General features: G+C 38.6%; 1 protein-coding gene across 1 annotated transcript; it reads right to left on the bottom strand.

Moving 5' to 3' along the window:
* Positions 1–7,592: 7,592 nt before the first annotated feature.
* Positions 7,593–462,690, bottom strand: LOC128656406 (solute carrier family 12 member 9). The gene is made up of 13 exons (XM_053710294.1): positions 462,224–462,690; positions 389,117–389,251; positions 368,113–368,250; positions 331,394–331,693; positions 307,659–307,766; positions 301,736–301,847; positions 212,393–212,550; positions 144,099–144,181; positions 110,164–110,288; positions 69,002–69,194; positions 28,509–28,683; positions 11,471–11,617; positions 7,593–9,756 (listed from the first exon to the last, which is right to left on the bottom strand). The coding sequence occupies exons 1-13, from the start codon at positions 462,420–462,422 to the stop codon at positions 8,936–8,938; spliced, it is 2,694 nt and encodes an 897-aa protein (XP_053566269.1). The 5' UTR covers positions 462,423–462,690; the 3' UTR covers positions 7,593–8,935.
* Between the last annotated feature and the right edge of the window lie 25,854 nt (positions 462,691–488,544).

The following is a 488,544-nucleotide window of genomic DNA, read 5'->3' as shown; positions in this document are numbered from 1 at the left end:
GAAACATCAGTCTGCTTGTGTAATCTAATTGCAGTTGCCTGCCTGCCAGTGTGTGTGCCAGGCCCACTTGCCCAGTGCCACCACTCATATCTGGTGTAACAGTAATTTAAATTTTAAAAAAACAAACTTTTTTGACTGTGAAACATCAGTCTGCTAGTGTAATCTAATTGCAGTTGCCTGCCAGCCAGTGTGTGTGCCAGGCTCACAGCATATACTGTGCCCACTTGCCCAGTGCCACCACTCATATCTGGTGTAACAGTAGTGTAAATTTAAAAAAAAAAAAAAACTTTTTTTACTGTGAAACATCAGTCTGCTTGTGTAACCTAATTGCAGTTGCCTACCTGCCAGCGTGTGTGCCAGGCTCACAGCATAAACTGTGCCCACTTGCCCAGTGCCACCACTCATATCTGGTGTAACAGTAGTGTAAATTTAAAAAAAAAAAAACTTTTTTCACGTTGAAACATCAGTCTGCTAGTGTAATCTAATTGCAGTTGCCTGCCTGCCAGCGTGTGTGCCAGGCCCACTTGCCCAGTGCCACCACTCATATCTGGTGTAACAGTAGTGCAAATTTAAAAAAAAAACCTTTTTTCACGTTGAAACATCAGTCTGCTAGTGTAATCTAATTGCAGTTGCCTGCCTGCCAGCGTGTGTGCCAGGCCCACTTGCCCAGTGCCACCACTCATATCTGGGGTAACAGTAGTGTAAATTTAAAAAAAACAAAAAACTTTTTTGACTGTGAAACATCAGTCTGCTTGTGTAATCTAATTGCAGTTGCCTGCCTGCCAGTGTGTGTGCCAGGCCCACTTGCCCAGTGCCACCACTCATATCTGGTGTAACAGTAATTTAAATTTAAAAAAAAAAACTTTTTTCACGTTGAAACATCAGTCTGCTAGTGTAATCTAATTGCAGTTGCCTGCCTGCCAGCGTGTGTGCCAGGCCCATATCTGGGGTAACAGTAGTATAAATTTAAAAAAAACAAAAAACTTTTTTGACTGTGAAACATCAGTCTGCTTGTGTAATCTAATTGCAGTTGCCTGGCTGCCAGCGTGTGTGCCAGGCCCACTTGCCCAGTGCCCCCACTCATATCTGGTGTAACAGTAGTGTAAAAAATTTTTTTTGACTCTGAAACATCAGTCTGTTTGTGTAATCTAATTGCAGTTGCCTGCCTGCCTGCCAGCGTGTGTGCCAGGCCCACTTGCCCAGTGCCACCACTCATATCTGGTGTAACAGTACTGTAAATTTAAAAAAAAAAAAAACTTTTTTGACTGTGAAACATCAGTCTGCTAGTGTAATCTAATTGCAGTTGCCTGCCTGCCAGCGTGTGTGCCAGGCCCACTTGCCAAGTGCCACCACTCATATCTGGTGTAACAGTAGTGTAAATTTAAAAAAAAAAAACTTTTTGACTATGAAACATCAGTCTGCTTGTGTAATCTAATTGCAGTTGCCTGCCTGCCAGCGTCTGTGCCAGGCTCACAGCGTATACTGTGCCCACTTCCCCAGTGCCACCACTCATATCTGGTGTAACAGTAGTGTAAATTTTAAAAAAAAAAACTTTTTTGACTGTGAAACATCAGTCTGCTTGTGTAATCTAATTGCAGTTGCCTGCCTGCCAGCGTGTGTGCCAGGCTCACAGCATATATTGTGCCCACTTGCCCAGTGCCAACACTCATATCTTGTTTAATAGTAGTGTAAGTGTACATTTTAAAAAAATAAACTTTTTTGACTGTGAAACATCAGTCTGCTTTTTTGTCTCAGGCTCACAGCATATACTGTGCCCACTTGCCCAGTGGCACCACTCATATCTTGTTTAATAGTAGTGTAAGTGTACATTTAAAAAAAAAAAACTTTTTGGACTGTGAAACATCAGTCTGCTTTTTTGTGTCAGGCTCACAGCGTATACTGTGCCCACTTGCCCAGTGGCACCACTCATATCTTGTTTAATAGTAGTGTAAGTGTACATTTAAAAAAAAAAACTTTTTGGACTGTGAAACATCAGTCTGCTTTTTTGTGTCAGGCTCACAGCGTATACTGTGCCCACTTGCCCAGTGGCACCACTCATATCTTGTTTAATAGTAGTGTAAGTGTACATTTTAAAAAAAAAAAAACTTTTTGGACTGTGAAACATCAGTCTACTTTTTTGTGTCAGGCTCACAGCGTATACCGTGCCCACTTGCCCAGTGGCACCACTCATATCTTGTTTAATAGTAGTGTAAGTGTACATTTAAAAAAAAACTTTTTGGACTGTGAAACATCAGTCTGCTTTTTTGTCTCAGGCTCACAGCATATACTGTGCCCACTTGCCCAGTGCCACCACTCATATCTTGTTTAATAGTAGTGTAAGTGTACATTTAAAAAAAAAAAACTTTTTGGACTGTGAAACATCAGTCTGCTTTTTTGTGTCAAGCTCACAGCGTATACTGTACCCACTTGCCCAGTGCCACCACTCATATCTTGTTTAATAGTAGTGTAAGTGTAAATTTAAAAAAAATAAAAACTCTTTGGACTGTGAAACATCAGTCTGCTTTTTTGTGTCAGGCTCACAGCGTATACTGTGCCCACTTGCCCAGTGGCACCACTCATATCTTGTTTAATAGTAGTGTAAGTGTACATTTAAAACAAAAAAAAACTTTTTGGACTGTGAAACATCAGTCTGCTTTTTTGTGTCAGGCTCACAGCGTATAGTAGTGTAAGTGTACATTTAAAAAAAAATGACATGCAGAGGCAGGCCACCCCGCAGGTGCCGTCGTGGTCATGGTGCTGTGATTCCCTTTGGCCCTAGAATAATGCCCAGTGTTCAGAGGCCACATACCATGAACGCGAAAAGTTCTGAGGACATAGTTGACTGGCTAACACAGGACACCCAATCTTCTACAGCTTCCGCTCGGAACCTTGACGCACCATCCACCTCCAGTTTAGCTTCGGGCACCTCTCAAGTTACCACTCGCCCGCCTGCCGCCACCACCAACATTAGCACCACAGCCGCTGTCAGAGGAGTTATTTACACATCAGTTTGAAGAGATGAGTGATGTGCAACCATCATTGACAGAGGATGTAGATAACAGTGATATGTCTCAGTCAGGCAGCATTACAGACATGGACGTACGGTGTGATGATGATGATGTTGTACCCGCTGCTGCTTCCTTTGTTGAGTTGTCAGATACAAGTGAAGTGGTTGATGATGATGATGCATCCATGGATGTCACGTGGGTGCCCGCTAGAAGAGAAGAACAGGGGGAAAGTTCAGATGGGGAGACAGAGAGAAGGAGGAGGAGACGAGTTGGAAGCAGGGGGAGGTCATCGCAAGGAGCTAGTGGCACAGTCAGACAGCATGCATCGGCACCCGGGGTCAGCCAGACAGCACGCCAATCAACGCATGATGTTGCCACCACCAGAATGCCATCATCGGAGAGCTCAGCAGTGTGGCATTTTTTTTGTGTGTCTGCCTCTGACAACAGCGATGCCATTTGCAACCTGTGCACAAAGAAACTGAGTTGTGGGAAGTCCAACACCCACCTAGGTACAACTGCTTTGCGAAGGCACATGATTGCACATCACAAACGCCTATGGGATCAACACATGAGTACAAGCAGCACACAAACTCAAAGCCGCCATCCTCCTGGTCCAGCATCTTCAGCCACGTCAACCACTGCTGACCTCCTTGCCCCCTCTCAACCATCCGCCACTCCGTCTCTCTTCCAGAGCAATTCCTGCTCATCTGCCCACAGTCAGATGTCTGTCAAGGACATGTTTGAGCGTAAGAAGCCAATGTCACAAAGTCACCCCTTGTCCGGCGTCTGACAGCTGGCTTGTCTGAACTCTTAGCCCGCCAGCTTTTACCATACAAGCTGGTGGAGTCTGAGGCATTCAAAAAATTTGTAGCTATTGGGACACCGCAGTGGAAGGTACCTGGCCGAAATTTCTTTGCACAAAAGGCAATCCCCAAACTGTACTCGATTGTGCAAAAGGAAGTAATGGCATGTCTGGCACACAGTGTTGGGGCAAGGGTCCATCTGACCACTGATAGCTGGTCTGCAAAGCATGGTCAGGGCAGGTATATCACCTACACTGTGCATTGGGTAAACCTGCTGACGGTTGCCAAGCATGGAATGCTTGGCTCTGCAGAGGAGTTGGTGACACCGCCACAACTTGCAGGCAGGCCTGCTGCCACCTCCTCTACTCCTCCTACTCCATCCTCTTCCATAACCTCCTCAGCTGAGTCCTCTTCTGCTGCTGCGTCTTGCTCCACATCAACGGCACCCCCAGCTCCCCAGGTACTATTCCACATCCCAGATACGGCAGTGTCACGCCGTCTTGGGGTTGACTTGCCTGAAAGCAGAAAGTCACACCGGACCAGCACTCCTGTCCGCCCTAAACGCACAGGTGGATCAGTAGCTGACTCCGTACCGACTGGAGATCGGCAAAGTGGTTTCTGACATTGGAAGAAATTTGGTGGCGGCATTGAATTTGGTCAAGTTGACACATGTGCCGTGCATGGCACATGTGTGTAATCTGATTGTACAACGCTTTGTGTATAAGTGCCCAGGCTTACAGGACGTCCTGACAGGGGACGTAACAGGGATTAAACTGATAAGAATAGTACTACTTAACACACCACTCATATCTGGTGGCACAGTAGATTGCACGCGCAGTGCCCCAAATTTGAAGTAGGAGGACCGACCAAGCATCTTTTTCCATCTCCCGGTTCCTAAAATCCATGCTATATACACGTCCCCTGAAAGGGGACGTAACAGGGATTAAACTGATAAGAATAGTACTACTTAACACACCACTCATATCTGGTGGCACAGTAGATTGCACGCGCAGTGCCCCAAATTTGAAGTAGGAGGACCGACCAAGCATCTTTTTCCATCTCCCGGTTCCTAAAATCCATGCCATATACATGTCCCCTGATAGGGGACGTAACAGGGATTAAACTGATAAGAATAGTACTACTTAACACACCACTCATATCTGGTGGCACAGTAGATTGCACGCGGTGCTCTGACAAAATGAGAAGGACATTTGGCAGACGGACATTTGGCCGACAGACAGAAAGCTAAAAAATGTTCCGATTTCGGCCGAGGGCAGATATGTTCCAGAGTGCTCTGTTCTAATCAGAGCCTCGGGCGCTGCAACTGCCTCTGGGAACCTTACCATGGGTCCCAGACCGCACGTCTTGTAATTCTCTGTCTGGGAAATTATCTATCTATCAAATCTATCTATTTATCTATCAAATCTATCTATCTTATCTATCAAATGTATCTATTGCATCTATTGATCTATCTATCTAATCTATGTATCTATCTATCTATCTATCTATCTATCAAATCTATCTATCTCGTGGCCGGACTGTTATCTGACAGCCACTTGTGTTTAGGCCAAATGTCCGTCTGCCAAATGTCCGTCGGCTAAAAGTCCGGCCACGATTGCATGCGCAGTGCCCCAAATTTGAAGTAGGAGGACCGACCAAGCATCTTTTTCCATCTCCCGGTTCCTAAAATCCATGCCATATACACGTCCCCTGATAGGGGACGTAACAGGGATTAAACTGATAAGAATAGTACTACTTAACACACCACTCATATCTGGTGGCACAGTAGATTGCACGCGCAGTGCCCCAAATTTGAAGTAGGAGGACCGACCAAGCATCTTTTCCCATCTCCCGGTTCCTAAAATCCATGTCATATACACGTCCCCTGATAGGGGACGTAACAGGGATTAAACTGATAAGAATAGTACTACTTAACACACCACTCATATCTGGTGGCACAGTAGATTGCACGCGGTGCTCTGACAAAATGCAGAAGGACATTTGGCAGACGGCCATTTGGCAGACGGACATTTGGCCGACAGACAGAAAGCTAAAAAATGTTCCGATTTCGGCCGAGGGCAGATACGTTCCAGAGTGCTCTGTTCTAATCAGAGCCTCGGGCGCCGCAACTGCCTCTGGGAACCTTACCATGGGTCTCAGACCGCACGTCTTGTAATTCTCTGTCTGGGAAATTATCTATCAAATCTATCTATTTATCTATCAAATCTATCTATCATATCTATCAAATGTATCTATTGCATCTATTGATCTATCTATATAATCTATGTATCTATCTATCAAATCTATCTATCTCGTGGCCGGACTGTTATCTGACAGCCACTTGTGTTTCGGCCAAATGTCCGTCGGCCAAATGTCCGTTGGCTAAATGTCCATCTGCCAAATGTCCGTTGGCTAAAAGTCCGGCCACGATTGCACGCGCAGTGCCCCAAATTTGAAGTAGAAGGACTGACCAAGCATCTTTTTCCATCTCCCGGTTCCTAAATTCCATGCCATATACACGTCCCCTGATAGGGGACGTAACAGGGATTAAACTGATAGGAATAGTACTACTTAACACACCTTATAATAACGCAGAGAGAGGCAACGCAGAGAGAGGAGTCTGAAGAAGAGGAGTCAGAGGAGGAAGATGGCTTTGAGGAGGTGGAAGACCAAACACAGCAGGTGTCCCAGGGGGCTTGTTGTCACCTTTCGGGGACCCTTGGTGTTGTACGTGGCTGGGTGGAGGAAGAGACCTTCAATAACATCAGTGAGGACAAGGAACGGGACATGGCTAGCTTGGTATCCAACCTTGTGCAAATGGGGAGTTTGCGGTTGTGCAAATGGACTGTTTGCGGTTGTTTGCGGTGCGTTAAATGGGGAGTTTGGTCTGTCACTGTGAAGAGGGTGTAACCCTTACAATACCTGATCGATACAACATCATACCTGATGTTTTAAAGCACGTTATTCCAAACAATTTAGGAATGTTAGGTGATTTATGCCCTTTATGGATTAAAACCAGACTCTGCATCAATTATGTAATTTTCCATGGGAGTTTTGCCATGGATCCCCCTCCGGCATGCCACAGTCCAGGTGTTAGTACCCTTGAAACAACTTTTCCATCACTATTGTGGCCAGAAAGAGTCCCTGTGGGTTTTAAAATTTGCCTGCCTATTGAAGTCAATGGCGGTTAGCCCGGTTCGCCCGTTCGCCAACATTTGCGGGAGATCGCGTTCGCCATTCGCAAACGGAAAATTTTAAGTTTGCGACATCACTAACGACTATCCATTACCCTTATTCCTCTGATGTTTTTTCCTCTGCTCTGTTCCTTATTATTGGGGCTTAAATTGGGGGAAGGGTTTAAGTTTAATGTAACAATAATAAACAAATAGTGAATAAAAATCACTGTGCACTTGAAACGAAGAAGCTTCCAAAAGGAACTACAATTTATAGACTCTTCTTACAGATTATTCTTCAGTGAAAGAAAGCCGAATACGTGTCCCAGAAGTCTTTTTACCTGTAATCTACCTTTTATCTTTTAACAATAGTTACTTTTCCCTTTCCTGTAATAAAATAATATATCCCAGCTTTAGTCCGATCACACCATTTTTGATGCAGTATTTAAAAAGGATTGTTTAGACTCTATGACCCCAACAACATCACACAATTTTTAAACAGGAAATTAGTGCAGCTCTGATATGCCTGATCAACTTCATAAATTACTTACAAATTAAGAAATATATATAAAAGTTTAGGTGAGGTGATCGCACAAATAAAAAAAGCCTTTGTTTTAAGAAACCAGTTTTAATATTTTCTTTACAATGTGCATATGTTAAAGTTTGAATAAAGTTTCTTACATGATTTACTTTAATGGAAATATTAACAACTTTACCTAGTTACAAAAAATGAATATACAATTGTCTTAGTTTGCACTTAAACAAGTCATTTTGATATAAAAATAATATTTGCTTGGTTCAGTGAAAGCTTTTATAGGGTGCAAAATAAGCTGTACTTTTACAAAAGTAAACTAGAACAAAATATCAGTCTTATTTTGCCTGTTGTATTTTGAGAAAATACAATTACATTCCTGAGTTTTAAAAATGAAGAAAAAAAAGAAGGAAAAAAGGATTTAAGAAATTGAACACAACTATGGGAGTTTTATGTTAAGGCTGAAATGAGATTGTAATTAGAATATAGTAAGGCAGTAACACCATAACATTCAGAAAAGATTAGTCTGTTCCAGGCATTACCCAAACTACCCTCACATATCAATCGAGCACAAGGTTATGGGGAGATGAGTCTGTCTCATGGGCATAGCAGACCTCTTAATTCATAGGCAGCTTTGAGAGCAGTACCACAGTCAGAGGACAGAATATACCTCAAGAGAGAAGTTACTTATAGTAAGGGGAACATGCATTGTAAAACTGCTCAATGTCATTGTAATTAACAGAATTGCAGTATCCAAAATCATCTGCTCTGTGCAACAAAGATTTCAAAAGTTACTTTACATTTTTCTTACCATTATCTTTTACATTGAGTATTTCTCTGTTGTGATCCAAAAATACATTTTCTTTAAAGCTGATCTAACTAAAACGTCATTTTTTAACACTGATTTTCTCAATGTATTTAAACAGATTTATGCCAGTGAGTCATGAGTTATAAGAACACAATTCAAGAAAAAAATTCTAAACAAAAAATACTTGTTTGGTTGCATGTATTTGATTTATTTGGGATTTATTTTTTTCTGCCTGTAGCAAGTATTATTCTGTACCAATGCACCCTCTTATGCTATCTTTTGTTTTGTGCTTATTTTCAGATGTTCAAATCTAATAAAATAAAAACATAAAAAAATTAACATCCAATGAAGAAAACATTGTGGTATTAATCACCAACCTCAGAGTCCTAGCAATATATTTAAAAAAAATAAAGAAAACAAATGAATTGATGAACTTGTATGAAATCCTTGTCAGAGTGGCACATATTATACAATGTGTCTGGATTGCAATATTTAAAGGTATTACAAAAAAACGCTACTTTATGTAGGACTTGCAACTTCTGACTCTACTACTTACTATGAAGCAGACACTGTTGCTTAGGTAATGCCTTCATACTCTTGTTCCTGATATATCAAAGCTCAGTGCTTGTTACAGCAGTAATCCCATGAATGAGCAAAGTGGGCCCTAAATTTCTAGTCATTACCTCCAACTGATGAAGGAACCTAGAATAGATGGCTGTGTCTGCAGGAGGGCGGGGAAGATACAAGAAACGGACAATTGGAGGGGACAAAGGATTCTGCTGTAGAATCATTTGGTTAACAGCCTGCAAATATTCATTTGAGATTCTGATTGAATTGTTTGGAAAGTTGAGATACGCCTCATCTGCTGTTTCTGAATTTGTAGCCACTTGTTTGTGCCAGTGGAGAGACACAACAGAATCCCATGCTACTGTCTGGATTGATGCTTTGATCCGAAGGTCCTTTAGCAGTTTTTTCAGTTTAACTTCTTGGCCCCGCAGACCACTATCTGCCTCCACACAGAGAAAAAGACGCATTTTGGCTTTTTTCCAGGATCGGACCATGTTTAAGATGCAGGCCATCTGCAGTAGGAATAGACTACAAGTGTCCACATAAGCCGTGCTGTCTGGTCGTAGAAGGTTAAGTGGCCACACGTCAATGTATGCTTCCTTGCCACGGGCACTGGAAATACAAGATCTATCAAACTGAGTGAAGTTCCTTGCAAGAACCACATTTTTGGACATTTTGATGGAGTCAGCAATAATAGCTACATACTCCCAAGGAGAGAAATTTGATATGGATGGCTTTTTGCCAGCTGAAGAAAATAAAAATGGAGGTGTACAATCATTGTCGATTTCTTGGTCATTAATTAGCAAGTCTTCAGGATTAGATCGGCTGTAGAAGCCAAGTACAACAGTGTTGGGCCGCATTCCACCTGTAACAGAGATTCATTATTAGTCATAAAAATACTGGCAGGGCCTTCTCCTGCCTCACATTTATTTTCTGCTGTACCACTTCTAATACCCAGTGCTACTGTAAAGATGTGTGGTTTAACGTTACACAAACTGTGAGAGTTTTAAGTTTAGGCATAAAACAATTCTCAGAAAACAGGAAAACCAGGGCAAGAATCCATTCTGTCATATTGAAGTGATTTATTAATAAGTAATACACAGTAGATCTACTTTACATAAAAAAACCATTGAAAGCTGTAATTGTTTTCTAGCCAATACATTAAATAAACTAATAATGCTAGGGATATAAAGACGTCTATAATGCATTCATTCAGCCTATACTCTGTAAGTAGATAGGAGATTTGACCAATTAAACAAGTCTATTAATCAAAAGGTTTGTTAATGTGGAATTCACATCTACTGATGCAAAATACCTTTTTATGCAATTGGTTAAAGGAATTAAAAGGTCAAAATTAAAGTTGCATGATTCAAATAGAGAATGTATTTTTAAGACCGTTTTTAATTCACTTGTATTATCACATTTACTTTGTTCTGTTAGTATTCTTTGTGGAAAAGAATAAAATACATGTCCTACACTACTGGGAGCTAGCTTGTGATTGGCTGTTACATGTGTTTGTCTCTTGTCTCACCAGATTTGTTCAGATGTATTCAGTTAGCTCCTAGTAGTGCACTGATTTTCTCAATGTATTGAAACAGATGTCTGTCAGTGAGTCATGTCTGATAAGAACAGTTTTCTGCAGATGACTAATCCCTTTGCAACAATCAAACACACAGTTATATACAAGTAATAATGCAAGAAGAAATGTTAGTGCATTTTATTTTTTTCACTTTGTATATCCCTTCAACATTCAAGATTGAAATCACACAAGGCAAAGAGGGAGAATTTCTGCTTATTTTTATACATTGTAGAAATCTGTTGGCTACAATATCATTTTAAAGCCCCCAGTTTTAGCTGTTACAACTACCTTTATATACTCATTGTTGTCATTACAAACAAGTAGAAGAAAACATTGCTAGTGGCCAAACAAGATATCTTTGTTCTCATTATGTGTGTACCCTATACAGTATATAATCTAATCTATAATAAAAACTAATTAAAAGGTGGTTACTTTAAAGGGACAGTAAAGTAAAAAATAAACTTAGATGGATAGAGCACAAAATTTTAAACAACTTTCCAATTTACTCCAATTATCAATTTTGCTTAGTTCTCTTGGTATTTTTTGTTAAAATGTATTCCTAGGTGAGCTCAGGAGCATGCAGGTGTCTATCTATTTTGCAGAAGTGTTGGCAGCATTGTTTATAGCAAAGTTATACATAGTTGCAAACACTGCTGCCTTAGACTGCTATAGACATGTGCACACTCCTAAGCTCCTATCAGCCTTCCTAGGTTTACTCTAAACAAAGGATTTCAAAAGAACAAAGCACATTTGATAAAAGAAGTACATTGGAAAGTTATTTAAAAAACACATGCTCTGAATCTGAATCACTTAACTTTAATTTTGACTTTACTGTCCCTTTAAGCATAATTGACACTGATACAAGTTTATTTTACTGGCAGAAATCTGACCATACTGGGGCAGAAAAAAAGCTGTGCAAACAACAATGTAATGGCAGTAACATCTGACCAATGTAAAAGTTATTTGCAGGGTACTGTAATGAAATAGAGACAACTCTTACCCAGCCCTGAAATGAAGAGCAGTTGCTGGGCCCCGTGCCTTACTGAGTCTGAAAGGGTCAGGTTCACAAAGGCTTTGATGTTCAGCTCATCTACTAACTGCAGCCAAGAGTCAGTCTGTGTCTGCAGAGGATCAGAGGGCAGCACATCTGCAGGAATAAAAGCACAGAGCACATACACTGTTATTAGCACAAGTAATACTGATGGAATGGGAGGGTGAGTATGGCAGAGAAATAATGTGACTGCATAGTGTAAATGATTGTGTATAGCATAAGCATTAAAGGGACACTGGGCACCATTTTTTTATTTTGTGATTCAGATAGAGCATGTAATTTTAAGCAACTTTCTAATTTACTCCTATTATAAAATGTTCTTCATTCTCTTGGTATCTTTATTTGAAAGGCAAGTATTTAAGTTTAATGCCGGTCCATTTTTGGTGAACAACCTCAGTTGTTCTTGCTGATTGGTGGATAAATTCGCCCACCAATAAACAAGTGCTGTTCAGTACTGAACCAAAAAATGTCTGGCTCCTTAGCTTAGATGCCTTCTTTTTCAAATAAAGATAGCAAGAGAACGAAGAAAAATTAATAATAGGAAAAAATTAGAAAGTTGCTTAAAATTGCATGCTCTATCTGAATCACAAAAGAAAAAAAAATGGGTTCAGTGTCCCCCCTTTAAGTAACCATACAAGGATTTTATCAATATGTTGTCTTGATGTTCTAGAATATCATATTTAGACATTACTAGAAGAGAATACATTATAACCGGTGAAACAATTTCAGTATGTGTATTGTTGTTTAAAATAAATGATAAGATTAAAATAACTGATAGCTGTGGCCCCTCCTTCCAGACCAGTCTATCATGATTCCTATACAAAGTGCATGACAAGGCTTTTCATGGTTTTTATGAACCTGTTCCTGTCTCATATAACCTATCTATCTTATATTTTTGTAACTTTAAACCTTTTATTGCAAGTGAAAACTAATTATTAACTCACACTTTTAAACCATGAAACTTAAATACAAATTAAATATAATCATTCATATATTTAAGGGATATTAAAGTCAAGAGACTAAATTACAAATAGAGCACAACTGGGGGTCGATCCGATATAAATCGTCGCCCGCAAAAGCCGGCGACGCCAATATTTGCGCGGATTTGGTATCACATATACGGCGTAACCTAGAAGTTACGCCCGTATATTTCTGCCGTCGCCCGCAGTTTTTTGGGCCATAGGCAGGTATACCAAACCCGCGCAGTTTGGTATCCAATATGCAGCGTAAGGACTTACGTGGCGAAAATGGAGAAAACTTACTCCATTTTCACCTCGCCACAAAAAGCAGCCGTAAGAAGCCTTACGCTGACTATTGGAGCCCCGTAACTCCCTAAACTAACTAGAAAATAAACCTAACACCTAACGCATGCGCAATGTCTATCTCCCTGTCAACCGCGATCTGCTAAAATAAACCTAACACCTAACGCATGCGCAATGTCTATCTCCCTGTTAACCGCGATCCCCCCCCCCCCTGAAATCCCTAATAAAGTTATTACCCCCTAAACCGCCGCTCCCGGACCCCGCCGCCATCTACATAAACTAACCCCCTACTGTGAGCCTCTAAAACCGCCGCCATCTACCTTATCTATCCCCTAATCTGACCCCTTACACCGCCGCCACCTATATAAAAATTATTAACCCCTAATGTAAGCCCCTTACACCGCCGCCATCTCTATTAAAATGATTAACCCCTAATTTAATCTACCTACCCCGCCGCCAGCTATATTATCTATATTAACCCTAAGTATATTATAGTTAATATAGGTATTACATTATATATATTAACTATATTAACCCTAATTATATTAGGGTTAATATAGTTAATATAGTTACTATAGTATTTATATTAACTATATTAACTCTATCTAACCCTAACTAAATTTATATTAAATTAATCTAATTCATTTATAAACTAAAATATTCCTATTTAAATCTAAATACTTACCTATAAAATAAACCCTAAGATAGCTACAATATAATTAATAATTACATTGTAGCTATGTTAGGGTTAATATTTATTTTACAGGTAAATTGTTAATTATTTTAACTAGGTATAATAGATATTAAATAGTTATTAACTATTTAATATCTACCTAGTTAAAATAATTACCCAATTACCTGTAAAATAAATCCTAACCTAAGTTACAAATACACCTACACTATCAATCAATTTAATAAACTACAAACATCTATCTAAAAATACAATTAAATTAACTAAACTAAATTACAAAAAAAAACAAACACTAAATTACAAAAAATAAAAAAAAGATTACAAGATATTTAAGCTAATTACACCTATTCTAAGCCCCCTAATAAAATAATAAACCCCCAAAATAAAAAAAATTCCCTGCCCTATTCTAAATTCAACAAATTTCAAAGCTCTTTACCTTACCAGCCCTTAAAAGGGCCTTTTGTGGGGCATGCCCCAAAGAATTCAGCTCTTTTGCATACAACAAATACAATACCCCCCCCCCATTACAACCCACCACCCACATACCCCTATTCTAAACCCACCCAAACCCCCCTTAAAAAAGCCTAACACTACCCCCCTGAAGATCTCCCTACCTTGTCTTCACCACACCGGGCCGAACTCCTCATCCGATCCGGGCGATGTCTTCCTCCAAGCGGCAAAGAAGAATTCTTCCTCCGGCGATGTCTTCCTCCAAGCGGCAAAGAAGAATTCTTCCTCCGGCGATGTCATCCTCCAAGCGGCAGCAAAGTCTTCATTCTTCCAGCGGCATCTTCAATCTTCTTTCTTCGCTCCGCCGCCGCGGAGCATCCATCCCGGCCGACTGCTGAACTTGGAATGAGGTACCTTTAAATGACGTCATCCAAGATGGCGTCCGCCGAATTCCGATTGGCTGATAGGATTCTATCAGCCAATCGGAATTAAGTTAGAAAAATCTGATTGGCTGATTGAATCAGCCAATCAGATTCAAGTTCAATCCGATTGGCTGATCCAATCAGCCAATCAGATTGAGCTCGCATTCTATTGGCTGTTCCGATCAGCCAATAGAATGCGAGCTCAATCTGATTGGCTGATTGGATCAGCCAATCGGATTGAACTTGAATCTGATTGGCTGATTCAATCAGCCAATCAGATTTTTTTAACTTAATTCCGATTGGCTGATAGAATCCTATCAGCCAATCGGAATTCGGCGGACGCCATCTTGGATGACGTCATTTAAAGGTACCTCATTCCAAGTTCAGCAGTCGGCCGGGATGGATGCTCCGCGGCGGCGGAGCGAAGAAAGAAGATTGAAGATGCCGCCGGAAGAATGAAGACTTTGCTGCCGCTTGGAGGATGACATCGCCGGAGGAAGAATTCTTCTTTGCCGCTTGGAGGAAGACATCGCCGGAGGAAGAATTCTTCTTTGCCGCTTGGAGGAAGACATCGCCCGGATCGGATGAGGAGTTCGGCCCGGTGTGGTGAAGACAAGGTAGGGAGATCTTCAGGGGGGTAGTGTTAGGCTTTTTTAAGGGGGGTTTGGGTGGGTTTAGAATAGGGGTATGTGGGTGGTGGGTTGTAATGGGTGGGGGGTATTGTATTTGTTGTATGCAAAAGAGCTGAATTCTTTGGGGCATGCCCCACAAAAGGCCCTTTTAAGGGCTGGTAAGGTAAAGAGCTTTGAAATTTGTTGAATTTAGAATAGGGCAGGGAATTTTTTTTATTTTGGGGGTTTATTATTTTATTAGGGGGCTTAGAATAGGTGTAATTAGCTTAAATATCTTGTAATCTTTTTTTTATTTTTTGTAATTTAGTGTTTGTTTTTTTTTGTAATTTAGTTTAGTTAATTTAATTGTATTTTTAGATAGATGTTTGTAGTTTATTAAATTGATTGATAGTGTAGGTGTATTTGTAACTTAGGTTAGGATTTATTTTACAGGTAATTGGGTAATTATTTTAACTAGGTAGATATTAAATAGTTAATAACTATTTAATATCTATTATACCTAGTTAAAATAATTAACAATTTACCTGTAAAATAAATATTAACCCTAACATAGCTACAATGTAATTATTAATTATATTGTAGCTATCTTAGGGTTTATTTTATAGGTAAGTATTTAGATTTAAATAGGAATATTTTAGTTTATAAATGAATTAGATTAATTTAATATAAATTTAGTTAGGGTTAGATAGAGTTAATATAGTTAATATAAATACTATAGTAACTATATTAACTATATTAACCCTAATATAATTAGGGTTAATATAGTTAATATATATAATGTAATACCTATATTAACTATAATATACTTAGGGTTAATATAGATAATATAGCTGGCGGCGGGGTAGGTAGATTAAATTAGGGGTTAATCATTTTAATAGAGATGGCGGCGGTGTAAGGGGCTTACATTAGGGGTTAATAATTTTAATATAGATGGCGGCGGTGTTAGGGGCTCACTTTAGGGGGTTATAGATATAATATAGCTGGCGGCGGGGTACGGGAGCGGCGGTTTAGGGGTTAATAACTTTATTAGGTTGCGGCGGGGTAAAGGAGCGGCGGTTTAGGGTTTAATAGCTTTTTTATTGTTAGGCTAGTGAGGGGGGATAGCGGATAGAGGGTTAGACAGTGCGGGCTATGTTAGGGAGGCGTGTTAGACAGTGCGGGTGTTTTAAACTTTAGTCAGGTTTTATAGGCGCCGGCAGTTTCTAACGTGCCGCAAGTCACTGGCGACGCCAGAAATTTGTACTTACGCAGATTTCTGGACATCGCTGGTTTGTGAGACTTACGGCACGTTAGCATCTGACGGCGACCTATATGGGATGGCTCGAGTTGCGAGCTGAAACTGCGGGCGACGCCGGTTCCCTCGCTTGCGCCGCAAACTGCGATCGATATCGGATCGCGCCCCTGATGTGCGCAGGGCTCAATATGCTATTACAAGTGGATGGTATAAAAGGTTTACCAGAGAATTGAAACACGGACATTTTATAACATGACCTATACTTTGAATGTTACAAGTTTTGAGCTATAGCCGACATGAGTTTTTCAGCGTGCTTTCCATGGGAGTCTATTATGTGAGGGATTTAGTGCACCTACGCTATCTGACATGCTGATGTTAGCGCGCTCTAGACTTTCCCTCAAACACGGATATATTACTTTCCACTTGTAATATGAATGCGCAAATAAACTGCTTTTGATTGCTCTCAAGTGATATCAGTGCACAATAGTGCTAATATTTTGCGCTCCACTTGTAATCTAAGCCACAATGTATTCGCCCATGAATTAAGTATTAAAAATTAAACAACATTGCAACATAAATTCAACATTTGTATTACGTTGCTCTTACTGTAAAACACATTTTTTTTGCTGTAAAACTTGTCCCACACTCCTAAGAGTAGTTTAGAGCAGGGTACACTCTCTTTTACAAGTAGTCATAATTAGCCAGAATCAAGCGATACAAAATATGTAGCCGGCTCAGACAATAGACAAAAGTGTTTGGGCATTTAGCCACGTTAATTAGAAAAAATATAAAAATCATTTGAAATATTTTATATAATATGTATTAATGTTTGGCCCATGTAAACCTCAAATCTGATGTCTGGCACTTGCTGACCATTTACATATGTTGTATGTCAAATGAGGCATCACATCAATAACTAGGTCTCAAGAGACCACTTACATTAGCGATATGTCAAATGTAACCTCCAATAAGATGCTTGGACCCTAAACGCCCCTTGAATGAGGAAGGATGCAGGGGGTAAAACATGATCTGGACCTAATAAGTTGCATGGACTTTTAATGTAGTCTGTTGGGAGTTCACTTCAACCAGTTATTATATATATACTAAATAAGCCTCGGATGTTTGACCATTGGCCAATAGGCTACAAGGGCCTATTTATGCTGGTTTTATACTTAATCTCAAATTTGAGCTTTTCCTCTTTACTCTTCATCACACAAGAAACTACTAAGATTTAAATAACAAAACACATCATATCCTGCCTTGACTAATACAATTTCATGCTATATGATCTCCCAGGCTACTGTCTGTCCACCATAAACCCATCATGAATGTTTCTGCTAGGCTCATATTCCTAATAATAACATTTGAAATCTTGGCACAAACAAAAATCTCAGCATCACTACACCCTTCTTTATCTCTACACTTGTATACAAATTATATTATACCAGCAACTTTAACTTGGCCCTGCTTCTCTCCTCCTTTCTTACTAATTCCTCACATTGCTATCTACAGGACTTTCCTAATTATTATTATTTTTCTTTATTTATAAAGCACCAACAGATTTCGCAGCGCTGTCCATGGATAACAAAGATAAAAGGACAGTACAATATGAGACACCAGACAACATTTAACAAACAAATACAGGGGGAATTGGGAGCCCTGTTCCCGTGGGAACTTACAATCTAAATGGGTAGAAGGGTAAGAAACAGGAGGTGGGGACTGCAAAGGTGGGAATGATTTTAGTGTGGAGTTAGATGAGGGCAACTATTAGGCAAGTGGAATTCATTAGTTACTGATTTGGTGATAGGCTTCCCTGAACAAGAAAGTCTTTAGGGTGCGTTTAAAGGAGGAGAGGTTGGTGGACAGTCTGACAGCTCGAGGAAGTGCGTTCCAGAGCGTTGGTGTATCTTAGGGGATGGCTGGAGTATATTTGTTGATGAGTGAGGACAGGTAGGGGCGGTCTGCATTGGTAAGGGCTTTGTAGGTCAGAGTGAGAATTTTGAGGCAGGAGAGAGGATGGTCAGTTAGTAGGTTGTTACATTAGTCAAGCCGGGATATTACTAGGGAATGGATTAGCTGTTTAGTAGTTTCAGCAATCAGAAAAGGACAAATTTTGGAGATATTGCGTAGGTGGTTGTGACACGATGAAGAGAGAGATTGGATGTGGGGTATGAAGGACAGATTGGAGTCAAATGCAACTCCTAGGCAGCGGACTTGGGGAGATAGTGGTATCACCAACAGTGATAGTAAAGTTAGAAACTAGAGTAGAATTAGATGGGGGGATTAGAAGAAGCTCAGTCTTGGATATGTTGATTTTTAGGTAGTGAGAGGCCATCCAGGAAGAAATGCCAGATAAGCAGTCGCTGATGTGGGAAAGGACAGAAGGAGAGAGTGCAGGGGTGGATAGGTAGATCTGAGTATCATCAGCATCAGCAGTAAAACTAGCAGTAAAACTGTAGTTAGTTTCTACACTTGATATAAATGTCACAGAAACTAGCGGTAAAACTGTAGTTAGTTTCTACACTCGATATGAATGTCAGACACTAGCAGTAAAACTGTAGTTAGTTTCTACACTTGATATGAATGTAACAGAGACTAGCTCTAGCAGTAAAACTGTAGTTAGTTTCTACACTTGATATGAATTTCACGTCCCATCAGCGCAATCACAGACACTAGCGGTAAAATCGTAGTTAGTTTCTACACTTGATATAAGTGTCAGAGACTAACGGTAAAACTGTAGTTAGTTTCTACATTTCATATGAATCTCACAGAGACTAGCGGTAAAACAAAACTGTAGTTAGTTTCTACACTTGATATGAATGTCACGTCCCATCAGTGCAGTCACAGACACTAGCGGTAAAACTGTAGATAGTTTCTAAACTTGATATGAATGTCAAAGACACTAGCAGTAAAATTATAGTTAGTTTATACACTTGATATGAATGTCACGTCCCATAAGTGCAGTCACAGACATTAGCGGTAAAACTGTAGTTAGTCTCTACACTTGATATGAATGCCACATCCCATCAGTGCAGTTACAGAGACTAGCGGTAAAACTATAGTTAGTTTCTACACTTGATATGAATGTCACAGAGACTAACAGTAAAACTGTAGTTATTTCTACACTTGATATAAGTGTCACAGACACTAGCAGTAAAACTGTAGTTAGTTTCCTAAAACTGCACTTATATCAAGTTATTTCTACACTTGATATAAGTGTCACAGACAATAGCAGTAAAACTGTAGCTAGTTTCCTAAAACTGCACTTTTTTTTTTTTAGAACTCCATGTCTTGCTCTAACCTCAAAGTTTCCCAGTTTGAAGGGTATCATAAATATTCACAGCACAACACATTTGGAAAAGGTATGAAGCGAAGACCAAGTCGCAGCCTTACAAATCTGTTCAACAGAAGCATCATTTTTAAAAGCCCATGTGGAAGCCACCGCTCTAGTGGAGTGAGCTGTAATTCTTTCAGGAGGCTGTTGTCCAGCAGTCTCTTAAGCCAAACGGATGATGCTCTTCAGCCAAAAGGAAAGAGAGGTAGCCGTAGCCTTTTAACCTCGACGCTTGCCAGCATAGACAACAAACAAAGAAGATGATTGGCGAAAATCTTTGGTTGCCTGCAAATAAAACTTCAAGGCACGAACCACGTCCAAGTTGTGCAACAGACGTTCCTTCTTAGAAGAAGGATTAGGACACAGAGAAGGAACAACAATTTCCTGATTGATATTCCTGTTAGAAACAACCTTAGGGAGGAACCCAGGTTTGGTACGCAAAACCACCTTATCAGCATGGAAAACAAGATAAGGCGAGTCTCATTGTAATGCAGATAGTTCAGAAACTCTTCGAGCTGAAGAGATAGCAACTAGAAACAGAACTTTCCAAGATAAAAGCTTAATATCTATGGAATGCATGGGTTCAAATGGAACCCCCTGAAGAACATTAAGAACTAAATTTAGACTCCATGGCGGAGCAACAGGTTTAAACACAGGCTTGATTCTAACTAAAGCCTGACAAAAAGCCTGAACGTCTGGGACATCAGCCAGACGCTTGTGCAATAGGATAGACAAAGCAGATATCTGTCCCTTTAGGGAACTAGCTGACAATCCTTTTTCCAATCCTTCTTGAAGAAAGGACAAAATCCTAGGAATCCTGATCTTACTCCATGAGTAGCCTTTGGATTCGCACCAAAAAAGATATTTACGCCATATCTTATGATAGATTTTCCTGGTGACAGGCTTTCGAGCCTGAATCAAGGTATCTATGACCGACTCAGAGAAACCCCGCTTTGATAAAATCAAGCGTTCAATCTCCAAGCAGTCAGTTGCAGAGAAATTAGATTTGGATGCTTGAACGGACCCTGAATTAGAAGGTCCCGTAGCAGTGGCAGAGTCCATGGTGGCAGAGATGACATGTCCACCAGGTCTGCATACCAAGTCCTGCGTGGCCACGCAGGTGCTATCAAAATCACTGAGGCTCTCTCCTGTTTGACTCTGGCAATCAGACGCGGAAGGAGAGGGAAAGGTGGAAACACATAAGCCAGGTTGAACGACCAGGGTACTGCTAGAGCATCTATCAGTACTGCCTGAGGGTCCCTAGACCTGGATCCGTAACAAGGAAGTTTGGCGTTCTGACATCAGATCCAATTCTGGTGTGCCCCATAGCTGAACCAGGTGAACAAACACCTCCGGATGGAGCTCCCACTCCCCCAGATGAAAAGTCTGACGACTTAGAAAATCTGCCTCCCAGTTCTCTACCCCTGGGATATAGATCGCTGAAAGATGGCAAGAGTGGGTCTTTGCCCATCGGATTATCCTGGAAACTTCTATCATCGCCAAGGAACTCCTTGTTCCCCCCTGATGATTGATATAAGCTACAGTCGTGATGTTGTCTGACTGAAACCTGAGGAATCCGGCCGAAGCCAGCTGAGGCCACGCCTGAAGAGCATTGAATATCGCTCTTAATTCCAGAATATTTATCGGTAGGACGGCCTCCTCCTGAGTCCACAAACCCTGTGCTTTCAGGGAATTCCAGACTGCACCCCAGCCCAGGAGGCTGGCGTCCGTCATCACAATAACCCGCGCTGGCCTGCGGAAACACATTCCCCAGGAAAGGTGATCCTGTGACAACCACCAAAGAAGAGAGTCTCTGGTCTCTTGATCCAGATTTATCTGAGGAGATAAATCTGAATAATCCCCATTCCACTGTTTGAGCATGCATAGTTGCAGTGGTCTGAGATGCAAGCGAGCGAACGGAACTATGTCCATTGCCGCTACCATAAGTCCGATTACCTCCATACACTGAGCCACTGATGGCCGAGGAATGGAATGAAGAGCTCGGCAGGTGGTTAAAATCTTTGATTTCCTGACCTCCGGCAGAAAAATTTTCATGTCCACCGAATCTATCAGAGTTCCCAGGAATGGAACTCTTGTGAGAGGAATAAGGGAACTCTTTTTCACGTTCACCTTCCACCCATGAGATCTTAGAAAGGCCAAAACTAAGTACGTGTGAGACTTGGCAAGTTGTAAAGTCGACGCTTGAATTAAGATGTCGTCTAGATAAGGCGCCACTGCTATGCCCCACGGCCTTAGGACTGCCAGAAGGGATACTAGCACCTTTGTGAAGATTCTTGGCGCCGTGGCCAACCTGAAGGGAAGAGCCACAAACTGGTAATGCTGGTCCAGAAAGGCAAACCTGAGGAACTGGTGATGATCTTTGTGGATAGGAATGTGTAGATACGCTTCCTTTAGATCCACGGTAGTCATATATTGACCCTCCTGGATCATTGGTAAAATAGTCCGAATGGTCTCCATCTTGAAGGATGGAACTCTTAGGAATTGGTTTAGGATCTTGAGATCTAGAATTGGTCTGAAGGTTCCCTCTTTTTTGGGAACCACAAACAGATTGGAGTAGAAACCTTGCCCCTGTTCTGCTTTTGGAACTGAGCAGATCACTCCCATGGTAAAAAGGTCTTCTACACAGCGTAAGAATGCCTCTCTTTTTGTCTGGTTTACAGACAATTGAGAAAGATGGAATCTTCCCCTTGGAGGAGAATCTTTGTAATCTAGGAGATACCCCTGGGTTACAATTTCTACGGCCCAGGCCTGAGCAAAGAGAGAGAGTCTGCCCCCTACTAGACCCGGTCCCAGATCGGGGGCTACCCCTTCATGCTGTCTTAGTGGCAGCAGCAGGCTTTTTGGCCTGTTTACCCTTGTTCCAAGCCTGGTTAGGTCTCCAGGTTGGCTTGGATTGAGCAAAGTTCCGCTCTTGCTTTGCAGCTGGGGAAGAGGAAGCGGGACCACCCTTGAAGTTTCGAAAGGAACGAAAATTATTTTGTTTGGTCCTTGTCTTATTTGACTTATCTTGAGGGAGGGCATGACCCTTTCCTCCAGTGATGTCTGCAATGATCTCTTTCAGTGCAGGCCCGAATAGGGTCTTACCTTTGAAAGGGATGGTCAAAAGCTTAGATTTAGATGACACATCGGCCGACCAGGACTTAAGCCATAAAGCTCTATGCACTAAAATGGCAAAACCTGAATTCTTTGCCGCTAATTTAGCAAGATGAAAAGGAGCGACAGTTATGAAAGAATTAGCTAACTTAAGAGCCTTAATTCTGTCCAGAATATCATCTAGTGGGGTCTCCATCTGAAGAGCCTCTTCTAGAGCCTCAAACCAAAATGCAGCTGCAGTGGTTACAGGAACAATGTACGCTATAGGTTGAAGAAGAAAACCTTGATGAACAAAAATTTTCTTTAGGAGACCCTCTAATTTTTTATACATAGGATCAATGAAAGCACAACTGTCTTCAATAGGTATAGTTGTATGCTTAGCTAGAGTAGAAATAGCTCCCTTCACTTTAGGGACCGTCTGCCATGAGTCCTTTATGGTGTCAGATATGGGAAACATTTTCTTAAAAACAGGAGGGGGAGCGAACGGAATACCTGGTCTATCCCACTCCTTAGTAACAATGTCCGAAATCCTCTTAGGAACCGGAAAAACATCAGTGTAAACAGGAACCTCTAAATATTTGTCCATTTTACACAATTTCTCTGGAACTACAATAGGGTCACAATCATCCAGAGTCGCTGAAACCTCCCTGAGCAATAAACGGAGGTGCTCTAGCTTAAATTTAAATGCTGTCATATCTGAATCAGTCTGAGGGAACATCTTTCCAGAATCAGAAATCTCTCCCTCAGACAGCAAATCCCTCATCCCTACTTCAGAACATTGTGAGGGAATATCAGATACGGCTACTAAAGCGTCAGCATTTGATCTTAACCCAGAGCTACTGCGCTTCCCTTGCAACCCTGGCAGCTTAGATAAAACCTCTGTGAGGGTAGTATTCATAACTGAGGCCATATCTTGCAAGGTGAAAGAATTAGACGCACTAGAAGTACTTGGTGTCGCTTGTGCGGGCGTTACTGGTTGTGACACTTGGGGAGAACTAGATGGCAAAACCTGATTACCTTCTGTCTGAGAATCATCTAATGCCAAACCTTTATAAGTCAAAATATGCTGTTTGCAATTTATAGACATATCAGTACAAGTGGGACACATTCTAGAGGGGGTTCCACAATGGCTTCTAAACAAATTGAACAACAATGTCAGACATGTTTAACAGGCTAGTAATGAGGCAAGCAAGCTTGGAAAAGACTTTATTTAATGAAAAAAATACAATTTGCAAAAACGGTACTGTGCCTTTAAGAGAAAAAAAGGCATACACAAACTGCAAAACTGCTTAAAATAACTCCAAAATTTCCGAAATTTTTACAGTATACCACTCAAGCTTTAGTAAGATTGCACCACACATATTAAGGCAATTAACCCTTAAATGAGAAAACCGGATTAAAAAGAGTTAAAAACCCGGTAAACCCCTTGTCAGTACCCTACCACAGCTCTGCTGTGGCGCCTACCTGCCCTCAAGGATCAAAAATGTGGAAATGAAGCTTTGATTAGGCCCTTAGAAGTGCTCCAGGACCCTTCTGTTGTGGCTTGCTGCTTGCCTATGCAAAATAAATGCGCAACTGAGGCGCAAAAAATAGGCCCCGCCCCTCTCTACCCGATGTTGCTGGGGCCTACACAGAAAGTTACAAAACGAACCTTGAGCCATGTGGGTTATAAAAAACCCCAAATAAGTTAAGTGAACCCTCCAAACAGAAGTCCCAAATAAAATAAACATAGTACTCCCAGACACACAAACGTTTGTTCCTGATATAACATACAAACTGAGTGCCCATAAAATTAGCCCTATATGCAAGCTAGTAATACCCTTCTAACACTAGGATTACTGCTTACCCTTCCCCTAATGGGGATACTTTCAGCCTTTCTGTAGTTAACCAAGTCTCTGCAGAAAAAAAGGGCTGAACATACCTCATTGCTGTATAGCAAGATCCGTGCCTCACACTTCCTGTACTCCTCAGCTTCTGTGGGAACAGTAGTGGACCTTAGTTACAAATGCTAAGATCATCATCCTCCAGGCAGAAATCTTCATCTATGTCCTGCCTGAGAGTAAATAGTACAATACCGGTACCATTTAAAAATAACAAACACTTGATTGAATATAAAATAAAACTAACAGTTTAACACCTCTTTTCTTTACCCTTCCTGCTTAGAGCCAGCAAAGAGAATGACTGGGGGGTGGAGTTAAGGGGGGAGCTATATAGACAGCTCTGCTGTGGTGCTCTCTTTGCTACTTCCTGTCAGGAAGGACAATATCCCACAAGTTAGGATGAATCCGTGGACTCGGTACATCTTGCAAAAGAAACTGATTTCTCCCCATGGTGGCTAGTTTTTGAGAAATGGGCCCTTAGCCCCAGATGCTTTAAGCCCTTAATAGTGATCCAACGGATCCAGTCAGCTACTGTAATAAACCATTACTGAAATTCTATAACATTCAATGGTTCCCCTGCATGAACATCCCATGCAATACCTCCCAAAATTCATGAGACCCCATATACATAACCCCCATATTTGGGACTGAACATATTTGGGACTGAACACAAAGTCCCAAATATCAGAACTGTCATATGGTTAGTATGAAGTACTCCCCTTTGCCGTTATCTGATAAAGCTAATTAGGAACAGATATATAATAGAGTTAGCCTTGAGACGTCAGCAGGGTGCTTTTCATGTTCTGAGAATTAGAAATTGCTCAATTTTCAGACTTAAATTACAAGAAAAGGTGACAAAATAAATTATGAAAATATATTGAAAAGTTGTTTCTTTACTTATAACTTAACTTGTTATATTAAAATCTCAGGGTGTTTACTGTCACTTAAAAGCACCCATTTTGCCATTCATCTAGTTGAAAATGATGACAATGTCTACTTTAGAAAATTTGAATATACATTTATAACTCTCTTTACAAATTATTCTGCTTATTAACCTCAAATCAGATATTCTAACTCATAGTGTTGCTATAGTAACATGGGAACTCAATTTTATACCATTCTCTTAGTATGAATATACATTCAACGTCCATGTGCAATATTTCCAGGTATAAAATGTTAACTGCCATCCAAGCGGTTCAAGTTGCCCACTGATCTATTTAGAACTGGCTGAAGCTTTTATTCTACAGTAATTATCCACTGTTCTTATTTGTCATATGCTGTTGGGTGCAAGGAAATCTGAAGTGCTGTTTACTTCAAAAAAAATGATCTCACTATGTTTCTCTGTATTCAATTTCATGTAATTCTTTTTCATGAAGTGATTTCCTCCTAAAATAAATGTTTCAGCATTTTCAATAAATAGCCATGAAAAGCAAATAGCCAACAGTAGCTAAAACAATAGTTAATATTTTTGACTAGCCATTTTAGGGGGGAATATCCAGAGTGGAACTTCATTTGAAACTGGTGATTGTCTCTGATATACACCATACAAAGTAAGCATTGCAAATCAAAATAGAAAAACAAGAAAGAGAACTAAATGTCATCATAAAGGGATGGGAATAGAAAATGAAAATTAATGGATGACAAAAATGAGAAGAGAAGGGTGGATAAATATGTAAAAAGGAACCCCATCAGAGTTTTGCTGATCATAATCATTCTTGATGAGACTCTTTGGATGAAACTCTGGATGGTTCATGAGAGAATAACATTTAAAAAATTATTTATTTTTTAAAATATAATAATGATTGTATTGCATTAGCTCCAAATGTGCTTTGCTGTAAGAGATCTCCTCCAATGACAAAGTTTGACATAATTGTAATCTATTCTTCACTTTGTGAAGGAAGGCATTTCAGTTATGCATTACTGGTCCTTAGATGATCACTGAGCCAATCAGAGGCAGCATATGTAAATAGCCACCAACCTCAAAATATCTATTTAAAGGGACATTAAACCCCCAAAAATTCTTTCATTATTCAGACAGAGAATACCATTTTAAACAACATTCCAATTTGCTTCTATTATCTAATTTGCTTCACTCTTTATATAGCCTTTGTTAAAGAAATAGCAATGCACATGGGTGAGCCAATCACAGGAGGCAAATATTTGCAGCCACCAATCAGAAGCTACTGAGCATATCTAGATATGCTTTTCAGGAAGGAATATAAAGAGAATGAAGCAAATTAGATAACAGAAGTAAATTAGAAAGTTTTTTTAAAATAATATTCTCTATCTGAATCATGAAAGAAAAAATTTGGGTTTAATGTCTCTTTAACCTCCACTTTCTAATGAAAGGGATTTTAGTTATGCACTACTAGTTCAGGGGCAGCATATGTACATAGATGCCAATCACAAGACAAGGGTTTATGAAAGGAGAGATTTCAGTGTTAAATAAGATTTTAGAAGAGCAAAATATTTAATGCACAGACTATAGTTTCCAGTGTGATGATATTTCATTTAAACTTGATTTATGTATCGCTTGGTTACCAACTTGCTATTTGTTTCTTATACATTTGCAGAGATCAAAGACATTGATATAGTATATGTTAGCCCAATTGGTAGGGGTTTTCAGATCAATTGTACACCAGGATTTACACTCTTTTAAAACCCTGATAAATGTGTTTATCTTATGACCAAGATAAATGGTGTAAACAGCTCCTTAGCAATCACTTTGTAGCATGTAAACAAGCCAGAAAAGCTACAGCATACTTAAATGTACTGAAATTTTCCCCCATTGTGAATGAATTGTTACTTGTGATATCTTTTTGAGGGGTTCAATGTGGTGTATTAGAGATAAACTTCACTCTGAAACTATCATTTTTACATGAGATTATCTCCATGGTGCAACGTAAATGCAATGCACGGTGTCTATATAAAGCTCCTTGCTATAAAGATTTAATAAACATTAACCACATGTTTGCAGATTTTTTTCACTATGATTTAACTATCACTAGTATCACCTGCCCTTTGTTTTGTTTTAAAAATAAATGTAAAACTGAATGTTGTAACTGTTCCCCAGAAACACAAGTGTGTGATAATTAGACCTATTGTTTTGTGGAGCAATAAGTTCTTCATATACATAGAAATGTAGTGATTTAGTTATCCTTGCAACAAGCCAAGAGAAGAAAAAAGTTAAATTAAATAACATATAAGTTTTAAAGGTCGACCAAGACTGTCTTAACTTTAATGTATTTAATATAATTGCATCACAATTTAACACAGTTTAAACAAAGGAGCAACATTAAAATCCTCTAATATGCTACAGTATTTTAGTATTCTACTATTGCTTGAAAATAACTATTTGTTTAACCCTTGCAATGGAGTAAAACACACATTTAAAGTCAGCTCTAGAGCAGCAATGAATGAACATGGTCACGGAACCAATCCAGGGCGGCATTTGAGCAAAGTTGCCAGTTCAGCAACAAAAGTGCACTACCATTCCGGAGCTGGCTTTATCTTACAGTTCTCTTCAAGCACTAATGCAATAATTAAATGCTCTAAAAACATTGTTTTTCAACTCCAGTCCTTAAAGCACAACAGTGGGCAAGAGTTTGATGATATCTGAACTAGAACACAAGAGATGGGTAAGAGTAGGTTTGTAACCATGGTTACTGATCTGCTGATTATTTTACCTGTGCCCTAGTTTAGATATCATGAAAGTCTTGTCTGTTGGTGTGCCCTGAGGACTGTAGATGAAAACACTACTTCATAGCATTTCATTATTGTTCCTTATAGTCCCTGTAAGAACTGTAAGCTAACTCGTTACAAATGTTTTTTCTTTTGATTTACATCCAAATAATAAAAATCTGTCAAAACACATTTTAACTGCAATGATTATTATTCCCACGGTTTCCTTTTTGACTATTATAAAAAGTAAAATAAAAATGCAATACCAAAAAGATTATTAATCTTACCCAGCTCTTCCAGTTCTACGTGTCCCAGGACAAAGAGACCACTTTTCTTCAGGTCATTTGCAAATGTGATGAGATTTTTGTTGCAATTCAGGTTAGAAACCATCAGCAGAACCTGAGGGCGCCAGAACTTGACATGATCCTTCCGCACATCCAGCATGAGAAGGTACTTCCTGACCTAGAGGAGGAGAATTGTTACTTCTGACTCTGTGTAGAATAAAACTAAGCAGTTTGTTACAGGGACAGTTTCTCAACCACTTGTATTAGTAACTGTATCTTTCTCTTGCTAACTTATTTCCCTTCTATAAAAGTATATTGGCATGGGATCAGAAGCTTACACATTACTTGAATAGTATATACTGTATATATATCTATATATATAATATTATAATAATATATACTGTATAACAAAGAATAGAAAAAAAGGTAAATCTGATACAGTGTAAGAAAAGTTTAAAATCCCACTATGGTAACTTGGAAAATCTGCAGACATTTATTAAGGGACAGTGTACTGTATAATTTTCATCTTAATGTGTTTCAAATGACTTTGTATATCGCTGCAGAATAAAAAATATATTTTTATATATGAAATAGCTCTGTTTTCCCTTTAAAAACCAGAGAAAAGATAGGTCAGCGTAAAACCTAGGTTTCAACATGGTGGTACCCATTATTTTATTGAAACTCAGTGGAATTGAGAAAGTGAACAATTATCAGGGTTAAATTAAAGGACAAAACATTTACTCCCCCCTTAAAAACACACAGAAAAAAATAAAAAAATATATGCAATGAAAATCAAAAGGCTAAACTGCAATTTTGTTACACAAATGCTTCAAAATATCGACATACTGATGAAGTCAAAGCTCTGGTTGAATAAGCCCCATTAAAAGGGTGGATATTTATTCCCTAGCTCACAAAAAGAGAAATAACTGGCTAAGAAGCCTTTGAGGAGACTTTCTGTTCTTTATTGAGAAAGAACGGAGATCAAATGGTAATCAGTCTACCTGATACCCTTAGTAGATTCCAAAAGCAAAATAATGTTCCAACCACAAAAAACTCATGTAGCAAAGGTTTTTAGTAAAAAAACATAAAGATTGCAAGAATAGATAGATTTGGAGAAAACAAACTACTAAAGGTATGAAAACATGCTAAGGAACACCCTATCTTAAAGGGACAGTATACTGTAAAATAGTTTTTCCCTTAATGTGTTTACAATTGCTTTTTTTACCAACTGCAGAGTAAAAAATGTATGACAATTAGCTTTTTAAGGCTTATTTGTGTATTTTAAAGCTCTGATTTTGTGTTTTGAAGCCAGAACCTAATAAAATGGGTTGAGCTTGTAGGTATAATCCGATCTCATTACTGTATCACATTGTGCACATATACTTGCTTCTTTATCTTATATCTGTCCTTTAAAACAATCACCAGTACTTTGAGAGAACAATGGAAAATCAACATTTTATTACCTTATCTCTGCTATATCGCACTGGGAGTGTAATTTCTTCTGCTGGCTGTGTTTACAAAGCTTATCTATAGCTGGTACGCGCGGCCACAAACTTTCAGAATAGGTGGGGATACCACATGCTAAATCAACAATTTCAAATGCCAATATAAGGGTAAAGGAGCTACTTGTAAACAATTTAATACACTCCAGCAGGTAAAGTGGATCATTGGGAACAAATTAAAGGGGAGAACATTTTTGAGTAAACTGTCCCTTTAATAAGAAGCATGTTAATATGATGTTAAAAGACACTAAACCCAAAACCACCAATAAAATTGTCTTAAAAACCATCATCTACAAAGACAGCTTAAAGGGATAGTAAATACCAAAAATGTTATTGTTAAAAAATATTGATAATCTCTTTATTTACCATTCCCCAGTTTTGCTTAACCAACACTGTTATAGAAATATATTTTTTACCTCTGTAATTACCTTGTATCTAAGCTTCTGCTGACTGCCTCCTTATCTCAGATCTTTTGACAGACTTGCATTTCAGACAATTAATGCTGACTCTTAAATAACTGCATGTGCGTGAGTACAATGTTATCTATATGAAACACATGAACTAACGCCTTCTAGCTGGGAAAAACTGTCAAATACATTTAGATAAGAGGCGGCCTTCAAGGACTTAGAAATTAGCATATGAGCCTACTGAGATTAACAAGAGAAACAAAGCAAATTTGATGATAAAAGTAAATTAGAAAGTTATTGAAAATTACATGCCCTATTAGAATTATAAAAATCTAATTTGAACTTTACTATTCATTTAAAGGTACACTGTATATTACATTTTTTTTAAATTGATTAAAGTTAACTTTTATACCTAATTATGTAAACGCATTGCATTGTTGCCGGAATGCAATAATCGTCCTCTGCAAATAGTAACGGTGCATGAAAATGTTCAAATCTTTATTGGCCTCTCCACCAGTGTGTCTCTTGCACTTAAAGGGATACTCTACTTGATTTTTTTATTGTTTACAAAGATAGATAACGCCTTTACTACCTATTCCCCAGCATTGCACAACCAACATTGTTATATTAATATACTTTATAACCTCTAAACATCTAAAGTTCTGCCTGTTTGTAAGCCCCCTGCAAGCCGCCTTTTATCTCATTGCACTTTATTAGCTTTTCACAGACAGATAGTGCAAGTTCACGTGTATCATATAGATAACATTGTGCTCATTCCCGTGGAGTTATTTGAGTCAGCACTGATTGGCTAAAATGCAAGTCTGTCAAAAGAATTGAGATTAGGAGAGAGTCTACAGAGGCTTAGATACAAGGTAATCACAGAAGTAAACACAGGGGTCAAGTCCAGTGGGAACAGTCAGCACTAATTGGCTTAAAGTGAATGTAAATTTTCACTAATGAAAGCCCTGCTTTTGAAAATACTATTAAAAACAGGGCCACTTTCATTCATGAAAGTTTACATTGCAGCATTTTTTTAATACTTACCTTTTCTTCCTTGCAAGCGTGGAACACCGGAGCAGCGATTCCCCCGTCCCCAGGTCGTCTCTTCTTACGTCAGAAATGAAGAATACAGCTTTTTCCAATAACGGCTTCCCCCCCCAGAGCAAACATTGCCTGAGGCCACGCCGTGATTGGAGGAAGCCGGATTCGTCATTTCTGACAAAAGAAGAGACAACCTGGGGGCAGGGGAATCGCTGCTCCGGTGTTCCACGCTTGCAAGGAAGAAAAGGTAAGTATTTTTTTTAAAAACGGCTGCAATGTAAATTTGAATGAATGAAAGTGCCCCTGTTTTTAATAGTATTTTTAAAAGCAGGGCTATGATTAGTGAAAATTTACATTCACTTTAATTGCAAGTTTGTAAAAAAAAGTACTGAGAAAGGGGGGAAGTCTGCAGATGCTTAGATACAAGTGAAAAGTATATTAATCCCAGTGTTGGTTATGCAAAACTGTGAAATGGGTAATAAAGGGGTTATCTATCTCTTTCAATAATAACAATTTTCAAGTAGACTGTTCCTTTAAGGTTTACATGAATGTTGAAATCACTATTATACAAAATTGTGTTTGTGTTACCAATGTCATACTAACCAAAAGTTATAATAAAACAATAGACTTTACTCTTGGTGTGGCTCAGGGACTGACAAGAGTATTGAGTATTTCCAGCAAGAATATTGAGTTGTCAGACCATTACTTTTTTGAAGCCAGATTAGAGCGTTTCTATATAGATATGCGCAGACTAATACAAAGGTTAGGGGCATACGTAGAATTGTTGGAGCCATGAGTCAATGATCTATAAAGCTATGTTACAAGATAAGCTAAAGATATCAGATACATATATCTTGCCTATTTCATTTGCTTTTTACTACTCTTCATCACAGAGGCTGAACAAGCCAGAAGTGTTCTGCTATATAGCTTACCCCTTTGATTGAAATTAGTTCAAATTAAACTAATTACTCTATTAAAAGCTAATTTTATTCAAATGTACCTAAGTAGTACTTATATGAGTTAAAACTTAATTAATGAAAGGGTATATACATAAGACTAGCATTTATTTACATATAATAACACATACAAAATAAACAAACTGAATTAAAAGCACACACACACACACACATATATATATATATATATATATATATATATATATATATATATATATATATATATATATACACACACCAATAGGAGGTATCACATAAGCATGGCTATATTGGTTGAACCATAGGAACACATAAAACTATTAAACTATGCTTCTCATTCATTAATACCATTAAGATTTTGTGAGACACACTTTGACACTGTAATATAAAAATGTTAATTCTGTATAGCAAAATATAACCTTTGCATTGTAAAACTATTATATATTTTGCCCTCTTTTTCTGTAGTTTATTAACAGGCACATATATCTCATGCTTCTTTATATATCACAAACCTTAGAAGAACAATGACTAAAACAAGAGGAGACAGAATCAGAGCTAGAGAAAACTCAAATTTGCTTCATTGTCTTGGAACAGTAATGCACTACTGGGAGATAGCTGAGGACATTGGGTGATTAGATGACAAGATGCATATATTTGTGCAGCCACCAATCAGCAGCTAGCTCCCACTAGTGCATTGCTGGCTCTGCACTAGATTACGAGTGGAGCACTATTTATCGCTCCCACTCATGCATTAACTCCTCTAAAAATAAGCTGTTTGCGCGCTATGGGTAGCTCATGTATTACAAGTTAAAAGTAAAAAGTTTTAACATGAGCATTAATCTGACGTGCAAAAAGCTGAACTTCGACTATCACTTCCAAGTTAACGTATTCCCCCATAGACTTCAATAGAGCGCAAACAGTTGAAGAAGAAAAAACTAACACCCTTACTCATGCGCAAACCCAATCACCTATTCTCAATTGCACTAACCCGATATGAAATATTAATATTTCACAGTCCAATGTTCTTCACATTCATTTCATAAATATATATATATATATATATATATATATATATATATATATATATATATATATATATATATATATATATATATATGATGTTTTTCTATTACAATATATATCTATACCTATATATATAGGTATAGATACACAGTATACACACACACACACATATATATATACAGATATACAGTATATATATATATATGAATATATATATATATATATATATATATGTATTTGAATATCTATTTAAAAATACATATTCCCCTATGTGAAGAACATTGGAATGTGGAATATTTACAGTACATACACAGTTAAACGCTTTATTAAATATAAATATTGCATAAAAAGATTTTTCATGTTTTCAGCTACTTGACTGCTAAGGGCTTCAATGTATATATATGTCTATATATGAATACATAAGCATTTATATGTGTAGATATGTCTGTAAATATACATATAAATATACATATATACACATATAAATATAAATATACATATATACACATATAAATATAAATATACATATATATACACATATAAATATACATATATACCCATATAAATATATATATACACATATAAATATACATATATACACATATAAATATAAATATACATATATACACATATAAATATATATATACACATATAAATATACATATATACACATATAAATATAAATATACATATATACACATATACATATATATATATACACATATAAATATAAATATACATATATACACATATAAATATAAATATACATATATACACATATAAATATATATATACACATATAAATATAAATATACATATATACACATATACATATATATATACACATATAAATATAAATATACATATATACACATATAAATATATATATACACATATAAATATAAATATACATATATACACATATAAATATAAATATACATATATACACATATAAATATATATATACACATATAAATATAAATATACATATATACACATATAAATATAAATATACATATATACACATATAAATATATATATATATATATATACACATATAAATATACATATATACACATATAAATATAAATATACATATATACACATATAAATATATATATACACATATAAATATACATATATACACATATAAATATAAATATACATATATACACATATAAATATAAATATACATATATACACATATAAATATATATATACACATATAAATATAAATATACATATATACACATATAAATATATATATACACATATAAATATAAATATACATATATACACATATAAATATATATATACACATATAAATATACATATATACACATATAAATATAAATATACATATATACACATATAAATATATATATACACATATAAATATACATATATACACATATAAATATAAATATACATATATACACATATAAATATAAATATACATATATACACATATAAATATATATATACACATATAAATATAAATATACATATATACACATATAAATATAAATATACATATATACACATATAAATATAAATATACATATATACACATATAAATATATATATACACATATAAATATAAATATACATATATACACATATAAATATATATATACACATATAAATATAAATATACATATATACACATATAAATATATATATACACATATAAATATAAATATATACACATATAAATATAAATATACATATATACACATATAAATATAAATATACATATATACACATATAAATATATATATACACATATAAATATAAATATACATATATACACATATAAATATATATATACACATATAAATATAAATATACATATATACACATATAAATATATATATACACATATAAATATAAATATATACACATATAAATATAAATATACATATATACACATATAAATATAAATATACATATATACACATATAAATATATATATACACATATAAATATAAATATACATATATACACATATAAATATAAATATACATATATACACATATAAATATATATATACACATATAAATATAAATATACATATATACACATATAAATACATATATACACATATAAATATAAATATACATATATACACATATACATATATATACACATATAAATATAAATATACATATATACACATATACATATATATATACACATATAAATATACATATATACACATATAAATATACATATATACACATATAAATATACATATATACACATATAAATATACATATATACACATATAAATATACATATATACACATATAAATATAAATATACATATATACACATATAAATATATATATACACATATAAATATAAATATATACACATATAAATATAAATATACATATATACACATATAAATATAAATATACATATATACACATATAAATATATATATACACATATAAATATAAATATACATATATACACATATAAATATAAATATACATATATACACATATAAATATAAATATACATATATACACATATAAATATAAATATACATATATACACATATAAATATATATATACACATATAAATATAAATATACATATATACACATATAAATACATATATACACATATAAATATAAATATACATATATACACATATACATATATATACACATATAAATATAAATATACATATATACACATATACATATATATATACACATATAAATATAAATATACATATATACACATATAAATATAAATATACATATATACACATATAAATATAAATATACATATATACACATATAAATATATATATACACATATAAATATAAATATATACACATATAAATATAAATATACATATATACACATATAAATATAAATATACATATATACACATATAAATATAAATATACATATATACACATATAAATATAAATATACATATATACACATATAAATATATATATACACATATAAATATAAATATACATATATACACATATAAATATACATATATACACATATAAATATAAATATACATATATACACATATAAATATAAATATACATATATACACATATAAATATAAATATACATATATACACATATAAATATAAATATACATATATACACATATAAATATAAATATACATATATACACATATAAATATAAATATACATATATACACATATAAATATACATATATACACATATAAATATAAATATACATATATACACATATAAATATAAATATACATATATACACATATAAATATACATATATACACATATAAATATAAATATACATATATACACATATAAATATATATATACACATATAAATATAAATATATACACATATAAATATAAATATACATATATACACATATAAATATAAATATACATATATACACATATAAATATATATATACACATATAAATATAAATATACATATATACACATATAAATATAAATATACATATATACACATATAAATATAAATATACATATATACACATATAAATATATATATACACATATAAATATAAATATACATATATACACATATAAATACATATATACACATATAAATATAAATATACATATATACACATATACATATATATACACATATAAATATAAATATACATATATACACATATACATATATATATATACACATATAAATATAAATATACATATATACACATATAAATATAAATATACATATATACACATATACATATATATATACACATATAAATATAAATATACATATTTAGACATGTATATGTATATCTCTATGTTAAAGCCCTTTTAAGTCCTTTAAGCCCTTATAACTTTTTAATGCATCTTTTTAATAATAATTTTTATTTGACAGTGTTATTATCAGTGTAACTGCACTTTTAAATGTAATTTTGATGTGTTTTGTGCAACTTTTATGTTGAGTATAGCAGTTAACCAGAGCTCGGAAGTCGTGCTATCCCAATGCATGTTAAATTATGATTACTTTCAACTTGTAAAACAAGAGCCGCAATAAACCCCTTTTACTTGTGCGCATTCATAATCTAGACCTCTGAGCCTGCCTAGTTATTACTTTCAACAAAGGATACCAAGAGAATAAAACAGATTAGAGAATAGAAGTAAATTGGAAAGCTGTTTAAAAGCTCTATAATGCATATGAAATAAAAGCAATGAAAGATTTTTCTGCATGAAAAAGGTAGACTTTTTTTATTGAAACAGGAAATACAAGTAAATTTTAAAAAATCCATATGCTAATTCAGATGAGAGTTTTGTTTTTAAGGTTATAAAAGAGGTTTTGTTGAATTATCTGAACCATATCCAAGGCACAAATAACCGACCGTCAAGAAAAAATAAAAATAACATCTATTGTTATGAAACTTACATGTAATTCTTTATTTGTATCTAATTTATAACTTGTATGAAATAGTCCATACAGTCAGTATTTGGTAGGACTTTGAGGCCTCAGGGAAACTTTCCTTTCTAACAAGTCTTTAGAATGAATTTCACCTACAGGTGCAAACTTCAACAATTGTTTTGGTTTGAAATATTTATCTTTTCTGGCAACTGAGTACATTCTGAAGTCAATCAGAGCAGTAGATGAAGTAGATACATTAAACATCAAAGAAGATTTGATTAGTTGAACTTACACTGGGATGCTACATCACATGCTAGTAAATAGCAAGTGGGTGAAACTAACTTTAGGAAAATTATACAAAATAAGCAATTTACAAGACTTAGAGGTAATGGAATCACAGAATAACATTGACCTAAAGGACCATAATAGTCAGTAAATGACATGCTCTATGCGCATGTATCTTTAAGGATATCAACCCTGCACAACTGTATGTTTAAAGGGCCATAATACCCAAATGTTTAAACACTTGAAAGTGACGCAGTATAGCTGTAAAAAGCTGACTAGAAAATATCTCCTGAACATCTCTATGTAAAAAAGAAAGATATTTTACCTCAAAAGTTCCTCAGTAGCCACCTCCCATTGTAAAGGATTTCTAAGCAGCATTTTAGTGTGTCTGTCCTGGGACAGCTGAAAGGATGAGCATTGTGAACTCTCATATTATTTCACCAATCAGGTAAAGGAAGCTTACTATGAAATCTCATGAGAGTTAAGTCAAATCTCATGAGATCACAGTAAGAGTTGATGACCTCAGCACTGCTGATGCTGATTGGCTGCTGTTCATTTCTTCATTTTTTTTATTTTTACCTGCAGCTGGGAGCAGCTGAGTATAACTTTTTACACAGAACTTACTCTGCTGAGCTGAGGAAATTGTGAGGTAAAATATCTTCCTTTTTTACATAGAGATGCTCAGGTGATATTTTCCTGTCAGCTTTTTACAGTTATACTGCATCAGTTTCAAGTGATTTAGCATTTGAGTATTATGTCCCTTTAAACCCTGTCAAATATAGGGTTATTGCTAGGGAAAGCCAAAAACACCAGACAACTGTGAATGTAAGTTGTCCGATAAGTGGAAAAAGTGCACTATTATGTGATAATTGGATAGGAATTTATTAATTTGCCTATTTAGCTACATACATCATTTTTAGAATACATTTGACAAATAAGAACATAAGGCTTGTGCCAGTGTAGACAAAGTTTAGTTCTGCTTATCAATCATATCTTTGATACTATAATTCCACTCTCTGAGCTATATATTAAAGAGGTCAGAATTTAAAAACTTGCCACCTTACTCAGTAAAATAAGTAAACTACAAAAGTGTTATAGAATATTGCCCCCCAGAATTGTATGGCCACTATTCCAATCAGTTTGATACTTGACATGAAAATACTGCATTGGTGCTTGGGTGTTTTTTGTGTTTTTTTTTCAAAGCAATTTCAGTTTCCATCTTGATTAGAAAACAAACAAACACTTGAATTCATAAATAATACAGCAGCAGCAGCAGCAGCAAAAAAAAAAAAACAATAATAAAAATAAATAAATAATAATAATAATATTAATCGTAATACAAACAACAAATTTATAAGCATTGATTCTTGCAAGGTTTTCTACTGATCTTGAGGCAAGCAGAAGATACACAGCCAAGCACAAGTAAAACTTGACAGCAAATTCATTTAATATTGGCATTGACTGCCTAATGTGTTTGGACAGCTTTTTTTTACTTAGCCATTAACATCGTCATAGACTGTGTATAATTAATCATTTCATAATATTTTCAGTCATTTTATTATGAACATATTTAAAACCTACAAAAGTTTCATTGCAATCATAAATAAACATTAACGTATATCTAATCATATTTACTTTGTGCATTAATTATTATTTTTTTAGTTTTTTTAATTAAAAAAGAAAAAAACAAACAAACAAACAAATGTATTGATTAAAGCGATATAATTAAAGGTACATGAAACCCAAACATTTTCTTTCATTCTCTTGGTATCATTTGTTGAAGGAGCAGCAATGCACTACTGGTTTCTAACTGTACACATGGGTGAGCTAATCACAATTAATATATATATGCAGCCACCAATTAACAGCTAGAACCTAGGTTCTCTGCTGCTCCTGAGCTTGCCTAAATAAACACTTCAGCAAAGGATAACAAGAGAAGGAAGCAAATTAAATAATAGAAGTAAATTGGAAAGTTGTTTAACATTGTATTCTCTATCTGAATCATGAAAGAAAAAAATTGGGTTTCATGTCCCTTTAAAGATCAGCCTGATAATATGTAAAATATATTTTTAATTAAATATATTAGTTGAATAACAATTGACAATATAATTACTTTATAGAAACTATATAGTTTCTATAAAGTAATGGGTGCCACCATATTGAAACCTTGGTTTTTCCCTTTCTATTCTGGCTGAAAATAATTAAAGAGAGAAAAGGGGTATTGCAAGGCTGTGTGGAATATTGTGTAATTAAAGTAACTATCTAACATGGTCTTCACCCAGCCTTGTTTGAACAGTCACCTTGATTGCCTGTTTAATATCTGTTCCTAACTGCCCTCAGCAGAAGAGATAGATAAGGGATTTCATCAAGTAGCGCTAGTGGCAGAGCCCAGCTCTGCATTTAGCGCTTGCAATAAATATCTCATCATGGTTTCTTCCAGGTATTTTTGTCTCTATGTGTTGCAATTCATATATTCTAACGCTAAGGACAAGTGTGAGGTATTACAGTGAAAGGGGTGGGTTTTCTCCAGTTAATACAAGTTCTGGAAGTTGTACAATGGTGGATTTGTTAGTAATGTGCATTCTATAACATAAGAATATTACAGCGCTGACAATTAGATCAGCAGCAGTTTCTGCTCAGGACCAACAGTTTTTTGTGGCTTCCAAGCAGTACTTAAAGGGACAGTATACTGTAAAATTGTTTTCTCATTAATCTATTTTCAATGACTTGTTATACCAGCTGCAGAGTATAAAATATTTAAGAAATTGCATTTCAGTTTAATTTGTGTATATGAAGTAGCTGATTTTGTGCTTTGAAACCCCAGCCTATAAAAATTCAGGTAATATCATATCTCATTATGTTATCACTTTGTGTACACACACTTGCTTCCTTACCTTATAATTGTCTGGAACACCAAAGCTCAATACATAGAGAGAACAATGGAAAATGATCATTGTATTACTTAGCTATCCTGCAGCCCACTGAGAGTGTAATTTCTGCTGGCTGTGTTTACGTAGGTCTAGATTTAGAGTTGGGCGGTAGCCGTCAAAACCAACGTTAGAGGCTCCTAACGCTGGTTTTTACCGCCCTCTGGTATTTGGAGTCAGTCATTAAAGGGTCTAACGCTCACTTTTCAGCCGCGACTTTTCCATACCGCAGATCCCCCTACGCCATTTGCGTATCCTATCTTTTCAATGGGATCTTTCTAACTCCGGTATTTAGAGTCGTGGCTGAAGTGAGCGTTAGAAATCTAACGACAAAACTCCAGCCGCAGAAAAAAGTCAGTAGTTAAGAGCTTTCTGGGCTAACGCCGGTTTATAAAGCTCTTAACTACTGTGCTCTAAAGTACACTAACACCCATAAACTACCTATGTACCCCTAAACCGAGGTCCCCCCACATCGCCGCCACTCGATTAAATTTTTTTAACCCCTAATCTGCCGACCGCCACCTACGTTATCCTTATGTACCCCTAATCTGCTGCCCCTAACACCGCTGACCCCTATATTATATTTATTAACCCCTAATCTGCCCCCCTCAACATCGCCTCCACCTGCCTACACTTATTAACCCCTAATCTGGCGAGCGGACCGCACCGCTACTATAATAAAGTTATTAACCCCTAATCCGCCTCACTTCCGCCTCAATAACCCTATAATAAATAGTATTAACCCCTAATCTGCCCTCCCTAACATCGCCGACACCTAAATTCAATTATTAACCCCTAATCTGCCGACCTAATCTCGCCGCTACTGTAATAAATGGATTAACCCCTAAAGCTAAGTCTAACCCTAACACTAACATCCCCCTAAATTAAATATAATTTAAATCTAACGAAATAAATTAACTCTTATTAAATAAATTATTCCTATTTAAAGCTAAATACTTACCTGTAAAATAAACCCTAATATAGCTACAATATAAATTATAATTATATTATAGCTATTTTAGGATTTATATTTATTTTACAGGTAACTTTGTATTTATTTTAACCAGGTACAATAGCTATTAAATAGTTAAGAACTATTTAATAGCTAAAATAGTTAAAATAATTACAAATTTACCTGTAAAATAAATCCTAACCTAAGTTACAATTAAACCTAACACTACACTATCAATAAATAAATTAAATAAAATACCTACAATTACCTACAATTAAACCTAACACTACACTATCAATAAATGAATTAAATACAATACCTACAAATAACTACAATTAAATAAACTAACTAAAGTACAAAAAATAAAAAAGAACTAAGTTACAAAAAATAAAAAAATATTTACAAACATTAGAAAAATATTACAACAATTTTAAACTAATTACACCTACTCTAAGCCCCCTAATAAAATAACAAAGACCCCCAAAATAAAAAAATGCCCTACCCTATTCTAAATTACAAAAGTTCAAAGCTCTTTTACCTTACCAGCCCTGAACAGGGCCCTTTGCGGGGCATGCCCCAAGAAATTCAGCTCTTTTGCCTGTAAAAACACATACAATACCCCCCCAACATTACAACCCACCACCCACATACCCCTAATCTAACCCAAACCCCCCTTAAATAAACCTAACACTAAGCCCCTGAAGATCTTCCAACCTTATCTTCACCTCGCCGCGGGGGCTGGCGATCCATAATCCTGCGGCTGAAGAGGTCCAGAAGAGGCTCCAAAGTCTTCATCCTATCCGGGAAGAAGAGGCGATCCAGACCGGCAACCATCTTGATCCAAGCGGCATCTTCTATCTTCATCCGATGAGGAACGGCTCCATCGTGAAGACCTCCAGCGTGGACCAATCTTCTTCCGACGACGTCCAACTGAAGAATGACGGTTCCTTTATGGGACGTCATCCAAGATGGCGTCCCTCGAATTCCGATTGGCTGATAGGATTCTATCAGCCAATCGGAATTAAGATAGGAAAATTCTGATTGGCTGATGGAATCAGCCAATCAGAATCAAGTTCAATCCGATTGGCTGATCCGATCAGCCAATCAGATTGAGCTCGCATTCTATTGGCTGATCGGAACAGCCAATAGAATGCGAGCTCAATCTGATTGGCTGATTGAATCAGCCAATCGGATTGAACTTGATTCTGATTGGCTGATTCCATCAGCCAATCAGAATTTTCCTACCTTAATTTCCGATTGGCTGATAGAATCCTATCAGCCAATCGGAATTCAAGGGACGCCATCTTGGATGACGTCCCTTAAAGGAACCGTCATTCGTCGGTGAAGATGGATGTTCCGCGTCGGCGGGATGAACATGGATCCGGAAGAAAGAAGATTGAAGATGCCGTTGATAGAAGACTTCAGCCGGATCATGGACCTCTTCAGCTCCCGCTTGGATGAAGACTTCAGCCGGATCATGGACCTCTTCAGCTCCCGCTTGGATGAAGACTTCAGCCGGATCATGGACCTCTTCAGCTCCCGCTTGGATGAAGATTTCAGCCAGATCGTGGACATCTTCAGCCCCCCGCTTGGGCTTGGATCAAGACATCGGAGGAGCTCTTCTGGATTGATCGGTGAACCTGGTATGGTGAAGATAAGGTAGGAAGATCTTCAGGGGCTTAGTGTTAGGTTTATTTAAGGGGGGTTTGGGTTAGATTAGGGGTATGTGGGTGGTGGGTTGTAATGTTGGGGGGGGTATTGTATTTGGTTTTTTTACAGGCAAAAGAGCTGAATTCTTTGGGGCATGCCCCGCAAAGGGCCCTGTTCAGGGCTGGTAAGGTAAAAGAGCTTTGAACTTTTGTAATTTAGAATAGGGTAGGGCATTTTTTTATTTTGGGGGGCTTTGTTATTTTATTAGGGGGCTTAGAGTAGGTGTAATTGGTTTAAAATTGTTGTAATATTTTTCTGATGTTTGTAAATATTTTTTTATTTTTTGTAACTTAGTTCTTTTTTATTTTTTGTACTTTAGTTAGTTTATTTCATTGTATTTATTTGTAGATATTGTATTTAATTAATGTATTGATAGTGTAGTGTTAGGTTTAATTGTAGGTAATTGTAGGTATTTTATTTAATTAATTTATTGATAGTGTAGTGTTAGGTTTAATTGTAACTTAGGTTAGGATTTATTTTACAGGTAATTTTGTAATTATTTAACTATTTTAGCTATTAAATAGTTCTTAACTATTTAATAGCTACAGGGAGTGCAGAATTATTAGGCAAGTTGTATTTTTGAGGATTCATTTTATTATTGAACAACAACCATGTTCTCAATGAACCCAAAAAACTCATTAATATCAAAGCTGAATAGTTTTGGAAGTAGTTTTTAGTTTGTTTTTAGGTATAGCTATTTTAGGGGGATATCTGTGTGTGCAGGTGACTATTACTGTGCATAATTATTAGGCAACTTAACAAAAAACAAATATATACCCATTTCAATTATTTATTTTTACCAGTGAAACCAATATAACATCTCAACATTCACAAATATACATTTCTGACATTCAAAAACAAAACAAAAACAAATCAGTGACCAATATAGCCACCTTTCTTTGCAAGGACACTCAAAAGCCTGCCATCCATGGATTCTGTCAGTGTTTTGATCTGTTCCCCATCAACATTGCAGCAGCAACCACAGCCTCCCAGACACTGTCCAGAGAGGTGTACTGTTTTCCCTCCTTGTAAATCTCACATTTGATGATGGACCACAGGTTCTCAATGGGGTTCAGATCAGGTGAACAAGGAGGCCATGTCATTAGATTTTCTTCTTTTATACCCTTTCTTGCCAGCCACGCTGTGGAGTACTTGGACGCGTGTGATGGAGCATTGTCCTGCATGAAAATCATGTTTTTCTTGAAGGATGCAGACTTCTTCCTGTACCACTGCTTGAAGAAGGTGTCTTCCAGAAACTGGCAGTAGGACTGGGAGTTGAGCTTGACTCCATCCTCAACCCGAAAAGGTCCCACAAGCTCATCTTTGATGATACCAGCCCAAACCAGTACTCCACCTCCACCTTGCTGGCGTCTGAGTCGGACTGGAGCTCTCTGCCCTTTACCAATCCAGCCACGGGCCCATCCATCTGGCCCATCAAGACTCACTCTCATTTCATCAGTCCATAAAACCTTAGAAAAATCAGTCTTGAGATATTTCTTGGCCCAGTCTTGACGTTTCAGCTTGTGTGTCTTGTTCAGTGGTGGTCGTCTTTCAGCCTTTCTTACCTTGGCCATGTCTCTGAGTATTGCACACCTTGTGCTTTTGGGCACTCCAGTGATGTTGCAGCTCTGAAATATGGCCAAACTGGTGGCAAGTGGCATCTTGGCAGCTGCACGCTTGACTTTTCTCAGTTCATGGGCAGTTATTTTGCGCCTTGGTTTTTCCACACGCTTCTTGCGACCCTGTTGACTATTTTGAATGAAACGCTTGATTGTTTGATGATCACGCTTCAGAAGCTTTGCAATTTTAAGAGTGCTGCATCCCTCTGCAAGATATCTCACTATTTTTTACTTTTCTGAGCCTGTCAAGTCCTTCTTTTGACCCATTTTGCCAAAGGAAAGGAAGTTGCCTAATAATTATGCACACCTGATATAGGGTGTTGATGTCATTAGACCACACCCCTTCTCATTACAGAAATATGTACATCACCTAATATGCTTAATTGGTAGTAGGCTTTCGAGCCTATACAGCTTGGAGTAAGACAACATGCATAAAGAGGATGATGTGGTCAAAATACTCATTTGCCTAATAATACTGCATTCCCTGTATTGTACCTGGTTAAAATAAATACAAAGTTACCTGTAAAATAAATATAAATCCTAAAATAGCTATAATATAAATATAATTTATATTGTAGCTATATTAGGATTTATTTTACAGGTAAGTATTTAGCTTTAAATAGGAATAATTTATTTAATAAGAGTTAATTTATTTCGTTAGATTTAAATTATATTTAATTTAGGGGGGTGTTAGGGTTAGACTTAGCTTTAGGGGTTAATACATTTATTAGAATAGCGGTGAGCTCCAGTCGGCAGATTAGGGGTTAATGTTTGAAGTTAGGTGTCGGCGATGTTAGGGAGGGCAGATTAGGGGTTAATACTATTTATTATAGGATTATTGAGGCGGGAGTGAGGCGGATTAGGGGTTAATAACTTTATTATAATAGCGGTGCGGTCCGCTCGGCAGATTAGGGGTTAATAAGTGTAGGCAGGTGGAGGCGACGTTGTGGGGGGCAGATTAGGGTTTAATAAATATAATATAGGGGTCGGCGGTGTTAGGGGCAGCAGATTAGGGGTACATAGGGATAATGTAAGGAGCGGCGGTTTACGGAGCGGCAGATTAGGGGTTAATAATAATATGCAGGGGTCAGCGATAGCGGGGGTGGCAGAATAGGGGTTAATAAGTGTAAGGTTAGGGGTGTTTAGACTCGGGGTACATGTTAGAGTGTTAGGCGCAGACGTAGGAAGTGTTTCCCCATAGCAAACAATGGGGCTGCGTTAGGAGCTGAACGCGGCTTTTTTGCAGATGTTAGGTTTTTTTCAGCTCAAACAGCCCCATTGTTTTCTATGGGGGAATCGTGCACGAGCAAGTTTTTGAAGCTGGTCGCGTCCGTAAGCACCGCTGGTATCAAGAGTTGAAGTTGCGTTAAATATGCTCTACGCTCCTTTTTTGGAGCCTAACGCAGCCATTCTGTGAACTCTCAATACCAGCGGTATTTAAAAGGTGCGGCCAGAAAAAAGCACGTGTAGCTAACGCACCCCTTTGGCCGCAGAACTCTAAATCTAGGCGTTAGGCTTGTCAATATCATATACTTCAGTATCAAAACTTTTAGTATAGGTGGCTATACCACAGGCTAAATCAGCTATTTCAAATGCTGAAATAAGAGTAAAGGAGCTACGTGTAAACAATGTAATACACTCTAGCAGGTAAAATGGATCATTGGGAATAATTTAAAAGGGAGAAAAAATTGTGGTGAACTGTCCCTTTAACCTATGTGTTTTTCCCCGTTGTAGTAGATTAAATCTATAGATTTGCTGGGTTGACAGTGATAAAATGACTTGAACTAATGAGTGAGAGCATGTAATTATTTCACTACAATGATCATTTAACACTGAATAAAGCCATGCAAGCAACCAATAAAAGGCACTAATAATAATGTGTTTCCACGGGTCTAATGTGTTTAATATGAAAATCTTTTGAATAGATACTAGAAAACCTTTTTCTTACTGATTGGAATACCAATGTTGGATGGTCCCTATGCAAGTTATATGGGTGTTTTTATTGCACAAATACATTTGAAAGAGATAGGTACAAGGGTTATTGCACATTTGTACTCTAGAATCATTTCAAATATGAAAACCATGCAAAAAGTCATGTTACGCACTTCACTGGGGCATTTGTTCTTTTATTCAAATAATATGTACATTGCTCTAAGGGAACACATTTTTTCCTTAGGATTCTGTGCAGGTCTATGCATTTTATTCAGTTTATGTATAATTTTAATGGCATATTGAGAATTTAAAGATATCCTATACAGCTTGTGACAGACATAATTACTCCTACTGTAAAGAAAAGACAAAACAAAACAGGTTCTGTGCATTCATTAAATGTAGGTATATACCACTTTAGTTAGGTCAAATTATTATTGCCCCTCATTAAATGGTATGCATCAATATACAAGGATATTGTTCAGTTGTCAAAGTCCCAGGCAGCAATGTGAGATCCAAGCTGACTCCCTCACATCTTGAGGAGTGTTGCACTCAGCATATAATCACTGTTTTAGTAAGTGGCAGTTTCATTCATAGTTGATTATAGGTAGAAGCACTTTATGATAATGTTGAGCTATTAAAAACAGTTTATTCCTGAGCCTTAAAGGACAAAAAGGAGCACTTGAGAAAATAAAGATCATGGTACATGACCGGTCAAGTTATCAAAAGTATAATAGTTAAAAAAAAGGGTCCCGGGATCAAGAAAAAGGCAAAAACATCAGAAATTCTAACGGAATGTTATTATTTCACTCCTGTATATCTACTCTCAATCAGCAAATCAGTAAACACATGAAATAAGTACCATTTACATAGCAAGACTCAACCAATATATTATAGTAAAGTGACTTTCAAATATCCTTTTATAAAATCAAATATGTATTTAAAGATAATTATTAAAAGGTGTTTATTTGCTAATAATCAGTTGGGGCTGTATGAAATCCCTTATTTTCTGCCTAGTGTTTGCTTTTCCGCATGTTAAGCTCTCATCCCCTACTTTAATTAACTGTCTAACAAGAAGAGAGCGTAAATAAATCGGAATCATTTATCACTGGGGTGAAGGAAACATTATAAATAAAAGCTGGTCCCTCATGTCTGTTGTAAATAAAAACTTTCAAACTTTCAGAGATGATTTAATATGCTGGCTTGCCCAATTTTCTCTCTATTTTTAATGACATCAATCACTAAAATCAGCAAGATGTAACCTATTAAGTTTAAAAAAAAAAGTCAGGCTGGACAGAAACAAGAGCTTTTTGTATCCAACCAATCTACACATAGCACAATTATTACAGGAGAAAAAATAATTATATTTTGAAATGCTTTATTTTAGATGAAACAAATAAACTGACTAAAATATCTCTTAAAGTGTCATTAATTATTTATATCAGACAGGACTTTTTAATGTTTGTACTTTGAGTGGGTAGATGTACAAGGGAATTTTTTGCAGTGAGGAAAGGTCTCACATGGGAGGGGGTTAATGACTAGGGAAAGCTAAGGGAAGGTTACATTTAGTGGATTGTATAGGAGATGTACTGATGGGGTGTAGGTGTTTATAGTAGGGGGATAGTGAGAAGAGTGGTTTTGAGTTAAGGAGTAATGTGGTTATAAAAGAATCAGTGGATGAGGTTCAGCCATAATGTTTATTTGAGGCACTGAGAGGTTGCTTTAGAGGTAACAGTAGTGAGTAAATGAGAGGCAGTTAGGGTTAAGTGTACACACACAGGGAAGTCATTTTGGTTTACTGCAGTCTGTGGTTGCAACTGGGGTCAGACAATACTTACTGCTTTTCCCCAAATAGCATAATGTCTGTCTGATTTCTTCCCTCAATTGGATACTAACACTCTCAGATTAGCATCCTGCAACTGTTCCTGGACATTTAGCTCTCCTTCAAGAACCTGTTGTTCTCAGTGGAAGGGACAGCAGACTCTTTCCTCTAGCATGTAGCACCCATCTCGTTGCTCTGTCCCAGTGGCCTAGGACTCGGTTAAGTTAATGGGACTCAAAGGTTAAAATTTAAATGTGCATAGGTGTATTTAAATTTTGAATATACATTTTTTTTCTAATATATTTCAATTAGCAAAAATGCTTTTAGCAAACGTTTTTACTGTTTTTCAGCAACATAAATACATATCCTGTGTGAGTGCCCCGTGCACCACCATTCAAACACCACACCTTGTCAGAGCGCTAGTGGTGCTGTGTATTTCATTGGTGAAGACAGCGTCATACAAGCCACTGCTGACTGTGTGTGCTTATACCACTGAAAAACTGCACTAACTTTTACTAGAGGTATTTTTCCCAATAAAAGTATATATTCAAAATTCAAAATGCACCCATGCACATTTAAATTTTGACATTTCTGTCCCTTTAATCCACCCACCCTCTCCAGACCTAGACCACATGTCTGCCCCTCCTCTAGAAATGTCTGTGTAGTGTGGGATTGCTAATTCTCTTGCCTCCAAAATACTCTCCATCTGATCTAGCCCTCTCCCTAGGGCTACACCCTGCTAAAAACAAAAAATTGACCCTCTAACGCCTTTCTCTGTCACCCCCTCCATTCCTATAGATTTTATATAATATTTAGTCTCCTTAACAAATGACTGTGCCTGCTTACCCATGGAACCACACTCTACCTATCATCTGCTTTCAAAATAATATAACAAATTATCAAAATGTGTTAAATAAATAAAAATACACTAAAAATATTTTAATTAAAAATAATAACATAAAAAATAAAGTGTCTAAGAAGTAAAGGGTTACTTGTAATGGGTTATTCAAAATGCAGGTGGTGCTCCTGTAATTTGTAATTAAACTCACCTGTATCTATTAACAGGTGCTGAAAATATAGAAATCCAACCAGCAATGAGTTAAAGGACCAGTAAACACAGCAGATTTGCATAATCAACAAATGCAAGATAACAAGACAATGCAATAGCTTTTACTCTGAATTTCAAATGAGTAGTAATTTCTTTTCTAACACATTTTAAAGTTCTGTATATTTCCACTCCCCCTGTACCATGTGATAGCAATCAGCCAATCACAAATGCATATACGTATAGTCTGAGTTCTTGCACATGCTCAGTAGGAGCTGGTGTCTCAAAAAAAGTGTAAATATAAAAGACTGTGCACATTTTTTTTAATGGAAGTAAATTGGAAAGTTGTTTAAAATTACATGCTGTATCTGAATCATGAAAATGTAATAAAACCTGAGTGTCCCTTTAATATGGTGAAAAATATACTCAACCTTTCTGTTGTGTCTCTCTGTGTGCCACACTGAGCATGGAGAAGAGAAAGAGCAGCAAAGAATTGTCTGAGGATTTGAGTACAAAAGTTGTGGAAAAACATGGACACTCAAGGTTACAAGTCCATCTCCAGAGATCTTAATGTTCCTGTGTCCACTGTGCTCAACATTTTCAAGAAGTTTACAGCCCACGACACTGTAGCTAATTTCCATGGACGAAAGAGAAAAATTGATCAAAGATTGCAATGAAAGATTGATTGAATGGTGGATAAAGAAACTCGATCAACTTCCAGACAAATTCAAGCTGACCTTCAGACACAGGGTACAAATGTGTCAGCTTGCACTATACATCTCCATTTGAATGAAAAGGGACGCTATGGTAGGAGACCCAGGAGGACCCCACAGCTGACAAAGAAACATAAAAAAGCCAGATTGGAGTTTGCCGAAACTTACCTGAGGAAGCCAAAATCATTTTGGGAGAATGCGCTGTGGACAGACGAAACTAAATTAAATTTTTTTGGAAAAGCCTTTCATTCTACTTTTTTTTCAGAAAAAGAAAGAAGGCTTTTAAAGAAAAGAATTACAGTCCCTACAGTCAAACATGGTTGTGGTACATTGATGTTTTGGGGTTGTTTTGCTGCTTCAGGCACTAGCAGGCCCATTTATCAAAGGGCTTGCTGACCTGATCCGACACTGCGGATCAGGTCCGCAAGACCTCGCTAAATGCGGAGAGCAATACGCTCTCCGCATTTAACATTGCACCAGCAGCTCACAAGAGCTGCTGGTGCAACGCCGCCCCCTGCTGACTCGCGGCCAATCGGCCGCCAGCAGGGAGCTGTCAATCAACCCGATCGTATTCGATCGGGTTGATGTCCGGCGATTCCTATCCGCCTGTTCAGAGCAAGCGGACAGGGTTATGGAGCAGCGGTCTTTAGACCGCTGCTTCATAAGTTGTGTTTCTGGCGAGTCTGAAGACTCGCCAGAAACACGGCCCTTCAAGCTCCGTACGGAGCTTGATAAATGGGCCTGTAGATGTCTTGACTGTGTGCATGGCATTATGAAATCTAAAGACTACCAAAGAATTCTGTGGTGCGGTGCCAGAAAGTTGGGTCTCCGTCAGAGGTCATGGGTCTTACAGCAGGATGATGACCCAAAGCACACGTCAAAAAGCACCCAGAAATGGTTTAAGATAATGCGCTGGAGAGTACTGAACTGGCCAGCAATGAGTCCAGATCTCAATCCCATAGAGCATCTGTGGAGAGATCTCAAAATAGCAGTTGGGAAAAGGAACCCTTCCAATCTGAGAGACCTGGAGCAGTTGGCGAAAGAAGAGTGGTCCAAAATTCCAGTAGAGAGGTGTAAAAAACTCATTGATGGTTAGGTTGGTTGAAGGAAGCAATTGATTTCAGTTATTTTTTCCAAGGGATGTGCTACTAAATATTAAATTGAGGGTCCAAATAATTTTGTCCAGTCCATTTTTGTAGTTTTGCGTGGAATGTGTCAGATTTGGCTTTTTTTTTAACCTCCACTTCCTTGTGTCATACCAATACAAACAAAAGAAATAAACATGAAAATGCCTAAACATTTGTAATTGCAACAATTTTCTGACCGAAGTGGTGCATTATCTGACAGAAATGCAGGGGTGCCAATATTTTTGGCCATGACTGTATATGGTTGTGATGCTATGTGCGTTTGTGTATATTATGAACTATAGGCCAGATTACGAGTGGAGCTCAAATGTTTGCGCACAAACGATAAGGGGTTTATCTTGGGGGTTTGCGCTCATCAGGCTTACTGCTGGTTAAAATTAAGTGAAAACACTTGTGTGCAATCGTGATTTACGCTATAATGATTACAGCGACTTCAGAGCTCTAAGGTACACTAATAATCATATTAAAACTGTCTAACAAAATTATTCACAAAATAAATTGCACAAAAACGTTATAAGGGCTCAGAGATATGAAGTCTCAGGTGTTAGAAAAAAAAGGCAGGCAAATTGCTTTAACATATATGTATACATACATATACATATCTAAGGATGGATATGTATGTGTATATATATATATATATATATATATATATATATATATATATATATATATATATATATATATATATGTACATATGTATTTATGCATTTATATAAGTATTTACGGACATATATACATAAAAACACATAAATACATATGTACATAAATATAGACATATATATATAAGACCAAGTAAAGTTATTATACTAAATATACGGAGAGTGCCTTTCTTATGTTCTTTCTATATATATATATATGTGTGTGTGTGTGCATTGGAGCTCTTTGCAGTTAAGTAGATGTAAAACCATATTTATACAATATTCATATTTATTAAATTGTTATGCTGTGTATTTACTGTAAATAATTCACATTCCAAAGTTCTGCACATAGCAGAATATATTGTAAGTATTTATATACAGATATATATATCTGTATATATTTATACCTATATTTAATCACGTATATACAATATAAAGGTATAGATAAATATTGTACCAAAAAACATCAGATATATGTAGAAATATGTATTTATGAATAAATAGAACATAATTTGCTATGTAAGAACATTGGAATGCTAAATAATCATATTTTCATGGCGGGTTAACACACATGAGAGTTTGCGATCGGATCTGCGCGAGAGTGGGGTGTTAGGTTTTCTTTCCACTTTTTGTTCTCCTTTGACTTCTATGGAGGAATACGTGAACACAATATTGTAAGCTCAGCTTTTTGCGCCCGTTGGGTTAGCGCGTGAGCAAAAACAGTTTTTTATTAACTTATAATACAAGAGCAACTGAACGAGCTTTAAATAGCATGCCACTTGTAATCTGTCCCTTTGTGTGTTTGTGTCTGTATGTGTTACTAACTAATATGTTATTTCTAATGTTTAAATGTTGTGACAGGAATAAGATCCTGTATTCTTTGCTTAAAATGCCTCTGTGATTTGTTTCCAATGAAGGGTTAATAAGAAGATATATAATCAAATTCATAATAAATTGACAGCTAACATGCTATATAAAAAGCTATTTTCTTTGTTAAGTGTCAAAAGCTTTGTATTAAACAGAAAGCCAGTCATGAAAAGATAAGTGAGGTAATAATATTACATTAGGTGATTTCACTGCAGACCGAAACAGGTGGGCTTTGTGTCTACACAATAAGACCTCACTATCAACTATACAGATAAAAAAGCAGATATTATTCTATTGGCAATAATGCAGTAATGAAAAAATCTGGAGGATTTTACAGAATTGTTTTTTCCTTTATTCCTGAGATTAAATCCTTTAACCATACATAATATTATGTGTAGATATATTGGCTTAAATGTGCTCACTGTAGTTATTCAAATCTGCCTAGTTGAAGACAATCGCATATCCATCAATAAATCTATCTACCTACACTATATGCCCAAAAGCATGTGGACACCTGACTACCATACCTATATGGGTTTGTTGGCCATCCCATTCCAAAATCATGGGCATTAATATGTAGTTGGCCCCTCCTTTGTGACTATAAAATCCGTCACTATTCTGGAAAGGCTTTCCACAAAATTTTGGAGTGTGTCTGTGGGAATTTGTTAGCTGTTAGCGCACATATACAAACCATTCTTTGCCTTTCTGTGGGAATTTGTACCCTTTCACCCAAATGAACATTTGTGAGGTCAGGCACTGATGTTGGATGGGAATGGTCTGGATCACAGTTGGCATTCCACTTTATCCCAAAGGTAATCAATAAGATTGAGGTCAGGCCTCTGTGCATTCCTCTCAAGGTCCTCCACACCAAATTTGCCAACCCATATCTTGATGGTATTCGCTTTGTACACAGGGGCACATGCTGGAACAGAAAATGGCCTTCCTCTTTGTATCCAGTAAGATTAAAGGGACAGTTCACCCCAAAAAAGTATCCCCTTTAATTTGTTCCCAATGATCCACTTCACCTGCTGGAGTGTATTAAATTGTTTACAAGTATTTTCATTACCCTTATATTGTCATTTGAAACAGTTTATTTAGTCTGTGGTATTTCCACCCATCCTGAAAGTTTTTGGCCTCAAGGCCAAGCTGTGTTAACACAGTTAGAAGAAATTACACTCCCAGTGGGTTATAGAAGAGATAAGGTAATACAATGTTAATTTTCCATTGTTCTCTCCAAGTATTGGAGATTGGTTTATGGACAGATGTAAGATAAAGAAGCAGGTATATGTACACAATGTGACAAAGTAATGAGATCTTATTATACCTACAAGCTCAACCCATTTTATTAGGTTGTGGCTTCAAAACACAAAATCAGCTAATTCATATACACAAATAAGCCTTAAAAAGCAAATCTCATACATTTTATACTCTGCAACTGGTAAAAAAAAGTAATTGGAAACAATTAAGGGAAAAACAATTTTTAGTATACTGTCCCTTTAAGATGACCCTTCACTGGAACTATGGGGCCTATCACAAACCCTGAAAAGCAGCTTCAGACCATTATCCCTTACCCACCAAAATTTACAGTAGGTGTTACAGATTCCAGTATATAGAACAAACATGCCCAGTTTAACTATTTGACCAAATACAAATGTCATTTAGATTGTCATTCAGATTGTTTAAAATGTATCAGGATGTTTAATTTTATACATGTAAATGATTATTCTCCTTACGCTTTGTACAAAGGAATCAATCCAAATACTGCAATATTTTAATATTTTTTTCTAACATTTTGCACAATCTTTGTGCCTTACCATCTCCTTTCGTAAGAATACGCATTGGGTAAGGATTTGCAGTGGTAAAATTAAAATCTGTGCAGTGTAAACATGGTTCAAATTAACCTTCAGTGGATCCACTTTGATTTAGTGAGTGCTAATTAAAAAAAACTGCAGAGAACTGTTAACTGGTAAAAAAGGAAACATTAAAAGGGACAGTCTACACTAAAATTATTATTGTTTAAAAAGATAGACAACGCCTTTAATACCAATTTCCCAGCTTTGCACAACCAACATTGTTATATTAATATACGTTATAACCTTTAAACCACTAAATTTCTGCCTGTTTCTAAACCATTATAGACAGCCTCCTAATCACATGCTTTATTATTTCCTTTTTACAACAGGAGACTGCTAGTTCATGTGGGCCATATAAATAACATTGTGTTCACACCAAAGGAGTTATTTAAGATTTAGCACAACACAAAACTAAATACAAGTCAATAGATAATAAATAAAATGTTATTAGGGGCTGTCAGAAGGTTCCTAGATACAAGGTAATCACAGAGGTAAAAAGTATATTAATATAACTGTGTTGGTTATGCAAAACTGGGGAATGAGTAATAAAGGGATTATCTATCTTTTAAAACAATAAAAATTCTATTGTAGACTGTCCCTTTAACACTTAACAGGTGACAATGACTCTTTATCGACAACTATATAAACATAGCCTATGTCTGTCTATCTATCTAGTATAAAATTACAGTGGAAGACCAAGAAGCTAGGATTTTCAATATATTTGGCATTGTGCAGATTTATAATAACATTAATACTCCCCCCCCCCTTTATATGTGTATATATAATAAATGGCAAAAAAAAACATTTGTTAATGCCAGTTTTAAGGGACATAAGCTTAAGCACACAAAATATCTTATAGCTGCTTATTTTTGTTTTTTAAATCGCTTTTTTTTAATTGTTTGGCTTTTTTTGCTTTGTTTTCTAAAGTCATTGAATGAAGAGTCCATATTTCAATCAGAAAACAAAATAACAACAAAGTCTATTTAAACACATAACAAAAACAAACAAGAACCTATAGGAAACAGGGGTACTGCATGATTTTCATGTGTTTTTTTTTGCAAGAATACTCACAGATAAATGGAAAGAATACTCACACATGGATGAAGGGAAAATAAAACTTGGCACCAATTTAATACAATATTGAAAATGCCTAATACATTTCAATGTTGTTTTCTTTCATTTAACCATTAATATCAACTCATGACATGCAATTACTTATCACACTTCATTACAATCATAAATGAACATTCAACTGATCATATTTCATTTGTGCATACCTCCCAACATTTCAAAATTCAAGAGTGACCCCCCCCACCCCCGCGGCAAAAATTTGAAATGTGGTGGGCAGGAGCAGGGGCGGGGCTTAGAAAAATCATAAGACCAAAGTAATATAAATAAAATTCTAAATAAAGTCATATCTTTTAATACTCTTAGGCAGCAAATCAAACACAAGCTCAAGCCTCAAACCACTGGTATAGCTATGTGAGCTCTGTATTTAATTAACCTTTGCAGAGACAGTGCTAAATATTTTTATCTTAAAGGGACAGTATACACTCATTTTCATATAACTGCATGTAATAGACACTACTATATAGAATAAGATGCACAGATACTGATATAAAAATCTAGTATAAAATGGTTTAAAAACGTACTTAGAAGCTTTCAGTTTAGCTCTGTTGAAAAGGCAGTTGGAAAGCCCACTGCAAATGGGAAATAAGACCCTCCCCCCTCCCCCTTCTTTTGCATATGAAAAGTCTCTTTACACAAACAGGAGCAAGCTGGAGAAGGTAGCTGACGGTATTCAAATAAAACTTTGGGGCTTGGTTAGGAGTCTGAAAATCAGAGCAATGTTATTTAAAAATAAGCAAAATTATACATTTAAAAAAAAAAAAAACTTTATGGGCTTTATAAATAGATCATCTACAAAACATTTATGCAAAGAAAAAATTAGTGTATAATGGCCCTTTAATTGGACATTTAATAATAGATTCTTTAAAACTGCTCTCTGCATTCCCCATTAATATTCTAGATTCTGGCCTTTAAAGTTAGCAAAAATGCACAGTAACACACTACATAGCATACACTTACACAGGCAGATACACACACACTACATAGCTTACACTTATACATGCACATACATACATACTACATAGCATACACTTATACAGGCAGATACACACACACTACATAGCTTACACTTATACATGCACATACATACACACTACATAGCATACACTTACATATGCAGATACACACACACTACATAGCTTACACTTATACATGCAGATACACACACACACACTTATACATACAGATACACACGCACACTACAAAGCATACACTTATACATGCAGATACACACACACTTATACATACAGATACACACACTACACAACATACACTTATACATGCAGATACACACACACACACACACTTATACATGTAGATACACACACACTTATACATACAGATACACACACACACACACTACACAGCAAACACTTATACATGCAGATACACACACACTCACTACATAGCATACACTTATACATGCAGATACACACTTATACATACAGATACACACACACACTACATAGCTTACACCTATACATGCAGATACACACACACACACACTACATAGCATACACTTATACAGGCAGATACACACACACTACATAGCATACACTTATACATACAGATACACACACTAATAGCACACACTTATACATGCAGATACACACACACAACATAGCTAACACTTATACATGCAGATACACACACACTACATAGTATACACTTATACATGCAGATACATACACTTCATAGATTACATTTATACATGCAGACACACACACTACATAGCCTACACTTATACATACAGATACACACACACACTACACAGCTTACACTTAAACATGCAGATACACACACACTTATACATACAGATACACACACACTACACAGCATTCACTTATACATGCAGATACACACACGTCATAGCTTACATTTATACATGCAGACACATACACTACAAAGCCTACACTTATACATACACACTACATAGCCTACACTTACACACTCACACACTACACAGCATACACATGCAGATACACACACATACACACTTATAGATACAGATAGACACACACTACATCATATATGGGTATCTGTAACTCATTTCACAGTATGAGGTCCTGGGGTTGGCAAGCACATTAGCTGGCAGTAGATATGTGCAATTCGTTTCGGATCGATTCAGAAATTCAGAAAATTCTGCAAATTCGGAGATTCAGATCGAACCGAATTTCCGAATTAAAATACTGCCGAATTTACCAAATAAATCCGAATTAGTTTGGATTTATTCGGTAAATTCGGATGGCCATGGATTACACTAGTATTGTACAGTATATTAGGTTATATCACTCTGCTATGGGTTACACCTAATATACAGTAATAATACTAGTCTAATCCCACCTAACACTTACCGAAATTCCCAATTTCCGAACCGAACCGAATACAGACGAATTTCTTCGAATCCGAATGAATCCGAAACGAATCCGAACCGATTAAAAATTTTCTGAATTCTAATCGATCCGAACCGAAATTCGAAAAATTCCGAATCGATCCGAACCGAACCAAAATTTTTCGCCATGCACATATCTAGCTGGCAGTCTGAGGTTGCCACTGTTTCTTACCCTGGTGTTGCACTGCTCATCATATAAAACTGAAGGCATGCTAGTATTATCACCATTACCTGAGGTCAGAGGGTATACAGCCTTGCTACTCCTGCTTAACCCACACACCATTCCTTTTCCACAAGGAATCTAACAGGTATATAACCCTGGGAGAGAAAAGCCAGCTGCTTCTGAGTATGGGCGCAATAGAATTTAATTTTTTTTCTTAAATGCATGGGGCAATGCGGGACAGTTGGCTAGCAACCCGGGACAGCGGGACAGACCCCTAAAATCGGGACTGTCCCGCGAAAATTGGGACAGTTGGGAGGTATGTTTATGTACAAGTTGTATAAATTAAAAGTGTGGTTTGAAGTTTCATTATAACTTTTTAAACAAAACATATAAAAGATTGTTATTTCAACATATTGAAATGTTTTCTGCATGAAAAAAAGATTATGTTAAAGCTATTAATTCTGAAGCTAACATTAGGTGCTTGTCTGTGCATAACTAGACCTTACATGGGCAGTAAATATTGTGAGATTCTAATATAAAATGTTTAATTATGCATAGTAAAACATTCATTATAAATCGTGACCCCCTTTTGCTGTAATTTAATTTAAGTCTGAAAATTGTGGGTTTTCCAGATCTTAGAACTGAAAGTGCACATGGTAGACCTCACAAGCCAGACCTGGCCATATCTCTGTCCCTAATTTGCTTCAGTAAAGATGATAAGATAAAGAGCAAGAAGCAATGCAGATTTTTCTTTCCTCCAAATAGGGAAAATGGTGGGTGGTATTTGACCATTGAAAAACAATTGCAACAAAGATCTAGCATATTAACACAATTATGCACAAAAACTTTGGAAATGGAAAAATAAAAACATTTCAGCAGGTCAAAATTGATTAATTTAAAAACTCCCACAATCCTTTGAAATTTTGCCAGAAAAAGTGTTGTTGTGTGTGTATTGAGTGGGATATTGGTGTTACTCTGCCCTCCATGTTAAGTAAATGGGGTGTTTTTGTGGTATGAATCAATTTTTAAAAATGTAAGATAATTAGAATATTGTGGAGTTTCCACATGATGTATAATAGGTAATAATTTAAAAATCACACAAAAACTAGAGGGGGGACTTGTAAAGCTAAATTCAGCAAAAGGGGTCTTCTTCCCCTGCACTATTCAGACACTTATCAATTATATTTTGCACTTTTCATTTTTGTAACATCACATAGAGAAACAGACTCCATAGACGCATGGGACAATGTTAACAAATAACCTCTCTGTGTAACATATCTTTAAAAGAAATGTGTTTATGCCTAAACCATGGAATAAAAATCCATTTTAATTACCCAATTAGCTCTTTTAGTTTTCAAACTTCTACACTCTCTATTTAAAAAACATGTTAAAAATGCCTTATGTATTCTCTAATGTAAATAAATTAACTTTTTGCCATATATACCAACTAAACTGATTATTATTATTTTTAGCCAGTTTGGTCTGTTTGGCCAGGTCTCAAATGTACTAAGATAAAATTAAATATGTTGGCATAACATAAATATGCTGATAATTATCAAGTAAAACCTGATTTCTAATTGATTCTATATTGATAATGACTGTTTCATATTTTTAATGCAAAACATTTCACATAATCAATTATATAAATTTGAGTTATGTGTAATAAACAATTTGATATTTTAATTAATTCTCTAATTACACATTTTTAAACACTTAATCACTACTGCAGTAATAAATGTAACATTCTGATGTCCATATTTAAAGTGATGGTAAATCCAAGCGTATAAAAAACGCTAGGATTTACCATCACTATAAAAACAGAATTTATGTTTACCTGATAAATTTCTTTCTCCTACGGTGTATCCGGTCCACGGCTTCATCCTTACTTGTGGGATATTCTCAATCCCTACAGGAAGTAGCAAAGAGAGCACACAGCAGAGCTGTCCATATAGCTCCCCTCAGGCTCCGCCCCCCCAGTCATTCGACCGACGGTTAGGAGAAAAAGGAGAACCATAGGGTGCAGTGGTGACTGTAGTTTACAAAAAATAAATTTAAACCTGACCAAAATGCCAGGGCGGGCCGTGGACCGGATGCACCGTAGGAGAAAGAAATTTATCAGGTAAACATAAATTCTGTTTTCTCCTACATTGGTGTATCCGGTCCACGGCTTCATCCTTACTTGTGGGAACCAATACCAAAGCTTTAGGACACAGATGAAGGGAGGGAACAAGTCAGGTAACCTAAACGGAAGGCACCACTGCTTGCAAAACCTTTCTCCCAAAAATAGCCTCCGAAGAAGCAAAAGTATTGAATTTGTAAATTTGGCAAACGTATGCAGTGAAGACCAAGTCGCTGCCTTACAAATCTGTTCAACAGAAGCCTCATTCTTGAAAGCCCATGTGGAAGCCACAGCTCTAGTACAGTGAGCTGTAATTCGTTCAGGAGGCTGCCTTCCAGCAGTCTCATAAGCCAACCGGATGATGCTTTTCAGCCACATCAAGATTGTGTAACAGACGTTCCTTGTTAGAAACTGGATTAGGACACAGAGAAGGAACAACTATTTCCTGGTTGATATTCTTATTGGAAACCACTTTTGGAAGAAAACCTGGTTTGGTACGTAAAACGACCTTATCTGTATGAAACACCAGATAGGGTGAATTACACTGCAAAGCAGACAATTCAGAAACTCTTCTAGCAGAAGAAATAGCTACTAAAAACAAAACTTTCCAAGATAGTAACTTAATATCTATGGAATGTAGAGGTTCAAACGGAAACCCCTTGAAGAACTGAAAGAACTAAATTTATACTCCATGGAGGAGCCACAGGTCTGTAGACAGGCTTGATTCTGACTAAAGCCTGTACAAACGCCTGGATATCTGGCATGGCTGCCAGACGCTTGTGTAACAAAACAGACAGAGCAGATATCTGTCCCTTTAAAGAACTAGCTGACAGACCTTTCTCCAATCCTTCCTGGAGAAAAGATAGTATCCTTGGAATCCTAATCTTACTCCATGAGTAACCCTTGGATTCGCACCAGCAAAGATATTTCCGCCATGTCTTATGGTAAATTTTCCTGGTGACAGGCTTTCTAGCCTGGATCAGAGTATCTATAACTGATTCCAAAAACCCACGCTTAGCTAGAATCAAGCGTTCAATCTCCAAGCAGTCAGTTGCAGAGAAACTAGGTTTGGATGTTCGAATGGACCTTGAATTAGAAGGTCCTGCCTCAAAGGCAGCTTCCATGGTGGAACCGATGACATATTCACCAGGTCTGCATACCAAGTCCTGCGTGGCCACGCGGAGCTATCAGAATTACCGAAGCCTTCTCCTGTTTGATCCTGGCTACTAGCCGGGGGAGAAGGGGAAACGGTGGAAAGACATAAGCTAGATTGAACGACCAAGGCGCTACTAAGGCATCTACCAATGTCGCCTTGGGATCCCTGGACCTGGACCCGTAACGTGTAACTTTGGAGTTCTGACGTGACGCCATCAGATCCAGATCTGGAATGCCCCATAGCTGGGTCAGCTGAGCAAAAACCTCCGGGTGGAGTTCCCACTCCCCTGGATGGAAAGTCTGACGACTCAGATAATCCGCTTCCCAGTTGTCCACTCCTGGGATGTGAATTGCTGATAGATGGCAGGAGTGATCCTCTGCCCATTTGATGATCTTGTCCGACTGAAATCTGATGAATTTGGCCTCCGCTAGTTGAGGCCATGCCTGGAGCGCATTGAATATCGCTCTCAATTCCAAAATGTTTATCGGGAGAAGAGATTCTTCCCGAGACCATAGACCCTGAGCCTTCAGGGACTTCCAGACCCCGCCCCAGCCTAAGAGGCTGGCGTCGGTCATGACAATGATCTACTCCGGTCTTCAGAAACTCATTCCTTGAGACAGGTGATCCTGAGACAACCACCAGAGGAGTGAGTCTCTGGTGTGCTGGTCCATCTGAATCTGGGGAGACAAATCTGCATAAACCCAATTCCATTGTTTAAGCATGCACAGTTGCAATGGTCTTAAATGAATTAGAGTAAAAGGAACCACGTCCATTGCCGCAACCATTAGTCCTATTACCTCCATGCACTGAGCTATGGAGGGTTGAGGAATGGATTGAAGAACTCGACAAGTGTTCAAAAGTTTTAATTTCCTGACCTCTGTCAGAAAGATTTTCATTTCTACCGAGTCTATTATTGTTCCCAGGAAGGGAACCCTTGTGAACAGGGACAGAGAACTTTTTTCTATGTTCACCTTCCACCCGTGAGACCTTAGAAAGGCTAGAACAATGTCCGTATGAGCCCTTGCTTTGTGAAAGGACGACGCCTGTATTAAAATGTCGTCTAGGTAAGGTGCTACTGCAATGCCCCTTGGCCTTAGCACCGCTAGAAGGGACCCTAGCACCTTTGTGAAAATTCTGGGAGCAGTGGCCAATCCGAAGGGAAGAGCCACGAACTGGTAATGCTTGTCCAGAAAGGCGAACCTCAGAAACTGATGGTGATCTTTGTGGATAGGAATATGCAGGTACGCATCCTTTAAGTCCACTGTAGTCATATATTGACCCTCCTGGATCATTGGTAAAATTGTCCGAATGGTTTCCATTTTGAATGATGGAACTCTGAGGAATTTGTTTAGGATCTTTAAATCCAGAATTGGCCTGAAAGTTCCTTCCTTGTTGGGAACTACAAACAGGTTTGAGTAAAATCCCAGTTTATCACTCCCATTTTTAAAAGGTCTTCTACGCAATGTAAGAATGCCTGTCTCTTTATCTGGTCTAAAGATAAGCGAGACATGTGGAACCTTCCCCTTGGAGGAAGGTCCATGAATTCTAGAAGATACCCCTGAGAGACAATTTCTAGTGCAGAGGGGTCCGGAACATCTCTTGCCCAGGCCTGAGCAAAGAGAGAAAGTCTGCCCCCTACTAGATCCGGTCCCGGATCGGGGGCTACCCCTTCATGCTGTCTTGGTAGCAGCAGCAGGCTTTTTGGCCTGTTTACCCTTGTTCCAGCCTTGCAATGGTTTCCATGCTGGTTTGGGCTGGGGTGCGTTACCCTCTTGCCTAGTGACTGTAGAGGTAGAAGCAGGTCTGTTCCTGAAATTGCGAAAGGAACGAAAATTAGACTTATTTTTAGCTTTGAAAGGTCTATCCTGTGGAAGGGCATGGCCCTTTCCCCCAGTGATATCTGAAATAATTTCTTTCAACTCTGGCCCGAATAGGGTCTTACCCTTGAAAGGAATATTAAGCAATTTTGTTTTGGACGACACATCCGCCGACCACGATTTTAGCCAAAGCGCCCTACGTGCCACTATTGCGAAACCAGAATTTTTCGCCGCTAATTTAGCTAACTGAAAAGCGGCATCTGTAATGAAAGAATTAGCCAACTTCAGGGTGTGAATTCTATCCATGACTTCATCATAAGAAGTCTCCTTCTGGAGCGAGTTTTCTAATTCCTCAAACCAAAAAGCAGCTGCAGCGGTTACAGGAATAATGCAAAAAATTGGTTGAAGAAGAAAACCTTGTTGAACATAAATTTTCTTAAGTAAACCTTCTAATTTTTTATCCATAGGATCTTTGAAAGCGCATCTTTGAAAGCGCAACTGTCTTCTATTGGTATAGTTGTGCGCTTAGCTAGCGTTGAAACTGCCCCCTCTACCTTAGGGACCGTCTGCCACGCGTCCCTTCTGGGGTCAACAATGGGGAACATTTTCTTAAATATAGGAGGGGGAACAAAAGGTACACCTGGCTTCTCCCACTCCTTATTCACTATATCCACCACCCTCTTAGGTATCGGAAACGCATCAGTGTGTACTGGGACCTCTAAGAATTTATCCATTTTACACAATTTTTCTGGGACCACCAAAGGGTCACAATCATCAAGAGTAGCTAGGACCTCCTTAAGTAGAGCGCGGAGGTGTTCAAGCTTAAATTTAAATGCTATGGTATCAGGCTCTGCCTGCTGAGAAACTTTTCCTGTGTCAGAAATTTCTCCCTCAGACAGGCCCTCCCTCACCGCCAAGTCAGATTGATGTGAGGGCACTACAGATAAATTATCCTCTGCGTCTGCTTGCTCATTTTCTGTATTTAAAACTGAGCAATCACGCTTCCTAGGAAAAGCTGGCAGTTTGGATAAAAATGCTGCGAGAGAATTATCCATTACTGCTGCTAACTGTTGCATAGTAATAGCAATTGGCACGCTAGATGTAATGGGCATCGCTTGCGCGGGCATAGCTGGTGTTGACACAGAAGGAGAGGATAGTGAGCTATCCTCACTACCTTCAGCTAAAGAATCATCTTGGGCTATATCTTTAAGCGTGATTGTACGGTCCTTAAGCTGTTGGGAGCTATGGCACACTTCACACATAAATTTAATGGGGGAACCACCTTGGCCTTTGAACATACAGAACATAGGTTATCTGAAGGGTCAGACATGTTTGACAGACTTAAACAGATCTTCAATGCAATAAAAATTATTTTTGACAAAAACGTTACTGTGTCTTTAAATAATAAAAGTGCACACTTTATTACTAAAACATCAAAAAACCATCAAATAAACATCCGATTTTAATGAAATTTTCACCACAGTGTCTTAATGCTTTGAAATGATTGCACACAAATTTCCAGACAAATTAACCCCTTAAGGCCCAAACCGGAGCTAATAACAGCAATTAACCTGTTAAAAACACTACAGTACTATGCCACAGCTTCCACTGTGGCCTTTACCTTCCCTAGGGATTATTTTAGTAGGAAATAAGCCTCTCTGGAGTCTTTTCTGATGCCTCTGGACTCCCCACGTGAAGCTGCATGAACTGCCTAAGCAAAACAACTGTGCAATTGAGGCCTGAAAATGAGGCCTCCTCCCTCTTCATTCCAGAGTGGAGGGGCCTTTCTGACTAGAATAGGTGTCCAAATAAGTGCCAGGTGCAAAATAAAACCCCAAAAGTGTTTTAAAGTCTGAAAAAACACCTTATTTATAGTGAAAACATGCTAAAAAGCAATCGATTTAGCCCACAATAGTGTCAACCAGCATAGAGCCCTTAATATAAGCCATAATTTTATACAGAGTCTAAGAAAAATGGCTTACCTATCCCAGAGGGGATTGCTGACAGTCTTCTAGCATTACTAGGTCTTGTTAGAAAAATGACTAATCATACCTGAAGCAGTTAAGCCTGCAAACTGTTCCCCCCAACTGAAGTTCTCTGGTTTCAACAGTCCTGCGTGGGAACAGCAATGGATTTTAGTTACTGGTGCTAAAATCATATTCCTCTCAGCAGAAATCTTCATCACTTTCTGCTGCAGAGTAAATAGTACAAGCCGGCACTATTTTAAAATAACAAACTCTTGATAAAAGAATAAAAAACTACAACTAAACACCATATACTCTTTACCACCCCCGTGGAGATGCTACTAGTTAGAGCGGCAAAGAGAATGACTGGGGGGCGGAGCCTGAGGGGAGCTATATGGACAGCTCTGCTGTGTGCTCTCTTTGCCACTTCCTGTAGGGATTGAGAATATCCCACAAGTAAGGATGAAGCTGTGGACCGGATACACCAATGTAGGAGAAATAAACATTATTTTCTTTCATCACTTCCTAAAAAAAGGGTACTGAACTCACCCTATCTGTGCGGCAAGTATATTTCTAACTCAGCACCTCCGGCCGCCCACGGCACAGCACTCTTCTTCAATGAGATGACGTTTCCACCTCTAAACCAATAGACGTGCGTGTTAACTGACATCCTAGCACAGCTAGAGGTTGAAACGTCACCTCATTGGAGAAGAGCGCTATGCCGTGGACGGCCAGAGGAGATGAATTAGCGATATACTTGCTGCACAGATAGGGAGATAAGCACCATTTTTTTAAGGAAGTGATGACAGAAACTAATGGGGGTTTTTTTATGGTAAATCCTAGCATTTGTTATACGCTTAGATTTACTAGCACTTTAAGCAACAAGCTTTTATCTAAATCACAGATAAAGTTCAGGTTTTCTTAAAGGGACACTCAATCAAAATTAAACTTTCATTATTCAGATAGAGCATGCCATTTTAAACAACTTTCCAAATTTACTTCCTTTAACAAAATGTGCACAGTCTTTTTATATTTAAACTTTTTGAGTCACCAACTCCTACTGAGCATGTGCAAGAATACGTGTGTATGCATTTGTGAATGGTTGATGGCTGTCACATGGTACAGGGGGAGTGGAAAAAGACATAACTTAAAATTGCCATAAAAAAAATCTACTACTCATTTAAAGTTCAGACTAAGTGCTATTGCATTGTCTTGTTATCTTGCATTTGTTGATTATGCAAATCTACTGTGTTGACTGGTCTTTTAACATTTTAGAACCTTGTAGTTCCACTTGTAACAAAAGTTTTAAAAAGTACATTTATTTTGTTATTTACAGAATAAGCCGTACTTTTAATTCAAGCACAATACTTTTATATACACTGTATTTCATGTTCCCAAATGTTTGTTTGTTTTCTTCCATAGCTTCAACATTTCTGGAAATTTTACATTTCTATGAAAAGCACTAAGCACCGAGGACCCAGAGGATATCTTAGTAGGCTATTGACCATTGGAGATTATGGATCATTGCTTAGTGTAAGCATTTTTTTAGTTTTATAATTAAAAGAGCAAGTTGGAGCAATCCAGTCCAACTCAGAGATAAAAGTAAACACAAGTCAAATAAAATAACCGTTAGGCAACAAGAGTCATGATGATCTTAATAGGTGTTTGACATCATATTATTAGTCAACAAACATCATTAGTCTGTTACACCTATTTATTGTATTGGGGAAATGTTTGCCTGATTTATGGATAAAGAAAAGAGGATGATTTGGAAATAAATAAATAAATAAATAAATAAATAAATAAATAAAATAAACTTTCAAATGACCTACCATAGATTTAAGACCCCATACTAAAGGGACATAAAAAGGGAAAAATTATTTGCAGTGATCAAGAGTTAAATAGATAAAATTCTATACATGTAGAGAAGATATTTACCTCCTTACCATACTCTTGTGGCATAGAATGTAGCACCAATTATTTAGGTTGCTATAACAGTATCAAAGCCTATACTTTTGGAAGCCAACTGGCATCCCTCATCGGCTTTGGATCCCCATTATCTTCTCTAGACCATTAGAACATTCAGAAAACACCTAGCTTCTACTATACACCACAGAATAGGATGAACTCCCCATTTCACCCATAAACATTGATTATTTATTAAAGCATTATATGCATCAACATATCATATATATAATATTTTCTTGTTTGAAGAACAATGTTTTTTCAAGAATTACTAATATAAAAAAGTATTCACTTTGTTTTAAAGGGATATGGCATTTTTTTTAAAGGGATTTGGTTAAAACTATGTATTCATTTTATATAGTAGATAACTCTATTGAATGTTGTACAAACGCTAGGGTTGACTATTGAAACCAATAAAGGGGACTTATAAGATACTTCATGTAGAAAGCTCCTTTATTTGTTTCAACCGATCGCTGTTCTTAGTTACTACAGCAGCCCACGGCTTAAATTTTTTTTGCTAAGAGGTGACGTTTTCACCTCTTAGCCAATAGCAGTGCGGCAAATCAGGCTCCCATGGGTGACAAGTCGGATTTACCGCACGGCTATTGGCTAAGAGGTGAAAACGTTACCTCTTAGCAAAAAATTTTTGTAACCATGGGCTGCTGTAGCAGCTAAGAACGGCAATTGGTTGAAACAAATAAAGGAGCTTTCTACATGAAGTGTCTTATACTTTATGAATGAAAGTCCCCTTTATTTGTTTCAACAGTCAATCCTACCATTTGTAAAACGCTAGGATTGACTTTCACTTTAAGGTGACTTTAATGAGCTGCCAATTTTACAGAAAATTGTTTGAGTGACATGGAATTTATTGGATAATTTACATGTTGATGATCAACAAGGTATATTTGTTTGCTTCTTATTACAATTTGTTATCTGTCAATACAAGCTTGTTTTTTTTAATTATTACTATATGTACAGACTCACCTGATGGAAGATGAGGGCCTGACTGATGTAGCCCCAGCTACTGCTGGGTGACAGATAGTGAAGGCATAAGAGTAAGATCAGCATGAATACGATGCTAGCCGAGGCGTAGATTGGTTGGATTAGGAACATCATGACCAAACAACCCAGGATTCCCAGTATGCATGTGTACCACGTAAAATAACGAAACGTTGGTCTGTAAGCAAACAGAAAAGAGTTACTCTTGTATAAATGACAATCTGCATTGTAGACTAATGAAATAGATTAATTATAACATGATGGAAGAATATGAAAACACCTTAACCGGTATCATTTTACTATAATTTCATATCTTTCCGTAATGTCCACCCAACTTACATGTGGCAATTTAAACCTGCGCTTTGATGATATTGTGGTCACCATTTATGGTGTTCCCTACAATATGTTGATATTAGCATGCATGTCCATCAAATGATCAGTGTGTAACATGATCTCCTTTTCAGAAGAAAAGATGAATATTAGATAAAAGGAACGTGTTAGAGGCAGCAAGTTTATTTGTCTGAAGCTGAAATAGTGGAATCAATACAGTAAAGAAACTAAAGATACCTGGCATAAGGCTATCCTGGGGAAATGTCTGAAGATAAAATGGGAAGAGAAGTGGCTAGTTGTTGTGTTTCTAATACAGATTTGGTTTCTAATTTTGCTGTATAGAGCAGGGGTTGGCAAATTAAAATGAAATGTAGATGAAGGCATAAGAAGCAAATTTTAGGAGTCAGTCAAGGGAATTTGTATTTAAATATATGTAAAATAATCCAAAATTGAGCAATATGCAAATGTATTGAATGTGCAACTCACTGACTCCTGGAATATGTAAAGCCTTATATTAAGGATTTGGGCTAAACAAAAATGACAAGACCATAGGCCAAAACATACATTGGGCTCTAATATTTTGATTCTTATGTATGCACCCTCCCCGGTATAAAATAATTACTTTGCATCTCAGTATTCTTGATGGCTCCAAACTTTTAAACAAATTTATCAACAGCTGTTGTAGGTGACCACATCCCCTTTACCAACTCACATTATATTTTGTGTTTAATTAATAAATATTTTATAAATATATTAATCCAAAAACAGGCACTGAGAGTTCTTCCATTAATGGTGGAAATTTTAAGCACCCAGCCATACAAACATACAAACACAAATAAATATAAAATCGCATAATATAGCCCAAGTTTCCTAAAATGTTTTCTGAGATCTCAGTAAACCACAGTGAGCATATCTCTTACGATAACTAATAATACCACACTTCACATGGAGTCTGATAATAAAACTTTGATTTGCATATTCTAGAACCAGCAGTGCTTGCAATAACCTCATGATTATATAATTAAAGCTCATCTTTAAATCTTTTTTTAAGACTGATATAATTTGCCACTTCTACATACTGTTTTGAAAGCTGTGCACTAGATGAAAAGAGAACCATTTCATTCAATAGTACAAAACTAAAAATGAAAATAACAGATATTTAAATATAAATTCACCTTTAACCTGGAAAAAGCTCAACACGCCTCCACCAGCATGTGCTCCAGATAGCTGTGCGCATGTCTGCAGCCAATAACAGGGCTGTACCCTGCTAATGCAGAGGAATGAGCATTCAGAGGTCAGTACAACCTCTGGCTTTTTCCAAAAGACTGATGGTGCATTTCGTTTGGATTGAGCTTTTATACTAAACGGTTTTATTTTTATTATCTGTAGTGCAGTAGAGATTTTATGTTGGCAATTTTACAATATTTTACAATTTTACTGATCTTCTTTGACCCATTCAACACACAGGTTGATTTGACTGGCATTAAACAATTTTAATATAATCAAAGGTATTGAAAGCCAGTGACACACACACATATATATATATATATATATATATATATATATATATATATATATATATATATATATATATATATATATATATATATATATATATATATATATATATATATACAAAACACGGAAGGGAACTGCACTCTCATACCGGACCGGGTACACATCCTATGATCCTGCAACATGCTCAGCCCTGGGTGCCACTGGCACTCACAGGAAGCTGTGCTGTCCCCAGAGCCACAATCAGTTAACCCCAGACAGGTCTGGGTGCAAGAACCATAGGGAAATTTACAAAACAAATTAATACAACACACAGAGAAAACCCATCACTCACTTACAAGCTCTCAGCTAAGATTTAAAAGCAAAAATGGAAAGGTTAGTCACCACATCTGGCCAAATGGGACAAGCTCAGGTACCACGTCAAGGTCCTCTCCAATACCTGAGACCCTAAAACAGCCACACAATGCAAGCTTTCAAATCCAAACAAACTGAAAACAAAAAAAGGGTGCACAGGAATATGTAATCACCCTAGACATATACAAAACACGGAAGGGAACTGCACTCTCATACCGGACCGGGTACACATCCTATGACCCTGCAACATGCTCAGCCCTGGGTGCCACTGGCACTTACAGGAAGCTGTGCTGTCCCCAGAGCCACAAGCAGTTAACCCCAGACAGGTCTGGGTGCAAGAACCATAGGGAAAATTACAAAACAAATTAATACAACACACAGAGAAAACCCAGCACTCACTTACAAGCTCTCAGCTAAGATTTAAAAGCAAAAATGGAAAGGTTAGTCAACGCATCTGGCCAAATGGGACAAGCTCAGGTACCATGCGGTGACTAACCTTTCCATTTTTGCTTTTAAATCTTAGCTGAGAGCTTGTAAGTGAGTGCTGGGTTTTCTCTGTGTGTTATATATATATATATATATATATATATGCAGTTGTGCTCATAAGTTTACATACTCTGGTAGAATTTATGATTTCTTGGCCATTTTTCAGAGAATATGAATGATAACACAAAAACTTTTCTTTCACTCATGGTTAGTGTTTGGCTGAAGCCATTTTTTATCAATCAACTGAGTCATGGGGAAAGCAAAGGAATTGTCAAAGGATCTGCAGGAAAAACAGAATTTATGTTTACCTGATAAATTACTTTCTCCAACGGTGTGTCCGGTCCACGGCGTCATCCTTACTTGTGGGATATTCTCTTCCCCAACAGGAAATGGCAAAGAGCCCAGCAAAGCTGGTCACATGATCCCTCCTAGGCTCCGCCTTCCCCAGTCATTCGACCGACGTAAAGGAGGAATATTTGCATAGGAGAAATCATATGATACCGTGGTGACTGTAGTTAAAGAAAATAAATCATCAGACCTGATTAAAAAACCAGGGCGGGCCGTGGACCGGACACACCGTTGGAGAAAGTAATTTATCAGGTAAACATAAATTCTGTTTTCTCCAACATAGGTGTGTCCGGTCCACGGCGTCATCCTTACTTGTGGGAACCAATACCAAAGCTTTAGGACACGGATGATGGGAGGGAGCAAATCAGGTCACCTAGATGGAAGGCACCACGGTTTGCAAAACCTTTCTCCCAAAAATAGCCTCAGAAGAAGCAAAAGTATCAAATTTGTAAAATTTGGTAAAAGTGTGCAGTGAAGACCAAGTCGCTGCCTTATATATCTGATCAACAGAAGCCTCGTTCTTAAAGGCCCATGTGGAAGCCACGGCCCTAGTGGAATGAGCTGTGATTCTTTCAGGAGGCTGCCGTCCGGATGTCCCATAAGCCAATCTGATGATGCTTTTAAGCCAAAAAGATAGAGAGCTAGAAGTTGCTTTTTTGACCTCTCCTTTTACCAGAATAAACAACAAACAAGGAAGATGTTTGTCTGAAATCCTTTGTAGCATCTAAATAGAATTTTAGAGCACGGACAACGTCCAAATTGTGTAACAAACGTTCCTTCTATGAAACTGGATTCGGACACAAAGAAGGTACAACTATCTCCTGGTTAATATTTTTGTTGGAAACAACCTTCGGAAGAAAACCAGGCTCAGTACGTAAAAACCACCTTATCTGCATGGACCAGATAGGGCGGAGAACACTGCAGAGCAGATAACTCTGAAACTCTTCTAGCAGAAGAAATTGCAACCTAAAACAAAACTTTCCAAGATAATAACTTAATATCTATGGAATGTAAGGGTTCAAACGGAACCCCTTGAAGAACTGAAAGAACTAGATTAAGACTCCAGGGAAGAGTCAAAGGTCTGTAAACAGGCTTGATTCTAACCAGAGCCTGAACAAACGCTTAAACGTCTGGCACAGCTGCCAGCCTTTTGTGAAGTAAAACAGATAAAGCAGAGATCTGTCCCTTCAGAGAACTCGCAGAAAATCCTTTCTCCAAACCTTCTTGTAGAAAGGAAAGAATCTTAGGAATTTTTATCTTGTTCCATGGGAATCCTTTAGATTCACACCAACAGATATATTTTTTCCATATATTATGGTAAATTTTTCTAGTTACAGGCTTTCTAGCCTGAATAAGAGTATCTACTACAGAATCTGAAAACCCACGCTTTGATAAAATCAAGCGTTCAAACTCCAAGCAGTCAGTTGGAGGAAAACCAGATTCGGATGTTCAAATGGACCCTGAATAAGAAGGTCCTGTCTCAAAGGTAGCTTCCATGGTGGAGCCGATGACACATTCACCAGGTCTGCATACCAAGTCCTGCGTGTCCACACAGGAACTATCAAGGTCACCGAAGCCCTCTCCAGATTGATCCTGGCTACCAGCCTGGGAATGAGAGGAAACGGTGGGAATACATAAGCTAGGTTGAAGATCCAAGGTGCTACTATTGTATCCAATAGAGTCGCCTTGGGATCCCTGGATTTGGACCCGTAACAAGGGACCATGAAGTTCTGACGAGAGGCCATCAGAACCAAGTCTGGAATGCCCCATAATTGAGTTATTTGGGCAAAGATTTCCAGATGGAGTACCCACTCCCCCGGATGCTCCTCCATCGCCAGGGAACTCCTTGTTACCCCCTGATGGTTGATATATGTAACAGTCGTCATGATGACTGATTGAAACCTTATGAATTTGGCCTTTGCTAGTCTAGGCCAAGCCTTGAGAGCATTGAATATCACTCTCAGTTCCATTATGTTTATCGGGAGAAGAGAGTCTTCCCGAAACCATAGACCCTGAGTTTTCAGGGGTTCCCAGACCGCGCCCCAGCCCACCAGACTGGCGTCGGTCGTGACAATGACCTATTCTGGTCTGCGGAAGCTCATTCCCTGTGACAGGTTGTCCAGGGTCAGCCACCAACGGAGTGAATCTCTGGTTATTTGATCTACTTGTATCGTCGGAGACAAGACTGTATAATCCCCATTCCACTGTCTGAGCATGCCCAGGTGCAATGGTCTTAGATGAATTCGTGCAAAAGGAACTATGTCCATTGCCGCAACCATCAACCCTATTACTTCCATGGACTGCGCTATGGAAGGAATAAGAACAGAATGAAGTACCTGACAAGAGCTTAGAAGTTTTGATTTTCTGGCCTCTGTCAGAAAAACCTTCATTTCTAAGGAAACTATTATTGTTCCCAAGAAGGGAACTCTTGTTGACGGGGACAGAGAACTTTTTTCTATGTTCACTTTCCACCTTTGAGATCTGAGAAAGGCTAGGACAATGTCCGTATGAGCCCTTGCTTGACAGAGACTACACCTGAATCAGGATGTCGTCCAAGTAAGGTACTACTGCAATGCCCCTTGGTCTTAGCACCGCTAGAAGGGACCCTAGTACCCTTGTGAAAATCCTTGGAGCAGTGGCTAATCCGAATGGAAGTGCCACAGGTAATGCTTGTCCAGAAAGGCGAACCTTAGGAACCGAAAATGTTCCTTGTGGATAGGAATACGTAGGTACGCATCCTTTAAGTCCACCATGGTCATGAATTGACCTTCCTGGATGGTAGAAAGGATCGTTCGAATGGTTTCCATTTTGAATGATGAAACCCTTAGAAACTTGTTTAGAATCTTGAGATCTAAAATAGGTCTGAATGTTCCCTCTTATTTGGGAATTATGAACAGGTTGGAGTAAAAACCCATCCCTTGTTCTCCTAATGGAACAGGATGAATCACTCCCATGCTTAACAGGTCTTCTACACAGTGTAAGAATGCCTGTTCGAAGATAATTGAGACCCGTGGAACCTTCCCCTTGGGAGTAGTTCCCTGAATTCCAGGAGATAACCTTGAGAAACTATTTCTAGCGCCCAAGGATCCTGAACATCTCTTGCCCCAACCTGAGCAAAGAGAGAAAGTCTGCCTCCCACCAGATCCTTCCCAGATCGGGGGCCAACACTTCATGCTGTTTTGGTAGCAGTGGCAGGTGACTTGGCCTGCTTATCCTTGTTCCAGCCTTGCATCGGCCTCCAGGCTGGCTTGGTTTGAGAAGTATTACCCTCTTGCTTAGAGGGTGTAGAATTTGAGGCTGGTCCGTTTCTGCGAAAGGGACGAAAATTTGGCCTATTTTTAGCCTTAAAAGACCTATTCTGTGGGAGGGCGTGGCCCTTTCCCCCAGTGATGTCTGAAATAATCTCTTTCAAGTCAGGGCCAAACAGTGTTTTACCCTTGAAAGGGATGTTAAGCAAAAGCGCTCTGCGCGCCACGATAGCAAACCCTGAATTATTCGCCGCTAATCTAGCTAATTGCAAAGCGGCATCTAAAATAAAAAAGAGTTAGCCAATTTAAGAGCTTGAACTCTGTCCAAAACCTCCTCGTACGAAGATTCTTTATTAAGCGACTTTTCTAGTTCTTCGAACCAGAAACACGCAGCTGTAGTGACAGGAACAATGCATGAAATTGGTTGTAGAAGGTAACCTTGCTGAACAAACATCTTTTTAAGCAAACCCTCTAACCTTTAATCCATAGGATCTTGAAAGCACAACTATCTTCTATAGGAATAGAAGTGCGTTTGTTTAGAGTAGAAACCGCCCCCTCGACCTTGGGGACTGTATGCTATAAGTCCTTTCTGGGGTCGACTATAGGAAACTAATTTCTTAAATATAGGGGGAGGACAAAGGGTATGCCGGGCCTTTCCCACTCCTTATTTACTATGTCCGCCACCCGCTTGGGTATAGGAAAAACATCGGGGGGCACCGGAACCTCTAGGAACTTGTCCATCTTACCTAATTTCTCTGGAATGACCAAATTGTCACAATCATCCAGAGTAGATAATACCTCCTTAAGTAGTGCGTGGAGATGTTGAAATTTAAAAGGTACAATATCAGGTTCTGCTTGTTGAGAAATTTTCCCTGAATCTGAAATTTCTCCCTCAGACAAAACCTCCCTCCTGGCCCCTTCAGATAGGTGTGAGGGTATGTCAGAAAAGATATCATCAGCGTCCTCTTGCTCTTCAGTGTTTAAAACAGAGCAATCACGCTTTCTGATAAGTAGGCATTTTGGAAAAAAATGCATGCAATAGAATTATCCATTACAGCCATTAATTGTTGTATGGTAATAAGTATTGGCGCACTAGATGTACTAGGGGCCTCTTGTGTGGGCAAAACTGGTGTAGACACAGAAGGGGATGATGCAGTACCATGCTTACTCCCCTCATTAGAGGAATCATCTTGGGCAATATCATATCTATGGCATTATTATCCCTACTTTGTTTGGACATTATGACACAAATATATCACATATATTTAAAAGGGGAGACACATTGGCTTTCATACATATAGAACATCGTTATCTGATGGTTCAGACATGTTAAACAGGCTTAAACTTGTTAACAAAGCACAAAAAACGTTTTACAATAAAACCGTTACTGTCCCTTTAAATTTTAAACTGAACACACTTTATTACTGAATATGTGAAAAAGTATGAAGGAATTGTTCAAATTTCACCAAAATTTCACCACAGTAACTTAAAGCCTTAAAAGTATTGCACACCAAATTTGAAAGCGTTAACCCTTAAAATAACGGAACCGGAGCCGTTTTAACATTTAACCCCTATACAGTCCCAGGTATCTGCTTTGTTGAGACCCAACCAAGCCCAGAGGGGAATACGATACCAAATGATGCCTTCTATAAGCTTTTTCAGTGGTTCTTAGCTCCTCACACATGCATCTGCATGCCATGCTTTCCAAAAACAACTGCGCATTAGAGGCGCGAAAATGAGGCTCTGTCTATGACTAGAAAAGGCCCCCAGTGAAAAAGGTGTCCAATACAGTGCCTGCCGTTTTTATTAAAACAATCCCCAAGATTTAACAACTATTAAAAGTAATAATCTGCCAAATATACTTAGTAAAGTAATCGTTTTAGCCCAGAAAAATGTCTACCAGTTTTTTAAGCCCTAATGAAGCCCTTTATTCTTTTACTTAAACAAAGAAAATGGCTTACCGGTTCCCATAGGGAAAATGACAGCTTCCAGCATTACCGAGTCTTGTTAGAAATGTGTCATACCTCAAGCAGCAAAAGTCTGCTCACTGCTTCCCCCAACTGAAGTTAATTCCTCTCAACAGTCCTGTGTGGAAACAGCCATCGATTTTAGTAACGGTTGCTAAAATCATTTTCCTCTTACAAACAGAAATCTTCATCTCTTTCCTGTTTCAGAGTAAATAGTACATACCAGCACTATTTTAAAATAACAAACTCTTGATTGAAGAATAAAAACTACATTTAAACACCAAAAAACTCTAAGCCATCTCCGTGGAGATGTTGCCTGTACAACGGCAAAGAGAATGACTGGGGAAGGCGGAGCCTAGGAGGGATCATGTGACCAGCTTTGCTGGGCTCTTTGCCATTTCCTGTTGGGGAAGAGAATATCCCACAAGTAAGGATGACGCCGTGGACCGGACACACCTATGTTGGAGAAAGGTAGTTGAACTGTATTAAACAGGAAAGGGATATAAAAAGATATCCAAGGAATTGAGAATGCAAATCAGCAGTGTTAAAACTCGAATCAAGAAGTGGAAAATGAGGGGTTCTGTTTGATAACATACTGCATTCATCTTGCCATCAATTCTGACCAAATTTCCTGAGCCTTTGTAGCTCACACATCCCCAAAACATCAGCAATCCACCTCCGTGTTTCACAGTAGGAATTGTGTACATTCATCATAGGCCTTGTTGACTCCTCTCCAAATATAGTGTTTATGGTTGTGATCAAAAAGCTCAATTTTGGTCTCATAACTCCAAATGACTTTGTGCCAGAAGGTTTGAGGCTTGTCTCTGTGCTGTTTGGCGTATTGTAAGTGGGATACTTTGTGGCATTTGCGTAGTAATGGCTTTCTTCTGGCGACTCGACCATTCAGCCCATCTTTCTTCAAGTGCCTCCTTATTGTGCATCTTGAAACAGCCACACCACATGTGTTCAGAGAGTCCTGTATTTCACCTGAAGTTTTTTGTGGGTTTGTCTTTGCACCCCGAACAATTTTCCTGGCAGTTGTGCCTGAAATTTTAGTTTGTCTACCTGACCGTGGTTTGTTTTGAACAGAACCCCTCATTTTCCACTTCTTGATTAGAGTTTGAACACTGCTGATTTGCATTCTCAATTTCTTTGATACCTTTTTATATTCCTTTCCTGTTTTATACAGTTCAACTTACCTTTTCCCGCAGATCCTTTGACAATTCTTTTGCTTTTCCCATGACTCAGAATCCAGAATCGTCATTGCAGCACTGGATGAAAAATGCAAGGGTCTGTCAGGAGTCCAGAAACTCATTGACCTTTTATACACACACACGAATTACAAGCAAACAGATCACAGGTGAGGATGGTTACCTTTAATAGCCATTCAAACCCCTTTGTGTCAAATTGTGTGCATGTTATCAGGCCAAAATCATCAATGTGCCCTGTATATATAATTGACAGAAATAGATTAAGCTTTGTGCCCAAAGTGTGTATTGCATAAATATATTTATAACTAATTGCTAAGTTGTGAGAAATATATAGAATATGTGAGTTAACAGGATATGAAATTGGCAGTGGTAATAAGGTAACACATTTTTTGTGTGCCTGGGGTAACACAAAACCTAAATATGCCACTGTTGAAAAACTTGCCTGTATATACGTGTGCATCTGTGTGGTCTGTGTGTGTGTGTGCATCCGTCTGTGTGTGCGTGTCTGTGTTGTCAATGTGTGTGCATGTGTGTGTCTGTGTGGTCTGTATGTGTGTATGTGACTGTGTAGTCTGTGTGAGTGATCTGCGTGTGTGTGTGTGTCTGTGTGTGTTTCTGAGTGGTCTCTGTGTGTGTGCGTATGTGTGTGTGTATGCGTCTAAGTGGTCTGTGTGATGTGTCTGTGTGAGCATGTCTGTGTTGTTTGCATGCATGTGTGTGTCTGTGTGAATGTGTGTCTGAGTGATCTGTGTGTGTGTGTGGGTGGGTGTGCGTGTCTGTGTGTGTGCGTATGTGTGTGTCTGTGTGGTCTGTATGTGTTTGTCTGTATAGTTTGTGTGAGTCTGAGTGTATGTGTCTGAGTGGTCTGTTTGTGTCTGTATGGTGTGTGTGTCTGTCTGAGTGTTCTGTGCGTCTGAGTGGTCTGTGCATGTGTGTGTGTCTGTGTAGTGTGTGTATCTCTCTGAGTGGTCTGTGCATGTGTGTGTATCTGTCTGATTGGTCTGTGTGTGTGTGCGCATGCGTGTTTGAAAGCAGCTCTTTTAAAATACAAATGGTCTGGAAGTAATAATTTCAAAATTAAGCTGCAAAACTTCATTAGCATGTTAATTGCCAAGACAGTAAATACACAAGTACAGCATAACAAAGTGCAAAGATAATTTAAATTACATTGAACATCTCATCTGTTATAGAAACTTTTATTATTGTGGTTGATTTACATGTCATCAGATATATTCTTCTAACCAAGCTATACCTTACAGCTTACATCATTTTCTCATGTACTTGTCATTGACAGTGAATTAGGAATTCAGCAGAATGTATATTTTTGGGAAGCAAAGATAAAGATTAACTGCACTTTCTAATCAGTCAGTGGCCTTTCGCTAGAAAAACAGTGTGGCTGAGAGTGCCAGTGATGGATTGCAAAAGCCTTTTAAGGGCTCATCTCCTGTGTCTCTCACCTGTACATAATCAACTCTTTAGGGGTGTGCTAAGAATCTCTGCCTGAGGACAGCCTGTCGCTGCTGTAACTGCTGGCGATGGTTAAAGCTATATACAAGCCATTCTCAACAAGACAGATATTCTAAAGGCACAAATAAAGCAGATAACCCAGCACAAAAGGGTCTCAAAAGAGTATGTTCTGCAAGAGTTCACTGATCCATATATTTCTGTTCAGGTTAAGACCTGCTTTTTTATAGAGGACTTGCAAACATTATACAAAATACTAGGCTGAAAATATAATTGTGGAACTTAAAGGGACATAATACTCATAAGCTAAATCACTTGAAACTGATGCAGTATAACTGTAAAAAAATATCACCTGAGCATCTCTATGTAAAAAAGGAAGATATTTTACATCACAATCTCCTCAGCTCAGCAGAGTTAAGTTCTGTGTAAAAAGTTATACTCAGCTGCTCCCAGCTGCAGGTAAAAAAATTAAAAAAAATGAAGAAATGAACAGCAGCCAATTAGCATCAGCAGTGCTGAGGTCATGAACTCTTTTACTGTGATCTCATGAGATTTGACTTAACTCTCATGAGATTTCATAGTAAGCTTCCTTTACCTGATTGGTGAAATAATATGAGAGTGCACAATGCTCATCCCTTCTGCTGTCCTAGGACAGACATACTAATATGCTGCTTAGAAATCCTTTACAATGGGAGGTGGCTACTGAGGAACTTTTGAGGTAAAATATCTTTCTTTTTTACATAGAGATGTTCAGGTGATATTTTCTAGACAGCTTTTTACAGCTATGCTGCATCACTTTCAAGTGTTTAAACATTTGGGTATTATGGCCCTTTAAGTAAATTTGTGTCAAATTGTCAGTGTGTACATTCCATAAGGGCACTTTTCATTTTGTATGTTTGAAGAACTAAATCTTTATTCGTCTACCCCCTGCAAAACAAAAATGTATGGAGGAGAATCCTGTTAGAGATTGGACCGTTATCTGTTCTTTTAAAGGGATATGAAACCCAAACATTTTCTTTTGTGATTCATATAGAGCGTACCATCTTAAAAAAAAAGTTTCCAGTTTACTTCTGCAGGTACAAATCCCCAAATACAGAATTCCAAAATCCAAACTTATTCTGAAATCCAAACTTTTTAATTTTTTTTTTTTTTTAAATGATAAAAAAAATACTATTTTTCAGAGTCTGCAAGCCACACTCTTCTCTGAATGTGTCTTTGGTTTCATTGTTTGGTTTCAAAAGGCAAATAATAGTCTATTATTATTTAAAACAACTAAATTACAGAGCTGTACTATCTTTCTAAGGGTACTATGTATACAAAAGTATTAAAAATGATTTAAAACTACCTTTAGATTACATGTATAAGCTGTATTGTGACATGTAAATATTGCCTTAATAACATAAGATATTGTTGCTTACACTTGGTCCCATCCCTCTCCAAACTGTCCCATTTTACAGATGAAAATATTTCAAAATTCAAAGTATTCCAATATCTAAACCTTTTACGGTCCCAAGCAGTTTTACCTGTATTATAAAAAGTGTGTTGTTCCCCTCATGATATTCTTTGTTGAAGAGATACCTAGGTAGGCATCTGAAGCACTTCATGACAGGAAATAGTGCTGTCATCTAGTGCTCTGCAAATGGATAACATTCTTGCTAAACTGCTGCCATCGAGTGCTCTGCAAATGGATAACATTCTTGCTAAACTGCTGCCATCTAGTGCTCTGCAAATGGATAACATTCTTGCTAAACTGCTGCCATCTAGTGCTCTGCAAATGGATAACATTCTTGCTAAACTGCTGCCATCTAGTGCTCTGCAAATGGATAACATTCTTGCTAAACTGCTGCCATCTAGTGTTCTGCAAATGGATACCATTCTTGCTAAACTGCTGCCATATAGTGCTCTGCAAATGGATAACATTCTTGCTAAACTGCTGCCATCTAGTGTTCTGCAAATAAATAACATTCTTGCTAAACTGCTGCCATATAATGCTCCAAGAGAATGAAGAAAAATTGATCATAGAAGTAAATCAGAAAGTTGCTTAAAACTGCATGCTCTATCTGAATCATGAAAGAAAAACGTTGGGTTTCATATCCCTTTACTCATGTAGGGTCAGATGACAGATTGTAGTTTGTCTATAGCATAACATTGTGCATTGTATATTATCAAGTACACAGGTTTTGTTCTTCTCATCAGTGTAACGTTGTCTTCCATTTCCTTGCAATCAATTTCCGATCAGTCTCAGTATTTTATTTGCATTTCCATCTATTTTGTACCACGTTGCTAATCTAATCTAGCCCAAATTAAAAGTAATGATAATTTTATGAACCATCATATTAGTGAGTAGGCATATTACATTATTCTTTTATGTTTTTTCTTGCAATCTAAGGTTGTATATTACTAATATAATAATAGTAGGCATTAAATGTAAAAAAGCTATTTGGAATGCAGGTTGTTGCAGGATTGCATTTGATAAAGAAATAACAAGTGAGCTGATAACTTAAAGGGATAGTAAAGTCAAAAATAAACTTATATGGATTGGACGGAGCATACCACATTTTTGCTTAGTTCTCTTGGTATCCTTTGCTGAAAAGTATTCCTAGGTGAGCTCAGGAGTGTGCATGTGTCTTTAGCCATTTCGCAGCAGTGTTTGCAGCATTGTTTATAGTAATGTTGCAAACCCTGCTGCCTTAGACTGCTATAGAGATGTGCACACTCCTAAGCTCCTATCAGCCTACATAGGTTTACTCTAAACAAAGGATATCAAGAGAACAAAGCAAATTTGATGATAGAAGTGCATTGGAAAGTTATTTCAAACTGCATGCTCTGTCTGAACCATTAAAGTTTCATTTGGACTTTACTGTTCCTTTAAGTTGATCTCTCCAGAGTAACACTTGCTTGCCCGTAAGTGAACTAGAATATTAGGGTACTTTACATGGGGACAACAGCTAGGCTTGCATTTGTGGGATCTGATTTACTAGAACTTCTGGTGGTATGATACATGGGAGCCTATGTCTAAAAGAGTTAGCTTGGTGTACGTAGACAAGGATGAATGAACACACCTGATTACAAGGTTTGCTGTGTTAAACGTGGTGTCTGGTGCAATCTGGTTGTACTCTGAGGGGAAGACATTTTTTACTCATATTTTAGGGGAGAGTTTCTCATCTTACCTTTCTCCTGGAGAAATTATAGTTAGAGAATTAGCTGCTGCTTGTTTGTCGTACAATTGGTACAGAAGATTGGTTCTGTGTTTGTCATGCAATGTTCTACTGGTACAGAGTTTAAAAGCAAAGTTCTCTGCAATGCAAATTATTATTATTACTATTGTTGTTGTTATTATTATTATTATTATTATTATTAATAGTCCTTGATAGAACAATGGTGAATGGAATAATATCCTCCCCCTTTTTACTTTCCACGTGCTCCCTTAGCGACAGCATTTATTCTCCTCTGACACCTCAGCTGGAGCCTATGACATGGTGACAGGCAGGGGCTGACTATTAGCAAAGTAATTGCAGAGCAGAGAAGTGGCATTGTTAGCTATGTAAAGGAGGTCTCTTTTACAGGTGGGAGTTATGGGGAGAAAAACACAGATGCTTACACAACTATTTAACCATTTAAGTTCAATTCTAAAGCCAAAAACATTGATCAAATATCGTGATGCTGTACCCGAGAAAGCCAGAACAATGCAGGAAAAGATAAGGCTTGTCCACTTGAGGTCAGAATGCAATCTTCCAGGTCATTTTATCTCACCCTCTTTACCTCAACAAAATATTGTAAGCATCTAAACCAGAAAGGATTTTTTCAATACTACTTTTATCAGAAAAGGTATACTGATGTAAGTGCACAAGATATAACAATGCATAATGCTATCATTTGTACAAACCAATGCCATATATCTAGATATTGCTCACACACACACACACACACACACACACACACATATAAAGCCAGATTACAAGAGGTAGTTATGCATATTTTACATTCCAATGTTCTTCACATAGAAGAAAGTTTTCTTTTTCTTTTTTAAATATAAATTTACACACACATATATATATATATATATATATATATATATATATATATATATATATATATATATATATATATATATATATATATATATATATATATACACAATTACACACACACACACACACATATATATATATATATATATATATATATATATATATATATATATATATATATATATAAACATCGATTTAGAAATACAAATACATTTTTCTTCTAAGTGAAGAACATTGGAATGTAAAATATTTACTGTATAAACCAAAATAAAACATATTTAAAAATATTAAAACTTATTAAATGATGATTTTTCATTTTGAAATGTATTTGAGTGGAAAGAGCTCAAATGCTGGGGTTAAAGTGCAAACCTAAAAAGTTGCACAAAACACATCACATTTTTCTTTGAAAAGGCGTAATAAGCTTTTTTATATCAGTATTGAGGAAAGAGTTTAACTCAAGATATACTGTTAAAAACTTATGAGATACATATATGATCATGGTGCAGATAAAGGTAAGATAATGGCACAGATGAGAATAAGTTAGGTAACAGAGAACAGATTAATGGTTTGCAGATGGCTGTTACAGATTCCAATGGTGTCTTTAACGGCAAAGAAGAATGAATGAAAAATGCCTGAACCAGAGTGAGCAGAGGTTAAAGAGCGCCCCTGCAAGACCTCACTGTACAAGACATAGGAAAGTGCCTTTAAAGGACCAGTCAACAAAGTACATTTGCATAATCAACAAATGCATGATAACACAATGCAATAGTCTGAACTTCAAATGAGTAGTAGATTGTTTTTCTGACAATTTTAAAAGTTATGTCTATTTCCACTCCCCCTATACCATGTGACAGCCATCAGCCAATCACAAATGCATACACGTACCATGTGAAAGCCATCAGCCAATCACAAATGCATACACGCTTATTCTGTAAATTCTTGCACATGCTCAGTAGGAGCTGGTGACTCAAAAAGTTTAAATATAAAAAGACTGTGCACATTGTTTTATGGCATGCTCTATCTGAATAATGAAAGTTAATTTTGACTTGAGTGTCCCTTTAGTGACTATAGAGAGTGTATGCAATCTGCATCTTTATCACAATCTCTATTCCATTTCACCATCTTCAAACCAAAGAGTTAATGCACTGCCTATAATGTTTTCCATGTTGCATTACATATGATTTCCACAGATTACAGCAGGTGTCAACTTCCCCCTCATTCAAAATATGCACCTTCCTCACTAATATCTCCTAATCATAACATCCACCAGGCAGGGCCCAAAGCTTGTAATTAGCATTCTAATCAGCAGCACTCTATCATTAATGCATCCAGCTGGGAAAATATATGAGCCACTTAAATGGGAACACTCTCTTTTCTCTCTCAGTCCTGCCCCCCGGAGAAAGAAAAAAAACAAGACATAGAGGAGAGAAGGGACAAGAGCTGTATAGGTAGGCTTACCAGAAGTCCCACTTTTACTGGGATTGTCCCAGTTTGGAGGCACTGTCCCAGTGTCCCACCCAGTTGTTCATTCTGTCCCAGTAGGGTTGCCACCTCCAGGTTTCAAATCATGTGTCCGGGTTTCAGACCGCCTGAAACCTGGACACAATATACAAAATGACGGGACTGTGGCTCTCCAGCATAGTTGGATGCTGGTACTTTGTTACATACAGCCCTGCTTAGCTTAACGTTCGTGTCCTTCAAAGTTTACATTTAGTAATACAAACTGAGTGAGCAGCATAGGGTTTTTTAATTTTGTATTATTACTTGGTTTATTTTTCTAAGAATTTAACACCCCCCCCCCCGACCCCTGGTGACATTGCCGGTGATACACTTTTAGGGGAATCATATGGGTATGACTAGGAAGTACAGACAGGAAGGCCTGGATCTTGCTTTACTTCATGCATGATAACATTTTGGCTATAATCTTCCTCCATTATGGTATAGAGTAGCCTCTTAAACAGCTTTAGCAGGTACGTGCTTCTTTTTTTACTTATTTCATTCAATGTTGTATTTATGCCTCATCAGTATTTGGCTCTGTTCCTTAATTAGACACATAAAACACATATTACACTGCAGATATTAAATTGTGAAATTGATAATTATGAAAGTGATAATTATGCTTGATGTTTGGCATTATTTAGAATCTGAGATTTAGATTAATGACTTATTTGCCATGACAACGTAATGGTGCCTTTTTCACTAGGGGGTGGTGTTATGGTCTATTTAAACTGTGTGATTCACTTGTTTGACTGAGGAAGGGTAGAGTATCCACGAAATATTACACACATAAAAGCTACTACTTTAAAAGGACCGGTAATTGCCACGCCCCCTTGACCACGCTCCTGGCCACACCCCCACTGGCACTGCACCAGATGGTCCCAGTTTCACCTCTAAAAATTATGGTAAGCCTATGTATAGGGAGGGAAGCAGTGGCTGAGAAGTGAACATCTGTATGCATATGTAATTGCTAACTGTGCAAAGTGCTGTGCTAAATGAAAATAATATATGCCTTCTCCTCAGGTAACATTACCAGACAGTGTAATGGAAATCTCCATAAACATTTAGCCAAGTTTATAACTTTCTTTGGAAAAAAAAAACAATAAACTGTATAGAAAACGATCACAACTGTATTATACAAGAAAAAAAGAACTGCTGTGCTTTTTAAATATGTCAGGAACCCCTCTGGTAAAAAGGCTTATACTGATGGAGCCTGAAAGCAGGGTGGGGGAATGAAATGTATCTGAAGAGTGATATTTTATAAAGGGTCAAAAATAATTATTTTAAAAGCATGTCTAGAACTGATGTACGCTTAGCTTGCTCTCCCTTGCTTTGTTGTACTGCACAGCTCAATTACATCACAAACATGTGTGCGCGTATCTGTCTATCTGTGTATCTGTCTATTTATCTGTCTGTCTACCTATTTATCTATTTGTTTATCTATTTATCTGTCTGTCTATCTGTTTATGTATCTGTCTGTCTACCTATTTATCTGTCTGTATATCTATTTATCTGTCTGTCTACCTATTTAATTTTTTGTTTGTCTATCTAACATCCTACCTGTCTGAATGTATCTATCCTGCTAACATTCTCTCTATCTAACTTTAGTTATGTCTTCCTACCTTTCTAGTATCTATCTTAGTCTATCTATCTAAGTCTATCTGTCTGTCTGCCTGCCTGTCGGTCTATCTATCAGTCTATCTGTCTTTATTTAAAATTAAAATAACACAACAATGGGCACAAATTAAAGAGAAATATTATTTCCATGCTACATTTTATTTTTATGTTATGCAGTAATACTGTGAGAACTAATTGCAGCACCATCAGCATGGTATATGCACTTACATGTTCTTAAAGTCCTATTGCAGAAGTCATATAGTGATGGAAAGGCAAAGTTGAAGCCGAGATGCAGAATTCCTAAATATACATTTTAACCCATAGAATATATTTACTATAAAGCATTTCTGTAGGACAATATGTTGTTAATACAAAGCATCCAGTCCTAAAGACACATTGTAAACTGCAGTTACAAGTTACTTAAATAGAGATTATTTGCTGGTTTAATTGTAAAATGTATTTTCCCCTTTGCACATATTTGAATAGTGTAATATGTAAAGGGTTAACGAGTAATCTGTCCCATTGCCTAATGCAAGCTTGTGTTTGGGTTTTCATTAGCTCCTGAAAGGCAGCAGACACATTAAGGATGAGCTGGTCTAGCAGGTAGTTTGTATGTGCCGGGTGGGCGGCGTGAAGAGGGAGTAAATGCTGTTATTTTCTCTAATTGTTGTTTTTGCAGAAAGGTAATTAAAATCCCTTTTATTTCACACGTCAAAGACCACAGCAGTGGAAAGGAATGAGGCTCAGACAGTCGCAATGTGCTACCCAGCAGGGGAGCCTGGCACACACACTACCAACCCGTGCCCACCACCCACAGTTTTACCTCTTTTTACAAGTAGTTTTTCTCTGCTAACCAGTGGTGTGAGAAAAACATTTATTGAACTTAAACTATAATTAATTTAGCTAACTTTAAAAGTGTATCTCGTAGTAAGCATTTTCTTTCCACCTCTCCTATTAGAATTGCCATTTTATAAAAATATATGAAAATAAATCATAATATATCCTTTATATAATAGAACTAGAAAGAAAGCTAAATATTACAGTGAGAAAAGGTTTTACTATACTGTGAATATAGTCCGAGAGTGGACACTCACAAGATAACATACATTTCCATACTGCATGATACTCATTAACACTAATACAACAGTGGCTTAATAGAAATAGCCAGTCGATCACTATTCCAATCCATAAGAGTTAGTCATGACAAAATGTAACAACCTTTGCATTCAATTCAGGTGATTTTTAGCTTCCTTTGCTATGACACTACTTTGGAAGAGTATACAAATAATGGTTACAATAAAACAGGAACAAAAAAAAAAAAAGCTTTCTAAGGGCACACCCCTACCCAAGTAACATAAAGACGGTGTTATATATCCACATAACTAAATTCAGCAGTGATGTAAACACTCACAATGACGAATACAGATTTAGAATGAAAATGACACAAATTTATATACCTACATAGGCATACAGTATAGAGCCAGGCTGACTTCAAGGCAGATTCATCAACTATTAAAGGGCCATAATACCCAAATGTTTAAACACTTGAAAGTGATGCAGCATAGCTGTAAAAAGCTGACTAGAAAATATCACCTGAACATCTCTATGTAAAAAAGAAAGATATTTTACCTCAAAAGTTCCTCAGTAGCCACCTCCCATTGTAAAGGATTTCTAAGCAGCATATCAGTGTGTCCGACAACTGAAAGGATGAGCATCGTGAACTCTCATATTATTTCACCAATCAGGTAAAGGAAGCTTACTATGAAATCTCATGAGAGTTAAGTGAAATCTCATGAGATCACAGTAAGAGTTCATGACCTCAGCACTGCTGATGCTGATTGGCTGCTGTTCATTTCTTCATTTTTTTTTTATTTTTACCTGCAGCTGGGAGCAGGTGAAGTATAACTTTTTACACAGAACTTACTCTGCTGAGCTGAGGAGATTGTGAGGTAAAATATCTTCCTTTTTTACATAGAAAAAACTCAGGTGATATTTTCCTGTCAGCTTTTTACAGTTATACTGCATCAGTTTCAAGTGATTTAGCATATGAGTATTATGTCCCTTTAAGCTGCATGCAGAACTTAACTCACTAACACACTCTAACGCACTCAGTATAAGAAACAAACCCAGCCTGACACAGTGACTCAGAAAAAAATGGATAGATTTAATTGCAATCCTCGCTGATTTCAAGCACTATGGGCTAAATTACAAGTCAAGTTGTATTTTGCGCTTCTGCTAGAGTGAAAACTCCGCTAGAATTAAGATTTTTGTTCTAGTCGAGTTGCGATCGTATAACAAGTTGAAAGTAAACTGTTTTCACTCTAGCAGTAACCCGACTAGCGCAAAAAAATCCAAAGTTAGAATATTGCATGAGCATTCACATATTCCCCCATAGATGTCAATGGAGAGAAAAAAACTAACACCCCACTCTCGCACAAACACGATCAGATTAGTGCTAACCTGACATGAAAATATGAATATACTAGATATATATACTAATATATTCTGCTATGTGCATAACATTGGAATGTGAAATATTTACAGTAAATACATAGTTAAAGCCTTTATTAAAAAGTAATATTACATAAAAATGTTTTTACATGTTTTTATCTACTTAAAGTGAATGTAAACTTGAGTGTACTCGCTCACGTCATAGGATAGAATTAAAAAAATTAGTGACGTTTGTGCAAAAGGACTGAATGCACCGGGGGGAAACAACAATTAGTGGATTGCAGATTTGTCATCTGTCAATCAATTGAGCAATATGGAGGGCGGAGGAATGGCGCTTATCGTTATAGCATTAAAAGGTAAAAATCTCAGAATATTATTATATAGTACAAATTTGATGAATGAAAGTCTAACTTTTTAAAATTCTATCCTATGATGTAAGCGAGTACGCTCAAGCTTACATTTACTTTAACGGCAAAGGGCTCCAATGCATATACATCTTTAGACATATATGTATGTATATGTATGTATCTCTATGTTAAAGGCCTTTGCAGGCTTTTTTTTTTCTAACACCCAAGATCTCATTTGAACTTTTTTTGTGCAATATTTTTTTCAAAAATTTTTTATTAGGCAGTATTATTATAAGTGTAACTGTAGTTTGTAATGTATTTTTGATGTGTTTTGTGCAACTTTTTATTTTCACATAACAGTTAACCACAGCTCTGAGGACATGGTAATTATTCTAGTGTAAATTGTGATTCCGCTCATGCGATCACGTTTACTTTTAACTTGTAATACAAGCTATAGGCCCGATGAGTGCAAACCCTCTCAATATACCCCTTATTGCTAGGGTGCAAACGATTGCGCCCACTTGTAATCTAGCCCCATATAAGATAGGCTTGCCAACCTTCCCTTAGTGATGTCCCTTATTTGACCAAAAAATTTTTATAGCCTCCCAGGTGCCCTTATTTATCTGCTCTTAGAGCATTTTTCTTCGTTATTTTTGCAACATGTAAAAAACATAAATTATGCTTACCTGATAATTTCATTTCAGTCTGTGGGAGGAGAGTCCACTGCTTCATTCATTAAGAACCTGGCCACCAGGAGGAGGCAAAGACACCCCAGCCAAGGCTTAAATACCTCCCCCACTCCTCTCATCCCCCAGTCATTCTGCCAAGGGAAAAAGGAACAGTAGGAGAAATATCAGGGTATAAATGGTGCCAGAAGAATAATCTAAAATTTAGGTCCGCCTATTGGAGCAAACGGGCGGAAGTAGTGGACTCTCCTCCCACAGATGGAAATGAAATTATTAGGTAAGCATAATTTATGTTTTCCATCTTAATGGGAGGAGAGTCCACTGCTTCATTCATTACTTGTGGGAACAAATATCTAAGCTCTAGAGGACATTGAATGAAAACAACGGGAGGGTAAAAGGAGGCGGACTCTATACTGAGGGCACCACAGCCTGCAGAACCTTTCTCCCAAAAACAGCTTCCGCCGAAGCAAAAATGTCAAAGTTTGCAAAAGTATGTAAGGAAGACCATGTAGCCGCCTTACAAATCTGCTCCACAGAGGCCTCGTTCTTAAAGGCCCAAGAAGAGGCCACAGCCCTAGTTGAGTGAGCCGTAATCCTCTGAGGAGGCTTATGTCCCGCTGTCTCATAGGCCAAACGGATCAACCTCAACCAAAAGGACAGAGAAGTGGAAGAGGCCCTCTGCCCGCTACGCTTCCCTGAATACACCACAAAAAAAGACAAAGTCTGTCTGAAATCCTTTGTGGCCTGAAGGTAAAACTTCAAGGCTCGAACCACGTCGAAATTATGAAGTAACCTTTCCTTAGTCCTTATCGGCGTGAAAAACCAGGTAAGGGGGCTCATATTGCAAGGACGATAACTCAGAGACTGTGCGAGTTGATGCAATAGCCAGAAGAAACAGAACCTTCCAGGAGAGAATCTTAATGTCAAGAGCATGCATAGGCTCAAACGGAGCCCTCTGCAAAACCTTAAGAACCAAGTTCAAGCTCCAAGGAGAAGCAGAAGGTCTAAATACTGGTGGGATTCTGGACATAGCCTGAACAAAGGACTGAATATCAGGAAGCTCCTCTAGCTTCTTATGCAACAGAACCAATAAGGCTGAAATCTGTCCCTTTAAGGAACTAGCGGCAATGCCCTTATCCAGACCATCTTGAAGAAAAGTCAGAATCCTGGATACCCTAATCTTGTGCCAGGGATATCCATGTTCCTCACACCAGGATAAATAGGTCCTCCACACCTTATGATAGATGCAACAAGTGGCCGGCTTCCTGGCCTGAATGAGAGTATCAATCACTCTCTCTGAGAACCCTCTCTTGGCCAAGACTAGGCATTCAATCTTCACTCATTCAGCCTCAGAGAATCGAGATTTTGGTGGATAAAGGAACCCTAAACCAGCAGATCTCTGCAACAGGGTAACCTCCATGGGGGAGACAACGACATTCCACCAGATCCGCAAACCACGTCCTCTGTGGCCACAACGGAACAACAACGGAACAACAGAATGGTCGAAGCTTGCTGCTGTTTGAAGCAGGCCACCACTCGAGGTAGAAGTGGCAACAGGGGAAAAATGTAAATTAGGTTGAACTCCCAAAGTACCGCCAAGGCATCTATCAGCTCTGCCTGGGGATCCCTGGACCGCGACCCATATCTGGGTAGCTTGAAGTTGAGTCTGGAAGCCATGAGATCTATTTCCGGAGTCCACAATCTGATGCAGATCTCCGCAAACACCTCGGGATGGAGACCATTCCCCCGGGTGAAACGATTGTCTGCTGAAGAAATCCGCTTCCCAGTTGTCCACACCCAGGATGTGGATCACTGAGATCAAACAGCTGTGAGTTTCTACCCATTCCAGAATCTGAGACACCTCCCTCATGGCTAGGGAGCTTCTTGTTCCCCCCTGATGGTTTATGTATGCCACCAAGATAATGTTGTCTGACTGGAATCTGATGAAACGGGACAACCCATTGAATATTGCTCGTAGTTCCAGGATATTTATTGGTAGGGTCGACTCCTCTTGAATCCACCTGCACTGTGCCCTTCTGGCACCCCAAACAGCTCCCCATCCTGATATACTTGCATCCGTGGTCACAATCTCACAGGATGGTCTCAAGAAGGACGTTCCCTGGAACAGCTGTCCCGGACGGACCCACCAAGAGAGGGATTCCCTTGCTCGATTGTCCAGAGATTTCTGTTGGGACAGATCTGAATGATCGCCATTCCATTGTCTCAACATTCATAACTGCAGAGGCCTGAGATGGAACCTGGCAAAAGGAATGACATCTATACTGGAAACCATGAGCCCTATCACCTTCATACACCTGGCCACAGATGGCCTTGAGGAGGTCTGAAGGACAAGACAGCTGGACGCAATCTTTGAACGTCTCTGATCTGTCAAGAATATCTTCATGGATATGGAATCTATTACCGTACCCAGGAACTCCACCCTGTTGCAGGGAACCAGAGAACTCTTTTCCTTGTTTATATTCCATCTGTGGGATCGAAGGAGAAGAAGAAAAGCCCTTGAGTGGTCCTCCATGAGATTGCAGGAAGGAGCCTGAACAAGGATATTGTCCAGATAAGGGGCCACCGCAAAACCTCTAGCTTTCGCTTCTGCAAGCAGCGCTCCAAGAACCTTCATAAAGACTCTTTGGGGCAGTCACCAGACTGAACGGTAGGGCCACAAACTGGAAGTGCTGGTCTAGAAAAGCGAATTTTAGAAACCTGAAGTGGTCCCTTGGATTGGAATGTGAAGGTAAGCATCCTTCAAGTCTATTGTCGTCATAAATTGCCTCTCTTGAACTAGTGGCAGAATCGATCTTCTCCATTTTGAAAAATGGAACTGACAGAAACTTGTTTAGACATTTTAGGTCCAGAATTGGGCGGAACGTGCCCTCCTTCTTTGGGACCACAAAAAAGGTTTAAATAGTACCATAGACCCCTTTCTGCTAGAGGTACTGGAACGATTACTCAGAGAGAGGAGAGATCCCTCACGCACTCTAGAAAGGCGTCTCTCTTCTCTGGTCTTGAGGATAGGTTTGACAGGAGGAATCTGCCCCTGTGTGGATGAGTCTTGAACGCTATCCTGTAACCCTGGGTGATAACCTCCAGAACCCAGGGATCCTGTATGTCTCTCATCCAAGCCTCTGCGAACAGAAATAGTCTGCCCCCAACGTGATCCAGAGACGGATCGGGGGACGCCCCTTAATGCCAACTTTGTCTCAGCAGGCTTCTTGCTCTGCTTGGACTTATTTCAAGATTGAGCTGGCTTCCAAGATCCCTTGGACTGCTCGGTCTTCGCAGCTGGCTACTGGTGTTGAGACTTGTCTGAATGAAAGGGATGAAAAATAGAGCCTTTAGGCTTATTCTTCTTATCCTGCTGAAGGAAAGCACCCTTGCCTCCCGTGACCGTGACAGGGGAACTTTCCCCTGAACCGGAAGGGATAGTAATCTAGAGTTGGAATTCATGTCAGCAGACCACGACTTTAACCACAGAGCCCTACGGGCTAGAACAGAGAAACCTGATGTCTTAGCATTCAGGTGAATAACCTGCATATTTGCATCACAGATAATAGAATTTGTGACCCTTAAGGCCTTAATCTTTTCCTGTATCTCCTCGAGAGGAGTCTCCACCTCGACCATAGCTGACAGTGCGTCACACCAGTAGGTAGCCGCTCCAGCAACCGCAGCAATCGCCGCTGCCGGTTGGAAAATTAACCCTGTTAGTTGGAACATCTTTCTTAACATGGATTCTAATTTCTTGTCCATGGGCTCTTTGAACGATGAACTATCCTTGAGGGGAATAGTCTGCTTAGCAAGCGTGGAGATAGCTCCATCCACCTTAGGAATGGCCCCCATAGCTCAAGCTAAATCTGGAATGGGGAACAACTTTTTAAAAGAGGTAGAGGGAGAAAAAAGATGAGCCAAGCTTCTCCCACTCATTCTTAATAATAGTAGCCATCTTCACGGGAACTGGGAAGGACTGAGGCACCACCCTGTCCTCGTAAACCCTATCTAGTTTAGGAATTGTAGGTTCTTCTGGAAGTTTCGGATCCGGGACCTCCAACATAGCAAGCAATTCTTTCAGTAAAAAGCACAAATTCTCCATCTAAAACTTAAAATCATGCTCCTCCGTAGCCTGAGGTTTAGGAGACACTGATTCTGTCCCAGAGAGAGTGCCCTCCAACGATCAGATAATCTCTCAGAGACCTCCAACGGAGTAGATGACCCCTGGGACGGAAAGCTATGTCTTTCCCTTTGCTTGCGCTTCGCAAGGCATGGTAGGGCATGGATGGCCCCAAAAACTGCTTCTTGCAATTGGACAGTGAAATCTGGCGGCCACGAGGCCCCTCCCAAGGGAAGATCAGTAGGGCCCTGGGGGGCTGCATGTTTAATTGGAGATTAATGTAGGGAATGCACCTCGCGGGATGGAGAACCCTCAGAGGTGGACGGTTAAGTAGTACTAAATATCTTATTCTTTTTAGATATTGCAATTTTATCAAAGCATGTGGAACACAGTTGAGCAGGAGGATCAACCTGTACCTCCTCACAATAAACACAGGTATTAGCTTTAATTAAAGAGGGAGTATCCTCTAACATATCAGAGTCCTCCACAGCTTGCGCTTTAATATAGACTAGATAAAATAAATGGCACCTTTATACACTAATAGCCGGGGCATTCACCACCTCCTATGACCCGGACACAGGGAAACCGTTATGTCTCCCGCAATTGCCGATCAGGAAAGAGGAAGTTGAGGAGGCCACACCAGGTCACATGGAGTGCCATGCAGGACCGCCCCTGCACTATAGAGAAAACGCGCCAAAAGAGGCCGCTTCGATCTACACCTGACTGTTCACACATTGCTAGAGCCTCATATCACACATGATGCAGCATCAAACACAATAAATATATTATGTATAAATCCCCCCCCCCCTGTTCAATAATCCCCCTCTTCAGGGATGTTAACCCTTGATTATATACAGATAAAAGAGGACACACTGTGACCCTGTCTTCTTGCATTATCATATGTGTATAAATTAAACGATCTTACCAGAATCTATGCCGTGGAACAGGAACACAGCCCTTCAAGTGTGACAGGTTAGTAGCATCGCGCCTGACATGAACTTGAGTGTTGAGCTGTTAATCATGAGTTGGGATGGTTTCGCAGAAAGACTCTCCCTGCATATCTGGACTCTAACTTTCACCCATGCTATCAGTGAGAGGCTGACAGGACTACTTAAAACTCTAGTCCCATTTCGAAGAGTACTACCCTCCATAAGAGACTACTCCAATCTTCCGACACTTCTCGGCCAACCTCCTGTGACGAAAGGCAAAGAATAACTAGGGGATGAGGGGAGTGGAGGTATTTAAGCCTTTGGCTGAGGTGTCTTTGCCTCCTCCTGGTGGCCAGGTTCTTAATTCCCACAAGTAATGAATGAAGCAGTGGACTCTCCTCCATTAGGATGGAAATCTTCATTTTAAAATGTGTTGTACTCTTGTACTAGTATTTAGTTAATAATATTGATGTACTTGACAGTTTAATGTATTTACTCATACTGAGCCTTAACCCCTTAGTGAGCAGACCATTTTTCAATTTTCTTACCGTTAAGGACCAGGGCTATTTTTACATTTCTGCAGTGTTTGTGTTTAGCTGTAATTTTCCTCTTACTCATTTACTGTACCCACACATATTATATACCAATTTTCTAACTATTAAATGGACTTTCTAAAGATATCCTTATTTTCACCATATCTTATAATTTACTATAATTTTTTTGATAAAATATGATGACAAAATTGAAAAAAACACGCTTTTGATAACTTTGACCCCCAAAATCTGTTACTCATCTACAACCACCAAAAAAAAAACATGCTAAATAGTTTCTAAATTTTGTCCTAAGTTTAGAAATACCCAATGTTTCCATGTTCTTTTTTGCAAGTTATAGGGCAATAACAAGTAGCACTTTGCTATTTCCAAACCCTTTTTTTTTCTCAAAACTAGCGATAGTTACATTGTAATACTGATATCTGTCAGGAATCCCTGAATAACCCTTCACATGTATAAAAAATTTTTTTGTAGACAAACCAAAGTATTGATCTAAGCTGATTTTGGCATATTTCATGCCACCATTTCACCGGCAAATGCGATCAAATAAAAGAAATTGTTCACTTTTTCACAAACTTTAGGTTTCTCACTGAAATTATTTACAAACAGCTTGTGCAATTATGGCACAAATGGTTGTAAATGCATCTCTGGGATCTCCTTTGTTCCGAAATAGCAGACATTATGACAGAGTGGCCCTCTCTGGATCGGTGTGCTTTAAAAGGATATTGCATGATGCCTCAATATTGAGGCATCACTGCAATACCCTGAAAGCGACTGAAAGTGACCCTGAGGACGTACAGGGTTGGTCCTTGGTCATTAACCACCGTTTTTTGTAAGACGTACCCTGCACGTCCTTGGTCGTTAAGGGGTTAAAGGAACATGAAACCCACAGTTTTTTCTTTCAAGATTCAGATAGAGAATGTAATTTTAATCAAGTTTCCAATTTACTTCTATTATAACTTTTGCTTCATTCACTTGGTATCCTTTATTGCAGAAGCAGCAATGCACTACTGGGAGGTAGCTAAACAGGGGTTTACTAATCAGCTGATTATATTACCTGTGCCCCAGTTTAGATATTCTCAAAATGTGGCCTGTTAGGGTGGCCTGAGGACAGGTTTGAAAAACAGTTAGATAGATCATATAATTTTAAACAACTTTTCAATTTACTTCTCTTAACAAATATGCGTTGTTTTCTTATTGTCCTTTGTTCAAAAGCAGGGATCTAAGCTCAGGAGTGTGCATTATATCTGTAGCACTATATGGCAGCAGTTTTGCAACAATGTTTTAGCACGAGCATTAGATGGCAGCACTATTTCTGTCATGTAGTGCTTTAGTCATGAGCCCGCTACCTACCTAGGTATCTCTTTAAGAATAACACTAGAACGAAGCAACTTTGATAAAAGAAGTAAATTGACATTTTTTTTACAATTGTATTCTCTATCTGAATAATGAGTGAAAAAAAGGTTTCTCCCCGAAATGTCACAAATAAATTATAGATGAAGAGTGAGTGCTGGGTCCTTTGTATTCATGTTATATTTATACACACAACAGCATTAACACACTCACGCAGCCTGACACTCAAACACAGACACACAGGTATACATATAGACACAAAAACACAGACACACAGGTATACATATAGACACAAAAACACAGACACACAGGTATGCATATAGACACAAAAACACAGACACACATGTATACATATAGACACAAAAACACAGACACACAGGTATACATATAGACACAAAAACACAGACACACAGGTATGCATATAGACACAAAAACACAGACACACATGTATACATATAGACACAAAAACACAGACACACAGGTATACATATAGACACAAAAACACAGACACACAGGTATACATATAGACACAAAAACACAGACACACAGGTATACATATAGACACAAAAACACAGATACACGGGTATACATATAGACACAAAAACACAGACACACAGGTATACATATAGACACAAAAACACAGACACACAGGTATACATATAGACACAAAAACACAGACACACAGGTATACATATAGACACAAAAACACAGACACACAGGTATACATATAGACACAAAAACACAGACACACAGGTATACATATAGACACAAAAACACAGACACACAGGTATACATATAGACACAAAAACACAGACACACAGGTATACATATAGACACAAAAACACAGACACACAGGTATACATATAGACACAAAAACACAGACACACAGGTATACATATAGACACAAAAGCACAGACACACAGGCATACATATACACAAAAACACAGACACACAGGTATAAATATAGACACAAAAAACAGACACACAGGTATACATATAGACACAAAAACACAGACACACGGGTATACATATAGACACAAAAACACAGACACACGGGTATACATATAGACACAAAAACACAGACACACAGGTATACATATAGACACAAAAACACAGACACACAGGTATACATATAGACACAAAAACACAGACACACAGGTATACATATAGACACAAAAACACAGACACACAGGTATACATATAGACACAAAAACACAGACACACAGGTATACATATAGACACAAAAACACAGACACACAGGTATACATATAGACACAAAAGCACAGACACACAGGTATACATATACACAAAAACACAGACACACAGGTATAAATATAGACACAAAAAACAGACACACAGGTATACATATAGACACAAAAACACAGACACACAGGTATACATATAGACACAAAAACACAGACACACAGGTATACATATAGACACAAAAACACAGACACACAGGTATACATACAGACACAAAAACACAGACACACAGGTATACATATAGACACAAAAACACAGACACACAGGTATACATGTAGACACAAAAACACAGACACACAGGTATACATATAGACACAAAAACACAGACACACAGGTATACATATAGACACAAAAACACAGACACACAGGTATAAATATAGACACAAAAACACAGACACACAGGTATACATATAGACACAAAAACACAGACACACAGGTATACATATAGACAAAAAACACAGACACGGGTATACATATAGATACAAAAACACAGTCACACGGGTATACATATAGACACAAAAACACAGACACACAGGTATACATATAGACACAAAAACACAGACACACAGGTATACATATAGACACAAAAACACAGACACACAGGTATACATATAGACACAAAAACACAGACACACAGGTATACATATAGACACAAAAACACAGACACACAGGTATACATATAGACACAAAAACACAGACACACAGGTATACATATAGACACAAAAACACAGACACACAGGTATACATATAGACACAAAAACACAGACACACAGGTATACATATAGACACAAAAACACAGACACACAGGTATACATATAGACACAAAAACACAGACACAGATCACACATGTACACTTACAATCTGAAACAAGAGACCACTGACTGATGTACAGTCTATACAAGCTAATAATGATTAGAAATTGGTGTAACCACCTGTGGCTTCTTTTATGTTGTTTCTGGTCAATTAATTCAAATAGGGGAGCAAAAGGGTAAGCTTGTGATTGTTTGGTTTCACGTGAATAGTGTAATATTATAGAATTTAACTTGCAGGCAATGTAAAGATATATTTGTCTTTCTAATAAATAATGTATTGATGTAGTTAGTGTATACAAAAGAGTGATCATACTCCACACAATTGTTTTAAATCTATATATGTTTCATATTGAATAGCAACAGTAATAACCTTAAGCATTTCTCTAAATACCGTTCAGTTGTTTCATAAATATTAACTTTGAATGTTCTAATTTATTCATATCACAAGCCCTGAGAGAATAAAATGCTGCTGGTCTTGCATTCTTAATATCATTATGGTATTGAAGTTCTATCTCTTTAGAGGCTGCTGTTGTTGATCAATATGAATCTATACATTATGCTATTTGTTAAATCCAATTTCATGCAGCTGGCGACTCAGATATCAAAGCTAGACATATTAACCTCTTCAATACCATGATTCTTCAATACCAAGCATTGGATGATCTCTCTCTTCCAGTACTACAGTCATTAGGTGAGGCTGCACCTGATGATGTCACTCCCCAGCACTGCAGGAATCAGTTAAAGGTGGACCTGAAGACCTGTGTCCTTGACTCCCCTCCTCTCACCCACTCCTTACCAGGCTACTGAGTTCATGGCAAAAGACATAGGACATACTTTCAAATTCCAATAGTGTCCCCTGTGAAAGCCAACAAAATCAGGGCACTCAAGAGAATTAAAGTAAATAAAAAGTATGGATGTGTACTTATTACTTAAATTGCTTAAATAAAAGTAAAACATGATTAAAAAATAAAATTGTGTCATTTCCAGGACTATTTGTCACACTGATTATAACATGCAAGCCCCAGTCTCAGCTTGTTCCCTCAGGGGCGTCCCTCACCGTCCTCCATATCATAATCTCTTTTAGCAGACATGGTTTTGTGACCTTTGTTCTGATTGGGCACTGCAAGGTGCTATACAAACAAAAATACAAATGTTACAGTATGATGTATCCCTCTCACATTGTCTAAAGGGAAGGCAATGTTCTGCTGGAACTGCTCTGTCCCGCTCTCATCAGCTAATTACCACTAATGGAAAGCATCACTGGCAGGCGGCCATGGAAATCAGATGAAAGTTGGGAAAAGTTGAATAAATGTAGGGTAAGTATCAATTCTGGAGCTTTCTGTCAGGGGAGGAGTTTATATAAATATATATTCAGTACATGGATGTTGTTTGAAGGGCAAATGCAAAGCAATAAGAAAAATTGCAAAGTCAGAAAGATGAAACTGTAGCCAGAGAAAATCATCAGTTGTAAATGTGAGAAACACTGCAGTGAACTGGTTACAAAGCCTGCAGAGCTATATTTATAAGGCTCTATGAGACTGACCACACTGAAGTTGGCCAAAATTGTTACAAAAAAATGTATTAGATTAGTGCAAAGACTTAAATTTTAGATATCAAAGTATAACTAGTGGTTGAGAGAATTTGGTACAATAAATTAAGAGTCCAAAATCCTCACAGAAATTATTACAGCAATAAGATCTTTTAAAGTGACATAAAAGTCAAAATTAAACAGATACAGCATTGAAAACTAAACAATTTTCCATTTTAATATTTGTATTAAAAGTGCTTTGTTCTTTGGTATTCTTTGTTGAAGAGTAGGCTCAAGAGCAGCGATGCACTAATAGCACAAGAGGCATATATGAACAGCCACCAGTCACAAACTAGCTCCTAGCAGCGCATTGGTGCTCCTGAGCCTACCTATGTATGCTCTTCAACAAAGGATACCAAAAGAACTAAGCCAATTTGATAGAAGTAAATTAGTTCTGAATGATGACTTTACTGTCCCTTTAACTATGCTAAATTAACTCTTCACATTCACACACATGCACATATATGTACTGTATATCTATCTGTGAGTGCGCAGGTTGTTTACGTGTTCATGTATTTAATGTAAAAACTTCATTAATTTAATACCACAAAACATGTTTAATCATGCACAGTAAAAACAATGTTGCAATGTAAAATATTTATTTTGTTCTTTATCTTCTTATTTATTTTTTGTTGAAAAGAAACCTAAATAAAACCACCCAGTCCCTCCATGTAAAACTCAGTATTTCTTCAATGATGATGCGTTTAGCATAGCCAATAAGAAACTGTACAGCATGCATTGTTAGTTTAATTGTGCATATTACAAGTTGAAAGTAAATGTATATGCGCAAGCGCAATATATATATTTTTTTTTAAAATAAAAAATAAAATTTTCCTGTATGCGAAAGAAAACATTGAAATGTGACATATTAATAACTCCTGTCTGGTTAGCGCACAAGCGATGAGTGTTTTTTTTCTTCTGCACTCTCCATTAAAGTCTAGAGGAGAAGAAGTTATCTGATTATCTGAAGTTAGCACGTCGGGTTTCACTTGTGCATAAAAGTTTTACTTTTAACTTATAATACACATTGCTAATCCGCACTCATAAAATCTTTACTCATGGCGGTGTTTAGACATGAAAGAAAGCGCTAAATAGCCTCCCACTTGTAATCTGGCCCTCAGTCAGTAAAGAGAATGAGAGTTTTACAGGGGGGGGGGGAGTTTTAGCTTTGTGTGCTAAACCATTCTTATTCATAGGAAAATTGCAGTTTGAATGAGAGAAATCACTGTAACTAGTAAATAAATGTACCATAAAAATGCAGTTAAAACACTGTAAGAAACATGGGGTATTGCAGGATTTTCAAGGGGATTTTCAAAACAGATTTCACACAGGCCTTCACAGAAGCAAATCATAGGATGTCAAAGCGATAGTAAAAGAAGCCAGGTAATTAATTCCATATTGGTTATGACTAAAATGATTCAAAGCATGTTTGTTTTCAATCAAATTGACTTCAATCTCCTAGTATCATTTCAAGAAGATCATAGCTAGGTAGGCACGTGAGTGCACAAGTTCTCAGCACTATATGGCAGCAAACAATTTGAAACAGTGATTTAACAATGTTATAAATTGTTATACATTGTTTTCATAACACTGTTTCAGATATTGCCGCCCACCCACATCGCCAACACTAAAATAAACCTATTAACCCTTAAACCGCCGCCCCCCACATCATAACTAATAAACTAAACCTATTAACCCCTAATCCGCCGTTCCCTGACATTGCTGACACTAAATAAAGCTATTAACCCCTAAACCACCAGCTCCCACATGGCAACTAATAAACTAAACCTATTAACCCCTAAACCTAACACCCCCCTAACTTTAAATTAAAAGTTACAATATAACTATCTTTAAATAAATAAAAACTTACATGTGAAATAAAAAAAAACTAACATTAAACTATAAATTAACCTTACATTACTATTCTAATCAAATAAAAAAAAAAATACCAATTAAAAAACCTAAATTACAAATTTAAAAAAACCTAACACTATGAAAAAATAAAAAAACAAAATTTAAAAAACCTAATACTACGAAAAAATTAAAAACCTAAATTACAAATTTTAAAAAAAACTAATACTACGAGAAAATGAAAAAAAATTAGCATTGCCCTACGTTAAACATTGCTCTAAGTTAATTTATAGTTTGTTAGTTTTTTTTTTTTATTTTATAGGTAAGTTTTTATTTATTTAAAGATAGTTATTTTGTAACTTTTAATTTAAAGTTAGGGGTTAATAGTTTGATTTAGTGTTTTGCGATGAGGGGTCGGGCGGTTTAGGGGTTAATAGGTTTAGTTTATTTGTTGTGATGTGGGGGGCTGGTGGTTTAGGGGTTAATAGTTTTATTTATTAGTTGCGATGTGGGGGGGCGGTCTATGAGTTAATAGGTTTATTTAGTGTCGGCGGTGTCGGATAGCGGCGGTTTAGGGGTTAATATGTTTATGTAGTGTCGGTGATGTTGGGGAGCGGTGGATTAGGGGTTAATAACTTTATTTAGTGTTGGTGATGTCGGGGAGCAGCAGATTAGGGGTTAATAACTTTATTTAGTGTCGGGGAGTGGCGGATTAGGGGTGTCTAGGCTAGGGGTTTTATGTTAGGGTGTTAGGTTTAAACGTAACTTTCTTTCCCCCATAGACATCAATGGGGTTGCGTTATGGTGATTTGCCAGTTCGCGATCGCAGGTGTTAGTTTTTTTTCTCTCCCCATTGATGTCTATGGGGGAAAGCGTGAACGAGCACGTAAACTCGGTCCTTGGCTTTTGTGTGCTATGAAAAGTGTGCTACCGCTCATTTAATTGCGTTCTTAACCTACCCTGTTTAGCGCAAAACTCGTAATCTAGGTGTAAGGAAGCAGCATCTTTATTTTTAATAAAATATCAGCAAAAAAAAACAGTTTTTATGTTTTTAAAGTTGGCGGGTGAAACAGCACTGAGAAATTACTTTATATTGTGGTCTATGGGAACTGCGTGTTCAAAGTAAAAATATATGTATATGCTTATAATCATAATTAGAAATTATCAACAAAATATAAGCAATTTCTATATCTTGGCCCATACCATGAGTAATACTTACCAGTTAGACCCCATTCTGTGGGGGGGGGGGGTGGACAGAACCGTCCGTTCCCCCAGTTACCAAATAAAGGTAACAGTGAGACACCACTCCTTCCTCCTCCTAGTGAGGTCCAGCCAAAATAGGTGAAACCAGGCACAAAAGGGAGGGAGCATGGTAAGTATTACTCAGGGTATGGGTCAAGATATAGAAATTGCTTATATTATGTTGATAATTTCTAATTATCTTGGCCCCCTGGTAATACATACCAGTGAGCGAATACAAATCAGTAATGCAAGAAAGGGTGTGAAATAAACAACTGAAAACTCAAAATACTGCAAGAATTATTTTTTCTATTAAGCTACAACAGAGGACAATATTTTCTGTCCAAATTTAGCGGCTGCTGACTGACGAACATCCAACTTTTAGTGAGAGATAAAGGTATTTAGAGACTTCCAAACTGCTGCTTGACAGATCTCTTCGGGTGAAACATCCACTTGAAAGGCCCAGGAAGTTGAAACTGCCCTAGTGGAATGTGTCATAAGCCCATCTGTTCCCCTTTTTGTTGATAGGCTTTAGAAATAGCCTGAACAATCCAACCAGAAATTGTTGGTCGAGAATTTGTTTTCAGTTTTCTGAATATCCTGGGTTCTTAAAATATAGATATGAAGACATCGAACGACATCTAACCTATATAGTGGTTTCCTAGGAGGATCTAATTGCCCCGGGCAAAAAGAAGGAAGCACAATATTGTTATGAAAATCTCACACAACTTTGGAAGGAACTCTTGCATGGTACGAAGGACCACTTTATCCTGCTAAAACACAATAAATGTATCCTTGACTGAAAGAGCTTGAAGTTCTGAGACCCGTCGAGCTGAAGTAATGGCTACCAGAAAAAGTGGGGGGTGGGGAGGGAAGTAAAAAAAAACAAAGATATTTCACATAGAGGTTCAAATGGTGAATCTAAAAGAGAATCCAAAACCAAAAGCAGATCCCATGAACTCTTGTTTTGATTGACAGATGTATATGGGCAAAAGCCTGAAAGCACTGGACCAATAAAGGGTTTTTAGCCCATCTGACTCCTGATATTGCTGAAATTGCTGATACTTGAACCTTAAGTGTTCTTGCACTGATTCCTTGAAGATACCCATCATGGAGAAAGTCAAGTAAATGCAAAATTTTGGGAGCTGATGATTGATGGCTGAAGTCGTGAGATCGACTTCTGGAAGACTCAATTTGTTGACAATTATTCAAAACAAACATTTGTTTAATTGCCACTCCATTGGAAAGACTTCACTACTGCTCAAAAACTCTTCTGTGACATTTGTCACATGAAGGTGAGTTTGAGCCCAATTGAAGATTGAATACATTTCTCTTTAAGCACTCAGACCCTTTGTTCCCCCTTGAAACTGAAGATAAGCTGAAGCTGTTCTGTTGTCTGTGAGTATCCTCACAGCCTTCCCTTCCAACAAATCCTGAAAGACTTTGAGTGCCATGAAAACTGCTCTGATTTCCAGAATATTTGATGGTAGAGACTGAATCTGTTGGCTCTATTTCCCTTGAGCAAACCTTTCTTGGCAATAAGCTCCCCAACTGGATTTGCTGGCATCTGTCTGGACAAGGATACAATCCGGATCTTGAAGAGGAAGCTTTCTGGGCAGGTTCCTGACTTCAATCCACCAATTTAGTGTTTTCCTCAAGTTGAGAGGAAATGTGATTTGTTGAGATAGACTTCTGCACTTCTTGAACTTCTGCAAAAAGTGAATCTGGAATGGTCGCATTCTCCACCTTGCCCATTATACCATGTGCAGGACAGAGGTCATATGACCTAGAAGCTTCATCCACTGACATCCTGTTAGATGTTTGACATGGCGAAGGCTGCAGAAATATTCCTTTAGGAACTTGATAAAATTGTCTGGGAGAGCAACAATTCCTTTCTGGGTGTTGAAGCGAGTCCCTAGAAACACCAAATCTTGACAGGGTTCCAACTGACTTTTTTGAAAGTTGATATTCCAACCGTGATCTTGAAGATATTGCAGTAAGATCTCTCTGTGAGAATAAGCATGCTCTGTTGAATCTGCCAGAAGCAGAATATCGTCCAGATAATGGATTACAAATAATCCTCTGACATGTAACTCTGCTATGAGAGGAACTAGGACCTTTGTAAAAACCCTTGGTGCGGTAGAAATTCTGAAGGGAAGTGATGAGAACTGAAAATGATGGTCTCCTTCTGCAAAACAGAGGTACCTTCTGTGTGATTCTGCTACAGGAACATGGAAGTATGCGTCCTTGAGATCTACAGATAGTAGATGAGCCCTTAGAGGAATAAGCTTGATGACAGAAAGAACAGATTCCATTTTGAATTTTTGTACCTTCAGGAACCAATTCAGGACTCAAAGATCCAGCACAGGCCTCCAATTTTTGTACCTTCAGGAACCAATTCAGGACTCAAAGATCCAGCACAGGCCTCCAGGTTCCGTCCTTTCTGCTTGTCAGAAAAAGAGGTGAGTAAAACCCCAGGTTCTGTGATTGAACAAACATGTGAATAGCCTTTAACTTTGTAGGGTCCCTGGGGAGAGGGCCAATATATATTTTTACGTGTTAATATGTGTATATACACATATTAACACATAAATATATACTGTATGTATAATCATATACATATATATTTATATTTGTGTACATTTGCATGCATTAGTATTACTCATTAGAGCACTAATATCGCTTGCGCACAAGCGATATTTAGTGCTCCACTTGTAATCTGGCCCAATATACGTTGTACAGAAGATCTGACAGATTGTAAAGGAGCTCAATATCTCTAAAGTTATCAGAACTGCCACAGAGTTATCTGAAGCTCTCTCAAGATATTAGCAAAAAGAAGATAAAAGTGTTTGTTTTGACTGTGTGCAAATTGCAGCTCAAAGGTGTTCCTTGGGTTAGCATCATATTATTTCAGCTACAAGTGGGAGTCTACGACCCACAAATATAATATCCTTTGAAGAGTGTTCAGCATTGGACTAAAATAACAGTTTTAAGTGTGTGGTGTGAACAGAACATAAGCTGTCAGTGGTGCTTGAGATGCAAAAGTGACCATTAAACTGTGACACTGATGGCAACATTTTACTGGAACACAAATAACAGAAGTAGAAATAAACATTCAAAGTACATTGTGATAGCTTTCCAATGACCTGACAGGTCTCCTTTTCATATGTATAAATCAATGCACATTTCTATTCAAAACAAAATGTCAGAGTTTCCTTTTACTGCTACCAGTGGAACACATTCAGCTTGCAATGCTGTGTGTTGTATATTGCTGCTATACTGTTCACAGGGAGACAATATTTATCTCCCATATATACAAACTGCAACAATGCAAACAGAGGGCAACGTGTTTTTTTTTTTATATACCAGGGAAGCCCAATTTTTCTATGTAGGGCGGTCACTAATGGTGGGATTAGCCGGAGGGCCACATATGCTGAAGATAGAGTCTTCCAATAATATTAGACTATGTTCTGAATAATATGTATTAAGTGCCCATCTAATGACTTAATAGTCAAACTAACATATCATTTATCATCCATGATGAATCAATTAGATGCCATATTTTACTTGCATGTAGATAACACAATTTATGCTTCTTTGTAGGTGTGCGAAACCCCAAAAAAAAGCCTGGAAAAATGCTTTATACAGTTGTTCATGTGTTTACTTGTTTTAAATATTCATATATTCATGTTCTTGCATTTGTAATTCAGGTGGCTGAACTCACCAGGCAGTTAATCCAATGGACTGGAGTATTTGAACCACAGACTTTAATGAATCAGAATGACGACCAATGTCTTTATTAGGGATGTGCATTCAGATCCTTTGTTTTTGTAGCCAGATTGATTCATATGAAAGATCCCCACACTAAGATATGTGCAAATCCAGATCATAAAATGGGGATCTTTTACAAGAATCAATCCGGCTACGAATATATCCGAAGGGCATGAGCCGCTGTTTACTTCCGCATTCAGATCCTCACAAAGAATCCAAATGCACATCCCTAGTATTTATGTTATTTTAAATATACTAATGTTTCCACCACACATAATAACTGAAATAGGTAACTAATTAGCTTTGTATTTTACCTAAATAATGTGCTGAAGTGCACATATGATATGAGGGAGGATGGGCACGCTCTGCAAACACATGTGACGTTACCAAACAATCCGTACAATGATTCCTGTCTCACTTCACTTTAGCTACACTTGATGGGCAGATCTTAGGGATGTAATACAAAGTAAGGTGCATACACTTTCTTTTTGGAAAAAAAACAACAACTGGCTAACAGCATTGACCGAAAGGGACATTTAATATCCTTGTAAAATGTTTAAGTAATACGATATACATTCATATTTATATTGTCTTATTTTGTTAACTAAATCTGACAATATGTTTATTCTATTCTCTCCAGAGAAGCTGGAATGCCTCCATCATAATTTAGTATTTGGAAATTTACCTGAGCCTACAAAATTCTACATACAGATTGGCTAGCTCAGATCACAAGATCATTTATATCTGTCCCTTACTGGCCACATCAAAGGGACCAGGAACATGGGTCGAGGCTTTTCAACAGATTAGCCAGGAACATGGGTTTCATTTAACAGATGTATTCCTGAAATGATCTTGATATGTAAAACACTGTGAATAGTGCAAGAAAAAGAATAATCACAAATGTGTTTAAAACAATGCAGTGCTTAAAGGAAAAGTTTACTATAACACACCACTGTGCAGCATCGTAAATAACATTGAAATTTAGTTAGACTTTCATTCATCATTTATTTACATCTTTACTATTAAACCTAGAAATCTACCTTTTATACTGATAGCTTCTCACGCCATAACTCAGCCTATGTATACAAAATGTTTTTGTTTTCAAATGATGAATATCTTTAGAAACGTTTTGATTGGTCCCCCCACTGGTGTCCCAACAGATTCGCTCTACGTCCACAAATAAAAGTACTAATCTAGATAAGATTAGTGAATGGCATTTATATGGAATAGAGAAATTTACTTTCACTTTAAAGGGAAACTAAATCCAAAATGTTTCTTTAATGATTCAGATAGAGCATGCAACTTTACGCTTGCTTATTGGTTGGCTGAATTAAGTCACCAATAAGCAAGCCCTATCAAGGGTGCTGAATCTAAAATGGGCTGGCCCCTAAGCTTTACATTCCTGCTTTTTAAATAAAGAAAGCAAGAGAACGAAGAAAAGTTGATAACAGGGGGCCTATTTATCAAAGGTCTTGCGGACCTGATCCAACAGTGCGGATCAGGTCCGCAAGACCTCACTGAATGCGGAGAGCAATACGCTCTCCGCATTTAACATTGCACCAGCAGCTCACAAGAGCTGCTGGTGCAACGCTGCCCCCTCTGCAGGGAGGTGTCAATCAACCCGATCGTACTCGGTCGGGTTGAATTCCGGCGATTCCTGTCCGCCTCATCAGAGCAGGCGGACAGGGTTATGGCGCAGCGGTCTTTAGACCGCTGCTTCATAACTGCTGTTTCTGGCAAATCTGAGGACTCACCAGAAACACGGGCCCACAAGCTCCGTTCGGAGCTTGATAAATGGGCCCCCTGGAGTAAATTAGAATGTTGCTTAAAATTGCATGCTCTATCTAATCAAAAAAATAAATAATTGGTTTTAGTATCCCTTTAATGGCCGATATAGCCTATAAGTTTAATATCCTTCTAAAGGGATGTAAGGGTTAATAATATGTTGGGGCTGTAAACTCTGAGACTGGCACAGCATTTGTACTGCAAAGTGCCTTTAAAAAAAACCAATAAAGGGTATAGTCTCAGTATGCAGTGTCCCTTTAACGTAAACTTTCCAATTCATTTAAAACCTAAAAAGAACACTGTCAATCTACTGTGAATTAGCAGTTGCTCTACCTGAAGTTTGGTGCAGAAGCCCATTCCAAAGCCAAACATGCGAGTCCCACAGCTGCGTACACCAGCAGAAAAAAGATGGTCACAATAGCTGCAATGGTGTTAAGTTTTCCTGCAAACAGCACCAACTGTAGAAAGAACAAACAGATACATGTAAGTGTCACATTCCCCTGTTTAACCCAGTCTCATCTATCAATAGCAATGTTATCTGTGACATCAGTGTCAGGTAACACAACACAAAGTACATTGGCTGCTTATCACATCCAATGCAGAACTGGAAGCAAGAATTTAAATCACAACATCTCATTATTAAAAAAAAGTGGAATTTAAATCTATGTGTGCGGTGTTAATCACGCAGAGCTTGATTAAATGGCTACTTAGGGCTGTCAAATCACACACAATTTAGTCCGTTACGGAAAAGAACATTATTACACTACGACAAAATGATCACTGAACCTCACTGATAAAACAAGTGAAAATGTTGGCTGTTTGTAGGGAAGTTAGAGGTGACTTAAAAACACAAGAAGTAAATAGGTAGAGGTAAAAAAAAAAAGCTTGCAATTTACTTCTATTATCAAATATGCTTCATTTCCATGTTATTCTTTGTTGAAGAGATACCTAGGTAGCTGTCAAGAGCACTAATTGGCAGGAAAGCCCCCTAGTGTTCTTGCAATTGTATAACATTATTGCAAAACTGCTAACATATAGTGCTCCAGTCACATGCATGCTCCTGAGCTTAGGTTTTTGCTTTTCAATAAAAGATGCTAAGAGAACTATGTAAGTTGGATAATAGGATTAAATTACAAAGTTTTTAAAATTGCATGCTCTATCTGCATCATCGAAGAACATTTTTGATTTTCATGTCCCTTTAACTCACAAAGAAAGAGGCATACTTAATAACTTTTCACAGGATAGTCTATTTTGGCCTCTTGTTCTGTTTTTTTATTTGTCCCTGGTGTCTGTCCTAAATTGTAAAAACATTTGCCCTACAGTGTGGTCTTCACATGGATGACTGTAGTGCAGGAATCAGCCATATGGTTTTTATTGGTCTTATTGGTGGCTAAATGTAGCCACCAATAAACAAGCGCTATCCAGGGTGCTGAACCTAAAATGGGACGGCTCCTAAGCATTACATTTCTGCTTTTTTTTTTATATTTTAATTTTTATTGAGGAAACAATAAATGCATACAACAATCATGACATAAACATCACTTCAAATATTCATATCACAGTTGAATTAGCTTGAACAGTAATGATTATAGTCCTCGTTTTTAATTCCCCTTAGTTCAGTGTGATAGGTCTCTTTTAGACCATTATTGTTGATGTATATGAAGTCCAGGGGGTTAGCTTAGAACAAAAACAAAAGAAAAAATTGCATCCATTGCAAAACATCTCATTGGGACAGAGTAAGTTACATCAAAATAAGTTTCAACAAAGGTGCGAAAACCAAGATCATACACACGAACAGCCTGCAATTCACAAAAATAAACCTCTGAAAGGATGTTGTTATGTTAAAGAGACATATAATCACTCCTTATAAAATCTCTAAGTGCTATTTCACGGTTCTAGATATATAGAAGTATTCTTGTGCTGCAATATATATAACTAGAAACACTGCTTTATATTTTACTTTTTACTTAAATACAGCTCTCGCCTCCATTTTAGAAGTATGATTAAAGTTAGAGTCCTGCCCGCGACCCCGGCCGTTGGTCACGAGAAGGCTCCACCGTTTGCTTCCTCCCTTTATACAAGAGCCTTAACTCTTGGTAATCAAGACCCCTATAATAAAACTACTGCATACGATGCTTCCCCAGAGATCCCCCACTAACCTCCACAGAAGTTATTCCAATATGTATGTAACAAGTATAAGGGTGATTCATAAAAAAGACTAAGGGATGCTGGTACATAGACATGAGAGCTGGTATACTTGTTATTTGCTGCTAATAAAAGTAAAACCTTGTCAATCTTATTCTCTTTTTGAGAAAATATAGAAACCGAATACATAGGACGGCCGGAAGGGGCGGAGCTGCACGGACGTTGCGTGTGGTAGCGCTCTGGTTGGGAGTGAGCGCGCAACAAGCCCCAAGTGCTCCGAGGATTCGACTCGACAAGCCGGACCTTTAGGCGAGCTGCCTGGTACCCGCAATAGTAGCGGGAAGCTTGGAACCCGACGGAGGGTGAGCAAAACGGCCGCCACGAAACAGGCGTAACAGCCGACCCACGGCCTGGGTCACCTCTTGGAGGAACAGAGCTCCGGAGCGGAGAGACGGCTATAAACGGCAAAGGGATAAGTATGCCTACAAAACCGGAGAGCCAACAAACAATCTCAAAGTAAGGTACTTTTTCTGTTTATTACCTGGAAGATCCGGTGTCGGGGGAACGAAGATCAAGGGAGACAAGATAAGGTCAGATATGCACTTGTGATAATGTGTATTGGGGATTAGGAAAAGAATTGTTGGAACATTGGTCAAGGTTGGAGGTCCCCAAGGAGACAAGGCCCGTCTGTGTATGGACGATCAGTGTAATAAGCCCCCTCTATATGTAACAACATACTGATACAAGCAGTGTCCCCCCCACGAAGAACAATACATACAATTAAGGCGACTAGGAGAGATTTAACAGACGTGCTGTTTGCATATGGTATCAAGGTGCTTGTTGCCTAAAGCGAAAGCAGTGCTGCAGCAGTATCGCTTGGAGTAAGAAAAGTTGTACACTATAGCTGTTGCCAGCCAGGTACCGCAAGGTGGGTGAAGCCCTGGCGGAACAGGAAAGTGAGGAATATACTCCGTCTATTTTATTCCCTTTGTCTCTCTGGGCTAATGGATAAGGGCTACATTGATCTTGGCTTATACTCAAGGCTGTTATAAATTTTGCTGAAGTAAAAATAACTGGTGAGTGGAAGAGTTGCCATATAGGCTTATAAAGGTTACTGAATGCAGCCAGTCTAAGACTTTGCTATTGGTCTAGTGGAAGAGGGGCTATATAAGACTATAAGAGCTGCTGAATGCTACCAGTTTAAGGTTTTGCTATTTGTCCATGCAGGAGCCTACAGCAAAAAAGGCAGTTATAACGGACAAAGAGAAACACCTGCAGTCTGCCTTGCCTATTAACAGAAGGACTCATCTATAGAGACTGTTGAAAACTAATTATAAGAATTTTCCGTAAAGAACTGGTATACTCAGAGTACTTTAAGAGCTATAAATTAAGTTATACCTAATCTTTCTGTGGCATGATATGAAGCGCTAGGCTCCCATAGTATTGTAATAGGCTAAGATTTTAACGTTGTATAAAAGCAATAAGTTAAGAAAATGCTAGGAAAGTCAAATGTCTAACTGTGGTCAGATAAAACTGCTGAAAGAATATACACAATAACAGTTTATAAAGACCTGCTCGGAAACTTGTTGGACATTGGGTATATAAAGAAAAAGAGTTATATTGATATCCATAGATAATTGATTGTTTCTAAAAACACAGACAACTGTTTCTCGACACAGAACTAGGCATTACCACAGTCAGCCACACCTCATACGAATAGAGTGTTAACACACCCTTAGAATTTACCCTTCACATTCCAATCACCCCCTCCTTTTTTCCTTTATCCCCTCTTTTCTACTCCCTGCCTGTCCACCCACTTGGATTTGTTTAGGCCACCACAAGGCCCTGATTAGTTTAAATACCCATACACACACATATGGAAAGATTTGTCACTATTAAAAATAAATCACTGGCAATGCCACCAAAAGGGAAAGAAAAAAAAACGCCAAAAAGAAACAGTCTAGATACAGAGAATAGAATCTTGTTAGAAACATCAAATATACAGACAATGGAGTCTCAGGATCTAGTAAAACAACTATCAGATATTATGTTGCCCCAATTCGACCAGGTAAAGAGGGACATTTCAGAATTAAGGGCAGAAGTTAAACAGTTTTCAGAGAGGTTACAAGAAGCAGAAATTAGAATATCTGACATAGAAGACACGAATGTCAAACATGAAACTAAATTAGCGGAACAATCTAGCCAAATACATATGCTCCAAAATAAGGTCGAAGAATTAGAGGACTGAGCTAGACGAAGTAATGTCAGAATTATAGGACTCCCAGAGACAGAGGAATTTCAGGACTTAATACACTTTACGGCAATACAGCTACCTCTAGGACTAGGTATGCAAATTCCCCCACAAGGGATACAGGTTGAAAGAGCGCACAGAGTAGGTAGCGCCAGAACTTATACGGATGGTAGGGTTAAGATTAGACCAGTTATTGTCAAGTATTTGAACTTTCAAGATAAAGCCACGATTATGAGTCAATATAGGAAAAAATTCCCAGTAAAGATAGGAGAGTATAACATCTTGCTTTTCCAAGATTTTTCAGTAGAAACGTCTAAAAAACGTAAAGAAATGGTACCTATTTGTACAAGCTTAATTAAATCAGGTCTGAAAGCCTCAATTATATATCCAGCCAAAATCAAAATTTTTAATGAACAAGGAAACGTTCTACTGAATAATTACGAAGAAGCGAAAGATTTCCTATATTCCAGACAGATTTCTCAGTAACAAGAGCACAGTAGGAAGTACCCTTAAAAGGATACTAACCAGGTTCTAAACAAGAATAAAGATGGAGAGGATTAATAGTGTTTATGTCATGGTTAATAGGTTAGAGCCTCCAAGAGAAGTTATGGTTACAGTTTTAGCTGAGCAAGATGTTCTCAGCACTTTGGGGCGATACGGAGAAGGTTTTCTCTGTATCTGGTTTTTATATTATGCATGGTTTATTGCTTATTATGTTTTATGTTGTTTTCTATTTCCCTATCTCTTCCTGTTCTTACCTATGGGGCCCCCCTCTCTATCCCCCCCCCCCTTTTTTTTTTTTCTTTTTTCTTTCTCTCTCTTCCTCTCTAGCAATGCGCGATAGGGTACACTATAAATACTTGATTATTATTTGATGGCTGAACAAGTAAAGGTAATATCATGGAATGTGGGAGGGATTTCCTCCTTATGGAAACGGAAAAATATCCTGAAACAATGTAAAAAAAATAATGCAGATATAATTATGCTTCAAGAGACACACCTAAAAAAACAGGAACTAGACAAACTTAAAGTAGGGTGGGTAGAGGAGGTGATTGCAACGCCTTGCACGACAAGAAAAAGAGGTGTAGCAATTATATTAAATAAAAAATTAGAGTACAAAATTATGGAGAAAGAATTAGATCTAGAAGGAAGGTTTGCAATCTTACATATTATAGTATATGAAAGACCTCTGATCTTATGTAATATTTATGGTCCAAATAGCCTAGACAAAACTTTCTGGAATAAGATTCAAGTCAAACTAATGAAATATGGTACACAGAACATAATACTGGGAGGCGATCTAAACATGGTGATGTATCCAACATTGGACAGGCTAAAACCCTCTATGAATAGTAATAGCCGAGCAGAAACCAAACTACTTAAGAATTTGTGCAAAAATTTAAGACTTAAAGATATCTGGAGAATCCAGAACCCAGATTTAAAATGTTTTTCTTGTATATCACACAGTCATAAAACTATGTCTAGGATAGATGCTTTCTTGATCTCTGAAAATTTATTAGGTACAGAAATATCAACAGATATCAAAGAAGTGGTAATATCAGACCATGCGATCGTCGTTTTAAACTTTAAGTTCAAGGGGGCCAAAAGAGACCCAGCAAAGTTTTTTTTTCCTACATACTTAAGTACAAATGTTCAATTTAAGGGCTGGTTAAAGAGAAAATGGGAGGAATATATTTACTACAATAAGGAATATGAAAATAATTACGAAATTTTTTGGGAGGCCTGTAAAGCATTCATTAGAGGGGAAATCAAGGCTTACTTAGTTAAAAATAAGCGGATAGCACAACAGAAAGAGTTACAGCTAGCAGGACAAGTACGCAATTGCTATAATGCGTTTCTAAGTTATAGAACAGGGACACGCTGGGACAAATATATAAGGGCCAAAACAGGAAGAGACATTTTTCTTATGCAAAAATCAAGACAAGAAGATCTTAGGACAAGAGCGTTCTTTTACAGACATAGTGGTAGGGCTGGTAAATTTTTGGCAAATCTAGTAAAAGCTAAGAAGAAGAAATGGGCTATAGAGACGATTAGAAAGGGATCAGAGAGATTGACCAATATTAAAGAAATAAACGAGTATGTATATAAATTCTATCAAAATTTATATACAAAGGATAAGATTAACTTGGAAGCTAAAACAAAGTTCTGGGACAAAATTAGATTACCAAAGCTAGATAAAAAAGACCTAGACGAGCTAAATAGACCTATATCTCAAGAAGAAATAAGAATAGCAATAAATAAAACTGCGAGTAACAAGGCCCCCGGTCCAGATCAGATCCCGATAGAATTATATAAAATCTTGCAGGAAGAAATAACCCCTACGCTAGAAGGCCTTTTCAATAAAATATATATTAATAATAATATGCAGTCTAAATATTTTACAACTTCAACAATTTCATTAGTTTTGAAAAAAGGTAAGAACCCGGAAGAGATGGGTTCTTATAGACCCATCTCACTGTTAAATAGCGACTATAAACTGCTCATGAGCATAATTGCCCAAAGATTAAAGAAAATGATGGCACCATTAATACATAAAGATCAAGTTGGCTTTATGCCTAATAGGACTTCTACAACCAATCTGAGGAAAGTTCAATTGATAATAGATTACTATTGGAACCAGATTAAAAAAAAGGGAACAGGGATCCAAACAGATATGGCTATCACATCTATAGATGCTGAAAAAGCTTTTGATATGATTACATGGGATCATCTATTCACAACAATTAGTAACTTTGGAATCACAGGTTCTTTCCTCAGATTGATACAATTGGTATATAATGAGCCTCAGGCAAACATCTTGATAAATGGTAATATAACACAAAACTTTACTCTACAGAAAGGAACCAGACAAGGGTGCCCGTTATCCCCTTATTTGTTCAATTTAGCGATTGAACCTCTAGCGATACTCCTGAGAAAGGAAATAGATGGGATTTGGCTAGGGAATAGAAGAACTACGCTTCTATTATACGCTGATGATTTACTGGTCTTCTTAAGAGATACCCAAAAAAATATTCCTCTGTTAATTCAAATTCTAGATGAATTCGGTAAGTTTGCAGGTTATAAAGTAAATATCAACAAATCAGAGATTTTTTGGTTAAAGGAAAAAGGAGATAGCTATAAGAATGCGCCATTTAAAAATGCAAATGGTAAATTAAAATATCTAGGCATTGTATTGTCTAGAGACCCTAAAAACTGGTATGCATTAAATTACCCTCAAATCTGGGCAAAACTGTCTAAGGATATGGCCAGATGGGCCAATTTCCCACTGACTTTGTCGGGTAGAATAAATTTAATTAAAATGGTCCTATTCCCTAAAATTCTGTACTTACTACAAAATTTACCCATATTTATCAATCGTAAGGATCTAACATCATTCAAGCGGGACTGTTTAAAATTTTTATGGGGCAACAAACGTAAAGCGATTGCATTACATTATTTGTCACTATTTAAAACAGGGGGTGGTTTATCTTTTCCAGACATAGAGCTATATAATCTAATATGTATGGGTAAATTCGCATTAGAATGGCTAACAGAGGCAAACTACGTTGCCACAAATGACATAGAAGAATTCTTAGTGGCCCCATATGGCTTAAAAGCTTTATTACATTACAAAGGGAAGCTGCCAGACAAAGTTAAAAAATTATCCACCGTTAAGAATATAATTAGTGCATGGCATAAGTTGCTGAAATTGTTACGAGCTAGCCCGGAATACTCAAAATATTTGACTATAGTGGGGAACCCCAATTTTATACCAGCAATTGAGTCGAAAGTTTTCCATAGATGGAAGAGGAAGGGCCTAACTTTCATACAACAATTGCAAGACAGGGACACTAAAACTTGTAGAACGTTTCAGGATCTAAGAAGTGAGTTTGGAATCCCAAATAATGAATTTTATGCGTACCTGCAAATACGGCATTTTCTAGAAACTTTCAACAAAGAATCTATACGAGAGGGTTTAGGCGAAAGGATGAATATGGTATTGAATATGTATAGTCAAGGAAACTATTCCATCTCCTTTTGGTATAAGATAATCAAAAAGTCCCAAGAAACAACAAGAATAGGGGCTTTAGCAGCAAGCTGGCGACAGCCAGCCGAGAGACTACAAAAAAGTTTCAATTTAGTAGACAAAGCAACACTAGCTATAGGTTGGAGAGAGTCTCACATGAAAGTGATAAATAAGGTATATATCACACCTGCCGTAAAAGCTAAATGGGATAAAAATAGCGAAAATAAATGTACTAGATGCAGCTTCCCTTTAGCGGATTTGACCCATTGTCTATGGTCCTGCCCAAAGATTCAAAAATTTTGGAGTAAGTTGAATTTTTGGCTGAATAGAATTAACGGGAAAAAGATTAAATTAGAAAAAGAGGATATAATCTTTATGTACCAAACTCCCAGACAACAGATTAATTTTAAATTTGTGAATACAGCAATATTAATAGGGAGGTCGTTAATCCTGAAATATTGGAAGTCCATGAAAGCCCCCAGTTTAACAGAATGTATTAATAAAATTAAGGGACAACTAATAGTGGAGCAATTTGATACGATAGTTAATTCGGAAACACAGATAAAACGCTTCCTTGATAAGTGGAAGAGATTTATACAGGCTTTCTCGGAAATAGAACAGAAGCGGTTAATATACCCCTTTCGGGAGTCAGTAACATTGCTCAACGCGATTGCTAGAGATGAATTTCCTAATTTGAATTAGCATTGGGGGGCCCCTCTCTTCTCCAGTTGTGGGTTTTTGTTTTTTTTTTTATTGTATACAACTGTAATTATGTATACAAAATTGAAGCATGAAGATTATAGTTGCAACAAGAATGAGATGATTGCCTTGTATGGCGAATTGTTTGTTTTGTTTTCATGATGTCGGGAATGCCCTGACATATCTGTATCTTTTATTTTATGTGCAATAAAACTTTAAAAAAAAAAAAAAAGAAACCGAATACATAACCTAACCTCGCGATGCATAAACACCAACAAAACACAGCATTATATTAACCATGTTAAAAGAAATATGCATATAAAAACAGGGTATAACAACATTCATTTGCATAACAGAGTTTTAGTAAAATATACGTGTAAGTAGAAACATGCTGCAACATCATGCGCTTGCTTAAATTAACTTTAGTAAGATAAACCTGAATATAGGAACTGGTTATATAAACAATTAATTACATAGAGCAAAGTCCTGCTTGTCTACGTTATTTCCATACCCACTTCAGAGACTCAAAGCAAATCACCTAATTTTGCCCGTCTGTCGGGGACCCTTTCAGTGAAGTTGGGAAGATCGTTTATCCACAGAAAAGGAAGCACACTCAGTCCACATAATAGATCGTTTGCCGACAAAGTTTGAGGCCCGAGGATATCAGAGGCAGTCCGAGAGCCCCCCTCATGCTCCCAGGTCAGCTCTGCATTCAGTATAAACTTGAACATCGACTCGATCCCATGCAATAGGTTAATGTGTTTTACAAGTAGGTGCGTAGTTGTAAATTGACCCACTTTCTCGGGAAGCCGGTATTTAGGTGGGAATAAGGCTTTAAGAGTTGAAGTGGCCGTCATATTCTTGGATTTTGGACTATACGGAGAGTATTGTATTGGCTCCTTTTGGATTGGTTTTAATGTATGGAGCAATGTTGAATTTTTGTGAACATGCTTCAGCTGCAGGGAGGGCTCCACGGGGGCGCCCGTTACCGCGGCACCAACTCCCTGTGCAGCCACCTCTAAGGCTCCATCTGTACTCATCTTTATACTGCGTGTCTGCTGTATATCCATCAGATAGTCCCTGGGGGCTCTTTGGAGCAAATCCAACAAGCATGCTTCCAGCTTTATAAGAATGCTATCCATGCGAGTCGTCAGGTCATGTTCTCTCTCAGCCGCCATATTTTATTTCACAAGAAGGTATTTGTTAGTCCTAAGTCCTCTGTTAAAGTTAATGTTTCTTTTCCAAATTCTCCTCAGAGGTATGCAAGGTGGTAGTATGCTGCTCGTGATCCTGACCCCGGCAAAATACCTTGGCTAACCAAGGGGGGGAAACGCTGCCTGCAATGAGCCGCCGCTCCAGGCCTTATTTGTCCAATCTCGTGATCCGGCGTCAAGAATACAGCAAGTAGCTTAAATATTGATTTAATATAGAGTATCTCCGTGATATTAGCTGTTAGTTTGATATTTGTGCTGTAAAAGGTTTCCCGTATCGGCGGATGTAGGATTTTCAGCCGGAGCTCTAAGAATCTGCGGCAATTACAGACCGCTGCTAGGACACGCCCCCCTACATTTCTGCTTTTTTAAATAAAGATAGCAAAAGAACTAAGAACAATTGATAATAGGAGGAAATTAGAAAGTTGCTTAAAATCGCATTTTCTATCTGAATCATGAAAGAAAACAATTGGGTTTAGTATCCATTTAAGTTTATGTTTGTTTACATGTTGTTGTACATGATCTTTAGTTGGTAAACTAGTATTTGCAAATCTGGAGATTACAAATTAGATTGAATAACACCCTAAAGAGTGGGTGTAACTATGGAAACCATCGGTGGGTGGGGACTTTTTTTCAGTAACCTACTTATTTGATTAATAACCAGCTAACTGCTTATTTGATTGCTCTGCTGCAAAGTACCCTTGGTTCTTGTTTTTTTTTTTTTTATTTCTTCTTCATATGATGAAAACGACAAACCTTGGAGTGATGCTGCGTTGTATAAACGTATGGACCCTCTGTTCTTTGTGCTTAAAGGGCTGCTCATAAGTGATTATAATTGCCCCTGGTATGACTTCATAAATGAAATATATTTAATGACAGACAATTAAAAGAAAATGTCCTACATGTTTAAAGAATGTTTTTTTTTAAACTAAAAAGTAAGAGATTGACACATTAAAGGGTCATGAAACCCACATTTTTTCTTTCATGATTTAGAAAGAGCATGCAATTTTAAACAACTTTCTACTTTACTTCCATTATCTAATTTATTTTATTGTCTTGGGGGTCGATCCGATATAGATCATAGTTTGCGGCGCAAGCGAGGGAACCCGCGTCGCCCGCAGTTTCAGCTCGCAACTCGAGCTATCCCATATACTGCGCCGTCAGATGCTAAAGTCTGCGCAAGTACAAATTTCTGGCGTCGCCAGTGACTTACGGCACGTTAGAAACTGCCGGCGCCTACAAAACCTGACTAAAGTCTAAATCACCCGCACTGTCTAACACGCCTCCCTAACATAGCCCGACAAATCTAACACGCCTCCCTAACATAGCCCGACACGTCTAACCCTCTATCCGCCAATCGGAATTAAGGTAGAAAAATCTGATTGGCTGATTCAATCAGCCAATCAGATTTTTCTACCTTAATTCCGATTGGCTGATAGAATCCTATCAGCCAATCGGAATTTGACGGACGCCATCTTGGATGACGTCATTTAGAGGAACCTCATTCGCCGGGAAGTCGTCGTGCCGGAAGGATGCTCCGCTGCGGAGGAGCGAAGGAAGAAGATTGAAGATGCCGATTTGCTTGAAGACATCGCCGATGGAAGAAGACTCTCTGCCGCTTGCTGGAACACATCGCCCGGATGGAAGAAGACTTCACTGCCGCTTGCTGGAACACATCGCCCAGATCGGATGAGGAGTTCGGCCCGGTGTGGTGAAGACAAGGTAGGGAGATCTTCAGGGGGGTAGTGTTAGGTTTATTTAAGGGGGGTTTGGGTTAGATTAGGGGTATGTGGGTGGTGGGTTGTAATGTTGGGGGGTGGTATTGTGTTTTTTTTGCAGGCAAAAGAGCAGTTTTCTTTGGGGCATGCCCCCACAAAAGGCCCTTTTAAGGGCTGGTAAGGTAAAAGAGCTTTGAACTTTTTTTAATTTAGAATAGGGTAGGGAATTTTTTTATTTTGGGCGGCTTTATTATTTTATTAGCGGGCTTAGAATAGGTGTAATTAGCTTAAAAATCTTGTAATCTTTTTATTATTTTTTGTAATTTAGTGTTTGTTTGTTTTTGTAATTTAGTTTAGTTTATTTAATTGTATTTTTAGATAGATAATTGTAGTTTCTTTAATTTATTGATAGTGTAGGTGTATTTGTAACTTAGGTTAGGATTTATTTTACAGGTAATTGGGTAATTATTTTAACTAGGTAGCTATTAAATAGTTAATAACTATTTAATAGCTATTATACCTAGTTAAAATAATTAACAATTTACCTGTAAAATAAATATAAACCCTAACATAGCTATAATGTAATTATTAATTATATTGTAGCTATCTTAGGGTTTATTTTATAGGTAAGTATTTAGATTTAAATAGGAATATTTTAGTTTATAATATGAATTAGATTTATTTAATAAGAATTTAGTTAGGGGTGTTAGGGTTAGATAGAGTTAATATACTATAGTAACTATATTAACTATATTAACCCTAATATAATTAGGGTTAATATAGTTAATATATATAATGTAATAACTATATTAACTATAATATACTTAGGGTTAATATAGATAATATAGCTGGCGGCGGGGTAGGTAGATTAAATTAGGGGTTAATAATTTTAATATAGATGGCGGCGGTGTATTGGGTTCACATTAGGGGATAGATCAGTTAGATGGTGGCGGTTTTAGGGGCTCACAGTAGGGGGTTAGTTTATGTAGATGGCGGCGGTTTAGGGGTTAAATACTTTATTAGGGATTGCGGCGGGGGATCGCGGTTGACAGGGAGATAGACATTGCGCATGCGTTAGGTGTTAGGTTTATTTAGCAGCCAGTTTAGGGAGTTACGGGGCTCCAATAGTCAGCGTAAGGCTTCTTACGGCTGCTTTTTGTGGCAAGGTGAAAATGGAGTAAGATTTCTCCATTTTCGCCACGTAAGTCCTTACGCTGTATATTGGATACCAAATTGCGCGGGTTTGGTATACCTGCCTATGGCCCAAAAAACTACGGGCGACGGCAGAAATATACGCGCGTAACTTCTAGGTTACGCCGTATATAGGATACCAAACCCGCGCAAATATTGGCGTTGCCGACTTTTGCGGGCAACGATTTTTATCGGTTTGACCCCAGATATTCTTTGCTGAAATGCAATCTAGATAGTCTCAGAGGCTCAGTAGCTGCTGATTGGTTGCTGCACATAGAAGCCTCATGTGATTGGCTCACCCATGTGCATGTCTTTTGTCTTCAACTATAGATATCTAAAAAATGAAGCAAAATAAATAATAGAAGTTAATTGTAATGTTGTTTAAATTTGTTTTCTCTATCTTAATCAAGAAAGAAAATTGTTGGGTTTAGTTTCCCTTTAAGTACACCAAAGGACCTCTATCTTCAGCCTACTTGCTAAGATTGAGAGTGTAATCAAGAAATATAGAACATTAAAGGGACAGTCTACACCAGAATTTTTATTGTTTTAAAAGATAGATAATCCCTTTATTACCCATTCCCCAGTTTTGCATAACCAACACAGTTATAATAATATACTTTTTACCTCTGTGATTACCTTGTATCTAAGCCTCTGCAAGCTGCCCCTTTATTTCAGTTCTTTTGACAGACTTGCAGTTTAGCCAATCAGTGCCTGCTCCCAGATAACTTCACGTGCACGAGCACAGTGTTATCTATATGAAATACATGAACTAAAACCCTCTAGTGGTGAAAAACTGTTAAAATGCATTCTGAAAAGAGGTGGCCTTCAAGGTCTAAGAAATTAGCATATGAACCTCCTAGGTTAAGCTTTCAACTAAGAATACCAAGAGAACAAAGCAAAATTGGTGATAAAAGTAAATTGGAAAATTCTTTAAAATTACATGCTCTATCTGAATCATGAAAGTTTATTTTAGCCTAGACTGTCCCTTTAACTGTAGCTGCATACATTTGCTTTCCTATATACAATAGTAAAAATAATAGAAACTCTCTGTGAAAAAAAATCTTATTGAATATTGTATTGAACTCAATGCAATGAGAAGTTTACACACATTAGAATTCTTATTTCATATTTTATTTTCATCTATTGATGCTGAATTGCTCCCGATCCTCGCTGAATTGAACCAAATTAGATTATGATGCAAAAGAGATGTCTACTGGAAACACAATTTTACTAAACGTTTAATAAAAGAGCACAAGATGGTCCCATGCCGTATGTTAAAGTGCTGCACACAATGTGCTACATAGAGCCGTGGAAATAAAATGATTTATTATTTTGAAAACTACTTTAAAGGGGCAGTAAAGTCAAAATTAAACTTTCATGATTCACAAAGAACACTGGTTTTCAAACCTGCTCCCAGGCCTCTCTAACAGGAAAAATTTTCAGGATTAGCTTGGGTGAGAGCAGGTAAAATTACCATGTTTACTAATCAGCTGATTATTTCACCTGTGCTCTATTTCAGATATCCTCAAAATCTGGCCTGTTAGGGAGGCCGAGGAGAGGTTTGAAAACCAGTGAAATAGAGTATGCAATTTTAAAAATGTGTTCCAATTTACAATATCCTTTGTTGAAAATCATAGGTAAAAGCTCAGGAGCAGCAATTCACTACTGGGAGCTAGCTAATCCTTAAAGGGACAGTCAACACCAGAATTTTTGTTGTTTAAAAAGAAAGATAATCCCTTTATTACCCATTCCCAGTTTTGCATAACCAACACTGTTATATTAATACACTTTTTAGCTCTGTGATTACTTACTTTGTATCTAAGCTTCTGCAAACTGCTCCCTTATTTCAGTTCTTTTGATAGACTTGCATATTAGCCAATCAGTGCTCACTCTAGGGTAACTTCACGTGCATAAGCTCAATGTTATCTATAGAAAACACATGAACTTAAGCCCTCTAGTGGTCAAAATGCATTCAGATTAGAGGCAGTCTTCAAGGTCTAAGAAATTAGCATATGAACCTCCTAGAATTAGCTTTTAACTAAGAATACCAAGAGAACAAAGCAAAATTGGTGATAAAAGTAAATTGGAAAGTTGTTTAAAATTACATTCCTTATTTAAATCATGAAAGGTTTTTTTGGCTTGACTGTCCCTTTAAAGGCACCACATATATGCCTCTTGTCATTATCTCACTTGAAGTGTTTGACTAGATCACAATAGTCCTTTGCCGTTCCTTCAACATAGGATACCAACAGAATGAAGTGAATTAGTAAATTGGAAATATGTTTAAAAACTGTATGCTCTGTCTGAATCAAAAGAAAAAGATTGGGGTTTCATTTCCACATATTCCACATACTATTTATCAGCCCCACATTATGGTTTATGCAGTAAATAATAAACCATTAATCAAAAAGACCAGTATAAAAAGGCACTATTTACCTTGCTACTTTTTCTTAAAACTGTAGATATAGTCTGCCTGTGATATACATTTGTTTAGTGTTACTGACTAATATATACACAGTACTTTGATTTTCTGTATTTTAGCTTTGAAAGCAAATACATTGTTCTGTTTTCCCATGAAGGATATCAAGTCTATTTTAATGTGTGAGATTTTATAAGGAATACAGCAACATGTTCCTAGACACACTGGGTTGAGTGCTTGGTACTGGGTTAGCTGGAAGGAGAAGAGGAGAAAAATGCCTGAATAAATGAGCGAATTAATGTAAAAAGATAGCAGTGCCACTTTTTGTTTGGATGGATGGACTTGTTTAACCTAAGATGACACAAGTGATTTATCTTAGAGGTTCATGGCCATAACCTGTCACCCACAGACTCTGGCCTCAGCCATGCTGGGCCCTGATGATTATTTAACTAAATAAAGGTGCACCGAGTGCAGACGCCATCCATCTGAATAAAGTCATTCTCCTCCTGCTTACAATCCTATTTGTTAAAAAACCCAGCTCCTGTGCACTGGGATTTAGGGAGATAAGAGAAATTTCTCTCTCTAGGAAGGCATTGTCAGAGGCAGCATACAGAGCTGAATGTTTGCTGCATACAAACGAATCCAAATGTCTAACAGGAGCACAAGTGACCACCTACCTTTTTGTGCAATAAGACTGTGTATAAAATAATATCTTGAAAGCAATTTTATTGGATAGACAGCTTTCATAAAATACTTAAATGTATCTGTTATTTTACTGAAGCTTAAAGCTTGGTCCTGGTTAAGTCTCTCACTTTGTCACATAGGGTAATGACAGGGACACAAAGTACTCTGAGTGACAAAGCCAAGGTAGTCATATCACTTAGCACTAATCACAGTAGCTTGACAAGGAAACATTAAAACTGCTGCAGAATTGTGACAGAAAATCTGGTGCATTCCTACTTTAAAGGGATATCAAACAGTCTATCGTTGTAATATGTGTTATTTATCATTATAAGGATTTTACATTTTATTTCTTTTTTTATAACTTAAAGGGACATGCCACCCACATTTTTTCTTTTATGATTTAGAAAGAGAATGCAATTTTAAACATCTTTCTAATTTACTTATGTTATCTAATTTGTTTTATTCTCTTGATATTCTTTGATGAAAATCATATCTAGATATGCTCAGTAGCTGCTGATTGGTTGCTGCACATAGAAGCCTTGTGTGATTGGCTCACCATGTGCATTGCTTTTTCTTCAACTAAGGATATATAAAAAATGAAGCAAAATAAATAATGGAAGTAAATTGTAATGTTGTTTAAATTTCTATTCTCTATCTGAATCCTGAAAGAAAGATTTTGGGTTTAGTGGCAATTTAATTTGTGGGGGTTCCATTACTTCCTGTCTTAGCCCTACATCTGAGGTCTCTACAGGATGGCATATACAACTTCATGTCATAAATCATCTAGAGCAACATGAGCTGGTTTACTGTTCAGTGAATGCTAGTGAAACAGGAACTCCGTTTATTGCCCATGCTCAGAAGAGGCAAAATACAATTTAAAGGGACAGTCTACCATAGAATTGTTATTGTTTTAAAAGATAGATAATCCCTTTATTACCCATTCATCAGTATTCTGCACAACCAACACAGTTATATTAATACACTTTTTACCTCTGTGATTACCTTGTAGCTAAGGACCTTCTTCCAGCCCCCTGATCACGTGACTGTACTGTTTATTATCTATTGTCTTAAAGGGACAGTCAACCATAGAATTGTTATTGTTTTAAAAGATAGATAATCCCTTTATTACTCATTCCCCAGTTTTGCATAACCAACACAGTTATATTAATGTACTTTTTACCTTTGTGATTACCTTGTATCTAGGATCCTTCTTCCAGCCCCCTGATCTCATGACTGTGACTGTTTATTATCTATTCTCTTGCATTTAGCATTGTGTTGTGCTAGATCTTAAATAACTTTCTGTGCCTGAACACAGTGTTATCTATATAGCCCACGTGTACTTTCTGTCTCTGTGTTGAAAAGAGATTTAATAAGCATGTGATAAGAGGCAGCCCTCAAAGGCTTAGAAATTAGCATATGAGCCTACCTATGTTTAGTTTAAACTAAGAATACCAAGAGAAAAAAAGCAAATTTGATGATAAAAGTAAATTGGAAAGTTGATTAAAATTAAAAGTCCTCTCTGAATAATGAAAGTTTAATTTATACTAGACTGTCCCTTTAAGTTCTCAGCATGTCTGCTTTATTGTGTATCTATAGGCGGTGGCTACTCTGACAATTTCAATGTGTTCAGTTAAGTTGTTTTGCTGTGTGTTTCTTTTTATGTTTACTTTAACATATTTTTTTAACTAAGTGAGGACTGTTTCATATTCCTTTAAGTGGAAAGTTAACACAGTAAGATTTTATTATAAAAGGTTTAGTTGTACATAGCGTAAAACTTTACAATAAAGGTGCTTTATTTATTTTACCCCTCCCCTTTTCATGTAATTTAGCTCTGATTCTAAGAACTGAAAAAGCAAATTGCAGACTTCTCAAGGCTAACAGTGCTACACATATTTCACTAATTGGTGTTAACAGAGAAGAATTGCAAAACTGTGCACTCTGTATTAACGATATGACTGTGGCTAGCCTGGTCAGCTGCAGACTCCCCCAAATAAGGCAAGTGGTTGGTAAAATTTGGAAACTCAAAAACAGCTGCAGCAAACACAATGTTAATCTGTTTTAAAAATGATTAGACTTGGCTGCTATGTTCTTACAAGGTCTTTATTGTCACTTTACTGGTATGGTTCATGCATGCAAGCTGTGAACAATATTTATAAGTGTGCATGTGAGTATATATATATATATATATATATATGTGTGTGTATATGTGTGTATTTGTGTGTATTTGTGTGTATATGTGTGTATATGTGTGTATTTGTATATATATGTATGTATATTATCCTGTGATTAAACATTGCTCTTTAGCTGCACACAAGCAGGAAAGGAACGAGCGCAAGTGTGGGTGTGCAGTAGTGACCATCATGGTGAGTGTATATAGTAAATATTAGAAAGGGAACCAGGATCAGAATCAGCTGTATGTGGGGGTGTTTCATAGAAAAATAAATATTATTGCTATGTTCACCAAACTGTGTGCCAAATAAAGGGTTACTAGATGGAATTTAAATGCTCCCTGAGCTTCTTGTTCTCCCCATCACAAGTGCACAGCTGATACACTGGAGTTAATAGGATGGAAAAGTCTATTTTCATTTCTGGCACTTTGCATTTTGATTCACTGATCCACCCAGCTCACTTCTTTTACTAAACATGATTCATGCCGGCACAAACAGCTGTCGCATTAGTTTAGGCCATGAAGCCACTCATTGCAGCATCTCATCCTGATGTATCTGCTTGAACTTTGTATGTGTTTATAGGGCTAATAGGCTACAGGAGAGGGGTCTCCCAGGAGGGGACAAGTGAGACTTGACACCGGGTATCTGCCTTTCCTTATCAATCGCTTTTACTTTGGTCTTCATTATAGTTCTGCTCAGATATTTCTCTTTATCGATCTGATTGTCTTAAACTCTGGGATTATTTTTAATACTTCCATTTCACCTGTATAATAGATTAGACAAGCGTTGTCCTTGATGCAGATAAACATCTTAACATATCAATGAATATATCAAGGATGAAGAAAACAGTTCATTTTTGGCTCCTAGTTTTATTCAAAAGTATCTCTCTGAGTAACCGCTGCCCCCCTTTTATATTTTGTGTTCATCATGCAATAGATGTTTTTGAAATCATTATTTTCAGCTCACTCATTTTTAATTGGAGTATGATACTATGAATCGGAAAATAAAATATGTGACTTATTGTACAGTTATATTATACGGCTATAATGTATATAAACATATATATACATGCCTAAATATGTGTATGTATGAATGTATATATACAGTGCTCTCCACTAATATTGGCACCCTTGGTAAATTTGAGCAAAGAAGGCTGTGAAAAATTGTCTTTATTGTTTAACCTTTCATGGATATCAATCAATTGGAAACACAACGCAGGTTTATCCAAAAAAAATATCTTTGTTAAATAGGATCACAGCTGGAGAATTGCAGATGTTAGTTGCATCATCGAGTCAGATAGTCTCCAAAACTACAATCCAACGTCACCTACATCATCACAAGTTGTTTGGAAGGATTTCAAGACAAAAGCCTCTACGCTCATCCAAAATCAAACTCAAGAGTCTTGAGTTTGCCAGACACTAATGGAACTTCAAATGGGATTGGGTTCTATGGTCAGATGAAACCAAACTAGAGTTTTTTGGCAATAAACACTAGATGTGGATTTGGCAAGTAGCCATATGGAAAAGTATCTCATGTCTACGGTTAAATATGGTGGTGGCTCTTTAATGTTTTGGGGCTGTTTTGCTGTCAGAGGACTTTGACATTTTGCTAGGATACATGGCATCATGGACTCTATCAAATATCAACAGATATTAAATGAATCTGACTGCCTCTGCCAGAAAGCTTAAAATGGGTCGTGGTTGGATCTTCAATTTTCCAAAAGATACATCAAAATCAACACAAAAATAGTTAACTGACTACAAGATCAAGGTCCTGCCATGGCCATCCCAGTCCCCTGACTTGAACCACATAGAAAACCTGTGAGGTGAACTGAAGAGGAGAATCCAACGGCATCAACCTCAAAATTTGAAGGATCTGGAGAGATTCTGTATTGAGGAATGGTCTTGAATCCCTTGCCATGTATTATCCAACCTCATCAGGCATTATAAGAGAGGAATTAGAGCTGTTATCTTGACAAAAGGAGGTAGCACAAAGTATTAATTTAAAAGGGTACGAGATCAGAGTATATTTGTGTATTTTTTTTTAACAAAAGATCAAAAGGTTAAACAATGCCAATATCAGTAGAGGACACTGTATTTCTGTGTATTTTTTTGAACAAAAGATCAAAAGGTTAAACAATGCCAATATCAGTGGAGGACACTGTATATATATATATATATATATATATATATATATATATATATATATATATATATATACACACATGTGTGTTCATGTTTAAATGTGTATATATGTATTTATATACGTATATACACTTATAAACACACGTATACCACATATGTATATACACTTTGGAGCCCCTACCAAAATAATAACTTAAAACATGAAAAATGATTTTTATTCAATTTCAATATTTATTAATTTACTGTAAATATTTTACATTCCAATGTTCTTCAGATATACATATTTTAAAAAAAAATCAGTTATATATAGCAATATCTATTTAAAAATAAATAGAACATTTTCTTCTATGTGAAGAACATTGGAATTTAAAATATTCATAGCTACCTTCGGGTTAGTGCTGCAGGTTGAACATGATGCTGGGTTAGCGCACAAGAGATAAGTGTTAGGTTTAGTTTGCGTGCTTCATTAAAGTCTATGGGGAGAAGAAGTTAATCGGTAGCAATATTCAAAGTCCTTAATTAGCGTGCATTAGCTTTAGACTTGGCAGTGTTTGCGCGCAAGTGAACGCGATAAATCTTGCACCACTTGTAAACTGGCTCAAAATATGATAACCTATGTGGAACTGGGAGGAGGGAAAAAGAAGCATTGCATGTTACTCCATTGCTATTTGTTTTTGAAAGAGACAGAATCAACAATTCTCACAAATTACCCTGCATCTACTTAGGATTGGCTGGAAGTGTTAAGGGCACATGAAAGTCAAAATTAGACTTTTATGATTCAGATAGAGCTTGCAATTTTTAAGAGACTTTTCAATTTAATTATACTATCAAATTTACTATATTTTCTTGGTATACTTTGTTATAACGTATAAATAGGTAAGCTCCAATGCAGCAATCCACTTCTAGATGGTGATTGGTGCCTTCTTATGATTGGCTCACCAGATGTCTACAGGTTCTGTAGTGTTTGTAAATCTATGTTCTTTAGAAATACATCTGACACAGGGCTAGATAACGAGTGGAGCACAAATTTTTGCGCCTGAGCGATAAGGAATTTATTGCGAGGGTTTGCGCTCGTCGGGCTTACCGCTGGTATTACAAGTTGAAAGTAAACGCGTTCGCTTGAGCACAATCGTGATTTATGGTAGAATGATTACCGCAACTTCAGAACTCTGGTTAACTGTTTCGAGAAATGTCACAAAATACATTGAAAATACATTACAGAGTACACTTGCACTCATAATAACACCATATAATAAAAAATATTCAAAAACTATAATGTACATAAAAGTTATAAGAGCTTAAAGATATGAGATCTCAGGTGTAAGAAAAAAAAAATGGCAGGCAAAGAGCTTTAACATAGACATACATATATATACATGTCTAAAGTTGTATATGTATTTTATATATATATATATATATATATATATGTCTACATATGTGTAAAGATGTACTTATGTATTTATATGTGTATATATATGTATTTACAGACATATATACACATATAAACACATAAATACATATGTATAAACATAAAGACATATATATATATATATATATATATATATATATATATATATATATATATATATATATATATATATATATATATATATATATATATATATATATATAAACTGCAAAGTGTTCTCCCATTTAAATTGTTCCCAATTATTCATTTTACCTGCTGGAGTTTATTAAATTAAATTATTAAATTGTTTACATGTGGCTCCGTTACCCCTATTTTGTCCTTTGAAATGATTTAGGTTGTGGTTTCCCAACCTATACTGAAAGTTTTGATACTGGAGTCTCAGCTATTGAATAACCTAAGTCAGCAGAAGAAATTACACTCACAATGGGGTGCAGGATAGTTAAGTAATAAAATTATAATTTTCCATTGTTCTCTCTATGTATTAAAGGGGCATTATACACTCATTTTTTCTTTGCATAAATGTTTTGTAGATGATTTATTTATAAAGCCTATAAAGTTTGCTTTTTTTTTACAAATCTATACTTTTGCTTATTTTTAAAGAACATTGCTCTGATTTTCAGACTCCTAACCAAGCCCCAAAGTTTTATTTGAATACCGTCAGCTACCTTCTCCAGCTTGATTCTGTTTGTGTAAAGAGTCTTTTCATATGCAAAAGAAGGGGGAGGGGGGAGTGTCTTATTTCCCACTTGCAGGGGGCTTTCCAACTGCCTTTTCAACAGAGCTAAACTGAAAGCTTCTAAGTACGTTTTTAAACCATTTTATACTGGATTTTTATATCAGTATCTGTGCATCTTATTCTTTATAGTAGTGTCTATTACATGCAGTTATATGAAAAAGAGTGTATACTGTCCCTTTAAGCTTTAGTTTTCCAGACAATTATAAGATAAGGAAGCAAGTGTGTGTACACAAAGTAATAACATAATGAGATATATTACCTGAAGCTCAACCCATTGTAATAGGCTGTGGTATAAAAGCACAAAACCAGTTACTTCATATACACAAATAAACCTGAAAATGCAATTTCTCATACATTTTATACTTTATGCAGCTGGTATAACAAGTCATTGAAAATGTATTAAATATAAAAACAATTTTACAGTGTACTGTCCCTTTAAGTAGATGAAACATTTTTTTTACTATAAATATTTCACATTTCAATGTTCTGCACATAGTATTTGTAAGTATATCTGTATATATCTATACCTTTTTTTAATTTATATATATATATATATATATATATATATATATATATATATATATATATATATATATATATATATATATATATATAGTGTACCAAAATGCCATCATATATATGTAGAAATATGTATTTTTGAATATATAGAGCATATTCTTCTATGTAAAGAAAATTGGAATGTGAAATATTCATATTTTCATGTCGAGTTTGCTCAAATGAGAATATGTGATCGGGTTGCGCGAGAGTGGGTGTTTTTTGCATTTGTTGGGTTAGGGCAAAGGTGAAAGTAATTTACATTCAACTCGTAATACGAGTACAACCAAATGAGCGCAAAAAGCTTACTTCTAGCGCAATTAACACTCAAGCAGAAGCGTTAATTTGCGCTAACAGAGTCCATTTACAGTATATAGCAACTAACTCAGACACTTTATTTCCTTGCTCCCTACTCTGACAACGCTGTTCCTGTTCCTGCTTCAACATGCTGCTCTAGTGCTGATTTTAACTATGGCCTAGATTTGGTGTTTGGCGGTAGCCGTGAAAAACAGCGTTAGAGGCTCCTAACGCTGGTTTTAGGCTACCGCCGGTATTTGGAGTCAGTCAAAAAAGGGTCTAACGCTCACTTTTCAGCCGCAACTTTTCCATACCGCAGATCCCCTTACGTCAATTGCGTATCCTATCTTTTCAATGGGATCTTTCTAACTCCGGTATTTAGAGTTGTGGCTGAAGTGAGCGTTAGAAATCTAACGAGAAAACTCCAGCCGCAGAAAAAAGTCAGTAGTTAAGAGCTTTCTGGGCTAACGCCGGTTCATAAAGCTCTTAACTACTGTGCCCTAAAGTACACTAACACCCATAAACTACCTATGCACCCCTAAACCGAGGTCCCCCCACATCGCCGCCACTCGATTAAATTTTTTAACCCCTAATCTGCCGACCGCCACCTACGTTATACTTATGTACCCCTAATCTGCTGCCCCTAACACCACCGACCCCTATATTATATTTATTAACCCCTAATCTGCCCCCCACAACGTCTCCGCCAGCTACCTACACTTATTAACCCCTAATCTGCCGTCCACACGCCGCCGCCAGCTACATTATAGCTATGTACCCCTAATCTGCTGCCCCTAACACCGCCGACCCCTATATTATATTTATTAACCCCTAACCTGCCCCCCTCAACGTCGCCTCCACCTGCCTACACTTATTAACCCCTAATCTGCCGAGCGGATCTCACCGCTACTATAATAAAGTTATTAACCCCTAATCCGCCTCACTAACCCTATAATAAATAGTATTAACCCCTAATCTGCCCTCCCTAACATCGCCGACACCTAACTTCAAACATTAACCCCTAATCTGCCGACTGGAGCTCACCGCTATTCTAATAAATGTATTAACCCCTAAAGCTAAGTGTAACCCTAACACTAACACCCCCCTAACTTAAATATCATTTAAATCTAACGAAATTAATTAACTCTTATTAAATAAATTATTCCTATTTAAAGCTAAATACTTACCTGTAAAATAAATCCTAATATAGCTACAATATAAATTATAATTATATTATAGCTATTTTAGGATTTATATTTATTTTACAGGCAACTTTTTATTTATTTTAACCAGGTACAATAGCTATTAAATAGTTAAGAACTATTTAATAGCTACCTAGTTAAAATAATTACAAAATTACCTGTAAAATAAATCCTAACCTAAGTTACAATTAAACCTAACACTACACTATCAATAAATAAATTAAATAAAATACCTACAATTACCTACAATTAAACCTAACACTACACTATCAATACATTATTTAAATACAATACCTACAAATAACTACAATGAAATAAACTAACTAAAGTACAAAAAATAAAAAAGAACTAAGTTACAAAAAATAAAAAAATATTTACAAACATAAGAAAAATATTACAACAATTTTAAACTAATTACACCTACTCTAAGCCCCCTAATAAAATAACAAAGCCCCCCAAAATAAAAAATGCCCTACCCTATTCTAAATTACCAAAGTTCAAAGCTCTTTTACCTTACCAGCCCTGAACAGGGCCCTTTGCGGGGCATGCCCCAAGAAATTCAGCTCTTTTTCCCGTAAAAAAACACATACAATACCCCCCAACATTACAACCCACTACCCACATACCCCTAATCTAACCCAAACCCCCCTTAAATAAACCTAACACTAAGCCCCTGAAGATCTTCCTACCTTGTCTTCACCTCACCGGGTATCACACCGATCTGTCCTGGCTCCGATATCTTCATCTAAGCCCAAGCGGGGGTTAGACATCCATCATCCGACGGCTGAAGAAGTCCAGAAGAGGCTCCAAAGTCTTCATCCTATCCGGGAAGAAGAGTAGATCCGGACCAGCAACCATCTTCTTCCAAGCGGCATCTTCTATCTTCATCCGATGAGGACCGGCTCCATCTTGAAGACCTCCACCGCGGACCCATCTTCTTCCGACGACGACTTCCCGACGAATGACGGTTCCTTTAAGGGACGTCATCCAAGATGGCGTCCCTCGAATTCCGATTGGCTGATAGGATTCTATCAGCCAATAGAATGCGAGCTCAATCTGATTGGCTGATCGGATCAGCCAATCGGATTGAACTTGATTCTGATTGGCTGATTCCATCAGCCAATCAGAATTTTAGGGGTATGTGGGTGGTGGGTTGTAATGTTGGGGGGGGGTATTGTATGTGTTTTTTTACGGGAAAAAGAGCTGAATTTCTTGGGGCATGCCCCGCAAAGGGCCCTGTTCAGGGCTGGTATTGTAAAAGAGCTTTGAACTTTGGTAATTTAGAATAGGGTAGGGCATTTTTTATTTTGGGGGGCTTTGTTATTTTATTAGGGGGCTTAGAGTAGGTGTAATTAGTTTAAAATTGTTGTAATATTTTTCTTATGTTTGTAAATATTTTTTTATTTTTTGTACTTTAGTTAGTTTATTTCATTGTAGTTATTTGTAGGTATTGTATTTAATTAATTTATTGATAGTGTAGTGTTAGGTTTAATTGTAGGTATTTTATTTAATTAATTTATTGATAGTGTAGTGTTAGGTTTAATTGTAACTTAGGTTAGGATTTATTTTACAGGTAATTTTGTAATTATTTTAACTAGGTAGTTATTAAATAGTTCTTAACTATTTAATAGCTATTGTACCTGGTTAAAATAAATACAAAGTTACCTGTAAAATAAATATTAATCCTAAAATAGCTATAATATAATTATAATTTATATTGTAGCTATATTAGGATTTATTTTACAGGTAAGTATTTAGCTTTAAATAGGAATAATTTATTTAATAAGAGTTAATTAATTTCGTTAGATTTAAATGACATTTAAGTTAGGGGGGTGTTAGTGTTAGGGTTACACTTAGCTTTAGGGGTTAATAAATTTATTAGAATAGCAGTGAGCTCCAGTCGGCAGATTAGGGGTTAATGTTTGAAGTTAGGTGTCGGCGATGTTAGGGAGGGCAGATTAGGGGTTAATACTATTTATTATAGGGTTAGTGAGGCGGATTAGGGGTTAATAACTTTATTATAATAGCGGTGCGGTCCGGTCGGCAGATTAGGGGTTAATAAGTGTAGGCGACGTTGTGGGGGGCAGATTAGGGGTTAATTAATATAATATAGGGGTCGGCGGTGTTAGGCACAGCAGATTAGGGGTACATAGGGATAATGTAAGTAGCGGCAGTTTACGGAGCGGCAGATTAGGGGTTAATAATAATATGCAGGGGTCAGCGATAGCGGGGGCGGCAGAATAGGGGTTAATAAGTGTAAGGTTAGGGGTGTTTAGACTCGGGGTACATGTTAGAGTGTTAGGTGCAGACGTAGGAAGTGTTTCCCCATAGCAAACAATGGGGCTGCGTTAGGAGCTGAACGCGGCTTTTTTGCAGGTGTTAGGTTTTTTTTCAGCTCAAACAGCCCCATTGTTTCCTATGGGGGAATCGTGCACGAGCACGTTTTTGAAGCTGGCCGCGTCCGTAAGCAACTCTGGTATCGAGAGTTGCAGTGGCGTTAAATATGCTCTACGCTCCTTTTTTGGAGCCTAACGCAGCCATTCTGTGGACTCTCAATACCAGAGTTATTTTAAAGGTACGGCCAGAAAAAAGCCAGCGTTAGCTACGCGGGTCGTTACCGACAAAACTCTAAATCTAGCCGTATGTGTTTAAACCTTAGGCATTTGAGCACTTTCCTTTTTTTTGCACTTTTATATTTCTTTTACAAAGGGACAATATAGATTATAGCCTAAAAGACTGAAGAGCAACTTCAAGGCCTTTTCATCACAGTCCTAAGATTTTAGTTGTCAGTGAGCTCCTTTGACCATATCTTTAAATATCAGGCTGACCAAACTCTCAACATTTTCTCTAGTACACAGTTTCTCTGGTTACAGATAAAGCGGTGGATCACAATCTTGTGCATATTTTTGGAAGATTTCTGAACTTTGGACGGTATTGTCAGTGTGTTTTTCCAGTGATCACAACTAAAATACTTCTGCTGTTAAAACCCATGGTGATCAAAGGTTTAGCAATCCCATCACAAGCATTTATGTTGATTCATCTCTTACATAGTCAGGCTAACAGGTGACATAGGTACAATTAACCTGTTGTGCTACAAAACTAAAGAGGTATTTGTGTATCTGTTTGCTGACTTTGCTTTCTAATGTAATCCAATATGGTGGAGGTGATTTCAGTGTGTTTTACCCATTGTTGTACTCAGTAATAAGTTGAAAAAGTGCTGTCTGGGGTTTATTAAGTCCTTTTAGTTGTATATGAGAGACAATGGCCCCATAAACGTTTCATTCATTATTAAGAATTTGAATTAAGATCTAAAAACCCGGACTGGCACATGGGCTGCCAAAAACATTGAAAATGATTGATCGTGATCACATCAACATCAGAAATAGCTCATTGTGATCAAATCCAAAATGTAGTTGTTCGATTAAGTGAGATATGAAGACTGCATGTACTGTGCTATTTTTTGGAGAGCGTATCCTGAAGTACTCTACCCCTTAGCATGAAGGTCTATAATAATTTACTCTGCTACACCAATATAATTCTATATTCCTATTTATATGCATCTGTTTCCCCATCCTTCCTTCTGCTTGCCCCTCCCAACTCTTCAGGTTCCTTTCTGCCTCATCTCATGTTTGCTTTCAGATGTTTGCCCTTGATAGATAATCTGTTTAATGCTCCATCAAGGTAAGTGTGGCAGCTTTACATGCAGCCATAATGAAAAAGCAAGAATAAATAACAAGGCAGGTACATTGGCAGGGGCCAGCTGGAGCAAAGCGGCCAATTACCTCCTATAACGGGGAGCCATATATTAGCCGGGAATATCAGATGTAGGAAGAGTTTACGGCCGGTCTGTGAAGGACTAGAGAAGCCAATTTGTGTCTGAGTAACTCTTTGCAGATCCCTGTATTTTATTAATAAGGTTAGCGTAAAACCATATCTGGTTAGAAACTGACACTGCTGCAGTTAGTATACACTGGTCTGATAAACATAAAGAGTATTGTTGCCTTCTACCAGGTAAAAGACCTAAATGACTATTTCAGTAAACTAGAAGTTAAATTGCACAATATAATTATCACACAATGCAGAATGATAACGTTTTTATGTATGGAACTAGGAAACCAGGCAATTTTAAAGTTATTAAAATGTATTAAAAGCCGAGCAACCAAAACAGGCTACTGTGCAATGTGCTGCAGTCCTGTATTGCAGCTAAGGAGTAAAAGGAACAAAGAGGGTAATGAATACAGTCACACATTTCATCAGATTTTAAAAACAAAACAAAAAATATTGTGGCAATGCCTTCTCCTATATGACCTTAAACAGGGCAAACCTTAGCATTTGCGGGACCCTGGACAAGACACATTCCCAATATTCAGTCTATTTTTACAAACAAGAAAAAAAAAAAAAAATCTGCAAAGTGTAATTAAAAAAAGCTTTAATTATCATGTGATTTACAGCATTTAAATAAAAAGGGTTTTTTGAAATTGTAAAAAGGATTTACAAAAGAAGTAAAATAACTAGTTAAAGAAAAAGCTAAACCACAGATAGCCACTAGACTGTGGCATAGTAAAAGATATGAAATATCCAGCTAGATCAAAGGTTGCTAAGGAGTAGGTGAAGAAGCTATTGATAGAATAAACCTGGAATCAGTTAAAGACCAATGAAATAAAAATAAAAATAAGACAACCTCATCAGTTTTGAAATAGCGAGACATGACTTTTAGACAAGATACTTCACAGGGACAAGATATCTTTATGAGTTCTGCCCGCTTGTGCTAGCTTTAGATAAAAATCTACGACCTTTGATCAGAACATCCCAGAAAGCTCATGCACAGCCCCTCTTGTTCGCCTCTGTGAGGTTTCTGAGACGACTCTTGTTCTATTCAGTGAGACTACTTTATTAAAACAGGTATGCAAATATTTTACAATGGAATCATTTACCTAAGCCATTTAACAACTGTCTTTCATTGTGTATGGTGGTTATAATTACTGTTTTTTCTCATTGCTAGCAGTTTACATTTACATGTGTGAGATGTATTTAGGCATTTATAGTTGTTTATGCCAAGAATGTCTACTAATAAAATGCTGGAAAAGAAAGGTGAAGTGACCCTCACTGAATTTCAAACATGATCTCATCTTTACAATTGGACCCCTCGGCAGCCTAACAGAGGCTACAAATGTAGCACAGCACAGTACGGTAATTGACTGTATTGTACAAGTGCAGCAGATGCATAATAAAAAAACAATTTCAAAAGCATTTTGTCTGAATTTCAAATTATTTAGCGCTGCAGAATCTGTTGGCGCTCTACAAATAACCGATAATAATAGTAGCAGATTTTTTTTTATGACAAATTTCAGTTCAATTTTCCTCTCCCCTGCATCATACGACAGCCATCAGCCAATCACAAAATGTATATAACACATGCTCAGTAGGTGCTAGTTCCTCAGAAACTGTGCATATAAAAAGACTGCACACATTTTGACAATGGAAGTGAATTAGCGAAACCGTTGAGAATTGCATGCTCTAAATCATGAAAGTTTAATTTTGACTTTAGTGTTCCTTTAAAGTTTTTGGTTTGAAACAATGTGATATGATGTTTTATATCATTTATGTATGGTGACTTCATAGATTGTCATGCAGGATGGCCCACAACGTGCCCACAGCCCTTCATTGTTTCATTTTAAGGGACAGTATTCATCATGCCCACTGCCTGCTCAGACACGCTAATGGACCAAACCAGGAAACCACCCAAATGTTGGAAGGTATGAAGACCTAAAGGCTCATGAAAGTGACATCTGAAACGCACAGCAGCGCAAATATCTACAGAAGCATTTTTGCACAAGACATAGTAATCAGACGGTGTACATGTTTAAATGAAATTAAACACCTCTTGCTTTCGTGTACAATCGTGCTTGCCTAGCGCTCCATAGAGAGGCATACAAATAAATTCTGTAATCTGCAAATGCTGCACATCAAATAGCAGGTTTAGGGATTTGCAGCATTTTGAAACCTAAGTTACTGAGTTTGCTTATTGGCTTCTCTAGGGAGAGTGTGGAAAAGCACAATTTCTTCACAAAAGCAAGTTGTGTTTAATGTGCCTTTAAACGTTAGCATTTAGAAATGGAAGTATGTTATAAAAATGTTGCTAATGGTATTTGAAATGCAACTCATGAGGTTGCTGATGGGCCTCATTGTAAATTATGTTAAAACTTCCCTGAGCGCAGACTCGCCTATATCTTGCACAATTTCATTAGTGTGTGTTCCTGACATTGGCATCTATAGTTGTTTGAGGTGCACAATTCACAATGTCTGGCACATCAGATAAGAACACAGAAAAACAATAATTACAACTGCATATGGCAGCATTATACACTGTACAAATAGCTACCATGTAGTGTACCAGACTCATGCACACTAGCTACCTAGGTATGCTCTTCAACAAAGAGAAACAAAGTAAATTTTATAACAGAAGTAAACTGGAAAATGTTGTTAAAACTGTATGCTCTAACTGAACCGAAAAAAAAAAAAAAAAAAAATAGGTTTTATGTCACTTCAAACTTTTTATATTTAAATGGCCAGTCAAGTCCTAAATAAACTTTAATGATTCAAATAGGGCATGTACTTTTAAACAACTTTCCAATTTACTTTTATCACCAATTTTGCTTTGTTCTCTTGGTATTCTTAGTTGAAAGCTAAACCTAGGTAGGCTCATATGCTAACTTCTTAGACCTTAAAGGCTGTCTCTAATCTGGATGCATTTTGACAGTTTTTAACTACTAGAGGGCGTTAGTTCATGTGTGTCATATAGATACCATTGAGCTCACACACGTGAAGTTACCTAGGAGTCAGCAATGATTGGCTAAAATGCAAGTCTGTCAAAAGAACTGAAATAAGGGGGCAGTCTACAGAGGCTTAGATACAAGGTAATAACAGAGGTAAAAAGTATATTAATATAACTGTGTTGGTTATGCAAAACTGGGTAATGGGTAATAAAGGGTTTATCTATCTTTTTAAACAACAATTCTGGTGTTGACTATCCCTTTAAGTCTCAGAAAGTGTTTAGTGTATAAGTGTACAAAAAAAATCTATCATCTATCTATCTATATATCTATTAATCTTATTATGTCCTTAATAAAATATGTGTAATAAATATCTTCTCTCTAATGTCAGACGCCAAATCAAGACGTTTTTGAATAACGCAAATCACATTACTAAGAATGTCCTTGCAAATTCCCATCCTAACTCTCCTAAATAAATTTTATCTGAAGACAGTTTGACCACCAGTTTGTCAGGACAACCTGCCTGTGCATCTCTGATTTAGGTAATCAATGCCATTGTATGTGAAGTACAGGAGACGTCTGACAGATCTGTTCCAGGCACACAATGACCCACAGGCAGGAAGTAGATTATGATAGAAATTCAAATCAGTAATAAATACTACTATACAGCTTCATTTATTATTATGTAAAGTGATTTCAATAACCAAAATGTTGGGTCCACCCACAGGGATATACATCATTTTATTCACAAATACTGCATACAATGAAAAACTAGGTAGAAGACATGGAAAAAGCTCCACTAAGTTAATATAACAAATCTATTATGGCAGCACCTGTTAGCTTCCAGGAAGGAAGTGGGAGAGAATCACTCTCCCATCACAGAACCTAACAGCAAAATGCACAGAGACCAGTGAAAAACATCAAAGCTAGTTGTCTGCACACAAAAAATGCTTGGCAAATCAGTCAGAAAACAGAGGAGCCAGCCACATGTTTTTGCAAGGCAGACAAAAGTTTTTGTACAGAGATAAAAGTAAAAGAATATAAAAAAAAAATTAGGAGATAGGGTAAAAAAATCTAAAAGCTGTGACTCCATGGGTCATCAGTTTACAAGCCATTTAAAAAAACATACTATCTTTTATATAACGGATTTGGCAAATGCAGACTTGGCAATTCAGTGCCAAAAAACTTATCAATTTATGGGCTTCATGTGCATAAGCTGCTTTTAAGTAGTTGCGGGGAAGGTTTGCACATGTAAGAAACAGCGGTCATTAGACAACTGCTTCTTACACTCTTGGCGGATTGAAATTACCCTAAACACGCTTGATTTAGGTGATTGACAGAAAAATCACGCAAGAGAAGGGGGCGGAATTAGACACTTGCTTAAAGGGACACTGAACCCAAATTTTTTCTTTTGTAATTCAGAAAGAGCATGCAATTTTAAACAACTTTCTAATTTGCTCCTATTATCAATTTTTCTTCATTCTCTTGCTATCTTTATTTGAAAAATAAGGCATCTAAGCTTTTTTGGTTTCAGTACTCTGGACAGCACTTTTTTATTGGTGGATGAATTTATCCACCAATCAGCAAGGACAACCCAGGTTGTTCACCAAAAATGGGCCGGCATCTAAACTTACATTTGTGCATTTCAAATAAAGATACCAAGAGAATTAAGTAAATTTGATAATAGGAGTAAATTAGAAAGTTGCTTAAAATTGCATGCTCTATCTGAATCATGAAAGAAAAAAATTGGTTACAGTGTCCATTTAAAGGGACAGTAAAGTCAAAATTAAACTTTCAAGATTCAGATAGAGCACACAATTTGAAACAACTTTTTAATTAATTTCCATTAGCTAAATCATGTGCACAATATTTTTATATGCACACATTATGAGGCACAAGCTCCTACTGAGCATGTGCAATATTCACAGAATATATGAATATGCATTTTGTGATTGGCTGATGGCTGTCATGTGATACATTAAGAAGGAAAATGTAACTAACAGCAATTTGTCAGAAAAAAATCTACTAGTCATTTAAAAGGCAAACAAAGTGCTTTTGCATTGTATATTTATTATACATTTATTGATTATGATATTCTGCTGGGTGGTCCTTACGGTACAGCGGACGTACATGGTTTGATGCCTGTTTGTTGCGTAGCCATGTGGACAAGTTCCATATGGCTTCTGCCTGTGGGTCAAGTTGAGAACCTTTTACACACATTTCTTAGTAAATGTGCATGATGAGTGGGTATTACAGAAAAAGCAGTGTGTGACAGGTTTATCACAGAGAGTTGCAGATACAGGTAACTGTGCACATTAATTACTCAAATGGACATATATATATATATATATATATATATATATATATATATATATATATATATATATATATATATATATAATTATTATACTTTCATTAGATGCTTTTACTAGAAGCATTTTTACTTATTCAAGTGCATGAAAATATTCAATAGCAAAATGTTATGATGTGCATTTTCAAGTATTACTGGAATGTCCCTTTAAGTATTTAGACATATTTTTCTCTCTTTCTATACAATAGAGAATTATTATGACATGTTCCTTTTATTATCACAGATACATAAAAAAGGTAAGGACTTGCCTGAACAAGGAACCAGGAAATGATAACCGAAACCCATGGATTTCCTCCGCGAGATGTCTTCTTTGCTGGTATCAAGAGTTTTCCTGTTACAAACAAAAACATGATGTTAAGGGTGTATGATGTTAAAGGGACAGTCTACAATAGAATTGTTATAAGACAGATAATCCCTTTATTACCCATCCCCCAGTTTTGCTCTTTTTTCCTGTGATTACCTTGTATCTAAGAACCTTCTGACAGCCCCCTGATCACATGACTGTGACTATAAAATCTTTTTTTTTTTTTTTTTTTTTAATATTCTTTTTATTGAAGACAAAGAAATAAAACAATAAGGTTACATGCATATTATCTCAAAGCCATATAAACATGAGAATATACAGGAATGTAAAATTATACATATGCTAGATCTGTAGGAATGTTTATAATACACAAGCTTGCCAATGAAATGCATTCAAAATTCTCAAAGTAAGTTAAATATGAACAGTAGTTATGGCATATCTTTCACAATATGTAAATAGCGAATGGTCTTCATGTGTCTTCCTTATTTATTTTTTTTTATAACACAGCAAAACAAGTTTTTGTAATATATAAGTAGTATGATTAAATTGAAAATACTAAACTTAAAACTTGTAACTCAATTTGTAAGTGGAGCTTAACAGTTTCGCTTAACTAGGTAGGAGAAATAGAGTCAATTTTATGGTACAGTGAAAAGCTACACATAGAAAATAGATGGGGTAAGTTGCGGTACTAGTTAGAAAGACCGCATAGGTAGGCCTCCTTACCTAGGAGGTACATTATAAGGTAGTGGCGTGATATGGGGGGGAGGAGGTGGGAATTTAAATAAAATTAGATGAGCAAACAAACTACGATAGATCAAAGTATTATATCTATGCGGGGGACTAGGTGTGCATGGGCTAGGGCTGAGTTCTGCTCACTGAGACCCAAGAGTCTAAGCTGACGCAGGTTACAAGGGTTATGCAGCGCCAGTATTAAATATGCGGGCAAGAAAATATGTAGCTAGAAGCTAGCGCAGGACCAGCCTACGCCAGTAAACAGGATGTCCTGGTATAATAGTAATCTGCGCATAAAACAGGCATTTATACATCAAATAAAATCAATATTGAGATCACATATGTTAGTCGTGATTATACAACAGTTGTAAATGGAATATTGGAAACATGGCTAAAGCTCTACCATAAACGGAGTTATAAACAGTACTCAAGTGCAGTAATTTGCATTCTGATGGAAAACTATGTCCAAAATTATGCTATAGAGCCACAAATTTATAAGATATAGGCGTCCCGCCGCCCCGGCCGCAGGCAGCGGAACGTCACATACATAGACTGCAGACATAGAATTATGATATGATGAGGCGTTTAAAATATATTTATAGTATGGTAGGTGCAAATAAACAATAGGGGGCTTATATATGTAGTGCAATAAGCATGAAGAGGCAGAAGTTTGTTTAGTATAAGAGTCAAATTATCAAAATAGCACCCCATCATGGCAGTATCTGATTGCAAGCAACATAGTACTTTTGCTGCATATGCAAACTATTATGATCTATATAACACATTTAAAGCAGTATATGTATAAAATCACAAAAATCGTAGAGATACATAGAGCTTAGCCAAACAAGCCTAGAGCCCTTAAAGGTACAACCAAATAATGTAATAACATCCTCAGTGTATGCAACGTGAGTCTGTCCATGCTCTATCAACACATAAGCGACTTTTATATATAAATCTGGAACTATATAACTACAGGTAATTAAACATATTAATAAAGCCATGTATCTGTATAGCTAACATGCAAGATATATAGCAAGTAAAAAGTTGCATATGGTGCTAAAGAAACTGCATTATGATAAGATCAAGGCTGAGTCAAAAGGTAATTGCATGCTCGGCCAAAATAAATATATGTGCACACGGCTAAATATCACTAAGTAAACCAGCGATTAAACCGATTAAACCCTCTAGTAAGTACGGTAAAAAAAAGTAAAGGGCAAACCTGAACTGGGAAATATAGTTAACTTGGGAACACAAAACAGTGTCTTTGATCTAGTCTCAGAATCTTAAATCATGCAGCCTTACAATGCGGTAGCTAATGGGGTAGGTTTAACCCACTCCTTCTTCATAGAGCATACTTGGGAGACTGATATAAGCAGGCAGTCCTGGATCCCATAGTGTCTTCAGGCATGCAGATAGATCTCTTAGGCTAGCACAGGTAGCGCAGAAGACGCTCTGGAGAAGCGCTTCTGACCTTGCATTATGTAGAACTGTCCCATATGAAGGCCCTTGCCCAATACTGAATGGAAGTAGTTGCGGAACCTGTTGAAGTGGCTCTGACACTGGCCAGGGGCATCCCCCGGTCGTGATACTGCGGTCAGCATCTTCTGGTATTGTATAAGCTCGGGCAACACTGCATAGAGATCGCAGACAGTTTGTGACAGAATCTTTGTCTCCCAATTTCGCCGCTACCATGCTGAGCGTTACTGTCAGGTGTATCCCTTCCAGAGAGGTCCGTACTTGATGCGGAGGGGATGTCAGAGTTAGCGATCCCATGCCTTTCCCATACTCCAGGACATCTTGGGAAGTGTGTGAGGGAGCAACATGCGCTGTGGGAGAGGTAACTGTCTGACGAGGCTTCACTACTGCTTGGCACCCAAACACACCTCTAAAACCATCTAAAAGGGTATGCATCTGCTCCAGTATGCACCCCGCATCCTCCATAGCTAGACAGGACAGTAGGTCCCTAAGTTAGGGATTAAAGATGATAGTCTTTGGCTGATTCTGCACTCGCGCTGGTTAGGCCGCAAAATGGCTACCTCAGATCGCATGTACAGCGTGGATCACACTCGGGTTATGGAGGTCCGTTTTTATAGGTTTACTCACTCCTAGATTAGTTGCTGAGAGCAGCTGCAGTTTCTGGTCGTTTCTAATGGCTGTTAAGATTCATAAGAGATCACAGACGGCCGCAAAACTTGATTTTTATATATAATATGTTCAGAGCTGTGGAGATGTGCGACCGTCTTGCTTCAAAGTTGACTATAAAATCTTTTGAGTTGCATTTAGCATTGTGTTGTGCTAACTCTCTTAAAGGACCAGTCAACACAGTAGATTTGCATCAACAAATGCAAGATAACAAGACAATGCAATAGCACTTAGTCTGAACTTCAAATGAGTAATAGATTTTTATCTGACAATTTTAAAAGTTATATCTTTTTTCACTCCCCCTATACCATGTGACAGCCATCAGCCATTCACAAATGCATACACGTACCATGTGACAGCAATCAGCCATTCACAAATGCATACACGCTTATTCTTGCACATGCTCAGTAGGAGCTGGTGACTCAAAAAGTTTACATTTAAAAAGACTGTGCACATGGAAGTAAATTGGAAAGTTGTTCAAAATTGGATGCTCTATCTCAATAATGAAAGGTTATCCTTGTTCAGGTTATCCTGAACACAGTGTTATCTATATGAGCCACAGTCTCTTGTTGTTAAAAGCAATTTAAAAAACATGTGATAAGAGGCAGCCCTCAAGGGCTTAGAAGTTAGCATATGAGCCTACCTAGGTTTAGTTTCAACTAAGCATAACAAGAAAACAAAGCAAATTTGTTAATAAAAGCAAATTGGAAAGTTGATTAAAATTACAAGTCCTATCTGAAAGTTTAATTTTGACTAGACTGTCCCTTTAATGGTGTATCCACATTTGTGTTTATGTCTAAGAGTGTCTGAGAGTGCACATGCTAACTTCGGATTGGCACAGAGTTGTCCAGTGTTTTAGAGCTATATATATATATTACTGTTCAGATGTTATACATTACCTTAGCATATACCATAACTTATTATGGGCTCAATTACCAGTGGAGTGCTATTGTTTGTTTGTGCACAAGCAATATCAGCTTTTTGCACATGGAAATAGTGGGAGAACAAAATTGCAATAAAGACAACATAAATACAATTAAAAGTACAAGTACACTCATATAAACACTATCTGATAAAGATGATTAAAAAAAATATTTAAAAAGTTGTAAGGTCTCAAAGATATATGGTATAAGGTGTTTGACAACAAAAAGCTGCAAAGGGCTTTAACATATATATGCATACAAATAGTTGTCTAAATATGTGTATGTATGTATGCATATATATATGTATAGCTGTGTGTATATATGTATTTATGTGTTTTACTGCATATTTACTATATGTAGCATTCCAATTGATTAGCGCGAACGATAGGTGTTAGATTTTCTTCTTCTGCACTCCCCATTGACTTACATGGGCAGAATATGTTAACACAATCACAATATTGGGTTAGTACGCGTCAGGTTTCGCTTGTGTGCAAACTTTTTACTTTCAACTTGTAATACGCTACAACCTTATGCGTGCAAAAAGCTTTCATCTAGTGAAGTCTAGGCAAAATAGTGCTCCACTCGTAATCTAGCGCTATATTTCTAATGGTGTTGCATGAGATAGTATAACACAAAAACTAATGTGTAGCTGTTGTACAGGTTTACAATGTTTGTAATGATTTTTTTTTTTATGCAAACCACTCAGGAACTGGCATTATAAGCATTCATTTTATGCTCATTTTATCATCCTACAACATAAGGTGTGCTTTGTTCTCTCCATTTAGTTAAATGCCCACAACCTTGTCATAACTGAGTTCATGCAAAGCCTGAAATCTCAAATTATGAGGCACAGTTAATGCCTGTCACCTTTATATTCTGGGGTATGCTATAATTTGTCATCTGTCACTTTCAGACTTTGTAGAGTAGTGAAGCTCAATATACAGTCATACGAACAAGAAAGTACACCCTCTTTGAATTCTATGGTTGTTAAACTTTAGGACATAATACAAATCATCTGGTCTTTAGCAGGTCTTAAAATTAGGTAAATACAACCTCAGATGAACAACAGCACATGACATATTTTGGCTATATTTTTGTTAAATAAATCATGACACAGTGTAATATGTCATGTGTTGTCGTGCATCTGAGGTTGTATTTACCTAATTTTAAGACCTGCTAAGGACCAGTAGATTTTTATTATGTCCTGATACGTAAAACCATAGAATACAAAGAGGGTTACGTTAATTTTCACGTGTCTGTATGTTATCTTTGTGACCACTACGTAAGCAAACCCGGAAGTGGCAGTGTAAATGCCGAGACTGACAAGAGGGGTACGTGTGAAGAGGTAAGGTCGGAGAAAGTACAGTATAAAGCTTTCGGATTTCTTTGAGTAGGACTCCATTGTTTGTTGGGATATCATTGTCTATTGGAATACGATTGTTCATTGAAACATTATAACTCTATACGAGTTAAGAAACAAGTTAAGAAACAATCCTTGCTCAAAATATAATCTCTTTCCAAAGTGACTTGGGACTATAATAAGGACTAAATTATCACATAAGGGGCAGTCCTAAAAACATACTTGTCACCACTGCAACATTGCGATACATGTTGGCAATTAATCAGTTTGTTTTTAAATTGTGAATTTAAAGTGTATATCATGTTTTTATGAAGATTCATTGTGGATCATTTTTTTTAGGTTTGACTATATAGAATGCACATTATTATTGTATTTAATCTAAATAAGGTGCACCTTAGAGTAACTAGTACCAAGAGGTTTATTAAGGTCAATTCACACCTTGAATTTTTATATATACTTGTGAATATATGTTCAGGTATACTTGTACATTGTGAGACATTCTTTCATTGATATTTTATACAATAAATATTATCTGTTTTAATTTATACTAAGATTTGTGAGTACACTGTAAACAAATTTTTCATAGATTATTAAGTCAAATTATAGGTGTAGTAAGCTTTTAGCGCACTCTTACCAATAGATATTTGTATGTAATCTTTACATTCAGTGATTTACAGTAGTTTGAGCTAACGACTTCCACTGGTTTTACCTTTTTGATCTTTTTTTTCATAGAAAACAGAAAGTTCTTACAGCCAGCATACAGAATTTCAGTATTATTTTAGATTAGCTGAGAGGCAGGTGAGTTAGAGTGATCTTGCCAAGCTTTCCATCCTCTGCAAATTCTCTATAGAGGGGGTTCAATATAAAATTATACAGTGGGAACACCAAAACATATTGGGCTAGATTACAAGTGGAACTCAATCAATAACGCAGGGTGTGCAAAGAATAACACACAATCTGGTATTATAAGCAGATGATTAAATATTTTAAAGGAATATTAAACCCAACATTTTTCTTTCATTACTCAGATAGAGCATATAATTTTAAACAACATTCCAATGTACTTCTATTATCTAATTTGCCTCATTATCTAAATATAATTTGCTGAAAAGCATATCTAGATAGGCTCAGTAGCTGCTGATTGGTGGCTGCACATATATGCCTCGTGTGATTGGCTCACCAATGTGCATTGCTATTTTTTCAACAAAGGATATCTATACAATTAGGCAAATAAAATAATAGAAGTAAACTGGAATGTTGTTTAAAACTGTATTCTCTTTCTGAATCATGAAATAATTTTTTTTTAGGTTTAATGTCCCTTTGACCAAAGCATCCTAACACAACCAAAACTTTGTTTAGTTGTATTGGATTGCATAGGGAGTGTTATTAGCACAAACATTTTCATAATCTATTTAAGAATTATGTTTCCAAAGTGCTGTGGTTGTAATTATTGTTTCTCTACGTTGCTAGCAGTTCACATTATTATCATGTGTTAGGGCACTTAGCAAAAAGTAGTACGTTAATAGCAGGAATGCCTACTAATGAAAAGAAGGTTAAAGCGATGCTCAATGCATTTCCAACACAGGACATTGTATTGTAAAATTAGCTTTCCCTTAAAGGGACACTGAACCCAATTTTTTTCTTTCATGATTCAGACAGAGCATGCAATTTTAAGTAACTTTCTAATTTACTCCTATTATCAATTTTTCTTCATTCTCTTGCTATCTTTATTTTAAAAAGAAGGCATCTAAGCTAAGGAGCCAGCCAACTTTTGGTTCAGCACTCTGGAAAGCACTTGTTTATTGGTGGTTGAATTTATCCACCAATCAGCAAGAACAGCCCAGGCTGTTCACCAAAAATGGGCCGGCATCTAAACTTACATTCTTGCTTTTCAAATAAAGATACAAAGAAAATGAAGAAAATTTGATAATTGGAGTAAATTAGAAAGTTGCATGCTCTATCCGAATCATGAAAGAAAAAAATTGGGTTCAGTGTCCCTTTTATTGGTTGCCACAGAAATTGCTCCTTTTTTGTATTTAAAATAGCTGTTTTTGCTCATTCAAACCATGACTCTTTGCTCAAGGACACCCCCAATTAAATTGTCTGAGTCTGCAGAAAGAGTAAACCTTGTTATGTTATCTCTTGTTATTAGAAAATGCCAATATATATAAAAATCTACTTCTATTACCACTTTCTACTGTGAGGTTGTTGCGTTGTGTTTACATAGCTTTTCTAAATAGAATACTGTAGTAATCATATTTTTCGTATAGGTAGCGATTTCAAGAAACAAAAGCCGATATTTGAATTGACAAAATATAGGTAAGGTTTAATAAACTCCAGCAGGTAAAATGGATCACTGAGACCACATTAAATGGAGAACATTTTACAGTGCAATTCCCCTTTAATGAGGCCCCTCTGCAGCTTTAAGAAGTGTGTATTAATCAAGCCAATTGTGTCCATGAGTTAGTAAATCTTGCCCAGTAAAAGAAGAGAACATTTTGGTTATATGTTTTACAAAAAAGGATATTTCGTTTTTAGTTACGGCCTACGAGTCTACAAAAACAAAAGCTTTAAGTTAAACATCTACTAAAGTAGAGAGCTCATCACATAACAGAACAATATAATGCGCAGAACTGGTCTACGCCAATGCCAGCTGTGATTAGCAAGTACTGGGCTGCTATCTGAGCCGAGCAACAAAAACACACGATAATAGGATGAGGAGCTATTAACAGCAGAAATTGCTAGTTATGCCCAGCTATGGAATAGAGCAAAATAGCAATTTTCCTAATTGTAATGATGCTCGGTATGTCTGATGTGTAATTTACAAGACCTTGTGGTGATAAATCTGCATTTTGTAAATGCAGAGAGAGGAAAGAGCTGCTCACGCTGCCCTGCATTACGTTCCCATTCTCTGCTTTGCCTCATACTACTAGAATGCACGGTTATATAAATGGTTAAATGGATAAGAATGGGAAAGCTGTCGTGCATTAAGTGCACAAAGTGGCCAATATTTCATACTCTGATACACCAGAGGGGACAAGGATTAGAGATTTAAAAGCATCTTGATTTTCTTTTTTATTGTTGCAGTCAGAGTTGTTTGGGGCATGTAGATAAAATGCCCACTTTATCACATTTTATAGCAAAGTGAAACATTTTTGCAGTGGATTGCAGCTAGGCATCTCATAAAGTCCCTTGCACTTTCTATCATCTTAAAGGGAATTTAAACAGTGTGAGATTGTAATATAAAGGGCCAGCGTGGAGTGCAAATTAATGCTTCAGCTCAAGCGTTAATTGCGATAGAAGTAAGCATTTTGCACTTGTCAGGTTGCACTTATATTACGAGTTGAAAGTCAACTGTTTTTGCTCTCACGCTAACCCAACAAGCGCAAAAAGCCAAAGTTAGAATATCGCTTGCGTGTTTACGTATTACCCCATAGAAGTCACTGGAGAAAAAAACACTATTGCATATTCTCATGTGCACTTACCTGACATGAAAATATGAATATTTCCCATTCCAATGTTCTTCACATAGAATAATATGTTCTATTTATTCATAAATTACATCTCATGTTATTTTGGTAAAATATATATATATATCTATACCTATATATATGATTATATATATGTATAGATATATAAAGATATATATTTGAATATCTATTTAAAAAATAGAACAAAGAACATATCCTGCTATTTGCAGAACATTGGAATGTATAATATTTACACTATGTATATAGTTAAAAACTTTATTAAAATTAATATTGCATAAATATGCTTTAACATGTTTTCATCTACTTAACAGAAAATGGCCCCAATGCACTTGTATATATGTCTATATATGTATATATATGTATATATATATATATTTATATATATATATATATATATATATATATATATATATGTAGTTATGTATTTATATGTGTAGATATGTCTGTAAATACATATATACACATATAAATACATAAATACATATATACACATATAAATACATATATACACATATAAACACATAAATACATATATACACATATAAATACATAAATACATATATACATATATAAATACATAAATACATAAATACATATGTACACATATAAATACATAAATACATATATACACATATAAATACATAAATACATATATACAAATATAAATACATAAATACATCTGTACACATATAAATACATAAATACATATATACACATATAAATACATAAATACATATGTACACATATAAATCATAAATACATATGTACACATATATAGACATATATTTATACATAGACATGTATGTGTATGTATCTGCCTTTTTTTCTAACACCTGAGATCTCATATCTTTGAGCCTTTATAACTATTTTGTGCAATGTTTTTTTTAATATGTTTTATTAGATGGTGTTATTATGAGTGTAACTATACTTTGTTATGTATTTTTTATGTGTTTTGTGCAACATTTATATTTTGCAAAACAGTTAACCAGAGCTCTGAAGTAGTGGTAATTGTAATTGCGCTCAAGGGATCGTGTTTACTTTCAACTTGTAATATAAGTGGTAAGACCGACGAGCGCAAACCCCCACGATAAGCCGTTTATTGCTCCAGTGAAAATGTTTGCATTCCATTCATAATCTGGCCCAAAATATTTATTTTGAAATGGTTTTTATTAAGTTTTTATAGAAAAAAGTAACATACACAGGCATGTACAATCAACATATCAGTATAATCAGCAAATTTCCATTTATGTTGGCTCTCTGTGGACATTATCAACTCTGCAACATGGTTAACTTTACTTTGAAGTCCTTAGTCCTTTTGTTGTCTCCTTATTAAATTTCAGGCCTTGAAGGTGTAATCACTGATAATGGTACAAAAAAGGAAAACAGCAGAAAAAAACAGTTTTGTATGGTAATAGATAGGTAATAGGTAATAAGTAATAAGTCCCAGCTCTCCACTATACTCTTAAACCCACCCTACGTTGCTGCTATGAAGGTTCGTTACCTCTTCTCACTCTAGTTTCATGGTGCATAATGTATGGTTCCCACTGTATAATACCATTTTCCTTGGTGTTTAAAGTTTCTGCTGCCATGCTTGCCATTTCATAATGATATGCTATCCTTTTTTCAATAAATCCAAAACTAGGAGGTGTAAATTTCCAAAACTGTGCCACACTAATCCTAACAACTGTACAGATTGTCATAACTAGCTTTTGGTGTCGTTTTGGAATATGTGGTAACGGGAAATGTAATAGCGCTTGTTCAGGAGGTAGTGTAACTTGTTTCTGGAATATGGAACTAAGGAGACCAGAGGTTTGCTCCCAAATCCCTCTGATTTTGTCGCAATGCCACCACATGTGCATGTACGATCCTCTTTCGCCACACCCCCTATAGCAAAATTTGGGGGATAAACCCTCAGCACTCCCGAACCTAGTTGGGTGGAGATACCATCTAAAGGCCACCTTAAGGTAATTTTCTTTTAGCACAGCATTATGTGAGAACGAGAGGCCCTTGGCTAAGTTAGAGTTCCATATCTTTATAGGCCAGGTCTTATCTAAGTCCTGTTCCCATTTCAGAATAGTTGGTGATTTAGCCTCTCTAAAGCTGTTGTTAAACGTAGGGTATAATAAAGAAATTGTACCATGTGTCAGGTCCTTTGCTAAACATAGGGATTCAAATATAATGGTTTTCAATGTCGTGGAAAGACCAGTGACCTCTTGTACCTTGGATTTCAGTTGCAAATAGTGATACCATATGTTTCTGTCATTAGGATCAATGGCTTTATATTGCTCATATGAGATGAAACTGTCATTCACAAACACATCAGCAATTCTATAGATCCCCTTGTTGGCCCATTTCTGCTGTATGAGTGAATCTATTGAAGTCTGTGGTAGTATAAAAGGTGTTAGTTTAGAACTGTCTTGGATTAAGGGAAATTTAGCAGTCAGTTTATTGAGATGGTGTGTGAGATCGCTACATGCTTATATATTAGAGGCTGTCTATATTTTTTTAGAGTCCATAATAGTCTAGAAATCTGGTCTGTGTTAGCAACTTCATATTCAATTTGTGCCCACAAAGGCTTATGTATACTGTTGAACCAATGTAGTGTTTGGGCCATTTGTGCCGAATAATAATAATAAGTCAAATGTGGGAGGCCCACCCCCACATCTCTCCTATGGGTACTCATAATCTTCTTGCTAATCCTAGCTTTTCTCCCCTGCCAAACAAAACGCAGAAGATCTTTTTGAAGAGCATTGAGCTCGGCTATTGGGATAGAGATCGGCAAAGATCGAAATAAATAGAGTAATTTTGGTAGCAGAGTCATTTTAGTGGAAACAACTCTGCTGTAAAAAGATATCTTGAGCTTTAGCCACTTCGTGATTAAGTTTCTGATATGTGCAAACATGGGGAGATAATTTACTTGGTATAAGGAGTAAATATTGGCTGGAAGGTATATTCCCAGATATTTAAGCTTTTTTTGAGCCCATTTAAAAGAGAAGTTAAGTTCTAGAAGCTTTTTAGTGTGTTGGGGTAAATTAATGCTGAGCGCTTCGCACTTATCTTCATTTATTTTTTACCCAGACAGAATTCCGTAATGGTGGAGTGTTGAGTATAATAGTGGAAGGGAGAGAAGTGGCCTAGTCAATGATAGTATTATGTCGTCCGGGAATAGGGAGACTTTATATTCGTTAGTCCCTATTCTAAGTCCAGATATGTCAGGGTCATTTCTGATTTGCATTGCTAGTGGTTCAATACATAGTGCAAATAATAGTTAAGACAAAGGGCAACTCTGCCTCGTCCCATTCTTGATCTGAATTGGCTTAGATTGATATCCTGAGAGCTTGACAAAAGCTGAAGGATGCGAGTAAAGGGTGGTAAGAGCATCATGAAAAGCTCCAGTGATACCTGTTTTTTTCAATACAGCAAACATATAGTCCCAATTAATTCTGTCAAACGCCTTCTCTGCATCCAAAGAAAGGAACAGAGAAGATGTTTTTTCGACCGTGGCTACATTAATCAGATCAATCATTTTATGAGTGTTATCTGGGGCTTCTCTGTTTCTTATAAACCCCACCTGGTCTGGGTGAATTAGTAGTGTTTTGAGAATGGGATTGAGTCTATTTGCAAACATTTTTGTAAAAATTTTTACATCCTGATTTATTAATGAGATGGGCCTATAATTTTTACAGTGCTGTTTATTCTTTCCTGGTTTTGGTATAACTGCAATTCTGGCCATGAGCATTTCTTTGGGAATTTCTGGCCCAAAATATTTAACCCCTTAACGACCGAGGACGTGCAGGGTACGTCCTCAAAAAAAAGGCAGTTAATGCCTGAGAACGTACCCTGCACGTCCTCGGTTTGGAAAGCAGCTGGAAGCGATCCTGCTCTCTTCCAGCTGCTTTCCGGTTATTGCAGTGATGCCTCGATATGGAGGCATCCTGCAATAACTTTTTTAAGCCATCCGGTGCAGAGAGAGCCACTCTGTGGCCCTCTCTGCACCGGAGATCGGTGGTTCCCTGCGTTGGTGGGTGGGAGCCAGACCGGGAGGCGGGTGGCGGCCATCGATGGCCCTGGTTATGTGCAGGGGGGGCGGGATCGTGGGCGGGGATGAGCGGGGGCGCGCACGGACGCGCGCGCGTGCACGGGAGGGCGGGGGCGGGCGCGTGCACGGGGAGGGAGCGGGTGGGAACCGCTACACTACAGAAAATGTGTTAGTAAAAATGTTTAAATGCCCTAATATTTTTTTAAAAAAAAAAAAGATCAGCAAGGTGGTGGGGGTTTGTCTGTGTGGGGGGGGGAAGCTACACTACAGAAAAAAGCCAAATAAATATAAAAAAAGCCCTTTTTTTTTGCAAACTGGGTACTGGCAGACAGCTGCCAGTACCCAAGATGGCCCCCAATGAGGCAGAGGGGATGGTCAGAGAGCTGTTTTGGGGGGGATCAGGGAGGTTGGGGGCTAAGGGGGGGATCCTACACCCTAGCATATGTAAATATGCTAAAAAAAATATTTATTTTTTAAAAAACCCTTTTATTTTAGTACTGGCAGACTTTCTGCCAGTACTTAAGATGGCGGGGACAATTGTGGGGTGGGGGAGGGAAGGGAGCTGTTTGGGAGGGATCAGGGGGTGGGATGTGTCAGGTGGGAGGCTGATCTCTACACTAAAGCTAAAATTAATCCTGCAAGCTCCCTACAAACTCCCTAATTAACCCCTTCACTGCTAGCCAGAATACACGTGTGAGGAGCAGCAGGATTTAGCGGCCTTCTAATTACCAGAAAGCAACGCCAAAGTCATATATGTCTGCTATTTCTGAACAAAGGGGATCCCAGACAAGTATTTACAACCATTTGTGCCATAATTGCACAAGCTGTTTGTAAATTATTTCAGTGAGAAACCTAAAATTGTGAAAAATTTAACTTTTTTTTCAATTTGATCGCATTTGGCGGTGAAATGGTGGCATGAAATATACCAAAATGTGCCTAGCTCAATACTTGGGGTTGTCTACTATACTACACTAAAGCTAAAATTAACCCTACAAGCTCCCTAAAAGCTCCCTAATTAACCCCTTAACTGCTGGGTATAATACACTTGTGGTGCGCAGTGGCATTTAGCGGCCTTCTAATTACCAAAAAGCAACGCCAAAGCCATATATGTCTGCTATTTCTGAACAAAGGGGATCCCAGAGAAGAATTTACAACCATTTATGCCATAATTGCACAAGTTGTTTGTAAATAATTTCAGTGAGAAACCAAAAGTTTGTGAAAAAATTTGTGAAAAAGTGAACGATTTTTTGTATTTGATCACATTTGGCGGTGAAATGGTGGTATGAAATATACCAAAATGGGCCTAGATCAATACTTTGGGATGTCTACTAAAAAAAAATATATACATGTCAAGGGATATTCAGGGATTCCTGAAAGATATTAGTGTTCTAATGTAACTAGTGCTAATTTTGGAAAAAAGTGGTTTGGAAATAGCAAAGTGCTACTTGTATTTATGGCCCTATAACTTGCACAAAAAGCAAAGAACATGTAAACATTGGGTATTTCTAAACTCAGGACAAAATTTTGAAACTATTTAGCATGGGTGTTTTTTGGTGGTTGTAGATATGTAACAGATTTTGGGGGTCAAAGTTAGAAAAAGTGTGTTTTTTTCAATTTTTCCTCATATTTTATATTTTTTTTATAGTAAATTATAAGATATGATGAAAATAATGGTATCTTTAGAAAGTCCATTTAGTGGCGAGAAAAACGGTATATAATATGTGTGGGTACAGTAAATGAGTAAGAGGAAAATTACAGCTAAACACAAACACCGCAAAAATGTAAAAATAGCCTTGGTCCCAAACGGACAGAAAATGGAAAAGTGCTGTGGTCATTAAGGGGTTAATTAGGTGTAGCTAAAAAAACAACTTAGCAATATACTTTCATTATTTATATTTCTTCCCTTTCCTGTAATTTAACATTGAAAATGAGTCTCTATAAAGTAATAGGCACTTCCATGTTTTAGCTTAAAGGGACAGTCAACTCAAATTTTTGTATTGTTTAAAAGATAGAAAATCCCTTTATTACCCATTCCCCAGTTTTGCACAGCCAACATGGTTATATTAATATACTTTTTACCTCTGTGATTACCTTGTATCTAAGCCTCTTCTGACAGCTGCAGATCCCATTTTTATTTATTATCTATTGACTTGAATTTTATCCAATTAGTGCAGTGTCTGCCACAACCCACGGGCGTGAGCACAATGTTATCTATATGGCTCACAAGAACTAGTACTCCCCTGTTGTGAAAAGCTAATAAAAAAGCATCTGATCATAAGAGGCTGTCTTTAGTGGCCTAGAAACAGGCAGAAATTTAGAGGTTTAAAGGTTATAAAGTATATTAATATTACAATGTTGGTTGTGCAAAGCTGGGGAATGGGTAGTAAAGGAATATCTATCTTTTTAAACAATTAACAATTTTGGTGTTGACTGTCCATTTAAAGGGGTAGAAAGGTCAAAACTAAAATGTGCATGGATGCATTTCAATTTGAGAATGAAACATTTTTGCACTATACTTCCATTAGCAAAAATGCTTCTAGAAAAAATGTATTACTTTTTTTCCGTGGCATATGCACATATCCTGTGAGGGCTCATGCACCAGTATTTAAACACCACACCTTCTCAGAGAGTCAGCAGTAGCTTGTATGACAAAAATTACATCTTCAGAAGCAATACACACCACAGCCATCATTCTGAGAAGGCATAGTGTTTGAATACTGGTGCATGGGACCTCCCAGCATATGTTAGTATGCCACTGAAAAACAGTAAACACTTTTATGACAAGAATGTTTGCTAATGGAAGTATAATGCAAAAATGTTTATATCTCAAACTGAAATGCACCCAGTCACATTTCATTTTTGACCTTTCTATCTTTTTAAAGGGGCATAAAACCCATTTTTCTTTTCTTTTATGATTTAGATATTTAGATACAATTTTAAACAACTTTCCAATTTACTTCTGTTATCACATTTTCTTTGTTTTCTTGTTATCTTTTGTTAAAAAGCTTTGACGTAAGCTCAAGAGTGTGCACGTGTCTACAGCACTATATGGCAGCAGTTTTGCAGCAATGTTATACATTAGCAGGAGCACTAGATGGCAGCACTATTTCCTGTCATGTAGTGCTTCAGGTATGTGCACGTTACCTACCTAGGTATTCCTTCAACAAAGAATAACATGAGAACAAAGCAAATTTCATAATAGGAGTAAATTGGAAACTTTTTTAAAATTGTATTCACAATTTGAATAATGAAAGAGATTTTTTAGGTTTAATGTCCCTTTAAGTTTCCACTTAGCTATCCTTCCTGCTTAGGACAATTATATATAACAGTCAATCAAAGAGACTGACCAAACAAGGTTGTATGGAACATCTAAAAAGGGTTTCCACAAAACCTTGTTTGCACAGAGATAAAAAAAAAATGAGTTCAAACATGGCAGCACCAATTCGTTTATAGAAACTAAAGTCATTTATAGAAACTAAAAATTTACACTTATATTTTCAATATTTAAACTACAGATATAATTGTAAAAATATACTTTTACATATTATTCTAAGGGGCTGATTCATTAAAGTGCGGACGCACATGATACAATGTAGCGTATCATGTCAGCCGCACATCGATAAGCATAAGCAGTCGGCATTTATCATTGCCGCCCCCTGCAGATTTGCGGCCAATCGGCCACTAGCAGGGGGTGTCAATCAGCCTGATCGTATAGGATCGGGCGGATTGAAGACCGCAGCTTCATAACTGCTGTTTCCGGCAAGCCTGAAGGCTCGTGCGGAAACTGCATTATCAAGCTCCATTTGGAGCTTGATAATTCGCCCCCTAAGGCTTTTCTTTGCTCTGAATAAATCACTAAGTCTAGAATGTATCTTATCCCTTTAAATAACATGATATGGAGCAGTAAGTAGTCATATTACTTTCATTGCATAGGAACAATGTTTTGGGCATTTGAAACATGGGTAAGATTCTAGGCTTGCCGATGTCTATAGCAACAGAGCCGCAGCATAGCAACAGCCCCATCATTACCATAGCGACTTGACAGACATGACACAAGAGCTGCACAAAATGCCAGAACAACTATTACTTTCTATAATAGCTGCTTTTACATAAAAGTGGCAGAACCATACAAATGTTATGTACAGCACTCTCTTATCTCTCTTTAATTAAAATGGGGAAGGTCAAAGATAGCATACCTGCCAACATTTACTGGAGGCTATTCAGAACAAGGAGACAAGGAAGCTTGGAAGTGGCCCACAAGTATTTGGTGGTCAGAATCACGGCCGCAGTCCCAGGCCACAAGTGTGTTGTGGACAGTGTGAGAGCATGTATGGGTGGGTCTACACCAGGGCCTGATGAAGTGCCTCCGGGCAGGAAATGCATAGGACAGTTCACACTGCTGGGCTAACTTTAGTTTGAGTCATATACCTTGAATATTTTAACTTCACTCAATTAAAGATGTTTTTTATAAGCAAAATGTTTTACATTTCTTTCCCCAGCTAGTAAGGAACATTTACATTTATTATTCATTTGAAGCCGTAGGAAGGGCTATCCAACTTCCAGCAGCGCTCGAGACAGAAGTGGAAAGGGCTTATATGGATTGGCTGGTCTGAAGACAACCGTAGTTTACAATGAAGTAAGTCTTAACACATATGATAAAAAAATCAGTGTTTTTTTATATGTATTATACCAAGTACATACTTCCTATTTTCGGTTAATAAACTCTATTTGGACTTCAGTCAATTCACTGACCAGCGGTTACAAGTGTGTTTATACCGCAGGACTATGTAGAAGAAGTACCGAACACATACAGCGTGATTCACACTGGCGGAACTAGCACCACCAATACAGCATAGCATATGTTAATACCTTCAGAAAGATAACCCATCAATCGCTTAACTGAACCAAGTCCTATAAAAAGCCATTAATGATACAATACAAATTTTAGTGTTGCAAAAATAGTAAAATATGTTACAAGTACAGCTCAACATATAACCAGTAGCTATAAAGGCTACACCTATTTGTTGATACAATATACTTTCAGCAACACTTTACGAGTGATTTGAAATAGTTGCAAACTTTTTATCCTTTGTTCTGTATATTATACAGCTTGTATAACAAACCATTGAAAACAATTTTATAGTACATTCTCCCTTTATATGAAAACATTGCAATACGTATTATTATTCATCATTTTAAAAGTATTTCACCTTTTAATTATTTAACTTAAAAGTATAGTCTAGTCAAAATTAAAATTTAATGATTCAGATAGAGCATGCAATTTTGAGCAACTCTCTAATTTACTCCTATTATCAATTTTTCTTCGTTTTCTTTGTATCCTTATTTGAAAAAGCAAAAATGTACACGTAGGAGCCGGTTCTGTTATATTTGCCTACTGTATTACATTTTCCTACCTACGTAACACGTACGGGCAGATAGAGCACTTTCATATCCGCCATTTTTTATTCAAACGGAGGCTATCAAAATATTGGCAGGATGGTGATATTTGGCTGTTTTGAGTGCAGATCTTGCTTAAACATAAAACATTAAAACATAATAAAAAAAATGATGTATGTTATTATCTTGGGATGATAGCATTAATTTTATAAATGTATTTTTCAGGGTACAGATATGTTTCCATTATTTTTTGTTACATAGCCTGAAAAATACATTTATAAAATGAACGCTATCATCACAAGCTAATACCATACATAATATTTTGTGTTTAGGTTTTAATTATTTCTGCACTCTGCACTCAAAACAGCCAAATATAACGTGGTCCGAAAATTATACAGAATCCGATCACTATTTTAACATCAGCCTCCTTTTGAAACAAATATGGCAGATATGAAAGTTCTCTATCTAGATGTAGGCTTGGCTGTACACGTTACGTAGGTAGGACAACGTAACAAGGTAGGGAAATATTACAGCACACCGGCCCATTTTTGATTCAGCACCTGGATAGCGCTTGTTGATTTGTGGCTACAATTAGACACCAATCAGCAAGCACAACTACCCAGGTGCTGAACCAATAATGGGCTGGCTCTTGAGCTTACATTTTTGCCTTTTCCAATAAAGATACCAAGAGAACGAAGACAATTTGATAATAGAAGTAAATTAGAAAGTTGTTTAAAATTGCCTGCTCTATCTGAATCATGAAAGTTTAATTTTGACTAGACTATCTCTTTAATTACTTCCTGTCACTGCCCCACAAGGGGACTATGGTCTCTATGGGAAGGCAAAGGGGCAGATTTTCATTTGAAGTGTTGCTAGGAGAAATGGGCAGTAATTGTATTGCCCATGCGCAGTAGATGACTTTTCCAGCAAAAATACAGTGACAATAGAACTTAAAGGGACAGTCTAGTCTAAATTAAGCTTTCAAAATTCAGATAGAGCATGTGATTTTAAACAACTTTCCAATTTACTTTTATCATCAAATTTGCTTTATTCTCTTGGTATTCTTTGTAGAAAGCTAAACCTATGTAGGCTCAAACTGATTTTAAACCATTGAAGGTTGTATCTAATTTCAGTTCATTTTTACAGTTTTACACAGTTAGACAGTGCTAGTTCACCAGTGCCATATAGATAACATTGTGTTCACTCCCGTGGAGTTACTTATGAGTCAGCACTGATTGGATAAAATGCAAGTCTGTCAAAAGAACTGAAATAAGGTGGCAGTCTGTAGAGGCTTAGAAACAAGGTAATTAAAGAGGTAAAAAGTATACTTATATAACCATGTTGGTTATGCAAAACTGGGGAATGGGTGATAAAGGGATTATCTTTCTTTTAAACAATAACAATTCTGGAGTAGACTGTCCCTTTAACGTTTGTAATGGTAGAGCCTTTGGGGCCCATTTATCAAGCTCTTCAGACTCGTCAGAAACAGCAGTTATGAAGCAGCGGTCTAAAGACCACTGTTCCATAACCCTATTCACCTGCTCTGAGCAGGCGGACAGAGATCGCCGGAATTCAACCTGATCGAGTACGATCGGGTTGATTGACACCTCCCTGCTGGCGGCCGATTGGCCGGGAGTCTGCAGGGGGCGGCGTTGCACCAGCAGCTCTTGTGAGCTGCTGGTGCAATGCTGAATACGGAGAGCGTATTGCTCTTCGCATTCAGCGAGGTCTTGCAGACCTGATCCGCACTGTCAGATCAGGTCCACAAGAACTTTGATAATTCGGCCTCAATGTCTAGCTGCAGGATTTCTGTGCTAATTTTTTTAAGAAACAAGTAAGTTGTTTTCTGTTTTTTTAACACAGTCCTTTTATGTTTACTTTGATTTAACATACTTTTTTTACTTAGGAAGAACTGTTTCATAATAACTATATACAGTATATTACCTACATATAACTGCAGCAACAGATAAGATCAATGTTTGAGTTCCCAATCGTGTGTGATTGTTTCTACTATTGAACCCTAAGCTTATCCATTCTGTCCAGAGCTCCTCCAGAATATATTTTAGGAATCAGACTATTGAGAGACATTTATGTTATGATGAGTCTATGGGGCCAATTTACGATGCTGCAAATGCAGCAGTTTCCACACAAGCCTTCAGGCTTGGCGGAAACATACGTTAAGAAGCAGCGGTCTTAAGACCGCTGCTCCTTAACTCGTCCACCACCTCTAAGGTGGCGGACAGCAACCATCCTGGTCGGATACGATCAGGATGATTGACACCCCCTGCTAGCATGCAGGGGGTGGTATTGCACAAGCATCTCACACTAAATGCTTGTGCAATGATAAATGCAGACAGCGTATGCTGTCAGCATTTATCGATGTCGGGCGGACATGATAAATTGACCCCCAAATCTAAACTCCATGGGCCCATTTAGGAGTAAATTGTACGTTTTATACATTACCTGTGCTGTGTTTTCAATTTATTTGAGCTGTCCTTACTCTGATTTTTGTACAACTGAGATTTGTGCTGTTAACAATTTCTAAGGGACATGAAACCCAAAAACTTCTTTCATGATTCAGATAGATTATACATTTTCAAACAACTTTCCAATTTACTTCTGTTATCAAATTAGCTTCATTTTCTTGGTATCCTTTATTGAAGAAGCAGCAGCAATGCACTCCTGGGAGCTAGCTGAACACATTTGCAAGCCAATGAAACTGGGTATACAAGTTCAGCCACCAATCAGCAGCTAGCTCCAAGCTCCTGAGCTTATCTAGATATGCTTTTCAACAAAGGATACCAAGAGAATGAAGCAAATTAGATAATATAAGTCAATTGGAAATTTGTTTAAAATTGTATGCTCTATGTGATTAATGAGTGATGATAATGACAATGTTCTCTAGCACCTGCATACTGTTTTCTCTACCTGATGACTGATAAGTGCACTTTAACTTGGGTTAGCTTGAAAGGGGTTTTATGGCTTGTATTGTGCCTTCGAATTGCTAAAGGTTCCAGTGGAGGAATATGAGGATAAGAAAGGGCAATATTATGTTTGTAGAGCCAGACTATATGAAGATAGGTAGATCTGTGTGATCTGTGCACTTCTAAAGTCCATGGGGTTGATTTACTAATGTGCGGGTGAACATGATGTGCTGTAGTGGATCATGTCTGCCGCACATCGATAAATGCTGACATCATACGCTGTCAGCATTTATCATTGCACAAGCATTTTGTGTCAAATGCTTGTGCAATGCCGCCCTCTGCACATTTCCTGCCAATCGGCCGCTAGCAGGAGGTGTCAATCAACCTGTATCCGATCAGGCTGATTGCTGTCCGCAAACTCAGAGGTGGCGGACTAATTAAAGGACTAGTAAACACAGCAGATTTGCATAATCAACAAATGCAAGCTAACAAGACAATACAATAGCATTTACTCTGAATTTCAAATGAGTAGTAGATTCTTTTATAACACATTTCAAAGTTATGTATATTTCCACTCCCCCTGTACCATGTGATAGCAATCAGCCAATCACAAATGCATATACGTATAGTCTGTGAGTTCTTGCACATGCTCAGTAGGAGCTGGTGACTCAAAAAGTGTAAATTTAAAAGACTGTGCACATTTTTTTAATGGAAGTAAATTGTAAAGTTGTTTAAAATTACATGCTGTATCGGAATCATGAAAATTTAATAAAACCTGAGTGTCCCTTTAAGGAGCAGTGGTCCTACAGCCGCTGCTTCTTTCTGCTTCAGGCGAATCTTAAGCGGAGTGGGTCGAAAGCAGCATCCGCTGCTTCATAAATCGACCCCCCTTGAGTTTTAGAGGCAAATAGGTAGGTTTTTGTGATATCTCAAGAATAACTGTATGTTAAATATACCTATAAAAAAATGCTGTCTAAATGTATTAATGATTCTTATGCAGCTGGGTCAGCCTTATTCTGTGTCTAGAAGGTATCATGGAAATGCAGATATAAGTTTATTCTTACTGCCATTTCATGTAAATATCAAATGAAGAGATTCCTGGTGTACTCTGCAGCTGCATCTGCTATTTCTTCTTCTCAGTTAAGGCGAAAGAATTGTAAATATTTCATTCTTTTTATTGGGATAACTAGGGTAAAAAAATTCTAATGGCTTCTACTGCCAAGCACAACTTAAAGGGACAATGCCTTAATGTCCCTTACTAAGTATGTGTCTAACCCCCATCAAACACCTAGCTGAAGTCCTTCACAGGAGCTGCAGCACTAGTTGTGACTCTTAAGTGGGACATTAGCTATGTGTTTAACCAATATGCAGGGGGTAAACACTCAGGGTCCTATTTATTATATTTCTGTCCGACATGATATGATCAGCGGATCAGGTCCGACAGACATAGCTGAATGCGGAGAGCAATACGCTCTCCGCATTCAGCATTGCACCAGCAGCTCTTGTGAACTGCTGGTGCAACGCCACCCCCTGCAGATTTGCGGCCAACCGGCCGCTAGCAGGGGGGTTGTCAATCAACCCGATTGTATTCGATCGGGTTGAATTGCGGCGATGTCTATCCGCCTCCTCAGAGCAGGCGGACAGGTTATGGAGCAGCGGTCTTTAGACCGCTGCTTCATAACTGTTGTTTCTGGCGAACCTGAAGGCTCGCCAGAAACACGGGCTCTCAAGCTCCATACAGAGCTTGATAAATGGGCCCCATATTTAGAACTGGTGCAAGCAGAAAGCAGAGTAATGCATTAGTCAGACTTGTGGGAGGAGGGTCTACGTATAAAAGAACACCAAGGTAGAACCACAATTGCTGTACACGGTTCTGCTACAAGTGTAAATAAATGCATTTGTGTAGTAAGTATAAATATGGTTTTAAAGAGCAGAGAAAACAAAACAAAGTGACATGGGGATAGGATAGCACAAGAATACAAGGGAGACAAATTATGGTGGAGGGGTAAAGAATTAAATATAAAGAATGAAATAAAATAAATAAATAAATCTTCACACAGTATTATATTAATAGCAAACATGTTAGTGTTTGTACACACTGAATGATTCAGAGCGATTTTATCTTTTCTGCGCAGTTGTATCTGTAGAGTAGCAGCTCTAAACTTGGATAACAGAAGTGTTTTGATGTTCAGCTTGAACTGATTTTTATTTATTATCCAAATTAAGGGACATTCATTATTAGCCATGAAAAATGTGTCCAAAGGGGTAAGTTGAGCACAAACACTACCCCCCCTTAGTTTCAATACCAATAAAAGTCAGCTTTAGCCAAACTTTTCTTTATCTAAAAATAAATACAAATAAAATAATCATAACAATACGTTTAAACAGTACTTTTTTATATGCATTTTATGTTTTTATTTTAATGTCCCTTTAGGCTTCATTATCTTTATTCTCTACAGCCACTATAGTGACCAATAAAGTCATTATTAAAACATGACTTACTAGAGTGTAAAAGTCTGCTGAAAAACATCAAGAATTGTCAATTATAAAATGATTTGACGATAGGTCTACTATGAGACCCACAGGTCTAGCTTTCTACAGGAATGTAATGTTCAAGAATAAGATAATAAACAAAAAAATATCAGTAGAATATATTGGAGTGCAAGTAATGATGGACAGATGCTTATATAATGACATTAAATGAAAGAAGAGATGTTCCTCTGTCATTCAAATGTTTTTATAGAACAAATGCTAACACTTGAATACCAAATGCGTAATTTTAATATTGAAACGTTGCATTAGAATATTGTGTTTTGATACTGAATCCCAGAGAATCAACATTTAGGCATAGATTACAAGTGCCACATGCGTGTGCAATATCATCTTTTTTCTGCTTTTTGCATGCGACGGAAATAGTAATTGTATTATAAGTTGAAAGTAAATGCAATTGCAAGAATGCAACAGTATTGTACGCTCGCAGAATTAGTGCAACTGAAAACCTTTCATATAGGGTAGTGCATTAAAAAAAGTGTCACTAAACGCAAAATCAATACATTTAAACTTACAGTTACACTCATATAAACAGTATCTGATAAAAATTATTCATATAAATATTAAAACAAAAAGTTAAAAGGTGTTTGGTATATGACAAGGTGTTTGACTGCAAAGGGCTATATTGTAAATATACAGACATATACATGTCCAAATGTATATGTGTGTGCTTATGTATTTATGTATTTATATGTTTTACTGTATGTTTACTGTACATATTTAACATTCCAATGTCCTTCTCATACAGAACAATGTTATGTTTATATGCAATTTATTTAATATATATGTAATAAAATTAAAAAATGTTATGTGAAGAACATTGAAATGTAAAATATATGTACGTGACTTTTGCTTTACGCTTTGAGGCCTATTTATCAAAGGTCTGTCGGATCTGATCCGACAGTGCGGATCAGGTCCGACACACCTGGCTCTCGGTATTTAGCATTGCACCAGCAGTTCACAAGAGCAACGCCGCCCCCTGCAGATTCGCGGCTGCCAGCAGGGGGGTGTCAATCAACCCGATCGTACTCGATCGGGTTGAATTGTGGCCATGTCTGTCCGCCTGTCCATGTTTCTGCCTGCTCGCCAGAAACAAGGGCCCTCAAGCTCCATTCGGAGCTTGATAAATGGGCCTCTTTAGGTCTAACATGGTGTTGGGTTAGCGCACATGAAGAATTATAAATCTCAAAGCGCATTCTTGAAATATTAAACATAAAATTTAAAAAATATAAATAATAATTATTAAAAATCACAGATAATGTTAATGTAAAATATATATATATATATATATATATATATATATATATATATATATATATATATATATATATAATATACCTATATAGCTATAGGAAAAGACATATAGGTATAGGTATATACAGATATATATATATATATATATATATATAGTTCTATATATTTACAATAAAAAATATTTTTTCTGTGTTTGAAGAACATTGGAATGTAAAATATTCATAACTCCTGTCGGGTTGGTGTGCGAGTGATAAGTGTCAAGTTTTTCTTCTGTGCTCTCCATTGTCTGTGGGGAGAATACGTTAACTTGGTTGCGATATCATGAAGTCCTTTGGTTAGCACGCACCAGTTTTGCTTGCACATAACCTTTTTACTTTCAACTTGTAATATGAGCACAATCCGACACATGCAAAAAGATTACTTCTAGTAAAGTTTACGATCGAGCAAAATCACTATATAGCGCTACTTGTAATCTGGCCCTAGGTTAGTATTTTAAATTCTACAATTTTTACTGTGATATTGAGTAGTTACGTCTGATAAATAGTAATTAAAAGAGACTCTAATTAACTATGGCCTAAGTTACAAGTGGAGCATAAAAATATTAGCGCTATTGTGTGCTAACACTACTCAAGTTAAATCAATAGCAGTTTTATTTTTGCACTCATATTACAATTTCAAAGCAAAATGTTAGCATTTGAGCCAAAGCCTAGTGTACACTAACAGCTGTTTATTGGATAGAGTAGGAGGGCCAAATCCCTAATATCCTAATATGATAGACTTCTATGGGGACGTGCTGAAAAACTGATTTAAACTATTGTTAGAGTGCTAAGCCGAAGGTCAAATATGGATTTCTTATATAAATATTAAATATAAATATATGTTTTTTATTGCAATAAATGTTTTAACAGTGATTTAAAGGGATGTGGTATATGACAAGGTGTTGGAATGAGAAGAGCTCAGAGGTGTATGTGTGTGTATTTGTGCAGATATTCAGGCAGTCCCCAGGCTATGAACAAGATAGGTTCTGTAGGTTTGTATGTAAGTTGGAACAGGCACTTTTTTAGGCGAAACTCTAGCCACATATTTTTAGTTTTGGATAGCATAGGGAAAAGTTTGTTTTGCTATCTGTGCCCCTGTTCAGAAAATGTCACATCACTTTCTGTCCTTGTCAAAATTAGATTTTGAGTATTTTGGGTTATCCTGGAAAGAAGGATTGTCGATAAAGCTCTATTTTCTTTATTTCTTTATTAGTTATATTGTAGCTAGCTTAGGTTGTTTTTTACAGGTAAGTATTTCGTTTTAAATAGGAATTATTTAGGTAATAATTGTAAGTTTAATTTAGATTTATTTTAATTATATTTAAGTTAGGGGGGTTAGGGTTAGACTTAGGCTTACGTTAGAGTTAGGTTTAGGGGTTAATATATTTATTTAGTGTTAGTAATGTGGGAGGCCAGAGGTTTAGGGGTTAATAACTTTACTATAGTGGCGGCGACATTGGGTCGGCAGATTAGCGGTTAATAACTGTAATGTAGGTGGCGGCGATATTGGGAGCGGCAGATTAGGGGTTAATAGTTTTATTTAGGTGGCAGCGATGTTAGAAGCAGCAGATTAGGAGTAAATAACTGTAATGTAGGTAGGGGCAGCAGATTAGGGGTGTTTAGACGTGGTTTTTATGTTAGGGTGTTAGGTTTAAACGTAACTTTTTCTTTACCCATAGACATCAATGGGGCTGCGTTACGGAGCTTTTGTTTCCGCGATCGCAGGTGTTAGCCTTTTTTGTAGCCGACTCTCCCCATTGATGTCTATGGGGAAATCGTGCACGAGCACGTCAAAATACTGCTTGTATTTGGGTGAGGTATGGAGCTCAACGCAACCATATCGCCCGAACAAGCCGGGTTTTACAAAACCTGTAATAGTAGCACTATAGGGAGGTTAAATACCGCTGCTTTTGTGGTGGTCGTTAATTTCTCTATAGCGCTCAAAGCTCGTAATCTAGCTGTATATGTTTTATAATTTTTTTAATTAAAATCTGTTCTTGTAACTCAAATACCAAAGTTCCTTCAAGGTCTTTGATAGCCAATACCTGGAATTTTCCTGTAGGAGGAAGAATTCATACTGACAAGAAAATAATGCAGGAAGGAAAAAGCAAAATAGAGAAATAAAATAAAATGAATCATGTCCTATTCGGCAGCTAGGTGAACAGTACACCCAGACAGGGAAAGCGGACTTTATTTTCATCCTATAAATTACCAAAGGCCGCGTTTTGCAACTATTCATAGACCTGATTCAATGTTCTGCTCGTCTGGTTTTTATATCCATGCTTTTTAACCTAAATGACAGTATAATGTGCAAAACCATTGTATTATACTTTTCAAGTCATATTTCCCCAGAAATAAAGAAACAAAATCAGCGGAGTTAATGATCCGATCAAAAAGGATTCCTCCATCCCCGGTAGTAGGAATTTGCAATTGGCACGTCTGTCTCCTGCCTGATGCTGTTCTCCTAGGACTCTGAATGGGTTTGTGGTTAATACATATGTATTTTAAGCACTTATTTTATTGGAGCGTGCATTAATATCTAGCATCCTCATCATGCAAAATAGGGTCCCAGTTGTGTTGCAAAAATGGCTATCAGTTTTTTAACAAAATATACAAGACCCCGGAGTGTTGTTTGTTTTAAAAATTTGTTTCTCGCTGCTATAAAAGCCTTGCACACGCTGATGGTCTGTCAATATCGCATTGTGTAATAGTTTTTGTTCTTTTTTAAATAAGTGCATTAGGTTCTACTATAAACACTGAATAACTGGTCCAGCATTTTTGAAGAACTGGATATAGACAAATATGATGCTTCCGATGTTGTGTATTTGGAAAAGAGTTCCTTGGCACTGAAGAGTCAAGTTAAAACATGATTAAAAAGAAAGGGAACTTTTGAAAATAAGATAAAGACTATCTTTAGAAAAAGGTTTCAATATTTGTGCCCTCACTCCTCCCATATTCCCTCAGGTTGCACAAACTTACCTAAATAAATCCATGAGAACTCTATTTTGCTTAGCATAACAATGCTTTGCTGCACATATTAAAGAAATAAAGTAGCTAGGATTTTGCAAAAATCTAAACTAATTTATCCATATGTATATGCATTCTCTGAATATTGTACAGCATGAGAAACAAAGTGAAGAATTTTGTACCTTTTCACTATGTTTAAAATGACATAACTATTAAAGTCCAAGTTTTATATATATAATATACTTAGTATAGATAAGCAATTAAAGGGATATGAAGCAGTGCTCCTCTAGTAAAAAAAATATATATTAAAGGAAACATAAAAATGACAGATTGGGGCATATGTATGAAGGTCTGGCGGACCTGATCTGACACTGCGGATCAGATCCGCCAGACCTCGCTGAATACGGCGAGCAATACGCTCGCCGTATTCAGCATTGCACCAGCAGCTCACAAGAGCTGCTGGTGCAACGCCGCCCCCTGCAGACTCGCGGCCAATCAGCCGCCAGCAGGGGGGTGTCAATCAACCCGATCGTACTCGATCGGGTTGATTTCTGGCGATGTCTGTCCACCTGCTCAGTGCAGGCAGACAGGTTATGGAGCAGCGGTCTTTGTGACCGCTGCTTCATAACTGCTGTTCCTGGCGAGCCTGCAGGCTCGCCAGAAACACGGGGCATCAAGCCCAGTGTTGCCATGGCCCAGTGTTGCCATGGCCTTTGGTGAGATTGCATTATAAAACTTTAGTTCTACTGTCACAACATTTTCCAAGTAAAATTCCTCTATGGATCATGGACAAGAAATTGAATAAAGCTAGTGCAGGTGTCTCCTAGCAACTACTTCAAAGGGAAATCTACCCCTTGCCTTTCTAAATAGACACATAGGGGCCCATTTATCAAGCTCCGGACGGAGCTTGAGGGCCTGTGTTTCTGACGAGCCTGCAGGCTCGCCAGAAACAGCAGTTATGAAGCAGCGGTCTAAAGACCACTGCTCCATAACCCTTGTCTGCCTGCTCTGAGCAGGCGGACAGACATTGCCGAAAATCAACCCGATCGAGTACGATCGGGTTGATTGACACCTCCCTGCTGGCGGCCGATTGGCTGCGAATCTGCAGGCTGCGGCGTTGCACCAGCAGCTCACAAGAGCGGCTGGTGCGGTGCTGAATATGGAGAGCATATTGCTCTCCACATTCAGCGAGGTCTGGCAGACCTGAACCGCACTGTCAGATCAGGTCCGCCAGACCTTTGATAAATATCCCCCATAGGGCTGAGACAAGTAGTTTTGGATCCTGCACAAATGAGGATTTTTAAATAAAAATAAAAAAACACTTTAAAATAGTGATTAATACATATTGCAATGATTTCTGTTAAGTATAACAAACTGCTTATTGTTGTTTTTTTAACTATGATGAAACTGATGGTTTTATATCTCTTTACGCGCTGCATTCCTTTAAACAGTCTCCTTAATATTGTTTTTTTTGTTTGTTTCATTTACTGTAGCCAACTAAGGACAGTCATAAATTAGGTCATACACTAACAAATACTATGAATGTGTATAATGTTGGAGGTCAGATTCCACAATTTTCTGAATTAAATTACAGGAAAAGTAGGCAACAAAATGCTAACAGTCTTACATTTTGTTACTATGTAAATTAAAGGGACAATCTATACCAGAATTTGTTTAAAAAGATAGATAATCCCTTTATTACCCATTCCCCAGTTTTGCATAACCAATACGGTTATATTAATACACTTTTTACCTCTGTGATTACCTTGTATCTAAACCTCTGCAAACTGCTCCCTTATTTCAGTTCTTTTGACAGACTTGCATTTTAGCCAATCAGTACTGGCTCCTAGGTAACTCGCACGTGCGTGAGCACAGTGTTATCTATATGACACACGTGAACTAATGTCCTCTAGTGGTGAGAAACTGTCAAAATGCATTCAGAGAAGAGGCAGCCTTCAAGGTCTAAGAACCTAGGTTTAGCTTTCAACTAAGAATACCAAAAGAACAAAGCAAAATTGGTGATAAAAGTAAATTGGAAAGTTGTTTAAAATTACATGCCCTATCTGAATCATGAAAGTTTATTTTGGACTAGACTGTCCCTTTAAACATTTTTGGCCAGATAACAATTGGAGTGGGAGAGGTTTATTGCAGGCTTACTGCTGGTATTACAATTTGAAAGTTAACACGATCGCTTGAGCGCAATTGCTATTTACACTAGAATGATTATCGCGACTTCTGAGCTCTGGTTAACTGTTACACAAAACATAAAGGTTGCACATCAAAAATACATTACAAAGTACAGTTACTCTCATTATAACACCATATAATAAAATTATTCAATAATAATATTGCAAACAAAAGTTATAAAGGCTCAAAGATATGAGATCTCAGGTGTTAGAAAAAAAATGCAGGCAAAGGGCTTCAACATTGAGATACATACATATACATGTCTAAAGATGTATATGTATGTATATTTATACGTCTATATATGTGTTCTATGTATGTCTAAATAGAAATTCCTATATATATATATATCTGTATATATCTATACCTATATATAATCATCTATATAAATAGGAATAGATATATATTTTATAAAAAGAAACATCAGATATATGTAGAAATATGTATTTATGAATAAATAGAACATATTCTATTATTTGAAGAACATTGGAATACATGAACAAGCACGCAATATTATAACTATTCTAAGCTTTTTGCACATGTCGGGTTAGCACGAGAGTGAAAACAGTTGACTTTTAACTCATAATATGAGCGCAACCCAAAAAGTTCAAAAAAATTACTTCTAGCGCAATCAACGCTCAAGCTGAAGCGTTAATTTGTGCTCCACTCGTAATCTGGCCCTTTATGGTGAGTTAAATGTACGTCTCTTTTCCTTCTGTTTAAAACAGAAACAGGTAGAATTTCCATCATTATTTTTATTGTTTGTTTATAATGAGTCAATGGCCCCAATTTATCAGTCTGGCGGACCTGATCCGACACTGCAATACGCTCTCCGTATTCAGCATTGCACCAGCAGCTCATAAGAGCTGCTGGTGCAACGCCGCCCGCTGCTGACTCGTGGCCAATCGTCCACCAGCAGGGAGGTGTCATTCAACCCGATCGTACTCGATCGGGTTGAATTGCGGCGATGTCTGTCCGCCTGCTCAGAGCAGGCAGACAGGTAATGGAGCAGCGGTTATTTAGACCGCTTCTTCATAACTGCCGTGATAGATAGGCCCCAATATATTAAGCAGCGCTGTAATATTAAGTATACAGTTATGGGGTACAATAGACAGAAGACATATACACAAATCATAAAGATCTGCCCTTGAGTCACTGTACGCTATAAACCATCTTTACATAATATGATAAACAGGACAGGTGGACTTGTGAACTTACATTCTAGAGGGAAGAGAGACAGCATTTCTCATTTGTTGCATCTGTAAGAGTGAACCTCAACAAATATTATTATTTAATGGATATTCCTGTGTTTAATAAACCTGCCTCCATCCAAAGGGATGTGACGGACGCCTTTATCAGGCGATGAGCATTCATGAGGCACAAACATTTCATTTTCATTTAATTTTGATCATGCATAAATTATTTTAACATATTATTGAGGGGATTTCCTATACGAGTAGGATTTTCATATCTGTTTAACGCTTTGACACGCCAAAAAGTAAAGCAACGATATTCAAACTGAACATTTACTGTATCAAATATTACCCCCATGTCCCTCTAAAAAGCGAGGGAATTTTCATCAGGCCTCTCACTGTGTCCCTTTCTCTAACTCCCCTGTCAGAAACTGTCAGGATAGAATTTCTGTAAGAAGCAGGATAGAAGATAGACACCACTGCAGAAACATCACAAAGCTCAGCCGAAGCATTGATATTCCTATCTTCTCAAGCAATGGCAGTCAGGCCTTGCCAAGGGTACAGAGGACCTGACAAGGACATCCAGAAGAATGAGTGAGTTGCACTGGGTGAGGATAGGAGGAATTAATTCAAACAATAGAAAAGATAAGGAGAAGGCTTTAATTAAAATTTGTCAAGAAAGAGAAGGAAGTTTGCAAACTGTAATAAACAATGAATATTCTGCACCAATTCAAAAGTTACTGTTCTTCCTGCACATTGTTATGTTTTATAGATTATCCCACGCACTATAGCTCTACATAAAGTTACTGATCTGTAAGTGCTGCACAGTTTGTTTTTCAGTGATGGTATTTTTTGAAGAACCACATTGTGGTGCATTATCCCCTAAAGTACCGAGCACTTATCTGTCGCATCCTTGGCAGATTGCACAAGACAGCAGATGTGCTACACAAAACATATGATCAAAATCTCCCAGTTTTTTTTAAGTAGCGAAAGGATAGAATATTATTCCAATCTCCACAAAAAAAAAGCATATTAATGAGTTTGTAGATCCCTTGTGATCAAGTGCAGTGTTTCTTATGTACAATTCTTAGTTTCCTCTGATTTTAAGTTTCCATGCTTGAGATGATCAGGGACCCAATCACTGTCATAGAAATACTTGTTATTTGCAGAAGAATGATAGATGCTAGGGTACTAGAGGATATGCCATTTTTATTACAACAAATAACCTAATATCCTAAGAGATGGTTTAGGCACAGTAAGTACTTCTCGGTGTGACATATATTACATATAATGGTGGTATATATTATAGATTAGCTTTAGAAGTGATCATAGTTTTGTCAGAGTTTCAAATAGTCTATAATGTTCTTTGTAGTATAATGTAGATAGGCTATGCGGTTACTATAGTGTTGCCAGCTGTGCAGCGTAATCAGTGACCTGTACAGTGAGCACATGCTGTAGTCTTATTCAGCTGGGATTTATATGGGTTCTGATCTCAAATATAAATGGAACAGCTAATAAAGTTTTCTTGTTAAAGGGACAGGGTACAGAAAGGGGCATATTTATCAAAGTGTCAATCTCAGTGCATTCGCCGGTGTCAATACGCTTGCTAGACATCGCTGATGCAGATCCACATACGTTCCCCTTATTTATAAAAAAAAACGTCAAAAACACGCGCATCAATGTCATCGATGACATAGTTATTCGGGTTTTTCCCAACTTTATTTATACCATTTTATTGCTGTCCATGAACAATCACATTTCTCTGCAAATCTTTTATTTTTTATCTGTTAATGTCCAAGAAATAGATAGATTTATACCTCAACAAACAATATCGCATAGAAAGTTATTTTTATATTTATTAGTTATATGATACTTTCACATAAATTAATGTGTATTTGTATTTTTAGAAGTCATAATATGGTTTTATCTAAAAAAATTTATAAATGATTATTAACGCTAGAATTTGTACATATATCTTTGCACATACTTGTATATATATATATATATATATATATATATATGTGTGTGTGTGTGTGTGTGTGTGTGTTATGTCAGAAATCTTTTGTAAACATATTTACATGTCCCTAAGTTCCTTTTTATGTTCTAAACAATGTTGTCTGTCATATCTCTGTGTTTATTTATACCACTATATGTATATAGTGTAAATTTATTATTCTGAGCAGGAATAATTGTGAATATAGCATGTAATCAGGGTATCATATGTATTTATTTGCAATCAATGGATTTTTTAAGAGCTGGGCCAGTTTTCTCTCTGTACCTGTGTAACCCTTCCTGATTGCAATCTAGGTTTAAAACCCACCCCTACACATGTGTTATAAAATGGTCTGGCATATAAATTGACATTTCTTAGTGAAAAAGAAATTCAAGAGAAGGAAGAAATACACTGAAAATATCATGACAGTAAAGAGGTGATTTTAATTTCTGCTGTATCTGAATCATGACAGTTTAATGTTATGTGGGCTATCCCTTTGAGCTATCAGCTTAAGATTATATTGAATCAAACATCAATTCGAATTTTAACATCATTGTCTAAAATATTGCACTGTCTCCTAATGTCAGCATCAATGGTTATCTTTAATACTAATTTCACATATACATATATTCAATGTTACAAGTTCTGATGAGTGATCAATGACACAAGTAGCAAGAAATTTGATTAGTTAGTGATAGTTTAAAATGTATATTTGAATCAGATTGGCTGATGTCATAAATCATGTGATTATGCATATTCCAATCAAAAGTGGTTGAAAAGTTTTGCGTCATAATTGTTGCGAAAAGTGTTGCGTCAAAATTGGTGCGAAGTGGAGAGTGTGATTTGTATTACATGGCTTAAACATGGTGCACATAGAATTTTCACAAAGATAAAAAGGAAGTTAGCTATATTATGTTGTGTATTTATTTCATTTTTATCTCTATATCTATTAGTGCAACAAGTTTGGGGCAAAACTTTTCAACAAATTTGGAGAAATAATATTGTCCCCTTGCTTTGTAATGAGAGACAATTTTGTAACATAATCCATAAGTAGTAATGTATTTTTCATTTGTATCCCTATATCTACTAGTGCACCAAATGTGGAGCAATAATATTGTTTGATTTAGAAAGGGTATACAATTTTAATAGAGTTTCTAATTTACTTTTATTATGTAATATACTTAATTCTCTTGTAGAATCCAACATAAGCTTTCTGTGTTTTCAGACTCCCATTGATTACTATTGCATCCACGACCTCAAGGGTGGCGGATTGAAAACTAGGTACGCTGCGTCGGAATAGACACGAGCGTACCTGTTAAATGTTTGATACTTTTGGAAAAGGGTCAAATAGAGTAGAATCTGAAATGGAAACATCTGTAATGATGCAAGCATCGATCTGCGTCGGATTCAGATTGCGGGAGCGTATATTACGTCACAAATTTCAACATTTGATGATCTTGACACTTTGATAACTACGGCGGATCAATCTTGCAACAAATACGATGTGGGATTCAAGCATATTTTCAGTTGACGCTTTGATAAATATGCCCCTAAAACTGGTTTCTCTTTATTGTGTTTACAATGACTTGTTGTACCAGCTGCAGAGTTTAAAATGTATGGGAACTTGCACCTTTAGGTATAATTTTGTATATGAAATAATTGTTACTGTTATTTTAAACCACAACCCAATGAAGAGCCAGATTACAAGTGGAGCAGTATTTCTCCCTCTCGCGCCCCAATACTGCTAGAAATAAGCATTTTGCATGTGTCGGGTGGCACACATATTACAAGTTGAAAGTAAACCGTTTTCACACGAGTGCTAACCCGATGCGTGCAAAAAGCTGAATGCATATTCTTTACTGTACTAACCCGACATGAAAATATTAATATTTCACTTTCCAATGTTTTTCACATAGAAGAATATGTTCTATTTATTCATAAATACATATTTCTACATATATGTGATGGTATTTTGGTACTATATATATCTATACCTATATAGATATATATATACACACTCACCGGCCACTTTATTAGGTACACCTGTTTAATTGCTTGGTAACACAAACTGCTAATCAGTCAATCACATGGCAGCAACGCAATGCATTTAGGCATCTAGACGTGGTGAAGATGACTTGCTGAAGTTCCAACCGAGCATTAGAATGGGAAAGAAAGGGGATTTAAGTGACTTTGAACATGGCATTTTCTTGACACACTTTGGGCCCCTTAGTACCATTTGAGCATTGTTTAAACACCTACCTGAGTATTGTTGTTGACCATTTCCATCCCTTTTATGACTACAGTGTACCCATCTTCTGATGGTTACTTCCAGCAGGATAATGCACCATCTCACAAAGCTCAAATCATCTGAAACTGGTTTCTTGAACATGACAATGAGTTCACTGTACTCCAATGGCCTCCACAGTCACCAGATCTCAATCCAATAGAGCACCTTTGGAATGTAGTGGAACAGGAGATTTGTGTGTGTACATATGTATTTATGTGTTTACTAGTTGGTAAGCCTGCCCAGAGGGCAGTCTATGTGTTGTTAAAAAAAAAAAATTAACTACAGAAAAAATAAACAAATTATCAAAAATTAAAAAATGAACCCTAATCCCTATGAAAATTGAAAAGCCCCCCAAAATAAAAAAACACCCCCTAATCTAATGCTGAACTACCAATAGCCCTTAAAAGGGATTTTTGTAGGGCATTGCCCTAAGTTAAACAGCTCTTTTGCAGTTACAAAAAATTCTAAGTCCCCCCAACAGTAAAATCCACAAACCCCCCAAAATAAATAAACCTAACACTAAAAAACCTAAACTACCCATTGCCCTGAAAAGGGCATTTGTATAGGTATTACCCTTAAAAGGGCATTCAGCTTTGGACTACCGAAACGCGTAGAATTTGTTTACTGATTGTACTAGAATAGGCTATACACTTGCAACAAGCAGGTTCATCCCCAAATTTTGATTTTATCGCTTTTGGGCATATCAATAATTCCTGTGTTGCTTGGCCTTCCTTCTTTCTAATTGTAACACATTGCAGGTACATTGTTTGTGTTTTATCCTTGGAAACACTAACCATATGTATAATTCCTGCCAAAGTGTTTAACTTACAATATTTGCCTAACCTGGATTGGGCCCCCTTTTTGAATTGCAAGACTCCGGATCAATGATACCATAACACAGAGATTGCAGCAGATCCCCAAACACAAAAGAGACTGATACATTCTGTCTTCTAAACGGAACAAACACTTTGAAGTTTGATACTGCAATTTGGAATCGGAAAGGTCTCCGGTATTGAAATCCCCCTATTGGGCGACAAACCCACAGCGCACACGGATTGGACCGGAAGAGGTCTGACATCATCATTCCATCGGAGCTCCTCACAAACTGAAACACTCTTCCGTGTATCGGAGAACTGTGAGTTTTTAGTTTTTAAGCTGTGCACAGCTGTAAATAACCGCTTCACCAACTCACTTTCTTCAATATTCTATGCAAGAACACTATAAACCTACAAACTACCAGCTCTAATACACTCTCTAATGCTAAGAGAGTGAGCGGCACATATGTGTATCTATTTGTAAAAGCGTAACTTTTTGATATTATATTGTTTAATTTCAATAACTCATTAGTGGTCTGATATATCACTACATAGACGTGTTTTAGGAGTGTTATATATGGATATAGCCTTTTTATACCCCTTTTAAACACTTTGATGTCGGCATCCTACTTTTAATATATACTACTTTTAATATATACCATTTTTATAATTTCTTTCTAGTATGATATACAGGGAGTGCAGAATTATTAGGCAAGTTGTATTTTTGAGGATTAATTTTATTATTGAACAGCAACCATGTTCTCAATGAACCCAAAAAACTCATTAATATCAAAGCTGAATAGTTTTGGAAGTAGTTTTTAGTTTGTTTTTAGTTATAGCTATTTTAGGGGGATATCTGTGTGTGCAGGTGACTATTACTGTGCATAATTATTAGGCAACTTAACAAAAAACAAATATATACCCATTTCAATTATTTATTTTTACCAGTGAAACCAATATAACATCTCAACATTCACAAATATACATTTCTGACATTCAAAAACAAAACAAAAACAAATCAGTGAGCAATATAGCCACCTTTCTTTGCTAGGACACTCAAAAGCCTGCCATCCATGGATTCTGTCAGAGTTTTGATCTGTTCACCATCAACATTGCGTGCAGCAGCAACCACAGCCTCCCAGACACTGTTCAGAGAGGTGTACTGTTATCCCTCCTTGTAAATCTCACATTTGATGATGGACCACAGGTTCTCAATGGGGTTCAGATCAGGTGAACAAGGAGGCCATGTCATTAGATTTTCTTCTTTTATACCCTTTCTTGCCAGCCACGCTGTGGAGTACTTGGACGCGTGTGATGGAGCATTGTCCTGCATGAAAATCATGTTTTTCTTGAAGGATGCAGACTTCTTCCTGTACCACTGCTTGAAGAAGATGTCTTCCAGAGACTGGCAGTAGGACTGGGAGTTGAGCTTGACTCCATCCTCAACACGAAAAGGCCCCACAAGCTCATCCTTGATGATACCAGCCCAAACCAGTACTCCACCTCCACCTTGCTGGCGTCTGAGTCGGACTGGAGCTCTCTGCCCTTTACCAATCCAGCCACGGGCCCATCCATCTGGCCCATCAAGACTCACTCTCATTTCATCAGTCCATAAAACCTTAGAAAAATCAGTCTTGAGATATTTCTTGGCCCAGTCTTGACGTTTCAGCTTGTGTGTCTTGTTCAGTGGTGGTCGTCTTTCAGCCTTTCTTACCTTGGCCATTTCTCTGAGTATTGCACACCTTGTGCTTTTGGGCACTCCAGTGATGTTGCAGCTCTGAAATATGGCCAAACTGGTGGCAAGTGGCATATTGGCAGCTGCATGCTTGACTTTTCTCAGTTCATGGGCAGTTATTTTGCGCCTTGGTTTTTCCACAGGCTTCTTGCGACCCTGTTGACTATTTTGAATGAAACGCTTGATTGTTCGATGATCACGCTTCAGAAGCTTTGCAATTTTAAGAGTGCTGCATCCCTCTGCAAGATATCTCACTATTTTTGACTTTTCTGAGCCTGTCAAGTCCTTCTTTTGACCCATTTTGCCAAAGGAAAGGAAGTTGCCTAATAATTATGCACATCTGATATAGGGTGTTGATGTCATTAGACCACACCCCTTCTCATTACAGAGATGCACATCACCTAATATGCTTAATTGGTAGTAGGCTTTCAAGCCTATACAGCTTGGAGTAAGACAACATGCATAAAGAGGATGATGTGGTCAAAATACTCATTTGCCTAATAATTCTGCACTCCCTGTATTAGTGGTGGTATTTTTCAAATAAATTTGATATATTTATACTAGCTTTGCGCATTTTGTCACATCCTAACATCAGATATTTATCTGTCATTATTATACTTATATTTATTGTATATTTTTTTCTCTCTTTTTTTGGGTGTGTTTAGATTGGCTTTCAGAGCACATAAATCCATTTTTTGTCACACACATCACACATTTTTTATCCAGTACCAGGATCCATATATATTATATTTATTACTATTTTTTACAGGAATATAATTTTTTATATATTTCGATCTTTGAATACCACTTTCATTATATATATATCTTCTATCACATGTTGAAAAATATTTTTTGTATGGTAAGCTCCGTTTATTAGGAGCGCTTCTGTTCCACACACACCCTTCTTTTTTGCCAACTCTTGGATCATTTTTGAGGAATTTATGATCCCTTGCAGGAATAGATAGCTTAACACCACTTTTCTTTTCTATTGCCCTAAGTTAAACAGCTCTTTTGCAGTTACAAAAAATTCTAAGTCCCCCCTAACAGTAAAACCCACAAACCCCCCAAAATAAATAAACCTAACACTAAAAAACGTAAATTACCCATTGCCATGAAAAGGGCATTTGTATAGGTATTACCCTTAAAAGGGCATTCAGCTCTTTTGCTGCCCATCCCTAATCTAAAGAAAAAAGCAAAAACAAAAACATAAGTCTAAAACCCTGCAAAAAATAAAAATAAAACCTAATCCCTATGAAAATAAAAAAGCCCCCCAAAATAAAAACACCTACTAATCTAATGCTAAACTACCAATAGCCCTTAAAAGGGCTTTTGTAGGGCTTTGCCCCTAAGTTAAACAGCTCTTTTGCAGTTACCAAAAATTCTAAGTCCCCCCTAACAGTAAAACCCACTACCCACCAAACCCCCCAAAATAAATAAACCTAACATTAAAAAACAAAGTATTCATTACCCTGTAAATGGCATTTGCATGGGCATTGCACTTAAAAAGGCATTCAGCCCCTTTGCTGCCCATCCCCAATCTAAAAAAAATATATATATTTAAAAAAAAAAAAACAAATAAGTCTAACCCCCAAAAATTAAAACTAAGTTTAAATTAAGCTAAAATTACAGAAAATAAAAAAAAATCTAATATTAAAGAAAATAAAAAAACAAAATTATCAAATTTTAAAAAATTATACCTAATCCCTATGAAAATAAAAAAGTCCCCCAAATAAAAACAACCCCTACTCTAAGAATAAACTACCAGTAGCCCTTAAAAGGGCTTTTTGCAGGGCATTGCCCCAAGATAAACAGCTCTTTTCCATAAAAAATACACAAAGTCCCCCCTAACAGTAAAACCCACCAAACCCCCCAAAATAAAAAACCTAACACTAGAAAACCTTAACTACCCATTGCCTGAAAAGGGCATTTAGCTCTTTTTAAAAATGGTCACCCTAATCTAAATAAAAACAAAAACAAAAAAATGAAAAATAAACTAAGTCTAAGCCCCAGGTTGGTACTCACCGTTCCTGAAGTCCGGTGTAGGAGGTCCTGTCTCATGGGGTTGAAGTCTTCTTCCAAGCGGCGACCTCTTCTTTCTTCTTCCAGGAACATCTGGCGCGGAGTGGAGGGCGGAGCTAAAGATTGATGACCGCAGAGCTGAAGACCGGCGACCCTGGAACTGAAGACCGGCAATCCTGGAAATGAAGACCAGCGACCCTGGAACTGTAGACCGGTGACCGCGGAGCCATGGAGCGTCCTCTTCGTATGATCGCCGCTGTACACTGGATAGTGAATTCAAGGTACGCGATTAAAAATGACGTGCCTTGAATTCCTATTGGCTGATTTAATTCTTCAAATTCAAATCAGCCAATAGGATGAGAGCTACTCAAATCCTATTGGCTGTTCAAATCAGCCAATAGAATGAGAGCTACTGAAATTCTATTGGCTGATTTGAATAGCCAATAGAATTTCAGTAGCTCTCATCCTATTGGCTGATTTGAACAGCCAATAGGATTTGAGTAGCTCTCATCCTATTGGCTGATTTGATTTTGAAGAATCAATCAGCCAATAGGAATTCAAGGGACACCATCTTTAATCGCATACCTTGAATTCACTATCGGAAGAAGAGGATTCTCCGCGCTCCATGGCTCCGCAGTCGCCGGTCTTCAGTTCCAGGATCGCCGGTCTTCAGTTCCAGGATTGCCGGTCTTCAGCTTCGCGGTCATTGGTCTTCAGCTCCGCCCTCCACTCCACGCCGGATGTTCCTGGTAGAAGAAAGAAGAGATCGCCGCTTGGAAGAAGACTTCACCGCATGGGACAGGACCTTCTCCGTCGGACTTCAGGAACGGTGAGTACCAACCTGGGGGTTAGACTTAGTTTATTTTTAATTTTTTTTAAATTTTTTTATTTAGATTAGGGTGGCCATTTTTTAAAAGAGCTAAATGCCCCTGTAAGGGAAATGTCCAACAAAAGCTCTTTTCATGGCAATGGGTAGTTTAGGTTTTTTAGTGTTAGGCTTTTTATTTTGGGGGGTTTGGTGGGTGGGGGGTTTACTGTTAGGGGGGACTTTGTGTATTTTTAATGTGAAAGAGCTGTTTATCTTGGGGCAATGCCCTGCAAAAAGCCCTTTAAGGGCTACTGGCAGTTTATTCTTAGATTAGGGGGTGTTTTTATTTGGGGGAGGGGGGGTTATTTTCATAGGGATTAATTTTGTAAACTTTGGTAATTTGTTTTTTATGTTCTGTAATGTTAGCCTTTTTTATTTTTTGTAATCTTAGCTTTTTTTTATTTTTTGTAACTTTAGTATTTTTTAGTTTAGGTAATTTGTGTTAATTTAGGGGGTGTTAGGTTAGGGGCTGTTAGGTTAGGGGGCTTAGTAATTTAGTTAGTTATTTGCGTTGTGGGTTTTGGTGGTTTAAGGGGTTAATAGGTTAATTAGGCTTATTGCGATGTAGGGGTTTTGCGGTTTAGGGGTTAATAGGTTAATTATGTTTATTGCGATGTGGAGATTTTGCAGTTTAGGGGTTAATAGGGTAATTAGGTTTATTGCAATGTGGGGGTTTTGCGGTTTAGGGGTTAATAGGGTAATTAGGTTTATTGCGATGTGGATGGTTGACGGTTAAGAGATTAATTACTTTATTATTTTGCGATGTGTGGGTTTGCGGTGTATGTGTTAATACTTTGTGTGGGAAGTTCAGGGTTTTTTTGTTATACCTCGTGCAGGCGGTGTTTTTTTTTTTTTGTAATGCTCCGTTTGCCTTTGCTGCATCCCAGTGGATTCCGAAAATGGCAGGGTGGCACCACCCTGCCATTTTCAGAATCAACCGGGATGCAGCTTCCCTTATCCAGGTGAATTATTTTGGCTGCGCGCGCTGCCAACATTCTGTATGCTGCCTCGCGCTGCCAATATTCCATTGAGAATGCGTGCGCAACTGCAGACGGCGACGGACATTACAAACGCAATTATAGTATAGATATGTGTATATTTGTCTGTAAATACACATATACACATATACATGTACACACATATACACACATATATATATATATATATATATATACACACCCATAATCTGGACCAAAATGGGTTGAGCTAGCAACAAAAGCAGACCTCATTATATTTTATTTACACAAGTCCTCCCTTATCTTCTTTTTACTGTTTACTCAGAGAGAACAATGAAAAATGAACATTTTAGTACCTCTCTGTCACAGACACCAACTGGGAGCATTATTTTACCTAAACCTTTGTGTATACATGGTTTGTGTAACCAGAACTTACATTCAGAAATGTTCAGTATGGGTTGAGGAAACAATAGACTGTCAGCTATTTAAAATGAGAAAATAAAGGTGAAGGAGCTATTTGTAAACAATTTAATACACTCTAGTAGGTAAAATGTGTAATTGGGAACACAAAAAGGTGAAAAAATATTAGTATACACTGTCCCTTTAAGTGAACGTCTTTTTAAAGGAAACTAGTAACTTTTCATGCATTATTTTAAGACAAACTGGTTTATGTTTAAGAATTAACACTTTACCGCTATTGTTCAGAGTGCCTGCCAAGAAATGTTCAGAGTATTCTAGGATAGTTTACATAACTTGTCTCAACTAGAAAATGTTTGTGTTTAAAAAAAGGGAAATATATAAAAATCATACTTTTTGGGGGGATCCTTCAATGATCATGAATTCTAGTTACACATCTGTGTATGTGTGTGTGTGTGTGTGTTTATATATATAAATATATATATATATATATATATATATATATATATATATATCCAGAAGCAAAAAGGATGAGCTAATGTATATCTAATTTGCATATCTTACCTAGAATCCTCTGGTGCATTGGTATCAATGTATACAGAGTAATTTTGGGGAAAGGCAAGTGGGGGTAAATGTGCTAATCGCCTATACAATAATGGCTCTTACTTTTATGAGATGGAGGATTTTAATCTCACACATTTATCTCCACCATAAATAAAATAGGTTTGTTTACAATTAAGAGAAAAATGTTTTGATTGGTTGAATTTTTTAAAAATATTTTGTCACTTTCCCAACTACTTATCCCTGACGAAGGCTCTTAAACATGTTAAACCAATCAGCCAATTGGATTGAACTTGAATCTGATTGGCTGATTTAATCAGCCAATCAGATTTTTCCTACCTTAATTCCGATTGGCTGATTGACGTCATTTAAAGGAACCTCATTCGTCGGGAAGTCGTCGTGCCAGATGGATGTTCCGCGTCGGAGGAGTGAAGAAAGAAGATTGAAGATGTCGCTTGATTGAAGACATAGCCCGGCTGGAAGACTTCTTCTTTGCCGCTTGATTGAAGACATCGCCCGATGGAAGACTTCTTCTCTGCCGCTTGATTGAAGACATCGCCCGGATCGGATGAAGAGTTCGGCCTGGCTGGGTGAAGACCAGGTAGGGAGATCTTCAGGGGGGTAGTGTTAGGTTTATTTAAGGGGGGTTTGGATTAGAGTAGGGGTATGTGGGTGGTGGGTTGTAATGTTGGGGGGTGGTATTGTGTTTTTTTTTACAGGCAAAAGAGCTGATATCTTTGAGGCATGCCCCGAAAAAAGCCCTTTTAAGGGCTGGTAAGGTAATAGAGCTGTTAACTTTTTTAATTTAGATTAGGGTAGGGATTTTATTTTGGGGGGCTTTGTTATTTTATTAGGGGGCTTAGAATAGGTGTAATTAGCTTAAAATTCTTGTAATCTTTTTTTATTTTTTTGTAATTTAGTGTTTGTTTGTTTTTTGTAATTTAGTTTAGTTTATTTAATTGTATTTTAGTTTAGATATTTGTAGTTTATTTAATTTATTCATAGTGTAGGTGTATTTGTAACTTAGGTTAGGATTTATTTTACAGGTAAATTGGTAATTATTTTAACTAGGTAGCTATTAAATAGTTATTAACTATTTAATAGCTATTGTACTTAGTTAAAATAAATACCAAGTTACCTGTAAAAAAAAAATATAAACCCTAAAATAGCTACAATGTAATTATTAATTACATTGTAGCTATCTTAGGGTTTATTTTATAGGCAGGGCCGCCACTAGAAATTTTGGGGCCCCTGACTTAACCATTGACCAGGCCCCCCCCCCATTTGACATGTGCAATTTTTGACCAAGTGACTAAAACGTATATGCACTTTATTCTGAAGTGTCTATTTAAACTTGGAAATGTTGTAAAGGTAGTAAAATACACTGAAACATACACACACACTCACACATAAGGATTCACATATAGACACTCTAGCAAACACGCAAAGAAACTCAGACACAGACACCCAAACAGACACTTAGCACTTGTTTACATTGACCTGACAAGTAATGAGGTAAACTACAGTTTTGTAAAAAAAGGAGATTTAGAAAACAAAATATGGAGTTCTGATTATCTTTTTGTAAAGGAAGATGCCAACTAAATGATGACAACAGCATGCAGTGGCTGAAAGGAAGGGCCCTGAACTGCCTAAACAATAATTTAAAGGTTAAATGGTAGAGTGGTGACTTCCGTAAAGGTCTCATTAGTCTCAAAGTCTGTAGCAAGATGTGAATAATCAGTAGTAAGGTCAAAATGTCCTAAAAAGGAACAGACAATGGACACACACACACAAACTCAAACTTGCACATACACCCAAGGAAACACCAACAGAGACAGCCTCAGAAGACACACAAAGACATATACACACACACACACACAGAGACACCCACAGAAAACACAGAAAGACATACACACACCCTCACAGAGACACCCACAGAAAATACACACCCTCCCAGAGACATACACAGAAAACACAGACATACATACACACACAGACACACACCCTCACAGAGACATCCACAAAAAACACACATACACACCCACCCTCACAGAGGCATCCAGAGAAAATACACAAAGACAAACACACGCCCACCCTCACAGAGACACCCATAGAAAAAGCTCAAAGACATATGCACACACCCTCACAGACATCCACAGAAAATGCACAAATACATACACACCCACACTCACAGAGATACCAACAGAAAAAAAATACACACACTCATAGAGACACAAACCAAAGCACAAAGACATAAACACAGACACCCACAGAAACACTCACAGGAGGAAACATTTATGCACCTTGCATCCCCTAAATCAACAGTGTGTGACATGCATGATAAAAAAAAATGCAGAAATTAAGAGATCACTTTTTAAAGAATCATATTTGTAAATGTGCAATCAAAAATAATTCTGTGAATTCAAAATTGTACAATAATGATCGGGGTAGATGGCTAGATGAAGAAAATTACTTTTAAAAGGTTGACATATGTTTGTTTCATATTTTCCCCATTTTCCCCAACCAAGAGCACCACTTCAAATATAGCGTACAAATGTTCCCATATGTCAGCTGTACTTGTGGATTTTGAAAATGCTGTACTCTATATGGTTTTGGTGGAACCATAAGCTGTGGTACTCATACCATTAGATCTGGGTAAATGCAGGATTTAAGCTTGTTGGTATGCATTTCAAAATTAAGTCAGCTGTAGAGTAAACTGAACAGTTTTAAGTTAACCTGTCTCATTTCCAACACTGAGCAATCTAAGTCTGAGAGTATAACATGTTATGCAGAAGTAAAAATCTTAGATAAAATGCCTCCTTGTATCTGGAAAGTCCTTGCATAAAGGGGCAGTAAACTGGAATGTAATATATATCATTTGTGTATTGAGGAGGAAATATTTCTGAATGGTTTTAAATATAGAATTTCTACAGCATTGTCCAATAATCATAAATACACTGCTGCTAAAAAAAAATGTGTTTTTATGGACCCCTGGCCCCACCATACAACTACTACCACACTAAAGTTACAATCTTAAATTGCACAAAGAAATAAAAAACATTTGCTAAGTAATTCCTACCTCCTCTGCAAATGAAAGTGATCAGCCGTGCTGACTCAGGCACACACTCTACAAACAAAGTGCCAAGTCTGTCTCACACTGTACATAGCTGTTTAGTGCACACTCAGAAATCCTCTCAAATGCTAATACTTTACTCCTTGTAATAACATTTCCATGCTCAATTAGTACTCTGCTGTAGTACCCACTGGTGGCTGCCAACATTTAAAAAAAAAAAAAAATTTTTTTTTTTTTTTTTTTTTTAGTTCTTGCCTCTTGGGGCCCCCCTAGCCCATTGGGCCCCTGACAGGAGTCACCCCTGTCACCCCCTGATGGCGGCCCTGTTTATAGGTAAGTATTTAGATTTAAATAGGAATATTTTAATTAATAATATTAATATTAATTAGATTTAATTTAATAAGAATTTAGTTAGGGGTGTTAGAGTTAGATAGGGTTATTATACTTAATATATATATAATATAATAACGATATTAACTATATTAACCCTAATATAATTAGGGTTAATATAGTTAATATATATATAATATAATAACTATATTAACCCTAATATAATTAGGGTTAATATAGTTAATATAGCTGGCAGCGGTGTAGGGGGATTAGATTAGGGGGGTAATACTTTTATTATAGGTGGCAGCGGTATAGGGGAATTTAGATTATAGGCAAAAGAGCTGATTTCTTTGTGACAATGCCCTGCAAAAAGCCCTTTTAAGGGCTGGCAATAGAGCTGTTTACTTTGGGGTAATGCCACGCAAAAAGCCCTTTTCAGGGCTATTTGTAGGGTTAGACTTAGGTTTAGTGGTAGGGATAGTTTAGTATTTTAGGGGTTAATTAATTTAGTAAAGGTGGCGGCGGTGTAGGGGGATTAGATTAGGGGTTAATTAATTTTAATATAGCTGGCGGCGGGGTAGGGGGATTAGATTAGGGGTTAATAATTTTAATATAGCTGGCGGCGGGGTAGGAGCTCACATTAGAGGGTAGGTAATATAGCTGGCGGCGGTATAGGGGCTCACATTAGGGGGTAGTTAATGTAGGTGGCGGCGGGGTCCGGGAGTGGTGGTTTAGGAGTTAATAACTTTATTAGGTGGCGGCGGGGTCCGGGAATGGCGGTTTAGGGGTTAATGCATTTATTATTAGGAGAGTGAGGGGGATAGCGGATAGAGGGGTATACGTGTCGGGCTATGTTTGGGAGGCGTGTTAGACAGTACGGGTGATTTCATAACTTAGTCAGGTTTTGTAGGCGCCGGCAGTTTCTAAAGTGCCGTAAGTCACTGGCGACTCCAGAAATTTGTACTTACGCAGATTTCTGGACATCGCTGGTTTGTCAGACTTACGGCACTTTAGCATCTGACGGCGCCGTATTTGGGATAGCTCGAGTTGCGAGCTGAAACAACGGGCGGCGGGGGTTCCCTCGCTTGCGCCGCAAACTACAATCTATATCGGATTGCGCCCGTTGTGGTTACTGTTTGGCCAGACAGAATACTATTCGGACTGCTCTAATGTAAGTGCCCAAAAGCAGGAGGAAGGATTGAACAAAAGAGCTTGTCTGCAGCCTTAAATTTTGCAATTGCAGGTGGACAGGTTCTCTGTTCGAGAGATTGTCTGCCTGCAGATTTCCTGTTATGCATGCTAGTATCAGTCTAGTCTAGGTATAATGGTGAAAAAGAAAATAAATCATCCTGCCTCCTTTTTTTTATTATATTGTCACTACTGGGTGATTCATTATGCAGAGCCACCACTTGTTTGCTATGTTATGCTGAGCCACCACTGGTTTGCTGGTTATGTCATGTAGAAATTAACCATAATAAATATTATAGTAATAAATCAGATTAACAGTCAAAAATTTGATGTGATAAGGGGAATCTGTAGCCGAAAATCCTAGCACTGGCCCTGAATGCAAGTATAATGTTTGATTGTAAAAAGAGAAATGCAAATCTGAATCACGTGTAGTATAAAAACACTATGGGCTAGGCAAGTAGTGCAGTATTTTATTTTTGGGATCACGAAAACTCCGCTAGAGTCAGGTTGCCTTCGTATTACAAGTTTAATTTTTTTTTTTTGGCGCTATAGTTAACCCAAATAGCGCAAAAAAACAGAATTTATGTTTACCTGATAAATTACTTTCTCCAACGGTGTGTCCGGTCCACGGCGTCATCCTTACTTGTGGGATATTCTCTTCCCCAACAGGAAATGGCAAAGAGCCCAGCAAAGCTGGTCACATGATCCCTCCTAGGCTCCGCCTACCCCAGTCATTCGACCGACGTTAAGGAGGAATAATAGCATAGGAGAAACCATATGGTACCGTGGTGACTGTAGTTAAAGAAAATAAATTATCAGACCTGATTAAAAAACCAGGGCGGGCCGTGGACCGGACACACCGTTGGAGAAAGTAATTTATCAGGTAAACATAAATTCTGTTTTCTCCAACATAGGTGTGTCCGGTCCACGGCGTCATCCTTACTTGTGGGAACCAATACCAAAGCTTTAGGACACGGATGAAGGGAGGGAGCAAATCAGGTCACCTAAATGGAAGGCACCACGGCTTGCAAAACCTTTCTCCCAAAAATAGCCTCAGAAGAAGCAAAAGTATCAAACTTGTAAAATTTGGTAAAAGTGTGCAGTGAAGACCAAGTCGCTGCCCTACATATCTGATCAACAGAAGCCTCGTTCTTGAAGGCCCATGTGGAAGCCACAGCCCTAGTGGAATGAGCCGTGATTCTTTCGGGAGGCTGCCGTCCGGCAGTCTCGTAAGCCAATCTGATGATGCTTTTAATCCAAAAAGAGAGAGAGGTAGAAGTTGCTTTTTGACCTCTCCTTTTACCTGAATAAACAACAAACAGGGAAGATGTTTGTCTAAAATCCTTTGTAGCATCTAAATAGAATTTTAGAGCGCGAACAACATCCAAATTGTGCAACAAGCGTTCCTTCTTTGAAACTGGTTTCGGACACAGAGAAGGTACGATAATCTCCTGGTTAATGTTTTTGTTAGAAACAACTTTTGGAAGAAAACCAGGTTTAGTACGTAAAACCACCTTATCTGCATGGAACACCAGATAAGGAGGAGAACACTGCAGAGCAGATAATTCTGAAACTCTTCTAGCAGAAGAAATTGCAACTAAAAACAAAACTTTCCAAGATAATAACTTAATATCAACGGAATGTAAGGGTTCAAACGGAACCCCCTGAAGAACTGAAAGAACTAAATTGAGACTCCAAGGAGGAGTCAAAGGTTTGTAAACAGGCTTGATTCTAACCAGAGCCTGAACAAAGGCTTGAACATCTGGCACAGCTGCCAGTTTTTTGTGAAGTAACACCGACAAGGCAGAAATCTGTCCCTTCAGGGAACTTGCCGATAATCCTTTTTCCAATCCTTCTTGAAGGAAGGATAGAATCCTAGGAATCTTAACCTTGTCCCAAGGGAATCCTTTAGATTCACACCAACAGATATATTTTTTCCAAATTTTGTGGTAAATCTTTCTAGTTACAGGCTTTCTGGCCTGAACAAGAGTATCGATAACAGAATCTGAGAAACCTCGCTTCGATAAAATCAAGCGTTCAATCTCCAAGCAGTCAGCTGGAGTGAAACCAGATTCGGATGTTCGAACGGACCCTGAACAAGAAGGTCTCGTCTCAAAGGTAGCTTCCAAGGTGGAGCCGATGACATATTCACCAGATCTGCATACCAAGTCCTGCGTGGCCACGCAGGAGCTATCAAGATCACCGACGCCCTCTCCTGATTGATCCTGGCTACCAGCCTGGGGATGAGAGGAAACGGCGGGAACACATAAGCTAGTTTGAAGGTCCAAGGTGCTACTAGTGCATCCACTAGAGCCGCCTTGGGATCCCTGGATCTGGACCCGTAGCAAGGAACTTTGAAGTTCTGACGAGAGGCCATCAGATCCATGTCTGGAATGCCCCAAAGTTGAGTGACTTGGGCAAAGATTTCCGGATGGAGTTCCCACTCCCCCGGATGCAATGTCTGACGACTCAGAAAATCCGCTTCCCAATTTTCCACTCCCGGGATGTGGATAGCAGACAGGTGGCAGGAGTGAGACTCCGCCCATAGAATAATCTTGGTCACTTCTTCCATCGCTAGGGAACTCCTTGTTCCCCCCTGATGGTTGATGTACGCAACAGTCGTCATGTTGTCTGATTGAAACTGTATGAACTTGGTCCTCGCTAGCTGAGGCCAAGCCTTGAGAGCATTGAATATCGCTCTCAGTTCCAGAATATTTATCGGTAGAAGAGATTCTTCCCGAGACCAAAGACCCTGAGCTTTCAGGGATCCCCAGACCGCGCCCCAGCCCATCAGACTGGCGTCGGTCGTGACAATGACCCACTCTGGTCTGTGGAATGTCATCCCTCGTGACAGGTTGTCCAGGGACAGCCACCAACGGAGTGAGTCTCTGGTCCTCTGATTTACTTGTATCTTTGGAGACAAGTCTGTATAGTCCCCATTCCACTGACTGAGCATGCACAGTTGTAATGGTCTTAGATGAATGCGCGCAAAAGGAACTATGTCCATTGCCGCTACCATCAACCCGATCACTTCCATGCACTGAGCTACGGAAGGAAGAGGAACGGAATGAAGTATTCGACAAGAGTCCAGAAGCTTTGTCTTTCTGGCCTCTGTTAGAAAAATCCTCATTTCTGAGGAGTCTATAATTGTTCCCAAGAAGGGAACCCTTGTTGACGGGGATAGAGAACTCTTTTCCACGTTCACTTTCCAGCCGTGCGATCTGAGAAAGGCCAGTACGATGTCCGTGTGAGCCTTTGCTCGAGGGAGGGACGACGCTTGAATCAGAATGTCGTCCAGGTAAGGTACTACTGCAATGCCCCTTGGTCTTAGCACAGCTAGAAGGGACCCTAGTACCTTTGTGAAAATCCTTGGTGCAGTGGCTAATCCGAAAGGAAGCGCCACGAACTGGTAATGTTTGTCCAGGAATGCAAACCTTAGGAACCGATGATGTTCCTTGTGGATAGGAATATGTAGATACGCATCCTTTAAATCCACCGTGGTCATGAATTGACCTTCCTGGATGGAAGGAAGGATAGTTCGAATGGTTTCCATCTTGAAAGATGGGACCTTGAGAAATTTGTTTAAGATCTTGAGATCTAGGATTGGTCTGAATGTTCCCTCTTTTTTGGGAACTATGAACAGATTGGAGTAGAACCCCATCCCTTGTTCTCTCAATGGAACAGGATGAATCACTCCCATTTTTAACAGGTCTTCTACACAATGTAAGAACGCCTGTCTTTTTATGTGGTCTGAAGACAACTGAGACCTGTGGAACCTTCCCCTTGGGGGAAGTCCCTTGAATTCCAGAAGATAACCCTGGGAGACTATTTCTAGCGCCCAAGGATCCAGAACATCTCTTGCCCAAGCCTGAGCGAAGAGAGAGAGTCTGCCCCCCACCAGATCCGGTCCCGGATCGGGGGCCGATATTTCATGCTGTCTTGGTAGCAGTGGCAGGTTTCTTTGCCTGCTTTCCCTTGTTCCAGCCTTGCATTGGTCTCCAAGCTGGCTTGGCCTGAGAAGTATTACCCTCTTGCTTAGAGGACGTAGCACCTTGGGCTGGTCCGTTTTTTCGAAAGGGACGAAAATTAGGTCTATTTTTTGCCTTGAAAGGCCGATCCTGAGGAAGGGCATGGCCCTTACCCCCAGTGATATCAGAGATAATCTCTTTCAAGTCAGGACCAAACAGCGTTTTCCCCTTGAAAGGAATGTTTAGTAGCTTGTTCTTGGAAGACGCATCAGCCGACCAAGATTTCAACCAAAGCGCTCTGCGCGCCACAATAGCAAACCCAGAATTCTTAGCCGCTAACTTAGCCAATTGCAAAGAGGCGTCTAGAGTGAAAGAATTAGCCAATTTGAGAGCATTGACTCTGTCCATAATCTCCTCATAAGGAGGAGAGTCACTATCGAGCACCTTAATCAGTTCATCAAACCAGAAATATGCGGCTGTAGTGACAGGGACAATGCATGAAATGGGTTGTAGAAGGTAACCCTGCTGAACAAACATCTTTTTAAGCAAACCTTCTAATTTTTTATCCATAGGATCTTTGAAAGCACAACTATCCTCTATGGGAATAGTGGTGCGTTTGTTTAAAGTAGAAACCGCTCCCTCGACCTTGGGGACTGACTGCCATAAGTCCTTTCTGGGGTCGACCATAGGAAACAATTTTTTAAATATGGGGGGAGGGACGAAAGGAATACCGGGCCTTTCCCATTCTTTATTAACAATGTCCGCCACCCGCTTGGGTATAGGAAAAGCTTCTGGGAGCCCCGGCACCTCTAGGAACTTGTCCATTTTACATAGTTTCTCTGGGATGACCAAATTTTCACAATCATCCAGAGTGGATAATACCTCCTTAAGCAAAATGCGGAGATGTTCCAATTTAAACACTAAAAAACTCTAAGCCATCTCCGTGGAGATGTTGCCTGTACAACGGCAAAGAGAATGACTGGGGTAGGCGGAGCCTAGGAGGGATCATGTGACCAGCTTTGCTGGGCTCTTTGCCATTTCCTGTTGGGGAAGAGAATATCCCACAAGTAAGGATGACGCCGTGGACCGGACACACCTATGTTGGAGAAAAGACAATACGCTCTCCGTATTCAGCATTGTACCAGCAGTTCACAAGAGCTGCTGGTGCAATGCCGCCCCCTGCAGACTCGCGGGCAATGGGCCACCAGCAGGGGGGTGTCAATCAACCCGATCGTACTCAATCGGGTTGATTTCCGGTGATTCCTGTCCGCCTGCTCAGAGCAGGCGGACAGGGTTATGGAGCAGCGGTCTTTGTGACCGCTGCTTCATAACTGCTGTTTCTGGCGAGTCTGAAGACTCGCCAGAAACACGGGCCCACAAGCTCCGTTCGGAGCTTGATAAATGGGCCCCTTTGTGTTCACATGCATGTATTCCTCTATAAAAATCAATGGAGGAAAAAAAGTGGAAAAAAAAACTAAGACCCGAGATCGTGCAAACACCTTCGAATTTTTGCATTCCCTATAAAAGTAAATGGAGAGAAAAAATTGTTGAAAAAAAACACCTATTGCGCAAACAACATAAGCATATCCGCATTAACAAATGTGAAATATTTACAGTAAATTCATAGTTAAAATCTTTATTAAATATGAATATTGCATAAATATGTTTTATCATGTTTTCATGTACTTAATGACAAAGGGATCTAATGCACTTATATATATATATACTAGTTGATAAGCCTGTCCAGAGGGCAGTCTATGTGTTAAAAATGCAAAAAGTAAAAATACAGAAAAAAAATAAACAAAGCTATCCAAAATAATAAAATTAAACCTATACTAATACCCCATAAACATAAAAAAATCCCCCCAAAATAAAAATACCCCTAATCTAATACTAAGTTACCAATAGACCTTAAAAAGGGCTTTTTGTAGGGCATTGCCCTAAATAAATCAGCTCTTTTACATTAAAAATAAACAAAGTCCCCCCCCCAACAGTAAAACCCCCCACCCACCAAACCCCCCCAAAATAAAAAATAAACTAATACTAATAAACCTAAACTACCCATTGCCCCTAAAGGGGCACTTGTATGGGCATTGCCCTTAAAAGGGCATTCAGCTCTTTTTCACTGCCCTTAAAAGGGCATTCAGCTCTTTTTAAAATTGCCCAATGAACCCTAATCTAAAAAAAACAAAACAAAAAATGTAATAAAAACTAAAATTAAAGCCCCAAATAGGTACTCACAGTTTCAGAAGTCTGGCTAGAAGGTCTTATTCCAGGCGTGTCCATCATCTTCATCCACAGCAAAGGCGGTGAGGAGCGGAGGTCTGGAGCGGTCTTCACAGATGTGGCGATCCTCGGCGGTGGTCATCTGTGGTGGCGTCGGCAGTCCTCGGCGGCATGGAGGCTCCTCTTTATCTGATGTCTATCGTATACTGAATTATAAATGCAAGGGACCACAATCAATTTGGGGTACCTTGCATTCCTATTGGCTGAATTTTTTAAAACAGCCAATAGGATTAGAGCTACTGAAATCCTATTGGCGTTACAAACGCGATTATAGTATAGATGTCTATATGTGTGTAAATATATTAATGTTTTTATATGTGAATGTAAATCAAATATACACATATAAATACATTAATATACAGAAAAATATAAGACAAGTTTTGTGTTTCATGTCCCTTTAACCACAGTTCTGAGACCACGGTAGAGATTGAAGTCTAAATGGTGATTTCACTTAAAGGGACAGTCAACACCAGAATTTTTGTTGTTTAAAAAGATAGATAATCCATTTATTACCCATTCCCCAGTTTTGCATAACCAACACAGTTATATTAATACACTTTTTACTGCTGTGACTATCTTGTATCTAAGCATCTCCTGACCGCCCCTAATCACATGACTTTTAGTTATTATCTATTGACTTGCATTTTAGCCAATTAGTGCAGTGTCTGCCACAACCCACGGGCGTGATCACAATGCTATCTATATGGTTTACCTGAACTACTCTCCCCTGTTGTGAAAAGCAAATACAAAAGCATGTGATTAGAGGCGGCCTTCAAGGGCTTAGAAATTATCATATGAGCCTTCCTAGGTTTGCTCTCAACTAGAATACCAAGAGAACAAAGCAAAATTGTTGATAAAAGTAAATTGGAAAGTTGTTTAAAATTACATGCCCTATTTGAAAAATAAAAGTTTTTTTTGGCCTTGACTGTCCCTTTAACTTCTAAAATCAGCACAATGAAAAAAGGTCCCCCAAAAAAGACGATATCCCTTGCACAAAACCGTTTGTGCCTCACTTGCAATCTAGCCCTTTATTGGAGCCACTCACATATGACAAGTACTCACTAGATGAAAATTCACATAAACGTATACTGTATAAGCCACTGTCTAGGACGCCTTTCCGTACATACCAGAAGGTGTTCTACACAGTGGTGCAAATGTATTCATATACATGTTTATGTGAATTTATCTATTGAGCCTGTCATATGTGATGGGCTCCAATAAAATGTTTTAGACTACACATCAATCAGATTTGTGCTTCTCTTTTCATTTCAAATTTATAGATTCATTATGTGAATTCGGAACATCATTTGGAGAAGCAGCACAATGCATCCATGATCATTTTGGGCAGTTTCTACACTACCCTTGGGAATACATGATTTACCAATCTCTATTCAGAACTAATCGTGTCTACAATACTCAGAGAGGCCACGAATCACAGCCTTGGATCGGCATTAACCCTTTGCCTTCTACACTATACATACAGCAAACTTTATACTGATTACAACTTTGCTACATTTAGCCACCAATCAGCAAGCACTACCCAGGTACTGAACCAAAAATACACTGACTCCTAAGCTTACATTCCTACTTTTCAAATATAGATACCAAGAGAATGAAGAAAAATGTAATAATAGGAGTAAATTAGAAAGTTGCTTAAAATTGCATGTTCTATCTGAATCCCTATAACTATGCGCTGTCTCTTTATTTCATAAACTGGTTTTATTTTTATTTTTTTAGTACGATACAGGCATTTTTAGGCATCTGTAATTATTTTACCATTAGTTTTTCTCAAATCTGAAAACATGTTTGACTATGTGCTTATTTGAAAGTTGTGGGAAAGACATGTTCTCCAATGACATACAATAGCTACCATCATTTCTTATTCAGGCACTTTAAAAAACTAAAATTAAAATAAATAAATATAAAAAGGAGCTCTTGGAAGTAATCTGCATGAGGGTACTTTAATCAGAACAAGAGGTCTGAAGATGCACAGAGGCTATTAGGTTACTATTAATGCCTGTTCCAGAGGGGAGGGAAGCTCATTTTCTTCTGTTAATGAGAGCTTGCCTGGGTACAGAGAGCCCCCCTCAGAGAGATCATCAGGCTTAGGAAGCCAACTTTTTATTCTAAGAATTTCTGCAAATGTCTTAAAGACAAAGATCTTTAGATCGTACAGCGTACATCACTGTCTTCCACACACAAAGTCTACACTGAAATAAGTTTTTTATTGTAGCGAGACTTTGGGTGTGGAAGACAGTGATGTAGTTTCACAAGTAATTTATGTTTATGTAATAATAATAAAACCTTCCAGTGAAATAAAAACATAGTAATCTATTCCATGTATGCAAGTCAATGTATGTGCTGGTTTAACGTTGTCCAATAAGGCCACACAGCCCATCCACCAAGCCAGTGCTTAAAGGATCAGTAAATACAGTAGATTTGCATAATCAACAAATGCATGATAAAAAGACAATGCAATAGCACTTAGGGGTAGATTTATCATACCCCGGGTGGACATGATTCGTTGTCGGCATTTAACATTGCACAAGAAATTCTCGTGAACTGCTTGTGCAAATTCGCCCCCTGACGATTTGCGGCCAATCTGCCGATTTGCAGCCAATCGGCCGCTAGCGGAGGGTGTCAATCAACCCGATCGTATACGACCAGGCGAATTGCTGTCCGCCGCCTCAGAGCTGGCGAACGAGTTAAGGAGCAGGGGTCTTAAGACCGCTGCTTCTTAATTCCTGTTTCTGATGAGCCTAAAGGCTAGCACAGAAACAGAGGCATTAGGGGCCGTACAGGGCATGATAAATCGGCCCCTTAGTCTGAACTTCAATCTAAAAGTTATGTATATTTCCATTCCTCTGTGCCATGTGACAGCCATCAGCCAATCACAAATGCATATACGTATATTCTGCAAATTTTTGCACATGCTCAGTAGGAACTGGTGACTAAAAAAATTTAAATATAAAAAGACTGTTCACATTTGTTAATGGAAGTAAATTGGAAAGTTGTTTAAAATTGCATGTTTTATCTGATTCATTTAAAGGGACAGTATACACTCATTTTCATATAACTGCATGTAATAGACACTACTATAAAGAATAAGATGCACAGATACTGATATAAAAATCCAGTATAAAATGGTTTAAAAACGTACTTAGAAGCTTTCAGTTTAGCTCTGTTGAAAAGGCAGTTGGAAAGCCCACTGCAAGTGGGAAATAAGACACCTCCCCCTTCTTTTGCATATGAAAAGACCCTTTACACAAACAGGAGCAAGCTGGAGTAGGTAGCTGACGGTATTCAAATAAAACTTTGGGGCTTGGTTAGGAGTCTGAAAATCAGAGCAATGTTATTTAAAAATAAGCAAAATTATAAAAAATTTTAAAAAACAAACTTTATGGGCTTTATAAATAGATCATCTACAAAACATTTATGCAAAGAAAAATGAGTGTATAATGGCCCTTTAAGTTTAATTTGACCTGAGTGTCCCTTTAACAAATTCCCGGCATCGTGGTGCCTCAAACATTGATTCTGGTGCTAAGATTTGTGATGGCTACTAATAACCACTTGCCTACTGACATTGCGGCTGGCCACATCCATCATGTAGGGATTTGAAACCTATAGTTCCAATGGGCACATGGAACCTTCAATTCCCATCATGCTGTGCAGGATTTAAATTGCTTGATTGCAGTGCCAGTATTAGTGTGCTCAGACTATCATACCACATCACAATAACCTAAGCTATATGTCAAAGGATTCATTTACTACTGCAAGTGGGTTATGCAGCAGAGCTAAATCCATTGTATTGCAATAAGAGGTTGTGACAGAAACTGGGATTATTGGTTTAGTCAGGCATTGCAGTGGTGAAAGTGTAGATTTGTGGCATGTAACTTGTACACCTACAACACTTAATATTAACATCAGGGTTATTTGCTTATTTGTTATTTCTCAGAGCTATACTTTTATCAATATTTGGTGTAGGAAATGTCACTGATATACAGTACCATGCAAAAAGTATTCAGACCCTTAAAGAGACAGTCTACACTAAAATTATTGTTGTTTAAAAAGATAGATAATGCCTTTAATACCCATTCCCAAGCTTTGCACAACCAACATTGTTACATTAATATACTTTATAACATTTAAACCTCTAAATTTCTGCCTGTTTCTAAGCCACTACAAACACCCTCTTATCACATGATTTTTAGTTGCTTTTCACAACAGGAGACTGCTAGTTCATGTGGGCCATATAGATAACATTGTGTTCACACCTGAGGAGTTATTTAAAGGGACCAAAAATGTTTTTTCAAATAGGGCATGTAATTTTAAACAACTTTCCAATTTACTTTTATCAACATTTTTGCTTTGTTCTCTTGGTATTCAAGTTGAAAGCAAACCTAGGAAGGCTCATATGATAATTTCTAAGCCCTTGAAGGCCGACTCTAATTTATTTACTTTTCACAGCAGGGGAGAGCAAGCTCATGTAGGCCATATAGATAGCATTGTGATCACGCCCGTGGCTAGTGGCAGACACTGCACTAATTGGCTAAAATGCAAGTCAATAGATAATAACTAGAAGTCATGTGATTAGGGGCGGTCAGGAGATGCTTAGATACAAGTTAGTCACAGAAGTAAAAAGTGTATTAATATAACAGTGTTGGTTTTGCAAAACTGGGGAATGGGTAATAAAGGGATTATCTATCTTTTTAAACAACAAAAATTCTGGTGTTGACTGTCCCTTTAAGACTTAGCACAACACAGTACTAAATGCAAGTCAGAAGATAATAAATTAAAAGACATGTGATCAGGGGGCTGTCAGAAGATGCTTAGATACAAGGTAATCACAGAGATAAAAAGTATATTAATATAACTGTTTTGGTTATGCAAAACTGGGGAATGAATAATAAAGGGATTAGCTATCTTTTAAAACAATACAAATTCTATTGTAGACTGTCCCTTTAAATAATTCTTGCATATTATTGAAAATCAGTCTAAAAACATATTATAATAAAGTATTACACTCATATATACACAAAGGGCCAGATTACAAGTGGTGTGCTATTTAGGGCTTTTGGTCAATACTGTCAGAAGTAAAGATTTTGCCCGTGGGTTAGCACGTGTATTACAAATTGAAAGTAAAACTTTTGCGTGCAAGCAAAACCCGACGCACACTAACTTATGGACTTTGGATATCACGACTGTTCTAACTTATTCTCCCCATAGACATCAATGAAGAGCGCAGAGGAAAAAAAGTAGCATTTACTACTCGCGTGCTAACCCGACAGGAGTTATTAATATTTCATATTCCGATGTTCTTCACATACAGTAAAATGTTACTTTTATTTTAAATAAATATTTCTATATATACTGTATATCTATACAAACCTATACCTATATGTCTATTTGTATAGATATATACTGTAGGTATTAATATATTTTACATTAACATTATCAGATATATCTAAAAATATATATTCAGACATTTTTTTAATTTGAAGAACATTAGAATGTAAATTATGCGTATGCGTTTCACGTTGTGTGCTGTAGCTCTAACGTGGTGTTGGGTTAGCGCATATAAAGAATTAGTTATCTTAAGGCATGTTATGTAAATATTAAATATAAAATATTGAAAAAAATAATTATTATTAATAATTATTATACTTGCTGTAATATATATATATATATATGTATATATATATATATATATATATATATATATATGGATTTTTTTATGATATTTATTACGTCTATAATAATTATTTACGTTAATTATTAATATTTGTCAATAATTTATATTTAATAAATACATAACGTTTATTTCAAATTCTTTCACCCTTTTAGCAATTACCGAAACCTGGCTATCTTCTTCCAACACCATTTCCACTGCTGCATGGTGGTCTTCACTTTAGCCATACCCCTAGGCCAGGTGAGAAACGTGGCGGCGGTGTTGGGATCCTGCTCTCCCCCTCCTGCACTTATCAGTACCTACCTCCAATCCCATTTCTCTCCTTCTCCTCCTTTGAAGTCCACTGTATTCGCCTGTTCTCCCCCCTCTCCCTCAAAGTGGCAGTCATCTATTGCCCTCCTGGACCGACCTCCCAATTCCTTGACAACTTTGCTGCCTGGCTGACTCACTTTCTCTCTACAAATATACCAACCCTAATTCTTCGGGACTTCAACATTTCCATTGACAACCCGTCTGCCCCTGCTGCCTCTAAACTTCTTTCACTCACATCCTCCTTCGGTCTCTCAAAATCCACCCTATTCCCTACTCACTGTGATGGACACTCCATCAACCTGGTATTTTCCTCCCTCTGCTCTATATCTGACCTCACCTGTCGCCCTTTTCCCATTTCAGATCATCATCTGGTCACCTATAATATTAATGCAACAGCCAAACCCACTTCTCCATCCCGCCCCCGCACCTGTAGAAATCTACATGCTGTGGATCTACTCCAATTTTCACAAAATAATTCAAGATCTCCTCCCTCACACTTCCAATATAAACTGTCCTGATCTTGCTACAGCCCACTATAACAAAACTCTCGCCTCTGCACTAGACACACTTGCCCTTTCCCAACTGCGCAAAACATCACGCCATCAGTTACAGCCCTAGCACTCTCAGCAAACACGCTATTTGCAAAAATGTTCCCGTACTGCTGAACGTGTCTGAAGGAAAATTCACTCTGAACTTGATTTCATACACTATAAGTTTATTCTTCATTCATACACTTCTGCCCTTCACTTAGCCAAGCAAACCTACTTCTCTTCTCTCATATCTACTATTTCCTCAAACCCTAAATGACTCTTCTCCACCTTTAACTCTCTCCTCTACCCACCTGCTCCACCCCCATCTGTATTTAGTGCTCAAAAACCTGGCAGACTACTTTTTAAACAAAACACGTAGTATCCGAAGCAACATCCCAACACCATCCTGCAATATTCCAAAAACAGACCCAGTTACTCCCTTTGCCTCCATCAGCATCTTCCATCCAGACACTGAGAATTAAGTTTCTTCTTTATTTCTTCCTCACGCCTCACTACCTGCCCGCTCGATCCTATCCCTTCCCTTCTAATACCCTCCCTATCTTCCACCCTCACACCTCCTCTTACCCACATCTTCAACCTATCTCTCTCTACTGTCTCATTCCCATCTTCTTTCAAACACGCAAAAGTCACTCCCATACTCAAAAAACCCTCCCTCGACCCTAATTGTCCTGAAAGCTACCGCCCCATATCACTGCTTCCACTAACATCAAAACTCCTGGAAAAACTAGTTTACAATCTCCTAACCAATTTCCTGTCCACCAACTCCTTGCTTGACCCCCTGCAATCCGGAATCCGCCCCAAACTGAGACTGCCCTTACCAAGGTTACTAACGATCTTCTCTCTGCTAAAAATATTGGCTACTACTCTATACTGATTTTACTTGACCACTCAGCTGCCTTTGACACAGTTGACCACCTCCTCCTCCTACAGACCCTTAGCTCTTTTGGGCTCTGTGACACCGCTCTTTCCTGGATTCACTCCTATCTTTCTCACAGGTCTTTTTCTGTGTCATTTGCCGGCGACTCCTCCTCTCCAATGCCTCTATCTGTTGGAGTACCTCAAGGATCTGTTCTGGGTCCTCTACTCTTCTCCATTTATATATCTTCGCTGGGTAAACTTATCAATAGTTATGGCTTCAAATATCACCGTTATGCTGATGACACCCAGATCTACCTCTCCACCCCTGCTCTCTCTCACTCTGTCCTTTCTCATGTCAACGACTGCTTATCTGGTATTTCTTCCTGGATGGCCTCTCATCACCTAAAGATTAACATGTCCAAGACTGAGCTCCTTCTTACCCCCCCTCAAGCTCTACGCCGACTTCTGACTTCTCTATCCCTGTTGACGGCATCACCATTTCCCCATCGCTCCAAGTCCGCTGCCTCGGAGTTACACTAGACTCAAATCTATCCTTCGTCCTCCATATCCAATCACTTTTTACATCCTGCCGCAACCATCTACACAATATTTCCAGGATTCAACCTTTTCTGAGCGCTAACACCACAAAGTTAATAATCCACTCCCTTGTTATTTCCCAACTTGACTACTGCAATAACCTACTTTCTGGCCTTCCTCTTTCCCGCCTCTCCCCCCTTCAATCCATTCTTAATGCCTCTGCCAGGCTGATCCACCTTTCCTGTTACTCTGTATCTGCTGCACCTCTCTGCGAGTCCCTTCATTGGCTCCCCATTCACAGCAGAATTAAATTCAAAATTCTTACCCTTACATACAAAGCTCTCACCAATGCCGCTCCCCTCTATCTATCCTTTCTAATAAACAAGTATACTCCAGCCTGTCCACTAAGATCCAACAATGACCTGCTTCTTCCATCTGCGACTATCACCTCTTCTCATGCTAGACTGCAGGACTTCTGTCGTGCAGCACCTACCCTCTGGAACACTCTCCCTCGTGCTGTCAGGCTTTGTCCTAATCTTTTTTCCTTTAAATGCTCCCTGAAGATTTTTCTGTTCAGAGAAGCCTACCACTCAACTCAATAATAAATTCATTTTACTTACATAACAACATTTCCCTCATCTAACTCTGCATTAACATCTTTCTCAATCTTGCAGTCCTCACCTCCTGTTTCTCAACCTCCTACCCTTCTAGATTGTAAGTTCCCATGGGAATAGGGTCCTCCTGTATGTGTTTGTAAAATTTGTCCTGTCTCCTACAAGTTTTTTATCATTGTTTTATCAAAATGAATTGCATCCATGGACAGCGCTGCAGAATATGTTGGCGCTTCATAAATAAAGTATAATAATAATAATAAAATGTCAGATTAGTGTACATGAGGAATAACTGTACTCCTATTGGGTTTTGCACAACAGGAGTACACTAATTCTTCATGTGCGCTAACCCGACATGAGTTATATTAGGGTGCATTATTTATTTATAAAATATGGAAAAATATTAATAATTAATGTAAATAATTATTATAGATGTACTAAAAGATTTTAAAAATCCATACAATGGGGTAGATTTAACAAGCAGCGGATGCTGCTTTCTACCCCCGAAGTTTCAGATCCACCTGAAACTTAAGTTAAGAATAAGCAATCGTTAGAACACTGCTTCTTAACTTCTCCGCCACTTTTTAGGTAACGGACTGCAATCATCCCAATCAGGATGATTGACACCCCCTGCTAGCGGTCGATTGGCCGAGAATGTGCAGGGGCGGCATTGCACAAGCATTTCATAAGAAATGCTAATGCAAATCATCTCCGCCTGGGACTTGATAAATTGTCCCATATCAAGTACAAATCTGACCGCTACTAAAAAATAGCATGCTACCCTGAACCATGACAGGAACCTCATGCTCAGGTCCAAGGAACCCTACACTGCAGCAATCCATAAGAAGGAACACTCCTCCAGGGAAGAAAGTACTCTGACCCATAGCATTCCGATACCAGTAATCAATTCCGTGATACTGAGAACTCAAGAGAGGGAAAAAACCCTACGAGCAAGAAAAACAAGGACCCACGGCCCTCAACAGATACTGAGGTACCTCCAACCCAAGGAGAACACATCAAAATCCCTTCCCCACCCTAGGTGAGAAGAAGAAGATTAATCAACAGAAAACACCCTACTAGAGGCCAACCCTCGGCCGATATTGTCAGCCCAGTTGAATAGCAACTACAGCCTACCAGGAAGCATCAGATGTCCCAGGTTGATATTATCTCTCATAAGAGTCAGAAAACCCCCGCCCCCTCCAAAGGGACATGCGGGAGACCAAACCCTAAGGTTAAGCAGAACTGTCCATACCCTCTCCAGGCAAGAGACATGGTCCTTAACCGGAGTCCTCGAAAAACGGAAACAATCCGAAGATCTGAAGCCCCTGAGGAACCCATAAGCTGCCTCCAATGGTTAGGAGCGCACCCATACAGAGCCTTCCGCCATCTAAAGTCCTTAGATGTAAAATACCGAGCAATATCCACAAACCCAAGAGTCTGAAAAGAACTCCCGACCGGTTTATGAAAGGGCCACTAGTACCCTGGAAGGCTAAATGGTCAGTTTCCTGACCCAGACAGGCGAGTAGACTGTAACTGACCCCAGACCTCCTACTCTCAAGCCCGCAGGGCTAGATTTTAAAATAGATTGATGGGTAGCACCTGAGAGTCAAGACCATGGTATGACAAGGGGCAGTTTTTATTTTGAACAGATGACAGTCTCCAGAGATCCCTGCCGGATCGATCTCCCGACATCCTTGATGGAATAACAACGCAAGCCTTGCAGCTCCTGGTAGAATGGCAGGGAGACCCCTGCACTCCACGCACTAGAGCAAATGAAACACTGATAAAAAGGACACGTCCATTCTTCCATAACAAATGACCCAACCCAAGACGGGAGGGAAGGAAACCTCGCCGCTGCAAAAAGAATGTGACTAGGCTACAAGAGTCGTCATCCGGAGATACCGCAAGTGAAGACTCAAGCGTCCATTTAATCAGATACTAAACCTCCGGAAATCAATCACATTTCCAAACTTCCAAATGAATGGAAAACCATGGTTCAGAGTCCTCAGGGGACCTAGAACTCACGATGACGTCTGAAAAAGTCGATCGTGCATCTCAAGCAATATTGCCAGCAAAAAACAACCTATATCGCAGCACACAACCCTCCTACCAGAAGTGTTGGAACTACGCCCCAAGCCCCAAACGTTGTTGTAGGATCCGAGTCCAAAGTCCATAACACTAGGCCTTATTATTATTATTTGTTTTTATTTTTTTTTTAAAGCCGATAGGCTAATCAGCACCACGAGGGTTACATGAACCCAAGAAACAGTAGACAGCGCCCGACCAGTACCTGCCTGGTATAAGAGCACTTCAGAATCTGTCTAAAGTCCAAGAACAATTGACCCAAAGGCTCGATAATATGAACAAAAAAACATAACCTCGGACTTAACCAAAGTGTGCAACTTCCGAGGAAGTGCCCATGCGACCACAAAATCGCAATTATCGGCTCCAGAGAAAGAAGGTTCTCAAAATGAAAGTTATATCAGCCATGAGCTTTATACAAATAAATCAAATACATCCTGCCCGGATCTAAAATAAAAGTAAGGCAGCGGGTGAACGCCCAAGGGAAAAAAAAGGGTACGCCCAACCGGACCAGCTGATCAGAAGGCCCCCTTCACCCAAGCTCAAAACTGGAACCAACACATAAAATAAAGAAAAACAGAGACGATAAGGAGATTAGCTTCATCCCCAAAACGTCTATCCAGGTTGCCATCCGGCATCTAAGGCCTCAAATCCCTCGGCCCACTAGGACTGGGATCCTCTAGCAACACCAAAACATGTCTTAGTAGGACACGGAGACGTGCCAACCTCAAACGGAAGGCAAAATTATCCCTTGTCGGATCGACAAATGACTACGCCCCCAAGGTTGGGGCCCCTGAAGCCTCAGAGGCCCCCGCTTCCCCAGAAGGCCGAACTGAATCGGGCAATCCCCCACCCAGCGGGCCTTGGTTGACAGAACAGTGTCTTAAAAATATTTCACTTGGGAGATACAAATGAGCCAAGGCTGCAGATATGGACATGCGGAACCGTGCCGTAACCTCTGGAGGAAACAGGCCACCTTCCGGAGAAGGAGTAAAAACCAAAGGGACACCTGCTTGCGTAGCAAAGGAAGCTTCGGGGACACGTGCCTCACAGGGCCTAGGGGCAGACGGCTCAACACACTCTGAGGACCCTGAATCGGTAGAAGAGAGTACTCTGAAACGACAATCGGAACATAACTGATGGGCATGGATAACCCGGGCCATTTCATATTCATCACAAGATGCATTCTCTGCATCGGAGACATCCGTGTCTAAAAAAGTCAGAATCCTCTATCATGGGATTACAAAAATGACAAACGGTAACTGACACCTTCCTTACACCTCCAATGGCTGGGGCACTCACCACCTCCTGTGAACCAGACATCCCACGGGCAGACTCTCTCTGTTGCCAAACGGTCAGCATACGGAAGTGAAAACTGCGTAACCGCACCCAGTCACGAGCTGCACCGTGCAAGTCATAAAAGAGCGCACAATCTAAAGATCGCGCCAAATGACGATAAGGCCGCTAATGTTCCAAAAAGTCATGAGCCTAAAGTATTACTATACCTCAGCAGATAGAAACACATAAAAAACATGATTAAAGTCCCCCCTGTTCAATAACCCCCCTTAGGGGATATTAACCCATGATTCCTTATTTTAAGATAAAAGGTGTCCAACTGGGACCCCACTTTTACGTTAACATCACATTCACATAATGAAGTAAAATGAAATGATCTTACCGGAATCTACGCCGTGGAACAGGAACACGGCCCTTCAAGTGTGACAGATAGTAGCCTCGTTTCTGATATGGACTTGAGTGAACAAAGGCAGGCAGCGAAACTTGTCAACGCTGATTGCCAAGGAGCTGTTAATATGAGTCGGGATGGTTGCGCAGAAAAAATCTCCCTGCATCTCTGGACTCTAACCTTCATACATGCTCTCACCGAGAGGCTGACAGGACTTCTTAAAACTCCAGTCCCATTTCGAAGAGTACTACCCTCCATTAGAGACTTAACTCGAACTTCTGTCACTTCTCTGCCAACCTCCTGTGATAAAAGGCAAAGAATGACTGGGGGATGAGGGAAGTGGGGGAGGTATTTGAAGCCTTTGGCTGGGGTGTCTTTGCCTCCTCCTGGTGGCCAGGTTCTGAATTCCCAAAAGTAATGAATGCAGCTGTGAACTCTTCCTGTTTAAGAAGAAAATGTATGTTCACACATACATGCATATTAAACACATATACAGTATCCACATCTATAGAAATACATATAATATATAATATATATACATATATATATATATATATACTTTATTTACTTGATTCATTTTTGGTACTGATTAGTCTTACAGGAATGTACAGCTACTAATATGTTAAGGGTTTCATTTGCAAATACAACCCCAATTCCAAAAAAGTTGGGACAGTAAGGAAAATGCAAAAAAAAAAACTAACAAAAAGAGTCATTAGAAAATTCAATTCACCCTGTAATATATTGAAAACACATTATTTGATTTTTTACTTTGTAAATACTTTGTAAATATAGGGCAATACTAAATGAAAACCTTTTTAAGTCTGCTTGGACGAAAGTTCACTTATCAGCAGGACAATGATCCCAAGCACAAGACAAAAGCAACTTTTGAATTGCTCAATAAAAAAAAGTGAATATCTTTCAATAGCCAAGTCCTGAAATCAGTTGTTCTATTGAGAATCTGTGGCACTATTTGAAATATGCAGTCTACAAGCATCACTCAACCAAATCTGCCAAGAAGAATGGGTTAAAATTACTCCCAGTCAGTATTTAAAACCGGTAAATAGTTACCACTAAAGCTGTTATTTTTGAATACAATATAATATATGAACAGAAGAACATTATATATATATATATATATATATATATATATATATATATATATATATATATATATATATATATATATATATATATATATATATGAATAATTATTCACACAGCCTATTTCAATTTTTCTTTCAATGTACACAGAAATACCTCATTTAGACTCTAAAATATAGTCTTACAGAAGATAAGATTTCATTAAAAATATTGTTTTGGAAAATATAAGTATTCATAATTTGGAATCCAGAAAAAAAAAATATTTTTAAGGGAAATGAATACTATTGCAAGGGACTGTACATGAAAAACTTCAGTGGGGTCAGACTGAATTTTTTTTTAAAACATAGTGCTTTTTCAATGAGTAAGAAGAACAGGCTTCTGAACACAATTACCAGTAATACTAGAATCCACTCTCAAGGTGTACTGAACAGTTTCAAAATTGAACTGGAGGATCTCAGTCATTCAACCCACTGTTGAACCTGATAGCATTAGCAGTAAGTCTCACACCAGTATGACTAGTTAGCTGACTCACTGGAGGACACAAGGCCATATAAGCAGTAGTCTGACTGGTGGCAGGCAACTATGACCTATTAGCAATAGGTCTCAGTTACTGAAGGCCAGTAAGACCCATTAACATAAGTCTCACTCTCTGGAGGCCTATAAAACCATTATTCAGTAAGTCTGACTCATTGGAGATCACAATGCCATATCAGAAGTTAATCGAAAGGTCTATATGACCCAGTAGCAATAAGCTTCACTCAGTGGAGGCCAGTATGACCCATTGGCAGTAAGTCTTACTCACTGGAGGCATCTAAGACCAATTAGCAGTAAGTCTGACTGGAGGATACAATGCCATATCTGCAATAGATCTGAAACACTGCCTGCCGCTATGAACCATTAGTAAAAGCCTCACTTACTGCAGGCAAGTATGACACATCAAAAAAATATCTGAATCTCTGGAGCCCAGAATGATGCAATAGAAGTGAGTCACACTTAATGAAAGCTGGATAATACATTTGTCCCATATGTCACTCAAGGAAAGCTGCATGACATGTTAACCATTGGAGTCCCTAGATTGAACATAATTCAGTTAATGCATTATTGGGGAAGTACAGGTACTTACCAAAAAGTTCATCCTTCCCCAAGGCATAGAGGATTCGTGAAGCTCCAATCAAACTACTCATAGAGGCTGAGAGTGTGGAACAGTAAATTCCAATGGTGACAAAAGGATGCCAGATGTTGATGTCACGTAGGAAGCTGTAGTCATTCAGCAGGAGGGTCCTAGACAGAAAAAATGATCAGTTCATAAATATTATCAGGATAATTAGGATGTTCGTCCTTTTTATATGACAGGGGTCTCATTTTACTGGCTTTAAGTAGCACAACATACAATTTTACTCTAATGTACTTATATAATCAATATTTTTAAGCAAGGAATATTTACATTTCAGTCAATAAATCCTATTAAACAAATGTAGTTGGAATGACTTTGTATTATTTTTATAAAATAATACATTTGCTTCATGAAATAACCTATAAAATTTCCATCATTTTAACTGATGCTGTAGCTTAAAGATGTTTCAGATAATACGTTATTTTATTTTTTCCCCACTATGTATAGATATTTCCAAATATTTCTTAGGTATTTCTTGGCAACTGATTTATAGCACATAAAAATATCTAAAATTAGACAATTAAGCAGTGGTGTAATTTAATATTTTGTTTAAAAAAAAAGCTTAGAATCACAATTTAACATTGAAAACGTTTTATTTGCATTGTCAAAACAGGAAGGTCCATGTGTGCACGCGACAGGAAAGAGAGAGATGTGTAATGGTAGCCAATGGGAAATGCACTACTGTCACACTGGTTAAAATAACTTGATTTACATCTTTATTGCTAGTGTATACATTTAAGTTAAATAACAGAATGATGATTTGTATATATATGACTTTATAAAATCTTACAAGGTGCAGAAAACTGAAAATATAATGGGATTTAAGAGTCATGGTAGTTAGACCTAAACAATTGTTTTCAATTTACTTTATCAAATGGAATTGTTCCTCTTGGTAATCTTTCCATGAGAACATACTGAACACTGAAGTAGGCTCAGGAGCATGCACATGTCTTGAACACTATCTGGAAACAGTCAGCTTCATTACAAGTTTTGAGCGGCAGTATTTCACCTCCCTATAGCGCTGCTACTACATGTTTAAAAAACACGGCTTGTGAGGGCGATATGGTTGCGTTGAGCTCCATACCTCACCCAAAATACAAGCTATGTTTTGACGTGCTCATGCACGATTTCCGCATAGACATCAATGGGGAGAGCCGGCAAAAAAAAGCCTAACACCTGCGATTGCGGAATGAAAAGCTCCATAACGCAGCCCCATTGATGTCTATGGGGAAAGAAAAAGTTATGTTTAAACCTAATACCATAACATAATCTGCTGCCCCCAACATCGCCACAACCTACATAATGTTATTAACCCCTAATCTGCCGCCCCCAACATCGGCGCCACCTACATTACAGGTATTAACCCCTAATCTACCTCACCCAACATCGCCTCCACCTACATAAATGTATTAACCCCTAATCTGCCGCCCCTAACATCGCCGCTACCTACATTACAGTTATTAACCCCTAATCTGCGGCCCCCAACATCGCCGCCACCTACATAAATTTATTAACCCCTAATCTGCTGGCCCTAACATTGCCACCACCTACCTACACTTATTAGCCCCTAATCTGCCGCCCCCAATGTCACCGCCACTATACAAAAGTTATTAACCCCTAAATCACTGGCCTCCCACATCACAAACACTACATAAATATATTAACCCCTAAACCTAACCCTAACATAACCCTAACCCTAACACCCCCTAACTTAAATATAATTAAAATAAATCTAAATAAACCTTACAATTATTACCTAAATAATTCCTATTTAAAACTAAATACATACTTACCTCTAAAATAAAACCTAAGCTAGCTACAATATAACTAATAGCTATATTGTATCTATCTTAGGTTTTATTTTTATTTCACAGGTAAGTTTGTATTTATTTTAACTAGGTAGACTAGTTACTAAATAGTTATTAACTATTTACTAGCTACCTAGTCAAAATAAATACAAAGTTACCTGTAAAATAAAAACCTAACCTAACCTGCCTTACACTAAAACCTAACATTACAATAAAATAAAATAAATTAAATTAATAAAATACAATTATCTAAATTACAAAAAAAAAAAACACTAAATTACACAAAATAAAAAAATTAAATTATCAAAAATAAAAACGAATTACTCCTAATCTAATAGCCCTATCAAAATAAAAAAGAAATCAGCTCTTTTACCTGTAAAAAAAATACAAACACCCCCCAACAGTAAAACCCACCACCCACACAACCAAACCCCCCAAATAAAATTCTATCTAAATAAACCTAAGCTAACCATTGCCCTGGGGTATTTTTTTTTTACAGGTAAAAGAGCTGATTTCTTTGTATTTATTTTAGCTAGGTAGTTATTAAATAGTTAATAACTATTTACTAACTAGGCTACCTTGTTAAAATAAATACAAACTTACTTGTGAAATAAAAATAAAACCTAAGCTAGCTACAATATAACTATTAGTTATATTGTTGCTAGCTTAGGTTATATTTTACAGGTAAGTATGTATTTAGTGTTAAATAGGAATTACAGTATTTAGGTAATAATTGTAAAGTTTATTTAGATGTATTTTAATTATATTTAAGTTAGGGGTGTTAGGGTTAGGGTTAGACTTAGGCTTATGTTAGGGGTAGGTTTAGGGGTTAATATATTTATGTAGGGATGTGGGAGGCCAGAGGTTATGGGGTTAATAGTTTTATTTAGTATATTTTCCTGTGGGGGGCTTGCGGTTTAGTGGTTAATAGGTTTATTATAGCGGCGGTGTGAGCGGACGGTTAATAATATTTAAATAGTGTTTGCGATGCAGGAGGGCGGAGGTTTAGGGGTTAATAGGTTTATTATAGTGTCGACAATGTCCAGCGGCGGACTAAGGGTTAATAATTTTTAATAGTGGTGGCAATGTCCAGAGCAGCAGATTAGGGGTTAATACATTTATTATAGTCTTTGTGATGCGGGAGGGCCTCGGTTTAGGGGTTAATAGGTAGTTTATGGGTGTTAATTTACTTTTTAACACTTTAGTTATGAGTTTTATGCTACAGATTTGTAACGTAAAACTCACAACTACTGACTTTAGATGGCGGTACGGATCTTGTGGTTATAGAATGTACCGCTCACTTTTTGGCCTCCCAGTCAAACTCGTAATACCAGCGCTATGGAAGTCCCATTGAAAAAGGACTTTTTTAAAAGTGCGGTACTGACGTTGCGTGACGGCCAAAAAGGTGTGCGGTACACCTATACCTACAAGACTTGTAATAGCGCCGTTAGGGAAAAAGCAGAGTTATAAAGCATAACAATGCTTTTTCACTCATACCACCAAACTCGTAATTTAGTGTTTGCACTAAAATATAAATTATGGTGCTTAAGACATGTGCATGTTATTGTCCCTAAGCTCACAAGTCCACCTGACTTGACCTGTATATTAAGTAAAGATGGTTTACAACCTACATTGACTTAAAGGGACAGTCAAGTCCAAAAAAAACTGTAATGCTTTATATAGGGCATGTCATTTTAAACAACTTCCCAATTTACTTTTATCACCAATTTTGCTTTGTTCTCTTGGTATTCTTAGTTGAAAGCTAAACCTAGGAGGTTCATATGCTAATTTTTAAGACCTTGAAGACTGCCTCTAATCTGAATGCATTTTGACCACTAGAGGGCATTAGTTCATGTGTTTCATATAGATAACATTGAGCTTATGCACATGAAGTGACCTAGGAGTGAGCACTGATTGGCTAAAATTAAAGTCTGTCAAAACAACTGAAATAAGGGGGCAGTCAACAGAAGCTTAGATACAAGGTAATTACAGAGGTAAAACGTGTATTATTATAACTGTGTTGGTTATGCAAAACTGGGGAATGGGTATTAAAGGGATTATCTCTCTTTTTAAACAACACAAATTCTGGTATTGACTGTCCCTTTAAGGGCAGGGCCATGTACCCTAATGATTTATAGAAATGTCTTCTGATTATTGTACCCCACTACTGTATACTTAAAGGGACATGGAACCCAAATTAGTTTTATTTTATAATTCAGTTCGAGTATATACATTTAAACAACTTTCCAATTTACCTCTATTGCCAATTTTGTTTCATTCTCTTAGTATCCTTTATTGAAGGAGCAGTAATGCACTACTGGAAGCTAGCTGGACACATAGGTAAGAGGTATCAGCAGCTATCTCCCAGCTCCTGTGCCTACCAAGATTTGCTGTTCAACAAAGGATACCAATAGAATAAAGCAAATTAGATCATAGAAGTAAATTGGAAAGTTTTTAAAATTGTATTCTCTATCTGAATCAATAAAGAGCATTTTTGGATTTCATGTCCCCTTTAATGTTACTGCGCTGTGTAATATGTTGGCTCTTTATAAATAAACAATAATAATAATACCTCAGAATGTTCCAATTCATACCATTCAGGGGGACGCTTTGTTTACAAATTAGTTGAAGACAAATTGTATCAGATTCTGAAGTAATCTGTGAATCTCTACTGTGGTAGTAGTGGTTTCTGCACAGGTTCACCAACTAGGAAGGTTTTGCGATTGTCAAATCCATGTTGTGTAATGCTATTGCACACTATACTATCCACCCAATGTCTATCTATCTATCTATCTTTCTATCTATCTATCATATATCTATCATCTATCTATCCTTATTTTTAGGAGGGTTGTGGTTACAGTTCTCAAATGTAAAAATTGTGGAAGTGTTTTGCAGATCTGTTTTCTATATTAAAAAAAACTGCATTCTTTTTTCAACTACCAATCTATCAGTAGCTGCTTATATAGGGATTACAAGTGCAGCACAAAAATATTAGCACCATTGGTCATTAACATCACTCAAGTACAATAATTAGGGATTCCATTTTTGCTCTCCTACAACAAGTACAAGTCTAGTACCGGATAACATGGGTGCGCTAAATCCTTCACATAATGGGGACATCTATGGGGGTGAGCAGTAAAACAATAATATTAATTCATAATTGTCAACACATTGGGCCAGATTACGAGTGTAGTGAAAGTAAATGAGAAAGCTTGAGCGCAGTCGCGATTTATGCTAGAATGAATACTGCAAACTCAGAGCTCTGGTTAATTGTTTCGCGAAACAAAAAAGTATCACAAAATACATCAAAAATAAATTACAAAGTACACTTACACTCATAATAACACCATCTAATAAAAAATATTTAAAAAAAATATTGCACACAAAAGTTATAAAGGCTCAAAGATATGAGGTCTCAGGTGTTAGAAAAAAAAGGCAGGCACAGGGCTTTAACATAAAGATACATACATATACATGTCTAAAGATGGATATGTATGTACAGTACATTTGTCTAAATTTGTATTTATATGTGTATATATGTATTTACAGTCATATATACACATTTAAACATAAATGCATATGTACACATATATAGACATATATATAAGTGCATTGCAACCATTTGCTGTGAAGTACATGAAAACATGTAAAAGCATATTTATGCTAAATTCATTTTTAATAAAAAAAAATTAACTATGCATTTACTGTAAATATTTCACCTTCCAATGTTTTCCACATAGGGAAATATGTTCTAAGTATTTTTATATATATATATATATATATATATATATATATATATATATATATATATATATATATATATATATATATATATATATATATATATATATATATATATATATATATATATGTGTATATCTATACCTATATATAATCATGTATATATATGTATATATATATAGGTATAGATATATATTATACCAAAATACCATCAGATATATGTAGAAATATGTATTTATTAATAAATAGAACATATTCGGCAATGCGAAGAACATTGGGATGTGACATATTCATATATTTATGTCAGTTTAGAGCACTTGCAAATATGTGTTCGGGTTAGCGCAAGAGTGGGGTTTAAGTTTAATTTTTCTAATTTTTTTTCTCCATTGACTTCTATATGGAGAATAGGCTATCGTGCGCGCAATACTGTAAGTTCAGCTATTTGCGCACATTTGATTAGCACAAGTGATAACTTTTTACTTTCAACTTGTAATACAGGCGCAACCCGATACTCGCAAAATGTTTACTATTGGCACAGTTAGCGTGCGAGCAAAAGCGCTAAATAACGCTCCATTAATATTCTGGCCAATTATTAGGAAGCTACTTTTACAGTACAATGCCACTTGTTGGAAATTTCTTAAGCGTCACTTCTCCCATATATTCATTAGTAGCCATTCCTGATATTAATGGGACATTCTGGTCAAAATTTAAATGCACATAGATGAATTGCTTCTTTGACCTGAAACGTATTTGCAATATACATGTATTAGCAAAAATACTTCTAGTAAAAGTTATCACTGTTTAAGTGTTTTCTCTGCACGTGCATGTGAAGCATAGCTAGATATTCCCAGTGCAACAGCATTTGAAATACTGCAGCTGCTAAGAGAAACAGTGGGAATTGTATCATGTCAGCAATTAACAAATTGAGTCATTACCAGATAGTACACGCACCTTCTCTGAGCAAGTGTGTATATATATATATATATATATATATATATATATACTGTACATATTTATATTTATACACACATGAAATTTGAAATGTCTTAAGGTTAGTAGCAAATTGCTAAAGATTTCCAAAAACTAAAAAAATAATGTACATTTCAGAGTTATAAACATCAGCCTTCACATTATGGGGTCAATTTATTAAAGTCTGGCGGACATTATACACTGTAGCTTATCATGTACACCAGACATCTCTGAATGCGGACAGCATACGCTGTCCGTATTCAGCATTGCACAAGCAGTTCTAGTGAACTGCTTGTGCAATACCGCCCCGTGCAGATTTGCGGCCAATTGGCTGCTAGCATGGGGTGTCAATCAGCCCAATCGTATAGGATCGGGCGGATTGCTGTACGCAGCCTCAGAGGTGGCGTATAAGTTAAGGAGCAGCGTAACTCCTGTTTCCGGCAAGCCTAAAGGCTCGCACGGAAACAGGGTAAATTGGCCCAATTCGGGAAATAATAAATTGACCCCTATATCTCAGCAGAACATGGTGGCCTTGGTGTTCCTAATTTAATTGCTTACTACAATTCAGCCTACCTTGCAAGTATAGTAGCATGGAAACATTTACATCCCTACCAACCTTGGATTCAACTAGAGCCTTCAATGTTTGGAGGAATAAACTTATGTGAGATATGCTGGATTCCAGATAAGCACAGGCCTCCAGACATAACCTCTAATAATTACATATTGAACACCTTAATAATATGGGACAAACTATTGCCCTTCTCTAAGGCAATCTCAAGCCCGATCTCTCCCTTCACCCCACTTTTGAATAGTAAAGTACAATCTTACTGCAATCTGACATTTTGCAAACTCCCACAATAGCTGGCAAACCCTCAAATGTGCCGGTATACCTATTGCTAAGAAAGGGACAATTCCAATTCCAAGCAGAAATATCCCAGACTATAGGCCCACCCTTCCACCGCTGGTTCTTCTACATCCGACCATCCTCACCAACCCACATAACCTAACCATAGCCGAGCTAATTAGACACCTTACCCCTTTTGAAACACTATGTACCACCCCTACCATGTCTAAATAGCACATCTCTATAATCTACAAACTATTGAGAGGTTTCTTCCTGAGTAATAGACAGCTTACATAAATAAATGGGACAAGGAATTAAACATCTCTTTGACAGACACCCAATGGAGTAATATATTCAACACAATCAAAAAATCATCTATCTCATTAGTAATTGCAGAAGTGAACTAAAAAATAGTTTCTAAATGGTATCTCACACCATTCGCCTCCACAGTATATTTCCCAGTTCGTTCTCTCGCTGCTGGAGACATTGCGGTGAAAAATGTATTAACGCTACCATAGGGACCTCTTTGACAATTTCCCCTACCATCATTCTTTTAACCCCTTAACAACAGAGAACGTGCCAGGCATGTCCTACAAAAACCTGTCGTTAAAGACCAAGGACGTGCCTGGCATGTCCTCTGGGGTTTCAAGCACTGGAATCGATCGTGATCGCTTCCAGCCGCTTTCAGGGTATTGCAGCGATGCCTCGATATTGAGGCATCGGCAATACCCTTTTTTTAAGCACTCTGTGGCCCTCTCTGCATCGGCCAGCGATGGTGCCAATCGTTGGTGGTGTGGGAGGGATAGAAGGGAGGTGGGTGGGCGGCCCATCACTGGAAGGTGTGGGAGGGGGGCGGGAGAGGGGTGTGAGAGGGGTGGGAGCTGGCAAAGGGGGTGTGAGGGGGCGGGAGCAATTTTGGGAAGTGGGAAGGAGCGAGAGGAGATATATATATGTTTTGGGAAAGGGATCTGGGAGCGGGGTAGGGGAATGAGGGGGGGGCAGCTACCCTACGGTAAAGGGTTTTCATTTATTAATTTTTAAAATGGAGCCAAAAAAATAGGAAACTGGGTACTGACAGACAGATGCCAGTACCTAACATGGCGGCTAATAGGTAGAGGGGGGAGGGTTAGAGAGCTGTTTGGGGGGGGGGTCAGGGAGGTTGGGAGATAACGGGGGATACTACCCAGCAGAAAATATATTCAGAATAAAAAAAACAATCTTTTATTTTTATACTGGCAGACTTTCTGATGGGGGAGACCTTTGGGGGGTGGGGGAGGGAAGAGAGCTATTTGAGAGGGGTCAGGGAGGGATCAGGGGGTGGTATGTGTCAGGTGGGAGGCTGATCTCTACACTAAAGCTAAAATTTACCCTACAAGCTACCTAATTAATCCCTTCACTTCCGGGCATAATACAAGTGTGGTGCGCAGCGGCATTTAGCGGCCTTCTAATTACCAAAAAGCAATGCCAAAGCCATATATGTCTGCTATTTCTGAACAAAGGGGATCCCAGATAAGCATTTACAACCATTGGTAAATAATTTGTAAATAATTTCAGTGAGAAACTTAAAGTTTGTGAAAAAGTTAACATTTTTTTTTTTATTTGATCGCATTTGGCAGTGAAATGGTGTTATGAAATATACCAAAATGGGCCTAGATCAATACTTTGGGGTGTCTACTAAAAAAAATATATACATGTCAAGGGATATTCAGGGATTACTGACAGAAATCAGTGTTACAATGTAACTATCACTAATTTTGAAAAAAAAAAAAAGGGAAATAGCAAAGTGGTACTTATTGCCCTATAACTTGCAAAAAAAGCAAAGAACATGTAAACATTGGGTATTTCTCAACTCAGGACAAAATTTAGAAACTATTTAGCAAGGGTGTTTTTGGTGGTTGAAGATGTGTAACAGATTTTGGGGGTCAAAGTTAGAAAAACAAAATTTATGCTTACCTGATAAATTTATTTCTCTTGTGGTGTATCCAGTCCACGGATTCATCCATTACTTGTGGGATATTCTCCTTCCCAACAAGAGGATCACCCACAGCAGAGCTGTCTATATAGCTCCTCCCCTAACTGCCACCTCCAGTCATTCGACCGAAGACAAGCAAGAGAAAGGAGAAACTATAGGGTGCAGTGGTGACTGTAGTTTAAAAATAAAAAACATCTGCCTTAAAATGACAGGGCGGGCCGTGGACTGGATACACCACAAGAGAAATAAATCTATCAGGTAAGCATAAATTTTGTTTTCTCTTGTAAGGTGTATCCAGTCCACGGATTCATCCATTACTTGTGGGATACCAATACCAAAGCTATAGGACACGGATGAAGGGAGGGACAAGGCAGGCGCTTAAACGGAAGGCACCACTGCCTATAAGACCTTTCTCCCAAAAATAGCCTCCGAAGAAGCAAAAGTATCAAATTTGTAGAATTTAGAAAAAGTATGAAGCGAAGACCAAGTCGCCACCTTACAAATCTGTTCAACAGAAGCCTCATTTTTAAAAGCCCATGTGGAAGCCACCGCTCTAGTAGAATGAGCTGTAATTCTTTCAGGAGGCTGCTGGCCAGCAGTCTCATAAGCTAAGTGGATTATACTTCTTAACCAAAAGGAAAGAGAAGATGCTGAAGCCTTTTGGCCTTTCCTCTGTCCAGAGTAGACAACAAACAATGCAGATGTTTGACGAAAATCTTTAGTAGCTTGTAAATAAAACTTTAAAGCACGAACCACGTCAAGATTGTGTAATAGACGTTCCTTCTTTGAAGAAGGATTAGGACACAGTGACGGAACAACAATCTCCTGATTGATATTCTTATTAGATACCACCTTAGGAAGAAACCCAGGTTTGGTACGCAAAATCTGGAAGATCAGATAAGGGGAATCACACTGCAAGGCAGATAACTCTGAAACTCTTCGAGCCGAAGAGATAGCCACCAAAAACAGAACTTTCCAAGATAAAAGCTTAATATCTATGGAATGCAGAGGTTCAAATGGAACCCCTTGAAGAACTTTAAGAACTAAATTTAAACTCCATGGCGGAGCAACAGGTTTAAACACAGGCTTGATTCTAACTAAAGCCTGACAAAACGCCTGAACGTCTGGAACATCCGCCAGACGCTTGTGCAAAAGAATAGACAGAGCAGAAATCTGTCCCTTTAAGGAACTAGCTGACAATCCCTTCTCCAATCCTTCTTAGAGAAAAGATAATTTCCTGGGAATCCTGACTTTACTCCATGAGTAACCCTTGGATTCACACCAATGAAGATATTTACACCATATCTTATGATAGATTTTCCTGGTGACAGGCTTTCGAGCCTGAATTAAGGTATCAATGACCGATTCGGAGAAACCACGTTTTGATAAAATCAAGCGTTTAATCTCCAAGCAGTCAGACACAGAGAAATTAGATTTGGATGGTTGAAAGGACCCTGAAGTAGAAGTTCCGGCCTCAGCGGTAGAGTCCATGGTGGAAGGGATGACATGTCCACCAGATCTACATACCAAGTCCTACGTGGCCACGCAGCTGCTATCAAAATCACCGAAGCTCTCTCCTGCTTGATCTTGGCAATCAGACGAGGGAGCAGAGAAAACGATGGAAACACATAAGCCAGGCTGAAAGACCAAGGCGCTGCTAGAGCATCCCTGGACCTGGATCTGTAACAAGGAAGCTTGGCGTTCTGACGAGACGCCATGAGATCCAGTTCTGGTTTGCCCCAAAGTTGAATCAACTGTGCAAACACCTCCGGATGGAGTTCCCACTCCCCCGGATGAAAAGTCTGTCGACTTAGAAAATCCGCCTCCCAGTTCTCTACTCCTGGGATATGGATAGCTGATAGATGGCAAGAGTGAACCTCTGCCCATAGAATTATTTTTGAAAACTCCCACATTGCTAGGGAACTCCTTGTTCCCCCTTGATGGTTGATGTAGGCTACAGTCGTGATGTTGTCCGACTGAAATCTGATGAACCTGACCGCAGCTAGCTGAGGCCAAGCCTGAAGAGCATTGAATATCGCTCTTAGTTCCAGAATGTTTATCGGAAGGAGTGTCTCCTCCTGAGTCCACAAGCCCTGAGCCTTCAGGGAGTTCCAGACTGCACCCCAGCCCAGAAGGCTGGCATCTGTCGTTACTATTGTCCAATCTGGCCTGCGGAAGGTCATACCCTTGGACAGATGGACCCGAGATAACCACCAGAGAAGAGAATCCCTGGTCTCTTGATCCAGATTTAGTAGAGGGGACAAATCTGTGTAATCCCCATTCCAATGACTGAGCATGCAGAGTTGCAGCGGTCTGAGATGTAGGCGGGAAAACGGCACTATGTCCATTGCCGCTACCATTACTTCCATACACTGAGCCACTGAAGGGCGAGAAGTAGAATAAAGAACACAGCAGGAATTTAGAAGTTTTGACAACCTGGCCTCTGTCAGGTAAAGCTTCATTTCTACAGAATCTATCAGAGTTCCTAGGAAGGAAACTCTTGTGAGAGGGGATAGAGAACTTTTTTCTTCGTTCACTTTCCACCCATGCGACCTCAGAAATGCCAGAACAATGTCTGTATGGGACCTGGCGATTTGAAAATTTGACGCCTGTATTAGAATGTCGTCTAGGTAAGGGGCTACTGCTATACCCCGCGGCCTTAGGACCGCTAGGAGTGACCCCAGAACCTTCGTAAAGATTCTTGGTGCCGTAGCTAACCCAAAGGGAAGAGCCACAAACTGGTAATGCCTGTCTAGGAAGGCGAACCTGAGAAACCGATGATGATCTCTGTGTATCGGAATGTGCAGATAAGCATCCTTTAAGTCCACGGTAGTCATATATTGACCCTCCTGGATCATAGGTAGGATGGTTCGAATAGTCTCCATCTTGAAGGATGGGACCCTGAGAAATTTATTTAGGATCTTGAGATCTAAGATTGGTCTGAAGGTTCCCTCTTTCTTGGGAACCACAAACAGATTTGAATAGAAGCCTTGCCCCTGTTCCTCCTTTGGAACTGGGTGGATCACTCCCATAACTAGGAGGTCTTGAACACAATGTAAGAATGCCTCTCTCTTTATCTGGTTTGCAGATAATTGTGAGAGGTGAAATCTTCTTTTTGGGGAAGAAGCTTTGAAGTCCAGAAGATATCCCTGGGACACAATTTCCAACGCCCAGGGATCCTGGACATCTCTTGCCCAAGCCTGGGCAAAGAGAGAAAGTCTGCCCCCTACTAGATCCGTTACCGGATCGGGGGCTGATCTTTCATGCTGTCTTAGAGGCAGCAGCAGGTTTTTTGGCCTGCTTTCCTTTGTTCCAAGCCTGGTTAGGTCTCCAGACCGGCTTGGACTGGGCAAAATTTCCCTCTTGTTTTGTATTAGAGGAAGTTGAAGCTGTGCCACTCTTGAAGTTTCGAAAGGCAAGAAAATTAGGCTGTTTGGTCCTTAATTTGTTGGACATATCCTGAGGAAGGGCGTGACCTTTTCCTCCAGTAATATCAGAAATTATCTCCTTCAGTCCAGGCCCGAAAAGGGTCTGCCCCTTGAAGGGAATGTTGAGAAGCTTAGACTTTGAAGTAACATCAGCTGACCAGGATTTAAGCCATAGCGCTCTACGCGCCTGAATAGCAAAACCTGAGTTCTTAGCCGTTAGTTTGGTTAAATGAACAACAGCGTCAGAAACAAATGAATTGGCTAGCTTAAGAGCTTTAAGCTTGTCAAGGATATCATCCAATGGGGTTTCTACCTGTAGAGCCAATTCTAGAGACTCAAACCAGAAGGCCGCAGCAGCAGTGACAGGGGCAATGCATGCAAGGGGCTGGAGAATAAAACCATGTTGAATAAAAATTTTCTTAAGGTAACCCTCTAATTTTTTGTCCATTGGATCTAGAAAAGCACAACTGTCCTCGACAGGGATAGTTGTACGCTTCGCTAGAGTAGAGACTGCTCGCTCCACCTTAGGGACCGTTTGCCACAAGTCCCGTGTAGCGGCATCTATGGGAAACATCTTTTTAAAAACAGGAGGGGGAGAGAACGGTACACCTGGTCTATCCCATTCCTTAGTAATAATTTCTGAAAACCTCTTAGGTATTGGAAAAACATCAGTGTAAACAGGCACTGCATATTATTTATCCAATTTACACAATTTCTCTGGGACTACAATGGCGTCACAGTCATCCAGAGTTGCTAAAACCTCCCTGAGCAACATGCGGAGGTGTTCAAGTTTAAATTTAAATGTAGACATATCAGAATCAGGTTGAAGTGTCTTCCCTGAGTCAGACAATTCACCCACAGATAAAAGCTCTCCTTCTTCGGCTTCTGCACATTGTGAGGGTATATCGGACATAGCTACTAAAGCGTCAGAGAGCTCTGTATTTGTTCTAGCCCCAGAGCTGTCTCGCTTTCCTTGTAACCCTGGCAGTTTGGACAATACTTCTGTAAGAGTATGATGCATAACTGCCGCCATGTCTTGTAAAGTATACGCAATGGGCGCGCTAGATGTACTTGGCGCCCCTTGAACGGGAGTTATAGGCTCTGACACGTGGGGAGAGTTAGTCGGCATAACTTCCCCCTTGTCAATTTTCTCTGGTGATAAATCTTTTAAAGCCAGAATATGGTCTTTATAACTTATAGTAAGATCAGTGCATTTGGTACACATTCTAAGAGGGGGTTCCACAATGGCTTCTAAACATAATGAACAGGGAGTTTCCTCTATGTGAGACATGTTTAACAGACTAGTAATGAGACTAGCAAGCTTGGAAAACACTTTAATTAATATGAAAAAGCAGATTATAAAAAACTGTACTGTGCCTTTAAGGGAAAAAAACAAACACAAAAACTGCAAAACAGTGAAAAAAGCAGTTAACTCTATGAAATTTTTACAGTGTATATAATAGACTAAAATAGCATTGCACCCACTTGCAAATGGATGATTAACCCCTCAGGTTCAAAAAGGAAGCAAAGAAACTGGTAAAAACCATTAAAACAGTCACAAGCAAACTGCCACAGCTCTACTGTGGCTCCTACCTTCCCATAAAACGACTTTTGTAGGCACAAAAACCCTTTACAGAGGCCCAATATGTCAGGGGACTCCTTCAGGGAAGCTGGATGTCTCAGAATGTAAAAACAACTGCGCAATTAGAGCGTGAAAATAGGCCCCTCCCACCCTGCACTCAAAGTCAGAGGGCCTTAAAAAACTATTCATAGGAGTAAAACAACAGCCATGTGGAAAACTAGGCCCCAAACAAAGATTTATCACCTCAGTAAAAAAACGTTCTTTATATAAATGCAAACGTTTTACATACTAAGCCATAATAGAAAGTAATATGAAAATTACTTTTTACTGCAAGCATGATGCCAGTCGTTTGTTAAATCACTGCAATCAGGCTTACCTTAACTATATCAGGCACTGTCAGCATTTTCTAGTTCTTATCATCCTCTAGAAAATAATATACTGAACATACCTCAGGGCAGTTAATTCTGCAGGCCGTTCTCCCAGCTGAAGTTTCCTCATACTCTTCAGTTATGTGTGAGAACAGCAGTGGACCTTAGTTACAACCTGATAAGATCATCAAAAACCTCAGGCAAATTCTTCTTCTAATTTCTGCCTGAGGTAAAAAAACAGTACAACGCCGGCACCGTTTAAAAATAACAAACTTTTGATTGAAGATAAACTACACTAATTCACCACATCTCTCTAGCTACTTCCCTTGTCGAGAGCTGCAAGAGAATGACTGGAGGTGGCAGTTAGGGGAGGAGCTATATAGACAGCTCTGCTGTGGGTGATCCTCTTGCAGCTTCCTGTTGGGAAGGAGAATATCCCACAAGTAATGGATGAATCCGTGGACTGGATACACCTTACAAGAGAAAAGTGTATTTTTTTCAATTTGTTCATCATATTTTATAATTTTCTTTATAGTAATTTATATGATATGATGAAAATAATAATATCTTTAGAAATTCCATTTAATGGCGAGAAAAACGGTATATAATATGTGTGGAGTCTGGACACAGTAAATGAGTAAGAGGAAAATCACTGCTAAACCCAAACACCGCAGAAATGTAAAAATAGCCGTGGTCCCTAACAGTAAGAAAATTGAAAAATGGTCTGGTCACTAAGGGGTTAAATTGATTCCCCCAAATTGTGTGCCAATATACCAAGAAACTACTCTAATGCATGCTGAATTGTGCTAAGTGGCTTATATCCCGTTTCTGGAAGAAAGATCAAACCCCCACCTTTACTATGTGGCCTCATGAAGTAGATCATGTTTTGTCACTCAAAAAAATATACTACACCTACATAGGCAAGCAAGACTTTATTTTAGACACCCTTTACATATGGGAAGAGGAAACACTTGTATAAAATATACACCATTTGACTTAATTTACAAAAGTTAGGACTACACCAATTAGGTTAACTCGTGGCAAACCACGAAGGTCATGACGTTTGAATCCTCAATGCCATATTAACACTGTGATGTAACGAAAAGGATTAGGAAATTGTGTTTTACTCTTACTGTTGAACTTTGTAATCTGTTCTTAATTTACTTAGAACTATCTTCTCATCATGTTGCCTCTTCTTATGTACTATAATTGACCTTTGCAATTCATTCAAGGACATGTCTACTAAGAAGACTATTAAGGACTTACAGACAACGAACAATTTCTTTCTTTTCCTCTGATATTTTGTGTTGTTTATTTCTTGTTTCTGTATTATTGATGTAATATCCAATAAAACATTTAATGGAAAAAAAAAAAAACAAGCCGTGGTGTCAGTCACGTTAGTTTCCTACACTTGAAAAAATCTGTCAGAAATAGGTCTGGCAGACTCAAAACCACAACAGAGTAACAAGACAAGTTTCTGAAAGTCAACAGCTTGCATGATAGGCAGCTCACAGGAGAACAGCTTAATGGAAATCTTACTTTCAAATGTAAAAGGGACACTGAACCCAAATTTTTTCTTTTGTGATTCAGCTAGAGCATGCAATTTTAAGCAACTTTCTAATTTACTCCTATTATCACATTTTCTTCATTCTCTTGGTATCTTTATTTAAAATACAAGAATGTAAGTTTAGATGCCGGCCCAATGTTGGTGAACAACCTGGGTTCCTGCTGATTGGTGGATAAATTCACCCACCAATAAACAAGTGCTGTCCAGGGTACTGAACCAAATATTGTCTGACTCCTTAGCTTAGATGCCTTCTTTTTCAATTAAAGATAGCAAGAGAACGAAGAAAAATTGATAATAGGAGTAAATTAGAAAGTTGCGTAAAATCTGCTCTATCTGAATCATGAAAGAAAAAAATTGGGTTCAGTGTCCCTTTAAGAGAAGAATTCGAGCTACAGGCTTGACAAGTGTAGTGGCGTAAGAAAGCCATTAATAAGATGGCAAACAAACAAAAAAAGACTTGCTGGGCCCTGAAGCATGACCAGTGGCCCATTGAATAGTGGAAGAAGGTTTCATGGGATGATTAATCAATATTTTAATTATTTGTGATGATCTAGGAATCATTTGCTGGATCCAGAGTCTGTGTTCACCCTACAGCAAGATAATGACCCAAAACATACCTCAGTCTAGGCTATGTAATATCTGCCTTAGAAGAAAAGAACATGATAGTAGCCTTTAAATCATGGAATTGCAAGCACAGTCTCCAGAGTTAAACCCAATTGAGCAGGTTTGGAATGAACTGGACAGAGGTGAAAGCAAAGCAGTCTACAAGTACAACACATTTGTGAGTACTCCTGCAAAAGTGTTGGGAAGACCTTTACAAATAATATTTAAGTTTCATTGTAAATAACAATGTCAGAAATGTGTTCGGCTATTAGAACTGCTGAAGGTCAAACATTTAGATTAAATGTTGTTAAACATAATGATTCCATTCATAATTTATTTTTTACCTCCAATTCTTTATTTGTTCTATGCTTTCATTTTAAAGTATATTGAGACATTAATCTATGTAAATTTCAACAGAAACTGGAATAAGTGCACATTATTATATATAATATATATATATATATATATGTGTGTGTGTGTGTGTGTGTGTGTGTGTGTTTTATAAAAGCATCCTATTCAGATTATCTGCTATAAAAACTGAATTTACCTGAGAAATATGGTGAGGTCAACAAGCATTTAACCTTCTGAAATAACTGTGGATATTCTTGCAATTAAACGCTACATACAGTGAGCTGACCAGTTTAACTTTAAGCCATAATTATAGCATACAGGATTATGAACCATAGAGACATAATTATTAGGGAACATTGAGAAGGAAAAAAAAGAATAATGCACACAAATTAAAACGGCTAAAAGAAGGGGGAACACTTTCTAGGCAACAGTTGCCATTGCTACAATACGTTTATTCTAAAAGAGACTGACCTATAACCATGTGCCGGTATTTTGTGCACTGTTACGTGGTGGGTCTGATCCTGCAAGCCTGTCACTGCCATTAGTGTACTTCCAGTGCTAGCTGTGATTACAAATATTATAAACATTATATACTGAGGCTAAGAAATGCTTTTTTCTGTTTGATGTAATTTAAGGGCTGAATCACGCTTGACTCATAGCTTTCATTTGTTTTGGTATATGACTGTAATTTATTATATTAGTTCAGCCATAAAATCCCAGGAATTCCTGGTGCAAAATAAAATAAGAGCACTATATTAATTTAAAATTATAATTGATCCAAGGTCCCTTCAGCAGGTAACAGGTTAAAGGAATGAAAATGTGAAACCTTTTTACTAATAGAAGAAACATAAATATGAATGGCATTCACAGGTCCCCGTTTGCTGGTGAGTTATTGCTGTGCATTAAGATATTAGTATGTGACAGCTATAATTGTAACCCATTTCTGTCCCTTTCTTGTTAATCAAAAGTGCAGAAATAAATGTTATTTATGAGTGCACTTTACAGAGAAAGAAATCAGTAGGGCTGCTATGCCCTCCCCTCCCTCCCACCTGCGTTTGACATGATGAGAATCATATCTCCCCCTTCCTCAGAGAAAGGGAAATAACTACAGAAACCAGTGGCTGTAATGTTTCCAACCCTGAAAATGTTGGAAATAATAAAGAGATACAAATTCTGCACAACAAAGCCGGTCACTAGATTTGTACCTGTTCACCATATTCTGTTCAAAGCAGAAACTCAGTCAGAAGTGAGAAAGTCACTAAATTCTGGACAACTGCATTTTTAAAATGAACTTGACTCCTGTGTGTGTTTGTCAAATGATAACGTATTTTGGTACCTTTAATAGTCTCTCTCCTATAATATCTGTATTCTCAACAAATATACAAAAATATAAAATATGTCTATCTATCATCTATAATTTATCTCAGACCTCCCAAATGTCTCCATTTGAGACGGACAGTCCCTGATTCTGAGCTCTGTCTTGCTGTCACTCTGAGGCAGTCATATGTCCCTATTTGCAAAATTCACCTTAGCCCCACCCATGATATACCCAGACACACCCACAAACTGCCCAGATACACCCACTGACCACCTAGACACAGCCACAATCCTGACCATTAAAGGGATACTAAACACAATTTTTTTCTTTCATGATTCAGATAGAGCGTGCAATTTTAAGCAACTTTCTAATTTAATACATTTCTCTTCATTGTCTTGCTATCTTTATTTAAAAATCAGGAATGTAAAGCTTAGGAATCAGCCCATTTTAGGTTCAGCACCCTGGATTGCTCTCTCTTATTGGTGGCTACATTTGTAAATAACGCAAAAAAAATGAGCATTATCGCACTTTCCATAGCGCTGCCATTACAAGTTAAGCCAAAACCTTCTCTTTTTGTGCGATAAGCTCCATACCGCACAAAACCCAAGGCCTAACTTTACATGCTTGTGCACGCTTTCCCCTATAGACATCATTGGAGAGAAAAAAATAATACCTGTGATCCCGGAATGGCGATCGCCGTAATGCAACCCCATTGATGTCTATGGGGAAAAGAAAGTTATGTTAAAACCTAACACCCTAACATAAACCTCTAGTCTAAACACCCCAAATCTGCCGCTCCCCGACACTAAATATTATGATTAACCCCTAAGCTGCTGGCCTCCCACATCGCTACTACTATAATAAACCTATCAAGCCCTAAACCTCCAGCCCCCCACATCACTACTACTATAATAAACCTATTAACCCCTAAACCCCCGGTCCTCCACATCACAACTACTATAATAAACCTATTAACCCCTAAAATGCCGCCCCCCCCACATCGCAACTACTATAATAAACCTATTAATCCCCTAAACCGCCACCCCCCGACATTGCAACTACTAAACTAAACCTAATAACTGCTATACCGCCGCCCCCCCCCACATCGCAACTACTAAACTAAACCTATTAACCCCTAAACCGACAGCCCCCCACATTGCAGCACACTAAATTAAACTATTAACCCCTAAACCTAATACCCCCTAACTTTAAATTAAATTTACAATATAACTATCTTTAAATAAATAAAAACTTACCTGTGAAATAAAAAAACCTAAGTTTAATCTATTTTAAAACAATAAAATTAACGAAAAATTAAAAAAAACGTAATTACAAATTTAAAAAATCCTAACACTACGAAAAAATTAAAAAAATGACATTACAAAAAAATAAAAACTCTAAAATTACAAAAAATATTAAATGAAATTATCCAAAATAATAAAAATAACACCTAATCTAATACCCCTATAAAAAAAAATTCCCCCTAAATAAAAACACTCCTTAACCTAACAATAAACTACCAATAGCCCTTAAAAGGGCCTTTTGAAGGGCATCGCCCTAAGTTAAATAGCTTTTTTACCTAAAAGTTACAAAGTCGCCCTAACAAGAAATCCCCCCACCCGACCAACCCCCAAAATAAAAAAACCTAAGTCTAAAAAAACCTAAGCTACCAATTGCGCTTAAAAGAGCAATAAGCTCTTTTACTGCCCATCCCTAATCTAAAAAAAACACAACCAACCCCCCCCCCAAAAAAAAACTAACACTAACCCCAGAAAATCTACTCACAGTTCCTGAAGTCCAGACATCCATTTTCATCCAAGCGGCGAGAAGTTTTCATCCAGGCGGCGACATCTTCATCCATTGCGGGGGCATCTCCTATCTTCATCCCGGTGACGCAAAGCTGTGGAGGCGCAGAGCATCATCGCCGGCAGCGCCTACATCCAGCGTAAAGGATCCTTTTCATATGATCAACGCCGTACACTGAAGCTTAAATTCAAGTACCTGTTTAAAAATGGGTACATTGCATACCTATTGGCTGACATTTTCAAATCAGCCAATAGGATGAGAGCTACTGAAATCCTATCGGCTGATTTGAACAGCCAATAGGATTTCAGTAGCTCTCATCCTATTGGCTGATTTAGTATGAAGATGTCGCTGCCTGGATGAAGATGGATGTCTAGACTTCAGGATTGTGAGTAGATTTTCTGGGGTTAGTGGGTTTTTTTTGGCTGTTTTTTTTTTTTCTTTAGATTAGAGATGGGCAGTAAAAGAGCTGAATGCCCTTTTAAGGGCAATGCCCATACAAATGCCCCTTTAGGGGCAATGGGTAGCTTATTTTTTTTTATTTGGGGGGTTGGTTGGGAAGGGGGTGTACTGTTAGGGGGACTTTGTAATTTTTAGGTAAAAGAGCTGTTTAACTTAGGGCAATGCCCTACAAAAGGCCCTTTTAAGGGCTATTGGTAGTGTATTGTTAGGTTAGGAGTTGTTTTTATTTGGGGGGGTGTCAGGGTGCCAGGAATCAGACTGAGACGAGAAGTGCAAAAATAATCACACCTTTATTAATAACAAAAAAAAGTCCACAAGTTAAATAACAAGCCAGGAGTCAAAACCAGAGCTGGTAGTCAGACGAGCCGAGTCAGGAGCCAAAGCGAATAGTCAGTCGAGCCGGAATCAGGAACATGGAAAACAGCAGAGTCAGGAATAAGCCAGGGATCAGGAAGGACGTCAGACAGCCAGGTAATACACAGGAACTCTCATAAACAGAGACAACGCAAAGGCAAAGCATACTGAACAGAGGCCCTTTAAATAATAAGTGATGACATCACAATTCTGAGACTGCATCCTGTCTCACACAGATGATGCACACCAGTCTGGCCATAAAAGGAAGTGCAGGAAAAGAGCAGCATCCCCCACAATGCACAATAGTCAGCAAGAGAGGTGAGTCAAATGGCTGCCAGCAGCAAATGTCAAACAATACAGGGAAAAAAACCCTGACAGGGGGGCTTTTTTGTTTTTATAGGGGTATTAGATTAGGTGTAATTTTTATTATTTTTTTGTAATCTTAGAAGTTTTTATTTTTCGTAAATTTAGATTTTTACTTTTTTTGTAATGTTATTTTTTATTTTTTTTTCTTAGTGTTAGGATTTTTTTAATTTATAATTTAGTTTTTTTATTTTTCATTAATTTTATTGTTTTAAAATAGTAATATAAGGTTACTTTTTTTTTATTTTTTATTTCACAGGTAAGTTTTTATTTATTTAAAAATAGTTATATTGTAAATTAAATTTAAAGTTAGGGGGGTATTAGGTTTAGGAGTTAATAGTTTAATTTAGTGTGTTGCGATGTAGGGAGGTGGTTTAGGAGTTAAAAGGTTAATTTTAGTAGTTGCAATGTGGGGGTCCAGCAGTTTAGGGGTTAATAGGTTTATTTAGTGTTGGCTATGTGGGTGGGTGGCGGATTAGGGGTTAATAAGTTTAATAAAGTATTTGCAATGTGGGTTCATAGGTAGTTTATGGGTGTTAGTGTACTTTGTAACATTTTAGTTATGAGTTTTGTGAAACATTTTTGTTTTTGCAAAATCCATAACTACTAGTCTCAGATCGCGAAATGGATCAGGGCAGTATAGGCTATAACGCAAGCATTTTAGCCGGACCATACAAACTGTAATACGGCGCTATGGAAATCCCACACTCAAACGTCATTTTTTGAGTGCGGAATGGATCGTTGCGTTACAGGCTAAAATATATCTATACTGCCGTGACTTGTAATACGGGAGACCTGCCATTCCATGCACAATGGCCAATTTTTTAGCGGTATAGCCTTACCGCACCATACCGCCAAACTTGTATTCTAGGTGTTTATTTGTAATGCACCAGCATACTCTGTAGTGTTATACAGGGGTAAAATAAAAAATGACGAAGCAGACAGACTAGGGCAGAAGGCTTACAGGGTCCTGCTCTCTAGAGAGCTGATAATCTTAGTAAATACCAATACTGAGTACCCCCACCTCTGCCAACTCATAATAGGTAATATTATTGATCATCATGTAAATACTCTAATATTCACAAGAGGGGGCTGGAAAATACATCAAATATTGTAAATAATGTTGTCCCTTTTCTCAAAGTTACTGAGCAGAATATATCAATCAATAATCAACGTGTACCGGCACCTTTTTTTTGGAGTTTTTTTTTTTACAAAAAAGCACTGTATATCTATATATATCCACAACACAAACAGTGAAGACACAGGAAATTTTTCAAAAGTGTAACTGTAATAATATATACAGTATATATACAATTATATTTACACTTTTGAAAAATTTCCTGTGTCTTCACTGTTTGTGTTACTGGATGTATTACTGGAGTGCAAGCACAGGTGGTTGACCCAGAAGGGCGGATTCAGCAATTTAATTTATATACTCTATATATATATATATATATATATATATATATATATATATATATATATATATATATATATATATACTGTATATACAAAATGCAGTTGGGGATAGCACTTGTATTACAATTGTGTGGCCGTGAGCAAAACCCAATGCACGCTAACTTCAGGACTTCACATATCGCGACTACCTTAACTTCTTCTCCTTATAGACTTCAATGGAGCGTGCTTTTAAAACAAAAACCCAACACTTATCACTCTCGCTCTAACCCGACACTGCACAAAACCTACAACGCTAAACCCAAACGCCTAGATTTAGAGTTCTGCGGCCAAAGGGGTGCGTAAATAACGCTGGCTTTTTTCTGGCCGCACCTTTTAAATACCGCTGGTATTGAGAGTTCACAGAATGGCTGCGTTAGGCTCCAAAAAAGGAGCGTAGAGCATATTTAACGCAACTTCAACTCTCGATACCAGCGTTGCTTACGGACGCGGCCAGCTTCAAAAACGTGCTCGTGCACGATTCCCCCATAGAAAACAATGGGGCTGTTTGAGCTGAAAAAAAACCTAACACCTGCAAAAAAGCCGCGTTCAGCTCCTAACGCAGCCCCATTGTTTCCTATGGGGAAACACTTCCTACGTCTGCACCTAACACTTTAACATGTACCCCGAGTCTAAACACCCCTAACCTTACACTTATTAACCCCTATTCTGCCGCCCCCGCTATCGCTGACACCTGCATATTATTATTAACCCCTAATCTGCCGCTCCGTAAACCGCCGCTACTTACATTATCCCTATGTACCCCTAATCTGCTACCCCTAACACCGCCGACCCCTATATTATATTTATTAACCCCTAATCAGCCCCCCACAATGTCGCCTCCACCTGCCTACACTTATTAACCCCTAATCTGCCGAGCGGACCGCACCGCTATTATAATAAAGTTATTAACCCCTAATCCGCCTCACTAACCCTATAATAAATAGTATTAACCCCTAATCTGCCCTCCCTAACATCGCCGACACCTAACTTCAAACATTAACCCCTAATCTGCCGACTGGAGCTCACCGCTATTCTAATAAATGTATTAACCCCTAAAGCTAAGTCTAACCCTAACACTAACACCCCCCTAAATTAAATATAATTTAAATCTAACAAAATAAATTAACTCTTATTAAATAAATTATTCCTATTTAAAGCTAAATACTTACCTGTAAAATAAATCCTAATATAGCTACAATATAAATTATAATTATATTATAGCTATTTTAGGATTTATATTTATTTTACAGGCAACTTTGTATTTATTTTAACCAGGTACAATAGCTATTAAATAGTTAAGAACTATTTAATAGCTAAAATAGTTAAAATAATTGCAAATTTACCTGTAAAATAAATCCTAACCTAAGTTACAATTAAACCTAACACTACACTATCAATAAATAAATTAAATAAAATACCTACAATTACCTACAATTAAACCTAACACTACACTATCAATACATTAATTAAATACAATATCTACAAATAAATACAATGAAATAAACTAACTAAAGTACAAAAAATAAAAAAGAACTAAGTTACAAAAAATAAAAAAATATTTACAAACATCAGAAAAATATTACAACAATTTTAAACTAATTACACCTACTCTAAGCCCCCTAATAAAATAACAAAGACCCCCAAAATAAAAAAATGCCCTACCCTATTCTAAATTACTAAAGTTCAAAGCTCTTTTACCTTACCAGCACCTGAACAGGGCCCTTTGCCGGGCATGCCCCAAAGAATTCAGCTCTTTTGTCTGTAAAAAAAACACATACAATACCCCCCCCCAACATTACAACCCACCACCCACATACCCCTAATCTAACCCAAACCCCCCTTAAATAAACCTAACACTAAGCCCCTGAAGATCTTCCTACCTTATCTTCACCATACCAGGTTCACCGATCGATCCAGAAGAGCTCCTCCGATGTCTTGATCCAAACCCAAGCGGGGGCTGAAGATGTCCATGATCCGGCTGAAGTCTTCATCCAAGCGGGAGCTGAAGAGGTCCATGATCCGGCTGAAGTCTTCATCGAATCGGGATCTGAAGAGGTCCATGATCCGGCTGAAGTCTTCTATCAACGGCATCTTCAATCTTCTTTCTTCCGGATCCATGTAGTTCATCCCGCAGACGCGGAACATCCATCTTCACCGACGACTTCCCGACGAATGACGGTTCCTTTAAGGGACGTCATCCAAGATGGCGTCCCTCAAATTCCGATTGGCTGATAGGATTCTATCAGCCAATCGGAATTAAGGTAGGAAAATTCTGATTGGCTGATGGAATCAGCCAATCAGAATTAAGTTCAATCCGATTGGCTGATCCGATCAGCCAATCAGATTGAGCTCGCATTCTATTGGCTGATCGGAACAGCCAATAGAATGCAAGCTCAATCTGATTGGCTGATTGAATCAGCCAATCGGATTGAACTTGATTCTGATTGGCTGATTCCATCAGCCAATCAGAATTTTCCTACCTTAATTCCGATTGGTTAATTTATTTCGTTAGATTTAAATTATATTTAATTTAGGGGGGTGTTAGGGTTAGGGTTAGACTTAGCTTTAGGGGTTAATACATTTACTAGAATAGCGGTGAGCTCCAGTCGGCAGATTAGGGGTTAATGTTTGAAGTTAGGTGTCGGCGATGTTAGGGAGGGCAGATTAGGGGTTAATACTATTTATTATAGGGTTATTGAGGCGGGAGTGAGGCGGATTAGGGGTTAATAACTTTATTATAATAGCGGTGCGGTCCGCTCGGCAGATTAGGGGTTAATAAGTGTAGGCAGGTGGAGGCGACGTTGAGGGGGGCAGATTAGGGGTTAATAAATATAATATAAGGGGTCGGCGGTGTTAGGGGCAGCAGATTAGGGGTACATAAGGATAACGTAGGTGGCGGTCGGCAGATTAGGGGTTAATTATTGTATGTAGCTGGCAGCGACGTTGTGGGGGGCAGGTTAGGGGTTAATAAATATAATATAGGGGTCGGCGGTGTTAGGGGCAGCAGATTAGGGGTACATAAGGATAACGTAGGTGGCGGTCGGCAGATTAGGGGTTAATTATTGTAGGTAGCTGGCGGCGACGTTGTGGGGGGCAGGTTAGGGGTTAATAAATATAATATAGGGGTCGGCGGTGTTAGGGGCAGCAGATTAGGGGTACATAAGTATAACGTAGGTGGCGGTCGGCAGATTAGGGGTTAATAAAATGTAATCGAGTGGCGGCGATGTGGGGGGGCCTCGGTTTAGGGGTACATAGGTAATTTATGGGTGTTAGTGTACTTTAGAGCACAGTAGTTAAGAGCTTTATGAACCGGCGTTAGCCCAGAAAGCTCTTAACTACTGACTTTTTTCTGCGGCTGGAGTTTTGTCGTTAGAGTTCTAACACTCACTTCAGACACGACTCTAAATACCGGAGTTAGAAAGATCCCATTGAAAAGATAGGATACGCAATTGACGTAAGGGGATCTGCGGTATGGAAAAGTCGCGGCTGGAAAGTGAGCGTTAGACCCTTTCCTGACTGACTCCAAATACCGGCGGTAGCCTAAAACCAGCGTTAGGAGCCTCTAACGCTGGTTTTGACAGCTACGGCCAAACTCTAAATCTAGGCCAAAGGTAGTTATGAATATTTTACATGCTGGGATGCTGTGACGCACTCAGAAAAGATCCTAGGCTGACAATCCCCCCTCCATTCGGATTCAATATAGTAAATTCCTGTGAATGCCTACAAAATTATTATAAAAACACATGCGTGCTATTGACTAGAGCGTGTGCAAGTCCCACTAGTGTGCGTACACAAGTGCATACTTGTTTCAGCCAAAAGGTTAATACATTAATCATTTATTTAAGTCTCTCTATCCTAATCTTTCAAAGGATGCTGCTGTTCTTGTGATGGTGCACATGTACTAAGTTGGGACATAATAAATAATGTGACAAAGATCACATGGGGACTTTGGAGCGCTAAAAGGAAAAGTACATTACAAGTACAGGGGCTTTTTATTAAGCCCGGCACAGGTCTTTACACTAGTGATGATGTCATCACCCGCCCTTCCCCTGGAGTGTGCGCAATGCAGAGACAAGCACGGGGAATAAGCATGGAGCTGTGAGTTGCAACAAACGTTTTATTCAAACAAACTGGGGCTTGTCCAATGAGATAAAACGGACTCTAAATAATTACTCTTATGAAAAAATACATTATAGTTGCAAAAATTATCCAGATGGGGCATATAAATTAGAAATAATCAATTGATTAAATAAATAATATTTTCACTAAAGCAAAACTGCAATCTCCATATGGAAAGCTTTATTAACTATTCCAATTTTTGACACCTGGAGCACTTTGCATCTCACCAAAAGGGACTGCAGAGCCTATCTATCAAGCTCCGGATAGAGCTTGAGGGCCCGTGTTTCTGGCAAGCCTGCAGGCTCGCCAGATAAAGCAGTTATGAAGCAACGGTCTAAAGATCGCTGCTCCATAACCCTGCCCATCTGCTCTGAGTAGGCGGACAGAAATTGCTGCAATTCAACCCGATCAAGTACGATAGGGGTTGATTGACAGCTTCCTGCTTCCTCTCCACATTCAGCAAGATCTGGCGGACCTGATTCGCACTGTCGGATCAGGTCCTCCAGACCTTTGATAAATATCCCCCTATATCTTTTTTCCTACACCCACAAGCGATTCTCCATGATTGATTATATATTTACTGACCACTCTGGTCTTGCTTTATTAACTAAATCACATAATTCACACATTTCCCATATCATGGGGTCTGATCATTCATCAATGTCTTGTTCCTTTAAGTGGCCCACTGTTCCTTCTTATAAATACATTTAGAGGTTGGATGACACTATCTTTCTTGACCCCTATTCAGCCCTACAAGTACAAAATAAACTTTTTTTGTCAGGGTTGCACCTGACTTCGCTTGTTGTTTGCAGCTTTTTGTTATGGCTGCCATTTCTCTCACCTGTGTTTTCTTCTTGCCTGAAACAGAATGTGTAATGCTGCTCACTACACCCAGGCTCCCTCTTATGGCCAAACTGGAGAACATCATCAGTGAGAGACAGGTTGCAGTCCCAGAATGCTAATGTCATCACTTACTATTTAAGTGCCTTAGTTCAGTCTGCCTCTGCCCTTGCATTGTCTCTGACTTCTGTGAGTTCCTGTGTTCCTGACTGTGTATTACCTGGCTTGTTTGACATCCCTTCTGGTTCCTTATCCCTGGCTTGTTCCTGACTTCGCTGATCTTTGTGTTCCTGAACCCAGCTTGTCTGACTACTCACTTTGGATCCTGAAATGGCTTGTCTGACTAACCGCTCTGGCTTTGACTCCTGGCTTGTTATTTGGATTTTGGGCTTGCTATATTTTTTTGTTATTTTTAATAAAGGTGTGATTAATTTAGCATTTCAAGTCTCTGTCTGGTTCCTGGTACCCTGACATTTTTCCATGTATTTTCCTGCAGACATGGGTCATTTTAATAACTGGATGGCCCAGAAGTGCACTTTCAGAGGTTAATTGATGAATATAAAGGCCACTTTAAATATGCAACATAGACAACATTATAACAATATCATCAATACTTCAGCCCTTACTTAAAAGCAGCATAAACTACACTCCATTGTATCAGGGATTGTCTCTCTAATAGAATCTCTCTCTGAGTGCCTGGATCTATAGATACAACCCTTGGCAATTTGAATATTCAGCTATATAAGGGACACTACCCATGTTTTGACTCTTGTGGATCATTTTAAGTGGTTGGAGACCTTTTTATGGGTTGGTGGGAGTTAGCTGTGATCTGTGCAGATAGAAATCCCTTCAGAGACAAGATTTGTTTCTATAGGGGATTTATAAGTGACCTCTTATTTATTTGGAAGGGTAATAAACATCTAGCTGACCAATCTGTAGACTATTTAAACATGAGTAATACAGGGATTAAATGTACACACTTTTGGAATAGAGAAAAGGTTGTTATTTTGGATTTAGTCTTGAAATCAATATGGGCTTGTATCGCAAGCCTATTTCAGGCAATACTTTATTACATGCTCAGTGTTACCATCCCAAGCATGTTTTTAAGGGAGTTGTTAAAAGCCAGTTCATCAGAGCTAAAAGAATTTACTCTGAAGAACAAACCTACTTCAAAGAGAGCAAGGACCTAAGAAAACGATATAGGGAAAGGGGTAACTCTGGTAAGTAGGTCCTGTAGGCTTCTGAGGAAGTTGGCTCTTTGGAGAGGGATTATCTTCTAAAGGCTACATATAAAAACATAGTAAGAAAGGGCTGATATTCATCACCAAATACTATAATACTCAATTTTTTTTTTAATTTGTAAATATCTACCCATTTTTGGGCTAGATTAGGAGTGGAAATAATCTATGGTTCCTGCCTTTAGTCTTCTTAACCGGTGAGTGACCTTCTATTATTGCTCCGGTTTGTGTTTAACAGCATTTACCTGTCAAGGCTGTCATCGATACATCAGCTTATATATGAGTTTTACACTTTTGCATTTGACCCCATACTGACAGTAATTTTAATGGACTGTGGGGTTTTTTAAGCTAGGAAAGATAGAAACAGCAGCATAACTTCCAATCCATTAATTGCTGAATCCTTAAATGTGTGGGATACCCTGATCCATAAATACCCATCCTTGTCTACCCCTCCCCCTTGACCCCTATATTGAGAAACAAAAACTTTGTCTATCCCTATTTTATTAAAGAGATTAGAGTGGAAGGTAGCATTACTTATATCCCTATTTACAAGGTCTTAAAGGGTTACACACTTAAAATGTTTACTGCATTAAAAGAAACATTTCCAAATCTCTTCAACTCTTGACTTTCCTTCTTTTAAATAGGTCACTACATTTCTACTAGTACTGACAAGAGGAATTTTATCAGACCACAAGCACCTTTTGAAATGCTATGCTAAAAGCGTGTTCTGTCAAGGAGAAAAATTTCAATCTCATATAACATTTTGCTTGATATTTCAACCCAAAGTCTTCCTTTATTTACCTCTTCATGGGGTAGTGAGCTTCAAATGGATATTACTAAAGAACAAGGGCACAACATATTTCTATATATTCCATATCAGCTTCTGTCTTAGAAACTAATTTTAATTTATTGATGAGGTGGTATTCAACACCAACTCAACAAAAAAAAAGCAGTATAAAAATTTCCACCAATAGGGGGAGCCAAAAACAATTATACATCAACTAAATGACAAAAAAATCCTCAAATAATAGTCCAAATCAATAAGGTGACCACTTCCACAAGATGTTCACAGACAGTGATAATCTATCCAATCTGGCAGCTCTTCTGAAATACACAAACAGTAGAAGGCACTTCCTAGTGTAGAACAGTCCTGTAATAACAATCTTCTAAAACAAAGGAAAACACCTTATTTACTCACAAAAGAAGCAGCACTCTATTGTACAGTTAGATGCAGACTGGGCGAGTGTTTCAGCTCACTGATCCACGGTACAGGGAAAGTATCACTCAGTTGCACCTGGTATCAGCTCCATAGATACTTTCCCTATACAGTAGATCAGTGAGCTGGGGCACTGTGATTCCCCAGTCTGCGTCTAACAGCACAATAGAGTGCTGCTCCATTTGTGAGTATACAAGCTGTTTTCTTCTGTTTTAGAAGATTGTAATTACATGACTGTTCTGCACTAGGAGGCACCTTCTATTGTTTGTTAACATCAACTCACCTTCATTACATTTATCCCTTAGGTTCTAGAAGGGAGAAAGTGTGTGGGGACTGGGGAGAGGGTAACTTTTGTCACATTTGGTGGGATTGCAGGGTCATTAGGCAATACTGGTCTCAGGTGATTCATCTTCTTTAGGATGTCCTATCCAATCATCTCCATTGAGCTTCTATCCTCCAATGATAAAATGTAACTATAAAATCACTTTGTTCAGGATTATGCCGAATTGCACTAAATGTTTAATCCCACAGTATTGGAAACAAACAAAAGTGCCCTTCTCTTACTGAATGGAAACAATTGGTGACAAGAACACTCGTCTTGGAAAAAAGTGGGTGAAATTAATTTCTTCTTAAATGTGGCTTTACTGACCTTTAATGTGGCTTTACTGACCTTTAATGTGGCTTTAATGTAATTAATGATGGTAGCGATCTTGCCTGGTGGATCCTCTGAGCATTAAAGACTACATATTTTAATCATCCTATACAGCACAGAATATATAAGCACTAATACCACAATTAAAAAGATTGTCAAAAATTCTTAGAATAATATTAATAAAATCCAGATATATGAAAAGTATGTTTAAAAACAACTAATGACCTTGTGAAAAAATGATAGTGATAAATTCCAAATACACTTTGGACCAAATTACAAGTGGAGCACTAAATATCACTTGCATGTAAGTGATATTAGCGCTCTACTTTGTAATACCAGCACTCAATAATGTGCGCTGGTATTACAAGTTAATAGGAATGTGAACGCGAGCTCGTGTTGGTATTTCTAGGAAACATTGCGCCCATGAGAGCCCGCTTCCATAGGCTCCTATGGGAGCCTTGTTCTGATGTTGTCACAGACAGGTATGTAGTGCAGCGATGGGCCACATTTTTAAATATATAAGTATATTAATATATAAATATATATTTATATGTTAATATGTGTATAGACATAATATATATGTACTGTATATAATCATATACATATATATTTATATGTTAATATGTGTATAGACATGTGTATAACACATAAATATATATGTACTGTATATAATCATATACATATATATTTATATGTTAATATGTGTATAGACAGTTGTATAACACATAAATATATATGTACTGTATATAATCATATACATATATATATATATTTACATTGCAGTCTATGGGAACACACAGATCCCATAGACCACAATGTAAAGGCACTTTTTAGTGCTGTTTTTTTTTCTAGCAACCCACTCCCACCAACTTTAAAGCCTCAAAACTGCCTAGTGCAGTTTTTTTGTAATTTAAAAAAAATGCTTAATTTTTTTTTTTATAAAAAACTACAATGCCCTCTATTTTGAGGGCATTTGGGACACTTTTAAAAAATGAACCAGAGATCTGATCTGCCCGTTTGCGGGAGGGCAGTAACTTAGCCCTTAGAGTACTATGCATGTGCAATTATTTAGAGTTCATTTAAAAATGTAATTATTTACCACTACAAAATGTCCTGGTAGAAGAGCTCAGCGTATCCATCATGGCTGGAGTGTTTATTTGATGCTTGAACTAGTTTACTTAAAGGGATACTGAATCCAAAAAAAAATATTTAATGATTCAGATATCAATTTTTCTTTATTCTCTTGGTATCTTTATTTAAAAAGCAAGAATGTAAAACATAGAAGCCGGCACATTTTTGGTTCAGAACCTGGGTTACACTTGCTTATTGGTTGGCTGAATGTAGTCACCAATAAGCAAGCGCTATCCAGGGTGCTAAACCTAAAATGTGCCAGCTCCTAAGCTTTATATTCCTGCTTTTTAAATAAAGATAGCAAGAGAACAAAAAAATTGTTAATAGGAGTATATTATAAAGTTGCTTAAAATTGCATGCTCTATCTGAATAATTAAAGAATAAATGTGGGTTTAGTATCACATTTATTATAACTGCATATGTTGTCACACGTTTTTATTAAATAAATGTATCTGAATCAGAGCTGTGCTCTGTCCACTTTTGTTTTTATCATATTTTAATCCTCATTCTTCCCTAATTATCAATAATACAGCCTTATAATATTAGATTACAGTGGATGTTTCAACTCTATTTGTAAGAAAATAGCTATAGATCATGGAGTGTTGTATCTTTTGTAGATATTCTGTGCACTATTTTTCATGTATTTATTATTTTTTATATGTTCTTAAAGCATTACTTATATGAAGTGTGTTTATATTTCAGCAGAGAGCACCCTGAATTCTGATTAAATATAACCAATGTGGCCACCATTGACCAATACTATTTTCACATTCATCAATAACAAGTGTCTTATCAATAGTGGCAGGTATTATAAAGCTCTATTCTAATATTTAAAATACACAAAGGGCAAGATTACAAGTCGTGCAATATGTTTTTTCAACGTGCGATATGGTATTTTCGCAAGCAATTCTCATTCCCTGATATTACAAGTCATGTATACACATATAAAAATATTAATATATACAGTCGTATGCAAAAGTTTAGGCACCCCTGACAATTTCCATGATTTTCATTTATAAATAATTGGGTGTTTGGGTCAGCAATTTCATTTTGATCTAGCAAATAACTGAAGGACACAGTAATATTTCAGTAATGAAATGAGGTTTATTGGATTAACAGAACATTTGCAATATGCATCAAAACGAATATAGACAGGTGCATAAATTTGGGCACCCCAACAGAAATATTGCATCAATATTTAGTAGAGCCTCCTTTAGCAGAAATAACAGCCTCTAGACACTTCCTATAGCTTTACTTGTGTAGTGCGGTTGCAAACCCTTTGTTTTCCTTTGAAGCCTCTAATGACTGTCTGGATTCTGGATGAAGGTATTTTGGACCATTCCTCCTTGCAAAACATCTCCAGTTCAGTTAGGTTTGATGGTTGCCGAGCATGGACAGCCCACTTCAAATCACCCCACAGATTTTCAATGATATTCAGGTCTGGGGACTGGGATGGCCATTCTAGAACATTGTACTTGTTCCTCTGCATAAATGCCAGAGTAGATTTTGAGCAGTGTTTTGGGTCGTTGTCTTGTTGAAATATCCAGCCCCGGCGTAACTTCAACTTTGTGACTGATTCCTCAACATTATTGTCAAGTATCTGCTGATATTGAGTGGAATCCATGCAATCCTCAACTTTAACAATATTCCCAGAACCGGCACTGGCCACACAGCCCTACAGCATGATGGAACATCCTTAAAATTTTACTGTGGGTAGCAAGTGTTTGTCTTGGAACGCTGTGTTCTTTTGCCGCCATGCATAACGCTCTTGTTATGACCAAATAACTCAATCTTTGTTTCAGTCCACAACACCTTCTTCCAAAATTAAGCTGGCTTGTCCAAATGTGCATTTGCATACCTCAAGCGACTCTGTTTGTGGCGTGTGCGCAGAAAAGGCTTCTTCCGCATCACTCTCCCATACAGCTTCTCCTTGTGCGCTGAATTGTTGAACGATGCACAGACACCATCTGCAGCAAGATGATATTGTAGGTCTTTGGAGGTGGTCTGTGGGCTGTTTTTGACCGTTCTCACCATCCTTTGCCATTCCGATATTTTACTTGGCTTGCCACTTCTGGCCTTAACAAGAACTGTGCCTGTGGTCTTCCATTTCCTCACTATGTTTCTCACAGTGGACACTGACATCTTAAATCTCTGTGATAGCTTTTAGTAGCCTTTTGCTAAACCATAATGTTGAACAATCTTTGTTTTCAGGTCATTTGAGAGTTGTTTTGAGCCCCCCATGTTGCCACTCTTCAGAGGAGAGTCAAAGAGAACAACAACTTGCAATTGGCCACCTTAAATACCTTTTCTCATGATTGGAGGTGCCTGTCTATGAAGTTCAAGGCTTAATGGGCTCACCAAACCAATTGTGTGTTCCAATTATTCAGTGCTAGGTAGTTACAGGTATTCAAATCAACAAAATGACAAGGATGCCCAAATTTATGCACCTGTCTAATTTCGTTTTGATGTATATTGCACGTTTTCTGTTAATCCTATAAACCTAATTTCACTACTAAAATATTACTGTGTCCTTCAGTTATTTGATAGATCAAAATGAAATTGCTCATCCAAACACCCGATTATTTATAAATGAAAATCATGGAAATTGTCAGGAGTGCCTAAACTTTTGCATACAACTGGTATGTACACATATATAAATATATATATAAGTGCATTATATCCCTTTTCCATTAAAGGGACAGTCTACACCAGAATTTGTATTGTTTTAAAATATAGATAATCTCTTTATTACCCATTTCCTAGTTTTGCATAATCAACACAGTTATATTAATAAACATTTTACTACCTATCTTGTATTTAAGCCTCTGCATACTGCCCCCTTATTTCAGTTCTTTTGACAGACTTGCATTTTAGCCAATTAGTGCTGACTCCTAGGTAACTCCACGTGCGTGAGCACAGTGTTAGCTATATGATACAAATGAACTATCACCTTCTAGGGGTGAAAAACTGTAAAAATGCATTCAGATAAGAGGCAGCCTTCAAGGTCTAAGACATTAGCATATGAACCTCCTAGGTTTAGCTTTCAACTAAGAATATCAAGAGAACAAAACAAAATTGGTGATAAAAGTAAATTGAAAAGTTTTTTAAAATGACATGCCCTATCTGAATCATGAACGTTTGTTTATTTTGGACTAGACTGTCCCTTTAAGCAGATCAAAACATGATAAAACATATTTATGCAATATTCATATTTAATAATGATTTTAACTATGTATATACTGTAAATATTTCACATTTGTTAATGCGAATATGCAATGTTGTATGCGTGATTGGTGTTTTTTCCCAACAATTTTCTTTTTCTTCATTGACTTCTATGGGGAATGCGAAAATGCGATAGAGTTTGCGCAATCTCGGGTGTTAGTTTTTTCCCACTTTTTTTCTCCATTGATCTCTATGGGGGAATAGATACGCAAAATCGCAAGTGAGTTTATGCGTGGTATTCGGGTTAACGCGCGTGCAAAATAAGTTGTTTTTCAACTTGTAATACCTGCGCAAACCCAAATGCGCAAAACCTTAAAGCGCGTGGTGTTTTCACAGTAGAGAAAAACAGACTTGCCGCGCGACTTGTAATCTTGCTCATAGTGTTTATTAGGGGACCTTAGAATAAACAAGAACCATAAGAGTTTGTAGAAAAAAAAATATAGGAAATTAAACAGAACTGGAGGTCGTCACTATTTTGATCAGATATACTTTTTGCATCAGACAATGAGGCCTATTTATCAAGCCGTCAACCACAAAATACGCTGGAATTCCGCAGCGTAATTGTGGAGAGCTTGATTTGCCTTAGTTATCAAAGCCTACAGACCGGCAAAAGAATGGGAGCCAATAGAATGCGAGTTCAATCCTATTGGCTGATTGGATCAGCCAATAGGATGAAAGCTCAATCCTATTGGCTGATTGCAATAGCCAATAGGATTTTTTCAACCTTAATTCCGATTGACTGATAGAAATCTATCAGCCAATAGGAATCTAAGGGACGCCATCTTGGATGACGTCATTTAAAGGAACCTTCATTCGGGAAGAAGACGTCGTAAGAAGAAGATGCCCCGCGTCGGATGTCTGGAAGATGGAGCCGCACCGCGCCGGATGGATGAAGATAGAATATGCCGTCTGGGTGAAGACTTCTGCGGGCTTGGATGAAGACTTCGGCCGCTTGGATGAAGACTTCTGCTGGCTTCTTGGAGGATGGATGTCGGATCTTCAAAACTGTAAGTGAATCTTTAGGGGTTAGTGTTAGGATTTTTTAAGGGTGTATTGGGTGGGTTTTATTTTTAGATTAGGGTTTGGGCTGCAATAGAGCTAAATGCCCTTTTAAGGGCAATGTCCATACAAATGCTCTTTTCAGGGCAATGGGGAGCTTAGGTTTTTTTAGATTAGGTTTTTATTTGAGGGGTTGGTTGTGTGGGTGGTGGGTTTTACTGTTGGGTAGTTGTTTTTTGTTGTTTTTTTACAGGTAAAAGAGCTGATTTATTTGGCAATGCCCCGCAAAAGGCCCTTTTAAGGGCTATTTGTAGTTTATTGTAGCCTAGGGGTTTTTTTATTTGGGGGGGGGGGGTTATTTTCATAGGGCCCTTAGATAAGGTGTAATTAGTTTAAATCTTTGATAAAAAAAAATATTTTGTGTAACTTAGTGTTTATTTTTTTTTGTAACTTAGTTGTTAGTTTTTTGTAACTTAGTAATTGTTTAGTGTAGATTTAAATTATTTGAGTAGGGTTAGGTTTTTAAATATATAATATAGTTAATTTAATTTGTAGTTTAATGTACTTTAGTCTAATAGTTAGGGTAGGTTAATTATTAGTTTAATATAATTTAATTTAATTTTAAAGGTAAGTTTAAATTTATTATAAGATAGGGATGAGGTAATATTTCATATTAAGTTAGTGGGTTGTTAGGTTTAGGGGTTAATAGGTTAATTTAGTTTATGGCGATGTGGGGGTCTGGCGATTTAGGGGTTAATAACTTTATTTAGTTGCGGTGGGCTCCGTGATCGACGGGATAGGGGTTAATAACGTAATGTAGGTGGCGGCGGTGTAGGGGGCGGCAGATTAGGGGTTAATAACATTATGTAGGTGGCGGCGGGGTCCAGGAGCTGCGGGATAGGGGTTAATACATTTATTAGAGTTGCGTTGGGCTCCGGGAGCAGCGGGATAGGAGTTAATAACTTTATTTAGTTGCGGCAGGGTCTGGGAGCGGCGGGATATGGGTTAATAAGTTTATTAGAGTGGCGGTGGGCTCAGGGAGCAGCGGAATAGGAGTTAATAACTTTATATAGTTGCGTCGGGGTCCGGGAGTGGCAGGATAGGGGGTAAACAGTTTAGTATAGTGGCGGTGTTTAGTGACAGTATACAAATAAAGCTGGGAAAAAGCCGAATAGCAGCGGTATTCAGGTCCACGGCCGCGATGTTAGGCGATGTCAGGCTAGCGTATTGGTGCCATTGAATGCAGCACAGTTGACGGCTTGATAAGTAGGCCTCAATGTCTGATAATGCTTATTTAAAGAAACTATATATATTTTTCTATTTGAGCGAAGGTTTTATCAATCTTACACCAGGGAACAGCAGATTGCTTGTTGATTTTCATATTTTTACATTATAAACATGCTGACTCTTACCACGTTTCATGCTTTGTTATTAAATGTATTCAACCTTTAACTAGGAATGGTACAGTAATGCCCAAAAGCAATTCTGCGAGCACCTGATTCTTATTAATACTGTACCTGGAACCCTTACATCAAATCTGGATTTACTGACGTGAGCTATTTTAGTTTCACGCGCAGTTTCTGAACAGATTTCCCCTCAAATCTGGAGAGTTTGTGACAAATTGTAAATTGACTTCCCTTTCATTTTATAAACCCCCTTCCCTAGAGCAAGAAAATAAATGAGGAACACAAAAATGATCCGATCTGTAGGTCACAAAACACAGTGACAGACACAAGGCTTCTTTTTTTTTTTTACAACCGTTTTCTAATGTTAAAATGATTTTTTATGACAGCAACATATTCTCATACACCTCAGTATAACATAATTCTGCAATGGAAGCTTTATGATTTATTCATCTTAGTAATCTACAGCACTGATTTCCCAGTGGAATATAGTTTTGCATTAGAATTTTACTAGAGGTTACCAGCTTTTTGCACCTGTGTGAATGTAATTTTTCCATACATTGTACTACAACATACATAAAGTGCTTATGTGCAATCAGTGTAATTTGGCTTTCTGCTACATATGTAATGTAATAATGCATCAAATATTCCTCAACTCGGGAACAGCTTTTTTCTTTTCTTTTTTTTCCCAAATCAAATCTTTTCTCTTTCCCTCACTATTGCATTTTGATACTCTTTTCTCTTAATCTCCCTCTCTCTGCATTCTGTGTGCCCTGCTTTAACCTCTCTCTCCAGGTGATGTTTCTGCTTTTTAATGCAGCAAGATCTCTTATGGTTAAGTCACTTTATTGACTGAGAGCTGTTAAACAGTCTGTGATTACCTGAATGAGAGTCAGTCAGCCTCAAGGAGATGTGACAAGAATGTCTGTGTTCAGCTTTATCTTTATTTAATAAGGCTTTATTCGTACACAAAGAGACATTTCTTTGCCTCAACACTGTCCTTCTTTAGTGCACATTTGGAAATAGTGGTAAAAAAAGAATTCTTAGGTGGCAAAGACAAAGATAACTGCATTGATCTACAATTAATAAACCATCTCTTTAAAAATAAATAAAATGCAGAAATTCAGCTACTTTTATTTAAAAAAAAAAACCAATAAAAACAAACTATAACTACTAAAAAAGAGATAAACTATACAGGCCTATCTAATACGTTCAAAGGTATGTCCTTTATATTGCTGGATACCCCCTATTGGAACCCTTGTTTCAGCTTCCTCCCTGATAGTAATTCAATTTAAAATTCTCAAGGCATTGACTTTAAGGGGTCGATTTATCAAGGGCCGAATGGGCTCCTTAACTGGTCCGCTGCCTCTGAGGCTGCGGTCTGCAATCCCACCGATCCTATATGATCGGCTGATTGACACCCCCTGCTAGCGTCTGATTGGCCGCAAATCTGCAGGGGGCGGCATTGCACAAGCAGTTCGCCAGAACTGCTTGTGCAATGTTAAATGCTGACAGCGTATGCTGTCGGCATTCAGCGATGTCTGTCGGACATGATACACTACAGCATAGCATGTCGGACAGACCATGATAAATCGGCCCCCATAAGTGCAAAATTAAAATGCTCTTATATATTAGAGCACTTTATTATTGCACTTTTGCTTTCACATAACTATTTGTTTCACCCATGCAAAGGGATTTTTAAATGCACAGTTAAGGTCAGCTCCAGAGCAGCGCTACACTACTGGGAGCTGCAAAGCCACCAATAACCAGCTAGCCCTATGTTGTGCATTGCTGCTGCTGAGTATATGTACATATGCGTTCCAACAAAACTTTCCAAGAAAACAAAGTAAATGTGCTAATAGATGGCAATTTAAAAAGTGTCTTAAAGGGACATGGAACCCCTTTTTTATTTTATTGCTCAGATAGAGCATACACTTTTAAACAGCTTTCCAATTTACTTCTATTATCAAATTTTCTTGGTGTCCTTTATTGAAGTAGCCGAAATACACTACTGGGATATATCCGGTGATACGTCCAGCCACCAAACAGCTCTTTAGCCTACCTAGGCAAGCTTTTGAACAAAGGTTAGCAAGAGAATGAAGTAAATTGGATAATAGAAGTAGATTGGAAAGTGGTTTACATACAAATGATCTGCCTGAATCATGAGCCTTTTATTTTGACTTTACTGTCCTTTTAAATTTTCATTATCGATCTATTCATGGAAGTTTAATTTTGCCTTTCCTGTTCCTTTAATGCTTGTGCCACATGCTATACTTTGCCATAGGCTTTAATGACATAGGATTTTCCATAGCTTTAGGAAATAACCTCAGGATTAACTGTAGTCAAATGACTCAAATAATCAAAAATTGTCCCCACTGTATTTTTCTTAAAGGGACAGTCTACACCAGAATAATTATTGTTTAAAAAGATAGATAATCCCTTTATTACCCATTCCCTAGTTTTGCATAACCAACACAGTTATATTAATTAACTTTCTACCTCTGTGATTACCCTGTATCTAAGCCTCTGCAAACTGCCCCCTTATTTCAGTTCTTTTGGCAGACATCCATTTTAGGCAATCACAGCTGGCTCACTGGAACTCCACGTGCGTGAGCACAGTGTTATCTATATGACACACATGAACTAACACCCTCTAGTGGTGAAAAACTGTCAAAATGCCCTGAGAGAAGAGGCGGCCTTCAAGGGCTTAGAATTTAGCATATGAACCTCCTAGGTTTAGCTTTCAACTAAGAATACCAAGGGAACAAAGCAAAATTGGCGATAAAAGTAAATTTGAAAATTGTTTAAAATTACATTCTCCATCTGAATCATAAAAGTTTATTTTGGACTAGACTGTCCCTTTAAACTTTCATGTTTTCTGGACCAGTCGAGGTTCTGCATTTGGATCTAGCATTTCCTCAGGATGTCTACTTAGTGCAAAATGCAAACTAATCAAGCTTCTAAACTGGAAATTGTGGGTATGGTGTTAAATCTTGTGCATGACCTGGTGACATTTTTCTGCCCTAACAATTCCAATTACTTTGGCTACAAAATAAAATAGTGTTGATATGTTAACCGAACTTATATACAGAGTTTACAAATCTATCTATCTCTCTGTCTGTCCGTCTATCTATCTATATGCCTGTCTGTCTATACAGAATCTTTTGTGTGTGTTCACATGCTATGCTTGGTTCTATCTATCTATCTATCTATCTATCTATCTATCTATCTATCATCTAACTATCCATCACTCTATCCATCTATCTATCTATCTATCTATCTATCTATCTATCTATATCTACCATCTATCTATCTATCTATCTATCTATCTATCTACCATCTATCTATCTATCTATCTATCTATCTATCTATCTATCTATCTATCTATCTATCTATCTATCTATCTATCTATCTATCTATCTATCTGTCTATCTATCTCTATCTATCATCTATCTATCTATCTATCTATCTATCTATCTATCTATCTATCTATCTATCTATCTATCTATCTATCTATCTATCTATCTATCTCTATCTATCATCTATCTATCTATCTATCTATCTATCTATCTATCTATCTATCTCTCTCTCTGTCCATCCGTCTGTCTATCTAACTATATGTCTGCCTGTCTAGCTATCACTGTCTGTCTATACAGAATCTGTTGTGTGTGTTCATATGCTATGTTTGGTTCTATCTATCATCTATCTATCTATATATCTATCTATCTATCCGCCCATCTGTTTATCTACATATATGTCTGTCTGTCTATCTATTCGTGTCTGTCTATAACAAATCTTATTGTTTGTGTTCAAATGCTATGCTTGGTTCTATCTATCTATCTATCTATCTATCTATCTATCTATCCATCTATATATCTAAAGATAATGCAATGGCTCATTAACCTTTTCTCTGGTTCCTAGATGTCATATATATTTGTAAAAACCCTGCGTTACTATTTTATTTATGTAATGTTAACCTTTCTGTATTTTATTATTGTTACTTTCTATATTACATACATAAAAAGACAAGATCTAAGAATACAAATCTGAATTGAATAAAGCATTTATTTAAGAAGAAAAAAATGAAATTAAACTAAGTACAAGTGCTTTTAGTTTGTTTTATTTATTCAAATGTGTCCAGAATTCCACAGAGGACTTTCTTTCATGCTTTAGAAAGAGCATGCTATTTTAAACAGTTTTCTAATTTACTTCTGTTATCTCATTTGCTTCATTCTCGTGATATACTTGGTTGAAAAGCATATCTAGATATGCTCAGTATCTGCTGATTGGTGGCAGCACATAGATGCTTTGTGTGATTGGCTCACCCATGTGCATTGCTATTTCTTCAACAAGGGATATCTAAAGAATGAAGCAAATTAGATAATAGAAGTAAATTGAAATGTTGTTTAAAAATGTATTCTCTATCTGAATCATGAAAGAAATATTTTGGGTTTCATGACCCTTTAAGGAGCAGCGGTCTTAGGGTCGCTGCTTCTTAACTTCTGCTTCAGTCGGAACTGAAGCGGAGAGGGTTGGAAGCAGCATCCGCTACTTCATAAATAGACCCCTTTGAGTATTTTTGTAGATAAATCATTGTAGAGATTTTTTTATAAAGGATTGTGATCAACCCCTATCCTTTAAAATTTGCTCTTCTTATCTCCTCTGCTGACGTCAATCAGGGGCAAGTATAATGAGATAGATAATAACAACCTCAGGAGTTTTAGTATCCCTTTAGTAAAAAAAATATATGATAAATCAAAGAAAACGTAAAAAGAAACAGATTCTGTTAATTTTATTTAGCAAACAACATACTTGTTTTAATGCAAAATTAGCATTTAGAAATTCTCAGTGTATCCCCTGCCTACAGTTGGATGAGGGAGTAGACATGCTGAGAACTGAGGTTGCATTATGTCTCTTCTGAGCATGGGCTGAACCTGCCTTCCTGTTTCTCTAGCTTTCACTGACTAGTAAACCAGCTGATGTTACTCTAGAAGATTTATGACATCAAGCTAGATATGCCTTCCAATAGAGACCACAGCCCAGTTGTAGGGTTGTGATAGGAATTAATGAACACTACACACATGAAGTTAAAGATAATAAATAAATAGAAGGTAAATTCATTTTACATTGATGAATAATATATATTACAATTTCTATTATGATTTCTATTACGTATAAGCCACTGCTTAGTGTTTTTTTTTATTATGAGAATATCTATAATTTGTATAAATACCCAACAACGGCTAGATTACGAGTTTTGCGTTATGAGGGGTGCGGTACTAATTTGCACGTTATTGTCACCGCTCACTTACCTACAGCCCTGGTATTACAGGTTTTTATAAACCCTGCGTTAAAAGACAAGAAGTCAGCGTAGAGCAAAATTGAGCTCCATACCGCGATGCTTAAGTCAGTGGTGAGATGGTTGTACATGCTCGTGCAAGATTTCCCCATAGACATCAATGGGGAGAGCCGCCTGAAAATAAGTCTTACACCTGCAAAAAAGCAGCGTAAACCTCCGTAACGCAGCCCATTGATTTCTATGGGGAAACTAAATTTATGTTTACACCTAACACCCTAACATAAACCCGAGTCTAAACACCCCTAATCTTACACTTATTAACCCCTAATCTGCCGTCCCCAACATCGCCGACACCTAAATTATACTTATTAACCCCTAATCTGCCGTTCCAGACATCACCGCCACTATAATAAACATATTAACCCCTAAACCGCCACACTCCTGCATCTCAAACACTATTATTATTAACCCCTATTCTGCCGTCCCTAACATCACTGCCACCTACCTACATTTATTAACCCCTAATCTGCCGCCCCCAACGTCGCCGCCACTATGCTAAAGTTATTAACCCCTAAACCTATATCTAACCGTAACCCTAACACCCACTAACTTAAATATAATTAAAATAAATCTAAAGAAAACCTACTATTAATGACTAAATAATTCCTATTTAAAACTAAATACTTACCTATAAAATAAACCCTAAGCTAGCTACAATATAACTAATAGTTACATTGTATCTAGCTCAGGGTTTATTTTTATTTTACAGGCAAGTTTGTATTTATTTTAACTAGGTAGAATAGTTACTAAATAGTTATTAACTATTTACTAACTTCCTAGCTAAAATAAATACAAATTTACCTGTAAAATAAAACCTAACCTGAGTTACACTAACACCTAACATTAGACAACAATTAAATACATTACATAAATTAAATACAATTACCTAAATTAAAAAAAAAAAACACTAAATTACACAAAATACAAAACAAATTACAAGATATTTAAACTAATTACACCTAATCTAATAGCCCTATCAAAATAAAAAAAGCCCCCCAAAATAAAAAAAAACCCTAGCCTAAAATAAACTACCAATAGCCCTTAAAAGGGCCTTTTGCGGGGCATTTCCCCAAAGAAATCAGCTCTTTTACCTGTAAAAAAAAATAAAAACAAACCCCCAACAGTAAAACCCACCACCCACACAACCAACCCCCCAAATAAAACCCTAACTAAAAAAACCTAAGCTCCCCATTGTCCTGAAAAGGGCATTTGGATGGGCATTGCCCTTAAAAGGGCATTTAGCTCTTCTATCTTCATCCATCCGGCGTGGAGCGGGTCCATCTTCAAGACATCCGGCGCAGAGCATCCTCTTCTTACGACGACTCCCGATGAATGAAGGTTCCTTTAAGTGACGTCATCCAAGATAGCTTCCCTTAGATTCCAATTGGCTGATAGAATTCTATCAGCCAATCGCAATATCGGCGCAATGGAAGTCCCATTGAAAAAAGACTTTTTGAAAATTGCGTAAGTTAATTTGCGGTACGGCCAAAAAAGTGTGCGGGACAGCTGCACCTACAAGACTCGTAATAGCAGCGGTAGTGAAAAAGCAGCATTATGAGCCTTAATGCTGCTTTTTTGCTCATAACGCAAAACTCGTAATCTAGCCGCAAGTATGTGAAAATACTAGTGAATAAATTAAAGCATTATTTTAGTTTTGTCATTTTCTATAACATACATAATAAACATGGGAGGAACCGACGTCCCACAGCTAGTATCACTTCACCTTCTTGGTCACCAATATGTAGAAACCCATAGCTATATTATTGAAAAAATACTTACTGAAAATGATAAAATATAAACATTTTGCTATGTTCTTGCAATTTATGCAAAAATGAGTTGGAAGAAAACATCCAACCAACTGTTTTTTTTTTTCACAAAAGGTGAATTAAGAGATATCGGGCCCCATTTATCAAGCTGTGAAAGCAGCTTCGGGGACCTGGTGTTTCAGGCTCACCTGAAACTATTGTTAAGTAGCAGTTGTCAATCCGATCGGGATGATTGACAGCTCTGCTAGCGGCCAATTAGCCACAAGCGAGCAGGGAGGCGGCATTGCACAAGCAATGTGAAATCTGCCCGACCTTTCATAAATGAATCCCATAGGCTTAAAATTGAAATGTGCATTTGTGCATTTCAATTTTAAATAGACACATTTTATCAATATTCTTCCATTAGCAAAATGCTTCTACTAAAGGTTTTAACTGTTTTTCTGCTGCATATGTATGTATGCTGTGAGTGACCAGTGCACCAGCATTCAAACAACAAACCTTCTCAGAGAGTCAGTGGTGGCTTACATGACACAAATGAAGTCTTTGTTGATGCCATACACACCAATGCCAGACATGGTGATTGACTCTTGATGATCTAGTCACACATGGCATATGTGCGTATGCCACTGAAACAGTAAAAACTTTTACTAGAAGCATTTTTGCTAATGGGAGTATATTGCAAAACTGCTTCTATTTAAAACTGCAATGCACCCAAGCACATTTTAGTTTTAACCTTTCTGTCTAAAATGATGTCAAGCCCATCTGTGTTTTATTATGGGGGATGTCGGGTTTCTAAAATATCCCCTTTTTCCAGCAAATATCTCCCTGATGTATAGCTTGGGTAGGTAATTACCATTATCATGCTGCAAATAAGAGGCACTCTATTTCAAATGAGGGCTCTATATATAAATCAGTTAAGACATAAAGGCTTTGTAATAACCTCCTACTCATTCACATTAAACAACCCTGGAGACTAGAGGGGCAGGTGATCACCATCACTCACGGTGATTGGCAGCATCTAAAGGGAACATGTTACCCCTTTTTCGAAAGAGGCATTTATACTCTTTCCAATGAGAGGTCACATGTCTCCCCACAACACAAACAGATTTAACAGATCTGCCTCGTGAGTGCACAGTACTCTTCCTTAAGGCAAAATGCAACAAAAACACGCAAACTTTAATTCATACTTAAAGTAACGTTAGTGATATTTTTGATGGAGTTTAATTCATCAGTTTTAATGAAGTTGCGCTATAACTTACTTTTTAATATAGATATGAAATTCAAATACCCCGCGCTCTGCCGCCCACTTTGAAAGTTAATTTTTCTGTGAGCTAACGGTTTGAATTGTTCTCCAATCAGCGCTCTAGCTACTTCAAAAGGTGCCCAAAGGGGAGATCGCTGAATGGAGAACAGTTTAGCTCACAGAAAAAAATGTTTTCTTAAGTGGGCGGTGGAACGTGAGTCATTTAAATTAACGTGGATGATAACACTGAAGTCATTTGTATTCAAAAGGTTAAAAGGACATTAAACTCAAAATTGGATTTTTTACATAAAATAATGAATTTATGTATTATAAAAAAAATTAAAATGTATTCTCATTATTTAGTTTACCCACTTTTCTTGCAAATTAACTGACAATATTGTTTTTTTTCCACCACAGAGGCTGTAGTGCAGACTGCATGATTCAAAAACTTAACTCTGCAACATTCTTCACAGTAATTGTTTGATCAGCGGACAAGTTTATTTATAGCTGTTCCTACTTAGCCACAGCAAATGCTACACGATAAACATACTGTTTTTAAATGTTATTAAACATTTCTATGCAGATTGTTTACAAAGCAGTACTTAAAGGGATACAAACCCCATTTTTTTTGGTTCAGCACCCTGGATAGCGCTTGTTGATGGGAATCTAAGCAAAAAGTAGGCCCATTTTTTATTCAGCACCCTGGTTAGCGCTTGCTGATTGGTGGCTACATTTAGCCACCAATCAACAAGCCCAACCCAGGTTCTGAACCAAAAATGGGCTGGCTCCTAAGCTTACATTCTTGATTTTCAAATAAAGATAGCAAGAGAACAAGGACAAATTGATAAGTTGCATTAAATTGCATGCTCTATCTGAATTATGGAAGAAAAAACGTGGGTTTAGTATCCCTTTAATTGCTCATATACATCATGCATACATTAAATATATTTTAATGACCCTTTAAGTGATGCAAAATAAATATTATTTTTTTTATGGTTCTCAGTCATAGAGTCATAAGGGTAGTTATTTAGTGAGTTAAAAAAGCAGCATATCTGTAAAAAGCTGACTATAAATATCAGATGAACATCTCTGTGTAAAAAAGGGAAGATATTTTATCTCAAAATGTCTTCGGAGGACACATCACCTTATAAAGGGACTTTAAGCAGCCAATCAGGGTTCTTTTCCTAAGATATTCAAAGGGAGAGCATTTCCGTAAGGTCACAGTAAAGCAAAGTATGATGATGCTGAGTGGCTATTACGTTTACTTTAAGTACTTTTACAAAGAATTAATTTTACTTGTTTTAGAATCATATTAATCATTTTCTATATTTAATAACATCTATAACATCAGTTTATTTTAGGTCCCTATATATATATATATACTGTATATATATTTTAGGTCCCTGGTATTTGTACTTCAGTAAATAAAGCACCTGCAACTCATACATAAAAAACGGTGTTACTATAATACCTTTATATTGTGTTTCGCAGGGCAAATTACAATGCAGCGGGTAAATGGTTACTGGCTGGAAGATTAGCAAGAAATAATACTTATCATACTGGTCTAAAAATGTATTTGTGACCACAAGAGCAAATCATAGAATATCTGCCTCGTTACCCAGCTCTGCCCAAAGAGGCTACTTCCCCCTAATTAATTCTGTGCTCAGCCAGCCAGCAGATGCTGCGTTTGACAGCGTAGTTGGATTTCAATCTACAGACTAATAACCAAAACAAGCAAAGAGATAGCCGAGGCGGTGGGAGAGTGTTTAGTAGGTGAATGCACACGTACACTCATATGGAGGCCAAAATTACTTATTCTAAATTGCCAGTGAATTCAATTTAAGAAGAAGCTGCTTTTTTCCTGCTGATATTGACTCTCACTGGTTCACAGCTGCGTGAAGCCTACTGAATAAACTGACATAGCTAAAATTAATATTTTAAGCTGTTATGAACATGTATGTGGAGTGCAGATAAATAAGAACAGCAGACCAGTACTAGATGTGGATGTTTTTAACTTGATAGTTGTTACTGTTAAGTTAAATCTCATTTAAAATAGATTCCCCTAAACTTGTGAGACATTCTAGGCACAATAAAGGTGCCTAGAATGTCTCTGTTCTTTAAAGCCAGGAGTTCACAAAGAGCCGTTATTTAACACCCCCAAGACTGCCAGAATCATAAAAGTTTTTTTTATACACATTGGCTGCCAATAACATGTATAGTAGTGCATGCACAGTGTAACTTCTTTTAGGGTCATATTTGTATTGCATAGAGGCCTAAGGGGCCTTTTAAATTTAGTTGACAATTAGGGGGATATTTATCAAAGTGTAAAGATCGTCAAATGTTATGTGTGATGAAATATACGCTCCCGCGATCTCAATCCGACGCAGATTGATGCTTGCGTCATTACAGATGTTTCTAATTCACATTCAACTCTATTTGACCATTTTCACAATTTATCAAACATTTAACAGGTACGCTCACGTCTATTCCGACGCAGCGTACTTAGTTTTCAATCCGCCACTAGTGATGTCGCGAATAGTTCGACGGCGAATAGTTCCCGGCGAACATAGCATGTTCGTGTTCGCTGCGGCGGGCGAACATATGCAATGTTTGATCCGCCCCCTATTCGTCATCATTGAGTAATACTTTGACCCTGTACCTCACAGTCAGAAGACACATTCCAGCCAATCAGCAGCAGACACTCCCTCCCAGACCCTCCTACCTCCTGGATAACATCCATTTTAGATTCATTTGGAAGCTGCATTCTTAGTGAGAGGAGGGACAGTGTAGCCGCTGCTGATTTAATAGGGAAATTGATAGCTAGGCTAGTGTATTCAGTGTCCACTACAGTCCTGAAGGACTCATCTGATCTCTGCTGTAAGGACAGCACCCCAAAAAGCCCTTTTCCTGTGTAATCTAATTGCAGTTGCCTGCCTGCCAGCATGTGTGTCAGGCGCACAGCGTATACTGTGCCCACTTGCCCAGTGCCACCACTCATATCTGGTGTAACAGTAGTGTAGATTTTTAAAAAAAAATACTTTTTTGACTGTGTTAAATAATAGCAGTCAGTTTCCTTCACACGTGTGCGTTTCAGAGCCTGCCTGCCAGGGCACAGTGTCACCCCAGTGCAACTCATATCTGGTGTAACAGTAGTGTAGATTTAAAAAAAACACAACAACACTTTTTTGACTGTGTTAACCCCTTAATGACCACAGCACTTTTCCATTTTCTGTCCGTTTGGGACCAAGGCTATTTTTACATTTTTGCGGTGTTTGTGTTTAGCTGTAATTTTCTTCTTACTCATTTACTGTACCCACACATATTATATACCGTTTTTCTCGCCACTAAATGGACTTTCTAAAGATACCATTATTTTCATCATATCTTATAATTTACTATAAAAAAAAATATAAAATATGAGGAAAAATTGAAAAAAACACACTTTTTCTAACTTTGACCCCCAAAATCTGTTACATATCTACAACCACCAAAAAACACCCATGCTAAATAGTTTCAAAATTTTGTCCTGAGTTTAGAAATACCCAATGTTTACATGTTCTTTGCTTTTTTTGCAAGTTATAGGGCCATAAATACAAGTAGCACTTTGCTATTTCCAAACCACTTTTTTCCAAAATTAGCGCTAGTTACATTAGAACACTAATATCTTTCAGGAATCCCTGAATATCCCTTGACATGTATATATTTTTTTTAGTAGACATCCCAAAGTATTGATCTAGGCCAATTTTGGTATATTTCATACCACCATTTCACCGCCAAATGCGATCAAATACAAAAAATCGTTCACTTTTTCACAAATTTTTTCACAAACTTTTGGTTTCTCACTGAAATTATTTACAAACAACTTGTGCAATTATGGCATAAATGGTTGTAAATTCTTCTCTGGGATCCCCTTTGTTCAGAAATAGCAGACATATATGGCTTTGGCGTTGCTTTTTGGTAATTAGAAGGCCGCTAAATGCCACTGCGCACCACAAGTGTATTATGCCCAGCAGTTAAGGGGTTAATTAGGGAGCTTTTAGGGAGCTTGTAGGGTTAATTTTAGCTTTAGTGTAGTATAGTAGACAACCCCAAGTATTGATCTAGGCACATTTTGGTATATTTCATGCCACCATTTCACCGCCAAATGCGATCAAATTGAAAAAAAAGTTAAATTTTTCACAATTTTAGGTTTCTCACTGAAATAATTTACAAACAGCTTGTGCAATTATGGCACAAATGGTTGTAAATACTTGTCTGGGATCCCCTTTGTTCAGAAATAGCAGACATATATGACTTTGGCGTTGCTTTCTGGTAATTAGAAGGCCGCTAAATCCTGCTGCGCCTCACACGTGTATTCTGGCTAGCAGTGAAGGGGTTAATTAGGGAGTTTGTAGGGAGCTTGCAGGGTTAATTTTAGCTTTAGTGTAGAGATCAGCCTCCCACCTGACACATCCCACCCCCTGATCCCTCCCAAACAGCTCCCTTCCCTCCCCCACCCCACAATTGTCCCCGCCATCTTAAGTACTGGCAGAAAGTCTGCCAGTACTAAAATAAAAGGGTTTTTTAAAAAAAATAAAAAAAAATTTTAGCATATTTACATATGCTAGGGTGTAGGATCCCCCCCTTAGCCCCCAACCTCCCTGATCCCCCCAAAACCGCTCTCTAACCCTCCCCTCTGCCTCATTGGGGGCCATCTTGGGTACTGGCAGCTGTCTGCCAGTACCCAGTTTGCAAAAAAAAGTGCTTTTTTTATTTTTGTTTGGCTTTTTTCTGTAGTGTAGCTTCCCCCCACACACAGACAAACCCCCACCACCTTGCTGATCTTTTTTTTTTTTTTTAAATATTTAGACATTTATACATTTTTTATTAATACATTTTCTGTAGTGTAGTGGTTCCCACCCGCTCCCTCCCCGTGCACGCGCCCGCCCCCGCCCTCCCGTGCACGCGCGCGCGTCCGTGCGCGCTCCTGCTCATCCCCGCCCACGATCCCGCCCCCCCCTGCACATAACCAGGGCCATCGATGGCCGCCACCCGCCTCCCGGTCCGGCTCCCACCCACCAACGCAGGGAGCCACCGATCTCCGGTGCAGAGAGGGCCACAGAGTGGCTCTCTCTGCACCGGATGGCTACCAAAGGTTATTGCAGGATGCCTCCATATCGAGGCATCACTGCAATAACCGGAAAGCAGCTGGAAGCGAGCAGGATCGCTTCCAGCTGCTTTCCACACCGACGACGTGCAGGGTACGTTCTCAGGCATTAACTGCCTTTTTTTTGAGGACGTACCCTGCACGTCCTCGGTCGTTAAGGGGTTAAATAATAGCAGTCATTTTCCTTCACACGTGTGCGTTTCAGTGCCTGCCTGCCAGGGCACAGTGTCACCCCAGTGCAACTCATATCTGGTGTAACAGTAGTGTAGATTTAAAAAAAAAAAAAAAACTTTTTTGACTGTGTTAAATAATAGCAGTCATTTTCCTTCACACGTGTGCGTTTCAGTGCCTGCCTGCCTGCCAGGGCACAGTGTCACCCCAGTGCAACTCATATCTGGTGTAACAGTAGTGTAGATTTAAAAAAAAAAACAACACTTTTTTGACTGTGTTAAATAATAGCAGTCAGTTTCCTTCACACGTGTGCGTTTCAGTGCCTCCTTGCCAGGGCACAGTGTCACCCCAGTGCAACTCATATCTGGTGTAACAGTAGTGTAGATTTAAAAAAAAAAAAAAAAAAAACACTTTTTTGACTGTGTTAAATAATAGCAGTCATTTTCCTTCACACGTGAGCGTTTCAGTGCCTGCCTGCCAGGGCACAGTGTCACCCCAGTGCAACTCATATCTGGTGTAACAGTAGTGTAGATTTAAAAAAAAAAAACACTTTTTTGACTGTGTTAAATAATAGCAGTCAGTTTCCTTCACACGTGTGCGTTTCAGTGCCTGCCTGCCAGGGCACAGTGTCACCCCAGTGCAACTCATATCTGGTGTAACAGTAGTGTAGATTTAAAAAAAAACAACACTTTTTTGACTGTGTTAAATAATAGCAGTCAGTTTCCTTCACACGTGTGCGTTTCAGTGCCTGCTTGCCAGGGCACAGTATCACCCCAGTGCAACCCATATCTGGTGTAACAGTAGTGTAGATTTAAAAAAAAAAAAAAAACACTTTTTTGACTGTGTTAAATAATAGCAGTCAGTTTCCTTCACACGTGTGCGTTTCAGGGCCTGCCTGCCAGGGTACAGTGTCACCCCAGTGCAACCCATATCTGGTGTAACAGTAGTGTAGATTTAAAAAAAAAAAAAACACTTTTTTGACTGTGTTAAATAATTGCAGTCAGTTTCCTTCACACGTGTGCGTTTCAGGGCCTGCCTGCCAGGGCACAGTGTCACCCCAGTGACACTACCTGATCGATACAACATCATACCTGATGTTTTAAAGCACGTTATTCCAAACAATTTAGGAATGTTAGGTGATTTATGCCCTTTATGGCTTAAAACCAGACTCTGCATCAACTATGTAATTTTCCATGGGAGTTTTGCCATGGATCCCCCTCCGGCATGCCACAGTCCAGGTGTTAGTCCCCTTGAAACTTTTCCATCACTATTGTGGCCAGAAAGAGTCCCTGTGGGTTTAAAAATTTGCCTGTCCATTGAAGTCAATGGGGGTTCGCCCGGATCGCCGGTTCGCAAACTTTTGGGGAAGTTCGCGCTCGCTGTTCGCAAACCCAAATTTTTAAGTTTGCGACATCACTATCCGCCACCCTTGAGGCCGTGGATGCCATAGAAATCAATGGGAGTCTGAAAACACAGAAAGCTTATGTTCAATGCTGCAAGAGAATAAAGCATATTACATAATAAAAGTACATTAGAAACTTTATTAAAATTGTATACCCTTTCTAAATCAAACAATATTATTGCTCCACATTTGGTGCACTAGTAGATATAGGGATACAAATGAAAAATACATTACTACTGATGGATTATGTTACAACTTTGTCTCTCAAAGCAAGGGAACAATGTTATTTCTCCAAATTTGTTGCAAAGTTTTGCCCCAAACTTGTCGCACTAATAGATATAGAGATAAAAATGAAATAAATATACAACATAATATAGCTAACTTCCTTTTTATTTTTTTGGAAAAATCTATTTGAACCATGTTTAACACTTTGGGGCATATGTATCAAGCTCCGTATGGAGCTTGATGCCCCGTGTTTTTCAGCGATGTCTGTCGGACTTGATCCGCACTGTCGGATCAGGTCTGACAGACATTGATAACTAGAGGCCCCAGAGTGCGAAGCATTTTCCCACCTAGGTGCTAAGCTGTTTTAAGGGTTTTTATTATTATTATTTTTTACATAATTTTTTTTACTTTTTTCTTTTCTTCCAGATCCCCAATACTTACACTGTTGGAAAGGTTAGGTGTTTACCTTTCTAACGGTGGGTCTTGGGGGTCTGTAGCTGCTTAGATGCCTAAGATACAGGCTTCTAAGCAGCATGCCCCCTTTTCCTATACTTAACATTGTCAGTTTGTTAATAAAGTTGCGCGGTGACGTGACCACGCAAAACGTGAAGCCCCGGCGATCCCTGTCACTATGCAGGCATGATCGCCGGGGTAGAGAGGGAGAGTGCTAGCGACGGCTCTGAGCCGTCGTTAGCACCAGTGGGGGAAACTCTGCGACGGCTCAGAGCCGTCGTTAGCACTCAAAGGGTTAAGCCATGTAATACAAGTCCCACTCTCCACTTCGCACCAAATTTGATGCAACACTTTTTGCACCAGTTATGACGCAAATTCCTAAACAACCCACACACTAGTAAATTTTTCAACCACTTTTGATTGAAATATTCATAATCACATGATTTATGATATCAGCCAATCTGAATCAAATTGCTCGATACTTGTGTCATTGATCACTCATCAGAACTTGTGCCATTTGTTACATTGTGTATTATATTTTGAAAGTATGTATATGTGAAATTAGTATTAAAGATAAACATTGATGCTGACATTCGGACACACAGTGTAATATTTTAGACAATGATTTTAAAATTTGAATTGATGTTTGATTCAATATAATCTTAAGATGATAGCTCAAAGGGATAGCCCACCTAGCATTAAACTGACATGATTCAGATCACCTCTTTACTGTCATGCTATTTTCAGCGTATTTCTTCCTTGTCTTGAATTTCTTTTTCAGAAAGAAATGTCATCTTATATGCCAATCCCATTTTATAACACCTGTGTAGGGGTGGTTTTTAAAACTAGATTGCAATCAGGAGGTGTACACAGGTGCAGAGAGAAAACTGGCCCAGCTCTTAAAATATCCATTGATTGCAAAAAAATAAGGTGACTTCTCTCTTCTTTTGTGTGCAAAAAACATTGTATGGAATAATATGTGACAAAGACTATGATTTAGTGAATGAATCAGATGTAATAAAAAATAATAAGAGAATGTTTTCAAATGTTGGTGTGAACGTTATAACTTTGTACTAGTGGTTAAGATGTAAGACAAGGTTAATACACACACACAGGTTAAATTCCAGCCACGAGCCACCAATGTAACATTTTAGGGTTAAAAATGTAAACAGCTACAGTTTGAAGTTTACCAGAGCTCGGACGCACAGCTATGCACTGCAGTTGCAGGCAAATGCAATTAAGCTACGAGCACTGGATATAATGGCGTTGTCTTCATGGCTAATAAAATCTATGCACCAGGCACATCACAGTTTTTTAAAAAGCCATAGATGTCCTGCTGCATAGGTCCCTCAAGCCCGGTTTTATTTTGTATGTATGAAATGAATGGATGGGAGAAACACAGAACTATCTGTCATTTATTATCATAGTGGTCCTTTCATTTAAAAACACTACCTTACTACTGTTAAGACCAGCTATCCAAACCAACAAAACGAAGAAGATGCAGAACAGAAACTGCCACTAATCTTCTGATGATCTTAGCAACACCACTAAAGTAAAGATAGAACCAGGTAAGCAATGTGTCCTAGAAATATTTTATACAGCATTTACAGCAATGGAAATTCAGAAACAATATGAATTACCTTGCACTTGAGCACCTATATTTTTTTTTCTTTGAACCAATAGTGTAGATAATGTACTAGCAAGAAGTGTAGGGAAGTCAGAAATGGGTGAAGTTATTTCATATTCAAGCTTGTTCTGCCACTTTTACCCCCAGTGGGTTTTGCAGTAAAGAGATTGAAAAAGTGCATTCATATCAGCTGTCTCTCTGCCCCCCACACACCTTTCACCCTCAGGCCTGGAAAAGTCCCTCTGAGTTCCCTTTTACTGCCATCTGCTTGTACTGATCCGATAAGCATGGCACAGCCAGGAAGGGACAAAGAGTGATGTTATACAAGAGAAGCAGAAATTATGCCAGTTTTTGTTAACCCCTTGGCACCTGGAGCAAACACTTAGAAACTGAATCTAGCAGTAACTGGCCCTAGCTAACTGAAAGCTTAGAAGCACCTCTGTATAAATGGATACAATTAACTGTCTGAAATCAACACTAGACTACAAAAACTGAATCACAGCATTCTACATAAAAATGTCAGCTTTTGGATAGATTAGGATAATTCTAGGTAAGAAGAACATAATATAACAGGTGGCCTTCAAATGACCTTGTAAAGCGCAAGAGGTGTGCTGCCCCCCCCCCCCCCCCCACCCTGTAATAAACTATAAAAGAAAAGCTGCAAGTCCATTCCTACTTGGAGAAACCTTGAAAGAAACAAACCCCATTAAACAAGATGTCTTTTGTATTAATAGGAGCCTGCGATGGGCATGCTGAATATTTAATCAGAGCTCTAAAAGCTTGCTTAAAATTGCTGTGAGTGCCCATTCCAAAGGACAATACATCTTCCTAAAACAAGGTGTCAGAATCCCTTGCTGCAGCAGTGAGAGCAGGAAACTGGTACACAGGGCTCACTCCAAAATCCGCACACTGCCCTCACACACTGGGCTGCAAGTCACCTAATTTGAACAAGTGAAAGACTGACATTACATATTTATTTGTTACATACATCAAATAGTCACCCTCAGCAATACACAGCTTTTAAAGTTCTTTCTTCCTTTCATTTTTTTCTTTCTCCTTTTTTCCTTTCTCGATTCCTTTTTTACTTTCTTCTTCCTTCCTTTGTTCCATTCTTTCTTCCTTCTTTCATTGGGGGTGTCCATTCTGTCTTATTAGACAAGCTGTTGTGTCTTTGGAAAAATGCAGCAAAATGTCATAGGGCTAGATTACGAGTGGCACACTAATAGTTCCGCGCAAGTGAAAAGAAGTGTATTACAGGTGTTTGCGCACATTGGGGGCTGATTTATCATTGTCTGTCCGACATGATACGCTGTAGCGTATCATGTCCAACAGACATCGCTGAATGCCGACAGCATATGGTGTCGGCATTTAACATTGCACAAGCAGTTCTGGTGAACTGCTGTGCAATGCCGCCCCCTGCTGATTCACGGCCAATTGGGCACTAGCAGGGGGGTGTCAATCAACTCGATCAGGCGGATTGCAGACCGCAACCTCAGAGGCAGCGGACCAGTTATGGAGCAGCGGTCTTAAGACTGCTGCTTCATAACTGCTGTTTCCGGCGACCATGAAGGCTTGCACAGAAACAGGGGCATCAGGGGCCATTTGGCCCTTGATAAATCGGCCCCATTGGGTTTTCTGTTCATAATACAAGTTTAAAATAAACACGATTGCTTAAGCACAATTTAAGTTAACGCGTCAGGTTTGCGCAACCTCAGAGCTCTGGTTAACTGTTTTGCAAAACAAAAAAGTGTCACAAAATATATAAAATATATATTACAAAGTAAAGTTACACTCATAATAACACCATCTATTAAAAATTATTTAAAAAAAATATTGCACAAAAAAGTTATAAGGGCTCAAACATAGAAAGTCTCAGGTGTTAGAAGAAATAAAAAGGCAGGCAAAGGACTTTAACATTGAGATACATACATATACATGTCTAAAGATGGATATGTGATTGTGTGTGTATATATATATATATATATGTTTATATGTGTACATATGTATTTATATGTGTATATATGTATTTCCAGACACATATAAACACATAAATACATATGTACACACATATAGGGGTCAATTTATCAAGCTCTGTACGGGTAAAGACCGCTGCTCCATAACCTGTCTGCCTGCTCTAAGGTGGCGGACAGAAATCAACCCGATAGAATACAATCGGGTTGATTGACACCCCCTGCTAGCGGCCGATTGGCCACTAAACTGCAGGGGGCGGCATTGCACCAGAAGTTTACAAGAACTGCTGGTGCAATGATAAATGCAGATGTCCGCTCAATTATAAATAGATCCTATTGACATATATAGAAGAGCATTGGAGCCCTTTGCAGTCAGGTAGCTGAAAATATGTAAAAACATATTTATTCAATATTCATATTTAATAAAGTGTTATAATGTGCATGTACTGTAAATATTTCACATTCCAATGTTCTTCACATAGCGAAATTAAATAGATATCCCTATATTTATATATGTATGGAGCTTCAAACATTGGCATAGGCGGTAAGATTTGTAAGCCCTACTTTGACCTGAATTTTCTACCCCCATACTGCGCAGACTCTGTAGCAATTGGTTTCACACTTTGAATTGCAAACTAGATGATTATAAAGATAAGTGATTGTATATATAGTAGACTATGGATTACTTCACTGCTGCATGTGTATTTCTGGCAGTCAATGGGGTTAAATGTATGTGTGCGTGTATCTGTATGTGTAGATGTATGTGTGCATGTATCTGTATGTGTATGTGTGCATTTCTCTAGTTATTCATAAGCTGACAAACTTTAATGTATATATATTCTATATTTTTATTTTAAAGCAAACTGCTATGGAAAAATACTGCATTTAGAACGAAGCACAAAAGTGGTGAAGTTGAAAATCACATACAATTTGGAGTCTCAAGCTGAATTTAGCACTAACATAATATTAGTTCTGAACCAACTAAATGAGTAACATAGCTTGCTAAAAGAGTATTATGCAGTAAGAAGCCAATGGGGCCTATTTATGAAAGGCCTGTAGGACATGATCCGACATTGCAGATCATGTCCGACAGATCTCGCTGAATGCGGAGAGCAATACGCTATATATATATATATGTATATATATATAGCAGCAGTTAATATGTCTTACCGCACGTGGTTTCTAATAACACAGGGCCAGATTACAAGTGGAGCAATATGCACTAGAAATAAGCTTTTTGTGCCCGTCAGGCTGTGCTCGTATTATGTGTTGAGAGTAAACTGTTTTCATTCTCTCGCACTATCCCGACAAGAACAAAATGCTGAAGTAGAATATCACATGCGCTTTAACGTATTCCCTAAGTCAAAGGAGAAAAAAAAAGTGGGGGAAAGAAACCTAACACTTTACTCTCGCACAAACCCGATCGCATATTCTCATGTGCGCTAACCCAACATGAAAATATAAATATTTCATATTCCAATTTTTTCACATACAAGAATATGTTCTATTTATTCATAAATACATATTTCTATATATATGATGTTTCTTTTTGCAAAAAGGAAAAAGTTTTCATTCTATTGGCTGATTTGAATTTGAAGATTTAAATCAGCCAATAGGAATTCAAGAGTACCCCTATATAAAAGGGGTACCTAGCATTCACTATTCAGTGGGCGGCTGGAGACCGCATGAAGAGGTGCTCCCTGTTGCTGATCTGAAGAGGAAGACCAACGTCATCGCCGCCACTGGGATGAAGTTAGAAGATGGACCACTGGGATGAAGATGGACCGCCACAATGAAGATGGAGAGCTGCCGCAATGAAATGGAGTGCCCCCCATCCTCATTGTAAGTACCAACTTTGGGGTTAGTGTTAGTTTTTATTTTAGTATTTTGGGGTGTTTTTTTTTTTAATAGATTAGGATTTTTTCTTTTTTTTTCACCAAAAGAGTTGATCACTTTAGGGCAATGCCCTACAAAAGGCCCTTTGAAGGGCTATTGGTAGTATAGTTTTAGAATAGGGTTTTTTTTATTTTGGGGTTGTTGTTTTTTAAGGATATTAGAATATGGTTAAATTTTTTTAATTTTTGGCAATTACTTTTTTATCTTGTGTAACGTTAGTTTTTTATTTTGTGTAATGTTAGTTTTTTTATTTTGTGTAATGTTAGATTTTTATTTTTAAAGGTAAGATTGGGTTTTTATTTAATTTTACAGGTAAGTTTTTTTTTTTTAAGGAAGATAGGATTTTTTTTGGTAAATTTAGTGGTATTTTAATTTGGGTTAAGTTAGGGGTTGTTAGGTTAGGGGGTTTAAATGTTAGTTTATTACTTTGTGTTGTGGTGGGATGATGGTTTAAGGGTTAATAGTTTTAATTAGTGTTTGCGATGTGGGGGGATGGTGTATTAGGGGTTAATAGGCTAGGGGCTTACAGTAGGGTGTTATTTTTTTTTTAACTTTTATCTTCTCCACTGATTTCTATGGGGGGAATACATGCACGCGCACACAAAGATTCAGCTTAGGATTTGTGGGCTTTTCAGGTTAGCGCAAAATAAGTTTTTTTGCAACTTGTAATACCAGCGGAACCCGAGAAGCACAAAAAGCCTAATGCTAGCAATGTTTTCGCTAATGCAAAAACAGAATTTATGTTTACCTGATAAATTACTTTCTCCAACGGTGTGTCCGGTCCACGGCGTCATCCTTACTTGTGGGATATTCTCCTCCCCAACAGGAAATGGCAAAGAGCCCAGCAAAGCTGGTCACATGATCCCTCCTAGGCTCCGCCTACCCCAGTCATTCGACCGACGTTAAGGAGGAATATTTGCATAGGAGAAACCATATGTTACCGTGGTGACTGTAGTTAAAGAAAATAAATTATCAGACCTGATTAAAAAAACCAGGGCGGGCCGTGGACCGGACACACCGTTGGAGAAAGTAATTTATCAGGTAAACATAAATTCTGTTTTCTCCAACATAGGTGTGTCCGGTCCACGGCGTCATCCTTACTTGTGGGAACCAATACCAAAGCTTTAGGACACGGATGAAGGGAGGGAGCAAATCAGGTCACCTAAATGGAAGGCACCACGGCTTGCAAAACCTTTCTCCCAAAAATAGCCTCAGAAGAAGCAAAAGTATCAAATTTGTAAAATTTAGAAAAAGTGTGCAGTGAAGACCAAGTCGCTGCCTTACATATCTGATCAACAGAAGCCTCGTTCTTGAAGGCCCATGTGGAAGCCACAGCCCTAGTGGAGTGAGCTGTGATTCTTTCAGGAGACTGCCGTCCGGCAGTCTCATAAGCCAATCGGATAATGCTTTTAATCCAGAAGGAGAGAGAGGTAGAAGTTGCTTTTTGACCTCTCCGTTTACCAGAATAAACAACAAACAAAGACAAAGTTTGTCTGAAATCCTTAGTAGCTGCTAAGTAAAATTTGAGAGCACGAACTACATCCAAGTTGTGCAACAAACGTTCCTTCTTTGAAACTGGATTAGGACACAAAGAAGGCACAACTATCTCCTGGTTAATGTTTTTGTTAGAAACAACTTTTGGAAGAAAACCAGGTTTAGTACGCAAAACCACCTTATCTGCATGGAACACCAGATAAGGAGAAGAACACTGCAGAGCAGATAATTCTGAAACTCTTCTAGCAGAAGAAATTGCAACCAAAAACAAAACTTTCCAAGATAATAACTTAATATCAACGGAATGTAAGGGTTCAAACGGAACCCCCTGAAGAACTGAAAGAACTAGGTTGAGACTCCAAGGAGGAGTCAAAATTTTGTAAACAGGCTTGATTCTAACCAGAGCCTGAACAAAGGCTAGAACATCTGGCACAGCTGCCAGCTTTTTGTGAAGTAACACAGACAAGGCAGAAATCTGTCCCATCAAGGAACTTGCAGATAATCCTTTTTCCAATCCTTCTCGAAGGAAGGATAGACTCTTAGGAATCTTAACCTTGTCCCAAGGGAATCCTGCAGATTCACACCAACAGATATACCAAATAATGTGGTAATTTTTCTGGTTACAGGCTTTCAGGCCTGACCAAGAGTATTAATAACAGAATCTGAGAACCCTCGCTTTGATAAGATCAAGCGTTCAATCTCCAAGCAGTCAGCTGGAGTGGGTCGAACGGACCTAGAACAAGAAGGTCTCGTCTCAAAGGTAGCTTCCATGGTGGAGCCGATGACATATTCACCAGATCTGCATACCAAGTCCTGCGTGGCCACGCAGGAGCTATCAAAATCACTGACGCCCTCTCCTGATTGATCCTGGCTACCAGCCTGGGGATGAGAGGAAACGGCGGGAACACATAAGCTAGTTTGAAGGTCCAAGGTGCTACTAGTGCATCCACTAGAGCCGCCTTGGGATCCCTGGATCTGTACCCGTAGTAAGGAACTCTGAAGTTCTGACGAGAGGCCATCAGATCCATGTCTGGAATGCCCCACGGTTGAGTGACTTGGGCAAAGATTTCCGGATGGAGTTCCCACTCCCCCGGATGCAATGTCTGACGACTCAGAAAATCCGCTTCCCAATTTTCCACTCCTGGGATGTGGATAGCAGACAGGTGGCAGGAGTGAGACTCCGCCCATAGAATGATTTTGGTCACTTCTTCCATCGCTAGGGAACTCCTTGTTCCCCCCTGATGGTTGATGTATGAACTTGGCCCTCGCTAACTGAGGCCAAGCTTTGAGAGCATTGAATATCGCTCTCAGTTCCAGAATATTTATCGGTAGAAGAGATTCTACCCGAGACCAAAGACCCTGAGCTTTCAGGGATCCCCAGACCGCGCCCCAGCCCATCAGACTGGCGTCGGTCGTGACAATGACCCACTCTGGTCTGCGGAAGGTCATCCCTGTGACAGGTTGTCCAGGGACAGCCACTAACGGAAAGAGTCTCTGGTCCTCTGATTTACTTGTATCTTCGGAGACAAGTCTGAATAGTCCCCATTCCACTGACTGAGCATGAACAGTTGTAATGGTCTTAGATGAATGCGCACAAAGGAACTATGTCCATTGCCGCTACCATCAAACCTATCACTTCCATGCACTGCGCTATGGAAGGAAGAGGAACGGAATGAAGTATCCGACAAGAGTCTAGAAGTTTTGTTTTTCTGGCTTCTGTCAGAAAAATCCTCATTTCTAAGGAGTCTATTATAGTTCCCAAGAAGGGAACCCTCGTTGACGGAGATAGAGAACTCTTTTCCACGTTCACTTTCCATCCGTGAGATCTGAGAAAGGCCAGGACAATGTCCGTGTGAGCCTTTACTTGAGGAAGGGACGACGCTCGAATCAGAATGTCGTCCAAGTAAGGTACTACAGCAATGCCCCTTGGTCTTAGCACCGCCAGAAGGGACCCTAGTACCTATGAGAAAATCCTAGGAGCAGTGGCTAATCCGAAAGAAAACGCCACGAACTGGAAATGCTTGTCCAGGAATGCAAACCTTAGGAACCGATGATGTTCCTTGTGGATAGGAATATGTAGATACGCATCCTTGAAGTCCACCTTGGTCATGAATTGACCTTCCTGGATGGAAGGAAGAAGTGTTCGAATGGTTTCCATCTTGAACGATGGGACCTTGAGAAACTTGTTCAAGATCTTGAGATCTAAGATTGGTCTGAACGTTCCCTCTTTTTTGGGAACTATGAACAGATTGGAGTAGAACCCCATCCCTTGTTCTCCTAATGGAACAGGATGAATCACTCCCATTTTTAGCAGGTCTTCTACCCAATGTAAGAATGCCTGTCTTCTTATGTGGTCTGAAGACAACTGAGACCTGTGGAACCTCCCCCTTGGAGGAAGCCCCTTGAACTCCAGAGAATAACCTTGGGAGACTATTTCTAGCGCCCAAGGATCCAGAACATCTCTTGCCCCAGCCTGAGCGAAGAGAGAGAGTCTGCCCCCCACCAGATCCGGTCCCGGATCGGGGGCCCGCATTTCATGCTGTCTTGGTAGCAGTGGCAGGTTTCCTGGCCTGCTTTCCTTTGTTCCAGCCTTGCATAGGTCTCCAGGCTGGATTGGCTTGAGAAGTATTACCTTCCTGCTTAGAGGACGTAGCCCTTGGGGCTGATCCGTTTCTGCGAAAGTGACGAAACTTAGGTTTATTTTTGGTCTTGAAAAGACCTATCCTGAGGAAGGGCGTGGCCCTTGCCCCCAGTGATATCAGAGATAATCTCTTTCAAGTCAGGGCCAAAGAGTGTTTTCCCCTTGAAAGGAATGTCAAGCAATTTGTTCTTGGAAGACGCATCCGCTGCCCAAGATTTTAACCAAAGCGCTCTGCGCCACAATAGCAAACCCAGAATTTTTTCGCCGCTAACCTAGCCAATTGCAAGGTGGCGTCTAGGGTGAAAGAATTAGCCAATTAAGAGCACGAATTCTGTCCATAATCTCCTCATAAGAAGAAGAATTACTAATAATCGCCTTTCCTAGCTCATCAAACTAGAAACACGCGGCTGCAGTGACAGGGACAATGCATGCAATTGGTTGTAGAAGGGAACCTTGCTGAACAAACATCTTTAGCAGACCTTCTATTTTTTTATCCATAGGATCTTGGAAAGCACAACTATCTTCTATGGGTATAGTGGCGCGCTTGTGTAGAGTAGAAACCGCCCCCTCGACCTTGGGGACTGTCTGCCATCAGTCCTTTCTGGGGTCGACTCTAGGAAAACAATTTTATAAATATGGGGGGAGGTACTAAAGGTATACCGGGCCTGTCCCATTCTTTACTAACAATGTACGCCACCCGCTTGGATATAGGAAAAGCTTCGGGGGGCCCCGGGGCCTCTAAGAACTTTTCCATTTTACATAGTGGTTCTGGAATGACCAGATAATCACAATCATCCAAATTGGATAACACCTCCTTAAGCAGAGCGCGGAGATGTTCCAACTTAAATTTAAAAGTAATCACATCAGGTTCAGCTTGTTGAGAAATGTTTCCTGAATCTGAAATTTCTCCCTCAGACAAAACCTCCCTGGCCCCCTCAGACTGGTGTAGGGGCCCTTCAGAAACCATATCATCAGCGTTCTCATGCTCTACAGAATTTTCTAAAACAGAGCAGTCGCGCTTTCGCTGATAAGCGGGCATATTGGCTAAAATGTTTTTGATAGAATTATCCATTACAGCCGTTAAATGTTGCATAGTAAGGAGTATTGGCGCACTAGATGTACTAGGGGCCTCCTGTATGGGCAAGACTGGTGTAGACGAAGGAGGGGATGATGCAGTACCATGCTTACTCCCCTCACTTGAGGAATCATCTTGGGCATCATTTTTACTAAAAAATTTTATGACATAAAATACATATAGTTAAATGAGAAGGAACCTTGGTTTCCCCACAGTCAGAACACAATCTATCTGGTAGTTCAGACATGTTAAACAGGCATAAACTTGATAACAAAGCACAAAAAACGTTTTAAAATAAAACCGTTACTGTCACTTTAAATTTTAAACTAAACACACTTTATTACTGCAATTGTGAAAAAGTATGAAGGAATTGTTCAAAATTCACCAAAATTTCACCACAGTGTCTTAAAGCCTTAAAAGTATTGCACACCAAATTTGGAAGCTTTAACCCTTAAAATAACGGAACCGGAGCCGTTTTTATATTTAACCCCTTTACAGTCCCTGGAATCTGCTTTGCTGAGACCCAACCAAGCCCAAAGGGGAATACGATACCAAATGATGCCTTCAGAAAGACTTTTCTATGTATCAGAGCTCCACACACATGCAGCTACATGCCATGCTGTCCTCAAAAACAAGTGCGCCATACCGGCGCGAAAATGAGGCTCTGACTATGATTAGGGAAAGCCCCTAAAGAATAAGGTGTCAAAAACAGTGCCTGCCGATATAATCATATCAAAATACCCAGAATAAATGATTCCTCAAGGCTAAATATGTGTTAATAATGAATCGATTTAGCCCAGAAAAAGTCTACAGTCTTAATAAGCCCTTGTGAAGCCCTTATTTACTATCTTAATAAACATGGCTTACCGGATCCCATAGGGAAAATGACAGCTTCCAGCATTACATCGTCTTGTTAGAATGTGTCATACCTCAAGCAGTAAGAGACTGCACACTGTTCCCCCAACTGAAGTTAATTGCTCTCAACAGTCCTGTGTGGAACAGCCATGGATTTTAGTTACGGTGCTAAAATCATTTTCCTCATACAAACAGAAATCTTCATCTCTTTTCTGTTTCTGAGTAAATAGTACATACCAGCACTATTTTAAAATAACAAACTCTTGATTGAATAATAAAAACTACAGTTAAACACTAAAAAACTCTAAGCCATCTCCGTGGAGATGTTGCCTGTACAACGGCAAAGAGAATGACTGGGGTAGGCGGAGCCTAGGAGGGATCATGTGACCAGCTTTGCTGGGCTCTTTGCCATTTCCTGTTGGGGAGGAGAATATCCCACAAGTAAGGATGACGCCGTGGACCGGACACACCTATGTTGGAGAAAACCACTGCGCCACTTGTAATCTAGCCCAAAGTGCAGTCTAAAGTTCATACAATTCACGTGTTTCTCCTCACTGAGAAACGTAACAAACAGCACTGTAAGGAATAACAGTTTGTTTGTGACATTTAAAAAATAGTCTTTGTAACATTTTGTGGTTGTGCAGCTTCCAGATAACTTTATGTTTATAGATTTAAGAAGATTTGTGTAGAAAAATCTTTAAAAAAAATCCAGAAGGCATTGAAGGGTTGAAAAGTGCTACTATTATCATATATTTATTCTAAAAGGTTATATTTGCACAGATAGTGGGGCATATGTATCAAGCTCCGTATGGAGCTTGATGCCCCGTGTTTCTGGCGAGTCATCAGACTCGCCAGAAACAGCAGTTATGAAGCAGCGGTCACAAAGACCGCTTCTCCATAACCTGTCCGCCTGCTCTGAGCAGGCGGACAGACATTGCAACAATACAACCCGATCGAGTACGATCGGGTTGATTGACACCCCCTGCTGGCGGCCTATTGGCCGCGAGTCTGCAGGGGGCGGCATTGCATGCAATGATGCGTGCAATGATGAATACGGCGAGCGTATTGCTCGCTGTATTCAGCGAAGTCTGGCGGACCTGATCAGCACTGGCGGATCAGGTCCGCCAGACTTTCATAACTAGAGGCCGATGTGTTTAAATAAGGTTAACTCCTTATGACCAATAAGAAGAGAAGATTACTATGAGCAGTGTTCCATAGGTCGCTGTGTTAGCTATATACACTATAACTTTGTTATCCTTAGGGTAAGTGTAGTGTCAGTTTCAGGATGTTTTGTCATCATTTTCTTATTCAGTTACATGTTAGTCTCTTTGCATTTTTTTTGTTTTGCTTTGTTTTTTTAGTTATTGAACAAAGTCTTGCATGAAAACAAAGGAAATGGCTTGTGGGGCTGTATCATCCATCCTGGTTAACCACTGATCACAATTTATCATTACAACCTCTAAGTGAGATACAGAGGTTAAATGCCGCAAGGGACCTCTCAGACCTCAAGGATCTTGCAGTTGTACCTCACAGCCCCAGACGTTAACGAATATGAAATGATGTGTCAGTGAAATAACGTTGTGATTGGCAAGATTGAAAGCAGAACAATTTTAGCAAATAAAGAGGAAACAACATCATCCAGAATGCGCCTTTAGTTTGCCACTTTCTGGTCTCAACAAGATTTAGAGAATACCCTACCGGTCTTTATTTGTGTCAGAACAGATATTTACTCATTATCTTATCTACTATCAGACAGCCCTGTGCACTGTGTTAACAGCAACAAGGACAACAATATACCAGAAAAATGATTTACCAGTTATGAACCATTACTGTTTACAAGTTATTCTGGCAGCAAGGGGGTTAATTGTCACCTTTCCCTTTCCTGTAATAAGATTCTGAATAGAGGGCTGTCGGCCAGATCATCCTTCCTGTAATGAGGCTGGTCAGGCAGATGCTCCGTCACACAAATAGGTTGTTAAAAGAGATGAAGTTGGGACAGTTATCAAGAGCAACTTGCAATAAAAATAAACAGCCATTTCAGAGACCCTCATAAAGCTAAGTGAAAAACAGATTCCGTGTCCCCAGAGCAGTAAAACCACAGGGAACGAGGTATATTACTAGGGCAGAGATGAGTTCTCTACAGGCTGCTCTCTTTATACCTGTTAACCCAGAGGTGTCCAACCTTTTCAAATGAGGGGACACATGAGAATTTGCTAACACTTGCAAACTGGTAAACAAGATTTTGTAAATCTATTTAACAAAACAAAATACTTATAATTACAAGCATTTAAGTTTAATAACATACAACTAGATTACGAGTCTTGCATTAGGCTTAAAAAGCAGCGTTGGCCGGTACCAACGCTGCTTTTTAACGCCCGCTGGAATTACGAGTCTTGAAGGTACAGGTGTACCGCTCACTTTTTTGGCCAGACTCGGAAATACCGCAAATCCACTTACGTCAATTGCGTATCCTATATTTTCAATGGGACTTGCATAGCACCGGTATTACGAGTCTGACCAAAAGTGAGCGGTACACCCTCTCTTGTCAACCCTGGTACCGCATTTAAAAGTCAGTAGTTAAGAGTTTTACACTACAACGCCATAGCATAAAACTCTTAACTAAAGTGCTAAAAAGTACACTAACACCCATAAACTACCTATTAACCCCTAAACCGAGGCCCTCCCACATCGCAAACACTAAAATACATTTTTAACCCCTAATCTGCCGAACCAGACTTTGCCGCCACTATAATAAATATATTAACCCCTAGACCGCCGCACTCCCGCATCGCAAACACTATTTAAATATTATTACCCCTAATCTGCCGGCCCTAACATCACCACCACCTACCTACATTTATTAACCCCTAATCTGCCGCCCCCAAAGTCGCCGCCACTATAATAAAGTTATTAACCCCTAAACCTAAGTCTAACCCTAACCCCCCCCCTAACTTAAATATAATTTAAATAAATCTAAATAAAATTACTACAATTAACTAAATAATTCCTATTTAAAGGGACAGTCAAGTCCAAAAAAAAATTTCATTTTTCAAATAGGGCATGTAATTTTAAACAACTTTCCAATTTACTTTTATCAACAATTTTGCTTTGTTCTCTTGGTATTCTAGTTGAACGCAAACCTAGGGAGGCACATATGATAATTTCTAAGCCCTTGAAGGCCACCTCTATTTTATTTACTTTTCACAGCAGGGGAGAGCAAGCTCATGTAGGCCATATAGATAGCACTGTGATCACACACGTGGCTAGTGGCAGACACTGCACTAATTGGCTAAAATGCAAGTCAATAGATAATAACTAAAAGTCATGTGATTAGGGGCGGTCAGAAGATGGTTAGATACAAGTTAGTCACAGAAATAAAAAGTGTATTAATATAACAGTGTTGGTTTTGCAAAACTGGGGAATGGGTAATAAAGGGATTATCTATCTTTTTAAACAACAACAATTCTGGTGTTGACTGTCCCTTTAAAACAAAATACTTACCTATAAAATAAACCCTAAGCTAGCTACAATATAACTAATAGTTACATTGTATCTAGCTTAGGGTTTATTGTTATTTTACAGGCAACTTTGTATTTATTTTAACTAGGTACAATAGTTATTAAATAGTTTTTAACTATTTAATAACTACCTAGTTAAAATAAAGACAAATTTACCTGTAAAATAAAACCTAACCTAAGTTACAATTACACCTAACACTACACTACAATTAAATTAATTACCTAAATTAAATACAATTAATTACAATTAAATAAAATTATCTAAAGTACAAAAAAACAACAACACTAAATTACAGAAAATACTAAAGAAATTACAAGATTTTTAAACTAATTACACCTAATCTAATCCCCTAACAAAATAAAAAATCCCCCCTACACTAAATTACCAATAGCCCTTAAAAGGTCCTTTTGCGGGGCATTGCCCCAAAGTAATCAGCTCTTTTACCTGAAAAAAATTACAATCCCCCCCCAACATTAAAACCCACCACCCACACAACCAACCCTACTCTAAAACCCACCCAATCCCCCCTTAAAAAAAACTAACACTAACCCCCTGAAGATCACCTTACCGGTAGACGTCTTCACCCAACCGGGCCAAAGTCCTCAACGAAGCTGGGAGAAGTCTTCATCCAAGCCGGCCGAAGTGGTCCTCCAGACGGGCAGAAGTCTTTATCCAGATGGCATCTTCTATCTTCATCCATCCGGCTCGGAGCGGGTCCATCTTCAAGACATCCGACGTGGAGCATCCTCTTCTTCTGACGGCTAAACACAGAATGAAGGTTCCTTTAAATGACGTCATCCAAGATGGCGTCCCTTCAATTCCGATTGTCTGATAGAATTCTATCAGTCAATCGGAATGAAGGTAGAAAAAATTCTATTGGCTGATGCAATCAGCCAATAGGATTGAAGTTCAATCCTATTGGCTGATCCAATCAGCCAATAGGATTGAGCTGGCATTCTATTGGCTGTTCCAATCAATGTAATTTTTTTTTCAGTTAAAAGAGCTGATTACTTTGGGGCAATGCCCCGCAAAAGGCCCTTTTAAGGGCTATTTGCAATTTAGTGTAGGGTAGGGCTTTTTTTTATTTTGGGGGGGCTTTTTTTATTTTGTTAGGGGGATTAGATTAGGTATAATTAGTTTAAAAATCTTGTAATTTCTTTATTATTTTCTGTAATTTAGTGTGTTTTTTTTTTACTTTAGGTAATTAATTTAATTGTAGGTGTAATTGTAACTTAGGTTAGGTTTTATTTTACAGGTAAATTTGTCTATATTTTAACTAGGTAGTTATTAAATAGTTAAAAACTATTTAATAACTATTGTACCTAGTTAAAATAAATATAAAGTTACCTGTAAAATAAAAATAAACCCTAATCTAGCTACAATGTAACTATTAGTTATATTGTAGCTAGTTTATGGTTTATTTTATAGGCAAGTATTTAGTTTTAAATAGGAATTATTTAGTTAATTGTAGTAATTTTATTTAGATTTATTTAAATTATATTTAAGTTAGGGGGGGTTAGGTTTAGACTTAGATTTAGGGGTTAATAACTTTATTACAGTGGTGGCGACGTTGGGGGCGGCAGATTAGGGGTTAATAAATGTAGTTAGGTTGCGGCGACATTGGGGTGGCAGATTAGCGGTTAATAAATATAATGTAGGTGTTGGCGATGTTGGGGGCAGCAGATTAGGGGTTCATAAGTATAATGTAGGTGGCGGCTGTATCCGGAGCAGCAGATTAGGGGTTAATAATATAGTGTAGGTGTCTGCGATGTCGGGGGCGGAAGATTAGGGGTTAATAAGTGTAAGATTAGGGGTGTTTAGACTCGGGGTTCATGTTAGGGTGTTAGGTGTAGACATAAATGTATTTTCCCCATAGGAATCAATGGGGCTGCGTTAGGAGCTTTACGCTGCTTTTTCACAGGTGTTAGTTTTTTTTTCAGCCGGCTCTCCCCCATTGATTCCTATGGGGAAATCGTGCACGAGCACGTTAGCCAGCTCACCGCTAACGTAAGCAGCGCTGGTATTGAGGTGAGATGTGGAGAGAAATTTTGTTCCATGATCACTTTTTTGTGGTTAACTCCGGGTTTGTAAAAACCCGTAATACCAGCGCTGTATGTAAGTGAGCGGTGAGCATAAACTGCTCGTTAGCACCGCACAGCTTCTAATGCAAAACTCGTAATCTAAGTGATAGAATGTTATCCAGTGTCTAAGGGTACAGTGGAAAGAAATTACAATTATAAAATTTAAATTACAAGAATATGAGGCCTTTTATGAGGAATGACATTTTGAGGTTAATGTAAATAGAGCTATTCACAGGCATATTGACTGCACCATACAACAAACTGGTTCTCACTCCTTATGGAAAGCGCCAGCCATGTGATCAGCAGACAATGGGTCACACATGTGCAGTGCAAGTGACATGACAAGAGCAGTGGATCACACAACATTAACAAGAGTGAATCACAATACTGCAGTTGCACTTTACTTGTGTAATAAGTCTTCTGTCAGTCATCTGGGTGCTGCTTCCCATCAGGAATGCTCACTGCTTTGCTAAATGCCTGAAAAAAAGCCTTGAATGAAATGACAGCCCGGTACTTGTTACCAGGGGTTGCTTTGGAGGTGATATAAAACAAACAGTTTGTATTGCCCCTTTTAATACACTGGAGAATAATACAAAGTAAAGCCCAAAAATATATATATATTGCAATTTAAAGATCTAAACACCATGCCCAAGAGTAAAGGTAATGGTATGAAGCTGCATAGTAGGCATGATCACATATATTGTCTTATACGTTTACTGTTACAGATACCTGTCCGTTAAATCTTCCATTTCTTACTATCCCTCTGCAAGTTATCCCTGTGTATAGGCATCTTAAGAATTATACCCTTAAACATAGGGTTAAAAATAAAATGTTTTCCTTTTTGTTAAATGTCAATGGTTTAAAGCTGGTGGCAAATATTTTACATGCGATCTGAGTTGCTGTAAAGACATGTCGGATTGAGATAAATTAGCAACAGCTCTGTAGCGTTAATATTAAAGGGATGGACTACTTGAAAAGTGTTATTGTTTAAAAAGATAGATAATCCCTTTATTACCCATTCCCCAGTTTTGCACAATATATACTTTTTACCTCTATGATTACCTGTATTTAAGCCACTGCAGACTGTCCCTTATCTCAGTGTTTTTTTTAAGCTTTTTACAACCTTGCATTTTAGCCAATTAGTGCTTGTTCTTGTGAATCTATTATCATTCTCCTCTGGTTGAGCACAGTGGTATCTATATGGCACACACAAACTAGCACTATCTGGCTGTAGTGCAAGATTGTAAAAAGCTAAAATAAAAGCACTGAGATAAGGGGCAGTCTGCACAGGCAAACTTAGAGCTAATAAAGTGTTGGTTATACAAAGCTGTGGAATGGGTAGTAAAGGTGTTATCTTTTTAAACAATAAAAAAAAAAAAATCAAGTAGACTGTCCCTTTAGTTGCACACTTACTGGTTTTAATTTCTATATCTCTAATATAATAGTAAATAAAGAGCTTATTATCGCTCAGCCATTATCAACTGCACAGTGCACATCCATTGTAATCTGAACCAAACACTTTTGACAGCAGGTGGTAATGTATTTTTATTGTTCTGTATCTGTATATAGTATTTATGGCTATATTTGTATTCTATTGGTTCTTTTGACTTGACTTTTCTTTCTGTAGTTTTACAGAAATTAGTGTTGCAAAAAGAATGTGATTATAGATGTAGTTTATAAATTGAAAGATAAAAAAGAGAGATGAATATGTATGAGCTTTTAAGAACAAAACCTTTTCAGTTGCTACTGCATAGATTGCATTTGGCACTTGACTCAATTAAAACAACACACCTGTACTTCCTGGGGACACGGATCATTTTATTACCCTGCAATAGCGAGACAAGTGACCCGCTGCTAATAGATGGCCCTTAGGGTAATGATTCTGAAATATTCAGAGTGAATTACTTAACAGTGTGGAACTTTGGAATGACCAATGCTGGCAGGAATTTCAAACGAATTCACCATGGTCCAGATAAAAACCATGTCAGCTTTGTCATAAACATTAGACATTATTATAATTTTGTCATTTTTGCAGAATCAGGAAAAGAAACTCCCAGCACTGGTGGCCAATGAAAAGTCATCCTAAACCACTTTACAAATCTTCTCAGTATATTGAACTGTCAGAGTTTTAAACATTTGGGGTTTTGCATCCTAAATGCATCATTTTAAAATTTGTAGAGTTACATTTTAGATCCCACTCATCACGTGCCCAGTCCTCTGTTTTTAATATTATTAAAGGGGCATGAAACCCAAAGTTTTTCTTTTATTCAGACAGAGCATACATGTAAACAAAACAAAGAAAAATAATTTGCTTTTAGTACCAAATGTACTTTGTTTATTGAAAAGCAGATAGGCAGGCTCAGGAGCTTGCATATGTCTGAAGCCCTGTATGTCAGCAGTTTTTCAAGAATACTTTTAACAATGTTATACATTTGCAAGAGCACCAGATGGCAGCAGTGGTTTCTGCCATGTAGTGCTAAAAAAACCTGCACATTACCTGCCTGGGTATGCTCTTCAATAAAGAATATCAAGAGAACAAAACAATTTGATAACAGAAATGAATTTGATTTTGTTTTTTCTGAATCACAAAAGAAAAAAGCAGGTTTCATTCATTCAATCAACCCACCTGGAATGTCAACTCTGTTACAAAAGTGTGTATGATGTGTTAAAAAAAACACACCTTCTTTTTAAAGGGACACTGTACTTTGCAATCCATAATATGATATTTCTTTGCATTAAGAACATGAAGTAAAACATTTAAATGCAACGTTATACCCTTACGTATCAGATGTGTACTTCCTACTAATCCTCATTGATTTATAGGAACTTCCTAATAATGTTCATGAAAGGTACTTCCTGTTAAAGCTCATTGGTTGACAGGTATTTCCTGCCAATGCTCAGTTGTAGGAAGTACCTATAGGTGCCTGTAACTCAATAAGCATTAGTAGTTATTGTACAAATGATACTGGTATAGTAAATGAATAGCAGAAAATGTTTGAGTACAGTCTCACTTTACCCTACTTCTCATATCACAGGACGTCAATATCCCTTTAACAACAATATAATTGTGGAAGCACCATGCGATTCTCTTGTGGTAAAATGTCAAAATATGCAGATTATTTGTAAGGGTTTCCTTACTGGCATGAGTTACATGTTACATTCCTTTACTTGTGTAGAGATTATAAGACTTATGATGTATATTGTTATTCTGTATAGTAGAAATAAATTGCTCACATGAATCAATGAATCCAGAAAAAAAAGACTCCACAACAATATTAAGAGTCATAATACTTCAGTGTCAATAATAAAAGCTATAAATTCCTTAATACACAATATCAATTGTGGACTGAAATTCTGCTGTTCCTGGTAATTCCTTTTACTAAATGACCCCATTACCAAACACTCATTTGGGCCAGAATTGTATTTAAAAGATCTATATATAGGCAGGGAACTGAGAAAATATATATTCCTGAAACCACTCAAACCCTCCGTGTAATGGTGGAAGTAGAGGATTTATAAAATCATCTGTGCCTAGCAACCTACAATATTTATAGTACTTTAAAACAGTGTAAAAGCCGTCTTAATCTTTTTGTTAAAGGTTCAATGAAGCAAAAGCTTATGCAAGATCAGAGTAAAAAAAGCCACAATCTTTATTCGATTCCATATAAAACAAACATATTCCAATCTGACACGGTAAGTCAGACACTGTGTGGATAAAGTCTGGCGCATTTTGCCTATTCAAGCCGTAATTAGAGTTAAATGGTTACTAAACCTGTTCATTTCTCTGATGGGCTACAATTACTCCACATAACATTAAAGGGACAGTCAACACAAACATTGTTATTGTTTAAAAAATAGATAATGCCTTTACTAGCCATTCTCCCGCTTTGCACAAAACACATGGTAATATTAATATACTTTATAACCTTTAAGCCTCTAAATTTCTGTCTGTTTCTAAGTCACTGAAGACAGCCCCTTGATCACATGTTTTGTATTAGCTTTTCACAACAGGGGAGTGCTGGTTCATGTGAGCCATACAACACTAATTGGCTTAAATGCAAGTCAATAGATAAAGTCATGTGATCAGGGGGCTGTCAGAAGAAGCAAGGTAATACAAGGTAATAACAGAGATAAAAAGTGTATTATTATAACCATGTTTTCTGTGCAAAACTGGGGAATGGGTAATAAAGGGATTATCTATCTTTTTAAACAATATCATTTTTGGCGTTGACTGTCCCTTTAAAGTTCCATGATAAGGAGTTTACTACTGCAGGGTTTTACATTTTTCTTTCTTAAAGGGACTTAGACATTTTTTTTCTTTGATGCACCTATATAAGGCATTATAAAACAGATTACTTTTGTTATATTTATTTTATTTTTGTCATGTGTGGAGTTGAACCAAGCTCTTGCTAGGCTGTTTCCTTGCTGTTTTGCCACTAGGGGCCTTTTGCTACTACCTAATTTTTTCTTATCAGTTTCATGTTTTTTTGTTCTCACTAGCTCCACCTACCTGCAGCTGTGAGTCATTTGCAATTGTCATAAGCCTATTTAAAGCCAGCCCTTTCCTGTTTTTTTGCCTGTTTATTGAGCTAGTCTCTCTTGACTTTATTTTGTTTTTGCTCCTGCGTATGACCTATTGTCAGTTTTCCTGATTATCCGCTTGCCTGCTGTTTTTGTACGTCGTCTGCCAAATCCGGATTTTGATTTGCCCCTTGTTTGTGACCTGTTTTTGCCTTTTGCAAACTGCATGTATTCTGCCAGCTCTAGATAGTGACCTTGACCTGTCTGATTACGCCTTTGGATTTGCGTTTGCCTGTTCTGTGTCATATTCTGGACTACTAATTTAATAGCCTGTCAGTGTTATTCCGTTACCTGAGTGTCTCCCACCTGATGCCGACTAGCGACCAGAAATTATGGAGATTACCACTTGTTGTGGGTAATCTGACAATTTTTTGTTTTGTAAAATAATCACTGTTTTTATACTTGTGAAACACGTTGCTGTCCACCAATAAAGTAATGGGAGATTTGTTTATCAGCCAGTGAGCAATGAGGCATCAATGCCTTTTAGCTTCAAAATGAAAGTAAACAAATATAACCTTTTTCAATTTTTAACCATGTTTTAAAAGTGAATATGCGTTATAGATTTTATTAAGAGTTTTCTGTCTGTTTATGTTCATGGCAATGCACTGTAATAATTAACTTCAGTGTCTTAGGATATTGTTGCACCTCACTGATGAAATCCACACAGGGCTGAAACGTACATCTGAGAGTGCTGCATCTCTTGTTCGTATTCTCAGGTATTTCATGACTGGACTGTCATTTTCAAGCAAAACCAGACTGATACACTGCAGGAAAGTTCCACTCTTTCAAAGGCAATTCTGGACAAAAGGGCTGTACCTGGGGTAATAAGCCAGATAACAAGCTGAAGTTCGTTTCCTGGTGTGAGCTTTAAAAATTCTTTTTTCTTTTTTAGTTGAACTTAGTGAACTATGTAGAATTCTAAAGCCATGTTTCAACATATCCTTGTGAAACTTTGTGATAAGTACCCAAAGACAAGTGTAATTGATCTGGTTTTGTGATTGATAAGGATATACAGTATATATATATATTTATAAGTAACTGATATGGTGAAAATGGCAAAAATTGTATCCCCTTGAGTTGAGTCACAACAAACAGTACTAAGAGTGCTAAACTGCATCATACATAGACGAAATTTTAAGATAAATAAGATTTTGCTTCTTTTTTTTTTAAAATGACACGTGTGTATTTAAAAAACAGAATTTATGTTTACCTGATAAATTACTTTCTCCAACGGTGTGTCCGGTCCACGGCGTCATCCTTACTTGTGGGATATTCTCTTCCCCAACAGGAAATGGCAAAGAGCCCAGCAAAGCTGGTCACATGATCCCTCCTAGGCTCCGCCTACCCCAGTCATTCGACCGACGTTAAGGAGGAATATTTGCATAGGAGAAACCATATGAAACCGTGGTGACTGTAGTTAAAGAAAATAAATTATCAGACCTGATTAAAAAACCAGGGCGGGCCGTGGACCGGACACACCGTTGGAGAAAGTAATTTATCAGGTAAACATAAATTCTGTTTTCTCCAACATAGGTGTGTCCGGTCCACGGCGTCATCCTTACTTGTGGGAACCAATACCAAAGCTTTAGGACACGGATGATGGGAGGGAGCAAATCAGGTCACCTAGATGGAAGGCACCACGGCTTGCAAAACCTTTCTCCCAAAAATAGCCTCAGAAGAAGCAAAAGTATCAAACTTGTAAAATTTGGTAAAAGTGTGCAGTGAAGACCAAGTCGCTGCCCTACATATCTGATCAACAGAAGCCTCGTTCTTGAAGGCCCATGTGGAAGCCACAGCCCTAGTGGAATGAGCTGTGATTCTTTCGGGAGGCTGCCGTCCGGCAGTCTCGTAAGCCAATCTGATGATGCTTTTAATCCAAAAAGAGAGAGAGGTAGAAGTTGCTTTTTGACCTCTCCTTTTACCGGAATAAACAACAAACAAGGAAGATGTTTGTCTAAAATCCTTTGTAGCATCTAAATAGAATTTTAGAGCGCGAACAACATCCAAATTGTGCAACAAACGTTCCTTCTTCGAAACTGGTTTCGGACACAGAGAAGGTACGATAATCTCCTGGTTCATGTTTTTGTTAGAAACAACTTTTGGAAGAAAACCAGGTTTAGTACGTAAAACCACCTTATCTGCATGGAACACCAGATAAGGAGGAGAACACTGCAGAGCAGATAATTCTGAAACTCTTCTAGCAGAAGAAATTGCAACCAAAAACAAAACTTTCCAAGATAATAACTTAATATCAACGGAATGTAAGGGTTCAAACGGAACCCCCTGAAGAACTGAAAGAACTAAGTGGAGACTCCAAGGAGGAGTCAAAGGTTTGTAAACAGGCTTGATTCTAACCAGAGCCTGAACAAAGGCTTGAACATCTGGCACAGCTGCCAGCTTTTTATGAAGTAACACAGACAAGGCAGAAATCTGTCCCTTCAGGGAACTTGCAGATAATCCTTTTTCCAATCCTTCTTGAAGGAAGGATAGAATCTTAGGAATCTTAACCTTGTCCCAAGGGGATCCTTTAGATTCACACCAACAGATATATTTTTTCCAAATTTTGTGGTAAATCTTTCTAGTTACAGGCTTTCTGGCCTGAACAAGAGTATCGATAACAGAATCTGAGAACCCTCGCTTCGATAAGATCAAGCGTTCAATCTCCAAGCAGTCAGCTGGAGTGAGACCAGATTCGGATGTTCGAACGGACCTTGAACAAGAAGGTCTCGTCTCAAAGGTAGCTTCCATGGTGGAGCCGATGACATATTCACCAGATCTGCATACCAAGTCCTGCGTGGCCACGCAGGAGCTATCAAGATCACCGACGCCCTTTCCTGATTGATCCTGGCTACCAGCCTGGGGATGAGAGGAAACGGCGGGAATACATAAGCTAGTTTGAAGGTCCAAGGTGCTACTAGTGCATCCACTAGAGCCGCCTTGGGATCCCTGGATCTGGACCCGTAGCAAGGAACTTTGAAGTTCTGACGAGAGGCCATCAGATCCATGTCTGGAATGCCCCACAGTTGAGTGACTTGGGCAAAGATTTCCGGATGGAGTTCCCACTCCCCCGGATGCAATGTCTGACGACTCAGAAAATCCGCTTCCCAATTTTCCACTCCTGGGATGTGGATAGCAGACAGGTGGCAGGAGTGAGACTCCGCCCATAGAATGATTTTGGTCACTTCTTCCATCGCCAGGGAACTCCTTGTTCCCCCCTGATGGTTGATGTACGCAACAGTTGTCATGTTGTCTGATTGAAACCGTATGAACTTGGCCCTCGCTAGCTGAGGCCAAGCCTTGAGAGCATTGAATATCGCTCTCAGTTCCAGAATATTTATCGGTAGAAGAGATTCTTCCCGAGACCAAAGACCCTGAGCTTTCAGGGATCCCCAGACCGCGCCCCAGCCCATCAGACTGGCGTCGGTCGTGACAATGACCCACTCTGGTCTGCGGAAGGTCATCCCTTGTGACAGGTTGTCCAGGGACAGCCACCAACGGAGTGAGTCTCTGGTCCTCTGATTTACTTGTATCCTCGGAGACAAGTTTGTATAGTCCCCATTCCACTGACTGAGCATGCACAGTTGTAATGGTCTTAGATGAATGCGCGCAAAAGGAACTATGTCCATTGCCGCTACCATCAAACCTATCACTTCCATGCACTGCGCTATGGAAGGAAGAGGAACGGAATGAAGTATCCGACAAGAGTCTAGAAGTTTTGTTTTTCTGGCCTCTGTCAGAAAAATCCTCATTTCTAAGGAGTCTATTATTGTCCCCAAGAAGGGAACCCTTGTTGACGGAGATAGAGAACTCTTTTCCACGTTCACTTTCCATCCGTGAGATCTGAGAAAGGCCAGGACAATGTCCGTGTGAGCCTTTGCTTGAGGAAGGGACGACGCTTGAATCAGAATGTCATCCAAGTAAGGTACTACAGCAATGCCCCTCGGTCTTAGCACAGCTAGAAGGGACCCTAGTACCTTTGTGAAAATCCTTGGAGCAGTGGCTAATCCGAAAGGAAGCGCCACGAACTGGTAATGCTTGTCCAGGAATGCGAACCTTAGGAACCGATGATGTTCCTTGTGGATAGGAATATGTAGATACGCATCCTTTAAATCCACCGTGGTCATGAATTGACCTTCCTGGATGGAAGGAAGAATTGTTCGAATGGTTTCCATTTTGAACGATGGAACCTTGAGAAACTTGTTTAAGATCTTGAGATCTAAGATTGGTCTGAACGTTCCCTCTTTTTTGGGAACTATGAACAGATTGGAGTAGAACCCCATCCCTTGTTCTCCTAATGGAACAGGATGAATCACTCCCATTTGTAACAGGTCTTCTACACAACGTAAGAATGCCTGTCTTTTTATGTGGTCTGAAGACAACTGAGACCTGTGGAACCTCCCCCTTGGGGGAAGCCCCTTGAATTCCAGAAGATAACCTTGGGAGACTATTTCTAGCGCCCAAGGATCCAGAACATCTCTTGCCCAAGCCCGAGCGAAGAGAGAGAGTCTGCCCCCCACCAGATCCGGTCCCGGATCGGGGGCCAACATTTCATGCTGTCTTGGTAGCAGTGGCAGGTTTCTTGGCCTGCTTTCCCTTGTTCCAGCCTTGCATTGGTCTCCAAGCTGGCTTGGCTTGAGAAGTATTACCCTCTTGCTTAGAGGACGTAGCACTTTGGGCTGGTCCGTTTCTACGAAAGGGACGAAAATTAGGTTTATTTTTGGCCTTGAAAGGCCGATCCTGAGGAAGGGCATGGCCCTTACCCCCAGTGATATCAGAGATAATCTCTTTCAAGTCAGGGCCAAACAGCGTTTTCCCCTTGAAAGGAATGTTAAGTAGCTTGTTCTTGGAAGACGCATCAGCTGACCAAGATTTCAACCAAAGCGCTCTGCGCGCCACAATAGCAAACCCAGAATTCTTAGCCGCTAACCTAGCCAATTGCAAAGTGGCGTCTAGGGTGAAAGAATTAGCCAATTTGAGAGCATTGATTCTGTCCATAATCTCCTCATAAGGAGGAGAATCACTATCGACCGCCTTTACCAGCTCATCGAACCAGAAACACGCGGCTGTAGCGACAGGGACAATGCATGAAATTGGTTGTAGAAGGTAACCCTGCTGAACAAACATCTTTTTAAGTAAACCTTCTAATTTTTTATCCATAGGATCTTTGAAAGCACAACTATCTTCTATGGGTCTAGTGGTGCGTTTGTTTAAAGTGGAAACCGCTCCCTCGACCTTGGGGACTGTCTGCCATAAGTCCTTTCTGGGGTCGACCATAGGAAACAATTTTTTAAATATGGGGGGAGGGACGAAAGGAATACCGGGCCTTTCCCATTCTTTATTTACAATGTCCGCCACCCGCTTGGGTATAGGAAAAGCTTCTGGGAGCCCCGGGACCTCTAGGAACTTGTCCATTTTACATAGTTTCTCTGGGATGACCAACTTGTCACAATCATCCAGAGTGGATAATACCTCCTTAAGCAGAATGCGGAGATGTTCCAACTTAAATTTAAACGTAATCACATCAGGTTCAGCTTGTTGAGAAATGTTCCCTGAATCAGTAATTTCTCCCTCAGACAAAACCTCCCTGGCCCCATCAGACTGGTTTAGGGGCCCTTCAGAACCATTATTATCAGCGTCGTCATGCTCTTCAGTATCTAAAACAGAGCAGTCGCGCTTACGCTGATAAGTGTGCATTTTGGCTAAAATGTTTTTGACAGAATTATCCATTACAGCCGTTAATTGTTGCATAGTAAGGAGTATTGGCGCGCTAGATGTACTAGGGGCCTCCTGAGTGGGCAAGACTCGTGTAGACGAAGGAGGGAATGATGCAGTACCATGCTTACTCCCCTCACTTGAGGAATCATCTTGGGCATCATTGTCATTGTCACATAAATCACATTTATTTAAATGAGAAGGAACTCTGGCTTCCCCACATTCAGAACACAGTCTATCTGGTAGTTCAGACATGTTAAACAGGCATAAACTTGATAACAAAGTACAAAAAACGTTTTAAAATAAAACCGTTACTGTCACTTTAAATTTTAAACTGAACACACTTTATTACTGCAATTGCGAAAAAATATGAAGGAATTGTTCAAAATTCACCAAAATTTCACCACAGTGTCTTAAAGCCTTAAAAGTATTGCACCCCAAATTTGGAAGCTTTAACCCTTAAAATAACGGAACCGGAGCCGTTCTTAACTTTAACCCCTTTACAGTCCCTGGTGTCTGCTTTGCTGAGACCCAACCAAGCCCAAAGGGGAATACGATACCAAATGACGCCTTCAGAAAGTCTTTTCTATGTATCAGAGCTCCTCACACATGCGACTGCATGTCATGCCTCTCAAAAACAAGTGCGCAACACCGGTGAAAATGAGGCTCTGCCTATGATTTGGGAAAGCCCCTAAAGAGAAAGGTGTCTAAAAAAGTGCCTGCCGATATAAACTTATCAAAATACCCAGATTAAATGATTCCTCAAGGCTAAATATGTGTTAATAATGAATCGATTTAGCCCAGAAAAAGTCTACAGTCTTAATAAGCCCTTGTGAAGCCCTTATTTACAATCTTAATAAACATGGCTTACCGGATCCCATAGGGAAAATGACAGCTTCCAGCATTACATCGTCTTGTTAGAATGTGTCATACCTCAAGCAGCAAGAGACTGCTCACTGTTCCCCCAACTAAAGTTAATTCCTCTCAACAGTCCTGTGTGGAACAGCCATGGATTTTAGTAACGGTTGCTAAAATCATTTTCCTCATACAAACAGAAATCTTCATCTCTTTTCTGTTTCTGAGTAAATAGTACATACCAGCACTATTTTAAAATAACAAACTCTTGATTGAATAATAAAAACTACAGTTAAACACTAAAAAACTCTAAGCCATCTCCGTGGAGATGTTGCCTGTACAACGGCAAAGAGAATGACTGGGGTAGGCGGAGCCTAGGAGGGATCATGTGACCAGCTTTGCTGGGCTCTTTGCCATTTCCTGTTGGGGAAGAGAATATCCCACAAGTAAGGATGACGCCGTGGACCGGACACACCTATGTTGGAGAAAGCTATAGCAACACAAGGAATTAAGTGGGATGTATATATTGCTAGAAACTGACAACAGGATACATTAAATGAAAAGTTTCTTGTATTTCCACCCATATCTGGAATGTGCAACAATTTATGGAACAAGGTGCTTTTGTTAAAAAGATAGATTAAAGCACGGGTGTCAAACACAAGGCCCGCGGGCCGAATCCGGCCCACCAGACCTTGTCATGTGGCCCGTGTAGCCGCCGCCTTATTATTCAGGGGCGGACTGACAAGTCGGGCACATCTCTGCATAGTGCACTGTGATGTGAAAAAAAAGACTGGACTGACTGAGTGGACTGGAGTCAGGAGCCGTGGAGGAGCCTTCTGCCGCTTTAGTTACTTACAATCAGGCTCGCTGGCTGCCCTGCAATATGTGGACCGGCCGGTAAATCCGGAATCCGGTCCACATATTATGAACACACACACTCTGACTCTCCCACCACCTGCCCTGGCTCTGTCTGTCTGCGGCTGCTCAGCTCCGCCTCCACACGCCGTGCTCACAGTGACAATACTGCGCAAGAGGCTCAGGCGGCAGGAGCTGTAGCAGACTGTGTGTGGCCACGTTCAAGGCAGCAGGAGGACTGGAGCCAAGGGGACAGACAGGAGTCGGACACAACGACAACACTGAGGCGGCGTGGGTGGCAGGCAGGCAGGCAGCAAGAGCAATGAACGGACGACGCAACTAAAAGCCAGGTAAGTAGTGTAAAGTGAAGGGCCGGCTACTGCCGGAGAGGGGCCAGGCCGGGGCTGTACAGTAATACACAAACACACACAGTAAAACACTCTCTGCAGTAGTATACTATTAATGGCAGGCCACAAGGGAGCCAGGACTTGTAGCAGCCAGGATAGACAGGAGGTCAGGTACTCAGCTCAGGGAGGCTTAGCCGCTGCCCAAGGGGTTAACAGAAGGTAGAATAACTATATAAAGCACATGACTACTCATTATTAGGAAGTGGGATGTTTTACATATCAGAAGTTACAGGATGGATGTGGTTTGTTTGAGAACCATTGTGTGTTATGTATATTACCAGATAGCACTCCTTGTATGTATTGTAAGGTGTTATTTCTCTTCTGGTGTTAGGGAATTGGTTAAAAGGGGACATTGCATTGTGGGGTATTTTTGAATACATATTTTTAACCTAAATTACTGTCTGTTACCAAAAATAATTTTTCAATAAATTGTACAATTATTGTACATTTGAATATCTACTTGCCATTATTCTGACTATGTTTCTGCTTTCAGAGCTAGTTATTACTTACACATTATTAGAAAAAACAGTAATAATTGAATGCAGTGACAATAATTTATTATGATAATAAAGAGTGGACACATAGTCCTATACAACCGGCCCTTTGAGGCCCTTTGAGGGTGACCAAACTGCTGATGTGGCCCCCGATGTATTTGAGTTTGACACCCCTGGATTAAAGGGACATAAAACAGGTTGAGATATGTGCATATCCTAAAAGAGCTAATTAATTAAAAATAGTTTGCATAAAAATATTGTTTAAAAATTGCTGGCAAGTATTTTAAAATAATTTTCAAAAATAAGCAAAACTAATTACACAGCAAAGCTGCCTGGAGCAGCCAACTCCACCCCTCTTATCAGTGTTCAGACACAGGCATTGTATTTTAACTGAGTTTACAGCTTCTATGCATGCTCCAGCAGCTAATCACTATGCACTTTTGTATTCTACCAAAACAACAATAGATATAGATACAGCCATAGAAGGAAATGTGTGGGGGGAGATAGAGCTTTACAATTCAGAAACTAAAAAGAAAGGGTTAATGGAGAGGCACTGCAGTATAAATTTGCAGGTAAAGTAATTCAAGTACATATTATTATATTTTGTCTCTATCCTAACTTGAGAAATTAAAGAAAATGCTGTTTCCACTCCTTCAAAGATGCTAAAATCCTTGAAAAAAATAAGGCAATAGCCCTGGCTCTTATGGGAAAAATGATTTCTCTTTTAAATGGGGAAAGTCATTATAGTAATTGGGGTGCTCCCTTGGACCCTGCTCAGATTAACCCACATTTTTGTTAGCCAGGGGACAACTATTACTACATTCTCCTTTAAAGCCAGGTGAGCAGGGACGGTACTTGGCTTGGCTACACAGGTGAAGACACACGCTGTCCTTACCCACAACACAATTATATACCCTGCCATTACTGATTCCTAAGAAACTTTTCTAGTGATGTGTTAAGCAGATATAGATAACTATTTATCTATTATAGAGAACATATTTTTCCATTATCACATCAAATTATTGACTGTTAATGTGATTTATTATAACTATAATGGCTCGAATAGATCATTTCTGCATATTGTACCAAAGTGGTGGCTCTGCACAACATAGTAAATCAGTGGTGGTTCTACATAATAAATCAAATAATGGTGACAATATATACAACACACATAACTGGAGACATGATGCCCTCTTTTCTTTTTCACCAATATTCCTAGACTGGTTCTAGCATGTCTAACAAGAAATGTTTTCAAGCTGCAGGCGGACAAGTTTGCAAGCAGAGAACCAATCCAGCTGCAATCGCCACTTGGCAAAATTTAAGACTGTGGAGGAGCTCTGAAATTCAATCCTGTCCCCTGCTTTTGGGCAACCAATTGCGTGTGATCAGGGCCTGTCAATCACCCGAACAAGCAAGTTTAAAGTGATATATCTCTGCCATGGCCACCTTGGATAAGAAGCAGAGACTGCTTCTTAAATTTGTTGCAGACTCAATCTTGCAAGCCTGAACTACAAGTTCTCAGAAGCTGTGAATGCATCATATTAATTTCCCTATAAATATACATTTTCCAAGCCCTACAACAGATCACAAAAACTTGCAGTGGAGTACTGGCAAGGTTTCACAAGGAAACCAGTCAAATTCACACTTTTTTTAGACAAGTGTCACTGTATAGTAATGATAATGAACATTTGTATACAAATAAACACAACACTCTTCACTATATGATAATGCAAGGCATCTATACAGTAATAAACATGCTGCACTGTATAATTAATGCAGGGTACATATACACTGATAACATATATGCTGCACTCTATAATGATGTTGATGGATCATACACATAAAAACAGAATAGGCTGCCCTGTATAATGATGGGTATAAGGATGCAGAACATTTATATCCTGAAAATGAACACACTGCAGTGTACAGGGGCTGTTCAGCAAGATGCTTCCAGATGTTCTGGCTGATCTGCACTCTGTGCATCCCTATGCTTCAGGGGAGTCCTCTCCCATTCTACCTATTATTTCACCACACATGGCCCTTCCCATAAACCCCAAGTTAGGCAGCCAAAAAATAAACGCATTAAAAAAAGAATTCTGTCATGCATCAAATTTGCTCCTTCCCTACAGGGGTGCCCTTAGACGGTTGCCTATCTTCCTTCTTTTATAGCACCAGCCCTGATCACATGACCATTCATTCCAAAATAGTAGCCACATTTAAAAAAAGGGATCTTTCTCGCAGTTAGAGGGTTAAGGAACAAGCCAGGCTTTTATGGGAGCAAATTTCAAATGTATGCAGAAATATCCAAATGATAGGAGCCAGAAATCAAATCTCAGAATCAATGGCTCATTGGATACATGCACTGTAATACTGGAGATTTACATTTAGTTAAAAGAGACATTATACAAGCCCCACTAGCTCTGTGAGCAGCTGCAGTATTAATAATATCTAGTCCTCTCCCATTCTACCTATTATTTCACCACATATGGCCCTTCCCATGAACCCCAAGTTAGGCAGCCAAAAAATAAACAAATTAAAAAAATAATTCTGTCATGCATAAAATTTGCTCCTTCCCTAGAGGGTTGCCCTTAGGCGGTTGCCTTGTCTTCCTTCTTTTATAGCACCAGCCTGATCACGTGACCATTCATTCCAAAATAGTAGCCAAATTTAAAAAAGGGATCTTTCTCGCAGTTAGAGGGTTAAGGAACAAGCCAGGCTTTTATGGGAGCAAATTTCTAAATGTATGCAGAAATATCCAAATGATAGGAGCCAGAAAGCAAATCTCAGAATCAATGGCTCATTGGATACATGCACTGTGATACTACATTTAGTTAAAAGAGACATTAAAGTCAAAATTAAACTTTCATGGCTCAAATAAAGCATGCTATTACAAATTACCTTTTCTTTTCCTTCTATTATGAATTTTACTTTGTTCTCTTTGTATTCTTTTTTAAATGCATACCTAGGTAAGCTCAGGAGCACTGGTGGGAGCAAAAACTGTTTACTTTCAACTCATAATAATACAAGCGCAACCCGGCGCGCACAATAAGCTTACTTCTAGAGCAGTAAACACTCGAGCGGGAGCATAAAATAACACTCCACTTGTAAACTGGCCCATAGCTGTACAGTATGTAGCAACAGTTCATTTTCTTTTATGCCCCTTTAAAATGACATTCCTATATTATCCTAAGCATATTCTATACAAATTATAATTAAAGGGACATTCTAGCCAAAATTGGAATACACATGGGTACATTTTAGGTTACTTTCAATAGAGGCATTTTTGCTATATACATGTATCAGCAAAACTGCTTGTTGTAAAATGTGTATAGTTGTTTCAAGTATGTCCTGTGGACCAGTATTTTAAAAACAGAATTTACTCAGAGAGTCTAAGGTGCTTGTATCAACTGGTAATGACTCAATTTGCATCAGTGATGACATGATACAAGCCCCACTAGCTTTGTAAGCAGCTGCAATATTAATAATATCTAGCTATGCTTCACATGCAGGTGCAGATAAAAATTGAAAAAACACTGAAATAGTGATAGATTTTACTAGAAGCATTTTTGACAATATATGTATATTGTAAATATTTTTTATTCAAAGATGTAATTTAAGTTTTAAATTTTGTCTTTGATAAACATAAAACTAGATAGTGTGATTTTAAGTTATAAATAACCCCCAACATCATACTTTCCTCCAAAAGTAAAGAAACACTAATAGGAATCATGAAATTTAATGCAATCACTAGATGAGCAAGAAACTAAATGGTTGTGAAGTTTTAATTGCTAAGTCTGTTCCATATGCCTGCCCACGAGCAACAATCTGACAAAAGAATCAGATTATAGGCGCAGAGCAAAGTTCCTCCACCAGGAAACCCTGATAGGAATTGGCAGCTCACAAATTAAGTCCATGTATGTCTAGGGTATGTGTCTGTTGTAAAATGTCACATCTGCATGGAAAGGGAAGGCCACTTTAGACACAACAGCATCCCCCAATAATATATCAGAATGTGTCTTTTCACTGTCAGATAATGTGCCAGTTTAATTATCTAAAATGAATGTGTCACTAATGCTATCTCTTATGTGCAACAAGAAAACAACATTCTAGAAATACTTTGCAGTTTATATCTGTTATGTTGCTATGATCTCTTTGTATCCTTTGTTGAAGAGTAAATGTAGGTAGGCTCATTGGAACTCAGAAGTCTGCACATGTCTTTAAAGCTTTATGGCAGCAGTGTTTGCAACAATATTTGTAGCAATGTTACATTAACATATAAATGAAGGGTAATATGATTTTGTTAAAAAAAAACTGCCTATGCAAACCCTGAGGGCTCTAAAGAATGGGAGGGTAACTTTTTAAAGGACATGTAATATAAAGTCATAGATTAATTAATAGACATCTTTGAGACTGCCAAGACTTTATTGTAAAGGCATAATCACATTAGGAATTGAGCAGCGCTTCGCCTATAATTTGCACCCTTTTTTCATTGGATGTTCCTGCCATTTACACCTTTAGTTGCGTGAGCTGTACAAAATCTTGCATATTAAACGGAAACCACTAACATTGCGGAATAGGATAATTTACCACCATAAAGTTTAGGAGACACACTTGCTAAAAGATTTATGTGTTTGGAATTGTCTGTTGTTATTGGTAGTCTTCTAGCTAGAACAAAAGGTGTCTCAGGGGCTGGCCATAAATGTTCCTGAGGTTTCTAGAGGCGCAGTTGGGATTTTTAACATTCACATAGACCCAGTATGCGGAATTCATAAAGACTCTATTGCCCTATAAAGTATGTAATCTTGCAGTCATATCCCCCTATGTTATTTTGTATTTATCTCTCTTTACCTGTTTTCAGGTTCTCTTTTAGCTAGTGAAGAATGTTCTATAAAGGGAGTTTTTCTCGTATTAATGAATTTGTTGTGTAAGGTTTTAAAGGCCTTTTTGGGATGCTGGTATCCTTGATGGGGAACGGTTACCAAATAGATGCTGCTTTATTGGAGAAGGGTTGGCAACTAGAGGCCAGGTACAAATCTTTATGAATTCTATCATTTTCAAATAGTGTTTTTTTTCCTTTTAACTGGCAATGCACCCTGCACACTTCACATAGCTCATCCAGGTACAAATTACAAAACAATTAACTTAAAACAAACTTATTGACTGTGACTAGCAGACTCAACCCCAGATTGGCTCATCCAAATAATGCAAGGGGTGGTTGGCAGAGTTTGGCTATTGAAAAATAAACTGCAGCAAATAAGATGTTAATTTATTTTTAAAATGTTTAAACTTGGCTGAAAAGTTAATAGCGACACAGCAGACATTTCTAGTATTTACAAGATGTTAAATGTCCTTTTCAAAGACTATCTTCCTAGGACAATAATAATAATAATAATAATACAACTAATTATTATTTCCTGTGCATTGAGCATTGTAGGGTTAATCAGTATAGAAAATAATAATAATTAACTGATCTAACAGAGAGTTATCTTAGCAGTGACGATACAAGTCCTCATCACTTAGTAGCAAAATATTTTCATTTTCTATATATATTTTTGGCATTCTATGCTTTTTCCCTATACTGTATGCTACTGTAATACTGAGCAAATAATCAGTTTGATTCACTAATGAAAGCTTTCGTTCTCCCTATGTCCTACCTTTCACAGGTGCAGCTGATCATCAGGGAGAGAAGGTTATATATAATGTAAGTTAATATCACTGCAGTGATGGTTCCTCTTGGAATAGAATAACTTGGGTTTTTTAAATCTCCTGTAATCAAAATGACACAGAATTCAGCACACTATACATCACAGTTATGCATTTAATAAGATATATTTTTCCACATTTGAACACACTAAGGGGCCGAATTATCAAGCTCTGAATGGAGCCCGCTGTAAACAGAAGTTATGAAGCAGCGGTCTAAAGACCGCTGTTCCATAACTTGTCCGCCTGCTCTGAGGCAGCAGACAGAAAGCAACCCGATCTAATACGATCGGGTTGATTGACACGCCCAGCTAGCGGCTGATTGGCTGTGAATCTGCAGGGGGCGGCATTGCACAAGCAGTTCACAAGAACTGCTTGTGCAATGATAAATGCTGACAGTGTATGCTGTCGGCATTTATCGATGTGCGGTGGAAATGATACGCTACATCGTATCATGTCTGCCCGCACTATGATAAATCGGCCCCATAGAGTAAAAGATGTGCTTGTCTGTGTGTATATGTTTTTTACCCAATGTGCTTTTTTAGCAAATTTAAAATAAAGGTTTATGGATTATTTCAGCAGGCTGAGTGATAACCTTGGCTTTCCTATTGTGTATAAATGGCCTGGGGGCTTCTTTATTACATGTTGTTTTGGGTCAGTAACCCAAACCTAACATCACAGATAATTATGTTTCAATATGAAGTATATTGAAAGTCAACATATACCCTTATTTTCCTTAATAACACAGAAGGTGTGATACATGAACAGTCTGTTTCCAGCAGAAATAAATGTGATCCAGGATGTAGTCCTACAGGGCTCGACAAATGCCAGGAGACAGCAAGCCATGGCTTCTTAAATATTTTTTAATAAATCAAATGTATGTATACCTTGTATGTGTGTGTATTTTGTGTGAGTGTACCATGTGTGTGTTTGTGCATTGTGTTTTTGTGTGTATGTCTGTGTGAGTGTACTGTATGTGTGTGTGTGTGTGTGTGTTTGTATGGGTGTGTGAGTGTACTGTATGTGTGAGTGTACTGTATGTGTGAGAATACTGTATGTGTGTGAGTGTACTGTATGTGTGTGTTTGTGTGTGTATGTGTGTGTGTACTGTATGTGTGTGTGTTTGTACATGTGTATGTTTGTATGTGTATGTGTGTGTGAGTGAGTGTACTGTATGTGTTTGTGTATTTCTGTATGTGTGTGTACTGTGTGTGTATGTTTGTGGATGTACTGTATGGGGTTGTATGTGTATATGTGTGTGTACTGTGTGTGCATGTAATGTTTGGGTTTATATGTGTGTGTACTGTGTGTGCATGTGTGTGCATGTAATGTTTGGGTTTGTATGTGTATATTTGTGTGTACTGTGTGTGCATGTAATGTTTGGGTTTGTATGTGTATATGTGTGTACTGTGTGTCCATGTAATGTTTGGGTTTGTATGTGTATATGTGTGTACTGTGTGTCCATGTAATGTTTGGGTTTGTATGTGTATATGTGTGTGTGCATGTGTGTGGATGTAATGTTTGGGTTTGTATGTGTATATGTGTGTGTACTGTGTGTGCATGTGTGTGCATGTAATGTTTGGGTTTGTATGTGTGTGTGTGTGTGTACTGTGTGTGCATGTAATGTTTGGGTTTGTATGTGTATATGTGTGTGTACTGTGTGTGCATGTGTGTGGATGTAATGTTTGGGTTTGTATGTGTGTGTGTGTGTGTGTACTGTGTGTGCATGTGTGTGGATGTAATGTTTGGGTTTGTATGTGTGTGTGTGTGTGTGTACTGTGTGTGCATGTGTGTGGATGTAATGTTTGGGTTTGTATGTGTGTGTGTACTGTGTGTGCATGTGTGTGGATGTAATGTTTGGGTTTGTATGTGTATATGTGTGTACTGTGTGTGCATGTGTGTGGATGTAATGTTTGGGTTTGTATGTGTATATGTGTGTGTACTGTGTGTGCATGTGTGTGGATGTAATGTTTGGGTTTGTATGTGTGTGTGTGTGTGTGTACTGTGTGTGCATGTGTGCGCATGTAATGTTTGGGTTTGTATGTGTATATGTGTGTGTACTGTGTGTGCATGTGTGTGGATGTAATGTTTGGGTTTGTATGTGTATATGTGTGTGTACTGTGTGTGCATGTGTGTGGATGTAATGTTTGGGTTTGTATGTGTATATATGTGTGTACTGTGTGTGCATGTGTGTGGATGTAATGTTTGGGTTTGTATGTGTGTGTGTGTGTACTGTGTGTGCATGTGTGTGGATGTAATGTTTGGGTTTGTATGTGTATATATGTGTGTACTGTGTGTGCATGTGTGTGGATGTAATGTTTGGGTTTGTATGTGTGTGTGTGTGTGTGTGTACTGTGTGCGCATGTAATGTTTGGGTTTGTATGTGTATATGTGTGTGTACTGTGTGTGCATGTGTGTGGATGTAATGTTTGGGTTTGTATGTGTATATGTGTGTGTACTGTGTGTGCATGTGTGTGCATGTAATGTTTGGGTTTGTATGTGTATATGTGTGTGTACTGTGTGTGCATGTGTGTGGATGTAATGTTTGGGTTTGTATGTGTATATATGTGTGTACTGTGTGTGCATGTGTGTGGATGTAATGTTTGGGTTTGTATGTGTGTGTGTGTGTGTACTGTGTGTGCATGTGTGTGGATGTAATGTTTGGGTTTGTATATGTATATTTGTGTGTACTGTGTGTGCATGTGTGTGGATGTAATGTTTGGGTTTGTATGTGTGTGTGTGTGTGTGTGTGTACTGTGTGTGCATGTGTGTGGATGTACTGTATGGATTTGTATGTGCGCACTATTACATACAGAGTGCAACTTTGCGCTTCCGCTAACCCATAATCTGTGCTCAGTTTTTTTTACGTAAGTTATACTGAAAATTAGATTACGAGTTGAAAGTTATTTTTTCCCCACTTTGCGATTGCATCGGCACACGCAAAGCGCAATCCTGAAGCGCACCCATAGAGTTGAATGGAGCTTCGTTTTCATGCCAACAGCCACACAACCACAGTTTGTGTAACCCTGATCTCAACAATGCATAAATATATATGTTTACATTTGTATACATATATATTTTAAGAGATAGAAATATCAATAAATGTATCCCTATGTAAAAGTACTTTCAGGCAGTTTCAGACGTCATAACTTTGATCCCTTATAACTTTTTAAAGCACTGTATCTGTGTTTGTACTGTGTGTGAATTTGGTGTGTACATGTATGTGCATGTGTGTGTGTACTGTATTTGCGTTTGTACTGTGTGTGCATTTGGTGAGTACATGTATGTGCGTGTTTATGTACTGTATGTGTGTTTGTACTGTGTGTGCATTTGGTGAGTACATGTATGTGCGTGTTTATGTACTGTATGTGTGTTTGTACTGTGTGTGCATTTGGTGAGTACATGTATGTGTGTGTGTATGTACTGTATGTGTGTTTGTATATGTGTGTGCGCGTGCACTATGTGCACATGTGTGTGCTGTATGTGTGTTTGTACTGTGTGTGCATGTATGTGTATGTGTTTGTATATATGTGTGTGTTTGGCGAGGGCATGTATGTGCTCATGTGTGTTTACTGTATGTGTGTTTGTACTGTGTAAGTGTTTGGTGTGTGCATGTATGTATGTGTGTGTGTAGTGTATGTGTGTTTGTATGTGTGTGTGCACTATGTATGTATGTGTGTGCACTATGTGCTCATGTGTATGTACTGTATTTGTGTTTGTACTGTGTGTTTTTATATTTGTATGTGTGCACTATGTGTGTATGTGTATGCACTATGTGCGCATGTGTGTGTACTGTATGTGTGTTTGTACTGTGTGTTTTTATGTGTATGTGTGCACTATGTGTGTATGTGTATGCACTATGTGCGCATGTGTGTGTACTGTATGTGTGTTTGTACTGTGTGCTTGTATATGTGTGTGTGTGCATTTGTATGTGCATTATGTGTGTATGTGTGTGCACTATGTGTGCATGTGTGTGAACTGTGTGTGTGTTTGCTGTGTGCACTATGTGTGCATGGGTGTGTACTGTATGTTTGTACTGTGTGTGCTTTCAGTGTGTGCATGTATCTATGCATATGTGTGGTTTGTATATATGTGTGTGTGCACTATGTGCACATGTGTGTGTACTGTATGTGTGTTTGTGCACTATGTGTGTATGTGTGTGCACTATGTCCATATTTGTGTGCACTGTATACATGTTTGCACTATATGTCCGTTTGGTGTGTGCATGTATGTGTTTGGTTTGTGTAGAACATTCATGCGTGTGCAAATGATGTGGGTGAAAATATCAGTATACTTTACTAGTTAGGGGATTACTAATCAGGAGAGATAACATTAGCGGTTTGTTCCGTGTTAAAGGGAAATGAGAGCCAAAATGTCATGGTTCTGATAAAGCACACAGTTTTTAAGACACTTTTCAATGTACTTCTGTTAAAAAAATTTCTTCATTTTCTTGATGTCCTTTGTTGAGAAGCACACATATATAGGCTTAGGAGCAGCAAAGCATGTATATATATATATATATATATATATATATATATATATATATATATATATTTATACAGCTAAATAATTTTACCCAAAAAAAACTTGTAATCTAGCCCTATGTGTGTATGTCTGCGCACTATGTGCGCATGTGTGTGTACTAAATGTGCGTTTGTACTGTGTGTGCGATTGGTGTATGCATGTATATGCACATGTCTGTATACTGTATGTGTGTTTGTATATATGTGTGCGTTTGGTGAGTACATGTATGTGTGCATGTGTGTGTACTGTATGTGTGTTTGTACTGTGTGTGCGTTTGTGAGTGCATATATGTGCGCGTGTGTGTACTGTATGTGTGTTAGTACTGTGTGTGCGTTTGTGAGTGCATGTATGTGCGCATGTGTGTGTACTGTATGTGTGTTTGTACTGTGTGTGTATTTGGTGTGTGCATGTATGTGTGCATGTGTGTGTACTGTATGTGTGTTTGTATATGTGTGCGTTTATGTGAGTGCATGTATGTGCACATGTGTGTGTACTGTATGTGTGTTTGTACTGTGTGTGCGATTGGTGTATGCATGTATGTGTGCATGTGTGTGTACTGTATGTGTGTTTGTACTGTGTGTGCGTTTGTGAGTGCATGTATGTGTGCATGTGTGTGTACTGTATGTGTGTATGTATATGTGTGTGAGTTTGGTATGTGCATGTATGTGCGCATATGTGTGTACTGTATGTGTGCGTTTATGTGAGTGCATGTATGTGCGCATATGTGTGTACTGTATGTGTGTTTGTACTGTGTGTGCGTTTGTGAGTGCATGTATGTGTGCATGTGTGTGTACTGTATGTGTGTTTGTATATGTGTGTGAGTTTGGTGTGTGCATGTATGTGCGCATGTGTGTGTACTGTATGTGTGTTTGTACTGTGTGTGCATTTGGTGTGTGCATGTATGTGTGCATGTGTGTGTACTGTATGTATGTTTGTATATGTGTGCGTTTATGTGAGTGCATGTATGTGTGCATGTGTGTACTGTATGTGTGTTTGTACTGTGTGTGCATTTGTGAGTGCATATATGTGTGCATGTGTGTACTGTATGTGTGTTTGTACTGTGTGTGCGTTTATGAGTGCATGTATGTGTACTGTATGTGTGTTTGTATATGTGCGTGTGTGTTGTAGTATATATATATTTATACAGCTAAATAATTCCTTCATTTGTAACAGAATTATTTATATTACCATGTTTTGTTTTGTTTTCTCATCCTCTTAGCGTTATGCTCACTTGTGAAGATGTTGCTATGTATGTATGCTATGTATATTATACAGCAAATGCAGCACTAAGGCTGCCCCGTCTACTCAAACCCAGGGGAGAGTAGAAAGTTGCTGAGTATGCATTGCCCTCACCTGACATGTTGGATCCAGCCATAATCCCTGTGCAGCCATTAAACATGACAGCAAAGACAGTGGTGAAGCTCATCATTTTCCCTGTGGTATAATCCACAGAATAGTGAGCTGAAATAAAAAAGAGAAAGATTTAGTGAAGAAGCTCAAGGGAACCTGGTAGGGAAGGTATCTGCAGCAGTGCCGCAGATGGACAAATCAGACTACACAATGAGCAATGGCTTAGGCAACTGTATCTACAAAGTCATGAGAGACGTGTTACCCCGAGGCCTGCAGTCATGCAGATAAATAGACAGGCTCATACATCATGTACTGTATGCACATAAATACTCTGGTAGAGCAGATTGGCACTTCCTCCAGCAACATAAAATGTCAACGAATCTTCAAAATTGTGAAAGTCTTATTGTCTTTACAGTTGCTCAGCATAGCCATATAATACAGGACCCAACAAGTGTTCCTGAAGGGGCATTAAAACTATTTTTTATTTGCTGCGTTTCAAGGGATATTGTACACTAGATTTTTCTTTGCATAAATGTTTTGAAGATGATTTATTTATATAGCCCATCTGGAGTGTTTTTGTAAAAATGTATAGTTTTGCTTATTTTTTTAATAACATTGTGTTGATTTTTAGACTCCTAACCAAGCCCCAAAGGTTTAGATGTATACTGATGTCTACAGACTTCAGCTTGCTCCTGTTTGTGTAAAGGGTCTTTTCATATGCAGGGGGGTCTGCTCTTCCTGCTTTCTCAGCCCATTTCAGTGGATGTCCCAGTCTAACCTCATCAACAGTGCTAAATTGGGAGCTTCTAAGTACAGTTTGAAAAGGTCTTATACTGGATTTTTGGATCAGTATCTTCTTCTTTATAATAGTGTCTATTTTACATGCAGTTATATGAAAATTAAAGTACAGGGAGTGCAGAATTATTAGGCAAGTTGTATTTTTGAGGATTAATTTTATTATTGAACAACAACCATGTTCTCAATGAACCCAAAAAACTCATTAATATCAAAGCTGAATAGTTTTGGAAGTAGTTTTTAGTTTGTTTTTAGTTATAGCTATTTTAGGGGGATATCTGTGTGCGCAGGTGACTATTACTGTGCATAATTATTAGGCAACTTAACAAAAACAAATATATACCCATTTCAATTATTTATTTTTACCAGTGAAACCAATATAACATCTCAACATTCACAAATATACATTTCTGACATTCAAAAACAAAACAAAAACAAATCAGTGACCAATATAGCCACCTTTCTTTGCAAGGACACTCAAAAGCCTGCCATCCATGGATTCTGTCAGTGTTTTGATCTGTTCACCATCAACATTGCGTGCAGCAGCAACCACAGCCTCCCAGACACTGTTCAGAGAGGTGTACTGTTTTCCCTCCTTGTAAATCTCACATTTGATGATGGACCACAGGTTCTCAATGGGGTTCAGATCAGGTGAACAAGGAGGCCATGTCATTAGATTTTCTTCTTTTATACCCTTTCTTGCCAGCCACGCTGTGGAGTACTTGGACGCGTGTGATGGACCATTGTCCTGCATGAAAATCATGTTTTTCGTGAAGGATGCAGACTTCTTCCTGTACCACTGCTTGAAGAAGGTGTCTTCCAGAAACTGGCAGTAGGACTGGGAGTTGAGCTTGACTCCATCCTCAACCCGAAAAGGCCCCACAAGCTCATCTTTGATGATACCAGCCCAAACCAGTACTCCACCTCCACCTTGCTGGCGTCTGAGTCGGACTGGAGCTCTCTGCCCTTTACCAATCCAGCCACGGGCCCATCCATCTGGCCCATCAAGACTCACTCTCATTTCATCAGTCCATAAAACCTTAGAAAAATCAGTCTTGAGATATTTCTTGGCCCAGTCTTGACGTTTCAGCTTGTGTGTCTTGTTCAGTGGTGGCCGTCTTTCAGCCTTTCTTACCTTGGCCATGTCTCTGAGTATTGCACACCTTGTGCTTTTGGGCACTCCAGTGATGTTGCAGCTCTGAAATATGGCCAAACTGGTGGCAAGTGGCATCTTGGCAGCTGCACGCTTGACTTTTCTCAGTTCATGGGCAGTTATTTTGCGCCTTGGTTTTTCCACGCGCTTCTTGCGACCCTGTTGACTATTTTGAATGAAACGCTTGATTGTTCGATGATCACGCTTCAGAAGCTTTGCAATTTTAAGAGTGCGGCATCCCTCTGCAATATATCTCACTATTTTTGACTTTTCTGAGCCTGTCAAGTCCTTCTTTTGACCCATTTTGCCAAAGGAAAGGAAGTTGCCTAATAATTATGCACACCTGATATAGGGTGTTGATGTCATTAGACCACACCCCTTCTCATTACAGAGATGCACATCACCTAATATGTTTAATTGGTAGTAGGCTTTCGAGCCTATACAGCTTGGAGTAAGACAACATGCATAAAGAGGATGATGTGGTCAAAATACTCATTTGCCTAATAATTCTGCACTCCCTGTATACTGTCCCTTTAATAGAGAGCTTTTCACAATACATTATAGTTTTCTTTAATGGATATATTTTCATCTTATACTTGTGGGGTGCCGGGTATGTCACTGTCCACCAATAGTGAGTGTGAGTTTCTGAAACAGCCAATGAGCTTCAAAGACCAGTACTTTACATCCTATTTTACAGTAAAAATAAATAGCTTTAAACCTCTTTCTCACATACCCTTATTTTATAGAGTTTAATGAGTGCTCTTTTACAAGATCTTTAGAAAATATATGTGTTTAGTATCTACATCTAATGAGGGATAAGCTAAAAGAAACACAATTACCACTGCTGCCGTTTGAAATTAACATCTATGAGAAGTGACAACTCATCTTGTTTTATTTAGTCATTAAACTCTTAAATTAAGACTTGCCTTCTAAAGACAAGGAATATCAACACTGATTTGATAATTGTTAAAAACCATCAGGATTATGTCAAAGCATTCTATATCAAGAAAACTGTACGAGACCAAGATCAACAAATAGGAAGAGGACCACAACGGATTGTGGCCAGAACAGACTGAAGACAGATCTTTGTATTGGTGATACACTGTTGTCAATCAACAATGTCAAGGTTTATTGCTTTTAAAGGCTAGTCAATCAAGCTAGTATCAGGCTCTGTAAATAGCGTAGGGTTTGCTACAGTATGTACATCTCACAAAGAATGCACTAAACATATTTGTGTCTGTTTTCTAAGAGAATTCCTAAATTAAGGTTACATAAAATAAATAACCTTTGCTATGCTGGACAGTGCTAGTTACATGATAGTGATTTATTGAAAAATTATAAATATTAAAGGTCCATGATATAGATGAAATGAAATGCTATAATTTGCTAAAGCATGTCATTTTGATCACTTGCAAAAAAAATAGTGCAGAAAACAGTTATAAGGGCTCAAAGATATAAAGTCTCAGGTGTTGGAAAAAAAAGGCATGCAAAGGGCTTTAACACAGAGATACATACATGCACATGTCTAAATATGTATATATATATATATATATATATATATAAATGTTTATATGTGTATACATAAGTATTTATATGTGTATATATATTTATTTACATACATATATACACATATAAAGACATGTATACATATATAGACATATATAAGTGCATTGGAGCCTTTGCAGTTAAGTAGTTGAAAACATAAAAAAATCCCATTTATGCAATATTCATATTTAATAAAGTGTTTAACTGTTTATGTAATGTAAATATTTCACATTCCAATGTTCTTCACATAGGGGAATATGTTCTATGCATTTTTAAATAGATATTCCTATATATATATATATATATATATATCACTCACAGTACTTGGATTTGTCACTCCATAATACTCTTTTCCACTGATCTTCATTCCAAGATTGCGAGTTTTGCGTTATGAGTGAAAAAGCATTGTTATGCTTCATAACGCTGCTTTTTCCCTATTCGCTATTACAAGTCTTGTAGGTACAGGTGTACCGCACACCTTTTTGGCCGTCACGCAACGTCAATACTGCACTTTTAAATAAGTCCTTTTTCAATGGGACTTCCATAGCGCCGGTATTACGAGTTTGCCTGGGAGGCCAAAAAGTGAGCGGTACACCCTATACTGACAAGATTCGTACCGCCATCTAAAGTCAGTAGTTCTGAGTTTTACGTTACACATCTGTAGCAAAAAACTCATAACTAAAGTGTTAAAAAGTACACTAACTCCCATAAACTACCTATTAACCCTTAAACTGAGGCCCTCCCGCGCCGGATGTCTTGAAGATGGACCCGCTCCGCGCCGGATGGATGAAGATAGAAGATGCCGTCTGGATGAAGACTTCTGCCCGCTTGGATGTAGACTTCTGCCCCCTTGGATGAAGACTTCTGCTGGCTTGGATGAGGACTTCTGCCCCCTTGGATGAGGACTTTGCCGGCTGGATGAGGATGGATGTCCGGTCTTCGAAAACTATAAGTGGATCGTCAGGGGTTAGTGTTAGGTTTTTTTAAGGGTTAATTGGGTGGGTTTTATTTTTAGCTTACGGTTTGGGCACCGTAAAAGAGCTAAATGCCCTTTTAAGGGCAATGCCCATCCAAATGTTCTTTTCAGGGAAATGCTTAGCTTAGGTTTATTTAGATAGAGTTTTATTTTGGGGGTGGTGGGTTTTACTGTTGGGGGGGGTTGTAATTTTTATTGCCAGGTAAAAAAAAACTGTTATCTTTGGGGCAATGCCCCGCAAAAGGCCCTTTTAAGGGCTAGTTTAGTGTAGGCTAGGGGTTTTATTATTGGGGGGGGGGGGGCTTTTTATTTCGTTAGGGCTATTAGATTAGGAGTAATTCATTATTATTTTTTTGATCATTTCGTTTTTTATTTTGTGTAATTTAGAGTTTTGTTTTTTTGTAATTTAGATAATTATATTTTATTAATTTAATTTATTTTATTTTAGTGTAATGTTAGGTTTTAGTGTAAGACGGGTAAGGTTTTATTTTACAGGTAAATTTGTATTTATTTTAACTAGGTAGTTAGAAAATAGTTAATAACTATTTACTAACTAGTCTACGTAGTTAAAATAAATACAAACTTACCTGTGAAATAAAAATAAAACCTAAGTTAGCTACAATATAGCTAACTTAGGTTTTTTTTACAGGTAAGTATGTATTTAGTTTTAAAGGGACACTGAACCCAATTGTTTTATTTAGTGATTCAGAAAGAGCATGCAATCTTAAGCAACTTTCTAATTTACTCCTATTATCTTTTTTTTCTTCTTTCTCTTCCTATCTTTATTTGAAAAAGAAGGCATCTAAGCTTTTTTTTTTTGGTTTAGAACTCTGGACAGCATTTTTTTATTGGTGGATGAATTTATCCATCAATCAGCAAGGACAACCCAGGTTGTTCACCAAATATGGTCCGGCATCTTAACTTACATTTTTGCATTTCAAATAAAGATACCAAGAGAATAAAGAGAATTTGATAATAGGAGTAAATTAGAAAGTTGGTTAAAATTTCATGCTCCATCTGAATCACGAAAGAAAAAATTTGGGTTCAGTGCCCCTTTAAATAGGAATTATTTAGTTAATAATTGTAAGATTTATTTAGCTTTATTTTAATTATATTTAAGTTAGGGGGTGTTAGGGTTAGACTTATGCTTAGGGCTACGTTAGGGTTATGGTTAGGTTTAGGGGTTAATATATTTATGTAGTGTTAGTGATGTGGGAGGCCAGAGGTTTAGGGGTTAATTACTTTAGTATAGTGGCGGCGACATTGGAGGCAGCAGATTAGGGGTTAATAAGTGTAGGTAGGTGTCGGCGATGTTAGGGGCAGCAGATTAGGGGTTAATAACTGTAATGTAGATGGCGGCGATGTTAGGGGTGGCAAATTAGGGGTTAATAACTGTAATGTAGGTGGCAGCGATGTCGGGGGCGGCAGATTTGAGGTGTTTAGACGTGATTTTTATGTTAGGGTGTTAGGTTTAAACATAACTTGTTCTTTCCCCATAGACATCAATGGGGCTGCGTTACGGAGCTTTTGTTTCTGCGATCGAAGTGTTAGACTTCTTTTTTGCCAGCTCTCACCATTGATGTCTATGGGGAAATCGTGCACGAGCACGTCAAAGCAGCACTTGTATTTCGGTGCGGTATGGAGCTCAAAGCCACCATATCGCCAGCACAAGCCTGCTTTTTCCAAACCTGTAATAGCAGCGCTATAAGGAGGTGAATTAACGCCGCTTTTGTGGCGGTCGTTAATTTCCCTATAGCGCTCAAAACTCGTAATCTATCTGACTGCGAGCTTTAGCCTTTTCACCCTGATCCCCTTGACTGCTACCCTTCCACAAAGACCATTCCTGATCAAGCTTCTTCAGACTGTAGAAGGGTTAACTTAGCATCCTGATGAAGCTGCCAGATACTGAACCAGGTCCTTACTGGACTTCTTCCGGTCTCTCAAAGAAGAAACTTATAAATAGAAGAAGGAATTATAAATACAATTTAAACCCTGACTGAGTGACATAGCGTTACCGTATAGCGTATAACTGCAGCTAAGATTGTAGTATTTAAGCATTGTAGCTTGAGACATTAGCTGCAGTTTTCAATATTAGCAACTAATTTCACCACAATCAATTTCAATGGATGCTTGATACATATGTTGCCAATCCACTTGTTACTTTATAAGTGTTGTGATACAATTGCTAGTTGAACATTTTTCTAAGCAAATGTTTTACTTATTATCTTTGTGACTGGAAACAATTATTAGATTGAGCCAAACGCACAATAAATCACCTTATAATATCTATCTGTTGTGGGAATAATAATATAATAACACAGCCAATATTATACCATATTAATACTACCTAAGTACCAGTACTATAGCATAGCATAGTGATCTATTGTGCCATAGGTCCCCTGGTTATCAAGCCGTCAACCTCAAATACGCTTGAATTCCGCAGCATATTTGTGGCGAGGCTGATTCGCCTTAGTTATCAAGCCCTGCTGCCCGGCAAAAGTAGAATATAGTGACGTAAGCTTCGATCCGCCGGACACAGTCCAACACAGATCGATTCTTACGTCACTCCAGATGTTCTGAACGCAAGTTCGGCACAATCTGACTACTTTTGCTAGTTATCAAATGACTAGCAGGTAAGCTCGGCACTTTTCCGGCCCAGCGTACCTGGTTTTCAATCCGCCGCCCTGGAGGCGGCGGATCCCATAGGAATCAATGGGAGTCTGACCATAGCGAAAGTTCATGTTCGCTGCTGCCCGATATCCCATTGATTCCTATGGGAGATGTCTGCACCTAACACCTTAACATGTACCCCGAGTCTAAACACCCCTAATCTGTCCCCCCTACACCGCCGCAACTTAATAAATGTATTACCCCCTAAACCGCCGCTCCCGGAGCCCACCGCCACTCTAATAAACTGATTAACCCCTAAACCGCCGCTCCCGGACCTCGCCGCCACTATAATAAATATGTTAACCCCTAAACCGCCGCTCCCGGACCCCGCTGCCACTATAATAAATATGTTAACCCCTAAACCGCCGCTCCCGGACCCCGCCGCCACTATAATAAATATGTTAACCCCTAAACCGCCGCTCCCGGACCCCGCCGCCACTATAATAAATATGTTAACCCCTAAACCGCCGCTCCTGGACCCCACCGCAACTATAATAAAATTATTAACCCCTAAACCTAAGTCTAACCCTAACCCTAACACCCACCTAACTTAAATATTAATTAAATACATCTAAATAAATATTATTCTTATTAACTAAATTAATACTATTTAAAACTAAATACTTACCTATAAAATAAACCCTAATATAGCTACAATACAACTAATAATTATATTGTAGCTATTTTAGGAATTATTTTTATTTTACAGGCAAATTTCAATTTATTTTAACTAGGTACAATAGCTATTAAATAGTTATTAACTATTTAATAGCTACCTAGTTAAAATAAAGACAAATTTACCTGTAAAATAAATCCTAACCTAAGTTATAATTACACCTAACACTACACTATCATTAACTAAATTATTCCTATTTAAAACTAAATACTTACCTGTAAAATAAACCCTAAGATAGCTACAATGTAATTAATAATTACATTGTAGCTATTTTAGGATTTATATTTATTTTACAGGTAACTTTGTATTTATTTTAGCTAGTTAGAATAGTTATTAAATAGTTATTAACTATTTAATAACTACCTAACTAAAAGAAATACAAAATTACCTGTAAAATAAATCCTAACCTAAGTTACAATTAAACCTAACACTACACTATCATTAAATTAATTAAATAAATTAGCTACAAATAACTACAATTAAATACAATTAAATAAACTAACTAAAGTACAAAAAATAAAAAAAACTAAGTTACAAAAAAAAAAAGTTAGAAACATTTCAAAAATATTACAATTTTAAGCTACTTACACCTAATCTAAGCCCCCTAATAAAATAACAAAGCCCCCCAAAATAAAAAAATGCCCTACCCTATTCTAAATTACGAAAGTTAACAGCTCTATTACCTTACCAGCCCTTAAAAGGGCCTTTTGCTGGGCATGCCCCAAAGTATTCAGCTCTTTTGCCTGTAAAATAAAAATACAACCCCCCCAACATTAAAACCCACCACCCACACACCCCTACTCTAACCCAAACCCCCCTTAAATAAACCTAACACTACCCCCCTGAAGATCATCCTACCTTTAGCCGTCTTCAGCCAGCCGACCACCGATGGAACAGAAGAGGACATCCACAGCGGCCGAAGTCATCATCCAAGGGGCACTGAAGAAGTCTTCCATCCGATTGAAATCATCATCCAAGGGGCGCTGAAGATGTCTTCCAGCCGATTGAAGTCATCATCCAAGGGGCGCTGAAGAGGTCTTCCATCCGTTTGAAGTCTTCATCCAGGCCGCGTCTTCAATCTTCATCCATCTGGAGCGGAGCCATCTTCAGACGAGCCGACGCGGAGCCATCTTCTTCCACCGACGACTTCCCGACGAATGACGGTTCCTTTAAGTGACATCATCTAAGATGGCGTCCCTCGAATTCCGATTGGCTGATAGGATTCTATCAGCCAATCGGAATTAAGGTAGGAAAAATCTGATTGGCTGATTGAATCAGCCAATCAGATTGAAGTTCAATCCGATTGGCTGATCCAATCAGCCAATCAGATTGAACTTGCATTCTATTGGCTGATCAGAACAGCCAATAGAATGCAAGCTCAATCTGATTGGCTGATTGGATCAGCCAATCGGATTGAACTTCAATCTGATTGGCTGATTGAATATAGGGTTTATTTTAAAGGTAAGTATTTAGTTTTAAATAGGATTAATTTAGTTAATAACAGTTATAATATTTAGATGTATTTAATTAATATTTAAGTTAGGGGGGGTGTTAGGGTTAGGGTTAGACTTAGGTTTAGGAGTTAATCATTTTATTATAGTGGCGGCGGTGTAGGGGGGGCAGGATAGGGGTTAATACATTTATTATAGGTGGCGACGGTGTAGGGGGGAGCAGGATAGGGGTTAATAAGTTTAATATAGGTGGCGGCGGGGTCCGGGAGCGGCGGTTTAGTGGTTAAACAATTTATTTAGTTGCGGAGGGGTCCGGGATCGGCAGGATAGGGGTTAATAAATTTATTATAGGTGGCGGCGGTATAGGGGGGCAGGATAGGGGTTAATAAGTTTAATATAGGTGGCGGCGGGGTCCGGGAGCGGCGGTTTAGGGGTTAAACAATTTATTTAGTTGCGGCGGGGTCCGGGATCGGCAGGATAGGGGTTAATAAATTTATTATAGGTGGCGGCGTTATAGGGGGGGCAGGATAGGGGTTACTAGGTATAATGTAGGTGGTGGTGGGCTCCGGGAGCGGCGGTTTAGGGGTTAATACATTTATTATAGTTGCGGCGGGGTCTAGGAGTGGCGGTTTAGGGGTTAATAACTTTATTTAGTTGCGGGGGGCTCCGGGGGCGCCGGTATAGGGGGTAGAACAGTGTAGTTTAGTGTGGGTGCTTAATGACAGCTTATCAATAAAGCTGGGAAAAAGCCGAAGAGCAGCGAGATCGGATGAGTGATAACTTTCACAGTCCGCTGCTCATCGCCCCGTACTTGGTGCGTGACTTTTTGACAGCTCTTTTGATAACTTTGGCGAGCTTATTCAGGTCCGCGGCGGTGATGGCCGGCAAAGGCAGGTAAGTAGACACGTTGATAACTAGAGGCCATAGTGTGTAGTTTGATATTGTATTAAGGCATCAAGCAATAAGACAGCTAACCTCATATTGTCTCAATAGCGGTATATCATTGGTGACATTGTCTTGGGTTTTTGTTTTTAAATCCTTACCCATTTTTAATTATACTAATAAAAGTTGTTATATTTTAATATGTCTGTGAAACAAAGTTACACCAAACACTACATTTAATAATACTTTATTCACAATTAATAGGAATTAAGAGTGCTACTAGTGTATTATTTTGCAATTGTATTCTTTTGTTCATATTTTACTTAATACACAGCACCTATCAGCCAAACCAATAATACATGTTAAATCGGTCTAGAAGATTGAAATAATATTTATTATAGCTGACTATCATTCCTAAGGTGGTACCATTGGTTCTGTTCCTTTACACACACATATATATATATATGATGAGTTTCAAAAAGAACGAAACAGGCTGTCTAGTGAGTGATTTCTGGTTTGCTGTAATAATCTTGTTAAAAGGATCGCTGTGTCAAAACAGTATTCTGAAGCAAAAAAACTGAGAATTTGCATATCTAATTTGCATATCTTACCCACAATTCTCTTGTGCATTGGTAACATTGTATATTAAGAATTTCTGGGGAAAAGCAAGCGGGGATACTTGACTCAATGTGCTAATTTCCTATGCAAATATTTACATTGATTTATATATAAATATATACACAGTATATAAAAAACATTATACCGGTATATATTGGACATTTCCACTTAGGGGTGTACTCACATTTGTGTGTTGAGTTATTTTGAGGGGACAGCAAATTTACACTGTTATACAGGCTGCACACTCACTACTTTACATTGTAGCAAAGTGTAATTTCTTCAGTGTTGTTACATGAAAAGATATAATAAAATATTTACAAAAATGTGAGGGGTGTACTCACTTTTGTGAGATACTGTATATAATAAATATAAAAAAATGAATCCTCCCTCCTGGGTCAACCACCTGGGTGCAAACAAGAAAAAGATAGTCCAGGAACAAAAGATGCACTCTCAGGATTTTCTCTCTGTCAGCTTTATTAGATGACGTTTCAGAGACTGATCGTGTTTTTCATCAGATCAGTCTTTGAAACGTCATCTAATAAAGCTGACAATTTTTGAGAGAAAATCCTGAGAGTGCATCTTTTCTTTCTGGACTATATATATATATATATATATATATATATATATATATATATATATATATATATATATATATATATATATAGCTAAGAATAATATGACAATTCTATGTGAAGAACATTGGATTGTGAAATATTAATATTTCATGTTGGGTTAGAGAAAACGCGATAGAAAACGTGATAGGGTTTACGCACGCTCCATTCAATTCTATGAGGGAATAATGGTGGGGATATTTGCACACATCGGGTTTGCACTCGTGCAAAAAGTTATTACTTTCAACTTGTAATACGTGCACCGACGCATACAAAAAGCTTACTTCTAGCAAATCTATTGCTTGAACAGGAGCACTAAATAGCGTACCACTTGTAATCTAGCCCTAAATTGAGACAACCTTTTAGCAGGGTGTTGCAGTCTGAACTCCTATTTCACAGCACTAATATCTGGACACATACTTAATAGTCTTTTGTAACTTCATGTGAAGCCTTATTCCACAGGTCAAGACTCAGAAAATAAGTGGTATTAGAAACGTTTTAACACCGTGATGATTACAGAAGATTTCCACTTCATGCCAGAATCCGTCTGTGTACTCTTCTAATTTCATCTTCCCCTAACCTTTACACAGCCATAATATAAGACTGATCAGGAAAATCTCATGTAGCCCTTTGCTGCACAAAATCTGGAGATGCATCAGACACCAAAGTAGGTAAGAGCATTTAAATAGCTGTAAGGAACAAATGCTGTAAACTAGTAAAATCTCACTCAATAATGAACATCACTTACAGCTGTCTATATATCCTCCGTACCTGTGAGTGATATATTTATTGCAGACACACTCCTAACATTACAATTTGTTAGATGAGCTAATGTTTACCTGCGCACTCATTTAGATTGCCGGAGGTGACGCATATTTCATTGTCACAATCTTACCAAATTGGTAAATGTATATGCTGTTAATTCATATTATTAGTTTTAAAAACAAACAAACATTTAAACTGATTGGGCAGCCATTATCATCATCACTGAATCAGTTGCCACAATGTTTTATTTTTCACAGAAAGTGTATATTATGAGTTTGTTCACGATTGTGAAAATCCTCACACGAAAAAAAAAGTCTGAGAGACGTTTTTTTCTTATAGTTTTGTGTGTTTATCTAATCCAAGCATAAGAAAACTAAGTTTCCCTGATATATATATTATTTGTAATTTAGACAGTTTATCTAATTCCAACTTCTTATATATTGGCATGCCACAGAAAACACAAACACCACCCATGTGAATATGAAGGCAAACTGTAATGGATTTGAATGGGGACCTAGATTTAATGAGATTGGTGATTAACCATATATTTTTTCCTTATACTTCATTATGGACATCAATTACAAGCACAACTGCTATTAACCCACTACCACCATATTTAACCTCTTACCCACCTGACCACTCAACACCATGAACTCTGATGCCAATATGTCTACTGCTATTAACCCTAACTTTCTATTTGTAGTGACCTCTATCCACACAGTTAACCTTTCACTCTGACCTCTCCAAAGCAATAAAACCTAATATTAACCATAGCAATCCTCTACTACCCTGCTTCAGCACCTGAGCCATGGTACCCCCACTGTTGCTCAAAGCCTAACCAAGGGTAATATCCTTATACCACCCAAGGGAGCCCTGTCACCCATGAGAAACCTCCAATCCAAGGGACCCCTCACCCATAATTGATGAACCATGCAAATGTCCATACTGCTCCACTAAAACAAAATTTGGAGGAGAGATGCCAAGTGTACAATCAAAGTGTCCATCAGCTGTCATCGTCATCAGAAATGTATAGTGTTAGATACATCTGGGGCACCAGTCTCATAATAAAAAGTAAATGATTATATAAATGTTATTGCATTGTAAGTGCACTACCCAATTATATCATGTAAATTTAAATTATTTTATATATTTAAAAAAAAAAAAAATAAGAAATAATAACCATTTGCTAAATCACCTGAAATTCATGCAGCATTGATAAAAAAAAAATTGGCAAGAAAATATCACCTGAGCATCTCTATGTAAAAAAGGAAAGGCAACCCCAGAATAAGAATTGCCTGGAGGGGTTTTTGACCCCACTATATGGAGTGGGGGTGGAGCTGGGAGTGGTGTGGGGAAGGGATATAAGGGTGGGACAGCGGAAGCTGTTAGCAGTTGAGCAGGAAGAAGCTGAGCTGGGAAGAGGAGCTCACCATGGAGATGCAGCAAATGCTAGAGAAGGTGCGGGAGCTGTTGCTGTCGAGAGGTATGGTGTGGCAGCAGCAGAGGTCGGAGGATGAGAGCGCGGTCAGAGGTGTAGATATGGCAGGTGGTAGAAGTGTGCAGGTCGAGATGTCATCGCAGCCTGTGAGGAGGTCCCATCCCCATCTGAGAGGCTTAGCCCATCGATCGTGACCAGGAGAGACTCGGGGAGCAGGAGGCAGGACTCAGTGAGACTCTTAGGGGGTGCAAGCAGGACCGGAGGACAGGTGGGACTGAGAGTGACAGCATGAGGAGGAGGCGGTCCAGGACGAGTGATGTCAGTGGTGAGGAGCAGATGACGGTGCTGGAAACAGGAGGCGCATCAAGTCAGTCAGCAGGAGCGGTAACGGGTGCAGATGTTAGGCATGGTATTCAACGGGGAGGAACGCTTGCAGGAGCAGTGTCACATACGGCTCAGGGGAGTCCTGGCTATTAAGGGGGAGGAGTGCTGGCAGGAGCAGGGGCATGTATGGCTCAAGGGAGCACTATTGAGCAGCGGGGGACAGGGACATTGGATCAGCAACATAGGAGTGGTGTTACAGTGTCTGGAGGAGAGGGGGTACGGACTGAAAGGAGTGCTGGCAAATTAAGGGTTTTAGATGGGGTGAGGGAGGATAGTAGGGGTGGGGGGATAGGTGGGGTCAGCAAGAGATTAAGGGGTGTGAGTAGTGAACAAGGTCCAGTGGAGGGTGTGAGGGGGAGGGAAAAGGTAAGGCAAAAGGGGGAAAAAGGGGGGTATTGGGGTCTTAGAGGGCAATAGGAATGTGGAAAGGCATGCTAACGTTTTGTTTTCTGCAGAGAATGGCATTTGTTGACATAGTGGAATGGGGACAACGGCGGCAGTTCTGGACCAGGAGGGGGACTCACTGAGGGTCGAGGACGCCTACAGTGATTTTGCTGAAGAGGAGGAGGTGGGGGCTTCTGAGGCTGAGGCAGAGGCATTGACCCAACTTTTGTGGTCTTTGGTCCCTGGAAAGGGGGATGAGAGGGTTATGGGGTCAGATAGGATGGGGAGTAGTGTGGAGAGGGGAGTTAGGGCAGATAATAGGGCGGATGGGAGTTCAGTAGTGGGTAATAGGGGCAATTAATGCTCTCAGTCTCAGGTTCAATACAGAGAAAGGAGGAGACAGGAAAGCAGGAGCAGGATTCCAGTATCAATGCGGCGGATGAGATCCTGTTCACCTCTGGTTTCCCACAGTCGTAAGGAGGCGGGAAGGTCTCCAATTTGGGGCACGTTGGATGGAAATTTTGAGAGGAGGGGTCCGAACAGACGGTCGAAGTCTCCAGAGCCTAGGAGGAGTAGGGAGCAAACAAATTCCTGCGGGAGAAGAGTGGATTGAAGAGCGGAGGTGCTGAGCTAGGCCAGCAGGAGAGGAAGTGGATCTTGGTTGAAGGCTGGCTAAGGAGCTAATACGGCACTTGGGCAGACAGGTAAGAGGAACGCTGGATTTCCAGTGCCTGGGGGGAGTGCATCTGGAGATAATAGGTGTGAGTCTGTTTTGAAGAGTTTGAAAGAATTGGTGGCGCAGTTAAAAGGGGGAAAGTCACGTGAGGGTGTGTCTGGGGGTGGAGGCAGTATGCCTGGTCCCGGGAGTGTTTGGGTAGCCAAACAGGATACAAAAGGGGATTTCGGGAAGAAGGAAGAGGAAGCAACGAAGAAGGGGTACCGAAAATTGCCAAAGACATTGGCAAATTGGTCTAAGGCCTTTTGTATTTTGGCAAGTGTTATTGGGAAAAAGAATCTGGAATTGTGTTCAGCTTTATCTGTTATTTGGATGAGGATGCAGGGGCTTGTTGGACTTATGGGGGCTTAGTCTGGTGGAAGTACGATGAGCAATTTCAACAGAGAATGGCGGTGCGTCCAGAAATGAGTTGGGATGATAGGGATATGGGGATATGGCTGGAGTTAATAACGCCATTGAGATTGGGCAGTCCTTTCAGGGAATCGGAACTGGAGGAGGGAGTGGAACAGTGGCAGGACCAACGGCAGGTATCAATTTAATGAAGGGTCCTGTAAGTTCAGAAACGCTTGTAAGTACAAGCATGAATGTTCATATTGTAGGGGGAACCACCCCAGTACCAGGTGTTTTAAAAAGGCAAAAGCTGGAGGCAAAGGGGAAATGGTTACTGCGAGCATGGACACCAGTGAGAGTAGAAAGGATAGCGCTGTGGTTAAGACAGTATGGTAGGCGAAGGGGTAATGTGGGGGATGCAGAGCTGTTGTTAACAGGGTTCATTTCAGGTTTCCGCATTTCCTTTGTTGAAGGGGTTGGTTCTGGGATTTCTGGTAACTTGAGGTCGGCAAATGAGTTTCCTGAGTTGGTGACTGCAAAGTTGGAGAAGGAGGTGGCGTTAGTGAGAATGGCTGGTCCATTTGTGGAGCCCCCTTTAAGAATCTCAGGATTTCTCCATTGAGAGTTGTTCCAAAGAAGGTGCCTTGGCAATTCAGGATGATCCATTATTTATCTTTTACGAAGGGATCTTCAGTAAATGATGGGATTGATCCTGAATTGACGGCTGTGAGGTATGCATCTTTTGATTCGGCTGTGGATTTGGTCAGAAGTGCGGGCCATGGGGCCCTTCTGGCCAAGGTGGATGTTGAGGCGGCTTTTAGGCTTCTTCCGGTCCATCCCCCATGTCATCAACTTTTGGGTTATCATTTTTTCGTGGATTTCTGTCTTTCCATGGGCTGCTCGATTTTGTGTGCTTATTTCGAAAAGTTTAGCTGTTTTGTGGAGTGGGTGGTGAAGCAGCAATCTGTGATGTCTCCGGTGATCCATTATTTAGATGACTTCTTGTTTGTGGGTCTGGAGGAATTGGTGGCTTATCAGAAATCAATGAATGTCTTCTTGGAGGTGGCTAGTTATTTTGGGATCCCTGTGAATTCAGAGAAGACTGAAGGCCCTTCCACAGTTTTAAGTTTTCTTAGATTTTGCATTGACACAGAGTTGATGGAGTGTAGGTTGCTGGAGGATAAGCTGATGGACTTGGCTGAGACGATTTGTGGGGCATTGACTAGGAAGAAACTTTCTTTGCAGGAGATGCAGTCACTGGTGGGGAAGCTAAACTTTGCGTATAGTATAATTTCAGTGGGGAGGATCTTCTGTAGGAGATTATCTTTGGCAACAGTTGGGGTTAAGCTTCCCCATTTTCAGATTTGTTTGTCTAAGGAGGTAAAAGAAGACCTCAGGGTAAAGAGGGCTTTTTTGGCTGAGTTTAATGGTAGATCTATGGTGCAGGCAGTGGAGGTTTTGAATGAGGTGTTGCATCTGTTTACAGATGCAGCTGGTGCGCATGGCTTTGGGGGGAATTTTGGATGTAAGTGGTGTGTGGGAGCATGGCCTTTAAGTTGGGGGGAAGGTTTAACAAAAATACTGGTTTTCCTGGACCTGTTTCCATTAGTGGTGGCTGTCAGAGTGTGGGGTGAGTTGCTTGGGAACAGGAAAGTGTTATTTAATTCAGACAATACGGGGTGGTTTTCGCCATCAATTGTTTATCCTACAGTTCCAAGCCAGTGGTGGGTCTTCTCAGAATGTTTGTTCTGGAGAGCTTGAGACACAATGTTTATTTTAGGGCTGTTCATGTCCCTGGTGAAGAGAATATTGTGGTTGATGCTTTCTACCGTTTTCAGTGGCAGCGGTTTCGGGAGGCGGCACCAGAGGCAGAAGTGGAGGGAACTCCTTGCTCAGACGACATGTGGCAGCTGAGCTTCCTAGGTTGCTGAGGTTAGTGGGGGTGCTTTAGCTCCAGGAACTCGGAAAGCTTATATGGCGGTGTGGTTGAAGTGGTTGGCAAGAATAGAAGAGTCTACAGGATATTTTGCGGGTGATATAACTTGTTTGTTGCATTGGGTTGAAGAATGTAGAAAGGGTGGTTTGTCTCGTTCAGTCATCTTAAGGAATATGGCAGCTCTTTCCTTTTTGGTTTAACTGTTAGGTTGGGAGGACTTAACTAAGACTTTTGGTATACATATTAAGGGAATTGTAAGGGGTAGAAGGAGGCCAGATCAGAGACGTTCTTTGTTTTTTTCTTTATTGCAGAGGTTGGTTTTATCTCTGCCGGTTGTTTTTTTTTTTTTTTAAATTTGAGCAATTGTTGTTTTGACAAATTGTTGTTTCAGCAAATCGAAAGGACAAGGGTGCTCCTCAGAGGCAGGATGTGGTGGTTAATCCTTCCACGCTGTTGGTATGGTTAGGCAAGTCTAATACGGATCTTATATTTATTGGGCTAGGATAGCAGCGGCAGTAAAGGATGGAGGGACCCAGATGGATTGTTTGTTGGATCATGTAGTGGTTAAATGGTTTGGGGTCCAAGGCTTGAGATGGGATTAGGTGGTGGGGCATGTAATTGATCGGGCCAGATTATTTCAGCCTCATGACATTTTGTTAGTCCATGCAGGGGACAATGACCTATGATTCATGGCTCAGAAGGAGTTGGTGGATAGAATTAGGTGGGGATTGGGGAGGTTGAAGGAGTTGTTCCCCCATTTAATTATTGTATGGTCGGACATTGAGTACCATTTGGTGTGGAGATCAGCATGGGATGTGTGCAGATTGGAGGCTTCCAGGAGAAAAGTAAATAGGATGGTGACTAGTTTTGTGGCAAAGTTGGGGGGTTTGGAATTAGGCACGTGGAATTTAAGGGTGAGTCAGGTAAATGTGTTTTCATAAGAGATGGGGTGCCCCTTAATGAAGTGGGTCTCTACCTGTTTAATTTTAACCTAAGCGAAGGGGTGAAAAAGGCTTAAGCCTTGTGTGGTGGTGCTTGATGTTAGTTTGAGCAGTGGCAGAGTGTTAGCCTTAAGTTATGAATTTAAGTTGATTAAGCTGGTACCTCCTCATGTAAGGGGAGATTTCCGGTGGCGTGTGTGGCTGAGGGCCAGTGGAAGGCACGTGATGTTTGGTGGGGCAAGCACCTTCATAAAAGTTAAAGTTGTGGTTAATATTTAACTTAATGTTAAAATAAATGCGGATTGCGTCCTTTTCACCCACTTCTGTGTCTAAATATTATCCATGAAACGTAGTAATGCGTAATGTGGGGGTCAGATATTTTACAACAAAATGTCTTCATTACACAAGAGAAAATGCTCTATGAACAGTTATACTTCAGCTAATGTCAGGTGCATGCAGGTGCATGTTGAACAAAAAAAAAAACAACTGCAAATCAGCCTTATCAGTGCGGATGTCAAGCTTACCTTTACTGTGATCTCATGATATTTCACATAAATCTCGCAATATTTCATAGTAAACTTCATTACACTCAGTAGGAAAATAACATGACTGTGCCTGCACATGCCAGATGCTCGCTCTCTTGCGAGTCCTGAGACTAGCACAATAATAGGCTGCTTAAAGTGTATAGAAAAGGGGGGGTTCCTGATAATTAAACCAGGAGAACGAGGGTTAGTGAACACTCATCTAACTCCCTCCTATCATATTACAGTATATATGTATAGGAGGGCAGTGCCTAGTGCCAAGGTAAATATATTAAAGCAAAAGAGAGAGAAAAAAGCACTGTTATGGCACACTGAACCTATAGTAGATGAAATGTTCAATCAAAGATAGAGGAGGGGAAGACCGGAATAACATATTAAAACGTAATTTTATTAGAAAGCATCATATAAAGAAATTCATAATGGGGGTGAGAAAACACAGTACATTTAAAAGACAAATAGTACACACAAAAAATAAGAAAACTGCTCTGTGTGTGTATAGCCACCGACTATTGAGTCTCCAAGAACCAATCACTACATGTATGTGTTTTTGTGTCTATACCCTCCGATTAAAATATATTGTCCCCCTTTTTAGTGCATTTACAAACAGGCACAGTTATCTTTGTACCAGTTGGTGGGCTCTAGTAATAGGTATAGAACTCATGACAATGTCATAATTGGTATTATTTTCCTATTACTTGTCCAAGTCATCATCATCCGGGTACTTAGAGTATATTTATCCCTTATAAGCTTAGGCCGTTCTTGGAGACTTAATAGTCGGTGGCGATACACACAGGGAGCAGTTTTTCTTATTTTTTTGTGTGTTATTTGTCTTTTAAATGTTCTGTGTTTTCTCACCCAATTATGAATTTCTTTATATGATACTTTCTAATAAAAGTTAATTTTTAATATATTATTCCGGTCTTCCCCTCCTCTATCTTTGATTAAACATTTCATCTACTTATAGGTTCAGTGTGCCATAACAGTGCTTCTTTTTCTCTCTTTTTCTTTAAGGCTGCTTAAAGTCCCTTTACAATACAGTTCAGCTGATATTTTCTAGTCAGCTTTTTACAGCTGTGCTGTAGCATTTTCAAGCGCTTCAACATTTTGGTATTGTGTCCCTTTAAAGGGACAGTTAAATAAAATAAAAAAAATCTCCCCTTTAATTTGTTTCCAATGATCCACTTTACCTGCTGGAATGTATTACATTGTTTACAAGTATTTCCCTTACCCTTATATTGGCATTTGAAATAGTTTATTTAGCCTGTGGTATCCCCACCCATCCTGAAAGTTTTTGGCCTCAAGGCCCAGCTTTATTAACACAGCCAATAGAAAAAATTACACCCCCAGTGGGTTATAGAAGAGATATGGTAATAAAATGTCAATTTTCCATTGTTGTCTCCAAGTATTGGTGATTAGTTTATGAATAGATATAAGATAAAGAAGCAGGTATATGTACACAATGTGATAAAGTAATGAAATCTAATTATACCTACAAGCTCAACCCATTTTATTAGGTTGTGGCTTCAAAACACAAAGGCCTAGATTTAGAGTTTGGCGGTAGCCGTCAAAACCAGCGTTAGAGGCTCCTAACGCTGGTTTTAGGCTACCGCCGGTATTTGGAGTCAGTCAGGAAAGGGTCTAACGCTCACTTTGCAGCCACGACTTTTCCATACCACAGATCCCCTTACGTCAATTGCGTATCCTATCTTTTCAATGGGATCTTTCTAACTCCGGTATTTAGAGTCGTGGCTGAAGTGAGCGTTAGAAATCTAACGACAAAACTCCAGCCGCAGCAAAAAGTCAGTAGTTAAGAGCTTTCTGGGCTAACGCTCTAAAGTACACTAACACCCATAAACTACCTATGCACCTCTAAACCGAGGTCCCCCCACATCGCCGCCACTCGATTAAATTTTTTTAACCCCTAATCTACCGACCGCCACCTACGTTATACTTATGTACCCCTAATCTGCTGCCCCTAACACCGCCGACCCCATATTATATTTATTAACCCCTAACCTGCCCCCCACAACGTCGCCGCCAGCTACCTACAATAATTAACCCCTAATCTGCCGACCGCAAAGCGCCGCCACCTACATTATAGCTATGTACCCCTAATCTGCTGCCCCTAACACCGCCGACCCCTATATTATATTTATTAACCACTAATCTGCCCCCTCAACGTCGCCTCCACCTACCTACACTTATTAACCCCTAATCTGCCGAGCGGATCTCACTGCTATTATAATAAATATAATAACCCTATAATAAATAGTATTAACCCCTAATCTGCCCTCCCTAACATCGCCGACACCTAACTTCAATTATTAATCCCTAATCTGCCGACCGAATCTCGCCGCTACTGTAATAAATGGATTAACCCCTAAAACTAAGTCTAACCCTAACACTAACACCCCCCTAAGTTAAATATAATTTAAATCTAACGAAATAAATTAACTCTTATTAAATAAATTATTCCTATTTAAAGCTAAATACTTACCTGTAAAATAAACCCTAATATAGCTACAATATAAATTATAATTATATTATAGCTATTTTAGGATTAATATTTATTTTACAGGCAACTTTGTAATTATTTTAACCAGGTACAATAGCTATTAAATAGTTAATAACTATTTAATAGTTACCTAGTTAAAATAATTACAAAATTACCTGTAAAATAAATCCTAACCTAAGTTACAATTAAACCTAACACTACACTATCAATAAATTAATTAAATAAAATACCTACAATTACCTACAATTAAACCTAACACTACACTATCAATAAATTAATTAAATACAATACCTACAATTATCTACAATTAAACCTAACACTACACTATGAATAAATTAATTAAATACAATTCCTACAAATAAATACAATGAAATAAACTAACTAAAGTACAAAAAATAAAAAAGAACTAAGTTACAAAAAATAAAAAAATATTTACAAACATTAGAAAAATATTACAACAATTTTAAACTAATTATACCTACTCTAAGCCCCCTAATAAAATAACAAAGCCCCCCAAAATAAAAAAATGCCCTACCCTATTCTAAATTAAAAAAGTTCAAAGCTCTTTTACCTTACCAGCCCTGAACAGGGCCCTTTGCGGGGCATGCCCCAAAGAATTCAGCTCTTTTGCCTGTAAAAAAAACACATACAATACCCCCCCCCAACATTACAACCCACCACCCACATACCCCTAATCTAATCCAAACCCCCCTTAAATAAAACTAACACTAAGCCCCTGAAGATTTTCCTACCTTATCTTCACCATACCAGGTTCACCGATCGGTCCTCGGAAGTCTTGATCCAAGCCTCGGAAGTGTTGATCCAAGCCCAAGCGGGGGGCTGAAGAGTGACGTCCATCCTCGGGCTGAAGTCTGGATCCAAGCGGCGGCTGAAGAACTCCATCATCGGGCTGAAGTCGGAAGTCCATCATCGGGATAAAGTCTTCTATCAAGCAGCATCTTCAATCTTCTTTCTTCCGGAGCCATCATCTTCGAGCTGACGCGGAACATCCTCTTCTCCCGACGCCTACTCGCCGAATGACGGTTCCTTTAAATGACGTCATCCTAGATGGCGTCCGTCGAATTCCGATTGGCTGAAAGGATTCTATCAGCCAATCGGAATTAAGGTAGGAAAATTCTGATTGGCTGATAGAATCAGCCAATCAGATTGAAGTTCAATCCGATTGGCTGATCCGATCAGCCAATCAGATTGAGCTCGCATTCTATTGGCTATTCCGATCAGCCAATAGAATGCGAGCTCAATCTGATTGGCTGATTCCATCAGCCAATCAGAATTTTCCTACCTTAATTCCGATTGGCTGATCGGTGAACCTGGTATGGTGAAGATAAGGTAGGAAGATCTTCAGGGGCTTAGTGTTAGGTTTATTTAAGGGGGGTTTGGGTTAGATTAGGGGTATGTGGGTGGTGGGTTGTAATGTTGGGGGGGGTATTGTATGTGTAAGGTTAGGGGTGTTTAGACTCGGGGTACATGTTAGAGTGTTAGGTGCAGACGTAGGAAGTGTTTCCCCATAGCAAACAATGGGGCTGCGTTAGGAGCTGAACGCGGCTTTTTTGCAGGTGTTAGGTTTTTTTTCAGCTCAAACAGCCCCATTGTTTTCTATGGTGGAATCGTGAACGAGCACGTTTTTGAAGCTGGCCGCGTCCGTAAGCACCGCTGGTATCGAGAGTTGAAGTTGCGTTAAATATGCTCTACGCTCCTTTTTTGGAGCCTAATGCAGCCATTCTGTGAACTCTCAATACCAGCGGTATTTAAAAGGTGCGCCCAGAAAAAAGCATGCGTAGCTAACGCACCCCTTTGGCCGCAGAACTCTAAATCTAGGCGAAAATCAGCTAATTCATATACACAAATAAGCCTTAAAAAGCAAATCTCATCCATTTTATACTCTGCAGCTGGTAAAAAAAAGTTATTGGAAACACATCAAGGGCAAAACAATTTTATAGCATACTGTCACTTTAATGATGATATTGCACAACTTTATGTTTTAATTTACAAAACTATATTCATATTATGAATAAACTTTACATTTCTAAAGACGCCTAAAAAGAGAAATAAATTATTTATATTTCATTCAATATCATTAAATTTACATTTCTTTAAACATTTTCTGAACAAAACTTCAGTAAAATTGGGGATAACAAGCTACAGAAGGTAATATAATTCATCTATGATATTTGGGTATTACATCCATAATTTTTTTGTATATTGAAAGTGGAAGAAGTATGGGGAACATGAATATTCATTTAAAGTATGGCATCTCCTGATCTACCTTATATTTACCAAGATCAAAATCATAATTTCCTGACGAACTGCAAAAAAATGGGCTCCCTTTTACAAACCAAAAAGAAAAAAAGAGGTTTATTAGTACTCACGGTACAAGTTATCCTTCAGCGTTGATAGTTTAAATCCGGTAAATGTCCCATTTAAGTGAATAGTCCCACTACCATTTGTAATTACTATGGGAACAATATTTTCCTTCACTGCAAAGAAGCTGATGAATACAGTGATTAGAACCACCATAACCACAAGAAAGATGATAAAGGTAGCCTTGGCGTAAATAGCTGCTCCGACCAGACAGACAACAAGACACACAAGGAGAAGGATGGTGCCGTAAAGCAACTCGTACCAATAGCTGCTAGGAAGGACATGAACTCCACGATTCAGGTTTTGTTCTGGAAAACAAAAATATGTAGAAACTTAATCTTAGTCATAACATCGTTACAGTGTAACTGACTAACAAGGAAAAACTGAAATAATCATGAAAAACCAATCAATGAATTTACTTTTGTTATAAAAAGACATTAAACTAAAAAAACTGTGTCAAACGTGATATGACAGCAATCAAAATGGTTTTCGTGAAAAATGGTAAAAAGCTGTTTAAATTGATATTAAATCAGAACATACATTTTTATATAAAGTTGATACTCAAAAATCAGTTACTCAGTGGCTGAAAACAGGAATTTCTACAGGTTAACTGGTAGGCAGGAATACGCCTCCATAACATTACAAGTAAAGATTAGATGAATTAAAGGAATGGATATATATTTTTAATGTGTTCCATCTAAAAGAACATTTGAAATGTACTGCAGTCTTTTTAATTAAAAATAAACAACCGAACGTCTAGGCTGCACTAATATCTGGATGTCAGAGCGGATGTGCTCAAGCAAAAGTCTAGGCTGCATTAACATCTGGATGTCAGATACAGCGGGTGTGCTCAAGCAAAAGTCTAGGGTGCACTAACATCTGGATGTCAGATAGAGCGGGTGTGCTCAAGCAAAAGTCTAGACTGCACTAACATCTGGATGTCAGATACAGCGGGTGTGCTCAAGCAAAAGTCTAGGCTGCACTAACATCTGGATGTCAGATACAGCGGGTGTGCTCAAGCAAAAGTCTAGGGTGCACTAACCTCTCGATGTCACATACAGCGGGTGTGCTCAAGCAAACATCTAGGGTGCACTAACATCTGATTGTCAGATAGAGTGGATGTGCTCAAGCAAAAGTCTAGGCTGCACTAACATCTGGATGTTGGATAGAGCGGGTGTGCTGAAGTGAAAGTCTAGGGTGCACTAACATCTGGATGTCAGATAGAGAGGGTGTGCTGAAGCAAAAGTCTAGGCTGCACTAACATCTGGATGTCAGATAGGAAGGATGTGCTCAAGCAAAAGTCTAGGCTGCACTAACCTCTGGATGTCGAATACAGCGGGTGTGCTGAAGTGAAAGTCTAGACTGCACTAACATCTGGATGTCAGATACAGTGGGTGTGCTGAAGCGAAAGTCTAGGCTGCACTAACATCTGGATCTCAGATAGAGCGGGTGTGCTGAAGTGAAAGTCTAGGGTGCAATAACATCTGGAAGTCAGATAGAACGGGTGTGCTGATGTGAAAGTCTAGGGTGCACTAACATCTGGATGTCAGATAGAGCGGGTGTGCTGAAGTGAAAGTCTAGGCTGCACTAACATCTGGATCTTGGATAGAGTGGGTGTGCTGAAGTGAAAGTCTAGGCTTCACTAACATCTGGATGTCAGATACAGCGGGTGTGCTGAAGTGAAAGTCTAGGGTGCACTAACATCTGGATGTCGAATAGCGAGGGTGCACTGAAGTGAAAGTCTAGGCTGCACTAACATCTGGATGTTGGATAGAGCGGGTGTGCTGAAGTTAAAGTCTAGGCTGGACTAACATCTGGATGTCAGAGCGGGTGTGCTCAAGTGAAAGTCTAGGGTGCACTAGCATCTGGATGTCAGATAGAGCGGGTGTGCTGAAGTGAAAGTCTAGGGTGCACTAACCTCTGTATGTCAGATAGAGCGGGTGTGCTCAAGCAAAAGTCTAGGCTGCACTAACATCTGGATGTCGGATAGAGCGGGTGTGCTGAAGTGAAACTCTAGGGTGCACTAACATCTGGATGTCAGATAGAGCGGGTGTGCTCAAGCAAATGTCTAGGCTGCACTAACATCTGGATGTCAGAGCGGGTGTGCTGAAGTGAAAGTCTAGGCTGCACTAACATCTGGATGTCATATACATTGGGTGTGCTGAAGTGAAAGTCTAGGCTGCACTAACATCTGGATGTCAGAGCGGGTGTGCTGAAGTGAAAGTCTAGGCTGCACTAATCTCTGTATGTCAGATAGAGCGGGTGTGCTGAAGTGAAAGTCTAGGCTGCACTAACATCTGGATGTCAGATAGAGCGGGTGTGCTGAAGTGAAAGTCTAGGCTGCACTAACATCTGGATGTCAAATAGAGCGGGTGTGCTGAAGTGAAAGTCTAGGCTGCACTAACCTCTGTATGTCAGATAGAGCGAGTATGCTGAAGTGAAAGTCTAGGCTGCACTAACCTCTGTATGTCAGAGTGGGTGTGCTGAAGTGAAAGTCTAGGCTGCACTAACCTCTGTATGTCAGATAGAGCGGGTGTGCTGAAGTGAAAGTCTAGGCTGCACTAACCTCTGGATGTCAAATAGAGTGGGTGTGCTCAAGCAAAAGTCTAGGCTGCACTAACATCTGGATGTCAGATAGAGCGGGTGTGCTCAAGTGAAAGTCTAGGCTGCACTAACATTTGGATGTAAGATAGAGCGAGTGTGCTGAAGTGAAAGTCTAGGCTGCACTAACATCTGGATGTCAGATAGAGTGGGTGTGCTGAACTGAAAGTCTAGGGTGCACTAGCATCTAGATGTCAGATAGAGCGGGTGTGCAAAAACAAAAGTCTAGGGTGCACTAACATCTGGATGTCAGATACAGCGGGTGTGATCAAGTGAAATTCTAGGCTGCACTAACATCTGGATGTCAGATAGAGCAGGTGTGCTGAAGTGAAAGTCTAGGGTGCACTAACATCTGGATGTCAGATAGAGCGGGTGTGCTCAAGTGAAAGTCTAGGGTGCACTAACATCTGGATGTCAGAGCGGGTTTGCTGAAGCGAAAGTCTAGGGTGCACTAACATATGGATGTCAGATAGAGCGGGTGTGCTGGAGTAAAAGTCTAGGGTGCCCTAACATCTGGATGTCAGATACAGCGGGTGTGCCAAAGTGAAAGTCTAGGTGCACTATCATCTTGATGTCAGATAGAGAGGGTGTGCTGAAGTGAAAGTCTAGGCTGCACTAACATCTTGATGTCAGATAGAGCGGGTGTGCTGATGTGAAAGTCTAGGGTGCACTAACATCTGGATGTCGAATAGAGAGGGTGTGCTGAAGTGAAAGTCTAGGGTGTACTAACATCTGGATGTCAGAGCGGGTGTGCTGAAGTGAAAGTCTAGGGTGCACTAACATCTGGATGTCAGAGCAGGTCTGCTCAAGCAAAAGTCTAGGGTGCACTAACATCTGGATGTCGAATAGAGAGGGTGTGCTGAAGTGAAAGTCTAGGGTGTACTAACATCTGGATGTCAGAGCGGGTGTGCTGAAGTGAAAGTCTAGGGTGCACTAACCTCTGGATGTCAGATAGAGCAGGTCTGCTCAAGCAAAAGTCTAGGCTGCACTAACATCTGGATGTCAGAGCGGGTGTGCTCAAGTGAAAGTCTAGGCTGCACTAACATCTGGATGTCAGATAGAGCGGGTGTGCTCAAGTGAAAGTCTAGGGTGCACTAACATCTAGATGTCAGAAAGAGCGGGTGTGATCAAGTGAAAGTCTAGGCTGCACTAACATCTGGATGTTAGATAGAGCGGGTGTTCTGAAGTAAAAGTCTAGGGTGCACTAACATCTAGATGTCAGATAGAGCGGGTGTGATCAAGTGAAAGTCTAAGGTGCACTAACATCTGGATGTCAGATAGAGCGGGTGTGCTGAAGTGAAAGTCTCGGCTGCACTAACATCTGGATGTCAGATAGAGCGGGTGTGCACAAGTGAAAGTCTAGGGTGCACTAACTTCTGGATGTCGAATAGAGAGGGTGTGCTGAAGTGAAAGTCTAGGCAGCACTAACATCTGGATGTCAGAGCGGTTGTGCTCAAGTGAAAGTCTAGGGTGCACTAACATCTGGATGTCAGATAGAGCGGGTGTGCTCAAGTGAAAGTCTAGGCTGCACTAACATCTGGATGTCAGATAGAGCGGGTGTGCTGAAGCGAAAGTCTAGGGTGCACTAACATCTGGATGTCAGATAGAGCAGGTGTGCTCAAGCAAAAGTCTAGGCTGCACTAACATCTGGATGTCAGAGCGGGTGTGCTCAAGTGAAAGTCTAGGCTGCACTAACATCTGGATGTCAGAAAGAGCGGGTGTGCTGAAGTGAAAGTCTAGGGTGCACTAACATCTAGATGTCAGATAGAGTGGGTGTGATCAAGTGAAAGTCTAGGGTGCACTAACATCTGGATGTCAGATAGAGCGGGTGTGCTGAAGTGAAAGTCTAGGGTGCACTAACATCTGGATGTCAGATAGAGCAGGTGTGCTGAAGTGAAAGTCTAGGCTGCACTAACATCTGGATGTCAGATAGAGCGGGTGTGCTGAAGTGAAAGTCTAAGGTGCACTAACATCTGGATGTCGAATAGAGAGGTTTTCTGAAGTGAAAGTCTAGGCTGCACTAACATCTGGATGTCAGATAGAGCGGTTGTGCTCAAGTGAAAGTCTAGGGTGCACTAACATCTGGATGTCAGATAGAGCGGGTGTGCTCAAGTGAAAGTCTAGGCTGCACTAACATCTGGATGTCAGATAGAGCGGGTGTGCTCAAGTGAAAGTCTAGGCTGCACTAACCTCTGGATGTCAGATAGAGCGGGTGTGCTAAAATGAGAGTCTAGGCTGGACTAACCTCTGTATGTCAGATAGAGTGAGTGTGCTCAAGTGAAAGTCTAGGCTGCACTAACATCTGGATGTCGGATAGAGAGGGTGCACTGAAATGAAAGTCTAGGCTGCACTAACCTCTGTATGTCAGATAGAGCGGGTGTGCTCAAGCGAAAATCTAGTGTGCACTAACATCTGGATGTCGAATAGAGAGGGTGTGATGAAGTGAAAGTCTAGGTTGCACTAACATCTGGATGTCAGATAGAGCGGTTGTGCTCAAGTGAAAGTCTAGGGTGCACTAACATCTGGATGTCAGATAGAGCGGGTGTGCTCAAGTGAAAGTCTAGGCTGCACTAACATCTGGATGTCAGATAGAGCGGTTGTGCTCAAGTGAAAGTCTAGGGTGCACTAACATCTGGATATCAGATAGAGCGGGTGTGCTCAAGTGAAAGTCTAGGCTGCACTAACCTCTGGATGTCAGATAGAGCGGGTGTGCTAAAATGAAAGTCTAGGCTAGACTAACCTCTGTATGTCAGATAGAGCGGGAGTGCTGAAGTGAAAGTCTAGGCTGCACTAACCTCTGGATGTCAGTTAGAGCGGGTGTGCTCAAGTGAAAATCTAGTGTGCAATAACATCTGGATGTCAGATAGAGCGGGTGTGCTCAAGTGAAAGTCTAGGCTGCACTAACATCTGGATGTCAGATAGAGCGGGTGTGCTAAAGTGAAAGTCTAGGCTGCACTAACATCTGGATGTCAGATAGAGCGGGTGTGCTCAAGTGAAAGTCTAGGGTGCACTAGCATCTGGATGTCAGATAGAGCGGGTGTGCTGAAGTGAAAGTCTAGGCTGCACTAACATCTGGATGTCAGATAGAGCGGTTGTGCTCAAGTGAAAGTCTAGGGTGCACTAACATCTGGATATCAGATAGAGCGGGTGTGCTCAAGTGAAAGTCTAGGCTGCACTAACCTCTGGATGTCAGATAGAGCGGGTGTGCTAAAATGAAAGTCTAGGCTAGACTAACCTCTGTATGTCAGATAGAGCGAGTGTGCTCAAGTGAAAGTCTAGGCTGCACTAACATCTGGATGTCGGATAGAGAGGGTGCACTGATATTAAAGTCTAGGCTGCACTAACCTCTGTATGTCAGATAGAGCGGGTGTGCTCAAGTGAAAGTCTAGGGTGCACTAACATCTGGATGTCAGATAGAGCGGGTGTGCTGAAGTGAAAGTCTAGGCTGCACTAACATCTGGATGTCAGATAGAGCGGGAGTGCTGAAGTGAAAGTCTAGGCTGCACTAACATCTGGATGTCAGATAGAGCGGGAGTGCTGAAGTGAAAGTCTAGGCTGCACTAACCTCTGGATGTCAGATAGAGCGGGTGAGCTCAAGCGAAAATCTAGTGTGCAATAACATCTGGATGTCGAATAGAGAGGGTGTGCTGAAGTGAAAGTCTAGGCTGCACTAACATCTGGATGTCAGAGCGGTTGTGCTCAAGTGAAAGTCTAGGGTGCACTAACATCTGGATGTCAGATAGAGCGGTTGTGCTCAAGTGAAAGTCTAGGGTGCACTAACATCTGGATATCAGATAGAGCGGGTGTGCTCAAGTGAAAGTCTAGGCTGCACTAACCTCTGGATGTCAGATAGAGCGGGTGTGCTCAAGTGAAAATCTAGGCTGCACTAAAATCTGGATGTCGGAAAGAGAGGGTGCACTGAAATGAAAGTCTAGGCTGCACTAACCTCTGTATGTCAGATAGAGCGGGAGTGCTGAAGTGAAAGTCTAGGCTGCACTAACCTCTGGATGTCAGTTAGAGCGGGTGTGCTCAAGTGAAAATCTAGGCTGCACTAACATCTGGATGTCAGATAGAGCGGGTGTGCTCAAGTGAAAGTCTAGGCTGCACTAACATCTGGATGTCAGATAGAGCGGGTGTGCTGAAGTGAAAGTCTAGGCTGCACTAACATCTGGATGTCAGATAGAGCGGGTGTGCTCAAGTGAAAGTCTAGGGTGCACTAGCATCTGGATGTCAGATAGAGCGGGTGTGCTGAAGTGAAAGTCTAGGCTGCACTAACATCTGGATGTCAGACAGAGCGGGAGTGCTGAAGTGAAAGTCTAGGCTGCACTAACATCTGGATGTCAGATAGAGCGGGTGCACTGAAATGAAAGTCTAGGCTGCACTAACCTCTGTATGTCAGATAGAGCGGGTGTGCTGAAGTGAAAGTCTAGGGTGTACTAACATCTGGATGTCAGATAGAGCGGGTGTACTCAAGTGAAAGTCTAGGGTGTACTAACATCTGGATGTCAGATAGAGCGGGTGTGCTCCAGTGAAAGTCTAGGCTGCACTAACATCTGGATGTCAGATAGAGCGGGTGTGCTCCAGTGAAAGTCTAGGCTGCACTAACATCTGGATGTCAGATACAGCGGGTGTGCTCAAGTGAAAGTCTAGGGTGCACTAACATCTGGATGTCAGATAGAATGGGTGTGCTCCAGTGAAAGTCTAGGGTGCACTAACATCTGGATGTCAGATAGAGCGGGTGTGCTCAAGTGAAAGTCTAGGCTGCATTCTGGATGTCAGATACAGCGCGTGTGCTCAAGTGAAAGTCTAGGCTGCACTAACATCTGGATGTCAGATAGAGCGGGTGTGCTCAAGTGAAAGTCTAGGCTGCACTCTGGATGTCAGATAGAGCAGGTGTGCTCAAGTGAAAGTCTAGGCTGCACTAACATTTGGATGTCAGATAGAGCAGGTGTGCTGAAGGGAAAGTCTACGCTGCACTAACATCTGGATGTCAGATAGAGCGGGTGTGCTCAAGTGAAAGTCTAGGCTGCACTCTGGATGTCAGATAGAGCGGGTGTGCTGAAACGAAAGTCTAGGCTGCACTAGCATTTGGATGTCGGATAGAGCGGGTACGCTCAAGCGAAAGTCTGGGGTGCGCTAACATCAAATAATAATGAATGGTTTAAACATAACCTGATAGCTGTATCATTTACATATTGTGTATTAGAACAAACAGCAATTGATATAAATCAGTGTGTGAGCGTTTTTATGAAACTTTAACTCATCTTGCCCAATGAGGAGACAGGTTAACTTGTCATCCCCAGTTTATAGGTAAAAGTGACAGTTTACCCAAAATATTCTCACCTTTAATTTGTTCCCAATGATCCATTTTACCTGCTGGAGTGTATTAAATAGTTTACAAGTAGCTACTTTACTCTTATTTTGGCATTTAAAATAGCTGATTTAACCTGTGGTATCCCCACCTATACTGAAGTCTAGGCTATTTACAGGCTATGTAAGCACAGTCAGCAGAATAAATTACACTCCCAGTGGGGTGTAGGGGAGATACATAATAAAATGTTAATTTTCCATTGTTGTCTCTATGTATTGGGCTTTGGTATACAATCAGATATAAGATAAGGAAGCATGTGTATGTACACAAAGTGATAAAATAATGAGTTCTGATCTTGCCTGCAAGCACAAAACGAGCCGTTTTTTTATATACACAAATAAACCTGAAAGTGCAATTACTCTTACATTTTATACTCTGCAGCTGGTATAACAAGTCATTGAGAATACATTAGGGGGAAAACAATTTTACGGTATACTGTCCCCCTTTAAGGGCATACTGCAAATGTAAAGAGTGAGAGTACAGCTATTCTGAAGTACTCTTTAAGGTTCTACAGATACCCAGTATTATATTAAGAAACGAGAAGCTGTAAATATACTGTATATTCTCATTACTATATAACTTGTTAGCAGCAACATGCATATTCTTACACAAAACTATGAGTAGGTGTCAGATATCCATAAGGGTGCACAGCCTTGCAGTAAACATTGCAGAGCACCAAAACACAAATTCAATAATTTAATCAGCAATGATTGTGAATAAAAAGCCACAAAAAGGTGTTGCTAAAAAAAGACGTATGTTGAGTGAATGATAGAATGATAGAATGATGTTATTATGAACTAAGGATTCAATTACAGTACATCAATCTTTTGAATATGACAGTCAGTTTTTCAAAGACATTAGAAGTGTAATTATTAGCGTAAAGGGACATTAAAATAATGTTATATATACAAAGTATATAGTGACAATTAAGCCCTACATTGCAAATGATCTACATAAATGTAAATGTTTTATAAGCATGTAAAACTGTTGTAATGGTCCCATTCAAAGCAAACAGATTTCCCATTTAAACAGCATTATGTTGCTTTTAATTGGGTTTGCAACTTCAAACTCGTTTCATTGCATTTGAAAGCTAAATGATAACCCATTTTTTTCTAAGGCTTTCTAATGCTATACCTTGCATGGGGACAATTTAACATCATTATTCCAATCAATAAGGAAGTATATTTTTGGGGGGGGGCCTGAAAAAAAAGTTTTGCCCTTTTCAAGAGTAATTTTTATTTTATTTAAATGAGCGTTCAAATCAAAATGTTATTCCCCATAAATACATTAATTATTGAAAATTAACAACATTGTAATATACATTGATTATTATTTTTTTAGCTTGCTGTTGTGCTTGTTGCACATTCCCTAGAAGTCAAAAGTAGAAATAAGCATGCTGCAAAGTGGTTGCTTATATTACAGATAATTATCCACATTTAAATGAACATTGTAGTGCAAAAATCACATGATCTAATTTGTTAGCGCATGTCACTTTTTCACTACTCATCATGCAACTCCCACAAAGGGGTTAAACACTACACAGGTAAAGTCCCAGCAGTTCTCTGTAACTCCCAAGTGGGGTCTTTATGTTTGTGTTTAACCCCAGGGGGAGCAATGTTAAACACAATAATGAATTAGTCTGTCATTTTTGCATTACAATGTCCCTTTAATTGGGATATTTTAAACGTAAGCACCACGGTTTTAGAAGTTTGTTAGAAAAAATATGCAGAGTTGTGTAAATACTTTTAAAACATTTATTTTTTATTTAGGTCCTTTGTAATGTGTGTACTTAAAGGTGCATAAAGGAGCAATAATTAATTACTCTATTAAACTACTCTACTGTGCTGCAGATTTTTTCCTATAGAACTATTGCTTGAATCAGAGCTAAAGGGGCCTATTTATTAAAGGTCTTGCGGACCTGAACCGACAGTGTGGATCAGGTCCACAAGACCTCGCTGAATGCGGAGAGCAATACGCTCTCTGCATTTAACACTGCACCAGCAGCTCACAAGAGCTGCTGGTGCAACCCCTCCCCCTGCTGATTCGTGGCCAATGGGCCGCCAGCAGGGAGCTGTCAATCAACCCGATCATACTCGATCGGGTTGATTTCCGGCGATTCCTGTCCGCCTGCTCAGAGCAGGCGGACAGGGTTATGGAGCAGCGGTCTTTAGACCACTGCTTCATAACTTGTGTTTCTGGCGAGTCTGAAGACTCGCCAGAAACACGGGCCCACAAGCTCCGTACGGAGCTTGATAAATGGGCCCCAAAGTCTGCTCAGGAGCTGCAATGCATTTCCATCCCTAAACTGAATAAGGACAGTGATTGGATGATATGCACATATGCAGCCGTGATTGGCTCAGTGGCTGTCCAAGACAAACAGGATTACTATAGAGACCATCCTGGAGTCATGTAATGATCATCAAACTACTTTAGAAGTCATTTGCACATCATCGGACTTCATCAGGCTTGTAAAGTCATCAGCTAAGCTAACAAATTCTGGGTGACGACTTCAGGATGATTAGCAGATTACCTTACTGATTACTTCTCAAGCATGAACAGCTGCTGTGTTTGACTAGAGTCATCTCATTTAAATATTTCGGCCTGTGGGCATACTTCAGGATGGCTCCTGATGACTAGTCTGGAAATGACTCCAGGAAGATCATCTTTTTGACTAGGGTGTGTTCAGCTTAGTAGTATGTTGCCAGTATTGAGCTATCTTTAGTATATGCTTTAGTATATGTAAATGTTAAACCCCTTTGTGGACTTCTAATGTTCTAGCACATTATAATATTATTATTGTTCATTTATGTACCTTTAGATGCTGATATATACTGTGCATGTATGTAAAAAATGACTTTAGAGTCCCTTTATTTAAATAATAAAAATATAGTTCAAATCACACTTTTAAACTAGCAATTTAGATGTAATCAGCTAAATGTTAATGCAAGATTGCAATGAAGTGTCTGTTGATTTTAAACATGTTAATTATAACATTACTCAGTAATATGACATTAGTAATTACACGTCATGAAATGATATTACATACTGGTTAAGTGAAAACCTGCATTCAGACATATTAGGCAGGCATCAATATTAAATTAATTCTGTGTAAGGGCTAGATTATGAGTTGAAACTAAAAGGTTTTTGCCAAAGCGTAAACCTGACACGCACAAAAATATAACTGTGACTGTGTTAACATCTTCATTTAACCGTGTATATTCAAGAGAGCTAAACTTAACATGAAATATTAATATTTCACATTCCAATGTTCTTCACATTGCAGAAAATGTTCTATTTATTCTTAAATACATAATTATATAGATATCTGTATATACCTATACCTATATATCTATTCGTATAGGTATAAATATGTATGTTACATGACAGTATCAGATATATATATATATATATATATATATATATATATATATATATATATATATATATATATATATAAACTTCCAAAAGGATCCCACACTCACTGCTTTACCTCAACCTCCGGTGTGCACTTAAACCTTTGATATGCAGAGTAAATAAGAAAGGCACTCTCCGTATAATAATGTAACTTTACTTAGATGAACGTTTTCGGGGTCTCAGGACGGGGGCAACCCTGAAAACGTTCATCTAAGTAAAGTTACATTATTATATGGAGAGTGCCTTTCTAATTTACTCTGTATATATATATATATATATATATATATATATATATATATATAAAAAAATATTTATTTAAAGGGACACTCTACACTACAAACACACTTACATTTTTTGCATAAATTCTCCTCAGGCAATCTTCTTGCATTGTGTACTACCTAGAAGTCCATAAGGGATTTAAAACATTTTTGCATTTTTTCTGCGGCATGTTGCAGTTTGAAATGGTCCCAAGCTACTCCCATACATCACATGATCACTTCTGTGTGTGAAGCTCTAGATTCGCAAATAATAACTCGCAAATAATGTATTGAAAGCATTCACACTGATTTGCGCATGTGCAATATGTATTTTGTTCCTTTACATCCAACTGAGATTCAGAACTTTTTGTACCACTGGATATTGGTTACAGCACACGTTGTCTAAATGGATCACACAACAGCTGATACTCAGGATTTATTTATTTAATTTATGTATTAATGTACAATCACTAATTAAATTTGATAAAGTTAGCAACACAGAATTATGTTTAATTAATCTGGTGTTAATCCTACTGCCAAAGGGTAGCCTCCCTAACTTTCAGAGTCTTTGAAGTGCTAGCCCTCCCTGTGCCCTAAAGGTTACCAGGACCCCGATATATAGAGGATAATGTAGTGTGCAGCATAAATGGAGTACTGTGAAAGCAGGAAGTTGCAGGGCCCGTTACTATTAAAATTCCCCTGCTCTTCTGCTTTATCGATTTGCAAAAAGCAAATACTGCAAATGCGCGAAGACTCACTTAGTCATAACGTCATAACCGCAATGAGCTAGAGTGTCAAACCTAAAGAAAAATACATGGAGATGGTGTAGGAAGAAGAGCTTTACACATAGAAGGGATCATGTGATGTATGGGAGGAGCTTGGCGGCCATTTCAAACTGCAACACGACACAGAAAAAATGTAAAAATGTTTTAAATCCCATATGGACTTCTAGGTAGTACACAATGCACGAAGATTGTCTGAGGCGAATCTATGCAAAAGCGTAAGTGCGTCTGCAGGGACCCTTTAATAATAAAAAGCTTATTATTTTCTATGTGAAGAATGTTTTTGTGCATCTTGCTTTCCGATTCAGATCTTAATGTGGTTGGGTTAGTGCACATGGAAATTTAGTTATTAATTACATATAAAATATTTTTAAAAATGTATAAAAATTATTAAAAATGATTACACGTGCTGTAAAATATTATAAATAATCCAAAGAATATATCTATATATTTTATAGTATGTTTAATAATTTTTATACATTTTTTAAATATTTTATATGTAATAATTTAATAACGCACCTTAAAGGGACATTCTACTACTGAGTTTTTATTGTTTAAAAACATAATTTATGCTTACCTGATAAATTAATTTCTCTTGTAGTGTAGTCAGTCCACGGGTCATCCATTACTTATGGAATATATCTCTTCCTAACAGGAAGCTGCAAGAGGATCACCCAGCAGAGCTTGCTACATAGCTCCTCCCCTCACATGTCATATTCAGTCATTCGACCAAAGCAGACGAGAAAGGAGAAACCATAGGGTGCAGTGGTGACTGGAGTTTAATTAAAATTTAGGTCTGCCTTAAAGACAGGGCGGGCCGTGGACTGACTACACTACAAGAGAAATAAATTTATCAGGTAAGCATAAATTATGTTTTCTCTTGTCAAGTGTAGTCAGTCCACGGGTCATCAATTACTTATGGAATACCAATACCAAAGCTAAAGTACACGGATGAAGGGAGGGACAAGGCAGGAACATTAAACAGAAGGAACCACTGCCTGAAGTACCTTTCTCCCAAAAATAGCCTCCGAAGAAGCAAAACTGTCAAATTTGTAAAATTTTGAAAAGGTGTAAAGCGAAGACCAAGTCGCAGCCTTGCAAATCTGTTCAACAGAGGCCTCATTTTTAAAGGCCCAGGTGGAAGCCACAGCTCTAGTAGAATGAGCTGTAATCCTTTCAGGAGGCTGCTGTCCAGCAGTCTCATAGGCTAAACGTATTATGCTACGAAGCCAAAAAGAGAGAGGTAGCCGAAGCCTTTTGACCTCTTCTCTATCCAGAGTAAACGACAAACAGGGAAGAAGTTTGACGAAAATCTTTAGTTGCCTGCAAATAGAACTTCAGGGCACGGACTACGTCCAAATTATGCAAAAGTCGTTCCTTCTTTGAAGAAGGGTTAGGACACAGTGATGGAACAACAATCTCTTGATTGATATTCCTGTTAGTAACTACCTTAGGTAAGAACCCAGGTTTAGTACGCAGAACTACCTTGTCTGAATGAAAAATCAGATAAGGAGAATCACAATGTAAGGCAGATAACTCAGAGACTCTTCGAGCCGAGGAAATAGCCATCAAAAACAAAACCTTCCAGGATAACAGCTTGATATCAATGGAATGAAGGGGTTCAAATGGAACACCTTGAAGAACATTAAGAACTAAGTTTAAGCTCCACGGCGGAGCAACAGTCTTAAACACAGGCTTAATCCTAGTTAAAGCCTGACAAAAAACCTGAACGTCTGGAACTTCAGCCAGACGTTTGTGTAGAAGAATAGACAGAGCAGAAATCTGTCCCTTTAACGAAGTAGCAGATAAGCCCTTTTCTAAACCCTCTTGTAGAAAGGACAATATCCTAGGAATCCTAACCTTACTCCATGAGTAACTCTTGGATTCGCACCAATATAAATATTTACGCCATATCTTATGGTAAATTTTTCTGGTAACAGGCTTCCTAGCCTGTATTATGGTATCAATAACCGACTCTGAGAAGCCACACTTTGATAGAATCAAGCGTTCAATCTCAATGCAGTCAGCCTCAGAGAAATTAGATTTGGATGTTTGAAAGGACCCTGAATTAGAAGGTCCTGTCTCAGAGGTAGAGACCACGGTGGACAGGACGACATGTCCACTAGGTCTGCATACCAGGTCCTGCGTGGCCACGCAGGCGCTATCAGAATCACTGAAGCTCTCTCCTGTTTGATCTTGGCAATCAAACGAGGGAGCATCGGGAATGGTGGAAACACATAAGCCATGTTGAAGACCCAAGGGGCTGTCAGAGCATCTATCAGCACCGCTCCCGGGTCCCTGGACCTGGATCCGTAACAAGGAAGCTTGGCGTTCTGGCGAGACGCCATGAGATCCAGATCTGGTTTGCCCCAACGAAGAATCAGTTGAGCAAAGACCTCCGGATGAAGTTCCCACTCCCCCGGATGAAAAGTCTGGCGACTTAGAAAATCCGCCTCCCAGTTCTCTACGCCTGGGATGTAAATTGCTGACAGGTGGCAAGAGTGAGACTCTGCCCAGCGAATTATCTTTGAGACTTCCAACATCGCTAGGGAACTTCTGGTTCCCCCTTGATGGTTGATGTAAGCCACAGTCGTGATGTTGTCCGACTGAAATCTGATGAACCTCAGAGTTGCTAACTGAGGCCAAGCTAGGAGAGCATTGAATATTGCTCTTAATTCCAGAATATTTATTGGGAGGAGTTTCTCCTCCTGAGTCCATAATCCCTGAGCTTTCAGGGAGTTCCAGACTGCGCCCCAGCCTAGAAGGCTGGCGTCTGTTGTTACAATCGTCCAATCTGGCCTGCGAAAGGTCATCCCCTTGGACAGATGTGGCCGAGAGAGCCACCATAGAAGAGAATCTCTGGTCTCTTGATCCAGACTTAGTAGGGGGGACAAATCTGAGTAATCCCCGTTCCACTGACTTAGCATGCACAATTGCAGCGGTCTGAGATGCAGGCGCGCAAATGGTACTATGTCCATTGCCGCTACCATTAAGCCGATTACTTCCATGCACTGAGCTACTGACGGGTGTGGAATGGAATGAAGGACACGGCAAGCATTTAGAAGTTTTGATAACCTGGCCTCTGTCAGGTAAATTTTCATCTCTACAGAATCTATAAGAGTCCCTAGAAAGGGAACTCTTGTAAGTGGTAATAGAGAACTCTTTTCCACGTTCACCTTCCACCCATGCGACCTCAGAAATGCCAGAACTATCTCTGTATGAGACTTGGCAGTTTGAAAACTTGACGCTTGTATCAGAATGTCGTCTAGGTACGGAGTCACCGCTATGCCTCGCGGTCTTAGTACCGCCAGAAGTGAGCCCAGAACTTTTGTAAAGATTCTTGGAGCCGTAGCTAATCCGAAGGGAAGAGCTACAAACTGATAATGCCTGTCTAGGAAAGCAAATCTTAGGTACCGATAATGATCCTTGTGAATCGGTATGTGAAGGTAGGCATCCTTTAAATCCACTGTGGTCATGTACTGACCCTCTTGGATCATGGGAAGGATGGTTCGAATAGTTTCCATTTTGAATGATGGAACTCTTAGAAATTTGTTTAGGATTTTTAAGTCCAAGATTGGTCTGAAGGTTCCCTCTTTCTTGGGAACCACAAATAGATTTGAATAGAATCCCTGCCCGTGTTCCGTCCGCGGAACTGGGTGGATCACCCCCATTAGTAAAAGGTCTTGTACACAGCGTAGAAACGCCTCTTTCTTTATTTGGTTTGCTGATAACCTTGAAAGATGAAATTTCCCTCGTGGAGGAGAAGTTTTGAAGTCCAGGAGATATCCCTGAGATATGATCTCCAACGCCCAGGGATCCTGGACATCTCTTGCCCAAGCCTGGGCAAAGAGAGAAAGTCTGCCCCCCACTAGATCCGTTTCCGGATATGGGGCCCTCTCTTCATGCTGTCTTGGGGGCAGCAGCAGGTTTCTTGGCCTGCTTGCCCTTGTTCCAGGACTGGTTAACTTTCCAGCCCTGCCTGTAACGAGCAACAGCTCCTTCCTGTTTTGGAGCGGAGGAAGTTGATGCTGCTCCAGCCTTGAAGTTACGAAAGGCACGAAAATTAGACTGTTTGGCCTTTGATTTGGCCCTGTCCTGAGGTAGAGCATGGCCCTTACCTCCCGTAATGTCAGCTATAATTTCTTTCAAGCCGGGCCCGAATAAGGTCTGCCTTTGAAAGGAATATTAAGCAATTTAGATTTAGAAGTCACGTCAGCTGACCAGGATTTAAGCCATAGCGCTCTGCGCGCTTGGATGGCGAATCCGGAGTTCTTAGCCGTAAGTTTGGTTAAATGTACGACGGCATCAGAAACAAATGCGTTAGCTAGCTTAAGTGCTTTAAGCTTGTTCATAATTTCATCCAATGGAGCTGTGCGAATGGCCTCTCCCAGAGACTCAAACCAGAATGCCGCCGCAGCAGTGACAGGCGCAATGCATGCAAGGGGCTGTAAGATAAAACCTTGTTGAACAAACATTTTCTTAAGGTAACCCTCTAATTTCTTATCCATTGGATCTGAAAAGCACAACTATCCTCCACCGGGATAGTGGTACGCTTAGCTAAAGTAGAACCTGCTCCCTCCACCTTAGGGACCGTCTGCCATAAGTCTCGTGTGGTGGCGTCTATAGGAAACATTTTCCTAAATATGGGAGGAGGGGAAAAGGGCACACCAGGTCTATCCCACTCCTTGCTAATAATCTCTGTAAGCCTTTTAGGTATAGGAAACACGTCAGTACACACCGGTACCGCATAGTATCTATCCAACCTACATAATTTTTCTGGAATTGCAACCGTGTTACAATCATTCAGAGCCGCTAATACCTCCCCTAGCAATATGCGGAGGTTCTCAAGCTTAAATTTAAAATTAGAAATCTCTGAATCCAGTCTCCCTGGATCAGATCCGTCACCCACAGAATGAAGCTCTCTGTCTTCACGTTCTGCAAACTGTGACGCAGTATCTGACATGGCTCTCACCTCATCCGCGCGCTCTGTCCTTAACCCAGAGCTATCGCGCTTGCCTCTTAATTCTGGCAATTTAGATAATACTTCTGTCATAACAGTAGCCATGTCTTGCAAAGTGATTTGTAAGGGCCTCCCTGATGTACTTGGCGCCACAAAATCACGCACCTCCTGAGCGGGAGGCGAAGGTACTGACACGTGAGGAGAGTTAGTCGGCATAACTTCCCCCTCGTTGTCTGGTGATAATTTCTTTACATGTAAAGATTGACTTTTATTTAAAGTAGCATCAATGCAATTAGTACATAAATTTCTATTGGGCTCCACATTGGCCTTTAAACATAGTGAACAAAGAGATTCATCTGTGTCAGACATGTTTAAACAGACTAGCAATGAGACTAGCAAGCTTGGAAATACTTTTCTAAATAAATTTACAAGCAATATAAAAAACGCTACTGTGCCTTTAAGAAGCACAAAAAGCTGTCACAGTTGAAATAACAATGAACCAAAATAGTTATAGCAACCAATTTTTCACAGTAAATGTATTAAGTTAGCAAAGGATTGCACCCACCAGCAAATGGATGATTAACCCCTTAATACCCAAAAACGGATTAACAATTTAATAATTAACGTTTTTCTCACAGTCAAAACACACTGTCACAGGTCTCTGTGACTGATTACCTCCCTCAAAATGAATTTTGAAGACCCCTGAGCTCTCTAGAGACTATCTGGATCATGGAGGATGAAGTAGACAGATTGTGACTGAATTTTTACTGCGCAAAAAAGCGCTAAAATAGGCCCCTCCCACTCATATTACAACAGTGGGGAAGCTCAGAAAACTGTTTCTATGCAGAAAACAAAGATGGCCATGTGGTAAAAATCATGCCCCAATAAGTTTTATCACCAAGTACCTCACAAAAAACAATTAACATGCCAGTAAACGTTTTAAACATACATTTGAAAAGTTATGAATTGTTATTAATAAGCCTGCTACCAGTCGCTTTTACTGCAGTTAAGGCTCATACATTATTTCAGTATTAACAGTATTTTCAGAGTCAATTCCATTCCTTAGAAAAATACATTCAGTGTACACACACTCATCAGCCTAATACCAGTCGCTATCACTGCATTTAAGGCTGAACTTATGTTACATTGGTATCAGCAGTATTTTCTCAGTCAATTCCATTCCTCAGAAAAATAATTACTGCACATACCTCATTTGCAGGGGGGCCCTGCATGCTATTCCCCTTCTCTGAAGTTACCTCACTCCTCAGATGAGAACAGCCAGTGGATCTTAGTTACGTCTGCTAAGATCATAGAAAACGCAGGCAGATTCTTCTTCTAATGCTGCCTGAGAATAAACAGCACACTCCGGTGCCATTTAAAATAACAAACTTTTGATTGTAGAAATAAACTAAGTTAAAAAACACCACAGACCTCTCACAGCGACCTATCTAGTTAGGCTGCAAGAGAATGACTGAATATGACATGTGAGGGGAGGAGCTATGTAGCAAGCTCTGCTGGGTGATCCTCTTGCAGCTTCCTGTTAGGAAGAGATATATTCCATAAGTAATGGATGACCCGTGGACTGACTACACTTGACAAGAGAAAAGATAGATAATTCCTTTATTATCCATTCCCCAGTTTTTCATATCCAACAAGGTTATATTAATATTCTTTTTACCTCTGTGATTACCTTGCATCTAAGTATCTGCAGGCTGCCCCTTATTTCAGTTCTTTTGAAAGACATGTCTTTTAACCAATCAGATGAAGAAACCCAATAAATTATTTTTTTACCTCAACCAAAGGCTTGTGCATAGTGTATCATGTGTTAACAAGGATATTTTGATTACCTTGGTGGAGATCTCCTGTTTCTTTGTTTACTGTGGATCACACATCTGCGACCTTGAGAGGTAGCAACGTCTGAAAACAGGGTGTTCCGAATTTGGTGTTACAAGACAACGCTTTCTCCGATATCTAAGGTACCTAAACACTCTATATTTACATTTCTAGATCCTGCATCTTATGTCTGTGTTTTTAACCAATCAGTGCTGACTCCTAGGTAACTCCATGGGAGTGAGCACAATGTTATCTATATGGCACACGTGAACTAGCACTGTCTAGCTGTGAAAAACTGTCAAAATGCACTGAGAAAAGAGGCAGCCTTCAAGGGATTAAGAATTAGTGCATGAGTCTACCTAGGTTTAGTTTTCAACAAAGAATACCAAGAGAACAAAGCAAATTTGATTATAAAAGTAAACTGGAAAGTTGTTTAAAATTGCATGCCCTATATGAACTATGAAAGTTTAATTTTGACTAGACTGTCCCTTTAAGATTACTAAATTTTCATGTGTGCTAACCCAACCATTTTAAGATGCAAGTTACACATTTTTTGCATTCCTATGTTCTTCACAAAGAAAATAATGAATGCTTTATTATTAAATATATATATATATATATATATATATATAATACTGTTCATGCAAAATACATACACACACATACATATATATATATATATATATATATATATATATATATATGGATATATATATATATATAGGAATAGATAAACAGGTATAGGTATACACACACACACACATATATATATACGTATTGACAAAAAAAATTACAGCAATTTTTCCTGTAAGTGAAAAACATTGGAATGTTAAATATGTACAATAAATATAAAACTAATAAATATATCTATGCACACATATATACACATTATATACACATACAGTACATATACATATTTAGACATGTGTATGTATGTATGTATACATATATATATATATATAATACAATTTGAAAAAGTTAAGATTGAACACATTTCTAAGTCAATCAAAGAGGGACACAGGCTGCACATAGTTAATCAAAAGCTTTATTACTATGAAACTCCAAACAGCCCAGACAGGCCGTCTACCCTCCACCCCATTCCTAAAAAATGTAGCTTAGACCTAGTGAAATACACTAATGTTATAACTCGCAGGCCGGCTTACATAATCAAGTGCAACATATATAGTATGTTAGAAATCACAGGAACTTGAGGGACAATCTTATATATATGTATATTCCTCTTAGTCCGTAATATTATCACAGGGCCCCAAAGTTGCAGCTATTTATAACGTGAAAGAAAGTTCAATTTCCAGGCTCATAAGTGGTAAAACACGCTCTGGTCTTGAACATAATCCTCCATATGCTAATACGATGTTACATCTTAGTAGCAGCATTCATATATGTTATTTCATGCATTGATTCAAATTCGTGATTAACACAAATTCTGTCTCTTAGGAGAAACCGCACAATGTACTCTGGCAGGACAGACCAGGCTCTCAACCGCAAGACCATGTATGTTTCTTATAAAGTTTATTCTTTCACGATGTATCAACTTTCTAAATGCATACTGACAAGATACATAAAGTATCTATGCTGATGTATATGTGCTATACACGTTCATCACGTTGATTATAACAGAATGAGGGTCGTTGCAAAAGAAGTGGTTTAAAGAAATCGATCCCACTTGGTATAACTGTGTTTGTTATTAGAGAAAGCTCTAAATTCACTCTCCTTACTTGTAATTATATTGTTGTATTGGCAAAATTTAAACTACTGTATATTATTATAATAGCAAATAGGTTTAAAGCAATAAGCCAATAAACTAAAATATGTCAGTGAATAGGAGTTCACTATATTATGTTGCCACATAATTCTGTGCCGATACAAGCCATAATATGTTGGTTGTAAAAATTGTAAATAGTAATTGTTACAAACTGCTATTTGTAACTGGCCCTTTAAATGAAAAATTGCCCTGCTTCCATGGATCGTGGAGAAGCCTATTTGCCAGTCTCCTTCCTCATGACTATGGCCCCTGGAAGATTGTGCCCCTGAGAACATATTAACTTTTATTGGGTGTGTATGGCCCTTTAAGAACCGTCTGGGGACATATTGTGACTTTGATGAAAAATGCCCCTTTAAGACTATGTCCCCAGACCTGTGAAATGACTTGTCCCTGGCTTTCTCCCACTTGTTTCAGTGGATAGGGCTTGCTGAACCCAGTACCACACAGGCAGAGTGTTCCACAGAAAGGGAGCACTATTACAAAGGCATTGGTTTTCATTGTGTGCCATTAAGAGTTAATGTTGTTCAATTCTAAATACAAGTTTGCTGGGATCAGCTCTAATTACGTTTAGTGATAAACCTTACCATTGTCTAATCAGACTGCTAGTGAAAAGGTGGACTGCATTGTTTTATTGTGTGTAACTTGTTATCTGCTGAAGTAATGTTGTGGCCTGTCAAAGGGAGTGTCTCTCTATCTAATATCAAATGTGTGATGGGGGATTTTATGCCGCCCCCTGAGAGTGTCCTGTTTGCATGTAACCTCAATAAAAAGCAGGCTGTGTGCTCCAGCACATGAGACCTATTCTGACCCTCTAACTTGCAGCTTTGACTCATGTTTGTAGGATACAGCTATAATCACTACAGGGATTGCTATGCTTTTCGTACTCCCTTAGCTACAGGGATTGCTACAGAAGGAAGAGGTTCACCTACTGGAGCCTGGTCGTAGGTCCAGGGCGCAGAGCAGACGGCGAGATACCAGCCCAGCAGCGGTGGTTCATAGAGTCTGCATTACTTATGGTGGCTACGCAGCAGTTACGGTGACTACGGTGCTGCTGCTCCTTTGGTGAGCGCTAGGAGCATCCTTTTCTATGGTCCAACTTCCAGCCAGCCTGGAGGCAACCGTAACATTTGGCGGCAGCGGTGGGACAGCGTCCTAGCGCAAGGAGCAGCACCCCAACAGCACTGGTATCGTAGGAGAGTTATTGAGGGCAACGCTAGCCACTGTGCAGCGTCCCTACCTACAGCAGCATGGAGCTGACAAGACACTGGTCAGAACCCTGTGAAGAGCACCTCAACCTGATCCGTCGCTATGAGGGCGCTGATTTTGTTCCAGAGGTAAAGAGGCGGCTAGTCCGATATGGTCCAGACCCTGCACAGGAGGTAGTCAGTCGAATCATCCGAAAATTGGCTACTGAGAACGAAGCGGCACGAGCCTTTGAGCGCCAACTGTGGAGTTTGGGGGTATGGACACCTGCTCTCCAGCGAGAAAATGAGTTACAGGGGGCAGAGACAGTTGGTCCTGTCCCCCAGCAGCAGAGGAATATGCAGGGAATTGGGAGCCCAGACTCCATTCCCCAGCGGCAGGCTGAGTTACAGGGGCAGAGACAGTTGGTCCTGTCCCCCAGCAGCAGAGTGAATTGCAGGGAATTGGGAGCCAAGACTCCATTCCCCAGCGGCAGGCTGAGTTACAGGGGGCAGAGACAGTTGGTCCTGTCCCCCAGCAGCAGAGGAATATGCAGGGAATTGTGAGCCCAGACTCCATTCCCCAGCGGCTGGAAGTATGTATGGGAGAGGAGCTTGTTACCCCCTCTCCCCAGCGGCAGCTTAACGCACCAGGGGGAGACAGTAAGCCCCACAACCGTGCAGATGGGACTGTGGTCTCTGCACTTACAGCACAGGGGGCAGAGACAGTTGCTCCTGTCTCCCAGCAGCAGAGTGAATTGCAGGGAATTGGGAGCCCAGACTCCATTCCCCAGCGGCAGGCTGAGTTACAGGGGGCAGAGACAGTTGGTCCTGTCCCCCAGCAGCAGAGTGAATTGCAGGGAATTGGAAGCCCAGACTCCATTCCCCAGCGGCAGGCTGAGTTACAGGGGGCAGAGACAGTTGGTCCTGTCCCCCAGCAGCAGAGGAATATGCAGGGAATTGGGAGCCCAGACTCCATTCCCCAGCGGCAGGCTGAGTTACAGGGGGCAGAGACAGTTGGTCCTGTCCCCCAGCAGCAGAGGAATATGCAGGGAATTGGGAGCCCAGACTCCATTCCCCAGCGGCTGGAAGTATGTATGGGAGAGGAGCTTGTAACCCCCTCTCCCCAGCGGCAGCTTAACGCACCAGGGGGAGACAGTAAGCCCCACAACTGTGCAGATGGGACCGTGGTCTCTGCACTTACAACACAGGAGGCAGAGACAGTTACTCCTGTCCCCCATCAGCAGAGTGAGATGCAGTGGATTGGGAGCCCAGTCTCCATTCTCCAGCTAACTCCTAACTTGGGCCCAGGGTTAACAGTGGAGATGTTAACCCCCACTGACCCCCACGTTCCCTTTGCCACCGGGCAGGACTATGCCCCAATGCCCCCAGCAGAAGAGCTGGCATTAGGACAGAGCACTGCTGGCCTCTGCCCTACAGACCCCCTTGTTACAGGACTGGCCTGAAAACCCCTCACCCCAGCAGAAGCGCTGGCACCAGGGCAGAGTGCCGCTGGCCTCTGCCCCCCAAGTACCACCAGCTATTTGCCCAGCTGCGCCAGGAAGGCCGAGGATGCTACCCTTTCATCCTACAACCTGGAACCTACAGGCCAGTACTACTTATTGTGGGGGGGCTACTTTGCTGCTAATGTTTATTTGTGGGTGGGTTACGAGACTAACTTAGGCACTGACCGACAGAAGGTCAGGTGCCTGGTTAGTCTCCCTCCAAAAGGGAAGATATGTTACAAACTGCTATTTGTAACTGGCCCTTTAAATGAAAAATTGCCCTGCTTCCATGGATCGTGGAGAAGCCTATTTGCCAGCCTCCTTCCTCATGACTATGGCCCCTGGAAGATTGTGCCCCTGAGAACATATTAACTTTTATTGGGTGTGTATGGCCCTTTAAGAACCGTCTGGGGACATATTGTGACTTTGATGAACAATGCCCCTTTAAGACTATGTCCCCAGACCTGTGAAATGACTTGTCCCTGGCTTTCTCCCACTTGGTTCAGTGGATAGGGCTTGCTGAACCCAGTACCACACAGGCAGAGTGTTCCACAGAAAGGGAGCACTATTACAAAGGCATTGGTTTTCATTGTGTGCCATTAAGAGTTAATGTTGTTCAATTCTAAATACAAGTTTGCTGGGATCAGCTCTAATTAGGGTTAGTGATAAACCTTACCATTGTCTAATCAGACTGCTAGTGATAAGGTGGACTGCATTGTTTTATTGTGTGTAACTTGTTATCTGCTGAAGTAATGTTGTGGCCTGTCAAAGGGAGTGTCTCTCTATCTAATATCAAATGTGTGATGGGGGATTTTATGCCGCCCCCTGAGAGTGTCCTGTTTGCATGTAACCTCAATAAAAAGCAGGCTGTGTGCTCCAGCACATGAGACCTATTCTGACCCTCTAACTTGCAGCTTTGACTCATGTTTGTAGGATACAGCTATAATCACTACAGAGATTGCTATGCTTTTCATACTCCCTTAGCTACAGGGATTGCTACAGAAGGAAGAGGTTCACCTACTGGAGCCTGGTCGTAGGTCCAGGGCGCAGAGCAGACGGCGAGATACCAGCCCAGCAGCGGTGGTTCATAGAGTCTGCGTTAATTATAGTGTCTACGGTGCTGCTGCTCCTTTGGGGAGCGCTAGGAGCATCCTTTTCTACGGTCCAACTTCCAGCCAGCCTGGAGGCAACCGTAACAGTAATGATCAGTTCCTTTATTATGCAGTTTAGCACCGTGTTGAAAATATTTGTTTTGATTTAATAAGCTGTCACGAAAGCCAATGCTGTCAAAGGGGCGGACTTGAGATCCAATAGCAGTATAAAGTCCAATACACACCCCCTAAGCAATACATCTGATGAGGCCCCGACACTTAGCCCTATGTGGGAGGGGAGAAATGCGTCATGATTGAGCATGCACAGAAGGTGAACAGCTGAGAACAGAGCCAGCGGCATTTGAACCTAATGAGAAACGCTGAAGCGTACATGGCGGTAAGCAAGCGAAGAAGCCAGTTGTAAAAGGAAAAGGACTTTCACATTGATCTGACTGTGGAGCAGGTACAGTTGAAATTATCTTTTGGTCAGGCTAAAAAGTCTTGCGGTTGACAGCCTGGTCTGTCCTGCCAGAGTACATTGTGCGGTTTCTCTTAAGAGACAGAATTTGTGTTAATCACGAATTTGAATCAATGCATGAAATAACATATATGAATGCTGCTACTAAGATGTAACATCGTATTAGCATATGGAGGATTATGTTCAAGACCAGAGCGTGTTTTACCACTTATGAGCCTGGAAATTGAACTTTCTTTCACGTTATAAATAGCTGCTACTTTGGGGCCCCGTGATAATATTATGGACTAAGAGGAATATACATATATATATAAGATTGTCCCTCAAGTTCCTGTGATTTCTAACATACTATATATGTTGCACTTGATTTTGTAAGCCGGCCGGCGAGTTCTAACATTAGTGTATTTCACTAGGTCTAAGCTACATTTTTTAGGAATAGGGTGGAGGGTAGACGGCCTGTCTGGGCTGTTTGGAGTTTCATAGTAATTAAGCTTTTGATTAACTATGTGCAGCCTGTGTCCCTCTTTGATTGACTTAGAAATGTGTTCAATCCTAACTTTTTCAAATTGTATTATATATTAATTCCAAGAGCATTGGAATTAGAGTAAAAATGTGTGCACCACCGCATATATATTTTTCACTATTATATATATATATATATATATATATATATATATATATATATATATATATATATATATATATATATATATGTTAAAGCCCTTTGCCTGAATTTTTTGCTATCTAACACCTGAGACCTCATATCTTTGAGCCCTTAGGATGAAGTGCAATGGTTGGGTTTAGACTTAATTGGATAGAGAGTTGGAGGCGTAATTTTATTCTTGGACCCAGGCAGCACATTATCAGTGCAATCCCTTGATTCAGTGATCTAACAGAATAGCAAACATATCAGATCAGCAAACGAAAGTGACGTACCGTCAGCTGTCTGATCAAAAATACTCACCGCGCATGCGCTCCTCCGTCACAACCCATCGGAGTCTATGTTGTCATCAGATTGTTGGACACTTGTTAGAGAACATGCGTCTTCAAATGCCTTTATATATATATATATATATATATATATATATATAAAATTTAAACCTGCCACAAACTGCAGCTACTGGGCATGTTTTTAATAAATTATATATATAAATGGGCATTGCACTCCTCTGCGTAATCACATTTATTCCAAAAAATAAAAACTGTCCAACAATATGATGGCTATGTTCTTAGTATACACATATGCAAATGAAATAAAATGTAATATATATAATCATTCCTTACATTTTATTTTTATTTTGCACTTAAGCACAGCTGGTACATTTATAGTTAGTGTGGTACCCCCTAGGCACAGCTGGTACAAGAACATAGCAATCAGTTTTTTGGACACTTTATTTTTTGGAATAAATGCACATGTATATATAATTTATATAAAAACATGCCCAAGTAGCTGCAGTTTGTGGCAGGTTTAATTAATATATATATAAAAGTGTTCTAACAAGTGTTTAACAATCTGATGGCTATGTTGTTAGTGGGCGGCTGCACTAGCAGCAGAGGGGTAGATTTATTAAATGTCAGGCGGACATGATGCCCTGTAGCGTATCCTGTCCGCCCAACATCGCTAAATGCTGACAGCATTCGCTGTCTGCATTTATTATTGCACAAGCATTTCTGGTGAAATGTTTATGCAATGCCGGCCCCTGCACATTTGTGGCGAATCGGCCCCTAGCAGGGGGTGTCAATCATTCCAATCGTTTCTGATCAGGATGATTGCAGTCCGCCACCTCAGAGGTAGTGGACGAGTTAAGGTGCAGCGGTCTTAAGACCACTGCTTCTTAACTCCTGTTTCCAGCTTAATAAATCGTCCCCATAGACACTGATGGGTTGTGACAGGGGAGCGCATGCGCAGTGAGTATTTTTTATCAGACAGCTAACGGAACTTCACTTTCGTTTGCTGATCTGATATGTTTGCTATTCTGGCCCTGGAAGTACCTATCAACAAAAGAGTATTAGTAGGCACTACCTATTCAAAAATGTGCTGAAAAAAGTTGAAAGTACTCAACTGATAAAGCTGTATGCATTTCAAATTGTATTAGAACAGCTTTCTCCTTTCTATTGTTTGAATAATGAAAAAAAAATCAACCTAAAAGGCTGAATAGATCTGCTGGAATTTGTCAGGGAGAAAGATTAGCTTTTGGTTTCATTTCAATTAAAGTAAGTAAATTGATTTATTTGGTTTTGAGATTTTACTTGAAAATGATCAAATATTTTTATGACAATGCACACTTTAAAAAACAGCTATATTGTTCTATATGTTTATGTCTGTATATTGCCAGGTTCTTCTAAATGTACTCATGCTGTACTTACTGTATATGTATGATGCTTTTTATTATTGTATTATTTCATTATTTTACAAATAATTTTGTTGTATTTAAATATATCTGATGTGAGAGGCTTCAGGGTCAGGGGTCTAACCTGCTGTGGATCTGTAGCTGGAAGAGGCGTTGCAGGGCAAAGGTTGACAGGGGTAGTAGTGAAGATTCATTGTCTAAATGATTTGTCACCCCACTGTGAAAATTTTTTTGTGAAATGTAGATGATACTTTTATGTTTATAAATCTCTACTAATTTTCTGCATAATATGAATAATATTGCTAATTGGCAAAGAAATATATTGTACACTTTCAATTTCAAATATTTGTTTGTAATGAAAAACATTGGTTAAGAATTAAGTAGGCGTGTGCGTTTTTCATTTAGCAATGAATATGAGAAAAGGCCGCTGGCAGCTGCGTTCGGCTCTTTTCGGAGCAGGATTGCTTCTTGTGAAAGTGCAACACATAAAGCTTTGGATTTTGCGCATGCTTATTAAACATTTTAGGAAGGGTGAACAGATGTCACACAGATAAATAAAGTGTTTTTCTAAATTATTTAGGGCTAGATTAAAAGTTGAGGGCAAAATATCGCTTGTGTGAAAGGGATATTTGCGTTCAACTTAGTAATACCAGCACACGCAAATGTGCAATGGTATTACAAGTAAAGTGCAATTGCATTGAAGCTTTGCATTCACAAGAGCGCGTTTCCATAGCGCTTCCATAGGCTCCAATGGGAGCCTTGTTCTGATGCCGATAGGCACGGCACAGAATCTTGAGCAGCGAAGGGGGTAAGTCGCGCAGCGTTGGGAAGCATATTTAAAATGTATATGTGTATATAAACAAATTAACACATAAATATGTATGTATATAAGCATATACATATATATTTACAGGTTAAACACAGTCCCCATAGACCCATATGGGTTACCCCTTATAACTGCTTTGTGTTATTTTAATAATAAAAAAAAAAAGATGGTCATATTTATTTATTTATTTTTAGAAATGAACAGTACACTTTATTTTGGGGGAAATTGAGGGACATTTATTTAATTAACCAGAGGTCTGACCTGGTTATTTAAAGTGATCCTGTAAACGGGGAAATTTGCCCCTTTACGGGCGCACGTTAAAATAGTGCTTCAATTGTAATTTAGCCCATTATGAGTTGAAAATAAATAGTTTTAGTTTGCGCGCTAACCAGATGAGCACAAAAAGCCAAACTTAGAATATTGTGCGCGCGATAACCTATTCCCCCATTCAAGTCAATTGAGAACAAAAGCTAACACCCTACTCAAGCGCAAACCCGATCCCATAGCCTCAAGTGTGCAAACCCGACATGAAAATATGAATATTTTACATTCCAATGTTGGTCACATAGAAGAATATGTTCCATTTATTCATGAATACATATTTCTATATATATATATATGATGGTATTTTGGTACAATATATATATATATATATATATATATATATATATATATATATATATATATATATATATATATATATATATATATATATATATATATATATATATATCTCCAACAAAAGCAGGCACTCACCGGGTTTGAAGTGGCAAAAAACTTTATTCCAACAGAGTGACTATGTTGGAATAAAAAATGTTGCCACTTCAAACCCGGTGAGTGCCTGCTTTTGTTGGAGGTTTATGAAATATGTTGCTGAGCACCCCGGTAATAAGGAAAGTATTGTGAGTGCTAAACTGCTGTGTATTGATTTTATATATATATATATATATATATATATATATATATATATATATATATATATATATATATATATATAAAATTATATATAGGTATAGCTGTATGCAGATATATATATATAGGAATATCTATTTAGAAATACTTAAAACATATTCCCCTATGTGCAGAACATAGGATAGTGAAATATTTACAGTAAATACAGTACATAGATAAAACCTTTATTAAAAATGTATATTGCATAAATACAGGGAGTGCAGAATTATTAGGCAAATGAGTATTTTGACCACATCATCCTCTTTATGCATGTTGTCTTACTCCAAGCTGTATAGGCTCGAAAGCCTACTACCAATTAAGCATATTAGGTGATGTGCATCTCTGTAATGAGAAGGGGTGTGGTCTAATGACATCAACACCCTATATCAGGTGTGCATAATTATTAGCCAACTTCCTTTCCTTTGGCAAAATGGGTCAAAAGAAGGACTTGACAGGCTCAGAAAAGTCAAAAATAGTGAGATATCTTGCAGAGGGATGCAGCACTCTTGAAATTGCAAAGCTTCTGAAGCGTGATCATCGAACAATCAAGCGTTTCATTCAAAATAGTCAACAGGGTTGCAAGAAGCGTGTGGAAAAACCAAGGCACAAAATAACTGCCCATGAACTGAGAAAAGTCAAGCGTGCATCTGCCAAGATGCCACTTGCCACCAGTTTGGCCATATTTCAGAGCTGCAACATCACTGGAGTGCCCAAAAGCACAAGGTGTGCAATACTCAGAGACATGGCCAAGGTAAGAAAGGCTGAAAGACGACCACCACTGAACAAGACACACAAGCTGAAACGTCAAGACTGGGCCAAGAAATATCTCAAGACTGATTTTTCTAAGGTTTTATGGACTGATGAAATGAGAGTGAGTCTTGATGGGCCAGATGGATGGGCCCGTGGCTGGATTGGTAAAGGGCAGAGAGCTCCAGTCCGACTCAGACGCCAGCAAGATGGAGGTGGAGTACTGGTTTGGGCTGGTATCATCAAAGATGAGCTTGTGGGGCCTTTTCAGGTTGAGGATGGAGTCAAGCTCAACTCCCAGTCCTACTGCCAGTTTCTGGAAGACACCTTCTTCAAGCAGTGGTACAGGAAGAAGTCTGCATCCTTCAAGAAAAACATGATTTTCATGCAGGACAATGTTCCATCACACGCGTCCAAGTACTCCACAGCGTGGCTGGCAAGAAAGGGTATAAAAGAAGAAAATCTAATGACATGGCCTCCTTGTTCACCTGATCTGAACCCCATTGAGAACCTGTGGTCCATCATCAAATGTGAGATTTACAAGGAGGGAAAACAGTACACCTCTCTGAACAGTGTCTGGGAGGCTGTGGTTGCTGCTGCACGCAATGTTGATGGTGAACAGATCAAAACACTGACAGAATCCATGGATGGCAGGCTTCTGAGTGTCCTTGCAAAGAAAGGTGGCTATATTGGTCACTGATTTGTTTTTGTTTTGTTTTTGAATGTCAGAAATGTATATTTGTGAATGTTGAGATGTTATATTGGTTTCACTGTTAAAAATAAATAATTGAAATGGGTATATATTTGTTTTTTGTTAAGTTGCCTAATAATTATGCACAGTAATAGTCACCTGCACACACAGATATCCCCCTAAAATAGCTATAACTAAAAACAAACTAAAAACTACTTCCAAAACTATTCAGCTTTGATATTAATGAGTTTTTTGGGTTCATTGAGAACATGGTTGTTGTTCAATAATAAAATTAATCCTCAAAAATACAACTTGCCTAATAATTCTGCACTCCCTGTATAATTTTACGTGTTTTTATCTACTTAACTGCAAAAGGCTCCAATGCACTTATATATACACTCTCCAGCCACTTTATTAGGTACACCTTGATACTACCAGGTTGGACCCCCTTTTGCCTTCAGAACAGCCTTAAAGTGCCATAAAACATGTTGAGATCTGTGCATATTCTAAAAGGGCTAATTAAGTAAAAATAGTTTGCAAAAAAAATTGTTTAAAAATTCCTGGCAAGTATTTCAAATTAATTTTTAAAAATAAGCAAAATGACTTACATAACTGTGCTTTCTGGAGTAGATCGATCCACCCTCCTTATTAGTGTTTAACATCAGAAACACAGTTGTACAATTCGGACATTTAAAAGAAAGTGTTAATGGCGAGGCACTGCAGTATAAATTTGCAGGTAAAGTATTTAAAGTACATATTATTATATTTTGTCTGTATCCTAACTTGTTTTATGTTCCTTTAATTCTTTGTGGCCTAGATTCAACAAGGTGTTGGAAACATTCCTCAGAGATTTTGGTCCATATTGACATGATAACATTGCGCAGATGCTGCATATTTCCACCACATCCCAAAGGTGCTCTAATAGATTGAGCTCTGTTGACTGTGGAGGCCATTGGAGTGCAGTGAACTCATTGTCATGTTCAAGAAACCAGTTTGAGATGATTTGAGCTTTGTGACATGGTACATTATGCTGCAGGAAGTAGCCATCAGAAGATGAGTACACTGTAATCATAAAGGGATGGACATGGTCAGCAACAACTCAGGTAGGCCGTGGCATTTAAACAATGCTCAATTGGTACTAAGGGGCCCAAAGTGTGCCAAGAAAATATCCCCCACATCATTACACCACCACCAGATTGAACCTTTGATACAAGGCAGGATGGATTCATGCTTTCATGTTGTTTACACTAAACTCTGACCCTACCATCTGAATGTCACAGCTGAAATCGAGACCAGGCAACATTTTTCCAAACTTCTATTGTCCAATTCTGGGGAGACTGTGCGAATTGTAACCTCAGTTTCTTGTTCTTAGCTGACAGGAATGGCACCCGGGGTGGTCTACTGTTGCTGTAGCCCATCTGCTTTAAGGTTCAACGTGTTGTGCATTCAGAGATGGTATTCGGCATAGCTTGGTTGTAACAAGTGGTTATTTGAGTTACTGTTGCCTTTCTGTCATCTCAAACCAGTCTGTCCATTCTACTCTGATCTCTGACATCAACAAGGCATTGACGTCCACACAACTGCCGCTCACTGGATATTTTCTCTTTTTCTGACCATTCTCTGTAAAATCTAGAGATTGTTGTGCATGAAAATCCCAGTAAATCAGCAGTTTTTTAAATACTCAGAGCAGCCCGTCTGGCACCAACAACCAAGCCACATTCAAAGTCACTTAAATCCTCTTTCTTCCTCATTCTGATGCTTGGTTTGAACTTCAGCAAGTCGTCTACACCACGTCTAGATGCCTAAATGCATTGAGTTGCTGCCATGTGATTGGCTGATTAGCAATTTGTGTTACCAAGCAATTGAACAGGTGTACTTAATAAAGTGGTCGGTGAGTGTATGTCTAGATATGTGTACATATGTATTTATGTGTTAAAATGTGTATATATGTCTGTAAATACATATTATACGCATATATATATATATATATATATATATATATTCAGTATATATATATATATATATATATACATAAATACATATGTACACACACACACATATATATACATATATATATGTATATATATAAATACAGTATATACATATACATTTTTTGACATGTATATGTATGTATGTCTATGTTAAAGCACATTACCCGCATTTTTTTTCAGAACATTTTTAGCCCTTCCAACCTTTTTTTTGTGCAATTTTTTTTAAAATAATTTTTATTAGATGGGTGTTATTATGAGTTTAACTGTACTTTGTAACATATTTTGGATGTGTTTTGTGACACTTTTTTGTTTCGCGAAACAGTCAACAAAAGTTCAAAAGACGCAGTAATCATTCTAGCGTAAACTTGACGCGCAAAAACACCTACGATATACCTTGAGTGTAACTGTTAGCGCTCTACTCGTAATCTGGCCCCTAATGTAGTATTTTCTATTTCTTTTTGTATCTTTCCTGCTTTGAGAAAGAAGTTGCCCTTTTAAATCAATCTTAAAATTTTGTAAAATGTATCAAGTATATGGATTCTATATGGATTTATATGGATTGTATATACAATATGATAAAGTTGTAATAAAATAATTTAATTTAACTCATTTATCTCCTAAACAATGATTTTTAACTATCAAGTTTTACACAAAAATAAGTGCAGAAACAACTCAAATAGATTCTGTGAGGGTGGCTGTACAACATAGAATAAAGAACTCAGAAAACAAAGGGTTAGCATCAAACAGAGCTGGAGAATAGTGTTTTCTGCCATATCATTTTCCTATTCATGATTGCAAGCAGTCTTTCTGTAGATTGGCGTGAAATGAGTGGAAAATTAGCAGTAAACAACATTTTTAAGAAGGGACAGCGAGCCGTGATTTCCAAGAGCAGATCAGAGCGCTCTGTACTTGTGTCTCGAGGGAAGAGAGGCAGAGAGTGTTTATCTCATGCGTCTTCATCAAGGCAGAGGAACCGCTGATGAGCAGATGCGGCGGTAGCAACTTTTAAAATTTCACTTCAGGGAGACTTTTCTCCTTATGCAAATTGAAGAGCATCAGGAGCCCAGCTAAAGAGAATGAAGGAGCAAGTGCACATGTCTGATCAAGCCAAGAATCATGCAGATCATTTGACATGTTCCACAGCCCAAACTCTTAGACTTTTAAAGGTCTGCGGGAAGCATGGTTTACAAAAATGTGCAAAATGTTGGAAGTAGCATACACAGTGAGTGCTACTACCCTAAAAGTCAGAAGGTACCCGTGTGTGTGTGTGTGTGTATATATATGTGTATATATATATATATATATATATATATACATACATAAATACATATATATATATATATATAAATAAAATATTATTTCTTTTCCAAATAAGAAAGAACATTAATTTCACTTTTTTAATATTCTAGTTTTTTACTGTCATCCTAAATATAGCCACAAAATGTTCAGTATGCTATCAAAAAAAGTATGAAGCTTTTTTGTGAATCTTTATATGACTACGTAGTTCTAAAGGCTTGTCAAAATCATCTAAGACATATTGGACCAGATTACAAGTGGAGCACTAATTAACGCATCTGCTCGAGCGTTGATTGCACTAGAAGTAAGCATTTTGCGCGTGTTGGGTTGCGCTCGTATTATGAGTTGAAAGTAAACTGTTTTCTCTTGTTCGCCAAACCAACAAAAGCAAAAAGACGAAAGTTAGAATATTGCACGCGTGTTCACATATTCCCTCATTGAAGTCAATGCGAAAAAAAGTGGGAAACACCCCACTCTTGCGCAAACCCGATTGCATATTCTTATGTATGCTAACCTGACATGAAAATATAAATATTTCACATTCCAATGTTCTTCACTTAACAGAATATGTTCTATTGATTCATTAATACATATTTCTACATATATCTGTTTTTTGTACAATATATCTACACCTATATATATATATATATATATATATATATATATATACACACACATATAAATTCATTATAATTATGAGATAAAAGCATGAGATTAAAATCCTCACAAAAGTAAATCAATATACATTATTGCATAGGCAATTAGCAGATCTAGCAATATATAAGGCTTTTTGCTTCAGATACTGTGTTAACCCACAGCGGTGCCCTAATGGGGTAAGTGCAGCAAGTACAAAAATCACTACTGGAAAGCTGTTCCATTCTTATTAGAACACATCAGCAGTAGATAGATTTTTGATTGCTGCTAGGTAAAGCTCATTCTAGCCTTTGACAAAGCTTATGCGAAAAGCGTGTTAGGCGTTCGCACTGGTGCTCTCAATATTTGTTAAAAATATTATAAATTCTAGGCATAGCTGGTAACTTTAAAGAAGTATCTTAGTGGTAAATTTGTTGGCTCAATCTTTGAGCAGAAAGAATTTGATTTAAATGGGAGATGGGGCGGTATTTGGTTGCGGTGCAGTGACTCACATTAATGGATAGAATTATGATACAGGCGACTGATGTATAGTTCTGATTAGAGTCTGAGCACTTGAGAGATTTGTAATTGTCTCCTTTACCCGCACCTCTCCCAGTATATTGCAATACAATTTAATCAATCGTTAGCGCTGCCAGCATAATATTTAGTTTTTGATATGAACTACTAAAATATGGTACAAGGAGTTTCACTCCGTTTTTGAGAGCACACAGTGTGTTTTTTCTTTTCTTTTCTTCTTTTTTTCATTATAGTGGAATTTTCTTTTTTGTAAATAATGTGTGATGAATTTTAGCTTAAATGGTGGCATGGTCCAAAACAATAACAACATTTTAAACTGACTATAAATAAATGTTATGTTTTAATGAATTTCATATTACACATGGAATAAACTCCACCACATACAGCTTGAGTAATAATCCCCCTAAGTGTGCCCTACAATGCCTCTGTTCTATTTCTCGTATTAATCTTATCTATACCTGGCATTAGGCACTACCTCCTCCTATACATAGGTTTAATTGGAGAGAGGTTCACAGATTAATACCTCTACTTCTCCCACCTCCCCTTTAGGTGATAAGGGAATTCTAGCAAACCTCATTCTATGGCAAAATCCAAATTCATTATAATTATGGTGGGGATAAAAGCATGAGATTAAAATCCTCCATATTGCAAAAGTAAATCAATAGAAATTTGCACATCTAGGCAAGAATCCCCGCTTGCCTTCACCCAAAAAACTCTTTATATATTGTTACCAATGCACCAGAGGATTCTGGGTATGGTATGCAATATCTAAGGACTTTTGCTTCAGATACTGTGTTAACCCACAGCGGTCCCCTAGTGGGGTAAGTGCAGCAAATACAATAGTGATTTTTGTATTTTCTGAACTTACCCCATTATTATTTTATTAGTTATCTCTTCTGCACCCCACCGGGAGTGTAATTTCTTCTGCTAACTGTGTTTACATTGCCTGTCAATAGCCTGGACTTAACCCCTTCCCACTGTTAGGACGTTCCATGCCGTCCTAACTGCGCTGGGCTTTAGGGCCATTAGGACAGCATGGAACGTCCTAGCAATTTGGCTCTGCTGAAACCAAAGGTGCTTTCTGAATGGGATCGCGGCCTGGAGGCATCATAGGCACTCCCCCCTGACTCAATTCCATCATTGGATTTTCACAATCCCATGCATGATCGCTTGATTTCAATTTGTTTACATCTGAAAATGTTTCCGATGTAGACAAATTCGGCCCATCAGGAAAAGGTTAAGCATAGAAACTTTCTGTATAGGTGGGGATAACAGAGGCTAACCCAGCTATTTAAAATGCCAAAATAAGGTTAAACTAGCTACATGTTAACAATTGAATACACTCCAGCAGGTAAAATGGATGATTGGGAACAAATTAAAGGGGTGAACATTTTTGGTTAAACTGTCCCTTTATTGCTACAGAAGTACCAGAAATTGTGCATATCTCTTACCTGGTGTGATTCCAAACATATCCACGATAGCTTCCACCAACCCCAGAATGTACAGGGCACAGCCACAGACATTGGCAAAGAAAAACATAATGCCAATACTGCCACCAAACTCAGGGCCAAGAGCACGGCTGATCATGTCTGAGAAGAAAGAGTTTAGGATAACAGAACACCAGAGGCATTTTAAAACATTTCACAAAATCAATGTTCATGTGCTAACTTATTTTACTTTGTCATGTTCACCATTGCAGGGAGCTGTACCTGTGAGCTCTAATGCATCATTGTCTGTTGTGAATTTTCTACTCATTTAATTTAAATGTAAATTTTGTTTCTCATATTTTCTCCTACAAAAAATATATATTTTAGCATGTTTAATACAACATCCCTTTAAGTGGGGCAAATCTACACTATAGCATCAATTTTTTTTCCCCTTCATAGCAGTTAGCTAACCAAGACTTCCTTTTAACCCTTTGTTTCCTCTGCTACTAGCTCGCTCCGCTGCTTACTTGCGTTGCCATTACTGACCCCCATAATTCTGCGGCCAGATGTACGGTTAAAGAGAATTTAATGAGGTAGTGTCAAGGCAACTGATTCATGCAGTAAGTAACTTTTAATATTTAATGAGCAACAAATAAGGAATGTGCAGAACAGCATCCAGTCCCACTCATGTCAGACATTCCTGTGACATGGTTACGTTCACACAGCCCCCAGCCCCTATTATGGGACACAGTAAACACAAGGGAAAATGAGGACAAACTTATTGCATTGCATAATGATATGACTGCAAGCCATTTTTTTTATAGACAGACACTTAGCAATAAAGTAAAATATAAAGTAACATATAATAATTAAATTGCACATCTTTCCTTTGCTGACATCAACAATAAAACTTCGTCTTTTAGAAGTGATAGCAACTACAGACAAATCTGTGAATATAAATGGCCAGCAAGTCAATAGGAAATGTTTGAAAATGTAAAAATAATTTACAAAAAAATATTTACCTGCAATGTAAAAAGCATTATTTATCACACAACAAAATGAAATAATTGTGTCATATTTATGCACTGTTGTTCTAGAGCAGGTGGCGAGTGCCACACAAAAATCCGTGCAGGACAGGGTGTCGCCCTAAAGATGTAGTTTGTGCTGCCCTGTTCTACAGTAACTTTTGATCATTTTTTGTTTGCATCGTTGCTGACACTTTTTGCCTTTGTTTAAATTGTGTTCCACACTCCCTAGAAAAACCAAAAAGCTTTTTTCTGTATGTAGCTTAGGACTTCATTAAATTGCTGCAAATTTCCTAAGCCAGCTATTTATCTTAATTAGTTAGTTAAATATCTCAATCATTTTAAACACTTACTGGTTAAACACTAGCCTTCCCCTCATTAAAAAAAGTTTTCTTTAATCTGAAACTAGCAAATGCACTGCTGTCTCTATTATTATTATTTTATTGTTATTGGTTATTTGTAGAGTGCCAACAGATTCTGCAGCGCTATAAACAAAGGTCTCTAGCAAATGCAATGTGTCTGTTATACCATTCATTTTCTACTAGTATTAGTATCACTAAAAATGTTATCATTATACATCTCCTGTTCCTAGGTCCTAGTGTGCAGAAAATACAAAAAAAGAAAAGATTACTCTTCTAAATGTATAAAAAAAATATAAAATGATGTGTTGCCCTGGAAAGATTTGCATCTAAGAAATATATGAAGATAAGAAACTGATGAGCAGAGCTGGTCAAGATGACTGGAAAGAACACCTGTGGTTTGATTAGTAAATTATTTGAGGCTAATGAAATGACTCATTTATTGGGGGGAGGTTACCAATTATCCTCTGGTAGCAAGAAAGTCCATCAGAAATGTGCATATGTGAGTAGAGTGCAACCTATTTCTGCAGCACAATACAGTTACTGATTTACGTTATGCATTTTAGTTATAGTGATATTCAGTATTACCTTGAAGGGACATGAAAGTCAAAATTAAACTTTAAAGGGACATGAAACCCATTTTTTTTCTTTTATGATTCTGCTTTTTAGACAGCTTTCCAATTTACTTCCACTATCTAATTTGCTTTGTTCTCTCCTGTTATCCTTTGTTAAAAAGAATACATAGGTAGGCTCAGGAGCAGCACAGCACTACCGGGATCTAGCTGTCGATTGGTGGCTGAATATCTATATCTCTTGTTTTTGGTTTACCTGATGTGTTCAGCTAGCTCCCAGTAGTGCAGTGCTGCTCCTTCATCAAAATATACCAAGAGAACAAAGCAAATTTGATAATAGAAGTAAAAAGATTTTTTTTTAGAAAATGTTATGTTCTACCTGAATCATGGAAGAAAAAAGTTGTGTTTCATGTGACTTTAATGTATCAGCAGGCAATTTTCACTTTTCCTCTATAATCAAATGTATTTTGTTCTCTGGGTATGCTTTGTTGAAATGATTCCCTAGGTACACTGAGGAGCACCAATGTACTACTAGGAGCTAGCTGATTATTGGTTGCTACATGCGTTTGTCTTTTATCATTGGCACGCCAGCTGTGTTCAGCTAGCTCCCAGTAGTTTTCTCCGAGCTAAACACATAGTTTAAATGCAAGCAGTAGCGTAATAATAAAATGTTGTAACACATTAGAGCCTTTTTGTTTAACACTTTAACCCCTTTGCAGAAATGAAACACATAAATGTGAACAAGCAATGAGCAATAGTGCAATGATAAAATGCTCTAGCACGTTTAAGTCATTTATAACTTATCTTTTCTGTGTCTACTGTAATAAAGTGCGATTACTGTGACATGTATGAAACGTTAGAATGGGTATGATCAGTACCCTCAGGTGGGGTTGCTTGGTTTCATGTCTCTCTCTGAGATAGTTCTGTTGAACATCAGTAATTACATGAACATGTAAGGCTTTATGTTCCTGTAGGTGGCTAAAATCCTAGATAATAGTATCCAACTTAATGCTTCCTTAGGTACGCGGGAAAGAAAATCCCCATTTGTGCTTTTATTGTCCGTAGTCCAAAGTCGGTTTAACGCTGCAGGTCTCCTTTATTCTATTCCCTCTGGGGGGCGTCTTAAAAAGCAAGTCGGAAATGGAACATCACAGAATGAAACTGTGTATTGCGAATGATATGAAGGGTCCCATTGTTGAGCTTTTTAACATATATTCTACTAGAAAACAATAGAGCCACAATAACGAAATGAAAAAAAGAAACTTAACCCTATAGTGGCTCAATGTGAGTTCTTTTAATCATCAAAGAATTACTGCTCCTATAACAGCAAAGGATTTAACAAACTCCTTAGAATGCAGATAATTCAGTTCCATTTAATAGCTTGATTTGCTAACACTGTAATTCCAAAGCCATTTGCAGCCGTTTTCTTTCAAGTCTAATAATTTTGGAGCAATTTGTGCATGCATACCTGATCTCCCTGCGAGCAACAGAATGAAAATGAATACACTTTATTAGCATGATAAAAAGCCAGGCAAGGCAAGCTCCTCTGACATTTTGCTTTTCCACATGGAAAGTTTTGGTCTGCTTTGTCTGAGGGCAAACTGCAGTTGATCAATCAAAAGGATAATACGATTGATGTGAGATACATAGCTTTTATTGGTGCATACAGGAGGAAGCAGCAGGACATGTTCTATGTAAGGGGATTTCAAACCTGTCTTCAGGCCTCCCTAACGGTCGGATTTTCAGCATTGCCTTGAATGAGAGCATGCTAACCCTCTCACCCTGGCACAAGTGTTTGACATTGGAACAAACACTTGCCGAAAAAATGAAATCACGTGCTCTTTGATGCGATCACATGATTTCAAGGCCGGGATCGGATCCTAGGGGACTGCCTATGTTGCTAAGCACGCCCACAGTCCGATATTGAGTTCATCAAAAGGGGGAGGGGTGCAGGACACCTTATAAGGTAAGACGCTCCATGCAGTTCTTCATTGTTAAAGCCCAGAGCTGTTAGGGCGGCATGGAACGTCTTAACGGTGTTAAGGGGTTAATAGCCATGTTTACTTATCAACTAATTGTTTCACCTGTGCACCAATTCAGATATCCTTAAAATATGGCTTGTTAGGGAGCATTGAGGACAGGTTTGAAAACCCCTGTTCTATAGTTATGCATACAAGTTTATGTTGCTAGCTGTCTTCCACAAAATTACTAAATGACTAGGAGCTTATCAGGGGGAAATGGTAGGTAGGTCAGAATAAGACCTCTAATGAGACCTAATGGTTTTATATCCCCTGACAACCATATAGCCACATCAGACATTAGTACAAACCCAACCAGTTCAGTGTCCATTTTTTACATTAATTTTACTGAGCAGCCAGTATGAGTACTAGACTGATTAGATAAATGCTGTAGACTTGGCAAAAAAAACTTAAAGGGATTACCTTGTATCTAAGCCTTTGCAGACTGCCCCCTTATTTTGGTTCTTTTGACAGACATGTATTTAGCCAATTAGTGCCTTCTCACTTGTAAATACATGGGCGTGGTCACAATGTTATCTGTACGGCACACAAGAACTTATGCCCTCTAGCTGTGAAAAACTGCTAAATGCATTGAAATAAGGGGCGGCCTTCAAGGTTTTAGAAATTAGCATATGAGCCTACCTAGGTGTAGCTTTCAACAAAGAATACCAAGAGAACAAAGAAAATTTGATGAAAAAAGTGAATTGGAAAGTTGTTTAAAATTGCATTCCCTATGTGAATCATGAAAGTTTAATTTTGACTAGACTGTCCCTTTAATTGCTAGATCTTTTCTTTTATATACAGCAATCACTATATTCTATTGAAAAACAAACAAAACCACTATATTCACTAGATGAGATACTTATCTCCACAGTGACAAAAAAACAACTATTTGTCAAACTATTTTTAACAATTTAGTGTATGTTTCAAAAAGTCACTTTATCATTCATATAGACTGCGACTTTTCAATTTTCTTCTTCATTCTCATAATAATTCTCGTGACATCCCTTATTAAAAAAAAAATACTAGGCTCTGTTGCAAAGAGTCCTTGGATTTTTTTTTTCCAAATGTCGGTAACTATACACTGGAGAGGTGAAATCAGGGTTAGGAAATGCAAGTAAGCTTCAATATGCCCCACCTTTTTGTTTCCAATATCCATTTTAAACATGGATTCTTTAACACCAGTACAGTGCTACAGTAGGCATTTTCTTCCCTCGCTATTCACTGAGTACATCTACCAATCAGCACATGATACTGCCTCCCAGGCATATTGAAATAATCTATAACAAATTACTATTGTAAAAAATGGCCAATGTACCACTAAATTACAGGCTGTTTGGTAGAAAGTTCTTCTGGGGTAAGTGATATTTAAGCAAACAAGTAAAATAGCTTTTAATGAATGCTAAAATGTAATTCACAGTTTACAATCCTCAGTGTAAATCGCTGGCTACATTCATCAAAAAGATTTTTAATACCCAGTTTGCCTGGTTTAAATAATGTACCTGGGCTACATTTATGCAACCAATTTGCATGTTCAAATTCAAATCAGCCAATAGGAATAATAATAATTATTATTATTATACTTTATTTATGAAGCGCCAACCTATTCCTCAGCGCTGTCCATGGGTACAATTTATTTAAATAAAACAATGATATCAGGAATAGAAGGGTACCCCAATATAAAAGGGGTACCTCACATTCAAAATTTAGTGTGCGACTGGTGACTACATGAAGAGGACCTCCATGTTCAAGGTCACAAGATGAAGACCACTGCCACGCCACCTCCCCTGCCACCACCGGGATGAAGTTAAGAAGATGGACCACCCCGCGGGATGAATATGGAGTGCCACCGACATGCTCTTCGGTAAGTACCATCTTGGGGGGGTTATTATTTTTTGGGTGGGTTTATTTTTTAAGATTAGGTTTATATATATATATATATGGGAAGCAAAAGGGCTAAATGAATGTCCAGCCAAATGTCCTTTTCAGGGCACTTTTTAGATTAGTTTTGTTTTAGATTATTGGGGGTGGTTTGGGGGGGGGTTTAATGTTAGATGGTGTTTTTTTTTTATTTCAACAAAAGAGCTGAATCACTTTATGGCAATGCCCTACAATAGGCCCTTTCATTGGGGGTTTTTTATTTTGGGGTGTTTTCTTTTATTTTGTGGTATTAGAATACGCATAACTCTTTTTTTTATTTTTGGCAATTTGTTTGTTATTTTTTGTATTGTTAGTGTTTTTTATATTTTGTAATGGTATTATTTTATTTTACTGTAATGTTAAATTTGTTTTTTGTTTTTACTGTACTGTTAGGGTTTGTTTGTTTTTTACCGTAATTAGGTTTTTTTTTTGTAAAATTAGGTTGTTTTTTTTTATTGTAATGTTGGGGGGGGGGGTTAATTTTCTTTTTATTAAGGAAGCATATTATAAATGTTTCAGACATGGAGTTAAACATAAATCAGGATCATATGTAGCGATATATCCACAATGTACATAGAGGATTGAACGAGTATGTCTAAACATTTGTAATACAGTGAAATAACATATATATTTCAATATAAACGGCAGCAAAGTATAACAACAATAAATATATTCATTATGTTAAGCCCTGAAGCCTATTCTGAATTGAGAGAAGGAGGTACAGTGGGCTATACTTTGCAATAGGTAAATTGTATCGTCCTCAATTTCATCATACCCACTTTTCCATTTTTTTTAGGTGTATTATACATATAGTGCACATAAACATAAGTAACCAACCAAACATAATAGGTTTCAAAGATTCCAAAAAAACAGTTATTACCACTGTAGCTGCTATAACTCTAATTTCAGTATGCCTGTGGGGTGCTACATCTAGAGCAAACTACCTCCTCATTCTTTTTCCATTTATCTAATCTTTCAGGAGTAATGTAGGTGTTATTAATTAACTTGATATGTGATTCTTTCTACAAACCCGATATAGGAGCCTCTTTAATCCATCTAATACTTGATTATATCTCATTTATGTTAAGATCTGGGAAATATTTTAACCATTTTGCCTGGATTGTATGGATAGAGTTTTGGCCCTGTTTGGCTAACAGGATTTTATATAATAGAGGAATGGAATGACATCCCTCTCTATATAGGTTAATATAATCACCGATTTTACCAAAATGGGCTGCTCTTCTAGTAGATTCTGCATTCCCTTTAATGAAATGTCTAAGTTGTAAATATGCATAGAACGACTTTTTAGGTATATTGAAATCTGTAGATATAGTATCAATGGTTTTTATTTTATTGGTACTATTGAGTATTTGGGTTAAATATACCAGCCTTTTTGTGCCCACATTCCGAATACTTGCGAATTTAGTCCTGGTAATTTCTGCCAGGCAACCATAGTATTACAGAAAGTAGTCATATTTTAAATAATTGACGGGATACGAGATGCTGGACAATGTAAAATTGCTTTAAGCAGAAATAGAGAGATTAAAGATTCCTCAAGGTCAAGCTACGTTAGATAGTTTTTCCGTTAGGGTTTTTTAACAGTAATGGTAGGTTTGTTTGTTTTTTAAAGGTAAGGTTAGATTTTTTTTTATTTTTTGAGTTTAGTATCCCTTTAATAGCCAATAATTCAACCAAAGGAACGTAAAAATAGCATTATTGTACCACTTCAATATTGCAGGGATTATACTTTATTTATGAAGCCCCAACATATTCCGCAGCGCTGTTCATGGATACAATTCATTTAAATAAAACAATTATATAAAACTTGTAAGAGACAGGACAAAATTTACAAACACATAGAGGAGGAATTGAGGGCCCTATTCCTGTGGGAACTTACAATCACTCAGAGAAGGTGCAGCAAGGAGTCCCTGCCTAGACCTGCTCTGAGTGATTAAGTACTTGCTGCATGCACACCAGCAGTTCCTCCCCAATAACTTGTGTCACACATGCCCAACTCAACTGCAGCTGTCCAAATCTCCCGGAGGGGACATTTCCAGGGACAAAAAAATCCAGGGACATACAACAAAATCCTGGGGCTGTCCCTGGAAATCAGGGACTGTTGGCAACTATGCATATGGATCTATTTATTAGGAAGGTTGATCAGTGGTCCCCCGGTGATGCCTATTTGTATAACTCTCATAACCAAGGTTAACATTCATTCTGCCCCTATGACCTCACCTTTCTTTTCCAGTTCTTGCACTCGTTCAATTCTTTCTCTACATTTTTTCCTCATTCTATCACAATTATCTTATACTTCCTCTCTCTTACCTTCAGGTCACCTTCTCCCCTTACCACTCTCCTCCCCCTTAGCATTCTCATCTCTACTGCAATTAATATTTATCCTTTTGCGCCATACCATGGTGCTTGCAATAAACATTTAATTTAACAAATAAAATGATCCCTCATCCTCTGTTTCATTCTCCCCAATTTAACCTGTCTTTCTTCTCTCCAGCACTTGCACTCTCTCCTCACCTTCCTTCTTTCCTCCTTTTCTGTTTTCCTCTCCATTTCATTTTCTTTAAAGGGACAATAAACATTGTATAAAGTATGTATAACTTTGCAGTATATACAACATATATATATATATATATATATATATATAAACAAAAATCTCAACATAAGCTGTTTTTATTTCTCTATAGTGTGTGCAGGCGGTACAGCAAATCGTAGCACTAGTAGGACCATATAAAATTCCTGCTTCTCAGCAAAAGTGGCTTGTCATTCAGTAAGAAAACTAATACAGTATATATATATATATATATATATATATATATATATATATATATATATATATATATATATATATATATATATATATATATACAGTGGTTGAAAAACCCAGTCGTCCAGTGGTCCCGGACGACCTTGAAATTTCTTAGGACGACTTAGAAAAATGGTCTGCTATTTTCAGCATGTATCTGTCATATAAACTTTCATTTTTATAAAGATTACTGTTTTCTTAAAATATAAAATGCTTTACATGTTAAAACAATCCACATCATTTAGACAGTGCCTTAAAAACAGAAGATTCCCCCTATAACTGTTTGCAGGCTAAGCTATGTTGAATTTTTTATTTATACTGGCAACAAAAATGATGTGCCAGTAAAACATATATCATTTACGTTTTTTTAATTATGTAATAATAAATGATTCCCTGTAGTATTTCAAATAAACTTTAAATTATTGTACAGCTATCTGGCTGAATGAAAAGCAAGTGAGGATGGGTGGTATAAGGGTAAAGCAAACTCTCAGCATTTTTGCACAATTTATAAGAAGTCAACAGAAAATATTTGGTATATTAAAGTGAATGTAAATTTTGCAGTTTTAAAGAACATATATTTATTCATAGTCAGTGTATTAGTCAAAACGCATTATTTTTTTTACCAAATTTGCAAAATATCACTATATATTTTATTTTAAAACGTATCTCCGTTTTCGCTTGTAGCTCCTCCCATCCATTACTTCCTCTATTTATTCCTCATAACGTATAGAGCGGTCCCACCCGCTCTATGACGTATTTGAAATGCTCGTTCAAGATGTATTGTTCTTTTGTGCATGCGTTTAACATCCACTGCCTAACTGCCTAATCTAATCCACTGCCTAATCGTGGACGCGCAGCGCTTCTAAATCAAAGAGCAGTTTGTTTACGCATGCGCATACAGAAAGACGCATGCGCATAAATAAATAGTGACGTGCACGAAAAGGGGCTGGACGCCACGGGGTATGACTGATTATTAGTTGACTACAGTGTCAATCAAGGTTATAAACGCGGTCCAAAATGGCGGGCGGAGGAAGCGAGCAAGAAGATTCACATTAAATAAGTATATAGATCGATATAATTGAACTTTTTAAAATAAACAATGACTTAAACTTAAGTTAGTTTTTATTGATAAACATTTTCAGATTGTGCGATACCATTGACTTTACATGCACTTTAAGGGAATAGTATGTAACTATTTATACTGTATCTATTTTTATACAGCATAAGCTATAATTTATTAAAACCTGATTACATTTGTATGCTGCTGGAACTATTTAAATTATGATTTTCTCATATTATGTTACTACTACTTTTTCTAATACTGCCCCACACAACAATTTTCAAATAAGAAATAAAGTCATTGTAGAGGCTGTTGTAGTTTACTCCCAGTAACACTGCACTTCTCATGTCAATATTCCCAAATGATAGGGTGATAAATACTAGAAAGCAAAGTGTCTATAATGTTACATGCAGAATGAACCCCCTAATCTGGTCAGTATAAAACATGCCTTGCCTAAAAAAGAGATGATGGTTAAAAGTTTGTCTATATTAGAGGTGGGTAAGGTTCTACACTTTAATGTCTTTTTAGCAACATTAGCTTGTACCCTACCAATGGCTGCACAGTGGAGACGGCAGAGGCTATCATATTAATTTATTCCTACTTTTCTTATTTATTATTTTCCTTGTCCTGCTGTAGCATAGGATATGTAAAAAAAAAACTACCTTGTAAAAGTATGGCTGTTAATGCCTTTAAGAAGTTGGGGTGCTACAGTAATAAATGTGCCACTCATCCTCCATAATAACTGCAAAACAGTTGTGTGTAAGAGAGTTAGTGTCTGTTAGTGAGAATGAGCAATAGGATGTGTGTGTGAGAAAGTGAGAATATATGTGAGAGAAACTGTGTGACAGAGTGTTTTAAAGTGTGTGTGAGAGTTAGTTTGTGTGAGTGTGTAAGAGAGAGCTTGTGTGAGAGAGTGTTTGTGTGTGTGAGATTGTTTGTGTGCATCTGTTATTGTGTGTGTGCGTATATATCTGAGTGTGTGTATATCCCAGACTATATATGTATGTGTGTAATTATTTCTGTCTCAGCTTGCTGCCATGTGATCAAGAATATTCTCTTTTTAGGTATGAGAATAAGTTTAAAATATTTATTAGTATATAATTGTATACAAAGAGTGTTTTATTCTTAATACAATTGTATATTAGAAGCGTATAACAGTGTAATACAAGTTTTTGTATGACATCGTAAAAATTTGGAGTTGAAAAAGTGGGACCACTAAGAAATTTAATGTGACCATTAGCTCTTGGGCAACTTTTTCAACCCCTGAATATATACATACATATACTGCAATGTAACAAATGCATTGCAGATTAATTTGTTCCCAATTACCAATTGTACCTGCTGGAATGTATTAAATTGTTTACAACTAGCTATTTTACCTTTACATCAGCATTATTAATACCTCTGGTATGCCTACCGATACTGAAAGTTTCTATAATATAGTATAGGCTAGAGAAAAGATGTCTAAACATTGCTAGCAGATGAAATTACACTCCCAGTGGGAGGTAGGACAGATATGTGATAGAATGTTATTTCTTTACTTGTGCTCTCTAGGTACTGGGCTTTGGTATACACACAGAGATAATATAAAGAAGCATGTGTGCATACAGAAATTAATAAAATAAGGAGATCTGATTTTTCTGCAAGCGCAACCCATTGAAACAGGCTGTGGTTTGAAAGAACAAACACATCTATTTCATATACAAGAATAAACCTAAATACACACTCTCTCTCTCTCTCAATATATATATATATATATATATATATATATATATATATGTGTGTGTGTGTGTGTGTGTGTATATATACAATCTGCAGCTGGTTTAACAAGTAATTGGAAACACATTGAGGGAAAACAATTTTTACACTACACTGTCCCTTTAAGATCCCTCATCACATTTTTCCTTCTCGCCTTCCCCACTCTCATCTCTCTCCCCTATCTTTATTTTTTACTTTCTTTTTCTCTGGAGATTTCTTATCCCAAGGGTAATTTCTGTCCCTGCAGGCGGTGATAGCAAAAGATAGACGAGCATTGTGCCTGCAGATAGAAGTGCATTGTCTCCGCAGATTGAAGTACATTACAGAATCAGCTCTAATCAGGAAGGTTCACTTTAATTTAATATGTGCACACACAATTATCCTCAGCACTGCTCATTTAGAGAGGAGATCAGATACTGGCACAATCAAAAATCAACATATATATGCTTTGAAGATAAGGTGTGTGCAGTGCCAGGAAAAAAACAGGTGCTCATCGCCACTTCCTCTTGAAAAAAAAATTAAAGAATAGTGCAGGAAAGCAGAATCTGGCTGCTGAAAAGGAGAACAAGTCCAAGAAGAAGTCCAATATGCTTTGCATTTTTCAGAAAAGAGAATGTACAACAGCATTTTATTATTGCATTGCTGCTTAAAGGGACACTGAACCAAAATTTGTTTCTTTCGTGATTCAGATAGAGCATGCAATTTTAAGCAACTTTCTAATTTACTCCTATTATCAATTTTTCTTCGTTCTCTTGCTATCTTTATTTGAAAAAGAATGCATCTAAGCTTTTTTGGGGGGTTCAGTACTCTGGACAGCACTTTTTTATTGGTGGATGAATGTATTCACCAATCAGCAAGAACAACCCAGGTTGTTCACCAAAAATGGGCCGGCATCTAAACTTACATTCTTGCATTTCAAATAAAGATAGCAAGAGAATGAAGAAAATTTGATAATAGGAGTAAATTAGAAAGTTGCTTAAAATGTCATGCTCTATCTGAATCACAAAAGAAAAAATTTGGGTTCAGTGTCCCTTTAATGAACAACTTTCTATTTAAACCCTGAATAAAGTCAGCTGTGGAGCAGGAATGCATATGCATTACTGATTCTGGGCTGAGAATGGGAATGGCAGCTACACATGTATGCCGTCTTTGTCAGCAATGATATTGCCAGATGATACAAATACCTTAGGCTCTCTGAGCAAGTGCTGAGTTCAAAATGCTGGTGCACGGAGCATACTTAAATACACTCTTGAAACAGCTATAGTTTTACTAGGAACATTTTTCTTATACATGAATACTGCAAAAATGCTTCTATTCAAAACTGAAATGCACCCATGTGTATTCCAATTTTGTCAGGAATATCTCTTTAAATTTAACATCAATTTAAGATGCTTTACATTAATCTTTTGTTTTATGCAAGAGCACTTTCATAGAAACTGTTTAAGTCTAATGTCCTTTTAACTTTCCACCTTGAGCAGCCAGGTAACATCAAGATGTCATCCTCTTAACTAAATCAACATTCCCTGGCTGATGTAATTATAGTTTATTCTATTACTTTAGCATTGCCATGTCTGTAGAGGCAAACAAAAAAACTAAAATAAAAACAAAACTCAGGACCATGTGTAGCCTATGAAAGGTTTAGCTTGCCATCTAGTGCCAAATGATGGGATATACCCTATACTGTTGCTGTTATAAGATACATGAAGTTGATGCAAAAATACTGTCATCCAGGGCTAGTGGACCACTGGTCATTTCAAGCCCTGTAATACACTTTAAAACTATGTGCGTGATCTTCCTGCGCTAAAGACCAGTGTCAGTGGTTCTAAAGCTGAAACTATTGAGGTGAGTAGAAATGTAAATGAACACTCTAGAGAGTAAATTTTATATATAAACAGATATTCTTTTATTTGATATTAAAAGATAAAAAATGATAAAAAGTGCTCCTTGACTCTTAAAATAAATTTATGTTAAAAGCAATTGTTAAAATATTTTGTCTTTTTTTCAGCAAAAAATAGCAAAGGCAAAAAGACAAACAGTAGGTATAGTTAGTATACACAGTGGATTAAGAGACATAAGAGGTTAGTAAACAATTATATGGGGTTAAAATGTGTAAGACAGATAGAGAAGAAAAGGATATTAGCAAGATATCAGCTTATTGCATATGAAAAGCAGTTTTCTGCATATATTAGGTAGCGTATTGTACTCCAAAAGAAGCGTATTGCATATAGATAGCGTCTTGTATAGAAAAGCAAGCTATAGTAAGCTATAATAAATGAAAACAAGCCTTAGTACGTGAAAATCAGCATATATGAGTCAGAGCATGATTAAACTAAAACGTTGTATAAAAAATGTTCTTTTCTGTGCACAGGTAAAGATTAAGGCAGGTGAAAATTTAATGCCGTCTCTTTATAGTGGGGGTACCTTATATGATCAAGTTATAGTTTGTTCAGTTTTCAAATGTTGATGTATCAAATAGGAGTCTTCCCGGAATAATTGGGTGTTTTCCCGGATTAGTGGTAAAGCCAGGTTACCTTAAGATTGCTGGTTCCGAAGAAAGCGTCTGATGGTTTGCAGATATTTGCACAGAAAAGAACATTTTTTATACAACGTTTTAGTTTAATCATGCTCTGACTCATATATGCTGATTTTCACGTACTAAGGCTTGTTTTAATTTATTATAGCTTACTATAGCTTGCTTCTCTATACAAGACGCTATCTATATGCAATACGCTTCTTTTGGAGTACAATACGCTACCTAATATATGCAGAAAACTGCTTTTCATATGCAATAAGCTGATATCTTGCTAATATCCTTTTCTTCTCTATCTGTCTTACACATTTTAACCCCATATCATTGTTTACTAACCTCTTATGTCTCTTAATCCACTGTGTATACTAACTATACCTACTGTTTGTCTTTTTGCCTTTGCTATTTTTTGCTGAAAAAAAGACAAAATATTTTAACAATTGCTTTTAACATAAATTTATTTTAAGAGTCAAGGAGCACTTTTTATCATTTTTTATCTTTTAATATCAAATAAAAGAATATCTGTTTATATATAAAATTTACTCTCTAGAGTGTTCATTTACATTTCTACTCACCTCAATAGTTTCAGCTTTAGAACCACTGACACTGGTCTTTAGCGCAGGAAGATCACGCACATAGACTTTCACTTATCAATATCTTCTGGGGATTTTTGATATCAACCTGTGTACTTTGAGGTGATTTTTTCAGCGCTCTCTCTCTCTATAGTACACTTTAAAACTAGCAAGAAGATTTTATATATATATATATATATATGTATATATATATATATATATACACACAGAGAGAAGCACAATCACAGGAACGAACAACTGGCTCAATACTATTGTTAGCTTGTTCTATGGCGATTTACCACCTGGGTGCAGCTTCTACTCTGTGAAAAGCATTACTGGGCTAAAAAGTTGCACCCAGGTGGTAAATCGCCATAGAACAGGCTAACAATGTTATTGAGCCAGTTGTTCGTTCCTGTAAGTGCATTTCTCTCTGTATGTATTTAGTCTCCCTATGGGAAAAAGGGGCAAGCAGACGTGGACTCCGTATCTCAGAGTGCTTAGAGGAATATAGCTACACCTCACTGACGAGGCCCAATGAAGGCTGAAACGATCGCCTGGGGTTGCTGTGTTCCTTGTTCAGAGAGGAATTGCCTGGTATTTCAGCGCTGAACTGACCGTAATAGGCGGGATCAGACTGATATACTACAGGAAAGTTCTACTCTGTGAAAAGCATTACTGGGCTAAAAAGTTGCACCCAGGTGGTAAATCGCCATAGAACAGGCTAACAATGTTATTGAGCCAGTTGTTCGTTCCTGTGAGTGCACTTCTCTCTGTATGTATTTAGTCTCCCTATGGGAAAAAGGGGCAAGCAGACGTGGACTCCTTGCTCAGTGTGCTTAGAGAAATATAGCTACACCTCACTGACGAGGCCCAATGAAGGCCGAAACAATCGTCTGGGGTTGCTGTGTTCCATATTCAGAAAGGAATTGCCTGGTATTTCGGCGCTGGACTGACCGTAATAGGCGGGATCAGACTGATATACTACAGGAAAGTTCTACTCTGTGAAAAGCATTACTGGGCTAAAAAGTTGCACCCAGGTGGTAAATCGCCATAGAACAGGCTAACAATGTTATTGAGCCAGTTGTTCATTCCTGTGAGTGCACTTCTCTCTGTATATATATATATATATATATATATATATATATATATATATATATATATATATATATATATATATATATATATATATATATATACACATACACATACATATACACATTTTTTAGGTGCCAAAAAAAGTTTTTGTATACAAATAAATGCAGTTTAATCTCAAAAGTTAGGTGCCTGAAATCAAAATATAGGAGCTGTGGTAACATTGCTACTTGACTTTCTAAAGCCCTTAACCAAGCTATCCTTGTAGCTGGTTACCACTGAGGGGAAAAAGAAAGAGAGACTAAGGGGCCTATCTATCAAGCTCCGAACGTATAGGAATCGTCGGAATTTAACCCGATCGAGCAGGCGGACAGGAATTGCCGGAGTACGATCGGGTTGATTGAGACCCCTCTGCTGGCGGCCGATTGGCCGCGAGTCTGAAGGGGGCGGCGTTGCACCAGCAGCTCTTGTGAGCTGCTGGTACAATGCTGAATACGGAGAGCGTATTGCTCTCCGCATTCAGTGATGTCTTGCGGACCTGATCCGCACTGTCAGATCAGGTCTGCAAGACATTTGTTAAATAGGCCCCAGAGACTGTAGTTCTATGCCCATGTGCAGCTTTAGGGGCCTATTTATCAAAGGTCTTGCGGACCTGATCCGACAGTGCGGATCAGGTCCGCAAGACCTTGCTGAATGCGGAGAGCAATACGCTCTCTGTATTCAGCATTGCACCAGCAGCTCACAAGAGCTGCTGGTGCAACGCCGCCCCCTGCAGACTCGTGGCCAATGGGCCACCAGCATGGGGGTGTCAATCAACCCGATCGTACTCGATCGGGTTGATTTCCGGCGATTCATGTCCGCCTCATCAGAGCAGGCAGAGTCGGACAGGGTTATGGAGCAGCGGTCACCAGAAACACGGGCCCACAAGCTCCATTCGGAGCTTGATAAATGGGCCCCAATAGGTCTTGTGCATGCGCACCCTCCTTTATAGACATATCGTGAGTGCACGTGAAATTGCCACCACATGACCTCCTGACCTAGTATAATAATGCCATTTGGTTGACAGTAGTGAAAGCAGACATTTAGTATGGTGACCAGACATCGCTATTTTTTATGGACAGTTGTAAATTTGGGCATTGTTTTATTTTTCTGTGTGTTAAGGACAGTCCTGAATTTGTTCAATCTGTCTCTAAGTTGTTAAAGGGCTAAGCTAAGATTGTCCCAATTAGCTTAAATGGGTTTCCTGTCCCTTGCCAGAGTGTCTAAACGACAAGAATCAACTTCACTTTTGACAAACTCAGCTGCCGCTACTACTCCAATCCAGCAGGGGTTGCTGTTGTGTATCACAGTTTAGTTAGCACTTACAGTTACAACAGCATGGGTTGGCATACAGAAGAAGGGGGGGGGGATAATGTGTTTGGAGCTGGACTTACAGCTACAGTAAGGTTTTATTATTGGTTTTTATTGTAGGTAAACAATTTTACATCCCTGTATAAACTTAAACATTTTCAACAGTTTTTTTTAACTCTTACTCAACATTTTTAATGTGCTCAGAATTTGTGTCTGTGGTGTCCTGAATTGGGGTCTGTGAAATCTGTCACCTTACGTTTGTAATTTCAGTGGTAGTGATTCTGTTTTGAGAGTGACAAGTTAGCTATATATGCTTAAAAATTACATTTTCTTTAAAAGGCTTCTTGACATTATAGGGTCTCTCATACCGGTTAAACTATCATTCTAAACTGAACATAACATCATATTGATCTGTATTCGAGTAATGTGGCGAAGTTTAATCACTCACTTCCTGTTGTATATATCCGTATGCAGACTTGCTACAGAGGATTTACACAGAGACCACAACACATGTGCAAATCCAATGCTTGTGTCAAATACATCATACATATGCATGATGCGGCTTCAAGTCTGTCAGTGTAACCGCTGAGCTCTGTCAAAGAGGTTGATGTCAGCAGTGATGTCACTGTCTGCAACGTATGCATGCAAGAGAAAGTAGCTAGAACTGCAGGAAAATTGTAATTATATATTTTTTCAAAGCTAACTGCCACACTTCCAGCTTGTTCTGAGAAAAAAAAAGTATTAAGGGTTTACCATACTGCTTCCTGACAAAGCTCAAATGGTGATACTTCTGCTTCCTTAGTCCAGGAAGTTGAGACTACCCACACAAAGAGCTAGATTACAAGTGAAGCGCTAATTTAACGTGCGCCTCCTCAAACTTTACGGGTGCACGTTAAATAACCAGCCATTATAAGTGGTTGGTTAATGCTACCGTGAGCTCACGGTAGCAGCTTCTGCTAAGTGCAATTAACCAGAGGTCAGACCTCTGGTTAATTAAAAAAATGACCCCCAATTGCCCCTTAAAGGGACAGTACATCTTGGTCCTCTTAAAGTCTTACTTTAGATTAAGATGCAAATATCCTCCTGCACCCCTTTCTATATCATGCAGCAGTAACAGTAAAAAAGTTATTTTAAAATTACTGTTGTTTCTGGTCACTTTGAAATGGCTGCCAAGCTCTGTCCACTGATATAAATATGTATTTGCAATAAAAGGTTTAATTTTCGCACTCCATTAAAGTCTATGGCAGAATACGTTAACGTGGTCGCAATATTCAAAGCTTAACTTTTTGCCCATGTCAGGTTTTCACGTGCGCACTAACTTTATATTTTTAACTTGTAATACAAGTGCAACCCGATGCACGGAAAAAGACTCCATCTAGCTCCTCTTATCTCAGGGCATTTTGACATTTTTGCACCCCTAGACAGTGCTAGTTCATGTGTGCATTATATATAACATTGTGCTCCCTCACATGGAGTTATTTGAGTCTGCACTTATTAGCTAAAATGCGTCTGTCAAAATCACTGAGATAATGGGCAGTCTGCAGAAACCTAGATACAAGGTAATCACAGAGGTAAAAAATATATTAATACAACAGTGTTGGATATGGAAAACTGGGGAATGGGTAATAAAGGGATATCAAGTAGACTGTTCGTTAAAAGGTTGCTTCCAAAAATCTAAGAAAAAAAGAAGTAAATCCCTATGTGGTGAAACTGATCTATCTGAAGGACTAATTTGATCTACGGCATGACTATTTTTATTGAACAGATTTCCCAAACTCAATAGTAAGCTATAGCAGAAAGCTTTTTCCTTGCCATTAGTAAAGTTTTTATCACTGTAAATGGATTGTCTAGTTTATCAATTTTTATCTTTCAGTAACCAGGCCGCCATCTTCAGCTTCTGTGGATTGTGATACAATATTGGTCCCTAATGAAGAACTTCTAGAATAGCTAGAATAAAAGCAGTTCCAATCCTAAATATGTTTGTAATGGAAATCAATGCCTTCTTGGTTATAGATTAAGATTTGCAATGACATTTGCTTGAGGAAACCAAACATATTACTATTACATACAGTTACCAAATATTTACCTGTTTTGGTAACTGAAATCATTGCTAAAATAGTATGGAGCAATGCACCTTCTTTAAAAAATAAATTCTTATTTCATTATATATTTAAAGGGACACTGAACCCAATTTTTTCTTTTGTGATTTAGATAGAGCATGCAATTTTAAGCAACTTTCTAACTTACTCTTAGCATCTAAGCTAAGGAGCCAAACAGTTTTTGGTTCAGAATACTGGACAACATTTGTTTATTGGTGGGTGAATTTATCCACCAATCAGCAAAAACAACCCAGGTTGTTCACTAAAAATGGGCCAGCATCTAAACTTACATTCTTGTTTTTCAAATAAAGATACAAAGAGAACAAATAAAATTTGATAATAGGAGTAAATTAGAAAGTTGCTTAAAATTGCATGCTCTATCTGAATCACGAAATAAAAAAAATTGGGTTCAGTGTCCCTTTAAAGGCCTAGGTGGAAAGTATCAATTTTTTAGACAGATAGATAATAAGATATTTAAGGGAAGACACTTGAATAGTGAACCTGAAAATCTAAGAAAGTGGTGAGTTGCTACCCATAGAATTTATACTGAAGTCTATGAGAATCAGTATTCAGGATTATTACTCAAATGTTACTTTTGATATTTAAATGCAACATTTGAAAAAGCAAATGTAATAGGTGCTGACAAAATCAAGTGCTGAATGTTTGGTAAAAGAAATAATAGAGGCACAGGTCTGCTGAAATATTCTCCCATCTCTACTCACTGGCTTATAAAAGACAAATCAGGGTTGCTGTATGAATTTTACAAATATTCCAAGACTATCCCAAAGGTGATAAACTAGGAATCACTGAAGTTTGTAGGATTCAGATTCACTTTCTGCTCACGCCTTGCATTACAGACCCTTTTATGTATTAAATATGGACCCCTCTCTTCTGGGATATATCTTTTTCTTCCATTATATATTATATATTTTATTGTGAACTGGGACTCTTACTATATTTTTGCACAGGGTGATAATTCAAATGAGTTGTTTGTTTTTTGTTCTTATTGAGGGCTTTTTATATAGCAAGAAATACAGCTCTCAAGCTAAAATTTGCCTTTCTACTATTCTCTGAGGGACTTGGTACTGACAAGATAATCTGAGCGGAGAGGTTTAGGTCATCAGATTCCTGGTCATTTTATCAAATTACCTTAAAGAGACAGTAAAGACAAAGTCAAACTTTCATAATTCAGATAGATCATGCAATTTTAAACAACATTCCAGTTTATTCTATTATCTACTTATATTCATTCTTTTGGAATCCTTTGTTGACATGGATATCTAGGTAGGCTCAGGTGCAGCAATGCTAGCTGCTGATTTGATAATAAAAGTACATTTAAATTGTATGCTCTAAATCATGAAAGAAACAATTTCGGTTTCATGTTTCTTTAACCTTTACATAGTTATTTATTAGGTTTTATTGAACAGACCACTACTTTATATCTCCTTTCTAAATATGCCCCCAGATTTGTCAGTTAATACTAAATTATGTTCTCTTGCGCCACCATAAAATTACAGCTTCGGCTCCCTTCCTCTTTTTTTTCACATTTCCCTTAAGTATTATTCACTTGTCAGTGTTTTTTTTTGTATTGAATTTTTGTAACGCTCTCTATATTCTTAAGCATAATTTTAATAAATCTATTCAGAGCCATGCTTGGCTTATCTCCATGCAAGAAAAGAAACTGAAGCACAACTTATTTTCACGGGTGAAATGACATTGGTATACATATCTCTCTATATATATATATATATATATATATATATATATATATATATATATGTCCGTCACGGCTCTGAATTATTTTTGATCTCCAATAATCACGTACATGAGCTGAACATGACTTTTAAAAGGATACAGTACGCTCCACCAGCATCCAGAGCGCCATTAGTAGAGATGGCACAAACGGATAGAACAGTCATGCCAATGATAAAATAGGATAACACAAGCATTCCCACTGTCTCATACAGACCTGCTTGACCAACCACGAACCCTGCAGAGAGAAAAAAAAACAAAGCAGGTTACTCAGTGCAGTAAATGACTGTAAAGTATATATAACAAACTTCTCCAGAACTTTCAAGGCATTTAAATGTGGATAATTGTCCAGCTATTTCTAAATGAATTATGTGATTGCCGTATTTATGTTAAATCTAGAAACCAATCAAGCAATTACAAAACTATTTATTATTGTCACAGGCGCCTATAGCTATTAGTGATCCTACAACCTCATAACTACTTTCCTTTTTTCACAGGTTGTATATAAAAGAACTTGTATTTGCTTTACATAAGATCTTAAAGAAACAATGCTCTAATTTATTAGCTCACGTCATTTTAGCACTACCAACCCTGCAAGTTTATGGCCTTTCTAGATTACAATTTACAAGTGGAACATGTGGTTAGTTATGCTCAGCCTCGCACAATCAATAACACTCCATGGGGTATTACAAATTGTTGGTTAAAATGTTTTTTAGTGAAGAGTGTGAGGGCAGCAGTGTTGTTATCTTGGCTTTGGAGATCATTTTGAGGAATCTATAGCTATCCTGTATTTAAGGAATAGGAAACCCCAACATTTTTTTTCATGATTCAGATAGAACATACGATATCATTCAAACAACTTTCTAATTTACTTCTATTATAAAATTTGCTTTATTCTCTTGTTGTCCATTGCTGAAGTAACAACATTGCACTACTGGCAGCTAGCTGAGCACATCTAGTCAGCCAATCACAAGAGACAAATGTGTGCAGGAACCAATCAACAACTAACTTCCACTAGTGTAGGATATGTGCATACCAAGAGAACAAAGCACATTTGAAAATAGAAGTGAATTTATTGACCCACTCCTGTCTCCTTGGTAACTTGCTTTTTTATTGTCTCAATAAATGTTGTTTTTAAATGTATTACCCCTAGCAGTGCCGTACTTTCTACTAATCCTTGGAACTACTTGTGGAATGACCCGAGCGAGGAGGCACAGGTGATACTCTTGCACACGAGTTGCAGCGCTGCTTGGAGCCAAGGCTTGAGTTTAGAATTAATTTTGATTTTCATATCCCTTTAAGCACATTTCACTTCACAGTGTCATCAAATTTGTATTTGAATTATTAGAGGGATATGTAACCCAAAAATTTTCATCTGGGATTCACATAGGGCTTACAATTTTTAAAAAAGTTTCCAATTTACGTTATCAAATTTTCTTAGTTCTCATGGTATTCTTTGTTGAAGAGATACCTAGGTAGGTGTCTGGAGTACTACATGGCAGGAAAAGGTGCTGACATCTAGTGCTCTTTTAAATGGAGAACATTCTTGCAAAACTGTTGCCATATAGTGCTCCAGAAACGTGCACACTCCTGAGCTTATGTCCTTGCTTTTCAACAAAGATACAAAGAAGATTGAATAATAGAAGTAAATTAGAAAGTTGTTTAAATGTGTATGCTCCATCTGAATCATGAAAGAAGAAAAATGGGTTTTAAATAACATCTTTCAAAAGCCACCATCACTCTAATGAAATCCAGAAATCTGTTGATTCTTGTGTGCAAGATAGGTCCATTATTTACTTTGCTAAAAATATCATTTATTTATAGAGCATGAATAATGTCCCGGTCAGTACTGTCAATCACTGCCAAGGGAGTAAAGCTCTCAGTATCCAGAGGGGAGCACCTCAATCAGCCTGTCTGGAAGTTCCAGGTACCCACAACTACTTTGTCCCCACCCCTCTGAGGGAGTGAGGCCTTTTCAAGCTGGTTTCTTGTTGTGACACTCTCGGTCTCCGAGTCTGCCCCTTCTCTGTAGTGCCTCCACTTTACAAAAGCCCGGTGATCAGGTCTTGCTGAGGCCTCACTTATCTCGGTCTCCGAGTCTGCCCCTTCTCTGTAGTGCCTCCACTTTACAAAAGCCCGGTGCTCAGGTCTTGCTGAGGCCTCACTTATCTCGGTCTCCGAGTCTGCCCCTTCTCTGTAGTGCCTCCACTTTACAAAAGCCCGGTGATCAGGTCTTGCTGAGGCCTCACTTATCTCGGTCTCCGAGTCTGCCCCTTCTCTGTAGTGCCTCCACTTTACAAAAGCCCGGTGATCAGGTCTTGCTGAGGCCTCACTTATCTCGGTCTCCGAGTCTGCCCCTTCTCTGTAGTGCCTCCACTTTACAAAAGCCCGGTGATCAGGTCTTGCTGAGGCCTCACTTATCTCGGTCTCCGAGTCTGCCCCTTCTCTGTAGTGCCTCCACTTTACAAAAGCCCGGTGATCAGGTCTTGCTGAGGCCTCACTTATCTCGGTCTCCGAGTCTGCCCCTTCTCTGTAGTGCCTCCATTTTACAAAAGCCAGGTGATCAGGTCTTGCTGAGACCTCACTTATCTCGGTCTCTGAGTCTGCCCCTTCTCTGTAGTGCCTCCACTTTACAAAAGCCCGGTGATCAGGTCTTGCTGAGGCCTCACTTATCTCGGTCTCCGAGTCTGTCCCTTCTCTGTAGTGCCTCCACTTTACAAAAGCCCGGTGATCAGGTCTTGCTGAGGCCTCACTTATCTCGGTCTCCGAGTCTGCCCCTTCTCTGTAGTGCCTCCACTTTACAAAAGCCCGGTGATCAGGTCTTGCTGAGGCCTCACTTATCTCGGCCTCCCAGCACTCCTCCAGGGAAATGTACAACAAAGAGATTAGTACCAGTATAAGGGATTCCTTAACGGCTGCATTAACATGTCCTCTTGTCTCTCGGCATGCTGGGACTTGCAGTTCCCAGCCTTGCAGCCTAGACCTGATTCTGCTGCACAGCCTAGACCTGATTCTGCTGCACTGGGCTAAATGTTAAAGGGACATAAAACCCTAATTTTTTCTTTCATGATTCGGATAGAGAATACAATTTTAAAAGTTTACAATTTACTTCTATTATAGAATTTGCTTTGCTCTCATGTAATTCTTTGTTGAAGAGGTATAGAGATAGGTGACGTGCAAATGCCTGGAGCACTACATGATAGGAAATTCTGCTGTCATCTAGTGCTCTTCCTAATGTATGGCAAAACTGCTACCATATAATGCTGCAGACATGTACACACTGCTGAGCTTACCCTCCTGCTTTTCAACAAAGGATAACAAGAAAGTGAAGAAAATAATAGCATAGAAATAAATTGGAAAATTAATCATGAAGTAAAAATGTTGGGTTTTATGTACCTTTAAGTGTGGCTGGCAGCAGTAAATGGTGGCTGTTGGGTGGCATCCATGGCTGGCTTGGGAGCTCCAATTCAGGGCATCAGGGCCTAAGTTTAAGGCATCAGTGGCACCTGGGTTTGTCTGTTAAAAACTGGCACCTTTACTGAAACCTGTAATACTGTACATTGGCTTTGTGAACAAGAGGCAGTTACAGAAAACAACTTTTTCTTGCAGCAACTTTGAATACAACAAACACTCTTCAGCTGCTTGAGTGTATTGTCCCTTAAAAGTCTTACGGTTTAAGTTAAACAGACACACTAGTCAAGATTAAACATTCATGATTCAGATAGGGCATGCAATTTTAAACAACTTTCCAATTTACTTTTATCATCAAATTTGCTTTGTTCTCTTGGTATTATTTGTTGAAAATTAAACCTAGGTAGGCTCATATGCTAATATGAAGACCGCCTCTTATCTCAGTGTATTCTGACAGTTTTTTCAGCTAGAAAGCGCTAGATCATATGTGCCATATAGATTACATTGTGCTCACTCCTTTGGAGTTATTTATGAGTCAACACTGATTGGGTAAAATGCTTGTCTGTCAAAAGAACTGAGATAAGGGCGCAGTCTGCAGAGGTTTAGATAGAAGGTAATCACAGAGGTAAAAAGCATGTTAATATAAGCGTGTTGGTTATGTAAAACTGGGGAATAGGTAATAAAGGGATTATCTATCATTTTAAAACAATAACAATTCTGTAGTAGACTGCCCCTTTAAGGCTTGGCAATAAATCAAAGTTGGAGCTAACTAAATAATTCAGGGTTCAAATTCAGCTTTTTAGGGACCAGGCAAGGTTTTTTGTATACACCAGGGGTTCACACACTGAAATAAAACTTAGCAGCTATCTTAAATATACAGGAGCCAACCACAAATTTTGTATGAGCAAAAAAAAAAAGAAAAAAACATAATTTATGCTTACCTGATAAATTCCTTTCTTCTGTTGTGTGATCAGTCCACGGGTCATCATTACTTCTGGGATATTATCTGCTCCCCTACAGGAAGTGCAAGAGGATTCACCCAGCAGAGTTGCTATATAGCTCCTCCCCTCTACGTCACCTCCAGTCATTCGACCAAAGACCAACGAGAAAGGAGAAGCCAAGGGTGAAGTGGTGACTGGAATATAATTTAAAAAATATTTACCTGCCTTAAAAAAACAGGGCGGGCCGTGGACTGATCACACAACAGAAGAAAGGAATTTATCAGGTAAGCATAAATTATGTTTTCTTCTGTTATGTGTGATCAGTCCACGGGTCATCATTACTTCTGGGATACCAATACCAAAGCAAAAGTACACGGATGACGGGAGGGATAGGCAGGCTCATTATACAGAAGGAACCACTGCCTGAAGAACCTTTCTCCCAAAAATAGCCTCCGAAGAAGCAAAAGTGTCAAATTTGTAAAATTTGGAAAAAGTATGAAGCGAAGACCAAGTTGCAGTCTTGCAAATCTGTTCAACAGAGGCCTCATTCTTAAAGGCCCAAGTGGAAGCCACAGCTCTAGTAGAATGAGCTGTAATTCTTTCAGGAGGCTGCTGTCCAGCAGTCTCATAGGCTAAACGAATTATGCTACGAAGCCAGAAGGAGAGAGAGGTAGCCGAAGCCTTATGACCTCTCCTCTGACCAGAGTACACGACAAACAGGGAAGACGTTTGTCGAAAATCCTTAGTTGCCTGCAAGTAGAACTTGAGGGCACGAACTACATCCAGATTGTGTAGAAGACGTTCCTTCTTTGAAGAAGGATTTGGACACAAGGATGGAACAACAATCTCTTGATTGATATTCCTGTTAGTGACTACCTTAGGTAAGAACCCAGGTTTAGTACGCAGAACTACCTTGTCTGAGTGAAAGATCAGATAAGGAGAATCACAATGTAAGGCTGATAACTCAGAGACTCTTCGAGCCGAGGAAATAGCCATTAAAAACAGAACTTTCCAAGATAACAATTTTATATCAATGGAATGAAGGGGTTCAAACGGAACACCCTGTAAAACGTTAAGAACTAAGTTTAAACTCCATGGCGGAGCAACAGTTTTAAACACAGGCTTGATCCTAGCTAAAGCCTGACAAAAGGCCTGGACGTCTGGATTTTCTGACAGACGCCTGTGTAACAAGATGGACAGAGCTGAGATCTGTCCCTTTAATGAACTAGCCGATAAACCCTTTTCTAAACCTTCTTGTAGAAAGGACAATATCCTAGGAATCCTAACCTTACTCCAGGAGTAATCTTTGGATTCACACCAGTATAGGTATTTACGCCATATCTTATGGTAAATCTTTCTGGTAACAGGCTTCCTAGCCTGTATCAGGGTATCAATAACCGACTCAGAAAAACCACGTTTTGATAAAATCAAGCGTTCAATTTCCAAGCAGTCAGCTTCAGAGAAGTTAGATTTTGGTGTTTGAATGGACCCTGTATCAGAAGGTCCTGTCTTAGAGGTAGAGACCAAGGCGGACAGGATGACATGTCCACTAGATCTGCATACCAAGTCCTGCGTGGCCATGCAGGTGCTATTAGAATCACTGATGCTCTCTCCTGTTTGATTTTGGCAATCAATCGAGGAAGCAGCGGGAAGGGTGGAAACACATAAGCCATCCCGAAGTTCCAAGGTGCTGTCAAAGCATCTATCAGAACCGCTCCCGGATCCCTGGATCTGGATCCGTAGCGAGGAAGTTTGGCGTTCTGGCGAGACGCCATGAGATCTATCTCTGGTTTGCCCCAACGTCGAAGTATTTGGGCAAAGACCTCCGGATGAAGTTCCCACTCCCCCGGATGAAAAGTCTGGCGACTCAAGAAATCCGCCTCCCAGTTCTCCACTCCCGGGATGTGGATTGCTGACAGGTGGCAAGAGTGAGACTCTGCCCAGCGAATTATCTTTGATACTTCCATCATTGCTAGGGAGCTTCTTGTCCCTCCTTGATGGTTGATGTACGCTACAGTCGTGATGTTGTCCGACTGAAACCTGATGAATCCCCGAGTTTTTAACTGGGGCCAAGTCAGAAGGGCATTGAGAACTGCTCTCAATTCCAGAATGTTTATTGGTAGGAGACTTTCCTCCTGATTCCATTGTCCCTGAGCCTTCAGAGAATTCCAGACAGCGCCCCAACCTAGTAGGCTGGCGTCTGTTGTTACAATTGTCCAGTCCGGCCTGCTGAATGGCATCCCCCTGGACAGATGTGGCCGAGAAAGCCACCATAGAAGAGAGTTTCTGGTCTCTTGATCCAGATTCAGAGTAGGGGACAAGTCTGAGTAATCCCCATTCCACTGACTTAGCATGCACAATTGCAGCGGTCTGAGATGTAGACGTGCAAAGGGAACTATGTCCATTGCTGCTACCATTAAGCCGATCACCTCCATGCATTGAGCTACTGACGGGAGTTGAATGGAATGAAGGACACGGCATGCATTTAGAAGCTTTGTTAATCTGTCTTCTGTCAGATAAATCTTCATTTCCACAGAATCTATAAGGTCCCTAAGAATGGAACTCTTGTGAGAGGAAAAAGAGAACTCTTCTTTTCGTTCACTTTCCATCCATGCGACCTTAGAAATGCCAGAACTAACTCTGTATGAGACTTGGCAGTTTGAAAGCTTGAAGCTTGTATCAGAATGTCGTCTAGGTACGGAGCTACCGAAATTCCTCGCGGTCTTAGTACCGCCAGAAGGGCACCCAGAACCTTTGTGAAGATTCTTGGAGCCGTAGCCAATCCGAATGGAAGAGCTACTTTAAGGACTCTAAGCCTGTCCGTAATGTCGTCCAGCGTAGCTGAACTAAGGTTCTCTTCCAGAGACTCAATCCAAAATGCTGCCGCAGCCGTAATCGGCGCGATGCATGCAAGGGGTTGTAATATAAAACCTTGTTGAACAAACATTTTCTTAAGGTAACCCTCTAATTTCTTATCCATAGGATCTGAAAAAGCACAGCTATCCTCCACCGGGATAGTGGTGCGCTTAGCTAAAGTAGAAACTGCTCCCTCCACCCTAGGGACCGTTTGCCATAAGTCCCGTGTGGTGGCGTCTATTGGAAACATCTTTCTAAATATTGGAGGGGGTGAGAACGGCACACCGGGTCTATCCCACTCCTTAGTAACAATTTCAGTTAATCTCTTAGGTATAGGAAAAACGTCAGTACTCGCCGGTACCGCAAAGTATTTATCCAACCTACACATTTTCTCTGGTATTGCAACAGTGTTACAATCATTAAGAGCCGCTAAGACCTCCCCTAGTAATACACGGAGGTTTTCCAATTTAAATTTAAAATTTGAAATATCTGAATCCAATCTGCTTGGATCAGAACCGTCACCCACAGAATGAAGCTCTCCGTCCTCATGCTCTGCAAGCTGTGACGCAGTATCAGACATGGCCCTAGAATTATCAGCGCACTCTGTTCTCACCCCAGAGTGATCACGCTTGCCTCTTAGTTCTGGTAATTTAGCCAAAACTTCAGTCATAACAGTAGCCATATCTTGTAATGTTATCTGTAATGGCTGCCCAGATGTACTAGGCGCCATAATATCACGCACCTCCCGGGCGGGAGATGCAGGTACTGACACGTGAGGCGAGTTAGTCGGCATAACTCTCCCCTCGCTGTTAGGTGAAATTTGTTCAATTTGTACAGATTGGCTTTTATTTAAAGTAGCATCAATACAGTTAGTACATAAATTTCTATTGGGCTCCACCTTGGCATTGGAACAAATGACACAGGTATCTTCCTCTGAATCAGACATGTTTAACACACTAGCAATAAACATGCAACTTGGTTACAATCTTATTTAACAAAAACGTATTGTGCCTCAAAAAAGCACTAAACGATTAAATGACAGTTGAAATAATGAACTGAAAAACAGTTAAAGCATCATCTTTAAAAACAACACAACTTTTAGCAAAGGTTTGTTCCCATTAGCAAAGTAACACTAATTAAATTTGCAACCTAAAAATTACAGAGCAACGTCTTAAATCACAGTCACTATATAAGTCTCACAGCTCTGCTGAGAGAATCTACCTCCCTTCAAAGAAGTTTGAAGACCCCCGAGTTCTGTTAGAGATGAACCGGATCATGCAGAAAATACAAGAGTAACTGACTGGAAATTTTTGATGCGTAGCAAAGAGCGCCAAAAACGGCCCCTCCCCCTCATACACAGCAGTGAGAGAGAAACGAAACTGTCATAATTAAAACAAGCAACCGCCAAGTGGAAAAATAATGCCCAAATATTTATTCACTCAGTACCTCAGAAATGCAAACGATTCTACATTCCAGCAGAAACGTTTAACATGAAAAATACCAATTAAAAGGTTTAATGTACTTTTACAGAGTAATTCCGGTGAAATACCATCCCCAGAATACTGAAGTGTAGAGTATACATACATGTCATTATAACGGTATGGCAGGTTTTTCTCATCAATTCCATTCAGAAAATAAAAACTGCTACATACCTCAATGCAGATTCAACTGCCCGCTGTCCCCTGATCTGAAGCTTTTACCTCCCTCAGATGGCCGAGAAACAGCAATATGATCTTAACTACTCCGGCTAAAATCATAATAAAAACTCTGGTAGATTCTTCTTCAAACTCTGCTAGAGAGGTAATAACACGCTCCGGTGCTATTGAAAAATAACAAACTTTTGATTGAAGTTATAAAAAACTAAGTATAATCACCATAGTCCTCTCACACCTCCTATCTAGTCTTTGGGTGCAAGAGAATGACTGGAGGTGACGTAGAGGGGAGGAGCTATATAGCAACTCTGCTGGGTGAATCCTCTTGCACTTCCTGTAGGGGAGCAGATAATATCCCAGAAGTAATGATGACCCGTGGACTGATCACACATAACAGAAGAAATAAGGGGCTAAACATATGCATGAATGTAGAATAATAGCTAAATTTAGGAGCCAAAAGAAAAATTTAGGAGCCCTGCCCACCTGGCTGATAGAGATGATTCAAGCTGTGTCTCATGAGGTTTGCCAAGCCCTAGTCTGTTGCTACATTATGGTATTGGAGGCTGAGAGCAGGTGCCAAGGCTGAGAGACATTTATCAATAACCAGATTTGAAGCAAAGGGCAGGCAGCATTCAACAAGGTCAAGAGTCAGTTCCACAGATCAATACTGGACAAGCACTGCTAAATAAAGGAACAAGCTGCTATGGCAAATCCAAGACAACACTAGAATGGTTATACTTCCTAAAACAGGAAGAACATTTGGAAAGAAATGTGTACATATTCCTATGGCTGGTATTTTAAATTATCAATGGGAGCAATTCTTTACCTACTAATGCTGATTATTGTATTATTATATATTTGTGTTATTATCATAGGGGTCCTTTCTTTATATTTTATTTTAACATTAGTATCTGTAGCTAAATTAGTAGATCATTCTGCTGGGTATCTTTATTTATTAGAAGCAATGATATATTTTTTTACACATTTTCAAGTTGAAAGGTCCAGTGGAGACTTCCAGTGGAAAATCTCACTTTATACTTTAATAAAGTCTAGAATGTTAATGTGATTCCTTCTCATGTTTTTGTTTAAAGCATTAAATATGTAATATAACATACAGGGTCAGACTACAAGTGGAGCACTAAATATCGTTTTTGCAAATGCGATATTAGTGCTCCACTGAGTAATACCAGAGCACGCTATTGTGCGCTGGTATTACAAGTTAAGTACAATGCAAACGCGAGCTCGCGTTCACATTGCTAGGAAGCATTGCGCTCACAAGAGTGCGCTTCCATAAGCTCTCAGAGACGGCTGAGAACCTAGCGCAGGGGGTAAGTCATGCAGCAATGGCAGCAAATAGAAAAAATATATGTATATGACTATATACATATATATTTATGTGTATATACACAAATTAACACATAAATATATATGTATATAAGCATATACATATATAATTACTGGGAAAACGCAGTTGCGATAGACCGCAATGTAAATGCACTTTCAGTGATTTATTTTTTTCTAGCACCCCACTCCCACCAACTTTATTTCCCTAAAAACTGCTTTTCCAGTTATTTTATAAAAAAATATAGATGCTGCTATATTTATTTTGTAATACAATATATGACACTTGATTTTGGGGGCATTTGAGGTTAATATTATAAGCGCTTGTAATGGCTGGTTAGTTATTGCGTGCCCGCAAACGAGAAAATTAGCGCTCCACTTGTAATCGAGTCCTCAATAATATAATGACAGCGCTCTTTATATAAACAATAAGCAGTATGTGTCAACATCAATGGCATTTGCATGAATCTGCAGTTTGTTGTTCAGTAACCTTTCTATGGCCTTTGTAACAATTCATGGCTTATTACATTTTCTAATGAACACAAGCTACTGTTTTTCTGTTGTCAGGAATATACCAGAAATACCGTGCAACAGTGAATTCCTAGTAAAGGTGTTGTACTACATATCACACCCACTCAGTTTCACATATTCAGAAAAGAAATCCAAAATAAATATGCAAAGCTGTTGCCTTTACAGAGTAGCATGATGTTGAATTAAAATTCCATACAAAATCATACTGCTTGTGAACAGGCAGTCTTCTCAAATGAGAGAATGTCATCTTTATCCACTTCAGTGCGAAGGAAGAGAGTTTCCTTCTACAGTGCAGAGAAAATCTCCCCGTTGAACTACCCAATTAAGGGCTAGATTATGAGTGGAGCGCTAGCAGTTATAAGCAAGTGTAAAGGCGACAAGGGGTTTATTGCGGGTGTTTTCACTTGTATTTTCGCTTGTATTACAAGTCGAAAGTAAACACGATCGCTTGAGCTCTAGTTAACTGTTTTGAGAAAAAAAAAGTGCCACAAAACACATTACAAAGTACAGTTACACTCATAATAACACCATCTAATAAAAATTATTTTTAAAAAATTGCATTAAAAAGTTATAAGGGATCAAGAATATGAGGTTTCAGGTGTTAGAAAAAAAAGTCAGGCAAAGGGCTTTAACAAAGAGATATATGTGCCTATAATTATATGTGTACAGATGTATATACACATATAAGACTATATAAGTGCATTGGTGCCCTTTTCAGTAAAGTAGATGAAAACACGTAAAAACATATTTATTCAATATTCATTTTTAATAAAGTGTTATATTGTGTATTTACTATAAATATTTCACATTCCAATGTTCTGCACATAGCAGAATATGTTCTATGTATTTTTAAAAAGATATTCCTATATATATCTGTATATATCTATACCTATATATAATTATATATATATATATATATATGTAAAAATAAAAACACACATCATATATATAAAGAAATATGTATTTCTGAATAAATAGAACATATTTTTCTATGTGAAGAACATTGGAATGGGAAATATTCATATTTTCATGTCGGGTTAGCACTAGGGATGCGCGAATGTGCAAATTTTCGAATTTCGAATGTAGAACGAATGTTATTACCGAAATTCGAATTCTAAATTCGAATGTCGATAAGAACGAATATTCTTAAAAATTCGAAAATCGAATGTTATTTACAGTTTTCGAATGTCACTTTCGAATTCAAATGTTTATAATTATATCGAATGTCTACATTCGAAATTCGAATTTTTCGAATTCGAATATAAATTAGAATTTTTCGAATTCGAATATAAATTTGAATTTTTCGAATTTGAATATTGCATGATTCGAATATTACATTTAAAAGCATTAGAAATACTATTACAATCTAAATTTGAATTTTTCGAATTCGAATATTGCATAATTCGAATATTACATTTAAAGAAAAAGCATTAGAAATACTATTACAATCTAAATTCGAATTTTTCCAATTCGAATACACGTATTGCATAATTCGAATATTACATTTAAAGAAAAAGCATTAGAAATACTATTACAATCTAAATTCGAATTTTTCGAATTTGAATATTGCATAATTCGAATATTACATTTAAAGAAAAAGCATTAGAAATACTATTACAATCTAAATTCGAATTTTTCGAATTTGAATATTGCATAATTCGAATATTACATTTAAAGAAAAAGCATTAGAAATACTATTACAATCTAAATTCGAATTTTTCGAATTCGAATATTGCATAATTCGAATATTACATTTAAAAGCATTAGAAATACTATAACAATCTAAATTCGAATTTTTCGAATTCGAATACACGTATTGCATAATTCGAATATTACATTTAAAGAAAAAGCATTAGAAATACTATTACAATCTAAATTCGAATTTTTCTAATTCGAATACACGTATTGCATAATTTGAATATTACATTTAAAGAAAAAGCATTAGAAATACTATTACAATCTAAATTCGAATTTTTTGAATTCGAATATTGCATAATTTGAATATTACATTTAAAGAAAAAGCATTAGAAATACTATTACAATCTAAATTCGAATTTTTCGAATTCGAATACACGTATTGCATAATTCGAATATTACATTTAAAGAAAAAGCATTAGAAATACTATTACAATCTAAATTCTAATTTTTCGAATTCGAATACACGTATTGCATAATTCGAATATTACATTTAAAGAAAAAGCATTAGAAATACTATTACAATCTAAATTCAAATTTTTCGAATTCGAATATTGCATAATTCGAATATTACATTTAAAGAAAAAGCATTAGAAATACTATTACAATCTAAATTCGAATTTTTCGAATTCGAATATTGCATAATTCGAATATTACATTTAAAGAAAAAGCATTAGAAATACTATAACAATCTAAATTCGAATTTTTCGAATTTGAATATTTTTGAATGTAATCGTAAAATTCGAAACCGAATATTCGAAAATCGAATGTTAGAATGTTATGTAAACATTCGAAATTCGATTCGAACGAACGAATGTGTTAAAATTCGTGCCGTTTTTCGAATGTTGCGAAACATTCGCCCATCCCTAGTTAGCACACTTGAAAATATGAGATTGGGTTTGCACACGAGTAGGGTGTTAGTTTTTTTCCCATTTTTTTTGCTCCATTGACTTCTATGGGGAATACGTTACAGCACGCGGTATCTAAGTTTGGCTTTTTACGCGAGTCAGGATACCGGTCGAGCGAAAACAGTTTACTTTCAACTTGTAATACGAGCGCTACCTCCTAGAGAGTGCAAAAAACAAACTTCTAGCAGAGAAAGGGGTAGATTTATCAAAGCCTTCGATTGCCTACAACTGCAGGTTACCACAAGAGAACCTGCAGTCCGTATTTATGAAGCAGCGGTCATCAGACCACTGCTTCCCCAACCTTTCAATCTCCCTGGTCTCATCTGAAGACTGACAGCTCCTGCCGAGCGTGATTAGCTGTGCGCGTGCAGGGGGTGGCGTTGCACAAGAGTGCAAAATTGCATTCTCGTGCAATGCTGAATCCCGGCAACAGAATTCAACCCATCAGAGCTGAGCTACAGCAGACAGGGGCGCGTATGTATGCCCCTGTTGGCCACAGCTTGATAAACCGACCCCTTAGTGCCCGATCAGGAGCGTTAATTACTGATCCACTTGTAATCTGACCCTAAATTGTTTTCCTCATTTTCTGGAGAGATAAGGAAGCATCTCTGAGGTCTTTCATGATTCTCAGTATCACAATATTTCTTAAGACATATGACATCATCCTGAGTGCTGATGTCACACACAAAGAGGAACTGCCCTAAGGCAGAGGAACTCATTGCTACGCAAGAGGGCTTTTAAATTACCCATATCTCAGCTCATGAACCACATAAAAGGAAATTAAACACCTCCTACGTTTGTGTAAATGTTGTGCTTGGTCCAAACTCCCAAGGGAGGTCAAAAAGTACATTCTGTAACCTGCAAGTTTAGGCAATATTCAGCATTTTGAAAATCTAGGTTACAGATTGTGCTTTTTTGGCCTCTTAAGGGAGTGTGTAAGAAAGCACAAATTGTACACAAAAGGGACACAAGACTTCTCATTGGAAAGAGAGGAGTCTGCTCTGCTGTACATCCCTCTAAGACAGCGGTCGCCAACCAGTGGTCCGGTCCACGAGAAGATGTTGGTGGTCCTTGACACCATCAAGCAGGAATTAATCTCATCTGATGGTGTCACCCCCGTTGCGCTGCAACTCTCTACAGTGCCTGGCTGGACATCAGTGAAAACCGACGGAGGAGGATTTAAATTACAATCTCCTTACGCACGTTGCGTAGTACTGCGCAACTTGCGTAGCTAGATTGTATTTTTAACTCCTCTCGTCCAGCGTGCTGCTCAGAGGAAGATGCTTCTATTCTAAAGCCAGCAGAGGTTGGTATAGTCTTGGCTTGTAATAGTGGAATTAAAGTATATAAAAAAAGAAAATCTTAAAAAACAATTCTCTCTTATATTTCATTTATTTTCTTACCTTTACCTGTCTTTGTAGTAGTTTTCCTAATTCCTTCAGATGGACTTACATCACTGTTTGTCTTCCTTCCCTCCATCTTATTTTTTGTATTAAATATTAATTATTTTTCATTCTAATAATTTTATTCCACCTGAATTCCAGTAATTGCCATCCAGCAGATCAGCCATATCCCACCAGTATTATAGTAACTGCCAGAAATATCAGTCGTGGCTAGCTCATATCCATATTGAGAGCTTTCTTATATAAACTTAATTTATGACTCCGATGTCTGTGGAGGTAACTTGGAAGTCTTGTGGTCCTTTTAAACATTATTCTTTTTTTTCCCCACTTTCTGCCTCTCTGTTTCCAGCTCCAAAGTTGGCACTCACCCTTCATCTGTCATTTGGAAGTATTCTCTCAGTTCTGTCTTTCTATTAGTTAATTCCGAAAAATAATTCTTAAAAATGTGTAAATATATACATAATGTAAACTTAGCTATGGCTATACTAGTTATGTACAGAAGGTGTGTGTATATATATATATATATAGTGGTCCACGGGATTCAAAATTGTGAGTTTAGTGGTCCCTGAGGTCCGAAAGGTTGGCGACCCCTGCTCTAAGATGTAGTTGATCTAAATGACAACCAACTGCAGCAATACCCAAAGTTCTGACTGAAGAGGTGGGCTTTTAGTGAGGGGTCACATAATCAACTATTCTTTTGATACCAAACTATTTTCTATGAAGGGGAATAGGACTTATAAAGACCCCTTCTTTCCTCTTCTGATTTTATTAGAGAATAATTAGGCCCCTTAATTGAAAATGATTTTTCTCATTTCAATGAGGGGTGTCATATACCCCTAAATTATGCACCACAAATGGCCCTTATAACCAGCCATTAATAAGAAATTGGAACACTTATGCATGTGTGACTTTTTTCCCCTGAGTTCTACATTCTTAAATTTGAATTTACCCAACACTTTTAGTTTCATGATATTCTCATAGTTGTTGTTAGGACAGTATCTAAATAATGGAGAGATGAGTTACTGAAAACCCGTTAGTAAATCACAGGACTTGAGGAGCAATTAGGGAATCTACCCTACATCTTTCAAAACAGATTTCCACGTTTTAGAAGTGTGTGCCAGACAAGTCATTAACTTCTGTATGTTGTATATTAATTACAATGTTCTAACTACACAGTTAGTTTTAATCAGCTATTATTTAACCCTGAGTCTTATTTAAAGGTACATTAAGGGGTCAATTTATTATAGTGCGAGCGGACATGATACAATGTAGCGTATCATGTCCGCTGCATTGACCAGTTGTCATTTTCTGCAAATAAATGCTCTAAATGACAATAATTTTATTTGAAATTTGGAAGAAATGTTGTCAGTAGTTTATAGAATAAAACAAACATGTTCATTTTAATCAAACACATACCTATAAATTGTAAAGCCAGAAAATCTGATCATTTTGCAGTGGTCTCTTAATTTTATCCAGATCTGTATATGTGTCTAAATAGGAATTCTATAATAATATTAAATAATGTATTTTACTGTATATATTAAACATTTCAATGTTCTTCACATACAGGAAAATTTTATTTTGATTATTAAATAAATATACCTGTATAAATTCCTATAGATACATAGGTATATATATATATTTTACATTAACATTATATATATATATATATAAATAATATTGAAACATGTATTTAACAATACAAATTACACTTTTTTTCTATGTGATGAACAGTGGAATGTAAAAATATGCGTAACACACTCCAGGGTGCGTAATATAGGTGTAACGCGGTGCTGGGTTAGTGAACATGAAGAATGAGGTATCTTAAGGTGCATTATGTCAAATATTAAATATAAAATAATAAAAAATATTTTAGTTAATGTGTATATATATATATATATATATTTTATGGATTATTTAGTTTTTTAGTACATCTATAATGATTATTTACATTATTTATTAATATTTTATATTTAATAAATACAAAATGTGTCTTAATATAACTCATGTTGGGTTAGTGCACATGAAGAATTAGTGTACTTCTGTCAGGTTTGCACACAAAAATCCGACAGAAGTACACTAGTTCTTCATACGCTAACCTGATATGAGTTATATTAAATATAAAATAATAAATAATGTAAATAATATTAATAGTTTTTACATTCTAATGTTCTTCACATAGAAAAAAATGTAATTTTTATTATAACATATATATTTCTATATATATATGGGGTAATGCCAATGTAAAATATATCAGAATATATATAGGAATATATATAGGTATATATACATACACACACTTAATAATAAAATTAACATTAGCATGCAAGCGATAACTGTTAGATCTTCTCTTCTCCATTGAAATTTATGAGGAGAATAAGTTAGCACGGTCGTGATATCCAAAGTCTTTTAGTTAGCACGTGCTGGCTTTCACTCATGCGCAAAACTTTTACTTTCAACTTATAATACACACGCTAACCCGCACTCACAAAAAAATATATTTCTAGCAATGTTTACACTCATGAGAAAGTGCTTAACAGCGTGCCACTTGTAATCTAGCCTTTTGTATCTTTTGTAGTAATTTTGAGGGGATAAAACCAATTTTAAAACTTGTGTTAAGGATTATAATTTTAGAGCATTGGAACCAAAAACTGTTTTAATAGTTTTTTTCAAAATTACTTGCTCTTTCGGAATCATGAAAGCTTTATTTTGACTAGTTTCCTTTCAACTGTACCTGATATTCATTGTGTAATGGATATATAGATACAGTATTTCCTAGATTAAAAGTGGAGCGTAAAAATGGTAAAGCTATGTTGCGCTAACATCGCTAGAGCACAATCCATAGCCCTTTTAACCTCTTAAGGACATATGATGGCATTTTTCCATCATAAAACAATTGAGCAAACTGAGAACTGTGTCCTTAAAGGGTTACTAACACTTTTATTGGACATTGAAAATGTTAGTGCGCCTGGAGACCTGAAGTAAAGTGTTAGGGTTAAAAGTATAACCAAACACATGTAAAACAAAGTATTTTACTCATATTTATACATATTAAAGTCATATAAATGTTTTTTAATAAAAACATAAATTATGCTTACCTGATAATTTCATTTCCATCGTGGGGAGGAGAGTCCACTGCTTCATTCATCACTTGAGAGAATTAAGAACCTGGACACCAGGAGGAGGCAAAGACACCCCAGCTAAAGGCTTAAATACCTCCCCTACTCCCCTCATACCCCAGTCATTCTGCCGAAGGAACAAGGAACAGTAGGAGAAATATCAGGGTATAAATGGTGCCAGAAGATTAATAATAAATTTAGGTCCGCCCACCGGAGAAACGGGCGGGTGCAGTGGACTCTCCTCCCCACGATGGAAATGAAATTATCAGGTTATCATAATTTATGTTTTCCATCTAAAGGGGAGGAGAGTCCACTGCTTCTTTCATCACTTGTGGGAACAAATACCCAAGCTCTAGAGGACACTAAAGAATAAAACAGGAGGGTAAAGGAGGCAGACCCTATACTGAGGGCACTACAGCCTGCAGAACCTTTCTTCCAAAAGTTGCTTCCTCCGTAGCAAAAACGTCAAATTTATAAAATTTTGCAAAAGTATGTAAGGATGACCAGGTGGCTCCATAGAAGCCTCATTCTTAAAGTCCCAAGAAGAGGCCACAGCTGTAGTCAAGTGAGCCGTAATCCTCTGAGGAGGCTTGTGTCCCGCTGTCTCATATGCCAGACAGATCATACTCCTCAACCAAAAAGATAAAGAAGTTGCAGAGGTCCTCTGTCCCCTGCGTCTTCCAGAATACACAAATAAGGACGACGTCTCTGAACTCCTTCGTGGCTTGACGATAAAACTTCAAAGCTCGGACCATATCCAAATTATGAAGTGAACTCTCCTTCGAAGAAGAAGGGTTAGGACACAAGGAAGGAACTACTATTTCCTGATTGATGTTACGACTCTACACTACCTTGGGAAGGAATCCCAATCCAGTGCGAAGAACAGCCTTATCAACATGAAAAACTAAGTAGGGAGGCTCACATTGCAAGGCCGCCAACTCAGAGACTCCGCGTGCCGATGCAATAGCCAATAACCACAGGACCTTCCATTAGAGAATCTTAATGTCAAGGGCATGCATATGCTCAAATGGAGCCCTCTGTTAAACCTTAAGAACCAAGTTTAAGCTCCAAGGAGGAGCCAGATTCCTGAAGACAGGTCTGATCCTAACCAGAGCCTGAACAAAGGACTGAATGTCAGGAAGCTCCGCAAGCTTCTTATGTAGCAGTACGGATAAAGCCGAGATCTGTCCCCTTAGGCCCTTATCTAGATCGTCCTGAAGAAAGGCCAAAATACTGGATACCCTGATCTTATGCCATGGGTATCCTCGTTCCTCACACCAGAAGAAGTAGGTCCTCCACACCTTATGGTAGATGTGTCAAGTGACTGGCTTCCTGACCTGAACAAGAGTATCAATCCCTCTATCCGAAAATCCTCTCTTGGCTAAGACTAGGCGTTCAATCTCCACGCAGTCAGCCTCAGAGAATCAAGGTTTTGATATTGAAAAGGACCTTGAACTAGCCAATCCTTGCGACAAGGTAACTTCCACGGCAGATATGATGACATCGCCACTAGATCCGCAAACCACATCCTCCGCGGCCACGGTGGAGCAATCAGAATAGCTGAAGCTTGCTACTGCTTGATGCGGGCCACTACCTGAGGTAGAAGAGGCAACAATGGAAATATGTAAATTAGGTTGAAGTCCCAGGGCACCACCAAGGCATCTATCATTTTCGCCTGGGAAACCCTGGATTGCGACCGATATCTGGGTAGCTTGAGTCTGGACGCCATGAGATCTATCTCTGGCATCCGCCATCTGCTGCAGATCTCCTTTAACATCTCAGGGTGGAGAGACCATTCCCCTGGATGAAACATCTGTCTGCTCAGAAAATCCGCTTCCCAGTTGTCCACACCCAGAATGTGGATCGCTGAGAGCGAACAATTGTGAGTCTCTGCCCATTCCAGAATCCGAGATACTTCCCTCATTGCTACGGAGCTTCTCGTCCCCCCCTGGTGGTTTATGTAAGCCACCGAGGTAATGTTGTTCGATTGGAATCTGATGAATTGGGACGATCCCAGAAGGGGCCAAGTCCTCCGAGCGTTGAATATTGCTCGAAGTTCCAAAATATTTATAGGTAGACTCGACTCCTCTTGAATCCATCTGCCTTGTGCCTTTCTGGCACCCCAAACAGCTCCCCATCTTGATAGACTTGCATCCGTGGTTACAATCTCCCAGGATGGTCTCAGAAACGATGTTCCCTGAGACAACTGCCCTGGTCAGGTCCACCAAGATAGGGACTCCTTCACAGGTCTGTCCAGAGATATCTGTTGGGACAAATCTGAATGATCACCATTCCATTGTCTCAACATGCACAGTTGAAGAGGTCTGAGATGGAACCTGGCGAATGGAATGACATCTATGCTGGATACCATGAGCCTGATTAACTCCATACACCTGGCCACAGATGTCCTGGAAGATGACTGCAGGGCTAGGCAGTTGGACGCCAGCTTGCAACGTCTCTGTTCTGTCAAAAATATCTTCATTGCTGAAGAATCTATTATCGTACCCAGAAACTCCACCCTGTGCTGGGGACCAAAAAACTCTTTCCTTCGTTTATCTTCCACCTGTGGGACCGAAGGAGAAGGAGAAGAGCTCTCGTGTGATCCACCGCCACACTGTAGGGCAGTGTAGGACGGAGCCTGGACCAGTATATTGTCCAGATACGGTGCCACTGCAATCCCTCTGGCTCTCGCTACTGTGAGAAAAGCTCCCAGATCCTTTTTAATGACTCTTGGGGCGGTCGCCAGACCAAACGGAAGGGCCACAAACAAGTGCTGGTCCAGGAAGGCGAACCTTAGAAATTTGAAGTGATCCCCGTAGATTGGAACATGAAGGTAAGCATCCTTCAGGTCTATAGTCGTCATGAATTGCCCCTCTTGAACCAGGGGCAAAATTGACCTGATAGTCTCCATCTTGAACAACGGAACTGACAAAAACTTGTTGTTTAGGCCTTCAGAATTGAAACGTGCCCTCCTTCTTTGGGACCACGAAAAGGTTTGAATAATACCCCAGACTGGGACGATTACTCAAAGAGATGAGAGATCCCTCACACACCCCAGGAAGGTGTCTCTCTTTTCTGGTCTTGAAGATGTTTGATAGGAGGAACCTGCCTCTGGGCGGATACGATTTGAAACCTATCCTGTACCCCTGGGGAACGCCCTCCAGGACCCAAGATGCTATAACATCTCCCCTCCAGGCCTCCGCAAAAAAAGATAGTCTGCTCCCTACCTGGTCCCTTCATGCCGACTTTGACTCGGCAGGCTTTTGTTCTGCTTAGACTTGTTCCAAGAACTTGCTGGCTTCCAAGATCCCTTGGATTGCTCTGATTTCGTGGAAGGCTGCTGAGACTTGTCCACACAAAAGGGACAAAAAGTAGATCCCTTAGGTTTGGCCTTCTTATCCTGAGGTAAGAAGGCCCCCTTGCCACCCGTGACTGTAAATATGATAGAATCCAGGCCCAGACCAAACAAAACCTTCCCCTTGAATAGTAGGGAAAGCAAGTGAGACTTGGACGTCATGTCAGCAGACCATGATTTCAGCCACAGAGCCCTGCGGGCTAAAACAGAAAACCCTGATGTCTTAACATTCAGGTGAATAATCTGCATGTTAGCATCACAAATGAATGAATGCGCTACCCTTAGGGCTTTGATTCTATCTAGATGTTCCATTGCTGATAGTGCATCACACCAGTAGGTAGCCGCACTAGCCACCGCAGCGACTGCCACTGCCATTGGAACATGAACCCAGTCTGTTGGAACATCTTCCACAACATGGACTCCATCTTTTTATCTATGGGTTCCTTAAAAGAGGAGCTATCCTCAAGCGGGATGGTCGTTCTTTTAGCGAGCGTGGAGATAGCACCATCCACCTTAGGGACGGTTCCCCACAGTTCAAGCTGTGCGTCCAGGACCAGGGAAAAGCTTCTTAAAACAAGACGAGGGAGAAAAGGGTGAACCCAGTTTCTCCCATTCATTTTTAATAATGTTCGCCATTTTGATAGAAACCGGAAAGGCCTGGGGCACTACCCTGTCCTCGTAAACCCTATCCAGTTTAGGGATCAAAGGCTCCCATGGGAGTTTCGGTTCCGGAACCTCCAGCGTAGCAAGCACTTCCTTCAGCAGAAAGCACAAATGCTCTTAAATTTGAAGTCTGGTTCCTCCGTGGATGGAGGCCTAGAAGTAGCCGATTCCGACCCAGAAGCGACATCCTCCATTAAGTCGGAGTCGTCCTCCTCAGCAATCTAAGACATCCAGCAGAGTAGAAGATCCCTGAGACGGATAGCAATGCCGTACCTTCCGCTTGCGCTTAGTAGGCAGAGGAATTGCATTTATGGCTGCAGAAACCGCCGTCTTCAACTGATTGGCGAAGTCTGGGGGCCAAACGGTCCCTCCCACGGGAGGATTAGTAGTGCCCTGGGGAACTGCTTGTGTAATTGGAGATGATTGTAGGGAATGTACCTCGCGGGGCGGAGAACCCTCAGAGGTGGACTGCTCAGTCGTACTAAGTACCTTAGTCTTTTTTGATTTAGCAATATTGCCAAAGCATGTGGAACAGAGTTGTGTTGGTGGTTCGACTGGAACCTCCTCACAGTATACACAGTTAATAGGTTTAGATAAAGAGGGAGTATCCTCTAACATATCAGAGTCCTCCATAGCTTGCGCCTTTATTACGGACTTGATACATTTATTAAATGGCACCTTTATATCCCAATGGCAAGGGGAACACACCACCTCCTATGACCCGGACTACAAGAAACAGCTTTCGTCTCCGAATGCAGTTCGAGAAAGAGGAAGTTACAGAGGCCACACCCAGTCACATGGAGTGCCATGCAGGACCGCCCCTGCACTCGAGAGAGAGACGCGCCAAAAAACCTGCCTCAATCTCTCTCTAAATGTTCCACATTGACAGAGCATCTCACACAAGTGCAGCAGAAACACAAAAAACAATATTATGCATAATAAAATCCCCCCTGTTCCATAACCCCCTTCTGAGGGTATTACCTTAGATTCTATACAGATAAAAGGTGTCACACTGTGACCCTGTCTTCTTACGTTATCAAATATATATATATATAATGAAACGATCTTACCAGAATCAACGCCGTGAAACAGGAACACGGCCTTCTACAGGTTAGTAGAATCGCTCCTGACATGGACTTGAGAAAAGAAAAGCAGGCAGCGAAACTCGTCAACGCTGATTGCTTACGGAGCTGTTAATATGAGTCGGGATGGTTTTGCAGAAGAACTCCCCCTGCATCTCCGGACTCTAACTTTCACCCATGCTCTCACTGAGAGGCTGACAGGACTACTTAAAACTCCAGTCCCACTGCGAAGAGTACTACCCTCCATAAGAGACTACTCCGAATCTTCAGACACTTCTCTGCCAACCTCCTGTGACGAAAGGCAAAGAATGACTGGGGGATGAGGGGAGTGGGGGAGATATTTAAGCCTTTTGCTTGGGTGTCTTTGACTCCTCCGGGTGGCCAGGTTCTTAATTCCCACAAGTGATGAATGAAGCAGTGGACTCTCCTCCCCTTTAGATGGAAATAAATGTTTTAACAGTCATTTAAAGGGACATGTATATGACAAGGTGTTGTCTGGGAACAGCTCAAAGGTGTAGACATATGTGTGTGTGTATTTGTGTATTTTCTGGTAAAACTATTTTACTATTCATTTGTAATTCCAGATTGTGCTCTATCAAAAGTGTTCCACTTGTAATCTAGGCTTATGTATGTATGTACTGTAGATAGATAGATGATAGACAGATAGATAAATAGATAGATAGATAGATAGATAGATAGATAGATAGATAGATAGATAGATAGATAGATAATGTATTACTTTTAGAGAGGTTGCTATTTGGCATTTTTTTTTACTGATGTTGCTTCAGTAAAAGAAAATGTAAAAAATATTTTGTTAATGTCACCAGTTTTCATAGTAGTATGCAAGTGAGCACGTCAACACCAACCCTGATTCTCCCGCCGTATTAATTTTTAATATTAGCAGCAAACCCAAAGAAAAGAAATGTGTGTGATTCAGAAAGTGTAAAATTAAAAAAAGTTTCCGATTTACTTTTAATATCAAATTTGCTTTGTTCCAATGGTTTTCTTTTTTCAAGAGATACCTAGGTAGGTGTCTGGAGCACTGCATGGCAGGAAATAGTGCTACCATCAAGAGCTCTTGCAAATGGATAACATTACAGCAAAACTGCTGCCACATATATATATAACTTCTGCAGCTCATTAGCCAATAGAATGAGAGCTGCTTAAATCCTATTGGCTGATTTGAACAGCCAATAGGATTTTAGAAGCCCTAATTCCTATTGGCTGATTCAAATTTTTCAGCCAATAGGAATGCAAGGGACGCCATCTTGCATTGAAGATTCAGTGTACGGCAGCGACCGTATGAAGAGGATGCTTCAAGCCGGATGTCTTCAGGATGGACCCGCTCCGCACCTCCGGGATCAAGATAGAAGATGCAGCCTGGATGAAGATTGAAGAGGCCGTCTGGAGGGGGGGGGTTGTAATAGTGTTAGTGGGTGTTTGTATTTGTTTTAGGCGCAAAATAGCTGTTTAACTCAGGGCAATGCCCTACAAAAGGCCCTTTTAAGGGCCACCCAAAAGGCCCTTGGTAGTTTATTCTAGATTAGGCTTTTTTATTTTGGGGTGGTTTTTTTTTTAAAGGTATTAGAATAGGAATAATCTTTATTATTTTGGATATTTTTTTTTTTTTTCTGTAATGGTAGGTTTTAGTGTAAGGCAGGTTCGGTTTTATTTCACGGGTAAGTTTTTATTTATTTTAGCTAGGTAGTTAGTAAATAGTTAATTTAGGTTGTTGCGATGTGGGGGGCTGGCATTTTAGGGGTTAACAGGTTTATTTAGTGGTAGTGATGTGGGAGGCCAGAGGTTTAGGGGTTAATAACTTTATTTAGTTGCAGCGATGCTGGGGAGCGGCGGAATAGGGGTTAATGACTTTAATATAGTTGTGGCGATGTTGGGGTGTGGCGGAATAGGGGTTAATAACTTTAGTATAGTGGTGGCGATATCGGGAGCGGCACATTAGGGGTTAATAATTTTATTTAGGTGGCGGCGATATCAGGAGCGGAAGATTAGGGGTTAATAACTGTATGTAGGCATCTGCGATTTCAGGGGCAGCAGATTAGGGGTGTTTAGACTCGGAGGTTTATGTTAGTGTGTTAGGTTTAAACTGTATTTTCTTTTTCCCCATAGACATCAATGGGGCTGCGTTACGGAGCTTTTGTTTCCGCGATCGCAGGTATTAGACTTTTTTTTGCTGGCTCTCCCCATTGATGTCTATGGGGAAAGCATGCACGAGCACGTCAAAACACTGCTTGTTTTTGGTGCGGTATGGAGCTCAAAATCTTCAGAATCGCCCGCACAAGCCGGGTTGTTTTAAACTTGTAATGGCAGTGCTATAAGGGGTTAAATAACCCAACTTTTGTTGCATTCTTTACTTTCCCTATAGCGCTCAAAACTCATAATCTAGGTGATTGTGCTGATTTTCAGACTCCTAACCAAGCCCCAAAGTTTTAGATAAATACGGAGGTCTACAGACTCCTGGTTGCGTAATGGGTCTTTTCATATGCAGGGGAGGGGAAGTGTCTGCAGTTCCTGTGTTCCAAGCTCCTTTCACTGGGTGTTCCAGCCTAACCCCATCAACAGTGCTAAACTTGGAGCTTCTAAGTAAGTTTTTAAAAGTTTTTATATTGAATTTTTAAATCAGTATCTGTGCATATAGCAGTGTCTATTACATGCATGTATATTGTCACTTTAAAGGGACAATAAACAGACTATTACTGTACATTTTTTTATGTTTTTAATGCTTGTGAAGTGTTTCGCTGTCTACCAATAAAGCAGTGGAAGTTCTGATTATCAGCCAGGTAGCAATCCTTAAAGGGAAATAAAATTCAAATTTTAGTTTCCCCTAATGTAATTAAGTAAATGAATATACACTCATTATTTATTTTGTTTTAAAGAATGTTTGTCCCACACTCCCTATAGAGAGTCTGAAACTTAAGTTTTGACGGCAAAATACTGAAAGTTACCTGAAGCAGCTACACATTACACTCTGGTTGCTTAGCGTAGTGCATAAACTTATTAACATTTAGCTCTAACTGGCCACAATTGAGGGAGGTAAAATAAACATATATACCTGGGTTTTCGTGTGGTTTGTTAGCACAATATTAAAAGTTTTGCAGATCACTAAAGGCATATAAAACAGTCTGTATCTTTTTTAATAAAAAAGCACCAAGCAGTGGGTTGCAATATATATTATTCACCATTTTAAAGGGATTTTACCGTTTATTTCTTTTATTTTTTTTAACTTAATGGGGCCTATTTATCAAGCTCTATAACCTGTCCGCCTGCTCTGATGCGGCAGACAGAGATCGCCGGAAATCAACCCGAACCAATACGGTCTGGTTGATTGACACCCCTTGCTAGCGGCCGATTGGCCGAGAATCTGCAGGGGGCAGCGTTGCACCAGCAGTTCACAAGAGCTGCTGATGCAATGCTGAATGCGGAGAGCGTATGCTGTCGGCATTTATCGATGTGCAGCGGACATGATCCGCAATATTGGATCATGTCCACTCGCACATTAGTAAATAGGCCCCAATGTGTACAGTGTAAATTACTTCCTGTCACAGCCCTACAAGGAGGTTGGGGGCTCAACAGGAAGACATATCTAGCTTGATGTAATAAATCTTCCATAGTAACCTGAGCTGGCTAAGGGCCATATTACAAGTGTAGCGCAAAATATCACTTTCATGAGGGCGATATTTGCGCTCCACTTTGTAATAGCAGCACACACAAATACAAGTTAGCTGCAATGTAAACGCGACCTCACCTTCGCATTGCACGGAAGCTTAGCATTCACGAGAGCACACTTCCAAAGTGATGGGCAGCAGATTTAAATATATATATTGGAATATAAACATATATATTTATGTGTTTGCATGTGTATATACAAAAATATATATGTATATAATCATATACATATATATTTAGAGGGAACACACAGTTCCCCATAGACGGCAATGTAAAGGCACATTTCAATGCCATTTTTTTTCTAACACCCCACACCCGCCAATTTTAACCCCTTAAAACTGCTTTGTGCTAATTGCTACTACGAGCTTGCGGTAGCAATAACCACCAACTTGTAATGGCTGGTCTTTATCGCGCACCCATTAATGGGCACTTTACTTGTAATCTTAGTGTTTTGTGAATGTAAGAGAAAAAGTAAGTCTGTTTTGCTCATTCTTAGAAAATGCAACTTAAATTCAAAAGATGTCAGCTCTCTCATCTCAGGGGCTACAATGAGACATTCTAAGTACTCATTGTGCAAGAAAGTAAATTGCTGTTTATTTTTATATTTACTTTGATTTAACATATTTGTTTTTAGTAACAGAGCATTGTTACAATTTTAAATGCCTTAAAAAAATTGATTTTCAATGCAGATTATTTGGAATTAATTACTTAATTACTGATTTATATACATGCATATTAAAAAAAATAACAATGTCCCTTTAAAGCAGGGATGAGGAACCTTGGCCCTCGATATGTTTCAGAACTACATTTACCATGATGCTCAACTGGACTTCAGAGTGCCTAAGCATCATGAGTAATGTAGTTCTGAAACATCAGGCGTGCCAAGGTTCCCCATCCTTGATTTAAAGGGACAGTCTAGTCATATCATATTTCAGATAGGCCATGCAATTTTAATTAACTTTCTAAAATACTTTTATCATGAAATTTGCTTTGTTCACTTGGTATTCTTAGATGAAAGCTAAACCTAGGTAGGCTCATATGCTAATTTCTAAACTCTTAAAGGCCACCTCTTATCTGAATACAATTTACAGTGTTTCACAGCTAGAGGGCATTAGTTCATGTGTGTCATATAGATAACATGTTCATGCCCATGGAGTTACTTATGAGAGGGCACTGAAACTGAAATAAGAGGCCAGTCTGCAGAGGTAAAAAATATATTAATATAACTGTGTTAGTTATGCAGAACTGGGAAATGGGTAATAAAGGGATTATCTATCTTTTTAAACAATAAAAATTCTGGAGTAGACTGTCCCTTTATGTCCCAGGTAACACAATCATGCACTTCCTGCTACCTCAAAAATAAAAAGCTTTAACATAACCATTTGTCATGCAAAACAAATATATTTGACATGTTTTAATAGTGCTCTTTCATATGGATGACTTGGAGAGTGCACTGTCCCTTTAAATGAGTCTAACCTGTAACCCGACAATGCCCTGCCCCATAAATATTGATTCTAAGAAGCTGAATGCAGAAATAAAAGTAGCATTGTAAGCTACATTTTCAAAACAGGAAGAATATTTATAGATGGCAACGGAGTGGGAGCAATAAACTGGGGGCAGACTACAGTCACGCCCATTTGTATTAAAGTCCTGCTCTGTTGCGCAGCTTTATTACCTGACACTTGTTCATTTGCATAGAATGTTTGTATTTCATGCTGCATGCAGTTTCATTTCAGGCTGCAGTGTTACTCTATTATACAATGTGTAATTGAATACCTTGATTAGTAAAGAAAATAAATATTCTATTATGCTGCCTCTGACAGTTAAATTATCATTAAATTACTATATATATTTCATGCCTTTCTGTGTGACTCAGTGCTATGGTAACCATGGACAAAACATACTAAACATACGTGCTAGGTCATTATTGTAGGACCTAGAGAAAACATTAGTAACCAGGAAGATGGAGCCTACGCGGAGATACGTCTTATCATTATGTAGCCACACTGCAGTAATCCACTCCTTCTATGTGGAAATATAGTACACAAATCACAAAGTTGAGAAATTGGTGCTATAAGCAGGGAGTATTGTTCTATTAGAAGTATCTAACTTCACCTATTATGTTTACACTTATAGATAGATATCCCAAAAGAGGTATTGTGATACAAAGTAAATAAAAATGGCTACTAGTCAATAAATACAATACAATGTAATTATTATTCAAATATACTAGTAACAATTGTTTACAAAACCAAAAGATAAAAATGGTTAATGTTTTCAAACATGAATCAGATAGAGCATGTGGTTTTAAACAGTTTTCTAATTTACTTCTATTATTTAATTTGTTTTGTTCTCTTGGCATCTTTTGTTGAAGATGATACTTAGGTAGGCTCAGGATCTGCTGATTGGTGGCTGCACATATATGCCTCATGTAATTGGCTCACCCAATGCCTTAAAGGGACAATCTACTCCAGAATTTGTATTGTTTAAAAAAATAGATAATCCCTTTATTACCCATTCCCCATTGCCATCTCATAAGAAACTCCACGGCATGAGCACAATGTTATCTATATGGCACACGTGAACTAACACCCTCTAGCTGTGAAGAACTGTCAAATGCATTGAGATAAGAGGAGGCCTTTAATTGCTAGAAATTAGCATATGAGCCTACCTGGGTTAAGCTTTCAACTAAGAATACCTAGAGAGTAAAGCAAATTTGATGATAAAAGTAAATTGGAAAGTTGTTTAAAATCAAATGCCCTATCTGAATCATGAACGTTTAATTTTGACTAGACTGTCCCTTTAACTATCTCCCAGTAATGCATTGTTGCTTCTTCAACAAAGGATACCAATGAAGAAATTTAGATAGAAACAAATTAGAAAACTGTTTAAAATTGCATGCTCTCTCTGAATCATGAAAGAAAAATTGTGTGTTTCATGTCCCACTAATCACCTGAAAGAGACATCAAACCCCAAATTTTCTTTTATGATTCAGAAAGAGAATATAAACAACTTTCCATATTATTTCTATTATCTAATTTGCTTACATTTCTTGGCATCCTTTGTTAAAGAAGCAGCAATGCACTACTGAGAACTAGCTGAATGCACTGGGAGAGCCAATAACATGAGGCATATATGTGCAGCAACCAATCAGCTGAACCTAGGTCTACCTAGGTATTTCTTTCAACAAAGGATTTTAAGAGAACAAAACAAAACGATGATAGAAGTACATTGAAAAGTTGTTTATAATCACGTTCTATCTGGATCATAAAAGAAAAAAAAAACTTTTTTGTCCCTTTAAAATGTTATTTGAAAAAAAGCTCTAAAAATCTGTTAAAAAAATGTTTAACAAACTTTTTAAAGAGCTGCATGCATAAAAACATTCAAAATATAGTCAGTCTTAAATTTCAGCAATACAAAAATAATTCATAGCTCTCATATGTGGTATTTTGGTTATAACCAAGTCCAGTCATTAAAAAAAACAAAATGTATTCAGTAAGGTACGTTACTGTATAAGATGAACTCACTGATGTACCTGTGAGCAAGCCGCTCTATGGCGTTCTTCTTTTTCAGCGTGTTCCTACGCCTTATAGCTCACATGTTAAAGACGGTCACGTGGGGTAAACAACCTACTACGTAACGCTATTCCCCTTACACTTCAGCTATTCTCAGGTTCAGGAATAATCTCAGCTGGCAGCTGTATTACTTGGGCATTTAGTTTTTTTTTTTAATTGTTTAAAAAAATAGATAATGCCTTTACTATGTTAATATACTTATATATGTATGTTTAATCTTTTAAACCTCTACATTTCTGACTGTTGCAAAGCCTCTGCAGGCCACCTCTTATCTAAGTGCATATGATCAGTTTTTAACAGCCAGACAGTGCTAGTTCGTGTGTGCCATATAGATAATATGCTCAAGAACCATTCACTTGAAAGAGGAGAATTAAGGCTTTTAAATAACAGTACTCATGTGCCACTTTGTCATGTGTGTGTGGGGGGGGGGAGGGGGGCATGGGTATACACCACCCACCTAATTTTGTTTTATATACCTATGGTTCTATCAAATTACTCTCTTTCACAAGAGAGGTCACTTGCTCCATTTTAGTGCTTACATGGGGGTAGAGAATTATTTTAAGAGCCAAAAACATGCAACATATCACCTAACAGATCACACACTAGAAAGAGGGTAATCCCCTTTTTTATATGAGGGGTTTGGGTGAATTGTATACCTTAAGACATAGGAGCTCCTATGAAACCAATACCCCTATACAGTAAATACATTATGGGCCAGTGGTGTACTATTTTATTACACCCTTGCGCTAACTGCGTTCAAAGAAAAAAATAAAAAATAGGTTGCCTGCATTTGTGCTGGTATAACAAGTTGAAAATAAAATGTTAGCACTAGACAGATATGTATTTTTTTTATATCTGATTATTTTGTTTTGTAAAATATTTATACCTATATATCTACATGAATATATATATGTATATATATATATATATATATATATATGTGTGTGTGATAATATGTATGTGTATGTGTGAATATACACATATAAGCACATAAATACACATGTTTACACATAAATATATATATACTGTATATATATATATATATATATATATACACACACACACACATATTTTTATTTATATACATTGGAGCCCTTTCCAGTCAAAAACCTTAACATATACAATATCCCTTTTGAACAATTTTAGAACCTTTTTATCAATATGAAAATTATATTTTTAATAAAAACAATATATATGAGTAAACATATATACAGAAGTTCCTGGTGGCTGGAGTTCACTCGTCAAAAAGTCTATGCAAAGACCACCTGCATCAAATAACCCATTAGCAGGAGCTCTGCCGTTTCACAACTCACCCTGAAGTTGAGACAGAGGAAAAAAGGCTTCTCACTTGTGCTGTATGGTGTCTGCTACACTGGCGTTTGTCACCAAATATCACTCACAGCTTCTCACACTCCTTGCATTCATTTCGGAACTCTCTGGATTCCCTCTGACAGAGAAGCATGTATGACCATGCATCAACTAGCCTCAAGCCAATCAACGGATCGATCGATGACGTGCAATGGTTGTAGAGCCAATCAAGGAAGCAAATCGGCAGTTCGGTCTCAATAGAGGGTGTGTCCTCAGTGCCGTAGCGTGTCTACGGGTAAAGTATAGAACAGGTGTCTAGGTGCATCAAATGGAGGCATAGAAGCTGGAGAAATGTTCCGGTAATTAAGTGAACTACTCGTAATCCCGTAATGATATCCAAGATGAAAAAGAATAAATTCCGGAGTACTTTTCAAAGGTATAGTAAAAAGCAAAACTTTATTTCCTTCCATGGAAATTAAAACAGGGTACAAAAAAACAGGAGGACTGCTCTTACGCGTTTTGGCATAGACCCTTAATCATAGACCTCAAGTTACGCTAAATATTCTTGCATTTCGACTTTCGCTTGAACACAAACGATAATGTTCAGCTTGTAATACCAGAGCTATTTAGCGAGGTGGCACTATCCATTGAAAGTATAGGTTAAGCTAGAGTGATGTCGGCCGTGCTAACTATTCTCTGGTAACTGGGATTTACAATGGACTTGTAATATCAAGTTGAGCAATAATGTTAGCTTGGGTCAGCGATTTTGCTCCTAGTGACCCGCACTATATTTAGCTTGCCACTTGTAATCTATATTACATATATATTTCATATTTATGCAGGGCCGGCTTTATAGCGTAGGTGTCTGTAGGCACCAAATTGACCAAAATCTGAATTGCCCGCCAATCACCGATGTGCAGGCAAACTTAACTAAGATGGCTGCCGTCAACAAAAAATAACAGCAGCACAAGTGCATGGCAGCCATCCTGGTTAAGGCCACCACAAGCATTACACATGAATGGAGGAAGCCGGATACTGTGCATGCTTAATACTCATGACAACCTTAACAAAGATGGCAATCGCACATGCACAGTGCTGTTATTTCACTGATGAACTACCATCTTAGTTAAGGTCTCTGGCTGACTGGTATTTATAAATGGCAGAGACAGGCGCTCCTCTATTGAGGGCACCTGTAGGCACATGCCTACTCTGCCTTATTATAAATCTGGCCCTGTATTTATGGAAATCACCTAATAACAACAAACTCCACCCTAGTAACTAGTTGGGACAGGTAAACCCCATTACCAAGGTTAACACCTACACATTTGAGGGTCAGATTACTCCTAATTGAAAAAAATATATTATCCCCTCTAATTGTATCACCTGAACCCTATTAGAACAAATTACTTTCCTTTTCAAATGATTGGTAATGTGTCCCTCTACAGATCAGGAGGAGATAGAGGCTCCTTTACAGCCTCTATCCCATCAGCTAGAACAGCAGATTAACTGTTGCTGTGATTTTAAGGGGATCACACAACATCATTGGCTAACCATGGCCCATCCTGCAATATGCACAACTTGCTGATGTCCATATGTGAAATTATAAAGATGTAGCTTTAAAGTAGGAAAGTGGAAGTTTTAGTTTAGTAAACCTGATTTATAAAACAAACTAAAAACTCTGTTTCAGGACTAAGTGAAATTTCTTTTTTAGAATGTAAGGAGTTAATTCCTCATGACTCTCCAAGATCTCAGTTTCTTTAGCTCAGCTCAGTATGTTTTTTTCCTTGTGACTCAGGGTTTTCTGTTCACACTAAATTCTTCTTCTATACTAAAGAATCCACATGTGACTGTAAATCAGTTGCTGGGATTCACTAAATGTTTTACCAGCCCTCACTACTCATAGACAAAATCTGTGTTTACAACATGTGTTTCAGGTATCTTAAAGGGACAGTAAACACCTTGTAATAACAAGAGATTTCTGTTGTGCTGCTATAGAATAACATATCAGTCAAGTCTTAACGTTTTTAAAACAAATTAACATCCTTTTTACTGCAATTATTTTTCATTAGCCAAACTCCAGCCACAATTTGCCTTATTTGGAGGAGCCAATCTGGGCTTTAGTCCTCAGAAAAAAAGGCGAGACACAGTTATAATGTGAGTTTAGTGTGTATTGGTTTGCAGTTATCAGCGAAAGCCAATTAGGGACAGGTATATAGCAGACTTAGGGGCAGAATTATCACGCTCCGAATGGATGCCCCTGTTTCCGCGGAAGCCTTCAGACTGAAATCTAAGGGAGTTTACAAGCATATACCAGAGCGTGTTGATTAACACTTGAGTGCCTGGTTTCTGAAAATGATTACGGACTCTCAACATCAACAGTCTTTTTTCTAAATAGATTTTTTTGGAGCCCCACAACTACCCATATAAACACATGTGTTTGCACTGGACTTGCTATACAATACACAGCTGTTATTATCAGCCGAAGGGCTGTAGTATAAAGTACAAAGTATTAGGTGTTAAGTCCTATTTAGTGCTAATCTTTTTAACATCTATAATTTTCAGGATTTGTGAATGTAACCCTAGCGTATCCACATAGCTTGTTTTTGTTGCTTTTTAATTGTGTGTATGTGTGTTTTTCATATGAAATACGGGTGGAAGATAAAAACTTCCCACTTGTGTTTATCCGACCACATTTGTTATAGTAATAAAGCGCAGTTTTACCTTCAGTGCAGCCTTATGTCCTTCTTTGACAAATACTTATTTGGGGTTTTCTCCTTCCTCCTAACTATACTACATTATTTTTGGAACTGCTAGCACTAAATGTAGCGCAATAGATAGACACTGTTGCACCTCTATTTTTAGTATTTCTATAAATATATATATACATAAGAAAATTTATGCTTACCTGATAAATTTATTTCTTTTTTGACACGATGAGTCCACGGATCATCTAATTACTAGTGGGAATATCACTCCTGCCCAGCAGGAGGCGGCAAAGAGCACCACAGCAAAGCTGTTAAATATCACCTCCCTTCCCTCCCACTCCAGTCATTCGACCGAAGTATAGGAGAGAAAGGAAGTAACAAGGTGCAGAGGTGTGTGCAATTTAAAATAAACCCACAACCTGTCATATAGCAGGGCGGGCCGTGGACTCATCGTGTCAAAAAAGAAATAAATTTATCAGGTAAGCATAAATTTTCTTTTCTTTTTAATGACACGATGAATCCACGGATCATCTAATTACTTGTGGGAATCAATACCCAAGTTAGAGGACACAGATGATTAGGGAGGGATAAGACAGGAAACCTAAACGGAAGGAACCACTGCTTGAAGAACCTTTCTCCCAAAAGCGAGAAAGAATTTTGAAAAAGTGTGAAGAGAGGACCAAGTTGCAGCCTTGCAAATCTGTTCCACAGAAGCTTCATTTTTGAATGCCCATGAGGAAGTAACAGCCCTCGTGGAATGAGCCGCAACTCTCTATGGAAGCTGCTGTCCAGCAGTCTCATAAGCAAAACATATGATACTCTTCAGCCAAAAAGAAAGAGAAGTAGCCGTGGCTTTCTGTCCCTTACATTTACCTGAAAAAAACACAAATAAAGCAGGTGACTGACGAAAATCCTTATTCGCCTGCAAATAAAATTTTAGAGCACGTACCATGTCTAAATTGTGCAGAAGCCATTCCTTCTGAGAAGAAGGATTAGGACACAAGGAAGGAAAAACAATCTCCTGATTAATGTTCCGGTTAGAAACCACTTTAGGAGGAAATCCCATCTTTGTACGTAAAACTACCTTATCTGAATGGAAAATAAGATAAGGAGACTAATACTGCAATGTAGAGAGCTCTGACACTCTACGAGCAGAAGAAATCGCAACAAGAAACAACACTTTCCATGATAACAACTTAATATCTAAGGAATGCATAGGCTCAAACGGAGCCCCTTGAAGAACCCTACGAACTAAATTAAGACTCCAGGGAGGAGTAACAGGTTTGAACACAGGCCTGATCCTGACCAAGGCTTGACAAAAGGATTGTACGTCTGGTGCGTCCGCTAGAAGCTTATGTAACAAAAAAACATTAATTCTAATTTGGATTTTATAGGTTATACCATGTATGAATTTTAAAGAATCACATTAATATATAATCATAAAGTTACAAGTTCTATTTCTGCAACAGAGACAACACACATAGAGAAATGATGCTTCCAGGGTAAACCACAATGATGGTCGTAACAATCACTGTCATCACAATGCTAATACCAATTATTCACTACAGAAACCTCATAATCACTTTTCTCATCCGTCTACCTCTTACCAATTTGTTCAGACACAACAACACAATAGTAGACCACCAAACACATCACAATATGATTCAAATAGGAAGATCTATCAAAATTTGAGACAATACTCTTATAGTCCAAATTTTAGAAGTTCCAATCATCATTATCACGATCACCAAACACATAATCCTAATCCTTTTAAACATTACAATATCACTTCACCATCCATTAATCACAATTCTCTTCAGGAGAACACATTACATAAACACAATTTTGCACATTACGAACATTCCAACAGATACAGTCCATTACTAACAGATCCTCAGGACTCTACCACAGAACAAGACAACCCTAGTACTAGCAACACACCCCTTTTTTTAGGGGCGGGTCCCATTATGAGGACCGAGACACCACAGATAAGATCAGGAAAAAGACCTCATCTCTTAGAAAGCGAGGCTCTAGAGGCAGATCCCTTGCCTCCAAGAAAGAGAAATTATCCAGATTAGATCAAGGTATTTTTAACCTTTCATCATATAAATTATCAATTTCAGAAAAAAAGAGTATTAAAACAAGGTTTATCTTTTTGTCCAAAAATGTTTGATATCTTTGTAGATCTTAACAATTTTACGCGCAAATTGACTTTACAGAAATACTTTGCAAACAAAAAGTTGAAAGCAAATAAAAACATAATTTATGCTTACCTGATAAATTTATTTCTCTTGTAGTGTAGTCAGTCCACGGGTCATCCATTACTTATGGAATATATCTCTTCCTAACAGGAAGCTGCAAGAGGATCACCCAGCAGAGCTGCTATATAGCTCCTCCCCTCACATGTCATATTCAGTCATTCGACCAAAGCAGACGAGAAAGGAGAAACCATAGGGTGCAGTGGTGACTGGAGTTTAATTAAAATTTAGGTCTGCCTTAAAGACAGGGCGGGCCGTGGACTGACTACACTACAAGAGAAATAAATTTATCAGGTAAGCATAAATTATGTTTTCTCTTGTTAAGTGTAGTCAGTCCACGGGTCATCCATTACTTATGGAATACCAATACCAAAGCTAAAGTACACGGATGAAGGGAGGGACAAGGCAGGAACATTAAACAGAAGGAACCACTGCCTGAAGTACCTTTCTCCCAAAAATAGCCTCCGAAGAAGCAAAAGTGTCAAATTTGTAAAATTTTGAAAAGGTGTGAAGCGAAGACCAAGTCGCAGCCTTGCAAATCTGTTCAACAGAGGCCTCATTTTTAAAGGCCCAGGTGGAAGCCACAGCTCTAGTAGAATGAGCTGTGATCCTTTCAGGAGGCTGCTGTCCAGCAGTCTCATAGGCTAAACGTATTATGCTACGAAGCCAAAAAAGAGAGAGAGGTAGCCGAAGCCTTTTGACCTCTTCTCTGTCCAGAGTAAACGACAAACAGGGAAGAAGTTTGACGAAAATCTTTAGTTGCCTGCAAATAGAACTTCAGGGCACGGACTACGTCCAAATTATGCAAAAGTCGTTCCTTCTTTGAAGAAGGGTTAGGACACAGTGATGGAACAACAATCTCTTGATTGATATTCCTGTTAGTAACTACCTTAGGTAAGAACCCAGGTTTAGTACGCAGAACTACCTTGTCTGAATGAAAAATCAGATAAGGAGAATCACAATGTAAGGCAGATAACTCAGAGACTTCGAGCCGAGGAAATAGCCATCAAAAACAAAACCTTCCAGGATAACAGCTTGATATCAATGGAATCAAATGGTTCAAATGGAACGCCTTGAAGAACATTAAGAACTAAGTTTAAGCTCCACGGCGGAGCAACAGTCTTAAACACAGGCTTAATCCTAGTTAAAGCCTGACAAAAAGCCTGAACGTCTGGAACTTCAGCCAGACGTTTGTGTAGAAGAATAGACAGAGCAGAAATCTGTCCCTTTAACGAACTAGCAGATAAGCCCTTTTCTAAACCCTCTTGTAGAAAGGACAATATCCTAGGAATCCTAACCTTACTCCATGAGTAACTCTTGGATTCGCACCAATATAAATATTTACGCCATATCTTATGGTAAATTTTTCTGGTAACAGGCTTCCTAGCCTGTATTAAGGTATCAATAACCGACTCCGAGAAGCCACGCTTTGATAGAATCAAGCGTTCAATCTCCATGCAGTCAGCCTCAGAGAAATTAGATTTGGATGTTTGAAAGGACCCTGAATTAGAAGGTCCTGTCTCAGAGGCAGAGACCACGGTGGACAGGACGACATGTCCACTAGGTCTGCATACCAGGTCCTGCGTGGCCACGCAGGCGCTATCAGAATCACAGAAGCTCTCTCCTGTTTGATCTTGGCAATCAAACGAGGAAGCATCGGGAATGGTGGAAACACATAAGCCATGTTGAAGACCCAAGGGGCTGTCAGAGCATCTATCAGCACCGCTCCCGGGTCCCTGGACCTGGATCCGTAACAAGGAAGCTTGGCGTTCTGGCGAGACGCCATGAGATCCAGATCTGGTTTGCCCCAACGAAGAATCAGTTGAGCAAAGACCTCCGGATGAAGTTCCCACTCCCCCGGATGAAAAGTCTGGCGACTTAGAAAATCCGCCTCCCAGTTCTCTACGCCTGGGATGTAAATCGCTGACAGGTGGCAAGAGTGAGACTCTGCCCAGCGAATTATCTTTGAGACTTCCAACATCGCTAGGGAACTTCTGGTTCCCCCTTGATGGTTGATGTAAGCCACAGTCGTGATGTTGTCCGATTGAAATCTGATGAACCTCAGAGTTGCTAACTGAGGCCAAGCTAGGAGAGCATTGAATATTGCTCTTAATTCCAGAATATTTATTGGGAGGAGTTTCTCCTCCTGAGTCCATAATCCCTGAGCTTTCAGGGAGTTCCAGACTGCGCCCCAGCCTAGAAGGCTGGCGTCTATTGTTACAATCGTCCAATCTGGCCTGCGAAAGGTCATCCCCTTGGACAGATGTGGCCGAGAGAGCCACCATAGAAGAGAATCTCTGGTCTCTTGATCCAGACTTAGTAGGGGGGACAAATCTGTGTAATCCCCGTTCCACTGACTTAGCATGCACAATTGCAGTGGTCTGAGATGCAGGCGCACAAATGGTACTATGTCCATTACCGCTACCATTAAGCCGATTACTTCCATACACTGAGCTACTGACGGGTGTGGAATGGAATGAAGGACACGGCAAGCATTTAGAAGTTTTGATAACCTGGCCTCTGTCAGGTAAATTTTCATCTCTACAGAATCTATAAGAGTCCCTAGAAAGGTAACTCTTGTAAGTGGTAATAGAGAACTCTTTTCCACGTTCACCTTCCACCCATGCGACCTCAGAAATGCCAGAACTATCTCTGTATGAGACTTGGCAGTTTGAAAACTTGATGCTTGTATCAGAATGTCGTCTAGGTACGGAGTCACCGCTATGCCTTGCGGTCTTAGTACCGCCAGAAGTGAGCCCAGAACTTTTGTAAAGATTCTTGGAGCCGTAGCTAATCCGAAGGGAAGAGCTACAAACTGGTAATGCCTGTCTAGGAAAGCAAATCTTAGGTACCGATAATGATCCTTGTGAATCGGTATGTGAAGGTAGGCATCCTTTAAATCCACTGTGGTCATGTACTGACCCTCTTGGATCATGGGAAGGATGGTTCGAATAGTTTCCATTTTGAATGATGGAACTCTTAGAAATTTGTTTAGGATTTTTAAATCCAAGATTGGTCTGAAGGTTCCCTCTTTCTTGGGAACCACAAATAGATTTGAATAGAATCCCTGCCCGTGTTCCGTCCGCGGAACTGGGTGGATCACCCCCATTAGTAAAAGGTCTTGTACACAGCGTAGAAACGCCTCTTTCTTTATTTGGTTTGCTGATAACCTTGAAAGATGAAATCTCCCTCGTGGAGGAGAAGTTTTGAAGTCCAGGAGATATCCCTGAGATATGATCTCCAACGCCCAGGGATCCTGGACATCTCTTGCCCAAGCCTGGGCGAAGAGAGAAAGTCTGCCCCCCACTAGATCCGTTTCTGGATAGGGGGCCCTCTCTTCATGCTGTCTTGGAGGCAGCAGCAGGTTTCTTGGCCTGCTTGCCCTTGTTCCAGGACTGGTTAACTTTCCAGCCCTGCCTATAACGAGCAACAGCTCCTTCCTGTTTTGGAGCGGAGGAAGTTGATGCTGCTCCAGCCTTGAAGTTACGAAAGGCACGAAAATTAGACTGTTTGGCCTTTGATTTGGCCCTGTCCTGAGGTAGAGCATGGCCCTTACCTCCCGTGATGTCAGCTATAATTTCTTTCAAGCCGGGCCCGAATAAGGTCTGCCCTTTGAAAGGAATATTAAGCAATTTAGATTTAGAAGTCACGTCAGCTGACCAGGATTTAAGCCATAGCGCTCTGCGCGCTTGGATGGCGAATCCGGAGTTCTTAGCCGTAAGTTTGGTTAAATGTACGATGGCATCAGAAACAAATGCGTTAGCTAGCTTAAGTGCTTTAAGCTTGTTCATAATTTCATCCAATGGAGCTGTGCGAATGGCCTCTTCCAGAGACTCAAACCAGAATGCCGCCGCAGCAGTGACAGGCGCAATGCATGCAAGGGGCTGTAAGATAAAACCTTGTTGAACAAACATTTTCTTAAGGTAACCCTCTAATTTCTTATCCATTGGATCTGAAAAGGCACAACTATCCTCCACCGGGATAGTGGTACGCTTAGCTAAAGTAGAAACTGCTCCCTCCACCTTAGGGACCGTCTGCCATAAGTCTCGTGTGGTGGCGTCTATAGAAAACATTTTCCTAAATATGGGAGGAGGGGAAAAGGGCACACCAGGTCTATCCCACTCCTTGCTAATAATCTCTGTAAGCCTTTTAGGTATAGGAAACACGTCAGTACACACCGGTACCGCATAGTATCTATCCAACCTACATAATTTTTCTGGAATTGCAACCGTGTTACAATCATTCAGAGCCGCTAATACCTCCCCTAGCAATATGCGGAGGTTCTCAAGCTTAAATTTAAAATTAGAAATCTCTGAATCCAGTCTCCCTGGATCAGATCTGTCACCCACAGAATGAAGCTCTCCGTCTTCACGTTCTGCAAACTGTGACGCAGTATCTGACATGGCTCTCACCTCATCCGCGCGCTCTGTCCTTAACCCAGAGCTATCGCGCTTGCCTCTTAATTCTGGCAATTTAGATAATACTTCTGTCATAACAGTAGCCATGTCTTGCAAAGTGATTTGTAAGGGCCTCCCTGATGTACTTGGCGCCACAAAATCACGCACCTCCTGAGCGGGAGGCGAAGGTACTGACACGTGAGGAGAGTTAGTCGGCATAACTTCCCCCTCGTTGTCTGGTGATAATTTCTTTACATGTAAGGATTGACTTTTATTTAAAGTAGCATCAATGCAATTAGTACATAAATTTCTATTGGGCTCCACATTGGCCTTTAAACATAGTGAACAAAGAGATTCATCTGTGTCAGACATGTTTAAACAGACTAGCAATGAGACTAGCAAGCTTGGAAATACTTTTCTAAATAAATTTACAAGCAATATAAAAAACGCTACAGTGCCTTTAAGAAGCACAAAAAGCTGTCACAGTTGAAATAACAATGAACCAAAATAGTTATAGCAACCAATTTTTCACAGTAAATGTATTAAGTTAGCAAAGGATTGCACCCACCAGCAAATGGATGATTAACCCCTTAATACCCAAAAACGGATTAACAATTTAATAATTAACGTTTTTCTCACAGTCAAAACACACTGTCACAGGTCTGCTGTGACTGATTACCTCCCTCAAAATGAATTTTGAAGACCCCTGAGCTCTCTAGAGACGATCTGGATCATGGAGGATGAAGTAGACAGATGGTGACTGAATTTTTACTGCGCAAAAAAGCGCTAAAATAGGCCCCTCCCACTCATATTACAACAGTGGGGAAGCTCAGAAAACTGTTTCTATGCAGAAAACAAAGATGGCCATGTGGTAAAAATCATGCCCCAATAAGTTTTATCACCAAGTACCTCACAAAAAACGATTAACATGCCAGTAAACGTTTTAAACATACATTTGAAAAGTTATGAATTGTTATTAATAAGCCTGCTACCAGTCGCTTTTACTGCAGTTAAGGCTCATACATTATTTCAGTATTAACAGTATTTTCAGAGTCAATTCCATTCCTTAGAAAAATACATTCAGTGTACACACACTCATCAGCCTAATACCAGTCGCTATCACTGCATTTAAGGCTGAACTTACTTTACATTGGTATCAGCAGTATTTTCTCAGTCAATTCCATTCCTCAGAAAAATAATTACTGCACATACCTCATTTGCAGGGGGGGCCTGCATGCTATTCCCCTTCTCTGAAGTTACCTCACTCCTCAGATGAGAACAGCCAGTGGATCTTAGTTACGTCTGCTAAGATCATAGAAAACGCAGGCAGATTCTTCTTCTAATGCTGCCTGAGAATAAACAGCACACTCCGGTGCCATTTAAAATAACAAACTTTTGATTGTAGAAATAAACTAAGTTAAAAAACACCACAGACCTCTCACAGCGACCTATCTAGTTAGGCTGCAAGAGAATGACTGAATATGACATGTGAGGGGAGGAGCTATATAGCAGCTCTGCTGGGTGATCCTCTTGCAGCTTCCTGTTAGGAAGAGATATATTCCATAAGTAATGGATGACCCGTGGACTGACTACACTTAACAAGAGAAATAGAAACTTTGGGGACACAATTGATATTGTCTAATTTGATGCCAGCAAATAAGAACACTATTTGCTTGACATCCAATACTGACAATTTAATACTGACATCTAATACTGACAATTTAGCTACTCAGCTTTTTGATGAATATATGCACATGAATGTTAGGAACAAATCCAATTTCAATCCTACAAATGTAGCGTAGGAATATATAGATTTATACCAGAACATGGTCGTAGAGGATTTCGATAAGCTACTGAAATCCAAAAGTCGCAAAAAAAGTTATATATATATATATATAAGGCCCAACAGAAAGCTATATTTAGTCTACAGAATAATCCAAATATTATTATTCTGGACGCCGATAAGGGTGGCGGAATAATCATTCAAAATATTAAGGAATATATCAGAGAAGCAGATAACATTCTGGGAAATCAAGCTTATTATAAAATCTTATCTAAAGATCCGACTGAAACATTTTTACATACATATTCTGAACTTATAGACAAAGGGGTATCCTTGGGTATTTTAAACAAAAATGAGAAAGAATTTCTAAAAGTCTGCAATCATAGTATAGCACATTATTATAACTTACCGAAGATTCATAAAGACAAACAGAATCCCCCGGGACGTCCCATTATTGCCGGAATAGGCAACCTAACATACAATTTGTCATATTATATTGACCAATTTTTGCAAAAACCAGTTATCATATTACCTTCATACATCAAAGATAGTTCTCATTTATTACAACTTATTAGTGACATACCCATTATGAACAGAAATTTACTTTGGATTACAAGTGATGTTAGTTCTTTTTATTCCAACATTGCACATGACCTGGGAGTATCAGCTAGCTCCCATTTTCTTGAACAGGACATATATCTACCCAGTCTTCAACAATCATTTATTTTAGAAAGCATATATTACATTCTTCAACATAATTATTTTATATATATCAAGATCAATATTATTTACAAACCATGGGTACGGCCATGGGGACCAGGTTTGCCCCTAGCTTCACCAATCTTTTCATGGGTCTTTTCGAGGAGAGATACGTGTATCTGGCTGAGTTTGGGGCAAACCTGGTTTTCTATGGCCGATATATCGATGACTGGATTTTCTTGTGAGAAGGGGTTAGATCAACCGCTGAACATTTTATTGGGCCTAAGTCTTACAGCAAATATAGAAACCCATAGTATTGAATATCTAGATCTTATACTAAGTTTGGGACCGAATAATACCATAACATCCAAGATATATTTCAAGGATGTGGACAGTAACAGCTTTTTAAATTACAATAGCAATCACCATAGGGGATGGATTCATAATATCCCATATAGTCAGTTTAGAAGAATAAGATGAAATTGTACTAACTCTGACACATTCTTAGAACAAAGCAAGATTCTATATGACAGGTTTATAGACAAAGGCTACCCTTGTCCCCTATTAGATCAGGCTTTCAATAGGGCCAAAAATCTAGACAGAATGAATATTCTAGAAAAGATAGAGAAAATAAAAACTATCAAGTCACAGTTGGAACCAGAATTTAGGGACACTTTGTTCATCACACAATATAACTCCGATTTTCACAAAATACAGCATATATTGAACAAACATTGGCATGTAATCCAAAGGGACCCCATTTTGAGAAATTTGGTCCAAGACAAACCGAAAATTGTATATAGGAGAGCACTGACTCTAGCTCCCAGTAAAAGAGTGAAACATATACAACAAACAAATAGAGAACAAACTATTTCAACTAAGAACAAAGGTATCTTTGGTCTATATGGTATTTATAAATGTGGGAAAGCAGGATGTGGTTCCTGCAAACTCATAAACTTTCAAATCCACTATCACAGGAGAACTTTTTCAAATTCCATGTTTCTTTAACTGTGAATCTACTTTCATTGTTTACCTTATGGAATGTTTATGCAGCCTACAGTATGTAGGACGCACCTCAAGGAAAGTGAGAGTCAGATGGGGAGAACACCATCAAAACTGTAAAAATTGCAAAAAAAAAACAAAATCAAACACAGTATACCCAATCATTGTCTAAACAAACATAGTATCATTGTCTAAACAAACATAGTGGTAATCCATATATTTTTAAGTATATCCCTATAGATTATATTCCCAAATCATCAGATTATAATAGGTTGACAAAATTGAGACAACGGGAAACCTTTTGGATATACAAACTAAAAACTATATTTCCAGCTGGTCTCAATGCCAATTTGGATCTGGCAGCCTTTAATTGATTACATTCAGTGGTATTTCCATATAGGAGGACTCCTGTTATTACTACCTTTAGGAACGATTTCACCTCATTACCATACATTTTGATATGGTTTTAATATTATATTACATAATATACAATAATATAGAATATTCAGAAAATGAATACATTTTCAATCATACATCAAGCACAATCTTACACATATGCAACAATACAACTATTCAACCGTTAAACATTCTAATTTTACACTAATACATACAAGGAAAAATGAGCTAGATTGAGATATAATGTGACATAATTTTTTGGCCTTACATATATGTTATAACATTGGAGAGCTAGCTCCCACTAGATAGTGAATCTGCATATAAGGAGATTTGAGTCAGAATAAAATCCAATGTGACTTGTTATTTTTAGGCTATATATATATATATAGACAGTGAATCTTCTCTTAGGAAGCCACCCTCCCTCTTTTTAGGAAGCTATTTTTTACACCATTATGGTTTCCATGAAAGAATCACATAGGTCAGATATATTTATATATAAGAAGATCTACTCTTCAGTATTGAGAATTTTTTGTATTTTCATGGTTTAGTCATTTTTCATGAATTTGCCCATCCCTTATATACTCATATATTTTCCATTTGTACATTGATATATTGTCCCGTTTAGGGAGTAGGATTCACACGAATATCACTTTCACACATATTATTCCACATAGAACATTTTTATAGCTAATAGTCTGCTAGCTCACACTTCATAGATATACTTTAATGTATCAATAACTTTTTTTAAATAACAAATTCGGTGCTACTATGTTTTCTCTTATAATTGTGGGCTCTAATAGAACGAACATATTTATTAGAAAGATCTATCTGTGAAAATTTTTAAATCTGTCATATTTTTGTATTTTCTAATACATTCCAGCCAATCCAATTGGTTCCACAAAATTATATTTTTACACATTTTAAAACGATGTGCAAAGACAGCAAGTTTATTTTTCACATCAGTATGGATCACAACAATGTATTGTGTTTAAAAACTCCATTATTGTCGATCGCATGTATTGATTGGTAATATCTATACGCAGATGGGATTGTGCGAAACTAATTTCAAAATAGCATTTAAGGTTATAGTGTGCGACACCTGTTTAAACATCTATGTAATGATCTCTGTACTATTTGATGTTTGAATATGCCGGTGGGTTTTCCATTGGTTCCTACACTAGTGACAACTTCCGTTTTTAATGACCGCAAGTGTATATAATGTTTCCTTTTGTAAATGTTTCATATTCGCTTTTAATTACCTTAAGAAACAACCAGTATATTGGTTACGAAACGCGTTGGGATAGAGCTTAAAGGGACAGTCTACACCAGAATTTGTATTGTTTTAAAAGATAGATAATCCCTTTATTACCCATTCCCCAGTTTTGCATAACCAACACAGTTATATTAATACACTTTTAACCTCTGTGATTATCTTGTATCTAAGCCTCTGCAAACTGCCCCTTTATTTCAGTTCTTTTGACAGACTTGCAGTTTAGCCAATCAGTGCCTGCTCCCAGATAACTTCACGTGCACGAGCACAGTGTTATCTATACGAAAAACATGAACTAACACCCTCTAGTGGTGAAAAACTGTTAAAATGCATTCTGAAAAGAGGTGGCCTTCAAGAAATTAGCATATAAACCTCCTCAGTTAAGCTTTTAACTAAGAATACCAAGAGAACAAAGCAAAATTGGTGATAAAAGTAAATTGGAAAATTGTTTAAAATTACATGCCCTATCTGAATCATGAAAGTTTATTTTGGACTAGACTGTCCCTTTAAAGCGAGTTCTACCATAGATGTACTATGTGTCTGATGATGTAATTAGATATGGAAGCAATAAGGCAATAATAACATGATTTAACTACATATAAGAACATTTTCTTCTGGCACTTTTATGTATTTTTGTTAATACTATTGAAAGGTGACCAGATTTCCCAGACCCCCAATTCAGGTTTCCTCAGACTCATATTTGGGACACCTCATAAATGTTGTGCAGGTGCTAAAAAATGTTGACATTTATACAGGTGTGTGAAAATAGTTTACCTACAATAAAAGCCAATAGTAAAAAGGATTGCTAAGATAAAACTGTTGTTAGCCTTACTTCAAAATGAAGAAGGGCTGCTGTATTTTTTAGAGCTGCGTATCTTAAAAACTCAACACAAGTTTACCTAAGTCAGTAACATGGCCCTCAGTGGGCCAGATTATGAGTGGAGCGCTATAATTTGCGTACAAGCAATATTGGGTTTTTGAGTTTGTGCGCAAGTTAAATTGCGCTCATATTATACAGTAAGTTAAAAGTAAATGCGAACACTTGGGCACAATCATGATTTACGCTAGAATGATTACTGCTCTGGTTAACTGTTTTGCGAGGGGGGGGGGTTAGTGTCACAAAAAACATAAAAAATACCTTACAAAGTACAGTTACACTCATAATAACACAATCTAATAAAAAATATTAAAAGAAAATATTGCACAAAAATGTTTTAAGTGCTCAAAGATATGAGATCTGAGGTGTTAGAAATAAAAAAACAGGCAAAGGTCTTTAACATAGAGATACATACATATACATATCTAAATATGTATACATTTATAGACATATATAAACAAACATATACATCTTTAGACATGTATATTTATGTGTATATATACATATATATGTATACATATGTATTTATGTATTTATATATGTAGATATGTATTTACAGACATATATACACATATATACTGTAAGTGAATTGGAGCCCTTTGCAGTTAAGTAAACATGTAAAATCATATATATGTAATATTCATTTTTAATAAAGTGTTTTACTGTGCATTTACTGTAAATATTTGACATTCCAATGTTCTGCATTAATAGAACATATTCTGCTATGTGAAGAATATTGGAATGTGAAATATTCATATTTTATTTAGGGTTAGCACACTTGAGAATATGCGTTCGAGTTAGCGCAAGAGTGGGGTCTTAGTTTTTTTTTTCCATTGACTTTTATGGGGGAATAGGTTATCACGGGCAATATTGTAAGTTTGTCTCTTTACGAGCATCGGTTATCGCACGATCGATAACTTTTTGCTTTAAACTTATAATACAAGCGCAACCCGACGTGCGTAAAAAGTTTACTTCTAGCACAGTTAGCGGTCGAGCAGGAGAGTTAAATAGCACTCCACTTCAAATCTAACCCACCAAGCTAAGTTTTGTCACTGGCCTATATGCTATTCATGAGGGAAAATACACTTTCAGTTATTATTGGTTGTTGTCTGCCCATGTTGTAGCTGTAAGTGCTCCAGTCCTAAACACATATCATCTGCCTCTGTATACTAGCCCATGTGTAGCTGTAAGTGCTCCAGTCCTAAACACATATCATCTGCCTCTGTGTGCCAGCCCATGTGTAGCTGTAAGTGCTCCAGTCCTAAACACATATCATCTGCCTCTGTGTGTCATCCCATGTTGTAGCTGTAAGTGCTCCAGTCCTAAACACATATCATCTGCCTCTTTGTGCCATCCCATGATGTAGCTGTAAGTGCTCCAGTCCTAAACACATATCATCTGCCTCTGTATGCTAGCCCATGTGTAACTGTAAGTGCTCAAGTCCTAAACACATATCATCTGCTTCTGTGTGCCAGCCCATGTGTAGCTGTAAGTGCTCCAGTCCTAAACACATATCATCTGCCTCTGTGTCCCAGCCCATGTGTAGCTGCAAGTGCTCCAGTCCTAAACACATATCATCTGCCTCTGTATACCAACCCATGCTTTAGTGTACAAGACCCAAACACATTTTCCTTTGGCTCTGTATGCTATAACTGTAAGTTCTAAACTGGAATACAAAACAGCGACCCCTGCTAGATTGGAGAAGTAACTGCAGCTGATTTTGTGCAAAGTAAAGTTGGCTGTTGTCATATACACACTGGGACAAGGGACAAATTTGGGGCATTCTGGGACAGCTTAGCCCTATAAATAATTAGGGATACATTGACCAAATTCAAGACTGCAGTGCTCCAGTCCTAAACACATAACATCTGCCTCTGTATGCTAGCCCATGTGTAGCTGTAAGAGCTCCAGTCCTAAACACATATCATCTGCCTCTGTATACTAGCCCATGTGTAGGTGTAAGTGCTCCAGTCCTAAACACATATCATCTGCTTCTGTGTGCCAGTCCATGTGTAGCTGTAAGTGCTCCAGTCCTAAACACATATCATCTGCTTCTGTGTGCTAGCCCCTAAACACATATCATCTGCTTCTGTGTGCCAGCCCATGTGTAGCTGTAAGTGCTCCAGTCCTAAACACATATCATCTGCCTCTGTGTGCCATCCCATGATGTAGCTGTAAGTGCTTCAGTCCTAAACACATATCATCTGCCTCTGAGTCCCAGCCCATGTGTAGCTGCAAGTGCTCCTGTCCTAAACACATATCATCTGCCTCTGTATGCTAGCCCATGTGTAGCTGTAAGTGCTCCAGTCCTAAACACATATCATCTGCTTCTGTGTGCCAGCCCATGTGTAGCTGTAAGTGCTCCAGTCCAAAACACATATCATCTGCTTCTGTGTGCTAGCCCATGTGTAGCTGTAAGTGCTCCAGTCCTAAACACATATCATCTGCTTCTGTGTGCCAGCCCATGTGTAGCTGTAAGTGCTCCAGTCCTAAACACATATCATCTGCCTCTGTGTACCAGCCCATGTGTAGCTGCAAGTGCTCCAGTCCTAAAAACATATCACCTGCCTCTGTATGCTTGCCCATGTGTATCTGCAAGTGCTCCAGTCCTAAACACATATCATCTGCCTCTGTGTGCTAGCCCATGTGTAGCTGCAAATCCTCCAGTCCTAAACACATATCATCTGCTTCTGTGTGCCAGCCCATGTGTATCTGTAAGTGCTCCAGTCCTAAACACATATCACCTGCCTCTGTATGCCAGCCCATGTGTAGCTGCAAGTGCTCCAGTCCTAAACACTTATCATCTGCTTCTGTGTGCCAACCCATGCTTTAGTGTACAAGACTCAAACACATTTTCCTCTGCCTCTGTATGCCAGCCCATGTTGTAGCTGCAAGTGTTCCAGTCCTAAACACATATCATCTGCCTCTGTGTGCCAGCCCATGTGTAGCTGTAAGTGCTCCAGTCCTAAACACGTATCACCTGCCTCTGTATGCCAGCCCATGTGTAGCTGTAAGTGCTCCAGTCCTAAACACATATCATCTGCCTCTATGTGCCATCCCATGATGTAGCTGTAAGTGCTCCAGTCCTAAACACATATCATCTGCCTCTGTGTCCCAGCCCATGTGTAGCTGCAAGTGCTCCAGTCCTAAACACATATCATCTGCCTCTGTATGCTAGCCCATGTGTAGCTGTAAGTGCTCCAGTCCTAAACACATATCATCTGCTTCTGTGTGCCAGCCCATGTGTAGCTGTAAGTGCTCCAGTCCAAAACACATATCATCTGCTTCAGTGTGCTAGCCCATGTGTAGCTGTAAGTGCTCCAGTCCTAAACACATATCATCTGCTTCTGTGTGCCAGCCCATGTGTAGCTGTAAGTGCTCCAGTCCTAAACACATATCATCTGCCTCTGTGTGCCAGCCCATGTGTAGCTGCAAGTGCTCCAGTCCTAAAAACATATCACCTGCCTCTGTATGCTTGCCCATGTGTAGCTGCAAGTGCTCCAGTCCTAAACACATATCATCTGCCTCTGTGTGCTAGCCCATGTGTAGCTGCAAATGCTCCAGTCCTAAACACATATCATCTGCTTCTGTGTGCCAGCCCATGTGTAGCTGTAAGTGCTCCAGTCCTAAACACATATCACCTGCCTCTGTATGCCAGCCCATGTGTAGCTGCAAGTGCTCCAGTCCTAAACACTTATCATCTGCTTCTGTGTGCCAACCCATGCTTTAGTGTACAAGACTCAAACACATTTTCCTCTGCCTCTGTATGCCAGCCCATGTTGTAGCTGCAAGTGCTCCAGTCCTAAACACATATCATCTGCCTCTGTGTGCCAGCCCATGTGTAGCTGTAAGTGCTCCAGTCCTAAACACGTATCACCTGCCTCTGTATGCCAGCCCATGTGTAGCTGTAAGTGCTCCAGTCCTAAACACATATCATCTGCCTCTATGTGCCATCCCATGATGTAGCTGTAAGTGCTCCAGTCCTAAACACATATCATCTGCCTCTGTGTCCCAGCCCATGTGTAGTTGCAAGTGCTCCAGTCCTAAACACATATCATCTGCCTCTGTATACCAACCCATGCTTTAGTGTACAAGACCCAAACACATTTTCCTTTGGCTCTGTATGCTATAACTGTAAGTTCTAAACTGGAATATAAAACAGCGACCCCTGCTAGATTGGAGAAGTAACTGCAGCTGATTTTGTGCAAAGTAAAGTTGGCTGTTGTCATATACACACTGGGACAAGGGACACATTTGGGGCATTCTGGGACAGCTTAGCCCTATAAATAATTAGGGACACATTGACCAAATTCAAGACTGTCTCTAAAACATAAGGACATCTGGTCACCTTACTACTGGTATATTTAAAAATATAATTTTGATAAATTCTAAATGATTCATGATAAAACACTAAAAAAATGACACAAATTATGTGCATCATATGAGTAATAAATGTCCAAATCCTGCATATTAATGGCGGGGGGGGGGGGAAGGGGGGTTACTCACCTACAAACAATTTCTGCCTTTATAAAAAAAAAATGAAATCCCCCTTCTCACTTCTTTATCTTCCTTGCTGTGGTTTAAGCACTGGAAGTGTCATTTTAGAAGCTACCTTGAACAATTCTGATACCTTTGAAGTTTGGAGGTGCAATAATAAAGGGCCATTATAGTCACAAAATGACATGCTCATCCTTTTAATGATCCTAGACTTTTGTGTGTTTAACCCACTCAAAGGAGTTAAACCCACGGTAGAAATGCCGCTCGTGACTTGCAGAGCACTGCTGGAACTGTGCTAAAAATGTTGCCGATATCCAATAATCTAGCTTTAACAAATGCAAATGCAGCAAATCTTTACAAACATTAGAGCAACAAACAATAACGGAAACAGCTTTTAGAGAAAACACACATTGTCCCATTAGAAAAAAACATATGATGAGGGAAGTAATATTCATGTTACCACATTTCTGTATCTAACTTCATGACATACACAGCTACTCAGACTCATTTCACTGTAGAACACTTTACCTGGTACCAGTGGCGTAGCGTGGGGGGGGGGCCACAGGGACGATGGCCCCGGGCGCATAATTATGGGGGTGCACAAAAGCCTCCACCAGACAGTAGACTGTTGTGACAGTCCCAGACTCCAGCAGCGTCCCTGCTGTTCTGTCTTCTTGAGTCACTCTCAACGCAAGTGTGAACTTCAATTGTTTGTCAGTGTCGTCTGACTCGTCACGGTCTGTGAGTCTCTCTGTGCCAGTGCCCCCACCTGTAAGTGTAATCTTATCCGACTCTGTCTGAAAGTTACCTGCTGTCTAGCCGCAGCGTTATAGTTTATGTAGCACGGCGGGTCCTGACTCCTCCCACTCCCAGCGCGCAGGTCAGGAGGGACTGAGGGAGCAAGTAGTGGAGGAAGAGCCTGAGGACTGTCTCTAGCGCGTCGTGCCTTCCTGGTGCCTGCCCGTGACTTTAAAAGAATAAAAGGTAAGTAATTTGGGGAGGAGAGGAAAGGGATGTCGGTGGCAGCGGCTTAGTGGCTATATTGACTGCAAAATCAAATTGTCAGGATTAAACATGCCATTGCTAAGAGAGAAATGTTAACACGGTCCAGCCAGGACAGGACACGATTGCATCCAGGGATCTAATTGTAACGGACATGTGAAAGGATGTAAACGGACATGTGAGAGGAGGCCCTAGCTTTTGTGTCTTTTCACATTGAAGCTGGAGAAGTCATTGCTCATTGTGCCCACTCACTGGCATCCTAAATTTAAAATAAAATTACAAATACATTTTAAAAAAAAAAACTTGGTCTGAAATCTTTAGAGACAACATAATATTTTTATTTTGTTATTGTTATTAGATCATCTCTTATTTATCTTCCACTAAATATTGTGTGAACAATAGAATATTCTAATTTACAAATGTTTTTGCTTTTCCAAATTTATAAAATGCATTGTTAATCTAATAGCAGCCATTGCGGGTTGTAAGGTATTGTAAGTACAATGAATAGCAACACTCTCTGGCAGCCAAGATTTTCAGCTGTAAAATCCCTAAGGTATATTTGATGTGCTAATATACATGTGTATATATATATATTCTGGACAGATGTATGAATAGAATTAACAAAAAAATAATAATAAAAAAATAGTATTTAGTGACTATGTGGAAATATATGAAATATACAAACAAGCATATGTAACCCATATACAATTCTTATAGACAATTCTGATATGTATATACAAGTATATATTCTTTGTCATAAACATGCATTCCCAATATGGACAATGCTAGGATTACCACTAAAAGGAAATTTTTGGCTTTATTTACGTAAGATAACAACATACAAAATAAAATGCTTTTCCATTATAAGTAATCTAATCTAAAATAAAACTCAACTATCTTTTCTAAATGCACAGCATATAACGTGACCGTAATGACAACATAGCAGGTTTCTATGGAAATTATATACAATTCCTAATGTGCCGCTACGGATACGAGTCTTTAGGGCCATAACCTTGGTAACCATATAAACATAGACCCACACGTTTTGCAAGTATCTTTGCGAAGTACACGCTAACGTTAATGACGATTGCTCTCCCAAACTGACCAATCGGGGAGCACGTCAATTACTGGGCATTGTCCACATGGGGAATGCAGGTTAATAGAAACACAATTAAACCAATCAGACACGACATTGTGTTCTAAGGGGCGTGCCGCCGCCCGGCTTTTTATGAACACAGGATACAGACTTAGAACAATCACCCTCTGAGGAAGAAGCAATATATGAAGCTTTGAAACGCGTAAGGGAACCTTAATACTCCATTTGTAAGAGTTTGTTTGATTACTCTGGTGCTATATGCACTTTATATACTGGTTTTACGATCATTCTTTTGGCCTGTATTTAAAACGGACACTATTGAAACTGTGCATGAAAGAAATTTCTCTGTTGAGATTTAAGAAAACAGCGTTTGCAGTTCATATCCACAAAGTTGAGAACCACAGGCTAATATTGAGTGTTTTTTACATACCTCATATGTTTGAGGATTCATTATGTGAGTGGCCATTTGTCTATTTTTATTATAGTTTTTATCTTAATAAAATGATTTTACGCTATGTATTTCTCTTCTGCCTCTCATTCTGCATAACTCTGCGGGGATCTTGGAGAATATCTATCATCAGCACACATCAGAACACTGAATCCATACTCTGAGAGGAGAAGGCAAGACACAGACGGCCAGGCATTTATCAACACTACTGAGTTCCGGAAGTTTCTCACTTACAAGAGGCGGCAACTTACCTCATATGATTGAGGTTTGTTCTAGTAAGTGCAATACCTACTGGATATAAAGTGTGATAAGCGTTTTCTCACTTTTAATACTTCTACATCCACATAACCTGTGGTTGGACTGCCTTTACTACTATTACTTTTTTCTTATATATCTGATTTTTATTTATGTATGGAACATATGTAATTACATATAATTGAGTGTATATATACATACTCAAAATTAATAACAATTTTTTGGATCACAGTTCATTTACAAATATTAGTTGAATATATGTATATTTTTTCTTTTATGTGATCTTCAACAAACGATCACATTTACTATCATCATTTTTTGACACACTTTTTTGTATAGTAACATATACAGGGAATGTGGGATTAGATTTCTGTGGAGGCGCTTTTCTCAAACTCCAATCCATATCACTTTCTCACTGGAGGGATACCCTTACCCTTCATTTGGATAGGATATCCTCCCTTTCTCTGAGATTTTTAGCAGCTACCACAGAATCCCCTACCTACCCTGTAACTGATCTCATTATCAGCGCTAACTAGGTTTTTGTAGGGTCTAGCCCATAAAAACCACTCCCTTTCCCATATATATATATATATATATATATATATATATATATATATATATATATATATAGTATATACACTGTTGTATTCAGTTTATCTGGGATTATGTATGGCACCAAGGAATACACATGCAGCAAAATGGAAAAAATCATGTTATGTGCTGTCTAACGCCTAGATTTAGAGTTTTGTCGGTAACGACCCGCGTAGCTAACGCTGGCTTTTTTCTGGCCGCACCTTTTAAATACCTCTGGTATTGAGAGTTCACAGAATGGCTGCGTTAGGCTCCAAAAAGGGAGCGTACAGGCATATTTACCGCCACTGCAACTCTCGATACCAGAGTTGCTTACGGACGCGGCCAGCTTCAAAAACGTGCTTGTGCACGATTCCCCCATAGAAAACAATGGGGCTGTTTGAGCTGAAAAAAAACCTAACACCTGCAAAAAAGCCGCGTTCAGCTCCTAACGCAGCCCCATTGTTTCCTATGGGGAAACACTTCCTACGTCTGCACCTAACACTCTAACATGTACCCCGAGTCTAAACACCCCTAACCTTACACTTATTAACCCCTAATCTGACGCCCCCGACATCGATGACCCCTGCATATTATTTTTAACCCCTAATCTGCCGCTCCGTACACCCCCGCCACCTACATTATCCCTATGTACCCCTAATCTGCTGCCCTAACATCGCCGACCCCTATATTATATTTATTAACCCCTAATCTGCCGCCCCCAACCTCGCCTCCACCTAACTACACTTATTAACCCCTAATCTACCGACCGGACCTGAGCGCTACTATAATAAATGTATTAACCCCTAATCCGCCTCACTCCCGCCTCAATAACCCTATAATAAATAGTATTAACCCCTAATCTGCCCTCCCTAACATTGCCGACACCTAACTTCAAGTATTAACCCCTAATCTGCCGACAGGAGCTCACCGCTACGCTAATAAATTTATTAACCCCTAAAGCTAAGTCTAACTTTAACCCTAACACCCCCCTAAATTAAATATAATTTAAATCTAACGAAATAAATTAACTCTTATTATATAAATTATTCCTATTTAAATCTAAATACTTACCTGTAAAATAAACCCTAATATAGCTACAATATAAATTATAATTATATTATAGCTATTTTAGGATTTATATTTATTTTACAGTTAACTTTGTATTTATTTTAACCAGGTACAATAGCTATTAAATAGTTAAGAACTATTTAATAGCTAAAATAGTTAAAATAATTACAAAATTACCTGTAAAATAAATCCTAACCTAACACTACACTATCAATAAATTAATTAAATAAAATACCTACAATTATCTACAATTAAACCTAACACTACACTATCAATAAATTAATTAAATACAATTCCTACAAATAAATACAATTAAATAAACTAACTAAAGTACAAAAAATAAAAAAAAACTAAGTTACAAAAAATAAAAAAATATTTACAAACATTAGAAAAAAATTACAACAATTTTAAACTAATTACACCTACTCTAAGCCCCCTAATAAAATAGCAAAGACCCCCAAAATAAAAAAAATGCCCTACCCTATTCTAAATTACAAAAGTTCAAAGCTCTTTTACCTTACCAGCCCTGAACAGGGCCCTTTGCGGGGCATGCCCCAAAGAATTCAGCTCTTTTGCCTGTAAAAAAAAACATACAATACCCCCCCCCAACATTACAACCCACCACCCACATACCCCTAATCTAACCCAAACCCCCCTTAAATAAACCTAACACTAAGCCCCTGAAGATCTTCCTACCTTATCTTCACCATACCAGGTTCACCGATCGGTCCTCGGAAGTGTTGATCCAAGCCCAAGCGGGGGGCTGAAGCGTGACGTCCATCCTCGGGCTGAAGTCTGGATCCAAGCGGCGGCTGAAGAAATCCATCATCGGGCCGAAGTCGGAAGTCCATCATCGGGATGAAGTCTTCTATCAAGCCGCATCTTCAATCTTCTTTCTTCTGGAGCGGAGCGGAGCCATCTTATTCCAAGCCGACGCGGAACATCCTCTTCAACCGACGCCTACTAGCCGAATGGCGGTTCCTTTAAATGACGTCATCCAAGATGGCGTCCCTCAAATTCCGATTGGCTGATAGGATTCTATCAGCCAATCGGAATTAAGGTAGGAATATTCTGATTGGCTGATGGAATCAGCCAATCAGAATCAAGTTCAATCCGATTGGCCGATCCGATCAGCCAATCAGATTGAGCTTGCATTCTATTGGCTGATCGGAACAGCCAATAGAATGCGAGCTCAATCTGATTGGCTGATTTTGACGGCTACCGCCAAACTCTAAATCTAGGCCTATATCTAGGCCTAAGCCAGTAGTTATCACTTAAAAGATCATTAATTTAATATGTTATATGTTGTACATGATGAATCTAAAATGTATTATATTCAATTCATAACATTGTTTGGATATTCCTGTTTCCTAAATCTACATTTTTTTATATGTATGAGGAGGTATGACCCTGTTTACCAATGGAGTTTATTAGCCTATGAGCAAGTACCTACTGTACTGGTGGAAGAGAGTCAGTGCTAATGGTTTAGGGGGGGCGCAATTCTTACCTTGCCCTGGGCGCTGACAACCCACGCTACGCCACTGCCTGGTACATTTCATCATGGCATATTTGTCTTGTGATATTTTACTGTGGCCCTATATTGGCGCATGTCTCTGTGACACTTTTTCACAGTGCACAGCTGACCAGCCCAGGCAGGGAATTAGAATCTGTACTGTTGGGGTTGTTGAGGGTAGAACAGAGAAAAACACTGATTTACTTTAGCTGCATAAAAAATAAATAAATAGGGACAAACCATTGAGCACTCCCTACAGATGCTCCAGGGGTACATAAACCAGTTTCAAGGGACAGTCAACTCAAACAATATTTTTGTTTAAAAATATAGATAATCCCTTTATTACCTATTCCTGCATCTTCTGACAGCCCCCTGATCACATGACTTTTAATTTATGATCTATTGACTTGCATTTTAGCCAATTAGTGCAGTATCAGCCACAACTCCACGGGAGAGAGCATAATGTTATCTAAATGGCCCACATGAACTAGCAGTCTCCTGTTGTGAAAAAGCTATTAAAAAAGCATGTGATAAGAGGCCGTCTGTAGTTGCTTAGAAAAAGGCAGACATTTTGAGGTTTAAATGTTATGTGTTGACTGTCCCTTTAAGAAACACGATATTATGGCACTTTGACCATTTTACATGTTTTCAGAGTCTCAGCTGTTTTTATATTTTCAGTGCAAATGGGTTTGTATTATTTTCAAATGTGCACTTTTAGATGTATAATTACAAGTTTTTTTTAAAAATAAACTAGTAAAGTGGGTAAGTTTGAAAATGTTTGAAATGCACCAATCACCACTTGCCTTAATTAGTGGCGCCAATACAGCTTTGTTACGGAAGTTGGCACAGCTAGCCACTGTCATTATGGTAGCAAATTTTCAATTCTTACCTGCTGAAGTCAGTTATGGACAGATATGGTGCAGGGTTAGGCTTGTGAAGCCTGCCAATGCCATGTGCACTATCAGTACTCAGAGTTGGTAAACTCTTAATATTCCAACGTAAATTATAGGAATAGTGGCAAAATATGTAATGAAAGTATATTGTAAATGCTTTTTTACTACAGATAATTAAACATTTTATATCAAAATATCAGTGTTTACTGTCCCTTTAGGAGTATTCTTACTTATGCACAGAGTTTTACATTTACAATGTTACAATATTCCACACTAGGGTTGCCAACAGAATTATCTCTGCACTACCAATCTTTGTAGAAATCTTAGTAACAAAAAGTCTCATAATAGTTTTCATCCCCTCTATAGTAATGACCAGGGATAGGCAAGGTTTCCATACACGGACACTGGTGTCCGTGACTGGCCCTTGCAGTGTCCACCGTGCCCGCCCATTTTGCTGCGGGGAGGAGTAGGACAGATAAATGCTGGTCCTGACTCCTCCTTGACAGACACAGTGCCACATTTTGCAGGGTTGTGGCCACTCCCACGTAATGCCGCTTAGTACCGGGAAAATGACTCTGAGTGAGACTGAGAGAGAAGGAAGCTGCCACTGTATCCCTGGAGCTTTATATGCAAAGGTAAAGCACTTTAACCAGCACCCGAGGTTTATTATAAGTAGTATCTAATTAGAAAGAAAATATATACTAAGGTTATGATTCACAACCTTAGTATATCTTTTCTTTCTGATTAAATAGTAGGAAAGGGAGAATATATAGTGTGAATAAAGTTAGTGGCTTGTCAAGAGACTGCTAGCGATATTGGGTGATAAGTTATGGAATAAATAAACCTGAGTGAAATACTGGATGTGTAGTCATCTGTATAATAACACCCAGCACTATACAAAGACACAGTAGTGACACTGGCACATGGGTATAGCCAGAGGAGGGCTGGTTATAGGATCAGTGGTATTTGCATCAGTATAATAACACCCAGCACAATATAATGACACAGTAGTGACACTGGCACATGGGTATAGCCAGAGGAGGGCTGGTTATAGGATCAGTAGTATCTGCATCTGTATAATAACACCCAGCACTATACAAAGACACAGTAGTGACACTGGCACATGGGTATAGCCAGAGGAGAGCTGGTTATAGGATCAGTGGTATCTGCATCAGTATAATAACACCAAGCACTATAGTGGCACTGGCACATGGGTATAGCCAGAGGAGGGCTGGTTATAGAATCAGTGGTATCTGCATCAGTATAATAACACCCAGCACTATATAATGACACAGTAGTGGCACTGGCACATGGGTATAGCCAGAGGAGGGCTGGTTATAGGATCAGTGGTATCTGCATCAGTATAATAACACCCAGCACTATATAATGACACAGTAGTGACACTGGCACATGGGTATAGCCAGAGGAGGGCTGGTTATAGGATCAGTGGTATCTGCATCAGTATAATAACACCCAGCACTATATAATGACATGGTAGTGACACTGGCACATGGGTATAGCCAGAGGAGGGCTGGTTATAGGATCAGTAGTATCTGCATCAGTATAATAACACCCAGCACTATATAATGACACAGTAGTGACACTGGCTCATGGGTATAGCCAGAGGAGGGCTGGTTATAGAATCAGTGATATCTGCATCTGTATAATAACACCCAGCACTATACAAAGACACAGTAGTGACACTGGCACATGGGTATAGCCAGAGGAAGGCTGGTTATAGAATCAGTGGTATCTGCATCAGTATAATAACACCCAGTGCTATATAATGACACAGTAGTGACCCTGGCACATGGGTATAGCCAGAGGAGGGCTGGTTATAGAATCAGTGGTATCTGAATCATTATAATAACACCCAGCACTATATAATGACACAGTAGTGACACTGGCTCATGGGTATAGCCAGAGGAGGGCTGGTTATAGGATCAGTGGTATCTGCATCCGTATAATAACACCCAGCACTATATAATGACACAGTAGTGACACTGGCTCATGGGTATAGCCAGAGGAGGATTGGTTATAGAATCAGTGGTATCTGCATCAGTATAATAACATTCAGCACTATACAAAGACACAGTAGTGACACTGGCACATGGGTATAGCCAGAGGAGGGCTGGTTATAGAATCAGTGGTATCTGCATCAGTATAATAACACCCAGCACTATATAATGACACAGTAGTGACATTGGCACATGGGTATAGCCAGAGGAGGGCTGGTTATAGAATCAGTGGTATCTGCATCTGTATAATAACACCCAGCACTATACAAAGACACAGTAGTGACACTGGCACATGGGTATAGCCAGAGGAAGGCTGGTTATAGGATCAGTGGTATCTGCATCAGTATAATAACATTCAGCACTATATAATGACACAGTAGTGACACTGGCACATGGGTATAGCCAGAGGAGGGCTGGTTATAGGATCAGTGGTAGCTGCATCAGTATAATAACACCAAGCACTATACAAAGACACAGTAGTGACACTGGCACATGGGTATAGCCAGAGGAGGGCTGGTTATAGGATCAGTGGTATCTGCATCAGTGTAATAACACCCAACGCTATATAATGACACAGTAGTAACACTGGCTCATGGGTATAGCCAGAGGAGGGCTGGTTATAGAATCAGTGGTATCTGAATCATTATAATAACACCCAGCACTATATAATGACACAGTAGTGACATTGGCACATGGGTATAGCCAGAGGAGGGCTGGTTATAGGATCAGTGGTATCTGCATCAGTATAATAACACCCATCACTATATAATGACACAGTAGTTACACTGGCACATGGGTATAGCCAGAGGAGGGCTGGTTATAGGATCAGTGGTATCTGCATCTGTATAATAACACCCAGCACTATATAATAACACAGTAGTGACACTGGCTCATGGGTATAGCCAGAGGAGGGCTGGTTATAGGATCAGTGGTATCTGCATCAGTATAATAACACCCAGCACTATATAATGACACAGTAGTGACACTGGCACATGGGTATAGCCAGAGGAGGGGTGGTTATAGGATCAGTGGTATCTGCATCAGTATAATAACATTCAGCACTATATAATGATGTTTTTAATTTGAATTGCACCTTGGTGTCCTTCACTAAAGTCTTTACTTTAGAAAATATCCGCCACAGCCTTGGTTCGTGCCTATCTCTGGTAATGACTGAGCGGCACCCCTAGTTCTCAGCCTGTGGATGTTTTAGTGCAGTTTGCATTGATTTGTTCTCAAGTCTTGATTTTATAATAAAGAGCAGGAATTACATCCTCTATTTGCCATTCAACCAGTTGAATTAGTTTGAAAACAAAATGTAAAGGTTTATAAAAGAGTATTTATGGGAAGCCATAGCAAGGTTTGAACACCAGTTCTAAATTAGCAATTTGGGGTGTGCCTAAACAATTATTCTGGACTTAAATGTACAGTGTACTGTATCCCTTAATGTGTTTAAAATGACTTGTTATATTAGCTTCAGAGTATAAAATGTATAAACATTTCCTAGCTTAGGTGTATTTTTTAATATGAAATAGCAGGTGTTTGTTCTTTAAAACCACAACCCATTAAAATGCGCTGAGCTTCCAGGGAAGTCAGATCACCTTCATTTACCACTTTCTGTGCGCACACACACACACAAATCCTTATATTAACTATCTCTGTATAACAAAGTCCAATACTTTGAGGAAACAATTGAAAATTAACATTTTATTATTTGTTTCTCCTAACCCCCACTAAGAATGTAATTTCTCCTGCTCTCTATGTCTACATAGCCTTTTATAGGCAGTACTTAAGTATAGAAACTTTCAGTATAGGTGGGGATAAACAATTTAATACACTTAGGGTATACTGTCTCTTTAATGAGATATGAAACACAAAAATTGTAATTCAGACAGAGCATAACATTTACTTTGTTCCCATGATATTTTTTTATTGAAGAGATAACTAGGTAGGTGCCTGGAGCACTACATGGCAGGGAATAATGCTGCCATCTAGTGCTCTTGCAAAACTGCTGCCATATAGTGCTCCAGACACTTGCATACCTTCCTGGGGTGAGATTACATATGTTCAAGTTAGCCAATAGGATTTCAGTAGCTCTCATCCTATTGGCTGATTTGAAAATTTCAGCCCATAGTAATGCAAGGTACCCCAAATATAAAACAGGTACCTTTTTAATATTTTTATAAATGACTTGGAGCTAGGATTAAATAGCGACATCTCTATTTTTGCAGATGATACTAAGTTAAGTAAGGTCATTAGGTCAGAGCAGGATGAACTTTCGTTACAAAGAGACCTGCAAAAATTAGAAGTATGGGCAAGTAAATGGAAAATGAGATTTAATACGGGAAAATGCAAGGTCCTACATTTTGGAAGTAAAAATAAGCAGGCAACATTTTATTTAAATGGGACAAGACTTAGCCAAACACAGGAGGAAAGGGATTTGGGGGTAGTAATAGATAACAAGCTAAAGATGGGTGCACAATGCATGGCAGCAGCGTCAAAGGCTAATAAGATACTAGCATGTATTAAAAGAGGCATTGGCCTCTAGTTATGAAGCCGTCTACTTACCTGCATTCGCCGGCCCAATACGCTCGCCTAATCTCGCAAACCATCGCCGCCGCGGACCTGAATACGTTCGCCAAAGTTAACAAAAAAGCTGTCAAGAAGCCGCGCACCAAGTATGGAGCGATGAGCAGCGGACTGTTGTTAACTGACAGTCATCGATCTTCTTTGCAGCTTTTTTGCTAGCCTGTCACTAAGCACCCACACTAACCTACACTGTTTTACCCCCTAAACCGCCACTCCCGGAGCCCCCCACAACTAAATAAAGTTATTACCCCCTAAACCGCCGCTCCTGGACCCCGCCGCAAATATAATAAATGTATTAACCCCTAAACCGCCGCTCCCGGACCCCGCCGCCACCTACATTATACCTATTAACCCCTATCCTGCCCCCCACTACACCGCCGCCACCTATATTCAAGTTATTAACCCCTATCCTGCGGATCCCAGACCCCGCCACAACTAAATAAATTGTTTAACCCCTAAACCGCCGCACCCGGAGCCCACCGCCACCTATATTAAAGTTATTAACCCCTATCCTGCCCCCCACTACACCGCGCAACCTACATTAAACTCATTAACCCCTAAACCGCTGCTCCTGGACCCCGCCGCAACTAAATTAAATGTTTAACCCCTAAACCGCCGCTCCCGGACCCCGCCGCCACCTATATTAAACTTATTAACCCCTAAACCTAAGTCTAACACTAACACCCCCCTAACTTAAATATAATTTAAATAAAACGAAATAAAATTACTATTATTAACTAAATTATTCCTATTTAAAACTAAATACTTACCTGTAAAATAAACCCTAAGATAGCTACAATATAAATAATAATTATATTGTAGCTATTTTAGGATTTATTTTTATTTTACAGGCAAGTTTGTATTTATTTTAACTAGGTATATATAGTTAATAACTATTTAATAGCTACCTAGTTAAAATAACTACAATAGTACCTGTAAAATAAATCCTAACCTAAGTTACAATTAAACCTAACACTATACTATCATTAAATTACCTACAATTACCTAAAATTAAATTAAATAAACTAAACTATAGTACAAAAACAAACACTAAATTACAGAAAATAAAAAAGAATTACAAGAAGTTTAAACTAATTACACCTAATCTAAGCCCCCTAATAAAATAATAAAGCCCCCCAAAATAAAAAAATGCCCTACCCTAGTCTAAATTACAAAGTAACCAGCTCTTTTACCAGCCCTTAAAAGGGCTTTTTGCGGGGCATTGCCCCAAAGTAATCAGGTCTTTTACCTGTAAAAAAAAATACAACCCCCCAACATTAAAACCCACCACCCACATACCCCTACTCTAACCCACCCAAACCCCCCTTAAAAAAACCTAACACTAACCCCCTTAAGATCACCTTACCTGGAGCCGTCTTCACCCAACCGGGCCGAAATCTTCATCCAAGGTGCGCAGAGGAGGTCCTTCATCCGGTAGAAGTCTTCATCCAGGCGGTGTCTTCAATCTTCATCCATCCGGAGCCGAGCCATCTTCGAAGGAGCCGACACAGAGCCATCCTCTTCAACCGACGACTGAACGACGAATGAAGGTTCCTTTAAGGGACGTCATTCAAGATCGCGTCCCTCGAATTCCGATTGGCTGATAGGATTCTATCAGCCAATCGGAATTAAGGTAGGAAGAATCTGATTGGCTGATTCAATCAGCCAATCGGATTGAGCTCACATTCTATTGGCTGATCGGAAGATGGCTCCACTCCGGATGGATGAAGATTGAAGACGCCGCCTGGATGAAGACTTCTACCAGATGAAGGACCTCCTCTGTGCACCTTGGATTAAGATTTCGGCCCGGTTGGGTGAAGACGGCTCCAGGTAGGGTGATCTTCAGGGGGTTAGTGTTAGTTTTTTTTAAGGGGGGTTTGGGTGGGTTAGAGTAGGGGTATGTGGGTGGTGGGTTTTAATGTTGGGGGGGGGTTGTATTTTTTTTTACAGGTAAAAGAGCTGATTACTTTGGGGCAATGCCCCGCAAAAAGCCCTTTTAAGTGCTGGTAAAAGAGCTGGTTACTTTGTAATTTAGACTAGGGTAGGGCATTTTTTTATTATGGGGTGCTTTATTATTTTATTAGGGGGCTTAGATTAGGTGTAATTAGTTTAAACTTCTTGTAATTCTTTTTTATTTTCTGTAATTTAGTGTTTGTTTTTTTGTACTATAGTTTAGTTCATTTAATTTAATTTAATTTTAGGTAATTGTAAGTAATTTATTTCATTTATTTAATGATAGTGTAGTGTTAGGTTTAATTGTAACTTAGGTTAGGATTTATTTTACAGGTAATTTTTTAGTTATTTTAACTAGGTAGCAATTAAATAGTTATTAACTATTTAATAGCTATTGTACCTAGTTAAAATAAATACAAAGTTGCCTGTAAAATAAAAATAAATCCTAAAATAGCTACAATATAATTATTAGTTATTCTGTAGCTATCTTAGGGTTTATTTTACAGGTAAGTATTAAGTTTTAAATAGGAATAATTTGGTTAATAATAGTAAGTTTTATTTAGATTTATTAAAATAATATTAAAGTTAGGGGGGTGTTAGTGTTAGACTTAGGTTTAGGGGTTAATAAGTTTAATATAGGTGGCGGCAGTATAGGGGTCAGGATAGGGGTTAATAAGTTTAATATAGGTGGCGGCGGGGTCCGAGAGCGGCGGTTTAGGGGTTAAACATTTAATTTAGTTGCGGCGGGGTCCTGGAGCAGTGGTTTAGGGGTCAATGAGTTTAATGTAGGTTGCGGTGGTGTAATGGGGGCAGGATAGGGGTTAATAACTTTAATATAGGTGGCGGCGGGGTCCGGGAGCGGCGGTGTAGGGGTTAACATGTTTATTATAGTTGCGGCGGGGTCCGGGAGCGGCGGTTTAGGGGGTAATAAATGTATTTAGTTGCGGCAGTGTAGGGGGGCAGATTAGGGGTGTTTAGACTCGGGGTACATGTTAGGGTGTTAGGTTCAGACATCTCCCATAGGAATCAATGGGATATCGGGCAGCAGCGAACATAAGCTTTCTCTATGGTCAGACTCCCATTGATTCCTATGGGATTTGCCGCCTCCAGGGCGGCGGATTGAAATCCAGGTATGCTGGCCCGGAATAGTGGCGAGCGTACCTGGTAGTAGTTTGATAACTACCAAAAGTAGTCAGATTTGCCGAACTTGCGTTCGGAACATCTGGAGTGACGTAACCATCGATCTGTGTCAGACTGAGTCCGATGGATCGTAGGTTACATCACTATATTCTACTTTTGCCGGGCAGTAGGGCTTGATAACTATGGCGAATCAACCTCGCCACAAATACGCTGCGGAATTCCAGCGTATTTGCAGTTGACGGCTTGATAACTAGAGGCCATTGACTCAAGGGAGGAAAGCATAATTCTGTCACTATATAAAGCCCTGGTAAGACCTCACCTTGAGTATGGAGTGCAGTTCTGGGGACCAATCGCAAAAAAAGATATTGCAGAACTAGAAAAAGTTTAGAGAAGTGCCACAAAGCTAATAAGGGGATTGGAGAATTTAACCTATGAGGAGAGGCTAGCCAAACTGGATCTGTTTTCTTTAGAAAAAAGGCGCTTAAGAGGTGACATGATTATTTTATATAAATATATTCAAGGCCCATATACAGAGATGACAGAAGCTCTGTTTATTCCAAGAAAATTGTTTGTGACCAGAGATCACAATTTAAGGTTGGAGGAAAGGAGATTTAATCTCCTGCAATGGAAACGTTTTTTCACTGTAAGAGCAATAAAAGTGTGGAACTCATTACCAAAGGAGGTAGTGAATGCCAATACCCTAGATACATCTAAAAATTATTTGGATACATTTCTGTCTATAAACAAAATTCATGGATATGATTGCTAGTTTTAAATGGGTCACCTTTTAGTGGGATTATTAAAGCTTAACTGGAGCTTTTTGTATATATTTTAGATTTGTATAGGTTGAACTCGATGGACTTCGGTCTTTTTTCAACCTCATCTACTATCTTACTATGTTATCTTGCATTCAATCCTCAGTGTGCGGCGACGATCGTACGAATAGGATCCTCCACGCTGGGTGTCTCCGCGGCTGGCATTCTTGCTCTGCGGTCACCTCCACTCCGCGCCGCCTTCGCCCTGGATAAAGATAGAAGAGGTCCCCGCGCTGGACGAAGATGTCGCCGCCTGGAAGAACTTCACCGGCTGGAAGAAGACCTTCTCTGCCGGACTTCAAGAACGGTGAGTACCTATTTGGGGGTTAGAGTCAGGCTTTTTTTTTTTACTTTTGGGGTGTCTTTTTTAGATTAGGGATTTTTTTATTTTCATGGGCTGCAAAAGAGCTGATGCCCATACAAATGCCCTTTAAGGGGCAACGGGTAGCTTAGTTTTTTTTATTTGGGGGGTTTGGTGGGTGGGGGGGTTACTGATTGGGGGGGCTTAATATTTTTTTATGTAAAAGAGCTGATTAGGGGGTGTTTTTATTTTATTTTGTATTTTAATTTTTTTTTCATTGGGGTATTAGATTAGGTTTCATTTTTTAATTTTTGATAATTTGGTTTATTTTTCTCTATAATTTTAGACTTTTTACTAATTGTAATTTTATGATTTTTTATTTTAATTTTAACTTAGTATTTTATTATTTTATGTAATTGGGGTTAATTTAGGGGGTGTTAGGTTAGGGGGCTTAGTAATTAAATTAGTTTATTGCGTTGTGGGGGTTGGCGGTTTAGGGGTTAATTGGTTCATTTGGTTTATTGCTATGTGGCGGAAGGCGATTTAGGGGTTAATCACTTTATTAGGTAGTTTGCAATGTGGGGGGATGGCGGATTAGGGGGTTAAATAATTTATTAGGTAGGTTGCGATGTGGTGGTTGGCGGATTAGGGATTAACAGATTTTATTTAGTTATTGCGGTGGGGGGATGACAATTGACAGGTAGATATTGTGCATGCGTTAGGTGTTAGTTAGAACTTCCAGGGAAATTGGAGGTGAAATTGGAGTAAAATTTCTCTATTTTCACTACGTAAATCCTTGGGCTGAATATGTGATACCAATTTGCGACGCGGTTCTATGTTAGGTTATGGGAGTAAAATTATCGGGTGACCAAATATGTGATAGCAATACTGGACTAAAAACTGGCGACGCTGGCTTTTGCGGGCGACGCTGCATATGTAATCTCGCCCCTGATTTTCAACAAAAGATGCCAAGAGACAAAAGAAATGTAATAATAGAAGTCATTTAGTAAGTTCTTTAAAATTGTATGTTCTATCTGAATCATGAAAAAAGGTGTTTCATGTCCTTTTAAGAAGGGCTGCTCTATATACAGCTCATGCAGGACTTAAAGAAAGGCCTGCACCATAAAGGGATATGAAACTCAAAAATGTTCTTTTGTGATTTAGACAATTTTAAAAAAGTTTCCAATTTAATTATATTGTCAAATTTGCTTTGTTCCCATTATATTGTGTTTTGAAGAGATACCTAAGTAGGCATCTGGAGCACTACATGTCAGGAAATAGTGCTTCCATCTAGTGCTCTAGTGATCTAGTGCATTCTTGCAAAACTGCTGCCATATTTGCCCCTGTCCGCCCGGCTTCTACTTCTGTGGGCAGCAATCCACTGCCCGCATTTACCATTGCACACAAGTGCTGCTGTGAATTATCGCGTGCAACCCCGCCCCCGCCAATGCACAGCCAATCACTTGCGGGCAGGAGCTGTCAATCTCCCAGGTATAACACCTATGAAGTTGAGGACAGGGCAGGGAAGCAGAAGTCTAATGATGGCTGCTTGATAAATCCTGACTGCAGGTTTTCTTGTGCAAACCTGCAGTCAAAGGGGGGGAGAAGGGCTTGATAAATCAAGCCCACAGTGTTTCAGAATGTTTGAATACTTGCATTTTTGCTAATACAAAATATTTTATATACAATTTAGCCAACTGTTTTATATCTGCTACATGAAGGAAAGTACTGTGTATACAGGCAGCACTATACAATATAATATACACAAAAATAAAAAATATAGTGATGTCATAAAAAAAATCCCAGGTCTTATTCGAACAATTATGGGGAATTCCCAGGAACTAGTGACAAACATTATGCAATAAATGGCACTTTGTTTATACAGTATACTTTATACAGGTTCTCTTGTACATTTGGAGAGCAAAACAATGTACACAAAGAAACATCCACAGTAAACAAGTCAGTAAATCTCAACACAGGGACAAAATGTTGTTAAATGGCCATAAACTGAATGACTTTTGCAGTCTTGAGTAATTACATGGGATGGTAACAGAGGGTGATATCTGTTTTATGCTTCTATTAGGACATTCTTATAAACAACAGTACTAGATAGCATTGTAGGGGACCTATTGTCCTTTATATGCAGAATTTACTGTCAAATCACTTTCAAGCAGAAGGACCTTCCACTGTGTCACAATGACTCCACGCCCCACACAAAACAAACCAGTCACAGCTGTAGGATTGTAACTATACATACTATACCAATTGGGGGAAGACTGTATCATTTATTATAGATCACAATGAACTGGTGAATTGGAAAGATATTTAGAATAGTGGTAACATAAAGTATATATCAGTTATGAATAAGAAAGTGCACTGTTTAATTGTGCTTTTGCTGTAAAAGGCTAAGTTAAATATGTTTAGTTTGACTTTAAAGGGACATTCCAGACAAAACTGAAATGTACATCAATGCATTTCAATTTTGAATAGAAGCATTTTTGCAGTAGACTTGCATTAATAAAAATGCATCTAGTAGAAGCTATTGCTGTTTTAAGTGAGCGCTTTTACTGTGTATATGCACTGAAGCATATGTAACTATGCTTCATGCACCAGCATTTTGAATGTTGTGTCTACTCAGGGAGCTGCAGATTCCTTGTATTGTGTTGTTGATGGCTTAGTTTACATGATAGAAGTCACTGCCAGCTCTCTGAGCAGACAAAATGTTTACATACTGGTATATTACGTATATTTAAGTATGCTTAACATGCACAGTAAAAGCCCACACCATAAATAGTGATTGTTTTTACTTAAATGGACACTCAAGTTAAAATTAAACTTTCATGCTTCATATAGAGAATGCAATGTTAAACAACTTTCCAATTTACTTCCATTAACCCTTTCGTGACAGGGTTAAAGTGTCTACATCGGAACACCTGTTCCGATGTAGACAAATTGAAACTACGCGATCGTGCATACGATCGCGAGATTTCAATTATTGGATCGCATCTGGGGGGCGTCCCTACAACCCTAGGAACGCCCTCCAGACCGCGATCAAGTCCTTGAAGCGCAGAAGGCTTCAGGACAGCCGTTTGATATGACGTTCTATTCCGTCATAACGGCTTTAAAGCCCAGTGTAAATATGACGGAATAGAACGGCATAACGGCGTTAAAAGGTTAACAGTCTTTTTATATTTACACTTTTTGAGTCACCAGCTCCTACTGAGCATGAGCAAGAATTCACAGAATATACGTATATAAATTTGTGATTGGCTCATGGCTGTCACATGATACAGTATGAGAGGAAATAGACATAACTGAAATTTGTCATAAAAAAATCTACCACTCATTTGAAGTGCTATTACATTGTCTTGTTATCATGTATTTGTTGATTATGAAAAATCTACTGTATTGGCTGGCCCTTTAAAGCATTTTTGCTAATCCATGTAAATTGGAGAAATCTATTAAAAACTGAAATGTTTTGGTCTGCATTTTAGTTGTGCCTGGGATGTCCCTTTATAACAGGAAGTGCACAATTGGTCTGTGGGATAGAAGTTCACTGTCTGAAAACTCCTACAGCTATATTAGTGGACACAGTAACATCCCCCCAGAAAAAAAAGTGTCATACTAAGCATAATAACATGTTTTTCAAACAAATAAAAAAAGTAAAATGCCCTGTTATAAATGCAAAGACCCAGTTGTGCATAGCAATGCTAATTGAATCAGCTGCCGTTTCTTGTTGCTTTTTTTATTTAAAATGCTTGTTTTTTGCATCTCATTAAAAAAGTACTTGAATTAATGCAGACAATTCATTAGCACTAATATGGCAATAATTTTTTTTTAAAAAAAGAAAGCCTGGAGGATACAGCAACCAGAAGGTGGATCTGTTAGGGCCCTTATAGACAATGCAAACTGCTCTCTGGGAAAGGGTGACAGAAGCAAGATCATATGGAAGTGAAGTGCCTGCATGCATTTGACCAGGTCATACACTGACTGTGAACTCTGGCCATAAAGGGACAGTAAATACCTTGTAATTCCAAGACATTTCTATTGTGTTGCTATAGAACCGTGATGGCGAACCTTGGCACTCCAGATGTTTCAGAACTACATATCCCAAGATGCTTAGGCACTCTGAAATCCAGTCGAGCATTATGGGAAATGTAGTTTGGAAAAGTCTGGAGTGCCAATGTTCGCCATCACTGATATAGAATAACATATCAGCCAAGTTATAATGTTTAAAAAAAAAAAAAAAAGTTACTTTCTCAAAAGCCAAACTCCACCCACCATTTGCCTTATTTGGAAGAGCCAATCTGAGCTTTAGTCCACAGACAACAAGGCTAGCAACTGTCATAAAGTTAGTATAAAGTGCATTGTTTAGCAGTTGTTATCAGTTAAAGCCAGTTAGTGAAATATATGTAGTATGATTAGCCTTGAGGAGTCAGCAGGGTGCAGTGAATTAAAAATTGGTCAATTTTTAGAGATAAATAACATGAAAAGGGGAAAAATAAAAATTTTAAGTATATTGCAAATAAGTTGTTTAATTATGCATAACTAAACATTTTATATAAAAAATACCTCAAGGTGTATACTGTCCAGTCAACACAGTAGATTTGCATAATCAACAAATGCAAGATAACAAGACAATGCAATAGCACTTAATCTGAACTTCAAATGAGTAGTAGATTTTTTTTCTGACAATTTTAAAAGTTATGTCTATTTCCACTCCCCCTGTACCTTGTGACAGCCATCAGCCAATAAAAAATGCATACACAACACATACCATGTGACTGCCATCAGCTAATCACAGATGCATACACGCTTATTCTGTGAATTCTTGCACATGCTCAGTATGAGCTGGTGACTCAAAAAGTTTAAATATAAAAAGACTGTTCACTTTTTTTTAATGGAAGTAAATTTGAAAGTTGTTCAAAATTGAATACTCTATCTGAATAATGAAAGTTTATTATTAAGTAACCCCATCAACTAGGAGCCCCATGGGCATTATTGGTTATGTAACACAGCTTCTGATTCTGATTGGTTGTATCTTTCCAGTCTTCTTTAATAATTAAGTAAAATAATAAAGTCATTGTGATACCAGGAGTCAGGGATGTCTGCTGATATAGGCAATACTGTACGTAGATTAAAAGTAACTTTAATATCCCTTTTTGCAGCTTCTAGCTAAAGACGCAGCAGTTTTATAGAGACATAAAAGAGTGTTATGTCACCAGGTCTGTACAGTAAATCATTTATCAATGCATTCTTGATGTATCTTGCTAAAACAATTTTTATTCTTTGTTCATGTATATAATATATAGTGTTGTTTGCTAAAGCTTACTCATCAACCATGCAAGAGAAACAAAAGTTACAATATAATATTTATTTGAAAATTCTGGACATATTTAGTACAGAGCAATGATTTTATGTCATAGGTGCAAGTTCATTGCAATTACTAGAGTAAAAATTAAGTCTCAAAATGGTTATATTAATTTTTGAATGCCCCTTTTCCACTATGTTTATTACCAAGAAGGTTAAAAGTTGTCAGGATACACTTGATAATTGATGAATAAGTACGTATGCCATTTAACCCTTTGCATAAAAAGGGCATTTGTTTAAAAAATGACACTAGAATGTTTCTTCTGTATTAGCACAATACAATGCTAAATTTAAGACAATAGATAATAAACAGTCACAGTCATGTGATCAGGGGCTGGAAGAAGGTTCCTAGATACAAGGTTATCACAGAGGTAAAAAGTATATTAATATAACTGTGTTGGTTATGCAAAACTGGGGAATGAGTAATAAAGGGATTATCTATCTTTTAAAACAATAACAATTCTATGGTTGACTGTCCCTTTAAATATGTTGTAAATCTGTCTGTCTATCTATAATCCATATCTATCATCTGTCTATATCTGTCTGTCTATAATCTATCTATGTCTGTCTATCTATGTGCTATCTATCATCTATATCTATCATCTCTCTATATAAATATATCTATCTATCTATCTATCTATCTATCTATCTATCTATCTATCATCTATGGTCAGATGTAGCTATCTGTGTCATATCCGATATGTATAAAGAAGCTTTTGCTCTAATGACAGCTGGAGAGTGGTGAAAGTATGCATGGGGAATATCACTCACCTATCCTGAGAAAAAGCACCACACTGAACATAGCAAGCAGGGTGGGCACCACAACCCCAAAGAAGGTAGTGAGTTTTCGTTGGGCAGTGGGGGCTCCTTGTCCCTGCTGCTTAGGGTTGCCAGAAGCTCCATTTCTAGTGGCTTCCTCTATGGACAAGGACCAGAGGGGGTAAGTGAGCAGCGGGCTCCGTTCATTCATTGTGTCAGCTGGTGATTGTGCCAGCACAGGAGCAACAGGTTCCCGTTCTTGCCAAGTCCTCTGCTAATTTCCTGAGCTTTGTCACACTCAGGGGCACCTTTATTTCTCACCAGGTGTAATGCCGTTATCATTGAATATCATCCCAGGTCTGCATCTGTCCCACTAATACAGTCCAAGTTACCAAACTTCCCCACCTGTAGCAGAAAGTAAAACCATGTCACTAGGCACTGACTAAACTCACTGCAAAGTCCGAATGAATCAAATCATGTAAGTGATCATGATTCAATTCATTGCCACTAGTGTAAAAGCCACTCCCTTGGGAGTGAGTGAAGGAGGGAGCTAGTATACAGTGTTCAAATCAGCACAGCTCATGTTTTGTAATATGAGCTGTGCAAATATGAACTGAACTGTGTGTGTGTCTCACTCAGCAAAGGGCTTGGAGGAGGAGTGTGTGAGAATCATACAGCATGGCATAACAGTCTCAGCTGCGTAAATGCACGTGCACAGCTGTCTGTAGAGAAATCAAACACACTTTTTTATGTTTTAAACAAAAACCTATGCCTATGGTTATTTTTCTCATATACTTTTGTTCATGTTAAAGTGATACCTTTTCTATTATTAGATTAATACTGAAAAATAGAGTCACACCCAGCATACACTACAGTTTCATATTCCTGCAGTTCATACTAATCATGTGTGCTGTATGTCATTCACTCAGCAAAAGCTTGTGTGTTTATCTTACCTGGGACCAGGAGAGCAGCCTGTAACTCATTTTGGAGTCAGTGATTCAGTGTCCTGAGGAGTAAGGACAAGATTTTTCATGAGGCTCATTTGAACCTGCAACTGGTATTTATGAAGCAGCGGTTTAAATCCTTTAAAGTTTGTGGATAAAAATCTTCCCGGATTAATTTGTCCGGAGTGATTGACAATATCTACTCTCACGCAATTGGTTGCAAGAGGGTACGGGGCAGTATTGCACAAGCGTTCGCCCATACAATGGTAAATATGGGGAACAAATGCGCCCCACATTCTGCAATCGAATGCAGACAGGTTCACAACATATGAATTTTGAATGAATTTTATCTGATCACAGATTGAAAAATCTTGTAATAATTGCAGGGAACTTTTAGTGCTGGCAAAAGAGTGAGGGAGGAAAAAGTGCAGTTGCCTGTTTGTATATTATGCATGCAATCTAATACATCCACACAGTATACATATATTTCTTGTTAGATATACAGTATTTTCAGAAGATTTAAACTGGTTAATACATTTATGTGAAATTTATGTTATTTATATTCACATAGTTTCATAGGGAAAAAGTTGTAACTGAAATAGAAACCAACATCCATAGTTCATTGGGTGTATTTGTTTCTCTTCTCAAAACTGTTTCCCTATTGAAGTATTTGCATTTGCACGCAACTCATATCTGAATCTAATACTGAGTGTGCCAGTATTTGCTGTGCCTGGCTTGGAAGAGATGAGCTCTGATTCAATTCAGTGATTCAAAACATTTAAGTGATCTGATCCAAATGTCTGAAATCAGTTAAAAGAATCACTTTGCCCAAACCTACATCACTGCAGGTGACACCTCCCCTAGGCAAACAGGGAGATCCCCCCACATAAAGCTGTAACCAGAAACAATGTTTCTCTGCAAGATGGAAGGTGGTCTTCCAGGACGGGGGCCTCTATATTTCTATGGTACTCACCCGTTGCCTTCGTCTGACCCGGCGATTAGGAGGAGTAACAGGGACCCAGACATGAACAATAAAACTATGTCTGTGACCGTTGCACACAAACATACTGTGTAGTTCAGTATTGTCTTTTTAGTTATGGTTGGCTGTTTGCAGCAAAGTTACAAATCCAGATCAGGATATTTACATTGTCTAATAAGGTACGAAATATTGGAAATACCATAGAAAACAAAGACCACTTTACTTTTTGAGCAACTACCATGTGCTTTAAAGGCAAACAAACTAGTAGGTATATTTAATTTGCACATAATGCAAGCAGGTTATAGGTTTCTCAGGTATATATATATATATATATATATATATATATATATATATATATATATATATATATATATATATATATATATATATAATTTTTTAAAGCAATATTACATTAGTTATAGGGGCATTCTAGTACAGTGGTCCATATTATTACAGAGTTCTTTTACTATGTAGTTATCTCCTTCAAAGGGATTAAACAATTAGTCAAGGTTCCACTCCTAAAATACCGCCATTCTGCATCAGTGACAGGAGCATATGCATGCTTGCACCTGATTGGCTCACCAGCTGTATCTTTATCTGGATTGGCACAGGGGTACAACTTTGGCTACATATTTAACCCCTTTGTAAGGGTTATGCACATAGGCCTAGATTTGGAGTTCGGCGGTAGCCGTCAAAACCAGCGTTAGAGGCTCCTAACGCTGGTTTTGGCCGCCCGCTGGTATTTGGAGTCAGTGATTAAAGGGTCTAACGCTCACTTTTCAGCCGCGACTTTTCCATACCGAAGATTCCCCTACGCCATTTGCGTAGCCTATCTTTTCAATGGGATCTTTCTAACGCTGGTATTTAGAGTCGTTTCTGAAGTGAGCGTTAGAGCTCTAACGACAAAATTCCAGCCGCCTGAAAATAGCAGGAGTTAAGAGCTTTCTGGCTAACGCCGGTTTATAAAGCTCTTAACTACTGTACCCTAAAGTACACTAACACCCATAAACTACCTATGTACCCCTAAACCGAGGTCCCCCCACATCGCCGCCACTCGATTTAAATTTTTAACCCCTAATCTGCCGACCGCCACCTACGTTATACTTATGTACCCCTAATCTGCTGCCCCTAACCCCGCCGACCCCTATATTATATTTCTTAACCCCTAACTTGCCCCCCACAACGTCGCCGCCAGCTACTTAAAATAATTAACCCCTAATCTTCCGACCGCAAATCGCCGCCACCTACGTTATCCCTATGTACCCCTAATCTGCCCCCCACAACGTCGCCGACACCTGCCTACACTTATTAACCCCTAATCTGCCGAGCGGACCTGAGCGCTACTATAATAAAGTTATGAACCCCTAACCCGCCTCACTAACCCTATCATAAATAGTATTAACCCCTAATCTGCCCTCCCTAACATCGCCGACACCTAACTTCAATTATTAACCCCTAATCTGCCGACCGGAGCTCACCGCTATTCTAATAAATGTATTAACCCCTAAAGCTAAGTCTAACCCTAACACTAACACCCCCCTAAGTTAAATATAATTTTTATCTAACAAAATAAATTAACTCTTATTAAATAAATGATTCCTATTTAAAGCTAAATACTTACCTGTAAAATAAATCCTAATATAGCTACAATATAAATTATAATTATATTATAGCTATTTTAGGATTAATATTTATTTTACAGGCAACTTTGTAATTATTTTAACCAGGTACAATAGCTATTAAATAGTTAAGAACTATTTAATAGTTACCTAGTTAAAATAATAACAAATTTACCTGTAAAATAAATCCTAACCTAAGATATAATTAAACCTAACACTAGACTATCAATAAAATAATTAAATAAACTACCTACAATTACCTACAATTAACCTAACACTACACTATCAATAAATTAATTAAACACAATTCCTACAAATAAATACAATTAAATAAACTAGCTAAAGTACAAAAAATAAAAAAGAACTAAGTTACAGAAAATAAAAAAATATTTACAAACATAATAAAAATATTACAACAATTTTAAACTAATTACACCTACTCTAAGCCCCCTAATAAAATAACAAAGCCCCCCAAAATAAAAAATTCCCTACCCTATTCTAAATTAAAAAAGTTACAAGCTCTTTTACCTTACCAGCCCTGAACAGGGCCCTTTGCGGGGCATGCCCCAAGAATTTCAGCTCTTTTGCCTGTAAAAGAATAAATACAATACCCCCCCCCAACATTACAACCCACCACCCACATACCCCTAATCTAACCCAAACCCCCCTTAAATAAACCTAACACTAAGCCCCTGAAGATCTTCCTACCTTGTCTTCACCATACCAGGTTCACCGATCCGTCCTGAAGAGCTCCTCCGATGTCCTGATCCAAGCCCAAGCGGGGGCTGAAGAGGTCCATGATCCGGTCAAAGTCTTCATCCAAGCGGGGCAGAAGAGGATCTTCCATCCGATTGAAGTCATCATCCAGGCGGCATCTTCTATGGTCTTCCATCCGGAGCGAAGCGGCAGGATCCTGAAGACCTCCAGCGCGGAACATCCATCCGGACCGACGACTGAACGACGAATGACTGTTCCTTTAAGGGACGTCATCCAAGATGGCGTCCCTCGAATTCCGATTGGCTGATAGGATTCTATCAGCCAATCGGAATTAAGGTAGGAATTTTCTGATTGGCTGATGGAATCAGCCAATCAGAATCAAGTTCAATCCGATTGGCTGATCCAATCAGCCAATCAGATTGAGCTCGCATTCTATTGACTGTTCCGATCAGCCAATAGAATGCGAGCTCAATCTGATTGGCTGATTGGATCGGCCAATCGGATTGAACTAGATTCTGATTGGCTGATTCCATCAGCCAATCAGAAAATTCCTACCTTAATTCCGATTGGCTGATAGAATCCTATCAGCCAATCGGAATTCGAGGGACGCCATCTTGGATGACGTCCCTTAAAGGAACAGTCATTCGTCGTTCAGTCGTCGGTCCGGATGGATGTTCCGCGCTGGAGGTCTTCAGGATCCTGCCGCTTCGCTCCGGATGGAAGACCATAGAAGATGCCGCCTGGATGATGACTTCAATCGGATGGAAGATCCTCTTCTGCCCCGCTTGGATGAAGACTTTGACCGGATCATGGACCTCTTCAGCCCCCGCTTGGGCTTGGATCAGGACATCGGAGGAGCTCTTCAGGACGGATCGGTGAACCTGGTATGGTGAAGACAAGGTAGGAAGATCTTCAGGGGCTTAGTGTTAGGTTTATTTAAGGGGGGTTTGGGTTAGATTAGGGGTATGTGGGTGGTGGGTTGTAATGTTGGGGGGGGGGTATTGTATTTATTCTTTTACAGGCAAAAGAGCTGAAATTCTTGGGGCATGCCCCGCAAAGGGCCCTGTTCAGGGCTGGTAAGGTAAAAGAGCTTGTAACTTTTTTAATTTAGAATAGGGTAGGGAATTTTTTATTTTGGGGGGCTTTGTTATTTTATTAGGGGGCTTAGAGTAGGTGTAATTAGTTTAAAATTGTTGTAATATTTTTATTATGTTTGTAAATATTTTTTTATTTTCTGTAACTTAGTTCTTTTTTATTTTTTGTACTTTAGCTAGTTTATTTAATTGTATTTATTTGTAGGAATTGTGTTTAATTAATTTATTGATAGTGTAGTGTTAGGTTAATTGTAGGTAATTGTAGGTAGTTTATTTAATTATTTTATTGATAGTCTAGTGTTAGGTTTAATTATATCTTAGGTTAGGATTTATTTTACAGGTAAATTTGTTATTATTTTAACTAGGTAACTATTAAATAGTTCTTAACTATTTAATAGCTATTGTACCTGGTTAAAATAATTACCAAGTTGCCTGTAAAATAAATATAAATCCTAAAATAGCTATAATATAATTATAATTTATATTGTAGCTATATTAGGATTTATTTTACAGGTAAGTATTTAGCTTTAAATAGGAATCATTTATTTAATAAGAGTTAATTTATTTCGTTAGATAAAAATTATATTTAACTTAGGGGGGTGTTAGTGTTAGGGTTAGACTTAGCTTTAGGGGTTAATACATTTATTAGAATAGCGGTGAGCTCCGGTCGGCAGATTAGGGGTTAATAATTGAAGTTAGGTGTCGGCGATGTTAGGGAGGGCAGATTAGGGGTTAATACTATTTATGATAGGGTTAGTGAGGCGGGTTAGGGGTTAATAACTTTATTATAGTAGCGCTCAGGTCCGCTCGGCAGATTAGGGGTTAATAAGTGTAGGCAGGTGTCGGCGACGTTGAGGGGGGCAGATTAGGGGTTAATAAATATAATATAGGGGTCGGCGATGTTAGGGCAGCAGATTAGGGGTACATAGGGATAACGTAGGTGGCGGCGGTTTACGGAGCGGCAGATTAGGGGTTAAAAAAAATATGCAGGGGTCAGCTATAGCGGGGGCGGCAGATTAGGGGTTAATAAGTGTAAGGGTAGGGGTGTTTAGACTCGGGGTACATGTTAGAGTGTTAGGTGCAGACGTAGGAAGTGTTCCCCCATAGGAAACAATGGGGCTGCATTAGGAGCTGAACGCTGCTTTTTTGCAGGTGTTAGGTTTTTTTTCAGATCAAACAGTCCCATTGTTTCCTATGGGAGAATCGTGCACGAGCACGTTTTTGAAGCTGGCCGCGTCCGTAAGCAACTCTGGTATCGAGAGTTGCATTTGCGGTAAAAATGCTCTACGCTCCTTTTTTGGAGCCTAACGCAGCATTTGTTTGAACTCTCGATACCAGAGTTAATTTTATGGTGCAGCCAGAAAAAAGCCCGCGGAGCGTTAACAGCCCTTTTACCGCCGAACTCCAAATCTAGGCCATAAGTAAATAAAACAAATGTGTACCAAAATTGAGCATCTTATATAGTAACAAAATTCAGTTGAGATATATATATATATATATATATATATATATAAACACAGTTCTATCTATCTATTATATATATATATATATATATATACTTCAAAACTTTAAATCCTAAGCTACTAGTCAGGTCAAAATGTTACTTGCCTTTGATATACTGTATATAATACACACACCGAGTGCCAAGGTTTATGTTCCCTGGCAAGGTTTAAGTTCCCAATCAAACATTAAAAAGTATGGAAATTCCAAAATTTAACTCCACCAAAGAATGTAATATATTATTATGTTATTAAATTCTGTAGGGGAGTTTGATTTAGGAATTCCCATGCCTTTTAACATATGATTGAAGCTTTTAACTTTGACATTTAAGGGATATGAAATTGAAAATGAAACTGTAATTATTCAGATAGACCGTACAATTTTCTAAAACTTTACAATTTATTTCTGTTAAAAAATTGACCTTTCTCTCCTCAGGCGAGATTACATATGCGGCGCAAGCTTCAGCGTAACTGCTGAAACCCGCGTTGCCCGTATTTTCACCATGCACATCGGGAAATCACATAAACAGTTCATAAACTGTTGTAAGTCGGTTAAACTAGCGATGTCCAGAAATGTGAGTAAGTATACACATTTCTGGAGTCGGCAGTGACTTACGGCAGTTTAGAAACTGCCGGCACCTAAGAAAATTTTAAAAAAAATTAAATCTCCCGTAAAAGTCTAACCGACCTCCCAAAAATAAACCCGACACATCAAAACCCCTATATCCGCCATTACCCCACATCGCAACTAATAATAAAAGTATTAACCCCTAAACTGCCAACCCCCCACAACACAATATGCCTAATTAAACTATTAACCCCTAATCCGCCATTCACCCACATCACAATCTACCTAATAAAAGTATTAACCCCTAAACATGCCAACCCCAACATCGCAAACTATCTAATAAATCTATTAACCCCTAATCCGCCATCCCCCACATCGCAAAGTAAATAATGAACCTATTAACCCCTAAACTGCCATTCCCCCACATCGCAATAAACCTAATTAAGATATTAACTCCTAAACCGCCAACCCCCCCACAATGCAAATAACTAATTTAATTACTAAGCCCCCTAACCTAACACCCCCTAAATTTACCCCAATTACATTAAATACAAAAATACTAAGGCCTAGATTTGGAGTTTGGCGGTAGCCGTGAAAACCAGCGTTAGAGGCTCCTAACGCTGGTTTTAGGCTACCTCCGGTATTTGGAGTCATTAAAGAAAGGGTCTAACGCTCACTTTTCAGCCGCGACTTTTCCATACCGCAGATCCCCTTACGTAAATTGCGTATCCTATCTTTTCAATGGGATTTTTCTAACTCCGGTATTTAGAGTCGTGTCTGAAGTGAGCGTTAGAATTCTAACGACAAAACTCCAGCCGCAGAAAAAAGTCAGTAGTTAAGAGCTTTCTGGGCTAACGCCGGTTCATAAAGCTCTTAACTACTGTACTCTAAAGTACACTAACACCTATAATATACCTATGTACCCCTAAACCGAGGTCCCCCCACATCGCCGCCACTCGATTACATTTTTTTAACCCCTAATCTGCCGACCGCCACCTACGTTATACTTATGTACCCCTAATCTGCTGCCCCTAACGCCGCCGACCCCTATATTATATTTATTAACCCCTAACCTGCCCCCCACAACGTCGCAGCCAGCTACCTACAATAATTAACCCCTAATCTGCCGACCGCAAAGCGCCGCCACCTACGTTATACTTATGTACCCCTAATCTGCTGCCCCTAACACCGCCGACCCTTATATTATATTTATTAACCCCTAATCTGCCCCCCTCAACGTCGCCTCCACCTGCCTACACTTATTAACCCCTAATCTGCCGAGCGGACCGCACCGCTATTATTATAAAGTTATTAACCCCTAATCCGCCTCACTAACCCTATAATAAATAGTATTAACCCCTAATCTGCCCTCCCTAACATCGCCGACACCTAACTTCAATTATTAACCCCTAATCTGCCGACTGGAGCTCACCACTATTCTAATAAATGTATTAACCCCTAAAGCTAAGTCTAACCCTAACACTAACACCCCCCTAAGTTAAATATAATTTACATCTAACAAAATTAATTAACTCTTATTAAATAAATTATTCCTATTTAAAGCTAAATACTTACCTGTAAAATAAATCCTAATATAGCTACAATATAAATTATAATTATACAAGTACTAAAGCCCGTCTACACGGGCCATTTTTTTCAGAACAGCGGTCCCACCCCTTGCTCTCTCCCCCCTTTCTTTTGCTCTCTCTTCCCCCCTCTCTTTTGCTTTCTTTCCCCCCTCTCTTTTGCTTTCTTTCCCCCCTCTCTTTTGCTTTCTCTCCCCCCTCTCCTTTGTTCTCTCTCTCCCCTCTTTTGCTCTCTCACTCCCCTCTTTTGCTCTCTCTCTCCCCTCTTTGGCTCTCTCCATCCTTTCTTTTGCTCTCTCTCCCCCCTCTTTGGCTCTCCCCCCCCCTTTGGCTCTCCCCCCCCTCTTTGGCTCCCCCCCCCTCTTTGGCTCCCCCCCCTCTTTGGCTCTCCCCCCCCTCTTTGGCTCTCTCCCCTCTTTTGCTCTCTCTCCTCTTTGGCTCTCTCTCTCCCCTCTTTGGCTCCCCCCCTTTGGCTCTCTCTCCCCCCTCTTTGGCTCTCTTTCCCCCCTATTTGGCTCTCTCTCCCCCCTCTTTGGCTCTCTCTCCTCTTTGGCTCTCTCTCTCCCCCCTCTTCGGCTCTCCCCTCCCCTTTGGCTCCCCCCTCCCCTTTGGCTCCCCCCCTCTTTGGCTCTCCCCCCCCTCTTTTGCTCTCCCCTCCCCTCTTTGGCTCTCTCCCCCCTCTTTGGCTCTCCCCCCCCTCTTTTGCTCTCCCCTCCCCTCTTTGGCTCTCTCCCCCCTCTTTGGCTCTCTCCCCCCTCTTTGGCTCTCTCCCCCCCTCTTTGGCTCTCCCCCCCCCTCTTTGGCTCTGCCCCCCCCTCTTTGGCTCTCTCTCCCCCCTCTTTGTCTCTCTCCCCTCTTTTGCTCTCCTCTTGGCTCTCTTTCCTCTTTGGCTCTCTCTCTCCCCCCTCTTTGGCTCTCCCCCCCTTTAGCTCTCTCCCCCCCCCCCCTTTGGCTCTCTCCCCCCCCCCTCTTTGGCTCTCTCTCCCCCCTCTTTAGCTCTCTCTCCCCCCTCTTTGGCTCTCTCTCCTTTTTGGCTCTTTTTCCTCTTTGGCTCTCTCTCTCCCCCCTCTTTGGCTCCCCCCCCTTCTCTTTGGCTCTCTTCCCCCCCTTCACTTTGGCTCTCTCTCCCCCCCCCCTTCTCTTTGGCTCTCTCTCCCCCCCTTCTCTTTGGCTCTCTCTCCCCCCCCCCTTCTCTTTGGCTCTCTGCCCCCCCCTTCTCTTTGGCTCTCTGCCCCCCCTTCTCTTTGGCTCTCTGCCCCCCCCCCCTTCTCTTTGGCTCTCTGCCCCCCCTTCTCTTTGGCTCTCTGCCCCCCCCCTTCTCTTTGGCTCTCTGCCCCCCCCCTTCTCTTTGGCTCTCTGCCCCCCCTTCTCTTTGGCACTCTCCCCCCCCCTTCTCTTTGGCTCTCTGCCCCCCTTCTCTTTGGCTCTCTGCCCCCCCCTTCTCTTCGGCTCTCTGCCCCCCCCCTTCTCTTTGGCTCTCTGCCCCCCCCTTCTCTTTGGCTCTCTGCCCCCCCTTCTCTTTGGCTCTCTGCCCCCCCCCCGCCTTCTCTTTGGCTCTCTGCCCCCCCCGCCTTCTCTTTGGCTCTCTGCCCCCCCCTTCTCTTTGGCTCTCTGCCCCCCCCCTTCTCTTTGGCTCTCTGCCCCCCCTTCTCTTTGGCTCTCTGCCCCCCCTTTTCTTTGGCTCTCTGCCCCCCCTTCTCTTTGGCTCTCTGCCCCCCCTTCTCTTTGGCTCTCTGCCCCCCCCTTCTCTTTGGCTCTCTGCCCCCCCCTTCTCTTTTCTCTCTGCCCCCCCCCTTCTCTTTGGCTCTCTGCCCCCCCCTTCTCTTTGGCTCTCTGCCCCCCCCTTCTCTTTGGCTCTCTGCCCCCCCCTTCTCTTTGGCTCTCTGCCCCCCCCTTCTCTTTGGCTCTCTGCCCCCCCTTCTCTTTGGCTCTCTGCCCCCCCCCCTTCTCTTTGGCTCTCTGCCCCCCCCTTCTCTTTGGCTCTCTGCCCCCCCTTCTCTTTGGCTCTCTGCCCCCCCTTCTCTTTGGCTCTCTGCCCCCCCTTCTCTTTGGCTCTCTGCCCCCCCTTCTCTTTGGCTCTCTGCCCCCCCCTTCTCTTTGGCTCTCTGCCCCCCCCCCCCTTCTCTTTGGCTCTCGGCCCCCCCCTTCTCTTTGGCTCTCTGCCCCCCCCCTTCTCGTTGGCTCTCTGCCCCCCCCTTCTCTTTGGCTCTCTGCCCCCCCCCTTCTCTTTGGCTCTCTGCCCCCCCTCCTGCTCCCTCTCTGGCTCTGTCTTCGCGGGACCCCGTCCGGCCACGCCCCATCGCGGCAACACCCGCCCGACCACCCCTCTCGCGACGCCCGGCCACGCCCCTCGCGACACCCGGACACGCCCCTCGCGACGCTCCCGTCGGCCACAAACAGCTGTGAGGTCTGGGGAGCGCGTTGCCGCTTCTCACGCAGCAGACCTCACAGCTGTTGAGTAGCTCGCGCTCCCTATCTCACAGCTGCTTGTATGCTGTGTACCTCGCGCTCCCAATCTGTCAGCTGTCAGCTATGCCGAGGTGCGCGAGAATAGAATCTAAGGCCAAGTGTTTGTCTGTACTGCGCATGACGGCTTCAGACAAACACTTGTCTTTTATAATATAGGATTATAGCTATTTTAGGAGTAATATTTATTTTACAGGTAACTTTGTATTTATTTTAACCAGGTACAATAGCTATTAAATAGTTAAGAACTATTTAATAGCTAAAATAGTTAAAATAATTACAAATTTACCTGTAAAATAAATCCTAACCTAAGTTACAATTAAACCTAACACTACACTATCAATAAATTAATTAAATAAAATACCTACAATTACCTACAATTAAACCTAACACTACACTATCAATAAATAAATTAAATACAATACCTACAAATAACTACAATGAAATAAATTATCTAAAGTACAAAAAATAAAAAAGAACTAAGTTACAAAAAATAAAAAAATATTTACAAACATAAGAAAAATATTACAACAATTTTAAACTAATTACATCTACTCTAAGCCCCCTAATAAAATAACAAAGCCCCCCAAAATAAAAAAATGCCCTACCCTATTCTAGATTACTAAAGTTCAAAGCTCTTTTACCTTACCAGCCCTGAACAGGGCCCTTTGCGGGGCATGCCCCAAGAAGTTCAGCTCTTTTGCCTGTAAAAAAAAACCATACAATACCCTCCCCAACATTACAACCCACCACCCACATACCCCTAATCTAACCCAAACCCCCCTTAAATAAACCTAACACTAAGCCCCTGAAGATCTCCCTACCTTGAGTCGTCTTCACCCAGCCGAGCCAAATTCTTCATCCAAGCGGAGCAAGAAGAGGTCCTCCATCCGGTAGAAGTCTTCATCCAAGCGGGGCAGAAGAGGTCTTCCATCCGATTGAAGTCTTCATCCAAGCGGGATCTTCTATCGTCATCCATCCGGAGCGGAGCGGCAGGATCCTGAAGACCTCCGACGCGGAACATCCATCCTGGCCGACGACTGAACAACGAATGACGGTTCCTTTAAATGACGTCATCCAAGATGGCGTCCCTCAAATTCCGATTGGCTGATAGGATTCTATCAGCCAATCGGAATTAAAGTAGGAATATTCTGATTGGCTGATGGAATCAGCCAATCAGAATCAAGTTCAATCCGATTGGCTGATTGGATCAGCCAATCGGATTGAACTTGATTCTGATTGGCTGATTCCATCAGCCATTCAGAATATTCCTACCTTAATTCCGATTGGCTGATAGAATCCTATCAGCCAATCGGAATTCGAGGGACGCCATCTTGGATGACGTCATTTAAAGGAACCGTCATTCGGCTAGTAGGCGTCGGGAGAAGAGGATGTTCCGCGTCGGATGGAAGATGATGGCTCCCGAAGAAAGAAGATTGAAGATGCCGTTGATAGAAGACTTCATCCGGATCATGGACCTCTTCAGCTCCCGCTTGGATGAAGACTTCAGACGGATCATGGACCTCTTCAGCTCCCGCTTGGATGATGACTTCAGCCGGATCATGGACCTCTTCAGCCCCCCGCTTGGGCTTGAATCAGGACATCGGAGGAGCTCTTCTGGATCGATCGGTGAACCTGGTATGGTGAAGATAAGGTAGGAAGATCTTCAGGGGCTTAGTGTTAGGTTTATTTAAGGGGGGTTTGGGTTAGATTAGGGGTATGTGGGTGGTGGGTTGTAATGTTGGGGAGGGTATTGTATGGTTTTTTTTTACAGGCAAAAGAGCTGAACTTCTTGGGGCATGCCCCGCAAAGGGCCCTGTTAAGGGCTGGTAAGGTAAAAGAGCTTTGAACTTTAGTAATTTAGAATAGGGTAGGGCATTTTTTTATTTTGGGGGGCTTTGTTATTTTATTAGGGGGCTTAGAGTAGGTGTAATTAGTTTAAAATTGTTGTAATATTTTTCTTATGTAACTTAGTTCTTTTTTATTTTTTGTACTTATATATAGTTATTTGTAGGTATTGTATTTAATTTATTTATTGATAGTGTAGTGTTAGGTTTAATTGTAACTTAGGTTAGGATTTATTTTACAGGTAATTTTGTAATTATTTTAACTATTTTAGCTATTAAATAGTTCTTAACTATTTAATAGCTATTGTACCTGGTTAAAATAAATGCAAAGTTACCTGTAAAATAAATATTAATCCTAAAATAGCTATAATATAATTATAATTTATATTGTAGCTATATTAGGATTTATTTTACAGGTAAGTATTTAGCTTTAAATAGGAATAATTTTTTTAATAAGAGATAATTAATTTCATTAGATGTAAATTATATTTAACTTAGGGGGGGTGTTAGTGTTAGGGTTAGACTTAGCTTTAGGGGTTAATACATTTATTAGAATAGCGGTGAGCTCCAGTCGGCAGATTAGGGGTTAATACTTGAAGTTAGGTGTCGGCGATGTTAGGGAGGGCAGATTAGGGGTTAATACTATTTATTATAGGGTTAGTGAGGCAGATTAGGGGTTAATAACTTTATAATAATAGCGGTGCGGTCCGCTCGGCAGATTAGGGGTTAATAAGTGTAGGCAGGTGGAGGCGACGTTGTGGGGGGCAGATTAGGGGTTAATAAATATAATATAGGGGTAGGCGATGTTAGGGCAGCAGATTAGGGGTACATAGGGATAATGTAAGTAGCGGCGGTTTGCGGAGCGGCAGATTAGGGGTTAATAATAATATGCAGGGGTCAGCGATAGCGGGGGCGGCAGATTAGGGGTTAATAAGTGTAAGGTTAGGGGTGTTTAGACTCGGGGTACATGTTAGGGTGTTAGGTGCAGACGTAGGAAGTGTTTCCGCATAGCAAACAATGGGGCTGCGTTAGGAGCTGAACGCAGCTTTTTTGCAGGTGTTAGGTTTTTTTTCAGCTCAAACAGCCCCATTGTTTCCTATGGGGGAATCGTGCACAAGCACGTTTTTGAGGCTGGCCGCGTCCGTAAGCAACTCTGGTATCGAGAGTTGCAGTGGCGTTAAATATGCTCTACGCTCCTTTTTTGGAGCCTAACGCTGACATTCTGTGGACTCTCAATACCAGAGTTATTTTTATGGTGCGGCCAGAAAAAAGCCAGCGTTAGCTTTTCGGGTCGTTACCGACAAAACTCTAAATGTAGCCGTAAGGTAGAATTAAAATAAAAAATCAAACATTACTTAAAATAACTAAGATTAAATTAAATTAATCTAAAATTACAACCAAAAAAAATGATCAAAAATTAAAAAAATTAAACCAAAGCCCTATGAAAATAAAAACACCTCCTAATCTAAACTAAACTACCAATAACCCTTAAAATGGCCTTTTGTAGGGCATTGCCCTAAGTTAAACAGCTCTTTTACATGTAAAAAATACTAAGTCCCCCCCAACAGTAAAACCCCCCCACCCACCAAACCCCCTTAAATAAAAAAAATGTAACTACTCATTACCCATTACTAATGGTTACATTGTAACACTGATATCTGTCAGGAATCCCTGAATAACCCTTCACATGCCACCATTTTCACCGCCAAATGCGATCAAATAAAAAAAATCGTTAACTTTTTCACAAACTTTAAGTTTCTCTCTGAAATTATTTACAAACAGCTTGTGCAAGTATGGCACACATGGTTGTAAATGCTTCTCTGGGATCCCCTTTGTTTAGAAATAGCAGACATTTATGGCTTTGGCATTACTTTTTGGTAATTAGAAGGCTGCTAAATGCTGCTGTGCACCACACTTGTATTATGCCCAGCAGTGAAGGTATATTATGCCCATCAGTAAAGGGGTTAATTAGGTAGCTTGTAGGGCTGTCTGCCAGTACTAAAATAAAAGGCTTTTTTAAAAAAATATATATTCTGCACTATAGGATCCCCCCTTAGCCCCCAACCTCCCTGATCCCCCCAACCAGCTCTCTAACCCTACCCCCTCTACCTATTTGCCGCCATCTTGGGTACTGGCAGCTGTCTGCCAGTACCCAGTTTGCTATAAAATTGGCTTTTTTTATTAAAAAATAAAAATAAAAACACAATCTTTCTGTAGTGTAGCTGCCCCCCTCAATAGCCTACCCCCCACCACCTCCCAAATCCCTTTGACGACATTCCCCCCCCCCCTCTCCCTCCTTCCCTTTCACTTTACAGTTCCATTGTGTAGCGGTCCCACCCGCTCCCGCCCCCGTGCTTGCTCCAGTGCGAGCTCCTGGCGCCCCCGTGCACGATCCCACCCCCCTCTTCCTATGGCACTGGATATCCTCCAGCGATGGGCCTCCCACCTGCCTCCCTGCCATGGCTCCCACCCACCATCGCTGACCGATGCAGAGAGGGCCACAGAGTTGCTCTCTCTGCATTGGTTGTTAAAAAAAGGGTATTGCACGATGCCTCAATATTGAGGCATCGCTGCAATACCCTGAAAATGTCTGGAAGCGATCACGATCGCTTCCACCGCTTGAAACCCCTGAGGATGCACAGAGTACGTCCTTGGTCATTAAGTGACAGTTTTTGTAGGACGTACCCTGTACGTCCTTGGTCGTTAAGGGATTAATATATTTTATTAGTTATTGCGGTGGGGGGTGGCCGTTGACAGGTAGCTAGATACTGCGCATGTGTTATGTGTTTGTTAATACTTCCAGGGAGTTAAGGTGCTCACATATTCAGCGCAAGGCTTGCTGTACCTGCCTATGTGTGGTGAGGTGAAAATTGAGTATAATGTCTCCATTTTCTCCCCATAAGTCCTTGCGCTGAATATGTGATACCGACTTGCAACGCTGTTTATGGGAGTAAAATTAGCGGGTGACGGGTGAAATATATGCACCGCATTTATATACGGTGCCATATATATGATAGCAATACCTGACTACAAACTGGCGATGCTGGCTTTTGCGGGCGCTGCCGCATATGTAATCTCGCCCCTGATATCTTTAGCTACCATGAAAGAATATCAAGGCTCAGGAACATCCATGTGTCTTGAGCACTATGTTTATAACATTCTTACAAACATTATTGCAAACACTGCTCAAGACGTGCACACTCTGGAGCTTACCTAGGTATGCTCTCATGGAAAGAAGCTTAGTTTCAACAAAGCATAACAAAAGAAAGAAGTAAAAAAAAAAAGCACATGCGATAACAGAATGTAAATTGGAAAGTTTTTTTTTTTTTTTTTTTTATTGTACACTATCTGAATCATGAAAATTTGTATAGTATAGTGTGTGAAATGTATCATACTTCCACACATCGATATGCACACACACACACACATATATATACTACATATGTATACACACTACGAAACACTGCTGCAGGGAATCAATGCCCCCAGACATACACACACATATACTCATATACACACATACATACATATGCACACACACAGTTACACATCTATCTATCTCTGTCTGTCTGCCTAGGTCTCTGTCTGTCTGCCTAGCTCTCTGTCTGTCTATGTATCTCTCTCTCGGTCAATCTATCTCTTTGTCTGTCTGGCCATACGTCCGTGCATCTATCTATCAACATGTCTGTTCACATGGTTTGCTTGGTTTCAAAAGGCTAATTTGTCCACAGGATAGGCTTCAGGTGTAATACATATTTTCATAAGTCACATTTGCTTCAAAGAATTTGTTTTCATAAACCTTTTAACAGAGACTGAAGTCAGATATTGCATAACTGTTCAACATACTTCATGGAAATAAATGTCTTTTGATCCAAGAATGGTATTTATATGCTGTGATATGATAAACAGTTTTAAGATTATGAAAAAATATTACCATTGTCATAAGAGATTAAATGCCCTATCCTCGTGCCATAGGTGAGAATATCCAATAACATAACTATAACTCACAGTAACCCCGCTAGGAAGATAAGCCATACCAGCGATGCAGAAGACAAGCGAAGCTCAGCTACCATGTAAATGATTACTTAGGGAGTTCTCGGCACTAGGCAACATGGACAGGGGACCCCCAGATGCAAGGACATCACCCCAGCCCAAAATTAGCAGTCACTTAACCTCTTCTCATCCTGCATCACAGGCCTCGACCAACCCCCTGCACTGAGGTGCTGATCCAACACTCCAGACCAGTAGGACCAGGGTCAGCTAGTCACACAGCATGTTGAACGATGAACGCCTGGGGAGTTGAAAATTACCATCCTCAGACTCACAGAAATAGGTTGCATAACCCTCATCAAGCCTCGGACACCTACAGGAAACCACCCTAGTGATGGCTCTGATTGACGATTGCCACTTACAAATACAGTGCGGGATGGGAGGGAAAACTTCAAGGCACCAGGGGTCAAGTCCTATAAAGAAAAAGTATGGGAACTTACCAAGACTTCCACCACCTCACAATTAATATTGTTTTATATACACACACGCACACTTACACAAACTGTATTTATATGTATATAATATATACACTTTAGTTAATGAAAGCAAATTAAAACCAATGAAGGGTTGAATGGTTGCCTTTGGGTCTGAGACTCCTCCTCTGTCACAGAGTCTCACCCACTTAAGGTGCAATAGTCCTATTTCTGCTGAGGGGAGCTAAATAACCCCAGAGCAAACCACAGAGAAATGTAAGCAGCATTTGTTCCACACAGCGGGGGGTGATCACACAGCAGGACTGCTGGCAGTCTTGCATTTAGTGTATTGTAGGAAGTGTTACTGCCCATTACTAGAGGATCTCATTATCCCTCTAATCAGACTGTGCTCCAGCTCCTCCCGCCAGCAGCAGCAGTGTTTACTGAAATATTTTTGTTATCTTTTCCAGGGGGAACTTAGTTCCTCCTGCAAAAATAGTGCAGGAACTCCTTTCCCGCTTGACTTGACCTCTGCAAGGATCCAAACAGAAACAGGGATTGGACTTCCTGCTCAGCTCTTAAAAAGGTAAGTCTAACCCTACCTAGATAATTGCAACATTCTTGCACATACACAACTCTCCCACTCAATCGTCATGGCCTTAAAGGGACAGTCTAGTATAAATTAAACTTTCATTATTCAGATAGGATTTTAATTTTAATCAACTTTCCCTTTTACTTTTATCATCAAATTTGCTTTTTTTCTCTTGGTATTCTTAGTTTAAACTAAACATAGGTAGGCTCATATGCTAATTTCTAAGCCTTTGAGGGCGGCCTCTTATCACATGCTTTTTAAATCTCTTTTCAACACAAAGAGACAGAAAGTACACGTGGGCCATATAGATAACACTGTGTTGAGGCACAGGGGGTTATTTAAGATTTAGCACAAAACAATGACAAATTTAAGACAATAGATAATAAACAGTCACAGTCATGTGATCAGGGGGCTGGAAGAAGGTTCCTAGATACAAGGTAATCACAAAGGTAAAAAGTATATTAATATAACTGTGTTGGTTATGCAAAACTGGGGAATGGGTAATAAAGGGATAATCTATCTTTTAAAACAATAACAATTCTATGGTAGACTGTCCCTTTAACCCTTATGTGCATTCCAGGCAATTTGCTTTACATTAAGAGAATAAATGGCCTATCCTCCTAAGCTGGGTTAGAATAACCAATGATATAACTATAACTTGCTTAAAGGGACAGTATACACTCATTTTCATATAACTGCATGTGATAGACACTACTCTAAAGAATACAATGCACAGATACAGATATAATAATCCAGTATAAAACTGTTTAAAAACTTACTTAGAAGCTCTCAGTTTAGCTCCGTTGAAAAGGTAGATGGAAAGCCCACTGCAAGTGGGAAATAAGACACTCCCCCCTCCCCCTTCTTTTGTATATGAAAAGACCCTTTACACAAACAGGAGCAAGCTGGAGTAGCTATCTAACGGTATTCTCCTAAAACTTTGGGACTTGGTTAGGAGTTTGAAAATCAGAGCAATGTTATTTAAAAATAAGCAAAACTATATATTTTTTTAAAAAAAACAACAACTTTATGGGCTATATAAATAGATCATATAGAAAACATTTATGCAAAGAAAAAATGAGTGTATAATGTCCCTTTAATATAAACTTACAATTCTTCTACATCCTTAAAAATAATCAAACTTCAAACAAGAGTGGGTGAAAGACCGACAGGTCACATTTATTGTGGAACACAAGTATTCAACGGCAACATTACAATAAATTAACAGGGGGTAGCAATGGGGTACTATATAAATCACATTTACCCCTGCTAGAAAAATGTTCCATGCCAGTGATGCAGGAGACAAGCGGAGCTCAGCTACCATGCAAATGATGACTTACAGAGTTCTCTGCACTAGGCAACACGGACAGGGGACCCCCAGAAACGCAAGGACATCACCCCTGCCTGAAATTAGCTGTCACTCAAACTCTTCTCATCCTGCACCACAGGCCCGGACCAACCGCCACACCGCAAACTGCTCTCGCCACCACCACACTCACAATAGTAGGAGTATAACTTGCTAAATATTCTCTAGGAACAAATTAATTCCACGGTCTTGCAAATGCACCCAATCACCTCAGTAAAGGCTTCTATCAGCCGCCGATATGTTTGAATGTTCCACAACAAAACCTCCAAGCTCAGACATAAGTTTACGCATTTCTCTGTTGAGCTTCTTCTGAATCTGAAAAGCAGCCTAATGACTAGCCATATGGCGCCATGTCAATCTGGGAATAAGATTCAATCATCCCAATCTTTCACCCGATAGCCATACTGAAAATGTTCTCAGGTCTGACTGCATCACAGCATTCAGATAACAACAAGGGAAAGCCCCTAAATTAACAGGACATGGGTTTTTTCCCACTGAATTATGGCGTTGCGCTGTAACCCAATACAGCCCTCTCATACCCGACCACCTAAGGACAGCCGAGCTGTTGTCTCTCCAATTGATGCCAAATGCACATCACATCATTGATGCCCAATGCACATATGAGTGGCCAACTATCCACACTCTGAGCAGACCAATTGTAGGCCCTGCAAAAGAAACAAGAGCCAGAATAATAACAGAAAAAACAGCAAACATTAACACATTACACTACTCCTAATGGGCAAGAAGGAGCCTCACATAAAGTTGGTATCTTTTTACCTCCACCACCCTAATGTTTTTATACAGTCAGCTGACCAGCCTAATTCATATGCCGTTGTCACGTTGTGCAAGGGTTAAACCCCTACCCCCCTACAACCTCACCCCTGTTGTTTCTCAGTGGTTTTGGGCTCCTCAAAGCAACCACAATCTCTGGAAGCTTATTGTTTGGTTTTTGTATTCTAAACTTGTTAAGAGAAGAGCAGGTCTATGACCGGGAAAACCCTCCTAAGCTGGCCGGGCTCCTGGAACTCCCGGTCGGCCACAGGACAGCAGGACACCCGCTAATTTTACCCCTAATAGCTAATTTTACCCCTGATATTTGGACTGTGGCATCTGGGGACCAAGAGCTTTAAAATGACACCCTGGAAGTGCCGCCACTCCACCGGGATCACCCCAAAACTACCACCCATAGGTACTGGGATTCTGTGGGACTGTGGCTGCTATGGAGGTGCCAGTCAGTCTGGAGGGGCGGGAATGGCGAGAAAATTGTGGGATTGTCCAGGGTCTTATCAAGATGAGCTGTGTGTATAAAAGGAGTGTATGTTTTACAATAAAGAGAGTTCCTGTTTCACCTGAATGCTAGTATGTCTAGTTATTTGGGTGGGCTCCTGCTAAAATCTCTTTCCTGGGCTACATAGCAGCCTGTTCCAGGCAGAGGAAGGACCCTCTGGCAGAGCTACCTAGTCTACCACAGGGTGATACCCTGAGTACTGGTGCTGTCGGGCATCAGGGGTGGCTACAGTCTGTGGTCACTTGCCAGCTACATAGCTGCAGTTGGCAGGGAGGAAGCAGGACCCGTTTGGCGGAGCTACCCAGTCGGGGTAGCCGGGGTATCCATCACATTACCTACCCTAAATGAATGTGGGGCTATAGTCGTTGTGTTGAAACCTGCCTTCTCAATTGCCTAACATAATACCCTGCGGAACTGTTAGCGAGTTGGGGGGTACCATCTGTGTGAATTAGAAATCTTTGCAAACCTAACAGATGCACATCCAAATAGGCAGATATCAATGCTCTCGGGCAACAATGAACGCCCTGCTTGGTGGGCAGTGAAAGCCAGACTCCCTTACCATCCTAATCCTTTTTGGACTGAGGGACAAACAGTAGTACACCTCCGTCTGTCAGTCGTACATGACCATACATGATCCCTCCGCTGGTGGACGATTTAGAAGGGGAAACAACTTCCCCAACCCTTTAGGCCCCATGGAAAGCCAGGACAAAAGCTGCCAAGAACAGCCTCACCTCAAATTCTGAGGCACAAACCTCAGCAAGGACCTTGAGCAGGGCAACTAGCCGATCCACGGTTATTGGTTCCCTGACATATGTACGCAGAATCTCAGACCTCCCCCATCCCCTTAAAACTTGGAGGACTTGAAACGTTTTAGAAGCATCAACAACAAAACAAAAGCACGGCGAAACTGGACGTGACCGCCCCCCTTTCTAATTTTTTACCTCGCAGCTCTGCAAGCCAGGCCAAGAGCCATCCTTGTACTCCTGCTCAGGATGGGAAACCGTTTTGCTCGCAATATTCAACCCATTCACCCCAATACCTGATGTATGACTGCCATGTAGAAGGAGCCAGCGATGCCTTGAGCAACGGGATCAATGATTGCTATTCAACGCCACCTGCCACAAGAAAGGAGGACATGGATCCCTGTGAGGTAAGACAACCCCCACTGGAAATGCGAAAGTGCATCTGCGATCACATTCTTTACCCCAGGGACATGCCGTGCCTGAAACTCAATATTCAGTCAAAAGCATTTCAAGACCAGCAGCTGTAGGTAGCGCACCACTTCAGGGGAAAAGGGAGACAGTCTGAAAACAACACTTAAGTTATCTGTCCAAAACACCACTGACCAATCTCTCAACTTGTGGCCCCAGATTTCCAAAGCCACAATAATGGGAAAAAGCTCCATGAGGAAAAGGTTCTTGGCAAACCCTATCCGCTTCCACTCCTTGGGCCAAGGCTCCACGCTTCACTTACCGTTGAGGTATGCTCCGTATCCATGCGAACCCGCAGTATCTGTAAAGAGGTAGAGAGATTGATTGGAAGTTGGGCCCTTGCACCATATACAAATGGTGTTAAAATCCAGAAGGAACTGATCCCACACACAAAGATCCTCTATCATCTCCGTGTTCACCAGTATTCTTGCGCATGGATATTGAACCCCTGGGAGCAGCCTCTCCATCAATTTGAGGAAGATTCTGCCCATAGGGATGACCCTTCTTGCAAAATTCAACAATCCCAGAAGGGTTTTCTAGCTCTTTTACACCTAGATTACGAGTTTTGTGGTACAACTATACCGCTGAAAAATTGGCTATTGCGCGTGGAATTACCAGTAACACATATTACGAGTCGCGACGGTATAGGCTGTAACGCAAGCATTTTAGCCTTAACGCAACCCTCCATTCTGAACTAAAAAAATGACTTTTGAGTGCAGGATTTTCCATAGCGCCGTATTACAGGTTGTGCGGTCAGGATAAAATGCTTGCGTTACAGCCTATACCAACACGATCCATTGCGCAATCTAAGACCAGTAGTTATGGTTTTTGCAAAACAAAAATGTTTCACAAAACTCATAACTAAAATGTTACAAAGTACACTAACACCCATAAACTACCTATTAACCCCAAACCGCCACCCTCCTGCATCGCAAACACTATATTAAACCTATTAACCCCTAATCTGACACCCACCCACATCGCAACTATTAAATAAACCTATTAACCCCTAATCTGACGCCCACCCACATCGCCGACACTAAAATAAACCTATTAACCCCTAAACCGCCAGTCCCCCACATCGTAACTAAAAAAACTAAACCTATTAACCACTAATTCGCTGCTCCCCAACATCGTTGACACTAAATAAAACTATTAATCCCTAAACCCACATTGCAACTAATAAACTAAACTTTTTTTTTCTCGCTTTTTTTGGAATGGCTAGTCTATTATCTATGAAACATGCTCTATATGAGCTAGATAGATATTTGAGTAATTTAATCACTTCAATTAATCATATTTGTATAAACTAAAACTGTAATAAAGTCTATTTGTGGTTTCTCTTTCGTGAGGCAAGAAAATCTCACTATCATTTCATTTCCTTTTTCTTGCTTAGAACAAAATTTACTGTGTTTAATATATATACTTGATTAAAATGTATCATGTTAAGTTTACAACCAGACTAGGATTGTAAAATTGTTCTACTTATTTCCTTCTTTTTTCCTTCTTGCTTAAAGACGCTGGTTATTGGAAATCTTAATTTTTTATATAATTTATAGTATGAGATTTTGTTTGTTTTAAGTCTTTGTTTGACTCTTTCTTTCTTATGTACCTGACACAGTGGATCTTATCTTATTTCTGTTCAATAAAAAAATATAAAAAATAAATAAATAAAATAAACCTAATAACCCCTAAACCGCCGGCCTCCACATCGCAAAACACTACATTATACTATTAACCCTCAAACCTTACACCCCCCCAACTTTAAATTAAAAGTTACAATATAACTATCTTAAAATTAATAAAAGCTTATCTGTGAAATAAAAAAACCTAGGGCGCGATCCGATATACGGCGTAGGTTTTGTTGCAATCGAGGGAACCTGTGCCGCCTGTAATTTCACCTCGCACATCGGGGTATTACATATACCCCGCCAGCAGTTCCTAAAGTGCCGTAAGTCTGATAAACTAGCGATGTCCAGAAATAAGCGTAAATACAAATTTCTTGAGTGGCCAGTGACTTACGGCACTTTAGAAACTGCCGGCGCCTAAGAAAAGTAACTAAAGTTTTAAATCTCCCGTAACTGTCTAACACGCCTCCCAAAAATAAGCCCGACACGTATACCCCCAATAGAATGGACCTCGCATTAAATCAACCAATCAGATTTTTCCTACCTTAATTCCGATTGGCTGATAGAATCCTATCAGCCAATCGGAATTCGAGGGACGCCATCTTGGATGACGTAATTTAAAGGAACCGTCATTCGTTGTTAGTCCGTTGTGCTGGAAGGATGCTCCGCACAGGATGTCTTCAAGATGGAGCCGCTCCTCGTCGGATGGATGAAGATAGAAGATGCCGCCTGGATGAAGCCTTCTGCCGGTCCGGATGTCCTCTTCTGCCCGGATAGGATGAAGACTTCTGCCGGTCTGGATGTCCTCTTCTGCCCCATCGGATGAAGACTTCTGCCCGGATCGGATGACCACTTGTGCCCGGCTGGGTGAAGACGGCTCAAGGTAGGGTGATCTTCAATGGGGTAGTGTTAGGTTTTTTAAAGGGGGGATTGGGTGGGTTTTAGAGTAGGGGTGTGTGGGTGGTGGGTTGTAATGTTGGGGGGGTATTTTAATTTTTTTTTCAGGTAAAAGAGCTGATTACTTTGGGGCAATGCCCCGCAAAAGGCCCTTTTAAGGACTATTTGTAATTTAGTATAGGGTAGGGCATTTTATTATTTTGGGGGGCTTTTTTATTTTATTAGGGGGCTTAGATTAGGTGTAATTAGTTTAAACTTCTTGTAATTTTTTTTATATTCTGTAATTTAGTGTTTGTTTTTTTTGGTACTTTAGTTTATTTTATTTAATTGTATTTAATTTTAGCTAATTGTAGTTAATTAATTTAATTTATTTAATGATAGTGTAGTGTTAGGTGTATTTGTAACTTAGGTTAGGATTTATTTTACAGGTAATTTTGTAATTATTTTAACTAGGTAGCTATTAAATAGTTATTAACTATTTAATAGCTATTGTACCTAGTTAAAATAAATACAAAGTTGCCTGTAAAATAATAATAAATCCTAAAATAGCTACAATGTAATTATTAATTATATTGTAGCTATCTTAGGGTTTATTTTATAGGTAAGTATTTAGTTTTAAATAGGAATACTTTAGTTAATAATAGTAATATTATTTAGATTTATTTAAATAATATTTAAGTTAGGGGGGTGTTAGGGTTAGACTTAGGTTTAGGGGTTAATCACTTTATTATAGTGGCGGCGACGTTGGCGGCGGCAGATTAGGGGTTAATAGATTTAATAGGTTATGTGGGGTATGGCGGTTTAGGGGTTAATAATAGAATAGGTTTATTGCGGTGTGGGCTATGGCAGTTTAGGGGTTAATACACTTTATTAGTTATTGCGGTGGCGGATTGCGGTTGACAGGTAGATAGACATTGTGCATGCGTTAGGTGTTAGGTTTTTTTTGCAGGCATTTTAGGGAGTTACGGTGCTCCCATACTCAGCGCAAGGCCTGCTACGGCTGCATTTTATGGCGAGGTGAAAATGGAGTAAGATTTCTCAATTTTCGCCACGTAAGGCCTTACGCTGGATATTGGATACTGATTTACGACGCGGTCCCATGTTAGCTTCTGGGAGTAAAATTGCGAGCGACGGGTGAAATATACGTGCCGCATTTAGATGCGACGCTGTATATAGGATACCAAAAACGTGCAAAAACGGCTTTTGCGTGCAACGCTGCATATCGGATGGGGCCCCTAAGATTAAACTATAAATTAACCTAACATAACTATTCTATCAAAATAAAATAAAAACTACCAATTAAAAACTTAAATTATATGATTAAAAAAACCTAACACTAGGAAAAAATAAAAAACCTAAATTACAAATGAAAAAAAAACATAATTTATGTAAGAACTTACCTGATAAATTCATTTCTTTCATATTGGCAAGAGTCCATGAGCTAGCGACATATGGGATATACAATCCTACCAGGAGGGGCAAAGTTTCCCAAACCTCAAAATGCCTATAAATACACCCCTCACCACACCCACAATTCAGTTTAACGAATAGCCAAGCAGTGGGGTGATA

This window comes from Bombina bombina, chromosome 4 (genome assembly GCF_027579735.1).
Source record: "Bombina bombina isolate aBomBom1 chromosome 4, aBomBom1.pri, whole genome shotgun sequence".
In the NCBI taxonomy this organism is placed as follows: Eukaryota; Metazoa; Chordata; class Amphibia; order Anura; family Bombinatoridae; genus Bombina; species Bombina bombina.
The sequence above is the reverse complement of the archived record's forward strand: the minus strand, read 5'-3'. Positions and strand labels throughout refer to the sequence as shown.

Coding starts and splice junctions, on each gene's coding strand:
- LOC128656406 (XM_053710294.1), bottom strand. CDS start 462,422: ATGAATGAACGGAGCCCGCTGCTCACTTACCCCCTCTGGTCCTTGTCC. Junction 368,251..389,116: donor GGATGCTGGTGGAGCGTACT/GTATCCTTTTAA, acceptor CTTTCTTCTCAG/ACATGATCAGCCGTGCTCTT. Junction 212,551..301,735: donor ATCAGCTGCACCTGTGAAAG/GTAGGACATAGG, acceptor TTTTCTGTCTAG/GACCCTCCTGCTGAATGACT.